This window comes from Phyllostomus hastatus, unplaced genomic scaffold, assembly GCF_019186645.2.
Source record: "Phyllostomus hastatus isolate PE091 unplaced genomic scaffold, TTU_PhHast_1.1 phas_scaffold_129, whole genome shotgun sequence".
In the NCBI taxonomy this organism is placed as follows: domain Eukaryota; kingdom Metazoa; phylum Chordata; class Mammalia; order Chiroptera; family Phyllostomidae; genus Phyllostomus; species Phyllostomus hastatus.
This window is the reverse complement of record NW_025334009.1, coordinates 32133100-32620686: the sequence shown is the minus strand read 5'-3', so window position 1 is coordinate 32620686 and position 487587 is coordinate 32133100. Positions and strand designations below refer to the sequence as shown.

Here is a 487587-nt window from a genome sequence, read left to right as displayed (position 1 = left end):
AAATGGGTCAATAAAAATAATAATACAAATGTATGGAAGAGATGAAGCAAATGTAGAAAACGTTAACTGGAGAATTTATGTGAAGAGTATATAAAACAACTCTTGCAACATTTTTAAAAGTTTCAAAATAAGTTTTAAAATGTGAGAATACATTTCTGAACTAACAGGGTATTCATCTTACTGAGGATCTATGCTGTTAGACACACATGCAAACCTCATTTAATCCTCAACAAGTCCTGGAGGAATTAAAAGATAGGGAGTATCATTTAAAAGTAAGGACACTGAAGCCTATGCAGATAAATACTTTACCCTTAAAAGCTTATTATCTCACCTGTAGGAGAAGAAAAGTAATTAATTCTTCCAGGGGCAAAGAGCGGGGGAGGAGGGGGGAGGGAGGGAGGAAAACAATACACAGAGGTGTTAAATAAGGGACAGCTTTAGGTGACACTATGTACTGTTTCCTTTCTAGTTTTCATGATTTTTCAGATTTCTATCATAAAAAAATGAAATGTATGCTCAAAAATATACCAAATAATATTTTTAATCAAGCAAATAATTTAACAGTAAGGCACAAATGAAATCTTTCTAGAATTTAATAAAATTAGCCATTCCAAGTAATTACTGTTACTTGGATTCTCAGGTTTCATGATTGCAAAAAAGGCCAGGATGAGTTCTAAGAGCCAGGTAACTAGCTTGGTTTATCTTCCTTTGATTTGCTTACAGTGGAATATTTGCATGCTTCCTCCAAGGACGCTGTACCTTCTTGCTGGCTAAAACATCCAGGTCACAGCAGATTCGGGCACGTGTAGAGGAAGGCTGAATGATGTCATCCACAAACCCTGGTGAAGCACAGAAAAAGGAAATCATCTGCACCCCGAGATGATGCCACCCTCCAATCTTGTGCTCAGCCTGGGCACCATCTCTGGAACCCACAATGTGAGCTGGCCCAACTTGATATAAGAGGGCTAGGCCCTGTGAACCCTCTCCTGCATCCTTGGAGCTCCCATTCCTCTGGCAGGTCCCCAACTTCACAAAAAGAAAAAAGAAAAATGTAACTCCCCTCCCTGCCAAGATGAATTCAATAGGAAATGAAGAAAATAAATGTGAATTTTCAAAAGTAGCTACAATTCCTCCCATTCTTGTACACAAGTCCCTCTACAATGTGACACTGACACTCCAACCATCAAGAAGTAGAGTCTAGCCCTGGCTGGTGTGGCTCAGTTGGCTGAAGCGTCGTCCTAGAAACCAAAAGGCTGTGGGTTCAATTCCCACTCGAGGCACATGCCTAGGTTGCAGGTTCCGTTTCCAGTCAGGGTGCTTACTAGAGGCGGCAACCAATGGATGTTTCTTTCTCACATCAATGCTTCTCTTTCACATCGATGTTTCACTTCCTCCCTTCCCCTCTCTAAAATCAATAAGCATGTCTTGGGGTGAGAATTAAAAAAAAAGTAGATACATTCTATGTCTTTATCTGGCTCTATGACTTGCCACAAATGTGGCAAAACTGGCACTGTGCAACTTCCAAACCTAGGTCCCAAGGCACCTTGTAGCTTCTCCTCTCTGTCTTTTGATGCCCTCAGGATACCCTGTAAAGCACCACTGACTAGCCTCCTTAACAGTAAGAAACCAGATGGAGAGAGTCTAGTGAGAGCCAGCACAAACCATGGAAGACACCATCTTGGACCAGCCAGCCCCAGTCAAGCCACCAAATGACTCCAACCAAGTAACTGATCCCAGGCAAGACCAACAGAAGAATTACCCAGTTGAGCCCAAACCAAATCACTGATTCATAGAACATGAGCAAAAAAGGAGGGGAGGGGAGGGACTGCTTTAAGCCACTCTATTTTGTGGTGGAGTTTTACACAGTACTAGGTAACTAGAAGAAAACTAAGAAATGTAGCCATTTCAGCAATGTTGCTTGGATCGTGGTTACCAAAGCAGCCTATCAGGCCCCATCATCCTTAAGTGATGACTGCCCAGGGCCAACCCCAAACCTTAACAGTACAGATTTGACTATAACAGCAAAAGTCCCAGTTACTGGGACTTTTGGGGAAAAAAAAAAAAAGAGAGAGAGAACAAGCAAATAACCCAACAAATGAGCCAAGCTGCCCTCCTGCATAGTACCTACCTCTCACTGCTGCAGGAAAAGGGTTGGCAAACTTGTCAATATATTCTGCTTGAGCATCTTCCACATTCTTATGCCCTTTGAAGATGATCTCCACAGCACCCTGTCATGAGAGGAGTTCATGAATTTAGGTGGAGATCCCAACTTGGACAGACTTCCCTCAAGTCATTATCACTGTCTGTGGTTGCAAACTACTTGGTAAATCCAAGTGTACTGAGTAAAGGGCCAGCTCCAGGTGGCAGGGCACTGAGGTGGGCACTGCCTGGAGTCACCCATCATGTTTCCAGGGGCTGTGAGATAACAGTGGTAACAGGCAACCTAGCAAAGCCAAGAGCTTGTCTCCCCAGATTCCATCCCACCATCAGCCAATCCCACTTATCCAAAGATGTGTGGCCTAGTTTTCACTACCAGATCCAAGGTCCCTGCATCAAGAGGAAGTAAAATGCTGTCTTCCTATTCCATTATCCTGAGCCCTGACTACAGAATTCTACAGCCAGAGGAGGACACACACTGAACTGCAAAAGCAGATATATGGGGGACTAAAGATAAGCTTTCACATGGGACCTCTAAAAGTCAGCTGGGGGGATTATCTAGCTCAACCCCAATAGCTATTTCAAAGCAGGAAAGGAGTAGGGAATAGGATGAGCAACAGGAAGTACCCTGCCCAAAGTCACCAGGGTCAGAAGTACAGTTCAGCTTCTATGGGCTCAAAGGAAGGGCTCTGGGGCACTCCCTAGGAGAAGAGATAGGGTTTGGGAAAAGGTACAGTTCTCTCAAAGGCTGGTTCAGCCAACTCATCCCTTTACTGACAATCTCAAAACCTACTCTGGGCTCTTGCCACCCTGAGACTGAAGATACCAGCATGGGCTCCCTGAAGTGAGAGTGCAGGACAGGAGGAAGAGGGGGTCCTGGGACCCCAGGAGGGAGACTTGCCAAGATCTAGGCCCCAACTCTCTGGAGTCCTGGCCCATCCTGGGAGCCCTGGCCTCAGTCCAACATTTCCAAGCTGTGCTTTAAGCTCCTGCTGGGAGAGTACAGTCCTTAGACCCAGGAAAAGGGAAAGCTGGAGGTCCTCACCTTTGCTCCCATGACTGCAATCTCCGCTGTGGGCCAGGCATAGTTGGTGTCACCACAAAGGTGCTTGGAGCTCATGACATCATAGGCACCACCATAAGCCTAGAACAGACCCAAATGCCAAATGTTAGCGCTCAATACAAGTAGATCATGTCCCTAAAAGACTCCAAGAATCCAAACGAAATAAGGACAAAAAGCAAGAAGAGCTTCCTGGGCTACTGAAAGCCCACACTGTCTGTGAGGCCAGGGAGCCAGAGCAGAGAACACTAGGCACAAGCCAGAGGCCTCTCACAGTTAACATTCACCGTCTTCACGGCTCTTTCCCACTGCTGCCTTCAGTTCCCAGAGAGGACCATGGACATCTCAGCAGGGTGTCTTTCCAGGGCTAAAAATGCTGCCCTCACACAACCCTTTTAAGGGTGAGTGAGGCATACTCCTCCTTCCCCTGCTGAAACTCTTGGCCAGACCTCCAACTACAATCATGCTGCCAGGAGTGAGTGGGCTCACCGCCTCCAGTGTAAGTTCCTCACCTTCCTGGTGATGACTGTGACTTTGGGCACAGTTGCCTCAGCAAACGCATAGAGAAGCTTGGCGCCATGCCGGATGATGCCCCCGTACTCCTGTGCTGTGCCTAGGTCATGAGGAAGAGTTAGTAGATACCCACAAGAGCCCTCACAAGGTCTGCCTGTCCCTCTCAGCTGTGACGTCTTCCTCTGCTTCCCAAAGGGCTGGGAGAGGACCACCCTCACCACCCCATCTTCTAGACACCCAGAATATAGAGAAGTCATAAATCTTCAGGGAATTTTACAAAAAGATCTCCAAATAAAATGGGTACCTCATTGGATAAAGCCACCTCTCCTGGCCCCCACCTCTGTCAATGACTTACCAGGCAGAAAGCCAGGGACATCAACAAAAGTGATGAGTGGAATATTGAATGCATCACAGAATCGGACAAAACGAGCCCCTTTCACAGATGAATTAATATCCAAGCATCCTAGAAGAGAGGTTATCCACACTGAGCTTCTGGGCAATTCCCAGTTCTGCTCACAGCACCCATCTAAGAGCAGCTTTATTTCTATGAAGACACCAATCTCCGCATCGGAGAATGGTAAAGGGGAACCCTCACACTCCAGGGGGAAAAAAGGGCAGACAAGAGAACCCACCTTGGCATTGACCAAAGAGGGCCAAGGAATGGCCTTAGCCCCACAGGCTCTGTTGCTGGGAGTACAGCCCAGCACAGTCAGGCTCTGCCTCATAAACTGAAGGACCTGAGACACAGCCTGGTTTATCGAGTGGAACCAGTACTCGGAGGTATCACTCAGGGACTGGTCATGGAACCAAATTCTGGCTCCACCAACTATAGCCATGTGTCCTTGGGAAATTCCTTCATGTTTCTGAGGCTGAGGTTCCTCACCTGCAAAGCAGGGACGTTACCACCTCCTACCAAGGTTGTAAGGATTAAAGGAAATGGCATCTGCAAAGTGGTACAAAGTAAAGAGCTCAACTACTAGTAAATCTCCCCTCCTAGAACAGTTCTGAACATATTCTGTGAGGCCAGCATTACCTTCATACCACGAAAGAAGCATATTATGACAGAGAATGCAGCCCAATGTCCCTCATCAACACGGAAGCAAAAATTCCTAAAATATTACCAAATGAAACCCAGTAAGATATAAAAGCTAGTGCTTCATGACCAAGAATTCAAGGTTGATTTAACTTGTTCAAACCCATGAAACTATTAAAGTAGAAAAACCATATGACCATCTCAACAGATATGGAGAAAGCATCTGACAAAATTCAATATTCATTCACAATTAAAATCTAGCAGTAAACTAAGAGTACAATGGAACTTCTACCATCTTATAAAGGGTACCTACAAAAAAACAACATACTCATGAATCAGAAGAATAAATAAATCTCCAGTAGGATCTATACTAGTCCTGTCCGGAAAAACTTTCTATGATGATGGAAATGTTCTCTGGTTCTGCTAGTCAACATGGTAGCCACTAGCCACATGTGGCTATTATGCACTGGAAATAGGGCTAGTACAACTGAGAAACTAACTTTTTGATTGTATTTAATTTTAATTATTTACTTAAACTGTTTTAATTATTTGATTTTTTAAATTTTTAATTATTTTTAAAGTTTAATAGCTAGCATTAAACTTTAAACTGGACGAATCTATATTTTCAAGCAATCCCTACCAAAATCATAAGAGATTCTTTTGTAAAAATTGATAAGCAGCTTCTTTACAAAGGAGACAGAATAGTCAAAATGGTACTTAGAAAAGGAACAAAACAGGAAGAGTTATACTAGCTGACTTCAAGACCTCCTTATAAAAAGAAGGGTTTCTCAACCTTGGCGTGATTGACATTTTGGACTGAACAGTTCTTCACTGTAGGGGTTTGTCTCATGCGCACAGGATGTTGAGCAGGCTCTCTGGCCTCTGCTCTGGACAGCACATGCCCTACTGGTACCTGTAACAACCAAAAATGTTTCCAACATTGCCAAAAGTTCCAAGGATATCAAAATTGCCCCAGGATGAGAACTATAAAGCTACAGTAACTAATACAGTACTGCAGAGGCATAAAGGCAGGTGAAAACAACAATGAAACAGGGCACAGATTATGAAGAAATAGACCCACAAACTGATTTTGGACCAGGCACCAAAACAGTTCAATGTGGAAAGAAAGACTTTTCACAAATGGTGATGGAACAATTAAACAACTATGGGAAAAAAATGAAAGTAGACTTTATTTCATCTACAAATTATATACAAAAATAAACTCAAAATGGATTTTAAACACAAAACCCAGAACTACAAAGCTCATAGAAGATAATATATGACTCTCTCTACAACCTTGTAGTAGACAAAAGATTTCTTGGCCAGGACACAAAAAGCTCTAATAATTGATAACAGCACTGATAAATGGGGCTTCATTAAATTTTTTTAAATGAGTCAAAAGATAGCACTAATTAATTGAATAGGCAAGTCACACACAAGGAAAAAAATATTTGTAATATATACATCTGACAAAGGACTGACTCACACCCAGAATATGTAAAGAACCCTAGAAATCAGCAATGTTTTATATCTTGTTTTGGATGCTAATTACAAGCCTGTATACAATTGTCAAAATCCATCAAAATGAGCACTTGAAAGTTATGCATTTTATTGTGTGTAAATTATAACTCAATAAAAGAAAAATTTCAATCTCCCTTCCTCCATCTTCTATTCAAAATCTGTGTTAATAACTGAAATAAAGAATTTAAGTTATGAGTCACAGGATGAAGACAATTAAAAAATTGTAAAAAGTACAAAGAGGCTAGAATTAAAATCAAAGAAATGAAAATACAAAAAGATGAGCACTAACAACCCAAATAGGATGTAATCATCTGGAAAATGAATGCAGTCAGAATGGAAAACCTGTGGCCCTGAGCTGCCAGCAGGATCCACATCCAAGGGCTGGACCTTTTAATTTTTAGGCCCTGGTCCCAGGCTTGTGAGATCCCCTGGCATCCAGAGAGTGCCCAATGAGCCCTATTCCTATCAGGACAAACTGAGAACCAGAATGGAGACCCCCTCTGTGAGTTTCTGTAGCTGCCATTTAGTAACAAACAGGGAGTGTATAAGTTCATGAAATGAATAACGCTTTCTTCAAAAGAGCAGTAACCTACTGAACTTCCATACATTGCCACTCCATCAATATCACAGAGTTACTGAGTCAAGGAACCACAATCAAACCAAGTGCTCAGGCTCCAGCCAGGACCGGAGTGGGTCCCTGGAACAGACATCCTAGATACCTGTAGATAAATTGCCCAGGAAGAGCCAAACAGTTTCCTAAAAAGTGGGCTTGTGGAAGTCAACCTGTGCTTTATGGCACAGGAACCTGCAAATGCAGTCGCGGACAAGAAAGACCTTTAAGCAGACACAAGAAATCATGTGAAATCCACACCAGAGACAGACACAACTAAGAAGAGGAGCTGAAGGGATATGTGAACAGTTGAGAACTACTCTAGGACAAAATGCATTTTCAGTATGTGTAAATTCCTAATTTTTAAAACTTTTTCTAAACACAAAATGGTAGAGTACATAGCTCTTAGCTCCTGTCCTCCAAGACAAATATCAAAAAAAAAAAAAACGACAAGCAACTGTCAGAACCAACTTTGTCAAAACTCTGGAATAGGCAAAGCATTATAACTAAGTGAAAGCTAAATCAAGAAAAAAGGCAATTTAAAACAGTACAAAAGCTGTGTAGCAGTTTTAATTATACTTTGCACCACACTCTCCCTGGTTCAAGAGGGAGCAAAGGTGACCTTAGTCACAAATTATTGTGTAGATCTGTTCTAACTTCTCTGGGGGCTATTTGAAGATTGATACAAGACTCTTATCTCTGTTTCACCTAATTCAGAACTCACTGGGTCACAAAACTGGCTGGCACTGCTCAAAAATATTCTAACGCAAAGAAACAAACTGCAGGTGGTTGAGATAACCTAAGGTCTAGGAGGAAAAAAAACAATCAGTTTCTCTGAGTAATTAGGGCATTCAAGAGCACCTGTGTGTGCAGGGACCTTAGAAAGGAACAGATATTCCTAGGACCAGATACATACTCAGAAAACACCTGAGGAGAAGTAGCAAGTACCTTGACATGAATGAAAATGAAAACACAATATTATAAAACCAAAGACCTAAGGAAGACCCTAAGCTTTAACCTTGAGCTGGTCCCTTAACTCAATTTAATTCTGGCTAAGTGTTGAAGGAGAGCACTACCACAGAGCCAACTTGCAAAACTAGGAATAGTGTTTTCTTGGACTGTTTTAGCACCTGATGTTCAAGGAAATCTCTGTCAAAACACAAGCTAGACACAAGTAAAGGAACAGAGACTGCAGTGATCCCACAAAACAAGGAATATAATCTTCACAAAACTAGTTAGCAAAAGTCAATGGACAAATGGACTACAGCATTCAACTATAAAAAAAAAAAAACAAATCCTGGAAAAGGAGAGAATATGATTTCTAGAGTTTCCACGTTGTAATATTCAAATGTTCAGTGTTCAACAAAAAAATAACAGGACATACAAAGAAACAGGCAAGTACAGCCATTCAAATAAAATAAATTGACTGAATCTGTCTCTAAGGAAGCCTAGGCTTAAACTTACAAAGACTTTAAAACAACAGCCTTAAATATGCTTAAAGAGGTAAAGAAAAATAAAGAACTAAAAAAAATCAGGGAAAACACAATATATGAAGAAAATAAGACTATCAGTAACAAGACAGAAAATATAAAAAGGAAGCAAACAAAAATTCTGGGTCTGAAAAGTACAATAAATGAAATGAAAAATTCATAACAGGGGTTCAAAGTAGATTGGAGCTGAGAGAAGAAAGGACCAGGAAACTTAAAGACAATTTGAATTATCCAGTCTGAGGAGTAGAAATGAAAGAAAAAAAAATGAAGCAAGTAGAGACTAAGGGGCCTATGGAATAGCATCAAACAAACCAACATATACAGCCAAGAAGTACCAGAGGGAGAAGTGAAGAGAAAATAACAGAGAGCTTATTTGAAGAAATAATATTCAAAAATTTCCCAAATTGACTCACAACATGAAACTACAAATCCAAGAAACTCAAACTCCAAGGATGATAAACTCAAAAGGCCCACAATGAGATATGTTATAGTCAAACTCAAAAGACAAAAGATAAGATCTTGAAAGTAGCAAGGTAAGTGACTCATCAGATGGAAGAGATCCAAAATAAGATTATCAACTGATTTCTCAGCAGGAACAATAGAGGCCAGAAGACAATGAGATGACATTCACAGTGCTAAAAGAATAAAACTGTCAACCAAGAACTCTATATTTGGCAAACTGTAGTTTAAAAAATGAGGTGCAACTTAAGATATTCCCAGATAAACAAAAACTGAGGAGAGTTCATTATCACTAAGCCTGCTATACTAGAAATGGTAAAGGGAGTCCATCAAGTTAAAAATGAAAGGATACTAGGCAGTATTGTAAGGCTATGTGAAGAAGAAATAAAAATGTCCAACCCTGGCTTCGTGGTTCAGTTGGTCAGAGCGTAACCCCTTACATCAACAAGTTGTGGGTTCAATCCCCAGGCAGGGTGGATTCCTAGTTGGGGAGCCTGCAGGGGGCAACCAATTGATGTTTCTTTCTTAAGAAAAAAAAAAAAGATTTTATTTATTTTTAAAGAGAGGGGAAGGGAGGAAGAGAGAGAGGGAGAAAAACATCAATGTGTGGCTACCTCTCGTGTGCCCCCCACTGGGGACCGGGCGCACAGCCCAGGCATGTGCCCTGACTGGGAATCAAACCAGTGACCCTTTGGTTCACAGGCCACCAGCACTTATTCCACTGAGCCACACCAGCCAGGGCTGATGCTTCTTTTTCACATTGATGTTTCTCTCTCTCTCCCCACCCTCTTCCTCTCTAAAAATCAAGAGCCATATCCTTACGTTGTTATAGAACAACAAGGCGGAGGGGGGCACCTGGGATGATATACTATTACCGAAAAGGAACCAACCAGGTTCATTATGTCTGCCACCAGAGGAAAGACATCTCTCAATGCCAGAGATTCGTGAAAAGAAAAGGAAATGTTTATTTAATGCTATACAGACTTAAAGTAGTGACCTAATGTCTTCATCAAAATCCCAAAGTCCCTTAAAACACCCACAAACACACACAGTCCTTCCTTCCCCCCTTTGCCCAGTCTGGGGTACCATAGCTCAGGAAAAGGAATAGAAGTACGTGGTTCAGGCAGCCCCCAGTTCTTCCCAGTAATCTGTCTTGGCTGGTAGGCCTCCCTTGATTCCCAGCACCATCAGCTGTGTCCCAGAATCTCTGCTGAAACCGGGTGGTGGTTCCCCCTTCTAAAGCTGTGGGGGTCCCCACCCTGACAAAGCCACAAGGGTCTCCTCTCTATTGCCACAGCCGAGTGTTCCTCTCTGCACAATGGCCTCGGAGTCCCCACTCAGCCAAAACTGTGTGGTTGCCCCGCTCCTGCATTGGCTGTGGTCCTCTCTCTGCACTGCCACAGCCGTGTGGTTCTCCCTACCAGGGCCCCAGCCATGTGGTCCTCTGCCTCCCCAAATGGCTGCCGTGTCTGAGTTTAAATCCCCCCGCCAGTCTTCCTCTGCAGCCCCATTTCCAACTCCTCCCACAATCAGCTACACTTGCCAGCACTCATATCCTTCCAGCTTTACTGGGCTGCCATCCTGAGTCTGGGCAGGCTTGGCCACATGTCATGGAGCCAGTCTTCTCCAAGCTCCCACGCAGGTGCTGTAACTCGGGGGACCTGCCCCCAGTTACATCTTGGTGGAAAAGTTACTTCCATTCCCCTGGCTCAGAGCATGGCTACAGCTATTTAACATATCTATGCAACCAGTTAAAGGTTATAGATGTGTTAAATGACCACACCAGAGGTTAGTTGCAAAGCTGTTGCTATGCAAAACAGCTCTCAATGGCCCTGCTCCATTTGTCCCTTCCCCCAAATCACACCTGTAGGGGGATGAAGACATCTTAATATTTCCTGAACACCTTGAGTTCTGGACCCCATTCCAAATCCCTACTGGGACCCCCCTCTTGGCTGCACCCTGTTACAAGATGAGACTTAAAAACAATTATTTTTTTTAAAAAACAACCTTTTTAAAGATTGAAAGATCTCCAATAAAGGCAACTACATAAAAAAATACAAAAACCAGAATTACTGTATTTTCTGTTTGCAACACTACATGATTTACAAAAAACAAATGCAACCCAGAAAGGTTAGCTGGTGAATTCTACAAAATGCTTAAAAATGAAATTATATCAATTCTCTATGGTCTCAGAATACAAGTCAGAAAGTATATTTGCTAACTCATTCGCTGAGACCAGCAGTACTCTACAAACAAAACAACACAAAGATATTATAAGAAAACTACAGACCACTGTCTCTCATAAACACAGATGCAAGAATCCTCAACAAAAATTAGCAAATAAAACCCAGCAAATGTGTAAAAATAATTATATACTACTTTCAAGTAGAATTTACCCAAGGTATTCAAGGCTTATTTAATATCTGAGTATCAATTCATGTAATCCATTACATCAACAGTCTAAACAAGAAAAATCACATGAACAAATCAATAAATTCAGAACAAGCATTCACAGAATCCATTACCTACTCATGATAAAAACTCTCAGGAAACTAAGAAACAGAGGGGAACTTTCTCAACGTCATAAAGAGTATTTACAAAAACACTACAGCTACAACAGTGAAACACCAGAAGCCTTCCCACTAAGATCACGTACATACAAGAATGTCTTCTCTCACCACTTTATTTTAAAATTGCACTGGAAGTCCTAGCTAATATAATTTTTTAAGCCTATAAAAGGTATACAGACTGGGAACAAAGAAATCAAACTTTGTTCACAGATGATATAAGTGTCTCTAGAAAATCCTGAATACTCACAAGAACTCTGCTGGACCTAATACACAACTCTAGTGAGGTTGTAGGAAACAAAGTCAGTACACAAAATCCATTGCCTTCCTACACACCATCAATGAATTTGAAACTAAAAACACAATTACCATTTACATTAGCATACCCCCCCAAAAAATACAATCAAACAAAATAAATTAATCTAACAAATTAGATAAATCTAAGCATATGCATACAGGATATATGTGAGGAAAACCACAAAACTAGCAAACAAAAGGAAAGAACTAAATAAATGGTATCCCATGTACACAAATAGGAATGAATACTCAATATCAAGAGGTCAGTTCCTTCCAAATCGATGTTTAGATTTTATGTAATTCCACTCAAAATCTCAACAAGTTATTTTGTGGATATCAACAAACTGATTCCAAAGTTTGTACACAGAAGCAAAAAACCAGGACAGCCAACACAATATTGAAGGAGAAAAAAGTTGGAGGACTGACAACACCCTACTGCAAGGCTTACTATAAAGCTACAATAATCAAAGCAGGCCAAAGAAAAGACCAGTGTTCCAGGAGAAGGAAGAGCTACCTGGGGCTCGTATTTCAGTAAGCACCCACTTCCACACACCAAGATTTGTTCCAGTTACTATTGCTGTGTAACAAATCACCCCAAAACTTACTGGCTTCAAACAACAATCATTTTATTAATGTCAGAAAATAAAAATTTGAGCCCTGGCTGGCATAGCTCAGTGGATTGAGCACGGGCTGCAAACCAAAGTGTCGCAGGTTCGATTCCCAGTCAGGGCACATGCCTGGGTTGCAGGCCATGGCCCCCAGCAATCACACACTGATGTTTCTCTCTCTCTCTCTTTCTCCCTCCCTTCCCTCTCTAAAAATAAATAAAAATAAAATCTTTAAAAAAAAAAGATGCAAACCATTTAAAAAAAAGAAATGTGCTTGGATTTTCAGTAGCAAGGTCATCCAATGTTACAGAATAAAAAAGTTGTTATGGAAAAAAAAAAAAGAAAAATTTGAAAACTGCCCCCTAAAAAATTTAAAGTGGGCAAAAGACCTGAACAGATACCTCACCAAAAAAAACATACAGATGGCAAATAAGCTCATAAAAAGATGCTCTGCATCATTTATCATCAGAGCAATGCAAATTAAAACAACAATGAAATATCACTACGTACCTATTAGAATGGCCAAAATCCAGAACACTGACAACAACAAATGCTGACAAGGACGTGAAGCCATAGAAACTCTCATTCACTGCTAATGGGAACACAAAATGGGACAGCCACTATGGAAGACAATTGCACTGTTTCTTACAAACTAAACATACTGTTACTACCCAAGCCAGCAATCACACTCCTCAGTGTTAACCCAAATGAGTTGAAAACATATATCCACCCCTGGCTGGCGTGGCTCATTGGATTGAGTGCCAGCCTGCAGAACAAAAAGTTGCTGGTTTGATTCCCAGTCAGGGCACACGCCTGGGTTGCAGGCCAGGTCCCCAGTTGGGGGCATGAGAGAGGCAACCGATTGCTGTTTCTCTCACACATCTTATTTCTCTACCTTTCTTTCTCCCTCCTTTCTCCTATCTCTAAAAATAAATAAATAAAATATTTTTTTTAAAAAAGAAGGAAAACGTATGTCCATGCTAACACCTATACACAGGTGTTTTTGCAGCTTTATTCCTAATTGCCAATACCTGGAAGCAACCAAGATGTCCTTCAGTGGGTGAATAGATAACTGAACTGGTACATCCAGTTCAATGTAATCCAGACAATGGTTCAGTTCAGTGGTACATCCAGAAAATGTAATATTAATCAATGCTAAGAAGTGAGCTATCAAGCCATGAAAAAACATGGGGGAAGCTTAAATGCTATTGCTAAGTGGAAGAAGCTAATACAGAAACACCACATACTCTATGATTCCAACTATATGATCTGGCAAAGGCAAAACTATGGGTAAAAGGATCAGTGGTTGCCAGGGGTACCAAGTTATCATGGTTGAGGGAAGAAAGTGATGAATAGGTGGAACACAGAGGATGTTTAGGGCACTGAAAGCATTTTGCACGATGCTGCCATGGTAGGTACATATCATTAAACATCTATCAAAGCCCATAGACTGTACAACACCAAGAGCGAACCCTAATGTAAACTATGGAATTTAGGTGGCAAGGACATGTCAATGTACTTCCGTCAGCTGTAAAAAATGTCCCACTCTGGTTCAGGACACTGACAGCAAAGTGACTTGTGAGTGTGTAAAGAGCCCAGTGTGTATGGGAACTCTCTAGTTTCTACTCACTTTTGCTGTGAACATTAAAAAGCTCTAAAAAATAAAGTTAATTATTTTTTTTTAAATATTGTACACTGTGACCATGTTGGATATATTCCAGGAATGTAAAAGTGGTTCAATATACAAAAACCAATCAATTTAATATACTACATAAATGAAATAAAAAACAAAAACTAAAAATCATCTCAATCGATACTGAAAAGGCATTTGATAAAATCTATCACCCTTTCATGATGAAACACGCAGAAAAGTAGGACTAGAATATTTCCTCAACATGATGAACGACATACAAAAAACCCACAGCTAACACCATAATCAGTGATAAAAGGTGAAGTGTTCCTAAGCTGACCATTTCACCACTGCTATTCACCACTGTGCTGGAAGTTCTAAGCAGAGGAATTCGACAGGAAAAATGAAAAGTAAAAGGATCTAAACTGGACAGAAAGAAGCAAAACCACTTTTACTGGCAGAAACATGATCCTATATATGGAAAACCCCAGAGAATCCACAAGAAAGATACAAAAGGTAGTAAACAAATTCAGCAAAGCTGCAGGTTACAAGATCAAAAAACAAAAATCAGTTGCATAGCTGTCTTTCTATGTACCAATAATTAACAATTTATAAAGGAAACTAAGAAGGCATTCCATGTAGAATAGCATCTAAAAAAGGAGTGAATTTAACAAAGAGGTGAAAAATCTATACTCTAAAAACTATAAAACATTGCTAAATAAAAGAAGACGAAAATGAATGGAAAGATTCCCTGTGTTCATTAACAGTGTTAAGATACCAATACCATCTAAAGTGATGTACAGAGCTAGTGCAATCCCTCCCAAAATTCCAACAGCCTTTTTTTTTTGCAGAAATGGAAAAGCCAAAGCCAATACTCAAATTCATATGGAATTGCCAAGAGTCCCAGAGAACCAAAACAATCTTTAAAAAGAAGAACATGCAAAGATACATTTCCCAAAGTTAAAACTTACTACAAAGCTATAGTAATCAAAAGGGCAGTACTAACATATGGACAGATATATAGATCAATGGGATAGTATTGAGAGTAACAGTAATAAACCCATACATCCATAGCCCATTGATTTTCAACAAAGATGCCAAAGGATGCCATTTCGACAAATGGTACTAGGATAACTGGATTTCCACATGCTAAAGAATGAAGTTGGACCCCTAAGTCACACCATATAATAAAAATTAACAGAAAATTGATCAAGTCTAAATGTAAAAGTTAAAAGTATAAAATTCCTAAAAGAAAGCAAGGAAAGGCTTTCATGGCATTGGACTTGACAACAAGTTCCTAAATATGATGACAAAAAGCACAAGCAATCAAGAGAGAGGAAACGAACTTCATCAAATTTAAATATTTTTGTGCATCAAATGACATTGTCAAAAAGTAAAAAACAAACAAACAAAACAAAAACACCAAGACACCCTAGGGAGAAAATATTTGTAAATCATATATAAGAGTTTAATATCCAAAATGTAAAGAACACCTATAACTCAACAACAAAACATAATAATAATTTTAAAAATGGGCAAAGTCTTGGATAAATATTTCTCCAAAAACATACAAATGGCCAATGAGCAAATAAAAATGCTCAACATCACAAATCATTATGGAAATATAAACAAAAACCACAAAGAGATAACACTTCACACCCATTAGGAGAGCTATAATCAAAGCATATCAGAAAATAAGTGTAAATTAGAATATAAAGAATTTAGAACCCTTGTGCATTACTAGCGGGAATGAAAAATAGTGCAGCCTCTGTGGAAACTACACAGTGTTTCCTCAGAAGATTAAAATTACCATATGACTCAGTAATTTCACTCCTAGGTGTATGCCCAAAAGAACTGAAAACGTATTCAAACAGGTGCCTGTACACCCATGTTCATTGCAGTATTATTCACAATAGCCAAAAAGTAGAAAGAACCAAAGTATCAATCGACAGATGAATGATTAAACAAAATGTGATATATACAGGCAATGGAATATTATTCAGCCAAAAAAAAGGTAAAATTAAGGACAAACATTGTACGATTCCACTTATATGGACTATCTAGAATAGGTAAATTCACAGAAACAAAGAGCAGATTTAGATTACCAAGGGATAAGGGCAGGATGAAAAGGGAGTCTCTATTTGGGATGATTCGAAAAGGTTTTAGAAATAGTGGTAATGGCTGCATACTGTGAATATAATCAATGCCACTGTACACTTAAAAATGGTTCAAATGGCAAATTTTATACGTTTTACTAAAATAAAAAATAATTTAAAAAAACACTTTTTCTAAAGACAAGAAAAAAATTACCATGGCAGAAACAAAAGATGAGGCTGGGTCAATAAAGGGAGAGTGCATTCGCCCTACACAGGAATTCAAAACAAATCTAAGAAGGAAAATAGCGAGGAGGAAAGCAGTGTCTCCAGTCCCTGCCCCGAACTTGCAACCCACCCAGAGCGCAACCGTAGAAGAGTCCCCACCACCTGACTATGACTCAGGTCTGGCCACATCACGAGAAAACCATAGGGCACAGGCACAGCAAGGTCTGTTAATTTGTCACATACCAGCTATGTATCTGGCACCACTGAAGGCACTGGAGACGAAACTGTGAATAATACACCAAGACCCCTGTCCCCATGGAACTCATTGTTTAGTGGGTCAATCATAAACCTGACTGAAAGGAACTGAAAGTGGACCTCTGAGAAAGTGAAGAGCTTACATAAAGTTGGGGAGGAAAGTTATCTATAAACCCTTAATATAGGAAAGTATAAAAGAGGCATTTTGAAAAATTAATATTAAAATAGAAAAGAGCTTTCACAACAATATCTGAGTTTTTTTCTTTGGACACCGAAGGCCACGTCTCAAGAAAAAGAAGGTAGACACCAGAGCTGACTCCCCACAACCACCAACTGAGGTTTATAAGAGTTTCTCCCTCCTACCTGAAGCCACCTTAGGCTGGTTGCCAACAATTCCAACGGTCCTCCCGCTCATTCTTGCAAAACCAACAATGATGTTCTTGGCATAATTGGGCATGATCTCAAAAAATTCTCGCTCATCAACAACCTGCAGGGATAAATTTACTTCTGAGCTCAAAATGAGAAAGAAGACACAACTGCATTACAGAATTACAGAGCTGGAGAGCAGCCACCACCACAGGTTTTCCCAGAAAGCACGACAGCAGGCGGGGGGACACCTTCTCCCTGCTGGACGCAAAAACCCACGTAAACACTACTAGGGGAGGGTTTACCAGTGCAGCCTTTTTAAAAGTTTCTATTTGAATCAGACACTATTTATTACACTTTTTTACTTCATTTTGAAATAATTTCAAACCTATATAAAATTTTTCAGAATAGTTTTTAAAAATGTATATATCTTTCACCCAGATTCCCCATGTACTAACATTTTATCATGTAAGTTTTACCATTCTTTCTCTCTCCCTACCTGCCTCTCCAGCTTTCTCTCAATCTATCCCTATTTGTGTGTGTGTGTATCTGTATACATTCTTTCTAAAGATTCTACAAATATATGTACATATACACACACAAATATTTTGCTGAACCATCTGAGAGTAAGTTATAGATATGATGCCTCTTTTTATTTACTGATTTGAGAGAGATTTGTTGTTCCACTTATTTATGCATTCATTGGTTGATTCTTGAATGTGTCCTGACCAGAAATCAAACCCACAGCCTTGACATATTGGGACAACGCTCCAACTAAGTGAACAACCCAACCAGGGCCAAACATGCAACCTCTTTACCTCTATGTCTCTCACTGTGCATCTCCTATAAACATGGACATTCTTTTATATAACTACACTGGCATTAACAAAATCAGGAAATTAATATTAATACTATTGTTTATTATGAACCTTATTCAAATTTTTCCAGTTATTTGGATAACATCCTTTATAGCAACCAAAACCCAGTAATAGAATCTGACCCAAGATCACATGGTGCTTCAGCGGCCAAGGCTCTATAGCCCGCTTTAATTTTTTCCCTTCAGTCTTCGTCCTTCACGATCACGACATCTTTGAAGACCACAGATCGGTTATTTGATTATTTGCCTTCTGTTTGGATTTGTTTAATGTTGCTTTGTGTTTAATTTCAGGTTAAGCATTTTTGACAGTAACACAGGAGTGTTCCTCTTAGCAAATCACATCAAAAGACACAAGGTGTCAATTTCCCCATTAATGGTGGTGACACATGCCAGGTTTCTCCCTTGTAAAATTACTATTTTTCAATTTGGAATTAAGCATTCTGTAAGGAAATACTTTGGAACTACATAAAACCCTGTACCTCATTACATTTTCACCCACCAGGTTTACCACTCATTGATGACTCTTGCCTGACCCAGTTACTGCTGTGAGAGTTGCCAGCTAGTGATTTCTCTACTTCTATTTTCCCTGCATTTCTTAGTCAGCATTTTACTGTCAGACAGGTCTTTGCCTTTCCCATTTAATTACTTGTACCACCCACAAGTATGAACTATAGATTCCTGTTTTATTATGTAGATTGTAATCTTTTACCATCATTATTTTATGTTCAAATTGCCCCATATTTGCCAGTGAGACCTCATTCAAGGTGGCTCCCAAACCTTTTCAATATTTCTCCAACATTCTTTGAGCATACCTTACATTGTGGAATTACCTTACTTTCGGGTTGATCTTGTGTTTTGGGATTTTTTTTCCCCAGCCTGAGGTGTAGAATTAGCCATTTCTCCAAGAAACCCAGGTTCTTTTGGGGGAAAGTGAGTTAGAGTGTGTGTGTGTGTGCGTGCTTCTAAGAAGCTGTCCTAGAGTTCAGAGCTTGGGAATCCACAGAGAGACACACACACTTATTTCTAAAACTGGTATTAAAAACCACAAATTCGTACTCATAACTCCAATTCTAGTCCAACTCAACTACAGGGTTCATTCTAGCTCTCCCTTCGATATTCATGAACTCCTCTCTCATACAGCAGATGTCTTATTCCCATTATTCTCAAAATGTACTTGTTTATTCATTCCTCAAATACAGAGAAAATGGTTTCAGAATTGCTTACCCATATTGCCTGCAAAAACATAAATCTAACTAAAATTCATTATTTCTTTACCACTATTTTCATCATTTGACTAAAGGTAGTTTATTTTAAAGGTTTCCCCTAGTCTTGTTGATCTTATGTTTTAATATATAAACATAACATAGTTTAATAGTGTCACTCCTCATCCTTTCCACCCACTCTCTGTTATTAAGCTTATCATTTTCTGGTTTATCTTCCATTATATGTATTACAGAGATGAGGGTATACATTTATCTCTTTTTAATTACCCCTCCCATCTTAGATCAAAAGTAATATACTATACTTTTGTGCTTTGGGTTTCTTCACTTAACAATATATCCTGGAAATCACTCCATATCAGTTCATAAACATCCTTCTCATTTTCACTTTCGCATAGCACTCCATCGTGTGGATACACCAAATTTATTCAACCCATCTCCTCTATGTTGTCAACATTTTGAAGCTTATATTCAGATTGTTTAAAATATTTTTCAATGATAAGTAACAATGTCAACAGTAATCTTGTACATCTATAATTTTGTATGGTAAGAAGTACATCTTCAGGGAAAAAAAACCCACAAGTGGAACTTCTGGGTCAAAGTGTAAATGCTTATTTAGTCTTAGATATTACCATATTCTCCTAAGAGCAATGTGTGAGAACATCTGCTTCCAGCAGAATTACCAATGGTGTTTTCAAGTTTTTTGTATTTTGCTAAGCTGACAAATGAGAAATAATAACTCAGTATAATTTTAATTTGCATATTTAGCATTACAAGTAAAGTTGAAAAAATATATACTTTACCAAAACTGACCACAGTAAAGATAAACTTTAAAGAGACATATTCACATTAAAAACAGAAAGTTATCAAAAAGCTAATCCTTCTCCTCCATAAGAGCAATACGCTCTGACATTGTGGCAAAATTTCTACCAAATCTTTTTTTTTCATCTTCTTTTCTTTTTATTGAATTTATTGAGGCTACATTGGTCCATAAAATAATATAGGTTTCAAGTCTACAATTTTACAAATACTTCCTGCACATTGCATTGTGGGATTACAATCTCTAGTCTAGTCTCCTTCATCACCATTTATCCTGTTTACCCTCTTCTACCTGCCACCGCCGCCCCTTCCCTATAGTAATCACCATACTGTTGTCTGTGTCCATAAGGTCTGTTTTTTTTAATTTTTGTTTATTGATTGGGAGGGAGGAAGAGACATTTGTTGTGTACCTATTTATGCATTCATTGGTACATATGTACCTGACCAGGGATTGAACCTGCAACACTGGAGTATTGGGACAATAACTAACTGAGATACCTGGCTGAGGCCCATGAGTTGTTGTTTTTGCTTAATCTGTTCACCTATTTCACTCAGCCTCCACAGCCTCCTGCCCTTCTGACAGCTGTCAGTCTGTTCTCTGTAACTATGAGTCTGTTTCTATTTTATTTTGTTCATTAGATTCCACATATACGTGAAATCATATGGTACTTGTCTTCCTCTGACTTATTTCACTTAGCAGTATGCCCTCTAGGTCCATCCATGATGTCACAAATGGTAAGATTTCAACTTTTTTACAGCTAAGTAGTATTCCATTGTGTAAATGTACTACTGCTTTTTTCTCCACTCATCTACTGATGGGCACCAGGTCTGCTTCCAAATCTTGGCTATTGTAAGTAATACTGCAATGAATATAAGTGTACATATATTCTTTCAAATCTGTGTTTCGGGTTTCTTCAGTTATAGTCTCAGAATTGGAATCACACAGTCATAATGCAGTTCTGTTTATAATTTTTTAGGAAATTCCATTCTGTTTTCTACAGTGGCTGCACTAGTCTGCATTCCCAACCAACAGTGCACTATGGTTCCCTTTCCTCCACATCCTCACCACCACTTGTCATTTGTGGATTTATTGATGATAGCCATTCTGATAGGTGTGAAGTGATACATCACACTGTGGTTTAAATTTGCATTTCTGATGACTAGTGACATTGAGCATCTTTTCATATGTCTATTGGCCATCTGTATGTCTTCTTTAGAGAAGTTTCTATTCAGGTCTGTTGCCCACTTTTTCAGTTGGGTTGGTTGGGTTTTTTTGGTGTTGAGTATGTAAGTTCTTTATAAATTTTGGGTACTAACTCGTTATCAGATGTCTCATTGGTGAATATGTTCTCCCATTCAGTGGGTTGTCTTTTCATTTTGTTGATGGTTCCCTTGGCTGTGCAAAAACTTTTTAGTTTGATGTAGTCCCATTTGTTTATTTTTTCTTTTGCTTCCTTGAAGAAGACATATCAGAAAAATATTTGCTATGATAAATGTCAGTTATTTTACTGCTGATGTTTTCTTCTAGGATTTTTATGGTTTCAAGTTTTACATTTAAGTCTTTAATCCATTATGAGTTTACTCTTGTGCATGGTGTCAGATGGTGGTCTGGTTTCATTCTTTTTGTACATATCTGTCCAATTTTCCCAACACCATTTTTTTTTAATTTTATTTTAATCATTGTTCAAATACAGTTTTCTCCCTTTTACTCCCATTCCAGCCCCCCCGTCCCAACCCTCCCCACTTCCCTCCCATTACCACCCTCCCCCTAGTTTTTGTCCATGTGGCCTTTAAGATTGTTCTTCTGAACCCTTCCCAATGTCCCCTGAAATTCCCTCTTCTCTCCCCTGTGGTCACTGTCAGCCTGTCCTCTATTTCAGTGTCTTTGGTTATATTTTACTTGTTTCTTTGTTTTGTTGTTTAGGTTCCTGTTAAAGGTGAGATCATATGGTATTTGTCTTTCACTGCCTGGCTTGTTTCAGCTTAGCATAATGTTTTCCAGCTCCATCCAAGCTGTTGCAAAGGGTAGGAGCTCCTTCTTTCTTTCTGCTGCATAGAATTCCATTGTGTAAATGTACCATAGTTTTTTGATCCATTCATTTACTGATGGGCATCTAGGTTGCTTCCAGCATCTAGCTATGTAAATTGTGCTGCTATGAACATTGGGATGCATAGGTCCTTTTGGATTGGTGTTTTAGTATTCTTAGGATAGAGTCCCAGCAGTGGAATCGCAGGGTCAAAAGGCAGATCCATTTTTAGTTTTCTGAGGAAGTTCCATTCTGCTTTCCACAGTGGTTGTACCAGTCTGCAGTCCCACCAGCAGTGCACTAGGGTCCCCTTTTCTCCACAACCTCTCCAACACTTACTGTTTGTTGCTTTGTTTATGATGGCCATTCTGACTGGTGTGAACTGGTATCATTGTGGTTTTAATTTGCATCTCTATGATAGCTAGCGATATTGAACATCGTTCATGTGTCTTTGGATTTTCTGTATGTCCTCCTTGGAGAAGTGTCTGTTCAAGTCCTTTGCCCACTTTTTAATTGGGTTGCTTGTCTTCTTAGAGTGGAATCATGTAAGTTCTTTATATATATTTTGGAGATTAAACCCTTGTCTGAGGTATCACTGGCAAATATGTTTTCCCATACAGTTGGTTCTCTTTTAATTTTGATTCTGTTTTCTTTAGCTGTGCAGAAGCTTTTAATTTTGATGAGGTCCCATTTGTTTATTCTTTCCTTTATGTCCCTTGCTCTAGGGGACAAGTCAGTAAAAAAGTTTCTGCGTGAAATATCTGAGATTTTCCTACCTATGTTCTCCTCTAGGACTTTAATGATGTCATGTTTTATATTTAAGTCTTTTATTCACCTTGAATTTATTTTTGTATATGGTGTAAGTTGGTGCTCAAGTTTCATTTTTCTGCACGTGGATGTCCAGTTCTCCCAACACCATTTGTTGAAGAGGATATTTTTACTCCATTTTTTGTTGCCGCCTCCTTTGTCAAATATTAATTGACCATAGAGACTTGGGTTTATTTCTGGGCTCTCTGTTCTGTTCCATTGGTCTATGTGCCTGTTTTTATGCCAGTACCAGGCTGTTTTGATTACAGTGGACTTGTAGTATAGCTTAATGTCGGGTACTGTGATCCCTCCTACTTTACTCTTCTTTCTCAAAATTGCAGCAGCTATTTGGGGTCGTTTATGATTCCATATAAATTTTTGAAGTGTTTGTTCTATGTCTGTGAAATATGCCATTGGTACTTTAATAGGAATTGCATTGAATGTGTAAATTGCTTTGGGTAGTATGGACATTTTGATTTTAATTCTTCCAATCCATGAACACGGTGTATGTTTCCATATGTTTGTGTCTTCCTTGATTTCTTTCCTGAGTGTTATGTAGTTTTCTGAATACAGGTCTTTTACCTCTTTGATTAGGTTTATTCCTAGGTATTTTATTTTTCTTTTTGCTATTTCAAATGGGATTTTTTACTTGATCTCTGCTTCTGCTGTTTCATTGTTGGTGTACAGAAATGCCTTTGATTTCTGGATATTGATTTTGTATCCCACTGTTTTGCCAAATTCATTTATTAGGTCCAGCAGTTTTTGGGTGGAGTCTATAGGATTTTCTATGTACACTATCATGTCATCTGCAAACAGTGACAGTTTTGTTTCCTCCTTTCTGATTTGGATGCCTTTTATTTCTTTTTTCTTGTCTGATTGCTGTGGCTAAAACTTCCAGTACTATATTGAATAGAAGTGGCCAACACCATTTATTGAATAGACTGTCATGACCCCATTGTATGTTCTTGCCTCCTTTGTCAGACATTAATTGACCATATAGGTGTGGGTTTATTTCTGGGCTCTCTACTTTGTTTCATTGATCTACATGTCTGTTTGTATGCAATATGGACAAATCTTACAAATTTAAGATTGAGTGAAGAAGCAAAACACAAAAGACCACACACCATGCAATTCTATTTATATAATACACAAAAAGAAGAAACACTCACTTACGCTGTTAAGTCAGGGTGGTGGTTTTTCTCAGGGATTTGGGGAAAATAGTGACTAGATCAAGCACCAGGAAGGCTTCTCTGTTTCTCTATGTAATATAGTTTATTTGGTCTATTCTATGTAATTTTGTTATTTAGGAAGGTTTATATTTTTTTCATGTGGTTACCTTTATAACTCTACCACTTTAATGCCATCAGTCCCCTGGGTTTAACAATTAGAGACATCAGCAGGAAGTCAGTCACTCAACAGAGGGAGAAAACCAGAAGCCAGATTCCAGTGAGGAGGAAAGGAAGAGACAAGAGGAGTTTAAATAAAAGAAAAGAATTTTGGACCACAGTCAAACAGATATACATAAACAGGTTATATATAGAGAGAGAGTGAGAGGAGTTTTTTTTTTTTAGCAGACAAGAAATCTATACATGTTCATATACATATATTGCTAAGAGAAAGGAGTTCTGAGAGAGAAAAAACTAAAGATTTTAAAAAACAGTCAAGAAAGCAAGACCCCCAGATGGGAGATGGGGAAGGATAGAGTCGGGAGTCCAGGTGGAGACACTTCATCCTTTCAGCCCAGGGAAACATGAAAAGTACAGTGAGAATGAAAAAGTGGTCACTTGTGGGGAGTAAAAAACCTGATGCTCTCAGTATTCTCCATGAAGGCAATGCCCATGTCATCTGTTCAGAATGGGGAGTGAAGGAAGAAGTTAGGGGCTGGATCAGGCCATAGGAAAAGTGAAGAGCAGGTATGGAGAGGAGGCCCACGGCACACATTCAGGCCAGAGAGGCACACTGGGGCCCCAGCTGAAGCTAGAGTAGGGCTCTGGGGTTCTCCTCCAGGAGCCTCAGATCCCACAGGCAGTATTTAGAAAGATGACTAAAGACTTGAATTGGGGACAGGACTCTACAACAGAGAAAAAGGGAAATCAGGGGCTCATGACTGAGACCCTAGTTCACCCTCTTCACAGTACTTTTTCAGATCTAAAACTACCCATGCTACGTATGCATTTGTTTTTTCTGTCTCTCACCCAAATGTGAGATCCTCGAGGCAGGGATTTTATCCATCACTAGGAACAGGACCTGGCCATTAACATCTGGGAGGATGGCAGAGTCCAGCTGGCACAAGAAAGCAGAGGCCAGGAGGGGTTGAGGGATCCAGAGGAATGGGAAGATTGAGAGCTAGGGAGTCAAGGAGCAGAGGTGGTGGGAGAAGGGCAGGCAGAACTGTGGGGATCAAGAAAGTATTAAAGGCGGAGTTCAGAGAAGGGCACGCTGATAGAAAGGTCTTGTCTTCACTGTTCAAATGGTATTCAATAGGCTACATAATCTAGCAATGAGGAGAGACAAAGTCTGGCCATGGTTGCTGACTTAGGCTGGCTCCTCAGAGTACAGGAAGAGAAGGAATAGTCACTGGAGGAGCCAGGGCCCTGGGAGAGGCTATGCCCACAGAGCCATCTGCTTCCATTAAGCAAGGACCACTGAGAGCACTGTGTGCATATGAGAATGTGAGGGAGACGATGGCCATTGACAAATGTCCCCAGTTTGCCCTGACATTGCCCTCTCTTCATAACAATCCAGGAGTCTGCTACACCCACAAAAAGGTACATATGACTCCTATCTCCCTAGGCCTACATATAATCAAACACACACACACACACACACACACACACACACACACACACACCCTGACATTGCTGGAGGATACTCTCTGTACTCTCCTTTCCCTAGAAAGACAAAATGTCCTCTAAGTGTAAGGCTCCAAACAAAGGTACCTAACAAAGGGTCACCCTTGCCCAACTCCAGACTCTAGGGATTTGGCCCCTTCTCTGTGTACCTCAGAGTGCCATCAAAAGACCCCTGAGCTCTGCCGGACCAACTGGTCTTTCTCCCTCCAGCCCTCAAGTCCATCTGAGTCAATAGATGGCTACAATTGGGTAGCTACAACCACCAGCTCTTCCCAAAACACACTACTCAGTAGTTCCTGGTCTGGGTCTACCCCATGTTCTGCCTTTATTGCTGGATGTTAAGGCCTGTGGATTCAGCATTTCCTCACTAGGCCAAAGCACAATGACCACGGACATGGCTGAGCTAACACAGACAAGGCAAAAAGACGCAGCACTTACAGAGTGTATGATGTCCACCATGTCGTAGGCTTTGGTAGACTCCAAAGGGACAATTGTGTCAAGCTCAGGAACCAGACGGTCACTTTGGATAGGAAAAGAAGCAGATATAATCAACACTGGAAGAGTCCGTTGCTTTCTGTGGGTGGGGGATGGGAGCGGAAAGGAGGGCTGGATGATGTGTCCTTACTGGGCTTTCAAAGTAGTTCCCAAAGATGTATTCCTTTGTTACCACCATATTAAACCTATGCTTGCTATTAATCCAAAAGATCTTTCTGTTTTAACTTAGAAGGAAAAAAAATGGGCTTATTTCCCTGAATGTGATTCCTTCATTTATCCTCTCTGAATAACTCCTACATCCTAGGTACTGTGTGGAGCACTAAAGGACATTGTAGTGAACACCGGTCCCAGTTTAACTTGCTGAAACCTTAAAAATAAAAGAACGAGGACTTGGAAATGCAAAGTCCGAGTTCTGCTGAAATTACTGTGTATGTACATTCTACTGGAAGGCAAATCTGCAAGAGTTCCTTTAAAGAGCAAAGCTGCTGGCCCCCTGGCATGATGAGTGCCATCAAAAGGCTCCTCGCTCTCTGCTTCCTCCAGCATCTATGTGACTGAGCAAGGAGGCCGAGCTAGGGCCCACTCCCATGCCACAGGACTCAGCAACATGCTCCTCTCCAACAAGCTCTCATCCCTTCCTATCCTACATGGGCAGGAAGGGGGTGTTCTGACCCTGACATATACATTTGCAATGAGGTTTGGCCTTGTGTCAAGCCCCACGCCCAATCAAGCCCAACTTCCCAGAGAGTTCTGCACTGGGGCATTGAGTATATCCCCACCAGATAATCCCCCTTACTTTTCATTTGTTCCCTATGCATATGCACATAGCTTCCCTAGGACACTAAGAAGAGGAACGGCTGGGCCAAAGCGAGTTATTTGGACATTTCTGGACCCCTGGGCCATAACACCTTTAAATGCTGTCCTAAACTTTGCAGGAACCCCAAATAGTAAATATTCTCAGAAAAGGAGGCTGTGCCCACTGCTTCTGGCCCTTGGGACTACCCTCCCTTTCATGACTACACATAGTGGGCCACTGAATGTGTCCCCTAAGGAATGGAGCAGGGGCTGACAGGGTAGGGCCCTGGGGACATGACACTCCAGAGCATCCCTGGCCCAGTCAGGGACCTACAGGTAAAAGCACAGGTCCACCCAAGAGAGCAGTGTCTGAAAATGGCTTCTTTCTGAGAAATACAATTCCAAATCCCTCTGCAGAAGAAAGTCCAGACCAGGTGAGTGCTTCAAAATCAGAGAAGAAACAAATTGGAGAAGAAAGCAGCCAGAGGTCCAGAGCAATAGGTTCCGATCTAGGCCTCCGATTTACTCTGTGGTACCTCCCACATCAGGCTGTGGTCCCAATAGCAAGAAGGAAAGAAGGTTTCACTAAGTGGCCAGCAATACACCCTTCTCCATTACTGTCTCAACTTCTGGCCACAGGCATAAGAACACTTCCTAAAAGGCCTGCTGTCTCCACCATTTGCAGTTACTTCACATCAAGACACACACAAAAACACTTTCATCTGTAATTCTGGACAAATCAAGAACTCGAAGAAATCAAATTTTCTGGCCACTCTTTATTCCCAAGCTACCTATGAGATATTACAGAGGAAAAAAGTAAATAAAAGTAAAATCTTTCTTCGCTCCTATCCAGACATGCCACTGCCAGGCCCACACCTAGGCCAACTGCACTCCATAATCTGCCCCAGGCTGCCCAACGAGGAAGACCCTGAAGCTCCAGCTAGGGCAGAGGGGTCAGACACGAGCAAGCCAGCTTGCAAAATGGGACAAGGTGCTCCAGCCTGCAACTCACCTGGGATCATGGCACTCGCGGATGGGAGCCGGGTCCTGACTGCTGAGGGGTAGGTAATTGAAGAACTCCCGGAGATTACACAAGGCATCCACATCATTTTCAAAAGCTCTGTGGGCAACGCCTGAGAAAACAGGAAGGATATAATGTGCCAGGGTGCCTGTTAGCCGCAGAATACTGCCTTGTGCCTGCCCCTTCTGGAGCATGCATGTAGCAGACTGCCTATAGCTCTGTCCTCCCCACGCTCTGCTGAGGATGACGGGTACCACATACTTTCAGGCTGACCTTCAGTTCATGTAGTCCATTCCCTCTGCTCTGTACCTCTGCAAAGATCACTGCTTTCTTTATTCAGGTCTTTGCTCTAATGTCACCTACTCAGAGAAGCTTTCCCTGATACCTCTCTAAAACACACCCTTCCCCCCAATGCCCTTACTTTCCATCCCTGTAGTGTGTGGGGGTTCTCTTCACACTTTTCCCTGCCTCACCTGTTCCCTTCCCTGTATACTGCCTGACATCTCCCCTAGAATATCAGCTGAAGCAGGGTAGAGACCAGGCCTGTCTTACCCCTGTAGTTCCACATCAAGAGTAATGCCTGGTTACATGTCAATTATCTCTCAACAAAGCTGGGAAATAAAAAATGAAAGAATAATGGATGGCATATAATGTCATGGTACTCAGCAATGGTAGAAGGAGTGGAAGAAAGGAGGGGAACCACCTGGCCCTAGTGAGGATTCAAGTCATCATTCCTCAAGAATAGTCTGAAATCACACAACAGCCAAACAAGGCCATAGACAGGAGAGAGAAAGTAGGGCCAGAAGCTCTTTCTCAGTTCACCCCACCAGTCTCCCTGCTTCCACCGTTGCCTCTAGTCTCTCCTCCACATGACAGCCAAAGTTAGCTTTTTAAGTCAGATCATGTCATCTCTGCTCCAGTCACCCCAGCCCCTGCCATTCATTAGGCAATCTGGCCACTCTCCTTCCTCAGGGACCTTGCATAGGCAGGTGTGGCTCAGTGGCTTGGGCGTCATCCTACAAATCAAAGGGTCCACAGTTCTATTCCTGGTCAGGGCACGTCTTGGTCACAGGCCAGGTCCCCAGGTGGGGGAGTGAGAGAGGCAACTGATGGATGATTTTCTCACACATCAATGTTTCTCTCCCTCTCTTTCTTTCTCCCTTCCCCTCTCTCTAAAAATAAATAAATAAAATCTTTAAAAAATACCTGTTTCACTGGTACCCTCATGAGGTCTGCTCTCACCACCCAACTGAAAACTGCAACAATCCCAACCCCCTTCAGTCTATTCTACTGATTCCACAGCACATATTACCTTATTTTATTAAGCTCGTTGTTTACTGTCTATCTTCTCTGCTGGAATATAAACCCCATATAGGCAGGGATCTTTTTGTTTCTTTCACAAATGTATTCCTAGCAAGTAGAACAATGCTCGACACACAGGCATTAAATAACTACAGGGGTGGGCAAAAGTAGGTTTACAGTGGTGAGTACACAAAAAGTTTATTCCTGTATCATTAATTATTGGATTATTTTTTCATATGAACTATAAACCTAGTTTTGCCCACCCTGTATTTGGTGATGAATAAAAAGTATGTTCAACATGACAAAATTCTTTCATTCAAGATTTATAAATCGGCACAGTCACTTTGGAGGACAGCACGACAGTTCCTAAAAAAGTTAGACAGAGTTACCATTTGACCCAGAAATTCCACTTCTAGGTACACACCCAAGAGAAACAAAAACATGTCCACACAAAAACTTGTACATGGATGTTTATAGAGGCACATTCAGGAAAGCCAAAAAAGTGGAAACAATCCAAATATTTGACTGATCAATGTATAAACAAAATGTGATACATCCATACATTGAAATATTCAATCAAAAGGAATGAATTACTGATTCGTGCTACAATATGGTTAAGTATATATTATTATGCTAAGTATAACAAATCTGTTGCAAAACACCACATATTGTATGATTTCATTTATGTCCATTACATATATATTCAGAATAGACAAATCCATAAAAAGGAAAAGTAGATTAGTGACTGCCTAGAGCCAGAGTATTTGGGAGGAAAGGAGGAGCAAATGCTAACAGGCAGAGAGTTTCTTTCTGGGGTGAAGAAAATGTTCTAAAATTGACTGTGGTGATAATGGAACGACCTGTGAACATACTAAAACCACTGACTTGTATATTTGAAATGGGTATTTCACATGTATGGTATGTGAACTGTATCTCAATAAAGCTGTTACCAAAAGTGTGTGTGTGTGTGTGTGTGTGTGTGTGTGTCAGGGGGCATGTGCACATGTGCATAGCCTCTTTTGGGTCTCTCTCTGGGGATACAGAGCTAAGTACCTCATACATGGCCCATCGAAGAGCCTCGGGCCCATGAAGAACACCAAATGCTGCCTTAAAACTAAAACTATGCTGCAGAAGGGAATTTAATGACACAGGCAAATACTCATCATTTTAAGCTGCCGAGAGAAAAAAACAGGCTACAAAAGAGAATTGTGCACCTATGTTTGAGTATGTGTATGTATATACACAACCAGCTGCATGAAAAAACTGCAAGGGTGTAACCAAAAAAAGTTGTGGTGATTATCTGTGAATGATGGAATTCCTAGTGGTTTTTATTCCTGTGTTTTCTAAATTGTCTACCACAAACATGTAATATTATTGAAATCAGGAAAAATAGATATTTCATCAAATCTAAGATGCAATCAAGACTCAATATGATTTTATGTCCCAATAAGAAATAAAAACTCCTGCCAATTAAGCCATGAGACAGGAGAAGATGACAAACTGTGGGGGAATCAACAATGAGAAACATTCTGATACTAAGTGTGTCCTAGGGACAGAGCTGAATGGAGCTGATGGGAAAGGGAAAACAAGGACTTAAGACTGATGCCAACCTGATACTGGGAAGGAAACATTTTTGTGGGTGGGGGCATCAAGAGCTCTCACTTTTTGTTTTGTTTTGTTTTTTTAATCCTCACCCAAGGATATGTTCATTGATTTTAGAGAGAAAGGGAGGAAGAGAGAGAAAAAAAGACAGAGAAAGAAATGTCAATGTCAGAGAGAAACATCAATGTGTTATCCCCCCATGTGCATCGTGACTGGGGATAAAACCCATAATCTAGGTATGTGGTGAGACCAGGAATTGAACTCACAACCTTTTAGTGTATGAGATGACATTCCAACCAAAGGAGACACCCTAGAGAACACCTACTACATCAGGTAACTCTACCAAGCCTGGGAGACATGGCAGCTCTATCTAAAACATAGAAACAAACACAGGGAAGCTGCCTAACGAGGAGACATAGAAACACATCCCAAATGAAAAGCAAGAACAAAATCTAGAGAAAGAACTAAACAAAACAGAGTTAACCAATTTACTAGATGCAGAGTTCAAAACGCTAGTTATAAGGATGCTCAATGAACTTAGAAGAAGAGTAGATAAACTTAGTGAGAACTTCAGCAAAGAGATAAAATGAAAGTAGAAAGCACAAAAAAAGAACAAGTCAGAAATGAAGAATATATTAACTGTAATGAAGAATACGTTACAGGGAATCAACAGTGTAGTAGATGAAGTAAAGGATCAAGTCAGAAATTTGGAAGTTAAGGAAGAAGAAAACACCCAATCAGAACAGCAAAAAAGAAAAAAGAATCCAAAAAAATGAGGATAGTATATGGAGCCTCTAGCACAACTGCAAGCATATCAACATTCATATCAAGTGGGTGCCAGGAGAAGATAGCAAGGAATTGAAAACCTATGGTAGAAAATAATGACAGAAACTTCCCTGACCAGGTGAAGGAAATAGATATACAACTCCAGGAAACACAGAGTCCCAAACAAGATGAATACAAAGAGACCCACACCAATACACATCATAATCGAAATGTTAAAGACAATGAGAGAATCTTAAAAGCAGTAAGAGAAAAAGAGTTTAGTTACCTATAAGGGAGCTCCTATAAGACTGTCAGCTAATTTCTCAACAGAAACTTTGCAGGCCACAAGAGACTGGCAAAAAATATTCAAAGTCATGAAAAGCAAGGACCTATAACCAAGATTACTCTACCCAGCAAAGCTGTCATTTAGACTAAAGGACATATAAAGAGCTTCCCAGACAATAAAAAGCTGAAGGAGTTCATCAGCACCAAACCAGTATTGTATGAAAAGTTAAAGGGGTCTTCAAGAAGAAAAAATACATATCAAAAATATTAATAATCAAATGGCAATAAACACATATCTAACAACAGTTGAATCTAAAAAGCAAAACAAACAAGTGGAACAGATTCATGGATACAGAGAACATTTTGATGATTGCCAGACGGGGGTGTTGGGGAGGTTGAGGGGATGGGCGGAAAAGGTGAAGGAATTAAGAAATACAAATTGGTTGTTACAGAATAGTCAGGGGACTATAAAGTATAGCATAGAGAACATAGTCACCAGTATCGTGGTAACTAATCAGGGCAGGGGTGTCAAACTCTTTTTCACTGGGGGCTGCATCAGCCTAGTGGTCGCCTTCAAAGGGCCGAATGTAATTTTAGGACTGTATAAATGTAACTATTCCTTAACCAGGGGCAAGGAGCTAGGCATTGCCACTGGGTAGAAACAAGGTGCTGGGCCAGAAAAAACACGGTGGAGGGCCGGAATCGGTCTGTGGGCCTTGTGTTTGCCACCTGTGATGTAGGGTATCACATGGGTACTAGATCACTTAGTAAGTTATGTTGTGTCTGATCACTGGGTTATACATCTCAAGCTAATATAATATTGTATGTCAAGTGCAATTGAAAAATAAAAATTATTTAAAGTGAAAAATAAAATCTAAGACTTCACTAATAGTAAGACACAGGTCTATAATATGCACAATAAGAAAGAAATGATGACCCAGCGAGTTAACCACAGTACGATGCAGTGTATAAATCAGTCATACCAGTCTCACATTGCTTTGAAATCTTTCAAAAAGGAAATTACTCCTATCTTCGGTTATACCACTTGTTGTGTGGTAGATATTTCTTTCACAACTTGATTTCTTTTTCCAAGAAAATGTGGAATTCCAATCATTACTCCAACAACAAATATCCTCACTAATATCAGATTCATGCCCTGCTCCCAAATTCATACCTCTCAGTATAAACAGTAACTTTTTCTTTTGATGCCGAAGTACCACACAATGTTTATACATTTTAAACTCAGCATGTGTGACAAGTATTACCTAAGAGGTAAAAAGCTATGACCAAGTTCATGAGTTATGAACTTGGCCATGATCATCGCATTACAACTACCTGGCCAATGGTGATTTATAAAATTCCACCTACTCTAAGACACACCCCAACTTTGGAGTAAAAGAAAGTCATAATAAGATAAAAACCTTTTTTAAAGATTCAGTTGTATATATGTAAGTCATACCTTTTGTAACACCACTTGGATTAGCTTTAAAATTTTTAATATTAAAGCATGAGTACTATTTTAACAAATTTAATACTAAATCCATTTTTATTACTATATCTATAGTCAATATACCATACTACAGTCTTTTCAAATAAATTCTGCAGAAATTGGTATCTGTGAAAGACTGTCAACATTCTCTGTGGCAATGCCCTCTTCTCAGTGTTTAAAAACAGTAAGGTGAGTCTTGAGGCCTCTAACCTGACATGGTGGTATGGGTCCTGGCACCACCAAGCTCCTCCTGGGTAACATCCTCATTGGTGACAGACTTTACAACATCAGGGCCAGTGATGAACAGGTAGGAGGTATCCTGAAATCAGAGAATTCCAGAGGATCAATTTCAGAGCAGCAGAGCTAGATGGACTTTAAGGGTTCACACAGCTGAAAAGACAAAAACAGAAATGGTAGTGACACAAAGCAGAATCAGGGTAGCATGCAGCTCAAAGATGCCTATCCAAACTAAAGACCCAAGTTTTCCCTACCTGTCTATTTAAAAACAAAAAAAAAAAAAAACTTCAGCCCTGGTTGGTGTGGCTCAGTGGATTGAGTGCCAGCCTGCAAACCAAAGGGTCACCGGTTCAGTTCCCAGTCAAAGCATACGCCTGAGTTGCAGGCCAGGTCCTCAGTACGAGGTGCACAGGAGGCAACCACAAATTGATGTTTCTCTCCTTCTCTTTCTTTCTCCCTTCCCCCTATCTAAAAATCAATCAACCAATCTTTAAAAAAATTAAAATAAAATAAAATAAAATAAAGATAAAACAATCGTTACATGGTTCTATCTCATGAAAATGACTTGTAGTGTGGCTAACATTTCCGGTTCATTCATCTGTAGAACACTCTACAGGTGGCCCTTATTCTTAATTTGTAGTACATCAAGCCTTTTTCCAAGCACTTCATGAAAATGTGTCATTAAAGCCTAAGTATTATTATCCCCCTCCCACCACCACCACCATTAACAGATGAGGAAACAGAGGCACTGTGATGGTATGCAGTTTGGCTAAAATAAACCAGCTACCTTAAGTAAAGCAAATTGGAGATGATGATAATCAATAGTGTTTTCAAAGGGGGTGACAGGCTTTTTCTAAATTATTTTTTAAAGATTTTATTTCTGCCCTGGCTGGCATAGCTCAGTGGATTGAGCATGGGCTGTGAACCAAAGTGTCACAGGTTCGATTCCCAGTCAGGTTACATGCCTGGGTTGCGGGCCATGTCCCCCAGCAACCGCACATTGATGTTTCTCTCTCTCTCTTTCTCCCTCCCTTCCCTCTCTAAAAAATAAATAAATAAAATCTTTAAAAAAAACTGGATTAAAAAAAAGTTTTAAGAAAATAAAAAAATTAAAAAAAGATTTTATTTCTTTATTTTTAGTGAGAGGGGAAGGGAGGAAGAAAGAGAGGGGGAGAAACATTGACCAGTTGCCTCTCACACACCCCCCAACCAAGGAATCATCCTGCAACTCAAATACGTGTCCTGACCGGGAATCAAACTGGAGACCTTTTGCTTTGCAGGGCAATGCTCAACCAACAAAAGTTAGGGTCAGAGGGTGATAGGCTTTTAATTTTTAGTTTCTAATTTAAAGATAATAAGGGCATACGGTAAAAAAAATATTAAACTGAAGAACAGAAGATACAGTGGAAAGTAAATCTATATCCCAGCCCTTATTTGCAGGCTTCCAATTTCCCCACCCAAAGGCAACCACAGTCAGTGTCTCTCTCCTTACAAAGAGATCCATGCATACAGGGTCCAGCAGAAGCAAGGCATGCTTGAGTGTGGTTAGTAGGGTAATAATATGGGTACAGTAATTTAGACTTTTAATTTGAACATTTCACCTAAAATGTCATAATGGTATGCTCAAGTGTGATACTGTTATGTTACAGAATTACATGGCTATGATTTTGTAATAAAGAAAGGGCATTATTTGTATCAACTCTGTATATGAGCATCAAAATATACATAAACTAAAACTATACATATATATGCATATTTTGCCTTCTTATGTTCTTTCCAGCAGTGTCCTATACACACTATTCTGAAACTTTTTGAAGATCATTCCATACCAGTACAGGATAATTTATTTAACTCTGATTCATGACAATATGTGTCATTACAAAGCAAGAAAGAATGTTCTTTTCAACAAGGAGGCTCTAGGCCAACTAGGAAAATATCTGAAACAAATAAACAAAAAAGAAAACTAGCCTCTATTTCATATTATGAGTAAAAATCAATTCCAACTGAATTATAGGTGTAAATGTGAAAAGCAAAATAATTAAGTTTTTAGAACATAGAAACAGTCTTGGTGAATTTGAGGTAGGAAAAAGTTCTTCAAGAATTAAAACACACTACCCATAAAGTACACACTTGACATTCCTTCTCAAAAAAGCACAGAAGCTGGCTTAAAGGGACTCCCACTGGCTAAGTGAAGGGCAATCTGAGCACCCAAATAATGATCATAATGGATTATAAACCACTGAGTAAACTAGGAAATCCAGGAACCCATAATAATAATAAATCCATGAAATAAACAAATGTCCAAGAAAGCAGAGTTCTTCCTTAGAGTATAATGCCAACTGATAATGAAGCAAGTGGCAGAGTATAGGGAAAATAATAATTTTCTAAAGATTGGTTTAGACAAGAATCATCAATAAAAGCTAAATCAAGGAAAAAAGGTATAATGCAGAGCAGCATACTGCATGGTCTCAAAGTATCTCCCCAATGAGTATTTATCAGCTGCAAAAAGAAAAACAATAATTATAGAGTGGAGAAACCAGGCAATATCTTGAACAATGAAGAAATTAATATCACTAAGGAGGGGGTAAGTAGATATCACTTGCCTCAAGGTGTGACAATCTGAAGAGGATACAATATCATTTATGCAGTAGACAGGTTCAGATACCTAATCTGAATCTAGTCAGGAGGAGACATCAGATAAACTCAAACTGAGGAACAATCTGTAAAATAATTTGTTGCATAGTCTTCAAAAATGTTAACATCATGACAAAGAAAGGCATCCAAACAGAAAAAGAAAAAGTAAAATTATCTGTTTGCAGATGACATCTTTTATCTGGAAAGCTTTAATGATTCCACAAAAAAAGTTTGAACTACTAAACAAATTAAGCAAAGTTACAGGACACAAAAATGAACATCAGTTACATTTATAAACATTAATAACAAACAATCTGAAAAGAAAGTATAAAAACAATTTCATTCCCAATAGCTTCTAAAAGAATAAAATACTTAGGAATAACTTAACCAATAAGGCAAAAGACTTATACACTGAAAATTATAAAACATACCTGAAGGAAATTTAAAAAGACATATATAAATGGAAAGACTAAATACTGTTAAGATTTCAACAACACTACAAAAAGCAATATATAGATTACATGCCACCCCTATCAAAATCCCAGTAACATTTTTTGCAGAAATAAAGAAATTCATCCTAGAATTGATGCAGAATCTCAAGGGACTCTGTATAGTCAAAACAATCTTGAAAAAGAACAAAGTTGGAGATCTCATTCTTCCTGATGTAAAAAACCTACTACAAAGCTACAGAAATCAAAACAATGTGGTACTGGCAAAAAGACAGAAATATAAAGCAGTGGAACAGAACAGAGAGCCCAGAAATAAAACCCTTATATTTTGGTCAAATGATTTTCGACAATGATACCTAGACCATTCAATGGCAGAAAGGGCAACCTTTTACAACAAATGGTGCTGGGGAAACTGGACATCTACATGCAAAACAAAGCTGGACTTTACATTACACCACATACAAAATTTAACTCAAAATGAATCACAAGCCTAAACATGTTGTACACCTTAAATTTACACAATGATATCTGTCAATTACATCAAAATAAGACTGGAAAAAATTAAAAATAAATAAGAAAAGCAGTTTAAAGTGAAATGACAATGAAAACCAAGACAGTATGGCCAGAAATATGGAAGGAAATGCCAGAGTGTGGCATCATGGAAGCCAAAGGAAAAGAATATGGCTAAAAAATTGAGGAAAATGAAAGTTAAAAAGCATTTACAGTGACACAGAAGTCACTGATGACCTTAGAACAACAGGTTTAATGGACTGAGGGGATAGAAAGGTAACTGAAATATGTTAATGACAGGATGGGAAGACAGAAATAGGGCGTTAGCTACAGTGAGATGCAGACTAAGGGAAGGCTTTTGTCTTTGTTCTGAAAATAGGAAAGGCCTGAACATGAGTAAGTTCTGATGGGAGGATCTAAAACCAAGGGAGAGACTGAAGGTAGTTCATAAGAGAAAAGAGAACTGACAGGATAAGGCCACTGAAAAGGTGAAAGAGTTGTGAGCAGTAATGTACATGTATGTGGAAAGTGGGAAAAATATGGGTCTTAGCCAGAGGAACGGATACCACCCCTCCGTTCCTACCAGGGAGGAAGGAGAAGAGGACTGGGGTAGCACAAGGTAACTGCAATATACAGATTAGTGGGCAAAGCTCAGGGAGTTCTGCTTTGTTCAGGAAGAGATGTGGTCATCTTAACTTTTAAAACCCACCTCTGTTGCTGAGTATTTAGGTTGCTTTCAATCTGTCACTAAAAAAAGATGACTTAGATCAAAGGGTGAACACTTTTCTAAACCTTTGAAGTCCTACTGCTAAGCTTTCCTTGAGAAAAATGGGTTTCCTATTTATACTATTCCTATTTACACTGTCCTCCTCGTTTTGAATGACTATCTCCTCCTCCACTCTCCAGTCTTCCTGTCTTGGCATTTACTGCTTATTATTGTCAAAAGTATTTTAAGGTAAAAAGACTGATTTTTTTAATGATGTTAGGTTAAGGGTAATTACCCATGTGTAAATTCAAGTGGGCTTCATTTAAAAATCATTTTAAAACATCATTCCATCAAATCATGTCATAAAGATATGCACCTTTCAAAATGAAGTTGGGGATCAGATTTAGCATTACCATTATACACAAAACGTAATAAAATGGCAAAAGGCCAAAGGAATAAAGGTGGAACATAAGAACGACTTCCCAATAAAGAAGATTATAGAAAAGCCTTCCATGAGAAACTTTCTGAATAGGAGTCAGTAAACAATTATCTGTCTGAGCACAGGACAGGATCCTTTGATTACCTGAAAATCATTTGCAATTCAGATCAACAAGTAAAATCACCCACCAATGAAGTACACAAGTGCATTCTGCCACTGAACACCCACAAGCTACAGGGTTTGTGCCAAACCCTTTTCTCCACTAAGACCTTATCATCACTAAGCTGAAAGCCAAAGAGAATGCAGATAACAACCCAGATCTGGGTCAGGAATTATTTTTATTTCAGGTGAGGTACTGCACAACTCTCAAAGGGCAGGAGAAACAGGTCTTTCTTTCTTACCTTTACCATGAACGTGAAGTCTGTTAGGGCTGGGGAGTAGACAGCCCCACCAGCACATGGGCCCATGATCAGAGAAATCTGAGGGATGACTCCGGATACCATGACATTCCTCTGCCGAAAGAGAAAGGTAAAGGTATCTGGTTACAGAGTATCTGAGGCATTATTTGCAGAAAGATAAAGGCAATAATAAAATTACACCTGGCTATTTTTTTTTCACAGAAATTCTACCCTAGAGGCAGGAGACCTTCCAAAACTATACACACAATTTGTTCCCATAACAAGTGGGCTGATTGGCATATTAGTTTCTGGGGCAAATACCCTCTTTCCTCTCCCTCCTTGGCAGCAGTTCCCCAAAAGTTCTACCAGGACTTTTCTATATGAGCTCATATAGAACCCCACAACTCTCACCCCAGCTCCAAGCACACCTGAGGCCCAGCACCCCTGTCTCCACAAAGCTGTCTAGAAGAATGAATGAAAACTTTCAGCAGAACATACAGGAACACCACTTATCCCAGAGCCATTACCTCTGTTTGGAATTCTTTGACAACCTCCACATAGAGTACCAGTAGCAACAAGGCAAGGCTAAGAGGCAGATGCTACTTCACTCCAAGTCTTTAAGGTCTGCCCACCCCCAGACAGAGCATATAGGGAAGATGTAGGTAGTAGGAGCCAGAAAGGTTCCACGAAGACAAAGGTGTTGTGAAGGGCCAAGCCTCAGTCCACCTCCTAGGAAAGATAAGACCAGGGCTGGAGGACCCAGGCAAGATAAGGTCCCACTGATCCTTGCCCAATGCTCAACTTCTTTCTTTCCCTTGTGTCCCATCAGCTTAAAAGAAGAAAATCTACTTTTATCACTGCCGTGGCTCTAACACCAATTTCTATAAGTCACAGGACATAGCTCAGAACAGTACAAAAGGGCATCTATCTGTAAAAAGAGGATTCAGGGAAGATGGTGGAGTCGGAAGCACCAGGAATCTGTCTACCCACTGAGAAAACAACTGTGCTGGTATAATTTGTCTGATACAACTTTTGGGAACTTTGGACTCTATTGAAGGCTTGCAACTTCCAGGGAGAAATCTGGAGGGTAAATTGTAGTTAACTTCTACCAATTTCAGCTCTTAAGCACATAGTAGCTACCCATCTTGCACCCCAGCCATAGGCAGGGAGCACTTTACACAGAGGTTTCAAAAGCCAAAGTAGGGCCTTGACTAGTGTGGCCCAGGGGGCTGAGCACCAGCCTGCAAACTGAAAAGTCACCAGTTCAGTTCCCAGTCAGGGCACATGCCTAGGCTGCAAGCTGTATCCTCAGTTTGGGATGTATGTGAGGCAATTGATTGATGTTTTTCTCCCTCTTTCTCCTTCCCTTTCCCTGCCTAAAAAATAAATAAAATTAATAAAATTAAAAAAAATTTTAAAAGCCTGAGTAAGTAAATAGGACTCTGTCCTGAACACAGCAGGAATCTGTTCTGATCCTCAATTTCTGATTCTAATCTCAGAGGTATAGAGAGGTGGGTGGCCATTGTTATACCTCCCACTGTTGTTGCAAGCCTGTCCTCCTCCAGCTCAACATCACCAATCATTATGGAAATGCAAATTAAAACTGAAATGAGATACCACATCATATGCATCAGGATCGCTACTATATAAAAAAAAAAACAAAACAGAAAACAAGTAGTGTTGGTGAGGACGTACAGAAATTGGAACCCATTGTTGGTGTGAATATAAAATGGCACAACTGCTATAGAAAACAGTATGAAGGTTCTTCAAGAATTTAAAAATAGAACTGTCATATGATCCAGAAGATTCCATTGCTAGGGATATAGCAAAAGAATGTAAAGCAGAGCCTCAAAGAGCCATTTGTACACTCATGTTCATAGCAGCACTACAATTCACAGTAGCTAAAATGTGGAACAACTCAAATGCCCATCAACAGATAAATGGATAAACGAAATGTAATATGTGCACATAATGGAACATTTTTCAGCCTTATAAAGGAAGGATATCTACTACATGCTACAACATGGATGAACGTTGAAGACATGCTAAATGTAAAAAGAGAAACATGGCCCTGGCTGGTGTAGCTCAGTGGACTGAGCATGGGCTGTGAACCAGAGTGTAGCAGGTTCGATTCCCAGTCAGGGCACAAGCCTGGGTTGCAGGCCATGGCCCCTAGCAACCGCACACTGATGTTTCTCTCCCTCTCCCTCTCTCTCTCTCTCTCTCCCCCTCCCTTCCCTCTCTAAAAATGGATGAATAAAATCTTAAAAAAAGAGAGAGAGAGAGAGAAACACTGTTTATGAAGTGCTTAGTCAAAATCTTTGAGACAGAAAGTAGACTGGTGCTTGCTGTGGGTTGGGGGGAAGGGATAATGGGAAGTAATTACTTAAGGAATATAGAGTTTGTTTGTACAATGAAAAGATTATGTAGATGGACAGTGGTAATGGCTGCACAATATTATGAAAGTTTTTAATACCACTAAACTGCACATTTAAAAGTGCATAATTGCTTGCAAAATTGTATATTATATGTATTTTACCACAATAAAGAAAAGTTAGATATGTTCACTGCAGCATTATTTACAATACCCAAGATCTGGAAGCAGCCCAAGTGCCCATTAGTAGATGAGTGGACAAAAAAACTGTGGTACATTTTATACAATAGAATACTACACAGCTGTAAAAAAAAGAAGGAAATCTTATCTTTTGCAAGAGCATAGGTAGACCAGGAGAGTATTATGCTAAGTGAAATAAGCCACTCAGAGAAAGACAAATACCATACAATTTCACTTATATGTGGAAATCTAATACACAAAAGAACTGGGGAGAAAAGGGAACCCTAGTACATTGTTGGTGGGAATGCAGACTGGTGCAAGCACTCTGGAAAACAGTATGGAATTTCCTCAGAAAACTAAAACGGAACTGCCTTTTGACCCAGCGATTCCACTGCTGGGACTATGCCCTGAGAATCCTGAAACACCAATTGAAAAGAACCTATGTATCCCAATGTTCATAGCAGCACAATTTACAATAGCTGCGTATGAGGAAACAGCCTAAGAGCCCATCAGTAAATGAATGGATCCAAAAACTGGTACATGTACAGAATGGAATACTATGTAGCAGAAAGAAAAATGGGGCTCTTATACTTCTGGACAGCTTAGATGGCTCTGGAGAGCATCATCCTAAGTGAAATAAGCAAGGCAGTGAAAGTGAAATATCATATGATCTCACCTGTAAGTGGAACCTATTCAACAAAACAAAAAGGCAGGCAAAATAGAACCAGAGACATTGAAATAAAGAAGAAACTGACAGTCACCACAAGGGAGGTGGGAGGGCATAATGGGGGGAAAAGGAGGAGGGTTGTCAGGAACATGTATGGAGGATGCAGATACAAAGCCAAAGCAGGGTGGGATCTAGTGTCACAGGTGGGGATGGCTAGGATGGGGGGGCGGGATGGAAACAACTGTAGGTGAACAACAATAAAAAAAGTACAAAAAATATTAAAAAATAAATAAAAATAAAAAGGCAACTGAAACAGGTTAACTACTGCCAGCCAAGATGGAAGCATAGGTAGATACATTTTGCCCCCTCGTACAACCAAAAGAAGAACAACAAATTTAAAAACAAAAAATAACCAGACCTGCCAAAAAATCAAACTGTATGTAAGTCCAACAACCAAAGAGTTAAAGAAACATTCATTCAGACTGGTAGGTGGGGTGAGTATAGGCAGCCAGGGCAGAGAGTATGCGCTGAAAGTTAGCACCTAGAGGGCCGGGTGGATGAGGTGGCAGCTGGCAGACTGGGAGATGACACATTTGCATGCAGATAAACCAGGAGAAACAACTCAGGAGCAAGACAGACTGCACAACACAGGGTTCCTGCATAGGGAAATAAAGCCTCAAAACTTCTGGCTGTAAAAACTACCCTTTGGGACAGCATGGATGGATCTAAAGAGCATTATGCTAAGTGAAATAAGCCAGGCAGTGAAAGACAAATACCATATGATCTCACCTATAAGTGGAACCTAATCAACAAAACAAACAAGCAGGCAAAATATAACCAGAGACATTGAAATAAAGAACAAACTGACAGTGACCAAAGGGGAGGTGGGAGGGGATAATGGGGGGAAAGGGGGAAGGGTTTTCAGAAACATGAATAAAGGACACACAAACAAAACCAAAGGGTAGTAGGATCAAGGGAAGGAAGTAGAGATCGCTGGGGTGGGGAGCAGTGGTGGGGAAAATGGAGACAACCATACTTGAACAACAATAAAAAATGTAGGAAAAAAAAACCTGGGAGGTTGTGGTGGCAGGAGAAACTCCCAGACTCACAGGACAGTTTGTTGGAGAGACCTACAGGATCCTAGAATGTACACAAATCAAACCACCTGGGAATCAGCACCAGAAGGGCCCAATTTGCTTGTGAGTAGTGGGGGAAGTGACTGAGAGCTGAGCAAGCCACACTGTTTACTCTTAGACCCCTCCCCCACATACAACTCCACAACACAATGATGTGGGTTGTCTCACCGCAGCAAATACCTAAGATTCAAGGCTCCATCCTTCTATCTAAGAGTGTGCCAAGACAATAAAAATATGGCCCAAATGAAAGAACAGATCAAAGCTCCAAAAACAGAACTAAAGTGATGAAGAGATAGCCAACCTATCAGATGCAGAGTTCAAAACACTGGTAGTCAGGATGCTAACAGAATTAGTTGAGTATGGTTGCAAAATAGAGGAAAAAGTGAAGTCTATACAAATTGAAATTAAGAAAAAATAGACAGGAAACCAACAATTAAGGGAAGGAAACCAGGACTCAAATCAATGGTTTGGAACAAACGGAAGAAATAAACATTCCTCCAGAACAGAATGAAGAAACAAGAATTCAAAAAAATGAGCAGAGGCTTAGGAACCTCCGGGACAACTTTAAATATTCCGACAACTGAATCATAGGGGTGCAAGAAGGAGAAAAGGAAGAGCAAAAAAAGGAAAATTTACTTTAAAAAATAATGAAGAAAGGGGGCAGCAACATAAAATGGAGTAAAAACAGTCTCTTCAACAAATGGTGTTGGGAAAACTGGACAGCTACGTGAAAAAAAATGAAACTTGAGCACCAACTTACACCATACGCAAAAATAAATTCAAGGTGGATAAAAGACTTAAATATACGCCATGCCACCATTAAAGTCCTAGAGGAAAATATAGGCAGGAAAATCTCAGATATCTCACGCAGCAACATTTTTACTGATACGTCCCCCAGAACAAGGGACATAAAGGAAAGAATAAACAAATGGGACCTCATCAAAATAAAAAGCTTCTGCACAGCTAAAGAAAACAGTATCAAGGTAAAAAGAGAACCAACTGTGTGAGAAAACATATTTGCCAATGATACCTCAGACAAGGGTTTAATCTCCAAAATATATATAAAGAACTTACATGATTCCACTCTAAGAAGACAAGCAACCCAATTAAAAAATGGACAAAGGACCTGAACAGACACTTCTCCAAGGAGGACACACAGAAAATCCAAAGACACATGAAATGATGTTCAATATCGCTAGCTATCAGAGAGATGCCAATTAAAACCACAATGAGATACCACTTTACACCAGTCAGAATGGCCATCATAAACAAAGCAACAAACAGTAAGTGTTGGAGAGGTTGTGGAGAAAAGGGGACCCTAGTGCACTGTTGGTGGGATTGCACACTGGTACAACCACTGTGGAAAACATATGAAATTTTCTCAGAAAACTAAAAATGGATCTGCCTTTTGACCCAGCAATTCCTACTGCTGGGATTACATCCTAAGAACCCTGAAACATCGATCCAAAAGAACCTATGCACCCCAATGTTCATAGCAGCACAATTTACAATAGCCAAGTGTTGGAAGCAACCTAGATGCCCATCAGTAAATGAATGGATCAAAAAACTATGGTACATTTACACAACGGAATTCTATGCAGCAGAAAGAAAGAAGGAGCTCCTACCCTTTGCAACAGCTTGGATGGAGCTGGAAAGCATTATGCTAAGCGAAACAAGCCAGGCAGTGAAAGACAAATACCACATGATATCACCTTTAACAGGAACCTAAACAACAAAACAAAGAAACAAGCAAAATATAACCAAAGACACTGAAATAGGGAACAGACTGACAGTGACCACAGGGGAGAGAAGAGGGAATTTCAGGGGACATTGGGAAGGGTTCAGAAGAACAATCTTAAAGGCCACATGGACAAAAACTAGGGGGAGGGTGGTAATGGGAGGGAAGTGGGGAGGGTTGGGTGGGTGGGCTGGAATGGGAGTAAAAGAGAGAAAACTGTACTTGAACAATGATTAAAATAAAATTAAAAAAAAACTATGGTACATTTACACAATGGAATTCTATGCAGCAGAAAGAAAGAAGGAGCTCCTACCCTTTGCAACAGCATGGATGCAACTGGAAAGCATTATGCTAAGTGAAATAAGCCAGGCAGTGAAAGACAAATACCATATGATCTCACCTTTAACAGGAACCTAAACAACAAAACAAAGAAACAAGCAAAATACAACCAAAGACACTGAAATAGAGAACAGACTGACAAAGTACAGAGGAAAGAGGAGAGGGAATTTCAGGGGGATTTCAGGGGAAAAGGGTAAGGGTTTACAGGAACAAGTATAAAGGACACATGGATAAAAACTAGAGGCAGGTGGAAATGGGAGGGAGGAGGGGAGTGCTGGGTGGGTGGGTTGCAATGGGAGTAAAAGATAGAAAATTGTACTGTAACAACAATTAAAATAAAATTTTAAAAATATATAAATAAATAAATAATAAATAATAAATAATAAATAATGAAGGAGAATTTCTCTAATCTAGCAAAGCAAATAGACTTCCAGGAAGTCCAGGAAGCTCAGAGAGTACCAAGGAAGTTGGACCCAAGGAAGCACACACCAAGGCACATCATAATTACATTACACAAGATGAAAGATAAGCAGAGATTCTTAAAAGCAGTAAGAGAAAAGGAGACAGTTACCTACAAAGGAGTTCCCATAAGACAATCAGCTGATTTCTCAAAAGAAACCTTACAGGCAAGAAGGGGCTGGAAAGAAGTATTTGAAGTTATGAAAGGCAAGGACCTACATCCAAGATTACTCTAGCCAGCAAAGCTTCCATTTAGAATTGTAGAGCAGATAAAGTGCTTCCCAGATAAGGTCAAGTTAAAAGAGTTCATCATCACCAAGCCCTTATTATATGAAATGTTAAAGGGACTTAAGAAAAAGAAGAAGATCAAAACTATGAACAGTAAAATTACAACAAACTCACAGCTATCAACAACCGAACCTAAAAAAAACAAAAACAAACTAAGCAAATAACTAGAACAAGAACAGATTCACAGAAATAGAGATCACATGGAGGGTTATCAGCAGGGAGGGGTAGAAGGGAGAATGGGAGGAAAGGTACAGAGAATAAGAAGCATAAATGATAGGTGCAAAATAGACAGGGGGAGGTTAAGAATGGTATAGGAAATGGAAAAGTCAAAGAACTATATGTATGAACCATGGATATGAACTGGGGCATGGTGGGGGAATGATAAAGAAAGTGGGGTGCAGGGAGGGGGTATAAAGGGAAGAGAAAAAATGGGACAACTGTAATAACATAATCAATAAAATATACTTAAAAAAAAAAAAGAAAAAACACAAGGAGGCTGCCGAAATGAGGAGGCAAACAAACATGGACCGAATGAAAGAACAGATCAAAACTCCAGAAAAAGAGCTAGATGAAATGGAGGTAAGCAATCTATCAGATGGAGAGTTCAAAACACTGGTTGTGAGGATGCTCAAGGAGCTTAGTGAGGACCTCAGCAGCATAAAAAAATACCCTGTGAGAAATGAAGGATACACTAATTAAAATAAAGAACAACTTACAGGGAAACAACAGTAGAATAGATGAAGCTGAAAATCAAATCAGTGTTTTGGAACATAAAGAAGCAAAAAACCATGCCAAACAATAAGTAGAAAAAAGAATCCAAAAAAATGAGGATAGTATAAAGTCTCTGGGATAATTTTAAGAAATCCAACATTTGCCTCATAGAGATGCCTTATGGAGAAGAGAAAGAGCAAGAAATTTGAAATCTATCTGAAAAAAATAGAAAACAGTGAAAGAATATTTCCCTAATAGGGGGAAGGAAATAGACATTCGAGTTCAGGAAGTGCAGAGAGTGCCAATATTGCTGGTGGGAGCGGGGAACAGGGCATGAGGGAATAAAGGAGAGAAAAAAATGGGACTACAGTAATAGCATAATCAATAAAGTATACCAAAAACAGGATAACAATAACCAAAAAATAAAAATAAATAAACAAACAAGTAGAATGTATGGTTTGACAATGCAAAAAGTGCTATGAAGAAAAACAAAGCATGGAAGCACAATAATAAATACAGTTTAAAATAATGTATTCAGCAGAATTCCTCAGTGAAACTATCTTTGAGGGAAAAGCCAGAAAATATGAAGAACAAGGAATGATATCTCACTGTTTGCAATAACATGAATGGACCTAGAGGGCATTTGGCCATGTGAAATAAGCCAGACTGAGAAAGGCAAATACCATGTGATCTTTTTTATATGTGGTATCTAAAAATATATACACACATTTAAAAAAAAACACTAAGCTCATATATACAGAAAACAGATTCATGGTTGCCAGAGGTGGGAACTGAGGGTAGGAGAAATGAGGGAACTTTAATTTTTTTGTTTAAATAAACTGAATAAAAATAAATAAAATTTTAAAGGATTGATATGTTATCTAAAGAACCTCACCTTAGATATGACAACACAAAGACGTTGAAAGTAAAAGCATGGAAAAATATTCTAGCCACAGAGTAACCAAAATAGAGCCATGGTGGCTACATTTAATGCCAGACAAAATAGACTTTAAACCAAAAAAGATACAAGAGACAAAGACAGGTATACATTTACAAAAACTTTGATACACTAAGAAAACATAAAAATTATAAAAATACAGGGTCCAGCACAAATAATGTACCTTTTCATTACAAAATCTTTCATTACAAAATCATAAGCATGTAATTCTATAACATAATGATATTGCACTCACACATCATATGACATTTTAGGTGAAATTTTCAAATTAAAACTATAAATTAGTACACCCAAATTACTACCCTACCAACCACACTCAAGTAGGCATTACTTATGCCAGACCCTGTATACTCACCTAACCAAAGAGTCTCAGCATATATGTAGGAAAAACTGACAGAATTGAAAGAAGAAATAGAGAGATGTACAATAATAGCTACACTTCAACACCCTATTTTCAATAGTGGATAGAACAACCAGACAGAGAAATCAGTAAGGAAATATGGACCTGAATACTATAAACTAGTATTCACTAGTATAACAAACATCTACACAACACTGCTCCCAATAAGAACAGCACACACATTCTTTTCAAGTGAACATGAACATTCTCTAGGAGACAACATATGTTAGGCCACAAAATAAGTCTCAGTAAATTTCAAATGACTGATATCATACAAAGTATCTTTTCCAATCACAATGGAATCAAACTAATGTAAGAAACTGAAAAATTCACAAAAATATTGAAATTATTCAAAACACTCCTAAATAACCAACCAAGAGGTGAGAGAAAATATTACAAAGAAAAAATCACATTTGCTATAGCCACAAAAAAATAAAGTACCTAGGAATAAATTTAACCGAAGAGGTAAAAGACCTATACTCAGAAAACTACAGAGCTACAGAAAGATATTGAAGAAGATACAAATAAATGGAAGCATATACCCTATTCATGGATTGGAATAATTAACATCATTAAAATGTCCATACTACCCAAAACAATCCATAGATTCAACACAATCCCTGTTACAATACCAATGACATAGTTCACTGATCTAAAACAAATACTCCAAAAATGTATATAGAACCAAAAAAGACTCTAAATAGCCATAGCAATCTTGAGAAAGAAGAATAAAGTTGGGGGGATCACAATACCTGATATAAAACTATACTACAAGGCCACTATAATCAAAACAGTCTGGTACTGGCATGAGAGCACATCCATAGATCAATGGAACAGAACAGGGAGCCCAGAAATAAACCCATGACTCTATGGTGAATTAATATTTGACAAAAGGGGCACAAGCATACAATGTAGTAAAAATAGTCTCTTCAATAAACAGTGTTGAGAGAACTGAACTGGTACATGCAAAAAAAGGGAACTAGACCACCAACTTACACCATACGTCAGAATAAACTCAAAATGGATAAAAGACAAATATAAGTTATGATACATAAAAATGCTAGCCTTTCCAGCTAGTGCCAAGCCATGGGCATCTCTCAAGACAACTGGCACAAGCTCCACAAGACTAGGGGCAAGAGGAAGCCCTGCCACAAGAAGTGAAAATATCAGCTGGAGCACCCTGCTGCCAACATTAAGATTGGCCCCCAACACATATACACAGTTTGTGTGCAAGGAGGCAACAAGAAGTACCGAGCCATGAGGCTAGATGTGGGCAACTTCTCCTGGGGCTCAGAGTGTTGTACGTGCAAAACAAGAATTATTGATATTGTCAACAATAAACTGGTCCATACCAAGACCCTGGTAAAGAACTGCATCATGCTCACTGACAGCACATTATACCAACAGCGGCACGAATCCCACTATACACTGCCCCTGGGCTGCAAGAAGGGGGCCAAATTGACTCCTGAGGGAGAAGAGATTTTAAACAAAAAATGATCAAAGAAAATTTGGAATAAATATGATGAAAGGAAAAAGAATGCTAAAATCAGCAGCCTTCTGAAGGAGCAGTTCCAGCAGGGCAAGCTTCTTGCATCCATTGCTTCAAGACCAGGCTAGTATGACTGGGCAGACGGCTATGTGCTAGCAGGCAAGGAGCTGGAGTTCTTTCTATCTGAGAAAAATTAAGGCCCAGAAAGGCAAATAAATCTTCCTCCCTCCTTTCTTTAAAGCTCACTTTAAAAGAAAAACAAAAGGCTCGTGTAATAAAGGTGTTCATTCTCAGATTTTAAAAAAAGTGCTAGCAGAAAATAGAGGCAATAAAATTGCATATATCCCATGTAGCAATATTTTTGCTAATATATCTCCTAGGGCAAGGGAAACAAAGGAAAAAATAAACAAATGGGACTATATCAAATTAAAGAGCTTCTACAAAGAAACCATCATCAAAATGAAAAGAGAACTGACGATGTGGTAGAACATACTTGCCAATGATATGTCAGACAAGGGTTTAATCTCCAAAATATATAAGAACTCATACAACTCAATGCCTGGAAGACAAACAACCCAATTAAGAAATGGGCAAAGGACCTGAACAGACGCTTCTCCAAGGAGGACACACAGATGGCCCATAGACGTATGATAAGATGCTCAACATCACTAACCATCAGAGAGATGCAAATTAAAACCACAGTGAGATACTACTTCACACCTGTCAGAATGGCTATCATTAATAAATCAACAAACAACAAGCACTGGTGAGGATATGGAGAAAAGGGAACCCTAGTGCACTGTTAGTGGGAATGCAGGCTTTTACAGTCACTGTGAAAAACAGTATGGAATCTTCACAAAAAATAAAAATGGAACTACCTTTTCACCTAGCAATTCCACTGCTGGGAATATACCCTAAGGAACTGAAACACCAACTCCAAAGAACTTATGTACCCCTATGTTGATAGCAGCATTATTTACAATAACCAAATGCTGGAAACAACGTAAGTGCCCATCAGTAGATGAATGGATTAAAAAACAGTGGTCCAGGGACTTCTGGTCAAGATGGCAGCTTAGGCAGAAATGGCTCACCTCTTCATACAACCACATCAAAATGACAACCAAAATGACAAAACATAGAATCAGAATCATCACATATCAAGGTGAATGGAAGTCTGATAACTACAGAATTAAAGAAACCACATCCATCCAGGCTGGTCCCACACCCACCTGTGGTAGATAAAAATTCAGGAGGGATAACTCAGGAGTAAAGAGTCCTAGTCCCACACTAAGACACCTGGCCCAGGATTCCAGTGCCAAGAAGATAAGCCCCCAAAATATCTGGCTGAAAAAAAAAAACCACTGGGGATTGAGTCTGGAAGAAACTTCTGGAGCCTCAAGCAGTTCCTCTTAAAGAAACCACACACAGACTCGCCTTTTCAGGCTCACTCCCTCTGAGCTCTAGCACCAGAGTAGCTCTTGAAAGGCACCACTAGCACATGGAAAAACTGAAAGTCTAGCATCAAGGACAGTAGAAGCCATTGTCCCTTTTCTAAACCCTCCCCACACAGAGCTGGCAAGTTGATGCCGTATCTGACTCCATCAACCTGGCTAACATTGCTCCAATGACTAACAATTACCTTGGAGATGCCCAGAGACTCCACCCCACCTAACTTGCAGACCCACCAAAGTTGCTTTTTCCATAGGAATGGCTGGTCTTGGCTCATGCTTCACATTTTCCTAAATCCTATCAAACAAGCAGCAGCTGGCCTCATTGAGCCCCAGGCCCAGCACAAGCAGCCCTCAGTCTAGATTCACAGCTTGGCTTTGCTTGGGAATCTACAATCCCAACACAAGCAGCAGACATCTCAGACTGCTCTATACTCATGCAGGGTGGCCATGGGTAGAACACAGGTTGGGGATGATCTTGGTCTGCCACACCTGGGAAATCCCAGGCACCGCACACACAGTGGACAATATCACCCTGCCCCTGTACAGCTGATCCTCAACAATGGGTATGGACACGAAAAATGGTGGCACAATTGCCTGAGGGAGTGATGGGTGATGGATGCAGGAGGACAAAGTGGGGAAAATCAGGGCAAATGTAATAGCATAATCAATAATACATAGTTTTAAAATATTGTGGTACACTTACACAGTGGAATATTACACAGCTGAAAGAGAGAAGAAACTCCTACCTTTTGTGACAGCATGGATGAAACTGGAGAATATTATTCTAAGTGAAATAAGCCAGTCAGTGAAAGACAAATACCATGTGTTCTCACCTAGAAGAGGAATCTAATGAACAAAATAAACTAATGAGCAAAATAGAACCAGAGACATGGAAACATGGAACAGACTGACAGCGGCCAGAAGGGAGGTAGGAGGGGTATAATGGTGGAAAGAAGGGGAAGGGACTAGTCAAAGAACATGTATGAATGACTCATGGATATGGGCAATGGTGTGGGAGCAGGGGGCAGGCTGGACAGAGAAAAGCAAAGTGGGAAAAATTGTGACAACTGTAATAGAATAATAACTTTTAAAAAAATACTTTGAGATCAATGTTTTGGTAACATACCAAAACTGAAGGAATGCAGTGAAAGCACAACTAAGAGGAAAATTTACAGCTCTAAATGCAAGTATTAAAAGAAAGATCTTGAATTATCTAACTTTCCACCTCAAGAAACTAGAACAAGTAAAATAAAGCAAACAAAAATAAATAAAAGTAAAAGTGGAAGTATGTGAAACAGAATATAAAGACAAGAGAAAAAACTAAAACCAAAAATTGGCCCTCGCTGGTGTGGCTCAGTGGACTGAGTGTCGGCCTGTGAAGCACAAGGTTGCCAGTTTGATTCCCAGACAGGGCACATGCCTGGGTTGCAGGCCAGGTCCCCAGTTGGGGACAAGTGAGAGGCAACCACACACTGATGTTTCTCTCCCTCTTTTTCTCCCTCCCTCCTCCTTTCTAAAAATAAATAAATAAATAAATAATGTTTAAAGACAAACAAAAATTGGTTCTTTGAAAAGACCATAAAAATTTACAAACCTTTAAATAGACTGACAAGAAAAAAAATCGTATTACTAAAATAAGAAATGAAAGGAGACATAACTACAGAAATAAAAATTAGAAGAAAATAACCAACAAATGTATGGCAACAAATAAGGTAACTTAGATGAAATTAACTAATTAACTATAAAAACACAAACTACTAAAACAGAATCAAGAAGAAATTGAAAATCTGATAAACCTATAACAAATAAAGACATTGAATCAGCAATCAAAAAGAAATAAAAACTACCTACAAAAACAAGTAAGGGCCCAGACTGCTTCATTGATGAGTTTTGTTAAACATTTATTAAACAAAAATTAATGTCGATCTTTGACAAGTTCTTCACAAAACACTGAAGAGGCAGCAATACTTCCAACTTCTTCCATGAGGCCATAATTATGATACCAAAACCAGCCAAAGGTATCTCAAGACTCAATAAAACAGGGGGGTAAATTCACAGTAGCAAAAAAATTATGGAAGAAAAGAAAGATATCACAACAACAGATATATTTGGCCCTGACTGGTGTGGTTCAGCAGGTTGAGTGTCATCCTGCAGATCACCATTTTGATTCCTTGTCAGGGTACATGCTTGGGTTATGAGTCAGGTCCCCATTTGGGGACATGTTTGGGGGGTATGCAAAAGATGGCTGATCTATGTTTCTCACATCAATGTTTCTCTCTTCTTTCTCCCTCCCTTCCCCTCTAAAAATAAAGTATTTTTTTCTTTTAAAATCTTTTTTAAAAAGAAATGTTATTAATATAGATTTGAAAGTATTCAATAAAATACGAGCAAACAAAATCCAGCAACTTACTAAAATTATACACCATGACCAAGAGCGATTTATCACAGAAATACATAGTGAGTTCAATATCCAAAAATCAATTAATGTAATACAGAATAAAATTCAAAAAGGCAAAAACCACATGATTATCTTATACATGCAGCAACAGCCTTTGACAAAATTAAACACCCTTTCATGATAAAAAGAAAACAACTTAACAAACAAAAAGAAAAGGTAACTTCCTCAACCTGAGAAAGGGCATCTACTAACATCACACTTAATGGTGAAAGAATGAATGCTTTCTCCCCAAGTTCAGGGACAAGACAAGGGCATCCATTCTCATGCTCTTATTTAACATTATACTGCATGTTCTAGCCAGGGCAATTAAGCAAAAATAAATAAAGGGCACTCAGATTAGAAAGGAACAAATAGAACTATCTATATTTGCAGAAGACATGATCATGTATGGTATATAGGGAAAAAAAACTAAGGAATTTGCACAGGAAAAAATTTAGAGCTAATAAACAAGTTCAGCAAGGTTATAAGATCAATACACAAAAATAAATTGTGTTCCTACACTTGCAAAGAACCCAAAAAGGAAGTTAACAAAACAATTCCAGGACCTTAGATCAAGATGAAGACGTAGGTAAACACAGCTCACCTCCTCGCACAACCACAACAAAATTACAACTAAACTAGAACAACCACCACTCGAAACCAACAGAAATCATGTTGGATGGTAAGTCCAACAACTAGAGAATTAAAGAAACTACCACAACATCCATCCAGACTGGTACGGGGAGCACAGACATGGATGGGGCAGGCCCTACATCCATGTGTGGTGAATAAAAATTCAGGAGGGATATCTAGGGAATGATGAGACCCAGCCACACACCAGGCTCCCCTATCCCAGGATCCAAATGCCAGGAAGGTAAGTCCCCATAACTTCTGGCTGCAAAAACTAGTGGGGATTGAGTCAGTGGAAGAAATTGTTGGAGTCCAAAAAGGTTCCCTTTAAAGAACCCACACACAGACTTACGCAGACTCACTCCCTCTGATCTCCAGCACCACAGTAGCAGCTTGAAAGACACCAGTGGCATATGGGGAGAAAATGAATTGTCTGGCATCATGGCAGAGCTGAGGGGCAGCTTCTTCCCAGACAGAAAGAAGGGCAGAGGCCATTGTCCCTTTTCTGAACCCTCCTGGCTAAAGCCACAGAACAGGCCGACGGGTAACTGGGTGCCTTACTGGAGACTCCATCAACCTGGCTAACACTGTAGCCCTCCTGTGGAGATCCTCTAAGCCTTTATCTCACCCAATGAATTTTCCATATGAATGGCTTATCGTGGTTCATGCTTCACAACTTCCTAACTCCTCTCAAACAAGCAATAGTCGGACTGAATGTCTCCAGTCCCTGTGCCTATTGCTAAGTGGTCCAAGACCCAGCACTAGCAGCAGTCAGTTTAGGTTCACAGCTTGGCTTCACCTGGGAATCTCCAAGCCTAGTATAAATAGCAGTCATCTGCAGATTACTTTATAGCTCTTATAGGGTGGCCTGGGGCAGGACACAGGTAGGGGTTGACCTAGACTGCACCACATAGGAAACCCCACAGCCTGCACACCAGTGGACAGCTACAGACCATGTCAGAGCAATACTACCCTGTGCCTGCATAGCTGATCCTCATGGAGAGCAGAGGTTGATGGTCAGTGGTCACAGCTGGTCCTTGTAGCTGACTGGCCTGTGCAAATCCCTCCCATTGACCTACCAACACCAATCAAGGCTCAACTACAAGAGGAAGGTGGAGCTCAGTCCACAATGAGAACACACCTTGAGTACCCTGCTTCGGTGATAGGGAAGGCTGTGCCACTGGACCCCACAGGACACTTACTACATTAAGCCATGCTACCAAGACATGGAGTCAAAGCAGCTCTGCTTAATACATAGAAACAAACAAAGGGAGACCACCAAAACAACAACACAAAGAAACACGGCCCAAATGAAAGAACAGACCAAAACTCCAAAAAAAGAGCAAAGGAAATGGAGATAAGCAATCCATCAGATGCAGAGTTTAAAACAATGGTTATAAGGATGCTTATAAGGATGCTCAAGGAAATTACTAAGGACCTCAATAGCATAAAACAGGTCCAGTCAGAAACTAAGGCTTCACTAATTGAAATAAAGAACAATTTACAGGGCAGCAGCAGTAAAGTGGATGAAGGTGAGAACCAAATCAATGATTTGGAACATAAGGAAGCACAAAACAGCCATGCAGAACAAGGAGGGAAAAAACCCAAAGAAATGATGATAGTGTAAGGAGTTTAGGACAACTCAATGATTCCAACATTTGCATCATAGGAGTGCCAGAAAGAGAAGAGAAACAGCAAGAAATTGGAAATCTATTTGAAAAAATAATGAAAGAAAACTTCCCTAATTTGGTAAAGGAAATAGACATACAAATCCAGGAAGCACAGAGAGTTCTCAACAAGATGGATGCAAAGAGGCCCAATCCAAGACACATTATAATTAAAATGCCAAAGTTTAATGATAAAGAGAAATCGTAAAAGCAACAAGAGAAAAGCAGGTAGTTACCTACAGGGAAGTTCCCATATGACTGTCAGCAGATTTCTCAAAAGAAACTTTGCAGGCTAGAAGGGATTGGCAAGAAATATTCAAAGTCATGAAAAGCAGGGACCTACAGCCAAGATTCCTTTACCCAGCAAAGCTATCATTTAGAATTGAAGGACAGATAAAAATCTTTCCAGACAACAAAAAACTAAAGGAGTTCATCATCACCAACCACTATTATATGAAATGTTAAAGGGACTTACTTTAAAAAATGAAGATCAAAGCTATGAACAAAAAAATGGTAATAAATATGTATATATCAACAGTTGAATCTAAAAAGCAAACTAAGGCAACAAGAAGAACAGAGACAGAATCACGGATGCAGACAGCATTTTGATGGTTGCTAGATAGAAAGGGGATGTGTGGAGGAATGGGTGAAGAGGTGAGGGGTTTAAAAAGTACAAGCAGGTAGTTACAGAATAGCCATGGGATGTAAAGCATAGTATAGGAAATGGAGTAGCCCAAAAACTTATTCGTATAACCCATGGACACAAAAAATGGTGAGGGGATTGCCTGAGGGAGTGATGGGTGCTGGATGGAGGGGGACAAACAGGGAAAAATCAGGGCAACTGTAATAGCATAATCAACAAAATATAATTTAAAAAGAAACAAAACAATTCCATTCACAATAGTATCAAAAATAGTAAAATACTTAAGTATAAATAACAAAAAAGTATAATACATACATATTAAAAATTAGAAAATATTGTTGACATAAATTAAAGACCTAAATAAATGGCAAAACATTCCAACTACATGGAGTAGAGAACTCAAAATATTAAATATAAACTTTTACCAAATTGATGTACAGACTTAATATAGTTCCTACAAAATCTCAGCAGCCATTTTTGTATAGTTTTGTATAGTAAAATTTTATATGGAAATGTAAAGGACTCAGAATAATCAAAACAATTTTTAAAAAGAACAACAATATTGGAAGAGTTTGCACAACTTTAAAACTACTAGAAAGCTACAGTAATCTACACCGGATGGTTGTGAGGTAAGGATAAGAATATAAATCAAAGGAAAAGACTTGAGCCTCGAAATAAACCCTTACATTTATGGTCTACAGATTTTCCAACATGCCAAAATAATTCAATAAGGAAGAATAGTCATGTCAATAAACGGTACTGAGGCAAATATGAATTTACACTCTGACCTCATACCATATGCAAAAATTATCTCCAAAATAGATTAATAGATTATAAGGGACCCAAACCTAGAAAACACTATGAAAAAAAATTTACACAAAACCTTCATGACTTTGTATTGGGCACTATTCTTACATATAACAATAAAAGCATGATCCACAAAAGAAAATAGCTGGTAAATTGAACTTCAAAATTTAAAACATTTTGAACTTTGCTCTGGCTGGTGTGGCTCTGTTGCTGGGAGCTTCATCCCATAAACCAAAAGGTAGTAAGTTCAATTCCCTGTCAAGGCACATACCTGGGTTGCAGGTTTTGTCCCCAAGTTGGGGCACACATGAGAGGCAACTGATTGATGTTTCTCTCTGACATCAATGTTTCTCTCCCTCCCTTCCCTTCTCTCTAAAATCATTAGCATGTTCTCGGGTGAGACTTTAAAAAAAGAAAAACTTTTTATACTCCAAATGCCACCATTAAGAAATAAAAGACAAGCCCTAGAATAGGAGAAAATATTTGCAAATAATGTATCCAGTTAAAGGACTTAAACCCAGAATATATAAAGAACTCTTACAACTCAAAAATCTACTGTATTTTGCCATGTACAGTGTGTCCCCATGTATAATGTACACCCATGTTTTTGGCCCAAACTTTCAGGAAAAAAATTTTTCATTTTAACTTTTTAATGCAATTTTGTATTTATTTATATTTAGAAACAAAACCGATTATCATGTTCCAGGGTACTATTTTGCATACAGATATCATTAATGCTTTCTAGAGTTACACTTTTAATGTATAAACATAAATAAAAGAATTAAAAACATTTACATAGACACAGAATTAGAATTACCCATGTATAATGCATATCCTTATTTTTCCCTCAAAAATTTGGGCAATAAATATGCACACTACACACAATAAAATATGGTAATTATAAAAAGAACAAAAGATCCAAATACACATTTCAGCAAAGCAAATATACAAATGACTAACATGTACCTTAAAACATACTCATCATGATTAATCAGCAGGGAAATGCAAATTAAAACCACAGTGAGGCCTGACTGGTGTGGCTTAATTGGTTTGGGTAACAAAGCAAAAGGTCACTGGTTCGGTTCTCTGGTCAGGGCACATGCCTATGTTGCAGACCAGGTCACCAGTTGGGGGCATGCAAAAGGCAATTATTGATCATTGTTTCTCTCCTTCTCTTTCTCCACTCCTTCCCCTCTCTCTAAAAATAAAAAAATGATATCTTAAAAAAGAAACAGTGCAATATCAGTACACACTCCTAAAATGGCGATAATAAAAAAGACTGACAATGCTAAGTGTTGACAAGGTTGGCAAGAACTTGAAATGCTCAATACATTTCTTATAGTAATGTAAAACAGTACATTTTGGGAAAAAAATGGCAGTTTTTTTTTATTCTCACCTGAGGACATGCTTAGAGAAGGAAAGGGAAGGAGAGAGAGGGAGAGAAACATCAATTGGCTGCCTCCCACATGTGCCCTGACCATGGACCACACCAGCAACCCATGTCACACCAGCCAGAGCTTGGCAGTTTCTTAAAAAATTATATACAAGCTTAAAAGATCCACATTTAAATAAGATATATACTCTTGTGGGGAGGGGTTGAAGAAATGGGTTAAAGAGGTGAAAAGGTTTAAGAAGAACATTGTCAGTTATAAAAAGTCATGGGGCTGTGAAATACAGCATACAAAATATAGTCAATAATATTCTAATAACTATGCATGGTGTTAGATGGGTACTAGACTCAACCGGGGTGATTGCTTTGTGAGGCATATAAATATCTAATCTTTATGTTGTATACATGAAACTAACATAATATTTTATGTCAACTGTAATCGAAAAACAAATTTAAAAAATAAAGATACCCTCCCTGGCTGGCTGGCTAGGTTGGTTGGAGAGTCATCCTGTACATCAAAAGGTTGCAGATTTGATTCCCAGTCAGGGTACATACTTAGGTTGTGGATTTCATTTAAAAACAAAACAAAGATACTCACTCTTCAGTATCTGCCCAAGGGTAATGAAAACATATGTTCATACAAATAGTTATACACAAATATTCACAGTGGCATTTTTGTTTGAACAGTACAACTATTGTATTGTATAAATTTGTAATCACACATATTCTTAAATAAATAATAACAAAGTATACGATTATAATGTAACTGTCCATAGAGAGCTGGTATGTCTCCTTCATAGTAACAGTTACACATTTTCTACCCTGCCAGCCTCCTCATCACAAAGCCCCTTTTTAATTTATAGTTTACAGTATCTGATTCTTGCTTTATTGTTTGTACCATTAACTCGAGTTCATCTTCTTGTCCAGTAACTTATAAAACATTCTTTATTTCACTTTTGCCCCCCGCCTGACCAGCACTAGGTAGGTAATCTGCCTGATGGACCTCTGCCATCCCCTAAAGCAAACATAATCAATCTGCTTTTCGGCCTAGTATAACTTTCTTGTTCCTGCTCCCTAATGCCTATGAAAGCTGGCATTTTGCACAACTCCTTGCAGTTCTTTCTTTTCATTACTGAATTCTACCAAATAGTTATTTGTACTTTTTATCCCCCTTCATCTTTTCTACCCATACCCTAACCCCCACTTCCCTCTGGCAACTATCAATTTGTTCTGTTTTTATATGTCTGTTTTGTTTGCTTGTTCATTTGTTTTGCTTTTTAGACTCCACATATGAGATCACATGGTATTTGTCTTTCTTTATCTGATTTATCCCACTTAGCATAGTAGTAGCGTCTTGGTCCATCCATGTTGTCACATGGCAAAATTTCATTCTTTTCAATACAATATTCCATTGTATGTATGTGTGTATATGTGTATGTGTGTATATATAAATATATATATTTCTCATATCCTTTTTATGATTCATCTATCGATAAACACCTAGGTTGCTTTCAAATCTTGGCTGTTGTAAATAATGCTGCAATAAACACAGGGGTGCATTTATCTTTTTGAATTCGTGTTTTCATTCCCTTCAGACATATTACCAGAAATGGAACTGCTAGGTCATATGGTAGTTCTATTTTTAAGTTTTTGAGGAATCTCCATACTGTTTTCCATAGTGACTACAATAGTTTACCATCCCACCAACAGTGCATGAGGGTTCCCTTTTCTTCACATCATTGCCAACACTCACTATTTGTTGAATTCTTAATAATAGCCATTCTGAAGATGTGAAGTGGTACCTCATTGTGGTTTTGATTTTCACTTCCCACAAAATTATCATATCCATATAACAGAATATCATTCATCAATAAAAAGGAATGAACCACTGACACAGAGTATAATATGACTGAACTTCAACAAACATTATGCGAAGTGAAAAGAGTCAGATGCAGAAACTGTAGCGAGCGAGCTGACAGTGGTTGCCTTTAGTTGGGCAGGCACTGACTGCAAAGAGGCAGGAGGGATCTTTTTGGAAGGAAAGGTTCTGAAACTGGGTTGTGGCAATGGTTACACAACTCTATAAATTTATTAAAAATCATTGAACTGTATTCTTACAACAGATTAATTTTTATGGTATGTACTGGGTTAGCCAAACAATTAGTTTAGTTTTTTCCATAAAATAAAAGATACATTTTTAATTTTCACCAATAACTTTATTGATTTGGATATTTTGAATATGTCAGCTATCTCTTACCTGGTATAACGTTGATTGTTCTCAATTAGTATCTCAATTTGATCACTGTCAACTTCAACTGGTGGACAGGACCACGGAGTATATCGTCCAGTAAGAAATCTCCAGCTCAAAACTTTACAAACTATTTTTTTAAGATTCTATTTATTTATTTTTAGAGAGAGGGGAAGGGAGGAAGAGTGGGAGAGAAACATTGATGTGTGAGAGATACAATGATCTGTTGCCTCTCAAATACCCCAGCTGCAGACTCAGCCTGCAACCCAGGCATGTGCCCAGACTGGGAATTGAACAACTTATCAGTTCACAGGCTGGCACTCAATCCACTGAGCCACACCAACCCGGGCACAAATCACTTTTGACACATTTAATCAGTCACAGCACCTTCCCCATATACTGTACAAATCTTTTTTTTGCATTTCAGTTGCGTTTTTACCTTTCTTGAAATAAGAAAGCATGATATGCCAAAAATGCTGCGCATTTTCTTCCATTTTCAATATTAAAATGGCTTCACAAAAATTCACCAATTTTGATAAGATTTTTTTATATGCACACTGATATGACAGCTGTCACAATACAATCTAACAAAATTGTTTTGAATGAAGTTAAAGACAACTAAGCACTATTAGAGCCATCTTACAGAAAAAGCCAAGCTAACTTTCTGGCCAACCCAATAAATTATATGTCAATAAAGCTGTTTTAAAAAAAATATCAAGGTCATGAAGGACAAAAAAACCCTGAGGAACTGCTCCAGATTAAAGGAGATTAAAGAGATATGCCAATTAGGGGCAGAACTTAATACTGGACTGGATCCTAGTCAGTGAGGGAAAAAATAGCTGTAGTGAGCTTTATTAGGGTCATTTGATGAAATCTGAATAAGGACCATGGATAAGAATAATACTGGTGAATCAATGTTAAGTTTCCTGATTTTTATTATTATACCCTGATTTTACAAGAGTATGTCCTTTCTCAGGAAACATACAATGAAGGTTTTAAGAGATAAAGGAGGCACAATCTCCAGTTTATTCTCATATGTTTCAGAAAAATATAACATGTAAATATGTACATATGGAGAGAGAATGATAGAGCAAATGGGCACAATGTAAATAACTAACGAATCTAGGTCCTGAACATATGGGAATGCTTCATACTATTTTTGTAATTTTTCCGTAATGTTTGGAGTTATATCAAAATAAGGTTACAAAAAATAATAAAAATAACAGTATAGGCGAGAAGAAGTGGGTGGAGGTGTGAATATGACAAGCAGCACTAGCAAGCAATTAATTAAGCAATGTGGATCTTAAAGTTGCTAAAGCCTAATCCCTAGGGGGTGGGGAAGAAACCCCAACTGCCCCAGATGAGTTAAACTAGATGATATTCTAACATGTGGCAGTTTACTGCCACTTCTCCTACGGCCACTCTAGCTTTCCTTCCTTTCTAACACAGGCATGACTTCCAGACTCGGAGCCAAAGTAGGCCTTCCAGGCCTAAACTGTTCTAGCCAAGCCACCCCAAAAACTAATTCTCCCCAGAGGGTTACCCCAGAAGTTCAAGTTTAAAGATTAAAAAGTAGGTTTAAGATCTACAAAGTGGCTTCTCAACTAACACAAGTGCTCCCACAACTAGCAGAATATCTTACACAAAATAAACACACATTTTTCTCACTGATCACAAAGGGCAGTAGCCAAGGATAAAAACTCTCATAAGCCTGCAGGCCAGGGCATGACGAACAGCTGCCCTGATTATAAACAATGTCTGTCTGTCTCCTTCCTTCCTTCTCCTTCTTTCCTCCCCTCCCTGGAAATGCTGATCTGTCCCTTTTCTCAAGTTTCCATCTGGCAGTCTCTCTCTCCCTCTCCCCAATCTCCCTTACTACATCTCTCACAGTTTACTTCCTACTATAAAAATCACATTTATTTCTGTGTTTCTTTTCATTTCTTTCCCTTTAATTTAGTCATGTATACCTGAAATGATATTCACCAAATAGTTCTAAATAGTAGGATTTGGGGGATTTCTTTCTTCTTTGTAGTATAGCTTGAACTTTGTATAATGACCTTTTTATGTTTTAACCAAAAAATAAAAAGCACTGCACTTTTTAAATTCCCAATTCTAGCAAATCGGTTCATTTGAACCTTTTATATTCTCTCACCCTTGCTTTTGAAAAAATATAGATTCTGAATTTTGTTTTCCCCTATGAGTGGCCCTCTACGGGAAAATTAAAAAACCTCCCTACATACTCTCTCTCTTGCTTTTCATACACCCTTCATGCCACTGCTGGTGACACAGAAGAAGCCACAGAACGGACACAATGGTGCAGAGGACAATGAAATATAGAAAAGCTCTGATCAGGACACAGCTGAGAGAACTGAGCCCTGTGTTTTTTTTCCTTTCTATTCTCTATTGACAGGTTTCTCACCAGAAAGATGTCTGCGTAACCAGCCAAAGACTCCACTCCCTCTTGGATCCGTGCTCCCCCAGAGTCATTCAGTCCAATCACTGGAGCCCCCACCATCATGGCCTGGTCCATGATCTGAGACGGTGGAGAAATCTTTTGTGAGACAACTGATCCTGTTATCGACAACAGCATTTACAAAGCACCACAGTGTTTTCTGGACAATGTTCTGAGAGCACTTTTCAAAAACAGAGTAACCCTGGCTTTATTCCCCATGATGACTGGGTAGATTCATAGAAGATAGAGAACCAGATATTTAAAGGGCTAAAGACCCCCAAACATGCAAGAGCCAAAGTACCTCCCCTTGGCAGGGGATAAGACTGCTCATGGCAGCCCTTTCCAGAGCGACAAGCCCAGGCTATAGCCATGTGCCACACAATGACATCTCAGTCAGAGATGGGTCACATACACAACAGTGGTGCCAGGAGATTATAATGAAGCTGAAAAATTCCTATTGCCTAGTGATGTCATCATTTTCTTAATTTGATAGCACAATGCATTATGTGTTTTGTGGTGGTGCTGGTGTAAATAAACCTACTCAGCCGCCAGTCCTATGAAAGTATAGCACGTACGGTACATAACACTTGATAATGAGTGACTATGTCACTGACTTACATATTTACTATACTACACTTATTATTTTAGAGTGTACTCTTATTTTTTAAAGAGTTTGCTGTAAAACAGTATGCTGTGTTATACCAGCAGCAGCTTCATACAAACATCTTGTGTTTACTGCATCTCTTGATTATATCATTTTCTCTTGTTCTTGATTTAATCTCATGTTGTTTTATATAGCAACATGCTATGCAGACTTGTAGCCTCAGGGCAACAGGTCATATCATATAGCACAAGTGGCAAACACAAGGCCTGAAGGCCGAATCTAGCCCTCCACCTTGTTTCATCTGGCCCGACACCTTGTTTCTACCCTGTGGCAGCACCAAGCTCCTTGCCCCTAGTTAAAGAGTAGTTACATTTATATAGCCCTAAAATGACATTCGGCCCTTTGAAGGCAACCATGAGGCTGATGTGGCCCCTGGTGAAAATGAGTTCAACACCCCTGTCATATAGCCTAGGTGTGTAGTAGGCTCTACCACCTAGATTTGCATAAGTACACTCTGATGTTTGCCCAACAATAAAATTGCCAAACAATGCACTTCTCAGAACATACCCCTATTGTTAAGTGGCATGTGACTGTAGTATTTTTGGCAGCCAGTTTTGTTGTCAGTTACTCTTTTAAAAGAACAGATAGTAGACAAAATGGCAAAGAAGTATTTTCATGCAAGTAAATGTGGACCCATCTGTTAACCTGAGGATAGACCCAGGCCTGCTTTTATTTCTGAGATGGATTTTCCTCATGGGTCAATAGTTAACAGCCTAATGAGCAATATTCCTAATGGCCACTGACAGTTTACAAAGTACTTTCACTTCCATTATCTCATTTCACAATCATAACAGAAGCAGTAATAGGGAAAAATTAGAAGGTTTAAAAGTTAAGTGATTGGGTCAACGTCTCAGGAGTAATTAATGACAGGACCGTGTTGAAAATCCAGGTGTTCCACTACACAGGAAAGCCCTGCCTTGCTACTAATAGTCAACTCTACTTTTAACCCCAAAATTCTCCAAATATGACCTCTGCTTTTATTCGTCTCCAGAGCATCTCATCTCTAGTAGTGTTATTAAAATACCATCACATAATCCTTTCACTGCTCTTTATCTTTTAGCACCTAGACTCCCCATCGAGACCATGGGTTCTTTACCTGGGGTCCTCAGAACCCCAAAGCATCTGTGAATAGATTTTAGGGAGTCCATGAACGTGGATGGGAAAAAATTCACATCTTTACCTTTATTAATCCAATCTTTAGTATTTCCTTCAATTATGGACACAGGCAAAAAAAAAAAACCCACATAACTATTAGAAATACCTGTGACTTGTCATTAATAGTAGTCACAGATATTTCTGTGTCACATTAAAGTTGTTGCAAATATCATGAAATATAATTTTCATGCATACCTATTTGAAATTATAGCACTTTAGATCCACTGCCAAGCCCTGTATTTAATGCATTAATAAAGAAGCACATATATTACAAATGTAATTTTTTTAAATATGGTTAATCCTTTGTAGTCCTGCCTATTTTATTTTAAGCATGTAAAAAAACAACAACAACAACAACAAAATGAGAGTCTAGGCATCACCAGCCTGCTGAAGACATCCATAGTAGAAAAAATGTTAAAAACTCCTGTCCTGGACTGAAGGCACCACTTCTTAAGTACCTCTGCCCCACCTGCACATACTCAATTCAGTGTCTTTCACCCCAAACCAACATGCACTATGTAACTGAGGAAAGTACTGGGTACATTGTTTATAAGTATTAAATACTTACTTTGCAGATCTTTTGGGCATGTGCTCCCGACAGACTGCCTCCAAAAACTGTAAAATCCTAAAAAGAAAACAAATCAAGAAAAAAAATATGACTAGCTAGAGATGAAGAGCCAGTAGAAGGAGGAAACAGAAAATTCATAGGCAGCCTGGGCCGGGTAGCTCAATTAATTAGAGCCAAGGTTTCGGGGTCCATCCCAGGTCAGGGCACATACGAGAATCAACCAATGATTGCATAAATAAGTGAATAACAATTGACATTTCTCTCTACCTCTCTTTCTCTCTTTCTCTTCCTCTCTCTGTAAAATCAATCAATATTTTTATAAAGATTTAATTCATAAATCTTTAATTCATAAAGATTTTAAAGTATTTTCAGAAGTTAAAAAAATGTTAAGTCTGATTTTATAAATTATTCCACAGAACAGTGAATATCTTAAAGGAAGTTTATGTATTGTCAAGAGCAAAAGACCTAGTCTTTGCTCTACAAAAATAATTTCTACAAAAATAATTTGTAGCTCAGAAGGAAATGAAAATTTTCATGCAAACTACAAAAATCAGATTGTATGGATGTCAAACAGTCAGGCATTACCATTACTAGGAAACATTTGCTGTTTTGACACAGGAGGTGAAAAGTATATCAAAGCCCTCACTGCTTCCTCTTGCTTGTGGATTTTCATTACCTTCTGATGTGAAGGGATTGTTGTAAAAATTACCTCCTTCCTAAACACCCCTACCCCTGCCAAAGAAAGTGGGGAATTAAAAACAGATTCAGCACATGAGGGCAAAACAAGGGAGAGGAAACAACAGAAGAGAAACTGAACAAATTGGAGGAGAACTGAAAGTACAAGAGTATCTGACTTGAAGCAAATAGAAACTTATACACCTGCAGAGTGAGTAAACACAAGGAAAGGATAATCCAGGAACCCTGGAAAGTGAAGGGGGCGGGGGAGAAAAACAAATTAATAGAAAGTCTGTGTTAGGAGCAGTTAAATCCCACTGGGCCTCTCCTTCACTTTGAGAGGAGAAAGGTTTATTCTCTAAAGAAACTTAACCAGAGGGACTCTGGTCTCACAATCACCAGCAGCCAACAAAGGCAAAAATGAAGCTGAAGACAAGTGAAATTAGGAGCCTGTACACTAAATGATGAACCTACAATGGCCCCTTCTTTTCCCTTACTCCTCTCCCCACAAAACACACCTACAGCCAATTATCAGGCCAAAGACTGAGGCTGTTTTTCTGAAAAACAAACAAACAAACAAACAAACAAAAAACAGAAGCTCCCCAGGAAAGAGGCCTACCGATATTAACATTTTGGAGATCATTACTAAAAAGCTGGCTTGTCACTCTCCACCCTCATTATCCTTGAGGGCCTATTTTAAATGCCCTATTTTCCCTAAAACTTTTCTCAATCCTAGATGTGAGCTTCCCTTGTCCTGAGCCCACAGCACCTGCCCAGACCCTCTCTCACCCTATCTGTAATCACTTCTGTTCTCACCCACTCTCTCTACAAAATGATTAGCTTGTTCAGGACAGGAACTCTGTCTCAGTCACCACCACCCGCTCTCCCACCGCTCCTTACTTCATGGGCATGAGAGGTGCTCAAAAGTAATAATTTGATAAATTTTTGTATCTACATAATAGTTAGGAGAACACTGCATCCACAATGCACAACTTTCTTTATTCTAAGTATCATTAATAGTTCCTTCTGGCACTGGCTGGTATGGCTCCATTGATTGGTCCACTGTCAGGGCACAGGCCTAGGCTGCAGGTTCAATTCCCAATTGGGGCACGTATGGGAGGCAGCCAGTCAATGTTTCTCTGTTTCTCTGTTTCTCTCCCTTTCTCTCTCTCTCTCTCTCTCTCTCTCTCAAAATCGGTAAACATTTTTTAAAAATAGTTCCTTCTATACAAGTTTTTGCCTAGTTCTCATAAATTATACATACACACACAGACATGATTCCTTCTAGTTAAGTATTTGGTAGACCCATTTAAAACAGTTTTAAAACATTTTGAAGGTAACTTAGTTAACAAATGAGTATTGTCTATATACAATACATTTAAAATTAGCCACATATAATTATTGTGCTATAATATCCAGAAAACATTTTAGTTTCCTAAACAAGTTCTATTATAAGTATTAGACCTAAAGTCTAATACTTATCCTGGATATGTATAATTATACATATACTTCTACCTCTCAGAAGGAGAGAAAAAAATCAAACACAAAATAGCAACTATATGTTTTTTGTGTTTGTTTTCTGTTGCTGCTGTAACAAATTACCATAAATTCAGTGGCTTGAGACAACATAAATTGATTGCCCTATAGTTCTGTAATTTAAAAGTATTACATGGGTGTCACTGGGTTAAAATCTAGGCTAGCAGGGAGGGCTATGCTCCTTTCTGGAGGCTTCAGGGAATAATCTGTTTTCTTGCCTTTTCCAGCTTTTACACATCTGCATTCCTTCACTCATGACCCACCCCACCTTTCTCCACCTTCTAAGCCAGTGATGGCAGGTCAAGTCATTCTCACATCTCCTCCGCCTCTCTCTGCCACTTTTAAGGATCCTTGTGATCACACTAGGCACACCTGGGTAACCCAGGCTACTCTATTTTATTAGTTTTAATCCTCACCAAGGATATGTTTGTTTGTTTTTTTAATTGATTTTAGAGAGAGAGCAAGCAGGGAAGAGAAACAGAAACATCTCTCAGCTGTCTCTCATACATGTCCAACCCTTGGCCCCTGGGAAACCTGAAACCTAGGTATGTGCCCTGATCAGGAATTGAATCTTTCAATGCAGGGGACGATGTTCCAACCAACTGAGCCACCTGGTCAGAGCCATGCTACTCTATTTTAAGGTCAGCTGATTGGCAACATTAATTCCACAGGCAAGTTTAATTATCCTTTGCCATGTAAGGTAACATAATCACAGGTTTCAGGGATTAAGACTTGGACATCTTTGGGGGCCATTACTCTGCCAACTACATTCTACTATGATCTTAGAGTGAAGAAACTGTACCTGTTTGGAGTCAGCCTGATAAAACATGCTTGAACACTTTCATGAAAGCTCAAAATCAGGGCCCGTGTTTCTGAGAGTCAAGCACCCTCTGCCCAGGCTACAATACATTAAGGTCTCTCAGGTCCACGCACCCTGCCCAGAACACAGCTGCCCAGAACACAGCTGCCCTCCAGACACACAACCAACCTGCCAAGACTTAAGTGCTTAGATTCTGTCTCCCTCAGGAAAAACACATAATATGATACTGTGAACGTATCCACTGAAAAAAAGAAAATAAATCCCTCATCTGCCCCAACCTACATGTAAGTTGTCACTCCCCCACACTATTTTCTTCTCACATATTTTGCTCCTGGCTCTGCCCTCAAGGAACAGCCCACCTCCTGGAGTTATGAAATACCTGACTGAAGACATAAACCAATCTTCCGTTGATTCGGCCCCGTCCAGTAACCACACTGTCTCCGGGAAACTACCAGAAAAATAAAATAATAAAATATAAATAAATAAAGGTTAAAATACATAAGTGTTTCTTTTAACAAACTTAGCAATTGTGCCCCAATGAAAGATGCCCTCCAAAAAAGCACCCCAAATTCTTTAAAATTCAATATGAATTAGGAGCACAAAGAAATCTCCTTTCCAGCCCTGGCTGGCGTAGCTCAGTGGATTGAGCGTGGGCTGCGAACCAAAGTGTCGCAGGTTTGATTCCCAGTCAGGGCACATGCCTGGGTTGTGGGCCACGGCCCCCAGCAACCATACATTGATGTTTCTCTCTCTTTCTCCCTCCCTTCCCTCTCTAAAAATAAATGAATAAATAAAATCTTAAAAAAAAAAAAAAGAAATCTCCTTTCCCCCCTCAAGTCTGCAACAGCAAGCACGGGGATACTGCTTTAACAGAAATGAAGGGTGCTGTAGTCTTAGGCCTCATCCTCCTTCCTAAAAGCAGGATAATTAAGAGACCCTCTAGTGTTGTTACTACCAAATGCTCACAGGCACTAGAAGGACATATTTAAAAACATGGCAACTTCTACAAAGCCTCACACCCCACCCACAAGCCTTAAAAAGGCAAACCCATCATTTTGCTTGGAATCTTGGCAATCACTGTGTGGCCCATAATAGCCCAAGTGGAGCCAGCTGGTTTGGTGCCAAGTTTACAACTCTTTGGTTACAAACAGTGTATATGCAGAACTGAAAAAAAACTGACCAAAGTGAGTCCAAAGAATTTTGCACACTCATGGAGAACACCCAATCGAAGGAAGAAGTATCAGTGACTCTGACCTAAAAAAATCCAAGGTATACACTTAAAGTGTATCAAAGAGGCACAAGTGGTCAGCCTTTAGGAGTCTCTGGTGACTAGACAGACCAGAACTCAACTAAAAGACTCTCTCAGCCTTTCCTTCCAAGTTTGTCATTTTATACCTGCAAGAACTCTGAACTCACAACCAGAGCCCTGGGAGCAGAGCCAGAGTCACACTGAACGAGGTATGAGCAGTCCACTCACATTCCTTCATCTGCAGACAAAGGTAAGTGGAGGCCACAGTAGTGCCTCTTCAGAGGCACTCTTGCATTCCAGGGCCCCAAAACATGAAAATTTTTCAATGTATCCTGAGTCTCAGAAGGATTTCATTAGTCCAGTGCTAGGGTGTCAAATTCATTTTCACTAGCCTCACTCATCAGCCTCATGGTTGCTTTCAAAAGGCTGAATGTAATTTTAGCTACTCTTTAACAGTTAAGTGAGAGCTCAGCACTGCCTCCAAATAGAAACAAGGTGCTGGCCGCATATAACAAGGTAGAAGGCTGAATTTGGCCTGCAGGCCTTGTGTTTGTTACCTGTGGTCTAGTGGTTAGGCCAGGAGAGCAATATCAGGAAAAGTACAGCTTGGAGGCTCACAACACCATTGGGAACAGATACCTTATTCTTATCAGCAGCCATTCCAAAATCTGCACATCTGTGTTCCACAAACATGTCGCTCTCAACAAAACTGTCAGGGTCCAGCAAGAGACTGATCCGCTCTCTGGCTGTTAGCTTTCCCTAAAATGCAACAAAAATCATTCAGTGATGTCATCACAAAGTCAGTAAGCAAGGAGGGCAAGAGGAACTGGTTTTGCCCCTTCACCCCATGTGAAAGCCTCTATTCCACCAACCTGCCCAAGAGACAGGAGTTATCAGAAGACTTCAACTAGTTAGAAAATCAGGGTAGACAGGGTACCTCAGGAGCCACCAACTGTGGAAAGCAAATAAGTAAGTAGAAGGTGGAAAAGGTGGCAAAGAGAAGTGGGGATAAGGAGAGCCTGACCCTGGAACAAGATAACTAGTTCCACAAATACTTACTGTAGACCTAAAGAGCAATATTAAAAATAATGGAGAAACAGGAGGCAAAAAACTAAAGCAGGTTTAGTGGAGTCTGAGGCTACACCTCTAGATTCACAGGCTTCTTCTTGGGAACTCCACAGAAATTCACATCACTAGGGTCCAGTCCCAAGAACACTTCCAGGACTACTTTCTGGTTCTTCTCCTGCCACCATTATAGGCTTCTCCCTACTAACCTACTTTAAGGGCCCTGTTTAAGGACTCTACTCTTGACAATGATGCTATGATACACCAACAACCCCACAGCAGGGAGTGGCTGAGAAGAAAAGGAGTGGGACAGAGAGTACTAAAGTACTCACTTGAGCCCTGATCAAATGGTTCATTTGGTTGGAGTGTCATCCCATATACCAAAAGGTTGTAGGTTCAATTCCCAGTCAGGGCACATACCTACGCTGCAGGTTTGATTCCCAGTTGGGGTGCATATGGGAGGCAACTGATCAATGTTTCTCTCCCTCCCTACCTCTTTCTCTCTCCTTCTCCTTCCTCCCTCCCTCTCTCTAAAATCAATAAGCATATCCTTGGTAAGATTTTTTAAAAAAGAACTCACTTGAGAGAAATTTTTAAAAAATGCCTCTTACACAGGACGAGGTTGGAGCCCTCAACCTATCAAGAGCCTCTATTGCCAAGGCTCCCAAGCCTTTGGATCATGCCCAATATTCAGGTCCACCATCCACTCCCCCGCCGCCCTCCTCCAAAAACACCTCAGATTGGCTGTGTTTTTCTCCCTGAAGAAAGTAGCCAAAGCCAGTGAGGTCATGTTAAAACAGGCAATCCTACACACTGTTGTGTAAAGTAGAAGTTTTCGGGAAAGCAATTTGGCAATATATAGATGAGTGTTAAAATATTCACCTTTTGACCCTGTAATTCCATTTCTGGGAATCTATCCCAGGGAAGTAGTCCAAAAATATTTTAAAAGGTGGTGAAGTGAGGACTTTTATCGAGTCAGCCTCCTGACTAAGTCTGGAAGCTGCATCTAAACCCAGTAGGACCTGCCTACTGGAAAGGACGGGTGATGTTCCAGGGAGAAACTGAGCAAGAGCACCAACAGAAAGAGTCCCCGGGAGCTCTGCCTGGGCCTTTCCCTCTGGATCTAAAATTTCCTCACCCCAGACACAGCCACCCAGAGGAGGGAGGGAAAGCACTCCTGGCACCACACACTATCAACCTATTTACATCTCATTCCCCAAAGTCAAAAAGAAACTGTCACCTGTAGACCTTTGTCAAATGAGGATTTTACAACATCTAAATCAACATTCAATTTAGACTTAAAGGGTTGGTTCCAATCTCCTCACTGAAGATCCCAGCCTTTCACCCTAGTCACCTCCTGCACACTTGTGAGCTGCACCTCAGTGCCCTTCACCTCCAAGAATTTCACTTCTGCACTGCATCCAGCAAATCGATCCAGACTCACATGTGTCAGGGACGCAAGTCCCAGGTAGCCAACCCATTTGGGCCTATTTCCTCTGCTACTAAATGGCTCACCAAACATATCTCCATCATCACCTGGGCGGTGCGTAACAGTGCTTCAGATGCTCACTCCCGCTAAACATGTATACTAACATAAATACTCCCAGAAAAACCACCTGCTTTGGACGCATGCCTCTTTCCTAACCGGCAGGTCGATGCACGCTGACACCCTGAGACCCTAAAGGGGTTTAGCTGGTGTTCTGGAGGCACGGTTCCACAAGCACACTGCATGTTCCACACCCTACCACATCCGGGGTTAACGTGCAAGTTTGCCTATGTTAGTTTACCCGCCATATGCCTTGGTTTTACTGCTTCCATAATGGAGCAAGAACCATTCTTTTATGGGGCATGAGAAGAGTAAGAAGAATTTTTTAAAATTAAGTGCTTATCATTGCTTCACTATCTCTATTCTAGCAACGAGATTGTTAAGGGAGTATTATTACCATCTTCTGTTTAGAATAAATTGACTCCTAAAGATTAGTAACTTGTCCAAAAGTTTATAGCTGTTAATTGGTAAGCCAGCTGGAGCCCAGCCAGGTCCGTCTAAAATTCCCAACGTAAAGCAGAAAGTGATAAAGCACAACAGTGCTTTCTTCCTATTACTGGCCTCTTGGGGGTAAGCAACAAGTTCTCAAGGTGAACAATCTCGCCCCCGCCCCCACCCCTCCCCTCCGCAGCTTTGTGCGGATTGGTCGGGAGGTCTCGGGCGCCGCAAGCCGGGCACACTGTGATGGGTCGCGAACGCCAGGGCGGGAGGGGTTCGGTCCCGCCCCCCACCCCCGCACCTACTCGCTTGTGCTGAGCGTCAATGCGGCGCTGGCCCCCTCCCATCAGAGCGGTACGGCGCTTGTCTTCTATGCGTTGGTTAACGGACACTGGCTGGCTGCACTGGCTGCGGGCGGCGACGCGGAAACTGCTCACCACAAAGCTGAGCCTTGCTCCAGCCGCCAGCACGCGAATTGCCGCCGCCATATTTGCTCTGGCGGCGCCCCCCGGACCGGATCACTTAAGTACGCTTGTGCGTGTAGCGTGAGCACACTGAGGTCTGCGCTTGCGCAACGTCGGATGTGAGTCTGTGGACTGGAAAGCTGAGTTTGCTTGGGAAGAAGGCCTCGAATTCCAGATCCCAGGCTGCTCTGCAGCGTCACCCAGAGAACTGGGAGTGGTTTCCGGATCTTGTACCCTCGTTGTTGCACACAGAAGATGACCGTGGTCTTTGCTATTCTCGGACCCTAGACCTCTAGTTTTCTCATCCCACTTGCTCCAGAAAATAAGTAAATAATGAATTAACCAACATTTATTGAACGCTGGACCAAGTGTATGGCTTTAAGCACTTGAATTAGCTTATTGTCCTGATTTCACAGATAAGATCAATGAAATACAGAGAGGTAGAGTGAGTTGATCAAGACTAAAGAGGTGGTGGAGCCAGAATTCAAAAACACATGTATGTGTATGTGTCACTTATTGAGTACAGGGCTCTTAACCTCTAGTGAGTGGTTCTCAAAGTGTGGGCCCAGCAGTTTCAGCATAACCCAGGAGGGAGTTGGAAATGCAAACTTGGAAATTCCCAGACTCCGCACCAGACCTACTAAATTGGAAATTCTAGGGGTGCAGCCAGGAATTAGTTTCAACAGATGACTGACCTCTAGATGATTTTGATGCTTTCTGAGTTTCACAATCATTTCTCAGGGATTTAGGGCCGAACTATTGGGAGCTTGTTCATATATTTCCCCAACAAAAAGGCAGGTCTTCGAGGCAAAAAATAAAATGTGTATTTCACATTTTTAGCCCCAGAAAACTGCTAAAGGTGATCATTATCCCCTCTGAACTCCGGCTCATAACCAGGGCCTTCATAAAGTCTAAACTTTGGCCTAGGACTTCAATATTAATGCAGTTCAACTCAGCAAACATTTTTGAGTACCTATTATGTGCTAAGAACTATCTACCAGTACTTACTATGCTTCTAGGAATGGGTCATGTAGCTAATTTAGGGACACCAAGGGTCCAAAGCCTGGAGTCATATATCTGGACAAACCCCACCTGCATCTGCTTGACTGCATAGTGGGTACTGTTTGCTCTGCATTTGGGTCCCTGCTTAAGGACACAAGACTGGCCTGGTAGCAATGGGCAGAATTTGGGCAAGGCTAGGTGTGTCAAGGAGAGTATCTCCGAGAAGGTAACCACATGCTAGGGAACACGAGCAGTGTGAGCAAAGGCCTGGCACATTCAGGTTCACACAGACACAATTGTATCCCCAGCTTCTGAAGGAACAGTGGTAAATGAGACTGGAAAGCCATAATGGAGTTAAGATTGTGAAGAATTTTACCATGTTCAGAAATTGGGACTTGTTTGGGCTGGAGGCAGTGGGACTCTTTTGTCCTGAAGTGCTGTGCAGATCCTCTCCAATGGCATATCTCACACCATATTAAGATTGTTTAGCTCTCTTCTCAGGTAGATTTCCAAGCCAGAGGGCAGGGACCATGGCTGGCTCACTCACCACTGTAGCCCCTGCACTTGGAACAAGTTCCAACATATAGGAGGCCTTCAGAATGTATTTGTGGAATTGAATTGAGCTAGCAAACAGGCAATTGCATGTGGTTCTGGAGGTTTTCTGCTACAAATATGCATCCTCTTCTACACCTATGATACCTGGTTCAGGTGTCATCTCCTCAAAACAGTCTACCCTGGTCCCCTCTCTGCTTAGACGAGGGTAAGTATTGCTTCCTCAGGGAAACAAGGATTTTTTTTTCTTAACTTTGAAAGCCCAACACAAGAGAGATCCATAAATGACTAGTCAATGGAACTTAGTGCCCCTCCTATCTAGTTCACTCCGCCTGCCCTTCTTCCTCATCCTGCCATTTTTCCTCCTCACTGTGCTAGTGCCCTACCTATGGGTACTCCATACATAGTTCTATATACCTATAATATTATTCTTCTCACCTCAGGTGCAAGTCCCAGCCTGGAGTGGGTGGGAGTTGAAGTAGGGTTGAATTATCCAGTCAAGGCCCTCCAGAATCCCATGCCCTGGGATATTTTGCCATTCATAGGCCCTCCTCCTGGGTTGCTATGTTTGAGTTTTTCTCCATTTTGAGACAGGAGTCACTCTGATCTGGCAATTCTATCCCAGTCAGTGACCACTGTCAGAAAGAAGGGGTGCAATGGAAGGAAGAAGTAAATTTGGGAGAGTATGTTGGTGTGTATCTTCTGAGAAGCTACCAAGAGGGGAAGAAAAGATGAAAGAAATCAATTAGGGGAAACCACCTGGGAAAGTCTGGGGGCACTTAGATTACGATGCAAGTCTGACACCCAGTCAAGGAGACGCAGAAGGAAGTAAGGTTTGGCAGCTTCATAGACTACTGTGCTGGCTGAAGGAAAGTTCGGCAAGGTTGTCGAGGAGTCTTGGACCCACAATGTGCCTGTTCCGGCTCAGCTGAGAGCAGCCCTTGAGTGGTGTGACCCCCGTGAAAATCTGACAATGAATTTCAGAGCCAACAGATGGGACTCTGAAGCAATTACACTTAGTGCAATTCAGGTGTCTTCTTTCAGAGAGTGTTGGGTGGTTAGGAGTAAAAGGTGTGAAACAGAGGAAATTTTGGAAAGTGATTGCCATCATGTGAGGAAAAAGGATTTTTAAGATATTTCTCGTGCATTCTGAATGTACATCTCCCCTTAGTGTTTTATTTTAAAAACTGAAGGGAAAAAATGAAGTACTGTAAATTCACTTTTGTGTGTGTGTGTGCTGGACTGTGTTTCTCTGACTATGTAATTGAGTCACAAAAACCCTGACTTAAATTCCAGCTAAAATTGTTATTAAAAACTGGAACCCTGTGTCCCCCAGACCATACACATTTTCCAGGCCATCTTGGAAAATCCTCCTCTTTTCTGACTTCTTGTGTTCTGTGGGCAATGAGCAGGGTTGACCTGTCCCTTTTTCCAGAGGCACTTCCAGACCATTCTTCCACCATGCTGGGAGGCTCTTGCTGGGCTGCTCTTCCTCATGCATCTTCCTTTAAGGTTTTTGCCATCTTTTGTTATCACCCTTTCAGCATTCCCTGACCTTTACAATTCACCTTCCTCTCACTTCTGAGATGTTCATGTTAGCTTTCCCCCCCTTTCCCTGCTGTATTATTCAGGGTTCTCTAGAGAAACAGACCATTAGTATATAGAGAGAGATTTATTATAGCGATTGGCTCACATGGTAATGGAAACTGAGAAGTCCCATGATCCACTGTCTACAAGCTGGAGAATTATGAAAGCCTATGGTGTGATTCAGTCTAAGTCCAACGGTCTAAGAAAGGAGGGCTGAAGGGTTAATCATGTAAGTTTGGATCTGAGTCCTAAAGCCCTAGAACCAGAAGCATGTATGTCCAAGGCCAGGATAAGATGGATGTCTCAGCTCAAGTAGAGAGTAGGAATTCGGCCTTCCTCCTCCTTTTTGTTCTGTTCAAGCCCTCAGTGGATTGATAATGTACACCTGCATTGGCAAGGGTGAGGCTTTTTACCCTGTCTACTAAATCAAATACTAATCTCTTCCAGAGACACCCTGACAGACATACCAAAAAAAGTTTTACCAGCTATCTGGGCATCTATTAGCCCAACCAAACTGACACAAAACCAACCATCACATATGCCTTCTCAGGAAGACCATCCAGGCTTCATGCTGATATTCTGACTTCTTGGCCTCAAAATGCCTCAGCTTCCTCAACATGAAAGGCTTTCAACTCTCTTCCACTTCACCTACCCACATGCTGGGCCTTATAATCACTAAGAATTGCTCCATTTCCAGGAGCTGAAACCTGGCAGTTCTCTCTACCACCTCCTTTCCCACACTCTTTCTTATACTGCCTCTTGTCCATGCCCTCAATATAAATGTTCAATTCCTTCAGTGTAAATATTTAATTTCTGCCTACTATAGCATTCTGGCCTCTCTAGACCCCTATATTTCCATCAATATCTCCATGCTAAGGCCCAGTCCTGGGTCACCCCTCCTTTTGGATCACTCCAATTCTGTTCACAAACTACCTACAGTTGCTGGCAGAAGTCACAGAAATCATACCAGGAGTGTTGGTCTCCTAGAGCTACTATAATATATTACCACAAAACTGTTCCTTAAAACAACAATAATTTATGCTCTTAGTTCTGGAGGCCTTGAGTCCAAAACCAAGTGTTGGCAGAGCCATTCTCCTTTCAAAGGCTCTAGGGGAGGATTTTGTCTTGCCTCTCCCAGCTGCTGGTGCTTCCTGGTGTTCCATGGCATGTGGCAGTATAACTTCAATCTATGCCTCAGTCTTCACATGGCCTCTTCCCAGTGTCTCCCTGTTTGTGTTCTGCCTCTCCTTCTTCTTATTAAGGTACCAGTCTTTGGATTTAGAGCCCACCCTAAGCATAGGATAACCTGTTCTGGAGATCATTAACTTGATTACATGTGCAAGACTCTCCAAATAAGGTCACATTTGCAGACACAAGGGATTAGGGCTTGAAGATTTTTATTTGGGGATACAATTCAATACATTATACTAGATCACTGCATAGTCTCACTGTTCCTTGATATTCCAATCTCTGCATGTCCAAACCTCATACGTCTAATTCCAAACACCATTTCTTCCTAAAGCATTTCCACAATTTCCCATTACAAGCAGCCTCTTCTTTCTCTAAATTCCCATCTGCTTTGTGTTCCTCATTTATAGTTTTTGTCAATGTCTACCTTTTATTGGAGCTATCTATGTATGTGAGCATTACATTTTCTCTGGTTACCTGAGTTGCAGAAAGTGCCACCCAAGTATCTCATCAGTAGACCACTTTTGACTCGTTGGTGTCACTAGAATCATTTATGTTGCTCCTGCTACTGCTGAACATGCTACCCTGACCCTCCACCCTAAGGGTCCTTTTGTCTTTTTCAGCCAAAAAAGCCTTAGTGGTTCTTAGTGATTCTTCTTTCCTAACCAGTTCCCTGTCTTTCTTCCTCTTAGATTCTTCTTTTCCCCAGTCATCTGCTCAGCAGCCTGCTTTATTTTTACTTCCACTTCCCAGTCTCCCACGTTGGTCAGCCCTGTAAAGTCCAGTTCTGTTTCTCAGACCACCAGTCACTTTCTATTCTCTCTTCTACCAGTTTAGTCCTTCATTTGAGGCTTTCCCCTAACCTCCCCATCTGGCCCACTAGATATCCTTAACTTTCTCCAAGAATACTCCCTTCACTTCTTGCTTTTCCTGATGGCATTAATTCCCTTCCTTCTAATACCCAACACATTTTCTTTTCTTTCTTTCTTTTTTTTTGGGGGGGGGGAGGGTAGGGTAGAACATTCTTAAGAGAAATATAACATGATAAAAAATTAACAAAGTTTCAAGTTATAAGGTACACTGTGTCAACTAACAAGAATTTTCCCAAACTTGTGGGTATGTAATTCTATTTTTTAATATTTTTCTTTATTTATTTTAGAGAAAGAAGAAGAGAGGGAGAGAAACATCAATGTGTGGTTGCCTCTTGCGTGCCCCCTACTGAGGACCTGGCCCACAACCCAGGCATGTGCCCTGACTGGGAATTGAACCAGCAACCCTTTGGTTTGCAGGCCGGCACTCAATCCACTGAGCCACACCAACCAGGGCTGGTTATGTAATTTAATATGAAGGGACTCCTCTGTAGGAAGTTTGACCTCTATCTATTTTGATAGATAAGTGAGAATGTAATAACCACATAGAATGCATGTTTTTTACCTCTCCTAAAGAGAAATAGTGATGTGGAACTTGAGACTCAGGATGAATATTGTCTAGGTACAAAGAGAAAGGTTTCCATTAGAGTTTGTGTCTTAGACCAATTCTTGATGCTAGCTATATCTCCATAATCTATCTTCGTAACACCTGGACAAATTATATTGAAGAAATTCTTGAATTCATCCATCTACGCTTCTGCAAGTCATCTGTTATTTTTATTAATAGTCTGTCCTGTGCCTCCTGGAGATGTATAAGGTGTTGCTTTCCAAAACACGTGTCCAACATGTGAGCAAGTAACAATCTCTAAAGTTTCTGCATATCTCCAAATCCTAAAAGAAACTTATAGGTTTTCTCTCTCCAAATATCCATGCCATCATCATACATTCCAATTTCCTGAAAGTAATCTCTGTCTATTGAAAAAAGGCCTCCTGCCCATTTTAGGTGTTCTGACAAGAAAAGTCTGATTACCTTTCCTTTTACCCTTTTCTCTTTGGGGAACAGGTTACCAGTGAAAACTGAGCTTCTCATTGAATCCACCATAAGTCACATCAGAATCTGCCATGTACTCAAAAGTATCATCACTGATTACATCAATGATAGGACATACTACCGTTTTCCTGTCTTGATTGATCCTAGCTTAAAAAGATTCTAGCCATCCCACTGTGCACTCACAGTGGGCATCTAAGAAAGTGATCACCGGCCTTTAGACACAGCGGCTCCTTTTATTCTAGCTCTGATCAATCCAGAATGTTGTTCCATTTGATTTACATGAACTGGTACGTTTAATTTTTTCACATAACTCTCCAGAGGTGTTCTCAAAAAGTCTCTTTCACTGGCCTCATCTACGAGGACAATTTCTTCTAGCATGTGTCTTGATGAGCAATCAATGACAGTATGGACAGTTCACAGACGTGTGCTCCCAGCCTCATTGTGGGACATAATCACTGCACTTGTAGGAAGAGTATCAGGATACACCTTTGTTTTACACCCCTCTAACCCAACAATCCTCTCACTTGCCATTAAATTGAACTGATTGATTTTAAACATCTCTTTCATCTTTCTTGATCCTTTTTAGTGATAAGGAATGGTTTCCCCATTTCTCCAAGACCTTCATGAGGCTTCTGTGCTGGCTATAGAACATCCCCAACAGGAAGTCCTCTCTCTTTTGCTTCATCACATTTGTTGCATTCACTGAAGTAAAGCATCAGGAACATATCCAACAGCACCCAAATCAGGGAGGTAACTAGGGCCACCTTACAATATGCAAATTTTCTCATGGCACTTTAAGTCAAATGCAAAATTTTAAAATACATATATATATAAATACATATATAGATATAAAGATCATGAAATTTTTTCCAATCCAGTTTTACCAGAAAACACCTTCATAACCTTGATCTATGTGGTGGCAGCAACAGGAACTCTTTGAGGCCGGCTGGGTGGTAGCAGTGCGGTCCCACAGGCCACAACATGGGCATTACTCTGGGGTCACTGTCTGCCATGCTGCCTCCTCAGCTACTCCAACATGCATTCCATCCCACAAAATTACTGCATTCTTCTTTTGCATTCCCCTACTTCTTTGAGTATCTGCTTGATATGTTGCACTAAAATTACTTGTTCGGGTTTATCTGACTTCACCCTTCCCACCACAGTACACTCCAGTTCTTCTTGTACTCACACCTAATACGTTTGGGATATATGTGTTCAGAACTGTGATATACTGGGTATGCCTAACTGGATTGGTAGAAGGTATGAAAAAGGATGTGAATTTAAGAGTTTTTGAGCTCACAAGAACAGTTCCAGTATTGCCTTCTGAAAAGTCTGACTCTGCCACCCTTGAGAATGCTCTTTCCCATTTTAACCAAAAAAAGCCTTAGCAATTCTCTCCATTGCTGGATACTGAGTTGAATTTAAGTTAAAATGCAGCCAAGACACAAGAAATACTCTTGCTTTTTCCCCTTATTTTCTTCCTTCTTAGTCCTGTTCCAACTACTTAGAAAATTCATACAAGCATCATGGTACCAGGTTAAGAATTGTTTCTTTTTAAATTAGTAGCTTCTCCTAACTTCTTTTTTAAAAAATAATTTCTGCTGTAAGTCCAAAAAGCTATATGAATTATGCTAATTTCACAATTATTTCTATTATAATGGATGATTTTAAGCATTTGGTATGATGTTCTAAAGCAATTCAGGTTAACATCTAGAAACTGAAAAAAAATATTCATATACGACTCTTCCCTGGATTATAAACTCATTTAGGGTAAGAATTATAAAATTATAATTCTATAATTTTAACTACAGAATTAAAATTCTATAACTTTTATTTCTATGTTCCTAATACATGGAAAATACTCATTCAATCACTGAAGGAACTTTGTTTCTCTCTACCCCAGTTTCTGTGGAAAAATGGAATTATCTGACCCTCAGCTCCATTACTAGAGGCAGCTTCTTCCTCCTGGAGCACAGGAAATATATAGTTTCCTAAGGGTGTTGCTGACATTTGAGGTGAACTTACTGGGAACATCAAAAGTAATAAAGTTAATTGGGGAACAGTTCATTCCATCTAACTGTCCCAAAATTTCAACCTTTATGATCGATGCAAATGTGACTCTGAGTGAATGAGAGAAAGAAGGAAGGAAGGTTGAGAAGAAGCATCTTAGACTCAGTGCAAGAAATTCAGCAAGAGAGATGAATGAAGTGATGCTGCCATGTACTCTCTGCTGTTATTTTGTCAGGAAGGAGGGGAGCGAAGAAAGAAGGGGGGAGCATAAGACAGAAGGAGAAAGCAAGAAAGAAGGGAAAGAAATGGAAGGAAAAGACTGAAAAGGACAAGAAAAACACAAATTGTTTGAAGTGTTCAAAAACAGCTACAACAGCCCTAGCCAGGTAGCTCAGTTGGTTAGGGTATCATCCCAATATCTCAAGGTTGCAGGTTTAATCCCCAATCAGGGTGCATACAAAAAGCAACCAGTGAATGCATAAATGCATGGAACAACAAATCGATCTCTCTCTCTCTCTCCCCCACCCCGTCCTTTCACTCTCTAAAATCCGTAAATAAATGTTGAAAAAAAATTTTAAAAAAGAAAACAGCTACAACAACAGAAATTTCTTTACAACTCTTTATATGTAGGAAGGGATTAAGTATATATAGGTATAGTCCTCACTTCCAGAGTCAGTTATAGACTAGCAGAGCCCTAGAAAGAAGCACTGCTATAATTAAGAGTTGGTGAAGGATTTCTGGTGCAATGAAAAACATGCTTTGATGCAATCAAAACTGAATTCCAAGTGACACTCATACTCTGTGTGACCAGAAAAATCAGTTAATCTCTTTGAGCTTCAATTTTTTCCTTTTGTAAATGACAATATTATATAATACTGACCCTATAGAATAGTTGGAATGATTAAATTAAGTGTGATGGCATATAAAAAGTGCCTACCCCAGAGCTGGGTATGGACTAGGTGTTTCATAAATGGAAATCCCATTGAGTCTAGTTTGGGAGCAGAGTTCAGTGTAGATGGGAAAAACAATGTATACGGAAACTGATTCTGGACATATAAAGAAAAAATTAATTATTCAAAGGCAGGAATTGTCAAGAAGGCCACAGCAGAGTGAAAAAGCAAATGAATCTATAAGAAGAAAAACACAGCAAAGGACATGACACAAGAACACTCTGGTTAGTACACTGACATGAAAACCACTGTTGCTAGGCCTTGCTGCCACTGTCCCTGGGTCCTCAAGGTCATATAACCACGGTGAATACTTTCTAATTGTCATGTATCTTTGTATCTCCCACATTTCAATTCTTAAGTGGGAAAGCATCGGATTGTCAGAGACTAAGCAACATGCCCAAACCCTAGAATGAGAAGTATCTAACTTGCTTGGTATCAAGAGGCCTGCAATGGGAGACTCCCCCTAGATGGAAGGGAGTTAACATGGTGAGCAGCCAAAAAAAAAATTTTGTATTATTTAATGCTAGCAACTATAACTAACAAACCCCCACATTTCAGTGACCTAACATACTAGAAGCTCACTGTTCACTTATATAGCACTTCAGTGTAAGTGTCCTTCCATGTGGTGGTTCAGGGACCCAGGCCTCTTCTATCTTGTGACCTCACCACCCCTAGAATCCTTGGTATTTGACTGGAGAATGAGGGGGAGACAAGTAGAAGAGAAGTCCTGCTTCTGAAATACTAACCCTGAATAGTGGGACAAGCTTGCGCAATGCAGTCTCTGCTGACCAACTGCTTTCTAGCAACAACTCCATGCTACAAAATGGGACATGGCAAACTTTTGATTGATAGTTGTTTATACCATACTCTCTACTGGGCCCATGTGTGTGGTAAAAGGTATTGGGAATAAGGCAGGAAATCCAGGATTAAAAGGATCCGAGAGGATGGGGAACCATTTTGAATAGGGGGTTTGAAGAGTGGGGAAAGAGATAACACACTAGGAAGTTGAAGTAAGTGGGGAACAGGAATTCTGGGGTGCAGGATTGTTTGAACAGCTCAGTACCCCTGACAACTTCTTTTCTATTATGGTTGAACTAAGCTTCAACCATAGGAAGGACATGTGCAGGACACTTGGTGAAGTACAGAGGTTTGCAAGAATAATACAATGGTGTCTATCTCCAGAAGACTGCTACACAAATTGGGAAAATGTGTACACAGAAAGATAAATTTTATTCTCTGGGTAAAATTTGTGACGTGTCAAGGGAGTGGTAGGGGGAAGTGCTATAAGAGTTCAAAGTCAGAAGTTATCACTGACAGCTGGGGTGTAAGGGAAGATTTTTAGTCCAGGTCCTCCAAGGAGCTGACGCCCAGATAGGACTGAATGGGTAAGAAATTTATTAGGGTAAATGCCTGTGAGATAAAATGGGCAGAGAACCAGAGGAGTCTGGGAGAGCCTTCAGATTATGATTATCAATCAGGTAAATCTGTCCAAGTGAGGAGGAGAGGGAAGGATGGAAGGCAGGCCCAGAAGAAGCATTTTAGACTGTAGAGCAGGTTAAGGAAAATTAAGCAAGATCACCAGGGAGTCTTTGAGCAAAGTCACCCACCAGATGACTCCCACTTCTCTCAGGAAGGAGTCTGCTTCAGCTTCCCTGCCACACTCAGTCAGTGGCTGGGAGCAGCCTGCAGAACACATGGCCTCAGAGCGAATACAGCTATGGATTTCAGAGAGCAGCAGCTGGGACACTTGGTCAATTACACTTCTTGCAGTTGGAGATCTGAAAGTTACATTCTGGTACACACCAAAGTCTATCTTTTGACACACACAGATATACTTATCTGCAGAGGTTTGGGAAGCAGTTCCTCCCTTGTTCCTGTGGGCTTTCTGAGAGGAAACTCAGAAGAGCGTGTTTAGTGGAGCAAATTCTGTTGATGCAGTTGATCTCAGCAACACACTTAGTACATATTTTCTCCCTCCTTCACTTTCCTTTATCAAAGCCCCTCACCCTCTACAATCCCCTAGACAGGTCTTGGTGACTTGCCTGGTGATGGGAACCAACCTTTATTCTGTGAGGGTCTGAACTATTGGTAATATCTTTTTCAGTCCAGGGTTTCTTCTTATGTCTATTCATGGTTACCACAGAGCAGGAGAGTACCAAGAGCACCCAAGTAGATCACGTAGCTTTCCACATGTATTCCTCCTTGTCCCATTGTGCAAAAGTAGCCCTTTTTGCTGATCAGGGTCAATTGCCCTTGCTGGATGGTAATTTTTCTTTCCTGCTGGTCCCTGGACACAGACATCAAAGTGCCCTGGCAGCAGCTGCAGCTTGTAATTCAATAGAATCTTTGCTATATCCCTTGGCAAAAGTGTGGCCTTTGGGGGAACAGGACCTCTAACTCTGCAGTGTTGAGAGTCGTGAGGACAAAATCCCTCAGTGGGACACTGGGTGTGATAGTAAGTAGGGTCACTCCTGCTTCTATCTCTTGGTTCCCAAATGCATGAATTTTTCCTATTCAGGACACAGCACCATAAAGAGGTTTCTGATGTAATACATACACCGTGTCCTGAAGGAGGGCATCTCATCCATCCAGACTGTGCTCTCTGTACTGTACTTCAATGCCTTTAGAAGACCATTCCAGACCCACTTTGCTGAGCATTCTAATGTCTCTGGAGCTCTGCTATTCTAACAAGCAGTCTCCACCCTGCTACTCAGTTGTGTATTCCCTTCTCCTGAAGGAGAAAAAGGTCTCTTTGTAAGGTATCCCAGAGGCCTTATGGCTCTCTCTCTTAGCCAAAAACTGCTTGTTATTCATGGCTTTCAGTCTCTTATGATTCCTATATAGGGAGTCAATACAACTTAGTAGTAACCACCAAATTTTACTACCTTTGTAGGCATTGTTCCTTTCATGTTTTTCAAATGTGCATAATCACATCTGCCACAACATTTCCTTCTACTGGGACATTTTCTCAGGTTAACACTGGTGAAATCTTTACCAATTGAGCTACTACTTGTGCCAGGAACTGCCTGAGTCACACCTACTAACCAGGATGACATCCTCTTTGCCTGATAGCAGTAGATGAGCCAGTCCAAATTCCTGTCTTACCATGTATTTTCTGGGACCACTCCCAGTACCACTTGTGTTACCCTGGGTCCCTGAGAAATGGATGCATAAGATTATCAGTGCAAGAAATGTATTAGAGGAAATGCGTATGAGAAAAAATGGGGAGGCAAATAGGGAGGCTGGGGGAGCCACTGGACTATAACGCAAGTCTGCCCCCAAGTGAAGAAATGAAGGAAGGAAAATCAGATGGAAGCATCTTACACCCCAGTGCAGCTCTAAGGAAAGTTTGACAAAGCTGTTTGGGATTTCCAAAGTCACCTGTCAGAGGAGTCTGGCATCTCTCAGGAATGGGCCTTAGTTTCTCTGCCACACTCAGTCATTGTCTGGAAGCAGCCAATAGAAGCAAAGCCTCGGTGCAACACAGTGATAATTTTCAGAAGGCAGTAGCTGGGGCCCACAGTCAGTCATGCTCATTGCAAACAGAGTTATCAGAGGTACATTCTCATGGCTACCACAGTAGTGTTCGTGGAGGAAGTGACATAGGGTAGGGTCCTAGAAAATATATTGGATGTAGGTAAGTGGTGATAGGCAGAAGATACATCCAATGATGATAGACAGGCAGAGTATACAATTTGTGTTAGGTAAAATAAATAGGACACTTTACCTGAAGGACACCTTATCTAAAAGACTAATTTTAGTGGTGTCATGGGACAAACTGATGGAAAGGTAGGTAAACATAGAATTTTCGTGGGCCTCAAGTACCAGGGTGAGAAATTTAGACTCCATCCTATAGGCATTGGGAAGCCAGGGACATTTTAAACCTGCATTTTACCTACTCTCTAAGTAGTATTGAATACTAATGATCATACTCTCCTTTTTTACTTCCTCCTTCATGAAAAATTATCTTCACTTCTTTGAGATAACATACTCATAGAATTCCTTCTATATCACTGGTCACTCATTCTAAGTAGAATTAATTAACTAGTTAATTAATTAACCCATCTAGGCAATTATTTCATGTTATGCCACTCTCAAACCTAAACTCTTTAATGTCTTCTCAATGTTCATATAATAAACACTCTTATCATGGCATATAACATTCTTATCATGGCATATAAGACTCTGCAAGGCCTAGACACTATCAGCCTCTCTGACTCATCTAGTACCATCCCCCCAGCCTTTTTGCTCCAGCTATACTAGTCTTCTGTCAGCTCCTCAAAATCACCATGTTTCTCCTTTTGTAGGGACTTTACCTGGACTGTGTAGAAAGCACTCCCCCCTTTTCATATTTCAGCTTGACACTTCCTTAAAAAAGCCTTCTCTGACTTCTTTAACTAAATCAAATCCTTCTGTTATCTCTATCCTAGAACCATATTCCTTTTATTTGTAATTATTGAAGTTACCATTTAATATTTATATGAATATTTGATTAATATTAGCCTTCTCAATCTTTCCAACTGTGCCATAAAGGGCAAGGCCTGGGTCTATGTTTTTATTTCTCTTATATCACTTAGGACAGTGACTGACATATACTTAGCATAGTACCTTAAAAAATGAATGCATGAATGAATGAATATTATTAGTCCTTGAGCAGAGGGAAGTGGTGATGTCTGTGCAAAACAGAGTCTTAGCTTTAGGCAATACTGAGTAAGGTGGATTACAGGTCTGGAACACTTACATTAGAGGGTATGACTAGAAGTCAATTGTGTTTGAATAAAGAAGGTACATTAGGGATAAGGCTAAGTTGCTGTATAAAATGATCACATGCCCTGACTAGGGTAGCTCAGTGGGTTGGTTGTTGTCCTACAAACTGAAAGGTTGCTGGTTTGATTCCCAGTTAGGGCACATGCCTATGTTGCAGGCCAGGTCCCCGGTTGGAGGCATACGAGAGGCAACCAATCAATGTTTCTCTCCCTCTATTTCTCTCTTCCTTGCCCTCTCTCTAAAAAATAAATAACTAAAATCTTTATAAAGGAACCCCTATATAAATGCCCTAAATAAAATAGTTTATTTCTTTCTCATAAATGTCTTCAAAGTTTACCTGCAACAATATTCACTGGAGTGTTGTTTAATTTTTTAAACATTTTATTTACTTATTTTTAGAGAGAGGGGAAGGGAAGGAGAAAGACAGGGTAAGAAACATCAATGTAAGAAAGACACATCAATTGATTGCCTCTCATACATGCCTCCAACCTGTAACCCAGTCATGTGCCTGACCAGGAATGGAACCAACAACGTTTCCCTTTGCTAGATGATGCCCAGCCAACTGAACCACACCAGTCAGGGCAACAGAAGTGTTATTTAAATGCTGAAAAATTAATAACTTCAGGGTACAATTGCAGGATACTTAAGTAGATTGTGGAATTACTATTTAATGGAATATCATCATTGTTAAAAAGTCATATTGTAGAACAGTGGCTTCCACCCTTCTGTGCCACCATCACCACCGTCCATCCTCATAACTCTTTTTATCTTGTAAAACTTAAACTCTATACCCATTAAACAATAACTTGCCATTATCCTCTCCCACCAGCCCCTGGCAACCACCATTAACTTTCAGTCTTTATGATTTTAACTATTCTAAGTACCTCATATAATTGGAATCATGATAATTGTAATGAGCTGGCTTGTTATTTTTTTTTTAAGAACTAAGACTAATTGGAGAACATAGTCAAAGTGGTAACTCCAAGGTTATAAGCTTTAGAGAAATAGAGAGCGATGGCATAATGACAGAACAGAGAAGACTGATGTGAGATCTGGATACTGGAGAAACGATGATGATTTTGGCTTTGAATATATACATTTTTTGGTGATGGCAACAAGCTAGAGATACAAATCTGCAGCTAGGAAGAGATCCCAAAGTAGAAGTATTGATATAATAGTTATTCAAGGAGAAGGTAGACTGGGCCTCCTTGAGACTGTATTTTTCCACCTATGTATCCACAGTGCCTGTGTCAGAAACATATTTGGTGAAGATGCGACACCTCATGGTAATCCTTCACAGAAAGTGTTATTATTCCCACTTTATAGATGAGAAAACTAGGGTTCAGAGAACTTGAATATTTTTTCTGAAACCTACACAATAAGTATTTGAATAAAAATTAGTTCATGTTCATTCTGCTACCTCATGCTACCTTTCATAGCTCAGGAATAACAAAAGTAGTTTGGCTCACAAAGTCAAGTTTGCTCAACTTCAGGCTAAAAATTTTCATTCCTAGCCCTTAAGACTTGCAAAGATCATGTTAAAAAAACAAAAAACAAAAACACTTTATTGTCCAGGAGTGTATACTTAGCTATCTTTGGGGATTCTATTTTATTTAAGAAATGTACCCTTCTCGAAACTACTCCAGCAATCTCTTTCTCTGTCCCTAAGCAGCTACATCTCTCATTTCACATAGCAGTAATTCCAAACTCTCAACATTCACCTGATGGACTTTTACTAATAGTAAAATGTTGAACAGTTAAATTTAGGAGTGAGGATCTTTTTAAAAAAATTTTAAGGCTTATTTTATTCTCATTCTAGAGTGAGAGAGAGAGGGAAACATTGATGCCAGAGAGAAACACTAATTGGCTGCCTCTGAGCCTGCAACCTGACCATGTGCCATGACCAGGAATCAAACTGGCAACTTACTAGTTGTGAGCCTACACTCCAACCAAAGGAGCTACACTGGCCAGAGCATGAATGAGGTTCCTTTGGTGAAGCTCCTGCTTAATTTAACATGCTTAACCAGAGGACTATCTCTGATACATAGTGTTGAGCTCTAGAGAATACGTTGGTTGACCCTAAGGCTAGTTACAACCTTCAGGTAGTATCAGAGGCCATATGAAATACATGGGAATTGTAAAGAGATCTAAATTGTCCTAAGCCCAATAAAAATCTGGGAGATCCAAGATGGCAGCAGAGTAGGTAAATGCTACACTCACCTTCTTCCAGTACCAAACTGGAATTACAACTAAAATATGGAGCAATCAACCTGAATAACCAATTGAAGACTAGCTGAAGAGAAGTCTTATAACCAAGGATTTACAGAAGCCATGTCGAGATTGGTAGGATGGGTGGAGATGCAAAAAGGGCTGGTCCCCTTCCGATGGGCAGTAGCTGAGATACTGAAGGGATATCTCAACTGCAAATGTTCCCCCTGAGGAGTCAGGTCTCAACCCCGAGGCTGGCTCCCAGCTTAGAGCACCAGAACCAGGAAGAGGCACCCAAATAACATTGGGCTAGGGAAATCAGCAGGGATTCTCTCTGTCAGATAGAGATAGTAGTTCCCTAGAGACACAGGTGCCCTTTTAAAGGTAATTGTACAAAATTTTGTTTGCAGCCACTCACCCTAGGCACCAGTGGAGGGATGGCAGAGTGGACTAGAGTCTCATTAGGAGATACTGAGACTTGTGGCTCTGGGTAAAGAACTGAAGGGACAGCCAGTGCGGACTTACTCTCTAATACCACAGATACCATCTTTCTTTTGTGGAACACCCTCCTCCATATGGCATCAGTCTGAGGTAAAACAGTAATACTACCCTCTGGACTCCCTGTAGCCCACCTGGCAGAGCTCGAAACCTGCTGAGGAGTCAGCTACCTAGGCTGTGGTGTAGAGATTTGAGCAGACTCAGAGGGTGTCAATGACTGAGTTGTGTAGCTTTGGGGTAGGGGCTATACCCACCACTTTCCCATGAACTTGACTGGTGCCTTCCCCTCATGGGAGATCCACTAGCGCTACCCCCTGAGCTCCTGACTCTTGGTTGAGACTCCCGGTGGCTCGGCCCTGCCAAAGTCTGGGCAGAATCTGGGGCAGACTGAGTTTGTGGTTCTGGGGCCACTCTACCCACCTTCTCCCAAGCCTGACCGGCACCTCACTCTCATAAGAGAGCCACTAGCCCTATCCTCCCAACCCCATCCTGCTGCGATCAGGCTCCTGGCAGAATCTGGGATAGACTGAGTTGTATGGCTCTAGGATGGGGGCCATTTCTCTCTCACACACCCGATCAGTGCAGGGCCCTCCTTTCATGTGACAAAAACTTGGACTGTTTGGGCCTGATAAACCCTGCTAGTCTCACCTGGTGACCCCCTGACTCCCCATCCCACCACAAAGGTGTGTGAGCACCCACCTATGGCAGCTAAATGTGGTGTACCCTGAGACATTTGCTGAGTGGCCTCAGAACCAGCACTGGCACCAAGTTTGAAACTGCATCAGTCTGATGAACACCACTTGCTCCTATCTGGTGACTCAGTGAGATATCTTCAGAACATTTCACCCCAAAGTAGCAGAATACTCATTCTAATAAAGTGCAAATGCAAGTGCATATTTTTGGGGGATAGACCACATGTTAGGGCACAAAACAAGTCTCAATAAATTTAAGAAGATTAAAATCATATTAAGCATCTTCTCTGACCACAATAGTATGAAACTAGAAAATAATCTTTAGAAAAAAGATGAAAAACACACAAAGACATGGAGACTAAATAACATGTTACTAAACAGTGAATGGGTTATCAGTGAGATCAAGGAAGAAATCAAAAGATGCCTTGAAACAAATGAAAATGAGAGCACAACAACCAAAAATTTACTGGACATGGTAAAAGCAGTCCTAATGGAAATTCATAGCATTATGGCCTACCTCAAGAAACAAGAAAAATCTCAAATAAACAATCTAACTTTGCACTTAAAGGAACTAGAAGAAAAAAAAAACCCAAAGTGAGTGGAAGAAAGGAAGTAATTCAGAGGAGAAATAAATGAAATAGAGTCTAAAAAACAATACAAAAGGTCAATGAAACCAAGAGCTGGTTCATTGAAAAGATAAACAAAATTGACAAACTTTAGCAGACTCATCAAGAAAAAGAGAGAGAGCCAAAGTAAATAAAATTACAAATGAAAGGGGAGAAGTAACAACTGACACCAAAAAACCACAAAGGATTGTAAGAAAATATTATCAATAACTATATGCCAAATTTGGACAATCCAGATGAAATGGATAAATTCCTAGAAACATACAATCTTCTAAAATGAAACCAGAAAGAAACAGAAAATGTGAACAAAAAGGTTACAACTAATAAGATTGAAGCAATAATCAAAAAACTTCCAACAAACAGAAATCCTGGATCAGACAACTTAGCAGGTAAATTTTACCAAATATTCAAGGAACAACTAACGAAAATCTTTCTTAAACTGTTATAAAAATTTCAAGAGGAGGGATAACTCCCAAGCTCACTTTACAAGGCCAGCATTATTTTAAACAGATAGAGACACTACAACAAAAAAATAGTTTATAGGCCAATATCCCTGCTGAACTTATGCTAAAGGCCTCAACAAAATATTAGCAAACCAGATCCAGTAACACATTAAAAAGATCATACACTATGAACAAGTTGAATTTATTCTAGGGATATATGGTTGGTACAATAACTGCAAATCAATAAACATGATGCACCACATAAATAAATGAAGGATAAAATTACAATCATATTAATACATGCAGAAAAAGCATTCAATAAAATCCACTACCCACTTGTGATAAAAACTCTCAGCAAAGTGGGAATAGAGCAAACATACTTAATGTAATAAAGGCCATATGTGACAAATCCACAGCCAACATCATATTCAATGGGCAAAAATTGCAAGCATTTCCTTAAAGATTGGAAACAAGACAAGGATGTTCGATTTCACCATGCTATTCAACATAGTACTGAAAGTCCTAGCCACATCAATCAGACAAGAAGAAGAAATAAAAAGCATCCAAATTGGAAAGGAAGAAGTAAAACTGTCATTATTTCCAGATGACATAACACTGTATATAGAGAACCCTAAAGATTCCACACACACACACAAAAAAAAACCTACTAGAACTGAGAAATGAATTCAGTAAAGTAGCAGGTACAAAATCAATATCCAGAAATTAGTTGCACTTTTATACACCAATAGTGAATTATCCAAAAAGGAAACTAAGAAAAACAATCCCATTTACAATTGCATAAAAAATACCTAGAAACAAATTTAACTAAGGATGTAAAAGACCTGAACTTGGAAAATTATAAGACAATGAAGAAAGAAACTGAAGAAGAAACAAGTAAGTGGAAGCATATGCTGTGTTCATGGATAGGAAGAGTTAACATAATTAATTAAAATGTCCATACTATTCAAAGTAAACTGTAGATTCAATACAATTCCTATCAAGATACCAATGGTGTATTTCACAGAACTAGAACAAGTATTCCAAAATTTTATATGAAACCACAAAAGACACAATAGCCACAGAAATCTTGAGAAAGAATAACAAAGCTTGAGGTATCACCCTACCTGGCATCAAACTATACTGCAAACCCATAGTAATTAAAACATCAAGGTACTGGCATAAAAACAGACACATAGATCAATGGAACAGAATAGAGAGCCCAGAAACAAACCCACACCTTTATGGTTGATTAATATTTGACAAAGGCCTTGATCTGTGTGGCTCAGTTGGTTGGGCATCATCCTGCAAAGCAAAAGGTAGCCGGTTCAATTCCCATTCAGAGCACATATCTGGGTTGTGGATTCAGTTCCCAGTCAGGGCGTGTACAAGAAGCAACAAATCAATGTTTCTCTCTCACATTGCTGTTTCCCGCCCTTACTTTCTTTCTCCCTTCCCCTTTCTCTCTGGAAAAAATCTTTTAAGAAAAATCTTAAATCTTAAAAAAAATATTTGACAAAGGATGCAAAAACATACAGTGGGGTAAAGATAGTCTGTTCAATAAATGATATTGGGAAAATTGGACAGATATGTGTAAAAATATGACACTAGGCCATTTTCTTACACCATACACAAAATAAATTCAAAATGGATTAAAGAGTTAAATGTTAGACTTCCCACCATAAAAACCCTAAAAGAAAACATAGGCAGTAAAATACCTGACATCTCTTGTAGCAGTATTTTTTCTGATATATTTCCTTGGGCAAGGGAACAAAAGAAAGAGAAACAAATGAGACTATAACAAACTAAAAAGTTTTTTCACAGCAAAGGAAACCATAAAAAAAAAAATGAAAAGACAACCCACTGAATGGGAGAACATTCTCACTAATGATCCATCTGGTAAGGGGTTAATATTTAAAATATATTAAAAACTTATAAAATTCAACACCGAATAAAGAAATAACCCAATTTAAAAAAATGGGCAAAGAACCTGAATAGACACTTCTGCAAAGAGGGTATACAGGTGGCCATTAGACATATGAAAATATGCTTATGGTCACTAATCATCAGAGAAATGCAAATTAAAACTGCAATCAGGTATTACCTCACACTTGTCAGAATGGTTATCATCAATAAATCAACAAACAAGTGTTGTTGAGGATGTGGAGAAAAGGGAACCCTTATGCAATGTAGGTGGACATACAGATTGGTGCAGACACTGTGGAAAGCAGTACGGAGTTACATCAAAAAATTAAAAATAGAACTGCCTTATATTCCAGTGATTCTATTTCTGAGGATATATCTGAAGAACACTGAAACACTGATTCAAAAGAATATATGCACATCTATGTTCATTGCAGCATTACTTATAATAGCCAAGATTTGGAAGCAGCCCAAGAACCCATCAGTAGCTGAGTGGACACAAACACTGTGGTACATTTACACAATGGAATACTACTCAACCATAAAAAGGAAATCTTACCTTTTGTGACAGCATGAATGGAACTAAATAGCATTATGTTAAGTGAAGTAAGTCAGTCAGAAACACAAGTACAATATGAATTCACCTATATGTGGAATGTTATGAACAAAATCAAGTAATAAAGAAAATAGAAATAAACTCATAGATACAGAGAACAGACTGATAGCTATTAGAGAGGAGAATATGGGGTCTGGGTGAAAAAGATGAAAGGATTAAGCAAAGAAAATAACTCATAAACACAGACAACTGTGTGGTGATTACTGGAGAGAAAGCGAGAGTGGCAGCAGAAAAGGGTAAAGGGGGGGATAAATGGTGATAGAAGACTGGACTTGGGGTGTTAAACACATAATGTAATACACAGAAGATATTATAGAATTGTACACCTGGAACAAACATCATCCCAGTAAATTCAATCTTAAAATGGCCAATAAGGATCTTAAGTAATGAAAAAGTAGACAATCCCCAGGGACAAACTGGCTGTGTTCCAAAAACTTAATTTTAAATTATTTGGAATGCAGAATGCATTTTTTCCTTAGAAACAATGCTATGAATAATTGCAGCTGTTTTTCCAGCAAAGTCCACACAAGATTGTTTAACCCATAATGTAACAGCAATATTTGTTAAGACATTTTAGGTTTGCATCAAAGGCATCTCTAAATCCTCACCACTCTGAATTATAAATTAGCTGTGTACATTGCTGCTACCCCAACTAGACTGTGAACTCTTTGAGGGCTGGAAACTGTTGAATTATTCATTTTTGTATTCTGAATGCCTGGCATATAACAGGCAATAAATGTTGGTTGCATAAATGAATGGACAAGTTTAATAGGCATTTGAATAATGTTGAAAGCGTCTTAGGAAATAAAAACAGTAACATTTAATGGATACCTTAATATGTGTCTGGAACTGTGCTAGGTGAATGACCAATAAATCAAGATGTTTTGTTTATGCTAGAGTTAGGGATGAAGAAGCTGAAAGCAGTTTTATTATTTGTGATATAAAATAAATGAGTGCTGAGTTGGTAAATAACTGCTCTTGATTCTTTTTAGAAGAGAGGGAGAGGAAGAAAGAGGGAGAGAGAGAATGATTGATAGAGAAACATTGATTTTTGTTGTTCACTTACTTATGCATTTATTGGTTGATCCCTATATGTGCCCTGACGGGGGATGGCACTGATATAGAGAGCTGATCAGATCACTGGGGAGAAGTTGGGAGGGCCATATGTAGGAGGAGTTTGCTCTGGGAAAGGTAAACAGTCTAGGACTGGATTGGCTGAGAAGCTGAACACCTCCAGAGGGCATGGAATTGTGGGTGAGAAGATTTGGAATAAAAGAAGGGCTCTTAGACTTTCCTCTACCTTGAAGATGTCTGGACAATTGTGCCCCAGCTGCCTGTGTTTCCCAACAGATGGTACATTGGATGGGAAGAAACTCCGTATGCAGCCTAGGGTTGGACTGGCCTGGCAGAGGGTGGCAGGGTTATTCTTCTTTGGGTGTTCTAGAGGGGATGACCTCTGAGGCAGAAGCCTGCCATTCTTCCAAAATTGTGTAGCTTTGGTATTACGTTGTTTTAGTTTGTAAACTAACCCTATAGACATAAGATAAAACCAAATGGGCGGGGGGAGGGAATAATAGAAGAACTCAGGTGTTAGGGTTTAGCTTTAATTGATAGGTCTAAGTGATTAAAGATGTAACTAAAGAGTTAAAAAGTTTAGCCTTAATTGATAGGCTTAAGTGACTAATGAACGTGCAAGGCTGTTATTCCAAAATTGTGAAGCTTTTGAATAAAGACTCCATTCCCATATCACCAAGCCTTTGCCTCTGGAAGTTTGCCTAGAGAGAGGCAGTAGGCAGCAGGACTCCAATTGTTCAGTTATAGAATCTATAACCTTGGCATATAGGGATGATGCTCCAACCAATTGACCTACAGGGCCAGGGCCTAAATAAATGTTTTTGGATGGACTGATGTATTGATTTGGGGAAAGAGTAGAAAATTATCCATAACAATTGATATACAAAGAAAAGGGATTCTTTTGAGGGGCTCTAGGACTGAGGGGCGGAGAAGGTATTGACAACAGCTAAAGAACAGAAAATGGAAAAGGAAGTTGCTAACAGTCAGAGAGGACTGGTCAGCAAAGAATAGAAGGTCTGGTCTGGATTAGGCTCTGATTTAATTTCATCTGATTTACTGTTCTGTGTAAAAATGTATTTGCTCTGGCCAGTCTCCAAAGATTTGCTGTGAGTTTAAATTAAGGGTAGATTGAAGTTAATTATAGTGATTTCTTTCCACAATGACAGTATATTAAATACTATTAAAATTTGATAGGGATGGTGTTTTCATCAGCTCAGGGGGTATAACACAATACTATCAACTGTGGTGGTTTAAACAACAAACATGCATTTGTCACAGTTCTGGATGCTGGAAATCTGAGACCAGGATGCCAGCATGGTCACCTGATGAGGGCTCTCTTGGTTGAAGATGGGTGATTTCTCCCTGTATCCTCATGCGGCAGTGTGTGAGAGCTCTCTGGGGCCTCTTTAATAAGGGTACTAAACCCATTTATGAGGGCTGCACCATCACGGTCTAATTATATCCAAAAGGCTCCACTTTGTAATACCATTGCACTGGGGGTTGGGATTTCTTTTCAACATCTGAATTTAGAGGGAACAGAAACCTTCAGTCCAAATCAGATAGCTATATTGGTGAAGGCTGTGAAGTAGATATTAGGCAGTCAGGGAGAACACAACCTAGGAAAATGGGAGAAAGAACATTATCTCTAGAGTTCTTGGTGGAGGAAGAAAAAGGAAGGGGCAGAGAAAGGAGAGTAAAAGAGGGGGGGAAAGGCAAACATCTATTTCATAATTTTTTTAAGGGCCTAACCTCTCAGAAAGTCCCGGTCTGATCATTGTTCTTTGAAAGCATAACTACAACTACTTTCCCATTTACTTCATTGTCTCCAAAGTGCTAGAATGCAATAAATACTTGTTGATTGATTATTTTGAGTGATTCAAATCAATCCACACTTCTGGTTTATTAAAGATTTTAGAAATTGACATTGATCAAGCTGAAATAAAAACTGTCTTTAAACTTGCAAGACATTTTATGTCTCTCCCCAAGGAAAAACAAACATTGGTCTGTGCCTATTATGTACCAAACACTATACTGGGGGTTTTCTTTACATTATTGCATTTTAGTAATTCATTATTATTTTAACAATTACTTAGTGCCCATTACATGTCAGGCCCTATGGTAGGCAGTGAAGATAAAAGGCAAAGAGGGAGAAACTCTGACTTTTTAGCAGTTACAATGTAATGGGGAGAAGACAGTGCTAAATCAAGAATTGCCATGTACTGTGGTAAGTGCAATGAGAGGTAGGCACTTGACAATCTTAGAGGGCAGAAATGAGAAGCTTTAATTAAAAATGGGTAGGAAATAGAGACAATTAGAAGGGAACATTTTCTGAATGAAAATTTAACTGGATGCCAAAAGGAGCCTAAGGACTAAGGGGGGCGGTGGAAATCGGAAGGAGGTGGGGAGGGCTGGAGGGGGTGGGCTGGGATGTGAGTAAAAGAAAACTATACTTGAACAAAAATTAAAATAAAATAAAATTTTAAAAAAAGGAGCCTAAGGAGACATGGTTAAATGTTGTGGGTTCTTCATGGGATCCTGGATCAGGAAAAGGACATTAGAGAAAAACCTGAAGGAACATAAATAAAATATAAATTTTAGTTAATTATATGTATTATTAGTTCCTTAATTGTGACAAATATATTATACTATTATAAGATATTAATAATAGAGGAAATTGGGTGTAGAATGTACTAGAACTACTTTAAGTATCTGTGTAATAATTCTGTAAATCCAAAACTGTTCCAGAATGAAAATATCATTACAAAATTTAAACTGGCATTTTGTATTTTTGTTAGATCTGACAGCACTAATACTTTTACTTCCAAATAACAATTACACATAAACTATGAAAATTACCTTAAGTTGATAGAATAAAGGATTTGAGTTGTATATAATTTCTCCTAATTATTTGTTCCAAGCACTTTATTTTCTATAAACAGTGTTTCCCTTTTTTTTTTTTTGGCAAGATTCAAGCAACCAAATAATTATTAGGCAGATAATATACTTCAGTGTGGAAATGTTTTGCCTCTAAGTCACATAGCCTATCACCAGTTACAAACACTTTCAGGAGCTAAAAAAGAACCGGCTTAAATTTCCTTCCATCCCCCAAATGAACCATCAATAGAATTAATCTTAATTTGGGCTGTGCACATCTCAAGAGATTAAAAAAAATACAGTTATGAGGAAATCACCAAGGTGAAATCGCTGCAAGTAATCACTTGTCTGGGGTGACTGCTAATTTATGCTGCCGGAATGGAAAACAGTGTTGATTATTTTATTCTTGTTGCTCCTTTGGGAAAGAATCTGTATGCTGTGGAAGACCTTAGAGTTTGGAATAAAAACAGAACTGTATATTATAACAGTTTTACTTGAAGGTGAGCTCAGAAACAATTTCTTATAAAAAAAAAAGATGAGGATTTTAAGAACGAGAGTGAATTTTAGAGTACTTGCCATTTTCCAGATACAAGACAACGAAATATATTAATATTTTGCTCAATTTTGTTTAATATCTGCTTTGGTGCTTAACAAAATTAGGAAGTTAGATCCTTACGGCTTAACACTTAAGTGCTGATAATATGCTAGGCCTTAAAGAAAGTAAATCTGTTCTCAAATGTAGTAGAAATTATACATCAGAGATTTGTCCAGGTTCCCTCAATCTCTTAACTATTGATTTCTACTCTAAGCGACAAGGCCCTAAAACTAACATGTATTTGTGCCGCAAATGATTTTACATACGTCATAAGTTAGTTTGTAAACTTGTAGAGCATTTACTGTACGCAAAAAATTCTGCTGAACAGCTTTGATGTATCTAGAGGTAAGAAATAGTACGTTAGTTAGACGTTTGTCTCATAGTCCTTACTTCTGCAAAACCATCAGGCAAAAGCTTGTTTAAAAACAGATAATACTGGAAAGGATTTGGGTTCGTTCTAAGGCAGGACGATGGGTTAAGATACTGATTCACATAGAAGGGCTAGGTCTGTTACCGGAGCTAAAAGAAAAAAAAAAGGGGGTTCGTTTTTTAAAACTGGACTCGCCTAGAGGAGCTCGGTGGGGTCCTCCTTGGCGCCTCTGTAAGGCCGGGCCTCTTGCATTCGCCTGACTCCAAGGACCTGAGACCGTGTGAAGAGACCGGGTCGGACTAGCGGGAGAAGGCGTCGGGCCGGGCCCCACAGCTCACAGAGCGCCGGCCGGGGCCTTCCGGACCTCAGGTTGCGGCCGACTTAAGGCCGCGGCCCTAACCTAGCAAGCACCACCCGAACGCCTGCCTGCTTTCCAGGCTGAGAGTGTGAGCGAACCGCTGATGCCACCCTTTCGGTGGTCCAGAAGCCTGCTTTCCAGGCTGAGAGTGTGAGCGAACCGCTGATGCCACCCTTTCGGTGGTCAAGAAGCCACGTTCCGGGATAAAGGCCACGAGGGCGGGACTTGTGGGTGCGCGGGGCTACTTCCTCACGTCGTGGTCAGTCGGGGTGCGGAGAGGCTGAGCTGGAGTCCGAGAGGAGCGCGACATAACGCGACCTAGTCGGGTCTGAGCTTTGGCGGGCACCGAGGAAGCAGTTTGTGCGAGAAACCTACAGAGCACAAGAGGGAAAGATGGGTCAAGTAGCGAAGGTTTCACCACAGCCTACACGCCTAAGAGGGAATTTGAGAGCACAAGGGGGAAGGGCGGAGAGAACAGGCGGCTCGCATAGAGCATGCTCTGTTCTGAGCCCTAAGCAGAGAGCCAGGCATGCGCTGTGAGCCCAGGGTGGGTTGGCAGCGGGGAGGGGCTGGCGTGAGCTGGCTGATGTGTTTATCCGGTTTTCTGGGTGGGCGGTCAAAGCGCACGCGTTAAGGGCGAAAGGCGGCGGAGCTGGTAGTGGGATGCGCATGCGCTGAGTGAGCGGGTGGCTCTGGGAGGGCGTGGAGGGGGGTCTTGTAGGAGAAGCAGGGGAAAAGGGAAGCGAAGGGAAAAGGAAAGGGCGGGGGGAGGGTGAGAGTGTGCTCTGCGCATGCGTGCGAGCGCCAGCGACGACGACGGCGGCGGGGGAGTCTCGGGGATGACAGTGGCTTTGCCCGTTGGGGTAACGGTCGTCGTCTCCGGCAGGGCTTGAGGTGCTACACTATCTGTGGGATCCGTTAAGGCCGCACCAACCTGGGCTCTACCGAGCTAGAGTGGCTCGTGGAGTCCGGGTGAGGGCAGCGAGGCACGAGGGGAGGGGCCTGCAGCGGGGCCTGCTGTGTGCGCTGGGCGGCGGCGGCGGGGCCTGGCCGTGTGAGCGTTCGCCTCAACCGTGGCCGGGCGGGCTCCGTGGGCCGCGGCGACCGTCGTGCTTGGCGGAGGCGGTGTCCGTGTGTGCGGCGCGGAGATGATGGCCGGGCAGTGAGGGGCGGCGCTTGCGCCTGGTGACCTCGAAGTGAGCGACTGAGGAGCGAGGGGCGCCGTCGCGGCCCGGCCGGGCCTGCTCCCCGCCCCCTCCCGCCGCCGCCGCGGCCGGCCCGCGCACTTCCTCCCCGGCCCTCCCCTACCGGGTGCGGGACTTTCTTTCCCGCTTCGCCACCTCAGGGAACAGCGAGGCTGTAACCACCGGGGCAGAGAGCGAGGCACAGCTCGAGCCCCGCGTCCGATATGGAGAGAGTGGCGGCGGCCTCTGCCAGCCGCATCAGTAACATTCGTCGCTGCTGCGGCTTCGTGCACTAGATCGAGGAAGCTGACGCCTGAGCTGTCGTCCTTGCTGTCGCTGCTGCCTCCGCGCCAGGCGCTGTGATGGAGTAAGGGCCCTGCAGGCAGTGAGACGCGTGCTCGCCCCTTGGACCGGGCCGGGGCCTGCTCCCACCCAGCTCGACCTGAGGAGGTAGCTCCGCGCCCGGAGATGCAGCTCGAGCCGAGGCCGCCCGCCGAGCCGCGGGGCTAGACTGAACTCCAAGTCGTGGCCCGAGTGCCGAAGTCTCCACGTTCTGCGCCCCGCGGCCGGCCGGGACAAACTCGAACGCCGGTTTCTGTACTTTTTTTTTTCCCGTCTGCAAGTCTCAGGGACGGAGGAGGGGCGCCACGGCCCCATGTGTGGGAGGATTGCTTCAGCCTCACAAACTTGCGCGGATTTTGGTTACTACTTTGGCCATTGGTTCTGCTCTGATTTCCTCCGAATTGTTGCAAATTCGCCATTGTTCCCTGGCTGCTCACAAAGTTGGATCCGGAATTTTTTTTCAACCGGGAGTCAACGGTGTCCAAGTGTCTGCAATGAACCCCGTGAATGCTACTGCTCTCTACATTTCCGCGAGCCGCCTAGTGCTCAACTACGACCCCGGAGACCCCAAGGCGTTTACCGAGATTAACAGGCTCTTGCCTTACTTCCGACAGTCCCTCTCGTGCTGTGTTTGCGGTGAGACGCTTTTTATTGTTCCGTTTTCAAGGCTTGTTTTAAAAAACCTGGGCAGTGGTAACAGGAACGGTTCGACGACGTGGTAGTTTGTATTAAGCTTATGTTATTTGTGCTGTGGTATACAGCCGTTAGTTTTGAAACTCGCCAAAGGACTTTTGCCCGTCATTTCAGAAAGAATCCTTCCATACTGCTTTGTACAGTGGCCTGAACGTTCAAAATTGTTTAATTTGCCTTAAGCCAGTTGCTTACCATTTCTGATGATGGTTTTTTAAATAAGGTAAAAAAATATATGCATCCTGCTGCCTTTTTCTTTTAAGTCTTCGATACAGGAGTTGACTTAATACCAACATTGGTTAAAACATGGACATGTGGCCTGTTTGCTTTTCCGCAAACTGGTGTTAATGTGGGGGTGCTGGTATGAATGTGATGCGCCCACAGCTAGTGAACTCGGTGCGGAACTTTCGCCTAGGTTCTTCCACAAATGCTTTGACAGTTGAATAGTAAATAGTGAGCCAAGGGAATACCTGATGGGGTACCGAGTGCTTTTTAATGAGATTTTTACAGGAATACATTTCTTATTTTTTTGTGACTTTAATATACTGTGGCCTGGTAGAGGGTTGTTTTAGGTGTTTAATGTTAATTTAGGCTGGGGAGATACTTTCAAGTTATTTTTGAGACATAAAGATATGCTAAGTTGTCTAATAAATCGAAATTTCTCAAAAGTGATAATTTGGACTAGTTGTGCACATACAATAATTTCTTTTAAAAACCTAGACGAAATGTTAATGTAAAAGAAAGGGCAACTGGCCAAAAAAGGCAGTAATATACTCCATATTTTTATTCCTCCAGAAATTTTGTTGATCCACTCACTTATTTAGTCAGAACTTGGTAAATTTAGGCATTTCAGGCTTTCACTTTATCTTAAATTAGATAAAGAGGAGTAATCTTGAGACTATGTTTGAAAGTCATCTATCATTTTCTTTATAGTTCTGGGGCAAAGCTGTGAGGGAGTGAGTGCAGAAGAGGTGAAGATTGTGGGGTTTTTTTGCACACCAGATACTTAATCTCATAAAAATTTAAGTAACAGTGTTAGAATGTGATTAAGTTCTGTGACTGGTGACACTTAACACCTTTATAGAGAAACACATGCCTGGACAAATCACTTAACTGCCCTGGGCCTCAGTTTCTTAATATAAAAAAAGAGAGGCTTGGGCTAGAGTCAGAGTTTCCTTTTAGCTTCAATTTTACTGATGTAAGCATATGAATTTGATTGGTTTAAAGGTACCTTCTTACCTTGCTCTCAGTTTTTATGGGGTGCTTTTTTTTTTCTTTAATCTTAACAGCTTTTAATAGTTTGTGGACTGAGGAAATGGAGCTGGTGTATCTTTTACCTCCATAAACATTTCTTTTGCTGTGGTGGTGATGGTAGGGGTGATATAGGGGAAATAGCGAGCACAGGGCAGCCCACCCTGACCTGCTAGATGTTGTTATCCAGGTAACACTGGAAGTCTTTTTTACAACGTAGGTGGTCTTTAGTTCTCTATTTCAAGGGGGGAGTGGCAGTTTTGAATCGTGTAGATGCTTGGGATTTTAAATTCCTATTAGTGGCTTCAGGATAGTTGTGATCTAATTGAATATTTTCCCAGATTCTAACCAGGATTAAAAAGACATTAAGGATAAAAATACATTGAAAAAGTAGTTTTTTGTTTTTTTTTTTAAATCAGTCTTGGCAACACAAGGGAAATTTTCCTGACAGTGGAGCATTGTAATTATTCCTTTTTGCTCAGCTACCCTGCCCCACCATCCTATGGAAGAGATTTGTGCATTCTTTTTCTCCCTTATAACTGAGTAGTTGGCATAAAATTTTGGCAATATGATGTATCTTCCCCCGCCCCCCATGTAGTCTGTGATTATCAACAGGAAAAAAAATTACTTATTTGAATTCAGATCCAGCATTTAATCAACTTTGTATCAGGTGGTGCCTTAGACTTTTTTAGTTGAAGTACATAATACATTCATTCAAATTACTAGGGCATGTGCAATTGTGTTTCATGAAGATAATATAGAAAAGTAAAGTTTAATTCTGTCTTGATGCTGTAGATAGGGAGTTTGTTTCAACAGGCCTTCCAACATCTGACCCAGTCCTACCTTTTCAGCCTGTATTCAGCTGCTATTATATAATTACTCTGCTTCAGCCAGGTTGATGTTTTTGCCTTTTCAAATATACATACATGCTTTATGTTTTCCTCCTCTTTTTTTCAGTAAAAAGTTCTCTTAGTCCTTTGAACCTCTATAACCCTTTGTCTAATCTTTAAGGTACTTAAAACTCTTCCAGTGTAGTTTTTATATCCGATTCTTCTGGTACATTAGAGAAAATACTGTTTTTTTGGTACATTTTTGTGTTCCTCCTGCTTTATCCTTTATCTTCTATCTAGTGACTTGCATGTAGGTGTTTAAGACCCTCAGGAGGAGAGTGAGCAGAGGTGAAGGAGGGAAAGTAAAAGGCTTACAAATTTCGCAGTTAGGTACAAATCTTGGTTCTACTTTTGTGTAGACAAGTTGTTTAACTTTTTGCCTCAACTTTCTTTATCTACAAAAGGGGGTGGTTATATCTTACTTTTTCAAGTTTGTTTCTCCAAATTTATTTTATGTGTGTGTTTATTTTTTAAGTGGGGAAAAGCCTTTTGAACCCCTGAGAACAAGTTTATGGACTTGGTGTCTGGCACATGTTACGTGCTTAATGTCCCACCCTAGTGCAGAAGTAGAGAGAGGGGGAGGAGGTGAGAGAAGACACTGAACTGTCAGGTCAATTATTGTCAAACCTAGACTATTCTCTGGAACAACAGGTTTTGTTATTGTTTTTTGAAATGTTAATTAGCTGATTATCACTGTTTGTTTTTCATTTGCTTTGTATGTTTAAACCTCCTGAAACTTTTAGTGAATGGAATAGCAATGCTCTAGAGAATTACTATACTTTCTGGACCACAGAAGCAGAAATTACTGTGGGCACTACTTTTTGTGTCAGTTTTTCTTCCTTGCTGTAAATACTGGGGCATGCTTTATCACTTACCAGTAAGTATAATTTCTTTTATTGGCATGGGACTTGATAAATTCTGTCCTGGGGATTTTAAGTTTTTCATTAAACTTGTAAGTCCTCAGCTGATGTAACAAGTTTCTTTTTTTTTTTTAATTTATTTTTAATCATTGTTCAAATACAGTTTTCTCCTTTTTGTAACAAGTTTCATAAGTAAAATCAAATCCTGTTAGAGTTGGAAGGACTTGTTGAGTGGAAAACTTTTACTCTCTGAGATATTTGGAGTCCTGTAAATTAATCATGATCAAATCTCTACTCAGGGCACATGAATATTTTTTGGTGTTTTAATTAGAGTTTAGAAACAAAATGGTTCTGGCTTTTGATTTACTTAGTAGTTTTGGACCTTCTTACATAAAATGGGAAGGGAGTGGAGATTAGTGTTTTCCACTCATTTAGGGTGACATAGGCTGACAAGTTTTTGTTTTGAATGTGAAGGACTAAAGACAAAAAATCCTATCATCTTTTTTGTACTACTGCTTACGTGTACAAAAAATACTACTTCTAGTGTACCACTAGAAGGTAGGTGGTTCCCTGAGGGTGAGAGCTTTTCTTGTCTTGTTTATCATTGTAGTCTTGTATCTGACACTTAACTGGCTTGTTGAATGGATGATGTTAGAAAGTTTCAAAGTATGAAGGATGTGCTCTCAGAATAAAGTATTTGCTTTAAAATCAAATAGATTTAGCTTTATGAACTACCTTTACTTTCCTTATTTGTCTCATTTTGCCATTGTAGACTTTCTGCTCCCCACTGGAATTAGTGGGGTAGATCTTAAGAATCTCTTCCAGTCCATAATTTTGAATTCTTTTAGCAGAATTAACTTCGGTTTTTGCCTGAGCAAACAATTTATAAATAGCAAGAATCTTTTAAAGTGAACTTTGAACATATAGCTTGGAGTATCTTATTTTCAACTACGTATCTTTTAGAAGGAGGCCATTTGAATAATTGTGTTATATTAATACTTTATATTTTTCTCGAATCATGAGTTCATTTACTTAAGAATTTGACTTCTCTAGGTACTTAATATAAGTAAAATCATACAGTATTTATCTTTTTGTTGACTGGCTTATTTCACTTAGCATTCTGTTCTCAAGGTTCATCCATGTTGTAATCATGGCAGGATTTCCTTTCTTTTTAAAGTTGAATAGTAGTTTGTTGTATTTATATATTATACTTAGTTTATCCACTCATCCAGGATGGACATTTGAGTTGCTTCACCTCTTGGCTATTGCAAATAATGTTGGTATGAACATGAGTGTACAAATAACTCTTAGAGACCCTGCTTTCAATTCTATTGGGTAAATACCCAGAAGTGAAATATCTATGTTCTGTGGTATTTCTTTCCTTTAAACTTTTTTAGAAAAGCCCCGGCTGGTATGGCTCAGTGGATTGGGTGCTAGCCTGAGAACCAAAGGGTTGCTGGTTTGATTCCCAGTCAGGGCACATGCCTTGGTTGCAGGCCAGGTTCCCAGTAGGGGAAACGTGAGAGGCAGCCACACATTGATGTTCCCTTCCTCTCTTTTTCCCTCCTTTCCCCTCTGTAAAAATAAATAAGTAAAATCTTTTTTAAAAATTAAAAACATTTATTAATTTTAGAGAGGGGAACGGACAGGAAGGGGAAGCAGGTTGGGAAGGAAGGTTTGGGAGAGAAACATCAGTTTGTTGTTTCACTTATTTATGCATTCATTGGTTGATTCTTGTATGTGCTCTGATTGGGGATCAAACCCATAACCTTGACACATCAGGAGGATGCTCTAACCAAGTGAGCTGTCTGGCCAGGGCTGCTTTTAATTTTTTGAGGAGCCTCTATATTATTTTTCACAATGGTTGCATCACTTTACAATCCTTTCCAATAGATTAAGCATTTAAATTAATCGCATCCTTAACAATATTTGTATTTTCTGTTTTTTAAAAAAAACTGATAGCCATTGTAAAGGGTGTGAGGCAATATCTCATTGGTTTTGATTTGCATTTCTGTAATGATTAGTGATGTTGATAATATGTTTGTTGGTCATTTGTATATTCGAAGAATCACTGTCTTTTTATCTTGAAAACTTGGTTCATTCATTACCTCTTTATTAATAACCTGTGATGTTTTAAGTGTTGGAATAAAAAAAGTGATTAAGACACATGACCCTTACCCATATGTTACTTAGTGTTATGGGGAAGACAGATAAGTAAACCAACAATTATTAGAAGCACTTAATGTTATACCAAATCTCAAGTATCATAATAGAATCATTTATAAATTAATTTTATTGCATATGTAAAAATTTAAGAAATTAGCCATAAATATTTCCCTTCATATAATTTGTTTTGAACAGCTGTTTGCCTCAACATTTACGGTAAACCTGACTGGTCATCGAGTAGAGTTTGGTTTAGCAGGTTTATGAGGAACCTTAAGTTTACCTGTTTTCTCTGATACGGGAAGAATTCTTGTTTTTCTTTTTTTGATCCTCACCTGAGGACATTTTTCCTTTGCTTTTAGAGAGAGGATAAGGGGGTGGGGGGAGAGAGAAATGTAATGGGCAAGAGAAGCATGGATTGGTTTCTTCCTGTGAGCTTCCTATTGGAGAGCTTGTGCCCTGACCTGGGATTGTTTGTGCCTGGTGGGGGGATGTAACTGCAATTTAGGTAGTGCTCTGACAGGGAATTGAACCCGGCAACCTTTCTGCAGTTGATACTGTGCGCAACTGAGTCACATCAGCCAGGGTGGAAGAATTCTTTGGGGATCATTTATCTAGTGGGCTGGTAAGGAAGAACAATATTTAATAATTCGTATGGTAGGTACAGTTCTTTTATTTCACATATATCTAATTAACTGTTAGGTTTCTTTTCCTAAGAAAAATCTCCGTTTTACAGTTTCCCCTTTTAGCATTGTAAAAGTTAGTTCTAGAAAGCTATTGATATGCCCTGGATGGTGTGGCTCAGTGGATTGAGTGCCGGCCTGCAAATCAAGGGGTGGCCAGTTGGATTCCTGGTCTGGCTCATGCCTGGGTTGCTGGTCGGGTCCCCGGTGGGGGGGCGTGTATGAGAGGCGGCCACACAATGCTGTTTCTCTCCCTCTCTTTCTCCCTCCCTTCCCCTCTAACAGTAAAATGTTTTTTAAAAAGTTAATAATATTAGTTTGAATAATGGTTCAAGGTAGTCCGTGTAGTTCTGTGGAATTAGGAGGAGAGATTGTTTCAGTCTAGTGAGATCTAGGAAGTAGGGGCCTGAATGGGACCAAGGGGAATGGCAAGGTTAGTTGTTCATTTTCGATAAGGCTTGAGGGAGATGAACAGTTGACTTGTTGAGGCTGCAGTAAATCAGGTTTATTTGTGATGAATCCATGAAGGAGAGCCCCCTTTCTCTTAATGATGATTCAGAGGCCTTGTGAGGGGGGCTTTAATGTCAGGCTAAGGAATTTGATGTTTGTCTTGTAGACTTGACCCCCTACACCTCCCAAGGTGTGTTCTATAGGCTGCCTAAATCAAATCATTTAAAGGGCCTGCTAAAATTCAGATTCCCGATTATCATGTCAGACTGATTGAATCAGAATTTCTATGTGCAGGGCTTTGTAATTTGCTTTTTAACTCCCCATCTTCATATGGGGCAGAGGATTTGCAAATCATTGTTGTCCAGGGGGTGTCCAACTTTTTGGCCACACTGGAAGAAGCAGTGTGGTCTTGGGCCACACATTAAATACACAAACACTAGCAAAAACTGATGAGTAAAAAAAGAATGTTTTAAGTAAATTTACAGTTTTGTGTTGGGCTGCATTCATAGCCATCCTGAGCTGAAAGCAGCCTGCTGGCCGTGGGTTGGACACTGACAGAAATTCTGTTTTAGAAAAGATTGATTTGGGGATAGAATATCGGATTGATTATGGAATAGTGGTGGCAGTGGTAAGGGAACAACATAGATAATGCTAAGGAAATTTTTGTCTTATGTGTGTCATAACACTTTAATTCTTTAGTATGCACTGTATTACACTTTGGCATATTTTACGATGAATAGATTAAACTAGACATTTCCTACCCTAAAATTTATAAACATATTTAGCTCATTGCTTTCACACAATATACACTTGATAAAATACTGAATTATATTTAAGAACTGACAAAACTTGGTAGTTTAATAATACAGGTGCATGAAAAAAATTGAGAGTAAAAGGTAACTCAGTTCATATCACAGATGAAGTCATTGATTTTGGAAGAATATGAAAAATTTATTTTCTTTTTTTATGGCAGGCACTTAAAAAGATTTTATTTATTTTTAGAAAGAAGGGAAGGAAGGAAGAAAGAGAGGGAGAGAAACATCGATGTGCAAGTGATACTTCAATTGGTTGCATCTCACACGCCCTAACTAGGGTCCTGGCCCACAACCCTGGCATGTACTCTGACTGGGAATTGAACCAGAGACCTTTTGGTTTGCAGGCTGTCACCCAATCCACTGAGTTACACTAGCCACGGCAGGGTATGAAAAATTTAGATAGACTGATTTGAAATAATATAAAGACATCCCAATTAAAATATTCTTCAAGAATTTAGCCATTTGGTGTGGGATTTTGGAGAGTTCAGGTGCTTGAGAGAGGTTGCAGTTAAGATAGGAATTAGTGTAGCATCAGATGTGGACCTGAGGAGAATGAAGAGAAGGATGAGACAATGTTGAATAAATGTATGGTGGTTGGGAATGGGGTTAGTGAGGAAAACTTTGATTTTAAGATAATTTTAATGTTTTTGGTATAGTAAAACAACATATCTTCTGAGTCTTGGTGTTGTGGTTTTCAGTCTCAAATTACCATATTTCGCCATTATAATATGCACTTTTTTGCTCAAATTTGTGAGGAAGAAATAAGGATGTGCATTATTCATGGGTGCTTATATACCATGGGCATAATAATACTGCATATAAAGCACACAAAACGTGGGTGTGCATTATATGCAGGAGCACATTATACATGGTAAAATATGGTAATTTGCACATCCAGTTTTTTGAATTCCTTGTTTTCTTCATTTGTATGTGTGCATGTGCACATGTGAGCACTTGGGGTCATGTCGATCACATCTATAGCATGCCATCTTTCATTGGTTAATGCCTTACTGTATTGGCTTTTCTCAGTTGACATTTTCCCTTGAGTCCACTCCACTTAGCTACTTTTATGTATGATTCATTTAAATTTGTTTTTGCAAGTTCTGATGTACTTTCTAAATTTTATCTTTTATTTTAAAAAGTTATGTTTTATTTTCAAAATACTGTTTTCTGATTTCTCTTACATTTCTCTGTGTCTTTCCCTTGATGTTTAAATCTCTGCCTGATGTTCTGATATTTAGGAGTCTGGCCATATGTAATATGGTAATCTAGGATTAGAAAGGGGCATTCCACTTCAGGAATCCTTGTGATGGATTCTGAATCCTTCTACAGTTAATCAGTTGGTTGTCCAGCCTGTGACTGAACATTTTCACGGTATGACATAGGATATAACTATGTCATATACACCAGAAGCTGTGGGCTGTCTCAGGGATCTCTTTATGGTGTCATTGAGCTTTACCAGCTCAGTTTTTATATAGATCTTACAAGGAAGATACTACTAGGTTATTTATAATGAGAATTTATACAGTCTTAGGCAGAAAGGATCATATATCATACACAGCTATTTCTTCACATCAAATCATCCTTTTTGTAACATTCTTGAAAGTTTATCCAAGCCTTTTCTGTATACCTCTAGGTTAGGGAGTGCAGTTTTACTCTGCAAAATAGCCATATCATTTTTTTGACAACTTTAAAAAAAAAACTTTCTTTAGAAAAGTTGGTTTCTTTAGAAAGTTTTTGCTTCCAATTTACCCAAGTTTCCTTCTCTACAATGGTCTCCTGTTGAAATTTTTTTTTCTTTTTTTGTCCTCTGGGACAATTCAGAAAGCCTTTGATAAAACTGTATCCATCAACTGTTGGAAGACAGTTTTCATGTCTTTGCTGGGAAGATAAACACCACTAAGTTCAGTCCTGGAAGCATCCTGGTCTCAAGTTTGTTTCTTCTACAACTGTAGACTTTTGTGTTCATGTCCACAGAATTTTAGATGTGGCCAGATAGGATTGTGTGCCTTGATGACTTGGACAAATTATTTAATTTCTCTTAGTTTCATTTGATTGGACAAGAACAGAGATTTGGTTGTGAATTTGGCCCCCAGACATTTTTATTCAGCTTGATTAAAAATTTACTAAATTTGTTCAGAGTTTTAAAATCTATCCTTCACATAAAAATTGAGATTTTAGGCATCTCCTAGAAAATTATAAGTTCTGTTATCAGTGAGTATACATTCCACCATGGCATGGCAATCATTGATTGTAGGTGAGAGGGGCTTCTCCCTTTTGGGGGTGGAGGTAGGCAAACCCTCTCCAATTAGCTCTTGGTCCTTCCCAACTTTCATCACTTTTTTTTTTTTAACTTTTCCTGTATGCTTCTCTAGACATTCAGATTTGTGATCCTCAGGAATAGAGAATTTTGTACAGTCTCTTGTGCTCTAGATGCTATTTTGAAACCACAGAATTCGACTGTTTGGGGATCTTAAATTATTTTGTGAACCCTTCTTACTGGGATAAAAATCAGGGTTGTTTTACTTGTTTGTTAGTTGTTGGTTCACAATGTTTCTGGTCAATTAAAACATGTTAACAAGTTGCTTGATAGTGTTGTTCAAATCTTCTCTATCCTTACTTATTTCCTATTAGTTTTGTCAATTTTTGAGAGTTTTGCCAGTTTGTTGAAATCTCTGACTATAATTAAGCTTTTGTCAGTTTCTCTTTGTATTTTATCAGTTTTTTTCTTTATGTATCTTGAAGTTCTGTTATTAAGTGCATAAAACAATTTTGAGCACATGGAATACAGTTAAAATGACTAACTTTTAAGGTTCTGCTCAACTAATTCTATCATGTGTCATTTCTAGGTTTGTTGCTCTTTGTTTTTTCTGCTCTTTGTGGGTCATATTTTCCTGCTTCTTTGCATGCCTCATTAATTTTGATTAGGTGGTGGATATTGTGACTTTTACCTTGTCTGTAAAATTTTACCTTATTGATAGATACTTTTGTACTATAAAAACTTTTCAGCTTTGCCCTTGCTGATATGGCTCAGTAAATTGAGTGCCAGCTTGTGAATCAAATGGTCGCTGGTTCAATTCCCAGTCAGGGCACATGCCTGGGTTGCAGGCCAGGTCCCCAGTAGGGAGCTCATGAGAGACAACCGCACATTGATGTTTCTATCCCTCTCTTCTTCCCTTCTCCTCTCTCTAAAAATGAATAAAATCTTTAAAAAAATATTCTTGAGTTTTGTTTTTGGGATGAAGTTACCTTTTATTCCCGTGTATACAATGTGCTCTTGTGTATAATGTGCACCTACATTTTTGTGCACTTTACACGAGATTATTATACCCATGACATGTAATCTTTGTACCCATATATAATGCGCACCCTTATTTCTCCCTCAAAAATCTGGGCAAAAATTTGGGCAAAATACTGTATGTTATTTGGAGACAGTTGGATCCTTCTGAGGTTTGTTTCATTAGGTGGGACCAAAGCAGCCTTCAGGGGCTAATTTTTCTGCACTACCTAGTAAGAATTTTCAGACTGTTGTATTCGACGTTTCTTACTGTAGGTATTGGGATTAGGAATCACTCTTCTGCCTCTGAATTGCATTGGGACTTTCACTTTACTTCTTTCTGGGGATGGGGGGTGGCATGGAGGGTAGTTTCCTGGTAAGGCATGTGCTTAATCAGTACTCAGCTAAAAACTTGAAAGGGACTTTGTCTAAATCTCTGGCACTCTTTGTGCAGCTCTCTCATCTCTAGTACTTTGTTTTGAAAAGTCCAGTTGCCTTGGCCTCCCAACTCTGGCTTTTGAATTTGGGAAGACCACTAGGGTTTGTCTGGGTCCCTCTTCCTTGTGCTGCGGGTCTAAAAATTATCTCTAGGCAGTAAACTGGGGAATTGTAGGGCTCAGGTTCATTTCCCCTCTGTGCTGTTGCTCAATATCTGAAAACTATTGTTTGTCCAGTTTTTTGGTTGTTACAGGTGGGAAAGTAAATGTAATTATTCCATTTTGCCTGGAAGCAGAGTCAGATTATATTCTAAGCCTGTGCTCTCCCATACAGCAGCCACTAGGTGCGTGACATTTTAAATTTTATTTAATCTTAGTTAAGATTTTATTCAATTAAGATGGAATTTTATTTAATCTTAAGATAAAATGAAATTTAAAATGCAGCTCTTTAGTTATGCTTAGCTGTATCCTTTTTTTTTTAATTGACTTTTGGAGAGCAGGGGAGAGAGAGAGAAAAAGAAACATTGATTTGTCATTCCACTTGTTTATGTATTCATCGGTTGCTTTTTATATATGCCCTGATTGGAAATCAGACCTGCAACCTTGATATATGGGGATGACAGTCTAACCAATTGAAGTACCCAGCCAGGGCCACTTAGCTACATCTTAAATGCTCAGTAGCCATATGTGGGTAAGGACTACTTTATTGGGCATTGCAGATATAAAACATTTCCATCCTTGCATGAAAGTTCTATAGCCTACACCTAAAGGTTGGGGGTTCGACCCTAGTCAGGGCACATACCTAGGTTGCAGGTTTGATCCCCAATAAAGGTGCATTTAGGAGGCAGCAATTCGATGTTTCTTTCTCATATCTATGTTTCTCTCTCTACCCTCCTCCTCTCTCTCTAAAATCAATAAATATATCCGTGTGTGAGAATTAAAAAAAAATTCTTCTGGACAGTGCTATAACAACTAAAGAAATTAGATTTGTTCCTGAAAGCTATGGGAGCATTGAAAGATGCCTTCAATGTTTTCTTCTCAAGTTTTTATTTTAAAACATTGAGCTGGTTGGGGTTATGAAAAGAGAGTGAAAATAACTATTTTTTTCTCTTCATAATGAGGCAGTTTGAAGAGATACCAAAAAAATACTGGACCAAATAGTGGCACCATAACCAGTTAATGATTCTGCTGACTCCTCTCTGCCATGAGGGCTTTAAATTGTTTTAATTCTTAGTCATATGTTTTGTTAACTCTTAGTCATATTATTTCATTTTAAAAAATTCTTTATATGTCTAACTAATGGACAGTTGTTTACGGACAAGAAACATTAAGAAAATTAAGTTGATATTGAAGAGCTAGGTAATAAGGAGCATAAAAATGTTAATCTAAATATTCGGTTCAGTATTACCATTACCTGTCTCTGTAAGTTGTCTGTGTTGTGACATCCTGTCTATCAACAAGATGTTGGTGATTATTAACAAGAGCAATATTAAAAAGAGATTATTGGTTCTGGCTGGTGTAGCTCAGTGGATTAATTGTGGGCCTGCAAACCAAATGGTTACCAGTTCAGTTCCCAGTCAGGGGACATGCCTGGGTTGCATGCCAGGTCCCAAGTGGAGGGTATGCAAGAGGCAACCACATGCTGATGGTTCTCTCCCTCCCTTTCTCTTTTCCTTCTCTGTCTGGAAATAAGTTAACCTTAAAAAAAGATGATACTGTATTTTGCTGTGTACAGTGTGCTCCCGTGTATAATGCACACCCATGTTTTGTGTGCATTATACACAGGATTATTATACCCATCGTATGTAATCATTATACCCATGTATAATGCTCATCCTTATTTTCCCTCAAAAATTTGGACAAAAAAAGTGTGCATTATATATGATAAAATATAGTATATATTTATATACAACATGTCCTTTTATTTTTAGAGACTAAAGACTACTTAAACTTGCAATGTGTTATTTGAAGTATTTGCAGATACCTATCTGAAGCCACTATTAGTTCATTACCTAGTAACAAACCACAAGAATGGTTAAAATTTTTAGTAAATACAAGACTTTTAAACACCAAGTCATACTTGCAGTTTTGTTCTTGTATAATGCAATCAATTATAGCCTGTTTTTAACATTCATGAATTTACATACATTGTGTAATTTTAAAGTAGAGATGTCACCAAAATGCATTTTCTTGTATAATTTAAGTAAAATAAGACGTAGCTCCTGGTAATGGGGAGTCAGAATTTGCTTTTGTATGTTTTATTAAAATGAACTGTATAGTATAATCTTGAATAATATTATGCTAAATAAAAGTTTTCTTCTTGAAATCACTTCATCACATTTTTTATTTAAATGGTTAGAAACAATGCCCAGGAGTTTCCTTTACTGTGAAAGTGTAGGCAAAAAAGATTAAAGTATTTTTAATGGTTCCTAATCCCAGTTGTGCACTGAAATTACTTGGGAAACTTTTTAACAGTACACATTCTTGAGCAGAATCTCCAGATACTGGGTCAGTTCTGGAGTTGGCCACGTAGGTGATTCTAATACCTCTGGAATAATGTAGTGCTGTGCTGTCTTGGAATACTCCTCGTGTAATGTTAATAAGAGCACTTGAAAAAAAAGCATGCCAATAAGTTTAAGTAATGCCATGTTAAGCAAGTTTATTGACAGCAGTAGTATTCAGTTTTAAGAAACTGATATATTTTGGGATGACTCTACAACAGGATATTGAAACAAACCTGTTAATACTTTCTGGTTTAGTGGAATACCAGTTTGGGAAATTTGGAACTAGATTTATTTTGAATCAGTTAAATGTTTGATTGTTCAGCTATGAATTAAGTTAATTGCCTAATTCACCAGCCTGTATTATCTTATTGATAATAATTTAATGAGACCCTTATTGCTTTGCAAAAGTATGAAAATGATGAAATAGTACATAAGTGCTTTGTAACTACAAAACACTCTATAAAGGTCTCGCCTGCATAATTATTAAGATAAATGGTGTCTTTTAATTCTTACTAGAATATGAAACAAGGCATGAAAAGTTTTTTAATATGTTGTGGGTCCAAGTGGTATACACCATTCGTGTAATAACCTGTGGTGAGTGTTTGGATTTTTAGTTGACTAGAGAAACTTACCTCACCAAGAGGTATCAGAAGGTATTTTGCATAGTTTTAGGTTAACCAGATATATAAAAGTTAAAGAAACTCTAAAGTTTAACCATTCAGATGTCCAGTAAATAGTTTGGTGTAACATTCATACTATTAAAGTTGCATTGTTCATTGATTTTCATTTTTCAGTAAACTAGTTGTAGTCCTTTTCTCAAACTGGAAACGCAGATTTTTTTGGTCTTATTTTTTCATCCTTCACTCCCCTGGTATATAACTTAGTTATCATTGATCTTTCAGTATAGTAATAGGTATTTAAAGTGATGTAATGACCTCGGAAATAGTTGCTTGGTCAAGTGGTCAAAATCTCTTCCCTGTATCACCATTTTTAGTGAGTAATGGCAGATCTCTCATATTATTCCCTTTCTTACTTTTTATTAAAATACATATTTTTCTGTCATGATTATTTGTGCTAGGTATTTTAAAGAAAATAGTTTACAGGTCTTTGGAATCCAGGTGATCGGGGGATAATAGTGGTCTGGGGCATAGCTGCTTAAATATTTAATTAGAGGACTAATAATTTCTTTGAAATCTTAGTTCGTCATTTGGACCTGTCGATTTTTTTGAGGTATGCATTTGTTTTTTGATTTAGTAATAAACTTGTGTGGAAGTTTAAAGGAACATATTCCAAGGGCTACTCAATCAAAAATGTAAAGAAGAAAAACAGACCTGGGTTAGGAAGCCCTATCAAAAGGAAAATGGTGCTGTGTTCTTAGGAGAGTTCTTTCATCTCTCAAATTCATTTTTCTTTGATTTGAGCTTATTACTATACTAGTAGTCGTACTTATGAATTTTGCCAAGTAAAAAAATTTTAAACATTTAAGATAATGTTGAGATAGCTGTGTAGAGAATCAGGCAGGAATTCTGTACTCTTGCAGCAGTTCTGTGCAATAAAGATATCCTGACCCGCACAGAAATATTGTTGAGCATCCATCCTCCACTTCCTTTCACTGTTTCTGCCCCACTCACTATCCATTATTACCAGTACTTGTTTTGGTTTCTTCTTTCTCCCAAAAAGGTTTTATATCTTGTGGTTAATTATTGATTCTGCCATGGCCCAATTTCTTCTTTTTTTTTTTTTTTGATGAAACCAAATGTTTAATAAATTTGATAAGATTCTAACTAAGTAAGGAGCTATGGATGATAGAAGGGACACTAGCTTTTTACTACTCCCTCTACTGTCATCTCTGAGTGGGTAACTCCATGCTGAGTCTGCTCAGGAGGCGGTGCATCTTCTCTCTTTCCTGAGCCTCTTTTTAAAAAATATGTTAGTATCTTTTATTGATTGTACTATTAACAGTTACCCCATTTTTTTTCTCCCCTTTATTCCCCTCCACCCTGCATCAATCCTCCCACGAGCATTTCCCCCCCCACACACACAATTAGTTCATGTCCATGGGTCATACATACAAGTTCTTTGGCGTCTCCATTTCCTATATTATTCTAAACTTCCCTCTGTCTATTTTGTACCTACCATTTGTTTCTTATTCCCTGTACCTTTTTGCCCATTCTACCCCCACACCCTCCCCCACTGATAACCCTCCATGTGATCTCCATTCCTGTGATTCTGTTCCTGTTGTAGTACTTGCTTATTTTTTTTTGTTTGTTTGTTTGTTTTTAGGTTCTGTTGATAGTTGTGAGTTTGTTGTCATTTTACTGTTCATAGTTTTGACAGTCTTTTTTTTTAGATAAATTGTTTAACATTTGATATAATAAGGGCTTGGTGATGATGAACTCCTTTAACTTGAACTTACCTGGGAAGCACTTCATCTGCCCTTCCATTCTAAATGATAGCTTTGCTGGATAGAGTAATCTTGGATGTAGATCCTTGCCTTTCATAACTTTGAATACTTCTTTCTGGCCCCTTCTTGCCTATAAGGTTTCTTTTGAGAAATCACCTGATAGTCTTAGTGGGAACTCCTTTGTAGGTAACTGTCTCTTTTTCTCTTGCTGCTTTTAGGATTCTCTCTTTGTCTTTATCTTGGATAACATAATTGTGATGTGCCTTGGTGTGTGCTTTCTTGATTCCAACTTCTTTAGGATTCTTTGAGCTTCCTGGACTTCCTAGAAGTTTATTTCCTTTGTGCTGTGGCCCAATTTCAATAGTCATTCTTTTTGATAAGTGGAAAGAAGCTAAAGTTGTCTCAGTGGGAGCTATAGACTTAACAGCAGAGGTAGGGATGGTGTTGGATAACCATATAGAATAATAGATTGGAAATCAGTAGTCCCAGCTTCTGTTTTTTTGTTGTTGTTGTTGTTGTTGTTGTTTTTGCTAGCAACTGGTTATGTACTCTTACGAAAGTCTCTCTTGGTTGAAGTGATACCATAGAACAAGTTGATTTCCAAGGTCATTCTCAACTGTAATATGCTTTCTGTGATTCATTCATTGTACACTTAACATTAAGTCCTGGCTTATGTGGCAGCAGTGATTGAAAGAGATAAATACATAAGTTTCTGGCCTTGAGTAAGTGAATGGTGACAATATAATGTGGTAAGTGCTGTTGTAGGAGAATGTGCATAGTGGTTTTGAACAAACTTGGGGGCAGGAATTAAGGATGTCTTCTTCTTGGAGGTCATATTAGAATTGATCCAGAGCAAATTACAGAGGAACAAGTAAGCACTGCATGTTTTAAAATTGTCAGTGGTAGGAGAGAGTAAAGAATGGAGTTTGGGGTGAAGGTTTGGTGTTACTAAATATCAGGGTGGGGGGGTTGAGATGACAGATTCTGGAAGGCTTTATATGTTATTCTAAAGACTTTGGATTTTAAAGGCTGTTTGAAGGGGGCGGTTTGTTTGTTTGTTTGTTTTTGACAGGTTTTAGTTGTGCCTTTATGAAAAGAAAGACATAATCTAACTCGTATTTTAGAAAGATCACTTGGTGGTAGTGTGTAAGATGGGCTGACTGGAGCAGGAAGTTAAAGCAGGAAGATAAGCTTGAAAACTTAACAGTATTCAGGGTAAGAAATGACGAAGATTCATTTAAGGCAGGAGTAGTCATGGGGATAGAACCTGAAGGGTAGAATTGGCAGATTCAGAGGCTATGTGCAGTGAGACTCTGGAAATGATGTGGAATGCTGGTGAAGAGTGTGGATGGGATAGAAGTATCTGGTTTGATTTCTGGGTGAATGATGGTGTCAGCATCCAAGAGAATAAGGGATGCAGGAGGAAGAACTTGTTTTGAGGGGGTTTAGCAGAGATGTGTTTAGAACATGTGTTCATGTTGAACTTAAGTTGTCTGTGGGTTATCAAAGGAAAGATGAGATTTCTAGTAGGCAGAGATGTGGGTGTGAACTCGTAAGAGATTGGAGCTGGAGATAAAGATTTGGAAGTCACCATTATAAGTGGTAATTAATTAGCAAATCACTCTGGAAGGAGAGTGTAGAGCAGTTTTGGGGGTATTGTCATGTCTCTGCTTCAAAAGGGGAAAAGGTTTGTGACTGCTGTGAGATTCTATGCACAGTTTTGTGCATATGTGTATTAAGTCCTCAAAGGGGTCTGTGTCCCAGTAAAGATTACTATGGAATACTGGAATGGAGTAAGAAGGATAGGTCCTAGTATAGAAATATGGGAATATTAAAATTAAAGAGAGGATAGAAGAAAAGGAGATAGAGGACTTAGTAGTGTTAGGCGGGTAGGGAAGAGAGCATTTCAGGGAAGAATGATCAATCAGAAATGTCCATTGGTCTGGGATTAGCAACTTTTGCCTTCCATTTAAGGTTAATTCTAGTGAAATACTTAAGCATATAAAATAACTGGAGGGGAAATTGCTATAGGGAAGGAGGGTTGAAGTAGAATTAAGAATTCTTGAGTAAAGAGTAAATTTAGATGGATAACTAGGGAGGGAGGATGGGAGCCAGAGCAATGGAGGGGGGAGGTTTATCTTGAAGGGTAGAAGAAAAGGGGGTGTGTGTGTGTGTGTGTGTGTGTGTGTGTGTGTGTGTGTTGGGAGTGGGTATAGGTAGGATGAGAACAAAGAAAGGGAGAATATTTAAATACGTGAAGATTCTGGTAAATTTGAAAGCATAAGAAAATGTGGTAAGTAGAAATATGCAAGCTTTTATTAGATCTTATTTTGTATTTTATAGAAAATTTCAGTGTACAAAATTGAACTCTGTTATACCTATCATCTCAACAATAAATGATATCCAAATGCAAGACTTTTGATTCACTCTTTATAGATCTTGTAACATTTTACAGTCATCACTTAGAGGTAGAAAGAAACTAGGTATCTTGTCTCTTTTATAGCTTTAAGAAATAGAGGTCTTAAGTCCCTTTTAAAGGCACGTCATCATCATCAGTCGTGGTCGTCGTTGTCGTCATCATCATCATCATCATCACATTCTTATACTAAAAAAATTATCAGATTTGGACTGTTACCAGTAGTGAATGCCATGAATGCACTATCCAAACCCGCTTTTCAGGACTGAAGGACTTAATTTTCTTGGTAACTGGGAGTGTTTCTGGGGCTGTCAGACCTCCCTGGAAATTTGCCTTGGCTGAAGAGAATCACTCATTCAAGCTCATACCCCTCTCTGGGAGTAAGTCATAGCCTTGTCCAAAGACCTGACTCCCTTTCCAAACATAGGACAGTCCTGAAGAGCCCCCTGTAGGGTCGTCTGGTGTCTTTGTTGTGATTACATCCAGCCTAACTTTTTCTTCCTCTGTCCCTTTCTTATTCCCTTGATTAACTTTCAGAATGGGAACCTGACTTTCAATGCTGATGAACTTTAAAATTTCTTTTGATTTGTATCAGATTTGCTAAACTTTTTAAAAGAGATTTTATTTGTTTATTTTTAGAGAGAGGGGAAGGAAGGGAGAAAGAGAGGGAGAAAAACATTAATGTGTGGTTGCTCTTAGGGCCACCCCACCCCACCACTGGGGACTCAACCTGCAACCTAGGCATGTGCTCTGACTGGGAATTGAACCAGTGACCATTTGGTTCGCAGACCAGCACTCAGTCCACTGAACTACACCAGCTAGGGTAGATTTGCTAAACTTTAAAGGATTTAACATCTTTCAGTTTTTCATATTTAAGAGAAATATCCAGGTAAATGTTGAAAGATTAGAATCATGTAATGAAAGAAAATGCTTAATTTGTATAACGCCAAGCATTCAGAAAAAATTTATCATTAGGACATGTTTTGGGATGGAACAATAAGGATACCTTCTCAAACATGTTGAACAAAAGATCTTCTCATTTAAGTGGACATTTTTCTTCTCTTGTCACCCGTTGTTAGTGTTTCAGCTGTTTCGTATTTATTACCTTTTGTAAATTAAAGGTCATCTTCCAACCCCAGTTTGAGATTAGGCTAACATGTTTTTAATTGACTTTCTTAACTTTAGAAAATTTAAAACATGAATAAGCTCTGGCTGGTGTTGGCTCAGTGGATTGAGTACTGGCCTGTGAACCTAAAGGTTGCTGGTTCATTCCCCAGTCAGGGCACATTCCTGGTTTGTGGGCCAGGACCCTGGGTGGGGGTATGTGAGAGGCAAACGGTGGCTGTTTCTCACACATCCATGTTTTTCTCCCTCTCTTCCTTCCTTCCTCTCTTTCTAAAAATAAATAAAATCTAAAAACAACAAAAAAACCCACACAATTTTATTTTTCTTTTTTGATCATACTGTAGAGAATAGAAACATCTGAAGTATATTTGAAATAAATATGATTAGATAGAGTCTAGAATATTTAAAAAAAAAATCTTGCCTTCATTTTACAGGAAAGATTTGCCTAGCAGAATACAATGCTATATTCCTGAACAAAATATTTGAAGATTTTCTATCTGCAGCATTTGAGAGTGCCTTTCCAAGATTAAATGTGCCAGTTGTCATTGTTCAATCAAATAGTTTGTGATTGTTTTAAGTTACAGCATGTTTGAGTTGATAACAAATTTTTTTTTTTTTTTTCTGTTAATGTGCTTCTCCTCCTCCTTTTATACAGTAATTTCTTTCTGTATGTGTGACTATAGATACACTTAGGTGGCCACTAAAGTTACCTGGGCCATTTGGAAAGGAATGTCTGGCAAAAAGTACATTATTTTATTCAATAATAATTGCTGAGGAAATTGGCATTAGACTCAATAATGTAAGTGGACCTAGAAAACTTCCTATTTAAGAACTCTCCTTTTTAGAGTATTTTCAGATAACCAGTTAATACTGTTTTCTTAAGTTTCTTTACTTTAGTGATGATTTAGGAAATACGGAATATAATCCATTTTACAAGTGAAGTTTTTGTCACTTTTACTCTTTTTCTATTTTTGCATTAGAGCTTTAATATGAGGTTCTGGTAGTTTTTTATTTTCTAATTATTTTTGATGTGAGTCCATTTGTTGGGAAGCAAATTTAGGCTGTGATGGAAAGTATATTTTATTGAGTCATGTTGAAATGTGTCTTTTATGATACCTCTTCTGTTTCATGTTGCTTGAATTATCAGCAAAAGCAGAAAACTGCTTCCTATTTTTTGTAGGATGCCACATATTTTATGTTTTTATTTTCTCTTTCATTATTTTTGTAAAACTGATTGAGGTGTTACAGAGCTTTTTGCTCCTTTCCACATACTTTTTCATGTAGTCCATATATCCCATATATCTAAGTATTTATATGATTTGAGTCGTCGTGTGGATTTCTTGATTATTTAATGTCCTAGTTTCTAAGAATGCATCTTGGAGAAATGTTACGATGCTTTTAATCATTAACCATGACCTATCTGTGTGTTGTATACTTTTTGATAGTGACATTTCAGGATGATGTTCATATGAGTGTTAGTTAATTTTTCCTGATCTTCAAGTATCATCTCATCAATAACAAGTAAGGTTTATACAAAATTACTTGTGTGATTTGAGGTTTTTGATTAGGCAGTCTTTGTTGCTGTAGTAATAGAAGCATTTCCAGAAGAAGGAATTCTGGAGAGGGCATGGTGGTAAATAAATACACAACATTTTGATTCTGATAAATTCTCTTTTTGTATATGTGCCATTTAAGTTAGAATTACATAATGCATTCCATCCCAAAACATGTCCTAATGATGAATTTTCTGAATCTCGTAGAAGTGTTAGTGGGGTTAAACACAATTACTGTGGAAATGGCAAATCAAAACATTTTGCTTAGAAAGTAATTAAGACATGATTTACTGGTTGTCTGAATATTAATGTAAAATTTATTGTATAGTCACCTTTACTGTGGTATTTTGGAGTGAATGTATTATCAGTTGCTTCATTCAAAATAGGGATCAGTTATCTACGTAGCAGTGTTTGCCCAGAGACTAATGATGTCCTTGTTATTTGCTTATGCTAAGAAGGAGTGCCTCCCTTGTGTGGAGAAATGGGCAAGCTGTTTTAAGACCTAGTTACAATTTATTTTGGTGCTATGGGCTCTCTCGATCTCAAACTTAGGATATGTATGTAAATCTTGATGCTGGCAGTGATTTTTGGGTAGGGATGAAGTGCATGATTACCAATCTGAATGTTAGCTTTGGTATATTATTAGGGTAAAGTAGCGACTTGAATAATCTATGTTAACTTTGTTTAATAAAAGGGAAAGTTTTATTGAGAAAAGTACAGTTTACAAAATGTTTTTTTAATGGTTGAATTAAAGCCCTTTTCTAGAGTTTTAAATGTTTTTTTCATGTTAAATCTAAATCTGGTTAAAAAAATTTAACTGTAAATTATTGACTTTGTTAGGTGTAGTAATGACATTGTGGTTACATAAAAAAGTACTTTGTAGAGATTTCTCCTGATGTATATAGAGATGAATTCATGATGTTTGAGATTTGCTTAGAAATATTACAAGATGGGTAGATGAAACAAATGTGACATAATTTGATAATTATCGCATCTGGGTGATGGGTACATGGAGGTTAATTATTTTCTGATTTTTGTGTGTGAAATTTTCATAATGAAAAGTTTAACAAAATTAAGAGCATTAAAATCTTACTAAATAGCCTAATTAATTAATTATAAATAGTTACGTAGTCCTAGGAATTCTCAGAATTATCATTGTGGTAATCTAATCATAGTCTCATTATAACATGGCTGACTTGGGGATGGAAAAAAATTAAGAAGGGGAGAAGAGCCCTGGCCAGGTAGCTCAGCTGGCTAGAGCGTCATCCCATACACCAAGGTGTGGAGGGTTTCATGTCTGGTCAGGGCTAATGAAAGAATAAACCAATGAACGCATAAGTGGAACAACAAATCAACATTTCCTCGACTGTCTGTCTCTCTCTGCCTCTCTGTCTCTCTCTCCCCCTACCCCTTCATCCCTCCCCTTCCTTTCTTCCTCTCTGAAATCAGTAAGTAAAAAAAATGGTTTTTTAAAGGAGAGAATAAATAAGAGATTGGTATTTTTTTAAGGTGGAGTAAAAAATTAATATTTAGTAGTCTTAGGGTCAATAGCATCATTGAACATTGCTTAAACAGGGCACATAGTCCCAAAAACATTTAATTATAAGATATCTTGTATTTTGTAAAAGGGGGTAATTCCTGTGATGTATTGCAGGTGAAGGATTCAGAGCAGTGCAGAGAGATTTTTTTTGTCATGAAATATAAATCTTTAAAGTTTGAAGGTGTGTATTTTGATCAAGTCTTGTCTTGTACAAAACTATATGGGAACACGATCTAAGCTAAAATCAATTAAACTTCTTCCCAAACACTCCCCAGTTTTTACAGTTCAGTTTACTAGTGAGGGACACTTTTCCCTTTGACTCAGATTGCCCATCTATTTTATTTTCTAGGATAAGATGTGTTTTTATGCATTTAAAAGTATTATCTGATAGTTCTTAATTTTGGGAGGAGGGGTTTTCTTAGGGACATAGACATATGGCTAACACCTAACTTTTTTTAAAAAGATTTTATTTATATATTTTTAGAGAGGAGAAGGGAGGAAGAAAGAGAGGGAGAGAAACTTCAATGTGTGGTTGCCTCTCCTGTGTCCCCTCCCAGGGACCTGGTCCACAAACCAGGCATATACCCTGACTGGGAATCAAACTGGCGACCCTTTGATTCACAGGCTGGCACTCAATCCACTGAGCCACACCAGCCAGGGCTAACACTTTGTAACCCCAAGAAGCACCTGAACCTTTTTTTCTTTGCTCCTCATATCACTGGAGCTGCCTTTGTTACGAGGAATAAAGAGAACCCTCTGGAAAACTTTTGAGGTTTAGGATGGTTAGCTGAATGCCTAAAACAAACTTGCCTTATAGGCATCTTTAATGGTAGATTAGTGTTTCACATATTTTGGGGGGAATGGTTGGGCAATCCAATAGGTAATATTAGGCCAAGTGGTGGATGTTCTAAGAACTCAGTGGTAGTGGAGTCATGAATCAATAAGTGATAGTTTTTATGTGTTTTCTGGCTTGTTTTTAGTTCTCAGTATTAGGCATACTCTCCCAGTACCTCAAAGAAGAATGCAAAAATGTGTAGGATACATGTCCTTTAAGATGCTGGTAGTCAGGGATTGACACGACTGGTAAAAAGGTCATTGATGTAATGAAGGCTGGAAAGGTAATCCTTACTTATTTTTTAGCTTGTGCAATTTGCAAATCATTATGTGTTATACAGTGATGACATTTAAATTGTCATTTTTTTCTTCATTTATTAGCTGCATTGTTCCTCCCATAAAGAGAAAATTCTCTGATTTGGTTATGTGGTTATATAGTTCATAAGTAGTCAAAACAGAAGAAATACTTGATTCTTGCTCTTTTTTTTTTTACCAGCTTTCAAACTAATGAATGGGTTCAGTGGTATCTTGAAACTGATTTTCTTCTTTTGTTTAATGAACTCAGACATTTGAACATTATGGATATATTTAATTCCATTGCATTTATGCATGTACAGATTTTCTCCTTTTTGGCCTTTGAGAACCTCTGCAGGTTTGCTCCTGAGACCCTTTAACACTGTCCTAATCTTTCCTAGTTTCCTTGCTTTCCAGCATAACAAGATAATCAAAACCCATCTTGCTTAATTTATGTCACAGATATGTAATTTGGCATCTCTCTAATTGAACAGGAAATTGTTTTTCAGTACCATCATCTGAGTTCATCATCATTGCTACTGGGGTTAGTTCCTTGCTTCCAGTTCTTTTCAATGTATATAGTGCTAGGAGATACGAAGATGAAAACGTTAGTTTATACTTGTAAATTTAATTGAAATTTGGGATTTTCTTTACTTAACTTTTTCTTTCTGTATTGAATTTATTGGGGTGACATTGGTTAATTATATAGGTTTCAAGTGTCCAATTCTATAATACATCATTTATATATTGTATTTTGTCTTCACCTGCCCAAGTCAAGTCTCCTTTCATCACTATCCTCCTCTTTATGCTCTTCTACCTCCTCCCACCCCCTTTTCCTATGGTAATCACCATATTAACTTTTTCTTACAATTTTCTTCCTTTCTCCTACTAATAAAACAAATCCAGATTCTCAAAGACATCAACATTTCCTCTATCCCAAACAGACACCAGCACTTTTATTGTAACTATCATCACTGTCACCAACAATGTGATTGCTGAAAACAAAGAGGATGCAAGAATTAGAGTTTTCTGTTACACAGTAATTCAGAGTAATTAATCTCTGAATGGTTGTACCATCAATTTGATGTAAAATTAGTTACTTGTTTCATTTTGCTTTTGATTTTGAAGGGTTTTCTGTAAAACATTTATTATAGTCTAATCCTGTCCCTGTTAACTCTGTTCAATCCCTCCTTCCCAATAAATAACATTTTTTTTAAGTGCATAAATACATATCCCTTAGGCCCCTTCCTTAGATTAAGTGAAGGGCACTCTAAGGCAGTGGTCCCCAACCTTTTTGGCACCAGGCACTGATTTTGTGGAAGACAATATTTCCACAGACCTGGGGTGTGTGGGGATGGTTTCAGATGATTAAGCTCACCTCCTGCTGTGCGGCCCTGTTCCTAACAGTCCTGGATCTTGCTGGTTTGCGTCCTGGAGGTTGGGGACCCATGCTCTAAGGGATCCCTGCACTGGGTAGAAGGTTGGAATTTGTAACTACTGGGGCCTTGTCTTACTGCACAACCATCACCATGATAGGATGTTAAAACAGTTTCATCACTCCTAAAAAGTACCATTGTGCCCATTTATAGTTCATCCCTGCTCACACTCCCAGCCTCAGATAACAACTATTTCTGCTTTTCTGTCATTTCTAGACATTTTATATAAATGGGATAATACAATAATCTGTTTTGCTTCTGGTTTCTTTCATTTAGCACAATGGCTTTGAAGTTCATTGTGTTTTGGCATGTATCAATAGTTTGTTCTTTTAATTGCTGAACAATATTGTATTGTATGAATATACTACATTTTACCTACTCACTAGTTGATGGACATTTGGATTGTCTCCAGTTTTTGTCTATTATGAATAATACTGCTATACATATTCATATACATCTCTTTAAAAGGAAATATGTTTTCATTTCTCTTTGAGTAGATTCTTAGGAGTAGAATAGCTGGTTTTTATGGTAAATGTATGTTTAACTTTTAAGAAATCTATCAAATGTTTTCAAATATGCTTTACCCTTTTAATTCACAGTGATAATATAGAAGGGTTCCAGTTTCTCCATAACTGTGCCAGTTCTCATTTCGAATTTATCTGTTCTAATAGGTGTATAGTAATATGCCATTGGTTTTTACTTTCCTTAATAACTAATGATATTGAGCATATTTTCATGTTTATTAGAAATTTGTATATTTTCTTTGGTGAAATGTTTATTCAGATCTTTTGCCCACTTCTAAAACTGAGTTGTTTTAATAGTGATTTGTAGGACGTTTCTAAAACATACTGTGTTTGTATCAGATATATATGACTTGCAAATATTTTTTCCCTGTCTGTGGGTTATCTTTTTATTAATGGTATCTTTTGAAGCACATTTAAATGTGTGGAAATACATTTCACAGTTTTTTCCTTTTGTGGTTTGTGCATTTGACATCACAGTAACACTTAGCCCAACCTAGAATCATGATTTTCTTGAGTTTTCTTTTAGGATTTTAGAGTTTACATTTAGGTGTCTATAATCCATTTTGAGTTATGTATGTGTAGGTTGTGCAGCAAGGACTCACAATTTTTTGTTCTGTTTTGCAGTTGGGTATCTAATTATTCCACATAGTGTGTTGAAAATACTATCTTTTCCCTATGGAATTATGTGGGCACTCTTGTCACACAAATCACTGGACCATAAATATAAGAATTTCTTTATGGACTCGGTTCTGTTCCATTTATTTTTATGCCTATCCTTTTGCCATTACCACAATGTCTTGATGAATGACTGGCTTTATGGAAGATTTTGAAATTTGGCAGTGTAAGTCCTCCAACTTTTTATTCTTTTTTTGTAAATTAAAAAAAAATTGTTTTTGAATCCTCACCTGAGGACATGTCCATTGATTTGAGAGACACATTGATCAGTACCTCCCCCCCATCCCAACATGTACCTCAACAGGGAATGGAACCCATAACCTTTTGGTGTACAGGAAAAGGCTCCAACCAACCGAGCCACCTGACCAGGGTAACTTTTTGTTGTTTTCCAAATTGTTTTGGCTGTCCTCTCTGATTCCATATGAACTTTAGATGTCAGTTTCTTAAAAAAAAAAAAAAAAAAGCCACCTGGGATTCTCATAAAGATTACATTGAATTTATAGATCAGTTTGGGGAAAATTGCCACCTTGTTTGAGGCCTCTATGTAACCTGGGCTTGTGCAACCTCAGGCTAGTAAGAGCTGAACTGTTTGTCCTGCCCACTGTCCAGCATCTGAGAAGTCATGTCCAGTGATAATGCCCCTGGGTCTGTTCATCACCTACTGCCCTAAATGGAATGAACCCTCTTCCAACGTAGCTGCTTCCAGTCCTCATAGGGTAATGCTGATAGAGCTGGGTGGTAGAGGAGAACTGAGCAGCTCTAGACCTAAACACCAAAGATTCCCACTGTCCTTACCTGAAATCCAGCAGTTTTTCACACATAAATGCTTCTCAGATAGTTTTATACCTTTGATTGTGAAAATGACTCTTGTCAAAAATTTTCAGGTTTCTAGTTGCTTCTAAGCTAGGGGATTTGCTGATGTCACTTGGCTATATAGCAGGAAGTACCTTCTCTCCTATACCTGAATGTTAAATTATGTAACATGTATGAGAAAATAGGTGCTGCTTTGATTTAATTACTAACCTTTTGTCCTGAATTGAGAACCAAGGAGCGTTCACTTCTTTTGGGGGAAGTAAGGGTGGAGATATGGGCTGATCTAGTTGCTTTCCCTTCCTGGTTCAATGTATAGGTTGTTTTATAAATTGAGAATGGTTAACAAGTTGAGGGATCACTTTTACTTTTATATTATATAGATGTACCTAGGATACTTGTGGTTTATGACTGTGCATTCTGTCAGAAGAATTTGAGCTAGGGATTATGTGTTTTTTTCCTTTTTAATATAGTTAAACATTTTTTTCATTGTCATTGTATTTTGATTTTCTGCAGCAAAATTTGAGTTTAGTAGTACTCCCTTTTTGCTTTTAATAAGTGGATATGATTCTTTTACAACTACATATTGATCTTCTCTTTTCTTAGTTTATGATTAGTATCTATATAATAAAATGGTTTGAATTATCTTTTTTCCTGTGAAGATGCCTTTGTACTAATGGATTTATGTCTTCAAACGACCTCAAACTGTTTATAATGAGGGCAGGGAGTCTCTTTTGTTCATATCTTTTCCCCATTGTCTAATGGAAAATAAACAATATGGGCCCTGGCCTGGTAGCTCAGTTTTAGAGTGTCCTCCCTATGTGCCAGGGTTGCAGGTTCAAGCTCTAGGCAAAGCACATACAAGAACCAATGAATGCATAAATAAGTGGAAAAACTAATTGATGTTTTTCTTTTCCCCCTTCCCTTCCTCCCTCCCTCCCTCCCTCTCTCTCTCTCTCTCAAATCAATAAATAATAATAAAAATGCATGATTTTGCTCAAAATGTTGTAGCATTGCCATGTTGTATTAGGTTGAGGTCTCAAAGGTTTTAGGCCTAATTTGTGCTCTTGGTGACTGATCTTTACCTATTTATAGCCTTTCGAGAAGAGTGTAAGAAAGTGGACCAGAATATACTGTTTGGGGAAGAAACACAGAATTGAGGAAGATTCTGGTTTGAGTAAAGGAATAGGGTATATGGCATGTAAGTGAAGTGAAGTTCATTTACTGTAAATGTACGGGGTGGGGGAAAAGTAGTTTTATAGTTGTTTGTTTGGAAAATAATACAATAATAAATTATAATACAAGAATAAACTCTGTTTCTTGTACTCAAAACTGTAAACCTGCTTTTGCCCCACCCTCTATTTTTTGTTATCTGGTCTGATGAGTTTTAACTCATTTCAGTTTTAATAGATTACTTACAAATCTCATTTTCAGTATATGAAATTGTAAATTTATTGTACTAAAATCAATGCTTTTCTTTTTTTTCCCTTTTAGGACATTTGCTACAAGATCCTATTGCACCCATCAACTCCACCTGCCAACACTATGTCTGCAAAACTTGTAAAGGCAAGAAAATGATGATGAAACCTTCATGTAGTTGGTGCAAAGACTATGAGCAGTTTGAGGAAAACAAGCAATTAAGCATCCTAGTGAACTGCTACAAAAAACTATGTGAATATATAACACAGACCACATTGGCACGGGATATAATAGAAGCAGTCGACTGTTCTTCTGATATTTTGGCTTTGCTTAATGATGGATCATTGCTTTGTGAGGAGACAGAAAAACCCTCAGATTCATCCTTTACTTTGTGTTTGACACATTCCCCTTTACCTTCGACCTCAGAACCCACAACTGATCCTCAAGCTAGTTTATCTCCAATATCTGAAAGCACCCTCAGCATTGCTATTGGCAGTTCTGTTATCAATGGTTTGCCTACTTACAACGGGCTTTCAATAGATAGATTTGGTATAAATATTCCTTCACCTGAACATTCAAATACAATTGATGTATGTAACACTGTTGACATAAAAACTGAAGATCTGTCTGACAGCTTGCCACCTGTCTGTGACACGGTAGCTACTGACTTATGCTCCACAGGCATTGATATCTGCAGTTTCAGTGAAGATATAAAACCTGGTGACTCTCTGTTACTGAGTGTTGAGGAAGTACTCCGCAGCCTAGAAACTGTTTCAAACACAGAGGTTTGTTGCCCTAATTTGCAGCCCAACTTGGAAGCCACTGTATCCAATGGACCTTTTCTGCAGCTTTCTTCCCAGTCTCTTAGCCATAATGTTTTTATGTCCACCAATCCTGCACTTCATGGGTTATCATGTACAGCAGCAACTCCGAAGGTAGCAAAATTAAACAGAAAACGATCCAGATCAGAAAGCGACAGTGAGAAAGTCCAGCCACTTCCAATTTCTACCATTATCCGAGGCCCAACATTGGGGGCATCTGCTCCTGTGACAGTGAAACGGGAAAGCAAAATTTCTCTTCAGCCTATAGCAACTGTTCCCAATGGAGGCACAACACCCAAAATCAGCAAAACTGTACTTTTATCTACTAAAAGCATGAAAAAGAGTCATGAACATGGATCCAAGAAATCTCACTCTAAAACCAAGCCAGGTATTCTTAAAAAAGACAAAACAGTAAAGGAAAAGATTCCTAGTCATCATTTTATGCCAGGAAGTCCTACCAAGACTGTGTATAAAAAGCCCCAGGAAAAGAAAGGGTGTAAATGTGGGCGTGCTACTCAAAATCCAAGTGTTCTTACATGCCGCGGCCAACGCTGCCCTTGCTACTCTAACCGCAAAGCCTGCTTAGATTGTATATGTCGTGGCTGCCAAAACTCCTATATGGCCAATGGGGAGAAGAAGCTGGAGGCATTTGCTGTGCCAGAAAAGGCCTTGGAGCAGACCAGGCTTACTTTGGGCATTAATGTGACTAGCATTGCTGTGCGCAATGCTAGTACCAGCACCAGTGTAATTAATGTCACAGGGTCCCCAGTAACGACGTTTTTAGCTGCCAGTACACATGATGATAAAAGTTTGGATGAAGCTATAGACATGAGATTCGACTGTTAAATCAGTGGGTCTTTAAACCTACCTCTGGTAGGGAAATAGCTACAGTTTAAGGCAGCTATGGTTTTGTTGGTTTAACTTGCCGGAGCTCCTGCATATAGATCACTTGTATCAAGTGTTTTCATTGCTAAGTTATATGTGTTAGTGTCGGGGAAATAGTTTGCAGATAATGGAGGAGTAACCTTACAACTATATGTCCTTAGTTCTTACAGAACCTCATAGTTTGAGAACAAATGCTGATGCAACTGATTTATACAAATGAACTTTGGCAAGGAAAATAACATTAACCTCATTGTTTATGGTCATGCTTTGTGCGTAATCAAAGTTTATGATTAAATGGAAGGAAGTGGTATCTAGTCAGTCCATAAAGATTGTGCTTATTTTTTGTGAAAAAGTAGCCATTAGTTTGTTCAGGAGACTCAGTGCTGGCTTCAGATGCCATTGATGTTTCTCCTGTTGAAAAGCTGATATGTCCAGCTCAACCTTTGTGCTGACATTACCATTTCTGATCATGAAAATTGGCTACTGGTATATGTAGCAGTTCTTAAATCAGCAGTATTATGAAAGAAAATTTGCCCCTCATTAGAATGTTGAAGAAATCTGTCTTTTAAAAGTGAACAAACTGAAATTCTGTCAGACTGCATATGTTTAGCTACTTATGCTACAAAACTTCTGAGTTGAGCTCCTTTTTTTATTTAAGTCTGACTTATTTCTAGGGAAAAAAATTCTTCACTTTCTTCACTGTGAGCAATGTTCTAATTGATAAATGAAGTGGAGAAGAGCAGTTTTATTCTGAAGCTGATTGAGTTTAGACTATAGTATGTGACAGAATTTAAAATATATATATAAAAGTTTTATTTAGAAATTGGGATGTATTTAAAATAATTTTGGAATAATGTCCCCAAATGTATCCAGATTTATACATTATACTTATTGCTATTGGCCACTTTGATTTTTTGTTTCCTCTTATAGTTTGCCACAGACTTTATTTTAAATACGCTTTTTTTTAGGGTGCTATTTGTTAGGAAGGCTTCTTTATAGAGGCCTAATAAAAACGCCTTTTTATGAAGCCTGTGCATTTAGGTAGGTTTGAAGCTAGGAGGATTTTCTTAGAATGCTCTTTTGCATGTAAAGCACAAACTGTGTTTCAGTTTAAATGCACTTCTTTCTCATTAATTTTTATGGGGAAGATAAGTGAGTCACAAACATTCTGTTGAAGGGAAATCTAGTCAGTTGCTTGAAAGAGCACAGCCCAAATAAAACAAGGACTGACTAGGTTGTGAAGAAATGACCTTATGATTTAAAAGAAGAGTTGCTGCTTTGACAGTGCTTATTTAAAGAACAATACTGCTGGAAAATTTTCAATTTCTACGTTCACCACCTCTCATGAGATCTGACATATGCTGAAGTTATGTTTTGATTTGGCACACAGCATGTTCAATGATGGTTACTCACCTAGTACAAGACATGGAGAAGAAACCTTTGGACACAGAGCAGATGACACCTCCTTCTGTTTTGTAGTGTATCCTGGTGTCATTTTCTGTGAATGTGGTCAGGTAGAGTTGTTTTTGTTGTTGTTGGGCTTTCCTTTTTCTTTCTTTCTTTTTGGTCTCTTGGTGGGGTGGGGGTGGGCTAAAGCCATAGGAAGAAAAATGTGATGTATGTGTCCAGTATGTACTATTTTGTTTTGTTTTGCAAGAAGAGTTGAACTATTTTTGATAACAAGAGTAAATGGTGGAAAATGCTTCTTAGTTGTCTTGTCTTTATTTGCTTTCCAAGTTTCAAAATTTTATTTAATTCCTAAGTGTTAGCAGTGTCTCATGAAAACATGTATTTGCCTAAAGCTTGTAACAGTTTTGTGTTGAACTCAGATGCCCTGCTATATAAACTTGTAAATCTGTTCTTTATTCATTAATGATCATTGCAAAAATGACTAGAAATGAGATTGTACTCATGGATAATTAGGATATACTTTGCAAATCTCCCAAACTTTCCTAATATTATGATCTTAAAATTTATAGAGTACTTTATTGCTTCCCAAGTTTAATAATCTTAGGGTTTCTTTTTTTTTTTTTAAATGCATGGGAGGTTGGCAATATAGAAAAAGTGGAAATCATTAGTATGTGAGGGCCTTGATTGTTAATGTAATATTGCCAATGATGAATTCAGGTTGTTTTTAGCACAAGTTTCCCTTTTTTATGCTGGTATTCTCACTGCCACATTTTGGAAACCTGTATTACACCTTAAATCTATCAATAAATGTTAGTTTTCTAATTCTATGTTGTAGAATGCTGAGGAATTTGGGATAGCATGCTCTGAATGGCCTATATTACGTATATTTGGGGAAGAATGATTTATTACAGTGCCTTAATTTTAACATTGTTTTTCTTTATACCATGAGTTATTTAGAATGCTGACCAATGGCTAACTAGGGATGATTCAGAAATTATTACTGAAGTAACTGAATGTATTTTATCAGGATTTGAAACCATCAAAACAATAATAGCATCTAATATGACATGTCTTCACTTGTTCTTTTGAGTCTTTGTTATTAACGTGATCAAATGATCTTTCACCTTAGGTTATAGAAATTATAGAGTCAACAGTTTTATCATTTTTGTTTAATTATACCTTTCCATGCAGAGGTGTAAGGGTAAAGAATTCCTATTATTTCACTGTTTTCTTAGTTTGCTTAAAACAACTCTGATAACCTGCAGAAGAAAAGTAAAAGCTTCACAACATATGGAAAATAAAATTTCCTTTCCCATATTACAGGTAACAAACATAAAATGCTTTAAAAAATACTAAGTTCAAAGGATAATATTGGAATCTAATGCTTAGTGGCACTTTAACTTTTCTCCCTCCTTTAAAAAAATTATCTTTTTGGGTACCCAAATATTCAGTTACATATTCTTTTAAAAGAGTATTTTATATATAAGACTAAAATTCCCTTTGATCCCTGTGAATCCCTTGTTCCCAAACCTTGATCCTCCTTAGAGAAAATCACTTCTTAGTATGAGGCGTTATCCTTACAAATATTTCTTTATAGTTTTCTCAGGGGTTCAAAGAGTTATTCTCTTTGAAATTCAAGCGTGTTTACAATGTTACCCAGATAGAAAAATGAAATTCAAGTGTGATTAAAAGCTCAAGTATGTAATAATTATCCTAGTGAATGGGATTCATATTTGACAACTTGTCTTTATTTAGTTTTGGAGAAAGGGTAAAACAATGAAAGTTAAATCATGCAGGCTTCTCCACCAAAACACACCTTAACATTTTCAAAAGTTGACAAATGACATATTTAATTAATTTAGAGTTTTATAAACACTTTGAACAGTACACAATGACATAGATAAGATGCAGGGAAAATACACAGAATTTGATTACTTTGCAATTAATGTTAGGCTATGAAACTCATTATTTATTGACTACTATTAAGATCACAATAAACCTCAATTTAAACTTTTATCAGGGAGCTTGGGATATTAGAACAACTTGAAATTTCCAGTTGGGCAGTAATAATTATATGCAGCATGATCTTTACCAGGAAGTCAAATATATACTATCTTAGTTCCTCAGAATTCACATTTCTTGCATTCAGCTCTAAGAAAGGATTAAAGTGAAACACATTCTTATGTCTGAAAATATACTTTGGGTAACCTAAATTAAAAAGCCTTATTTTAAATGGAGTGGTATTGGTAGATTGCTTTTGTATTACAGAATGTTGAAACCAAATATTGACCAAAGTGAAAAGAAGAGAGGGACTTAGTAAGAAGGTAAAAATGTAAAACCAAGTTAAAAAAATTAAATGTATATTTGAGATTCAGGGTTTTTTTTTTTAAACATTTTTCTGAGTCTTAGAAATAGTTTACATCATTATAGATAATAAAAGCCTTAAACCATATATGGCTTCTTAAAAAACACTTTTTAAAGTATTTTTCTATATGAAAAAAATAATTGCTTTCCTTTCCTGGTAAAGGTTGGATGGGTAGATGGTAAATTTCATGTATCACATAAATATTTTTAATCCTATAAATTTACCAGTGTATTGAGCTTATAGCATATAGTGTTTCCTTCAAATCTAGTCACTTTTAAGTTTTAGTTCTTTGTGAACTATTAGAGGTTAAGTTTGACTAGCTATCATTTTTTCTAACAGTTAAATGGAAGGTCAGTTCTGATCATGGAGATAAAACAACAGGAAATGGAGGATACTGACAAGGATTGCTAACTATTACTGTACCAGTTGATAGTGCATTTCCTAAATTCTCCTTTTCTCCACTTTTTGCTAACCACAGCTCAAAGGTTTATTTCATTATTTGGCCTTCACACTAGTATGGGAACCAAAGTGGGGTGGGAAAGGAAGCTATTCTGACATTTAGGACTTCTCCTTAAAAAAAGTTCTGGGGTGGGGAGATGGGGGGAGTTCTGGGGCAGAGGGAGAGTTGATTTTAAGATTCAGAGATGAATGTTAAAAAGTTTCTTGGGGGGTTTCTATTATATTATCAGGAATTTCCATCCTTTCTATAGTTCAATTTTATTTTCAAGGTTATTGCAGAATTTGGCTATATTGTGACTTGCTGAATCAACATAGATGTCCACAATGAACACATCTACCACTATGGTAAACATGAAATAACTTTCTTTTATGGGTGGTATTACTCTTCTACTTTTGTGATACTGAGGTGGAGGGAATATTTGTGGTAGTAGTGTCAACATGAAGGAGTAACGTTTAGAGTGAGGCCTTTACATTGGGTTAGCTTGATATTAAGTGATGAATATGTCTAGTAAGATTTTTTATATATCATTTGTCTTTGAGCAGGCCTTTTGATAAGTGTAGATGGGGTATCAGCTAAATAGAGACTAGTAAGATACTCAATAGTTTTCTACAAATAGTAGGTAAGTTACATTTTTTTTTCAAGTGAGTCAAATTCCATACTTGTTTTCATTTAACAATTTTTTTCTTTAGGTTTTATATAAGATCCACAGGGTGAGAAGGAGATTATTCAGAGCTTGCCAGTAAGGTTGGAAGGCCCAGTGGTTACAATACCTGAGGATGTAAAGTGACTAGCAGTTTGGCAGGTCATTGTGAAATAATACATTAAACCAAGTAAGTTCAAGATCTTTGAACTCCAGTACACACATAATTAAAAGAAGTCTCTGAGATGTTTTGGCAGTGCTTTTATTACCAGGGCTAATTCAGTTCTGGAGGCCCTTAAATGCTTTTTCAAGTTCCAGAAATTTTTAACTCAAGTTTTCTGCAAGTGAAGTTTTCTTCTGGGCTCCATTAGAGGGGCCTCAGGGATGCTGGACAACAGAGGCAACTCCTGTTTTTGTGCAGAGAACTGTGCTTGACACTGTCCCCAAGAGACCTTGGTACATTCAAGGGTGAAGAGTGCTGGTTCACAGACTTTGGAAGGTGATGTGTATCATTGTATTTGCGTCCGAGGAAAAGCTCTGTAAGAGGTTTGAGGAAAACTGGAAGAGTCTCCCAAATTGAGTATATATATCCAGACCTATTGCTTAAAAATGTAGTCAATTTCCTAGTGCAGATAGACACTTGCAGAAATCAAAGCCTTTAAAAAGCTGTATGCAAATTAGGAGATCTCTTCACAGGAAAGAACATTTAAAATATGTTATCTCCTTTTCATGTAGACATCGGCAACTATTCTTCATCCACTGACTGAAGCTTTCCACATTTCTCTGAAAGGCTTGAGGTTACTATTTTATTGCCTTTGTTTCCAATTTCAGAGGGAGGGGCAGGTTCCTCTGTTTCATAATCTTCAAAAGAACTGAAAGAAACAGCAAAAGTGAATTACTGATTTTTTAAAAGAAAATTTTAATGTCTTGATAAAAAATATGGCAAACTAGAGGATGAGGACCACCTTGCAAAAATGCTCTCAGTAGTTATGTGGCAGCTGTAAACAACTGAGCTGCCCTGGAGAAGACAACATTCTAGAACAGAAAAGGCATTCTTCCTGTTCTTAAGAGCTCAAGTTCATATTAGAATTTGTTGAAAATGTGCTGTATCAAGGTTTCCCTAGGGGCCTTGACAGGAATGAGAGCATCAAACGTGATGCTAGCTATAGCTAGGTTCCAGGGAGGGTGTGAGGTCCCATGAGCTTTACATGAATGCTTTCATTGAGGTGGCTCCCATGTAGAGGGGGGGAACTTTCTAACTCATTGCTTTATAGCCTTCATGGCTTCCAAGGAGGACATTTCAGTGTGCAGGTGTGTACGTGGAGTAGACTAAAGCCATTCTTTGTAGAACTCCACAGCATATTCCCTCCGCTCACTCCCCTTTAGAAGTTACTGATAACCTTGGAGTTCCATATCCTCCAGGCTACCTCTGAGGGTGGCATTAGGCAGGAATGACAAATATTTTATCTCATGGGGGTGATGGCTGTTTAAAGTATTAAATTGATAAACGTTCTGAGGCTGTACTTGAGCCTAGAAAAACATACATGGTCAGTTAGCAATGTCTGTTATATACTTGGCATAGTTGGCTTAGTCTTGTTACCCTTTTACATGCACTTTTCATAATTTCTGGACCTAAAGTCCTTCTATTAAAAAGGTACCAAGGCTGGCTAGTAAAATATGCTGAGGTAGGTATATCCAGATAGTGTCACCTGCTTTATTTCCTAGAACCTTTTTGAATGGATACTACAAAAAAAAAGTTATCTGATCTTTGGAAAAACTCCAAGCACCAGTTATGGATTCTATAAAAAGTTATCTACAGCTTGATCATTTTGCAAAAATATTCCAGTCCATAATTTCTGTTTCTACTCTGCCCCCAATCTCCTTGAGGCCTCAATGTAACTGGCATATGCTGGATAACGAAGCAGTACCAAGGAAAATAACACCGGAAGTGAAGCAGGGTTGCAGTGTCAGACACTGCTCATTTCCTGTCAGTGAAAAACATTTTACCCTTGGTGCCCTAACTTGCTGTCTGAGAGCTCTCAGTGTCTTCAACACCTCAGTGCAGCTCTGGGAATAAGAGTTAAGTCTAACCTAAGACTCATTCAGTAAATATTTGAGCTCCTGTTGCTAAACATGAGCCAAATCATAGGTATACAATGGTGAAAAAGACTGAACCAGTGCCTTCCTCAGAGAGCTTGTAGTCTAATGCAGGCCATCTGGAATAGCGGTTACGTGGTTTAGCTTTAGAGCATGGATTTTGGAGGTTCCAATCAGTTTGATTACTTAATGTTGGGCACATTACTTATTCCCCCTGCATCAGTTTCCTCAACTGATGAGATGACAGGAGTTCTTATGCGTCATAAGGACTGAGGGAAGATGAGGTGAAAGGGCTTATAAACTCTTGGAAAGTATGGGGTATTAGTCTCATGATGGAGAAATGCTAGGGCTTACTGGAGCAGGATGATGACACAACTCTATATTTGGGAGGCAGGGTCTCAAGTTTTGTGTACATTGCTTGTGAATAAAAAGATTTATAAAAATACATTCTTTTTCCCACTGTAGCCTCACATCAGAAATGTGATTTCTAGCAATGGATTTGATCCAATCTAGTGAGTGAAAATATTCCAGTGCCTTGAAGGGTGGATATAGTGGAATATCACTTGCATTTCTTTTGTACTTTCAAGGAACCAAGAGCAGTATTACGCACTCCAGGAACTTTGGAGGACACTCATGGATTGAGCGAACTCATTAAGAAAGAACAACTTGTCAGTCCTTTTGTCAGTGTCCTGGAGACTCTTAACTCAGTGCTTCTCAGTTGGGGATGCTTTTTTCCTCCCAAGGGACATTTGGCAATGTTGTTGCAACTGGGTGGGTTTTACTGGTATCTAATGAATAAAGTCCGGGGATGCTGCTAAACATCTCCAGTGTGCTAGAGAACTCAGAATTATTCAACTTAAAACAGTGCTGCTGTTGACAAACCCTGCCATAACTCTTGCCCCCTTCAGTGTCAGTACATCTCAGTGTTCTGAACTAAGCTCTTATTGTGTACTTCCCTGGGCAATCAGTCTTTCTCATGGATTGTTCACCTGTGGCTTCTAAATGTGCATGTTCAGCCTCAGGCTCTTTCTAAACTGGAAACTGCCTGTATGGCTCTTTTGATATAATAGCACATACAAACCTGAACTCACCCTTCTCACAACCCTGCCCACTCAAAGCCAGAAACCTAGTCATCCCGAGTTCATCTTCCCTCCCCTCTTCAAATCCAGCCAGTCTCTGTTACCACTTTCAATATCACATGGATATGGTTCTGCCTTTTCCTCTCGTTATCACTGGTCTTCAGTTCAGGGCATCCAATACTTTCGTGCTTGGATTACTGCAGTAGTTTTCCAACAATAGTCTGTCCTTCACTCATGTCATTTACCCTTTGCTACTGCCACACTAGGCCATGTCAGAATGGGTTATGGTCTTGGGATCTAATGCTAGTGTACATGTTTTTCAGTGGCTTGTGGTGCCCTTCCTCCTTCGGTTACCTTATGCTCATTTTCAAATTTGAGATGCCATTTAAAAGGTTCCTGATTCCCAGTACCTGAGCTACCACTGTTTATTACTTAGATGTCCTTAATGGCTTTTTTATCTGTCTCCCTGCTTCTATTCTTGCACCTATACAAGTATAGCAGAGTAATCTTCAAAAAAAATTTAAGGAGGATTACATCCTTGTTCAACTCTTTCTCAATATGTCCCTAGGCCCTGCATGAACTGGCCTCTGCTAATTTTTCCAACCACATTCCCTCTGTTGCTCACCATACCCCAGCAAAACTGGCCTTTTATTAAAGTGTCCTCAATACACTTTCCTGTGTCAGAGCTATTGCTCATGGTTTTCCCTCTGCCTAGGACATTTTTGTTCCCTGCTTTTTGTACGACTGTTCCTTAACTTTGTCATTCCCTCTTCAGGAAATTCTTCCCTTAGCACCTTAAGTTGCAACCTCTCTTCATTATCAGTTCCTCCCTATTTGTTTCCTTCGTAATTATATAATTGTCTGTCTTCCCCACTGGCCCATAAAGTGTCCATTTTGTAACTCACCATTACTAGAGACTTAAAATGAATTGTTGAATGAAAAGTGATGTCCTAATGCTCTTGTGAAATGATGTGTCAAGTTGTTGGGGAAGCCTGGAGTCAGTGAAATGATGAGGGTGCAGAAGTCATCTTGAAGTCACTACAGACAGAATTATAAGAGCCTTAATCTTGCCCTGCTCCCCAGGAATTCCTGAGGGGGAAACAGTGTTAACCAATTCCTTCTAAATGACCTCTTCCAGGTTTATTGACAGGTCACTGGGATTCCTCTGGGTTCTAATGAAGATAATTTTATGACATTCTCGGTTAATTTAACTGGCTGTTTTTGAATTAGTAAAGGGATCAAAGGAATAAAGCAGAACTCATAGAGTTCACAAACAGTTCACCGAAAACCCTAGGTGTCGAATTCAGAACAATTCTTTTTTTTTTTTTTAAGATTTTATTTATTTTTTAGAGAGGGGGGAAGGGAGGGAGAAAGAGAAACATCATTGTGTGGTTGCCTCTCACGTGGCCCCCACTGGGGGCCTGGCCTGCAACCTAGGCATGTACCCTGACTGGGAATCGAACTGGAGACCCTTTGGTTCGCAGCCTGCACTGGCTCAGTCCACTGAGCTACACCAGCCAGGGCCAGAACAATTCTTTAACTCAGTATTAACACTGTATTGTGAGCATATGAGAAAATGGTTCATGTATTTTTTGCTAGGAACATGACTGCATTAGAAACCTGTTTTTCTAAGTAAGTTTCCCTTTCAAATGAGCAATTTTCTGGGCAAAAGTATTAAGGCTGGTTCTTAAGATTCGTGGTATGGAAGTATAAAAGCTGGAAAGAGCAGAAATAATGACTAGCATATATGTGGCCTGACACAAGATTTGTATGCAGTTTCAGGGTATTGTTTGGGAGGTTTAGTTTAATTCCAGTTTTCGGATTCTGATTCTTTACAGGGGCAAAGGGATAGAATATTTGATTCCGGGCTTGTCTCAGGAAATCTAACTTTTATGGTAGCTATAAGCATAGAATGATGTTAAGCAGTTCTCTAATTTGGAGTCCATAATACTTTAGAAATAGGAGATGAATGTTACCTTTATACTTCAATGAATTTTTTTGTTGACCCATTCAATGACTAGAAAATCTTTTGTTTGAACACTTCTTAAAATTTCCTAATTTGTACCACCCACTTTCCTGCCTCAGAAGGTTGATATAACTTCATTCTTTTTTTTAACAAAGATCTTATTTATTTTTAGGGAGAAGGGAAGGGAAGGAGGAAGAGAGAAACTTTGATCAGTTGCCTCCTGCACACCACACTTGGGGACCTGGTCTGCAGCCCAGGCATGTGCCCTGATTGGGAATCCAACCAGTTATCTTTTGGTTCACAAACCAGCGCTTAATCCACTGAGCCACACCTGCCAAGGGGATATCACTTCATTTTCGATGGCTGAGGATCTTTTGCAGTTCCCCGGGGTCACAAGCTATCAGCTGTTAATTCTTTTTTTATTTTGGATGTAGATAGTATATACATTTCAATTAAACAGTCCTGACTACTGTAGCTCTTTGGATTGGGTACTGTCCTGCAAACTGAAAGGTCACTGGTCACCGGTTCCATTCCTACTCAGGGCACATGCTTGGGTTGCAGGCCTGGTCCCTGGTTGGGGCCTTGTGAGAGGCAGCTGATAAATATTTCACTCTCAATTAATGTTTCTCTCTCCTTCTCCCACCCTTCCTCTCTCTAAAAATAAATGAAGTCTTTAAAAAAATCTAACCCTTAAGTTTTTTTTGGTGAAATACATTCTAATTATGAACTTGAAGGGAAGGACAGGGTTTCATTTATTTTTATTGCCCATTGCAGTGCCTGGCCTAGAGTAGGTACAAGTGAATATTTATTGAAATAAATTAAAATTGGGCTTTGATTTCTTGAATGCAGAAAAAATGAAAACATCATATTAACTTCAGGTCCAATAAAGGCTGTTTACTGAGCACTAAAAAAAATGACACTGAACTATTCTACTTGTAAGATTATAAATCATGCTCTGGCATATTAACTTGTCCTTCTCTTTCTCTTACCAAGCCCCAATATACACACATGATGCTTTTACAAAAACTCTTACAAAGAATAATCCATATAAGTTTATATTTAAAATAAAGGAAAACCCACCTTTAAAAACATTTGGTAGAAAACAGTTCTAAACTATATAAATGTCCAATAATAGGGAAATGGATGAGTTATTGCTTGAGAACACTGAAGCATTGAAAGTCATGTTTATGAAAACACTAGTAACATTAAATGTCAAAAAGAAATACACCAAAAGGAAAAGAATGGTTATCTCTGGATGAGTGAACCAAGAGTGATTTTAATTTGTGCATTTTTCTTTTTTTTTTTTTTTCAGCAGCAAATCTTTATTTCTCTCCTAGTCAGATAAAGGCTCTCAGAATAAAAAGAATTCCATGTAATCTAGGTTAATAAGCGTAAAACTGTTGGTGAAATAACAGAATATTCTGTAAGAAAGTATTTTATGATAATGTAAAGACCTCAACTAAAAATCTGAAGAAGTCAAATATAAGTCAAACTGGCAGAAAAGCTTGTTGCTGATTACTGCAGATCTCAGTTTCTTAAGATTAAGTAACATGTGGTCACCTTACATACATTTTTCTTTGTTTTAATCCTCATCCAAGGATGTGTATTGATTTTAGAGAGTGAGGAAGGGGGTGGGAGAAGAGAGAGAGAGAGAAACATCCATTGGTTGCCTCCCATATGCACCCAGACCAGGGATCGAACCTGCGACCTAGGTATGTGCCCTGACAGGATTGAACCTGCAAACTTTTGGTGTATGGGGATGACGCTCCAACCAACTGAGCCACCCATCCAGGGCCTACTTTACCTAATTTTTGTAGAGCTTTTAACTACTCTATTGCAGAAACCGTAAGAATGTTAATTATAAATAAATTTGGGTCATAACCTGTTGTCTTCATATAGGTGATACATTTAGTTGAGTAAGTTTATGTAACTGATACGCTGCCTTTCTGGTTTTCCCTAATGACCATTCATTAGCTTGGCTAAATTTACTGGTACATAAATTCTGTTGCATGCTGTGATTACGCTGTGTTGCTGGATGTGATGATCAAAATGTTTGCAGCCTTACACCTATGGAAACCTATGATCCTCTTTCATCTCACTGAAATCTGGAATCATTAGTAGGTTATTTATTGGAGACATACCTAAGTACCAGCCTTGAATCAGGCACTTGGCACAAAGCCTACCTATCATTGTTAGATGGTAAAGTAGATGGAGAATTTCAAGTTGTTTTTGGAGAGCCAAGTCATCAGGACTCCTGTAGTGACCTGTGTAGTAAGGGTGGCTGCTGGATTACTGCTGCCTCCAGGGTCACTCAGTAAACATCTACTGAGGATCTTCTGCAGCCCTAACAGTCTGCCAGGTGCTGGGATTATAAAATGAATAAAACAAAGGTTCTTTGCCATGGAGGAGCCCACATTCTAATGGAAAGAAAAAGAGCCCCATTTTTTTCCCAGACACTCTTAGATACATACATTATTTCTAATTCTCAGTACAGTCCTATTGTTCATGCAGTGGATATTTACTGCGCCAATGGTGCCATGTTCTGTGCCCTGGGAATGAAGGGAAAAAGGTAGGTAGTGGAATGCTAATGCTACTACGGATGGAATTCTATCTAGTTCAGAGAGGTTATGCAGTGTGGCCAAGATCATATAAGTGGTAATAGTAATAGTCATTGTTTATTGGTTAAATAGGAACTATGCCAAAGGGGATGATAATATAAAGATATCATATACCTTTGATATCTCTGCCCCCACCAATGTGCAGGGTGGGGGCAAAGGTAGGTTTACAGTTGTGAGTGTGCAAAAGTTTATTTTTGTAATATTTATCACTGTATTATTTTTCTATATGAACAACTGTAGTAAACCTACTTTTGCCCCACCCTGTACATTGTCTTATTTAATCCTTAAAACAGCTTGGTATGGTAGGTATCCTCATTGTCATATAGGGGATGCTGAGGCTTGGATGCCTGGGATTACACAGTGACAGGGCCAGGATTTAAACTTAATACATTTGTGCAATTCCAAATTCTGTGCTTTTAACCATGATGTTATAGTGCATCTCTTTCCATGTAGGGGTAGTAACAGTAGTAATAGATACTATTTATTAGGTATCTACTACGTGCCAGGTGTTTATATATATTATCTTAGAGTCTCACAACCACCTAGGAAGGCATTTATTTGCTGGTGTCTTCTGAAACTGAACCTCAGGAGTCAGATAACCTGCCCAGCTGGTAAGTGGTTGCTAGAACCAGATCTGTCTGCCTCCTAGGCCTCTGCTCTTTCCATGGTACTACCATTCTTCCATTTCTAATATTTGAATCTGGCAATTTCTGTTTAACAGATTTACCCTGATTTATTTGCAATTCCTCTTATGATAAAGCCCTAGGTATTGTGGTCTTGGAATTCTGGTTCTGGTCTTGCTTTTGAACCATGTCAGTCAGCTATAAACAATGGTAAACAAGCTACTTTGCTGACATTTTAGTGCTCACTCTAGAGGCTGTGGCTATTGTGACTTTTCCCCTTGGGACCTTATCACCTACATATGCATTGTGGAGCCCTTATCTTATCTCCCACAACACGAGAAGAGGGGTGTCCAGCAGAAGCCTCTCATATACACAGGTTGGATTTCACTACAGCTGGTCTCCACATTTCCTCTTGTGACCCCCTCACCTGTACTTCAGTCTGCATCCCTTTGCTCCCCTCTCTCCCCTCTCTACTACACACTGACACCTTCTCTGAACACTGACATAACTAGAAAAAAATTTTGCTTATCCCGATTATTTATTCACTCAAGCTGCCATCAGTTCCTCTTCCTTTTAAACTTTTAAATGTTTAGGCCTGCTATCTGTACTGTATCCCTCTTTTAAAGTAGATTAGAAAACAGTATGTAATATGAATTCTATTTTTGTAAAACAAATTACTTATTTGCACAGAAATGTCTAGAAGGATATACTCCTAAATGATAAGATAGGCTATCTCTGAGGGTTGGATTTTAGGTGAAGATTTTGTTTATCACTTTTTTCTAATTCTTCTGCAGTGAAGCCATTACCTATGTAAACAGATAAAGGAGAATAACTTCTTTTCCCTATTTATTTAAGTAATACATTTCCTCAGATCAACTTTATAAATTATAGAACAGTATAAAAAACCAAGTTATTTGAAATCCCAGAGTTAACCACTGTTAATATTTTGGAGCTTTTTAGCTTGTGTGTGCAAATAAACAGGTTTTTAATATTGAGATTATATCACAATTTTATAAGCCTGATTTCTCCATGTTATGCTCATGTGCAAGAACAAAATTTATGTCTGCATAATATGACACTTAGATACCATGACTTATTTAACCATTCTATTATTACACATTTGTGTTACTTTGAATTTTTAAATTTTAGAATTACCTGTGACCAATGCCAATTGTTTGGATGAGCAATTTCTATCCAAATTTCCAATTATTTATAACATACACACAGAATTAGAATTGGTAGTCAGTGGGTATAAATTCAGGCTGTTGCTACATATTGTCAAATTACTTTCCAAGGAGCTTGGGCGAATCTGCAATGTGTGAAAGTGCTTGTCTTATGGCATAGTGAGCCTACAGCGAGGTGTTCCTGCAATGTGCTTCCTGTAGGAGAGACCAGTTAAGACACTTTATTTTAATGCATCTGTTGTTTTCCCTGGTATGCAGGGGGCCTGTCTGTTCATCAGTATCCAATACTGCTTAGTGTACAGTATGAATGCAAATATTTACTGAATTAATACTGTCTTTTAAAAATTGCTGCCAATTCAATAAGCTAAACATTTTTGGCTCTTATGTTTTTAGAAACAATTTTATTTAAATATAATTTACATATCACAGAATTCACCAATCTTGAGTGTTCCAAGTGTTTTAGTAAATTTTTAAAATTGTTCAACCATTACCATAATCCAGTTTGAGAACACTTTCCTCTCTCCATCTGCCTGTCCTCTCCCTTGTTCCTGTTTGCATCCACTCTCCACTCCCATTCCCAGAACTAGGCAACCACACTGATCTGCTTTTCAGATCTATAATTTTGCCTTTTTCAATAAATGGAATAATACATAGTTTTTAGTATCTGGTTTCTTTCATGCAGAATATTGTTTTTGACACATTCATCCATGTTGTTGAATGTATTAGTTCTTTTATTTATTGAGGTATAATTGACATACAAAGATGCTAATATTTAAAGTATACAATTAATACATTTGACTTTAATATATACTTTAAAAGCATCACAACAATCAAAATCATGAAAATGTCCCTCCCCCCCCCAAGTGTCCTCATGCCCCTTTATAATCACTGTCCTCTCTCCCCAGGCAACCACTGATTTATTTATTTCTTGTTATTACCATTAACCCTTGAGTATGGGTTTGAACTGGTCAACTTATACATGGGATTTTTTTTTCAATAAATATACAGTTGGCCCTTCATACCCCCAGGTTTCATGTCTGTGGATTCTACCAATTGCAGGTGTGGAGGAAGACCAACTAGTTGCACACATTGTTCTATGCCATTTTACATGAAGGACTTGAGCACCTGTGGATTTTGGTACCTGCATGTTTGTGTGTGTCCTGGGACCACTCTCCCCTGGATACTGAGGGATGCTGTATTTGATTTGGGGCCGTCAAAAGTTATATGTGGATTTTGAACTGTGAAGAGGGTTGTTCAACGTCAGCTATATAAATTAGTTTGCATTTTCTATAATTTTATATATATGAAATCATACAAAAATGGAATATAGTCATTTTGTCTAGCTTCTGTCACTTGGCTTAATTATTCTGAGACATAACACATCCATGTTGTAGTTACCAGTAGTTCATTCCTTTTTTACTGCTGAGTAGCATTCCACTATATGGATATACTATATTTTGTTTATCAGTTCACCAGTTTGGTGGATATTTGGATTATTTCCAGTTTGGGGCTGCTATAGGTAGTAGTACTCCAAACATACATGTACAAGTCTTTGGGTGAATATTTCTCTTGAGTAGATTCCTAGGAGGGGAATTTCTGATTCATATGATAAGTGTATGTTTTAACTTTTTAAGAAGTTACCAAGCTTTTCTATAGAGCCTATATAATTTTACATCCCCACTGGTCTAATGTATGAGGGTTCCAGCTTCCCATCATTGCCAACTAGTGATTTTAGTCATTCCAGTGGCTGGGTAGTGTATCTCATTGTGGTTTTAATTTGTATGTTTTTCATATTATAAGAGTAAGTTTAGTTAGAAAGTTATAGAGATTTTAGAAGTGAGCCGGCTACGCTGCATAGGCTCAGGAAACAAGTTACAGAAGCAGAATGGCCCTTGGGGCTCAGGAGAGGGAAAGGCCAAGGTAACATGTCTGTGTGGAAGAAGAGGAGGAAGAGAAAGGCTTGGGCGAGAGTGCCTACTTGGCCTTTTTCTAATGTCTAACGATGTACAGCATCTTTGCATATACCTATTTGCTGTTTGTAACTTTAACTTAGTTAACTCTTTCCTCAAATCTTTTATCCATTTAAAAAACTACTAGAATGTCTTTTTATTATTGAGCTGTAAGAGTTCTTTATATTCTGGATATGAGTCCTTCAGAAGGATGTTTTGGAAGTATTTTCTTCCAGTCTTTTCATTTTCTGAATGGTGTCATTTGAAGAGCAGTTTTCAATTTTGAAGGAAGTCCAATTTCTTGATATTTTTTATTGCTTTTGCCTAACCCAAGGTCACAAAGACACACTCCAATGTTTAGTTTTTCATGTCTTACATTTAGGTCTCTTATCCATTTTGAGTTAATTATTTTTGTATGTGGTGTGAAGTATGGATCAAGGTTTTTTTACTTTGCACATAGACATCTAATTATTGCAGCATCATTGTTGAAAATGGTACCCTTTCTCCTTTGAAATAAACTGGGTCTATTTCTGGAGTGTTTCACTGATCTATGTATATTATACAGATGTATACAATGCTACAATGTCTTGATGATTGTTTGCTTTATAGTAAGTTTTAAAATCAGGCTGCCTAAGTCCTTCAACTTTGTTCTTTTAAAAAAAGTGTGGCCATTCTAGGTAATTTGCATTTCTATGTAAATTTTTTGGGTCTGCCAATTTCTACAAAAAAGCCTGCAAGGATTTTGCAAGGGAATCAGTTAAACCTTAGTTCAATTTGGGGGGAACTGATATTTAAACAGTACTGAGCTTTCTAATTTTATTTATGTATTTAGGTTTTCTTTAATTTCTCTCAGCACTGTTTGGCAGTTTTCAACGTGCAAGTGTCATAATTCTTTTGTTCTTTTTTTAAAGCTTTTATTTATTTATTTTTAGAGAAGGAAGGGAGGGAGGGAGAGAGAGAGAGAGAGAGAGAAACATCAATGTGCAGTTGCTGGGGGCCATGGCCTACAACCCAGGCATGTGCCCTGACTGGGAATCCAACCTGCGATACTTTGGTTTGCAGCCTGTGCTCAATCCACTGAGCTATGCCAGCCAGGGCCTTTTTGCTCTATTTATTCCTAAGTATTTTATTATTTTTGATGCTATTAGGAATAGAATTATTCTTTTTATTTGATTTTTTATTGCAATACAAGGAAACACAAGTGAATTTTTTTTGTATATTAAGCTTGTATTCTGAGACCTTGCTACCTCACAAATCAGTTCTCATAGCTTTAATGTAGATTTCTTAGTATTTTCTACTTAAAGTTTACATAATCTATGAATAGTTTTACTTCTTCCTTTCCAGTCTGAATACTCTTACTATCTTTCTTGTCTTACATCACAGGATAGAACCTTCATTAGAATGATGAGTAGAAATGATGAGGAACAGAAACATCCTTGCTTGGTTCCTGATCTTAGAGGGAAAGTACTCAGTTTTTCACCAGAAGTGTGATTGATGTTAACTATAGATGCCTTTTATCAGGTTAAGGAATTTTCCTTCTGTCCTTACTTGGGTGAGCATTACTGTGAATGGATGTTTGATTTTGTCAAATGCTCTTTTTTGTATCTGTGGAGATGATCATGTGTTTTTTTTTGTCTCTTATTCTAATTCTAGTCTATTACATTTGTAGATTTGGGATGTTAAGCCAACCTTCCATTCCTGGGATAACCTCACTTAGAGTATATAATCTTTATAATATGTTGCTGGATCTGACATGCTAGTATTTTATAAGATTTTATATTGAGGCTCACAAGGGATATTAGTTTACAGTTTTCATGTCTTGTGATGTTTTTGTCTGGCTTTAGTATCATGGTTAACATTGGCTTTATGAAATGAGTTTGGAAATGTTCCCACTATTATTTTCTGGAAGTATTTGTGAAAGATGGTATTTACTTTTTTCCTTAAATATTTGACAATTTAGCATGAAACCATCTTTATTTGGACTTCTCTTTGGGAGAGACTTCACTAATTTATTGTATTTATGTGATATAGTCTATTCTGATTTTCTATTTCTGCTTGAGTCAGTTTTAGTAATATGAGCCTTTCTAGGATTTTGTTGCATTTCATCTAAGGTGTGAAATTTATTGGAATAAAGTTTGTTCATAATATTCCTTTATAATTATCTTAAGTTCTGTAGTATCTATAGTAATTCCTCATTCTTCATTCCTGATTGTAATTTATATCTTTTCTCTTTTTTTTCCTTGGTCTAGTTAATGTACTATCTTTAAAAAAAAAATCTTTCCAAAGAACCAACTTTTGGTTTTATCAATTCTTTCATACTGTTTTCCTATTTTCTATTTCATGGACTTCTATTCTTTATTATTTCCTTTTTTCTACTTATTTTTTAAAATATTTCATTTATTTATTGGTAGAGTGAGGGGAAGGGAGGGGAGAAAAAGAGGGAGAGAAACATCATTTGGTTGCCTCTCATATGCACCTTAACTGGGGACTAAACCGGCAACCCAGGTATGTGCCCTGATTGGGAATCAAACCGGTGACCTTACGCTTTGTGGGACAATGCCCAAACAACTGAGCCACACCAGTCAGAGCCTTTCTACTTAGAGTCTGGTTTCCTCTTCCTTTTTGCAGCTTATATTATTGTTAGACCTTTCAGAGCCATGAATATTCCTCTAAGCACTATAACTATACCCCATACATTTTTACATTTTCTTTTATTTTTATTCATTTCAAGATAATTTTAAATTTCCCTATGGGTTCTCCTTTGAACCATGTGTTTTTTATTTAATTTCCAAATATTTTGGGGTTCCCATATTTCTGTTATTGATTTGTAATTTATTTCTATTATGGACCAGCAACATACTTTATATTAATGTAATCCATTTCAATTTACTGAACTTTGTTTTATTCACATAACATATGGTCTGTCCTAGAGAAGTTCCATATGCATTTGAGAAACATACATATTTTCCTGTTTTGTTGGGTGTTCTCTCTATATTGGTTAGATCAAATACGTTGACTGTGTTGTTCGAGTGTTCTGTATCTTTACTGATTGTCTTTAGTTCTATTGATTACTAAAAGAGGAATACTGAAGTCTTCAACTGTAATTGCTGAATAATATGACAATTTTTGTTTCATGTATTTTGGGCCTTTGTTGTTAAGCACATATATAGTTAAAACTGTTACTACATTTTAAATGTTGGTAAAGTAGAAATATGTATGTTTATTTCCTGGGTGAAATTGCTTTCTTTTGACTGTTTTAGAATTGGTCAATATTCATGTTCTTACTATTGATTTTGAAGAATATGCTTTATAAAAGGTCACTCCTGGTCATATGATCCAACCCAGTTTGTTTGCCTTTTTTGTGGTACAAAAGTTGTCCATTTTAAATGTACTCAGATTTATCAATAATTTCCTTATAAATTTCTCCCATTACCTTTATGCTCTAAAAAAGAAATTCTCACCCGAGGATATGTTTTTATTGATTTTAGAAAAGGGGCGGGAGGAGAGTGGGAGAGAGAGAGAGAGAGAGAAACATGGATGTGAAAGAGAAACATTGATCAGTGGTCTCCCACAAGCACCCCAACCGAGGTTGAACCCATAACCTTTTGGTTGATGGGACAATGCTCTAACCAACTGAGCCACCTGGCCAGGTCCCATTACCTTTATGCTTTTAAGGCCTATTTATTTTCTTGCAGACATTAGTTTAATATGCACATTTTTCACCCCACCACAGTAAGCCAACATTTTACTGACTAGTTGGTCTTTTATTGATCCATTTAAGAAACTATCTTTATGTACTACATTACTATACATAAATTTTCTGTTTAGGCATGCATACTATACTGGGTTTAATTACTGTAGTAGTTATAGTAATTATATAGTAACCCTCCTATGTACACCATCATAACTTTGTTTCTTTTCAAAACTCACTGCTATTCTTGTGCATTTATTGTTCCATGTAAGGTTTAGAATTTCCTTATCATCTTCCACAAAATATTTTGGGGAATTATAACAATACATTTTTCAAGTCACTTTTTTTCTTGATATTACAGTGGGATTTTTTCCCCATTATATTTTTAACTGATTATTTCTCAGGTATGGTATTAATACCATTTAAATACTGTTAAGAAGTTACTCTTCTTAAATTTGCTTAGTTTCAGGATTTTTCCAAACCAGAAGATATATTAAATTTTGTCATATGCCTTTGGAGAATCAGTTTATATTTTACATTTTTTCCTCTCTTAATCTGTAAAAGACAGATCTTGAAAAGCTGAGCCAGTAGCAATCTTGGGCTAAAATCCACTTACTTTTACATATTGGTACATTTGACAAATTATTTAATCTTCTGTGGTTCAGTTTTCATACCTGTAAAATGGAGATAATAGCATCTACAGAATAGGGTTTTTGTGAGTACTCAGTGAATTAAAATATTTAGAGTAGTGGTTGGTATATAGTATGCCGTATGCGTGTATAAATTAGTAGACTTATGTTTGCTTAAATGAAGTTGGTTTAACTTCTTCTATGCTATTTGGGTCTATTTTGTCATCCTTTTTCATGTATCTTGAGAGGATAGTCTAATTCTTTATTTCAGTATAGAAGTTATATATTTCCCCTTGTGTATATCCCATAGATTTGAATATAGGATGTAGCAACAGGTTTACAGCTGTGACTATGCAAGTTTATTCTTGTATTATTATTAATTATTATATTATTTTCCATAAAACTACTTTTGTCCCACCCTATATAATACTTTCATTACCTGATATTTAAAAAGATTATAATTTGGGGACAAGGTGGCCAAGTGGTTAAGGTGATAGAAAGCTAAAAAGATTGTAATTTGGTCCTGGACAGGTAGCTTAACTGGTTAGGGTGTCATCCTGCTACACCAAGATTGTGGATTCAATCCCTGGTCATGGCAAATACAAGAATCAACCAAGTGGAACAATAAATCAATATTCCTCTCCCTCTAAAAATCAATAAAGGTGATTGTAATTTCTATTTTAACTTCCTCTTTAGCTTAACTGTTATTTTGAAAAATATTTAACACTTAAAAATTTTATTTTTAAATTTCTAGATTGTGCATTTTTTATTAATTTGTTTGCATTTTAAATAATAAGTGTGGCCAGTATGCTATGCTAGTAAGTTTAAAAAATATTGCAATTTTCTTTGTTTTAATAAGTAGGTTCTTTTGTGGTGGTTCTGAGTATATTTGTTGGGCACCAAGTATATATTTGTCTCTGAGAGCTCATTCTATATTCTTTTCTTACTATTTATTAGTTTTTACATGACTGTAGACTTGTCAATTTTTCCTTGCATTTTTATCAGGTTTGTTTTATACGTTGGATAAAGTTGATAATGTTTTTTCATGGACAATTGTTGAAATAATGATGTCTCTGTTAAGCTTTGAATTCTGTTTGTCTCCCTAACATTGCAATATTTGATTTCTTCTTGTTACTATTCATTTGACTGTTACCTCTATGTTAGGTACAAATCTAAAAAATAGTATACAGTAGGGTTTTTTTTTTAATCCTCACTGGAGGATATGTTTATTGATTTGAGAGAGAGAGAGGTAGGAAGAAAGCGAAACCAATGAGAGAGCAACACTGATCAGTTGCCTCCCCAACATGCCAAACTGGGGATGGAACATGCAGCCTTTTGGTGTATGGGACGATGCTCCAATCAACCGAGCCACCCGGCCAGGGCTACAGTTGTGTTTTTTTAATCCAGTCTGAGTTTTGCAGTTGATACTCTATCTGGACTTATTCTGGCCATTTGCTTTGTGCTGTGTTTATCTTTTCTCTCTTCTTTACTGTACTGTACTCTATTTCTTTATCAGGATAACATTTCCCCGCCCTGATTTCCCTTGCAAAATCATGTAGTTTGGATGGACTTGACTCCTGACCAAGATTAGTACTAATCTTCAGGAGTTGCTTCAGGGGTTGGACCCAAACCAAGACAATTAGAACCAAAGGGATACAAATTCTGGGCTTTTTTTTTTGGTGGGGGGTGGATTTTGTGAGAAAGGGATTTTTCTCTTTTTATTTGAACTTGAAGCTATTACATATCATCTTGCCACCACTTATGCAATACTTGTTAAAGAATGAAAGTGAAAGAATTTTCTAAGATATAAAAGAGGTAAGGTCTGAGTTTCTGAAGTCAGTAATATCTCTAGATTTTTCAGTTCTATATGCCAATAATTCTACTTTGGTGGTGGTGATGATGATGATGATTTAGCTTACGCTATTTGATTTGAGTTTAGGTCACTAGCCACCAAAAAGAAACCTGATTAATACACTTGTCTTTAGTAGATTGAGTTTTCTTTACTCAATTTTTCCCAGTTAATAATCAATTGTTTTTCTAAATATGGTTAGTGATTGATCTTAAATTTTTAAGACATAATTTAACTCTAGCCATTATTAGAGAAATATAATTCTATCAGCATGTATAGTCTTCATTCTAATAAAGAATCATAGCATATTATTCTGGCCTCCTTTTACTGTCTTATGTTAAAAGCATCTGTGATCAATACCTATCTAGTTCTAGGAATAAATTTTACTAATTTTGTTGCTCATAATTGCTTCTTGCATCCCACTATTGCTCTAGGATCCATTTGCCTTCTTGCCAAAGAATATCCTTTAACATTTCTTTCAGAGATAGTCTGTGGGTGATAAACTTTTTGCATCTTTGAATGTCTGAAAATGTCCTTATTTGGCCATTACAATTTAAACTGGAACAGCCCTGGCTGTTATGGCTCAGTGGATAGATGCTGGCCTGTGAACCAAAGGGTTGCCGGTTTGATTCCCAGGCAGGGCACATGTCTGGGTTGCAGGCCAGAACCCCAGTAGGGGGCATGTGAGAGGCAACAACACACTGATGTTTTTCTCCTTTTTCTCCTTCCTTTCCTCTCTCTCTAAAAATAAATAAATAAAATCTTTTAAAAAACTGGAACAGAATTCTACGTTAAAAATTATTTTATTTGCGATGTTTGAATGATACTGCTCCATTTCTTTCACTTTGTGAGTAATCAGCTTTTTCTTTCTGGTAAATTTTCAGTTCTCTATCGTTTATGTTTTGAAATTTCACTCTATTGTGGGATTGAAATTCGTCTGTGGGCCAAATCTGTCTTGCCACAGATTTGGCAACGGTACAGCCTGTTTTCACTGTTTTAAAGTTGAAAAAAAAATCAAAAGAATATTTCTTTACATGTGAAAATGATATGAAGACAATATCTCTGTGCCTATGATTAAAATTTTATTGGAACACAGCCATATTCTTTTGCTTACATATTATCTATGGCCGCTTTCACACTACAATGGCAGAGTTAACTAAGCAGTTGTGACAGAGACCTGCAAAGCCTAAAATATTTGCTACCTGGCCAGAAAAAAATTAGCTGATTCCTGTTTCTGCATATATTTTTATTTGTTTAAACAGATAAAAGTTCTGAGACTTATCTGGCTATTTCTACTGGTTTCTACAAGGATTTCTTACCACAGAACCACAATAATCCAAATAAAAAGCTTCTCAGCTGTGTTCATTCTAATATTTAGCCCCATGTGTTCTATCATTTAAATTTTCTTCCTTTCCAGGAAAGTGGTCAGTGTTGCTTCAAGAGTGCAATATTCTCTCTCTCTCTCTAAAAATAGTAAACATATTCATTTTGATGTCTTGTTCTGTTGCTATAGTGATTCTCCTTTCAAGGGTGAAAGTTCATGCAGTTGTTATTTTATTGGTATTTGTCAACTGTTTGATATTTGTCTACTGTTCTATGTAGTTGTGAATAGACTGCTGCCTCTGTTTGCCCTGGCTGCTTATGAGGGGGCAAGGTAGGGTTGCTAGTGTTTTCAATGAGAACAGGGCAGGGGTGGGCCATGCTGCTTATGTGATGATTCAGTGGTTGTGCTTCTCTGCTCCAAGATCTCACACACATTGTTTTTGTCTTTCCTTTAGGGGTAGGATGGGATATGCAGGCATATGCCATTTAACGAGTTTTGAGTTTTGGTCAGTGAAGGACTGCATATATGATGGTGGTCCCTTAAAATTATAATGGACTATAAGCAGAAAGTATGATGTTGAAAGACAAGGCTGGCTTTGACTACTGATGTTGAATTTACTGCTAGCTTGGGAGGGCTTAAATAGAAGAGGCTCAGTATGTGCCTGCCCTTGGCTGGAGCTGGAGTTGGCAAGGGAGCAAGAGTGAACCCCATCCATTCTCACCCCTGGCTAACACTCATGGGCCCTTCCCTCTCAAACTCCCTGCCCTTCTCTTCCTTTCTTTCTTTCTTCTCAGGCCCATTTTTCCCTCTCTCCCCACCACCTTCATCTCATCCCCATCTCCCTTTAATTATTTCTCACCTCAAGCTAAAGCTTTCTGGCTCCCCTACTGTGTGCTCTCTATTTCTCACTCCTCTTTGTTCCCTCACACCCTTCCTCCCTCTCCCTGATGTCTCCTCTCTCAGATGGCGCCTCCCTCCACAGCCTTCTCCCTGCTCCCCCAGTGCATGTGCACACAAACTTTTATAGCATATTTTTATCTTTTAAACTTTATCTTTTATAGCATACTTTTGTGGTAACTTTTCTGTTTAGATACAAAAATAATTACCATTATGTTACAATTGTTTACAGTATTCAGTAGAGTAATAGTCTTGTAGCCTAGGAGCAATGGGCTATACCATATAGACTAGGTGTGTAGGCTAGCTGTATCATCTAGTTTTGTGTAAATACAGTCTATGATGTTCGCACAAGGATGAGATCCCCTGAGGATGAAGCTCCCTGAACGTATTCCCATTGTTAAGAGACACATGACTATATAGCATTCGGCCTACCTGAGTGCTTCTTCTGATCTCCCTCTTGCTCTTGGTTTCAGTCAAATTCGGGTATAGATTATCCTTAAATGCTGTTCTCTCTGTGTGTAGCAATTATCTTTTGCATCCTCCTGCAGAGAACATAAGCTCTGGCTCCCTTTTCAATCTGATCCCATCTACTTTCTTTTATTACACCAGAAGTTTCTCTTCTTACTGTGAGCAGTGTTGTTGTTTTTTTCTTTTTTTAAATATTTATGGTGTAGAGATTGAAAACTACAGTTTGCTTTCAGTCTACCAACCTGAAATGAGAAGCTGGTCTGTATTATTATTATTACTTTTTATTAAGTCCATTGAAGTTTTGTTTGTGGCTTAATGTATTTGTAAATGGTCTATGGACAAAGCTACTGTATTTATTTTTAGGGAGTATTTTATTATGGCTGCAAATAATAGGTTTTAATTTCTCCTTTTTTTTTCTTTTAGAGTTTTTGCTTCAAAAATCTTATGTTTTGGGGTGGTGTTCATTCTTTTTTTATTCAACTTTTGCTGTCATTTCACAGTTGAAGCCTTTTCTTTTAAAAAGTGAGTTGATTCCATTTATATTCACTGAGCTAAAAATATTTGCCTTAGTTCTGTCATTTTTAGTTTATGCTCTGTGGTCTGTTTTTCTTTTGTGTGTACACTTTTTTCCCTGATTGAATTACATAGAATATTTAGAGTCAGGCTTTGGTTTTTCAATTGTTTAATGTTATTAAACTCTCAACTTATCAGCTTAAGAGGGTATCTGTGGAGGCCCTGCTAATGAAACTCAACATATATTTTCTTCCTCCTCTCTACATCCTGATTTCAGTTAAATTATCTAGGATGTTACACATATATTTCTTCTTCTTTATACCCCAGTTTTACTTATGTTATTTTTCTCATATTTTGATCAATATCCTTTCTACATTTAGATGGATTGATTGCTCACTGCTATTTCTTTTTAAATTAAATTTATTAAGGGCAACATTGGTTAATAACATATAGTTTCAGGTGTACAACTTTATAATACAACATCTGTATATGCTATTGTGTGCTCACCACCCAAAGTCTAGTCTCCTTCTATTGTCATGTATTTAACCCCCATGTATTTAACATCTTCTTTGTTCTCCCCCTAATCCTTTTGCCTCTGGTAACCACCATTCTGTTGTCTGTTTTATTTGTTTTGTTTGTTCATTTGTGGCTTTTGTTTTACATCCCACATATAAGTAAGTGAAATCACGTGGTTCTTGTCCTTTTTTGTCTGACTTATTTCACTTGGTATAATACTCTCAGGGTCCATCCCTGTTGCAACTGGCAACTTATCTTTTTTATGGTTAAGTAGAATTCCATTGTATATATGTACTACACCTTCTTTATCCAGTCATCTGACAATAGGTACTTAGGTTGTTTCCATGTCCTGGCTATTGTAAATAATGCTTCAGTGAACACTGGGGAACATATATCTTTTCAAATAAGTGTTTTTGATTTTTAGGAGGGGTAGATAAATCCAGAAGAGGGATTGCTGGGTCATATGGTAGCTCTATTCTTAATTTTCTGAGGAACTTACATAGTAGTTCTATGGTGGCCCCAGCAACCTACATTCCCACCAGCAGTATGTATAGGGTTCCTTTTTTTCCATATCTCTCCAATACTTGTTATTTCTTGTCTTATAAATAATAGCCATTCTAAGAGGTGTGAGGTGGTATCTCATTGTGGTTTTGATTTACTTTCCCTTGTAAATAGTGATGTTGAGCATCTTTTCTTGTATCTGTTGGCCATAGGTACGTCTTTTTAGAGAAGGGTCTACTCAGTTCCTCTGCCCATTTTTTAATTGGATTTTGTTGTTGTTAAGTTGTATCAGTTCTTCATATACTTTGGATATTAGCCCTTTATCATAGGTACCATTTCCAAATATCTTCTCTCATTTTGTTGATTGCCTTTTTGTTTTCTCAATGGTTTCTTTTGCTGAGCAGAAGCTTTTTAGTTTGATGTAGTCTCATTCATTTGTTTTTGCTTTTACTTCCCTTGCCTTTTGGGTTAGGTTCACAAAAATGCCTCTGAGACCAAGGCCCATATGTTTAGCACCTATGTTTTCCTTGATATATTTTATTGTTTCAGTTTTTTATTTAAGTCTTTTATCCATTTTTAGTTATTTTTTTTTTGTGTATGGTGTCAGAGTGTAGTCTAATTTCATTCTGTTGAATGTGGCTTTCCAGTTTTCCCAACACAGTTATTACAAGAGACCTTCCTTTTCCATTGTATGTTTTTGGCTCCTTTATTGAAATTAGTTGCCTGTATATGTGTAGGTTTATTTCTAGGCTCTCAGTTATATTCCATTGGTCAGAGGGTCTGTTTTTCTGCCAATACCATACTGTTCTGATTACTGTACCTTTGCAGTATAATAAGACACCAGGGAGTATATACCTCTAGCTTTGTTCTTTTTTCTCTAGACTGCATTGGCTGTTCAGGGTCTTTGGATTCTATACAAATTTGAGTGTTTTTATGTTTTATTCTGTGAAAAATGCCATTGGGATTTTGATAGGAATTACATTAAATCTGTATAACAATGTTAATTCTGATCTATAAACATGGAATAGCTTTCCATTTCTTTATGTCTTCAATTTCTTTGAACAATGTCTTATAGTTTTCAGTGTATAGGTCCTTCACATCCTTTGTTAAAATTCATCTCTAGGTATTTTATTCTTTTTTTGTCATGACTGCAATAGAAGTTTCTTCATTTCTCTTTCTGCAACAAATTTTTGTATAATGATTTTCTATTCTGCAACTTTACTGTATTGATTGTTTCTAATAGCTTTTTGGTGGAGTCTTTAGGGTTTTACATATCTAGAAACATGTCATCTGTAAACAGTAACAATTTTACTTCATTCTCAGTTTGGGTGCCTTTTATTTCTTTTTCTTGCCTAATTACTCTGGCTAGGACTTCCAGTACTGTGTTGAATAACAGTGGTGAGAATGGGCATCCTTGTCTTGCCTCTGATCTTAAAGTAAAAGCTTTAGTTTTTCCTCATTGAGTATGATTTTTATCACCAAGGGATACTGTATCTTGTCAATTTTTTTCTGCATGTATTGATATGATCATATGATTTTTTCTCTTTTACTTTGTCAATATGATGTATCACATTGATTGATTTGTGGATGTTCAACCATCCTTGCATCTCTGAAATGAACCAACTTGAATGTGATGTATGATCATTTTAATATGTTGCTGTATTCAGTTTGTTAGTATTTTGCATCTCAGAGGTATTGGCCTGTAATTTTCTTTTCTTTTTTTTTGTCTGTACATTATCTTTGCCAGGTTCTGGAATCAGGGTAATGTTAGTCTTATATAATATGAGTTAGGAAGTACTTTCCTCTTCTTCAATTTTTTGGAAGAGGTTGAGAAGGACTAGTATTAAAGCTTTTTAAAAATGTTTGATAGACTTTACCAGTGAAGCCACCTGGTCCTGGACTTTTATTTGTTGGCAGGTTTTTGAATACTGTTTCAAATTACTTACTAGTGATGGGTCTATTTAGGTTTTCCTCCTTTTCATGATTCACTCTAGAATTTTTCTATTCTAGGCTATTGAATTTCATGAAATATAATTTTTCATAGTATTCTCGTATAATTCTTTGTATTTCTGTGGTGTCCATTCTAACTTTTCCTCTTTCATTTCTAATTTTATTAGAGTCCTTTCTTGTTTCTCCTTAGTGAGTATAGCCAGAGGTTTATCAATTTCATTTATCTTTTCAATGAACAAGCTCCTTGTTTCATTAATTTTTTCTATTGCCTTTTTGTTCTCTATTTCATTTATTTCTATTCTGATTTTTATTTCCTTCTTTCTACTGACTTTGGGTTTTGTTTTTCCTTTTCTAGTTCTTTAAAGGTGCAATGCCAGGTTCTCCATTTTGGATTTTTCTTGTTTCTTGAGTTAGGCCCATAATTCTATAAATTTCCCTCTTAGTACTGCTTTTGCTGCACCCTCCAAATTTTGGTATGTCATATTTTGATCTGTCTATATGTATCTTTTGATCTCTTATTTCTTCTTTGACCCAACAGTTACTCAGTAGCATGTTGTTTAATCTCCATATATTTGTTGTTTTTCCAACTTTCTTCTTCAGTTAATTCCCATTTCATACCACTGTGGTTGGAACATATGTGTGGTATGATTTCAATTTTCTTAAATTTATTGAGACTAGTTTTGTGCCCTAGAATGTGGTCTATCCTCAAGGATATCCCATGTGCACACGAGAAGGATGTATAGTCTGTCATTTCAAAATGGAAGGTTCTATAAATAACAAGGAAGTCCATTTAGTCTAATGTTTATATTTTCTTACTGACTTTCTGCATGGATGATCCATCCACTGCTGCAAGTGAAGTATTCTGTACATTACCATAATTGTATTTTTGTCAGGTTCTCCCTTTAGGTCTGTTATTGCTTTATATATAACTGCATTTTCTGGATACCACTTGCTTGTAGTATCATTTTCCACATCTTCACTCTGAGCTTGTGTTTGTCTTTGAGCTGAGAGGAGTCTCCTGCAGGCAACATATAGTTGGGTCCTGTTTTTTAATCCATCCTGCTACTCTGTCTTTTGATAGGTGAGTTCAGTCCATATACATTTAGATATACATATTTATATATGTATAAATATATAATATACATGTGTATATGAAGACTAACTATATTCATTTTTATCCTTTTTTTCTGGTTGCTGTGTCTCCACTGTTTCTTTACCCTTGTGATTATGTCTGCTAAGGTCATGGTGGTTTTTCCATGATTTTTTTCCCTCTGTTTCCTCTTTCTCTCTCTTTTTTTTTTTCCAGGTTTCATGTCTCAGCTCTGGATTTTTGTTTTGTGTTTATCATTAGCCTGTGTAAAATGTCTCATATGTACAATTGTCCTTTTTCTTCTGATTGCACCCTCTCTTCATTCACTTATACATCTTCAGTCCTTTCCTCCTCTTTCTGTGATTTCATTTTATAAGCTATCTCTTTTTATGTTGTGCATTACCAGTGGTTAGTTTTTTTAAAGCCTTCATTCTAGATTTTATTTATTTTTAAGAGAAGAGTAGGGAAGGAGAGAGAGGGAGAGAAACAGCAATGTGTGGTTGCCTCTTGTGTGCCCCCTACTGGGGACCTTGCTCACAACCCAGGCATGTGCCCTGATTGAGAATCAAACCTGTGACCCTTTGGTTCACATGCATGCTCAATCTACTGAGCTACACCAGCCAGGGCAACTAGTTAATTTTTAATGCCCCTTCCCCTTTAATCTTTGTTTTAATTCAGTATGTAATATCTTATGCTGAAGAAGAGTTGCAATTTCCTACTTCTGTCTGTTAGTCATCTTACTCAGAGTTTTGTATACTTTTTTCTTTTGGTTTCTCTTTTCTTTTTTTTTGGTAGAGCTCTTTCCTTTCTTTCCTTTCTCCCTTCCTCTTCTTTCCTTCCCTCCCTTCCCCTCCCCTCTGGTTGTCAAATGATCTTTAATTGAAATATTTTCCTTTGTAGTTCTTAATTAGCCAGAGATTCCACTGCATTACTGTTGATGTTATCTATGTCATGAGTTTGGCAGCCATCAGTGTTGCGGCCTATAGACTGGGAAGTCCCCAGTATCTCTTTAATCATTCCAGAGAGTTCTCTAGCTAACGATTGGTGCTGCATCTGTCAGGCAATGTCGACAATCTTATCAAAAGTGATTATTTCTACTGTGCTTAATGTTTTTTTTTTCTTTCTTCTTCATTCTGTCTCTTGGCGGTTCTTTGAGGGCTTTGATGGTGAGGGCAGAGGCAGAAGGCACTACCTCAACCTGGGCCTGTTTTGAATGGTCAGTTTCACTGTAATCCTCAGACCCTTCCAATTACCTGCTGCTTTGGCAATGTCATCACCAACCTTTTTTGGAGACATGCCCAGGGAGCCAATTTTGGGGGCCAGGACAGACATGACACCCCCACCAGTGTACCTCAGGTATACAACTTTGATGTTGTTGGGGTCGAATTTCACTGGCATCATGAAGGCCACTGGTGTTGGATGAACCTGGATTGGGGACAGCTGAAGAAAGCTGTACCCACTCTTCTTTTGAGCTGAAAGCCAAAAAAGTAGAAGAGCTCCTTACAACATTTTTTGTAAAGCAGGTCTTGTGGTAGAGTCTCTCCGCTTTTGTTTCTCTTGGAAAGCCTTTGTTTTTTTTTTTTTTTTCATAGCTAAAGGAGAACTTGGCTGGCTATATTATCCTTGGCTGATAGTTCCATTCAATATTTTGAATATTTCCTTCCACTCTCTCCTGATTTGTAATGTTTCCACTGAAATATCTCATGATACTCTAATGGGGTTTCCTTTGCTTGCCTTGAGAATTTTTTGTCATTAATTTTTGACAATTTGAATAATATTTGTCTTGGAGAAGATTTTTCTGTGTTGATATAATTAGTTGTTTTGTTAGTTTCCTTTATTCTAAAGCCTAGTTCTTTCTACAGACTTGGGAAATTCTCAATTATTTCTTTGAGTAGGTTCTTTGTTCCCTTCTCCCTCCTCTCCTACTGGTATAGCCATTATCCCTATGATCCTCTTTCTAATGAAGTCAGGTAGTTCTTGTACAGTTCTCTCATTTTAAAAAACTCTCCTTCCTCCTGGGTCTTTTCTAGGTTTATATCTTTGAGCTTGCTAATTCTCTCTTCTATCTGGTTGGCTCTATTCCCAGTGCTTTTGTAATGCATTCCTCATCTCATAAGTTCTTCAGCTCCAGATTTTCTGTTTGGTTCTTTTTTGATAGTTTCAGTCTCTTTGGTAAAGTTATCCTGGTGTTCATTAATTTTATTCATGAGTTCACTGAACTGCTTTTCTGAGTTCTCTTGTATTTAACTGAGTTTCTTCACAACTGCAATCTTATAATCATTTAAGTGACAATCTTCCATGACTCCGAGTTTGGTTTCTTGAGACTTTTCATTTTCTTTCAGTGCTCCCATGTTACCTTGGTTGTTCATGGTATTTGATGGATTGTTTCTCTGACACACATTTGAGCTATTTAGCTATTTTCTTGTTTAGATACTGTTTTGCTCCCAAATCAGCAGGTTGATAGGCAGGGTACTTTTGTTTTTCTCCATTAGATGGTGCTACAGCACAAGTTTTTGTTTTCTGTTACTTGCACTATATGTGCTTCTGGGCTCATACTGGCATTTTTTCATTGTTTCATTTACAGAAAATGCCATGTATGCAGTGGAGTAATGGGTGTCCCCTGTGATGGGCGCTCCTGGGTTATGGGACACCACCACTGTGGTGGGGATCATATGGTAGGTGATGGAGACCTGGCTTTGAGAGCTGCCAGTGCTATTTCCTGTTTGGGTCTCTGGTGTGGCCATGTTTTTTGGAAGCATCTGCACTGCCTCTACTGAGCTCTGACAGAATGGGTAGTGCACGGGGTGAAAGTCTGAAATCTTGTGGTTCTACCCCCATCAGCAACGGCTGTCAGCACCTCTACTGGGGTCTGTTGTGATGGGGAGGGAGGAAAGGAGATGCCTTTTCTCAGAGGAACACTGCTTCTGAACCTCTTTTACTCCAGGCCACAGTGTGAGGGCTGCAGCTCGACTTCTTCACTGCTACCATGCTTGCGGGAGCCACAGTAGGCACCCAACTGCATCTGCAGCCATTATCCTTGTCCCCCCTCCTCTATTCACCCCAAGAGGCACACCTTTGGATGTACCATTGGGTGGATCTTTCAGGTATTTTTGTTTGTTGTGCAGGGTATCCTTTGTTGAGTTATAGTTGTCTGACTTGTAAATGTAAGGGGAGAAACAAAGGAATCTTATCATTCTGCTATGATGCTGATGTCACACTGTTACTTCTTTTCCACCATGGCTGCTTTATTTCTGGGCTCTTCATTTTGGTTTATCTTTTGGTTTTATATTATGTCCTTCTTAAAGAAAAGCTCACAGGTGCTATATTCCCTTCAGTTATTAAATATTTGAAAATATCCATATGTTTTTATGCTTGAATGTCCTCTGGGGTTACTATAAAGTTTTGGGGTATAGACTTTCTCTGAGAAAGTTGGAAATGTTGTTTCATGGTATTTCAGTGTTCATTTTTACTGTGGAGATATCCGAGGCAAGACTGATTCCCCCCCTCCCCCTGCTTTCTGGTGACTTGCACTTTGAAAAATGGACCCTACCCCAAATAAACTTTTATTTACCTTTGAATTCTGGTAAGTTCACCACACATCTGGGGTCAATCATTATCAGTATTTCCTGAGTATATTCATCTTGTATAACAGAACCTGACCTTTTAGACTCATGTCTTTTATTTCAAAAGAACTTTTCTATTACCCTTGAATTTTTTCTATTTCTTCTATGTAATATATATGTTAGATCCCTTTAGTTTTTCTTACATATACCTAATTTTGTTTTCTATCCCATTTTACTTGATCTTTTTTAACTTAGTGATTTGAAGGAGAGAGAGAAACAGACAGACAGACATCAGTTTGTTGTTCCACTTATTTATGTATTCTTTGGTTGATTCTTGTATGTGCCCTGACCAGGGATAGAATCTGCCACCTTGGCCTATCAGAATGATGTTCTAACCAACTGAGCTACCTGACTAGGCCCCATTTTACTTGATCTTTCAAAGCCTTTTCCCATCTCCCTAGTTTTTCTTTATGATAGTCAAGACATATGCCTCCAAATGATGATTTTGAATGGTTACATAGGATTACATTGTGCATATATAGGATAAATTTTATTCATCTTTCTATTAGCTACTTAGATGTTGCTTCATAAGATCATTAAAACTGCCCTAATTCCTCCTAAGGTTGCTCAGTGCCAAAAAACTTTAAATCATGCTTGTGAAGCCACCTGCCAGTCTCTTCCGCTCATGGAGTCAGCCTCAGGATAATCAATGAATGATGAATGATTTTAAGGGTTTCCAGGTCATTATTATAAAAATGAGACCCCAGTTTTGTGATTACGTATATTAAGAAAATCTCCAGGTTAAAGAAAGTGGTTTGGTGATGGCTTTTTTAGTACTCTCAAAAAAGATATTAAAGATTTAATGGTAGGGGTAAAAAATGATATAGTCTCTATGGAAGACTATTTGACATGATCTACTGACCTGAGTATTTTCTGTTTATCCCTCTAGATCTACTCTTCCCCTAGCTCTGTGTCTGAGGCAGACCCAAATGGACCACATCAGTGGGTTCTCTTATCTGTTGGTTTCTGGTTGAAAGCCAATGGAGAATGCCAGCAGGATACCGAAGAATATGAAGAGAATGAAATTGGGTATTTGTTCAAGCAGCTTTCTCTTAGCTGGATTGCCATATGCTGGCTAAATCCCATTACTGAAGGTCACAGTCCTGTCAGGTGATCCTCTCCATAGCTACTACCTTTGGATTCTGGTGATGGTTTCATCTCCTTGTCCTTTTGGACTAGGTATAGAAATGGTTGCCTATTGTTGCTAGTTCTGGATGTCTGCATCATTTCTTGTTGGTTTTTCTTAAATCCTCTGTCTTTGCAAGTATGCTGTGTTTGCTAAACCTAGAAATTTATCCTACATGTGTATAAAACACACATAAAATTATTTATTGCAACATTATATTTCTTTAAAAAAAATAACCCTAAACTAAGAGTCCATTATCCAAACAGGTGTTATCTTTTTTTTTTTTTTTAAGATTTTTATTTATTTACAGAGCGGGGAAGGGAGGGAGATAGAGAGGGAGAGAAACATCAATGTGTGAGAGATACATAGATCAGTTGCCTCTCACACACCCCCAATTGTGGACCTGGCCTGCAACCCAGGCATGTGCCCTGACTGGGAATTGAACCAATAACCTTTAGGTTTGCAGGTCAGTGCTCAGTCCACTGGGCCACAGCAGCCAGAGCACAATAACATTATATTTCTAAAGTGAACTATTAGAAATATACTGTCCACATACAAAGGACTGTAAAATAATGGTATAACAAGACAGTGGAGTATTATGCAGTTGTAAAAAACCTAAAACATTCATTAGCTACATCTGTGAAAGAGCCTCCAATTTTATTGGTTTCTTTCCCCACCAATCTTCAGTTATGCTTTCATTAATTTATTCCTCAAGGACTCCAACATATTTGTGAAGCCTCATTTATACCTCAGTGATCATAAAATACAAGTGCTTGGTTTACCACGGTTTTCTTCCAATCTTTGCTGTTATTGTTTTTAGCTTTATTGAAGTTTATTTGATATACAAAAAAAGTTTACACATTTAATGAATACCTCCTGATGAGTTTGGACATACATATACACCTGTGATGTCATTATAACCACCAAGGTACTAAGCATATCCATCACCTCCAAAAATTTTTCTGTATTTTTTTTGTGTGTATTTTCTGTAGGAATAGTTAACATGAGATCTGAATTCTTAACATATTTTATAAGTGTACAAAACCATGTTTTTAACTATAGGTAAGTATGTTGTACAGCAGATCTCTAGAATTTATTGATTTGGTATAACAAAACTTTAAGTGTTGAAAAGGCAAGTTAATAAGCATGAATATAGTATGCTACCATATGTGTAAGAAAAAATAAAGAATGTATATGTGTATTTGTGTGTTTATACATGTACGTCTATCTATCTCTCCATATGTGTAAATATATGTGAGAGTGTGAGGAAGGAAGTGTCTCTGGAATGGTACAGAAGAAATGATAACAGTGGTTGCTTCAAGGAAGAAAACTGAGTAGTAGGAAACTTTTGACCCTTCTTTTGTTTTTTTGAATATTAAATATATGAATGTACTGCCTAGTCAAAAATATATTATATTAATAAGTACGGAGAGCCTTAGAAAAACAATGACTAAGGAAGAATTAGAGAAACTGGTAAAGGAATTGCTAGGTGAGGGAAAGAGCCAACAAATTATAAAGTTACTGAAATATTCTAAGCAGTGAAAGCCTCATAATTTAATTTCTTCACCACGGTCCTTTTATGAATTATACACTATAGTAAATTTTATGTAGAAGTTACTTCCCATTCAAGGTTGAATGCAGAACACCATATATGATAAAAGTTTGTTTTAAACATGGTTATCTTTATTATTTTAAAAAGCTTTAGTTCTTTCAGCTCCTCCCGTATTTACAAGCTAACAAAGCAGTATGACTACACGACAAAAGGTACAGCTGCATTAAAGGAAGTGGGACATGAGAAGACTCTTCAGGAAATTAGTTAGGAGGGAAAGAGAAAGACTGCTAGGGAAAATATTCATGCGACCAAAGTTATTTAAAATCACTTATTTTTATGATATCCAAAAATGGCAAAAATAGGAAAGGATTACTAGCTTGATTTTTTAACGTGGTTTTAATATTCCTGATGTTTACCCCTGCTAAAAAAGTGCTAGTAGACACAGGGAGATTCACTCACCCTTCCTGGAACTGTGCTTGGGCAGACTCCTCTGCTACAAGAGTCTCGTACTCCTCAGCAGCAAACCTGTCCCAGTCGGAGGGCTCAGGCATGTCATTCTCCACATCCTGAATGGAAAGAGTACAGCCAGAGGAAATAAAAATAATCAAAGACAAAGAATAGGCCATCAGAATGGCCTGCAGATAGGCCATCACAAATGTTATAGATCACTGAAAAAAACTTATCTAAAAATGTTTCATTTCCACATGTTAAAGAAGTGTTAAGGTTAACACTCCTAAGGTGATTTTCCAATCACGAAATTATAATGAACTTTCCAGGAGCTAGATTCTTTAGGTCTAGATTCTTTAGCCTCACCACCAGAGACCTTTCTCTAGTCCCTTCTTCGCTTGCACTTTGCCCAGCATCCATCTAGAGTGTGACTTGTGGGTTGTGTATGCTCACCTGGAATGTCCCATTCCTTCCTTCCCCTGGCAAATTTTTACTGCTTCTTTAAAGGTCAGGTAAGACACCATGTCATCTGTGCTGTCTTTCTGGACATAGCCCTTCTCCCTCAAATCATTTCCTTTGCTATATTGTACATGCTTGTTTGCCACCTTTGGCTCTTTTTCATCTCTATATACCCATTCTTCACATACTGAGTGTTTTTCATCTCCACATAACCAGTGTCTCTTCAACACAGTGCCTAGAATTTATTGAGCACTTTCTCACTGATCATTTTTTTTGCACATCAGAACAAATATTGATAATTACCACCTCTTATAAAGAAAAGCAAAATTTAAAGGTATATATTTAAAAGTAAAATTTGTAACACAAATACAAGAAATAAAGGGGGAAAAGGCTATACATTTTCTTTCCTTTCTACAATATGGGCAGCATCTTGGACTATATGTTCCAGGTGAAATATGTTTTTCCATAATGAAAATGAGTTAGCAATTTCCTATGATGTAAGGTTAGTTATGTCTAGAAAAATGCAAGTACCTAAGAACTGAACACACATTGTGTTACTACACTTAATCCATTTTTAGAACCTCAGCCCCACCCTTTTAACAACTGTAAAATTGGCATGTATCTTAGACTTACAATTGGCAATGAATATTTGTTTTTAGGAGGTGATCTTCATCTTCTCACTACTATTTAGGTCAAAAATTTATGCATTGTGTGGAAAGAAAAGACTCTAAGTTTCCTGTGGTTGTATTCCTGTAGGACCCACTAAGACAGTCCTTTTCTATCAACATAATTTTTACTTTTAAAACAGAATATAGAGGAGGAAGTGGTGATATTCTGCTTTTTGTTTGTTTTTGACAGGGATCATATATCCATGTTTTCTGAGGGTCCACAGGTTTTTGTATATGTGGAAGGTACTCATTTCTATTCAGGTGTGGAATGATTTCAAACTGATAGTCATGAACAGCAACCATTAACAGTTGAAACAGTGTTATGTTATCTGAAGGTTATCACAGAGAGTTTCTCGTTTTCATCATGATGGGGAAAGCTATTTACCATGTCATTCTGGAAATGAATGATATAATTAAATCAAACCCAACATACTTTCTAATACAGATGTGCTCTTGACACATTTTTTAAGTTAGAAACGTTTGTCAAAAAATTTTATAACTAGTTTCTAATGTATATGTAAGTACACACAGGCCATAAAATTCACTCACTGATAGGCAAATACAGGTTACCTATACTTGATTAGGTGTCAGGAGAGACGTGCTCTAGTCCTTTATTCTCTCTTTTCAGTACGTGATGGAATGTTTTAAATGTTACCTCTAAGTATCTCGATTCCTGCAGACAGAAACCATTTTTACCTGTAGCACACAGCCACTGACACTGCAACCCTCAAATAGAACTTAAAACTATACTGTTACCTTCTGGATTGCAAAGGGATCTCTCTGTTCATGGTCTAAGTATTTCTCCAGATTAAAGAAAGTGTCATAAAAGATGTGAGCCATTCTGCATCTCTTCAGATCTCGTAGAGTTATTTTGCCTACATGAAAACAAAGCTGGTGAATTCCAAGAGCTGTTTCGGCAAATGAAAAAAAAAACTTCTCTTGACGTTTAAAAAGAATACGTATACATTTATTTTATTATAAAAATCTCATTTCTTTTTTTTTTGAGGTAAAATTCACATCTTAACCATTCTAAAGTGTATAATTCAGTGGCTTTTAGTATATTCACAATGTTGTGCATCCATCACCACTATTGATTTCCTTGACATTTTCTTCACCTTTCAATAGGGAACTCTGTACTCTCTCATCAAGCAGTGCCACCCCATCTCTCTTTACCTGACCCCTCCCCAGCCCCTGGCAATCACTAATTGCTTTCTGTTTCTATGGAAAAAAAAAACCCATTTCTTAAACAGGATTTGCCATAAATTATTGGTTCTATACTAATAGTAAAGGAGAAATTTAAATACTTCTGTATTTGGGAAGACTGTATGAAAGCCTCTGTAGAGTTAAGTATTTCAGGACAAACAGGATTATATGCCCCACTCGGTTGCACAGGTGAACAGTGGAAATGGCCCATCACTCAATCTTACCATCACTGGCTGGCTTCACCAGGTCAAGCATCTGGCACAGCAAATCATGGAATGGCAAGGGCTCAATGCCCATGGCCTCCATCCGTTCACACTGCTCCTCGTAGAAGTACTCCAGCTCGTACATGGACAGCACACCGTCCCCATCCACGTCCATGCAGCGGAACCAATACTCAATGCTAGGAGACAGGAACACTCATCAGCAATGGCTGGTAAAAGTCCTTTATTCATTCAGAGTTGTTATTGCCCATGTTTGTTTTTTTAAATAAAAATACATGTGCATACTTCAGACTTAGACATAGTTTTATAAAATTTGCAAGAAATGGCAGACCTTTTTTCCTTTATTTTCCCTTCTCCAGAACCATTTTCTATACCTGATTATTTTGTTTTTTATCTTTGTATTTTCAGATAAGATGCCTATATTGCTCCTTTTTAACACTTCTTTTTAAGAACAATGTATTTCATATTAAGAAAGATGAGGTTTTAACTCTTTTACCACTTGTTCCACTTTATTTACCTGCCAACCCCAACTTCTTAATAATTTAAATTACTGAACATTGAGAATTTATAACTTTATATTTTTAATCTCTTATTTGCTTAGTTTTCTGGGTATGTATGACTAATTTAACCCAAAAATCTCTGCCAGTTTTTTACATCCATAATTAGTCCTGTCAGGTATTCTATGAATTGGATTTTTTTGATGAAGTCTTCCTTGGTTCCTTCTGACTTACTCTAATCTGAACTGGTTGATTTCTAGGCCTGGTTCACAGGTGCATCGTAGGGACTCCTTTCATCTTTATCCTGTTTCTTGTGTCTCACATTTTTCCCATTCTTGGTTTACTTCCTTGTTGGGTGTAACACATTCTTCAGTAGCAATGGCAGGTACATTTTTGAGACCTTGAATACTTGAAAATGCCTTTTATCTGTCCCCTAACTTGTTTGGTATTTTGGTTAGTTATAGAATTATAGCTGGGGGTGCTTTTCCTTCAGAATTTTAAAGGCACTGATCCATCGTCTTCTATCTATCTATTATTGTTGAGAAGTCTAAAGTCATGTTGATATGTGATCCTTTGTAACCTTTTAATTTTTTCATTTTCTTTGAAGCCTGTAGAGGTTTCTCTGAGTCCCTGGCATTTTGAAATATTATGAAATGCCTTCATCTGGGTCTGATTCATCTATTTGCTGGGCTTTCTGGGAGCCTGCTAAAGTTGGAAACTAGTATCCTTTAAGTTCTTAGAAACTTTCTTATTTTGTTTCTTTCCTGCCTCTTTCTCCTTATCTATTCTGTTTTTCTGGAATTCCTGTTATTCAGATCTGTACAATCCCATAGGGTAGCCATTAGCCATATGTGGCTAGTTCAATCTGAGATGTCTTTAAGTGGAAATACGCCACAGATTTTGAAGACTGAATATGAAAAAAGAGTAAAACATCAAAATTTTTATATTCATTACATCTTGAAATAACAATTTAGATATAATGGGTTAAATAAGATGTATAATTAAAGTTAATTTTATATTTCTTTTTACTTTTTATTGTGGCTAATTTTTTTCTTTTTTAACATTTAAATAAAAACTGCATTTAAGGTGTGCAAAGAGACAATTTTCCAGCAAATTTCCAGTTTTTAATATAGTATTATTAACTACAGTCAACACACTGTACACTAGAGCTGTATTCTTATTCAACCTACATAACTGCCCCTTTGTACCCATTGACCAGTACCTCCCTATGTCACCCACACCCCTCTGGTAACTGCCATTCTACTCTCTGCTCCTGGAAGTTGGAATTTTTTAGATTCCACATATAAGTGAGATCATGCAGTACTTATCTTTCTGTACCTGACTTATTTCACTTAGCATAATGTACTCCACATTCATCCATGTTGTTGAAATGACAGGATTTCCTTCTTTCTAAAGGCTAAATATTTGTTATATTTGTGCATATATAAACCACATTTTTTCCCTCATTTATCCACTGATGGACATTTAGGTTAGCTTGATACTGTATCTTGGTTATTGAGAATAATGACCTATTGAACATGGGAGGAGTTCCAGTTAAAGGTGCCAACGTAGGAAGATCCTGAACTCAACTCTGCACAGACACACCAACTCTACAGTTCCATAAAGGAGGAATAGTCTTTTAAAACCCCCTCTTTTAAGAACTAGTTGAGGACTCCCACATATTGGGAAAACAAGAAAAAACCCACATTTAAGCAGGCAGAAGGGGCTGAAACACACTCATTATAAATCCTACCCCTGGGATGGTGACTCACAATTGGGAGAGAACTGAAAACCTGGAGCTTCCTCCTGGGGAGTGAAGAGTTTGAACCGCACATTTTAAGACTTGAAACTGAGAGATGACTCCCCAAAACATCTAGCTTTGAAAATCAATGGGGCTCACATCCATGAGACCAAACAAGATTATAGTGAAATGAGAAACAGTTCTTAAACAGTACACGGGCTCACTAATCTACCTGCAGCAGTGCCCAGTGCAGAAGCAGCTGATTGAAATGCCCGGACTTTTTGTGAAAGAGGCTATTTCCTTGTTAAAGCCTTGGTTTAAGGGGCAGGCATCTAATTTAACACACATCTAGGGCCTGCTGGGATACTCTCCAGGGATGGAGGCTAGCAGGTACCATCTTTACACTCTGCCTTGCTCCAGCCAGTGGAGGCCACTCCCTGTGCCTCCCTCCAGAGTGCAGTATCTCCCAAAGGGGAGCTTTTACACACATCTGAAACCTTAGGTTTGAGTTCTGGTGCCATACTTTTATGGCTTTCGCCCAGGAGATGCTCCTTGATTGCCTGTCTCTAGAGGTTGGGGGCCTGTGTTCTTAGGTCCCATGAGATATAACAACTGGAGCAAGTTTTTGGCAGGCTACCATACTTAGGCACTGCACAGACAGCACACTGAAACATCCCCAGTCTTTCTGTGAAAGAGGCCTATTCGCTTGTCCAGGAGGTTAGGGCTGAGGTGCAGGCTTATGGTTTGCACACATCTAGGAGCCTATGGAAGTGTTATCAGGCAATGGAGGCTGGTGGATGCAATCTTTGAACTCCCTGCTGCCATGCTTCAGCTTGTTGGTATCTCTCAGAAAAAAGCTTATATCCTTGTTTGATGTCTTGATTTTTGTGGCTGCTGCCAGGGACATCTCTAGATTGTCTGGCTAAAATGGCCAGCAGGGCTTATCCTCACAGGTTCCACAGGACTATAACCAACAAAGAAAGAGTTCTTAAAGGACTACCACTCTCAGGCCACAGCAAGGGGCAACAGATATAGGAGCCCAGTCTTTCTATGAAAGAAGCCTGTTAGGCTTTTTGTTATAGCAGCTGCCGGAGGGCCAGGTTTCTAATTAACATACATCTCACGTCTAACTGTAATCCTTTCCATGAGCTGGGGTGGTGGACACTATCTTCACCCTCTCTTTCTGACGTGTTCCAGAGTGCCACTGTCTCCAAGAGGGGAGTTTTTACACACATCTGTTCCAGCTTTTATAGCTATGGTTTCTCTGGCTATTGCCGGGGGGACGTCCATTGACTTCCTGGCTCTGGTGGCCAGGGAGTTTGCATTCCTAGGTCCCACAGGACTAACAATTGGAGAGACAGTTTTTGGCAGGCTACCACACCCAGAGCACTGCACATACAGCAGACTGAAACACATCCCTAGTCCTATGAAAGAGGCCTATTTGCTTGTGCTGGAGCTTTGGCCTGAGTGGCAGGCTTCATGTTTGCAATACAGCCAGAGGGGCCTATGGAGGCACTTTCAGGGACCACAGGCTGGTGGACACCATTTTTGTTCTTTTCGTTGGCCTTATTCCATTTTGCTGGTATTTCCCAGAAAGAAGTGTATACACTAATTTGGTGCCTGGAGTTTTGTAACTGCTGCCTAGGGGACACCTTCAAATCACCTCAATCTGGTAGGATTGTGCTTGCAGTCCCACAGGACTATGTATATTTGCATAATTTAAAAGCTGCTGTCTGAGGGTCTTCCATTTAATCAGCCTCAATCTACATACTGAGCTGTTCCCCTCTGTGATGCTGACAGGTCTTGGCACACCCTCTACAACTTGGAGCCATCAAAAATAAAAAAGACTGCTTGGACAATCACAAAATTTCAAAGACAACAAAGAACTAGGGCAGGGCTGAACAATAAGGTTCTTCTCTTATACAAGGCCATTATTTCAAGAGTGGGAGCGGTGGCTGTTTTATCTAATTCACAGAAACCAACACACGGAGTCAAACAAAATGGAGAAACAAAAGATTATGTTTCAAACTAAAGAACAGTTAAACTCTAGAAATATTTCTTAATAATATGGTGGTAAGTGATTTACCTGATAGAGTTCAAAATAATGATCATAATGATGCTCACTGAATTAAACAGAAGAATGAATGAACACAGCAAGAACTTCAAAGAAGAGATGGAAAAATATAAGAAAGTACCAAACAGAAGTCACAGAGCTAAAGAATACAGTAATTTAACTAAAGACAGCACCAAAATATAAGAGGGGTTCAATAACAGATTAGATAATGCAGAAGAAAGGATAAGTCAACTTGTATACAGGGCAGTGGAATTAACCCAGTTAGAGCATCTGAATGAAAAAAAACTGAAGATAGTTTAATGAAATTATGACATAATATCAATCAGATAATCACTCACATCATCAGGGTGCCCGAAAGAACAGAAAGAGAGAAATGGGCAGAGAACTTTTTTTGAAGAACTAATGACTGAAACCTCCCCTAAAATGGAGAAGGGAACAGATATCCAGATCCATGAAACCCAGAGATCCAAATAAGAGGAATTCAAAAGACCCACACCATGCGTAACACATTACAATTAAAGTGTCAAAAGTTAAAGACAAGGATAGAACCTGAAAAGCAGCAAGAGAAAAACAACATAAAAAGTGGAAGGGGAGAGTAAAAATTTAGAGCATCAGAAGGTGTTCAAGCCTAACTTCTTATCAACTGAAGTAGATTGTTTTTAACATAAACTGTTATGTGTAAGCCTCATGGCAGCCACAAAGCAATAACCTATAGTACACACACAAAGATAGAGAAATATAAGCATACCACTACAGTAAGTTATCAAACAACAAAGAGATCATGAGAAGGAAGGAACAGTAATAAAACAACTAACATGATGGCAATAAGTACATATCTATCAATAGTTATTTTAAATGCAAATGGACTAAATTCTCCAGTCAGAAGTGAAAGTATTGAAATGATTAAGAAAACAAGGCCCATCTATATGCAGCCTATAAGAGACTCAGTTCAGATATAAAGACACAAAGAAATGGAAAATGAAGGCATAGAGAAAGATATTCCGTGCAAATGGAAACAAACAAACAAAAGAAGCTGGGACAGCTAATACCTATTTCATATAAGACTTAAAAAAAAAAGACTGTAATAAAAGACAAAGAAGGGCACTGCAGAATAATAAAGAGGTCAATCCAACAGGAGGATGCGACATTTGTAAATACATATGTGCCTAACATATAACATACGGAGTATGTTATACCTACCTAACATATAGGAGCACTTAAATATACAAACCAAATATTATAAGACCCAAAAGGAGAAATGACTATATTACAATAATAGTAGAGAACTTTAATAATATCCCACATTTATCAATGGATAGATCATCCAGACAGAAAATTAATATGGGAATATTGGCCTTAAAGGACAGGATAGACAAAAATGGACTTAATAGATATGCAGAGAACATGCATTGAAAAGCAACAGAATACACGTTTTGAGTGCATATAGAACTTTCTCCAAACAGATCGTATTAGGCCACAAAACTAGTGTTAATAAACTTTAGAAGAATGAAATCAGGGCCCTAGACGGGTAGCTCAGTTAATTAGAACATCATCCCACTATGCCAAGGTTGAGGGTTTGATCCCTGGTCAGGGCACATACAAGGAACAACCAACGAATGTATAAATAAGTGGAACAACAAATCAACATTTCTTTCTCTCTCTGCTCCCCACCCCCATCTAAAATCAATCAAAAAATAAAATTGATAAAACTTCACCTACAATCACCAAGAAAAAAAGAGGTCTCAAATAAATAAAATCAGAAATGAAAAAGTAAACATTGTGACTGATAGCACAGAAACAAAAAGGATTATTAAGAGACTACAGTGGAGAATAATAACCAACAAATTTCACAACCTAAGAAAACAGATATGTTCCTAGAAACATACAACCTACCAAGAGTGAATCATGAAGAAACAGAAAACTCTGAACAGACCAATTGCTAGTATGGGATATTGAATCAATAATCAAAATTATCCCAATAATTTTACTGGCTTACTTTTATTATCCCAGACAATCTTATTGGTAGACTCTACTCAATGTCCCAAAATTAATACTAATCCTCAAACTCTTGAAAAATGAGAAGAGGATGGAACACTTACCAATTCATTTTACAAGGTCAGAATTACCCTGGTAATAAAACCAGAAAAGGATGCCACAAGAAAAGAAAATTATAGGCCAATATTCCTAATGAACATAGTTGAAAAAATTCCTTAACAAAATATTAGCTGACTGAATTTAACAATACATTAAAAAAATCATACCATGATCAAGTAGGATTTATTATAGGGATGCAAGGATGGTTCAACATCTATATACCACTGACAGACCACATTAAAAAAAATGAAAGATAAAAATATGTTCATCTCAATAGATGCAGAAAAAGCATTTGACAAAATTCAACATCCATTAATGATAAAAACTCTTAACAACATGAGAACAGAGGGAATGTACCTCAACATAATAAAAGCCATGTAAGAGAGACTCAGAGCTGAAAGCTTTCCTCTAAGATTAGGAACAAGACGAGGATACTCACTGTCACCACTTTTATTCATGCAGTACTCAAAAGTCCTAGCCAGAGTAATTAAGGAAGAAAAAGAAATAAAAGGCATCAAATGGAAAGGAAGACCTAAAACTGTTACTATTTGGGATGAAAATCCTCAAGACTCCACCAAAACCATTGTTAGAACTAATAAATGAAATCAGTAAAACTGCAGGATTCACAATCATTACAAAAATCTGCTGCATTTATATAACCAACAATGAATTAGCAGAGAGAGAAATTAACAATCCCATTTACAATTGAATCAAACAGAATAAAATGCCTGGGAATAAATTGAGCCAAGGTGGTGAAAGATCTGTATGCTAGAAACTATAGGACAGTTATGAAAGAAAATAAAGAATATATACATAGATGGAAAGATATTCCATGCTCTTGGAATTAATATTATTAATATATCCATACTACCCAAAGCAATCTATTGCCTTAATACAATCCTTATCAAAATTCTAATGGCATTTTCCAAAGAAATAGAACTAACAGTCCTAAAATTTGTACAAACCACAAAGAATGTGAATAGCCAAAGCAATCTTAAGCAACAAGAACAAAGCAGGAGTCATCACACTATCTGATTTCAAAATACACTACAAATCTTAGTATTCAAAACAGTATGGCATTGGCATAAAAACAGAAACACAAATCAATGGAATAGAATAAAGAGCCCAGAAATAAACCCACACATATATGGTCAACTGATTTATGACAAAGGATCTAAGAACGTACAATGGGGAAAAGGACATTCTTTTCAGTAAGTGGTGTTGGGAAAAGGACCGCCACATGCAAAAGAATGAAACTGGACCACTATCTTACCCCCTACACAAAAATTAACTCAAAATGGATTAAAGAACTGAATGTAAGACCTGACACCATAAAACTCCTACAAAAAAACAGGTGACAAGCTCCATGACATAGGTCTTGGCAATGATTTTTAAAATCTGACACCAACAGCAAAGTCAATGAAAAACAAATACTGAACCAAAAAGCAAATCCTTCATTCTGTTGACGTGATATATGACACTTCCTGATCTGCGTATATCGAACTGTCCTTGCATCCTCAGGATAAAATCCACTTGATGGTGGTGTGTGAATACTGTAATGTGCTGTTGAATTCAGTTTGCCAGCATTCTGTTGTGAATTTCTGCATCTCTGTTTATCAAGAATTTTGGACTGTAATTTTCTTTTCTTGTAGTGCCCTTGTCTGGCTTTGGTATAAAGGTAATGCTGGCCCCATAAAATAAATTTGAATTCATTTGCCTTTTAAAAATTTTTGGAAAAATTTGCCCTGACTGATGTGGCTCAGTTGGTTAGGTGTCATCCCACAAAGTGAACAGTTGCTGGTTTGATTCCCTGTTAGGGCACATGTCTGGGTTGAGGGCTGGGTTGAGAGGAGACCCGCTGATGTTTCTCCCTCACATGGATGTTTCTCTCCCTCTTTTTCTCCCTCCCTTCCCTTTTCTCTAAAAATAAATAAATAAAATCTTAAAAATTTTGGAAAAGTTTGAGGAGTGGAGTAGAATTCTCCTGGGAATTCATCAGGTCCTGGGCTTTTCTTTTTGGGGAAGTTTTTGATTACTGATTCTATTTCCTCACTCTTATTGGTCTGTTCAGATTTTCTATTTCTTTATGCTTCAGTCTTGGTAGGATGTATGTTTCAAGGAAGTAATCCATTTTTCCAGGTTATCCAATTTGCTGACATACAAATGTTCATAATAGTGTCTTGCGATCCTTTGTATTTCTGTGGTATCACTTCACTCTCCTTCCCTGGTAGGGAGGGTGTTTCTCTCCATGCTGAGCTGCCTGGGCTTAGGGGATCAGATAACATGGGTAATGTGAAATTTTCCTTTCTACCCTCTTCAGTGCATCTTATTTCTGTGCTCCACCAACATTCTACAGCCTCTCATCTGGGATCCTTATATCTTGGGAACATATTTTTGTACACAGATAGTTGTTCAATTGATGTTTCTGCAAAGGGTGTGAACAACGGAAACTTATATGCCACTCACCTTGCTGATTTCAGCCTCTTCTGGTTAAATCTTAAATTACATACATGGCCTAAATCACATTTCAGTTTCCAATTATGTTGGACTTTTTGGAATGGTTTTATAATTTTCATATTTTGTATTTTTTATTGCTTCTTTTTTTTTCCTTTATGGAAGGTTTGCTTTATCTTTTGCTTTATCTTACCTACCAAGACTGAAGCATAAAGAAAATGAAAAACATTGTTTTTCATTTCTGCTATCGTAATTTTGATTTTCCAGAATTCTTTTTTGATTCCCTAAATGTTCCTTTTATAAAAAGTGTCATTTTGTTTCTATCCTGTGAATATAATTTCTCTTCTCTGTCTGAGGATATCAGTGCCTTCATTGTTGTTGCTGCTGAAGGTTTCTTCTCCCTGAAATCTTGTTTCATCTAAGTTATTCCCCCTTCTATTTCTTTGTTTTCAATTAGCAATAATTGCACCTCAGATAAACCTCATTGGCTGCGATACTGCCACTGCACAGCTTTTTGCTTTCTATATGTTATGTAAGGGGTTTTATTCAGGTATTTAGTGATCCTTTGTTCTATGGTCATATTTAAGAGTAAATGCTAAAAATCTGGTTGAAAGTTCTGACCTATGTGTCTGTTGACCCTGAGATTTACTGTACAATGATTTGGCTGGGTTGTTTCCTTGGGGATGACCTGATGTCAAATCATCAGGTTCTTTATTCTTGGGCTAGATAGATTTTGCAGAAAAATACCTTTTAGTCTTCTGCATGGAGATTTAGGATGGGTTGCTAGAATTCTGCAGGGTGAGTGAGGAATGAAGTCGGGTCATCTCATCATTCAGTATGCATGTACTCATTTAATGTGTTTTCAGTGTGGCACCCATACCTTCAGTTGTATCTCGTGCCCCCAGTGCAGAAGCTCTCTACTGCACACTCTCCAGGGAATAACACACCTGTCTTCTGCCTGGGTAGAGGACATTTCCTGAGGATCAACTGTTTCTTTACACAAACTTTCTATAAACTCTCCTGATTTTTGACTCTATCTTTACCTTGTCCCCACTTCCAAGGTTCCTGGTGTCCCCAAGTCCTCAATGTTTGGAGGTTTGTGCTGAGTATATTCAGTTGCTTCTTGGTCTTCACCTCTGGTGGCTTGGGATTCAAATAGTCTGCCAAGTTTATTTACTTTCCAGTTTGTAAATCTTTCTTATTATTATCTCTTCTCCTTTATCCTTTATTATTATGGATATATTTCTTGAAGAAAAAATCTCTACTGTCATTTTAGAGGATTTTCAAGACAGGCCAAAAGTACTACATGTGGTTAAGTTGCTATCTTTACCAGAAGCTTATTCCCCTTCTGTGATGGCTGTGTTACCATGTAGCACTGTTGCTTACAGTAGCAAGTATAGCTGCGCCATCAAGTAATCACAGAATATAAAGCCAACAGCATTAACTGGCAGCAAGGAACAATAGTTTTCTATAAAGAGCTACTGATTTATGGCAAAGTAAAACTTCCCAAGAGACAGTTCTTGGAGACCCTTGACTAAATTCCCACTTGTAGACTTCAAGACATATTAAGAGCCTTTGTACACTTAATGGCTTAAAAAAATCTCTTTGAGGAGAGAAAGGTGAAAAATAACTAAGTGGTAACTATTAATTGTTTTCAAGTAAGTCACACTAAGATGTGTGCATCTTTATCCAGAAAGATAAATGTTACATTATTGTAACAAGCTGAACTTTTAACATTTGCAGAGTTCTTTTCAGAAATCTATTTTAAAAATTGTACCAGCTTGGTGTTTAATGTTACCATCAAAGAACAGAGCAGACATTCACGGGACCAAATGAATAGGAGGTGATAAAGTTTGGCCATGGTGTGATTCAGACATATCACATCTGACAGTTTTTAAAAATAATTTATTTTTTATTTTTCAAATCAATCAATTTTTAAGATATATTTTATTGATTATGCTATTACAGTTGTCCCATTTTCCCCCCTTCATTCCCTTCCACTCTGCACAACCCCTCCCACCCACATTCCCCCCTTTGGTTCATGTCCCTGTGTCATAAGTTCTTTAGCTTCTACATTTCTCATACTATTCTTACCCTCCCCCTGTCTATTTTCTACCTACCACCTATGCTACTTATTCTCTGTACCTTTTCCCCTTCTCTCCCCCTCCCCTGTTGATAACCCTCCATGTGATCTCCATTTCTGTGGTTCTGTTCCTGTTCTAGTTGTTTGCTTTTGTTTTTGTTTTAGGTGTAGTTGTTAGTAATTGAGTTTGCTGTCATTGTACTATTCATATTTCTTATCTTCTTTTTTTAGATGAATCCCTTTAACATTTCATATAATAAGGGCTTGGTGATGTTGAACTCCTTTAACTTGACCTTATCTGAGAAGCACTTTATCTGTCCCTCCATTCTACATGAAAGCTTTGCTGGATAGAGCAATCTTGGATGTAGGTCCTTGCCTTTCATGACTTGGAATACTTCTTTACAGCCCCTTCTTGCCTGTAAGGTTTCTTTAGAGAAATCAGCTGACAGTCTGATGGGAACTCCTTTGTAGGTAATCGTCTCCTTGTCTCTCACTGCTTCTAGGATTCTCTCCTTCATTTTTACCTTGGCTAATGTAATTATGATGTGCCTTGGTGTGTTCCTCCTTGGGTCCAACTTCTTTGGGACTCTCTGAGCTTCCTGGACTTCCTGGAAGTCTATTTCCTTTGCCAGATGGGGAAAGTTCTCCTTTATTATGTATTCAAATAACTTTTCCATTTGTTGCTCTTCCTCTTCTCCTACTGGTACCCCTATGATTCGGATGTTGGAATGTTTAAAGATGTCCTGAAGGTTCCTAAGCCTCTCCTCATTTTTCTGAATTCTTGTTTCTTCATTCTTTTCTGGTTGAATGTTTTTTTCTTCCTTCTGGTCCACTCCATTGGTTTGAGTTCCAGTTTCCTTCTCATCACTATTGGTTCCCTGTACATTTTCCTTTATTTCACTTAGCACAGCCTTCCTTTTTTCATCTAATTTGTGACCAAACTCAACCAATTCTGTCAACATCCTGATTACCAGTGTTGAACTGTGCACCTGATAGTTGGCTATCTCTTCATCACTTAGTTGTATTTTTTCTGGCACTTTGATCTGTTTTTTCTTTTGGGCCATTTATTTTTGGTGAGCCTGTTACATAGTGAGGGGCGGAGCCCTAGGTATCCACCAGGGTGGAGCAACCACGTCACTGGGTTGTGACACTGTGTGTGGGGGAGGGGTCCTAAAGGGAATAATGCTGCTTGCTCTGCTCTCTGCCAGATTTCAGTTCTTTCCCCTGCTACCCACAAGCAAATTGGGCCCTTCTGGTGCTGATTCTCATGTGGGTGGGTTTGTGTACATTCTAGGACTCTGTGGGTCTCTCCAACAAACTCTCCTATGAGGCTGTGAGTTTCTCCTGCTGCCTCAATGCCCCCAGGTGTTTTCAGTCAGTGGTTTAAGGCTTTACTTCCCTGCGATGGGACCCTGGGTTGCCCAGTTCGTCTCACTCCCCAGTTGTTTCTCCCAGTTTATCTGCGTGTGAATGTAAGACCACCCAGTCCGCAACCCACCACCTCGCTGGGTCTGCCCGCTGCTGCTTTGCCAGCCAGCTGGAGCCATGCACACCCTGCTCCACAATCTGCTGCCTCACTGGGTCCGCCAGCTGCCGCCTTGCTGCGAGTCCTCTCTGCCCGGCTGCCTGTCTCTGCCCCTCCTACCAGTCTGGATGGATGTTTCTTCTTTAACTCCTTCGTTGTCGGACTTCCATACAGTTCAATTTTCTGTCGGTTTGGTTGTTTTTTGTTTTTAAATGGTTATTGTCCTTCTTTTGGTTGTGCAAGGAGGCACAGTGTGTCTACCTATGCCTCCATCTTGGCCGGAAGTCTCACATGTGACAGTTTTAAAAGGGACAGAACACTACCCTACTTTGAAACATTTCCTGAGTATGAGAAAAACATTGGGGAGAGAGCTCATGAGCAGAGGGCTACAATTAATGTCATAATATGTGGTTGTTATACACTGTCATTGTTTTTTCCTGATGTGTTTCTTTTCCTTTTTTTTAATTGAATTTATTGGGATGATATTGGTTAATAAAATTATATAGGTTTCAAGTGTGTAACTGTATAATACATCTGTATCATCTGTACATTGTACTGTGTGCTCACCACCCTAAGTCAAGTCTCTTTCCATCACCATTTACCTCCTCTTTATATCTTCTACCTCCCCCACCTCCCATCCCTATGGTAATTACCATGCTGTTGTCTGTGTCTGAGTTTTTTTTTTTAACTTAATCCCTTTATCTTTTTTCACCCAGCCCTCAAGCCTCCTCCCCTCTGACAGCTGTCTGTTTCTATCTATCAGTCTGTCTCTATTTTGTTTGATAGCTTATTTTGTTCATTAGATTCCATATGAGTGAAATATTAGGGTACTTGTCTTTCTCTGATTGACTTATTTCACTTAGCATAATGCTCTCCAGGTCCTGAGTAGTACAAAAAGGACAGTAGACTGTCCTTTGGTCTCTAAGGTTTCTTGGTGCCTTAAAATACTTTATTACTTAAGATAATAAAAATGAGGGTAATAGAAACAAATAACTCTTGATTTTGACAAGTACGTATAGGACTGAAGTGAAAATCAACTTATTTTACTGAGAAATAGAAACTAAATATTTAAGTCAGTTGCATTTTCAGTTAAGAACAAGATACAAGAGTCTGTACAATACAAGAGTCTGAATAATGGTTGTTAATGCTGCTGTTGAGTTCTGTTTACATTTACATTGGTGAAATATTATGTTATTAAATATTTTACCACATTTTTTACTTCAAAAATTTTTTCCCTATTTTCCTCCTCTAAAACTGAGGTGTGTCTTATGGCCCGAAAAATACGGGTAACATTTTCTCAGACTCTAGAAGTAATGACTATTCATGACAGGAAAACTGAAAGCAAACAAACAAATAAACAAACAAACCCACAAAAGGAGTAACTACCCAAAGAGAACCAGTATTAAATTTTGTCTATATCTGTCATCAATTTTTGGTCTTAAAGCATAATTGTACTCATAGCAAACTGTATTTGTACAATTGTAGACATAAATAAGATTACTTCTTGCCCTTGTCCTCAGTCTGAATAAAACTAAGTTCTGGTCTGGAGATTTCTCACCCCTGATATAAACTCCTATAAGCTATTGAAGAATAAAGTTATAGGAAACTCCATTATTGCTTAGGAAGGAACTAAATTTATAGTCCTTTGCTCATTCAGTATACATATTTAAGTACCTACTACCTTCAAAGGCACTGGCCAATTGCCCTCAGACACATAGGTGAGCAAGATAGTTGTGGAGAGAACAGCTAGTCAGAAGACTGAGCTAGAAGCAGAACATGACAAAAACCAGGAGTGAAGGGTGGTTAAATGACACACGAAAAGAGGGCTACAAGAGCCTGTCCACAAAACAATTTACCCAAAGACACTTCTATCTCTACCTTGACAGCAGTTGGCATAGGAAAGACTCAAGATCCTAACTTTGTAAGCAGTACAATAGGTCCTTGAATAACTTAATTTCATTCAACATTGTTTTGTTACGATGCTGATGAGGTGCTATAGGAACTTAACTCTTGTGTGTATCAATTATCCTATGGTGAAACTGGTTTCATTATATGTCATTTTTCTTAAAGTCACAGAACCTATTGGCAGCATTAAGTGAGGACTTGCAATATTTTATATCGCACTCATCACACTTTGGTAAGTGTATTAGTTCTTTCACGAAACCTGTTTATTCTACCACGTCTTTCATAAGCCACAAACCTGAATTTTGTAAAGTGTTGCCTACTATATTTTATTACATAAGAATTTGATTTTGATGTATAGATATATTCTTCATTATGTTAAAAGTTAAGTTTAATGGTCTTGTGTTCACATGCTACTTTAGGAAAGCAATGTAAAGCGCTGAGAACAAATACAGTGGGGTGGCTAGTAAGTGCCAGTAGGCGCCAAGGGAATAAACAATACATCCAAATCAGGAGTTACTTTCTTCTATGATTGGCTAATTTTCAGTCTCTTTAGCAGTGGGAATTTCAGAACACCATAAGAAATTTTCTTTAGGGATTCCACAGCCTCACTGGTAGAAGAGAGACATGTAAACATGCTGTCCTGTATCGTGCATGAGCCATATGTTATACAGTGCTAAGGAGCCCAGGAATTGGAGTCACACAGACCTGGAACGAATGGATCCAAGCTAGGTCACTTACTAGGTGCTCAATCTCTGAGGACTTGTGTTTCCTCAAGTACAAAACGGGACAGCTGATACCTAAACTCATAGTGATATGAGAATTAAGTAAGTCATTGTGTATGAAATACTTGTTACCTGACAAAGAATAAAGCCTGAACAATATGTTAGCTGTTAGGTAGGAGAAAGGCAACATGAAAGGCAGAAAAGGGGCAAGAAAGAAACCATTTGACTCAAAAAACCTCTTTTGGCAAAATTTTGTAAGTAGAGATCCACTTATGGATCTCAAGGTATGAAAACTTGATTTGAAGGGTTCTGCTTCTGGTAATGATGAACTAAGAGTTTTGGTTAAATCTGTGTCCCCCTCCCCAAAGTAAATCTGGAGAAAAAATTCTGTTTGAAGGCACTGGACTATTAACAGGGCAGTGAAAAATTAGGGGGCCAGATCTAAAAGGAAATCCAGAGAGAAGTAGCCTAGCATTTGAGATCCTCTTTCCCTTGGAACATCTGCTGATTTTGGAAGAGGGGACTGACAAGTTGAGAAGTTGAACTTTGAGTTGCTAGTATTTTGGAAATAATTTTTGGGTTTATCTTCATAACATATGCTAGTCTACAGTTTTATTTTCTTGTATGTGATTCTCTGGTTTTGGTTTCAAGTTGACACTGGCTTCATCCACAATTTGCTCTTCTTTCCCTGCCCTATTCACTACTGAGCCACAGAGATCATAAAACAGAAATTCACAGTATCTATTCCCACATTCCATGTAAATGCTTACTAGTCATACTTGCCCCTTGGGATAGGTCACATGTCACTACACCTTTGTTTCTGAGGGTAACAACACTTTTCTTGATATGCTGTGAAACTCCAGGTTCAGTCTGAGAGGCAGAGACTGTGTCTAATCCATCTTGGTACCACTAGGTTGAGAGGGCATTCACTAGGTGTTCATCCTAACTTTTTCAAGCTTTGTTCATGTGTTTAACATCTTGGCAAAGGAAACTAAGAAGCCATACCTGGTGGGGTTCCTTTTATCTTCCTCAGATATCAAAAACCAAACAAAATCTGCATAGCTCATTTTTCCATCTCTCTGTACTGTTTTTCCCCTGGGAAAGAAAAACAAGACACATGAAGTTTCCTGAGAACTTACTCATATAAATTCAGTAGAATGACAGACAAAATAAAGTAATATCTCCCTTTGGAAATTAAGTCAAATTTTTTTAAAAACTAGAATGCTGGAACCCTCACAAAGGCAACCCCTTCCATGGTCTACCTTGTTTTTGAAGGTCAAAAGGGTAAAACCAGAAGGAATTTGCAAATAAGTAGAAAACAATCCGGTTTGTAATTTAAATACAAATAATTCCCAGGATCAAATCCTGCTACCTGTATTTAGATAAAGGACTAATGCTCATATATTAAAGAATTACTACTGTTTTGTGTGAAGCCATGACTGTATGTATTGCAGGGTGTTATCTGACCTACAACATTGCTACATTACACAGGAAGCCTTGCTACAGTTTTACTTATAGTTTATTTTTAGATTCAGATGCTTTTTCTTACCTTGTTACTGCCCCAGAGAATATCCTTTCAATAATTCTGTTGGATGAAGCTAAATAAAAGTAAAAAAGTACAAAGCTAGTTAAAAACATGCTCCCATAAAGGCAGTACTTTTGGGAAATTTGTCTTCAGTAGCTACAAGCTAAAACATAAAAATCTTCCATGAGAAAATACTAGTGGTTAAAATATTACTTCTGCATAATTTATGCTTTCTGAAAATAAGAATTTGGGGTGGCTCAGTCAATTATTAATTTTTTAAAAAGAATAAGCTAATGGATGTCCCTGACAGCTGGAATGTATCAATATAGTTGAGCACCAAGTTAGTTCTGGACACCCTGACATCTAAGACAAAAGTGTGTAGAAGTTGAATTGATCTTGTTATCTAGTAAGACAACTCTTCCTTTAAAACAAGACAAATTTTATCCTAGCATTCAATTCAAGGGGGAACTGATCATCAGCTCCTAGTATAAGGGATATTGAATAAAACAATGGAGAATGCTTTCAGGTAGACTTTTACAAAAGATACCAAAACATACCATAAGCATACAACTTTTATATATTCATTCTATAAAAGTCCAGGATATAACATGGTATAATGTATAATTTTTAGAAATTCCATCAGTAAGTTTTATTCAAAGAGAGAGGCAAATATATCTTAAGATACTATGTTGCTTTTGATGATAGATGCTAGCTAATCCGGAGCAGAGATTTTCCACCATTTTCATTTCATGGCACACATGAAAACAAATGACTAAAATTCTGCAGTATACCAAAAACAAATTTTTTTTGCTGATCTAACAAAAAAATAGGTATAAAATAGGTACAATTTTGATTCATTCACACTGGATGGCTATTGTCTTTTTTGGCTGTCGTCATTTTTTATTTGCTAATCTAAAGAAAAAGAGGTCAGGACCCCTGACTAAATAGTTGGGTATTACATGTTTTAAAAATTCTTGCAGCATACCGATTCAAAATCACTGCTCTAGATAGAGTAGGATACCTTATTGTGGGTTCAAAACAACCAAAACCATTAGTTTTTAAAAAAGAAAATGACAATGGATCTCAGACCTAGGGATGTGGTGAGGACAGAAGTCTGTTCTTTTAATAAGTGCCCCAGACAATGGCATGCACCTAAAATTTCAGAACCAATGATAAGGCCTTTTGAGAGTTAGGAGTAATCAGCATCTAATTCTCCTGCATAAAGTCAGGTACCGTCAACATAAAGGTAAGTTAGTTTGGCTGAAGAGTGTGGAGAATATGGGAATCAGTACAGCTATGTCTGCCTACAAATCAAAGCTTCCAGAAGGACCCCCTAGACTTTGTTGAACATTGGCTTATGGGGTTAATAATTTGAACTATATAGAAAAAAAGAGGGCTACATAAAAAAGGCAAGGATATTTAATTCCAAAGCTAAAGTATTTTTGAAAGTCTTTTTTAGATTTGGAAGGTTTAGCATCCCAAAACTGAAGACCATATTGTCCCATTAAGGACAGGTTGGAGGGTGGACAATTATAGAGTTTCAGAGGCCCCTTTGTCATATAGGCCTAGATGCCTGTTTTTCTGGACTTCATCCCTTTAACATGTTTACATGAGCTGTGTGTGTGGATATACTATATTTTGGGACATACTAGGAATTATGCTTATGTCAGCCAGACAGTGCACTTTAGAGCCAAAAGGTTTTTCATGACCTTGGGAGGCTGGCTCACATACAGATGATCTGGCCACTGGTAATCAGAAGGTGCATTGCTAATAAGGCTGACCTGATGAATATCTCCATTTTTATGCTATTTAGGTGACAGGAAGGTTATGCATACTTGAAGAAGAGAGGATGTAGTACTCAAATGCTTATCAAATAAGTATATTTTAGTATTTTCCTTTTCATGTCTGGTTGGCATCTAAGAATTTGAGAGGCAGAACTCTGTTTCTTAAATATGAAAGTTCTATACAACTTGACATCATATAGAATGAACCTTTTCTTAAGATATATACAGATATGCCAAATAGTGGGAGTAAAATTCAATGCATTTATATAAAATTTGTACTCTGCTGCATCTAAAAGGCAAAAGGCTGATTTAAAAAAAACAACAGTGCCTGAGAAGACAATTTCAGAACAGAACAGGGGAAATCTCAGAAGAATGAATCAATGTATCTTGAAGCTTTCTTAAAATATTAAATCAGTAGGTAATAGGTTCTAAGTTGACTACTGGTAAAAATGAAGCAAAAAGGGTATGTAATATATAATATTTTGGTTCTTGACAAATCAAAGTACATAAAATTCATCACCCCAAAACCAAAATCTTTTCTGGAACTAAATTCCAAAAGGTAAGTTTTTATAAGTGTCCTTGAAAATACTGGCCCATCAGAAAAATTATTTTCACCCATGGCTGTGTATAAATATTATAAAATAAGAAATTTATAAAGGTGTATACATATTCTTTTTAAATAAATTTTACACAGGTATGGATCTTATTCAATTCATAATCAGAAAACAAACGTCACTTTACAGACTCTCTAATTCATCAAAACTAAGACTCTAACTGCTTACTTACCTCCAATAAATCCCTTCTCCTACACCTGGCTTCTAAATAAAAAAATGGCATTTTTACTCATTCCCACTTAAAAAGTCTTGACCCTTTAAAGATTACAGAATTTAAGAAATGGGAATTCCCCATAATGAGTGGGGAAAATTTATATAACTATTGCCTTGTTCAAAACATTAAGTCTAAACATCTACAGAAACTCACCCTGGTCATTGTATCTCGATAGATCGGCCTGGCTGATGTAGAGGTCATGATCACTATCTAGTTCCCAGAATTTACAATAAATAACATAAAAATGTTCATAGGAAAAGTAGTCTGTGATTTGGTTTATATCTTCCTCTTCTTCCAAAAGGGCTAGAGTCTGAAATGGTATGAATAAAGAAAATTTATTTTAAAATTATGATAATCCAGGCTTGGTCATTATACAGAATCTAGTAAATTTTTATTTTAAATTGAATTAAAAGTTTTGGTTTTGGTATCAAACCAGGAACTTTAATAGGTAACCACATCCTCCCTTTAATCACCTGATCAATCTATAAACATTTATGAACTCTGTAATATGCTTAGCAAAGGGTTAGATGCTGTGGAGGATTTAACAGCAGGAAAAGGAAAGGACCATCACCAAGGGGGCTGCAGCCTATCAGAGGTCACCGACTAGCAAGCACCCAACAACTAGACAACAGGCTCAGTTACATGGCCATATACTGACACCACTTTTAACTTCAAAGTGATGCTAAGTAATTAACATCATTTAACAAAGTGACTAGGCAGGGTGACCATCTATTCTATTATGAAGAGTGGGGCATCCACAAGTAGGGCTTGTTTTTGTAATGAAATGAAGTTCACCATAAAGGTGACTTATGTATACCATTGTGGTGATGTGTGGTGGCTGGGCACAGAAGCCTGGTGGGGTGGGGGGCAAAGCCTCAGAGCCCTGAGTTGGAAGTAGACCTGGGTCTCCCCTGACTCACTGTGCACCCTTAGGGAAAACAACAGAAATAATGATTTTGAAACCAGAATTCTTCAAATTAGTCAAATTATCATATAAGTGGGCAGATATAGAAGACATTTTTGGAAAAGAAGGATTCAGAAAGAAGAAACCAAAGGAAACTTAGGAAATGAAAAAATAAAATAAAATGACAAATAATATCTGATATATCGATAACAATAAAGATAATGAATTAAATCTCCCTAAAAGATTTTCTGATTGAGTATAAAAACCGAATACCCAAAACAAATCTAGATATAAGCTGTCCAGAAGAGATAAGTCTAAACAAAATTAAAAAGGTTAAAAAAAATGATGTTAAAAAATACACATACTATCTAAATCTTAATAGAAAGAAATGTCAATATTATGGGAATACGAAATGGAATTCAAGGTAAAAAACATTAAGGGACAAAGGTGACTATTTCATAATGCAAATATATTACTTTGATGAAGAATATTTTTTAAATGTTAATACTGAGAAAACAAAATGCTTTGTCAAATTGAAAACAACATAAATTATTAAATTATGGGAATTCTACTCAATGGGAGATTATGTATCCAGTAAAAGTTATAAAGTCTACACAGAAATAAAGGAAAACTATGATGTGGTAAATACAAAATACACAGTACACAATTATACACACTAAGAGCTATATAAAATCCTAAACTCCGTATATGCATATAAATGAGACTAGAAGAACACATACAAAAATGGTATTAGTTGTATTATGGTCATAGAATGTGATTTTTCTTGTTTTCCAAATTTGCTGTAATGTTTTATTTTATAAAATGCTCTTTAATATATAAAAAGCAGAATATGTACAATAAAACAAATGTTGAGAAGCAAGGAGCTCTCATTTTCATAAAGTGAAAAAGATGAATAACTTTTGCTATTGGTGAGTATTTAAATGTAAGTATGAATGAGTACAAGCTTTTAGAAAGGAAAATTGGCAGGATCTATCAAATTGGAAATGCTCATACCATTCGATCCAGCATTTCTCCCCCCTTGCCCCAGTAGTCTATTCTAGAGGAATTCTTACTCATATACACAAGAGGAAAGTACAGGGATGTCCACTACATTACTGTACAGGGAAAACATGAAAATGGCTTGAATATCATCAATAAAACAATCTGTAATTAATCATAAATGGTATAGGCATGTCATAGATTATGCAGTAGTTAAAAGAATGATATAGATTTATTTGAACAGGAATGAAGGAAATGTTAAGACATATTGTTAAATAAAAAACCCCCAAAACAAAACAAAAAAACACCCCAAGTTAACAGAATAGTATAATCACATATATTTAAAAAAACTCAAAAAAGCAGCCATACAAAATAAAACTAAACATTCCATGTGTATACACACACACACAACTATAGGGAGTGAAATGGCAGGGTGAAGAGATAAACAGTGACTTCAGATTATTATTCCAGATATGTTCATGTTATTAGAATATTTTATGAGCATATAGTCATATAAGAGGAAGGCTAAGGAGAGGGGTAGGGGAGAAAGTAGAGGGGAAAATATATTATGCTCTTGGAAGAACAACACTTGAGTTCTCTTTCCAATTCAGCCACTTAACTTGCTGTTTGACCTTGTCTACGTCATTTAACCATACGTGGGCCTCAAATTTTATCATAATTAAAAAAATTATAGATTATAATAATGATCCAGAAACTACAAACTCAAATGTGCTGCAGGAATGTGAGGTGTAAAGCCTCTTCTATGGAATTATTGTCATTTCAACACATCCCATGTTACCTACTGTGAGCCCAGGCATGCACTAAGCATTTAATAAATGTTAATAATAACTGTGATGATTACTGTTCATTTTACAATACACTAAGTTTGTATATCTATTATGGGCTGCTAATTTTGCCAAGTCTTTATTACTTTGTCCCAGACAGAGATAGAAAAAAAAAAGAGTAAATAAGATTGTCTAATGTATTAGCCTAAACTGCATTTAGTATAATTCATTTAAAACATATTTCATGTATTTTCAAGGGTGAACAATTCTACCGTTTTTAGGTTAATAGAAGCTTAAACAATCATGCATGAAGATTACCTCGGTAAAAGGCTCCCACTAGTGGCCAATACTTTCTCATAAAATAAAATAATAGAAGGAAATGTACTCTTTCTTAGAAGGAATTTTTAGTACTTTTCCCCAGCTGGACCTGGATAAAGAGTCGTTGCTAAAAGGATCAACTTGAAATTTTTCTATTTCTTTAGCAAGGTCCTTCCCAACCCAGTCTCATCTCACCCCTCAGGCCTCATCACTGGTCACTCTCTCTGTGGAGCCTTTGGCCACTTAAGACTTCCTGCAGTTCCTGAGCATGATATTGTACTGTCATGCTTCTGGGTCTTTGCTTATGCTGCCTCCTTTTTCTGAATCCTCTTTTCTTCTAATTTTTTTTTTATTTTGGTAAACTCCTGATACCTCCAAGGTCAAGATCCCATATTAGTCCTTCTGTGAAGCCTTCTTTGCATGTTTATTATACACTTCTGTGATCTCTTGCAAGTCAGGCGTGGATGTGCACTTTCCCTTTTGGTCCTCAGTGTGTGCACTGATGTAAAAATCCCTTGTTATTCATCCTTGTTCCCCCCAGCACATCCCAAGTATCTGGTAAATGTTGAATGTCTGAAAGTAGTGACAGAGCTCTGCATACAATAAGAACTCAAATATTATATTTGTTAAATGAAGTAAGAATAGTATTTAAATTGCTCCTGATATGTGAATTCCAATAAGAGGCATACTTGCAAAAAGTTGCTTTTTCTTATCTCTGCCGAAGTAATTTTTCCACTCCAAGATCTGTTCACTGTGTAGAATATTCTCTGAATAACCTGGTTCAAAGGAAAACAAAATGAAATAAAACCATTAAAGATATCAATTACTTTACCAATAACCATCATATCTTATGAATATACTTTGAACCAGGTAAGTTTTGGCTTTTTGATTATGTCGTGTCATTTCTAGTAAAATTAACACTTTTAATTTTTTAAAGACTTTCGATTTTTATTGTTGTTTAAGCAGTTTTCTGCCTTTCCCCCCTCCCCCTCCCCACTACCCCAGGCATCCCCACCTCCCTCCCCCATTTCCACCCTCCCTTGTTATTGTCCTTTATAGTTGTTCCTGTAAACCCTTCCCCCTTGCCCCCATTATTCCCCTCCCACCTCCCCTCTGGTTACTGTCAGCTTGTTCCCAATTTCAATGTGTTTGGTTGTATTTTGCTTGTTTTTTCTTTTGTTGATTCTGTTCCAGTTAAAGATGAGATCATATGGTATTTGTCCCTCACCTCCTGGCTTATTTCATTTAGCATAATGCTCTCCAGTTCCATCCATGCTGTTGCAAAGGGTAGGAGCTCTTCTTTCTCTCTGCTGTGTAGTGTTTCCTTGTATAAATGTACTATAGCTTTTTGATCCATTCATTTACTGGTGGGTACTTGGGTTGCTTCCAGCACTTGGCTATTGTTAAGTGTGCTGCTATGAACATTGTGGTGCATAGGTTCTTTTGGATTGGTGTTTTAGGGTTCTTGGATACTATACCAGCAGTGGAATTGCCTCGTCAAAATGCAGTTCCATTTTTAGTCTTCTGAGGAAATTCCATACTGTTTTCCATAGTGGTTGCACCAGTCTGCAATTGTACCAACAATGCACTAGGGTTCCCTTTTCTCTGCAACCTCTCCAACATTTATTGTTTGTTGCTTTGTTTATGATGGCCATTCTCGCCAGTGTAAAGTGGTATCTCATTGTGGCTTTTTAATTTGCATCTCTCTGATGGCTAGTGATATTGAGCATCTTTTCATATGTCTCTGGACCCTCCGTGTGTCCTCCTTGGAGAAGTGTCTGTTCAAGTCCTTTGCCCATTTTTTAATTGTGTTGCTTGTCTTCTTAGAGTGGAGTCATGTGAGTTCTTTATATATTTTGGAGATCAAACCCTTGTCTGAGGTATCATTGGCAAATATGTTTTCACACATGGTTGATTCTCTTTTCATTTTAATGCTGTTTTCTTTAGCTGTGCAGAAGCTTTTTATTTTGATGAGATCCAATTTGTTTATTCTTTCCTTTATGTTCCTTGCTTTAGGGTATGTATCAGTGTAAATATTGCTGTGTGGAATATCTGAGATTTTCCTGCCTATGTTCTCCTGAAGGATTTTTATGGTGTCATGACTTATATTTAAGTCTTTTATCCACCTTGAATTTATTTTTGTGTATGGTGTAAACTGGTGATCAAGTTTCATTTTTTTTTGCATGTACCTATCCAGATCTCCCAACATCATTTGTTGAAGAGGCTATTTTTGTTCCATTTTATGCTGCTTCTCCCCACTCTTGTCAAATATTAATTGACTACAGAGACTTGGGTTTATTTCTGGGCTCTCTATTCTGTTCCATTGGCCCATGTGTGTGTTCTTATGCCAGTACCAGGCTGTTTTGATTACAGTAGCCTTGTAATACAGTTTGGTATCAGGTATTGTGATCCCTCCTACTTTGCTCTTCTTTCTCAAAATTGCAGCAGCTATTTGGGGTTGTTTATGGTTCCACATAAATTTTTGAAGTGTTTGTTCTATATCTGTGAAATATGCCATTGGTACTTTAATAGGTATTGCACTGAATCTATAAATTGCTTTGGGTAGTATAAACAATTTGATGATGTTAATTCTTCCAATCCATGAACACAGTACATGTTTCCATTCGTTTTTGTCTTCCTTAATTTCTTTCTTCGGTGCCCTGTAGTTTTCTGAGTACATGTCTTTTACCTCCTTGATTAGGTTTATTCCAAGGTATTTTATTTTTCTTGTTGCTATATCAAAGTCTTGTGGCTATATCTAAATCTTGTTGGGATTTCCCCCCTGATTTCTGTTTCTGATATTTCATTGTTGCCTTTTGATTTCTGAAAAATGCCTTTGATTTCTGAATGTTGACTTTGTATCCCACTGTTTTTCCAAATTCATTTATTAGGTTGAGCATTTTTTTGCCGGAGTCTATAAGATTTTCTATGTACACACTATCATGTCATCTTCAAACAATGACACATTTGTTTCCTCTTTTCTGATTTGGATGACTTTTATTTCTTTTTCTTGTCTGATTGCTGTGGCTAGGATTTCCAATACTATGTTGAATAGAAGTGGTGAAAGTGGACAACCTTGTCTTGTTTCTGATCTTAGTGGGGAACTTTTTAGTTTTTGTCCATTGAATATGATATTGGCTGTAGGTCTCTCCTATATAGCCTTTATTAGGTTGAGGAAGGCTCCCTCTATTCCCACTTTGCTGAGTGTTTTTATCATAAATGGGTGCTGTACCTTATCAAATGCTTTTTCTGCATCTATTGATATGATCATGTGGTTTTTGTCTTTGCTTTTGTTTATGTGATGTATTATGTTTATTGATTTGCAAATATTGTACCATCCTTGCATCCCTGGGATGAATCCCACTTGGTCATGGTGTACATTATTAGACTCTTGTGCTTAGTTCTTGATTTTGAATATAAATTTATCTTAAAGTCTAAGTTTCCTATCTCTATAAATTTTATATTTATATACCCCTAAAGTATTTTATATTACTTATGGAAGTACTGTGTTACACTTAAAATTATAAACCTTTAATCTGCATTTTTCTTACTTTATTCTTTTCTTGTTCAATTTTTTGTTTTTAACAGAATTTTTAAGATTTGCAAATGCTTAGAATGTTAAGCATTTTGTTTTAGCCTCTTCTAACCTATTTATCTACTACTATACAGAAATCTACCTGTAATCCATTTTCTATTGCCTAAATTTCCTTATTTCGTGTCCCTACTTCATCAGCACATTGGTTTCCACTTTACTGATTCAGCATTTTAGCTTACTGAGGTAGGGGCACCATCTAGTGGTGACAGCATGTAGCTGCTGGTTCTACATTGTATTTTTTCCCTCTAACTTTGGTCTACCACTTTTAGGGAAATGAAAAAGAAATTATTTACATTAAAAACAAACAGAACAGAGCCCTGGCTGGTGTGGCTCAGTGGACTGTGCGCCAGTCTGGGAATCAAAGGGTCACTGGTTTGATTCCCAATCAGGGCACATGCCTGCGTTGTAGGCCAGGTCCCCAGTGGGAGGCATGCAAGAGGCAGCCACACGTTGATGTTTCTCTCCCTCTTTCTCCCTCCCTTCCCCAGTCTAAACATAAATAAAATCTAAAAAACAAAACAGAGAATTTTAAAATTAATAATAATATTTATTTATGGCCAGTGAAAGGAATGATACTTTACAATTTTTCACTAAGAGATCGCTAGTCAACTTGATAGACATTTGAATTTTAAGTCAGTTTCTTTTTTTTCCTTTAACTCTATAGAATTGGAAATCTCTAACTCACAATCACAGATCACCAGAAATGGAAGTAAGTGTTTGGTGAATCTGTCAGATAGTTTTTGAGGAGTGGATACAATGCAGGCACAAATCACAGAGAGATTGTTCACTGTAGGTGACTGGAAAGCCGATGAACATACTTAAATTAAATGCTTGAAGTCTGGCTCTTCTACTTGGTGGGGAGTGGTGAATGGATTACTGATTCACTCTGGTTAAAAAGTATTTCTGCATGGTGCCCTGCTGAATTTGGACTTAAAAAATCTATCCAATAAAAATCAACTCTTTCTCTGTCAAGAGGAAAAATTCTCAATGGGAAAGAGGTCAGCTGTTGGTGATGAGCAGTCTCCACTACAGTTTAGTCATCTCAGGAAGTATCAGTACCTTGTCCTCCACAATTAAAGTCCTGGCATTTCATCCAGAAGTGATGGATTCAGGTCAATCAAGACACTGAATACATCATTAAGACACCATCTGGGCAAACCACAGAAATATCTTTTAATTGCCAGCACCAATGTCATAAAGAAGGATTTTCAATCTCCTCACTTATTTTAAAAACTCCTGTGAGCACCTCTTTCCTCAAAAGTCAGCATATGCCAGTTAGGATAAAGCAGTCTTTTATTCACAGGCAATTTCTTTGCACAGCATGCAAAACTGCAAACTCAAGGGATACAATTTGTTAGTATTTCCAGTTTTCACTTTCATTCAATATTAAGTGGTTTATTTCTCCATTGCCAACTCTTCTCTGGAAATAAAGGAGAATATGAATGACATTAGGTGCAATCTCTTACTTGGGTAGTAATATCCTCATTTGCTGTGTACATGGTTGGTGCTCTGTTTTTGCAGTTGAAAAACAGCCATAAAATAGTTAAACAAACACAAATTCTTTTTGTCTATAGCATAGGTTTTTGGTGATACATAGAAAATAAAAGTTGCCCAACTTTTCTTCATCATATATGTGCTACATAGAAGCTAATATATAAGCTAATACTTGAGTGGTACTCTTGTAAACGGTTTCTTCCAACCATTAAGTAAAATGGCTGAATCACTCTAGCATGCAAAGAAAATATACAGGGTGCAGCAAAGGTGGGTTTACAATTGTGAGTACATGAAACAGTTTACTCTTGTACTATTTATTAATTATTGTATTATTTTCCATATGAACAACTGTAACCCTACTTAAAAAATGATTTATTATTGTTCAATTACAGTTGTCTCCATTTTCCCTCAACCATTCCCCGCCCCCAGACCCCAGCCAAACTTCCCTCCCTTGCTTCCATCCTCCCCCTTGGTTTTGTCCATGTGTCCTTTATAGTAGTTCCTAAAAACCCTTCCCCTCATTATCCCTTCCCATGTCCCCTCTGGTTACTGTTAAATTGTTCTTAATTTCTATGTCTCTAGCTGTATTTTGCTTGTTTTTTCTTTTGTTGATTCTGTTCCAGTTAAAGATGAGATCATATGGTATTTGTCCCTCACCTCCTGGCTTATTTCACTTAGCATAATGCTCTCCAGTTCCATCCATGCTGTTGCAAAGGGTAGGAGCTCTTCTTTCTCTCTGCTGTGTAGTATTTCCTTGTATAAATGTACTATAGCTTTTTGATCCATTCATTTACTGGTGGGTACTTGGGTTGCTTCCAGCACTTGGCTATTGTTAAGTGTGCTGCTATGAACATTGTGGTGCATAGGTTCTTTTGGATTGGTGTTTTAGGGTTCTTGGATACTATACCAGCAGTGGAATTGCCCAGTCAAAGTGCAGTTCCATTTTTAGTCTTCTGAGGAAATTCCATACTGTTTTTCCATAGTGGTTGCACCAGTCTGCAATTGTACCAACAATGCACTAGGGTTCCCTTTTCTCTGCAACCTCTCCAACATTTATTGTTTGTTGCTTTGTTTATGATGGTCATTCTGACTGGTGTGAAGTGGTATTTCACTGTGGTGTAAACGTACTTTTGCCTCACCCTGTATTAACTGTTCTACACTGTGTGCCACTGAGATTATATAACATTCAACAGGGTCACATGATAAGTTAATTTCACTTTTTCTGAGATATTTGTCATTAATTCTGAGGCTGATCTTTATAAATACATGAAAGTAGTGTGATCTCATCTGTCTTTGCCATGAGCAGGGTAGAGTTATGCCTCTCTAATTTAATTTAATGACAAAATTAATTAATTTCATACTAGAAAGCTTATTTTGTATTTTTTCTAGAAAAACTCACTGTACTCTGAAATAATGTAGAAGTTTCAATGACTTCATGCCACTTTTTGACCAACTTTCATAATAGAAAAGGCACTGGAGAGAAAAGATAACCAGTCCAATAAAATTTTATTTCCAGATATTCCCTGGGATACCTTTTATTTGCACCTTTCTTTTGTGGATGGGAGTAGGAGATTACCACAGCGGCAGAGACATTTATCTCAGTACATACAGATTCACATTTTATCTTTTCAGCTGGACCTGGTTTACTCTGTATGTTGTGATGCTGTTTTGAGTTGCTCCATCGTCATTATTTCATCATAAGACTTTACACTTTAAAGACTATCTCTGAATAAAGGATTAATTTTTGTGAATTGGGATAAAGCAGCATAATACTAGCAATAAAGTATAAATTTTTAAAATGTAAATAATAATATGCAAATGCCATGAAAATATCCTGTTAAATTGACCAATGTAGTTCTTTTTGTTCAACAATTAACACAACAGAATTTCTCAGAAAATGTGAATTATATGTGAACAAAGTGTTTCATGGCTTTTCACTTTGAAATCATAAAACTTCCTTGGGACCACTTGCTAGATAACTACAGACCATCATATTTAAATACCATATTAGAAAGTGTAAACAAACAAAATTTATCTGTTTTACAGTTCTGTTCTTTAACATCTTTTCTAAGAATAAATTGTCATAAAAGGTCCTCTGTAAAGACCATTTTCTGAATTGGTAGAAGGTTAGATTAAATTATTTTAAAGATCTTTTCTAAACTATGCTATTAATATACCCCGAATTTATAGAACTATCAACAATTAATTAGAACCCAATAATTCCCTTTGGGATTGGAGACAGAGTTAATGTGTAAAATCCTTAAGCATGAATAATTTCACTTATTCACTCAATAAATATTTACTGTTCATTTGTTATGTGCCAGGCACTATTCTAGGTATTGGAGATAAAGCAGTGAAAATATAAAGAAACCCCAGATGGACAATAAGCAAATAAAATTTTAAATATAAGATGATATAGAGCTAAGAAGAAAAATAAAACAGAAGAAAGGAATAGAGAGTATAGGGGGAGGGGGCAGATGGAGAGGAAGCGTGAAGGAGGCAGAAGGTGATCAGGGAATGCCACACTAATAAATATCAGGGTACACATTTGGATGAAGTGAGGGACCGAGTTGTGGAAATCTATAGGATAAGCATTAGAGGTAGAGGAAAGAATAAGAACAAAGCATGTGAGGCAGAAGTCATGTTTGGTTATGTTCCAGATACAGTGAGGAGGTCATAGTGGCTGAAGCAGAGTGAGCAAGCAGCAGGGTGGCATGAAATAAGCCCAGAGGTCAGGGGATGTGAGGGTGCATAGGGGTGAATTATAGAGAGTCTTGGCAAAGAGTTTGGCTTTTATTCTCAGTGAGATGGGAAACCACTGGAGGGTTTGAGCAGAGTGATCATATATTTTCAAAGGACAACTCTTGCTTTATGGAGACTAGATTGTAAGGCAATGAAGGTGTAAGAAGGGAGAACAATTAGGAGTAATTCAAGTGAGAAAGCAAGGTAACTTCGCCTGGGTGACCGGAGTGGAGGTAATTTAATATAGTGTTGTGGTTAAGAGGCAAAAATAACTTCTGAAACGGTCTAGGATGACAGTGACACCTCCTGGCTTAAAGTCTCAAAGTTTTATGAGATAAAAACCATCATAAAAGCAAAGAATGAAGTTTCTGTAGGCAGGAAAAAAACCAGCAGTTTTTTGTAACTCAACAGAACCCAACAACTTTATAGCCAACAAAAAGCACTCTAAGAATAACAAGCTCTTCCTCAGAGAAGACTGTCCTATTTAATGGGGGATCTAAGCCAGAGGCAAGGGCCATCTCACTGGAGTGTGGCCATGAATGCAAGGTGTGCGTGGGGCTCATCTTCGGAATTCCTCCGAAGACCATCTGGGAGCCAGGGCAGAGAATGGCTGACATGGCTGCTGTGTGCACGGCAGACCTTGGTGTCTCACTCATAATTCATACGCTGCCTGTGACTGATGAAATGAGGCTGTGCGTGAGAAATGGGATGAGAGACCACCTCACAAAAAAGGAGATTGTGATTATGTTATTTTAATTCTTACATGATTGTTTTCTGATTACACGCAAGCTATTTCTTAATACCAAGTCCACTTCTAACTTTAAGGTACTACAATACACATCTTTTTCTGGGAATGACTGGAAAATTCTTTCCAGTATTAAATGCCAAAGATCAATTGGGCACCAATATTTATGACATAGCAAAAGGTATACTTTATAAGCACAGACAGAATGAATATATTACTTTAAGTTTATATACAAATGACCTCTTAAGCACTGGGTACATATAAGAAGGGAAACAGATACAAATAATTAATTCAACTTTACTGCACCTTCCTTCCACTTAAAATAATCACTATAGCCTATGTTACCTTTTGCATAAAAATCTGAAAGCCTGATTATTAAGTTATATTAAGACAAGAGAGGATTCAGCTTACCGTGGTGATGTAGCGGGAGTGGAATTCTGGAGCATCTTTTAGAAACGTGAGGCCAGGGTGTGTATCCACCACATCCTGAGAAAGAACAAAACCAAAACTAAATTAAGCATACAAAAAATTCCCACTAATAATGCCTATAGAATTTTTTTCTTCGTGTAAAATACTCTGCCAGTTGAGCAAACTTGCTATTTTAAAATATTGAACAATGCACTTAAAATGTAATGAATACTTCATTAAATTTAAATTTTATCACAAGCATACTTATACGTGCTTTCAATATGCATATACATTGCAATAAAAATTAGAATTTTAATTTAGCTGTATTTGGTGATTTGTGAATCAAGTATTTTAGAGGTATGTACTGTAATTCTAACATATCAAGAATGTCAGAGAAATTCATCCCACAGATCTGGGTAGGGATTGCTAAATGAAATTTACACAGAAAACGTGATAGACACAAGCCAACAGGAATTTTTTCTTAACCTAGAAACACAAAAATTTTGGAAAAAAAAATAGCCATGTAGCAAAGTAACTTAAAATCTATGTTAGGTTGTGTGAGCCGCCTAATGTCCATCAAAATAACCATGTGAAGAAATCTGTTTTCTTGTTTTTTTAAAGATTTTATTTATTTATTTTTAGAGAGGGAAGGGAGGGAGAAAGAGAGAGAGAGAGAAACATCAATGTTCGGTTGCTGGGGGCTGTGGCCTGCAACCCAGGCATGTGCCCTGACTGGGAATTGAACCTGCGATACTTTGGTTCACAGCCCGCGCTCAATCCACTGAGCTACGCCAGCCAGGCCTAAGAAATCTGTTTTCAATTTAGAATTCTATTTAATTTATTTTAAAATTCAATAATCTTGTTCTCATGGATGACTAAGAGAATATTAAAACTCTGAAATAATGTTTTTATTTTCTAATTAGATTTTTAAAGTATTTTGAATGAGTCTAGAGAACCTATTAGAAATAATTACTATTAATTTAATAACTGAAGGCAAGAGCAATGCCAACATAGAAGTAATCTATTAATTCGTTAGTCATCAGCTGACAGACATCAGTTATGTCTTTTTCTTTGTCTCTTCAGACCCTTTAGCTATGCATACCTACCAACAGAGTCTAAAACCAATGGACCTTTACTATTTCTTTAATTTTTTATTTGGAAATAATTTTATTTTTTTATTTTTTATTTTAAAAATATTTTATTTATTTTTAGAGAGAGGAGAAGGGAGGGAGAAAAACATCAATGTGAGAGAGAAACATTGACTGGTTGCTCCTTGCACGCATGTGATCAGAGACCGAAACCTGAAACCCAGGTAGGGCATCAGCAACCTTTTGATTTTCAGGACAATACACAATCAACTGCACCATACCAGTCAGGCTATTTGGAAATAATTTTAGCTTATGGAAAAGTTGCAAAAATGTTACTGAGAAATTTCCTATGGTCTTCTCTTAGCTTCCTATAATGGTAACAACTTACAAGCCACAGTACAATTACCAAAACTAAGAAATGAACATTGATACAATACAGACCTTATTCAGATTTTACCTCCTTTTCCCTTGTCTTTTCTGTTCCAGGATACTACACTGCATTTAGTGTGTGGGTTTTTTTTTTTTTAAGATTTTATTTATTTATTTTTAGAGAGGGAAGGGAGGGAGAAAGAGAGAGAGAAATATCAATGTGCAGTTGCTGGGGGCCATGGCCTGCAACCCAGGCATGTGCCCTGACTATGAATTGAACCTGCAACACTTTGGTTTGCAGCCCACGCTAAATCCACTGAGCTACGCCAGCCAGGCATTTAGTTCTTTTTCTTTTAAACCTGTATTCAAGGCTTTTATTTTTATTTTTTAGTATATTTTATTATGTTATTATAGTTGTCCCACTTGTTCCCCACTTGCCCCCCTCCATCTGGTACCCCCCTTCCCTCTAGCAACACCCCCCCCTCCACCCACTGCTTAGTTCATGTCCATGGGCCATGCATGTAAGTTTTTTGGCTTCTCCGTTTCCTATACTATTAACAGCCCCCCGTCTATTTTGTACCTACCAATTATGCTTCTTAATCCCTGAACCTTCCCCTGCTTCTCACCCTTCCCCCTCCTAGCTGATAAGCTTCCAAATGATCAAATGATTCTGTTCCTAATTGCTTAGCTTTTTATTTTTTAATTGATTCAGTTGTTGATAGTTGTGAATTTGTTGCCTTTTTCATGTTCATAGTTTTGACCTTCTTTTTCTTAAGTAAGTCCCTTTAACATTTCCTGTAATAATGGCTTGGTGATGATGAATTCCTTTAGCTTTACCTTGTTTGGGAAGCACTTTATTTGTATTTCCATTCTAAATGATAGCTTTGCTGGATAGAGTAATCTTGGCCATAGGTCCCTACTTTTCATGACTGAATACTTCTTGCCAGTCCCTTCCTGCCTATAAAGTTTCTTTGGAGAAATCAGCTGTCTTAGGGGAACTCCTTTGAAGATAACCCTGCTTTTTTCTTGCTGCTTTTTAAGATTCTCTCTTTATCTTTTACCTTTGGCATTATGATGTGTTTGGGTGTGGTCCTCTTTGGGTCCAACTTGTTTGGAACTCCCCATGATTCCTGGACTTGTATGTCTATTTCCTTCACCAAATTAGGGAAGTTTTCTTTCATTATTTTTTCAAATAAGATATCAATTTCTTGCTCTTCCTCTTCTCCTTCTGGCATCCCTATGATTTGGAGGTTGGCATGTTTGGCGATGTCCTAGTCTTCTTACATTATTCACATTTTTTTGAATTCTTGTTTCTTCTTTCTGTTCTGGTTGAATATTTATTTCTTCCTTATGTTCCAAATAGTTGATCTGAATCCTGGCTTCCTTCCCTTCACTGTTAGTTCCCTGTAGATTTTTCTTTATTTTATTTAGTATAACCTTCATTTCTTCCTTTATATTGTTGCCATACTCATTGCGTTCTTTGAGCATCCTGATCACCAGTGTTTTGAACTCTACATCTGATAGGTTGGCTATCTCCATTTTGTTTAGTTCTTTTTCTGGGGTTTTGTTCTGTTCTTTCATTTGTACCATATTTCTTTGACTCCTCAATTTGGCAGCCTCCCTGTGTTTGTTTCTGTGTATTAGGTAGAGCTGCTTTGATTCTCTGTAAAAGGCACCTGAAAATTGTGTGGGTTGGAGCTTTAAGTAATTGCTAAGATTGGGCAACATGCTTCACTGCTTCATGGCTCTGTGTTGGGGGAGGGTTTAGGAGAGAAGATAATGATGTTGCAGGCTTCTGGGGGTTTGCCTGGCACTTGCCCCATTTCCTGTAACTTCCATATGCAACTGGTGCCCTTCCACCTCTTGCCCTGGTGTTGAATCCCAGAGTGGGTAGGTTTGCATGTTTTAAGACTGTTTGGGCCCTTCAAGAGAAATTTTCTGACAGTTTCTTCTGCTGCCCCAACCCTCACTGGTTTTTGCAGCCAGAAGTTATAGGGATTTATCTTTCCAGCGCTGGAACCCTGGGCTGTGTGGTCTGGCCTGGGGCTGGGATCACTCGCTCCCAAGGTATCCCTGCCAACTTTTATCTACTACACGTGAATGTGGGACTATCTGTGCCTGCTCCACCACCCTGCCTCACCCTGAAACATGTTTCCTTGCCTCTCTGCATTCTCTCTGCATCTGTGTCCCTCCTACCTGTATGGATGAATGTGGCTTCTTTAAATCTTTGGTTGTCAAACTTCCATACAGTTCAATTTTCTGACAGTTCTGGGTGTTATTTTGAGAATTTGTTTTAATTCCTTTTTGTGGTTGCATAAGGAGGTGAAGCCTGTCTACCTATGCCTCCATCTTGAGGTCCTGCATTTAGTTCTTGTGTCTTATTGGTCTCTTCTAACCTGTGACAGTTCCTCAGCCTTTCCTTGTATTTCATGATTTTGACACTTTTAATGAGTTCTGGTCAGTTATTCTGCAGAAGTCTCTCTATGTGGTTTTGTCTGGTCTCTAGTGATTAAAGTGACACTTTCAGCAGGTATAGCACAGATGTGGTACTGTGTCCTTTTCAGTCATACAAGGAGTATGTAATGTTGGTGTTTTATACCTTGTGGTGATAACTTTAAACACACTTGGTTGAAGTGATGTCTTCTGGGTTTGCCACCAGAAAGTGATTTTTTCCCCTTAATAATTGATAAATGTCATGGGGGAGATTCTTTGAGACTGCCAAATACTGTGACTCTAAAATTTTGCCCACTGATTTCAGTAGCTATTGGTGGAATGTGACTGTGACATTTATATTTTGTTATTTATCTAATAGTGATTATGTATTTCTCTCATTTCTTCTACATTTATTAACTGGAATTCTTTTGTAAGGAAGAACTGTTCCTTCTCTCCTATGTACTGATTTGTTCAATTTGTATCAATAAAGATTCATGGGTATTTATTTTATTTTATGAGTTATCCAATACTATCATTATTTATTTTGTTGCTCAAATTGATAATAGTTTTGCCCTTTGGGAACTCTCTCACTCTGGTTCCTGTGCCCTCTTGATATGTCCCTTCCTTTTGTGAGCACTTCCATATTTTCTGATACAAGATGGTTCAGGGTCACCTTATATTTTCTTTGCTCTAGTCCTGGAGTCTATCTTTCCTCCAAGCAGCCCTGGTTCCTTTTAATGTAGAATGGTATTTAGAAACCAAATATGGATGCCAGTGTGCTCATTACCACCAGGGTGCCATCGCTCCTTGGCTTTCTAGGCAAGCAGAGCTAGGAATATATGTATGTATACAATCTAAACATATATACATACTTATATTTTTCTATATCTCTATGCATTTTTATCTCTCTGTATTACATCTATGTAATCATACAGATAACTCTGATTCCAATTCAATACCACAAGATTCATTCTAGCCTTCCCCCTCTCCTTTGTAACTTACAGAGTTGCCAACCCATACCCCACTGAGAAACAAATTTAATAACCAGAATATAGTATTTATAGTATTTGTGTTCAGTTCCTTTTGTCTTTAGTCTTATAGTATCCAGTGAAAGTACTGTTATCCAAAATTACTTAGGTTAGCTCTTTCCTCTTCTCCCTTTATCCTCTGTAATGTGGTTATGCTATTCATGTGTAATACAGTTCAGTTCCTTTCTTACTGTTTATATTTTATTTGGGTTTGTTTTCCACAGGTCTTGGTTGATTTTGATTCCTTATTTATTTCTTGGAGGGAAACTATACAAAATACAACTATGGTTCTGAGAATCAAAGCTAATGTAGAATTGACATCTTAACAACATCAAATCTTTTTCCCACCCATAAAGAAGACATATCTCTCCATTTATATAAATTTTATTAATTTCTTACAGCAATGTTTTGCTATTTTCAGGGTATAGGTCATACACATCTTTTGTCAGATTCATCTCCAAGTATTTAACATTTTGGGGCAGTATTATAAATGTTATTTAAAAAATTTCAACTTCCAACTGTTTGTTGCTAGTATAGTTAGAAACTAATTTTTGTGTGTTGATCACGTATCTATAACCTTGCTAAATTCACTAATACATCTTTAGCAAAATTTTGATATGCTATATTTTCATTTCAGTTCAAAATACTTCCTAATTTTCCTTTTGATTTCTTCTCTGACCCATAAGTTATTTAGAAGTATTATTTAGTTGTTTATTAAGTATTTGAGAATTTTTCACAGGTATGTTATTATTTCTAATTTAATTCCATTATGGTCAGAGAACATACTTATGAGCTGAATATTTAAGCTAAGTTCTTTGGCTTCTATATTTTCTACACTATTCTTTACCTCCCCCTGTCTATTTTCTACCTACCATCTATGCTACTTATTCTCTGTATCTTTTCCCCCTCTCTCCTCCTCCCACTCCGCCGCCAATAAGCCTCCATGTGATCTCCATTTGTGTGATTCTGTTCCTGTTCTAGTTGTTTGCTTAGGTTTTGGGTTTTATTTTTTTAAAGTTCAGTTGTTAATAGCCATGAATTCATTATCATTTTACTGTTCATATTTTTGACCTTCTTTTTCTTAGATAAGTCCCTTTAACATTTCATATAATAAAAGCTGGGTGATGAACTCCTTTAATTTGACCTTATCTGGAAAACACTTTATCTGCCCTTCTATTATAAATTACAGCTTTGCTGGATAGAGCAATCTTGGATGTAGGTCCTTGTCTTTCATGACTTCAATACCCTTTTCCAGACCCTTCTTGCCTATAAGATTTCGAGAAATGAGCTGATAGTCTAATGGGAACTCCTTTGTAGGTAACGCTCTCCTTTTCTCTTCCTACTTTTAAGATTCTCTCCTTATCTTTAATCTTGGCTAATGTAATTATGATGTGCCTCGATGTGTTCCTCCTTGGGTCCAACTTCTTTGGGACTCACTGGGCTTCCTGGAAGTCTATTTCCTTGGCTAGATTGGGGAATTACTCCTTCACTATTTGTTCAAATAAGTTTTCAATTTCTTGCTCTTCCCCTTCTCCTTCTGGCACCTCATGATTCAGATGCTGGAACATTTAAAGATGTCCTGGAGGTTTCTAAGCCTCTCCTCATTTTTTTTGAATTCTTGTTTCTTCATTCTTTTCTGGTTGGATGTTTATTTCTTCCTTCTGGTCTAAACTGTTGATTTGAGTCCTGGTTTCCTTCCCTTCACTGTTGGTTCCCTGTAGATTTTTCCTTATTTCACATAATGCAACCTTCACTGCTGCCTGGGTTTTTTTTTGTGCTGTTGAAGTACCCAGTGAACTCCTGAAGCATCCTGATAACCAGTGTTTTGAACTGTGCATCTGATGATAGGTTGGCTACCTCTTCGTCACTTAGTTGTACTTTTTCTAGAGCTTTGATCTGTTCTTTGGTTTGGGCCTTTTTTTTTTTTGGTCTCGGCATGCCTGTTACATAGTAAGAGGTGGAGCCTTAGGTGTTCACCAGGGTGGGGCAACTCATGTCACTACTTTGTGACGCTACATGTGGGGGAGGAGTCCAAGAAGGAATGCTGCCACTTGCTCCTCTCTCTGCTGGTTTTCAGTCACTTCCCCTGCTACCCACATCAGATCAGTCCCTTCTGGTGCTGATTCCTGGGTAGATTGCCTTGTGTACATTCTAGGACCCTGTGGGTCTCTCCAACAAACTCTCCTGTGAGGCTGGGAGTTTCACCTGCTGCCGCCTCAACCCCCGGAGGTTGTTTTCAGTCAGAGGCTTTGAGGCTTTATTTCCCCGCACTGGACCGTGGGTTGTGTGGTCTATCTTGCTCCCCAGTTGTTCCTCCCGGTTTATCTGCATGTGAATGTGGGACTGCCCAGTCTGCAAGCTACGGCCTCAACGGGTCCTCCAGTCACTGCCTTGCCATGAGTCCTCTCCACCCAACTGCCTGTCTCCACCCCTCCTACTGGTCTGGATGAATGTTTCTTCTTTAACTCCTTGGTTGTTGGACTTCCATACAGTTAGATTTTCTGTCATTCTGGTTGTTTTTGTTTTTAAATTTGCTGTTGTCCTTTTTTTGGTTGTGCAAGGAGGCACAATGTGTCTACCTACACCTCCATGTTGGCTGGAAGTCCCCACAATTCTATTTCTATGAGCCTCACTACTTCAGATACCCTATATAAGTGTAATCACACAGTATTTATCTTTTTGTGAGTGGCTTATTTCATTTAGCATAATGAAATTTAACAGTCCTCAAGGGCTGTCCATGTCATTGCATGTAACATAATTTCCTTAAAAAAAAAAAATTCTGCCCTGGCTGGTGTGGCTCAGTGGATAGAATGCTAGCCTGTGAATCAAAGGGTCACGGGTTCAATTCCCAGTCAGAGCACACGCCTAGGTTGTAGGCCAATTCTCTGAATCAGGGTGTGTGAGAGGCAACCAGTCGATGTATCTCTCACACATTGATGTTTCTCTTCCTCCCTTTCTCCCAACCTTCTTATCTTTCTAAAAATAAATAAATAAAATCTTAAAAACATTTTAAAAGCTAAATAATATTCCATTGATGTATATACCACATTTCCTTTACCCTTTCATCCATTGATGGATATTTTAGGTTGCTTCCACCTCTTGGTTATTGTCAATAATGCTGCAATGAACATGGCAATGCGAATGTCTCTGAGGGTCTGTTTTCAATTTTGGGGATATATACCCAGAAGTGGCATTGCTGGTTCTAGTTTTAATTTATTGAGGAACATTCCATACTACTCTCTATAGTGGCCATACTATTTTACATTACCATAAACAGTGCACAAGTATTCTAATTTTTCCACATCCTCACCCACTTGTTATTTTCTGCTTAAAAAAAAAAAAAAAGCCAGCCAGCCTAATGAGTGTGAGGTGATCTCATAAAGGTTTTGACTTGCTTCCCTTTCATATTTGGTGATGTTGAACATCTTTTCATATGCTCATTAAACATTTTGTCTTTTGCTGAGAAATGCCTATTCAAATCTTTTGCCCATTTTAAAATCAGAGTGTTTTTGTTAATACTGAATCATAAGAGTTCTTGATATATTCTGGATATTAACTCTTTATCTAATGTGTTTGCAAATATATTTTTTCCATTCTGTAGACTGCATTTCACAGTGTTGCCCATTTCCTTTGCTGTGCAGAAGTTTTTATTTTTTTATTTTAATCATTGTTCAAGTACAGTTTTCTGTCCTTTAGTCCCATCCCAGCCCACCCACCCATCTGTGCAGAAGTTTTAAATTTGATGTCGTCCTGTTTGTCTATTTTGTTTTTGTTGCCTGTGCTTCTAGTACCATGTCCATGAAGTCACTGCCGAATCCAGTATCATGAAGCTTTCCCCTGTGTTTTTTTCTAGGAGTTTTATAGTTTCAGGTCTTATGTTTAGGACTTTAATCCACTTTGACTTATTTCTTATATATAGTATAAGAGTCTAACATTTCTTTTGCATGTGGATATCCAGTTTTCTCAACATCATTTCTTGAAGACTATCTTTTACCCACTGTGTACTCTTGGCACCCATGTTGAAGATATCTGACCATATAGGCAAGAATTTATTTCTGAGACTTCTGTTCTATCAGTCTATACATCTGTCATTATGCCAGTATCATACTGTTTTGTTGCTATAGCTTTGTAATATGTTTTCAAGTCAGAAAGTATGATGTTCCCAGTTTTGTTCTCATTTGTGCTGGTGATGAATTCTTTCATTTTTTTCTGTGTCTAAAAAAATCTCTAATTCACTTTCATTTTGAAATATGTTTTCACTGTTTATATTATTCTAGGTTGAGAGTTATTTTCTCTAAGTACTTTAAAAATGTTGCTCCACTGTCCTCTGGACTGGGACTGTTTTCAGCATGAAATCTGCTGCCATCTTTATCTTTGTTCCCCTCTGCAAAATATGACTATTTTACAGACTTTCTCTTTATTATTGGTTTTGAGCCATTTTATTGTGATGTGCCTTGGTGTAGTTTTCATTGTTTCTTGTGTTTTGGGCATACAGAGCATCTTGGGTTTGTGAGTTTATATTTTTATCAAGAATAGACAAATTTGGACCATTATCTCTTTTTTAATTTAATATATTTTATTGATTATGTTATTACAGTTGTCCCATTTTTCCCCTTCACTCCCCTCCATCCTGCACACCCCCTCCCACCCACTTTCCTCCACTTTAATTCATGTCCATGGGTTGAACATATAAGTTCTTTGGCTTCTACATTTCCTATACTGTTCTTACCTTCCCCCTGACTATTTTCTACCTACCATCTATGCTACTTATTCTCTGTACCTTTTCCCCCTCTCTCCCCCTCCCACTCCCCTGTTGATAACTCTCCATGTGATCTCCATTTTTGTGGTTCTGATCCTGTTCTAGTTGTTTGCTTGGTTTGCTTTTGTTTTTGTTTTAGGTGTGGTTGTTAATAATTGTGAGTTTGCTATCATTTTACTATACATTCTTTTTATCTTCTTTTTCTTAGATAAGTCCCTTTAACATTTCATATAATAAGGGCTTGGTGATGATGAACTCCTTTAACTTGACCTTACTGAGAAGCACTTTATTGGCTCTTCCATTCTAAATGAAAGCTTTGCTGGATAGAGCAATCTTGGATGTAGGTCCTTGTCTTTCATGACTTGGAATACTTCATTCAAGCCCCTTCTTGCCAGCAAAGTCTCTTTAGAGAAATCAGCTGACAGTCTGATGGGAACTCCTTTGTAGGTGACTGTCTCCTTGTCTCTTGCTGCTTCTAGGATTCTCTTCCTCATTTTTACCTTGGTAATGTAATTATGATGTGCCTTGGTGTGTTCCTCCTTGGGTCCAACTTCTTTGGGACTCTCTGGGCTTCCTGGAAGTCTATTTCCTTTGCCAGATGGGGGAAGTTCTACTTTATTATTTGTTCAAATAACTTTTCTACTTGTTGCTCTTCCTCTTCTCCTACTGGTACCCCTATAATTCAGATGTTGGAACATTTAAAGATGTCCTGAAGGTTCCTAAGCCTCTCCTCATTTTTTTAAATTCTTGTTTCTTCATTCTGTTCTGGTTGGATGTTTCTTTCTTCCTTTTGCTCTGCACCATTGATTTGAGTCCCAGTTTCCTTCTCATCACTATTGGATCCCTGTGCATTTTTCTTTATTTCACTTAGTGTAGCCTTCATTTTTTCATCTAATTAGTGACCAAATTCAACCAATCCTGTGAGTACCAGTGTTTTGAACTGTGCATCTGATAGACTGGCTATCTCTTCATTCCTTAGTTATATTTTTTCTGGAGCTTTGGTCTGTTCTTTTGTTCAGACCATTTTTTTTTTTTTGTCTTGATGCGCCTGTTACATAGTGAGGGATGGAGCCTTAGGTGTTCACCAGGGCGAGGTAACTTGGGTTGCTTCACTGTGATGCTGTGTGTGGGGGAGGGTTTTGAGAGGGAACAATGGCGCTTGCTCCACTCTCTGCCGGCTTTCAGTCACTTCCCCCACTTCCCACAAGCAAACTGGGCCCTTCTGGTGCTGATTCCTGGGTGGGTTGGCTTGTGTACGTTCTAGGACACTGTGGGTCTCTCCAATGAACTCTCCTGTGAGTCTGGAAATTTCTCCCATTCCCCCTTCAACCCCCATATGTGTGTTCAATCAGTGTTTTGAGGCTTTATTTCCCTGTGCTGAAGCTTTGGGTTGCGCAGTCTGTCTTGCTCCCCAGTTGTTCCTCCTGGTTTATCTGTGTGTGAATGTGGGACTGCCCGCTCCACCAGCTGCTGCCACAGTCTTGCCAGCCAGCTGCAGCCTCCCGCACCCTACTCCATAATCTCTCGCTGGGTCCACCTGGAGCAACCTTGCCGACCCTGGTCCTCCACCACTGCTTTGTCTCGAGTCCTCTCCGAGTGCCTGTCTCTGCCCCTCCTACCAGTCTGGATGAGTGTGTCTCCTTTAACTTCTTGGTTGTCGGACTTCCATACAGTTGGGTTTTCTATTAGTTCTGCTTATTTTTTTTTTTAATTGTTGTTGTCCTTTTGGTTGTGCGAGGAGGCAGAGTGTGTCTACCTGTGCCTCCATCTTGGCCGGAAGTCCCCAACCCCATTATCTCTTGAAATAATTTTTCTGTTCCCTTGTGATGCATTCCAGCACTCATCAGTTGTCATCCTGGGACTTCCCTTCACTGCTTCTCTGAATTGAATTCATGTTTTCCTGAATCTCATGCATTCCTCTTTCCTGGTTTGCTTAATGTGCTGCAGTACATATTCAAGTACAGTATTCTCCCCTTATCTGCAAGGGATGTGTTCTAAGACCCTCCAGTGGATGCCTAAATCCTATAGTACCAAATCCTATATTACCAAATCCTATAGTACCACGGATAGTACCAAATCCTATATTATACCATGTTTTTTCCTAAACTTGTATACCTATGATTAAGTTCAATTTATAAATTAGGCACAGTAAGTGACTAACAAGAATAATTAGTAATAAAATAGAATAATTATAACAATATGCTGTAATAGAAGTTTTGTTATGAAAATAAAAATTATATGAATGGCTTGGGGCTATATTTAAGTAAAATAAATGTTACATGAATGTAATACTGTGATACCACGACAACTGATCTAATAACTAAGATGGCTACTAAGTGACTAATGGAGCAGGTAGCATATATAGTGTGGATACACTGAACAAAGGTATGATTCATGTCCAGGCAAGATGGCAAAAGATTTCATCATGCTACTCAGAATGGCTTGCAATTTAAAACTTATGAATTGTTTATTTCTGGAGTTTTCCATTTAGTATTTTTGGATTGTGGTTGAACATGTTTAACTGAAACTTTGGAAAGCAAAACTGCAGGTAAAGAGGAGGGACCACTGTAAACCTATAAGAAAATAGGAGATAAGCTTTATGAGTTTTTAAATATCTTTATTCAAACCTCATATTCAACTGATAGCTTGGCAGGACACAGAAATGTGAGTTCAAATCCATTTCCCCAGAATTGCCAATGAGAATCTAATATCACATCGTTTCTTATTCCTATTAAGGTGATCTTTTTCTCTCTCTGGAAGCTTTTAGTATCTTCTCTTCATCAGCGTTTTTCTAAAATGTCAAGAGGGCATGTTTATGTATGCCTTTTTTTATTCACTGTGCTTGGCACTCAGTGGCTCCTTTCAAGCAAAAGACTTGGGCTCTGTGTTTGATTATGTGGACAGTGACTAGGGGAGCACGAGAGGCTGAGGTGGGAGGGTCATGTCCTATTTCTGATTCACTGGTTACACACATGTGTTTCGTTTCCTCCAAGGAAAAAAACAAGAATCCCAGTGGCTACCTGCTCGGTGGGTCCATCCCATCACTCCAATCTCTCCAATTCTCTCCATCCTGTATTGATGATTCTGCATTTTTTGGACAAATTCCTTCTCTCCATTTTTCCCCTTTCTTCACAGACTCCAGTTAGTTAGATGTTGAAATTCTTGAACTGGTCCCTCTATGTTTCTCTGTCTCTTTTTCTGTTTCTCTCCCTCGTGTGTGTGGTGTATGTATGCATGTGCATGCCAGAGATATCCTTAACTTAAGTTTCCAGGCCTCATGTTGAAATCTTTAATTTTGGTACTTATGTTTTAAAGTTCTAGTAGCTCTTTTGTTGTGGTAGCATTCTGTTTTCATAACATTCTATTCTTATTTTATATAACCTCTCTGAATATATTTAAAAAATACTTTTAATTTTTAGAACAGTTTTAGATTTACACAAAAATTGAGAGGATAACACAGAGTTCCTATATACTCTGCACCTAGTTTCCTCTATTATTAACATCTTACATTAGCAATAGTCATAATTAATAAACCAGTATCAATACATCATTATTACTAATATTAAAGGCCACACCTTATTCACAGTTCCTTAGTTTTTACCTACAGTCTTTTATCTGTGCCAGTATCCTATGCAGGATTCCTCATTACATTTAGTTGTCATGCTTTCTTAGAATCCTTATGGCTGTGATAGTTTTTCGGACTTTCCTTGTTTCATGACTTTGACAGTATTTTAAAAAAACATTTAATTTATTTTTTAAAGAGAGGGGAAGGGAGGGAGAAAGAGGAGAGAAGCATCAACCAGTTGCTTCTTGCAAGCCCCCAACCAGGGACCTGGCCCACAACCCAGGCACGTGCCCTGACTGGGAATCAAACTGGCAACCTTTCGATTTGCAGGCTGACACCCAACCCACTGAGCCACACCAGCCAGGGCAACCTTGACAGTTTTGAGAAGTACCAGTCAGATAATATCTAGTATATCCCTCTAATGGAATTTGTCTTAACATACTTTATTATTGTTTTGTCAGTTTTTTATGCTTGTGAGTCAATGCCAGGTTATACTTTGTATTTGGGAACCAGGTAAGGATTCAATTCGTCGATTGTTCTGTATGCCAACCTTCAGCGAATCCCCATGTCTAATGGGCTCAGGGTTAGCAGTGTTTATGGCCTCTCTGGGATCCTAATGAGCAGTGTAAAACAGAGTAGCCCACTTTTCCACTGCAGCCCATACACAGTCCCTCGTTCTGGGCTGTGGTTCCTTAACCAGCTTTTGCTTTCTATCTTTAAGAAATACTGAAATCTCTTGTACACTGATTTTTTTTCTCCTCTGTTGTTCTGTACCATCCCACTCACTTTCATAGGTTTATTCCTTTTAAGTTTCTATATTTTAAGAATAAAACCCATTTGAAAAAAGGAATGAAAATTACCTGAAGCAAAGGGATAAAATCCTCCTGTTCCAGATAGCTGCAGCTGGGCTTTGCGAGAAGATGGATAAACTTAGAGGCATCATCATGATGATTATTCAGCAACCTATAAAAGAAACAATTGCTTAGGAAGATTGGCTACGGTAAACAATAACTACAACATCAAGAGCTGGTCATTTCAGTCTGATCAGAAAGCCATTTAGATCAAGAATCAAGTACTCTCCTTTCAATGATAAAAAAAGGGAATTTTTCCATGCCCTTGATTTTGTCAAAGGAACATCTAAATAAAAGCTCAATAACAAGATGGCATATTATTTTTTGTAGCATCCTTCTGGGGCTGAGACCACAGAGTCAAATGCATTAATGTAGATAACAATACATTTGTAGGAGAATGTCCATTCAGGCTTAGCCCAGAACACCTGGGACCAGAACTGCAGAGCTATCCACCAGTCAGGAGGGACTGTTATGTTCAAGAGACATAAAATTCTGTTTGCCCAGACTAGCAGACATATTTAGGGCTAACCTCACAAGGGGCTTTTGAAATTAGACTTTGAAAGATCAGAATTAAAAAAAAAGGAATACTGTTTTAAGGCTTTGAGCTCCAAGAATTCCTCACATCCAACTAATTGCTAGATATTTCCATTTGTATTCTGTATGCTGATGGCAAAGTCAAAATATCAAAAACCAAATTTAAAACTTCCTCTCAAAGTGAGTTCTTCTCATGGATACCTGTTTTTGTTAATGATGGTACCATCCTGAGTTATCTGGGCTTGAAATTTTGAAGTCATTTTAGACTTACCCAGTTTCTCATCCTTATTCTTTATATCTAATTAGTTGCCAAATTTTCTTGTTTTCCTTCCTTAATTATTCATTGAATGCTAACTGTAGGCCAGGTATTGTATCTCACCTCGAGGATACTTGGGATACAAAGAAAATAAGAAGCAGTTTTGTGCCCCGTGAGAAGGTTGCAGTCTAGGGAGAGCAACACCAGTAAGGTTACACTCCTTTGTGACAGCCACAACAGAGGTAATAAGCACAGTGTGTCATGGAAGGACATGGGAAGGCCAGTGCAGTTCCCTAAAGAAGCAGGAGTAGGAAAGAAGGTTGTTGTGTGTCAGGAGGCTCACGTGTACAAATGCCTGATATGAGAGTGCATGCAGTATTTGGGTAACTACAAGTGCTGGGGCAGTAAGACACGGGGATATGGGCACAGATCAGATCCTGGAGGTTCTCTTACGTTAGATCAAGATGCCTGGACTTTAGCCTACTCCACAGAAGAATTTTAACATGGACAGTGACATGACCAGATGTGTTTTTCAGAAATATCAAGCAAAAATTCAACCAAAAGCCTGAGCATGGATACTGGCAGCAGGAGATGGAGGGAAGGGCCGACGTGGGTGAAACGGAAGGATGCAGCAGTTGACAGATGTATGCGTGGAGCGTGGGGGAAAGTCCTTGATAACTCCCAGGTTCTAGCTTGGACCACTAAGTGCTTGGAACACAGGATGGGGATCCTGGAGACCTGAGGAATATTTCCTCTAATGTTTTAGGTAACCATTCCTTCCTTTCTATTTCCAATGCACCACCAAGTCCAGGTTTTATTGCTTCATGCTGAGACTGCTAGAAGGGAAGAGGAATATAACAGTCTTCACTGTTCATCCCATCTTATACAGATAATTCTTCATTCTAAAGTACCCTTTGATTATATAATTCCCATTTTCAAAAATGTTCAGTAGCTCTCTACCACTTATATGAGTAAATTTAAATGACTAAGTTGGAAATTTAAGACCCTGTGTAATTAAGGTTGGAGCCTACCTACCTACCTATCTTACTACTTTGCTAAATGAAACTTACTCTCCAGGCTGCCAGGCTAACCCTGAGTGTTTCCTGTGCATTCTTGTCTCTGTGCCATTTCTCACACTGTCCTACTCTCCTAGATTACCACCCTCCCAACTCTGCTGTCTGAATGCTGGCTCTTCTTTAAGGTCCAGCTAATAATCCACCTCTTCAAAAAAGCCGCCTCTGATAACTAACTTCTTTAGTAGTGATCTTCGTACTATTTAATTTATACATATTATATATACATCACTGTACTGTTAGCTTTCTTTGATCTCTCTGGAACCTAAAGAGCAGGCAAAGTTATAGCTCTTTTTTCCCTAGCACCTAGCACAGTGACTTTCATATAGAAGATGCGCAAAAAATGTTTATGATCTGACTGACAGATGTATGCTTAATCGACCTCATTTGTTATTATTAAAGCTATAGTATGACATTTATATTTATTCTCCTTATCATTCCTCAGCATGCTCAAGGCCCCCAAAGTTAAATATACGTTTCAGAAAAAGAGTAGTACAGTAGGTGCTGATAGGAACGAACTCTTAGGATTGTAAAATAGGTCAGCTGATCACAACACAAAGGCAGTGATGTCTTTGGAAAGGAGTATATACTTTAAAAAAGAAAGGATAACTACTAAATAAAACCCACACAGATATGGCAGGTGAGAGATACTCTGAAAAGGAAAAGTCAAATCAGACATGGTCTTCTGCTACTAAAAATAGAGATAAAATACAAAGAAAAGGTGAATTTTGATTTTTCAGCCAATGCTAGTAGCTGGTGAACTCAATATGGTAGCAGAAAAAAGGTGAACATAGCTATTCTAAACTGGAATCTTCTAGAGCTCTTAGATAAAGCATTATTTTGTTAATGGACAAATGACATGTTGACATAAAAAGGGAAGAGAAAGTAGAGCATACAAAAATTGGGAAACAATATTACTGACTACCTTTGAGAGGACCTATGCCACAAAGCTGGTAAATCTAGAAACTCAAACAAACAAACCTATGGAGCAATGTCTTTCCCCTAAAAATGTCCTCACTATAAGAAAAACATGTCAGAGTAGAAATATGAAATGGGCAGGAGAGTAGGAAAACAAGGGAAGCACAAGAACAAGAGCCCATTAGGTATTTATTCGCAAATCACCTGGAGGAGGCTAGGAAGCATCCATCCCCAGAAGCATTGAGACAGGAGGGAAAGTATTTCCTGTTTTGCTGTGATTTTTGTATTTGACTTTTCCCCCAAATTATACAGAGCCTATTATTGCAAGTTAGCATGCATATGTGTATGTCAATATGCTTTAATTCTGTGTCATTATCTGCCAGTTATTTTTTGTACTTGACAGTTTAATATAATATAGTTTGGTCCAAGTTCCTTTATGGAAAGGACACAATTTGTAAAAAGATTACAAAACCATACACATGTCTTTTTCCAGGTCAGTGTGGTAACTCAAACCATCATGCTTATGCTCCCAAATCATCATGCTTAATCTCCCTGAATAACCAGACTTGGGGTCTCCCTCAAACAATCTGGCTTTTAAAAGGCATTTTAAGAGCTCAGAGAGGAGCTTCCACTAGAGGGCACTCCAACCACTTTATATCTGGCCAGAAGATAAAGTTTTAGTATAGACATTACTCTTATCTAGTCATAGAATTTTTTAAAAGTGAATAAAAGAAAAAAAAAAACAACAGGGACAGGTGCTCATGTAACTTCACAAGTAGTGAAGTTACGATAATGAAGTTCCTATAATGAAGGCTTGTGCTTGTCTTTTTCCCCCTTTTGTCTTTTGCAGAAATCTCTTTTCCCTATACATAAATTAAAATGACTCATGTCAATAAAGAAAGACAGTTGTGGCTGCTGCCGCTGCTCTATCCACTAACATAAATGTCAATCCCATCTTAGTGACACAGTCTTAATTCAAACAAAACAAAACAAAACAAAACAAAATTGGCTGTTCCTTTCCTCAGTATTATGCAGTTAATTGCAGGTAAATCATAGTCAGCTCAGGCTCACAGTCATTGGGTCCTAGAATATTCAAAATAACTTGGAATATAAGTAGTTACAGTTATTCTCTATGGCTGTAATCTTTTACAGAATAGACTACTTCTTTTTTTTTTAGTCTCCCAGCTTTCTTAAAGTTTTCTCTTAAACAATCATAACTCAGTTATTGCTGCTTTCCCAGATTGTTACATGATTTTGCCAACAACGTTGAACTCAGTGGCTGAAGACACCTTTGACAAATTACCCCTATTTTTTCTACCCCTGGTTAGCACTCCAGCTGAAGTCTTTTCAGGACCTGAAAAAAGCTAGCCGAACAAAAGCTGGAAGATCTACACATTTCAAGTCCTTGAATTCTGCTACTGTTATATGTTGATTTAAAATAACAATAATAGTAATTAATAATAGACAATCAGACCACCCAGCTGAAGTTCTGGCTTTAATGGTGGGGAAAAGGGAGGGAATCCAAGCCAACCTCCCTACTGTTCAGGCACTAGGCTCTATTTTCCTCCCCCAGTTTCAGCCAGAAATACTCCAAAGGCAAATGCTAACTTCTTTACTGGTTTACTCCTGGCTAATTAGTGGGTTGTGGTCCCCCCCCCCCCCATTTCTAGTCTCCAATTAGTTCCCCTTAGAACTGCATATCCACACATTTTTAAATTAGTAGATTTTAGCCAGAAGTTTTCTATTTGCCCTAGCAGAGGTGAAATGGTGATGATGGCACCAACTTTGGAGTGTTATCCTGATGGTTTATAAGGAATAAATGATTCTCCTTGGGCTCTTTTAGTCTTTGGTAGATGGGCAACTTAGAACTACCCCCTGTAACAAAATGACTAAAATCTACCTGGAAAACATGAATCATTTGTAACTTTTAGCTTTGGTGTGGTTCTTCGAAAGAAGTCCATGAACTGGTAGTCTTATACACCATGATTACTTCAGTTCTAATGTAATACCTGAAGAACTTGGTAAACTCAACTTACTGCTAGATTTTTAAAAATAAGAATATGTTTATTGGTCACCTACCATGTTCTTCAGCATTGTACTACAAAAGGCTCTCAGGTGGCATAAAGGGATGAGAAGGCATCTGTAAGCTGAATTCTGCTGCTATAATATGTGGATTTTTAATAATGATGATGATGATAGGTGAAAAGAACATCCCAAGAGTTTACCAGGAAGGATATCTAGCTCATAAAAGGTAAGAAGAATGTATATAAAGAAAGCTGATCAGTTAAAAGAGGCAGAAGGAACAAGCTGTGACATGCTTTTAAAAAGTATAAATATATGAAGAAATAACTTCTAAAGTAGAAAGCAGGGGTTGGGGAGAAAGAAGTAGGGTTTGAATTCAAGAAAACTTGTAAAGATGTTAAAATCCAGGAGTGTTTCGATAAATGTACTATTCATTTGTTCCTTAAATGGAGCTTTCAAAAAGTAATGACCAGATTTCCAGCCAAGATGGAGGCATAGAAGAACTCGCTTTGCCTCCTCCGCAACCATAAGGATAACAACCAATCTAAAAACAAACCAGAACTGCCAGAAAATCCAACTGTATGGAAGTCTGACACCCAAGGATTTAAAGAAGAAACATTCATCCAGATGGGTAGGAGGGGTAGAGAGGATGCAGAGTGGCCTGGCATCAGTGACTGGTGGAATGGGTGGTCCCACATTCACGTGCAGCGTATAAAAATTGGGAGGCACAATTGGGAAGTGAGTGATCCCAGCCTTACGCCAGACTGCACAGCCCATGGTTCCAAGGCTGGGAAATAAAGCCTTATGACCTTTGGCTATAAAAACCAGTGTAGCTTAGGGTGGTGGGAGAAACTGCAGGTCTCTCAGGACAGTCTGTTTAAAGAGTCCACAGGGTCCTAGAATGTGTGCAAACCTACCCACTCTGGGAATCAGCACTAGGGCAGCAGGGAGAAGAGCATCAGGTGATTACGGGAAGTGAGGTAAGTGACAGGAAATGGGGTGAGAGCTGAGCAAGTGGCACTTATCTCTCTTTAATCCATCCTCCACTTACAGTGCCACAAAGCAGTGAAGAAGTTTCCCCTGTCCTGGTGAATGCCTAAGGCTCCGCCCCTTACAATGTAACCTGGGAGTCAAAACAGCTCTACCTAATATGCAGAAACACAGGAGGCTGCCAAATTGAGCAGACAAAGAAATATGGTCCAAATGAAAGAACAGAACAAAACCCCAGAAAAAGAAGTAAACAAAATGGTGATTGCCAATCTATCAGATGTAGAGTTGAAAACGCTGGTGCTCAGGATGCTCACAGAAATGGTTGAGTATGGCCACAAAATAAAGGAAGAAGTGAAGGCTATACAAAGTGAAATAAAGAAAAATATACAGAGAACCAACAGTGAAGGGAAGGAAACTGGGACTCAAATCAATGATTTGGAACAAAAGGAAGATATAAACATTCGACCATTAGAACGGAAAGGAAAAACAATAATTCAAAAAAACAAGGAGAGGCTTAGGAACTTCTGGGACAACTCAAATGTACCAACATCTGAATCATAAGGGTGCCAGAAAGAAAAGAGGAAGAGGAAGAAATCAAAAACTTATTTGAAAAAATAATGAAAGAAAACGTCCCAAATTTGATGAAGGAAATAGACATATAAATCCAGGAAGCTCAGAGAGTCCCAAACAAGTTGGACCCAAAGAGGGCCACACCAAAATACATCAGAATTAAAATGCCAAAGGTTAAAGATAAAGAGAGAATCTTAAAAGCAGCAAGAGAAAAGCAGACTTATCTACAAAGGAGTTTCCATAAGACTACCAGCTGATTTTTCAAAAGAAACTTTGCAGGCTAGAAAGATTGGCAAAAACTATTGGAAGAGATGAAAAGCAAGGACCTACATCCAAGATTACTCTATCCAGCAAATCTATCATTTAGAATGGAAGGGCAGATAAAATGCTTCCCAGATAAGGTCAAGTTAAAGGAGTTCATCATCATCAAACCCTTATTATAGGAAATGTTCAAGGGACTTATCTAAGAAAAAGATGATCAAAACTATGAACAGTAAAATGACAACAAACTCACAATTATCAATAATGGAATCTAAGAAAACAAAAACAAACTAAGCAAACAACTAGAAAAGGAACAGAATCAGAGAAATGGAGATCACATGGAGGGTTATCAGCAAGGAGGGGGAAGAGGGAGATTGGGGGAAAGGTACAGGGAATAAGAAGCATAATTGGTAGGTACAAAATAGACATGGGGATGTTAAGAATAGTATAGGAAATGGAGAAGCCAAAGAACTCATATGTATGACCCAAGGACATGAATTAAGGTGGGGATTGCTGAAAGGAATGGGGGTAGCAGGGAGAGGGGGACAAAAGGGAAAAATGGGTCAATTGTAATAGCATAATCAATAAAATATACTTAATAATAAAATGTCCCACAAAACAAATAAAAAAGTAATGATTAAAATGTATTAGAATTGTTATTTTTAATAAATCAACTAGATACAATTCTAAATTGGATCATATGAGAATAAAAGCTGAATTTTCATGTGGTACATGTGGTGTGCTCTTATGTTAGTGTTATAAGAGTCAAATCCTAAGACACAAATTTAGCATGTAAAACTAAGAAACTATCAAATAGTTATTAAAGTGGTATTTCTGAAGATCCATTTTACTTCTAAGAGACATAAGATAAAGGCTAATGGAAAGAATTTGTGTGTGGGTATAAATGGCTGAGAATCATTGAATTTTACTTGCTGAAATAAAGGGTAAAGGAAAAATTAATAAATGAGTAAAATAAATGACCTTTATGAAGCATGTCATGAGGAGCAGAGAATTCTTTGCCTAGCCTCAGAGAAACTGTTCACATACGTACTTTCTCCACAGGGCAGTAAATGACTGTGCTGACACAAATCCTGTCTTCTCTCCCCCTGCAGCCCTGAATATGGGGGCTTTCCAATAGAGGGGACAGCCACAGACCTGCAAATAAAACACAAATACAGTGTAAGCCAAGGGGCAGTGAAGAGATGGCATGGCCAAAGAAAGAGCCTTTGTGGCTTTTACCCTTTAAGCCACAGTGGACAAAAGGGCCCTTGGAAGAGCAAAACAGGGACAGAGGCAAATATATCAGAGACACAGAGGGGGAACAAAATACAGGATTACATGTTTAATGGAGAAAATAGAAATCCATTTACCTTTTTTCCAACTTCATTTAGAGTTTCTTTCCCCTATCCTGACAGTTAAAGTAACCAGTCTTCCCCCTTCCTACCACTCTTATATCATATATTTTTTATCTCCCAGAAAGAAAAAGAAATGACTGAATGTCATGGTTGTGTATGACCTTCCTTCCTATGGCAGAAAAACAGTCACCTTTATTATGTGGTTACTTGGTGTTAATACTCTCTACCTTTATCTCTCTCTGGCTCTAATTCTGGCATATTAGGTTAAGACCCAGGATCAAGAAGAATCAGAAAAGCCCCAACCATTCAAGAAAACAGCTATCTAATCTATTTAAATGGTTACAATTCAGGTAAAAAATGAAAGGTAAAAATGAAAATGCTGTAATTTATTTATGTATTAGAAACTACCACAAATAACTCACATTATAAAAGCCTCAGGAAGAACTGGAAATGAATATAAAGCAACTACAATATCCTAAAATGTAAATTTTTTTTCTTCAATAAAAAGCTCCTTTTTTCAATTAAAAAAATTCTTATGTAAGAATTCTTACCAAATTTACTTTTTTTTTTGTAAAGGAAAAATCTTAGTGAGGATAATATCTACATATTAGCATAGAAATAGTCTCCAAATATTCCCAATTTTATATATACATGTAACACATATTCTGAAATCTGGAACTCTTCAAAGAAACACATCTTGTTATTAAGGAAATTCTTATTATTCATATTAGATGGAGGATCTGCTGAGCCTTCATCATTCTACAAAGGGAAGTTTCTCCATTGGAGGTTGACAAGATGTGAATACACGTTAGGTTCAGGTAAAGTTGCCTCTGGTGTGAAGCCTTCGTGTGTGGGGGATCCCCACAGAAGACTGAAGAGTACCGAGTCTGCGAGTGCTAAGAACACTTAAGGCTACTGGGCTCATGTCAGAGAGGAGGATATGGAAGGAGAGATACAAACCTAGGGAGGTAAGTACAGGGCAGAAATAATAGGCTGCTCCTGGCAGGGCCACTAAAGCATGTTCTGCAAGCAGGATGGAATTTCAGATTTCTTAAGTCCAGAGTTCAAATACCTCCACTGAGGTCAAGAATGAGGAAAGATGTCGCTTAGCAACCAAATGGATTTTTTATTGTGTAAATTATGATTGCCAAGGTACAAAGCTCACAATTAATATACTTTGGGTTGTAAACTGTCAAATCCATTTTCCCCAATCCCAATCCTCCCTTTCATGGAGAATGTTGGTGTGCCAAGAAAATGCTCTTAGATGTTATAGGTTATTGGCAACTGCAGGGAAAGCTGAAAGAATAGCCTGTATTATGAAGGTGGGGTGCAGAGCCATAAACAGAAAGTACGGGGAGATGTTGGAAGTGACTTGTCAAAGTGCTCCAAACTCCCACCGTTAGTCACTTGTGGGTTTTTCAGAATTAGAATGGACTAGGAGGGTTCTAGCTCAACCTCGAGCAGTCACCAGCCTCAGCTGAAACACTTCTAAGGGCTGTGTGCTCACTACCTCTCATGCAACAACTTTCACTACTGAACAACTTTTATTCCCTTGGATTACAGTCTTTTCTGCACAAGACTCCTGTTAAATGCATATATGTCAGCTTGTAAGGAGTAATAAGTCACTGAGAGATTAACACTTATAAATTTATTATGACCCAAAGGCAAAATCCTAAGGGATAAGGTAGAGAATGGATATGTTTTGAAGTAGATTGGAAAGGATTGACCTAGTTTGCTCACCGTGGGATGCCTGAGTAAACAAGTGTTAGGGTATCAGGCCCTTGGAGAAAACACCAAATGAAAAAAAATGGGAAGGGCAGTGAAAAGCAAGGGCTGCAGACACTGCACTTTGATTATTTAAAAAAAATGTATGGTTCGCCTGCATCTGCTTAAAAAAGAACTAAGATGAAGGGAATCAGGAGATTAATAAGAATCTAAAAGAAAAATAAATGATATTAATCTGAGGGAAACAAAATAGAGAATTTTATATCAGAGGAGAGAATAAGCCAGTGTCAGGATTTTTACAAAGGAAGAGAATGGATGACAAGTGGGGATGTATAAGGAAATACAGAAAATGGGTTTAGGAAACTTAGGTTTATAGGAGCAGGCAAGAGTCAATGTGGTAATCAAAGTCACTGGAACAAAGAAAATTCAGTTAACACAATTTGATCTAACAATGGCCTAACAATATAAAGAACTGAAAGCAAGGTGGTTTAATGATACACACAGGAAGAGATAATCACCAATATTTGCAGTGTTCTTTAATATTTAAAATGTTTCATCTTGTTATTCCATTTGGTCCTCACGCCCCATGCAGAGGAGGGCAGGTATTTTTATCCCACTCTGCAGACGAAGAAAATAAAGGCACAGAGGGTACCTGACAGGTCACAGGTTTGGTGGGTCAAGATGGGGCTACATCAGTAAGAACAGGGGCTGGAGAGCTTGGTTCAGAAGACAGTTTCGTTCTTTTTCCTCAACTTCCTGATAGAGGTCCAGTCTCTGACAAACGCTTTTCTTTCGGTTCCTACACTGCCTTTGTCTCTTTTAGATTCACTCTCTCATTTTTTCTCCATCATCACTTAAAGCTGTGGGGAAAAGTACACACTACATACTAAGGATTTAATCAGAAATGGGCATTAATTCCTCCAGGGATTATGGCTATTTGAGGTCAAAGATAAATAAGCTAAACTTCACCAACAGATGCACATTTTATGAACACAGAGGTTTCTTTGCACTTAAAAAACAGATCACAGCCTGTATAGCTATACTTAAGTGTCACCAAGAGTCAATTGTAAATTCAAGCTGGCCTTCCAAATAGCTTTATAAACTACAAGAATCCATAAAAATGTTCATTTATTGCTCCAACCACCTCTCCCCTCATCATCCCTTAAAGGTTGTCTTTCTTCTCCCTTTCAAATGACCACCCCTTGTGAGAACACAAGCACACAGGGTGCAAGGGATGCAGGTGCAGAGTTCACTGCCTAATGGCAGAGAAGAGTGGACAGCACAGTAAAAATGGCTGAAAATAAGGATGGCTTAGTGAGTGCTAACAGACTGCCATAGTCAAGTAAAAACTGGTTTAATGGGGATTGGCTAACTAGAAGACATGATTAAATGAATTTTTAAAATAAACTATTTTTATAAATAAATGATTTTAAAAATAGACAAGGTCCAATAAAATGAGCTGATACAGTAACCTAAAACAAAACAATACAAACCAATACACTTGTGATATCTTGTGAGGTCATTATACAGTACACGCATTCTCACTTTTATATGCAATGTTGTTTTTAAAAATTTAAAGGTATGAGCAACTTACCTTGCTACCTGAGCCAACAATTAAGGTGAAAGAGCAATGAGCACTAATACTTGGCACCCATAAATGGAATTTCGGTCTATAATCAAGTACAATTCAGGCAAGTTAATCAGACATGTATGTATACTGGCTATTGTGCCACATGATTAGGTATACAGTAAATTGTTATGCAAATGACTGTTACTATGGTAAACAATATAGTTTTCTACCTTTTTCAACTTTTCTGTGTTGTCAGTTTCAACACTGGCAGTTTTACCCAATGACATACAGATTGAGCCTCACTGTCTGTAAATAGCACAGTCCTTTCTCTGACTCCCCAGCATGCACAGACCCATCCCTGACTTGGTTACACTCTTTCCTGATCTCCCTTGACAATCTTAGGCCTCCTGTTCTCTTCTCTGAATCTGTTCAGTGCTAGAGGGCCACTGAACAGTAGAGCAGGGCAGGGATACCTGAATTACAGGTGGGTGGAGGCAGGAGGGCAGAAAGGCCAAAATAGGCTCCTCGGTCAAGGGTTAGGAATATTCAGAGAAGGAAGGTCGATCCAGAGGACCTGAATTCAAAACAGAGCAGAGAGCAGGTCTCTGAGAGTGAGGCACTAATCATGTGGATTGGCTCTCCAGGTGTGATGACTCAGCACAGCACCAGGGAACCACCATGTCCCTTAATCTGGACAAGTCTGTCTCTCCTTGTTTGCCTGCCTGAAGCAGTCCATGAAAATCTCCTGTCTCTCTCACACAAACTGTTGTCATATCAGAAATACCATTTGGTATTTATGCAGTTGACATGTTATTTCCAGATGCAAACTCCATTCATCCTTGCTAAATTCTGTCTTTTGGATTTAGATTCATAGTTCCGGCCCATTTAGATAATTTACTGTCTCTGGTTCACACAATAACCACTTCTCAAAACTTTGGGTAAGAAAATGCCAAAGCCCTGAAAGAAGTTATAATTTGTTAGGGCGGAAATAATGGGAAGTTAGCTAATGGTATGTTAGTACATATTCAGGGGAGATAACGTGGTAGAAATAGCACAGTGCTAAGAGTTAGGGGACGTGTCTCCTGATGTGTACCAGTTCTGTGACTTCAGGTAAGTACTTGTGAGACTTCAGTTTCCTCATGTGGAAACAGGTGAGCTCTTATTTCTGGAATGAAAGAGTCTGTTTTTTATTAGAAACATCTAAGGGACCAACAAACAAGTTCTAAGATTAGGAGTGAAGAAAGGGGGAATAAAGAAAGTCCTTTTAATTTCCCTTAAAACCATTCTATTTACAAATTATTTAACAGTAGTAACAAATGTTCCAAGGTCAGAGGTAGGGGAGAGGACAGGGTGTGACTGGAGTGAGGATCCAGGGACTTCTCCAAAGACAGGATGGAAACTAGGCCTTAAAAGGGCAGGTGATGTGGGGGTTGGCAGGAGTGGAGGCCTATTCTGAAGGGGAGAACTGAGAGCCCAAATGCAGAGATGGGCCTGTGGGGAGGCGAGTGGGTCAGACTCAGGGAATAGCTATCTAGGGAATTTGAGTTTTATCTTCAATGTTTTCAAACTTTTAAATATTATTTCTAAAAACAGGGGAACCATTCCTAGTATAAGTGTGCATGGTATCTTGGGACCTCCTGCTTGCTCTCCTACTTGTCTACATGTAGCCCTTAACCTACCAAGTGCTTTTCAAGTACAGCTTGAAATCACTGCTAAATCCTGAGGTATGGTGTTACTCAATACAAGTGCATGATAAAAATAAAACGCAAGCAAAAGAAAGTACTATTATGGATGGTAGGAATCCCTGAATGTTGCTGAGCTGCGGAATGGCATGATGAAATATAATGCAATGGTCATGCTCAGTATTACTTGTTCTAGGAGGAGGCTAGAGTTGTAGAATCCAGTAAATAAATAATTTATAGTTGTTCTGGCATTAGAAGCTAAGACTTTAAATTAAATGCAGTTGGATATATTGGAAAGTATCAAAGACTTATTTCCTAGTGGAAAATCCATTTATTTCTGAGTAGAATTAGTGTTGAACTGGCCTGGTGGTTCCTTGCTTGGCTTCAGGACAGAGTTATGATGATTGGTTGAGAACAACAACAACAACAAAAAAGATTTATATGCAACACAAAGGAAATATTTCTACCAAGTAAGGCTATATTTAATGATGGAACAGGTTGCCTGGCAAGACAGTGAGTTTCCTGTCACTGAAAGCATTCAAGCAGAGAATGAATTTGTGTGTCAGTGATGTCATGGTTGGAATTCCTACATTAAATGAAAAGCTAAATGAGAGGTCCACTAAGAGTTCCATGAAATAGGTCCATAGCTAAAGATATATCAGGATCAAATAAATTTTTCAACATGGAAAAAATTTTTTTCAGCATGCTTAAAAACAGAGAGGAAACAGGCAGTGAAGAGGAGAGACTGGGATTGCTAGAGAAAGGAAGATTATACATCACTTAATAATTACATTACCTTTGCAATTTTTCCCATTTCATAAATATCTGCTTTCTGATCTTCAATATCCATGAAAGCAGCTTCAATTCTACTTAGAGTCTGTTCATGGTTACTGCAAGCATCTGGGAGTCCTTCAGGAAAGTAGAACCGTGGAATGTTTACGGACAATGGTGTGTTCACAACATTATTCACATGAGGAACAGGGGAAAGAGGTTGGGGAATACTGGGAAAGGCAGCTGGAGGTGGCAGTGGCGTTCCAGGTTTCTTTTCTGGTTTATTTTGAACCTGCAAGGAAAATGTGATTATGAGACCCAAAAATTATAAACAGCATATACTTTTTGAAAGTCCTCATCAGTAATAGGAAGTAAACACAATAAACCACAATTAGAGACAGTAGAGATCAAGAGCTGACTCTGCTATAGAGGGTGGCAAGCATGCTTCTAGGGAATGTTTATCTGTACTAAATAAAATACATTAATTATCTGTCAATACCCAAGTTTATATAAATTTATGCTTAAAAATCCTAACATATATTTCCCCATAACTTATGTGGCAGACATTTAAGAGCAATGTCAGCTGACATACTAAGGATCTTGAGGTGTATTCGTAGTCTGTTGGAACTGGATTGGTAAATTCTTTTTGAAGACTGTTCTTAAATTTTCTGTACATTTCCATCTCTTCAATAGGCAGATAGAACGAGTTCTTTTTAAATATGCAGATCTAAAATCTATTGGAGGGAGTGTGCTTTCACCATCTTCCCCAGTTTAACTTTGTCAGTGTCAGAATCACTGACAACCCCTGATGCAGAGAAAGTCTTTGTTAAGAAAATTAAAGCTTTTTTGTTTTGGAGTATCTTCTACCAAGGTGACTTACTTGCTACTAGGGGCATGCCATATTTTCCAAGATACAAAGTTCTCTTGTTTTTGGTACATTCTAACCGGCAAGAATCATGGTCATTAATTTAATCACAGCCAGAGTACCTTTACAATTTACTAACTCATTTATAGTTTATATATATCATTTTCTTTTCCAAAAAGGAGTATAATAAAGAGACATAAGAAAGGACAGTATAAAAAGGGAGGAGGGTAATGGAGAGACTAAGATTATCCATGATTTAAGGAAAGTGGAGGGGAGATACACTAACATTTAGGTAGAGACGTTTATTTTTTCAATGAAGACTAAATTTAGTTCTGAGATTCCTAGAAGAAAAAGCAAAGATTCCATGAAGATTTTCAGAGTTTTAACTTCCACTCTTAATTTTGACCAATTATCCATCAAGGCTATGACATACTGTATTAGGTGCCATATAAAGTAAGAGCATGGTGAACAAACTGAACTAACAAGCAAAACAGAGACTGACTCAGAGAGCAGGATGATAGTTAAGGTGGGGGAGGTTAGGGGTTGGAGGGATTGAGCAGAAAGGAAAAAAGGACTTATGGACTGAACAACAGTGGTGATTATGGGGTGGGGAGGGAGGTGTAAGGTAAGTAGAGCTGAATATCATATTTCCTTCTGACATAAGAGCTTATAACATATTTAGATTCAGGATAAAAATCTTAGCTACCCTTGAAAAATATAAATATTATAGGAAGATAAGCTTCATTCACATAAATATGTGATAAATATGATTGAGTCTCCTACTCCTGTTATACATGACCCTTTTCTCATGTTAATATCTGACATTAATATATAGAGTAGAGTCTGTTCATATATTAATACTGCTGGGGATATGAAGGCCAGCTGGTCACACTAAGCCATTGCTGCAGTATCAGGATGTCACTCATATAAAACAGTAGTCAAGAAAGAAATGGCACAGAGGGAAGTGATACCAATGAAAGATGGAAAACTTAACAAAAAACAGTGATAACTTACTAGCCCTGTGCCCTCGGTAAAGTTACTTAACCTTTTAGAACTTCAGTAATAAAACAAATTAAAATCCTTACTTCTTGTAAGGTCATTGTGAGGATTAAAGGAAATTACAGGAGTGAGAAAACTACCCAGGTAAAGGGTTTGAAACAGTGCTGGTCACATATGTCCTTGTTTGAGAAAATGAGCCAAAGGTTCGGAATCTCAAAACATTAAACATGGTTCTTCAGATTCAATAATAAATAAAATAATCACATTTGTAAAGCAATTTAAAGTTTACAAACCACTTATGATTTAACAAGTTGATAGTCTATTCTAAATCAACATTTCTCTCTGCATTAATGTTAAATCTGCAAATATTATTACCCTGTTTTATGAGCTAGCAGCAGTAGAAAATGTTCTTAAACTTCTAAAATAAGGCATTCTGTCCACGGGCTTTACCTATGAGTCATTTACATTAGTGTCATTTCCTTTCTATTATTCTATGCTAAAAGAGATTTGTGAGACAGGTATACTAATCATCAACATTCTTTTTTTGTTTCCTGAAAATCGTTCCCATGGTGTGACATCCAGAACAGTTATAACCATAGGATTAAAACCACTGGTGCCAGTGGGGATGAAACTCAATAGTCTAGTGAACACATGCTGGTGGGGAAGGTTCAGAGGAAAGCCTCCAATGTTGACTCCATACTTTTTGCTTTGACAGAAATAAGTGACATTCAAAACAAACCCTGGCTATGTGTCAAGGTTTTTATTTCAATGGGAAAATGTTTGACTATATGATAGTCTCTTATTTTCCTTAATGTACTTAGCATGTAGCAGGCAATTATTAATTCATTGGTTGATACACATTTAATAAAAGTGATGTTAGTATTTTAAAAGGAAAATAAAAAGAATGCATTTATTTTGAACTTTCAGGTATATCAATTCAGGTGTATCATTAAATTTAATAGGAGACACATAATTTAAACCTTAACATAGAACTTAATAAAACCGACTCTTCACAAATATTATATTGTGGAACAAAACACAGTAATATACATTTTGCCAGACTTACCAGCAACTTTAGCATCTGCTCATTTTCACTCAAGTCTAGGAACAGCACTAAAATAGAATTAGCTGGGTAAACTATCTCAATTCTCCATTTCAATCTTTCCCTTTAAAAAACAGTATCACTTAGATACTCCTTCTGAATCCTTTCACTGTAGCATTTCCAATCTTTGACCATTCTTGAGCTATTAAAAAAAATACAACTTCATCTGGCCCAATCAAATAATTTGAAATTACTCCGGGTGAGAATAACTATGAAACTATGGTTTCCTGCTGGACTCTGGATGGCCATCATGTGTATGGCTCTTGATTTGTATTGTAGTCAGTGTTAGGTTCTCATTTGTGAGACACTGGCCGTAAGGGTGTAAGCAAGTTAGCTTGGGCACTGCAAAGTAGTCATCGCAGGCAGAAATGACCCAATCTCACAGCTTGCTGAGGATACTCTCTCACCACCCAGGAGTTAATTGCCACATACATTATATATCACACACACAAAATTGTCTATAGATAAAATTAGTTCTTCTTTAAAAAAAAACATTAACAGGATCAATATTTTTAAAAATATTCATTACAGATATATGTATGTTAACTCAAACATAGCCTTTTAATTCCAAGTACAAACAAGACTTTTAACACAGAAATTTTTGTTTCTCAAAGGTATTTCTATGAAAAATTCTAATATTTCTCCACTAAATTGTAAAATATTTGTTAAGTTGTATTTATTGTCTCTAAAACTGGATTCCCTCTCTACAAGAGAAAAATGTGAGTACTGTACTCAGGTCCAGAAGGTCTATTTTTAAACCTGTTGGAATCTCTCTACAAATAGCTTTCTGCAAATAGCTGAATAGAGGACACGGATTAATTCCTTGATCTAATATCAAGTGAGCTGTAAAATTATTTGTAAGTTAGTTCACTGGGTGGTTTTATTAGTAATAAAAATGTTTTAAAAGAAACACCCAAGTTTCAAACCTGTGTCTGCTGAAATGACTTCAACCGCTTCTTAAACCGTGACGGGAGAACAAAATCACAGCCCCTTGCCAGGAAAGCTAACTCTCCCCTTAAATCCGGGTCCCTTCGTAGCGATGTTTCCTTGATCATCATCTTTGAAAAGTGGATATTTACTTAGCAACTGTCCAGCACACTTCTGAAGATAGTCAGATTTAATATGCTGTTGATCTTGCTAGGCAGAAAGGTATTTTTTTCTTCTTATTTCCCAAAGAAATTAACTTCAAGCATTGTGCTCTCCCAGCCTCCAGAGACCACAATCCATGCTTGTACTGACATGCAGCTGGTTCTCAAATACAGCCTGTGGCTCCCAGTACCTGCTCATAATTTTCAAGTTAGAAACACAGCCTGCAATGGGCCTGTTGGTCCTTGTAGGTAGCTTTGTGTCAAATTGACCTGCACATGTTGAGAATGCAGAGCCTTCTGGGAAAGGAAGCACCCACTACTCTGAGCACCAAAGTTAGAAACATTACAGTGAGTCTAAAAATAGCAACTTCTCAGATAATGCTAACTTCTTAAACCCAGACTATGTGAGGTGTTGATTCACATGAATTAGTTTCTCCTCAAACTAGTAGAGAGAGAACACTTAAAGCATTTTTGACTTCGCTATTTAATATTTTATGAAAAAAGAAAAAGCTGCACTTCAAACTTGAAACTATTATTTTAAGAATAGTTTTTTATTTATTATTTGGAGAAGCAAATATCCAACATCCTCTAGATATATCTCATCAAAATATGGAGAAAAACAAATTTTCATCCTCAAATGGTAGTATACAAAGATATTTGTTGGTTTCAGATTTGAAAATAAAATTATTTTTGTGTGTTTGCAGACTGTGTTAGTCATAAAACATACTTTTTGAGAGTGATTCTAGATACGGAGAGATTTGAAAATTGATTGTCAAAGTGTTAGGAAAGTGGAACAACTGATGCCTAAGAAAGCAGCTTTAGATACATATAAATGAGTGCAATTTGGCTACCATATAAAGGTATAAAAGCTGATCAAATTGCAATGACATAATACACCTTTAATTTGTGACTTTTTTCTTTCAAGGAGCTTTAGACAAATCACCTCAGATTTTAAAAATATTCTATTGTTTTATCATATAGTAAAGCACTGCCTTATATAGTTATTTACAAGAGACTCTTCAAGTACTCTCTCATGTTTAACTTTTAGACTTCAATATTTATTTTCAATCAACCACATTATTCGGTCAATATTTACTTTCTACCTCTAGAAAATGTAAACCAAATAGCATTACCAAATAAACCCCAAACCAAAAACATCTTACAACTCTCTTCTATTGAAACTTTGTCTAATTTAGTAGGAATTAAATTCTTTGGTTTTCCATTGTTTCCTACAACTTGAGTTAGCTTTTCTTTATTGATTTCCTTAAAGACATTCTGACAACACTTTATATATAATGTGTACATTGGGCTTATATATTTAAACCTGTGGTTTTCAAATTTCTTTTTTCTTTTTTAAGCTGTGGAATTCTCCACTCATACAAAATCTCAGCTGAAAGCTTCCACTATATACTATAGTTGAAAGAGGATTACAACTGAAACTGGCTAATGCTTCACTGCCCTTCTTTCCCCCACCCAATTTTCTCTCACTGGGTTTACACGTTTGCCCTTTGAGCTAGGTAGCTTTCCCATTCTTTTTTTCCCATATACTCTTACCTAGAATACTGTTTTTCTTCTTCATTATTTACTTACCTCCAAATTAAAACATCAAAAACAGTTTGTTATGAATGGCACTAAGTCTTTAGACTTATGATTTAATGTTTTTTTTCAATTAAAGCACACTCTCTTCTTCCCAACACCAAACAGTGGCTTCAGGGGGTGACTTTTCATCCCCTTCCTGAGAAAGTAGACAGTGGTAGCCAGGGGTTAGAGGAAGCGGGGAGAGATTGCTAATGCATACAAGTTTTTTGTGGTGGTGATGAAAATGATCTGGAATTATATAGTGCTGATGGTTACATGATCTTGTTGAAAATACTAAAAGCCAATAAACTATGTACTTTAAGGGTGAATTTTATACCATGTGGATTATATCTCAAAAAAAAAAAAGCATTTCTCACCTTGGCTCTAACTGGCACAGTAGTTAAAAAAAGGTAATAACTTGGAATCACAGACTTTATTTAAAATGTCGTTGTAATTAAGCTTTGAGAAGAAACTGATTGCAAGCTAGTTATTCTTAATTCTAATCTTTACCATCCTTCTCTTTTGTGCCCTAACCTGGTGTTTTTTTCAATGTTTAATAGCTTGTTTTGTTATTGATGATATTTTACTCTTAAATAATGACATACTGGGGTAGAAGAAGCCATGTGGTGGTGTTTACCTATAGTTTCTTTGCTCCTGGCCTAATCTTTGAGACTTCACTGCACTGGTTGCAGCAAAATGGTATATCTACTCTGCATCTTTCTGCAATCACCTCTAAATAATAGGAACACATTCCATGACACATTCCATTCCAGAAATAACCCATAAATCTAGTATTTTGTTTCTCAGTGTTTCTAAAACTTGGGGGTAGATGTTCTTCCAGGAGCAAGGGGTAGGGAAAGATAATTAAGAGCCTACAATTATTCAGTATAATTCTTGGGATCTCTATAATTTCTAGTTTTTTAAAAAAAATTTAAAGGATTTCTTAAAAGATTTTATTTATTATTTTTGGAGAGAGGGGAAGGGAGGGGGAAAAAGAGGGAGAGAAACATTAATATGTAGGTTGCCTCTTGCATGCCCCCTACTGGGGACCTGGCCACAACCCAGGCAGGTGCCCTGACTGGGAATCAAACTGGCAACCCTTTAGTTCGCAGGCTGGCACTCAATCCACTGAGCCACATCAGCCAGGGTCCAGTTTTTTTCTTAAAAAAGAAAAAAGATTTTATTTATTTTTAGAAAGAGGGGAAAAGTGGGAGAGAAGGAGAGAGAGATGGATGTACTAGAGAAATAATCAATCAGTTGTCTCTCATACACCTGTCCCCCCCATCTGGAGACCTGGCCTACAACCCAGACATGTGCCCTGACTGGGAACCAAACTAGTAACCTTTTGGTTTGCAGGACAACGCTCAACCCACTGAGCCACACCAGTCAGGGCTAGAATTTCTAGTTATTACAGTTCTCTGTCCTTTTTCTTCATCCTTCTCTCATTTAGGGTTTACTTCAAATAGTATTTGCTCATTATAGACCATAAGAATTCATTTGGGATCTATAAATTTGTCAGACAACTGAATTAGAAGGAACAGAGAGTTTCCAATCCATTGACATTGCCACATTAGATGGTGGCAGTAATACAGAATACCTTGCCCCAGTGTCTTCTTTGGTTGTGTGCATATGTGATTTCTCAGTAATTTGGCATGAGGGCTGAATTCACAGATGTCAAAAGAGATGGCTGAAATTGATGGTGACAAACATTATGTTGCAAATTTTAACAGCTGATGGAGCTGTGCCTCTTAGATGCTGATGTGCCTTCGGGTGTCTTGTTTTCAAGATGGGAGAATGGTGGTATGTTTATCTGCTAATGGGATGGTCTAGCAAAGGGTAAAAATGCATGACTGCAAGAGAGCAGAAGGTCAATCACTGGAAGAGTGGTCCTGAGTTGATGGGAGAGGATAGGATCCAGGGCATAATTGAGGGGTTGGCCTTAGGTGACCAGACCACTCATGCATAGTGATGGAAGGAAAGAAGTATAGATACTAATATGGCTAGGTGGGTGGCTAAAGGTCTTTCCTCTGATTGCTTCAGTTTTCTTAGCAACATAGGAATCAAGGTCATTAGCTGAGGGTAAGGATGGAAGAGGGTGTGTTAGTGGACAGGGAAAAAAGTATGAAAGTCACTTGCAGAGTGGGAAGAGTGAAGGACTAGGGACATGTACTAGAAACTGCCAGACAACAGTAATGGCCCACTGAAGGCTGATGATCATGAATTTAATGTAAGACTACTCAGTATGGTGTGTGATCTTTAGACAAAGTCAATTGCACAAGTAAAAGCTCAGAGTGGACAGAATGAGAAAAGGATAATGAGATAAATAGGTGTTCTTTAACTCTTTAAGCCTAAATGTTCAGAATTTAAACAAACAGCTAGTATGTGGAGGTACAATAGGAACTGGGGGTACAACTATGAATACAGGAGTACCATCTTCTCAAAATGCCTACAATCTATAATCAAGGTATTTCCATCCTGCAATGACTAAATGATCTACACATCTTTTTTTCTTTCATTGCTATTTTGCATTGGTTTCAGGTGTACAGCTTAGTGGTTAGACAATCATATACTTTACATAGTGTTCCTCCCAATATTTCCAGTACCCCAATGGCACCATACATAATTATCATATTACTATACTTCCTATGTTTTACTTACTTCCTCATGACTATTTTGTAACTACCAATTTGTGCTCCTTAGTCCCTTCCCCTCTCTCACCAAGTCCCCCAACACCCATCTCCTCTGGAAACCACCAGTTCATTCTCTTGTCTATGAGGCTTGTTTCAATTTTGTTTATTTTGTTATTTAGATTCCACATATAAGTAAAATCATATATTTGCCTTTCTCTGACTTATTTCACTGAGAATAACAACCTCTAGGTCTATCCATGCTGTTGCAAATGGTAAGATTTCATTTCTTTTTATGGCCAAGAAATCCACTGTATTTATGTACCATAGCTTTTTTATACACTTGTGCATTGATGGGCACTTGGTTTGCTTCTATAGCTTGGCTTTGCAAATAACACTCCATGAACATATGGGTGTATATATTCTTTCAAATTAGTGTTTTGGGTTTCTTCGGATAAACCCTAAGAAGTGGAATTGCTGGGTCATAAGGAAGACCCATTTTTAATTTTTTGAGAAAACACCATACTGCTTTCCATAGTGGCTGCACCAATCTGCATTCCCAATATTGCACGAAGTGATCTATACTCTTAATCGCATTCTTCCCTCTTGCCGGGAAAGGTGACAGGGCATCCTTACACCACCAAGAGTTTTAGGTGTTAAGAGCTAGAGGAATTATTCTTCCTAGGTTTACTAAAAGTCAAATAAATTCATGTTATCTCTGTTACAGAATTCGTCAGCAAGAAAGATAACTTATGATGATGGTTAGCTGTTAATGTCTCACAAAATGAATTCCTTTTTGACCTTAAAAGTAACTGACATTTCCCAGAGGGTCCATGGAAAATCTCAAGGGATTTGTCTCACACCTTGTAAAAAACAGATATTAAACTAATTAGGTTTATTTGGTATGTTAAATTACATGGGAAGCACTGTCAAATAAGTGATGACAAAACTTTGTGTGGGTGCATGTTATTAATATCAGTGGTCTAGAAACTATGAAATTTCCCAAAATCTGATATGTTCTAGTATAATGTTATCAGTCATAATTCCAATCACCTTAAAATGTGGTATGTTACAAACATAACCAAATTCTTTGGTCAAGTCCATTATAATAAACTCTCAACAGATTTTTAACTGTGGGTAGTTGTAAGTCTTTTGCCATTTTAAGCCAGCTATTACTTTTCTCTAACGCTTTTGCAAAAGTGAAATTCATGGAAAAGACCCTGCAAAGTATACTTAACTGTTGGCACTGATGTCAAACCTTAGGTGCATGTTTTATAACTAAAGAAGATGTCACCTGATATCTGGTCTTGTGCAAATGCTAGATACTTCAAAATCAAATTGACTAGGAAGAGACATAGATGACATCAAGATGGACGGCTTCCTCCCAAGGTATAGGATCAAAAACATTTCTTTTCATTCCTCCTTCACTTTCTGATTATCCTTTTCCTAGTTTCTTTCCCCTGTCCTGAAAAGATAATGCATTATCCACATATCTCAGGCCTTTAAAAATGAGGGTAATGCAACCTTCAACTGACTGTCGAATGCTAAGATACTAGTGATCTTGTAGTTCTTCCTGCCCATTAAAATATCTCCCTGACCCAATGCCACTGTTTTTCTGAAACCAGCTTGCTGGATTGACACTTCTGAGGAAGTGGAGACACAGTTCCACAAAATATATAAAGAGGCCACCTAGCTTATAGAAAAGTATGTCCCTCTTCAGGGTCATTTCTTAACTTAATTGGTTCTTGCTGGTTTGACTTAGGAGGACTCTGGCTCAGGAGTGCTCTCCAAACCATGGGCATAGTTTTGTTGTAATAATTATTACTGTCTCCCTAACACAGTGTGTATTAAATTTTAAATGTGTGTGGGCAGCCATTGGCCAGCCAACAGATGGTCTTTCTCTGACTGGACTGACAAGAGAACAGAAGAACATAATCAGCTCCAAGAATAGGAGCCTGACATCATCTTGTGTGAATCCTCCACTGAGAACCAAAGAGACAATCGTACCTGAGAATCATGCTAATAAAACTGACACTTTTGATCAAGCCTCCTCAATGGTGAAGAGCAGCGATTTTCAACTGGTTTTCTGCAAGAGGCACACTGGTATGCAAAATTTTTTTTAAAATGCAATACCTGAGTGTTTAGTCTTTTCCCTTAGATTGTCAAATAGAAAAATAACAACAGCCAACACAACAATAGCTGTCCAGTGTGAATCAGAATTATACCTATTTTTGGGTCACACTAGCAAAATAAGAAATTTGGTGTGCCGCACAATTTTAGTAATTAGCTTACGTGCCATGAGATGAAAAAAGTTGAAAATTACTGGTCAAGAGGATGAGCAAAAGGGAGCACTGCTGAAATACATTTCCAGGCCCAAGATGGAGCTACTCCTTCCCAGGGTGCCACCTTAAGAAACTGAAACTTAGATAACTTTTGTGTTCTTGTAAATGCTCTGCTCCACCAGAAACACAGTATATTCAGTTAGCCAATCCCCAAAGGCCAAGCCAACTCTGGGTCTTCTTATCCCAAACAAGGTTGACTATGTGGCCTCAGCCCATCAGATATTTTCTATTTATTTCTTCCTTTTTCTTTATTCTTTATCTTATGAAAGCTCCTTGCCTTCTGCCCCATTCTGCAGTTCTCCAAAGAGACACTGTGCACTCATGGAGTGTTAAATAAAGTTTGTTTGTATTATTTAAATTGCCTTCTTTAATCATTTTTTATTAAGTATAAATGACCTTTACCACATTATTGAAATAGGCCCAGCTAAAATTCATACTTGGCTATAATTTGACCATAGTTTTACTATTTAATCTTGAAGTTAATAAAGCTATTCCTTAAAAACATTAACATTATAATTTGTACTTTTTAGTAATTCAGACAGGTTTTCCCCTTAATTAGTTCAAATTTGTAAGGTTTCACTAAACTTAAATATTATAGTATAGTTTTTTTAAATAATAACCTTCCTCTTTATTTATCTTAAATTCTTCCTTTTTCATTGATGAACCTTCTCCCTGATTCCATTCTTTTAACTGACGTAGGCAGTAATGGATTTTTTTCCTGGCTTTGTTTTTACTAAAATTAAGTTGAAATAAATAATTTTCAAGGGAGGCTAGTGTTTATTATTTTAACCTGTGAATAACAGCTACTAGGCTAGTAAAGGCTGTAATATCATCTGTTGGTGGTAATAAATTGTTAAAAAAAGAAGAAGAAAGGAGGAAGAGTGGGGAGCAAGGGGAGGAGGAAAGGGGAAAGGAAAGGGGGCAGGAGGAGGAGGAATGGAGAAGGGAGGAAGAAAGAAGACGGATGACAGCCTGGCCGGGTAGCTCAGTTGGTTGGAGTGTTGATCTGATTCACTAAGGTTGCGGGTTTGATCCCTGGTCAGGGCACAAGAATCAACCAATAAATATCTAAATAAGATACAAATTGATGTTTATGTCTCTCTCTCTCTCAAAATCAATTAAGGAATAAAAGAAGACTGTGTTGACAGAGATTTTGTGACCCACATAGCCTGAAATATTTACTACCTGGCCTTGTCCAGAAAATGTTTGTCAACTCCTGGTTTAAAGTATTTTATAAGAAAAGAAAGATTTTTTGAAAAAGTAGAGACAGCGAAGTCACAGAAGGACAGTTTGTTTTCTCACATTAAGTATATTCCTAAATTTTATATTTTTATATTATTTGTCTCTCTTTTTAAAAAAGATTTTATTTATTTATTTTTAGAGAGGGAAGGGAGGGAGAAAGAGAGAGAAACATCAATGTGCAGTTGCTGGGGGCCGTGGCCTGCAACCCAGGCATGTGCCCTTACTGAGAATTGAACCTGCGACACTTTGATTTGCAGCCCAAGCTCAATCCACTGAGCTACGCCAGCCAGGGCTATTTATTTGTCTCTTTAAATTAGTTTTTCATGAATTACTTTTCCCACTTGTACCAGGAGGAAATCTCATCAAATTGTTTGCTATTCTATGATATAGGAACTTATTTAAAGGACTAATAGGAGAGTCTTTTAAAATAAAATTCTGATTTCAGTCCATACTTGTTTAAAAACTGGGAAGCTCATTGAGAGTGCACTGTGACATTTTTAGGGAGCTGTATTTAGATTGGGGGTGTCAGAGGACTTGCTCATGAGCTGGCAGCCAGGGGCATAGGAAAGGTGCTACACAAGACTTATTCTTGGCTTCAGGTTCACATTTTCTACTTTCTATAGCCCATCTCTTTTAGAAGAATTTTGTCTCCTTAACTCACAAGAACTGTTAACTTTTGTCATGATTATTTTGGGGTTGCTATATAGGTATTTTCTCTTTTTAAAAAAATATTAACCATATCAGTAATGCCTATGTACATGAAAAGACTTTTTCTAATTTTTGTAATTAACTTCCACAGTTTCTCCCCCCATCACTGACTCAAGTTAAAGACATTACCATTTGTGAATCAATAATTGAGGAGACTCATACAAGGATTTCATAAAAGTATTCAGTGAACATCTGATGATATTTAGACCCAAATCATCTAATAACCTTAAATAAGTACTGTTTTAAAACAGTGTCAGTGATAATTAAAAATGGGCACAAAACAACAGCTACAAAACAAATAGATAAAAATTATTGGGTGGGCCAAAAAGCTCATTTGCTTTTTTACGTATGATGGCTCTAGTAGCACTTAGTTGTCTTTAACTTCACTTGAGACAATTTTGTTAGATTGTATTGTGACACCTGTCATAGCAGAGTGCTTTAAAAAATTTTATAAAAATTGGTGAATTTTTGTGTAGCTATTTTAATACTGAAGATAGAATACTCAACATTTTTTGGCATATTATGCTTTATTATTTCAAAAAAGGTAAAAATGCAACTGAAATGCAAAAAACAGGTTTGTGCAGTATATGGAGAAGGTGCTGTGACTAATTAAATAAATGCGTCAAAACTGGTTTGCGACGTTTCATGCTGGAGATTTCTTGCTGGATGGTGCTCCATGGTTGGGTAGACCAGTTGAAGTTGACAGCAATCAAATCAAGACATTAACTAAGAACAATCAATGTTATACCACACAGGAGATAACTGACATACTCAAAATATCCAAATCAATAAAGTTACTGGTGAAAATGAAAAATGTCTTTTATTTTATGGAAAAACCCACATGAATGAGAATGCTAAGATATATATATATATATATTTTTAACATGGCCACATATATGCTACCTCTAATATCCAAATTAAAAAAAATTTAATATAAGATATACAAAACGACATAATAGGATGAAATACTTATAATCTACCAGATTATGAAAGAGATTCATTAATATTACTGAGGCCCCTGTGTACCCTGAGTTTGATTACTTTTCCTTCCCCCAGAGATTAATCATTGTCCTGTACATTGGTGTATGGTATATCCATGTATTCCTTTATATTTTTTGTACAAATGTACATACCACTAAATAATTCTTATCATTATTTTACAACTTGTTAAATTGGCTTTATATCTGAATTCACATATTGACAGGTATGGTTTATTCACGTGGTAGAGATACAGCTCACCCGATAGTCTATCTGCTTCCCTATGTATCTTAGCCATTAGATCGAAATCACTGGAATGCGAGCAGAAGGAAAGTATGTTATGTGCAGGGCAAGGTGGTTAAAAGCACTGTCCCTTTCCTCCCCTTCCTCAGTGAACTCATAAGCCACATTTTCCAGATAAGGCCATAGGGCAGCTCTAGGAACATGGTGCATCTATCAGCCTGGGTCTCTGAGTAAGGGGTAGCAGGGTTTCTAGCTAATTCAAGTTGGACATACAAAATGAACAAAAAGTAATCCTGTTATGCTAAGACAAACACAAATGGGATATTTCTGGGATTATTCAAAAGCAGTGCTTTCAGTAGCAAGGTAGATTCAAAACCTTTTGAAAATACTTCTATCCTATGACTCTAGATTGACACTTACCTCTATTTGCACAAAGAAGTAAATCTCATATACTCTAATCTCTGCCTTCTTGGAAGACCTATTGCACTAACAATATTTTCAGATAAGTGCCTCATATTCATGTACTGTCTCCCGTATGTTAGTTTTGTTTCCCCAATTAGATTTTAAGCTCTTCAAGAATGTCTTTTCTTTTGTACCACCACACTGCACCTTATAGTCTACATACAGGCATGTAGTAATGACTGGTTTACTGTTCAATTGGGGAATACTAATATTAAATGTCCACTGTAAGGCACCTTGGCCCTTGGCTGCGCTTCACGTTATGTTGATCCTTATTATTTCCATTATATAAATGAGGATATTAAGGCAAGTAACTTTCCTTTGGTCACAGACCTACAAAGAAGATGAAGGGTGTGGGGAGGGCAGTTGAAACTGGACTGTTTGACTCTGTAAAGTCTTTGCTTTTCAGTTTTGTTTTTTTTTACTGAACTGAGTGAGACCATACCTACTATAGGGCAAGAAATTTAGAAGAACATAGAATGGATAATGAAGTTTATCTTTATAAACTTTACCAACATTAAAACATTTTTTTGAGACTTCCAGGATTTATGGCTGTTGGGTCTTACCTTGATCACCTCTGGAGTCTGCTGAATCAAAACCACTGAAGTAGTATCTTTGGCTTTATCACCAACAGGACTTCTGCAGACTGATAAATTGGCTTGGGAAGATGATGTCAAGGTTTCCTGTAGAATTTGCATCATTTCCTTTTCTTGTGATAGGCTCCCTCTGCCTGATTTGCATTCAACTAGTTCTTGAGCAAAGTCTTCAATGCTTTCTAAAATCCGTAGTAAGAGGGCTCGATCCTCTTCCTCAATTTTGTGTCCATTGGTTTCAATGATCTTTGTTAGACAGGAAGGTGAGACTTTTTCCGTGGGTGAAGAGGCTTTAGATTTAGGCTCAAGATCTACAGGGACCTGATCAGTCAACTGACTCTGACTATTTAGAGAGTCAGAACTTTTAACTTTGGTAAGTGGCTCTCTTAGAGAGGTCTCCATTTTCTGTGAAAAAGATTCCAAATCCATTAACAATTTATCTATCTCCTCCTTACTGTTAGAATTCATAAAATCTCTGTGGTGTTCCTCTTCCACTTTGGGAACTTTTGACTTAAGATCTTCCTTGGGTATATCAACAACTGTTTTCTCAAATACCTTACCCATTTCATTTTGCACTGAGGCAGGGCATTTTTTAAGATGAGTACCATGATCTGAAAATTCTGCTCTATCTTCATTCACCTTTAACAACTCCTGACTGAGTCCATTCTCTGTCCTCTGTCTTTTATCTAATGCTTTCTTTCCATCTGACTCCTCTTCAATATAAAGGGTTTCCATTAACTCACCAGAAGGAACATTTCCTAAAGTGTTCATGGTTAATGACCTTGATTGAAGCTGGACATCTTTTAGAGTTCTGGGATCATTTATCTCTAAGTTATATGTGGAATTTGTAGAGTTGTTTGGAATGGATTTCACAGTGTCTATTTTCCTAGAATGATGCTTGTCATCTTGCAATTCTATCGTTTGAAAATGTCCAGGGTCAGGGGCTGAGAGCTGGACAACATCTTCATATTTAGGGGGCTGCTCAGTGCCAAATATTGGGGAGAAGGGAGTCAGCTGTAAACTAGGCATATTAACATATTCTGTTAAATCTATAGCCTCATTGTTCCCAGACTGCATGAGTTCAAATGGTAGCTTTTTCAGATAGGATGCTAACCTGGTCATTACATTCATATAGACAGTTTCAGAGCTAGAAACTCCATCATTACCATTTCCTTCATTGATGCTACTCCCTGACTTTTTCTTTATACATTGTTTTATAATGTCTGTGCATTTTTTCAAATCCTCTGAGCATTTCAGCAATATGTCCAAGCACATCTTTATGTCTGTTCCAGAAGAAAAATTATCTATTTTATGTTTTTCCAAAATCTGAGTAACCAGGTCTTCTTCAGAGAAGTTGTGAAGAAACAATGAAGTCAGGTTCACATCGAGTGAATTTCTATGGGACAAAGACTTTTCCTCAACTGAGGAACTCCGGAGTAAACCGAAGGATGAGGAGTTTCCATCATTGTTGTAATGGCCACAGAGCAAGTCAAAATCAACTGACCTCCTATTAAATGAGTCAGACTTAACTTTCCTTCCCTTTCTGTAAGCTGCATGGTTAGAGTTTTTGAGTTTTTCAAGGGAAAATTCTTTTATTTTCCCACTAGCAAAACTGATTGCTTCTCCTGCAATATCCTTTAGGTTACAGGTATTCTGAAACGTAGATCCTTTCTTGACCCTGGGTATGCCTGTGAGGGCCTGATGGGGATAGTCACTTTCAGCTGATGAAAACCCATTTTCATGGGATAGAAACATGGAGTCCAGATCTGCATCTTTGAACTGAGACACAGGGATGTGTAAGAGATCTGCACAAACACTATGATGTATCACAATGCAGTCAACTCCATGTGCAAAGGTGTGGCAGGTTCCAGTGCAATAATGAATAGCTTGCTCAAAACGCCGGTCTATCACCACACTGTTGTAGTGGTTCACAGTACTAACCACAAGTCTGTAAGTTGCTGCCATAATATCAAATCCACTTAGTGGTGGGATTACTTGGAATTTTCTAGAACTTGTTTCAAGTAAATTTTCCTAAATGACAATCAGCTGAAAATATGTTTGACAATATTCAGTGGTTTCTTGTAATATATACAAACCTCTCCCACAAACAGAAATCTTCTAAATTTGAGGTTCGGTAGCTGTCAGGATCAGTAGCTGTTGCACATGTGTGCTTATAGTAGCAAGTCTAATAATTTAATAATTGTGCTTTTTAGTTTTATTTAGTAATATCATGATACTATAAAAGTTTTATAAAAAATATCTTCTTTTAGTTCTTCAGCAATTCTATGACAGAAGTTTATTGTCATAAACCTTAGTTGGTAGTATAGAAGATTTGTGTTAACTGAGTCCTCCAAAGGTTTAAATGATCCATTTTTTTTCTGAGAATGAGAAGAAACCTATAAAGAAAAAAATAATAAAAAGAAAATATGATTTCTTAATACTTAAAGAACCATTTATTCCTTCTTCTTTGCATCCCTTATGCAGTTAATTGCCAAGCTTTATTCTTTGCCATATCACTGACTGCTGATCTTTGATTCATGCCTTTGTTTTATCACACTCTACACTCCTTACTCCCTATAGAAATATTACCTCAACTCTACCTTGTTATAACTGCCTCCAGCTTGGTATTTCTTATCCCACTTTCCTTGCCACTTTACATGAAACTAACAAGTATTTCCACCAAAGTACTTGTTTGACAACACAAATACTTGTTCTTGATCTACAACTCCCTCTACACTTAGAAATTATTCTCCCATCATCCTCAATTTTCTTACTATCTAAAGAAAGACAGAAAACCCCCCCCCACAACCTTCATTACTACTCTTGATCCCAGACTCTCAAACCCTGCCATAGGCAGAGATCTTTCTCTCCCTCTCACCATCAAGTGCATAAAATTTACTTAATTGTTCTCTTAAAAAAAAAAAGGCTTCTAAATCATGGCTTTCTGAAAAGGTTCAATCAATGTATTCACTCAATTGATAAATACTGAGTGCCTACTACATGTCAGGCATTTGCTAAATGCTGGGGATATAGCAGTGAATAAAATAAAGTCCCTGGCCTTATAGAGCTGACAATCTAGTTGGGAAAAAAAAAACAATATGTAAGTTAACATATAACTTAGATGGTAATATGTGCTATGGAGAAAAAGGAAGCACGGCAAGGGTTTAGAAAGGAAGGGAGGATGCTATGTTACAAAGGGCAGTTCAGGAAAAATTTCACTTACTCATTAATAGAGACCTGAAAGAAGAGAGGGAATAAGCTGAGGAGGTATGTTTGGGTTACATCGTATCAGACACCTTAACCGTAAGTGCAAAGGTCCTGAGGTGGAAGCATCCTTGATTTACTAAAAGAATGAGAGGACGCTAAAGTGACTGGAGTAGAAAAAGCAAGGGGGGTGAGAAGCAGTGTGGGAGATAATACCACAAAGGAAAGGCAGGAATCTAAATCATTCTTGGGTCTATAGACTACTATGATGAATTTGGCTTTACTGTGCATGAGCCTGGAAACAACTGATAACTACTGAGCAGGGGAATGACATCAAATTTACATTTTAAATTGGTAAATTTGGCTGTTGTGTTCAGAGGAGACTGTAAAGGAGCAACATAAGAAGCAGGGGGAAGGGGGGCTATTACAATAAATTAGGCAAAGAGGCTAAGGTGCTTGGGCTAGGAGAGTAACAGTGGAGGAGTTTAGATGCTGTATATATTTCAAACATAGAGCCAATATGATTTGCTGAAGGACAGAATGTGTGGCACTACTATATCAAGAATGATGCAGTAAGGCCTCATTGATAGGAAGGAGATGATAGGAAGGAGATGATGATAGCAGTAAAGGAGATCAATAGCACCAATACACCATCAATAGTCCTAGAGTTTCCCATCCAAGTACTAACCAGGCCCGACCCTGATTAGCTTCTGAGATCAGATGAGATCTGGGTGGTATGACTGTAGACCAATAACAATAGTGTTTCAACAATAAAACTTTTCACATTTACTAATGAGAAACAGAACTTTGTTGTTTTCCTTTTTATTTGTTCAATCCTAGAAAACTGTTTTTGCTTATTCTCTTTCTTTGGTAAGCTGTTTATTGCTCATTTAGGCATTAGACACTTAGTAAATACAAATATAATTAATGCAAGTAATTCATGAAGAACCCTTTTGTTTGTTCATTTCTAATACTGGTTAGAGTATATTTCCTGGCTTTTGGATCCAACGATTACTCTGTTTTTGTGCTAGCCCTACACGATTGTGATTACTGTTGCTTTATTAAGCTTTATTATCTGGCTTTGTTTCCCATATCCCTAATTATGTTTATTTTTTACACTCCAATATTCTTTGATAAATCTTCCAGATAAATTTTTGAATTGTCAGGTTTTAAGAAAAATCCTATTGAAATTTGGTTACAATTGCAATAAATTATGAATTATTTTGAAGGAACACTAGTATAATTATACAGATTTTCAGCTCAGAAAAAATAAAAATCTTAATTCCGATAATATTCCTTTATTTCTCTCTGCAGTTTTCTTCAGGTAGGTCCTGTCCTTCAGGTAAGGCCCCCATTCTTCCTGTCCTTCAGTGTCTTAACTTTGTTGCTATGTGAATGGATCTTTGTTGTGTACGTCTCATCCTCTACTTCCTTGTAGTCCAATCTCAGATGGCTCATATAAAACCATAAAATTAGACATGCAGGATGGATGAAGGTGAAACAGAAAGAAGCTCCACAGTAAAGGAAGTACCCAAGGATTCTTAAGTGAAAATACAAAGAAGCCAAAGAGAATAGTGCTATGGAACAAAAGACTAGAATATGGCAATGAAAGGAATTACTGTTTCAAAAGATGTACATCTAGAAGAGGGAAGAAATAGCAGCAAATGTGAAAAAATATTCACCTTTTCAGAAATTCAAGGTTTTGAAAGTGTTTTTGGGTAAGGATAAAAAGAAAAAGAAAACACAAAGTATACTGTCAGGAAAGAATATTACAATAAGTGTGTGAGAGATATTAGGACAATATCCTAATACAAGTGATAACACATGTGATAAAACTGATCTTGGGGCAAAATACCTAAGTGTTGGAAAATTTAAATATACAGATACCTATTAAAACACATCAGATAAATTCCTAAATTGGCATGACACTATTTTATTTCTGTAAAACTTGAGAAATTAAAGAGAAGAAGTATTTATCTAGGTTTGAATATAATTAAAAGAACTGATTGGTAATATAACATGATGGAAAATATAAGAATGTAATTGTGTAATATTAGAATTTGATATAATCAAGGAAAACACTGGCTGGAGTTAGATGTGCCTTTTGACCACTGCTGCCCAATAAAATTTTTCTGTGTTGATGGAAATATTCTATGTCTGTGCTATCTGATATGGCTGATTATAGCCACATGGTACTACTGAGAACTTTAAAAGTGGGTAGTGTAGTCCTGACAAGCGTGGCTCAGTTGGCTGAGCACTATCTGGCAAAGCAAAAGGTCACCAGTTCGATTCCCTATCTGGGCATGTATGAGAGGCAACCAATCGATGTTTCTCTTTCACACTGGTGTTTCCTTTCCTTTTCTTTTTTTTTAAAACGTCTCTTCATTATGTCTTTTTTTTTAAGATTTTATTTATTTATTTTTAGAGAGGGAAGGGAGGGAGAAAGAGAGAGAGAAACATCAATGTGCGGTTGCTGGGGGCTGTGGCCTGCAACCCAGGCATGTGCCCTGACTGGGAATTGAATCTGTGATGCTTTGGTTAGCAGCCCACGCTCAATCCACTGAGCTACGCCAGCCATGTTTCCTTTTCTTTCCCCTTCCTTTCCCCTCTCTAAAAATAAATAAATAAATAAATAAATAAATAAATAAATCTTTAAAAAAGTAGACTTCCAGCAAAGATGGAGGCATAGGTAGACATACTGTGCCTCCTCGCACAACCAAAATAAGGACAACAACAATTTAAAAATAAAATAACAACCAGAACTGACAGAAAATTGAACTGTATGGAAGTCCGACAACCAAGGAGTTAAAATAGACACATTCATCCAGATCCGTAAGTGGGGTGGAGTTGGACAGCTGGGTAGAGAGGGGTCGTGGCACCGGGCGTGCAAGGCAGCAATGGGCAGACCCTGGGTGCGCAGGTGGTGGCTGGCAGACCCCGGGCATGGGGTGGCAACAGGCAGACCCAGTGAGGCGGCGATTACGAAGCGAGGCACTGCACGCAAGGTGGCTGGCTGACCAGGCAGTCCCACATTCTCTCAAAGATAAACCAGGCGAGACTGAGGAGCAAGACAGACCACGCAGCCCAGGGTCTCAGTGCTGGAAAATAAGGCCTCAAAACACTGATTGAAAACACCTGTGGGGGTTGAGGCTCAGGGAGAGACTCCCAGCTTCACAGGAGAGTTCATTGGAAAGACCCACAGGGTCCTACAATGTACACAAGCCTACCCACATGGGAATCAGCACCAAAAAGGCCCACTTTGCTTGGGGAAAGCTGACAGAGGGCAGAGCAAGTGCCATTGTTCTCTCTCAGACCCCACCCCCACATACAGCATCACAACCCAGCCTTGTGGGTTGACCCACTCTGGTGAACACCTAAGGATCTGCCCCTCATATGTATCAGGCGCGACAAGACAAAAAAAAATGGCCTAAATGGAAGAACAGATCAAAACTCCATAGCAAATACAACTAAGCGGCCAAGAGATAGCCAACCTATCAGATACACAGTTCAAAGCAGTGGTGATCAGGATGCTCACAGAACTGGTTGATTTTGGTTGCAAATTACATGAAAAAATGAAGGTTATGCTAAGTGAAATGAAGGAAAATGCACAGGGAACCAATAGGGATGAGAACGAAACTGGGACTCAGATCAATGGAGTGGATCAGAAGGAAGAAAGAAACAACCAAATAGAAAAGAATGAAGAAACAAGAATTCAAAAAAATGAGGAGAGGCTTAGGAACCTTCAGGACATCTTTAAACATTCCAATATCTGAATTATAGGGGTACCAGAAGAAGAAGAGGAAGAGCAACAAGTGGAAAAGTTATTTGAACAAATAATAAAGGAGAACTTCTCCAGGCTGGCAAAGGAAACAGACTTCCAGGAAGTCCAGGAAGCCCAGAGAGTCCCAAAGAAGTTGGACCCAAGGAGGAACACACCAAGGCACATCATAATTATATTACCCAAGATCAAAATGAAGGAGAGAATCCTAGAAACAGCCAGAGATAAGGAGACAGTCACCTACAAAGGAGTTCCCATCAGACTGTCAGCTGATTTCTCAAAAGAGACCTTACAGGCAAGAAGGGGCTAGAAAGAAGTATTCCAAGTCATGAAAGGCAAGAACCTACATTCCAGATTGCTCTATCCAGCAAAGCCATCATTTAGAATAGAAGGACAGATAAAGTGCTTCCCAGATAAGGTCAAGTTAAAGGAGTTCATCATCACCAAGCCCTTATTTTATGAAATGTTCAAGGGACTTATCTAAGAAAAAGAAGATAAAAAACATGTATAGTAAAATGACAGCAAACTAACAATTATTAACAACCACACCTAAAACATAAACAAAAACAAACTAAGCAATCAACTAGAACAGGTACAGAACCACAGAAATGGAGATCACATGAGGGTTAGCAACAGGGGAGTGGGAAGAAGAGAGAGGGGGAAAAGGTACAGAGAATAAGTAGCATAGATGGTAGGTAGAAAATAGACAGGGGGAGGGCAGGAATAGTATGGGAAATGTAGAAGCTAAAGAACTTATGACACATGGACATGAATTAAAGGGGGGGAATGTGGGTGGGAGGGGGTGTGCAGAGTGGAGGGGAATAAAGGAGGGAAATGGGAAAACTGTAATAGCATAATTAATAAAATGTATTTTAAAAAGTGAATAGTGGAGCTGAAGAACTGAATTTTAATTTAATTTAATTTTGAAATTATTTTAGAGTCAGAAAGAAGTTGCCAAAATGGTATACAAAGAGTTCCTATGTACCATTACCTCAGTTTCCCGTACATTACCATAGTACAATGATCAAAACCAGGAAATTGACATTGTTACTATTAAATGAGCTACAAATCTTATTTGGACTTCACCACCTTTACATGCACTCACTCCTTCTTTTCTATCCTTTCTCCCTTCCTTTCATAGTACCTACTACCACCACAATCAGGATACAAACTGTCCCACTGCCTCCTATAAAACCCCTCAGACTACCTTTGTGTAGTCATGCAGTCACCCCAAACCCAGTCCTTTGGGGTCACTGATTTGTTATACATCATTGTAATCTTGTCATTTCAAGAATGTTTTATGTATGGAATTATACATATATAAGCTTTTGAGATTGGCTTCTCTCACCTATATAACATAATGATTTTGAATCATTCTCTTTACCGAATGTATCAACAGTTCACTCCTTTTTTATTGCTGACTAATATTCCATTATATAGATATCAGTTTGTTTAGTTATCCACCCAGTAAAAAATATTTATGTTGGTTCCAGTTTTTGAATATTAGTGCACAGGTTTTTGTGTGTACGTAATTTTCATTTCTCTAGGGTAAATACCCAGGAGTGTGATTGCTTGGTTGTAGAGTAAACATATCTTTATAAGAAACTGCTGAACTGTTTATCAGAGTGTCTGTACCATTTCACATTCCCACAAGCAATGAAGGAGAGATAAGATTGATTCCACATCCTCTTCAGCACTTGAGGTTGTCAGTGTTTTCTATATTAGCCATTCTAAAAGGTGTGTAGTGTTAGTGCACTGTGGTTTTAACTTACGTTTCCCCAATGGCTAATGATGTGGACATCTTTTCCTGTGGTTATCAACCAGCCCCACACCTTCTTTGGAGAAGCACTGTTTAAATCTTTCACCCATTCTAATTAATTTTAACTTAAAAAAGCCACATGTGGCTAGTGAACTAAACAGAGTAGTTGCAGATAAAAAACAGCCCTGGCTGGTGTGGCTCAGTGGATTAGGTGCTGGCCTGTGAACCCAGAGGTCATCAGTTCGATTCCCTGTCAGAGCACATGCCTGGGTTGTGGGCAGGGTCCTCATTCATGGGTGAACAAGAGGCAACCAACTGATGTCTCTTTCCCTACCTTCTCCTCTCTCTGAAAATAAATAAAATCTTAAAAAAAGAAAGATAAGGCAAAAATGAAGATTGGTAGGTTTTAAAAGTGAAATTTGATGACACTGTCATGCATAATCTTACTGAGAAAGACAAGTGGTGAAAAGAACGGTTACAGAATGGACATGGACAACAGTGTGGTGATTATAGGGGGAAGGGAGGTATAAAGGGGTTAAATGATAATGGCAAATATACAATAAGAAAATTTTTAAAAAGAGTTAAAGAATAACTCAAATTTGATTTTTTTAAATGCCAAATAAAGATTACTTCCCTAGTATTTGGTTCAGATTTGTGGGTGTCAAACTCTGCCTTTTTATTCAGACCATGATTCAACAGATGCTTAACTGTCCAGCAAGAATCCCAGACATGGAATCTAATCCAACTATTCTCAATCAGAGATACAATCTAACTCAGAACCATGATACTATCTTATGTTTCTAAGTGCAAGCCAGGCTACATGGGTTTGAATCCCCATACTGCCGCTTATAGCTTTGTGGCCTTATATAAAAAGGTGGCTAATTTTTGCAGCCTGCTTCACCTGCAAAATGGAGATAACAGTACCCATCTCAGAAGGATTTAGTTAACATGTAAAATGCTTAGAACAATACCTATGATACAGGAAATGCTCAATAACTATTAGCTGTTATAGGTATAATTTACTCATCAAGTATTTTCTACTCTGAGCCGGGTGCTGGGGGAATGATGCTGAACAATTCATCATGGTGGTCCTCATTGCACTTACTGTTTAATGGGGCAATGAGAAAGGCAGGCACAGTGGGTATCATGAATACTAGGGTAGGGCCTCTGTTTCCCCTCATTATGCTCTCATAGTTATGTTCTTTTTAAAAGATTATAAAATATAAGTACAAAATATTTTAATTACCCATATCACAACTCATAAATGACCACTGGTAATAATTTTATGGATACACATGCTGACATTTTCTTATGAAAATTTATAAATGTATCTTTTTTACAAAAATCCAACCATGCTATGTATCTTATAACTTATTTTAAGCTAGCAATGCCTCATGAATATATGTCCATGTCAAACAAATCCAGATCAATTTAATGGGTATAATATTCTATCACATGAATAAAACAGTACTTAATCATCTGCTATTGTTAGACATTTAGATTATTTACTATTTTTTGTTTTAAAATAAACAATGATAAAAATTATTATATTTTATTTTTTTAGAGAGGGGCGAGAGAAAGAAGGACAGAAACATCAATATGTGGTTGTTTCTCGCACACCCCCAACTGGGGACCTGGTCTGCAACCCAGGCATGTGCCCTGACTGGGAATCTAACTGGCAACCCTTTGATTCATAGGCCAGCATTCAACCACTGAGCCACACCAGCCAGGGCAAACATTATTATATATATATACACTCCATATAGTTGTCCACTTATTTTTGTAGAATACATTCTAAGTAGTAAAATGCCAAGGCATAAGGGCTATGTGTGTGTATGCAAGTGCATGCACACATTTTTTAAAGGTTCTTATATATGCATGGTCAACCTGTCATCCAGAAAAATGACCAACGTATGCTTCTAATATTAGGGTAAAGGCTCATTTCCTCACATTCTCCTTGAGTGATACCAATCCATAAATATTAGTGTGTGGTCCAAGACGACTCCTTCCAGTATGGCCCAGAGGTGCCAAAAGTTTGGACCCCCCTGCTAGGCAAAGGGAAACAGACATGTGAAGGCTCAAAGTCCTAACATAGCACAATGAGTTCAGAACTACAAGTAGTAGTTCTGGCTAATTTCACTGGGGGCAGTATACAGATGAGCAAGAGGGGAGGAATGCAGACAACAGCAGGAGTCAGTCCACAGACTGACTGTCTCTCATGCTAAACTGAAGAGTCTGAGCTTTATTTGAAACCTATGAAAAAAACAAAGACTTTTGGACTGGGGAGTAACATGATGAGATTCATGTTTTAGAAAGATCATCCTAGCAGTTGAGTGGAGACATGGAAATCAATGAAAAGAGGCTACAGTGATAATCCATGCAAGAAGTGGTCAGACCCTAAACCAAGAAGGAGCAGTAGTTAGTAAAGAGGAGGGCACTGGTTAGATAGTCAAAGAAGAAGAATTCACAAAACAGGAAGGAGGCAAAGGTAGAGGGTGGAATCTTGGGTTTCTGGCTTGGGTATTGGGGAACTAGTATTGGTAGTTCCAATGCAGACTTTTTGTTTTATGGGAGGTGGCCACAGAAAAGAGAAAAGTTTTATTCTGAATGTGTTGTGTGAAGAGGCATTTGTGGAAAATCCAAGTGAATGAAATGTGAAGATAAAAACCAGGAGGTCAGCAGAAAGATATGGACTGAAGATGAAGGAAGGCCTCAGAGGTTAAAAAGGGTGAGTACAAACAGTGAGAGGACCTCTGGGCTGAGGACAGAGCTGGGTTAAAGAGGCAGGGGGTAAAATGGGAGAAAGAAGGGGAAGAGTCAAATCAAGGAATATGTATAAAGGACTGAAGGACAAAAACAATGGTGGGGGAGGGAGAGGACTGAATGTGGGAGGTGGGGAATGGGTATGGCAGGGGAGAGTAATGTGGGGGGAAATGGGGACAACTGTAATTGAACAACAATAAAATAACCCAAGAACTGAATAAAATAAAAAAATTACAGCTAAAAAAAGAAAATGAAAACAACACTGAGAAACAGAATGATTAGAGGGAGGCTAAGGAAGAGCCAATAAGGTAATAACATGTGAAATGGGAGAAAGCAGTTGCAAGGAGGCTGAAGGAAAGACTTTCAAAATGGAGGTCCAGGGTGCTGAATGCTACTGAGAGATCAAGGAAAAACAAAAATTACCCAACGGATTTGTCAATGTGAAGGTAACCTTATACTGAGTGTACAGTTCAATCAGATTTAACAAGAACCAAGTAACCACTGCCCTAAAAAAGACAGAACACTTACATTACCCTAAAAGTATCTCGTTGACCTTTCCCAATCAATTCCCCTGGCCTACAATATCTGTCAATCACTGATCTGATTCCTATCATTATAGATTAGTTTTCCCAGTTCTGGATCTCATATGAATGTAATCATATAATACATACTTTTCAGTCTGACCTCTCTCATTCAGCACAATGGTTTTGAGATTCATCCATGTTTCTGCATGTTTCAACTTCATATTTCTTTTTACTGCTTAGTAGGTGTTCTACTACATAAATATACCAACATTTGTCTTATCTATTCACCATTTGATAGACATCTGCATTGTTTCTATTAGGGTTATTACTAATTAAAGCTGCTATGAACTGGCAAGTAAAGGTCTACTTGTGGATATGTGTTCATTTCTTTTGGATAATTAACAATGGGATTACTAGTTATAATAAGCATGCATTTAATTTTATAAAAACCTGTAAAACTGTTTTCCAAAGTGGTTCTGCTATTTTACACTCTCATCAACACTTAAGAGCTCTAGTGGTTCTACATCCTTTTGGATGTAGATACTTGTCAGTTTCTTTAATTCTAGCCATTTTAGTGGGTGTGAAGTGCTATCCCTAATGACTAATGATGTTGAGCTTTTTTTCCACAGGCTCATTAGCCTATTCATATACATCTTTTGTGAAGTGTCTATTCAAATTTTGGGGGTTGTCTTTGATTATCCAGTTCTAAGAGTTCATTTGTGTATTTTAGATACAGATATTTTCTCTGGTCTGTGGCTTCCCATTTTCTTAGCAGTAGAAGCCTTTAATTCTGCCAATTTCTATTAATCCAAATAATCAATTTTTTTATAGTTAATACATTTTTCTCCTGCCTTAAAAACCTTTGCTTATGCCAAGGTCATGAAGATTTTCTCCTAAGATTTTTTTTTTGGGGGGGTAGTCCTATAGTTTCAACTCTTATGTTTAGCTTTATGATCTATTCTAATTTTTTTGAATGGTAGAAGGCTGATTTTGAAGATCATCCAGCACCATTCATTTGTTCAAATGACTGTGCCCATTGACTTATGTTGGAAACTTTGTTGGATCTGGAAAGCATTATGCTAAGTGAAATAAGCCAGGTGGTAAAAGACAAATACCATATGATCTCACCTATAAGTGGAGCCTAATCAACAAAACAAACAAGCAAGCAAAATATAACCAGACACATTGAAATAAAGAACACACTGACAGTAACCAGAGGGGAGAGGAACGAGGGATAACGGGGGAAAATAGGGGAAGGGTAGTCAAGGAACATATATAAAGGACACACAGACACAGCCAAAGGGCATAGGATTGAGGGTGGGAGGTGGGGATGGGTGGGAGGGGGAGTGGTGGGAGAAAATGGAGACAACTGCACTTGAACAATTAAAAAATAATAACAATAAAATAAAATAAATATTAAAAATAAAAGAAAAACAATGGCCATATATATGAGTTTATTTCTAGATTTTCTACTCTTGTCTTTATATACACCAATACCATTCTGGGATTTTGACTGGAATTTCATTGAATTTAAATCTCCATTTGCTGATAATGGAGATCTTAACAATAGTAAGTCTCTAATCCATGCAATCCATGAACATAGTATATGTTTCCATTTATTCATTTATTCAGATGCTCTTTCATTTTTCTCAGCAATGTTTTTAGGTCTTAAATTAAATTCATTCTCAAGTATTATGATTTCTGGTACTAATACAACTGGTACTGGTATTTGAATTTCACTTCCCATTATGCTTTTTGCTAGTGTTTACAAACACACTTGACTTATTATGTATATTATACTTGTCACTTACTACTTGGCTGAATTTACTTATTAAGCATAGTATTTTATTTTTTTGATAAATACTTTGGGATTCTTTATAGAGACAATCACTTTGTACAAGAAGAGATAGTTTTACTTTTTCCTTTCCAATATTTACTGCATTATTGCTTATTACACTGGTCAGGATCTCCCTAATATCAGTGAATAGAAGAAGTGAGTTCAAAAATTCCTGTCTTGCATGTGATTTTTGGGGAAAAGCATTTAGTCTTTCACCATAAAGTATAATGATAGTTTTAAGGATTTTTAAAAATGATTTTATTTATTTTTAGAGAGAGTGAAAGGGAGAGAGAAAGAGAGGAAGAGAAACATCAATGTGTGGCTGCCTCTCATGCACCCCTTATTGGGGACCTGGCCTGTACCCAGGCATGTGCCCTGACTGGGAATTGAACTGGTGACCCTTTAGTTTGCAGGCCAGCACTCGACCCACTGAGCCATACCACCGAGGGCTGTGAGTTTTTTTGATACATACTATTTATCAAATTGAGAAAGCTCTCTTCCATTTCTTGTTTGTTGGGAGTTTTTAAAAATCTCATATGGTTGTTTAATTTTGTAAAATACTTATTCTGTATCTACTGAGATGACCATACACCTTTTATCATTAATTTTGTTAGTGTGTTAGAACAGGGGTGAGAGAACTAAAATTCATATTACAAAGACAAAATTTAGTGTTTAAAATTTATGAATAGGAGATCCAAGGTGGTAGAAGAGTAAGTGGAAGCTGCACTAACTGCCTCCCAGGACCAACCTGTAATTACAATTAAACTGTAGAGAAATCATCCTGAATAACCAACTGGACACTAGCTGGAGAGAACTATGAACAGACAGAAGAAAACATTTCACCACAAAGAGACTGGTAAAGAGTGTGGAGGGGGTGTGAGAGGGCTAACTAGGCTCCCAACGGTGGCAGCTGAAGTTCTGGAGGAATATTTCAGTGGCCAGGAAGGTTCCCCTGAGAAGTACAGAGTCTAAACCCCAAACTGGGCTCTTTAGCTTGCACCATCGCAACCAGAAAGGAACCCAGATAACATCCAGCTCTGAAAAGCAGCATGGTTTCTGTCTGCCAGGGGAAGGTGGCTGGAGACTCAGAGAGCCTCTTAAAGGGCCAAAGCACAAAATTTTGTTCGGAGCCACTTACCCTGGGCTCTGTCAGGGTAAAGGTGGAGTAGACTAGAGATGCTTGAGGAGAGTGGGTTAGTGGCTCTGGGGAGAGAACTGAAGGAATAGCCACCAGATCCCTGTGCTGAGTCATTCCCCATACTGCAGGAGCCATCTTTCTCAGGCAGAGTGGTGCAGTCTCTTCCAAGCGGCATCAGCCTGAGGGAAAGCAATAGCCCTGCCCACAAAAGTTATTCTGCCCCACCCTGTGGAGCTTAAACTGCTGATTACAGCTTGAGGCTATATGACTGATTAGCTCAACAACTAACACAGATTTCTGGGAGCTCTATGAGACTTCAGCTGACCCTTCCCCAGGCCCGGGACTGGTGAAACCTAGCCTTGGTGCACAGCCTGCTTCTTTCTACACACAAACATGGGCAGCAGAGGGAGCCATGCACTGTGGATTGCTGATAGCTCCACACAGGATGACCAGGGCCAGTCACAAGTAGTGTCTGACAAAGGCCTATACCACAGTCTTTGCAGATCTACCTAATACATAGAAACAGATACAAAGAAGCAGCCAAAATGGGAAGACAAAGAAACAGACTTCAAATGAAAGAACAAGAGAATACTCCAGAAGAACAACTAGATGAAATGGAGACAAGCAATTTATCAGATAGAGAGTTTAGAGTAATGATTATAAGCATACTCAACAGCATGAAAAAAGACACAGAAACCATAAAAAAGGAGCAGTCCGAAATAAAGAATGTGACTTCTGGTGAAGATGGAGGTGTGGGTTATGCTTTGCCTCCTGGCACAAGCACAAGAATCATAACTAACCTCAAAACAAAAACCACCCAGAACTGCCAGAAAACTGAACTGTATGGAATTTAGACAAGCAAGGATTTAAGGAAGCTATATTCATCCAGACAGGTAGAAGGGGTGGAGCTGCAGAGCAGAGGTAGACAGGACCCAGTGTGATAAGGAAAGGTGGCAGGAGCAGCACAGGTGGTCCCACATTCACATGTTGTGGACAAAAATTAGGAGGGATTCCTTGAGAGCGAGTGAACCCAGCCCCAGGCCAGACTGTACAGCACAGGTTTCCAGCACCAGGAAGATAAAGCATTAAAACTTCTGGCTGCAAAAACTAGTGAGCATTGGGGCAGCAAAAGAAACTGACAGGTACTCAGGGAAGTCTGTTAAAAGGGCTCGCATGGACCTAGAACATACGCAAACTCCCCCACTCTAGGTATCACCACCAGGGCAACAACCAGAAGGATGCTAGTTGCATATGGGAAGTGGGTGAACTGACTGGAAACAGAGCGAGTACTGAACAAGCCTTCAGAAGCCAGGCAGTAGAACTGTCCTATCTCTGAAGCTTCCTGCCAACACAGCACCACAAAGTGGTAAAGCAGGTTGCTGTGCCCTGGAGAACACCTCAAGGCTTCACCCATAAAACTCAATAGGTGTGCTAAGACAGGGAGTCAAAGCAGCTCTACTTAATAGACATAAACAAGCACAGAGAGGCTGCCAAATCATGGAAACTAAGAAATATGGTCCAAATGAAAGAACAGAACAAAACAAAAGAAAAAGAACTAAGCAACATAACCAACCTATCAGATGCAGAGTTCAAAACACTGGTGATCGAGATACTCAGGATACTCACTGAGTAAGGGAAAAACTTAAGGGAAGAAAAGAAGACTACACTAAGAGAAATGAAGAAAAATACACAGGGAACCAACAGTGAAGAGAAGGAAGATGGGATTCAAACCAATAATTTGGAACATAAGAAGAAATAAACATTCAACTAGAACAGATTGAAGAAATAGGAATTCAAAAAAAATGAGGAGAGTATAAGAAAACTCTAGGACATCTCCAATTGTGCCAACATCTGAATCATAGTGGTGGGAGAAGGAGAAGAGGAAGAGTGAGAAATTAAAAACTTATGAAAAAATAATGAAAGAAAACTTCCCTATTTGGGGGAAGGAAATAGACATACAAGTCCAGGAAGCACAGAGGGTCCCCAACAAGTTGGACCCAAAGAAGACTACACCAAGACACATCATAATTAAAATGCCAAGGTTAAAGATAAAGAGAGAATCTTAAAAGCAGCAAAAGAAAAGCAGAGAGTTACCTAAACAAGACTTTCCATAAGACTATCAGCTGATTTCTCAAAAGAAACCTTACAGGCAAGAAGGGGCTGGAAAGAAGTATTCAAACTGATGAAAAGTAGGACCTCCAACCAAGATTACTCTATACAGCAATGGCAGGGCAGATAAAGTGCTTCCCAGACAAGGTAAAGCTAAAGGAATTCATCATCATCAAGCCATTACTACATAAAATGTTAAAGGCACTTATTTAAGAAAAAGATCAAAACTATGAACATCAAAATGACAACAAACTCATACTTATCAACATTTGAACCTAAAAAACAAAAACAAACTAAGCAAATAACCAGAACAGGAAGAGAATTACAGAAATGGAGACCACATGGAGGATTATCAGCAGGGAGGGGGAGAAGTAGAATGGGGGAAAAAAGGGGTGCAGGGAATAAGAAGCACAAATAGTAGGTACAAAATAGACAGGGGGAGGTTAAGAACAGTATAGGAAATGGATAAGCCAAAGAACTTATATGCACAACCCATGGACATGAACTAAGGGTGGGGGGATTACTGGAGGATATGGGGGTACCAGGTGGAGGAGGGCAAAGAGGGAAAAACTGGGACAACTGTAATAGCATAATCAGCAAAATATACTTAAAATAAGAAATAAAGAATGCAAAACTGAAATAAATAATACACTGGAAGGTTATTTAGTGCTTTTTTTAAAAACCATAATGCTATGAAACTAGAAATCAATCACACAAACACTGAAAAAACATGCAAAGACCTGGAAGCTAAATAACATGTTACTAAACAATGACTGGGCGAACAATGAGATCAAGGAAGAAATCAAAAGACACCTTTAAACAAACAAAAATGAGGACACAACAATCCAAAATCTGTGGGACACTGTGAAAGTAATTCTAAGTGGCAAAGTCACAGCATTACAGGTCTATCTAAAAACAACAACAACAAAAAAGCTCAAATAAACAATCTAACTTTACACTTAAAAGAACTTGAAAAAGAACAACAAACAAAGCCCAAAGTGAGTAGAAGGAAGGAAACAATAAAGATCGGAGCAGAAATAGAGTCTAAAAAAATAATACAATGAATCCAAGAGCTGGTTCTTTGAAAAGATAAACAATATTGACAAACCTTTAACCAGACTCATCAAGAAAAAAAGAGAGATGACCTAAATAAATAAAATAAGAAATGAAAGAGGAGAAATAACTGACACCAAAGAAATACAAAGGATTTTAAGAAAATATTATGAACAATGATATGCCAACAAACTGGACAATCTAGACAAAATGGATAAATTCCTAGAAACATACAAGCTTCCGAAACTAAATCAGGAAGAATCAGAGGATCTGAACAGACAGATTACACCTAGTGAAACTGAAGCAGTAATCAAACAACTCTCAACAAACAAAAGCCCTGGACCAGATGGCTTCACAGGTAAAATCTGCCAAACATTTCAAAAAGAATTAACACCTCTCCTCCTCAAACTATTTCATAAAATTCAAGCGGAGGGATGGCTCCCAAATTCATTTTACAAGGCCAGCATTATCCTAATTCCAAAACCAGATAAAGACACTACAAAGAAAGAAAATTAGAGGTCAATATCCCTGATGAACATAGATGCTAAAATCCTCAACAAAACATTAGCAAGCTGAATACAGCAATGCATCAAAAAGATCATACACCATGATCAAGTGGGATTTATTCTGGGAATGCAAGGTTGGTACGACATTCGCAAATCAATAATGTGATTCACCACATAAACAAAATGAAGGATAAAAATCACAAGATATTATCAAACTATACTATAAGGCCACAGTAATCAAAACAGCATATATTATCATAAAAACAGAGATATAGATCAATGGAACAGAACAGAGAGCCCAGAAATAAACCCACACCTTTATACCTTTATAGACAATTAATATTGGACAGAGGAAGCAAGCACATACAGTGGGCTAAAGATAATTTATTCAACAAATGGTGTTGGAAAAATTAGACAGATACATGCAGAAAAATAAAACTAGACCATTTTCTTATACCACACACATAAATTCAAAATGGATCAAAGACTTTCAAATGTTAGACCCGAAACCATAAAAATTGTAGAAGAAAACACAGGCAGCAAAATCTCACACATTGTTTGTAGCAATATTTTACCAGATATATCTCCCCCAGTGAGGGAAACAAAAGGAAAAAAAATAAACAAAAATGGACTACATCAAACTAAAATTTTTTTGCACAGCAGAGGAAATCATCAACAAAATGAAAAGATAATCCACAGAATGGGAGAACATATTTGCCAATGCATCTAATAAGGGATCAATATCCAAAATGTATAAAGAACTTACAAAACTCAACACCAAAAAAATAAACAAACCAATCAAAAAATGGGCAAAGGATATGAACAGACACTTCTCCAAAGAGGACACACAGATGGCTAACAGACATGTGAAAAGATGCTCAATGCCACTAATCATCAGAGAAATTCAAATAAAAACCACAATGAGATACCACCTCACACCCATCAGATTGGCTATCATCAATAAATCAACAAACAACAAGTGCTGGCAAGGATGTGGAGAAAGGGGAACCCTTTTGCACTGTTGATAGGAATGCAGATTGGTGCAGCCACCATGGAAAGTAGTATGGACAATCCTCAAAAATTAAAAATGGATCTGCCTTTTGACCTAGCAATCCCACTTCTGGGAATATATACGAAAGAACCCAAAACACTAATTCGAAAGAATATAAGCACCCCTATGTCCACTGCAGTGTTCTTTACAATGGCCAGGTTCTTTAGTATGGAAGCAGCCCAAGTGTACATCTGTAGATAAGTGGATAAAACAACTATGGAACATTTACACAGTGGAATAGTACTTGGTCATAAAAAGAAGAAAATTTATTTTTTATGACAGTATGGATGAAACTACAGCAGGGGTCCCCAACCTTCAGGCCAAGGACCAGTAAATGTCTGTGGACTGTTAGGAACCAGGCTGCACATCAGGAGGTGAGCTTGAATGCAATGTGCTTGAATCATCCTGAAACTATCCCCTAGCACCTCGGTGCCTGGAAAAATTGCTTTCCATGAAAACAGTCCCTGGTGCCAAAAAGGCTGGGGACTGCTGATCTAGAGAACATTATGTTAAGTGAAATAAGCCAGTCAGAAAAAGACAAATACCATATGATTTCACTCATATGTGCAATCTAATGAACAAACTAACAAACAAAATGGGGACAGACTCATAGATGGAGCACAGGGTGACAGCTGGAGAAGGAGGTTAGGGGGTGGAGGGATTCAGCAAAAAGGAAAAAGGACCTTTGGACATGGACAACAGTATAGTGATTGTAGGGGGAGGGGGGAATAAGGGGACTAAATGGTAATGGAAAAATACAATAAAGATTAAATAGGAAAATAAAATAAATTTTATGAATGATGAATTTGCAATTTGTATGCATTTATAAATATGGAGGTAAATAATGGAAAAAATAGCTAAAAAAATTAACAGTGGTTATCTCTGAGGAGCAGCCTAGTTGAGAGCAAAAACTTGGAAACATATTTTTTTACAAGCCTTTTAAGCACTGAGACTTTAAATATGAGAATTCATATATAATATTAATAACAAATTTAAAAAATTAAAAAATGGGTTCTAGGGAGATATAAAGATAAGGTTGGACTGATTATTGTATGCTAAGGCTGGGGGAAAAGTGCAGGGGAGGTGAATTCAGCTTCAGGCATGGGCTGTGTTGGTGGGGCATCGAGAAGATATTCCTCATATAGGTGGATATATGTAGCACTGAAGTAATAGAAGTTGAAAATAAAGGTCTGGAATAAGTATCAGATAAAACTTTTAAAGTTACAAGAGTGGACAAGACTATACATGCATAGTATGAGAAAAGGGTCAAGGACAAAGTGTTTAGGAAGGCAGGCATGTATAGGGAGAGAAGGATGCCAGGAAGGAGACAGAGAATTAATTTTCAGAGGGCAGGAAGAGAACCAGCCAAATATGACACAGAAGTCAAGGGACAAAAGTGTTTCACTCTTCCCAACATGCTGAATTCCAAAGATTTTTGTTTACCAGCAAGCATTACAGCTAGTTTTCTTTTACTAGTATTTCTCCCTAATTTCATGGAGAAATTTGGGAAGTTAATAAAAGCTCAACATAAATGTAATGATAGAAAACAGAATGGTGTGCATATATATTTTATGTTGCTATTTATGTGTTCTATTTCAGGAAACATCGAGAGCAGAAAGTCTGAAGTAAAGAGTTTCCACTGCTTATCTCAATTGATGAAAGGGTTCAAAAAGAAAATGATTGACACAAATCTTGTAGGCACAAGAGAAAACTGGATGAATATCCATGTCACTTAGATGGGGCACTTGAAAACTAGGAAGAGGAAAAATTTTAGAAAAATGACTAAAAGCTCTTTATTTAACAGAGTACACAAGGTGTGATGATTCAGAAGTAATGAGTCATTTCGAAAGAATAAAACTATTAGTTTGCCTGGAAAACACAGGGACTCTTTGGTGAATGACTCAGTATGGAAACTGATCCCAAGAGAACAATTTAGAGGAATACAAAAACATATACCATAGAACTACTTGTAGGGAAAAAAGAGACCTGGAATATTTTATTTGTTGTGTTCACTACAAAAATAGTTGAGAAAATAAATTAAGAAACTTCTTAAAAGGAAGATTTTTCTGATATGCAAAGAAATTATATACATGAATATGAAAGAACAATTAATGTTTTAGGTTTAGGGCTAATATCTTAAAGAGGCTAAAAGTAAAATAAGAACATCTCAGTAGCAGGCCTGATTTGGGCTTATGGAAATTTGGAAGTGCTTGAAAACTTACTTTTATTTTATTCCAGTGGAGAAACAGGAAATGTGGCTTAGGGGAAAAGCACCAGGAGGGCAGTCAGGAGCTCCTGTCCCAGCTTCAGCTTCTGCACTCACCAACTGAGTAAGTTGGTCAAGGCACTTCCTTCACTTTCTCTTCTGGAAAAACACGATGAAAGATGGCTCTGGGGAATAGAGAACATGAGAAAAGCAAAAAATTTTTTTGTGGTTAGAATGAGAAAAAAGCTATATTTTATCAGAGAACAATTCTGTAGATGTGGGAAGCACAATGAACTGGCTATTAATTTTTAATGCATGTAATTTGCAAAGCTACTGATTTCTCTGAGTACTACTGACTCGGAAAGGAATCTGAGAGTTAAACTTTTACTATTTTATAATTTAAAAAATTGTATGTATTGTTATATACCAAAACATCAACAATGGTTGTCTGTCTGCTGGAAGTATTTTAAGTTAATTTAATTCACATATTTTCCTTTTCTTTTTCTTATCTTGGAGATCATATATAAATCAAATTATGTTCCATATATAAAAATCATGTGGACAGGTTAGAAGAACATATATACAATCAGTTTCATAAACTTTTCAGTGACACTATAAGCCAGGTACTCTTCAAGATGAGGACACGATAATCTATAATTTTGCTTCAAAGCAGCTTACACTGTGAGTAGACACAGGAAGAAGATACCGAACATTTATATCATGGAAAACATTCCAGAAAGGACTGTCAAGCCCAGTCCTGGAGCAGAGCAGAAGTAGTTGGCTGCAAGAAGAAAGGGAAAATGGCTTGTGGACAAAGACAGCAAAGCAGAAGGTAGCATGAAATGTGTGAGGAGCTACCAGGAGTTTGGTATTATTCTAGTGTCAAGTGTGAAGGGAGACCTCTGGGAGCTACAGCTGAAGAGGAGGGGCAGTGGCAACATACCATCAGAGAGACCCTGAGAAATTTCAGAGGAAGTAGGAGGGGACAAGGTCAGAGTCATACTGTAGGCAGAAGACAGAGTTGGAGAAGACAGACCAAAGCTAGGTAGACAGAGGCCTCTGTAGAGTCCAGAAAAGAATCTATGAGGCTATAGATGAAGACAGTTTGCAGGGGTGTCCGACCTGTGGTCTGCGGACTGCATGTAGCCCAGGATGGCTGTGAATGTAGCCCAACACAAAATTATAAATTTACTTAAAAAAGTAAGAGATTTTTTTTGTGATTACGGGTTACAGTGTACTTAATGTGTGGCCCAAGACAACTCTTCTTCCAGTGTGGTGCAGAGATGCCAAAAGTTGGACACCCCTGGCTCAGAGGCTGAAGTAACTAAGCCACAGTCACAAATCTATAAGCAAGATATGAATGTCTTTCATCTTTAAATCCTGTGCTTTCTACATCCCTATAGGCACAAATTCTGGCTGAAGCTAACAACAGATCTCAAATTTATTTTTATTAAGTAAATTATGGATTTTTAAATAAGACTTTATTCATTTATTTATATTAATTACCTAAAATGTTAAGGGCATTATATAAAACAACCATAGCTTGTCTTGTAAGGAGCTTATAGGTTAAAAGAAATGAGACAAAAAAAAAAGACCAATTCATTCAACAGGTATCTATCCTCCTCACAGGCCTAACAGAAATCACATTCTAGTGACAGTTACTTTTAGAAATAATTTTTATATCCTTTTGGTACAAGTGAACCAAAGGCTCTGCAGAGCCAACCAGGCAATTCTAGAAAATGACCAGGAACCTGGAGTAAAGTAAATACAGCATGGGTCAAAGGGAAACTTGCTTGAATGGGAAAATAAGGGAACAGGACAAAAATCCCAAAGTATGGCATGGATGCCAGAAAGCTGGGGAGGAGCCTGGAACTGCCTTCAATGCAGTTTGGATTTGATAGATCAAAGTTGTTTATTTTTTAATTTTTACATAAAAGTAATAACTGTAGAAATAAGACATGCCTGATGAGAGAAAAATAGAGAGAAAATCAAAGATCACACCTAGAGACAGTATTAATGTGAACATTCTATAAATGTCTTTTCTGTCTTTAAATATACGTAACACAGACATGGGAATTTTGTGAATGTTTATTTTATATATTGTAAACAAAAGTGAGATTTAATTAGAGTTTATTACCTTCTTTTCCTACTCTTCATGAAAATAAAAATCTGCATCATATATCTCATATACATTGTGTGGATATGCCAAATTTACTTATTTAATTCTCTACTAAGGCATATTAGGCTGTATGATAACTAAGGTGCAGAAAGGAAGCAAGCAGCAAGCAAGTAATAAAACTGACATTAGCTGTGGCAGCATTTTCAATATTCTAAAGGTGGAAAGAGGTAAGACATGTGGAAGCTCTTGAGATTTTAGTGTTCCAGACATAAGATGAATAATGTCTGAATCTGGAATTCTTTGTAGATGAAGAGGAATTTCCAAAAAAGACTGCAACCCAACACATACTAAAGATGAAGTAATTTCAAGTCTTCACATCTGCAGAACAGATAGAATGTCAAAGAGAGCATTCAGACAACTAAAAACAGTGGGTGGACTGCCAGGGAAAAACCAAGTGTCATTTAGTGATAATCCACAAGCCAGGTTTACAAGAAAGTGGCAGCTATAGCCAAATTGTGTTCTAACAATGTGCACTACATGTTTCTTGTGAGATGCTAGGTGGCCTTGAAGACTTAATGTATCCTCTCTGGGCCTCTGTCCTTTGGCCTGGCTCTGTGAGTTACAAACTGTGCTTGTCAGAGTTCCCTTGGAAGCTGCCAATACTAGACATTTCTCACTGTGACCAGAATAGCTCTGCTTTTATCTGTTTTATATATTAGATCTCCAAAAAATATTTCATTTGAATAGAGTTCCACAGCTAAAAAAGTCTTAAAATCACAGGATTTTTAAAAAATATAATTTACCCTTGAGATTATTTGTTAATCACAAAGGTAAAAATGTAAATTTACAATGGAGGGATCTGAAAGTCACCACCTTAACACCTTAGTTAAAAACTTAGCATCACTAATGGTGGGACAATTAGATAATATGTATAGTACCTCTTGATATGATGCAATATGAAGATTGAAGTATCACTTATACAGTGTTCTTACAAAAAATACTTAGCTTTATTTAATCTTTTAGAGCTAATGTCAGATTATAGGAGAAACAAAGTAAATTAAACACCGCCATGAGGAAACAGAGAAATTCATGGTATGGATCATTCTATAAGATAATTAGCCTGGTATCTTTAATCAGACAGTATCATGGGGGATAAAGTATGTGTGTGGGGAATGTTGGGGGTGGCAGGGGGAGGAGATGGAAGAAACACCAACTATAAAGGCTATGAGGTGGAAGCATGTCTTGAATGTTTTAGGAAGAGAGAAAAAGGCAGTGTGACTAGACTTTGACTGAGATGGGAAGCTACTGAAGAATTCTGAACAGAGAAATATGACATGGTATGAATTACTTTTAACAAGATTATTCTGGTTGCTGTGATGAGAATAGACTATAGGGAACAAGAGTGGAAGCAGGGAGACCAAAATGGCCTGGAATAATCCAGGCAAAAGATGATGCTGGTCTGGATCAGGCGGTAGCAAGGGAAGGGTGCAAACTAGTTAGATTCTGGATATATTTTGAAACAAGAGCCAATGGGACAAATGTGTGGATTTTGTGGAAAAGAGGGAATCAAGGATGAATCTAAGGGTTTTTTGTTTTGTTTTGTTTTGTTTTTGCTTAAACAACTGGAAGAAGAGAATTGATATGAACTGAAAGCAGGAAGACAGCAGGATGAACAGATTTGTTGGTGGACAAGGAAGTGGTGGTGGCAAGGGAAGTCAATGATTCAGTTTTTAATGTTACTTTTTAAAAAATTTTATTTTAATCATTGTTCAAGTACAGTTTTCTGCCCTTTACTCCCATTCCAGCCCACCCACCCATCCCTCCCTAATGTTACTTTTGACATCCTATTAGACATTAAGGTAAAGATGTGCAGAATGATGTTGGAGAATTGAGTCTGGACTTTAAGGGAGATATTTGGGTTGACACAAACTTGAGTCATTTTTAAAACCTTGAGACTAGGTAAGATCACCACAGGACAAAAAACAGAAAGAAAGAAATATATAGAAATACTTCCCCTGAGCCCTGTGGGGCTCATGGGTTGATATCAGCAAAATTTCCATATCCTGGACCTCTTTTCTGAAGTTTTTTTCAACTTCTTTTAAGCTTCTTACTTAAATGGAAACTGGACTCTCGCCTGAGGATGCTGCTTTCTATGCAGCTCTTAGACAATGACTCTTTTTCTCTTCCATGCCCTTCAAACATGAGGCCTAGTAGGTGCCTTCTTGCTTCTCCTTCACTCCCCTCCACACTGAACACACCCTCCCACCCCTTTAGTTCATGTCCATGGGTCATACATATAAGTTCTTGGGCTTCTCCATTTCCTGTACTATTCTTGCCCTTTCCCTATTTTCTACCTACCATCTATGCTACTTATTCTCTGTACCTTTCCCCCCTCTCTCTTCCTCCTACTCTCCTGTTGATAACCCTCCATGTGATCTCCATTTCTGTGGTTATGTTCCTATTCTACCTTTGTTTGCTTTTGTTTTTGTTTTAGGTGTGGTTGTTAATAATTTTGAGTTTGCTGTCATTTTACTGTTCATATTTTTTATCTTCTTTTGCTTAGATAAATCCCTTTAACATTTCATATAATAAAAGCTTGGTGATGATGAACTCCTTTAACTTGACCTTATCTGGGAAGCACTTTATCTGCCCTTCCATTCTGAATGATAGCTTTGCTGGATAGAGCAATGTTGGATGTAGGTCCTTGCCTTTCATGACTTGGAATACTTCTTTCCAGCCCCTTCTTGCCTGTAAGGTCTCTTTTGAGAAATCAGCTGACAGTCTGATGGGAACTCCTTTGTAGGTTACTGTGCCCTTTTCTCTTGCTTCTTCTAGGATTCTCTCCTTCATTTTAATCTTGGGTAATGTAATTATGATGTGCCTTGGTGTGTTCCTCCTTGGGTACTTCTTTGGGACTCTCTGGGCTTCCTGGACTTCCTGGAAGTCTATTTCCTTTGCCAGATTGGGGAAGTTCTTCTTTATTATTTGTTCAAGTATCGTTTCCACTTGTTACTCTTCCTCTTCTCCTTCTGGTACCCCTATAATTCAGATGTTGGAATGTTTAAAGATGTCCTGGAGGTTCCTAAGCCTCTCTTCATTTTTTTGAATTCTTGTTTCTTCTTTCTGTTCTGGTTGAATGTTTCTTTCTTCCTTCTGGTCCAAATTGTTGATTTGAGTCCCAGTTTCCTTCTATTCACTATTGGTTCCCTGTATATTTTCCTTTATTTCACTTAGTGTAGCCTTCATTTTTTCATCTAATTTGTGACCAAATTCAACCAATCCTGTGAGCATCATGATTACCAGTGTTTTGAACTGTGCATCTGATAGGTTGGCTATCTCTTCACTGCTTAGTTATATTTTTTCTGGAGCTTTGATCTGTTCTTTCGTTTGGACCATTTGTTGTTGTTGTTGTTGTTGTTGTTGTTGTTGTTGTTGTTGTTTTGATATGTCTGCTACATAGTGAGGGGCAGAGCTTAGGTATTCACCCAGGGTGGGGTAACCCACATGGCTGCATTGTGACTCTGTATGTGGGGAGGGATCCCAGAAGGAACAATGGTGTTTGCTCTGCTCTCTGCTGGCTTGTAGTCACTTCCTCTGCTTCCCACAAGCAAATTGGGCCCTTCTGGTGCTGATTCCTGCGTGAGTGGGTTTGTGTACATTCTAGGACCCTGTGGGTTTCACCAACAACTATCCTGTGATGCTGGGAGTTTCCCCCGCTGCCTCAGCCCCCACAGGTATTTTCTATCAGTGGATTGAGGCCTTATTTCCCTGCACTGAAGCTCTGGGTTGCATAGTCTGTCTTGCTCCCCAGCTGTTCCTCCCAATTTATCTGCATGTGAATGTGGGACTGCTTGCTCTACCGCTGCCTTGCTGGCCCTGGTCCTCCACTGCTGCTTTGCCACAAGTTTCTCAGGAAGGGGAGTGATGAGATTCAGGTAGCAGTAGTCATGGGACAGGGAAGCAGAAGCAGAGATGAATCAGAAAGGCACTGCAATTTATTAATCCTCATATCCACAACATGTAGCCAGTGCACAGCATTAAACAGAAATTAACAATATTTTCTTAATGTATGAACTGTGAGATGCTGTTAAATACCCAAAAATTCAACTAGGGTAGAAGAATAGGGCATAAGCCCAATAGAAATATCTCCAGGTAAGAAGGAAATGCAGGTTATCTTGAGCTGACAATTTTCATAGTTTTCATATGTTCCTCTAGGTTTCACATGTGCCCCTCAACAGAACTCATGGCTTCCCCACTTCTTAGTTTCCATCCTGGATACAGTTTTGGTGTCTTATTTCTTGGCCCCACCAACTTCCTCTATTTAATCAACCTTGATATATCTTAGGTGAAGTCTTATCGCAATTTAGATCTTTAGTTCATTTGGGCACTGATCCAGAGAATCTCTGAGCTTGCCTACTAGGACAGCACATGAAGCATTTGTTTGCCTATTAGACAATTTCAGGCAAAAGGTTCTGGTGCTGTTGGCTCAAGAGTAGACCCTAACTAAAGAAAACAACCTTTGGGACTAAAGTTTGAATTACCACCTCCAGTGGGGCTTTGCAACCATAATTTTGACAGAAAATTTTTCATTCAATGCCATGATAGAAGTGTTGGGGAGGAGGAGGGAGCTGGGGAAGAGGATGTTGAGGTCAGATGTGAAGGCAGAGTTGAGAGCAAGGTTCAACTGCAAGAAACTAAAAAGTGAGACATGATGAGGGTCCAAACCAAAAAGCCAAAAGAGGGTATGGAGACTGAGCCCACCAAGCCTGCCTCATCAGCCCATGACTGTCATTCACCTTCAAGTACCCTGAGGGGTATAAGGAGAACTCTGAGATACTCCCAAAGTTCTTCAGTCAGCTGACATTCTACAGGAATGACTGAGAAATCCCTATATTCTGCAGATGAGGTCCAGCAAAGGTTTCTTTGTTATTAACTACTTACTGTACAGGCAGACAACCAAATAGCCTGGTGCATATACAACCAGAGTACTTTTACTGAGGCAACAGAACTTTTTACAAGGTAACAGGTGTTTGGGAGTGCATGAAAATCAAATAGCAATCTGTCATATTTGCAGGTCATACCCAGAATAAACTCAGTAAGACCTGACAATCCTATCTCCGAAATCTCTCTCAATTTTCACAACTTCTCATTATCTCTACTGCTAAAATCCTGGCCCAATTTATCATCTTTTCACCTGTACTATTGTCATAGCCTTCTAAACTGGTTTAACTGCTTCCACTCTTGCTTCTACATACCCTAGTCATTCTCTAAACACCATAACCATAGTAAAATACAGGGTGAGGCAAAAGTAGGTTTACAGTTGTGAGTACACCAAGTTGTATTATTATTTATTAATTATTGTATTATTTTCTATGCAAACAATAGTAAGCCTACTTTTGCCCCACCCTGTAAATTAGAGCAAATTGTTCTCCTGTTTCAGATGTTCTAATGGTTACCAGTCCATTCTGAACAAAATCTATACTCCTCTACCTAATATAGCTCCAGAATATGCCTACTACCTCCCTTACTTCAACTTACATTGCTCTCCTTGGTCTTTTTTTGGTTCTTCCAACAGCCTCTCTCTCTCCCTTGACCAAGGTTCCAGCTCATTACTCTCTACCCCATTATCCAGTTTAATGTCAGTATAGCACTTATCAGTACCTGAAATTGTTTTATTTGTAGTTTACATAGTTATTGTGTTTATCCCTAGAATGTACACTCCATAAAGGCAAGGATCTTACTTGCCTCATTTGCCACTGTATCCCAACATCCAAACAGAGCCTGGCACAGAGGAAGCAATTAAAGGAAGAGAAGGAAGAAGGGAGGGGAGCAATTTGCTAATATACTACCATTTATGTTTCCTTGGCCAATACCTTGACTAGAAAAAGTTTCACTTTTCATAACCAGTTTAAGGACGGACTGAATGACTCCATATAGCATACCTTGGCACCCTTGGACATTTCTAGTAAGTGCTCATCTTAATCAGTGTTTTGCCTGATGAAAAGGTTTAGCATATGCTTTGAACCTATGACCAGCACCCCTGGTCTCCATCACAAATGCCACAGTACTGAGAGAAAGTACAGAAGATAATCCACTAGAGCTGCATGGCCCAGCACTCCGTCCCAATACACACAAACACATTGAGAAAGCCTGCCAACAAGAGGCTCAATTATGCTTGTATGGTTTATGTTTCCTAGGCAAAATCCTTTATAAAAGTCTACTCATCAAATAGACCTTTGGCTCACCTCTGCATCACCCTGATCTCCAAACTTGGCTTACTGATGTCCAAACCCCTGGAGAATGCATTCCTACCTAGGTGTTTAGGTACTAGAGCATCTGAGAACATTTTGTCAGCCAAGCCTTGATCTTTTAGGAAAAATGATATCACATCCATAGTGATAACTGGAGACCATTAAGAGCTTCTGATGGTAGCACTGTCACTCAGTACACCTACCCCCTAGTGCTGCCCCTCCTTATGAATGCCCGTTACTACTTCTTCATGCTATGCATAAAGGGCTCAAACCAAACCTCACTGCAGTGTGGGGACGGGTGGGGTGGGAGGGGGAGAGGGAGAGGGAGTAACAGGGAGAGGGAGAGAAAGAGGTAGAGAGGTAGAGAGAGAGAGAGGTAGAGAGGTAGAGAGAGAGAGAGAGAGAGAGAGAGAGAGAGAGAGAGAGAAACTGCTACTCCATTCATTTATGTATCCTTAGTTGACTTCTGTACGTGTCCTGACCAGGGACTGAACCTGCTACCCTGGCCTATTGGTATGATGCTCTAACCAACTGAGCTACCCAGCCATGGCAACAATAATTTTTTGGATTTGACACACATTTATGCAAAGGCAACAAAAACAAAAATACACAAATGGTACTACGTCAAACTATACAATGTTCTATACAATGAAGGAAATCAACAAAATGAAAAGACGACCTATCGAATGGGAGGAAATATTTGCAAATCATACATCTGATAAGAGGTTAATATCTAAAACATATATAGAAATCATACAAATCAATAGCAAAAAACAAAACAAAACAACAACCCTCAAATAATCTGAATAGAAATGGAAAAAGGCACTGAGTAGAAGTTTTTTCAAAGAGGCTAATGTGTACATGAGAAGATGTTCATCATCACTAATCAGGGATATGCAAATCAAAACCACCATGAGATACCATCTCACACCCATTAGAATGGCTACTATCAAAAAACAAAAGATAGTGCTAGTGAGGATGTGGACAAAAGGGAACTCTCTTGCATATTTGGTGGTAATACAGATTAGCGTAGCCATGGTGGAAACAGTATGGAGGTTTCTCAAAAAGTTAAAAGTAGAACTACCATGTAATAAAGCAATTCTCCTTCTGGGTATTTATTTAAGGAAATAAAAACACTAACTTGAAAAGATATCTATACCTCTATCTTCACTGAAGCATTCTTTACAACAGCCAAGATGTGGAAACAACCTAAATGTCCACTGATGAATGAATGGATAGAGAAAATCACACACACACACACACACACACACACCCCAGACTATTATTCAGCCATAAAATATGGAAATCCTACCATTTGTGACAACATAGGATGAATCTTGAGGGCATTATGCTAAGTGAAGTAAGTCAGACAGAGAAAAACAAATACTGTATTATCTTTTATGTAGACTCTAAAAACAAGCATACAAAAAAACTGAACTCACAGATACAGAGAACAGATTGATAGCTACCAGAGGTAGGGGGTGGGGGGGTTGTAGAATGGGTGAGGGAGGTCAAAGATACAAACTTCCAATTATAAAATAATTAACTCCTGAGGATGTAGTGTATAGCATGGGGACTATACAGCTAATACAGCTGGACTAGACAGCTAATAATACTCTACTGTATATTTGAAAGTTGCTAAGAGAATAGACCTTAAAAGTTTTTATCACAAGAAAAAAATCATAACTATGTAGTGATAGATATTAACTAGACTTATTGTAGCAATCATTTTACAATATATGCATATGTTGAATCATTATGTTGTACACATGAAACTAATAATATGTCAACTATGTCTCAATAAAAAATAAAAATTATAGGTCTTGGCTGGTATAGCTCAGTGGACTGACTGCGGGTTGTGAACCAAAGGGTCGCCTGTTCAATTCCCAGTCAGGGCACATGCCTGGGTTGCAGGCCAAGTCCCCAAGTTGGCAGTATGCAAGAGGCAACTGATTGATGTTTCTCTGTTTCTCTCCCCCTGTTTCTTCCTCCCTCCCTTCTCTTCTCTCTAAAAATAAATAAAATCTTTATTTTTCCTTTATTTTTTATTGTTCTTCAAGTACAGTTGTCTCCATTTTCCCACCACCACTTTCTCCTGCCCCACTCTCAATCCTTCCCCCCTTTGGCTTTGTCCATGGGTCCTTTATACATGTTCCTTGATGACCCTTCCCCTTCTTCCCCCCATTATCCCCTTCCCCCTCCCCTCTGGTTACTGTCAGTTTGTTCCTCATTCCTCATTTCAATGTCTCTGGTTATATTTTGCTTGCTTGTTTGTTTTGTTGGTTAGGTTCCACTTACAGGAGAGATCATATGGTATTTAATAAAATCTTTTAAAAAACTGGGCAAAAAATGCGCATTATACAGGGTGAAATATGGTATTATTCAAAGAAAAGAACACATGCTGTACATGAATGAGCCTTGTAAATATTACGCTAAATGAAAGAAGCCATACACAAAAAGTCACATATTGTGTGATTCCATTTATATGAAATGTCTAAATAGGTAAACCCACAGAGACAGAAAGTATTGTCGATTGGTGGTTTCGGGGAGTAGGGAGGAGAGAAATGGGGAGTGACTGCTTACGGATACAGGGTTTCCTTGTGGGGTGATAAAAATGTTCTGGATTTAGATGGTGATGCTGGTTGCACAACATTGTGAATGTACTGAGAGTCACTGAATTACACAATTCAAAATGGTTAATTTTATGTTATATGAATTTTAAACTCAATAAAAACAAACAAATCACACATCTCACACTTGACAGATCAAGGCTTTGCATCCAAGACTGACTTTAAGTCCTTTCCCCACTCAATTATCTTGTCTCCTCTACAAATATAAGAAGCTCTGGACCACCCTGACAATGAATTTTTCCTTCCATCTACCACCATCCACACAAAGCACCCAAGTGAATTTGTGATGGTGGAATTCCTACAATTGTCCAAGTGCATATGAGTTTCTAAACAAAATATTTTCTTATCATAGACTCCCAGTACTTCACTCTCTCAACTAATTAAAAATAAAATACTTATTTTAACCTTTAAAAACCAAGGTCTGCTATTCATGTCACAAAGTCATCCACACAGAAGTTAAACATCATCCATTTAACAGATGAACCAATGGCAGCTATGAAGGTTATTCCCTCACAAGATGAATACTCCTATTTGTAAAAAGGGTATAACAATGGGATTTATGCCCTGAACAAATAAATGCCATTCTTCACTAATAATCCTTGGCATTTTGCAGCCACTATGGCTTTTGATCTGCTGGTAGATCACAATTCTTAGAAACAACTCTTAGAAATGCAAAACTGACCTTTAAGCCCTCCTGTGCCAGGTTAAAGTTGTCACAGAGGCAGACATGCATAAGAGACAGACTGGTAGTGACCATCTGAATGACAACCCACTCTAGAGAGTTTAACACAAGGTTTTTGAAGTGACAGTATTCATACAACCTTTTGGAAATTAGTTTGTTCAGTGCTCTGTTTACCTTCTCTCTGAGCTCAATGAGGTCCTATTCCTCCAACTTCTATTTATACCTTCTAATCATCATCAATGAAAAAGATTTCAAAGTATGGGAAATTTTGCATGCGTGCAACTAGAAAACCAAGCTATAATATCAAGTTATTTAGGAAAAATACAGCTGCAAAAAATACTCCTGGAAATGTGACAGCTAGATACATATTCCCTGATATAGCCAAGTATTCCATTTTCAACATGCCAACAGTCTGGTCTTTGTTCATCAGTTCAATGGGAGGATGATGTCAGGATCACTGCAGCCCAGATCACTGCTGGCCTTTAGGAGCCCTGTGGCTTTCCAGATAAGAGACTAAGGGCATAATTTCCAACATCTGAGTCTTAAGGGTTCAGGCAAAATAATCTCCTTAGTGAAAAACACTAAGTCTCCAAAACAAATACAAGCAAGACCCCTCTGAAATGGAGGAGAGGGGTAATTACGTACCACTGAATCACCTCCCTAAAAAGTTAGAAGTGTTTGGGTAACCAACACACTCTGAACACCTATCACAGAGATATGTTAGATACCAGCCCCTCCCTCACCACTCTCCTTTTCAAATAAACTTCTCAAAAGATTTTTCTAACATTTCCATTTTCTTTCGTTTTACCCATCTCAGTCTGGTTTCTGCCTCGTCCCATTTAAATGGTGCCTGCTGAAGGCAAACACTTCATCTTGCTAAATTCAACAGAACATTTTCAGTCTACATCTTTACTTGATAACTCCTATTTGTTTAAATACTCTCTTCTCTTGACTTTTATGACATATTTAAACCAGAATTAGATTCTGAAATAAGCACCTAAGACAAAAATCAAGCATAGTTTAAGTTACTCTTGAAATGGCTCATGAAATAAAGTACACCTGTTATTTATGTATATAACGCTATGCGGTAAATGAACAGCAAATATGTATAAATGCAAAACAAACAGTAAGTATAGATGCAAAATAAAACTTCACTCTCTCAACTAATTAAAACACCTTCAAGTGTATTGGGTTAAGTCTGCATGCCTTAACTGCAAGCATGGGGCCATTCCACTGTACCTCTATGTCTACTTCTCATCACTTTCCTAGGACTATGGTACCCTCCCACGCAAATCCTGAATCCTATTCTCTTCTTAATCTCCATCAATGGTTCAGAATTTCCACTATTCAGTGGAACTGGGTAAGGAGATTTTAAAAATCCCAGGTTATAATTTGGACCAAGTAAGCAGAAACAGAAATTGCTAGGGTGAGCCCCAGCATCAGTAATTTTTAATTGTCCAGTGTTTCCAATGTGCAGCCAAGATGAGAATCACTGTTTTTATACTCTTCCTAGAGCAGAGACCACACACTCCAATGCCTCAGAGTCAGAGAAGTAAATAAGCAAAGCAGGCCAAGCATAAGTTTTAGGGAGTTGTGGGCTCTTTGGTGAACTAGAAAGCAGCTGGGATCAGCTGTGACTTAGCACCAATCAATTGTTGCCATATGGGAAAGCTGGCTCAGTAGAGCCACATCCTCTCATTTTTAAAGAAAAATCCCAAATCTGGATTTTCATGGGAACTAACTCAAAATTAAACAACAACAAAAACCACTGTATTGGAAAAACAAAACACATCTGTAAACCAGATAAGCTGTGAACTGCAGGTTTACAACCATTGCTCTTGGTAATTCCATCCACACCTTTCAATTTACACCTAAAAACTTGTGTCCCCAGTTCAGCCCACTCCTCTGGGCTCTGAATTTCAATTATCAGATGCTTATGAGACATTTCCAATTGAAGGTCTCACCAGTCCCAAAGTGAAATGTGATTTAAACCCACCTTAACACTTTTTATCCTTCACTGCTCTTTATCTCAGCCAACAACTCTACCATTCACCTGGTTGGGCAAGCCAGAACTCAGGGAGTCATCCTATACACTTAATTTCTCCCCCTCACTGCTTGTGCCACATCTGTATCCATCTACTTTTCTCCATCTCCTCTGCTACCACCTTGATCCCACCTACCATCTTTTCTCTCCTCCTTTTCCACAGTGTATTTACTGGCTGAGGCTGCTAAAACAAAATACCATAGACTGGGTGGCTTATACCACAGAAATTTATAGAATTTCCAGATCACCGTCCAGCAGGGTGAGTTTCTAGTTAGGATTTTTTTCTTGACTTCTCACTGTGTGCTCATATGGCTTTTCTTCCCTTATTTTCATAGAAGGCCACCAATTTGATCAGATTAGGGCCTCATCCTGATGACCTCATTTAACCTAATTACCTTCTAAAGACTATCTCCAAACATAGTTACACTGGAGGTTAGAGCTTCAAAATATCAACTTCGGGGAGACACAATTCATTCTATAGCACACAATGACCTTAATTAGGGTCATTTGTCTCCCACATTCACTGTTGTTTCCTTCTAAAACTTTTTGGCCAGTAGGACCACAGTGATGTTTTACAAATACAAATATTTACAAATATGTGTATATACACATTTAACTCAACAATTCCAGTTCTAGGACTCTATCTTACAAACATATTCACACATGTGAACTGGTATAAGCATAGTACTGTTTGTTATAGTAAATTACTGGAAACAATTTCTAGACAATGGAATATTACACAATCAAACAAAAGAATAAGTAAACTATATATTGAAATGGAAAGATTTCCAAGACACTGTTCAGAGAACAAAACAAAGAACAGAATAGTGTGTACAGTATGCCACCATTTGTGTCAACAGGAGGAAAGAATATGCATTTGCTTGAATGTACACAGAAAGTGTCTAGATATACACCTCCTAAATATATCTCCTATATCCATCTACTTCTCTCCATCTCCTCTGCTACCACCTGAGTCCCAGCTGTTTGTTACAGTAAGTTATTGGAAACTACAGTGGTCATCCCTTTGGAAGGTGTGAGGAAAATTGCAGCTGGGGAGGAAAGGGAGTAGCACCACTGCAGACATTCTGATTTAATGGGCTTGGAGGACAGCCTAGGACTAGTATTGTTTTAAGTTACTCTTATGATTCTAATGAGCAGGCTGAACCGAGCGAGAACTGTTGCTTGAGATTGCCTTCACTTACTTTCCCAGCTTCATTTTATATCATTCTGCCCCTATCACTCTCTATGCTCCAGCCACACTGGCCTCTGAGTTCCCAGAAAAGTTCTGTTCCTTCTTTGGGAATGTTGTTCCTGTAAGCTTCACCTTGTAACTTCTACTTATTCTTTAGAGTCCAACTCATCTTGAGTTCATTTCCCAAGGAAACTGTCCTAGCTTCCAAACTAGGTCAGGACCCCTGTTTTATATACTCAGAGCATCCTGTATTTCTCCCAGAATTGATCACAATTATAATGTGGTAATTGTAGCATTACACATGCATGCTTCTCTCACTCTTCAGACTAATATCCAGGAGTGTAAAGACCATATCACTTGTTTTTACCACTGGATTCCCAGACCTATATAGTGTCTGGCTGGGAAAGAAGGCCCTACCTCAGATATTTGTCAAATAAATGAACAAGACTGCTCCTGCCTTCAAGCTTAGCATAATAGATGAAATCAACACATAAGCAAATGAGGACAATGCAGTCACTGGTGTTAAGGCTGCAGTCTGTTTAGAAAAAGCGGTTCACTGGTAAGGGAGATCTGGGCCCTCCCAGGAGACTCCTGGCAATGTCTGGAGGCATTTTTGGCTGTCACAACTGTGTGGGTTGTGTGACTGTTTGACTGTCATGATTGGGGTGGGGACAGGGTGGGAAGTAACAGTGGTTTCCATTAAGTAGATGTCAAGAATGCTGCTAAACACCCTACAATTCACAGGATAAACCGCCACAGCTAAGAACTACCTGCTCCAAATGTCAATAGTACTGGACAAAACCTCTAATTTAAAGAGAATGATAATGCCCCAAAGGGTGACCATTTATTTCTACTTGAGGTGGCGGTGAGAGGGAGCAGATGTGAAGAAATTTTAGAGAGGAAGTACACATAACTTTAGTTGCATACAGAAAGGTGGCAGGAACCACATCCATGAAGGCTGTTTGCTGGAGTTATGAGGAGCCTCTGAAGAGGTTAAAGGCAGAGTTCTGGCTTGAACAGGTGCCCCTCAAGTACCTTATACTCCAAAATTACTATCTCCTTTATTCCCTTCTTGCGGAAACAAAACTTTCATTCTCTTAGGGCAGCTGGTTTCAGCTAAACATTAAGGCCAAATTAATTCATCCTTGGTTAAAATCTGATAGCCCCTTCACACTCCAGAATGTTAAGCTGCATTTTAAAATATGCAAATACTTACAAATACAAATAAATCTTTAACTGCTTAATGTTCAGGTTGTTAATGGATAAAGCTATTTTTGAACCCAACAACCAGGTTAGTCCTGTAAAGTTCTGTGTTTTTGAAAACCTTAACTTTTATGTCCCCTGTTCTCAATTTCTGAGTTCCCAGATCTATAAAAGATCCAAATTTTTCTCACATGCATCTCATGTTGTAAGTTAGTTCTCTGCCAGAGAGGATAGGAGAGCCATTTGGATACAATAAATGTGAATAAATTGTATATATAAATTAGGAGTGATCTATAAGTTTTTAAAAGGCTTTCACTGAAAGCCATGGATACAACTTAAAAAAAATGAAAATGAGATCATTTTTAATGGCATCACCAAGAAAGAAAACAGTTTTACTACAGCACAAGCCTGCTGCCTACTAGGCTGGATGCACATGCTCTGACCTAGTATGGCAATTCTTAGGGTCTCAGCACTGGGTGCTCTATTTACAAGAAACTGAGGCCTGAAACTAATGAAGAACAAAGAAAAATGCCTAGCACTGAAGGTTTGGGGGCTGTTTTGTACAAAAATGATTTGAGAAGGAACACTTCCAGTTTTGCTCAGCACCACAAATCACGCTTTCCTGCTTAAGTGTTAAGAATTTTTATTTCGTGCTTTGAGACCGTTTCCTAATAAGAAAATACCTTATAATTTACAAAGAGCAATTTATCCTCCCTTACATTTGCTGACCACGAAAACTGGATAAAATTTCCTTAAGCTTTACCGGAGTCGGAGGATTGAGCATAATGTGAGCACAACAGAGTTCAGATGCAGCTGGTTTCCATCCGGAGGTCTCCCAGGAGAAAGCCCCTCCGGAGGCGGCAGCTGGGGTGGGCGAGGAAGTGAGACCCCCGCACAGGGTCAGCTGCGTGGCTCGGCCGGGCTGTGGTCGGCCCGGCCTCTGTTTACCTTTGTTTCAGGTAATCCCGCTCCGGCCGGGCCAGGGATCCCGCCCCAGGCCCCGAGCTGGTGACACATCCTTCTTTGGCCAAGTCGGGCCGAGGTTGGGCAGGGGGCGGGGAAGGAAAATAAAGCCTCAACGCCTAACGACGTGACTCTCAGTTCTTCCAAAACGTTGGCATTTGTTTCTGTGCCAAGCTTTCCGGTTAACAAGTTCCCGAGGGCTGCGCGGGGCGAACTGGCCTAGGAACCCGCAAGTGGGAGGGAGCAGGCCGTCCCCCGCCTTCCCTCCTCTGTAGACGCCCACGGGGCAACCGATTTCCACACCTCCCCGGCTGCCGCGGCCCGGGACCGAGCTGGGCGTGGAGGGGCGCCCGCACCGTCATAAAACTCGACTTCCACGGCTCCACTAGCCGAACCAGCGCACCGCCGATCCGGCAGTCCCCTCTGGACAGGCCGGTCCCCGCCCCTAGGCTCCGGCCCCGCCTGCCCGAGCCTCAGCGTACCGCCCCCCCGTATCCCCCGCCCGGCCTCACTACTACCCTGCGACCAGGCCAGGAGCTCTAGGGTTTCAGGCCGCGCCATAAGCGTCCCAGCCTTTACCTCTGTGGCCGCGGCTCCTCCCCTGGCTGTAGCCTCGGTCGGCGGACTGCGCTGGCCGCCAGGACTCCGACAGCAGCAGCGGCAGCGCGGGATACAGAGCTGCGAGAGCGGCGAGTGAAGAGCTGTGAGGCCCGACCCCGCCCCGCCCAGCCTCCCCCCAGCCTCCCCCCAGCCTCCCCCCGCCTCCCCCCCCGCCTCCCCCCCTCCCCCGCCTCCCCCCGCCTCCCTCCCCGCCTCCCCCCCCAGCCCTCCCCGCCGCCACTCCCCACCCAGGGCCGCGGGCTCAGCGCCCCGCCCCTCCAGCCCCGCCCCGCCCCATCCAGCGGACCCCTGACAGGAAGGGGGCCGTCAGGGGCACCACGAGAGCCGCAGCAGCTGCTGCCGGTGCAGCTCTATGTGCGTAACGTCCGCGGGGACCCGCTTCGTAGTAGTCACTACTATTTGGAAATGCGAGTCTCTCGGACTTGTTATTACTGTAATTGTTATTATCATTATTGTTATTGTTATTGATTCTTTTGCCCTCTGGCAGACTGCATGGTTCCTTTGGGGCCGTAGGCAGTGGACCTGCAGTCCTCGCCGCTGACTGGACGCCCCAGCTCACCTCGACCCTCCCAGTGGCCCGCACCTGCGGCCACTTTTCGTTGTGAGTAGTAAACAAGTTGAAAGAGATATTTATTTTTAACTGTTATGTTGTTAAATATAACACAAATACAGAAAGCCATATAAAACCAATGCATAATTTAATGTATTAATTGGAGACATCCCCCCTTATAACAACTCCCTATTTAACGCCATCTAAAATGGCCTGACTTAAAACCCTATCAATAGCTTGGAGGACACATCCTTGGTAGGGCCTCCTAAAATTTTCTTCTAACTGCCACAGGAACTCAAAGACCACTTGTCCATAATTATGTGCTCTCCAAGAACACATTTGTAAAATAAAAATATCCCCAGAATTAGGAACCTCCAATTAAGAGTTTATTTGTAAAATTCTTTTTTAAAAGATTTTATTTGTTTATTTTTAGAGAGAGGGGAAGGAAGGGAGAGAGAGAGGAAGAGAAATATCAACCAGTTGCCTCTCCCATGTCCCCAACTGGGGACCTGGCTGGGAACCCAGGCAGGTGCCCTGACTGGGAATTAGATCAGAGAACTTTTCAAACTCTATCCACTGAGTCACACCAGTCAGGACTATTTGTAAAATTCTTAGTTAAAAAGATAACATGTACCATATTTTGCCATGTATAATGGTCACTCCCCCCTCAAATTATCGAGGGAAAAATAAAGATGTGCATTATGCATTGTATGTGGGTAGTACTAATTTGTTACCAGTACATAAAATTTCTTGTATCTTTGTATCTGCTTTTGTGTTTTGTAATTATTTGTTACAGAAAATTTCTTGTACCATAATATGTTAAAAAATAAACGGTAAAATTCCTTTATAATACAAAAATGAAGTATCTAAATATAAATAAATAATGGATTAAAAAATAAAAATATTTTTTCCTCTGAAAGTTTGGGCCAAGAACATGGGTGTGCATTACACACAGCAAAGTACAGGTATATATGCATGTAAATAACTTAATAAATTAATCAATCATATCATTGAACAGCATGAATAAGGAGCATCTGGGGGAGGGGATGGAAGGTATATAAAGATTTAAAAATAGTCAAAGAGTAGGTGGCCTGTGAGGATTGGTCCTGGGCATCTGGGTGATCCTCACTCTGTGTCACTAGTGCCTAGCACATATAATAGGTGCAAATGTGTATATTTATAGTGAAAGGAAAGGAAAGAAGATATATACATATACATGTATATATGTGTGTATATGTATGCATATGTAACTACAAAACAGGTTTTGCCTACTAAACAATTTCATCCAAAGTCAATTGTTCTAATAGCTAAAATGAATTCTGAGATGTCTCAATGCTTTGGAAAAAAGCTGTTATACTTTAAATTTTGTACTGCTTTCCAGTTTTTAAAAAGCACTTTCACATGCATTATGGTATCTTATTTGAGGTTGTCAACAAAAGTTTGCTGCCACCAATTTAATGCCAACGGGAGTCCCCCAACCTGGGGTGCAGTTAATGGAGAAACTTTATTCAAGTAAACAGCTTGCAAATAGGGAAGGCACCCTCAAGTGAAAACCAGAGGCGACAAAGGGGAGGCCAGAAAAGAGGGGTTGTGGGAGAGGCTGACTTTAATAGACAAAGCACCTGCCTTGGTCCCTGATTGGTCCATTTTTATAAGAAAAAAGATCCGAATTTTTGCAGTCTGATTGGTCCAAATACCACTGTCTTTTTTTTCTCCCAAATTTTTTATCCCCTTTATCCCCCTCCTCTCTGCATCCTACCACCCTCCAGCATTCCTCCTCCACTTAGTTAATCCCATGGGTTCTACATATAAGTTCTTTGGCTTCTCCATTTCCTATACTATTCTTAACCTCCCCCTGTCTATTTTGTACCTACCTATTATGCTTCTTATTCCCTGTACCTTTTCCCCCATTCTTCCCCTCCCTCTTCCCACTGATAACCCTCCATGTGGTCTCCTGTTCCTGTGATTCTGTTCCTGTTCTAGTTGCTTGCTTAGTTTTTGTTTTTGCTTTTTAGGTTCAGTTGTTGATAGTTGTGAGTTTGTTGTCACTGTGCTGTTTGTAGTTTTTAATCTTCTTCTATTTCTTAGATAAGTTCCTTTAACATTTCATTTAATAAGGGCTTGATGACGATAAACTCTTGTAACTTGACCTTATCTGTGAAGCACTTTACCTACCCTGCTATTCTAAATGATAGCTTTGCTGGCTAGAGTAATCTTGGATGTAGGTCCTTGCCTTTCATGACTTGGAATACTTCTTTCCAGCCCCTACTTGTCTGTAAGTTTTCTTTTGAGAAATTAGCTGATAGTTTTATAGGTAAAACTATCCCCTACTCCTTTGTAGGTAACTGTCTCCTTTTCTCTTGCTGCTTTTAAGATTCTCTCCTTATCTTTAACCTTGGGTAACTTAATTATGATGTGTCTTGGAGTCTTCTTCCTTGGGACCAATTTCTTTCAGACCCTCTGGACTTCCTGGAAATCTATTTCCTTCACCAGATTGAGGAAGTTTTCCTTTGTTATTCATTCAATAAGTTTTCGATTTCTTGCTCTTCCTCTTCTTCTGGCACCCCTATGATTTGGATGTTGGAGTGTTTAAAGTTGTCCCAGAGGTTTCTCAGCCTCTCCTCATTTTTTTGAATTCTTGTTTCTTCATTCTGTTCTTCAGAATGAAGAGCAGATGATTATTTATTCATTTTGCTTCTAATAGCACTGTCCTGATTGGTCATTATGGAGCTGCTGTGATTGGTCAGTAAAGATGCAAATGAGGAAATCGTTTCAAAGCTCTGATTGTTTGGGGCAGATCTCAGCCCATTTGTTGAGAGGCAATTCTAGGAACTTCTTTGTAAGAGTCTGCTTAGACAGCAGTAACTTGGTCCATGAGGCTTGGCTGCTCAGTCTGTGGCTTTTCACTGGTGTACAGTGTACATGAGGGGCCTCTGTCAGCAATGGCTGCCAAACTCTTGGCATGATTTTAGGCCCAATTAGCCACAAGGATCCCTCTTTGAGAAAGGGGAGGGGGCAGGGCAGGACAGAAGAACTTTGCAAAGGTCACAGTGCAATATTTACCTGAGAAGTACATAGTGAACTATAAAACAATTTCAGTACTGCTGACCCTGCCCCTCCCTGCTGGGTTCCTGGTTTGTCTTGACAGTTTTATTGCCTGAGTGTAGGACTTTTTTGGCCCCTTCAGAATACATTTATAAGAAGGAAACGTCACCTAACTAGAAATTTGATTCAATATGATAGAGTCAACCTCTTTATCAAGAGCACTTTGGTGAATTGGAGCTAGAGAGCTGCCAGTTGGCCACTATTTATTGAGCACCTTGACTTTGTGGTTGGTGGCAGAAATACAAAACATAGAAAAATGAATAAGACACACTCTTAGTTCTCAAAAGTTTAGGCCAAATTAGAGGATGAAATTTGGCAATAAATGAATTTTTAGTTTATTTGAATGGTAGGAGAATAATCCTGAGCACAATTAATTCTCATAGGTGTAGGGAGAGATTAGAGCAAGTCTTCTCAGAAAAGAGAATATCGGATTTTTTTTAATTGTGGAAAAATATCAAATATTGCAAAGTAAAAGAATAATATAATGAACTACAATGCACTCATTATTTAGTTTCAACAATTCTCATCGATGGCCAATTTGTTCCAGCTGTACCTCACCTTCTCTTTCCCTCCCTGAATAATTTTTTAAAATATATTTTATTGATTATGCTATTACAGTTGTCCCATTTTTACCCCTTTATTTCCCTCCATCCTGCACCCCGCCTCCCACTGCATTCCCCCCCTTTAGTTCATGTCCATGGGTCATATATATAAGTTCTTCAGCTTCTCTATTTCCTATGCTATTCTAAACCACCCCCTGTCTATTTTGTACATACCATTTATGCTGCTTATTCTCCGTACCTTTTCCCCCATTCCCCTAAGCCTCTCCTCATTTCTTTGAATTCTTGTTCATTCTTTCCTGGTTGAATGTTTATTCCTTCTTTCTAGTTCAAATCCTTTTTTGTGTCCCAGTTTCCTTCCCTTCACTGTTGGTTCCCTGTACATTTTCTTTTATTTCACTTTGTATAGCTTCCACTTCTTCCTCTATTTTGTGACCATACTTACCATTTCTGTCAGCATCCTGATTACCAGTGTTTTAAACTCTGCATCTGATAGGTTGGCTATCTCTTCATCACTTAGTTCTACTTTTGGAGCTTTGATCTCTTCTTTCATTTGGACCATATTTTTTTTTTTGTCTCAGCACACTAGTTACGAAGTAAGGGACAGAGCCTTAGGTATTGACCACAGTGGGGCAACTCTCTTCACTGCGTTGTGGTGCTATATGTGGGGGAGGGGTCTGAGGGGGAACAGTACCACTTGTTTGGCTCTCAGTTGGTTTTCAGTCACTTCCCCCACTACCCACAAGCAAATTGGGCCCTTCTAGTGCTGACTCCGGGTGGGTGGGTTTGTATATGTTCTAGAACCCTGTGGACCTTTCCAATGAACTCTCCTGTGAGGCTGGGAGTTTTTCCTGTCATTACACCCCCCACAGGTTTTTACAGTCAGATGTTTTGAGGCTTTATTTTCCCATACTGGAACCCTAGGGTGTGCAGTCTGTCTAGCTCCCCAGTTGTTCTTCCCCCTTATTTGCACATAAATGTGACACTGCCTGGTCTGCCAGCTGCTGCCTTGCCCACCCTGGTTCTCCAGCCACCACTTTCTCACTACCCCAGCTGCCTGTCTCAGTCCCTCCTACAGGTCTGGATGAATCTTTCTTCTTTAACTCCTTGGTTGTTGGACTTCCATAGAGTTCTATTTTTTTATTATTTTTTATTTTTAAATTTGTTGTCGTCCTTGTTTTGGTTGTGTGTGGAGGCAAAGTGTATCTACTTATGCCTCCATCTTGGCTGCAAGTCTCCCTCCCTGAATTATTTTGAAGCAAATCACAAACAGCATATTACTTTACCCATAAATATGTATCGCTAAACAATGTGGTCTACTTTAAAAATAACCACAAAATCATTATGATAGTTTTTAAAATTAACAATTTAAAAACATCTAGTAAGTGTTCAAATTTTCCAAGCTTTTTTGTAAATGTTTTATATAGTTTATTTCTTTAAGTCAGGACTCAAATAAGTCTTCACATTGCATTTGGTTAAAGTCTGTTAAACCGTTTTCTTTCCTTGCACTTATTATGCTGAAGTAATTGATTGCTTGTCCTGTAAAATTTCTCATATTTTACATTTTGCTGATTGCATTTTTCTGATGTTGTTTAATATGTTCTTCTACCCTGTATTCCTTATAAAATGATAATATAACTGGATACTATTTTTTTGCTATTTAAAGATTTTATTTATTTATTTTTAGAGAGAGGAAGGAATGGAGAAAAAGAGTGAGAGAAACACCAATGTGTGGTTGTCTCTTGCGTGCCCACCACTGGAGACTTAGCTGGCAACCCAGGCATGTGCTCTGACTGGGAATCAAACCAGTGACCCTTTGGTTCTCAGTCTTGCACTCAATCCACTGAGCCATACCAGCCAGGGTTATGAGTAGAGACTTTATCAGATTTAGGAAAATACAATCTATAATAAAGAGAACAGTCAATCAATCAAAAACAAAACTCACACATATTAGAATTAGCAGACAAGGACAACAAAATAGTTACTGTAACTATATCCCAAAAACTAAGCACAGACATGGACAATATAAAAAAGACCCCAAATTATGATTCTAGAAATGAAGATTACAATGTTTTAATAAAATATATTGGTAGGACTAATGGCATCTTAGACCAGTGCCAAAGAAAAGATTAGTAAACTTAAACTCACACCAAGAGAAACAAACAAAATAAAACATACACAAGAAAAAAAATAGATGTTAAAAGTGAGAAGAGCATAGGTGACCTGTGGGGCAATTGAAATGGCATAGTTAATGTGTAATGAACTCTCAAAAGAAAGAGATGGAGACAAGAAACATTTTGATAAAATTCAACATTGCAAATACCTTCTCTGTCAAACAAAATACACTCAAATTGTCAAGATGATTAAAAAATAACAGTCTTGTGCTCAACACAAAAGGTGTTAAATCGCAGGTTTGAGTCACTTCTTCACTCTTATTTGCAGACTGTATAAGTTTGGCTGTAGAAAAATTTAGCTAAAATGAGGAATCATAAATAATAGTTTACACATAGTTTAACTTTTTAAGTTAAATTTTAGAACATATAAATATATGTTCATTTTCCATATCCATTCTTTGAGTATGAGTCTATGAATTCGAGTTCTAAGACATCCTTGTTGCATAAATCACTATCATGTTGTATCCTCTATCACATCAATTTTCAACCTTTTTCATCTCATGCTACATATAAACTAATGCTAAAATTCTGTGTCACACTAAAATATTTATATTTTGCTAAACTGACAATGAAATATATAGAATTTTGATTGACTTATAATAATAATAGTAATAATTATCTACCCTTTTTGCTTCAAAGTGACTTTTTAAAAAATCAGGTGCCTATACTTGTGTATAAGGATTTGTGGTACCAAGAATTAACCAACCAGATGCAACCTTATCATACAACATGACCAATAAGATGCAACTCTATTATATGACCTATATATTTATGGTTTAAGATAGGGCATTCATACCAGATGGCTATTTTTGTGTTGGCTGTTGTTATTTTTTATTTGAAACTCTAAGGGAAAAGAAGTCAGTGTCCCTGATTAAATAGTCTGGTATTGCATGTTGTAAAAATTCTTGGGGTACACCCATTGAAAATAGCTTCTCTATTGATCTCTAGTTTGGATTGTGTTAAAATGGAGGAAAAACTTTAAGTCAGTAGCAAAACAATGTAAATGCAGATTGATTTTAATCCTTGTAATCTTTCATTAAAACTTGTCTTGTGCACTTTTAGTCTAAGTTTTATTTATTTATTTTTTTAGCAAGCTGCCATTAGCTAGTGTTTTTAAGCATTTATCCTAATTTTCACAGAAGCAACAATCTTCTTCCTTTCCACTCTCATATTTCATGGGCTATATCATGTTTAATTAAATTTTATAAAAATTATAACAAGCACAACTTACATCTGTAGGTTTAAGAGCAAACACAACTGATTTTTTATTGTGTTGTGTTCAAGTGGTAGAAGCAGAAAATGCCAGTATACTAACTGGAGAGGAATTAGCTGTATGTACCCAGCTGTAAGTGTCCTGGGTACCAATTAGTATATTTTACAGAAAGAATGGAGAATGTTAGTTAATTTAGTAATTGATCTAAGTGGATTTGGTTTCAAAAACTTCTGTCATTTTTCTTGTTTTTAAAAATTGAGTTACAATTTACATACAGTAAAATCTATCCTTTTGAATGTATAAGTCATATGAGTTTTGACAAAAACTTGTAGTTGGGTAACCACTACTACCATGATCAAGATATAGAATGTTTTTGTTACTAACTCAAAATTTCCTTGAGCTTCTCCTTTGTAGTCAGTTCCTCATCCTGCTCCCCCAGTCCCAGCTCCTGGCCACCACTGATCTCTGTATAATTCTCTGGAAATTCATCCGAGTTGTTGCATGTATCATAAGTTTGTTCCTTTTTATTGGTATGGATGTACCATGATTTATTTTACTATGCAAATTCAATATTGCAATATTGAATTCAACAATGCAATATTCTTTCATAGTCTTAATTACTGTTTGGTATTGTCAGAGGTATAGCCATGTAGTAGGCCTTAATAATCGGGTGTTTTTTGCCCATTTTTAGTTGTTTTCTTATTACTGAGTTTTGAGAAGGTGCCAAGCACTAGAGAGAAATCTACCAGCTGCAAGTGCTCAGTGTGCCTTGGGACCTGTTGTTTGGTTTTACAGAAGGAATGGAGAATGTTAACTTAATAATCTGATTAAGTGAAAGTTCCCTATAAGTATTTCTATTGTTTTTGTTTCTAGTTTTCTTCCCAGGGTTGAAAGATGTTTACCTGAATGAATTAACATGAGTCCTTGGTGAAGATGTGGGACTACACTATATTTACAGACTTGGGTTAGCTGTTGGAGGTTAGGGTAACCTAGATCCACTGGAGATGCACTGGACACTGAATCTAGGTTAACCTTCTAGAATTATGCCTCCTGAATCACACTTTGACAAGCTAGATCCCTACTTACATAGTCTGGCTTTTTAACAAGAGAATCCTTAAGGCCATGCCTTTCATCTGGAATTTAACTTGTTTCATAATTTAGTGAAACGCATAGTTCTTAGTCATACCATGAAGTTATTTATTTACTCCCTCCCTCTTTTTTTCCCAAAACCTTTTCAAATATTTTTGGATTTGGGTTGATGGGATTCTGTATTCCCCCAACTTATCTGCAATTGCCTAATTAAAGGGGTTTTGACCCTTCCCAACCTGCCCCACTCCAGGCCCCTTTGGTTGTCTGATGAAGCCTATAGATCTCTTCTTTGACTAATGTTCTAAAGCCTATTTCATAAAATACATAAGATTACAAAGGAAGCCAATTATTGAGTTACAGTTATCAAAATATTTAAGCAAATTATAGTATATTTATATATGCTTCTTTATAAACAGATTAAATATCAAGATCTAGTGACAAATTCAATTGCTATCATTAATCCAAAGTAATGATGTGTAAACATGATACTTCCAGATATTTGCAACAACCATTAGCTAATTGGTTAATAACATCTGTGAATTCTATTGGTGACAAAGTCCTCAGTACTACTAATACTGCTGTGGTATATTGCCTCCATTTATAACAGAAAGAAGTGCAGATTTTTAGTTACAGGTTATTGAAAATAAGAATGTGATTTTTTTCTCCATCTGAGTTTATGACTTAATGGAATCCCATACCTGTGCTGTGATATTCTTCACCCTTTTTACATTTTACTGTTTTAATTGTCTCATCTACTACCATTTCCTGTTCATTTTTAATTAACCCCTCTGGGATGCATTTTAAAAGGAAATTAAGGGTGTGAGGGATATTGGTGAATGCAGACTTGAGTCCTGGAACTGCTGCCTGTCATTCTGCTTCCCATCCTTCTCTTACTCCCACACTCAATGCTCTGCCTCCCGGGACAAGCCAGCTGTTATACGCAACTAACTCCCCAACCATGAAAACTAGCCCTAATCACAGGGCTTAAACTCTGTGTTAGTTTCTCTTTGTTTCATTGATTTATCTGCAACACCTACTCTCTCCTTATGATCCTGAAGCTTGTCATATTGGGAAAATGTTTTGCTTCAGACATCTTGAATCTGGGCAGTTCTGTTGGAATGTGTGAGAATTCAAGTGGTTTTCCAGTTTCAACTTCTATAGATCCTGGAAGGCAAAATAGAATCACACATTTCAATCTTACTGATAAAGAAGAATATTGACTTCGCTGTGAAAAATGAGCACTCAAGGATATAAGAAACATATTTCCAGTATTGTGAAGCTAAACAATGAAGGCAATTATTTTACTGAAGTGGGGACAGTTGTTTAGCCTTTGCAACATTCTTGTCTTTTCAGTTCCAATGCTTGGAGACAGACCTTACAGTGAAACTCTCAGTGGTGAGAACAAGATGTGTTTTCTGCCTTTGGTGACACTGCTGTTTTTAAAGCGCTTTCCTGCTGTGGGACTCTTGTTGATTTCTGCCCTAGAGGTCGAGGGCAGAGATGTTCCAGTTCTCTTGACAAGTTCCCAGGAGACTGGGAGTGGACTGGATTCTGGCCAGGGTCATTTATTCTTGAAGAAATTAGAAACCAGTGCGATATTGCTCTGCTTATTCAGAAGGAGTAAGAAATAAACCAGCATGTGACAGGGCAAGGAAGTTTATCTCCATCTAGACAAACTTATTTTTATAGGTCTGTAGAAGTGATAAAAACGAAGGCCAAGAAAGCAGAAATGGCTGGTAGTAAAATGAAAGAGAGAGACTGATAAGGCAAGTTTCTAACCAACAAGTTACTTTTGTGTAGAGTTAGGATTCTTTCCTTTATTCTCTCTCACCATTCTTTTTTTTAATTAATAAATTTTGCAGTATATAAAGATACGGAAAAGTAGAGTTAATTATATAATAAACATCCATGTACAGACCACCCAGATGGGACAAGCATTACAATACCTGAAGAGTGAGGGAGGCTCTGATGAGCCAATAAAAATGCCCAAAACAGAAAGGGTCCCAGTTAAACATCTTCCTGGCCCAGAGAATGTGAAGCCACTAGCCAGGTAAGAACTGATCTATCCTCTTCACTCCTTGCTGCCAATCCCCTACCATTTGGAGGGAGAAAAAACCTTCAGGTATTGAGTTAAGAAGACAGGCAGGGAGAACAAAGAGCAGAAAGCCCTATTTCCCTTTCTTACTGCAAGCTGCCAAGCCTAGGCTGATGAAGGGGGGAAGTTTTACCATTAAGTGAAGTTGTGAGTTTTGATTATTGTGGAGGATTATGCAGTCTAATTGCTAAACTGAGACTATGTTTGTAACTTACAATGACTGTGGAACTTGTCCATTATTTAAGAGAGAACAGAGAAACCATGGGACTCACAGAGTTTTTGTTCAGGAGCAGGAACGGTGTCTTCCACTGGAAAGACACCTGTTAAAGGAAACAGTGGGAGACAAAGCCAAGCTGAGTTTGGTTGCCAGGAGTCACGCTTGTTCCACATACCACCTGGAAAACATTTAGCCGAATGTAAGCTGTCATCAGTACTAAGGCAAAATATAATTTTAGATCGTGCTAAGAAAGAAGAAAATTGCTACTTATCATACATCACAATTAAGGCAAAAATTTGTGATGAATAAAACACCAAATTTTAAATAAAGATAAGATCAGTATTACTGAGTTTTCTTTTTGCCTCTGGGTTTAGTATGCCTTAACATATCACTATCACTGATCTTTGCTTAAAATTCTGATGTCTTTGTTCCCAGATTTTTTTGCATCAATTTTGATTTTGAAGGATATTTAAAAAATATATGTATCTTGATTTTCGAGTTTTTTTGACACCCACTAAACTTTTGTGTCTGAGGCAAGTGCCTTAACCATCTCACCTGCCTCACCCAGTTCCTCTGGGAGATAGAGATGGTGATAGAAAAAAAAAAAAGAAGGGAGGAAACAAATTAAAAAAAAAAGACAGATCCTTTTGTTTATTTTCTTGCCCATGTAATTACAAATAGAAGAAATAGCTTAATACATTTCCTAAACAGGGATCTCTTTAAAGTTCTTTTTAAAACATTTTTTATTGAATTTATTGGAGTGACATTGGTTAATAAAATTATATAGGTTTCAGGGATACAATTCTATAGCACATCATCTGTATATTGTATTTTGTGTTCATTGTTCAAAGTCAAGTCTCCTTCCACCACCATTTATCCGCCCTCTACCCTCTTCTGCTTTCCCCACCTGCTTTCCCTCCGGTAATTACCATACTGTTGTCTGTGCCTATGAGTTTTTTTTCTTAATCCCTTCCCCCTTTTCACCAAGCCCACCAATCCCTCTCCCCTCTGACAGCTGCCAGTCTCTTTTCTGTCTGTGACTCTGTTTCTATTTTGTTTGTTTGTTTGTTTGTTTTATTATATTCCATGTATAAGTGAAATAATGTGGTATTTGTCTTTCTCTGACTCTTAGCATAATACTCTCCAACTCCATCCATGCTGTCCCAAAAGGTAAGACTTCCTTCTTTTCTATGGCTGAGTGGCATTCCATTGTGTAAATGTACCACAGCTTTTTTCCACTCATCTACTGAAGGGCACTTGGGCTGCTTCCAAATCTTGGCTATTGTAAGTAATACTGCAATGAATATGGGGTACATATATGCATATATTCTTTTTAAAAAACTCTTCTTTTTATAAACTTCACCCAAGGATATGTTATGTTTATTGATTTTAGAGAGGAAAGTAAAGAGAGAGGAAAGGAGAGAGAGAAACATCGATGTGAGAGAGAAACATTGATTGGTAGACTTCTAAACACATCCTGACCAGGATGAAACCTGTAACCTAGGTATGTTTTCTGACCGGGGATTGAACCTGCAACCTTTCGGTATATGGTAGGATGCTCCAGCAAACTGAGCCACCTGGCCAGGGCGGTGTGCATATATTCTTTTCAATAAGTGTTTTGGGTTTTTTCAGATATATTCTCAGACATGGAATCACTGGGTCATAAAGCAGTTCCATTTTTACTATTCTGAGGAAACTCCATACTATTTTCCACAGTGGCTGCACCAATCTGCATTCCCATCAATAGTACACAAGGGTTTCCTTTTCTCCATATCCTCACTAACACTTGTTTGTTGATTTGTTGATGATAACCATTTTGATGGGTCTGAGGTGATACTTTATGTGGTTTTAATTTGCATTTCTCTGATGATTAGTGACTTTAAGCATTTTTCATATGTCTATTGGCCATCTGTATGTCCTCTTTGGAGAAGTGTCTATTCAGATCCTTTCCCTGTTTTTAATTGGATTGTTTGTTGTTTGGTGTTGAGTTGTATAGATTCTTTATAACTTTTGGATATGCACCCTTTATAAAATGTATCACTAGTGAATATATTCTCCCATTTTGTTGATGGTTTCCTTTGCTGTGAAAAAAACTTTTTATTTAGATATAGTCCCATTTGTTTATTTTTTAGTTTTTATTTCCTTTTCCCAAGGAGACATATTAGAAAAAAAATTGCTATGAGAGCTGTCTGTGATTTTACTGCCTATATTTTCTTCTAGGATTTTTATGGCTTCAAGTCTAACATTTAAACCTTGAACCCATTCTGAGTTTATTCTTGTGTATGGTATAAGAAGGTGATCTAGTTTCACTTTTTTTGCACCTGTCTGTACCATTTATCCAACACCCTGTATTCAATAGACTATCTTTACTCCTTTTTTATTTTGCCTCCTTTGTTGAATATTAGCTGACCACAAAGACACGGGTTTATTTCTGGGCTCTCTATTCTCTTCCACTGATCTATATGACTGTTTTTATGCCAGTACCATGCTGTTTTGATTTCTATGGCCTTGTAGAATACTTTGATATCAGGTAGTGTGATTCCTCCAATGTTGTTCTTTCTTAAGATTGCTGTGGCTATTTGGAGTCTTTTGTGGTTCCATATAATTTTTTAAAATATTTGTTCTAGTTCTGTGAAATATGCCATTGATATCTAGATAGGAATTGTATTGAATCTATAGATTACTTTGGGCAGTATGAACGTTTTAATGATGTTAATTCTTTCTATCCATGAACATGGTATATTCTTTCACTTATTTGTATCTTCTTTAATTTTTTCTTCAGTGTTTTGTAATTTTCTGAGTATGAGTCTTTTACATCCTTGGTTACAATTATTTCTATGTATTTTATTTTATTTATTTTATTTATCCTCACCTGAGGACATGCTCACTGATTTGAGAGAGAGAGAGGATGGGGGAGAGAGAGAGAGAGAGAGAGAGAGAGAGAGAGAGAGAGAGATAAACATCAATGTGAGACACATTAATCAGCCTCCCCTTATACATGCCCCAACCAGGGACTGAACCCACAACTCAGACACATACCCTGACTGGGAATTGAACCTGAGAACTTTCAGTTAGTGGGGACAACACCCCACTAACCAAGCTACATCGGCCAGGGCCTAGGTATTTTTTTTATGCAATTTTAAATGGGATTGTTTTCTTAGTTTCCCTTTCTGATAGTTCATTATTGATGTTTAAAAGTGCAACTGATTTCTGGATGTTTGTTTTTTTTAAGTATATTTTATTGATTATTAAATATATAATATTTACAGTTATAAATATACAACTATTACAGTTGTCCCATTTTTTCTCCCCTTTATCTGCCTCTGCCCTGCACCCCTCCTCCCACCAGCATTCCCCTCTCCTTAGTTCATGTCTATGGATTGTACATATAAGTTCTTTGGCTTCTCCATTTCCTATACTATTCTTAACATCCCCTGTCTATTTTGTGCCTACCAATTATGCCTCTTATTTACTGTACCTTTTATTTATTTAGTTTTATCCTTCTACTTAATTCATTCATTTATCAGTTCTAGTAGATTTTTGGTGGAATCTTTAGCATTCTCTATATACAGTATCATGCCACCTGGAAATAATGACAGTTTTACTTTTTCCTTTTGTTTCTTCTTGTCTGATTGCTCTGGCTAAGACTTCCAGTATTATGTTAAATAAGAGTGGTGAAAGCAGACATCCCTGTCTTGTTCCTGATATTAAGAGAAACACTTGTAGTTTTTGCCCATTGAGTATGATGTTGGCTGTGGGTTTGTCAAATATTGGCCTTTATTACACTGAGGTATATTCTTTTTTCCCACTTTGTTGAGAGATTTTTTAAATCATAAATTGGTGCTATATTTTATCAAATGCTTTTTCTACATCTATTATATGATCATGTGATTTTTATCTTTCATTTTGTTTATGTGATGTGTCACATTTATTGTTTGGTGGATATCATTCAACTTTGCATCCCTGGAATAAAACACACTTGATCATGAGTATGATCTTTTTAATATATTGCTAGACTCAGTTTGCTAATATTTTGTTGAGGATTTTAGCATCCATGTTCATTAGGAATACTGGCCTATAATTTTCTTTCCTCTTCTCCTCCTTGTCCTTCTTTTGCAGTGTGTTGATTTGTTTTGGAATTAGTATAGTCCTGCCATCATAAAATAAGCTTGGTAGTCTTCCCTCCTGTTGAATTTTTTTGGAATAGCTGCTAAAGGATAGATGTTAATTCTTTGAATGTTTGGTAAAATTCACCTGTGAAATCATCTAGTCTAGGATGTTTGTTTGTTGGGAGTTTTTGATTACTGCTTCAATTTCATTAGTTATAATCTGTCTATTCAGATTTTCTGATTCTTCCTGATTTAGTTTTGGAGATTTGTATGTGTCTAACAATTTTTCACTTTGTCCAGATTGTTCAATTTGTTGTCATATAGTTGTTTGTGATATTTTCTGACAATCCCTTGTATTTCTTTGGTGTCAGTTGTTACTTCTTTTTCATTTCTGATTTTATATGTTTGGGTCCTCTCTCTTTTTTTCTTAATGAGTCTGGTGAATGGTTTGTCAATCTAGTTTAGCTTTTCTTTTTTTTAAGATTTTATTTATTTACTTTTGAAGAGAGGGGAAGGGGAAAGAAAGGGAGAAAGAGAGGGAGAGACACATCAGTGCAGGAGAGATCACATACCTCCAGCTGGGGACTTGGCGTGTAACCCAGGCATGTTCCCTGATTGAGAATCAAACTGGCAACCTTTTGGTTCACATGGTGGCACTCAATCCACTGAGCAACACCAGCTGGAGCTAGTTTGTCTTTTCAAAGAATTGGCTCTTGGTTTCATTGATCTTTTGTATTTTTTTAGACTCTATTTCATTTATTTCTGCTCTGATCTTTATTATTTTCTTTTAAAAATTAAAAGAAAATATTTGTATTGATTTTATAAAGACAGAAAGTGAGGGGGTGGGGAAGAGAGAGAGACATATGAGAGAAAAACATCAATTGATTTCCTCCCATATGCACCCTGGCTGGGGAACTGCAACCTAGGTACATGCCCTGATCAGGAATCGAACCTGCAACCTTTTGATGTAGGGGGCAACACTCCAACCAACTGAGCCACATTGGTTAGGGCTATTATTTTCTTTCTTCCACTTACTTTGGGCTTTATTTGTTGTCCTTTTTCTAGTTCCCTTAAGTGTAAAGTTAGATTGTTTATTTGAGAGGGGTGTTTTTTATTTGTTTGTTTGTTTCATGAGGTAGGCCTATAAGGTTATGAATTTCTCTCTTAGGACTGCCTTCACTGTGTCCCCTTTTGTTTCAAGGTATTTTTTGATTTCTTCCTTGATCTCATTGTTAACCAACTCATTGCTCAGTAACATGTTATTTAGCCTCCAAGTCTTTGTGTGTCTTTCAGTTTTTTTCCTGTGATTGATTTCTAGTTTTATATCATTGTGGTCAGAGTAGATGCTTGATATGATTTCAGTCTTCTTAAATTTATTGAGACTTGTTTTGTGTCCTAATATGTGGCCTATCTCTGGGTAACCTGTTTGGGGATACAAAGAAATCCACACTTTGTGGCTGCCTCTGCTGGGCCTTAGTGTGCACAAAAAGGACCAAGCTGTGCACCAAGACAGGCTTTTACCAGCACCTAGCCTGGGGGCAAGTCAGCAAAAGCCCCAAGGCACCTTGAGGTCCACCTCGCCCTGCCTCTGCCTGTGGGCTGCCTGTTAGGCTCAGTTATTGAAAGAGCCTCTGGTGGTACTTGAGTTGCATGAGGTAGGTTCTCAATAATCACCAGGTATGGACAAGTAGCGTTCTCCAGATTGACACACATTCAAACTCAGTGCCAGTGCTGAGTCTGAGGCTTCTCAGCAAATATCCCAGGGTATACCAGGTCTAGCTTCCATCTGCTGGGTGCTCACACACTTCTGGGTGGGGCAGGGTTTCGGGGAGTAATGAGGATGAGCCCAACCAAATTTATCAGGCCCAAGCAGACCAAGATTTGGCCGTGTGAATAGAGGGCTCTGCACCAGTCAGCTGTGGGAAGGAAAAGTGGCCCCTGTCCTAGAACCACAAAACTCAGTCTGTTCTGGATTCTGCCAGAAGCCTTATCTCAGCAGGGTGGAGCCTCTGGGAGTCAGTGGGATGGGGCTACTTGATCTCCTGTGAGGGGGAGGTGCTGGTCGTGCTTGGGGGAAGGTAGGGGGAATGTCCCCCATACCAGACCCACACAGCTCAGCCTGTCCCAGATTCTGCTCAGACCTCCACAACCAGGAGTTGGAAGAGTGGGGTCGCTGGGAGCCCTGAGAATGAGGCTAGTGGATATCCTGAGGGGAAGGCACAAATCAGGTTCACAGGATAGTGGGGAGAATGGCTCCCACACCAAAGCCATACCACATAGTCACTGACACCCCTGAGTCTGCCCAGACCTCTACACCCCAGCCCAGGCAGTTGACTCCTTAGCAGGATGCAAACTCCATAGTGTGGGGCTACAGGGGGTCCAGAGTGTGGAGTTATTGCTTTCCCCCAGGCTGATGCCAAAAGGAGGGGAGTGCTCTACCCAAGAAATACGGTGTCTGTATTGTGGGAGAGTGACGGACTACTGGTGTCCCGGTGGCTGTCCCTTCAGCTATCTCTCCAACCCCAAACACCAGTCTCTTCTCACATAACTCTAGTATACACCATTGTTGCTCTGCAGGCCCAAGGTGAGTGGCTGCAAATGAGATTTTGTGTGTTGGCCCTTTCAAAGTGTACCTGTGTCTCTAGCAGACTTCTGTCTCTCCCTGTCAGACAGAATTCCTGCTGATTTTCACAGCCTGATGTTGTGTGGGTGCCTCTTCTCGACCATGTGCTCTGAGTTGGGGAGCCCAGCTTAGGGATGAGTCCCCACACTTCTTAGGGGGAACCTTTGCAGCTAAGATAGCCCTCCGGAATCTCAGTTACCAGCCATGGGAGTGGGGGCAGTTCTTTATGCATCTCTGCTCCTCCTACTAGTCTTGGTGTGGCTACTTCTGTAATTCCTTGGCTAGAAGACTTCTCTTTAGCTGGTTTTCAGTTCGTTATTCAGGCTGATTGCTCTACATTTTAATTGTAATTCCAATTTGGTCCTGGGAGGAGGTGAGTGTAATATCCACCTACTCTGCTAGCATCTTGGATCTCTGATCTTGAAAGTTTTTACTAAAATATGAGGTGATCTAACTGATACCCCCAGATAACACTGAACAGGGGAGCTCTTATTTATTTATTCTTTTTTGAGGAGACTCCAATTTACTGTCTGGATAACAAAAGTCCTCAATAACTGGCTAAATTGGTGCTGTCAATGCTGTTGATATTAAAGTATGAAGCAAAATTCTTGTGTTTATTTCCTCACTCCTGCCATTTAAAGAAATTCCCTCTTGTACCAATGAAAGTGTAAAAGGAGATTTATGATACCTATGTGTAATGATAATACCTGTTATACAGCTCTCTAACATTTTCATCATCTCACTTAATTCTCATAATATTCCTCATTTCATTCCCAAAACTAACATAGGTGGTAGGCAGGGAAGTTATTGCCCCATGTTAGACACAAGGCATCAACCTCATTTTTTCAGACAAGGCAGACCCAGCTGAATGGGAACCAGAACCCTGATATCTCTGCTTCAAGGACAGTCCTTTTCCTGTACAGTGCTGTATACCACTGAGGACACGTGGAGAGACACTTTAAGAGGCCACATTTGAGGGATTGCTACTATAATCAGAGCTGGTTAGCAGCTGATCTCCCTGAGGCTATATCCAGTCTCCTAATGCTGTTTCATATTAAACAGGTTTGAGAGTGAGTCACTTTGGCTGGCACAAACCAGCAAAGTGATTGCTTCAGTTGTGCTTTGAAACTTGAAGTCCTCTCCTTGCCTGGAGGTAACAAACTGAATTCAAACCTCAGCTATAATATTGCAGCCATTCTGGGGCTGACTTTGTTTTTTAGTTATATAATTTCAGGCTTCATTTAGCATTTACCCATTTTCCCTTTCCATGCTTACATGGTTTGGTACAGAGTGCTCTTATGTTAACTCCTTTGTTTAGGTGATATTGGAATAGAAAAGGAGACACACCCTGCCCAGGAAGCTCTTAGTCAAAAAAGGAAAGTGAACCCTCAATTAGCCCATGTGGTCTGCTGCCTGACACACAGGTAAGCCTTATAGGTGATAAAATTTTGATCAGTTTGAGGAAGAAATTTGGATTTTCTGCTGCTTCTCATCCAGGATGGAGGAAGTTACTCTTGGTAATTGATTTGGAAACTAAAAAATTCCCCTTCTAAGCTCCATTGGCCTTACAGCTGAGACAGCACCTCTCTATCCTGGATAGTACAAAGGGCCTAAGTAGATAAGACAGTGAAAGCAGATGGAAGATAGATTAGAATAAAAATAGAAGGAACCATGGGTTAGCACTCTAAATGAGGTCGAAGAATAGTTGCTTCCCTAAAAGAGAGAATTAGGAAATGGACTAGTAATGTTTTTTTGGGGGGATATTAGAATCTAAGTTGGCAGAGTTGAAACAGTTTTGGGAAATGATCACATTCAGGGTAAAGTCAACCAAGTGGCTAGTGAAGTGGAGAGGGGGTAGAGGTCACCTGTAACCTCACAGGACTTAGGGAAGGGAGTAAGACTGAGGTCCAGTGAATGTGGAGTGAGTGAAGAGAATGATAGATAACAACGATGACCCAACCGAGGGTAGAGAGTTTTATAACTGAATGAAGAATAAGTGTTTGGATATGGTGGTGTGGAGCCAAAAGAATAAATATGTCTCTTTTCCCAAATAGCCATGGGGTGTGTGAAGAATGGAAGAATAAACATCCTCATTCCCAGTGGGCAGCAGGAAAGGCAGCGCCTTTCAACAAAGGTTGTGTTTCAACAAAGGTTGTGTTTCAAGAGGAGGAAGAGTCCCAATGGGAAAGTCTTACTTTGTAGAGAAGGGAGTTAGCCAATGGATGAGGAGGGTTAAAGAGGGCCAACAGAAAGGATTGGGCTATAGGGCAGGGAATAGTAAAAAGAATGAACAAAGTGGGGGAGGGAGGTGATGGTAACCGAAAAAGGTCATCAAAGGGGCTAACATTCAGGATGGAGGCAAGGTATGCCAGTAGTGGAGAGGAAGGTAAAGCAGCATCAACCAGTCTGGAAAGTCTTTTGGGCCTCTGGCAATGAGAGGTCTTAGAGCCCAGGGCTCCAAGGAGATACAACATGGCTCTAAAGTTATTTTGTGCTTCAGTATGAGCCAGCCTCAAGTAGGGAGGATAGAATTGTTAGACCTGAATCAAAGGAAGAGAATTATACGTGCTCCCAGGCCTCCTGGGGAGGTGCATCTGGGCATGGGTGCTGATAAATTAGCCAAACCTCTCATGTTGGTGACATGCCCTTATCCCTAGTGTCCCCTCAGAGCCCTCGGGCCTTAGCCATAGAGTTCTCAGGTTTAGCAGAAGGAAGGATTCAGCACCTAAACTCCATGACCAGCCGAACTTGACCTGGTGACCATAAAGTAAAGCTGCCCTCAAGAGTGTTAATCATGAAGCGCAGTGAGGCTTCCCAACACTGCTTCCCAGTGCTAGTGTGACTACACTAGGGTTGGAAGAGTCCAACCCTGGGCAGGAGGCCAGTTACTGGAGATTTACATATGAAGCTGGGAGCTTAGTCACAGAGAGAAAAACTGTAAACTCAGGTTTTGGGAAAACTGTGATATTAAATCAAGACAGGAAAAGCAGCAAGATAAATGCAATGCTGAATCAGTTGAGTGGTGGATCTAAACTTTATGTAACTCAGATGTCAGTTGGAATTACTCTGCCCCTTAATATCTGTTAGGATTGATTCAAGCCCCATTCTGGGGAAAGTATGGTGCCCTCCTCGGGTTCATGCACAGAACCATGGACTAACAGTTTTTTAGTTCCTCCTTCTCTGATTCCCAACTTTGGCTGAGTTCTTCTCCATCCCAAAGTGGACTTAATCATAGGATCTATATCCCTTTCTCCTTGATCTCCTCCAAAAGTAGTGCTCATGGCAGATAGAAAGAAGCATGTTTTAGAACTTCTCCTGCTTGGGGTAGGGTTGGGGGTACGGATCAGCACTGGACAGTGGCTGACAGAGTTAATATCAAATAGCTCTAAAACCCTTCACTGTTTCTGCCTACTCCCAGACTCCAGACTCCCACCACATTGCCTCTCTTTCTCCTCTCTTCTCTCCCCATTTCCTTCTCTCTTTCATTCTTTTCTCACTCCAAGTCCCTTTTTCATTTTTTAAGAAGAGGTGTTTATTTGCTTCTTTGTTAACCACTGGCCACCCCTGTCCCAGAGCTCACCTAGCTTTTCAAGATATTTTCTTAAACAAGATAGTCCTTTTTTTTCTAAGAGAAATTTTGGAGCAAGCTGGATAAAAGACTTTCCTTACCTATTTTTGTTGGTCTTGTCAAAAGACATTTGGCTCCCAGAGTCTGTAATTGGGCTTAACCTACAGGTTCATTTTAAGTGATTCCTGATACATATGGGCAGAAGAGGCAGGGAGTCGTACTAAGTAGACAGTTCTGGGCTGTCCCAGTGGCCTTCCCTCCCAGTCCGTGGTTCTTACATATTCTCAGTATTGTGTCTCCCTGAGCAACTTCTCTCACGGAAACTTCCCAGACCACCTGTATGCTTACTCTTGGAAAATGCATCAGCTTGTTCACCAGTCACTCTCTTACAGGTAATAGGCTGGTCATCCCTCAGTTCTCTCTCTCTCAACTCCCTTCCCTCCAGGAGGAGGACAGACACAAAGTGGCTCTTTGTTTAGGAACTTGAAAACTCAGTGTCTCTTTTCACCTAATTAGAAGGAAGTATTTTTCCATTCGCTTTCTTGCTGGAATTTGCTAACTGGAATTGAGTGGTTTTGTTTGCAGACAAAGTTTGTTCATTAATTAACAGCCTCCAGGCCAGTTCGTCCTTATCAAGACTTAATATTTAACTCAGCACTGGCTAAACCTGAAAGAGTGCTGGTAGGTTCTGCTATGATGGGAAAGGACCTCCAAGGTGGTGTAGCAGCTCTCCTTTTCTCTGCAGGAAGCTGTTTTGAAGACTAAGACCCTTCAAGGAGTGTAACCTGAAATGTTTGGGGATCCTTAACAGAGATTGGGGATGGCCACCGCTTTGCCCTGTAATGATGAACTGAGACAACTGACTTGGGATCTAAGAGAAAAAATAGCCCAAAGAGTTTTAAAACTTATTATTTTTTTCCCCACAAGTTCTTTTTATTTTCTATTCAGGAAAGCACTAAGTAATTGCCAGCTATTGCCTCACTGGTTTCTTCATCCTCTGGTATCTGGTTGTGATTGGCAGAATTTTGGCCCTAAGAGTTTTACTCCCTGATATTACTCCTGTGCTTATGCTATATGAATTGGCAAAAGAGACTTTGCAGATGTAATTAAGGTTATTAGTTAACTGACCTTAAAATAGGGAGATTATCTGAGTGGGTCCAATGTAAGGATGTGAGCCCTTAAAAACTGAGGGCAGAAGAGGAAGGCAGGGAGATTCCAAGCAGGAGAAGGATTTGTTATGCTGTTTCGGGATCTGAGGTAGAGGGGCATGTTCAAGGACCAGAGAGATGCCATTTGGAGCCAAGGGCAGCCCTCAGCTGACAATCAGCAAGGAAACAGGGACCTCAGTCCTACAATAGCAAGGAACTGAATTCTGCCAAAAACCTGAGTGAGTTTGGAAGTGGATTCTTCCCCAGAGCCTCCAGGAAGGAATGCAGCCCTGTAAATACCTTGACTTAGGCCTTGTGAGACTCTAAGCAGAGAACCCAATTGACCTGCAGAAACCATGGGACAATATATATGTGGGGGTTACTTGTTGCAGTAATAGACTATGATTGCATGGGGTCTCTGTCTGTTGTCCAAAAGATGTGAATAGTGGAGACCCTCCTTTCTTAGGAGGAGATGACTAAGCAAGGGTCTTCATGGCAAGGTTGGGTGGGCAGACTTGGTCACAAGTTTGCACTTGAACATAAACTCTGTTCAAAGATGTGAGGCGGCCTGGCCTTTTGTTTTATAATCTGGATCTGCACGGTCCACTCTGGTAGTCACCAGCCACAGATAGCTCATACTGAAATTTAAATAACTTGGAATTAAATAAAATAAAAAATTCAGTTCCTCAAATGTATTAGCTACATTTTAAGTGTTAACATCCATATATGACTAAATGGCTACTGAATCAGAAGGCACAGATATAGAACATTTCCTTTATTGTGGAAACTTCTATTGGATGGTCTGGGCTAGAGGTTTAGCAGTGATGACATTCAGTTGCAACTGTTCTTTGTCTCACCTGGGGCACTGAGAGGTAGGATCCCTCTCTGCCTCCTACTCTGCTACTATGTAGCAGAATTATTACAAAACAGATGCATGCAAATTCCTCCCAACTGAGGCAAGAAATGTATGCGTTTTATGGAGACCTTCATGTCTCTATTTTCTTTTCTTATCACTTGCATAAATTACCTCCTGAGGAGAGAAAGCCCTGGAGTAGAACACTCCAGGAATGCCAGAGACAGGTATCAGGCCTCACTTTTCTCCCTCAGTGAAAGAGGGGTTACCATGTAGTAAATGGCCAAGAAGTCTCTGGAGCTGGACTGCCAAATCTTTCAAGGGTTTCCTTGGCACAGTAGGACAAATGTAGGTGCAGAGGCAGGGCTTTGTTATCCCCTGAAGCAGACAAACCCAAACATGACATAGCTACCTACCTCTCTTTGTTGGTTTCCAATGCCCAAAGGTGACACTAACGTGTAGAGGGAAAAAAACACCTATTTTCTCAGGAGATATGCATCTAGCCTCAGGATCAGACTTCTGCCTCAGGCCCAACCAGCACACGTAAGAATTAAGACTTCCTGGCCAAACTGACTTATAACTGGTGGTCCACGCACTAGGGCTTGCAGGTGATGAGTTGGAGAGGTATGGCACAGGCCAAGGGAAAGAGCCTGGCTTTTGGGTTAGGAGACCTGAGTCTGACTCCTTAATTCATACTGTGGTGTTTCCCTGAGACAGTTAACAAAGATTTCTGAGCCTCACTTTTTTCACCTGGATCACAGATGAAACAATTGAGGGTAACAATTTCTGATTCTTGGGGTTATTGCAGAGCTTTTGTGAGGGTTCAAGGAGAGAATTGCACAGATTGTCTGGTGCACAGGAGTTTCTCAGGGAATGATATTGTAGCTAATGTTATTACTCATATGGGTTATATCAGGAATGACCATCCATCTGATACCCTGGCCAGTCTCATGTGTGGTCCTGTCTCCGTTCCCATTTTAATCACCACTTCTATTGCCATACCCTCAATCCAGTCTTTTCAGCAATTTCACTTCCCACAAAAAAACCCATATAATTTCAAATGTCCTATTCTCTCACTTCTGCCCAATATATTCCTCTGAACATCAGATTCCCTATGATTCTTGCATATCACTAATTCCTCCAATCCATTATTTCACTGAGAAAATAGAAGCAACCAGAAAAGAATTTTCATAAATTCCTACCATCACATCTACCCACCTTCTGGCATCTGTGCACTAAACTCTGACTTTCCTCTTGTTATAATAAGTAAATTGTCTGTGCTTCCATCTAATGCCAGTCTTATCTCCTCTGTACTGGATCCAGCCCCTTTTCCCTACTCTAGAACTTCAACTTGCTCATCACCCTGTATCATTACATTTTCCCTTTTCACTGGATCATTTCCATTGCAACGGATATACACCAATATTTCTCAGAGATAAAAAAATCCTTCATAGACCCCTATTCTTCTTCATCTGTTACCTTTTTTCTCTGCGCTTCTTTTTAGTGTCCTTAGCTGGTGTTTTCTCATCTTCCTGAATTCTAAATGCTGAAGTATCCCAGGGTTTAGTCCTCAGAACTCTATCCTCTGTCTGTACTCACCCCAAGAGATTCACACAGTTCCATGACTTAAAACACCTTCTGCACACTGCCAAATTTATGTGTCCTGCTTGGACCTCTCCCCTGAGCTACAGACTCCTATATATAACTACCTACTCAATATCTCCACTGGATATCCAATAATAGATATCTTAGACTTAATATATTCACAAATGAACATTTACTTTTCAGCCTTCAACCTCTCAAACTGCTTCTCCCATAGTTGCCCCTGAAGCATTAAATGGAACTCCATTCTTCCATTGGCTTATGCTAAAAATCTTGGTTTTACCCAGATCCCTCTTTTTCTTTTGCAAACCTCATCTACTCTATCAGAAAGCAAAGGGAGATCAAGAGTCCAAAAAGGCTATTTCATCCAGGCCAGAGAAAAGTCTCGAGTCACCACAGGATACTCCCCTCTAGCGACCAGAATTATTACATAACCTAGGTGTATTCACCCTTCATTCAGCAAATATGTTTGGAGCATTTACCATGTTCTAGGAAATGTTCTAGGTGCTAGGGATATAGCAATGAGCAAAAACAGGTAAAATGTCATGGAGCTTGCTTTTTGCTGAGAGGAGACAAAACTTGTTAGGTGATTGAAAAAAAAATTTAGAGTTAAGGGGACAGAAAGTGATAGGAAGAGACTGTTTTAGATAGGGTGGTCATTGGAAACTTCTGTGAGAGGTGACATTTAAGTGTAGACATTTAAGCATAAGCAGAGTCAACCACACAGATATCCAAGAATAAATCATTCAAGCAGGAGGAGAATGTAGAAGTCCTGAGGCAAAAACAGTCTTGGGGCATCCCAGGAGCAAGATAAAGGCATCTGTAGCTAGAATGGAGTACCATGGGCAGTGGCAGGAAATGAGATCAGAGAGAGCTCGGGTGAGATCGTGTAGGTCTTGCAGTCTGTTGTGAACTAATGTTTTGTGATATAGTCTTTCCTATAAGTCAGCTCTCAACACCCCACGCCTTGGCCCGCACCTTGGGTTGTCTGACCTGGGCCTCAGGAACTGAAAGTGCCAGGCCACCTACATGACCACCAACCCTACAGGTAATGCCAGCACCTAGGAATGACAGTGAGTCAGCACAGGTGACTATGCTATTCACTTAGCTTTCATTAATGCAGATTCCATCCAAATCTATAATAACCTAATAACACTAATAATCACTCAGAAACAATCAGCAATAACATCACACAAGAGAATTGGGGAATAACGAACCTGAGTCCCAAGAGTCCAGATCAGAGTCCAGGCTTGGGAGGCAGCCAGTCAGCATCTTGCAAGGCAGAGTCTGTGGTGGCTTCAGAGTCAGCTAGAACAGGGTTGATGGGACAGCAGCGTGCCATTCTCTCCCTCTGAGCTGTCTTAGCTGTCTGTTTGAAGGCTTTTGCTTTCGTATTTTTGTACAATGTAATGCTGCATCAGCCTTTGATTAACACACATGTTGTGTGCCACCCCGATAAGCACACGCGGATTATGTCACTTTACTGCATGTGCTCTGAGAGGCTGGTGTTACTCTTCAGATAGCTACACACTGTCCATGTCGCTCCACTGCACATGCCCTGAGAGAGTGATATTACCCCTCAAATAAGCACATGCTGTCCACCATGTTATACTGTGCATGCTCGAGGGGTTGCACTATCCAAGACATTGCTCTACTGCACATGCTCTAAACATGGCTACTTAGTTGACAGGACTGACACTATCTTAGTTCAGTCTTGCTTTCCACACAGCCCAAGAAAGGGATTTGGGATTTTATTCTAATAATCAGGAAACCAATGGAGGGTTTGGAGCAGAGGTACATCATGATCTAACTTACATTTTAACCAGATCAGCCTGAAATCTGAGTGAAGAGTGGACTGTAGTGGGGAGGGAGTAGAAGCTGGAAGACCGGTTGGGGGCCTATGCTATTAATTCAGGTGCAGAAGGATGATGTTTGAGTTAGATGGTTACTGTGGATGTGGCAGGAAATACTGGATTTAGAATTCATTTTGAAGTAGAGCTTATGGGTTTGCTGAGCATATTGTGGGTGCTCGATTTCTGTTTGTTGAGTCAATGGATACACAGAGTATTCTGGGGTGAGGCAGGACTTTTCCCTGGTCTGGATGAAACATCCCTGTCATTGACTACCCCTCCCCTCTTTGTTCTCTTTCCATGCTCACTCGCAGCCGTCTGGTGACTAATACTTTGTTCCACATCCCCTGACTCTAGGGAGGAGTGTTCTGAACACTGAACACTAGGACATTGTCCTTGGAAAATATCTACAACTGTAATTTAGTAAATTGGGGTTCTGGGTTATTTGTAATTCTCTTGCCAATTTTCCCCAATCTGACCAACTCTTTTTATGCTGATAAAGTTGATAAAGCTGATAAAACTTGAGGCTCAAATCCTGGGAAGTGGTGGTCCCACATGGTCCTTTCACACTATCAAGCCCATTCTGAGCAATTAAGTGGACTCCTTTTTGAAAAGTTTTTCCCATCTTAGCAATACATGCATCTTATTACTCTTTAAACTCATATTGTGCAATTTCTAAATGTAGAATTAATATAACTGGATAGGAACCCAGTTCTCACTGTCAGAAGATCTATAGAGTTCTTTACTGCAAAGACCTCTTCTTCAATTCCAAGGGCAGCAATAATGCCTACTAAGGCTGGGACTGGGGTGAGGCAAGTGAGGTGCTTAGGGAGCAATATTTAAGAAAGCACTCATGTTCAGGGTCTTATAAGTACAGGGTGTGAACCTGAGAATAAGGGCCTCCTGAAATGCTGTGCTCTGGGCACCAGGATTGCCTCACCCTACTCCTGGTCTTGTTGCCTATAGAGAAGCATTTTGGTTTATTAACCAGGCAGCTGTAGCATCAAGAGTAGGACCAGTTCCCCACTGTTTGGCTATGACTGTGCGACAGAAAGCTGCTCTTAGAGAAAGCAAATGGCATGGAGAGGAGCCATGTTCAGGAAGCTCTGCCAAGCTGGAAATTAAAACCAGTGGGAAAATGGGGATGAACATTATGGAGTTTTGCTTCATAATCAACTCAACAAACCACTGGCAGTCTATTTGTTGAGGGCTACCTGGATCTATTAATTGTATCAATAGCATTTCTATCTCATTTGTGACTCCTCAGATATAGCGTTTATAAACTGTGTATTCTCTATGATGCCTCTTTTTTTACATACGACAAAAATTAGCAGAAGAAATAATGGCTGCAACATAAATGCTTGAGGCAATCAGTTAAGGGCTTATTTTTAAGGATGGGTTAACAAATTCCATTTTTAAAATGAGTCCAAATTGACTGAGTGATTCTAAATTAGTTCTTTAGTTTTCACTCTTAACTGCTGACAATGCCACTATTAATTTCAATTATTTAAAGGCAACCTTAATACTTGTGAAACAAAAAAAACAAGAACAGAAAGGAATAAAGGACTTGCTGCAAGACAGGCTGACATTTTGACTGGCACAGAGATTTTTTTCTTTCACACACTTGTGCTTTGACATTTCACTTGGCACAAACATTTTACAAATTCTTGACCTAATCTGATGCACTGTTGTTTAGCGATTGCTGACGTGACATGTTTTAACCTCAAGCTCACTGGATTTCAAATGTTACCTTTAACTGTTAGTCAGGGTTGGATGACCTCCAAAACACAGTCGAGGCAAGAGTCTGTGTACCTCGGAAGTTAAATGTATTTGCCTAGGATGATGAAAGAGCAGCTTGAAGTAGGAGTTGGGGGAAGGGCAGGAAAGGAGTATCATTAAGGGCAATTGTTGGGTGAAAACAGGGCAGAAAATAGATCCCTACAGAACCCTAACACCTTCAAGAGACAGCAGTCCCAAACATACAATACCTAGGAATAAACCTAACAAGAAATATGTGGGGCATTATGACTAGGTATATGAAACTTCAGAATAGAAAAGATGTAAATAATTGAGAAGTACATTATCTTTCTAAAAGGGAAGACTGTATTGTGTAAAAATATCGCTTCTCACATTGTTTTTTAGGTACAACTTGACTGTCTCTAGGCCTCATTGCCTGTGGGTATTAGGAAGAGGTTACATTCATATGAACATCCAGATTTTGCTAGCTCATTAGCTTTTATTGACATCTGCCTCTTCATTCAAGAATATGCCAACTCACAATGTTCTGCTCTAATCTTTTTAAGGGGGCTATATCAGTTAGAAATGCTTTCAGCTGCAAGAAATAAAACAACACCAACAGTGGTTTAAACAATAAAGACATTTAATTGTCTCCATCATTAGTCATGAGGCAGGCAGTTCCAGGTGTGATGCATTGGCTGACTCACAGAATCATCAAAGACCTAGGCTCTTTCTGTGTTCCCACTGTTGCCAACCTAGGAAATCTGTTTTTGTCCTCAGGCTGTTGCCTTGTGGACCCAAGTAGAAAGAACCACAGCTCCAAGCATAATGTTCATACACAACCATGTTCAAAGTAGGAAGAAGGGGCAGAACCACCTGCAGCCTGTTTTCTCTTCAATCTCATTGCCCAAAGCTGAGTCACATTGTCCACCTCTAGACCAATCATTGGCCAAGGGGGACTGTAACTGCCATGATGGGCTTTGATCAAATGTGATTCATCCAGTTGCTGGCACCAAGGCTGCCAGAACAAAATCCTGGTTCTCTTAACTATGAGGAAGGGGACATTGCTACTGGACAGGCAACCAACAGCATTTGTCCAAAGATGCAATACCTACAGGCATTTGAGAGAGACCCCCCTCACAAGACTACTACTCTGCTGGCTGCTTCAGACTCTTTTTTGATCTGTAATACACAGGCTCTCTCCCTAGTGGTTGCTCCCCCTTTTCCAAGTGTCAAATCTGGTTGGCTGACTGCAGCAAAGAGGGGCAGAGTGGCCTTCTGGGCAGTGTACACTGTGTTGCCAGGATCCCACAGCAATATTCCTTGTGACCACTCTTGCACACACAGAAACAGCTTCTGCACCTATAGGTGGACTTAACATCCATTCTCTTCTCCCTTCTCCCACCTCCATTCTAGAGGTTGGAAGCTAAGCATCATTTTATAACCTCCTTTGTGGGTGGGGGTAGTTATGTGTGTGACAGTTTAGGGTAATGCTGTTTAAGTAGAAGTTTGCCAGGGGTTTCCGGAAAAAAACCTTTGCTTTCCTGGTAAAGGCCTTGGCTGCAGCTTGGATCACTGTGTTACTTAAGTTTAACATGATCTAGGCAAAGCATTAATAAGATTTTTAAGGGGAATGACAGCAAAATTATTCTAAAGCTTCTCTGGAAGAATACACAAGTGAGAATAGCTAGGATATTAGTTTTATTTGGGCAGGGATTATATGAAAGTAATTTCCTTTTCTGTTTCTTCCAAGGCTTTTATGCTTTGTAAAGACTTCCTAATTTTGAAATCTATTAAATATTTATCTTATTTTTCTGGTTTTATTATTTTATATTAAAAAACTATATATAAAAATCAGCATAAGTGTCCGATGGGCACTAGACTTATAAGGGTGAACACTTCATAAGTTATATAAATGTCTAATTTACTATATTGTACACCTGAAACTAATATGTGTAATATTGTATGTCAACTAAATTCTAAATTTTAGAATTTAGAAAAAAAATTCTAAAAATCACCATGAGCAAAGCTATGAGGCAGGCAACAAACTGGGAAAAGTATCCCTGTTTCAGCATGGTGATTATCAGCAGGAGCTTGCTATCAGGGGGTAGAGGGGAGAGCCATGTCACTGGAATATGGTGATATTATTATTCCCATATGTTATTATTGTTATGTATCTCCACTTTATCAAGGAGGAAATTAAGAAGTTAGGTAACTTGCCCACGTAGGATGAACTGAAATCCAAATCCAGGTGTTTCTGAGGATAAAAAGCCAGTCTGTGCTCTTTCTACTATGTCCCACTGCTGATGAAATCTTAACTGAGAAATGTTGACTTTCCAAGTGAATTAGCAATAATCAGAGGAGTCGGGCAGAAGAGGGCTATTTGAGACATGAAGAACAGGAAGGATATATTAAAGGGGAAAGATGAAAGTGAAAGTTTTCAATATACATCATCCAAATTGGGTCTAGGATCCTTGGGAATGGGCAAGTAGGAAGGATGGACCCCAAATCCATGTTACCTGTAACCTGGACCAAATTCTTGGTCACACATAGCAAAGGCAGTGTATTGTGGAATGTGCACAGACCTTTTATATCTAATAGATCTTTGTTGATCCCTTTTTATCACTTACTAACCACATGTCAAAATGAGGATAAAACTGAATCCTTAAGTAATCCAACCAAAGACTTCATCACAATGCAATTTTCTCTCCTCCAAGGATACGGAGCTTGGGAGCTCTTGCTCCCTGTGTTCTGATTCCTGCCAGACTGCACTCCCAGACACCAGTGGGATAGTTCCAGAGCTACACTTAAAGATGTAGGTGTAGCAGTGAAACTTGTTTGCTGCTAACAAGAACCCAATAAGCACAGTTTTATTTTGATTGCAAGTATCCACCCATACTTCGTTCATTAAATACTCCACACTGTTTTCCCCGGCTTGACATTGCATTAAGATTGCACAATTATACACACAGCCATCCAGAGAATAATATTTTTTAATAGGTGTATTATATTTAAACAGGAATGTCCATTGTGTATTGACAAAGTTTAAATGTAATTATTATTATTTTTTAGTTTTCATTTTTTAGAAATGAGCCTTTCACTTAAAAATATATTTTTATTTTTAATGTTTTCCTTTATTGGATTTATTGGGGTGACACTGGTTAACAAAATTATATAGGTTTCAGGTGCACAGTTCTATAACACATCATCTGTAGACTATTGTGTGTTCACCACCCCAGTCAAGTCTCTGTCCATTACCATTTATCGCCCCATACCCTCCTCCACATCTCCTCCTCTTGGCAGTCACCACACTGTAGTCCATGCCCCTGAGTTTTTTTCTCTTTTTTTTTTCTATTTTGCTCAATCCCAACCTTCCTACCCCAAAAGCTGTTAGCCAAAGGTTAAATGTAATTATATGAAAATTATTATGCTCACCACAGATAATTTCTATCTGTATTATTCATATGGCTGAATAATAAAATCCATAATGGAATAGTTCCACTTAAAACTAATGTTGCTGAATTTATGGCCTGCTTTTCAAAATTTTAACTTCAATCACTTTCTTACTCAACACAATTATAGCTATAACTAATTTGAATTGATTAAATTTGAAAATAAAAATCAATTTATGAAAGGTCACAAAACAGTAAAATGTAGAAAGTTTTTATTTATAAGTGCAGATCAGATAGTACATGGAAATTGGCTTACATTGTTTGCAAAGAAATTCTTAATGCAAGTGATATGACAAAACAGCAGCTTATTACACTGATTAATGCATAGAATTGAAGATTATCACAATCATTTTTATAAATAAAAGTGACTTATATAAGAATTTATTTATTTATTCTCTTACATTGAAAATGAACAAGAATAGTCAATTAAAAAATTGTCACATTCTTTTCCTAGTTTAATGTATTTGCTTTTTATTTTATAGTCACTCTGAGCTATTGCTTTGATGTCTGTAAAAGCTATAATTTTGCTACAAACCTTGAAATTAATTTAGAAACAATCCAATGTCCAATTTTTCAGTAAATAATTAAAGAAACAAGCAGGTTAAAACTAATTATAGTGCATTGGTATGAACATATTTAAAGAGTGTGTGTCGATGGAAAGAACATATTCTTGCATCAGATGGTTCTTAAATATTTGCAATGCTGTGTTTGTATATGAGACATGCCTATCAAGGCAGTTCCTGGTACATAGTAGGCACTTAGAAATGTTTGTTGAATAAGTAATTAACACACATTACCAGACAAATAAGTGCATATTACTGTGTCTTAGACAAAGTCTCCAAAAATTATGGAATTTTAAACATTAAAAATTTATTCTAATGATATGTGGCATATTTACTGGAAGTGTTAAGGCACAAATTTTTCAGACAAATGTGTTACCTCACATCTGTTTTGTATGCTGCACAGCATGTCAATCATTAACTACATTTTCCAGACCCTCTTTTGTTTCTGTACCTGTGAGCTTAAACTCAAATATTATTAGAAAGGTTCCATCCTTCCCCTAGGGAAGCTATATTTCTCACTTCTTATTTTAGAAAGAATCTCTGTTGGATTAGATGTACTTATACAATTTTCTCTGGTTTTTCAAAACTTCTTATAAAACTTCTTTCATTGTAGGCCCTCAGACCTGAAGGAATACTACATACTAAATTCTTCTTTGACTTTCTAGTTTATTCTATTGCTTCTTAGGGTGGTCATAACATTTTGGTTTCCTACATTCACTGGAAGTTTCTCCCGAATCCGTACAACTTTGTCCCAGGCCTCATTCTGTAAACCAGTCAATCCATTTGCATGTTTACATTATTAGACTTAAAAAGGACTTCTTTTACTAGCCACATTGGCTTAACAGGTGCTCTTGTTTGAGGACATAGAAGACATCACTCCTGCAGGGAGTGTCGTTGGAGACCACCAGGGATCACTGAGCAAAACAGGTTGGGATAGGGATGGGATACAGTGAGCAGGGTCTAGAGCACCTGGGGATTCAGCTGTGAAAAGCTTACATCAATTGTTTGAGTAGAATTTACCCAAGACTTTTATTTTTGCAGGGGGCTAGGGAGATCAAAGTTTTGGGGGAAAGTAGGGTGGTCATGGGACGTGTTCCATTAGGAAGTACTTGGCTTCTGCCTCTCAGCTTCTCTCCTCCTGAAGGTCTTGAGGGTACCCAAGTAAGCCCCACACAGGGCAGTTCTGCTCTACCTAGCCCCCATGTACTGGATGCTGGATTGCCCATCCATCTCCTCATTCACCTTTCCCAACAGACCCACTTTTACTTAGGCACCCATGTTTCCTCCACTCCTCCCCCACAGCCCATTGTTCAAGGGAAGCTGACCCTTCCTCAGTTCCAGGTCTGGGCCTGATTGGTCCAATGGGGCTCTCACCTCCTTTATAAAGAATTAGATTGGGCTTGTGATCCAACTTGAACTAATGAGGTATGAAGAGAGGTGCTAGGGCTCCTGGAGAAGGGTTTCAATTTCCAGGAGAGCTCCGGCAGCAGCTGGCTTTCTCTTCCTATAGCCGTTCTTATGCACAGTTTGTGGAGCGAGGCTGGCTGCAGCCTTCTTGCCTCCAGCCTGAAGAGGAAGCCAAAGCACAGAGGAGGCCATTGCTGGAAGGCCGAGGAAGTGAATGCATCTTTATTTTTTAATCTATAATTTAGGAAGTCAGTCTCTGTCTTTTTCTTACGTCCCTTCCTTCCATGAAGAAGGACTTTTAAAAAAAAGTTATGGTAAAATATATACAACATAAAATGTTAGCATTTAAACTATTTTAAGGTTATAATTCAGTGGCATTAAGTTCATTTGCACTATTGGGCCACCATCACCACTACCCATCTCTAGAACTTTTTCATCACCACAAACTGAAATTCTGTACCTATTAAACACAAAGAGACTTTTAATCAGGCTGGATTCCAGGGCATAGACTGGGCCCTTTCTTCCAGAGGAGGAGGTCACTGTGTTTTTAAATGCCATAAACATAGGAGTGGCTTTCCCTCTTGGTTTTTCCTTCCATCCACATAGCAGGAGGGATGAGCTGTGTCAAGGCCTGCCTCCACCAGGGAGGTCTGAACATCTTGGTCCTCTACTTCCACTTTCAAGAGAAAGTACTGACGTAGGGCTGGTGGTTGGTTAGATGAAAAAAAAAAGTCATTTGTTGTTTATCCAAAATTCAAAGTTAACTGGTAATCTTATGGTTTTATTTGCTAAATCTGGCATCCTTAGGTAAGGAGAATGCAGCCCTTGAGGCCTTGAGGTCTTGAGGGACCCATGGTAACAGTAGTAGACATCAGTGTCTGGCAATAAGGATCTAGCAAGAAGCTGGCTATCTGGGCAGGGACTAGCATGGAGAGAGGATTGTGGGCCCAACTGACACTCCATTTCCTCATTTCTACTTGCCAGGATGGAGCATACTCTGCACCTCACATCCCACCTGAACTGTCATTGTGGTTGGGGAGAGGAGAACAGAGAAAGAATCCTAAACTTGTTGAGTATTAACTCAAAAGAACCTCAGAGGACAAAAACCCCTGAAAGTGACTGAGTACTCTGTATTGTCTAGATTAAGCAGAAATGAGAACTCAAGAACTAAGGTTAGTTATAGTATAATAAAGTCCCATTTTTCACATTGAAGCCTGTGAATAAATTTGTACCTGCTATAAAAAATGGTCCTGAAGAGATTATCTCCAAGGTCCCTTTTGTATTGACAATTCTGTAGCTGTAGAGATGAAGCTTGAGGCCCTTGAAAGAAAAGGAAGACATGGGTTAGGCAAGGGTAGGAGCATTTCAGAACCACCTATTGACTGCTTGGTTGCTGAAGACCCAGCAAATGGCATGGGTGGGAAGAAATTTGAGGAAATTAATGACCACTGTGTAAGCTGTTCTTGTGTGATTTGAGTTTGCTGCTTCTTAAACACTTAAAGTTGAAAATTAGCTAGAGTCAATTATTATTATTAACAGTGAGAGGCAGCTGATTTACACTGATTAAGCTGATTCAAGAGGTGTTTTCTTAAGGGAACTATAAACGGACTATCTAGGGAACCAACTGGTGAACAAGCATATTTTTATAGGGAGAGCCCCAAAGGACTTTTGACCCAGGGAATCTGAAAGCTGAGAATTGTTGAGGAATGAACCATGTTTATCTCCCCCCCTAAGCGAGCAGTAATGCAGCAAGCACAGTGGATCCTCTCTGCTGACACAGTGGGTAAAAGACATGAAGGGGGACTCCCTCAACCCTGCAAAAAGAAAGGCTGCCTAGACAGTGGGGGATACACACTCCAGACAGGATGCCAGAAAGAAAGCCTTTCTAAGAGCGGAGAGGGTTTAAGCCAATATCAAGTGACTTGAGAGGAAATTGGTGATCCAGTGGAGGGCTGGTGGAGGGGAAACATCTATACCTGGGGCCAAGGAAGCAGCTTTGTGCTCCTCCCCAACAGCACCCCACACTCATCAACAGTCAGAGAGCACTGGCTTGGCGGGCCCTGGCAGGAGCAGGAGCAGGAGCAGGAGCAGGAGCAGGAGCCAGCAAGGCTGTTCCTGCTTAGTGAGGAAGAGGTGAGTCACAAACGTTTTTTGATCAACTCCCTTTCCAGGGAACCCATGGCCTGGCACAGGGAGCAAGGGTAAGTTATGCTGGAGCACTCAGGCAAGCAGGATGTGACTGATGCCTACCAGTAGATATCCGTCGTGTTGATCAATATTTACACTTATGGATTTACATGTGAAGGAGTGAGCTTTTGAGGTAGAAGTACCCTGCCCTATGTATCTTTATTGGCTTTGAAGGCCCTTGTAAAAACCATAGATGGCTAGAGTAGAGGTGGTCAAAGGCCATGAGCATGTCATCCTCCATTTTAAAGGTTGCTATTTGTGAAGAATAATGAGAAATAAAAATTGAAGTATTGGCTACTCCTGGTGCTAACTAGCAGGCTTTGGTTTTCTAGATCCTGGCTTTTGATACCAGTACTTCCTGCAGAGATTACTAAGAGCCTTGCACTAAATCTGGGAAGACCTGTTTGACAGGAAACACCTACCTAAATGAAAGATTCCACTCCAAATTGGAAAGAATGGGGAAAAATTGTTCTAATAAAACCATGAAACCAGGTATCATGAAGGATAACCAAATAACAAAAGGAATATGAAATCAGAGAAAATTTCAGGTGGAAGTATCCAGTAAATGGGTTAAGCAATGTCCATAGGCTTTGAGATCTATTCAGTATGGTGCAGAACCAGGAAATATACAAAATGTATTTAACCTTTTTGCACAGTGAGGTAAACATAATCCCATGGAGATGGGGTTCAATGGGAACCAACGGCTGGCCCAGGCTTGTCACACCTGTGGGAAGAGTGTCAGGAAGGCTCAGAACAAGCCAAAGCTTGTGAGAAAGAAAAAAATGCTAAAGACAAGCAAAAGGGTTTATAAAAAACTAGTTGGAGCAAGAAAAACATGGAAGGTATAGGCCTGTTGTTTGGGAAATTTACTGCAATGCTTGCAGATGATAAAGACCAAGGGAGAATGACACTTCTGTCTCCTCCAACAAGAAAATGCTTTTCAAGCTCCATGGAGCCGCACAATACACAGAGGGAAGGAAAGATAAGGGAAGTGACCCAGGCTCTAAATACTATGTGTCAGGAAAGTGCTTACCGGAAAATTGTTAATTAACTTGGTGCAAAAAAATGAAGAATGGTGAGGAGATAAAAAAGACCTCTACACAAGGGGATTTGAATACTTATTTTAGACAGTCCCTTTATGTGGACTACCCTCTCCCAGCACTCCCAGGAGTTATTTGCTAAGCTTAATGGGTTGGCCTTCTCCACCCACCAGCAAACCCTCCTAAAGGTTCCAGTGAAAGGCCATAACAGAGTTAAAGCTGCAGATTACAGATCAAGGTCAAAAGCCCTGCCAACTGCCAATTCTCAAAGGTAGGTATATGGAGCAGAAAAGGTGGGAGAGCAATAGGAGGTCGTCAGGTCCTGGGGGGATGGGATGGGGCCACCTTGTCATTCTCTGCTAAACTGACACCTGTTCCCAGCAGGTGACTTAATCACCAGTCCCTTAAAATAGCAGCTTGTTCCCTAAGCATTCTGGGTTCCTGTAAAAAAGGCTCGTCAATGGTTTCTTTTAAAGAGCCATACTCAGTCACAGTGAAATTTGGGAAAATATTTTAGAAAGCACAGAAAAATTTTAGAAAGTCAACTTTGACCTCATTCTCTAGAGATAGCTTCTATTAGCATTTTGTTTGACAACGTTTATTATTTTTCTCTGAGAGGGCATACATAGGATTAAAATTTGGATTATAGAAAAAAGCTTAAAAAATAAAATAAGAACTGCCTGTAATTCTACTACTGCTGATATTTTGATGATTTCCTTCCAGTTTTTTTTGTTTGCACACACATACAACACATACATTTTTAATAAAGTGAGAATCATACTGTATACACAATTTTGTATCCTTGTTTGCACTTAAAATTGTATTCTGAGACTTTTTTAAATCATTAAATGCTGTTCAAGAAAATGATTGTAACTGGCCACCTGCTATTTTACTGTGCCAAAGTTCATCTAACCATTTATTACTTGGCTTATTTCCAGTTCTTCACCATTTGAAAATAACAACATTACAAACATCTACGTGTGAAAATCTTCACTTAGGATCAATTTCTAACGTTGAATTACTAGGTTAAAGACCACAAACATTATTGAGGCTTTCAATAAATGTATAATGCTGCCTTGTTCTCCAGGAAGGTCATGCCATTTCACCCCACCCCACCCCCAATTGACAACTGAGGGCCCATTTCTTGTCAAATTTTATTAGATTTGCAGTTTCTGTCTGGCTCTTCAAGGCCTCCCTGCTTTGTGCAACCCCATCGCATCACTGCCATCTTGTGTTCTTCCACTGTGGCTTTTCCAGGGAAAGAGGATGTTCTGGTCCCTGCAATATTTGAAATGCTCTTCCTATAGTCCTCTTAAAACCTTTATTGCTGCATGGTCACGTTTGTGTTTGCTTTGAGGGGGTATGGACTTCCTTCAGTTTGACCAGCTGGATAACTCCTAGCTGTCCTTCTGGACTCAGCTCAGACCTGGTCACCTCTGACACTGCAGGCTGGTTTAGGAGGCTCTCCTCTGTATTTTCCTCAGTACTTCCCCTATCAAAGCACTTGTCACATTGTACTGTGTGCTCAGCTGTCTGCTCTCCAGATGTAAGATTCCTGAGGGCAGGGCCTTGTCTTTTCTTTCCTTTCTTTTCTTTTTTCTTTTTCCTTTGGTGCCTGACACAGCATGAGGGAGGTGTAGGTATTCAATAGAGGCTGAATAATACTTACTTTATTTAAAAATTTTGAAGGTTCACCTCTATTTCTGTACCCTGTATTCTATCCTATTCCCCCTAAATAGTTACTGAGATTCTTTCTGATTATATAAGTATCTAGTTGTTCTATTTATTTTTCCACTTTATTGAGATGTAATTGACATATAACATTATATATGTTTAAAATGTACAACAGAATGATTTGAAACACATGTGTATTGTGAAATCATTATCACAATAAGATTAGTTAACATATCTACCACTTCACATAATTACCATTATATTTTTTTGGTGTATGGTGAGAACTTTTTTTAATTTTTTAATTTTTAATATATTTTATTGATTACACTATTACAGTTGTCCCATTTTCCCCCCTTCACTCCCCTCCACCCTGTACACCCTGTCCCACCCATATCCCCTCCTTTAGTCATGTCCATATGTCATAAGTTCTTTAGCTTCCACATTTCCCATACTATTCTTACCCTTCCCCTGTTTATTTTCAACCTACAATCTATGCTACTTATTCTCTGTACCTTTTCCCCCTCTCTCCTCCTCCCACTCCCCTGTTGCTAACCCTCCATGTGATCTCCATTTCTGTGGTTCTGTTCCTCTTCTAGTTGTTTGCTTAGTTTCTTTTGGTTTTGCTTTGGGTGTGGTTGTTAATAATTGTTAGTTTGCTGTCCTTTTACTATACATGTCTTTTCTTTATCTTCTTTTCTTAGATAAGTCCCTTTAACATTTCATAAAATAAGGGCTTGGTGATGATGAACTCCTTTAACTTGACCTTATCTGGGAAGCACTTTATCTGCCCTTCCATTCTAAATGAAAGCTTTGGTGGATAGAGTAATCTGGGATATAGGTCCTTGTCTTTCATGATTTGGAATACTTCTTTCCAGCCCCTTCTTGCCTGTAAGGTCTCTTTTGAGAAATCAGCTGACAGTCTGATAGGAACTCCTTTGTAGGTGACTGTCTCCTTATCTCTGGCTGTTTCTAGGATTCTCTCCTTCATATTTACCTTGGCTAATGTAATTATGATGTGCCTTGGTGTTTTTCTTCTTGGGTCCAACTTCTTTGGGGCTCTCTGAGATTCCTGGATTTCCTGGAAGTCTATTTCCTTTGCCAGAATGGGGAAGTTCTCCTTTATTATTTGTTCAAATATGTGTTCAATCTGTTGCTTTTTCTCTTCGCCTTCTGGTACCCCTATAATTGGGATGTTGGAACGTTTAAAGATGTCCTGGAGGTTCCTAAGCTTCTCTTCGTTTTTTTGAATTCTTATTTCTCCATTCTTTCCCATTTGGTTGTTTTTTTCTTCCTTCTGTTCCACTCTATTGTTTTGAGTCCCAGTTTCCTTCCCATCCCTATTGGTTCTCCGTGCATCTTCCTTCATCTCTTTTATGGTAACCTGCCTTTTTTCATCTAATATGTGCCCAAAATCAACCAATTCTGTGAGCTTCCTGATTGCCAGTGCTTTGAACTGTGCATCTGATAAATTGGCTATCTCTTGGTGGCTCAAAAGGATGAGTCCTGGGGCATTGATCTGTTCTTCTGTTTGAGACAAGTCTCTCTCTCTCTTTTTTTTTTGGTCTGGTCGCTCCTGTTATGGTGAGGGGTGGAGCCTTAGGTGTTCACTGGAGCTGGGCACCCCAGTCGCTAGATTGTGACGTCGTATGTGGGGGCGAGAGGGAACAATGGCAGTAGCTCCATTCTCCTGGGACCTCAGTCCCTTCCCTGGGATCCTGGGTTGCGCGCTCTGCCCTGGTCCACACTCGCCGCCTCACTGGGTCTGCCAGCTGCCGCTTGCGTACTCAGGGTCCACCTGCTGCGATCTTGCGTGCCCCAGATGCCTTATGCACTCCCAGTTGCCTTATGTGCCCAGTTCTCCCTGTTCTCCGAGCACCGCAACCCGCGCCCGGCTGCTCCTCTCTGCCCCTCCTACTGGTCTGGATGAATGGGTCTACTTCAACTTCTTGGCTGCCCGACTTCCATTCAGATACATTCTCTATCAGTTCTGGGTGTTATTCTGCCTCTAAATTGTTGTTGTTCTAATCTTGGTTGTGCCTGGAGGTATGGTGTGTCCACCTATGCTTCCATCCTGTCGGAAGTCCTGGTGAGAACTTTTAAGTTCTACTCTCTTAGCACCTTTCAAGTATAAATACAGTATTTTTAACTATAGAAACCACACTATATATTAGGTCCCCAGAACTTATTTATCTTATAATTGGAAGTTTGAACCCTTTGACCAACATTTTCCTGTCCCCCTACTCCCTAGCCCCACCCTAGTCCTGGCAACCACCATTCTCCTCTGTTTCTAAAAGTTTGACTTTTAGATTCTACGTATAAATGAGATCATACAGTTTTTGTTTTTCTATGTTTGACATTTCATTTAGCGTAATGCCCTTAAGGTTTATGCATGTTGTTGCAAATGTTGGGATTTCTTTTTTTATCATGCTATCTAATATTCTGTTGTATGTGTATATCTCATTTTCTTTATTCATTTGTCAGTGGCCCTGTAGGTTGTTTCCATGCCTTGGCTATTGTAAATAATGCTGCAATGAATGTGGGAGTGCAAATAGCTTTTTGAAACAGTGATTTCATTTCCTTCAGATATATATCCAGAAGTGGCATTGCTGAACCATATGGTGGTATATTTTTAATTTTTAAGGAGCCTTTATACTGTTTTCCATAGTGGCTATACCAATTAACCTTCACACCAACAGTGCACAAAGGGTCCCTTTTTTTTCACATCCTCAGGATAACAAATGGAACTTCATCACTACTTTGAAACTCATTTCAGTCCTTCCTGTTGGTAAGTCGAGTCTCTGTTAAGAGAAAGGGAGGCCAGGCTAGAAGTTAACATGGAATAGGATGAAGCAACCAAACACAGACCTGAGATCTGGGGGCTGGATTTGTAAGCAGGAAGTGATATGGGTATGGCTTCATCTGTTCCTTGGAGGAAGTCCTCAACTGAGCTCACATTTTGGGGAAAGAAGCAGGATTATAGTATCCACATTCAAGAACTCCCTATCCCCCACCTCAGAGATGTTTTAGGTTGTGAACTTGAAAACTGCATCCATCTAGTGTGCTGCTTATATGGCAGAATGGGCCACCAGCAGGACTATGGCAGCTATTTAGCTTCTTATTCCTGGTGTTTCAAGGTTGCAGTGTGGATGAGATAGAACCCAATGTATGGGCATTAAGGGATGGCCTCTTGCTTCCTTTAAAGCAGAAAAAGAAACCTTGTGACTGCTTATCCTCAGGCATACTTTCCTCTCCATAGTCCAGAGCTAGGCACCTCTGGTGGAGATCACCTGTGTTTACTCCAGTGTACCTCTAAATCCTCTCATTTTGCTCATGACCCATGATGTACAAGAGATTATGAAACACTGCTCTAGCTAAGACTACTCTTGTATGGAGGGAGGGTGAAGTGTAAATATGGGCATGACTCTGTCTGGGAAACTTCCCATCACCTGGTCCCCAAGATTTATTAAAAGGGGCAGGTGGATTCAGTCAAGTTCACTCAGCAGCACCCCCACAGGTCTGAGAGAGTAATGGCTCTCAAATCTGTTAGACCAATTAGTCATTCCTGAAATCTAATGTGATAAGAATCTTTTGGCAGGCATGTTAGAACAATTTTCTGGTCTCTGCCCCAAGAAATTGTAATTTAGTAGGTTGGAGTGGGACTCATAAATATGCATTTTTTTATGAGCTCCTAGCTGATTCAATGTTGCTGGTCTGAGGACCCTACTTTGAAATTACTGTAGGGAAGGATGAAAATAAAGCCCAGGGAGGAGGAAAGGGGCCACTGGACTCTGGGAGTCCCTAGGGTATCGATTCACATATGGGATTGCTTTTTTTTTAGAGGTAGGGGTAATCTATAAAAAATATCGGATTATATTCTCCGAGCACCTAAAGTTTGTTTTGGTTTTGTATATTCTGTTTCTTTTTCTCCCCTACACCATGATGGGAGAAGTTCCTTAGAGTTTAAAGGGGCAGAAAATAGGGACTGGGGGATGGAAGGAGAGCTGGAGAGGTTCCAGGAAAGGGAGAGGAATGAAAGACAGTGGACACAAGGCCTGGTGATGGAGGAGCATTCCAGGCAGTTTTGTGGAGAGGTGTGGGAGCAGCTGTGTGTCATGAGGGACGTGGATGGGAGAAAAAAGATAATTTGAGTGCCATGGCCCTCAGGGTGCCAGAGTATAACCCAAAGCAGCCCAAAGGTGTTTGAGAAAGTGAAGGAAAGAACTCAAGTTATTTTAAAATTACATTCTCTTGGATGGGGTGTCTTAAGGTGTGACACTGCTTAGAGATTCTGGTCTTTAGCTTCACTAGGGTTACAATGACATGATAGTTCTGATGTGTCATGTGCAGGAGATTTGGGGTGCCCAGGAGGGCCTCATTTGGTCTCTTATCCTCATTAAGACCCTTTCTGTTTCTCACTGGGCCAACTGTTGGCAATAGTTCCCTACTGATACCCTGCCTTGAGGCTTTCCTTCCTCCACCCCAGTCTTTAGGGTAATTGGCCTAAACCAGAACTCTGATAACAATAGCTACCCTTGTATTAGAATCCAAGACTCCCTAATGTGAGAACAAGACTTGCATTTCCCCTCTAAGCCTCTTTTAATGAAGGGTTTGTTATAGGTTCCACTGACTATTGATTTGAACCAAAATGCCTCTCCAGGCATTCAAGGCTTCATATTTCTTGTTCCAAACTATGCTGCTAATATTCTTTCTAGCCACGTGTACCACACACTCCACACCTCTGTTGCTTGGACATTTACTTCTGTGCCTTTGCACTTACTGTTCCTGCCACCTGGAATGCCCTTCGTACCATTTCTGTCTAACAGAATCAACTCATTCTTCAAGGTGTAGCTTAAATGTCTCCCTATTTATTTAGACAAATTTATTGACTTTATTGAGGTGACACTGGTTAATAAAATTATATAGGTTTCAGGTGTACAATTCTATAATACATCATCTGTATATTGTATTGTGTGTTTACCACTCAAAGTCAAGTCTCCTTCCATCACTAATTATTGCCCTTAGCCATCTTCTACTCCCCTCACTCCCTTTCCCTCTGATAATCATCATACTGTTGTCTGTGTCTATGATTTTTTTTTATAAATCTCTTCACCTTTTGCACCCAGCCCCCATATCTTCCCCTCTAACAGCTGTCAGTCTATTCTCTGTATCTTTGAGCCTGTTTTCTTTGTTTACATTGTTCATTAGATTCCAAATATAAGTAAAATCATATGGCACTTTTCTTTCTCTGACTGGCTTATTTCACTTAACATAATATTCTCCAGGTTCATCCGTGCTGTTACAAAAGATAAGATTTCCTTCCTCTTTTTTTTTATGGCCAAGGGGTATTCCATTGTGTAAATGTACCATAGCTTTTTAATCTACTTATCTACTGAAGGGCACTTGGTGCTGCTTTAAAATCTTGGCTATTATAAATAACACTGTGAACATAGGAGTGCATATATTCTTTCAAATCAGTGTTTGGGTTTCTTCACATATACTCCCAGAAGTGGAATCACTGGGTCATAAAGCAATTCCACTTTTAATTCTTTCAGGAAACTCCATATTTTCCACAGTGGCCGCGCCAATCTGCATTCCCACCAACAGTGCACGAGGGTTCCCTTTTCTCCCCATCTTCACCAACAATTGTTGTTGATTTATTGATGATAACTATTCTGACAGGTATGAGGTGGTATTTCATTATGGAATTAATTTGTATTTCCCTGATGGTATTGACTGAGTATCTTTTCATATATCTATTGGCCATTTGTATGTTCTCTTTGGAGAAATGTCTACTCAGGTTCTTTGCCCATTTTTAATTGGATTGTTTGTTTTTTCTTTGGTGTTGAGTTGTATAAGTTTTAATAAATAAATTTTGGATATGAACCCCTTATCAGATATATCATCGATGAATATGTTTTTCCTTTCAGTGTGTTGTCTTTTCATTTTGTTGATGGTTTCCTTTGCTGTGCAAAGCCTTTTTAGTTAGATGTAGTCCATTTGTTCATTTTTCTTTTATTTCCCTTGCCTGAGAAGACATATTAAAAAATATTGCTATGTGCAATGTTTGAGATTTTACTGTGTTTGTTTTCTTCTAGGATTTTTATGGTTTTGACTCTAATACTTAAGTTTTGACTCCATTTTGAGTTTATTCTTGTATGTGGTATAAGAAGGTGTTCTAGTTTAATTTTTTGCATGTATCTGTTCATTTTCCCCAACACTATTTATTGAATGGACTATCTTTACCCCATTGTATGTTTTTCCCTCCCTTGTTGAATACTAATTGATCATATAGGTATGGGTTTATTTCTGGGCTCTCTATTCTGTTCCATTGATCTATACATTTGTTTTTATGCCAGTACCATGCTGTTTTGATTACCATGGCTTTGTAAAATAGTTTGATATCATGTAGCATGATTCCTCCGACCTAGTTCTTTTTTCTGAAGATTGCTGAACCTATTTGGGGTCATTTATGGTTTCATATAAATTTTTGGAATATTTGTCCTAATTCTGTGAAATATACCATTGGTATCTTTTTAAAAAAATATATTTTATTGATTATGCTATTACAGTTGTCCCATTTCCCCCCTTATACCCCTCCATCCTGCACGCCCTCTCCCGCCCACATTCCCCCCTTTAGTTCATGTCCATGTGTCATAAGTTTTTTAGCTTCTACATTTCCCATACTATTCTTGCCCTCCCCCTGTCTATTTTCTACCTACCATCTATGCTAATTTTTCTCTGTAACTTTTCCCCTTCTCTCCTCCTCCCACTCCCCTGTTGCTAACCCTCCATGTGATCTCCATTTCTGTGGTTCTGTTCCTGTTCTAGTTGTTTGCTTAGTTCGTTTATGTTTTAGGTGTGGTTGTTAATAATTGTGAGTTTGCTGTCATTTTACCATACATGATTTTTATCTTCTTTTTCTTAGATAAGTCCCTTTAACATTTCATAAAATAAGGGCTTGGTGATGATGAACTTTTTTAACTTGACCTTATCTGAGAAGCACTTTATCTGCCCTTCCATGCTAAATGATACCTTTGCTGGCTAGAGTAATCTTGGATGTAGGTCCTTGCCTTCCATGACTTGGAATACTTCTTTCCAGGCCCTTCTTGCCTGTAAGGTCTCTTTTGAGAAATCAGCTGACTGTCTGATGGGAACTCCTTTGTAGGTAATTGTCTCCTTTTCTCTTGCTTCTTCTAGGATTCTGTCCTTCATTTTAATCTTGGGTAATGTAATTATGATGTGCCTTGGTGTGTTCCTCCTTCGGTCCAACTTCTTTGGGACTGTCTGGGTTTCCTGGACTTCCTGGAAGTCTATTTCCTTTGCCAGATTGGGGAAGTTCTTCTTTATTATTTGTTCAAGTATCTTTTCCACTTGTTACTCTTCCTCTTCTCCTTCTGGTACCTCTATAATTCGGATGTTGGAACATTTAAAGGTATCCTGGAGGTTCCTAAGCCTCTCCTCATTTTTTTGAATTCTTGTTGCTTCATTCTTTTCTGTTTGGTTGTTTCTTTCTTTCTTCTGTCCCACTCCATTGATTTGAGTCCCAATTTTCTTCCCATCACTATTGGTTCCCTGTGCATTTTCCTTCATTTCACTTAGTGTAGCCTTCATTTTTTCATCTAATTTGTGACCAAATTCAACCAATTCTGTGAGCATCCTGATCATCAGTGCTTTGAACTGTGCATCTGACAGGTTGGCTATCTCTTCATCATTTAGTTGTATTTGTTCTGGAGCTTTGATCTATTCTTCCGTTTGTGCCTTTTTTGTGTGTGTGTCTTGTCGCACCTGTTACATATGAGGGGCGGAGCCATAGGTGTTCTCACCAGGGCAGGTCAACCCACGTGGCTGGGTTTTGATGCTGTATGTGGGGGCGGGGTCCGAGAGGGAACAATGGTGCTTGCTGCACTCTCTGTCAGATCTCAGTCCCTTTTGCCACTTCCCCCAAGCAAAGTGGGCCTTTCTGGTGCTGATTCCCATGTGGGTGGGCTTGTGTATGTTCTAGGACCCTGTGGGTCTCTACAATGAACTCTCCTGTGAGGCTGGGAGTCTCTCCCTGTGCCTCAACCCCCACAGGTGTTTTCAATCAGTATTTTGAGGCTTTATTTCCAGGTGCTGGGGCCCTGGGTTGGGTGGTCTGTCTTGTTCCCCAGTTTCGCCTGGTTTATCTGCGCCCAAATGTGGGACCACCTGGTCAGCCAGCTGCCTTTCGCGCAGTGCCTTGCTTCACAATCGCTGCCTCACTGGGTCTGCCTATTGCTACCCTGCACCTGGGGTCTGCCAGCTGCTGCCTGCATGCCTGGGATGCCTTGTGCACCTGCTGCCACTGCTTTTTGTGCCACAACTCCTCTCTGCCCGGCCACCAGGCTCTGCCCTTCTTATCGGTCTGTATGAATGTGTCTATTTTAACTTCTTAGTTGTCCGATTTCCATACAATTCAATTTTCTGTCAGTTCTAGTTGTTATTTTGTTTCTAAATTGTTGTTGTTCTTATTTTGGTTGTGCGAGGAGGCACAGTGTGTCTGCCTACACCTCCATCTTGGCTGGAAGTCCCAGAACTGCCACCATTGGTATCTTGATAGAACTTCTGTTGAACCTAGATAGATTGTTTTGGGTAGGATGGACATTTTAATGATATTAATTCTTCCTATCCATGAACACTGTATATGTTTTCATTTACTTGTATCTTCTTCATTTTTTTTATTTGGTGTCTTATATTTTTCTGAGTACAGGTCTTTTATATCCTCGGTTAAATTTATTCCTAGGTATTTTATTTATTTTGGTGTAAGTGTAAATGGGATTGTTTTCTTAATTTCCCCTTCTGATAGTTCATTATTGGTGTATGAAAATGCAACTGCTTTTCGGATATTTATTTTGTGTCCTGCTACTTTACTGAATTCATTCATCAGTTCTAGTAGTTTTTTGGTGGAATGTTTAGGGTTCTCTATATATAGTATCATGTCATCTGGAAATAATGACAGTTTTACTTCTTCCTTTCCAATTTGAGTGCCTTTTATTTATTTTTCTTTATTTATTGCTATGGTTAGAACTTTCAGTGCTATATTGAATAAGAGTGCTTTTACAGCACACATTCTTTTTTTGTTTCTGATATTAAGAGAAATGCTTTTAGTTTTTGCCCGTAGAGTATGTTGTTGGCTGTGGGTTTGTCAAATATGGCTTTTATTATGTTGAAGTATGTTCTCTCTATTCCCAATTTGCTGAGAGTTTTTATCATAAATAGGTGCTGTATTTTATCAAATGCTTTTTCTGCATCTATTGATATAATTGTGCATTTTTATGCTTCATTTTGTTTATATGGTATGTCACATTTATTAGTTTGTGGATATTGTTCAACCTTGCATCCCGGGAATAAGGCCCACTCAGTCATGGTGTATGATCTTTTTAATGTATTTCTGGATCCAGTTTGCTAATATTTTGTCGAGAATTTTAGCATCTATGCTCATCAGGGATATTGGCCTATAATTTTCTTTCTTTGTAGTATCTTTATCTGGTTTTGGCATTAGTATAATGCTGATCTCATAAAATGAACTAGGGAGTCTTCCTTTCTCTTGAATTTTTTAGAATAGTTTGAGAAGGATAAGTGTTAGCTCTTCTTTGAGTGTTTGGAAAAAGTCACCTGTGAAGCCTTCCAGTCTAGGACTTCTGTTTCTTGGGAGTTATTTGATTACTGCTTCAATTTCATTAGTTGTAATATGCCTTTCAGATTTTCTGATTCTTCCTGATTCAGTTTTGGAAGACTGCATTTATCTAGGAAGTTATCTATTTTATCCAGATTGTCCAATTTGTTGGCATATAGTTGTTTGCAATATTTTCTCACAATCCCTTGTATTTCTGTGGAGTCAGTGTTTACTTCTCTTTCATTTCTAATTTTATTTACTTGGGTCCTCTCTCTTTTTTCTTGATGATTTTGGAAAAATGTTTGTCAATCTCATTTATCTTTTCAAAAAACCTTTTTTATTTTTTCAAACTATTTAATTTATTTTTTGATCTTTTATATTTTTTAGACTATATTATTTATTTTTGTTCTAATATTTATTTCCTTTCTTTCTTTGCATTTACATTTATTTATTTATTTTTATTGTGTTTTTTTCATTACCATTTAGTCCCCTTATACTCCTCCTTCAATCACCACACTGTTGTCCATGTCCATGAGCCCTTTTCCCTTTTTGTTCTATCCCTCTATCCCCTACACCTTAGCTGTCATCCTGCTCTCTATTCACAAGTCTGTCTCTATTTTCCTTGTTAGTTCAGTTTGTTCATTAAATTTCACATATGAATAAAATCATATGGTATTTGTCTTTCTCTGACTGGCTTATTTTATTTAGCCTAATGTTCTCCAGACCTATCCACACTGTTGCAAAGGGTAAAACTTTCTTCTTTTTTTTATGACCAACTAGTATTCTGTTGTGTAAATATCCCAGAGTTGTTTTATTCACTCATCTATTATTTCCTGTCTTTTACTCATTTTGTGTTTTATTTGTTGTTCTTTTTTCTAGTTCCTTTAAGTGTAAAGTTAGATGGTTTATTTGAGATTTTTCTTGTTTCTTGAATTATGCCTGTAATGTTATGATTTTCCCTCCTAGGACTGGTTTTGCTGTGTCCCATACATTTGGGGTTGTTTTGTTTTCATTTTCATTTGTTTTAAGGTATATTTTGATTTTTTTCCTGATGTCATTGTTAACCCATTCTGTTGGGAACCGCCCTGACTGGTATCAGAGGCTGAAACCCCCGCCTAGCTAAGGCTAAGGGAACGCCCTTGGAACTGTAAGCCAGCAAGGAGACAAAAGCTTATCTCCCTGGCAGAAATGCTGCTTCTGCTGCTTTATTCATAACTGAACCCCAAAAAGCTTGGTCGGTTAGCCAAAGACGGGTAAGATTCCCCACGGGGGAACAACCTAAGCCAGGCACGATCACTTTGGGAGGCCCCCCCCAAAAAGAAGGACTTGGGGGGCTGCAGCAAAAGGGGGGTGATGGACCCTCACTCCTCGACTTTGACAAAGTCTGAGTTCTCAGCGTCTGGAAGAAAATCTCCTTATCTCTCGGTGGCCTTAGTTCCCTTGCTCCACCTAAGCCTGAAACAATGACAGGGTGGTGCAGCTCGGTACTGAGAAGTGCGGATTTCCCGGGGTGATCAGGCCTAAGAAAGAACATGTAAATTACTGTGAAACCTTCTTTGTTTAGAATGCTCTCAGTTGAATGAGAAGGGTCTTAGGAGGAAGTTAGTTTGTTCCTCAGTCTTACAGCTCTTTGACCCCAACTCAATAGACTGGCAGAGTTCTTTGTTTTCTATGGTTCCTTACTTCCCCTAATGAGTACTGTACTTTACCTGAATTATTATGCAAAATGAGACTAATAAAAGCAGGTATGGACGGTAAATCAGCGCGCTCCCCCACTAGGGGGGGTGGCCATTTCGTCCCTACTTCCCCACAGAAACTAGCTTGTCTCTGTGCATGTGGTGTTTTTTCTCGCGTGTTTATCGTCGAGCCATCCACAGCGTTCCGTGGTCACTGCTGGCCGGTGACCCACGCGCAACACCATTCATTATTTAGTCACATGTTATTTAGCTTCCATGTATTTGTGTGTTTTTCAGTTTTTTTTGTTATTGACTTCTAGTTTTGTACCATTGTGATCAGAGAGGATCCTTGATATGATTTCAATCTTCTTAAATTTATTGAGATTTGTTTTGTGTTTTAACATGTGGTCTATCCTAGAAAATATGGGATATATTTTTCTCCCTCTCCTTTTCCTCTCCCCTTCCTCCTCCTCCCCTTCTTCTTCTCCTTCTCCTGCTCCTCCTCCTTCTTCTTCTTTCTTCTTCTTCTTCCTCCTTCTCCCCCCTTCTTCTTCTTCTCCTTGAACACTCTTTAACATTTCTTATAATACTGATTTGGTGGTAATGGGCTCCTTTAGCTTTTTCTTGTCTGGGAAACTATTTCTTCTTTAACTTTAAATGATAGCCTTACTGGGTAAAGTAGTCTTGATTATAAGTCCTTGCTTTTATTACTTTGAATATTTCATGCCAAACCCTGACAGTCTTACAGGAGCTCTTTTGTAGGCAACTGCCTTTCTCTTGCTGCTTTCAAGATTCTCTCTTTGTCTTTAAACTTTGTGGCTTGGTGTGGATCTTTTTTGGTTCACCTTGTTTTGATCTCTATGCGTTCCCTGAACTTGTGTGTCTTTTTTTCTCCATCAGATTTTGGAACTTGTCAGCCTTTGTTTATTTTTAAATAGGTTATCAGTAACTTGCTCCCTCTGTTCTTCTTTTGGTACTCCCATAATGTTGATGTTCCACTTCATATTTTTCCAAATGTCCCTTAAACTATTCTGATTTTTAAAATTTCTATTTGCTGCTCTGCTTGGGTGTTTTCTGCTACTTTGTCTTCAAAATCACTGATTTGATTCTCTTCATCCAATGTACTGTTGATTCCTTCTAGTGTTTTCTTCATTTATGACTGCTTCTTTTTATGGTTTCCATATCCTTTTTATGCTTGCTATCTCTTTGTTAAAGTTCTCACTAAGTTCCTTGAGCATCTTTATAACTATTTTTTTGAACTCTATATCTGGTGAATTGCTTGCCTCAATTTCATTTACTTCTTTTTCTGGGGATTTTTCCTGTTCTTTCATTTGGTGCATGTTTCTTTGTCTCCCCATTTTGGCTGCCTCCTTGTGTTTGTTTCTATGTATTAGGTAGATAGTGGCCTTAATTTGTAGGTGTCCTTTGGGATCCAGTGTTTCAGTCTCCTTGGTCATCAGATCTGGGTGCTCCATGAATGTCCTTTGTGTGGGTTGTGTGGGCCCTCCCATTGTAATTGAGTTTCTATTGCTTTGGGCCATTTGTGCATGGGGTCAACCCTCAGACTGGCTGAGAGCAAGGATCAACTTGTACCTTAGTGTATAAGCTGCTCTGCAGGTGCTGACCACACAAAGCAGAATTCACCTCGCTAGGGTCTGGTGCCTGCTGAGGCACCATTTCCCTTTGGCCATGCCACTTGTGAAGCTAATTGAATACAGCTTCCATGTCATCTGAAGCTGGCCAATGGGTGTGTTGGATCTGGGGCCTTTGAGAGGGACTCTGGTGCAGACCAATATTAAACATTCCCTGTGACTGGCCCTGGGCAACCTGTTTGGAAATATAAAGAGATCTAGTTTGTGACTGCCTCAAGCTGTGCAGCAAGGCCTGCTTTTACCAGCACTAGGCCTAGGGACAGGTCATCAAAATTCCCAAGGCACCTTGAGATCTGCCTCTGTCTTACAGGCTCAGTCACTGAAAGAGCCTCTGGCAGTACTCAAATTGCATGAGGTATGTTGTCAGTGAGTCACCAGGTAGGGGTGAGTGGTATTTACCAGAGTGATATAGCTTCAAACTTGGTGCCACTTCTGGATCTGAATCTACTCAGCAAATGTCCAGGGTATAACAAATCTAGCTGCCACCTGCCAGGTGCCTGCAGACTTTTTTGGTGGGTTAGAATCTCAGGAAATCATCAGAGTAAGGCCAGCAGAGTTTATCAGGCCCCAAAGGGCCAAGATTTGGCTGTGTGAATGGAGGGCTCTGCACCAGTTGGGCATATGAAGGAAAAATGGCCCTTGTCTTGAAGCCACACAACTCAGTCTGTTCAAGATTCTGCTAAGAGCTGGAGCTCAATAGAGCAGAGCTGCCAGGAATCAGGGTGTTTGGGCTAGTATATCTCCCATGAGGGGTAGGTGCTGGTCATGTTTGGGGGCAGGTGGGAGGAGTGGCCTCCATCTCAGAGTTACACAACTCAGTCTACCCTGGATTTTGCCCAGACCTTGGCACAGCAGAGTCACCAGTAGTTGAGAAGATGGACCCATTTGGAGCCCTGAGGGTGGGCTCTAAAGGATCTTCCATGAGGGGAAGGTACTAGTGAGGTTCACAGGAAAGGGAGAAAATGGCCCCACCCCAAAGCTATGCCTCTCAGTCACTGACGCACCCTGAGTCTGCCCAGATTTCTTACACCCTGGCCCAGGCAGCTGATTCCTCAGCAGGTGTGAACTCTGCAGGGTGGGGTAACAGGGAGTCTAGAGGGTTGGGCTATTGCATTCCCTCAGGCTGAGGCAGTATAGAGGGTAGTGCTCCACCCAAGAAATATGGTATCTGTGGTGCAAGAGAGTGACACAGCATAAGGGTCCTGGTGTTCTTCTGAGCTCTTTCCTCAAAGCCACAAACCTCAGTCTCTCCTCACTTGACTCCAGTTTGCTTTGCCTTTTCTCCACTGGAGCCAAGGGTGAGTGGCTGCAAACAAGATTTTGTGTGTTGGTCCTTTAGGAGGACATGTGTGTCTCTATCAGACTCCAGTCTCTTCCTAGTAGACAGAATCCCCACTGATTTGTATAGCCAGATGTTATGTGGGTGTCTTTTCCTGGTTCTGGTGCTCTGGGCTCGGGAGCTTGGAGTGAGCTGAGACCCCATGCTCCTCAGGAGAAATGTATGCAGCTGATATAATCCTCTGGAATCTCACTCACTGACTATGGAAACAGGGCCAGCCCTTTTTTGCATCTCTGCCTCTCCTTCCAGTCTCGATGCAGCTCCTTCTATAAATCCTTTGTCATAAGACTTCTGTTCAGCTAGTCTTCCATTGGTTATTCAGGTTCATTGTTCTTTATTATAATTATACTTTGGTCCTGGGAGGAGATGAGCATAACATCCACCTGGTTCACTGTCATGTTGGATCTCCAAATGCCTCCCCTTCTAGAAAACTTCTCTAATCATTTGTTCTTATCCTTCCCACCATTGATCTTAATTTGTGCTTTTCTATACTACAAAATGTGCTTCTACTGTGGTTGCCTATGTTCTAGTCTTATCTGTCCCCCTAGATCTGTGCTATCCAATATGGTAGCCACTAGCTATATGTGGCCATTTAAGTTAATATTAAATTAAATTTAAAATTCAGTTCTTCACTTTTACTAGCCACATTTCAGGTGCTGTACAGCCCCTGTAGCTAGTGGTTACTGTACTGGACAGTACAGATAGAGAACATTTCCACCATTGCAGGAAGTTTTATTGGACAATGCTGGGATCAAACATCATTTACTCCCTCTTATTTTTATTAAATAACATTGTGTCATATTGAATCAGTTGGAATCGTATTGGTTGTTTTGTCCTGATTTCTCACCCAGCACTGGAACTTTATATTTTTAACTTTTATAAAGGCATATTGTACTACCTTTTTCTTGCTCTCTTTTTTGAGGATGCCCTATGTTCTATTGAGTTGAAGTCTTACCTCTCCTTTCTGTCGGTTACCTTCATTACAGACCCTTTCTGAGAGTTGTTTAATGTAACATCTTCCTGCTACGTGTGTTCTAGGTCACCTTCCATGGCCTAACCCTTGGACAGCATTCCTTAGTAATGAGGCCTCTCTCTGCCTTGGGGGAAAGAGCAGAGAGGCCTTAGGGTTACACTGCCACTCAGGAGAGGCTGCCTGTCCTTCTACACAAACCCACACGCCTGCAGGGGGCAAAAGATATGGACACTGTGACATGCATGACAATTAGCAATGGCATTTTGAGGGATCCTTTCTCATTTAGTTCTTGCAAAATCAATTGTATGAAAGAGGCCACTGGGAAGGAGCCACAAGGCCAATGTGACCACGAGAGGGCACCAGTGCACCTTAAACAGCTCTTAACTCCAAAAACCTCAGGATGGTTTCTCTGTGTTGCAAGAGCAGGACAGAATGGAATATACATCAGATTGGAAAGGAATAGAAAAAAAAATCATCGCATTGTTATGTCTAACTGGAAAGTCTACTTACTATATATTTATGCATCCAGGGTCTCCTTAAATACAGGAATCACAAGGACATTAGAAAATAATAGGCAGAAAGGGATTAGATTGAAAATACTTCATATGAGGATGTGAATAGGTCAGTAGACTTTAAAACAGAATAAACCTCCCTTCGAAGCAAGGTAGCTATGGAAACATTAACAAAATCATTCTGTTACTTCATGGCTGCACTGGTTCCTGCAGCCAGGAAATGCTGTCAAGGGAGTGCAGAATATTATTTTCTTATAAATAATACAACAAAGGATCCTATATGGAAAGTTGTAAGAAATTAGATTTCAGAGGTAGAGATGTTTCAACAGAAATACCCAACCACTTTAATTTGGTTTCTGATGACTTGGCTTTGGGTTTGCAATTGTTAAGTTTTTCTCCATTTTTGTTTTCTGTTGCAAAAAGGGAGCCATTGAGAGATTTATTTCCATGTATCTGGATGTATCATATATACACATATGCACGCACATTTTGCATGGCTGATAGAAGTCATTTGTTTATTCCTGGTTCATCCCTGATGAGGGCAGGTGACCTATATTTAGCACTAAAACAGGGATTTACTTTCTTGTAGGGGACATGCCTGGCACTATGCTGCCTAAGGCCACAGGGTTCTGCCACTGACTCTTGGACCAATCACTCATGCCCTTGAGCTTCCAGGAAAACCCCCATGAGCACATACATGTATGTTCCCTGAAGATGTTGATCATGTAGGTAGAGGTGTGGGTAAATAAAGTAGGTTGATGTAAAAGGAGTAAGTTTTTGATAAGAAGGGTAAATGTGGTACCTGGCCTGGAGATACAGTAAATGTCATGCTGGGCGACTAAGGGTGAAAATCTGATGTTATTATGAGGCCATTCAGCAAGGGGTTCAACATGCCCCCAATCTAGCCTAAAAGTACCCTTTCTCTCCACAGACTTTTAAGGGAGATTTATATAAAAAGAATAATAACAAATTGGGAATCAAATACCCAATAAGATAGTACAACATGCTCTGGCTAGAGGGTGAGTTGTCCATGTGCCTGATGGTCTCAAGGCTAAGAAGTGGGATCTCCTAGCTCCTTCTGCACCTAAATATTGGGATTTACTTCTACTAAGCTGGCCACATAAACAAAGGAAGTGAGAGAGGTGGGAGAGGTAGCAGTATACAGAGAAGGCAATGGCTTACCTCCATATGTGAAGAAAGAAGAAATAAAAAGAGCAGATAGACCTGCCTATTTAAATTAAAGAAAGAAAGTGACCCATTCAATATCCTGAAGGTGGGGGGTAGGGTAAAAATTTTTCATAAACTTGTCCTAGGGAAGGAGATCTTAGGATCTTCCTTGTGCAGAAAAGTGGATCGAACACTTCAGCGTGCATCATAATCATGTAGAGGGCATATTGAAACACATATTGGTGGACTCCACCCCACAGTTTCTGATTCAATGAGTCTGGAGTGGGCCAAAGAATTTGCTGAGAAATGCCTTGGGATGCTGATGCCCCTGGTTCAGAGACCGTGCTTGGAGAACCACAGCTTTAGAACGTTGTAAGTGGTTTAGACAAAAATATCAACAATGTACATAAGACATGGATTTATTCTATTCCTGAAAGAGAAACTGAAAGGGTAAGGACAGTTCCCAACCCGCCAGACTGCTCATGACCCAGTCAGGCCAGTTCTCCAACCCAATGGACTGCTCATGACTCAGCTATCCCAGCTCAATTGATAGCTCGAGGCTTAATGGAAACTCTCTCTCACCAGGCACAACAGACATCTGGCTCCATCCACAGCTGCTGGTGATGGGACTGAAGCTCCTCTACCCAGGGAACAGCCCACCTCTTACCTAACCCATTGTCCTGGCTCACCTCCTGGAACCCTGAGGCACTTACTTAGAAGAACAAGAGACTAACCCCTCCCATATCCACTCACAGACCCCTAGCTTTTTCTTTCCTGCCTCCCCTCTGGGCTGCAGTTGATCTCAACTCAGCCCCCACCCCATAAGGGCAGCATCAAACAAAGGCACTTGGATCAGATCATCCGGTTCCTCCCGCCTCTGTTTCTCAAGCGTTTCTAACACAAATCTAACAAAGAGCTTATTACTTTACAAAATTTATAGTTTATACATCATACAATTAATCATTTTAAGTGCGTAATTCAATGGTTTCTAGTCTGTTCATTCCCAGAGTTGTGCAACTCTGTGGACACTTTCATCATCCCCAAATGAACTTCATTCCACCCAACTCCTCTAGCCCTTGTCAACCCATTAATCACTTTCTGTCTGTAGATATGCCTGCTCTGGACATTTCATGTAAGTGGAATCACACAATATGGTTATGTATGTATGTGTGTGACTCTTCTTTTTCACTTAGCAAAATGTTTCCAAAGTTTATCCATGTACCAGTAAGTACTTTATTTCTTTATATTGCCTAATAGTATTTCATTGTATGTTTATCTACCACATTTTATTTTATTTATTTAAAAAAATATATTGTATTGATTATGCTATTACAATTGTCCCATTTTCTCTCCCCTTTATTGCGCTCTGCCCTGTATCCCCCCTCCCACCAGCATTCCCCCTCCTTAGTTCATGTCCATGGATCATACATATAAGTTCATTGGTTTTCCATTTCCCATTACTATTCTTAACTTTTTCCTGTCTATTTTGTACTTACCATTTATGCTTCTTATTCCCTGTACCCTTTCCCCCCATTTTCCCCCTTGCCCTCCCCACTTATAACCCTCCATGTGATGATCTCCATGTCTGTGATTCTGTTCCTGTTCTAGTTGTGTGCTTAGTTTTTCTTTTTTTTTTAATGTTTAGTTGTTGATAGTTGTGAGTTTGTTGTCATTTTATTGTTCATATTTTTTATCTTCTTTTTCTTAGATAAGTCCCTTTAACATTTCATATAATAAGGGCTTGGTGATGATGAACTTCTTTAACTTGACCTTATCTGGGAAGTGCTTTATCTGCCCTTCCATTCTAAATGATAGCTTTGCTGGCTAGAGTAATCTCAGATGTAGGTCCTTGCCTTTTGTGACTTTGAATACTTTTTTCCAGCCCTTTCTTGCCTGTGAGGTTTCTTTTGAGAAATCAGCTGATAGCCTTATGGGAACTCCTTTGTAGATAACTGTCTCCAGCAAGGTAACTTGTTGCTTTTAAGATTCTCTCCTTCTTTTTAATCTTGAGTAATGTAACTATGGTTTGCTTTGGTGTGTGCTTCCTTGGGTCCAACTTCTTTGGGACTCTCTGAGCTTCCTGGACTTCCTGGAGGTCTATTTCCTTTGCCAGATTGGGGAAGTTTTTCTTCATTATGTTTTTAAATAACTTTTTGATTTCTTGCTGTTCCTCTTCTTTTTCTGGCACCCCTATGGTTAAAATGTTGGAATTTTTAAAGTTGTCCTGGAGGTTCCTAAGCCTCGCCTCATTTTTTTGAATTCTTGTTTCCTCATTCTGTTCTGGTTGAATGTTTATTTCCTTCTTTTGCTCAAAATCATTGATTTGAGTCCTGGTTTCCTTCCTGTCATTGTTCATTCCCTATACATTTTCCTTTATTTCACTTTGCATAGCCTTCAATTCTTCCTCTATTAAATGACCATACTCAATAATTTCTGTCAGCATCTTGATTACCAGTGCTTTGAATTGTGCATCTGATAGGTTGGCTATCTCTTCATCACTTAGTTGTATTTTTTCTGGAGCTTTGATGTATTGTTTCATTTGGGCCATATTTTTTGTCTCGGCATGCCTGTTACCTAACATAGTAAGGGGTGGAACCTTAGGTATTGGCCAGGATGGGGCAACCCATGTCACTGTATTGTGGCACTGTATGTGGGGGAGTTGTCCCAGAGGGAACAACACTGCTTGCTTGGCTCTCGTCTGGCTTTCAGTCACTTCCTCTACTACCCACAAACAAATTAGGTCCTTCTGGTGCTGATTCCTGGGTGGGTGGGTTTGTGTACATTCTAGGACCCTGTAGGTCTTTCCAATGAACTCTCCTCTGAGGCTGAGAGTTTCTCCTGCCACCACAACCCCCACATGTTTTTTCAGAGTTTTTGAAGCTTTATTTCCCCATGCTGGAACCCTGGGTTGTGTGGTCTGTCTTGCTCCCCAGTTTTTCCTCCTGGTTTATCGATACACAAATGTGGGACTGCCCAATCTACTAGCTGCCACCTTGCTGGGTTCACCAGCCACTGCTTTGCCATGTGTCCTCCCTACCCCAGCTGCTCATCTCCACCCTTCCTACTCATCTGTTGAATGTTTCTTTAACTCCTTGGTTGTTGAATTTCCATATAGTTCAATTTTCTGGCAGTTCTTTGGTTGTCTTCTGTTTTTAAATTTGTTGTTGTCCTTCTTTTGGTTGTATGAGGAGGCAAAATGTATCTACCTATGCCTCCATCTTGGCCAGAAATCCTACAGTCAGAAGTTTTGAGGCTTTATTTCCCCATGCTGAAACCCTGGGTTGCATAGTCTGTCTCGCTCCTCAGTTGTTCTCCTGGTTTATGAGCCTGCAAATGTGGAAAGCCTGGTCTGCCAGCAGCTGCCTCACCTGTCCCAGTCCTCCACTTGCCACCTTGCTGCAAGTCCTTTCCACCTCAGCTGCCCATACTGCCTGTCCTACCAGTTTGGATGAATGTTTCTTCTTTAACCCCTTGCTTGTCAGACTTCCATATGGTTTGATTTTCTGGCAATTCTGGTTATTTTTTGTTTTTAAATTTGTTATTGTTCTCTCGGTTGTGTGAGGAGGCAAAGTGTATCTACCTGTGCCTCCATCTTGGCCAGAAATCTCTACCACATTTTATTTATCTGTTCATTAGTTGGTGAACATTTGGGTTGTTTCTACTTTTTGTCAATTATGAATAATACTGCTATGAATATTCATGTGCAAATTTTTGTGTGGATATATGATTTCATTTTTGGGGGGTATATATCTAGGAATGTTATCTCTAGGTTATATGACAACTCTATGTTTAGCATTTTGATAAATGACCAACTAGTTTTCAAAGTGGCTGACATTTCACATTTTGTATTCCCATCAACAGTGAGGGTCAATTTTTTCCACATCCTCACGAACCCTTGTCTTTTGATTATAGGCATTCTAATGGGCCTTAAGTTGTATGTCATGTTGTTTAGATTTGTATTCCCCTGATAACTAATGATATTGACCTCTTTCATTTGCTTATTGGCTATTTGTATATCTTTTTTGGAGAAATGTCTATTCTGATCCTTTGACCATTTTTAAATTGGGTTATTAGTCTTTTTATTGTTGAGTTGTAATATAGTCATGCACCACTTGACAGGGATATGTTCTGAGAAATACATTATTAGGAGATTTCATTGTTGTATAAACATCATACAGTGTACTCACACAAACCTAGACAGTACAGCCTACTACTGTAAATGTACATGCTCTACTTTTATATTACAGGCAGCACAGTAGGTTTGTTTACACTAGCATCACCACAAACACATGAGTAAATGTATTGTGCTCTGACATTAAGACAGTTACAAAGTCACCAGGCAGTAGGAATTTTTCAGCTCCATTATAATCTTATGGGACCTCCATTGTATATGTGGCCCATTGTTGACTGAAATGTTATATGGTACCTGACTGTATATATTTATATTCTAGATGCAAGTCCTTTATTAAAGATATAACTTGAAAAAATTTCTCCCATTATGTGTGGATTGTCTTTTCACTTTTTTTCAATGGTGTCCTATGAAGAACAAATCATTTTTAATTTTGATGGAGTCCAATTTATTCACGTTTTTCTTTTCAAGCATCATTTATGCTTTTAGTATGGTATATAAGAAGCTATTGCCTAATTCAATGTCATAAAAATTTCTATGTTTTCTTCTGTTTTATAGTTTTAGATCTTATGTTTATGATAAATTTGGCATTGATTTTTGTATACGGTACAAGGAGGGGGTCTAACTTTATTTTTTTGCATATGGATATTCAGTTGTCACTCATTACTTTTCAAAACTGGTAAATTAAGAAAAACAGAGCAATGAAAGAGCCTCTTTTTTTGGTGGAAACTTTTTAGATATCAATGTGGTTGAAACAGCATTTATTTCTGTAGCTTTACTCATATATAATCAGATACATTTATTCATCCAATAAACATTGGGTTGGCCAAAAAGTTAGTTTAGTTTTTTTTCTGTAAAATAAGACACATTTCTCATTTTCACCAATTATTGTATTGATTTGGATATTTTGAATAAGTTGGCTATTACCCACGTTGTATGTTGATTATTTTCAATTAATGTCTCTATATGATTGATATCAATTTCTGCTGGTCTACCCAACCATGGAGTATAATCCAGAGAGAAATTTCCAGCACCCAACTTTACAAACCACTTTTGACATGTTTGATCAGTCACAGTACCTTCTCCATACACTGCACAAATCTTTTTATGCATTTCAGTTGCATTTTTACCTTTCTTGAAATAATAAAATATAATATGTCAAAAATGTTGTGTATTTTCTTCCATCAATATTAAAATGGTTACACAAAAAAATTCACCAATTTTGATGAGTTTTTTTAATGCATGCTGATATGACAGCTGTCACAATGCAGTCTCACAAAATTATTTCAATTGAAGTTAAGGACAATTAAGCGCTACTAGAACCATCTTACTGAAGAAAACCTCAAACTTTTGCCAACCCAATACTTATAGACCATCTATTTTGAGCCAAGCATGTCTAAGTTACATGATACAGTGGTAAATAAAGTCCTTTCCTACATGTATCCAATAGGTAAGTGAGGAAGATGAGTATAAGCAAATAAATATATAATATACTGCAGTAATTATAAGTATTATAAAAAAACAGAGTAAAAGAGTAGAAATAATGTGGTAGCTGGGGAGAGAATTCTATTTTATATTGACTAGGACTTTCAGGAAATGCCTCTCTAAAGAGGCTACATTGGTTTGGTAACCTTAAGTAAGGGGGAAGCCATGCAAATATCTGGAGAAAGAGTGTGCAAAGCATAGGGAAGAGCAATGCAAATATCATGGGGTAAGAATGTGCTTGAATTTTTCCAGGAAGAATAAGGCAATGAGGTTACAGTGTGGCCCTTGAGGTGAAGATGAGTAGAAAATGATATTGGAGAGGTAGTCAGGAACCCATGGGAAAACTAGATTTCCCAAGAGTTTTCTGAATTTGCCTGGCAAAGCATTTTGGCCTATAATATTAGCATTGTCCTTGAACAAAATCAATACCATTCTTCTATCCAATTTTCAAGCTAGTACCTGCCTCAAAACTTTTAGTAGACAAATTAAGAATACAAGTAAGTATATGAACATAATCCTAAGGCATAGATTTCTTTGAAACAAACGCCAAAATAATTCAAAAGGAAAAACTATTTTAAAAGGAGAAACTTTCGACTCCTTCTTTTGTTTTTCTTATTGATTTTCATTAACTAAACCTTCCCTCCTTTGGTTAAGGTCCCTGGCCAGGTAGAGTGGCTGACCACCAAAATCTCCTCTTCCCTTCAACCTGGTAATAAGAAGCAGATGTCCAGACAGAGAATACATTTTCTATAATCTCTTGCAGTAGTTGGGGCCATGTGACCAGTTCTTAACAATGGAATGTGAGTGGAAATGATGTGTACCACTTTTAAACAGAAGCCTTTAATAGGCAGGTAGGCCTTCTCTGTAATATTTGCTTTTTTGCTACCTGGATGCAAAAGTTTCAGAAAATAATGTGGCTCTGGGGGATGGTGTATCCAAAAATTGGAAGGAGTCTGGATCTCTGAATCAGTGGGCAGAGGTGGCACCTGAACCAGGGAGAGTCGCTGGGTCCTGAGTATGTCTATCAATTATGCCAGAGCTGAGGACAGCAGGTCCTTCCATAGACCATAAGCAGGAAGTTATTGGTTCAACAGCATGTGTTGTTTAACCTTAAAGAATAAAGATTTAAATTAAGCACTGTAAATAACATTCAATAATCTTTAGATGCACCCTGACCAGTGGTTCTGTTGGTTGGAGTGTCATCCTGTAACCGAGAGATTGTGGATTCTATTCCTGATCTGTGTGCATACAGAAGACAACCCATTGAAGCTTTTCCCTCACATTGATATTTCTCTCTCTTGCTCTCTATGAAAGTAATGAGGAAATGTCCTTGGGTGAGGATAAAAAGAAATAAAAAATTATCTTTAGATTTACCTCATCAGAACCTAGCTACAGTTAATCAATATTGGCAGTAGTTCATTCTTGCACAATTCATAAGTTAGGGCATAACTCCCATTGACTTACAGTAAGACATTAAGATACCTATTTAGCTCTTTAGGGCAGGGAATGTGGAGCTACACTTTACTTTTGATCAATGGCCAGCTCACTAGCTGTTAAAGGAAAGAGAAGTTGTATGAGTGGCAGAGAGAATTCTGGGCTAATGGTTACATGGTCACTAGTGAATCTGGTCTCAAACTTTGGTGAGAAAAATAAGTAAAGGCACATTAAATTTGGGCTAGTAAAATAAGTAAGAGGTGAGGTGAATTTTGATGACTACAGGAAATGGTGTTAGCCACATAGTTGTAAAGAGTTTGGTAATTTAAAGATACGAAACCTGCCTGTAACCTCACCTGGGTTTGTGGTTTTTAAAATTATTTTTGTTTTTTTTCCCTAATAGAGTTTTTTTTGGAGACAAAATTTTTAAAAGTTTTCTCACTTTTTTCAGCTGGAAAAAGAAGATGCTCATTAAAATCTAAGCCAAGATAGGTAGAAAAGGCAAACTGCCACCAGAGCAGTTATGATGCTGAGAGTGGTCATTTCTCTTAGAGGAGTGAGGGGGCTGGGATAAATGAAGATGGGGTAAAAACTGGGGAAGGCTGAGGATGGACATAGTTAGCCCTTCTACCACCTAGAATTTTCCTCACAAGCTATCCTGTGCATGAGTGTATGTGTGTGTGTGTGTGTGTTGCTGATGTAAACTTTTTATTTGTAAATAATCTTAAACCTCTAGTAACATAGGACACCCATATACTCTTTCCCCATAACCACCTATTGTTAACCACCACATTTTGCTGAACTTGTGTTATCATTTCATATGCTTGTGTACTTTTTCTATAATATATACATACATTCTTATACATATTTTTTCTGAACATTTTGTTTTACTTATTTTTCCCTGGTAGTTATTTATTTATTTATTTATTTATTTTTATCTTTATTATATTTTTCCACTATCATTTAGTCCCCTTATATCCCTCTACCCCTAGCAATCACCAGCAATCACCACCACACCGGTTGTCCATGTCCATGAGTCCTTTCTCCTTTTTGCTCAATCCCTCCACCCTCTAATCTCCCCTCCTATTAGCTGTCATCTGTTCTCCATCTACGAGTCTGTCTCTGTTTTGCTTGTTAGTTCAGTTCATTAGGTTCTACAAATGAGTGAAATCATATGGTATTTGTCTTTCTCCAACTGGGTTATTTCACTTAGTATAATGTTCTCCAGTTCCATCCATACTATTACAAAGGGTAAGATTTTCTTCTTTTTTACAGCCAAGTAGAATTCCATTGTGTAAATGCCCCATAGTTGTTTTATCTACTCATCCACTGATGGACACTTGGGCTGCTTCCATATCTTGGCAATTGTAAATAATGCTGCAGTGAACATAGGGGTGCTCATATTCTTTCAAATTAGTGTTTCAGGTTCCTTTGAATATATTCCTAGAAGTGGGATCACTGGGTTAAAAGGCAGATCCATTTTTAATTTTTTGAGGATTGTCCATACTACTTTCCATGGTGGCTGCACCAGTCTGCATTCCCACCAACAGTGCAAAAGTGTTCCCTTTTCTCCACATTCTCACCAGCACTTGTTTGTTGATTTATTGATGATAGCCATTCTGACAGGTGTGAGGTGATATCTCATTGTGGTTTTATTTTAATTTCTCTGATGTTTAGTGGTATTGAGTGTCTTTTCATTGTCTATTGACCATCTGATGTCCTCTCTGGAGAAGTGTCTATTCAGGTCCTTTGCCCATTTTTAAATTGGGTTGTTTGTTTTTTTGGTGTTCAGTTCTGTAAGTACTTTATAAATTTTGGATATTAACCTCTTATCAGATATATTGGTGAACATGTTCTCCCCTAAACAATTTGAATGAAGGTTATATACATCATGACCCTTTACCTCTAAATATCTCAGTGTGTATTTCTTAAAAATAAGAATAACCTCTTAACCACAGTTATCAATTTCACTAAGTTTAACATTGATATAGTACTTTAATCTACTTCTTTATTCCAATTTTTTCAGTTAACCCAGTGATGTCCTTTCATAGCATTTTTTCCCCCTTCCCATAATGGATCCTGTCTAGGATCAGGCATTGCATTTAGTCATTGTCTTTTTAGTCTCCTTTAATCTGGAACATTTCTATAGCTTTTCTTTGTTTTTTGAGAACATTGACATTTTTGAAGAATTCAGTCTTTAAAAAAAACAGAATCTTCTCATTTTGGGTTTCTCTGATATTTCCTGATAGTTAGATTCAGGTTATACATTCCATGTATAATCTTCAGATGGACCAAATCTGGAGGCACAAAAAGTCCATTTGCCTTTTATTAGTGATGCTTATTTTGTTCACTCACCTTTAAAGAGACCCTTTAAGACCATGTGTTTATTCTGCTCATCAACATTCTCTAGATTTTGCAACCACTGATGATTCTTGCTTGAGCCAATATTTGCCTGATAAATGCAAAATGATGATTTCCCAATCCAGCACTCCCCACATTTACCAGTCAGCATTTGGCATTCCCTGTGATTTTGATTCTGTTATAAGAGCAACTTTCCTCATAGAAAATACAAAGGACTGATTCCCATGATCACATATTTGAATTGTACTTTTGTACCTAAAAATAGGATGTTTTACCCTTATATCTGAAACCTACTAGAATAGATATTATAAAAAAACTCTCAATCTTGGCTTAAAAATATTATGTTCTGCCCTGGCTGGTGTGGCTCAGTGGATTGAGCACTGGTCTGTGAACTGGAAGGTTGCAGGTTCAATTCCTGGTCAGGCCATATGCCTGGATTGCAGGCCATATCCCCAGCTGGGGGTGTGTGAGAGGCAACTGATCAATGTTTCTCTCACACATGTTTCTCTCCCTCTCTTTCTCTTTCCCATCCCCTCTCTTTAAAAATAAATAAATAAAATCTTTAAAAAATAACATGTTCTATTTAAATATTGTGTAGGTAGAAGGAGGATTATAAGTTGGAGGTCTTTAAACCTTATTAAACAAACAAACAAGTAGAAAAGCAAACAGTTGACTGCCATGGACAGAATGGCTGGTTGAAAAAGGCCTTTCCCTTTGTGTCAGATCATCCCTTTTTACTAGAAGGGGAAAGATCTACTATGTGAGTATGTTCCATGCCACATATATTTATTATATGGCTTGAGTCTAATCACTTTTTCTTCTTGGCTTTTGGCAAGTGACGTGGAATAGAAGGTCAGTCTCTCATGCAGAAGAGTGGACTGATTAAACAGCAAGACTGTTAATTAGAATGCTAAGACTGCAGCAGACACCTTCTCACTGATAAGCTGTGTGAAGGCAGCTAAAATTGTGAAAAGCTGGAGAGGAACCATGTGGAATATTTGTGGGTGCCAAAACCTCTAATGCCCTGAAGAAGAAAATAAAAAACCAAGTATCACCCCCAAGCAGGATTTATTTATTTATTAAAAAAAAGATTTTATTTATTTTTTTAGAGAGAGGGGTAGGGAGGGAGAAAGAGAAACATTAATATGTTTCTTACATATTAATATGCTGCCTCTTGCTCACCCCCTACTGGGGACCTGGCCCTCAACCCAGGCATGTGCCCTGACTGGGAATTGAACTGGTGGCTCTTTGTTTTACAGGCTGGCACTCAATCTACTGAGCCACAACAGCTGGGACTCAACCAGCTAGGGATTTAAACTCTAAGAAAACACAGGGTAAAGTCTAGTTTAAGCTTTGAGAATGTGCCAAGATTAAACACTGAATAATTACTGTTAAAGGTAGTAATGAGGTATATACATTTCTTTAAATCTTGCTCTAAATGTGGTAATCAATTTTTATCTATAATAATTTGAGATAAATTGTTGTTTTGTTAACTTAATTAAGTATTCTATTTTATAGAAAAACAGAGAAGTGTGGAAAAACATGTTAACTTCTTTTTTCTGTGGGAAGCCTTTCATTCCAACCTATGGTCGTAGCCCAAGGACAGGTCTGTTCCAGGAGTAACCTGCTCAAATCATAGTTGTGGTTATAAGAGAAAAGAGTCCATATGTGTGAACTCCAAAACCCAAACCTACAAAAGAAAGTAGCAAGCAAGTTTTTGGAAGGAATGAGAGACAACGAGATGGGTTACAACGGTGCCCTGTACACTTGATAGACTCATGGGGCTCTGAAGTCAGGAAGATGGCATAGACATAAGTTGAAAAGTTGGTGAGGCCTTGAATACACTGTCTTTTTCTGGATGCCTCCTATTCACATTGCAGAGCCAAATCTCTTGCCATTTTCCAAACCCCTTCTGCCATGCTGTTTTTGATGTTACACATTCTAAACAACTAAGGACCAGAGCCCTGTTGAGAGAAAAATTTCCCTTAAGTGTAGGAAAAGGTAAAGAGATTTCCAGAAGAGATGCCATGGAAACAGTTGATAAGCACTACAAAAGGTGGAGGTAAAAGCCTTTCCTAATTAGAAAGAAAGATCTTTGGAAAGTAGGCAGGAAGGATGAGAATGTAAGGTAAAAGCATTGCTGAAAAAAGTATTGGGTTTGAGTCACAGCCCACTATTTCCATTCTGTGTGATCTTGGCTATTAGTTACTTAAAGTCTCCACATGTCAGTTTTGTCATTCTCATCGTAGAGTTAAAAATACTTACCTCTTGGTGTTATAAACAGTGAATTTAATAATTTATATAAATGTGTTGGTACAAAGCTTGAAACACCATCAGCATTAAATAAGTGTTAGGAGCTATTATTGTCATGCTGGTATTACTGTGCCTGATATTGAAGTTCCTGTGCAATTTGCCTCCAGCCTGCCTACTTATCCTGGGCCTGACCATTCATTTGTTCCTTCATTCCTACAGTAATGTTTGTCATGAACATGCACCAAGCTCCAGTCAGGCCTGTGCCCATATCTTCTTATTTTCATCTTTCTCCTTACTATGCATCTGAATGAAGTGATCTTTCCCTTCGCTTTCATCTCATCCCTTAAAGCTCATCCCAATTTCCTCCCAGAATCCCCTTAAACCTCTTTGTGCTCACTTTGGGCTCTACCTTTCTTTGAATCACTATTGTAATTACTGCTTGTGTCACCAAGTTTTGTGCTGAATTATATAGCGAAAAACTTTCTGTGATGAAAATTTTCTGTTGCTGTGCTGTCCAATACAGTGGCCACTAGTTGTATGGTGGCTATTGAGCATTTTAATGTGGCTAATGTGACTGAAGAAGTTATTTTTAAATTTTATTTAATTTTAATTATTAAACTTTAAATTTGAATGGTTATCTAGGCTTAAAGTGTCAACCATTTACTCTGACAAAACTCTTGTGAGAGGTAATACTTGTGTGTTCTTACTGGCCTCCTGGGTCAAACCTATCTTCTCTTTCCCTGTGGTCCTATTTGCCCATAGAGAAATCAAGGGATGGACTTAGAGGAAGAACAAAGACAGGGTAGAGGGGTAATGCTCAGTAAGAAGGGATTATTATGAGTTAGACTGAAGTTGGTGAAAGGACCCAGTCTGATGCTTCCCATCTGTTTATGAGTAATCCTCTAGAATTGGCTGCACTGTTCAGCAGAATTTACAGGAGTCCTGGCCTGGTGATCTGGCAGTCTTTCCAGCTTTACATGTGAATGAGGTCTTTCTTGGGGTGCCCTTGAGTCAATATAGCTGACCTGTGGACCCGACCCTTGCAGGGACCCCTGGGGTTGTGCTATGGCATCCCACCTGGCCTGATCCAGGACTCTGCTTGACCCTTTCTTAGAGTATGCTACCCTGTCATTCAGCTTCGGATTTCAGACTCTTTAGAATTGCCTCTGACTCCTCTGTCTATCTTGAGTCTATTCTGTGTTTCCTAGAGGTTTATGAATTATTAGAGATTACAGACACACCCTCCTTTTAAGATTTACTTATTTATTTATTTCTAGAGAAAGGGGAAGGAAGAGAGAAAGAGAGGGAGAGAAACACTGATGTGAGAGAGAAGCATCAATTGGTTGTCTCATACATGCCCCAACTGGGGCCAAACCCATAGCCCAGGCATGTGCCCTGACCAGGAATGGAACTGGTGGCTTTTTGCTTTGGAGAACAATGCCCAACAAACTGAGCCACACTGGTCAGGGCAAGAGATCACAGACCCTTTTGAAAAGCTGCTGAATATAATGGGCACTCTTAGGAAAATGCATATGGTCACATTCCTATGCAATTTTGTATGCTAATTCAGCAGGGTCACGGGTGCCTTGAGGCCCAGGCCTAGGTCTGAGACTCTTGGTTAAGAACACTTTTTAAAATCTGACCTTAGGAGTTCCATATGCTATTCCTTTTTCTCTTAGCACCAGGTCAGCTCATTGGCTAATTTTCAATGACTGGTTCAGGGCTCTAGTTCCCTTAATAACAGAAACAGTCACTCTAAATAGCTATGGGAAGTATTTCAGTCACTATAAATATATATCCCCATTGTTAGATTAATAAATTGACATTATAGCTTATCCTTCCCCCATCCCCTCCCCCCTTTCAAAAGAGTTTTTAGAGCCTGGCTATATCTAAGTGAAATACTAAACTTCATAAAACAGCAGTAGTGAGCTCCAGACTCTGGACTGAGAGTGCCCTCCCCACTCCCACTCTCATCATCTCCAGCTAATTGGAGGTTTCCAGCTCTGGATCTATCATGAAGTAGCATTCATGTCCTCAAATGAACTTTGAATTTGGTTCTCTCACTCAGCGGGACTTTCTTCTGATCTGGCCTGATCTCACAGCCCACACATTTTAGAGTTAGAGGACACATTGAGATCATTTCTTGCAGAGGCCAGGGGAGAGAAGTTGCTGGTCCAAGGTCCCACAGCTGGTGGGTGACAAGGCAGGGCTAGAACCCAGCTGCTTTCTATTCCAGTTCAGTCTCTCCATTTCCTATGCTCTATGGCTGCTTTGTTCTCAAGTTTTGAATAAAGTGACTTAGGAAGTACAACTATTACCATATGTGTGGGGAAACCTCATTGCATGCTTTAGATATATTCTTATAAACTTAATAACAAAGGAAGTTTCACTAAATTATATATTTTATCACGTCTTGCAAAGATTAGAGATGTAATCCTTTGGTAAAAGCTTTCAGCCTTATACACTTGGACATAATAGAAAAAACTACGTGCTCAGAGCAAAAAGAATTTTCTGATAAAATAGTAAAATAATGTTCAGAATAGATCAACAAATACTAAAGTATGATACAGCAATATTTTTGTCTAGAGGAAGATATAGCCTGTTTATTTCTTTAAATTTAATATGTATTTTTCTCTATCTATAGGTAAGTAATTTCTTTTGAAAAACTTGAACTTAAAACATTTTTTTCTGAAGGGTTTATCTTGGGTGATCACTATTAATTGTTCATTTAACAGCCTGGATTAGCTTGCTTAGTATCTTGTTTAAATTCTTTACCATTAAAAGTCAGTTTTCCTGAGGGTATTATTAAGATTTATAAGTATGATTTTCTCGGAAGTAGGATTTCTATAACCAAAATAGACAAAGAAGCAGTTACTTTGGTTTTTACTAGTTATACGATAGTCTGTTTTATAATTTAATAAAAATAGCTCTACAAGTGTATATGAGATAACAAAGTTTCAGATTCTTTAAGAAGGAAGTCTGATGTCAGTTTTCTTTCCTCAGTTACTTGCTGTGATCATCTTTCCTCTGGCCAACACCATCCTAGTAACTGACTCCTTAGCCTAGTCCTCCAGGTCAGTACATTTTGTACTAACAACGATTTCAGAAGGAAGTGCTTAAACAAATAAGTTACAGAGATAGTCCTTACAGTTTATGTTAATTAATCATTTCAGCCTGCTCTCCCACTAAACTTTTAAGTAGAGCAGCTAATAAGAAGCAAATGGATAGGTTTGAATTTCATCTCCTTTTGTTTTCTCTGCTCACTCTCTGGGAAAAGGGGGCTAATGAGCAGTGAAATGGCCAGGCGTGAAAAGCCAGAGAGGAGAGCCTGTCTGTGGAGCCTGCTGGCTGTGCAATTGGCTCCTTGCTTATCACCAGGTGGCCCACCGTTTTATGAAGGTGTCTAAAATATCTAGGATCCGCCCTGACTGTTGTGGTTCAGTTGGCTGGATGTAGTCCTGCAAAGCTGAAACGTTGCCTACCTGATTCCCAGTTGGGGCACATACCCAGGTTGTGGGTTTAGTCCCTGGCTGCGGCATGTACAAGAGGCAACTATCTATGTTTCTCTTTCAAATCAATGCTTCCCTTCCTCTCTTTCTCTCTCCATTTCCTTCTCTCTAAAAATAAATAAATGAAATCTTCAAAAAAAAAAAAATCCAGGATCCAGTGTTAGGAGTAAGGAGAAGAAAATGGTGTTCTAATTGGCATGCTGTCTGCTTTGTCCATGGGATTGGACTGGAGCTGTACCATTCTTTCTCTCTTCAGAGAAAGAATAATAGAGGACAAATGTTTGTGTACAAAGTATAACAAACCTGTTAGTGTTTACAGTACAATGCTGAGACTGCTTGCTTAACCCAATAGTAAGCTACTGCCTAAGCATCTTTCAGAGGAAAATTAAAGGTTCCTAGATGCACTGAAAGCAATTACATTAAAACTTTACTTGTAGGTCATGTTCAAAACTTCAGGTAAAAAAAAATCAGAATTCAAATCCCAGCTGAAGATGTCTTCCTGTCACATGTGCTAGGGATGCTGCCAAGGAGATCCAGATTAAAGATCAGGGATTGGTTACACTGGCAGAGGCCTCAAATCAATTTGTCTCTGACCCAACCCAGCACTACTTTAATGAGGGAAAGAATAAGTTCACAATCATAACATCATTAAGTAGAAATTAAAAAAAGAGAACCAGTTATTTCTTAAAAAAAAAAAGACCAAAGAACTGGTGTGACTCTTGTGTTTTGTCAAAAAAATCTACCAGGTCAGTCTGGGTGTCCCACCTGCATTCTGTAAGAGATGCATCAGGAGATCTCAGCTGTTCATTCTGAGACTGCCACTGACCAGCTGAGTGACCTCAGAGAAGTCACTTTCCTGCTCTGAGCATATGTATAAGATCTGGAAAGAGAAAGGACCACTTTCAGCTCTAAGAAGAGCCAATCCTAAAGCAATAATACTTTGGATTCAGAAAATACCTCCTTCCTTAATCTCCAAAGTTGGAAAATGCTCCCTTTTCTAATCTCCAAAATTGGAAAATGCTGTCAGTCCTTAAAACCCCTCTGTCATTCACAGGTATTAATTTTCTTTTATTGCAGCTGGAGTTAGCAGGAGTCATGCAGTTAAGTGGCAGGCACAAGGTAACCTTGTCACCTTTCAGAGGAGAATGGAGAACTGTATTCCTGACTTCAACCCTGAGCTTGAGCCATTCAGGCTCAAATTGTATGAAAAATGAGAGTTTGATGGAATTTATGTTTGGTGTTTTCCTTAGTTAACGACATCAAATCAAGTCAGTCATATAGGTCTTTCCATTTATTTATTTATTTATTAATTATTTTTTCCTTTTTATTGAATTTATTGGGGTAACACCAGTTAACAAAATTGTATCTGTTTCAGGGCACAATTCTACAACACATCATCTGTACATTGTATTGTGTGTTCACCACCCCAAGTCAAGTCTCTGTCCAGCCACAAGTCAACATTCCCTGTTCCAGTTCTCTGCCTCAGGCCTCACAAGTGGCTCCAGGAGTTCCTGGGGGTATCTCAGATATGATTGGCATCTGGGCATTTGATACTTTTACTGTCTTCTTTCTCTAGTTCTGACTTTAAGATGCTGACTCATCACTGTTATTCTAGGTCTTGATATAGGTCCCTGGCCTAGAATTGAGGATTACTGAATGTGTCACCTCTAATTGTGGCCCATTATGCTTGAAGCAAAACTCTGTACCTCCTTTCTCTCTTTTCTCATAATAGAACTTACTCTAGAGGGCTTTTAGTTTTTCATATGAATGGACCCCTCATGTTTGAGACTTTTCAGGCTCAAGATAAAGTTCTCACATCTGTGGATTCTAGATATGGAGTCAAAACTGACCTCCTGGCTACTGATATGATCATCCATGATGCCCAAAGACAGAAGAGAAAACCCGCAGCTCACTGCTCCTTTTGGTGTGAGATCTCACATTATGGGATATTGGGGGAGGAAGATATTTGTGGTTCTGCAGCCTTGCCGCCCTCCCATAATACATCCTAGGCTCCCTTTGACCAAGGTAAAACATGGAGAACTTGCCTTTGTTGTGGAGCTCTCATCTTTCTTTGCTTCTGTAACTCTTCAATGCCTATTACTGGAGATGTGGTGAGTCCTCAAGATAAACCTGCCTGCTGGGACGCTCCATGGTGCTGCATGCCTGACTCTGCCTGACCACCATAGACAGGGCCCTGTGCTGTGAGCCTCCTCCCTTTCTTCCCTATCAAAGCTTAGCTGTCTAAGGTGCCGTTCCATCAAGGGCTTATTTTTTGGGGAAATAATAAACCACTTTAAGCTGAGATGTTGGATAATGATAATGACCTTGCAATACCTCTTCAGCAGCTGTTCCTGATGGAAAGTAATCAGAGCTGAGAGGTGATACCCATCTTCTGGATTTTAGGACTAAAGACCGAGAGCCTTTCCAGGAACATGGAAATGAGAGCTCACCTGGGAGTTTGTGGGACCCTTGGCTGTGGAGACAATTCACACATGGTGTCCTTCACTTACATCCTTATCATTCTCTAGGGATTCTGATTGCCAAACTTATGGTTAAATGACCATTTTTACTCATAGCATGCTGCCTGTCTGAAAAGGCACCTTTGCCTGATGATATTTATGATAATACATCATTTTCTGCCTGCCAGAGTAAGAAAGGCTGATTGAGGAAATCAGGACTGGGGTTTTATTCAGTAGGCAACATGGGAGTTGAAGGTGGAATAGTGGAATTAAAATGGTGACCTATGGAAGCTATGGAAGAAAGAGAATTAGTTGAGGAGATAAGCAGATAGAAGAGGGTATTGGAGAATTTTGATCCCAGTTATTTTAGGGAGATCTGGGTTATGAGTGCAAAGAGGTTTAAGGAAAAATAAGGCAAATAGGTGGAGGGAAAGGTGCTGGGTAGGTTGGAATGGATGTTTTTTCTTCTTGCAGAAGCCAAGGTTAAGGTCATTGTTAGATAAGGATAAGGACAATGTTACACCTCTGGAAGTTTTGGTTGTTCACACCCACAGCAATCCTTGTTGAGCAGTTGGATAAAAGGATGACTAAAAGAATGAATGAATGCTGCCAGTATATTCTCTGTGCTTACAAAGATGTGTTGGGTGAGTCAGAGTTATTAATATAAATAGTTACAGTGGCAGTGACAGGCCTATTTTAAAAATTAACTTTAAAATCTATTCTAAAATGTTGTTTTAAATCCTACGCACATTCTCTTTTGCATTCCTTTGAGGACTCGAGTCTGTTATTTGCAGTTTTATTACTTTTAAGCATATGGGAGTACATATGATGCCTGTCCAGTTTTTTTCTGGAGCTAGTAAACAGACTGGAAACAGGACCAATGTGATCATATTCACTTTGCCATTGACCTTGTGTAGGCTCTCCAAGGTCAGTAATGGTGGTTGGATTTTTGTCAGAATTGACTTGTATTCCGCAGGAGCTGGTCTCCTGCCTACTAACATTTGTAATCTTTCCTTACTATCTAGCCTGCTGTAAAATTACTAGTACAGTTTCCCCAGGCAATGACTTTGTGATTTTCTACTTTTTTATTGATCAATAAACAGTTTTAAACCAAAAAACCCCACAGTGAGTATAGAAACTTATTTGGTACTTAGTAACTACCTGCCTTGGAGGAGAAAGAGGAATTGCAAAGATAAGAGCCTCAGGCTCCTGCTGCCTTCTTGTGGCCTACTACTAGATGAAAATAGAAAAATACAGCCATGAGTTAACAAAACAACATTGGACTACACTATGCTAAAGAACTGATTGTTTCCTATGAAATTAACCCATTGTTTCTTTGACCCTGGATACAGGATCACCTGCTGTAAACTTGAAGAAGGCAAGCTTTGGCTGTTGTGTTCACTGCTGTTTTCCTAGTGCCAAGCATAGTGCCTGGCAGAGAGTTAATACCTAGGAAACACTGGTAGAATAAGTGATTGAAATTAAATAATACAGCTGTCAGAATTGAGAATAAGGGGAGGAATTTATTTTTCTGTTTTATATTGAGATGGGTTTCCAGTAATTTCCTTGCATAAGTCTGACCTCTCCAGCTAGACTTAAGGAGAGACATTAGGCCATATGTGTTTTCTATTTCCTGTGGCAGTAATTTTAGTTTACGACTATGGGAATGGCTCTAGGTGGTAATGGCTATGTCTCCAATGGTATGGCTTCCCATCATCATATTTGCTTTTTTTTGGTTTTGTTTTTGGGTAAATAGAATTTTGCAAATAAATGTAGAAAACAAGGCAATATTTTAGCAAAACCAAATCAATAACTTGCTAAGATTAACAGAAAATTTGTGATCTAAATTGAAAACTGTCCACATGGGCACATTTTGAAGTGTGGGAAATGTTTCTTCTCATATTTGTTGATATCATTTGTTTTATCCAGGGAGTGTTTGGAGATAGGATGAAGTGAAAGCATGCTGCTGTTGTTGTTTTGAGTAATGTATCATTTTGCTTTTTTGATGAGAAAAGTTGAGAAAGTCCATGTTTGTTTTCCTGTTTTCCATGGTGACATCAACTGACCAACACTGACCTGTTGTCTGTGCAATGACCATGACCCAGGGATGGCACATGCAGTGATGACACAAGCAGGGTACCAAAGAAAAAAGGAAGAAGAGCTAGAGAGCTAGTTTATAGTTCACAAAAGTAAGTATATTCTTCTCACAAATTTCCTTTAAGTAAAAAAATGTACTTTAATTCATCAAACACAGCATCACAGACCCTGGGACCTGGAAGGGCTTTGGGAGCCACTATTTTGGTCTGTTCATTTTACAAGGAAACATCCAGAGCAGCTCATGACTCTCTGCTGTCACATAGCCAGTCAATGGTAGAGCCCTCCCACTCTGGACCCCAGCCATGGGTTGTGTACAGGGATCGCAACCCCTAATTGTCCTCTACAGTGACACCCACAGGAAACAAATACATGTTCCAGTTACAGAGAAAAGCTCAATTAGCCATTTTTCTCTGTGCCTTCACTGGTCTGTTCTCTCTCAGGTGATCTCCTCAGGGTTCTAGGTATCTTGAGCCCCAGTGAGGCCCTTTCCAGGACATCAACAGGAAGTCTGGGAGTACTACTGGGAGTGAGGTTCACTGCCATGAGGCACTCGACCCACTCTCCACACCAGGGAAGTTGTCTGGTGCCCATGGGCTCTGTGTGTTATGGCTCCAGCCCAGCATACGGTTTTTCATTCAGCCAACTGATTAAAAACTCTGTCCTTTTCAAAATGTTCCAGGAAGCCAAAATAACTCATAGTTCCCACACAATGTTAGAGCAGATTTATGCCCCTTTAAGAACACATGTGGTGTAAAAAGATGAAGGAAGGAGAGGCTAAAGTTTTACATATGGCACCAAGGTAATCCTAGCTGAGTTGGCTTCTCTCTGGAGAGTGCCTGCAGGGTATAATTAGAACAGAGATAGCCACCCCAGCAGATCTATACTTGAACAAATCATGGCTAAGACAAAAGTGGAACCAAGGCTAAATTTATCAATAACAGGGTTTAAAAAAAGGAAAAAAAGACAAATGAAGTTGAAATTTCTCCTTGTTTATTTTAATGTGCAAAACACTTTCTAGCTGATTTATGCCACAGCTTCTGTGTGTTTTTCATTTTTTATTTATTTTGCAGTTAATTGGATTTCCAGGCTTTGTGGCCAGTCACTGAAATTGATCCCTGAAAAGATGGATTTATTGCTTAGACAGGCAGAATTCTGACAATCTTCAGAGAATAGAAAATAAAAGAAAACAGTCCATACACAGAGCACTGCGGGTCACCATTGGGTCAGACCAGCAAGATATGTTACAGCTGGCAGGTTTATGCCAGAATTTCAGCACAAGTAATCTTGTTAAATGGGCAGGACCAGGACCCAATGAAATATTTTATAGGATATTGTAAGTGATCCATGCTAGAAGGAAATGTAGCCTGGGTTGGAGACCCCAAGGTAGCTGTCAGATCCCAGGCAGATTGGATTCATGGTAGGAGAACTGACTAAATTTGAAACAGTGCATACCTTTGGTGGCTTAATCTGGGATGGGACCTTATTTTTCCTGGTGGGTAGTTTTGTTAGAATGCCATAATGGCTTAGGGTGCTAAAACAATATGGAACTTGTGGCTTCAGGCACTTTTGCAGTGTCCTGGAAATCTGAGAAGCAATGGAACACTGCCCTTAGCTCTGCAGAAGTCTGATATCTATTCAACCATTTGTCCATCCATCCATCCATCCATCCATCCATCCATCCATCTGTTCATCCATCCATGTAATAATTTTTCATTGAGCTCCTATTATTTGCTATGAATTTTTCCTGGTGCTAAGCATAGAGAAATGAATAATAAAAAATATAGTTCCTACCTTGTGGAGCTTATACACTATTAGACAAGTAATTAAAAGTTTGCTGAGTTAGAAAAGAGAAATTTGGGGAGCTGAAGGAACATATTACGGGTGATTCAACCTTGTTCTAGAGATTGGGGGAGGCTTCTAGGAGGAAGGGCTGTGAGCTGAGACCTAAGAGACTAGATACACTACTGGACAATTATTAGACCATATATAAAATAAAACTCTGACCCACAATCTGTGAAAACCAGCCTAGAATACCAACCCATTATCTATAGTTACCAGCCTTGGTAGCAGCCTGCTATCTATAAGTTAGACCATTATCTCTAGCAACCAGTCCAGGAAGCCAAACAATAACCCCTTTAACAATCTGCCAGGACTTGATTAATAACTGACAACTTCCCTAATTTATGTCCCTTCTTGCAATTTAGGACCAACCAGAGAAAGCCAAATAGGTACCCTTAACCATTCATTCAGGATGTCCTCAGTTCTAGTTACCCTACGTTCATGCCAACAGACTCTGATCAGAGCACATTTGAAATCTTTCCTTTTTCCATCATAAAGCCTTGACACTCTTCTTTCTGCCTTTGAGTGTTGCCAAAACTCAAGTGATGGTGACTGGCTTCCTTGCTACAACAAACTGTGAATAAACAGCCTTTGATTGTTATCATTTGGTTGGTCTTTGTTTATCATGTAGCCCATACACAGAGCACTGTGGGTCACCATTGGGTCAGACCAGCAAGATATGTTACAGCTGTCAGGTTTATGCCAGAACTTCAGCACAAATATTCTTGTTAAATGGGCAGCACTAGAACCCAACAGAATTTTTGTAGGATGTTGTCAGTGATGCATACTTAGGAGGAAATGTAGCCTAGGTTGGGATCACAGGATAAATATCAGATCCCAGACAGATTGGACTCGTGGAGAATTAGCATGTGTGTGGGCCAGACAGTGGTGGGGAAAAGAATATTTCAGAAGATGGAAGAGCACATACAAAGACACTAAGACAAGAAAGGCTAAAGTACACTCTTCATAAAAAAGAGTTGAACGTGACTGAAATGTAGAGGGTGAGGGAGAGACTGGTGTGACAGGTAGTTGGTTTAGAATTGGGGGTGGGGTGTTGGGATCATGCAGGTCCTTGTGAGCTGTGTTGCTATTGTCCTTTATCCTAATCAGAGCCTCATTCGTGGACGATACTTGGAGTTTTCCTCTTAACTAGTATATCTCCACCGTGACGTACCTCCATCTCCTGTCCACTCTCTTTATGTGAGCTCCCACTGCATATCTGAGGGCCTAACTTCTCTGAGATCTCCCTGTTTTCTGTTGACATTCTTTTGGTGAGTCAGGTGCACAGGTATAGACATCTCTTTGTGTGAGTCCTGTTCTTTGCCAGGACCAGCTCCAATTCCCCTGACCTTCTGATGGTGAAGTAAGCCCTAGCTTGTCCAAGCTCTTCTCTAGGACTATGTCCAGCAGAACCTAGGGAGAAAGGTCAATGTGGCAGAGACTGCAAATTATCCCCATATCTGTTTTCACCTTCTTCTATTGTCTTAGAACATAGGGTCAACTAGATTGGAAATAATTCTCCTTTGTAGCTTTTGTTCAAGGTCAGGATAATGCGATTTGAGAGGAAGTGATATATACAACTCTGGGACGTGCACTTAAAGAAACAGGGCACTCCCTCCCCTTTCTGCTGGCTGGAATGTGAAGGTAGTGCTGGGGGAGCCATTTTGGACCAGATGTGCCAGGGATGGCAGAGCCACCAGAGTAACTGGTGGGGACTGCTTATCTCTGGAAAGTTAGGTGAGAGAGAAATATATTTTTATCTTATTGAAGTCACTATTATATCAGTCTCTGAAACCACACATAACCTATAGCTTAATTCAGCAGTTCTCAAAGTGTGGTCTTGGTACCCTGACTGGTGTGGCTCAGTGGGTTGGGCTGTCTGGCAAAGCCAAAGGTCATCAGTTCTCCAGTTCTATTCCTGGTCAGAACACATACTTGGGTGGTGGGCCTCATCCCTAGTGCGGGTGTGGAAGAGGCAGAGGCAACTGATTAAACTTTGATGTTTCTCTCCTTCTTTCTCCCTCTCTTCCCTTCTCTCTAAAAATAAATAAATAAAATCTTTTTAAAAAAGTGTGGTTTTGGAATCCCTGTGGGAGCCTCTTTCAAGAGGCTTGCAAGTTCAAAACTATATTTATAACAGTACTGAAACTTTGCCTCTTTCACTCTCATTCTCTCATGAGTGCATAGGTGAGTTTTCCAGAGGCTATTTGGTGAGTGATATCATAACAGATTGAATACAGAAGCCAAGACATGAATACAGCTGTCTTCTATTAAGCCAGATGTTAAGGAGGTTTGCAAAAGTGAAAAATAATGCCAATCTTCACAATAAAAGATTTTTGAAAATATAGTTCTTAAAAATAAAATATTTATGTTTATAATATTTTATTACTGTTATTTTTAAACAAGTTTAAAAAGAAACATAAAAAATGTATCCATTATCCTTCCCATGGTAAATATGGAAAGATATAACCCACATATATAAAATGACTTCAGGTTGTCAATAACTTTTAAGAGTGTAATGAAATCTAAAATGTTTGGGAACCACTGTTCCAACTAATCTAGGCAGCTAGACAGTCCCTCCTCTATGTCCTGTGTACCTGTTATTTTGGGGATTTGCTGGATTGGCTGCCACATCTTCCTCTTTCTGCACCCTGCATTTGATTTCTTCTCTCCTGGTTTCCCCTGATTCTCCAGAAATGGACTTTTTTTAAATACAGAATCCACTGGCTATTTTCTCCATCCTTCATTGATTTCTTTACTTAGCAATGAATATGGGCCAAGGATTGTCCTTGGTGTGGGGGTCCAGGATGACAGACATGGTTCCTACCTTGGTTTGGCTCACTGTCTAGCAGTGGAGACAGGCTGTGAATAAATAGTGACAGCCCAGGAGCATGTCGGCACAGTAGTGGACTGTGTAGGGTATGGAAGTGAGGCTGAGAAGGATGTGATCAGCTCCTCCTAGGGGAATTGGATGTGGTGGGTTAGGAAGGTTTTAAGGCAGAGGTTACTCAGGGATACTGAAAAATAAATATAAATTATCAAATTTATATTCAAGGAGTGCAAGGAAGAGGAAGGGCACCCAGACAGAGCAACCAACAGGGGCAAAGGTACTGTGACTTCATAGGGCAGGTTGTTTTTGGAAATTCTAAGTGGTTCATTATGGGATGAGAAGCTGGAAAGGGGACAAAATCCATTAAGTCATGATAAACAATTTGGCTTTGAGTCTTAAGGTGGTGGGGAATTGTGGAATAATTAAGCAGAGTAGTGTGATCATATTTAGTTTTAGAACTGTAGCAAAATTTCTTCATCTTGTTTAAGGGTTGTGTTCACTTGCTTCCAAGAGATGCTCCTATGCTGGAGCATAGTGGGTGGGACCTCTATGTCCCTAAAAAACAGAAGCATTTATCAGACTCAAAAATAGCCCCTTCATTTTTGAGGGCAGGCGGGATAAATAATTCTGACTGTGAGGCAAAGTATGTGTCCTTTTGTTTCATCTGTCTGCTTGGATCCCCACCCCCCAGGTTTTAGTGGCTAAACTTAAGGAAGGAGGGGCTGTACAATATTTAGAAAGTGCTGTTTTTATTGTAATTCTGACTACCTAGAAGTTATAACTGATTCTAACCCTATTAGTTTGAAATTAATTGTAAATGTTTTTGAGTACTTAATATATATCAGGCACTTTGTATGCATGCTGTCTGTATTAATCCATAACAACCCCTTCAGGTGGGTAATATGTTATCCTCCATTGTATGATAGGGTATTGAAGTACAGAGAGTTTATAGGATTAAACACTGCACCCTGGGGACTTCTGTCCAAGATGGAAGCATAGGTAGATACACTTTGCCTCCTCTCACAACCAAAAGACGGACAACAACAAATTTAAGAACAAAAAGTAACCAGAACTGCCAGAAAATCAAACTGTATGGAGGTCTGACAACCAGGGGTTAGAGAAGAAACATTCATTCAGACTGGTAGGAGGGGTGGAGATGGGCAGCCTGGGTAGAGAGGAAATGCAGCTAGGCAGTGGCTGGAGGACCAGGTGGTCCCACATTTGCATGTGGATAAACCAGGAGGAACAACTGGGGAGCAAGACAGACCATGAAACCCAGCATTCCATCATGGGGAGATAAAGCCTCAAAAACTCTGACCATAAAGACCTGTGGGGGTTGTAGCAGTGGGAGAAACTCCTATCCTCACAGGAGAGTTCACTGGAGAGACCTACAGGGTCCTAGAATGTACACAAACCCACCAAACTGGGAATCAGCACCAGAAGGGTCCAATTTGCTTTTGGGTAGTGGGGGAAGTGACTGAAAGCCTGCCAAGAGTCGAGCAAGTGGCATTGTTCCCTCCTGGACCCCTCCCCTACATACAGTGCCACAACAAAGCAAGGTGGGTTGCCCAACCCTGGCAAATAAGGCTCTGCCCCTTACAGTGTAACAGGCTCACTGAGACAAAAGATATGGCCCAAATGAAAGAACAGACAAAGCTCCAAAAATAGAACTAAGCAATGAAGAGATAGTCAGCCTATCAGATGCGAAGTTCAAAACAGTGGTAAGCAGGATGCTCACAGAAAAGGCTGAGTATGGTTGCAAAATAGTGGAAGAAGTGAAGGCTATGCAAAGTGAAATAAAGGAGAATGTACAGGGAACCAACAGTGATGTGAAGGAAGCCAAAACTCAAATCAACAATTTGGACCAGAAGGCAGAATGAAACATTCAACCAGAACAGAATGAAGAAAGAAGAATTCAAATAAATAAAGAGATGCTTGGGAAACTCCAGGACAACTTTAAGTGTTTCAACATCTGAATTATAGGGGTATCAGAAGGAGAAGAGCAAGAAATTGAAAGCTTATTTGAGTACATAATGAAGGAGAACTTCCCCAATCTGGCAAAGGAAATAGACTTCCAGGAAGTCCAGGAAGCTCAGAGAGTCCCAAGGAATTTGGACCCAAGGCACATCATAATTACATTAGCCAAGATTAAAGATAAGGAGAGAATCTTAAAAGCAGCAAGAGAAAAGGAGACAGTTACCTGCAAAGGAGTTCCCATAAGGCTATCAGCTGATTTCTCAAAAGAAACCTTACAGGCAAGAAAGGGCTGGAAAAAACTATTCAAAGTCATAAAAGGCAAGGACCTACATCCAAGATTGCTCTATCCAGCGAAGCTTTCATTTAAAATGGAAGGGCAGATAAAGTGCTTCCCAGATAAGGTCAAGTTAAAGGAGTTCATCACCCAGCCTTTATTATATGAAATGTTAAAAGGACTTATCTAAGAAAAAGAAGATCAAAACTATGAACAATAAAATGACAACAAACTCACAGCTATCAACAACTGAACTTAAAACAAGCAAAAACAAAAATGAACTAAGCAAACAACTAGAACAGGAACAGAGTCACAGAAATGGAGATCACATGGAGGCTTGTCTGTGGGGAGGGGTTGGAGGATGGAGGAAAACATACAGGGAATAAGAAGCATGAATGGTAGGGAGAAAAATAGACAAAGGGAGGTTAAGAATAGTATAGGAAATGTAGAAGCCAAAGAACTTATATGTATGATCTATGTAAGAGAGGGGAATGCTTTTGGGAGGGGTGGGTGCAGGATAGAGGGGCATAGAGAGGAGAAAAAAAATGGGACAACTGTAATAGCATAATAAATAAAATATATTTAAAATGAAAGAAAAAACTTCACTGCAGCCTGAACCCTACGGCTCCACTAATGACTGACCCAGCACAGCCTTCTGGTCAGGACCGGGGATCTTCTGCAGACTGGAGGGCCTGCAACATAGGTTCATTACTGTAATATCTTTTCCATTCTCACCAAGGCCACAGTGACCGGAGAATGCATGAGTTAAATGTCCAACCAGCAGTTTCAGCACTGCCTAGGAACTTGTTAGAAAGGCAAATTCTTGAGTCCTGCTGCAGACCTACTGAATCATAAACTCTGGAGTTGGGGCCCAGCAAACAGTGTGTAACAATTCCTCTGGGTGATTCTGCTGTATAGTAAAATTCGAGAACTACTAGATTAGACATAAATCCTTGGGGGCGGGGTGGGATGGTGATGGGTGTAGAGAATAGATTGAAGGAAGAGACTGGAAAGCAGCAGCCCATTTCTGAGGTATTGCCATTATCCCAGTAAGATATCAGAGCCTGAAATCAGATTCTTAAACAGAATTGCACTTTAGAGTCACCGGGGAGCTTTTAAAACATACCAGTGTGCTCTGCCCCAAACCTATTGGATCAGAATCTCTGGGGAATAGAACCCTGGCATCAGTTTTTTTAAAGAAACATTTCCCCAGGTAATACTAATGTGCAGCCAGAGTTCAGAATCAGTGAAGACACATAAAAATATCCTAGAGGGCTTATTGAATAGAAACTATTGAGCCCCTTTCCTAGAGTTTTTGATTCAGTAGGTCTGGGCTGGAGCTGGAAAATCTTCATCTTTAACAAGTTCCCAGATGATGCTCACATTGCTGGTCCAGGGACCACAGTTTGGGAATTCCTGCCTTATGTTTCACCAATAGCCCTAGCAGTTAAGCTGGGGGGTGGGGCATGGTAGGGGGCTGTGGAAACCAAATGTAGAACAGGAGCTGGAAGGCCCCTCCATGTGCAGTTAACTGGGCCAAACCAGTGTTTCCATTGATGCAAGCCAGTGTATTGATACATCTATGATGTGATTTATCTCAGAGGAGTGAAAAATTCTAGTAAATTATCTAGATATTTTTATCTGCTAGCCATGTTTATTACTTAAATTTTTAGACCTAAAATTTGCCTTTCCCCAGGATAATGACTGCCTAAAATTTTATTTAAAAAAGCCTAATTGTCAGACATTTCATAGTCCCCCCCCACCCCCCCCACCCCCCCACCCCATGCTTAAAGGATTTCCCCTACATGTGAACTTGCAGAATGCAAGTGCTCTGGGGGGAATGCTAAGGTTTGAGTTATCATTTGAGATCTGTAGTCAGAAATCAGGCTTTTATAGCGATCACAGTTATAGGCCATTCAATATAATATTGCTCAAACAACCTCTGAAAATAGTCCAAGGCAATTTAACTTTTATTCTCTATAGAGCTTGTCACCATTTATTAATCTTAATTTCCCACAACATTGCATATCAGATGAGAGACTGATTTTTCTCCTCTGTTTCTATAACATTAATATTTAAATGGCAGAGTGTGACACTCACAAACAGCTTCAGAGGAGAGGGGTGATAATTCTAGGAAGGAAAACCTTGACTAAATGCCACACCAAGCCTTCTTCCTTAAAAAATACTCAAAACAAAGCCAAGAAGCCATGCAGGTGCACCTTGCAGTACAGAATAGAAAGATTAAAAGTCACTACTTGTGAAATGAATAACATTACGTGAAATGAATAAAGTTATGTACAGTGCATAACATTGTTTTGAGACTTCTGTTCTAAAGCTGAAGAAGCATTTGGGGAGTGGAGGTGGAAGGCTACGCAGGTGGAGATGCTGGCAGAAGTCTTTCTACAATACTTTGAATGATAATGCAGCTCATGGAAGAATCCAAAGCTCGTTCCCTGCTTGGTTTGTAGCTCCAGAAGGGAATACAGTTTCATTACTTTAGATATCTACTTGGCATCAGTTGTGTGCTAGGCTTTGGGCTGCAGGTGGCAGGACACCAAGATGAACGAGGCACAACCTCAGCCTTCACGCAGCTGGTGAAGAGGATCAGACAAAAACCCAAGTCCTGTGGGACACGGGCCAAGGAAAGCTATAAACGGAGTGGTCAGTATATCATGGAGGAGGTGGAGATTAGGCAAGCATTGAAAGGAATTTTGAAACATAGAATTCTTAGCAAATGGGGAACAGAGATTTAGGTGAAAGGAGCAGTACTGACTCACTATACATTTCCAAAGCATTCATTGAGCCCTTACCTTATGTCAGGCACTACACAGGGTTCTGGGGATATAAACATAAATAAAATTTTTTCTGCCCTCAAGGAGTGGGGAAAACAGGCACAGTCAATTACAGTATAGCAAAGGCTTCCTGGAGGAAGTGTGGTCTAAACAGAGTCCTAAAAGAGGAATGGGAGCTATCCAGAAAAAGATGGACAAAAGTGGGGAAGTGAAAGCATAGTACTGAGAGAGGAAACAGCAGGTACAAAAGCTTGAAGAGAGAGAACCAGTTGTTTGTGGACTGCAAGGACCCAGGATGGCCAGAGAATAGGATGTTAGAGCAGGGAGAATAGGAGATAAGGCTGAGGTGTCATGGAGGCCAGATCAAAAAGGGCCTAAGTTTTAGACATTTGCCCATGCAAAGGTTTAGACTTTTTCTATAAATCTTGGGGAATCACTAGAGGATTTTAACATGAGCATGGTGTGGGAAGATTTAAAGTTTAGAGAGGTTTTTTTTGGTCACGGCATGCAAGAGGGTTTGGTGAAAGGCAAGACTGGATACAGATAATGGTTTGATAACTTATTGCAGTATAACAGGTGAGAGATGGTGGAGTTTGGTAGAATGGGTAGAAAGAAGGGTTGGGTTAAAGTGATATCAATAAACTAGAATGAATAAGATTTAATGGTTGTGAAAGTAAGAGAGACGGGGTAAAAAATGACTCCACATTTTTGTTTGATTTAGGCCACTTAGATGGTGGTGCCATTGATAAATTTAGAAAATGAAGGAGGAGTAGACCTCAGTTGAGAGATGAGAGTTGTTGGGGGGCTCCGCTCGCAGAGCCTCCCCCCTCCTCCCATCCACCATAGATGAGAATAAATCTACCAAGACATGATCGGCTTGGGGAGGAAAGGTGGCTGATCTCTCAAAGGAGAAGGGCCAGGAGCCTTTTCTCCAATGGGCTTTTATTGGGTTCAATTTGCACAGGAATACAGGTAAAGCTCATCAATCATTGTCAGGCAATAAGGATCAAACAATAGATAACACACAAAGAACTATGAGGGCTTATTCTGAGTCAGGGTCAGCTATCTAAAGGGCTATAAAACTTTGGGAAACAAACTCATTTCAGGCTTGGACCCCTGTCAGAAAATTGAGAGTATTCTTAGCAAAGCAGGGTTCCCAGGATTTTGTGTATTCTTTCTTAGGCCTGATCGCCCCAGGAACCTTCCCTTTCCAGCACAGGGCTGCACCACCCTCTGGCATTGTTTCAGGCTTAAGTCAGGCTGGGGAAGTAAGGTAGCCAAGAGATTAGGAGACTTCTCACAGACAGAATGAGGACTCAGGCTATATCAAAGCTGAGGGGCAAGGGGCCCTCACCCTCTTTTTCTATAGACACCCAAGTCCTTCCCTGAGGCCTTGATGACCATGCCTGTCTTAGGTCTTCCCTCCTTTGAGGAATCTTACCCATCATTGGCCAACTGTTCATCCACTTGGGGCCAAGCAGGGTGAAGTAAAAGGGGGCAGTACGGCGCTCCTGCCAGGGAGATAAGCTTTGTCTCCTTAGTGGCTTAGGGTCCCAAGGTCTCTCACTCAGCCTTAGCCACTGGGGGTTACAGCTTCTGAAACCAGGCAGGGCAGTTCCCAACAGAGAGTGGATGATAATTTTGGACAAATTGGGTCTGAAGTGCTTGTGAAACATTCAGATCAGGAGGTCCAAAACTCACAGGTGGATATATGAGCCAGGATGGAGATTTAGAGAGTGATTAAAGCCATGGGACTAGAAGAGATCACCCAGGATGAGTTTGTAGGATGAGTGGAAGTAAAAAAAGGATGCTCTCTGTTACCACTTCTCTATACCACTGTATTGATGGTGGTAGATAGTTCAGTAAGGTAATATTAGAAGCATAGGGATTGGAAAGGAGAAAATAAAGCAATCTTTATTTGTACATTATATAATAATTTACTCACATTACTCTACAGGCAGATTAATAGAAATAATAAAGTTTAGCAAGGTGGCTGAATATAAGATTAATATAAAATCAGTTGCATCTTTCTAGACCAGTAAAAACTCTAAAACAAAATTAAAGAGAAAATAATATCTATAAAATTATCATAGACTATCAAGTATCTAGGAGTAATATAACATAACCTGCAAAAGACCTCTACAGGGAAAATTATAAAACCTTGCTAAGAGATATTAAAGAAGACCTAAATAAGAAAGTAAGATATTGTGTTATAGATAAGACTTAATATCATAAAATTTCAATTATTATCTGTGGATTCAATATATTTCTAATAAAAATTCCAGGGTGTTTCATGGTATTTGATAAAATGATTCCAAAATTCACACTGTAGTAGACTGTTCTGCATGGTGTGGGCCCAGCTCCCTCATGGAGATGCACAGGACCCACACCCACGGACAGGTTCTCCTGTGGGGAATCAGACCTTCAATGTACCTAGGCCGCTATGAGTCTTGCTTTTTGCGAAAACTCCCTCACCCTGAATTGAGGACATTTACTGCAAAGCAACTTTTTAAAAATCATGCTAAACCTTCCAAGGATGAGTATAACCGGTTCAACCACTTTTGCCTTTTCATTTGCAAATATCCCTCTTCTGTGTTGTGATTAGCAGCATTGGCTCCTTTGTTTGCTGTAAAAGGTAACCACCTAAAGTGAACCTGTGCATAGTAAATGAGGACCATCATGTAATAGGTGGAGAAACCAAATAAAGGCCTGTCATGGCAGAGGCCGAGGCTTTTTGCTCCCCTTGAGAAAAAGTCATGCTGTCCCTTTCCCTCCACCAGACTCAGTAGTCTGTGTGAATGTCTCATTTCATCCATAATGACATGGACACTGCAGGTCAGTGTCTGCATCACACACAATAGGGTAGATAGAGGGCCAAGAGTAGTCAGGATATTTCTGAAAAGGAGGAGAAGGGAAGAAGGACAATGTGAATTGGTACCAGGGCAGCCAAATAGACCAGAGGAATATATTAGAGAAGTATAGATGAAATTTTTGTATGTGAAAGAGATGACAGTAAGTGGGGATGGAAAAGTATAGTTATCTATGATCTATACGGAAAAAGATAAAATTGGATCCTTGCCTTATACTATATCAACTCCAAATGATTAAAGCTTTAAAGATCTATTAAAGTTGAAAGACAGTTTATAAACTTAAGTAAAATATTCATAATATACAGAATACAAAGGGTTAACATGAAAATATGTAAAGAACTCCTACAAATTAATAAATAAAGCATACACACACACACACCAGTAGAAAAATAGGGAAAAAATTATCATATGACCAATAAACTTGTAAAAAATTTCAGCATCATTAGTGGTTAGGAAAATGCAAATCAGAGCCACAATGAGATATTGCTCTACATGTACTTAATTGAGTAAAGTTAAAATGTCTGACAATGTCAACTAGGAGCACAATAACTTTGGAAAAGAGCTTGATGTCATAAAGTTAAACATGCAATCAATTTAGAAAAGAGTTTAGCTTTGTCTTCTAAAGTTGAATATTTACATTTCCTATAGCCCAGCAATTCAATTCCTAAGTATGTATATGAGGTCTGTCTGGGAAAAGCCCAGCCACTGTTGATATAATGAGAACAGTTTGTGCAACATTGGGCTGTAACCTGGCAGCCAAAGGGAGTGGACTAGAATGCACATGTGTGAATGATGACAACTTCACTGTACTAGTCAGTGGGGGCAGTAGAAGCCGTTCAGTGAGTGTATGTACTGTGTGGCCGTCACATTAAAAATAACTAAGCAAGTAAAGTAAAAAATCTGCATCAAATTTTGTGTTAAGCTTGAACATTCCTTCATGAAAACTATTCAGAAGATTCAGAAGATGGAAGCTATGGGCAACTGGTGATTGGCAGCTTCATCACGACAATGCACCTACTCATGCATCATGTTGCATACAGAGTTTTTGATGAAATATCAAATCAGTCAGGTGACTCAGCTCCTCTGTAGTCCATATTTGGGACCTTGCAACTTCTGGCTTTTCCCAAAACTAAAATCACCCTTGAAAGGGAAGAGATTTCAGACTGTTGATGAGATTTGGGAAAATACAACAGGGTAGCTGATGGCAATTGTGAGAATGGTGTGAAGTCCCAAGGTGCCTACTCTGAAGAAGACTGAAGTGTCATTGTTCTATTACAATGTTTCATGTATCTTGTATTTTCTTCAAGAAATGTCTTTATTTTTCATATTATGTGGCTGAATAATTTCTGAACAGACATCTTATGCCCAAGAGAAACTCATGTATATGTACTATAGGATACATATACAAGAATGATCATAGCAGCATTGGTCACAATACCAAAAACCTGGAAACCATCTCAATGCCCAACATTAGGAGAGTGGGAAAATAAATGGTAGCATATTCATACAACAGATTATTTATTGCCTGTTATTATCCAAAAATAAATGAACCACAGTAACTTGCAACAATATGGATGAATGTAAATTACACGTTAAACAAAGTAATTCTTGATCACTTCTGGCCAAGATGGAGGCATAGGCAGATACACTGTGCTTCCTCGCACAACCAAAAGAAGGACAACAATTTAAAAACAAAAAACAAACAGAACTGACAGAAAATTGACTCTATGGATTTCTGACAACCACAGAGTTAAAGAAGAAACATTCATCCAGCCTGGTAGGAGGGGCAGAAAGGACTGGATGCAAGGAGGTGGCTGGAGGACCCAGTGAGGTGGCAGATTGTGGAGTGGGTGATCCCACATTCAAGTGCAGATAAATCAGGAGGAACAACTGGGGAGCAAGAGAGACCATGCAACCCAGGGTTCCTGCATGGGGAAATAAAGCCTTAAATCTCTGATTGAAAACACCTGTGGGGGTTGAGGCAGTGGGAGAAACTCCCAGCCTCACAGGAAAGTTTGTTGGAGAGATCCACAGAGTCCTAGAACATACACAAGCCGATGCACCAGGGAATCAGCACTAGAAGGGCCCAATCTGATTGTGGGTAGTGGGGGAAGTGACTGAAAACTGGCAGAGAGCAGAGCAAGCACTACTGTTCCCTCTCAGACCCCTCCCCAACATACAGCATCACAACAAAGCAACATGGGTTGCTCTGCCCTGGTGAGCACCTACGGCTTTGCCCCTTACTACAAAACAGGCATGCCAAGACAAAAAAAAAATGGTCCAAGTGAAAGAACAGATCAAAACTCTAGAAAACATACAACTGAGCAACTAAGAGGTACAGATGTACAGTTCAAATCAGATGTACAGTTCAAAACACTGGTAATCAGGATGCTCACAGAATTGGTTGAATATGGTCACAAATTAGGTAAAAAAAATGAAGGTTATGCTAGGTGAAATAAAGGAAAATGTACAGGGAACCAATAGAGATGAGAAGGAAGCTGGGATTCAAATCAACAATTTGTACCAGAATGAAGAAAGACACATTCAACCAGAACAGAATGAAGAAAGAAGAATTCAAAAAAATGAGGAGAGGCTTAGGAACCACCCGGACATCTTTAAATGTTCCAACATCTGAATTATAGGGGTACCAGAAGGAGAAGAGGAAGAGCAACAAGAGGGAAAGATATTTGAACAAATAATAAAGGAGAACTTCCCCAAGCTGGCAAAGGAAATAGACTTCCAGGAAGTCCAGGAAGCTCAGAGAGTCCTAAAGAAGTTGGACCCAAGGAGGAACACACCAAGGCACATCATAATTCCATTACCCAAGATTAAAAAGAAGGAGAGAATTCTAGAAGCAGCAAGAGATAAGGGGACAGTCACCTACAAAGGAGTTCCCATCAGGCTGTCAGTTGATTTCTCAAAAGAGACCTTGCAGGCAAGAAGGGGCTGGAAAGAAGTATTCCAAGTCATGAAAGGCAAAGACCTACATCCAAGATCGCTCTATCCAGCAAAGCTTTCATTTAGAATGGAAAGGCAGATAAAGTGCTTCTCAGATAAGGTCAAGTTAAAGGAGTTCATCATCACCAAGCCCTTATTATATGAATTGTTAAAGGGACTTATCTAAGAACAAGAAGATAAAAAACGTGTATAGTGAAATGACAACAAACTCCCAATTATTAACAACCACACCTAAAATAAAAACAAAAAGAAACTAACCAAACAGCTAGAACAGGAACGGAGATCACATGAAGGGTTATCAGAGGGGAATGGGAGGGGGAAAGAACAGGAAAAGGTACAGAGAATAAGTAGCATAGATGGTAAGTAGAAAATAGACAGGGGGAGGTTAAGAATAGTATGGGAAATGTAGAAGCCAAAGAACTTATATGTATGATCTATGGACATTAACTAAAGGGGGGAATGTGGGTGGGAGGGGGTGTGCAGGGTGGAGGGGAATAAAGGAGGGGAAATGGGACAACTGTGATAGCATAATCAATAAAATATATATTTTTAAAAAGTAAACCTCCAAAGGTTACTTACAGTATGATGCCCCTTTAAAAGTAAAGTTAAAAACACTAATATGTATGTATATATGCATCTTATATGAATATCTATAACATTAAATGCAATGAAACTATAATGAAAGAAAAGGATGGGAGTGAACCTGGGTGGGAAGAAGATGTAGGAGGATAGAATGAGGGGAAGGGGAAGAATATGGTTAGATGTAGATCTAGTTTTATATTTTGTCAAGGTTCTAGTTTTATGTTTTGGATGATGCATTCATGAATTCTTCATGTATTATTAAAAATAACTAACAGTAGCTCAGATATGGAAAAATGATGAGAGGATTATCAATCAAGGGTTGTGAGGAATCCAAGTCTGTGCATCTAAAGTTCAATTAGAGACCAATAGTTTTCTTGAATAAATAGAAAATCATCAATGACAGTGGTCAAAGAGAAACCTGATATAGGCAGACCTTTATTATACTGCTGAATTCTGTAAGAGAATGGGCTTGCTGGGGCATTTCTTTGGAGGATTATAAGTGAACTCAAGGAAATTTTGGAAAAATAAGCTATTAGGGTAGGTTATGCCCTTGCCTAAACATTTTCCTGGGTCATTCTTAAAATTTATATGATTTTCCATCTTTATAGCTTTAGGGATGCAACCTTTTCCTGCTTTCCTCTTGCTTTTCCTTCCTGAAATTAAAGTGAGCTGCTATTGGATGGTTTGAAATTGAATTATATGATCAAAGTTATGTGATCCAAAGAAGACATACTTAAAACACACTGTTTCTGTTTAAAATTGTTTAAAAATAGCTAAAGCATTAAGAGAATTAACAGAATCCCAAATTTCTAATATGATATTTTTAAAGTATTTTAAATTTTATGCAAATCATTTTCCTCCTCACTATTATTATCAACTAAAATTTACTATAACTTAGATTCTACTCCCAGAGTTTTATTAGATTCTTTTTCTTTCATCCTGAATCTTGTAATGTTGCAGTTGAACCCACTGCCTCCTACCCACTTCATGTGACCAGCATAAACCTCAATAATGGGATTTTCTCAGTTCATGGAAATGCAGGCTAACTGTGGTTGACTGTTGGCCCAACTTTATGAGAACAATTCAGAAACAGATTTCTTGTTATTCAGTAACACCTGCCCTTTACTTGCCCCTAAAGAATTCTTCAGTAGAATGAGAGACTAGAAATGGAAACTCTTCTGAAGGAAGCAGGCTTAAGCATTGATCATATTATTTGTCCCCACAGCTTTCTTTCCAGTAGGAACTTTTCTCCTTAGGCCATAAGGAACTCTAATAAGTTCATTCACACACTTTTGCTCTAACTCTTCTATTTTGAGGCTGAAGTGTGTTGGGGAGTCGGAACCATGCTGTGTTTGTGGTGGGGGTCCAACACCTTCCTGGGTCTGGACATTCTCATAGTTCTATTCTTGGTTCTGAACTCTTTTCTTCTTCCATTAAAAATAGCCATCAATCACCAGCTGGTAGCTTACATTTCTCCAAAACTATGCCTGGGACATTTTTGGGCTTGTCATAAAATTATATTCTTTAGTTGCCCATTTTATTTCCCTCCTTTTACTAAGTAAATTTTCTAAGGCAGAGTTGAAAAAGAGGATCCTAACAGTGCTCTGACTTCACTGTTCCAAATTCCCAAATTTCCACAATCAAACTCCTTTTAAACCTTACTTAGATTTCATATAAATGTTCTCTTATAAAGGATTAAATTTCTTTCAGCTATTGACAATGGAAACTTCATTTCCGAGGCAGAAGATTCTCCACTAGATTGTAAGCTCTTGGAGCAGAGGGTTGTGCTTCATACATCTGCTTCCTTGGTGCTGATCACCAGGTATGATACATAGTCAATTTTGGAGACTGGAGGTGAGATTTTGGCTAATGTGATGATTTCATAGCCTGTAAACTCTAATCACACCCCACTAATCTTCCTTATTTTCAAAGGTTATCCTGGGGAAACTGATGAAAAGTACTACTCAGACAAGCAACCAGTAAATCTTAGGTTAAGACTCTGTGATAAAACTTAGGAGATATGACTTAGGCCTAAGGAAAAAGTGGGGCCTCTCACCTCTCCAGCACCCCTTAACCTGAATCTCAGGATCATAATGCTCAGGCATGACAAAGACAAAGACAAAGACAAAGACAAAGACAAAGACAAAGACAAAGACAAAGACAAAGACAAAGACAAAGAGTGACTTGTCCCAAGAGGGAACATTTTCCAACCAGCCCTGGGAGTAAAAGAGGAAGACTAATAAGTATGGCTGATTCACCTCAAGTACCAGAACCTACTTGGTCTGAGGCAGAAAGATGAGCACTACACCCAAGTGTTGACTTTTGAGGAAAAGTAACCCTGTCCCCTGGTAAAAGTGGCTCAATTGAATGTCCTGATCAATCAAGATTTGTAATTCCTGGAGTAGCCTTATAACCAAGGATAGACAGAAGAAACCACTTCATCACAACAAGACTGGTAGAGAGAGGGGAGGAGGTGTGAGGGGGCTGGCTGGGCTCCCTCAGGAGGCAGATGAGGTTCCAGAGGGGTATTTCAGCAGCTGGAGTTTCCCCCTGAGAAGTGTGGGGTCTAAATGTCAAGCTGGGCTCACCAGCACCAGAGCCAGAAAGGAACCCAGATAACATCCAGCTGTGAAAAGCAGCAGAGTTCCTGTCTGCCAGGGAGAAATGGCTGGAGATGCAGAGAGCCTCTTAAAGGGCTAACACACAAAATTTCATTTGCAACCACTTACCCTGGGCTCTAGCAGAGGGAGGGTGGAGTGGACTATAGATGTTTGAGGAGAGTCTGGGGTTGGTGGCTCTGGGGAGAGAACGGAAGGAACAACCTCCAGGATCCCTGTGCTGAGGCATTCCCCATACTGCAGAAACCATCTTTCTCAGGCAGAACATGCCCATCTAAGTGGCATCAGCCTGAGGGGAAGCAACAGCCCTGCCCACAGAAATGGCTCTATCCCACCCAGTGGAGCTTAGGCTGGGCTACTGATCACAGCTTGATTAGGTTAACAACAAAGCAGTCTAATGGCTGACTAGTTTAACTGAGGCAGAAAATACAAAGAAGCATCCAAAATGAGAAGACAAACAGACCCCAAATGAAAGAACAAGAGAATTCTCCAGAAGAAGAGCTAGATGAAATGGAGGCAAACAACTTATCAGATACAGAGTTTAGAGTAATGATGATAAACATACTCAACAGCATGAAAAAAGACATATAAATCATAAAAAAGGACGAGTTGGAAATAAAGAATGCAGTATCTAAAACAAATAATGCATGGGGAAGAATAAGCAGTAGGTTAGATGAAGCAGAGGATTGAATCAGTGATTTGGAAGACACGGTAGAAACAAAATACTCAGGCAGAGCAGCAAAAAGAAAAAGAACTTTAAAAAAATGAGAGCTTAAGAAACATTTTGGACAACATGAAGTGTAACAACATCCACATCATGGGAATATCAGAAGGAGAAGAGAGTGTGCAAGTGATCAAGAACCTATTTGAAGAAATAATGACTGCAAACTTTCCTAATCTGGTGAAGGAAAAAGACACACAAATCCAGGAAGCTCAAAGAGTCCCAAACAAGTTAGACCCAAAGAGGCCTACACCGAGACACATTATAATTAAAATATCAAGGCTTAAAGACAAGGAGAGAATCCTAAGAACCACAAGAGAAAAGCAAGTAGTTACCTACAAGGGAACACCAATTAGATCAGGAGTGTCCAACCTTTTGTATCTCTGGGCCACACTGGAAGAAGAAGACTTGTCTTGGGCTACACATTTAATACACAAACACTAATGAAAACTAATGAGCAAAAAAAAGGTTTTATGTAAATTTACAATTTTGTGTTGGGCCAAATTTATAGTCATCCTGGGCTGTGGGGTGGTCACCTGTGATTATTAGACTGTCATCTGATTACTCAACAGAAACATTTTAGGCCACAGGGGAGTGGTGTGAAATATTCAAGGTGATGAAAAGCAAGGACTTACATCCAAGGCTACTTTACCCAGCAAGGCTATCATTTAAAATTGATGGAGAAATAAGGAGTTTCCCAGACAAGAAAAAACTAAAGGAGTTTGTTAACAACAAACCAGTACAGCAACAAATGTTAAAGGAGGTAGAGATTGTGGGTGTTTCAGTGTCTTCCTCTTACAAATAAAGAATGGGGTTTTGGGAGGGGGGGTCTGGGTCAGCCCAGTCACAGAGAGCTCAGGCTATTTTTCTTTTTAATGGAATGTATTGAGGTGAGGTGACATTGGTTAATAAAAGTGTACAATTCTATAATAAAAAAAAAGAATCACAATTCTTCCTCTTGAAGGTGAGAGCTAATAAGAGGAGCAGTTGAACAGGAACAAAGATGGTGGAATCCCCTCCCCTGTGGTGAGCACTCAATAGTATTTGTTAAAAGAATGAATGAAGTCAGGAAGTGTTGCTAGGGAGTTGTTATTATGAGAAATACCATTTGCATGCAAATTTCATATTATTAGTCACTAGGAGCCTCCAGCAATGATGCTGATAAAAGGGCCAATATGTTGCTTTTCTGAATAAGATGTGGATGGAGAGGAATGCCACTGCTATTCTGCAGAAGCCTGACAGAGAAACTTGGCTTTACTTATGCTGTGTTCAAGACTAGTATGTCAGGTAGGTAAGTTCTGGATGGACTACAGAACCAAGAATGAATTTCATGTGAAATTCAGAATATTGGTTTTTTTCTTCTTTTCTCTAAACCAATCTCCTTTTCCCCACAAGCAGAAAAAAGAATAGCTCTGATGAAATGCCATACTGAGCTAGCACTATTTGTGATGTTTGGCTTCCACATTTTAACAGCTATTAGATGCTGGAGACAAACCAGGAAATAATATGCAGATGATTAAAAGTATGGGAAGTACTTGGAATAGAAGTCATCCAAAGGAGAGGGTAGGGACAGCTTTATCTATTTAGGAGAGTCTTTATCTCTGCTAAAATACAATGGGAGAAAAAGTCCAAAGTTGCATAAAGATAAATTTAGGATTGGGAGAACTTTCTAATATAAGGATTATAAAACAATCAGGAAATCTGCTTGCATAGTCCCACTCCAGTGCATGGTGCTTATAAGATGATAAAAAATGTTTTTTCAGTAAATGACCAGCTCATGTAATCATCATTCTTAAAGACTTTTATGACCAGTACACATTGCTTTGCATTTTTTGATATTTAGAAATAATGAAAACTGTGTAGATGATTTCTCATATCTTTCAAGTTTCTTAATTCCACAAATGTCCCAAATTGGTTGATTATTTACTTCAAAAGACCCTAAAGAGTATCTAGAGGCCACAGGTAATCTCATTTTTGCAGTAAGAATTTTCCATTTTCCACCAGAAACAGTCAGATTTTCTTCTCTATTGGAAAATTGCTGTCATTGTTTCCTTTCTATAGTGCCATTATTTATTCTAATCACTGGGGCTGTATTACGCAGGTCCTTCTGATACACATCAATGTGAGTTATGCATGTTCTGCAAAGAGGGGAGAATGAACCTCTAAGCTGTAGTCAAATTGGCTTTCTAAATGATGCTGCATGTTTTAACTGGATTTTGTATAGTATTCCAGTGGAAAAAAAAGGTGGGGGGGTTGGTGGATAGAAGGGTTCCTTTGGTTTTCAGGCTGTTAACTGTAATTAGCCTGGTTTCTGAGATGTAATTATCTTGCAATCTCAAAGCAAACACTCTGGAGGAAATTGCTCTGTTAAAGACAGCATGGCATTAAAAATAAATTATTACCCTGGTGTCTGCTATTGCTGCTTATGCTTTGCGATTTGTCAGGGTTTCCATTAGCAAGTGCATGTTTTGGGCTCAAGTTGTGCAGCCATGTTGCCAATGTTTGTACTAGAGGGATGGGAGGTGTGGTTTGTTTAGTTGTAATAATGGTGTGAAAACTTACCATTATGATGGTGAGGACTGTTGTTGTATCATCCATACTCTTCTTACCTGTTCCCAATCACTAGAATGCCTCAGTGGTCATAGAAGAGAGCACTGGAGTCCTCTTCAGTATTGGATATTGATGAATGAATAGACTGGAGTATCATAATCCAAATATAAAGCAATTCAAACTATCTGCAAAGAAAAATTCAACTTGTTTATAAATAACAGAGAAGAAACAAGCAAGATCCTAATTATTTGGGGGACAAGCACCAAGGGATCATGAGTGATCATCACAGTAGTTGGAAAGACCATACCATGGGGTTCAGAATCAGAGACTTATGGGTTTGAACATATTATTGCACAGGTTGTATACTGCACAAAGGCTCCCCACTGAGGGGGGAAGTACAGCCTAAAATCCTACCAGTGCCCTCTGTCCAAGCTGTGCATCTATGGGGCTGTACCCACCCAGGGGAAGGGCACATTTTTCCAACTTGTCTGCCTCAAGAGAATGCTTTACAAAATTTTCTACCCAAAATATTTTACGAATATACTACATAGACCATTATTTATGCTCTGTGACCTTGATCAAATTACTTATTCTCTCTGAAACTCTGCTTTTTCATGTATGAAAAGGATAACAATACTACTACTTGGGATTATTTTTTGGTCTAAAAACTGAATCTGAAAAGAATGTGTTCAATAGTTGTCAGGAGTTTTGATAATAATGATGGTTATGGCCAAGACAGTCATTATCATCAAGTATTTACAGATTGGAGCAAGCCCTGAGCCAACCATGGCAAACTGCTAGCATGAGAACTTGGCTCCCTCTCTCACAGAGCTGAGGGTTTGGTTGGAGGGTGGCAGACAGCAATAGATAATTAATTGTGCCATAATTTTGTGTTGGTTCTGTAGGGTAAAAAATTCACAACCCTGTAGCAATGCATCTTTGCTGTTAATTCAGTGCTGAGGGTGGCTTTTCTTACAGATCAGAAGGAAGAAAGGGGGAAACCCTGTAGAATTGGAGTTGAAGATATGATAGTACAGAAAGGGAGAATACAGTCATAGCAAGGTATAGGAGGATGACAGGGAAATGTGGGGGCTATTAATAATTAACAAAAAAAAAACTAACTGAAAAACATTTTCTTTTCTTCCAATAGGCCAAGGTGATTTGTATTAGAAATAATTTGAATAATTGAAATTCATGGATTTTTATTGTAAAACTTCATTTTAGCCAACACCACTACTTTCACTTGTTAAATTTCATTCATACCTGTGAAAACTTACCATTGTGGTGGTGAAGGCTGTTGTACCATCCATACTCTTCTTATCTATTCCCAATCACCAGAGTGTCCCAATGGTCCTGGAAGAGACCTCTGATGCTTCACTAAATAAATTATGAAATGGAAAGCAAATTAAGTCTACCTAGGTTTATATCATACCATCAGAAATATGAGGTTAAATTTGCTCTGAGCTGTTAATCATGGGCTATTGGCAAAATAGACAAAAAAACCCCACAATCTGGTTTATTTTATGAGATTTATTATTAGAAAAGAATATGTGCCCAAAGATCATTTTCTAGGTTGCTTTAACCTGTTGACTCTTTAGATGCCTTACTTTATTCTTAAAGAGTAAAGGGCAGGAAGAAAGCTTACAGTTGTCCTTTCAAACAAACCCTGGTCAGTATTTAACATAGTTTGAAAAGAATTTTTTGTTGCCAAGCCTAAAACTATGTTTTTTTTTAACTTCTTTGTTAGGTTCTTTGAAAAACAAAATATTTTGTAAATTAAAAATATCCTTACTTCTTTGATTAACATGTCATTTAATAAATAATGTTGCTTGCCCAACAATATGAGCAACAATACCAATTACAATTCATTCTTCCAGGAAATTAGAGGGAACATACATGGGGATTTCCATTCATGGCAAGTTGGTGAACTTTATTAACAACCTGATTTACTGTGAAAGCCTTTCTGGCAACAAAACTAAAGTATTGAACACAATAGAGTGAACATCCTTTTGAATGCATAGCAGAGTCTTCAAGAGGTTAGGAAAAGAAACACTCGGAAACCATAACATGAAAAGGATGATGTAAATTATAGTAGCAAAGTAGGTACTCACTTCGCTGTCTTAGGATGTGTTGCCAGTCTTAGTGAGCACGTAGCTTCAGTTTAAAGACCACAAAGAATTGAGGCCTTGGGCATTTCTTCAGCAGGGTATTTGAACTGAGGCCTTCCTTCACTTCCCGCATATAAATCTTGAAACGTCTGCACTCACAGTGAAATGGTGGCTGGAAATATCTGCCTACTGGCAAACAAGCAAACAAACAAACAAACAACAAGCAAAACAAAAGAGAAAACCCTATAAAGATACTTGACTGGTTTTGCCTAGGAAGAAAATGTGTCTCATGAGTATTCCATAAGGACCATCTTATCTTTACTAGCATAATCCAGGAAATCCAAACAAAGAAGTTAATATGAAATTGGTAACAGACTAATAAAACATATGGGGCATCACTCTGGAAGTACATCCCTTAAATTCAGATTTCACAAGATTCCTGCAGCTAAAACACTTACAAACTCAAGATCATAATTCAAAATTATAGTATACACAAAGAACCAATCTGCCACAAGTGGATAACCTGCCACAGGGGACAAAGGAAGTCTCTAAGGCTTCAGAATTATTGGTTACATTCTCTAAATAGACTTGTTTAAAGTGATTAAATACACAAAAGAAGCAATAACAAATATGATAAAGAAATGAAGTCTATATAATTATCAGCCAGTTTTGTAAAGAATAGAATAAAACTTGTAGAGGTTAAAACAAAATAATGAAAAATAAAAACTAAAAAACTAGGATAAGTAGCATGTTAGGTAGGGGTGAAGCATAAAAAAGTATTTTGGAAGATCTTTGATGAGAGATAAGAAGGAGGAAAATGTGAAAGCAAGATTAAGAGACATAGAGAATAGAATAAGAAGGACCGAGATACATAAAATAGAATTTTTTGAGAACATAGTAGAAAAAATGAGGGAAAGGTAATATTAGAAGAGCTAATGCCTTAAGAATTTTCCCAAATGTTTCAAGATGTAAATGTTCAGACTCAGTAAATAAAATAAATTCCGAACATTTTTATTTTATTTTAAAATGAATTCCCTGTTCAGATACATATTAATGAAACTTAAGAATTTCAAAGACAGCCCTGACGTGTGGCTCAGTGGGTTGAGTGCCAGCGTGCAAATCAGAGGGTCACTGTTTCCATTCCTAGTCAGGACACATGCCTGGGTTGCAGGCCAGGTCCCCAGTAGAGGGCACACAAGAGGCAACCACACATTGATGTTTCTCTCCATCTCTTTCTCTCTCCCTTACCCTCTCTAGAAATAAATAAATAAAATCTAAAAAAAAAAAAAGAATTTCAAAGGCAAAGAGAACATAATAACAACCATAAAGCAAATAAAGATTACCTACTAAGGAAGGAAATTAGACTGACATCAGACTTCACTACAGGGACTATAAACCAGAAGACAGTGGAATAACATCTCCTACCTGCTAAAAGAAAATATGTGTCAATATAGAATTTTATATTCATATTCATTATAATTCCATAATGAAAGTAAATGTCTTTATAAACACTTTCAGAAAAAAAACAGAAGAGTTACTGCTAAGAGAACTTCACTGAAGAACTTTCTAGAAACAGAGGCATTCAGTTCTGTCTGCTCATTGAAATCCCATGAGATACTTACAAAATACTGATGCCTGTGTTATATACCCCCAGAGATTTATATTTTCTTGTTCTGAGATACAGACTGAGAATTGGGATTTCAAAAATATCACTGGATGATTGTAGTGTGATGTCAAGTTTGGGAATCATTGGTATAAAAAGGATGCACTTCATGAAGAATAAAATTAAATGCAAGGAGTAATGATGAATACATAACTGTTAAATATGTGGATAAATCTAAACATTTATTGACTGAATAAAGAAATAATAATATTGACTAAGAGAATATAAATGCATCATAGAACTAGATTACTAGACAGAAATAACATGTAAAAGGAGATGAAGGTGACTGAAAGTTCAAGGCATTTGAGGTCCTTTTATTATTTAGAAGGAGAATAGATATATTGATTACCTTTGTTAAATAACTGTTAAAAATTTAAGTATAATACTAAAAGAGTAGGAATGCAGTATGTTATTGCTAAACTGGAAGAGAAATTAATTTGGCAGGAGTGTGAAAAAGGGGTGTAGAATTAGGGCGGTCTATAACAGATTTAATAACATGTGTCAGGCATGTAATGATAAGGGCTCAATAAGGCAGGGCAGTGGAAATAGGAGAGGATGAGACAGTTTCAGGAGATGTTACAAATTAGGAACTTATATGACCTGGTGACTAATTTGCTAAGGCTATGTAGTTGGAGGAGGGTGGAGGGAGGACAACTCCATCTTCAACACAGCATGTCAAGGTGTTTAGTCAGGGTGACAAGGAAAATGAGGGTGACAAGATTGAAAGTCACAGGGCTGGACAAGCTTTGTGATAAATTGGTTTCACACATTGGGAGATAGAATTTAGGTGGTAATGTTTGGCAGGTGAGTTGGATCCCAGGAAAGCAATGACTGATGAAGGTGGAAAAGAATTAGACCATCTATCTAAGAAGAGGATAGAGAGGCCAGAAGAGCGAGCAGAGGACTGAGTGTGGGTGTCCACATTTAGGGAACATAGGGAGGAAGTAACAGCAGAGAAAGAGGGACAGATTGGTTCACACAAAAGGGGATTGATTGCATTGAGATAATTTTCAAAGCAAATCTTTAAGATGGAGAAAACATAGAACTTCCTTCCAAAGACTTAGAACTAAGTCTAATCACTGCTTGTCCTTTTATTGATGGATATAAATGTTTAGAATGTTACCCCTTATACTATATTTTTCAGATAAAAAGGAGTTTTGAATGATTATTAAAAAGAAGATAAAGAGGTTACTAGGTGAGAACTCCTTCATTGTTTTCCTTCCCAACTTTACATATCATATCATTTCACCCAGCCTCATCGTGGATTTGTGGTGGATTAAACATGGCTGAAAACTCTTTGATAGTCCTCTCATCAAGAGATACGTTTCATTTTCTTCCCCTTGAATCTGGGCTGTTTATGACAGCCTTGCCCAATAGACTATGGGCCCAAGAGACATCATGCCAGTTCTAGGTATAGATTTAAGAAGACTGGCAGTTTCTGCCTTTGTTTCTTGGAGCTCTGAGCCACCACACAAGAAGTCCAACTATCCTGAAGTCACTATTCAAGAAGCTCAAGCCATATGGTGAGAACCTGAAGGATGATACTCCATGTAGAGAGAGAAGCTAATGATCACAGAGGTGCCACACATGTGAGTGAAGAAACTATTTTGTAAATGGATCATCCTGTCCCAGCTGTCCTAGCTGAAAATACATGGATCAAGGGGAAATAGCCTAGCTGAGCTCTTCCTGTATTCCTCATCCATAATATGAGAGCTATCAAATGAGAGCAAAACAAGAAGATTGTATCAGGCCACTCAATTTTGGAGTAATGTGTTACACAACAATGAAGAATCAGAACAAAGCTGCTTCTTTCAAAGGTGAATCATGACAGGGACCCCAGAGCCCACTGCTGGGACTGTCACCAATTGGCCTCCTTTGTTTTCTGTAGTATTTTTTAAATTCTCTCTCTCTTCATTCTTCAAACTTATACCCTCAGATTACAAACACAGCTCTAACCACTTCTCCCATAGTTTTGCTTTTGTCTCTGTCTACTGAAATGTCTTTAACTCTTCTCATTTGCCATTCATACCACTTGTAGTTCAAGTTTTATTTACTAAAGTCTTATTACATCAGCCTAGTGGAATGAATCAGAATTGGTGAGAAATAAACTGTAGACTTTTGTGCTTATAATATAGACTTTTTTAAAGGAATGCAGTTTTTATTTGCAGATAACACAGCAATCCACATTAACTGTTAAGTGCTTTTAAGTTGACATTCATCTAAGCTTGCTTTAATGAATAGATAACTCATTTGTAATTAGCAATGCCAATTAATTGGCATGCAAACAATTAAAGTGATTAGAGTGCTAAAGTTCTCAAGAACAGTTTTTCTTAAGTATGTTATAGACAAACACTCCCTGACCCTGCATCTTGTTTTCATGATTAAATTGCTGAGGAAGCCTCTCGATATAGACAGCGCATGAGGACATTTTAACTTGGCCATGATCAGATAGCCCTGATTTGGAATAAGTGACCCCACTTACAAATAATTTATCTGATTTTTCAAATAAACACTTTTTAAAAAAGTTTAAATGATGCATGTTTTCAGCCTCCTACTATACATTTACTGCCCCCTTCCCTGACTACCACCACCTCAGCTGCCACCCAGGGCCTCACGAAACTTGAAACAGTCCAAATCCCATCCAGATAACTTTTCTTTTCTAGTTCTTTTATCTGTTTTATACCCTAGAAAATGGGTAAGAAAGAAGGGGTTTTATTTTAAATGACCGTGACTCACTTTTAACTTATAGAGTATACCAGAAATGATGTATGATTTCAGAGGCTGAACCAAAAGAGAGATTGTAGTTCCTGCCATGTCCACTGAGACATCTGCTTTAGAGGCTCTGAGCTGCCACGTAAAACTATCAACCCACTTGAGGCTGCCACACTGTGAGGAAGCCCAGGCCACTTGCAGAGGCATGTAGGGATTCTCTGATTGACAGTTCTCACTGAGATCTCAGGTAGCAGCCAGCAGCAAGAACAGACATGAGTGAAAATGCCTGAGGTTGGTGCCATACTCTAACCCCTAAGTCACCCTAGCCTTCAAGTCTTCCCAGCTAAGGCCCCAGGTATGCTGGAGCAGAGACAAGCCATCTCTGCTGTATCCTTTCCAAATTTCTGACTCATGAAAGTGTGAGCATAATAAAATGGTTACTATTTTATTCCACCAAATTTGATTTGATTTATTATGTAACAGTAGTAACTGGAAGAAAGGCTTTTTCCTTCTTGGCTTTAAGATTCTATACAATGTCCACCTTTTATTTTTCTCTTTCACTTTTTTTTGTTCATTTCTTTTATGCTTAAATAACTTATTCTATGCTGTTTATGTGTGTTTAATGGTGTTTAATGTAATTTCCCTTGAGCTAAATTAGAAATGCTTGGAATTCAAATCTTCTTTGGTAAGTTACTGACCCCCTGAGACTCAGCTGCCTTGATGATAAGAAAATCTTCCCCACTTTACAGAGTTGTAAGAATTAGAGATATTGTATGGAAAGTACCTGGCATACAGGAAGCATCCATTAGATAAATGGTAATTAGTGTTAGAAGTTTTCATAGACAAGTTATAGAACCTCAAACCTCATTTCCCCCTTTATCCAAAGCACTTTGCTCTAATGGAGAGTGCTGTGTTCTCAGAGGGAGTTGTGTGTGCATGTGGGTGCACACATGTTGGATAAATAACCACATGCTGATATTGTCCATCCATCACTGCATGAAACTGGAAAACAACAGCTACAACCAAACCAAAGCAAACCAACCAAAATGACCCCTAACTCTCATCATGGATATATTTTCTTAAAAAAACCATGCAAACCATTAAGACCAGATATTTAACAGAACTTACTAGGTCGATTGGTCTGTGACACAGATTCAGGTCTGGAGAGGAAGATCTATCCCTACCCTGGCTGGAGATATGTATCTTTGGTTTCTGGAAGTGTACATTCTCTTTGGTATTTTGATGGGCCCGGGATACTTTTAAAAGCTTCGGGCCTTCTCTCCAGAAAAATGAACACATCTGTTCCCCCACAATATTTGCATGTTATTTTAGTATTCCTAGTTTCTATAAACAATAGATGTTGGAGCCTTCTAAAGGAGCACGTAGGAATTTGGGTGCTTGGCTTTGTCATCCTGAGAGAGCGACTCTAGTTCTGACCAAAACAGGGAGGGCAATTATTTTTGGCTGCCCCGTAAGTACTGCCTTGTAAGGAAGGAAGCCAGTGTCTGTTGAACATCTTCTGTGGGCCAGGTTCTGTCCAAAGAGCTTTACACATCTTACCAAATTCTCAGGAGAGCCCTGTAGGTAAGTGCTTTATTTCCACTTTATTATGAGGCTGAGAGAAGTCAAGTAAATTTTCCTAGATTTTACAGCTAATAAGTAATGGGGACCCAAACTTGACAGATGCCAACATCTAATGGTTTTCTGTTACTTTCTGTTTGTGTCTTGAGGTGCTGGCTGAGACCCCCTTCTCCAAATAGATTGCTACTGAAGAATTTGCTAGTCTGAGTCTTGTTGCTTTCATTTCTATACTCCCCATCTTCCTCCCCCACCTCCACATACCTCTGATCATTTTGGTTGGCAGAGTATAATGTGAAGTTTGGGTGGAGGGCATGCTTTGCTGCTGGCTAGGTTTAAGAGAAGCAGCAAAATGTATAAGCAAGGTACCCAGAGTCTGGTGCTCGAGTTGGAATCAATTAAGCCTCCTCAGACAAGTCATAATGCCAACACTAATTTAGCACCTTTGTTTTACAAAGAGCTCTTTCATTGATAAGATAGGCACACAAGACATTTCTGTCTTCATTTTATAACTGTGGATACAGAACCTGTACCAAGGAGATTGTCTCACCAGGTCCTCCAGTTCTGGTTCTTGGTCTTTTTCAATTACCTTCTAGCTGTCTCCTCTGGAGAACAAGCTAAGAAATGACATTCTGGGATATTGAAGCTACAACAGTGAAAACATGATGACTTGAAGCAGTAAGTCGTAAGTCAATGTGATTGGGAGATAGCTTTCCCTGCTCATGTTCTGGTAAGCGGCCGTCAGAAATGTAGCTAATGTAGAACAAAGGGTAATCTAGGAAATTGTAACATGAGATTACATAATGGCAGTGGCTTTTGAAAGATAAGGTAACCGATAAAGAATATTAAGAAAGGAACACTAGAGACTAATAATTTGAAAGATGAAAGATTTCCTCTGATACTGCCCAAAGAGTGCGTGACCTGACTCTAGATGACCTATACTGGTTCTTTAGACTGAAATACCCTTTCAGTGGAGAAAGGCAATTCATCAAGCTACCAGAGCTGAAAAATAATTGTCTGAAAGATATCCAGCTGCCCTGGCTCATGTTCTTTGCTCACCTAGCAGAGAACTTGCCATTTGGCCTCCTGAGTGCTGATGACCAGCATGGGTTTGCTCAGGGCCAACCATCCTGCTGGGAGCTAACAGGGATATTGCTTTATCAATCACTCCCTGGTAAATTCAGCTCTCACAATTCAGTCACTTAACTGATCACCTCTGCTGGAACTGATAAAGATCGTGAGCCTGCTCACATGCAGAGTAGATTTGGGGCTTTGCATCCCCACTTTGGTACAGCCACACTTGGGAAGCCCTTATGTGATGAACAGAGTCTTTACCGTCATGTGGCTTTGGTAGCTTGTGGGGACCACAATCTTGTTTTGTCCAGGATCCGAACATGTTCATCTAGTCCTAAAACTTGAAAGAACAGATGTTTCAAAGAACATGGGTATCTGAGCAATAATCTTGCAGAAAAATTTTAAACACAGCTTTGGTGTGAAGGTCTCAAATTTACTTAGATTTGTACCCCCAAATACAGATGGAACAAAACTCCCTACTATCAGACTAGGTGCCTGGGAGGCCCCTTCAGGCCTAGGGTGTCCTGAGGTTTTGAAGGTGGGACCTCACATGGGAACCCTGAAGAGGAAGAGCAGTGTCTCAGGACACAATCTGTAAGTATTTCTTTTGAGCAAAAACTGGTCAGGACGTGAGGCAGACAGAAAGGAGAACAGCACAGAGGTAGGAGAAGGACATTCTCATTGGTCTGGAGTCTGGAAAGTTGGTTGGTGAGAATTCCAGTCAGATTGGCTCCTATGTGCTCTTTTCAGAGACACTTCCCATGGTCGAGTCACCTAGCCCTCACCCATTCCTCATTGTGAGCAATTCCTTGAGACAGGTTTTGGTGGGGGACAGACCCCTAATCAGTGGATATAGCACTCTTAAAATTCCATCATGAAGAGGTCACAAAGTGAGTGGACCCAGGACTCTGGCTGGGTGAAACTTGACAACTCAGGCAGATGGAAAAGGGGTGGAAACTAGGTTACCTGGCTGCTAAGGCAGTATATTACAGAGTGTCAGCACAGCAGGGTTTAGTGAACCCCAGTACAGTGGCAGGAAGGAGTGTCTCAGCTCGGGGCTGAAGTTGGGTGAAAGTAGGTGACACTTAAGTCAGATGACATCTGTATCAGGGCTCTACACCATTTATCAGGATTAAATATGATACTATACAAGGGGGGAGGTGAAAAACCCCCAGAATTATCTTCTGGAGGTCAGGCCCTTTATAGTACAGGCTTCTCCCACTAGGTGAGTGTTCTAGGAACCCATCTGTATCAGTGTACCAGGTGGTGCTGTGAGAGGCTGTGTTTGGCTTCAGTGAATTTATTTTGAAGACACTTTCAACACATCTGCCCATTTTGTTATGGTGATTTTTTAAAAAAAATATTGTTATTATATTACAGTTCCAATATTTCCCCCTTTGCCCTCCACCACCAAGTCCATCCCCCTCTCCCACCATCAATACCCACACTTTTGTCCATGTCCATGGGTCATTCATACATGTTATTTGACTAGTTCCTTCCCCTTCTTTCCACCATTATCCCCTCCCCCCTCTCCTCTGGCCACTGTCAGTCTGTTCCATGCCTCTTGCCTCTAGTTCTGTTTTGCTTACTAGTTTATTTTGTTCACTAGATTCCTCTTATAGGTGGAACATATGCTATTTGTCTTTCACTGACTGGATTATTTCACTTAGCATAATATTCTCTAGTTCTATCCATACAGTCACAAAAGGTAGGAGTGCCATCTTTCTTTTTGCTGCATAGTATTCCACTGTGTACATGTACTACTGTTTTTTGACCCACTCATTTACTGATGAGAACTTAGCACTTGACCATTGTAAATAGTGCTGCTATGAACATAGATAGGGGTGCTTAAGTTCTTTTGAATTGGTGATTTGGATTCGTAGGGTATATTCCCAGCAGTGGAATTGCTAGGTCAAAAGGCAGTTCCATTTTTAATTTTTTGAGGAAATCCCAGTCTGTTCTTCACAATGGCTACACCACTCTGCATTCCCACTAACTGTGTACTGGGGTTCCCTTTTGTCCACATCCTCATCAGCACTAGTTGTTTTTTGATTTATTGATGACAGCCATTCTGACAGGTATGAAGTGGTATCTCATTGTGTTTTAATTTGCATCTCTCTGATAGCTAGTGATTTTGAGCACCTTTTCATATGTCTATGGGCCATCTGTGTGTCCTCCGTGGAGAAGTGTCTATTCAGGTTCTTTGCCCATTTTTAAAAATTGGATTGTTTGTTTTCCTGGTGTTGTGTCATATGAGTTCTTTGTATATTTTAGAGATTAAACCCTTGGCTGATATATCATTGGCAAATATGTTCTCCCTTATGGTCAGTTCTTTTTTTATTTTGATGATGGTTTCTTTGGCCGTGCAGAAGATTTTTAATTTGATATAGTCCCATTTGTTATTTTTCCCTTTATTTTACTTGCCTTAGGAGATATATCAGCAGAAATATTGCTACGTGGGATATCTGAAATTTTGCTGTCTATGTTTTCCTCTAGGACTTTTATGGTGTCACAACTTCTATTTAATCTTTTATCCATTTTGAGTTTATTCTGGTGTATCGTGTGAGTTGGTAGTCTAGTTTCATTTTTGTGCATGTACCAGTTCAGTTCTCCCAACACCATTTATTGAAGAGGCTATTTTTATTACTCCATTTTATAACCATTCCCCACTTGTCAGTAATTAATTCACCATGGAGACATGGGTTTTTTTCTGGGTTCTCTATTCTGTTCCATTGACCTATATGTCTATTCTTATACCAGTACAAGACTGTTTTGATTACAGTGGTCTTATAATAGTATAGTTTGATATCAGGTATTGTGATTCCTCCTACTTTGTTCTTCTTTCTCAAGACTGCTGAGGCTATTTGGGGTCTTTTTTATTCCATATAAATTTAAAAAATATTTGTTGTAGATCTGTGCAATATGCCATTAGTATTTGAATAGGAATTGCATTGAATCTATAGATTGCTTTGGGTAGTATGGACATTTTAATGATGTTAATTCTTCCAATCCATGAACATGATATATGCTTCCATTTTCTTGTATCCTCCTCAATTTCTTTCTTCAGTGTTCTAAGTACAGGCCTTTTACCTCCTTGGTTAAATTTATTCCTAGGTACTTTATTTTTCTTGTTGCTATAGTAGATGGATTTCCCCCCTAGTTTCTCTTTCTGATAGTTCATTGTTGGTGTACAAATATGCCATTGATTTCTGAATATTGACTTTTTATCCCACTATTTTGCCAAATTCACCTATTAGGTTAAGTAGGTTTTTTTGGTGGAGACTATAGGGCTTTGTATGTATACCTTAATGTCATCTGTAAATAATGACAGTTTCACTTCTTCTTTTCCAATTTGAATGCTTTTTATTTCTTTTTCTTGTCTGATTGCTGTGGCTAGAACTTCCAGTAATATGTTGAATAAGAGTGGTAGGACTGGACACTCTTGTCTTGTTCCTGATCTGAAGAGGAAAGCTTTTTATTTTTGCCTGTTGAATATGATGTTCGCAGTAGGTTTCTCATATATGGCCATTATTATGTTGAGATATGCTTCCTCTACTCCCACTTTGCTGAGTATTTTTATCATAAATGGGTGCTGGATTTTATCAAATGCTTTGTCAGCATTTATTTATATGATCATGTGATTTTTTGTCCTTCTTTTTGTTTATGTGGTGTATTACACTTATTGATTTGCAAATATTGAACTATTCTTGTATCCCTGGGACAAATCCCACTTGATCATGGTTTATGATCTTTTTAATGTATTGCTGGATCCAAACTGCCAATATTTTGTTGAAGATTTTAGCATCTATGTTCATTAGGATATTGCCCTGTCATTTTCTTTCTTTGTTGTGTCATTACCTGGCTTTGGAATTAGAATAATTCCAAAAGAACTTGGGAGTCTTCCCTTTTCTTGAATTTTTGGAATAGTTTGAGAAGGATAGGAGTTGGTCCTTCTTTAAATGTTTGGTAAAATTTGCCTGTGAAGCTGTTTGGTTCAGAGCTTTTGTGTGCTGAGAGTTTTTTGATTATTGCTTCAATTTTGCTGGTTGTTATTGGTCTATTAAGGCTTTCTGCTTCTTCTTGATTCAGTTTTAGAAGATTATATATTGCTAGAAATTTGTCCATTTCACCCAGGTTGTCAAATTTCTTGGCATTTAGTTCTTCATAGTAATTTCTTCCAATCATTTGTATTTCTGTGGTATTGGCTGTAATTTCTACTCTTTCACTTCTGATTTCATTTATTTGGTTCCTCTCTCTTTTTTTTTCTTGATGAGTCTGGTTAAATGCTTGTTGATTTTTGTTTATCTTTTCAAACAACCAGCTCCTGGATTTGTTGATCCTTTGAGTTGTTCTTTCAGTCCCTATGCCATTTAATTCTGCTCTGATCTTGATTATTTCATTCCTTCTACTCATTCTGGGCTTTGTTTGTTGTTCCTCTAGTTCTTGTAGATGTAGGGTTAGGTTGCTTATTTGAAGTATTTCTATCTTTTTTAGGTAGGCCCATATTACTATGAACTTCACTCCCAGTACTGCCTTTGGCGTGTCCCATATTTTTTGGATTGCTGTGTGTTCATTTTCATTTGTTTCCAGAAACCTTTTGATTTCTTCCTTGATCTCATTGTTAACACATTCATTATTTAATAACGTTATTCAGTCTCCATATATTTTAATGTTTTTGACTTTTTTCCTTGAGGTGGTTTCTAGTTTCAAGCCTTTGTGATCTGAGAAGATGCTTGATGTGATTTCAATTTTCTTGAATTTGTTGAGGCTTGTTTTGTGTCCTATCATGTGGTCTATCTTTGAAAATGTTCCATGTGCTTTTGAAAAGAATGTATATTTTGCTTCTTTGGGGTGAAAGCTTCTGTGTATATCAATTAAGTCCATTTGATCTAGAGTGTTGTTCAATGCCACAATATCCTTGTTGATTTTTTGTTTGGGAGATCTATAATTTGTTAATAGTGGGTTGTTAAAATTCCCTATGATGATTGTGTTGCTGTTGATATTTTTCTCGAAGTCTTCCAGGATTTTCTTTATATACTTAGATGCCCCTATGTTTGGTGCATATATGTTCAATGCAAGTGTTATATCCTCTTGTTGAACTTCTCCCTTAAGTATTATGAAGTGACCTTCTCTGTGTCTCAGGATGACCTTTGTTTTTAAGTCTATTTTGTCTGATATAAGTATTGGTATCCTGATTTTTTTTTCATGTCCATTTGCTTGGAATATTTTTTCCATCCCTTTACTTTCAGCCTGTGTATATCTTTGGTTCTGAGATGGCTTTCTTATAGACAGCATATGTGTGTGCTGTATTTTCTTATCTGTTCAGCTACCCTATGTCTTTTGATTGGAGCATTTAATCTATTTACATTTAAGGTTATTATTGATAAGTACTTATTTATTGCCATTTTCCCCCTTTGTATCTATGTTCTTCTTTTTCTTTATCTCCTTAAAGCAGTCCCATTAGCATCTCTTGCAGTGCTGGTTTGGTGGAGATGTACTCTTTTAATCTTAAAAGATTTTTTTTTTTTGTCTGGGAAGCTCCTTATTTCACCTTCCATTTTAAATGAGAGCCTTGCTGGGAAGAGTAGTCTTGGTTTCAGGTCTTTGCTTTTCATTACTTGGAATATTTGATGTCATTCCCTTCTGGCTTGTAGTTTTTTAAAAATATATTTTATTGATTATGCTATTACAGTTGTCTCATATTCCCCCTTCACTCCCCTCCACCCTGCACACCCCCTCCCACTCACATTCCCCCTCTTTAGTTCATGTCCATGTGTCATACTTATAAGTTCTTTACCTCCTACATTTCCCATACTATTCTTGCCCTCCCCCTGTCTATTTTCTACCTACCATCTATGCTACTTAATCTCTGTACCTTTTCCCCCTCCCACTCCCCTGTTGCTAATCCTCCATGTGATCTCCATTTCTGTGGTTCTGTTCCTGTTCTAGCTGTTTGCTTAGTTTCTTTTCGTTTTTGTTTTAGGTATGGTTGTTAATAATTGTGAGTTTGCTGTCATTTTACTGTTCATATTTTGACATTTTTCTTTTTCTTAAATAAGTCCCTTTAACATTTCATATAATAAGGGCTTGGTGATGATGAACTCCTTTAACTTGACCTTATCTGAGAAGCACTTTATCTGCCCTTCCCTTCTAAATAAAAGCTTTGCTGGATAGAGCAATCTTGGATGTAGGTCCTTTCCTTTCATAACTTGGAATACTTCTTTCCAGACTCTTCTTGCCTGTAAGGTCTCTTTTGAGAAATCAACTGACAGTCTTATGGGCCCTCCTTTGTAGGTAACTCTCTCCTTTTTTTTTTTTTTTTGCTGCTTTTAAGATTCTCTCCTTATCTTTAATCTTGGATAATGTAATTATGATGTGCCTTGGTGTGTTCTTCCTTAGGTCCAACTTCTTTGGGACTTTCTGAGCTTCCTGGACTTCCTGGAAGTCTATTTCCTTTGCCAGTTTGGGGACATTCTCCTTTATTATTTGTTCAAATATATTTTCCTCCTGTTGCTCTTCCTCTTCTCCTTCTGTTACCCCTATAATTCAGATGTTGGAATGTTTAAAGATGTCCCAGGGGTTCCTAAGCCTCCCCTTATTTTTTTGTGTTCTTGTTTCTTCATTCTGTTCTGGTTGAATGTTTCTTTCTTCATTCTGGTCCACACCGTTGATTTGAATCCCAGTTTCCTTCCCGTCACTGTGTTGGTGCCCTATACATTTTCCTTTATTTCACCTAGCATAACCTTCATTTTTTCATGTAATTTGCGACTATATTCAACAAATTCTGTAAGCATCCTGACTACCAGTGTTTTGAACTGTGCATCTGATAGGTTGGCTATCTCTTAGTCACTTAGTCGTATTTTTTCTGGAGTTTTGATCTGTTCTTTTATTCGAGCCATTTGGTCTCGGCATACCTGTTTTGTAGTAAGGGGTGAAGCCATAGGTGCTCACCAGGGCAGAGCAACCCATGTTGCTTTGTTGTGATGCTGTATGTTGGGGAGGGGTCTGAGAGGGAACAATGGTGCTTGCTCTGCTCTCTGCTGGTTTTCAGTCACTTTCCCCACTACCCACAATCAGATTGGGCCCTTCTAGTGCTGATTCCCTGGTGCATCAGCTTGTGTATGTTCTAGGACTCTGTGGATCTCTCCAACAAACTCTCCTGTGAGGCTGGGAGTTTCTCCCACTGCCTCAACCTCCACAGGTGTTTTCAATCAGAGATTTGAGGCTTTATTTCCCCACGCTGGGACCCTGGGTTGCATGGTCTGTCTTGCTCCCCAGTTGTTCCTCCTGATTTATCTGCACTTGAATGTGGGATCACCCACTCCACAATCTGCCACCTCACTGGGTCCTCCAGCCACCTCCTTGCATCCAGTCCTTTCTGCCCCTCCTACCAGGCTGGATGAATGTTTCTTCTTTAACTCTGTGGTTGTCAGAAATCCATAGAGTCAATTTTCTGTCAGTTCTGGTTATTTTTTTGTTTTTAAATTGTTGTTGTCCTTCTTTTGGTTGTGCGAGGAGGCACAGTGCGTCTACCTACACCTCCATTTTGGCTGGAAGTCCCTGGCTTGTAGTTTTTCTGTTGAGAAATCATTTGATAGCCTTATTGGAGATCCCTGGCATGTTACTTCCAGTTTCTCCCTTGCTGCCTTTAAGATTCTCTCTTTGTCTTCAAATTTTGCTATTTTAATTATGATGTGTCTTGGAGTGGGCTTCTTTGGGTTCATCTTGATTAGGACCCTCTGTGCTTCCTCAACTTGCATGATTTCTCCCCAAGTTAGGGAAGTTTCTGTCATTACTTTTTCAAACAGGTTTTTTATCCCGTGCTCCTTTTCTTCTTCTCTTAGTATCCCTATGATGCAAATATTATTACATTTCATGTTGACTTGCAGCTCCCTTAAATATCTTTATTTTTTAGTCTTTTTTCATTTTGCTGCTCTGTCTGGGTGTTGTTGTTTTTTTTGTACTTTCTCCTCCAACTCACTGATTTGGTTCTCTGCTTCATCTAGCCTGCCTTTAATTCCTTCTAGTGTATTCTTCACTTCAGATATTGTATTCTTTATTTAATCCTGGCTCTTATTCATAGTTTCTATGTACTTTTTTCATGCTGATGTAGTTCTCACTAAGTTCCTTGTAGCTCCCATAGAATTCCTTATAGTTCTCACTGAGCTGCTTAAGTATCCTTATAACATTATTTTGAATTCTATGTCTGATAGATTGCTTGTCTCAATTTCATTTAACACTCTTTCTGGGATTCCTCCTTTCCTTTCAATTGGGAGTTGTTTCTTTGTCTCCCCATTTTAGGTGACTCTTTTTGTTTGTTACTTGTCAGAAGAGCAGCCAAGACTCTGTGCTGGGGGCACAAGCAAGTGGGCTCAGCTTCCACCTACTTGGCTGCCATTTTCCCCTCATAATGGGTGATTTATGAGCACACCTGCCCATACTGCACTGAGTGTTCAGCAGTTATTTTTATCCAAAAATAGCATTATCCCTATGCCCCACCCTACCTATTCACTTGATCTTGCCTTGAGTGAATTTATTTCTTGTTTCCTGGATGAAAAAGGTCCTTAAAGAGAAAATGGTTTGCCAATGTGGAAGAGTGAAACAAAAAATGGCAGAAGTGCTAAAAGGCATCAAAATCAATGAGTTCAAAAACTGTTTTGAGCAATGGAAAAATGTCTTGATAGGTATATTGCATCAAATGGAGAGTATTTCGAAGGTGACTAAAGTTTAAACATGTAAGAATAAATACACATTTTTTAAATAAATAAATTCCATTTTGGGGGGTGTTTCCACTTGTATAGTATAGCCTTTATGCTATGCCTGATAAGCTCTTAACAATGACAACTACTATCATCATCATCATCTTACAAAGCACTTTACACTCATGTTCAGGTTGCGTTCAGAAACTCTGATAGTTGACTGTGTAACTTAGTGTAAATTGTATTACAGCTATACTCAATTCAATGTTGGTTCATGGTAGAGACTGGACCCTCAGTGGCTTCTCAGAGCTAGAAGAGCCCACAAAGAAGTGAGGATCAGATACTCAAGATCAGGAACAGGAAGGTGCATGCACATGTTATCCAGAGTGTAGAATAATGGGTAAGCTGGGGACTGTGGAGACCTGGGGAGTATATGCTAGACCTAAGGACAGTGGCTCCTCAACTCTAGCTGGTTTTTGCCATGCAGAAATCTGGGCACAGGGATTCTAGCTCTCCTGATTGTTTATGAGAGACAGAAATCCAGATTTTAAGGTGAAATTTTACAGATTTAAAAATATTACAAACCAATAACTGTGTCTGTAGGCTGTATTAAATCTGCTAGCTGTCAGTCTGGCACACTCTTCTCTAAAGTTAGAATCTCCTCTATGGCCCTCCTGCCCCATGGTCATTCAGAGAAACCCCATAAGATGGTCTGATTGTCCTTTCTAAGTCCTACTTCTATGGCAGTGTGACAAGTTCTTGAAGTCACAAATCTGGACCAGGGTCAATAGGGCTGTGACTATAAGTACCTGCTATTGCTAACCTGCTGCTTCAACAATAATTGGATTGGACACTGATTCTTTCCCTCCAGCCAACACCACCCACCTCAGATGTGAATTCGTGTTAGAGCAATTGAGGGAGTTAGTTTTCCTTTTTTTTTTTTTTTTTTTTTTACAACCTTGCTGCTGAGGTGTAACCTCATAAAACCTGCAGAAAACAGGAGTCAACTTGAATCAGCAAACCAGAGGCAATGCTGAAATGTAAATGCAGGACAAGCCCCATGGATATGCAACCTGTGCAGTTGCACAGGGCCCTGCACACAGAAGGGACTCATACCTGGTTTAATGCTCTACTGTTGCTATCTTGATAACCTATGTTTTCATTTTGCACTGGACCCCATAAATTATGTAGTCACTCTACATAAATGTGATCAGAGTTGGAAGCAGACCACATAAGAGGAATTCTTTTGTTGTTGTTGTTTGGAACTTTCTACGACTTGATGAATTTACACTTTTATGTGAGTTGAGGTAATGCCCATGGAAACCAGGGAGCAGGAAAATGCTTTCTTGACCATTATAAAAATGGGGGTGTTCTCCCATGCTTTATAGTTAGTGCAGAGGGTGGGAAAAGAGTTAATCTTCTGCGATGTGACTACCTTCCAGGGCTTTTCTTTCTTGTCTCATGTACTGGATCAGCACTAGCTGTTAGGCAAAGTAGATGCAGGTGGGCATGAAATTAATTGTGAAGATAGCTGTTGTGTTAGCATTAAAAGAATCTGGAGAATAGACAACATCCCATGGGTAGGAGAGCAGGAGAATCAAGCTTTTTCCTGATAATTTTTAGGTCATCAAAACTCTGGAATTGCTGAGGAATGAGTGTGTACTAAGCATTAGAAAAATTTCACTGATCTCATTTTAGTTGGTGCTACAAGATCAAAACACAGGGCACTGAAAAGCTACTAAAAGGTCCTCATTGAACCTCTGCCAGAGATTTGCTAATGCTGGAACCATAATTAATTCCATTTCTATTGCTCCCTTATTTATTATACATATGGTTTGTTGCAGAGATTCAATTGTGGGACTTTGGGTACAGAGGGAAAGTCTAATAGAGCAAGCCTTAAAAATGAAGGCTTTATCTTTGTACTTTGGCTTTAGTCTTTGAACAAAGGACTTGGGGACTGGAGCTATGGAACTTGATCTTAGTGAGGGAGGAAGCAGAACTGGAGGGAATCTATTGTACTAAAGTCCTCCCCAAGTCACAGAGAGTTGTGGATTAAGAAATTGCTTTGTGAACTTGGCAAACTAGATAGGATGGCCAACTAATAATAACTAGAACAGCCCATCAATCTAGGGCTCTATCAATACAAACAAGTATTATCCTGAATAATCACCCCTCCCTTCTGCAAACTCAAACACCTAGATTATTGGGACTAGAATTACATTTGCTATATAAATGAATTTGGTGAAAATTGACATCTTTACTGTAGTGAATTATCCTACCCAGGAACACAGGATGTTTCTCAGCTGATTTAATTCTAATTTTTATGTCATTTAGTGAAAATTTATGGTCCTTTTTCTTTAGTCCTTCATATTTCTTGTTAACTTTGCCTCTGGATATTTCATATTTTTAATGCTATTTTGAATGTCATTCTTTTTAATTGTAGTATTTTCAAACTAGTTAACTAGTTCTTACTGGTATATTAAAAACTTATTATGTATATATATGTTTATATTTACTAATCAATTCTCTTATGTTTTATATATTTATTTGGGAATTAATCATGTAATATACTTTATGTTGCATAAATTCTGCAAGTACCTTCTCCAATGTCAGTGGCAGAAATCACTAATTGATCATTTCACTGAGCCTGGGTGTGGTAAATCCTTCTCAATCTGCACTCTTTTGGGATACAACTCTCTATGAGTTTGTGATGCTTCTGCACATCTTTTGAGCAAGACACTCTCTGCCTGTTGTTCTGAACTGTCTTTTCAAGGTTGTTTGTACAGCAAACAACATTGGAAGACAGAGACAGTATGTCCCTCGTGAGCAAAGGGAAAGTATGCTAATAAGGATGAAAGATTCAGATTCATTCAGCTCGGAGATCTTCTGCAACATGTTATTGCATATGTTTCTGTCCTTTGTCTCTCTTCACATCACCTGGTTGGAATTCAGACTTAGGGAACTGGCCCCAAAATGCTGATACTCTAGCTTGCTATTGATGTGAGTAATAAATAGTCTTTTATCTCTGACCTAAGAGTCTTGTGTCTTCTACCAGCATCTATGAAACTGTGTCAAGCTAGCTTGTTAGCTTATAAGTAGGGTAAACTCTCAGACCTTCTCATTTCTTAACAAGAGGATGAGGATGGGATACTAAAAGAAACATAGCTTCTTGGAAGAGGAAAAGTGAGGGCCTTATGGGCTTAATAATGGGGTCTGAAGAAAGTCTATAAAATTTGTAGCGAACATGTTTATTAAACTGTATGGTCAATGGGACAATAAATAAATAGTTCTAATTATTTAGGAGAAATTAGGGAAGTGGTCACAGACTAAGTACCAGGAAATAAGTTCAAAGATAGCAGCCTGAATGGTGCCTGACTATTGGCTAATTCTCCCCCCAAGACTTTGTCACAAATCCAATGGTCAGACTCAAGTCCACCCCATTTTAATAGCTAGTATTAAGATTTATTATGAGAGGGAGGGAGTTTGTATTCCTTTCAGGCAATAATTACGGAGACCTACAATGAGCATGAAAGGAGGGAAATGTGTGACTGCTCTTGGCAGAAATCATTAAAACTTTGGCCATTTGGGAGGTAAGAGCTCATGTGTATTAGGGAGAATGGCACTAGCTGAGGCTCATGGCTCAACCTCCCCTGAAGTCTACTATGTCAAACTTAGATCTAGTGGAGACAAGAGTGAAAAATCTTGGAAGTGTTTTTCAATAAATAAATAAATAAATAAATAAATAAATAAATAAACAAATTAATTAATTATGCAGAGGGTTTTGACTACTATAGGGGAGCTTTGGCCATCTTCGGGAGATTTCCCTGAGAAAGACAAGCTGCTGTGGGATGCTACAGTTGAGACATTGACTAGCATTTGGGTTCTCACTGCCCTAAATTGGGTTTACAATGCTAATGAAGATGATCTGCTTGAGAATGAGAAAGTGAACCAGAGAAATTTAAATTTTTCCAGCCCCACCACCCTAAAAAAGTGTTCTAGCCCCTTTGTTGAAACTGGGCAAGGTCTTAAGGAATGTTATCTCGATAATGGTGTAGCACAGGGATCAACAAACATTTTTTTTGTGTAAAGAGTCAGGTAGTAAGTATTTTAGGCTTTGTGGGCTATGCTGTATGCTGTCTCTATTGCAGCTGCTATACTCTGCCACTACTGCACAAAAACAGCCACAGGCAATATGTAAATGAATGGACATAACTTTGTTCCGATAAATTCTTATTTACAAAAGCAGGCAGCAAGCTGGATTTGATCCATAGCAGTTTGCTGACCCCTAGTATAGCAAATGTTCGGATGAAGGCGACATCCTTAAAGAAGGTTGCTACTGTGCAAGTCAAGTCAGTTTGCAAGAGAGGCCAAACCCTGCGGCTGTGGCCAAAAAGCAATGTGGAAAAGCAGCTGTTGAGTGAAGGGGTTCCCGATACTGAGATAAATGGCATTAGCCATGATGATCTTGCTGCCTGGCACAGAGTGTTGGGTGGGCAGAAAATATTGAAAGTTCATTTGGTTGAACCATGAGCTGCTGCCATGATGCTCAAAATCAAGTAAGTGAGAAACCTTGTTTAATGGAGTGGAGCCATTCCATCCTTCCATAGTCTCTGATCCCCTCTCTCTACATATACTGACCTCAGCTACTTAAGGAAAAAGATGATTCAAGGCAGGGCCAAAGTCTCTCTGTCTTCAAGAGGTATCCAAGGTCATACACACACCCTCTGAGCATGCTGGAGAATATGAGTGCCCGGGTCACTAGCCTACTCAGACCTGTCGGAGGAAAAGGAACTCAGTTCAACTAGTATATCTATTACACAGACTAATGACACTTGGTATATTGTTTTAGATGTTGTCAACTTCCTTTTCCATACCACTGGTATCTGAGGACTAAGATCAGCTCACATTAGCATGGCAAAGTCTCAGGAATGGATTAGTAGTATTCCCTCAGGTGTACCTAAACCTCCTGTGCCATTTACTACCAGAATTTAGTGAGTATGCCTCTACCATTTCATGTCCACAGCTTTTACTATATGGATGATGTCCCACTGGTTGCTGTTATGGACTGAATTATGTTCCCTCAAAATTCATAATTGAAGCCTTAACCCTCAATGTGACCGTATTTGGAAAAAGGGCCTTTAAAGAGGTAATTAAGCTGAAACGAGGCATAAAGGTGGGACACTAATCCCATAGGATGGCTGCTATTAGGGTATCCTTATGTAAAGATGAAGAAACACCACAGAAAAAAGATCATGCAAAGACCCAATAAAAAAGGCAACTATCTACAACCCAAGGAGAGAAACCTCAGAAGAAACCTGCCAACACCTTGTTCTTCTAACCTCTAGAACCCTGAGAAACACTTTTCTGTTGTTTAAGCCACCCAGTCTGTGGTGTTTTGTTATGCCAGCCCTTGTAGGCTAATGCAGTTGGCAAATTAGAAGTCTCAGACTCAAAGGCCCCAACCAAAGTGTTGTCACATCTCTGCCAGCAGAAGTGGCTGATGAACCTTGAAAAATTCAGGAATCTTCTCATAAAATAAAGATTCTTAGGACTATGTTGGTAGATTCACAACATTCAGCTTCTTTGTCAAGGAAAAAAGAGAGAAAAAATCGATGTCTCCTCTGCCTCCAGTATCAAAACAAAGGCCCTTATTGGACTCAGACACTTTTACCTTAAGGGTGGTCACAGACACTTGTAAATGTTTAAGGAAATATCACCAGCAGAGAATGTAGCCCTCAGATAACTGTGGTGATCTCTCCACAGGAAAGCTACCATAGGTCACTCAGGGGAACTTCCTAAAAGATAGCTGATGGTTACTTATATACACCTTGCAGGCAGTTATCCCTATGATAGGTGTCATTCAATAGAAAAGATGGTACAAAACCTGTCCCTGAAGTTAGCTGAAGTGATTAAAGACATTACTTTGGCCCTAGAAGACATTCATATTAGCCTCAACTTATTTGCCAGGGTTGGTATAGTTGGTAGAATTGCCTTAGTCTTCCTCCTTGTGGGCCAAGGTAAAGTCTGTGCAATCACCACCCTGCTAGGCTTGAATCAATATCTTGGGCTGGGTAGAAAGTTTGACACAAAAACTTAAGAAGAAACCATCTTGCTTTCTAAGGTGGACTCTGTTGGTTTATAGGATACATTTACTGTTTGGGTTTGTGATACTGGCCTTAATTAGATGCTGTAGGAGACAAATGGAATGAATTTGATCTCAGCCTTATTTTGTCTGATTCATTGAAGTAGCCAACAGAGTGGAGAAGATTTTCCAGAAGACAAGATGTGTATAAATGGGAGATGGGTAGTGTTCTCAAACAATCCTCCCTCTTGCACTTGTGCATGTCTCATGAGCAAGAGTCGCTCACTGCTTTTTGTTTTCAACACTTATTGTATAGTGACCAGTCTTGGTAGATGTAGTGTCTCCTTCCAAGCACAAGATAGGTTTGCTTACATTCTTGGAGATTAGAGAAGATAGTGTCTTTCTCTAGAGCAAAGAACAGACATGCTTAAATCTATTATAAGAGATTTGGGTTCTTTAAGCTCAGGGCTCTTCTTCTGTAGTATAATTTTTCATATCTGCAGTGGTCACCTGGCTCTCTTCAGGTCACCTTGTGGAATTTGAGGCTTGGGAACTGGTGCAAAAATGCCAATACTTTGGCTACTGTTGCTGTGAATAATAAATGATCCTTCATCTCTCACCCAGGAGTCTCATGTTTTCTATTAACGTCCATAAAACTGTGGCAGCCTAACTTATTAACTTGCAAGAAAGATAAAAATCCCAGGCACTGTTCAGATCTTGACACACTCCAAGCAGCCACTACCAAGCAGACTTGGCAAGTGAGATGAAACCAATTTTCTCTCCTCAGCCCAGAGCGTGTGAAGAGGGCAGTGGGAATGTCATAGATCAGAAAAGGCTCTAGCAGGTCAACAACAGTGGAGGAGGAGAGAAGAGCATAGGAACATGGCCATACTATAAAGCCTATGATAGATCACTCTGTCCTGGGCATGTCACAGAAAAGTTTTCACTTAATATGAAACAGGATTCAGCCCTGACTTCTTCCAGCTTTATTTAATAGAGTAGTTTTGTTTGACCCATCTTCAATCTTGTTAGGGACAGGCCAGGCTTCCAGGGGGGGATTCAGGAAAACTCATGTCCTTCTAACTCTTGCTTTTTGTCCTTTCCTCCTTCTCAGGTGCCCCCTTTCCATAATGAAAATCTGTTTGCATGGAAGAACCCATTAACAATCAATTACACTGATTTACATTGTTGAAGTGTTATATATCTTAGAGAACATTTTTTTTGAACCTTAGATGTGTTTTTGGAAGAGATGACTCTTCCACATGGAACATATGTACAGAGATATTAGGATGGATTTTCTGGTGCCCTTGGCATGGTGCCACATCAGTAGTAACTCTACTCTATCTATCTGCCTGATATTGGTGCTGATGGCTCTGGCTCCTTGGTGCACTTCCCTGCCATAAACCATCCTTAGGCTCCTAAAATAAAGTTGCATTAACCTAAAACTGTAAAGAAAATAAATCTAGGTTTATTTTAGTTCTTTGCAAATCTCCATCAACTGGGAAACCTCGGAACTTAATTTTCATGCTAAGGGGCTCTTTTCAGAAACTTAAGGAACATCTGAAGGGAGAGAGATATTTAAAGAGATTTTCATGCCAATTAAGTTGGCTCATTTTTAAGAAATGGGAATTATTATCTCAGAGATGAATTAAGATTGCTAAAGGTGGACTAGAACACAAATGATCCCATAAATTCTTCTCTGGTTTAGAATGGGCAAAAGGGCAGAGGTTATTAAAGTGAATGAGGTTGTTGCCTTTTACAGGTCTATGGCACCCTTTCATTTTGCGGCAGCAGGTAAGAGAGAGGAGAAGAGATCCTCATTGCCTTCACATTTGGATCATACAGTGCATTCCCTAATATAATATGAAATATCACCCTAACAAATTTAGTCTTAAACACGATGCTTATTAGAGTAATGAACAGAGTGCCCAGAAGTCCAGGACTGCTCCTGCTGGTGACACCAGAAACCATCCAGGGAAAGAAGTTATCATACAATGCTTCATCTCAAAGGATTTAACAGCTCTGAAAGACATGAGGAAGACATGAGTTTATAGCTTAGTAAAAAATACCTCTGAACCTACTTATGTTTGATTGTGGAGAAAAAAATATTGTCTTTCGGTCCCTAAGAGCTCTCAAACCTTTTGGCTTGAAGTAATGGATCCAAACAACCCAGGGATTGAATCTAGCTCAAGAAGACCCTTCGATCACGTAGTACCTGGCACAGCACCTGAGGGATAGGCTTGTGAGGATTCAGTTCCCACTCCTGTTTCCTGCCCTGGAGGAACATTTCAGGAAGCACTGCTCCCCCACAGTGACTGTTCAGGAGTCATGCTCCAATGGGCAGTCTTTCCCTGGCTTTCTTGAGATTCATGGATTTCTTGGGAAAGGTGCCCATGTATCCTTTACCTACTAGCAGAACTGATTTTGTTCAGGTGTCCAGCTGTCAGGTGCTTGGCCTCTCCAGGGTCCCAAGAGGTAAGTCTCTATTAGTGTACATCAACCATATTAATTATGTTCTGTTTGTCAGTGGTTGTTTTGGGAATAAATATGTACTGGAATTCTGGCCAATGAGATAGACATGAAGTGTGTGTGTGTGTGCGTGTGTGTTTGTGATTTGGGGGGTGCTTCTGGGAATATTTTTCTTACTCTTAAAAAGAGACACAAGAAAAGGATGTTCTTCGTACACCTTTGGTCATTGTTGAGTAAGGACACTATGGTTGGAGCTGCTACAGCCACCATGCCACCACGGGTTCAAGCCTGAAGACAAAGGGCAACATGTTGAGGATGGATTCCTGGTGACATAATTGAACCAAAGAATTAAGCTAAATATGCCCCTACTCCAAACTTCCCATTATGTGCAATAAGTTCCTTTATTTAAGTTAATCTTATGTATTCAAAAGCCTGTTTGAGTCGTGTTCTATTACATTCGACTGACAGGATTCAAACTGGCATGCAGTCGCCATCTTTGCCTGCCCTTTCCTCCTGGCCTTACACTCTTTTACAAAGACTTATTTCTTAATTAACAGTTGACACGTGCAAGCTCAGGCATCCACAGAGATCCCACAACTGTTATTCCCTTGCAATCTGCATCACCAGGACACACTGGAACAGAGATTCTCCAAACCTTCTGGGAAACCTCCTTGATGGCTCAGAAAGAAACCTTTAAAATGGCAATGTGATAAATGCCAGGGTCACTCTTCCTTTAAAGTAGAGCAGGATATTCATGAAACTTCAGAGAAATGGCAAGGAGTAGATCACCTCATGGTGGCCTGTTACTGTTTGGTGACCTGGTCTGTCCCCTGACTGGGGGCACAGTGTCTCATGCTGCAGGATTCTGCTTGTCTGGGAGAGGGGAGTTCGATCACTATAAGGATGGGAAGACATCAAGAATTTTCATTTCCTAGAGATTTTTGCTTTTTCTTCCCCAAACTGAAAAAAAAGAAAACCAGAAATAGACCCCCACATATTTCTGAATTTCTTTTCTTCCCTAACCCTCACATCTCTAAATATATCAAACATGATAATTTTATGAGCAACCAAGTTATACATAATACATTTTATGTTCTTAAATGTATCAAGTGATTTTAGATCTTCACAGGATGCTAAAAAACAAGAACAGACAGTGCTTAATTTGTAAATTAATTTGGGAGGATAACTCTTTTTTTAAAGTGCGTTGCTTGAACTTGGAATGCTTTTTCTTGTAGAAACAGTAGTGGTTGAGTTCCAAGTCTGGACCATAAAAGCCCACATATTACACAATATTCTGCAGCCTCGTCATGTACTAACCATACTAATACAGTTAACACTTGCTAAGTCCCTCCTATGTGCTTCAGTCGTTACTCTGTCTTTATACATATTATCTCAAGGATTTAATTCTCACAACTCTGTGTCAAAGGGAACCAAAGCTTAGGTAGATTAAATTATTTGCTCAAGGACACACAGCATGTACATGGTAAAATCAGGGCTCTGTGGTCTCTCTGGCCCCAGAGTTGGTTGTTTTCGCACTCACTCTGCCCTCCTGATGGATCTCAATCACTGTCTGAATCAACATTTCTACAAAAAAATGTGTTCCAAATTCTAATTGCAATGCCAAGAGCACATCTCAGCTCTGGCAGCTAAAGCCTCCTTTGCCCTTCCAATTTCCCTAATAGGAGAGAGAGAGAGAAGAGAGAGAAGAGAGAGAGATGAGAAAATCAGAATCAGTGTGATAGTTTGGCCTGGCATGAAAGCCTCATACTGTCATTTGCCAGATAGCTTGTCTCCCTCTCTGGTCTTGCCCAACCCCTGACTCCCCCAGCTATCATCTGGTAGCTGAGCTAGTGATGATGCACATGCTCCTCAAATATTTCTCTTGCTTTTATTCCCTGTTTACAGTCTGACCACTGACACAGGTTTGATAAAAGGGCTTGGTGGTTATTCAAATCCCAGCTTGGGCCAGAACTTTGTAAGCATTCAATAAAACATGACTTTAAGACAAATAGTGTGATCCACCCTCCACCAACTCTACCCCACAATTGGTTTCTCAACCTGTGTGGACCATCATAACCTTCTTTATGTTTCATTTCTTGTTTCTAGAGTTGCCATTCCTCTTTCCACTAGGTTAATCTCTCTCCCTAATGTTTCTGAAACTGTTGGGACTTTAAAAAAATCAGCCAAGCTGTCTGAAAGTCTTCAGTGTGCCTGCATCTCACCCAATATACTATCAAAATCTTTCAGTCAAGTTTTGTAGTTTCTCTTGATAGCAAGTTCCAGTTCACCCCTTTTCTTTAAAAGCAAGTCCTAATTTCTCCTGCTATCCTGTAACTGTCTCCTTATGTATCTTTTCCTATTAGGAAGACCTTAAACTACCCTTCTTGTCTGTGGTTATTATTAATATTACACTGAAGTAAGTTAGTTTGTAGAATATTTTGGACCTGGCTCTCTGCTCCTTTTCCTTTTGTTCCCTGAATTCTTCCTGTAATTCCTCTGCTTTTTTGTACTCCTTCCCAACGGGAAAAACCAGCACAATGCCTAGACCAAGGGAGAGCTGTTGCTGCTGACCGACTAAGAGGAGGTACTCCCATTCTCTGTGGACTCTCATTCTCCTTTTTTCACAGATAATTGGGAGTTGGCTTTATAGAGTGGAAATGCATGAAAAAAAAAGGAGAAAGACATTCATTACCAACATAACTGATACCAGAAATATGCACAATCTAATGAGTGCTTGGCTAAGAAATTATCCAGGATTTTTAGGAAATAAAGAATGGTTTAAAATTATCACCAGTATGAATGAAAAGTGTTCCTTTGGAAGCTGAGCATCCATGGTTTCCAAAGACCTTCACTGCCATTAGTTGATTAATTCATTAACACCTTGTAGAACACAGGATATTGACTCCATACGGCACTGAGCAGGCGGTTTGATTTCTTTAGAAAATTTCTCTTATACAAAAGCACAGAAATAGTATATAATTAAGCTCTAAGCTGCCTCATTGTGATCTTTTATTGATCAAGGTAGAGATTTGAGAGGACGGCTTCAGGCAGTTACTCTAACCAGACTTTATTTGCCCCAGGATGACATGTTACTGTGAGATGCTTCGTCCTATTATAAAGCCTTTAAGGAAGGAAACAAGCCCACAACGTGTTTATGGCTTGAGTTACTTTTGTCAGAGGTTAATCACCCCTATCTTGAAGACTGCAGCATTTTCTGGTGGGCTCCCAAGGGGCCAGAGGACGTGAGATGACGAGTGTGCTGCCTGCTGCCTTCTGAGTCCTGGCTTCATTAAGCTGGGTTGTAATGCCTTTTCTTTTTTTCTAGTACAGCTATTAGGACAATGACTTATGATGGTGTGTGGCTCAGTGAGACCTCCAGGGACTGAAGGTGGGGGCATAAGTGGAAGGGCTGAGCTTGGATCAATGACAGAGAAAGTGGTCTGACCTACTCTGCTGGATGGGATGTTTGCTGCCTCCCTCCCAGGGTACTGTATGGCCCCTGGCTCCTGTCCCCTATTCGCCAGCCAGCCAACTGCCGTTTTCCCCCAAGTTCTCCAGACGAATTCAGGTAGCAGGGAGGGATCAACAGCTGAGTCAGTGTCCCGAATTTCCCCCCTCTCTTGTCCTGACCCAGTTCCTTTCACTCCCATGTATTCGTCAGGTACTACCATCTTTCTCTCCTCTTGTCAGCAGAGCTCCTTGAAGGAATTATCTACACCCATGATCTCTACCTCTGTCTATCTCTACCTCCCCTCTCATTTCCTGGGCACCTCCCATCTGGACTTTCCTGCCTCCCTGTAGCTTCCCCTGGGTGACACAGCTCACCTCCTAACTGCTAGGGTTAATTCAATCAGCAGTCACGTGACAGAAAGTCCCTGCCAGGCTTGGGAAATTGTCCACAACTCCCTCTTTAGTATCTTTTCTTTTGGCTTTTGTGACAACTCTTGATAGTGTTTTTCTAAGTAGTCCTTGTGGCAGTCATGAAGTCACAATGACCAGATCCCCTGTGAATGAGACTTAATTGAGCCTTCCTTAGGATTCCCCACATCTTTGGGAGAAAGTCTCACTCTTCTTGGGTGGTCCTGGCCAGTGATTGAGCAAGGAGGTAGTAGAGGGACCAGCTGCTTCCCTCCCATGTGGGACTCAGTAACAAGAATCTTTCCTCTGGAGCTCCCTGCTGGTGGCACTTGGTCAGGTTGGCTTCTAACTGATGACTACTGCCCAATCCTGCCTCTTTCTTCTTCCTTTCACCATTGTTGCTGCCAGGGACCATTTGCTCTGTCTCAGTGTTTGTTTCCTGGATAAGACAAATGGAACATTCCTTATAGCCCTTTGTTGCCATTACTTTTTGCCATCTTCTCCAATGATGGTGTTTCAAAGGCACTGTTCTAGGCCCTCTTGCCTTCTCAGTTTACCCCTTGTTTGGTCATTGTTTTATTCTCCTCTATGTCTTTCACACTCCCCTCACACTAGAGAAAAAACCTAAGTCTCTCTCTCACATCATCTCTCTCCCCAGTCTTCAAGTCTTTGTGTCTCTGACTTGCAGATACATTCATTAGGATCTCTTGCAGGTACCTCAAACTTAACACATGTATAACGAAGAGCTTATTAAGCCCAAACCCTTATCCCCAGGCTCCCCAAAATTGTCCTTTTGCATTTTCTGTCTAGGGAGTGGTACCTAACTGTGGATTAAATCTCTGTGCCAGAGACCTTGGTTCTGTTATCCTCACCTGAGGGCATATTTTTCATTGATTTTCAGAGAGAGAGAGGTGGGGGTGCGGGTGCGGGAGAGGGAGAGAGAGAGAGAGAGAGAGAGAGAGAGAGAGAGAGAGAGAGACATTGATTGATTGCTTTCCTGTATGTGCCCCAAGCAGGGATTGAACACTCAACCTGGGTATGTGCCCTGATTGGGAATCAAACCTGTGATCACTTGGTATACAGGAAGACACTTCAACCAGCTGAGCCACACAGACCAGGGAAGAAACCCTGGCTCTGTTCTTCATTCCTCTGTTGCCACTCACAGCAAATCTCCAGACCCCAGGACCTCTTATATGACCACTGACTCTGTTATTGCTGGAGCTGCTTTTGTTCTGACCTGAATCACTGCAATCACCTGCTAATTAATCTTTCTGTCTCTAATCCCATCACATTTGATCCATCCTTGAATCCGTGATCATAGTCATCTCAAAATACAAATCTGGTATCCTTCCCCTAATCAACCCTTTTAATAGCTTTCCCTTCACCTCTCAAATCCAAACATCTCAAAATGGGGAAGAGGACCTCCAAGGGCAATTCCTGGAACATCAGCATCAGCATTAGCACCAGCTGGGAACTTAAGAGAAACATGAATTCTCAGACCCCAGCCTATATGCACTGAATCAGAAGCTCTGTAAGGGAGGTTGCTGCTGCAGCCTCACCTTCCCAGACTGTTGAACAAGCTCTCCAGGCAATGCATGCTAAAGTGTATCACTGGCTTAGGAAGCCACCTGCACTTCTAGCTCCCTCATTTGTCCCACCCATATATCCCCCACCCTGCTCTGATCACATTGAGCAACTTGCCTGCTCAATAACAGACTCCCTCTGCTAATTCCTGATGCTTCCTCAAGAATTGGTGCATGCATCACCTCCTGCAGGAAGCCTTCCCTGACACCTGTCTAGTGAGTTAAGCACTGCTCTTGTGTGTTCTCAGTCTCCCATGCTTCATTCTATCACTGCCCTTATCTCACTGTGTTATAATTGCCTTTTTACCAGGCTGCAACTCCCACTAGACTGTGAGCTTGTTCAGAAGAGAGATTGTCTTTCATCTCTGACTCCCTGAGGCCTTGGCTCACTGCCATGCCAAGCCCAGAGAAGAGGCTCAGTAATGACGTCCTGGTGGAGTATCAAGCCTCTGCCTTTGCTGGGGTTTCTGGCCTACAGTGACATTGTCAGCTGCCTGCAGCAGGTAATTCTGCCTCCTCATCTGCCTCTGGACATCTACTAGAGTAGTGGGACCAGAGTTTGATTTCATCCTGCTTGTTTCAGTTTAGCCTGGGGGAGCTGGATATGGGCATGTGCTAATTGGATGATGGTACTGGGTCTGACTGGCTTTGTAAATGTATACACAGGCAGTGAGCAGAGCACAGTTCAAACAGAACCATCTGGAAAATGCTTTGATTCTCCTGGCTAAGCGGTCTGACCCTGCATTCCTGGGAACTTGGCATAACTTGGCCAGGCCGTTATTGGTGGGAGGGAGAGATTTGAAATCAGGTCTGCAGTGGAGGTCGCTGTTGCCACTTCATCTTCACAGACTGTTTAACCCTGCAAGGCCTTAATTTGTCCATCTTTGCAGTGGACATCATCCACCAAGTGCTACAGGCGCAAGCCTTTCTGAATGAGTCAATCCCTCAATGGCTCTGATTGCAAAGCAAGGAATGTTAGGCATGCAGCTTGAAATGCATCAAAACACAGGGAGAGGGAACCTAGGACCCCAAAGGAAGAACTGTCCAGGGTGCAGATATTGATAAAAAACAGAGCAGAGAATGGTTACCTCCTGGTCTGAAAAGAGAGATGCTTCTCTCCCTGCCCTCCTGTGTTGGAAGCTCTCACCAATTCCAGTCTCAGATGCATTAAGAAGAGGAGGTCCAGGAGACAGACTGGGAAGGTTTAGGCTTGATGGAGCAGCTTCGTGAATGTTCATCCTTTGTGAGACAGAATGCATTACACCTATGCTGGTCAAAGGGATAGCTGTTTTCCATTAGTCACCTCTTGACCAAATGCATCAGTTTAAGGCACTGGTCCTTTATCTGTTTTGGCAGATCAGAAACCCTTTTGAGAATCCAAGAAAATGATTGTTATTCTCACCTGAAAAAGGAGCAGTTCCCATAGGTGTGTATTTTTTGGTCTCATTTTGGGTTGTTGGTAGAGTCCTGGAGGTTTACCCATTAACCATAGGAACCTATGGACTGATCTTAGGGAATCCCTGCTGTTAGTTGCCCCTGATGTTTGGTGCACCAAAGTTGTCTCCTCCATTGGCCTTGCTCCTGAATCCCTGGAGAGAATTGCTCCCTTCTCAGTGCTCACATGGCACGTAGCCCGTGCTGCCCAGCCAAATGTAGCAGGTCACATGGCCTCAGTCTCTGAAGTCAGGCTGGCCCTGGTTGCTGCCCTTGGTTCCTGTCCTGACTTCCCCTTTACACACGGTGTGACCCTGTGGACTGATTGATGGTCCATGCCAAGGCTCAGTTTCCTTTCTGAAGAAGTGAGCTTGAGTATGGGGTCTGCCCCTCACAACATATTGTGAGAATTCAATGAGAGCCTGGATGTCAGAGCCATACCCAGGGACTGGCATTGAGGGAAACTCAGGGGCAGGGCCTTTTGTACTCTGTGTCCCTGGTGCCTGACACGGAGTCTGCACACAGTTGGCATTCAATTACCGTTGGTTAAAGAGAAGAAGGAATGACTAGGCTACAATAGAGATATGTTGCACCTATGTGAGTCAGCTAATTATGACCAGGCAGGTGGCAGTAAAAGGGGAGGTCTTGCCTTTAGCCTCCCTATCCTGCTTAGGCTCCTGGATTTCTGCTGAAGTTGAAGAACTCTATCTAGAATCTGGTAAGTATGGATTAAATGAAATGTGAAAAGTGTAACATGGTGCAGAAGCCCTCGTTTTGGAGTCAGAACTGGGTCCAAATCTAGACTTGAACACTCATCTGACTTTGGGCAAACTTAATCTCTCAGGGCCTCAGTTTCCTCAGAGGAAATGTAGGACTATTGATGTCTATTTTATTAGAGTCTTTGCAGAACAGATTAAGTCATGTATATAAAATGTTTATAGCACATAGAAGGTGCTGAAGAAGTGGGAGCTGTAGTTGTTATTGTTGACAGTAGAAGACTGAACAAATGTGAAATCTGAATATCAGTGTGTCATTGTTCATTTTTGGGTTGGGACCATCCTAGTCCCACACACAGAGGCCTGGGAACATGCCCAATATTGGACTGTAAGTTGAGACTGCTTGAGTTCAAATCCTGATTCTACCATTTAGGGCCAGAAACGACCAGTGACCTGGGTAGCCTTGGGCAAGTCAATTAACCTCTCTGAGCCCCAGTGTCTTCATCTGTGAAGTGAGACAGTAATACTACCTATCCCATATTGTTGCATTTACTGTGAAGATCAAATAAAAGAATGTATGAGTTGCATTTAGTGCAATGCCCGGCACATCACAAGTACTCAGCAATGGTAGCTTTATTACTATTATTGTCTGATGGAGGGGAAGTGGGGGCTCCACACCTCAACCCTAGCTTAGTCTCTGAGCTCACCAGTAGCTGAGGTCACTGTTAGCTTCTTGAGGAATTATTTTGTTCTATTTTTGTTTTCTAGCTGAGTTTGGACAATGTAAAGGCAGCTTGTAGGTAGCCTGGGGTTGGCTGGGCCAAGAGCTAGACTGAGGTCCCCTATAGCCTCCAGGGGCCACAAAGACCCGCTACAATTCTCATCAGCATGCTGCTTAGAGCTTATTCTGTTGCAGATGCTCCGTGTATATTTCCTGGACAACTGGCGTCTCCCCTCCCCAGTCCCTGGAGCCCCTGCCAACCGAGGTTTCCAGGAATAAATGTACATGCTTCTAGGTAGGAGAAGTCCATCTTGGGCTACCTGAGTCTGAGCCCATGTGAACCCAATGCTTTATGCAACCCAGCACCTCCAGGAGAGCCCCCTAGGCCCAGGGAGGCTGCTGAGCTCCCTTCATATTCATCACTTGGAGCTGCACCTTTTTTTCTCCAGGCGGTGCAGGGATGTGCATCACCATGGAAACGCTAGAGGTGAAATCATTCAAGTGTTGGCAAGCGGAGTTTCTCTCTTGAGCTTGGAAAAATGGAGAGCAGGCTCACTGTGTCACAGAAAGGAAAGATGCCCTTAAAACAACCTGAACACTCTCAGTTCCATTTGGGAACTTTTCCTTTAAATAAAAGCTGAACAATAAATGGAAGAGAAATGTTTTCAGTTTCTAGATTGGCTACCCCAGAGAGTCTACTTGGAAGGACATGCCCATCCTTTCTGGCTTTCCTAATCTGCTACATCTTATAGAGTGGATAATACATTTTGTCTGGAAAGAAATTGGGTGACATCTTGGAGTTGATATTTTAAATTGATGAAGCTAGAGACCAGAAGTGCAGACCCTTGTGCCTGTTGACCATTTCTGGCCCTTTGCCTGAGTTTTGGACCCAGGATATGTTTTCTAAATGAGGATCTGACAGGTTCCTGGCAGCTAAGACTATGGAGAACGTGTTTGCCACTTGAGGTGGGGGGAGGGTCCAAGATAGCTGTACCCATACCTACTTCCAGGCTGCCCTGCCCTCAGACTATTTTGAGGGCTCTATGCCAGCTTCTGAGAGCTAATTTGGGCAGTAAGATGCCATATAACTCTGGTTACCCAGATTGGGGCAGGGTAAGAGAAGCAGGGTATGGGGAAAGTGCAGGGAGTTCTGGGAGATGGTGGGGCCTTAGGATAGCTCAGGGGAAACTGGCTAGCTGGCAGATTTGAGCATGCCCATGGCACTGTCAACTGGGATGTGGTTTTAGGAGCCTGGCACATTCTAAAGGATCTTTGAAAGGATTCTATAGAATAATAATTTGTCATCTTTCTTGGATCATGGGTATTTTGGAGAATTTAATGAAAGTTCTGGATCCTCTCTCTTGAGAAAATATCCACACACATAGACATAGTGTTTTGTATACTACTTGGGAGGCCTCCAAGGAAAGTCAGCTCTTGCCTGGCAGGGTTGGATTAGGAGCTGTGGACTCTTCTTAGAGAGAGAGCTCTGGGCAGCCTTTCCTCCCGTGGCCTCAGCAAAGTGAGACTGATCTGAGCACTTTTCTCCTGAAGCTCAAATAAACTCTGAAACCTCAGAGGGGCCCTCTGTATGCCCTTAGTCATTTAAGTCTTAACAGTCCTACAAGTTCTTATCATTAATCAGAGTCATTGGGTGTTGGTCACTGTTGTGTGGAACTTATTTGGTTCTTTGGAGGAAAGTGTGTCACTATCTAGCAAAGAAAGCTGCAGGGCAAGAATGCACAGAAGGACAGGAAGGTGACTGCACCTGGAACAGATCAAACGTTCCCTTAGTGCCTCTCGCAGACTGCAACCCTGCTGATGGGGCTTAAAGAGGTTTTCAGAAGCACTGAGACAAAGGACGTCTCCTCCTCCTCTCCGTCTTTGTTTCTTCCCATCCTTTTCTGTATGTGGAACCACATCCAGTGGAGGGGGAAGGGGACGGACCATCCGCTTGACTGTCAGAGCTGATCACTGCTGACCTTATCAAAACACAGAATCAATACACTCTCCTCCCAGCAGGCCAGAAAAATCACAAGGAGTCTGAACTGAAGCAGTATGAAGAGCAGAACCATCAGAAGCAGAAGACAAGCCCGTAAACTGTTAGGTCTCTGAGTCCTCCCATGCCCTTCCTCAGAGTCAGGTGAGATCAGTAACCTGCCTAGTATTCAGATGCAGGATGGGTTCCTGATGAGGGGAAAAATCCAAAGCAGGATCTGTTCATCAAGTCCCCTTCTTAGCTGGCCTGCAGTCTGGTCTCAGAGTCACTTGCATTGAGAGGGAGGCCTGTGAGGCTGAAGACCTTAGCCCTCCCCGCCTTTCAGCAGGTTCCTGGGAAGGCCTTCTGCCAGTCTGGCCCTGGAGCCGAGGTCTCTAGACTTGAGCTGTGCCCTTGGAAAAGCCAAGCTATGTCACTGACTTAGTACTAAGTGGCCTTTACCATATTATCACCTCTCTCCTCTCTTCCATTTCTTTGCTCTTCTTTATCTTTTCTCCAAACTTGTTTTCTTTTCCTTTTGCTTTTTACTTTGCCTCCTTTTTCAAGAGGGAGAAGAAATGAGGGAGAGAACTATTGTGGGTGGAAGGGAAGGGGAGTTAGATGAGGTCACCTGCTGCCTGGCAGAAGTGCCTGCCTTCCTGCCAAAGATGAGGTCATCCCCTGTGGCATGTTTTGCCTTGGGGTGAGGGGACCCCCCCCCCAGAACATCAGAAGCCATTCCTGGTGGCAGTGGGAACTGAGCTCTTCTTGGCATGTCCTCCATCTCTTTTCTGACTTTCTTGGCCTTTCTAACAACAAACCAGTGTCTTGAGTGTATGCCCTCAAAACGTCAACTCCCTAAACTTGTCTTGGTCTCCTATTTCTGGTCATTTCTGCCATCTCAGAGCTCATAGCAGTTGGAGCCAGTGTGGTTTAGGTGCCCAGATTTTGCAGAACCATCAGGCTTTACTATACTGTACACACTGTCCTGTAATTGCCCATCCAGTCTTTCTCCATCACTTGGCACCGAACTTCTTGAGGGCTCCTTTATCCTTGTGTTCCCAAAGCCTAACCCAGGAGACTGCACAGAGCAGAGCTCAGGGACTGGCATTTGTACTTCTCAGGAAGGCAAGGCTACTTGGACCAAGGTCCACATTGACCTCACGTAGAGGTGCTGCAGCCAGCCCTTCTGTAGCCTCAGAGCTTCATTGTTGAACAAAAACACACACAGCAGAGCTGGCCACTGAACTAGTCTCCCTGCACTTAGGCACTGTTATGCCTTTGCATGCTTGGAGCCCTCTGCCTGGAATGCATCCTACCCAGGTGGAATTAATTGCTCTTCTTTCTGAGTTCCCAGAGGATTCTGTGCTCAAGTTTTTTATAGCACTGATTGCATTGTGCTTTATGGATTATTTGCATGGTTATCTCCTCCTACATAGGCATTCATCTGTCTGGCGAATACTTGTCAGGCATCTTTGCCAGGTGTGGGGATGCATGAGCCCAGCACAGGCAGGGCTTTGGTCCTCATGGAGCCAGAGTGGGAGGATGAATGGCCTAGACAATGCCAAGCACATGGAATGGAGGGTGTGGCATTCAGAAGGGCTGGGGGAGGGAAGGGGACATGAAAGCACATTAAGAAAGTTGATGTTTATTTCTATCATTCAGAGTCTGGAACTGGGAAGGGAGAAAAATGAGCAGAAACAAGGAAATCTTGTGGGCTGAGGTGGGCTAGGAGAGGGGGTCCAGCAGGTTAGACTGTTGTAAGGACAGTGTTAATGAGGAGCCTGCCATCCTCAGGGCTCATCCAAGGATGTGGTTTCAATGTTCTGCCAGCTGTTTATACCTGATATCATTGTGGACAGACACAAGTGTTGGGCTGCCAGGGGTGGGGGACTGGTTATTAGAGGAGTGTGCAAGGAGCAGTAGTGGCAGGTGGGTCCTGGTGCCAATTTTATTATTTGAGGGGAGTGTAATGTATCTGATTTTTAAAAAATCACATGGGTAAATGGAGGGAAACCATTGCTGAGCAAACAATAAAACAGCAAGAATGAAGCATCACATGTCTGCATTTTCCCCTATAGGAAAGAAGATAGTAAGATGAGGGGCAGGTGGAAGTAGTACCTCTTGGGTCACCAGCATGCAGAGTCCATGCCTGTGGCTGGGTAGAGACAGCAGTGCCAGAGTGAGGCTTCCAGTTCCCTGTGTAGCTTAATATGCCACAGCAGCAGGCAAGGCCACCAGCGTGCCTGCTGTCAAGATTTCCTGCCAGAGTAGCCAGGAGCCAGACACTTTGGAGCCAAGGAGCACTGGTGCCTGTCTTTTCTTCCCAGTGATCCCTTCCCACACAACTAGGCTACTCATACTGGGGCATCCTGGGAAATTCCCCATGCCCTAGAACCTCATCAACCTGTGGGCAGGAACCAGAAATGAACACGGCAGCACCAGCCACAGATGGTTACAGCTTCTAAATAAGCATTTCATTAGTTTGGAACCTGGGGAAAACATGGTTCAAGTTATAGGGAAAAATAAATGAGTGAGGAGAGCCTGATTTTAAATCCTGCTAGTTATGTTCAGCATGTCCGTAAAAATAAGAAGAGCTCTCTTTTTGAAGAGGGCCACTGTTAATTAGCTGCTGCACCCATTTGAGCACTTTGTCTAGTTATAACATGGTTATGCCGTGCTAGGAAAGAAGCATACAGTTCCACATATCCTTTTTATGTCTACTCCTGTCATGCTGAAATTGGCTCTCTTACTCTGTAAATGTGCTTTATGTAGGAGCTGAATGGCAAGAGTGTTGTTCATGTTTATACTTGCTGTCTGCCCCTGGAAGTCCAATCCTTTCTCATTCCTCCTTCCTGAGGTTTGTGCTCAATCCATATTGGAGTGGACACCTGACTCCATTTCCATTTCCACAAGCTGTGCCTTCTGTTTCTCTTTTCTTTCCCCACTAAGTAATGCCTGGGAGTGGTTTTGTGTCTTCTGCCTAACCCCTGACAGCTTGCAGTGAGTTCATCCTTCCATGGGAATAGCTGTGGTCCTGCTGCCTACTCCTCTGAGACTAGAAGGCTAATCTCCTCTTGTCTTCCCTGACAAGCTTGTCCACACCAGGGAGGCTTAGACTGTGATTCAGAAAGTCTCCTGAATGCCACTGTCACTAAGACATTTTAGCAGGTGACAGGGGATGTGTGGGGCACTTGAGTCCCAGAAGCACAACTGATAACCTTGGCAAGCTCCAGTCTCCTCATCTGTAAAAGTGGACAAGAGGTTCTGCTATGGGGAGGAATGATGGTCTACAGAGCTCCTGGCCATCTTCTGCCTGCTTCTTTAGGAGATTATCAGGTTAAGCTTACATTAGGTGTGAAACCAAGTGACCTTAAAAAAAACCTTGAGAAAAGTCAGAAAACCTATTATTTTCAGGGTGATTCTGGGTGCAAAGGTTCCTGGTTTCTCAGACAACCTGGTTGGTTTGGATATTCTGAGATGCTGTTGGAGGAAACCCATGGATCCTCATTAGTATAATAGTTACTGCTTTTTGAGCACTTACTGAGTATAAGCTCTGATCTAGCGGTTTGTGCTCTTTGTATCATTTAATCTTTATTGTGACTCTTTGAAGTAGATCTTATTATTTCCACTTGATGGATAAAGAAACTGAGACCCAGGGAGGTTAATGATTACCCAAGGTTTCACAAGGTTTGATAAGTGTGAGAGTTAGGCTTTAACTGGTCTGTGACTTCCAGTTCTATTTTTCCATCATGTATCACTGTCCCCATAGAAATCTAACAAACCAGGTCGAGCAATTCCCTAGGGCGGTGCTGCTCATTAGAAAGTTTTCTGCAGTGATGGAATAGTCCTATTCTGATCTGTCCAATATGATCATCATTAGCCACTTGAAATATGGCTAGTGAGACAGAACTGAGTTTTAAATTTTATTTACTTTTAATTTATCTAAATTTAAAAAGCTCATGTAGGTAGTGGTTACCATATTAGACAGTGCAGTGCTAGAACCTATATATTTCTGATGCAAGTCCTCATGGAGACCTCAGGAGCTGGTAATCAATGGCTCTTACTCAAGCTCCTTTTACCCCACCCCACCCCCTGGCCACCACACTTAGTGGCTACCTTCCATAGTTCTATAGCAAACTGTATGTGGGATGTTACCTTCTGCTCGTAATGATGTGGCCAAGGCTCAGGGGGCTTTAGATGAACAAAAGATTAGAGGTTTTTCATCATAGTTTCTTTTTCTAGCTCCCCTTTAACTTTTGGTTTCTGATATTCATTCTAAAGTCTCCAGTTCTCAGCTCTACCTGCTCTTCTTCCTCCTCCACAGACCTCACTGTGTTTCATCCACCAGGATAGTTGGACACTCATTGTCCCATCAAGTGAAGCATGGGGGACCATGCCTTAGTTGTGGAGCTGTGATCCATTAGCCCTCTAGAAGTAGCTGGTGCTTGGGTACACAGGTTCTTTTCACATTTTTGGCAGTTTAAGGATCACATTTTTTTTCTCTTTAAAATATCTTTTTTTCCTGATTTGAAAAGTAGTACGTGTTGATTACAGAAAATGTAAAAAATGTAGAATAAAATTAATAAAAACTGAGATTCATACTAGTATTTAGGCAACATCACTTTTATAATTTAAGATTTTCCCTTCTAGGTACATGTATTTTAAAAATAAGGAAAATACCATTTGTAATCTCAATTTTTACTTACCAATAAATCATGAATAGTGTGTCATCACATATACTTCAAAAGTGTGGTTTTAAGCAGGTATAAAGTATTTTCTTGTGTGAATATATTACAGTTTATTTAACCAGTCTGTCAGTGAGACACTTGGATTATTCCCAATGTTTTGCTATTATAGATAAACACTAACAAGCATTCTGACAGCTGATTCAGATAATTCTTTGTGTATATCTATAATCAGTTTGTCAGAGCAGACTTCTAGAATGCATTTGAGAGGTCAAAGGATGTATGTGTTTTAAAGCTCCAGCAGGGTGTTGCCAAAATTGTTTCTAGGAAGGTTTACCAACTTTAATTCCCATTCATTAAGTATGAGAGTGCCTGACTGTGATAAGATCAAGTAATCTGAGCACATGCCCAACACTCATATTCACTATTGTATTTTTTAAAATTAGAATTAGAAGGTGTTTCACTTATTATTGCTGTGTGACAACTTACCCCCAAACTTAGTAACTTAACCACTTAATTTCATTCATAACTTTGTGGGCAGGAATTCAGGAAGGGTTTGGCAGTGTAGTTCTTTTATGGGGTCTAGATGTGATTACTATCAGAACAAGAGGAGCTGGCATCATCTGAATCCTTAGTAAAGCTGGATATCCAAGGTGACTCATGCACATGGCTGCGTTTGGTAGCTCACTGTTGCCTGGGAGCTCAATGAGGGCTCTCAGCTAGAGTGTCCACATGCGATCTCTCCAGCATGGTGATCTCAGGGTAGTTGGACTCTTTACATGGAAGCTGGCTTCCCCCAGAGTTAGTGTTCCAAGGGATCCTGGTAGAAGCAGCATGGCCTTTTCTCACCTAGCTTGGAAGGCTTATAGCATCACTTCTACCATACTCTACTGATTGAAGCTGCAAATGTTTGTGCAGATTCAAGTGGAAAGGATATAGACTCCACCTTTTAATTGGAGAAATGTCCAAAGTTTGAGACCGTTCTTAAAAACTGCTATAGAAGATACATTACATGTAAGCGTGGCCTGTGTAGTATTAGTGACATATTCACCATCAATGGTACTCAAGTTTCAAGGGACCTATGTATAAGAAGATGTCTAAAGACCATGCTGTATATACATGATAGTTGTTAAGGGCTTTGTTTTGGGTTAGTGCATATATGAATATGAGCAAACAGGAGTAGGTTGGAGATTTATTAGTTAATGTGAACCATAGTCAAGAGTCCAGCATCTGGGATTAAACTCCATTACCGAGCTGTGATTGGCTGGTGGCTGACTCCCAGTCATCTGTGACATCAGAATGGGGGTTTGGAGAGCTTGGTCAGGTAGGAAGATTCAGTTTTTAATGCTTCCCTTGGAGAGTAACCTGGGAGCCCAGTACAAGCCTAACATCTGTGAAGTGCTTAATTCATTGCACCCAAATGTCTACATTGTGAAGTCCCATACTGAGGACTAGGGATGGGAAGAGCTAGAGGAATGAAAGGAGGTGCATCTGGCTTCCTGTTCTGACCACTGAATTTTAGTGAAAAAACTTGTTTTAGGTGCCTGAATATCAATGCCTGATTTGATCTACTTTGGGCAAGGCAGTAAGAAAAGTAGAAAACTCAGAGAGCCCTGGTAATTACATGTTATCATTGGTAACAATCTAGCTTGGGACATCCATGCTGTCTCATCACAATAAGCATCACCCTGGACTCAGTTGTCTTTATGTGCCTCGATCTAGCTCTGTTCCCAACTGGACAGATGGCTCAGCTTCCTCTCAAGGATCATGGGGGCCAGAATCCTTTCCCCAAGATGGATGATTCTTTGTGATTCTTTGAGTTCATGTCCACACTTTCCTGCATATTTCCCTCTAGAGTCACCTAGGTATTGGTGTGGAATGGAACATCCAAATGTTCCATTTGAATCCTATGAATATCTGCACAACACACAGGGAAGTGTGGATCAGAATCTTCTGGGAACATTTTCAGAATACGTATGGCTAGGTGCTACCCTGGACCTGGGGAATTAGATTTCTAAAGGGTGGGGAATGGAGTTTGATACGTCTATTTTCAAATATTCCTCTGAAAATTATGATGCCACCTTCGCAAAGAACCCTGGTTTACAAGGTGCTTTCACTTGCATCTGTCACCTGAGTTGATTCTTGCGAAAGGCAAGGCTGATGTTAGTACCCCTGTTTCACAGAAAAGAAATCTGAAGCACAGGGAGGTTAAGTGCCTAGTTTGTAAATCTCAGAGCTAAATTCGTACCAGAGATTTCTGACTCCTGTAGAAATCATTCAGTGAATTCTTTTCTGTGAAGAACTCATGGCCACTCCTTTTGATATGGAATGCTGGGGCTATTGGTGGGGTGACTGGCAGATGTTTGGTTGGACTGTGTTGGTTTATGGGCCATAGGATCTAGAATAGGGAAGCTATGAAAACTGAACTGAGCACCTGCTGTGTACAGGGACATTGTTCTATCTGATTAGCTTGCAAATTTCAGCTGAATTTGGGTTGTGAAGGTGACACCTCCTCTGGTGGGAATGCTGAGGCCATTAAGGATGCACAGCACATCTCCAAAAGCAACATCTCGGCTCTGCTCCTCCAAATATAGGTTGGTGACTAAAAAACCCCAATAAAACAAACCTTTATTTTACATTCAAAGTGCTGCTAAAAGAGGATGCCTGGCTTGAGGCTTGGAAGTGAATCTGGCAGTGGCCAACTCTTAAAGACTAGGATGCATCCTTCTGATAGAAAGTACAATGGGCTATCTGGAGTAAAAGACTTTATGCTTAGCTAGCAGGAATAACAGATGCTAAATAACTATCCCCCAATCCTGTAACCCTTTGATGATAACACCACTATAACCTCTACCCAGGAAGAGAGAAGTGAAGGTGAGAACTACATCATGTAAGAGTTAAACATGACCCCACAGACCCATACGTATGGCCATACGTATTGGCCATACGTATTTTCAATTTTGTTTTCCTGATGAATTTGAATGACAAAGCAGATCTTCTGATAGGATAGAGAACAGGTAAGTTTGATGGTTGACCCACAGACCCACTGGTCAGCTCCCATATTTACAGCATAAAAGCCAGTGTCTGAGAGAAGAGCCTTGTCTAAAGACTCTTGTCTGAAGTCACCCAGTGCATAAGTGGAAACAATTGAATTAAATCCATGACTCCTCCTGTCCTGTTGGGCTGGTGCATCTGCCACCTGCAGTTCCTTGGAGCTCCGAATGCCTGAGACTGGGAGAGATGGTTACTCTTAACCCAATCATGCCATCCCCAGTATATGGGACCCAGAACTCAAAGCAGAGTCAAGCATTTTCTCACTTCTAAGGGGGCAAGTTTTCAGTTTTGATCATCTTTTTAATGCCATGCCATGCCTCTTCCTTTGGTGGGAGGATGAGCTGTAAGGTAAAATAAGATAGCTCACAATTGGCCTGGTGAGCTTTGAGTGCTTATAGGAGTACCTGAACCACTTTGCTAAAATGACCTCTGTTTGCATGTTCCCAATGTTCTCAGTTAGGATGTGAAGCAATAAGATATTATTGGCCATACGTATTTTCAATTTTGTTTTCCTGATGAATTTGAATGACAAAGCAGATCTTCTGATAGGATAGAGAACAGGTAAGTTTGATGGTTGGAGGTGGATTGTGAAAGAAGTTAGCAGTGAACATTGTTGGGAGAAGACATATTATTTGTGAGTTTTATGGGCCATCAGGGATAATATGAAGGCAATAAAATCCTAAAGTGAGGGAAGGAGGAAGATAGAGCCACCAACAAATGGAGATGGCAGGGAGTAGCAGCACCAAAGACCTCCATTGTCTAGTTCAAAATTTTGCTGGGATTTATCCCTGCTGCCATTCTTGGCTAAATCCACAGGGCTTCCCACCAGGTATTATAGCCATCTATATAGGCTTTCAGGTCAACAGTCTGAGAATCTGGTTCACTTTTTGTCTAAGACTGCACCTGCCATGTCTGTGTTCTAAGAACCTAGTATCAAGCTGAGCTGTTCCCTGGAAGTACCATCAGAGGACATCTTGTCAAGTCCTTTCACTAGACAGGTGAGACCCTGATAGACTTTGTGACTTGCCCCAGCCAGCCAAGGGGGAATTGAGCCTGAGACTTCATTGTCTTGACTTCTATATCTCTCTTTCAAAACAGACCTCCAAAAGTTGCCACAAACTATCTGTAGTTAGTAATTGGGCCCTGGGGCCCTGGCTGTGGCTTTTAGTATCCTCGAAAATGGCAGATTTGGGGGCATGCTAGAGACTTCTCACATCTTGCTTGGGTCAAATGATCAGGTGTGCTCAAAGGCGTTTTCACTCTGAATGAATATTTCCTGGACATGTGCATTACCTGGTGAACTTCCAAATGAGTGAGCAACAAAAAGAAAGGAAGAAGAAAACGGTGGCTATATTTTACAAATTAGATGAAAATAAGGGTTATTTTTATAGCTTGCTTTTTCAGAGGGAGTTCTTGATGATTGGGATATCATACTCAGAGGGAGAGCCACACCTGTCCATTCATCCTCATGCCTAGTCATCTGACACCTTTGATAGAGGCCAAGAGTAATAATTTACATTTACTAGCACACATTGCCAAGAAACTCAAAAACATATTATACATGTCATGTGCTGTGACAAGCATTATTATCCTGTGAGAGATATTGCAACAAATCATTCAATAATTAATTTACAAATACCAGAAAACCAGAGCACACTGGATGAAAACCAACGTGACTGTGCAGGGAACCAACCACATCAGACCAATTTAATTTCCTCCAATGTCAGAATGACAGGTTTGGAAGATAAGGCAAAAGCAATAGATGTAAAATATCCTGACTTCAGTAAGCCCTTTAGCTCTGTTCCATATGATGTCCTCATAAACATGCTATGAAAATATGGTGTAGCCTCTGCTATTGTTATTTAGTCTTTGATTTATCATAGTTCCCTTTCCCTAAAGAGTTTGTGTGGAGTGTTGTGTGGAAAAATATCTGCTGCCCAGAAGAGCACTGGGAGGGTCTTACTCAGGACCCAGACCCAGAATCAGTCTTGTTCAGCAATATGATTACAGAGATAACTCATGGTGACATATACACTTCAACATTTACAAAGTGCTTAGGGTTGGATCTCAAACCCAAGTCTTCTGATTCCAAACTCAGATCATTTCCTGTTCTCCCATACTACCTTGGACAAAGCTATTAACTCAGCTATCCCAGAGGAATTATGTTTTTTTCCAGGACAATAATAAGGAAGTCTTAGAACAGTAGTATTGTATATTTACAGTGGATATTGGGGAAAGCTGGTTTCCTGAGGATAGCCTCTGGCCTCTAGCCTCTGGACTCAAGGCCCTTTCCACAAGCAATCTGCTCCTTGGACTAAAGGAGTGCTGAGTGGGCCTGCTGGTGAGCCCAAAGCAGGTGGTAATGCTGAGAGTTTGGTCCAGGTGGGGGCAGAATGACAGGGGCAAAGACAGGGAATTCCATACCCCTAAGAGGCCTAGCTGCTAAAGGGCCAGATGAACACTCAGAGAGCTGCTGCACTGGTGGCCAGAAATGTGTGGTCTCTGGAACTGCTGCCTGAGCTTCAGGGTAGAAGAGAACCGCCACTCTGTCCTGTAAGAGGGGACATGTGAGGCAGAGCTTCCTCCTTCCTGCACTGTGGAGAGGGGGCTGGCAATCATTGGACAACTCACTGCCTGTTAGGGGGCAAAAATCCCCCATCTTTCTGACAGCTTCTGGTTCAAGAGACCCTCAACCACCTGAACTGTCTGAGTGCCCAGGGAACATGTAAGCACGACTAGAAAAGAAAATTCATCAGCCACTTAAGGGAATTTAGGAAACAACTAGAACAGGTGGCTTTTACTGAGTTAGAACAAAATAATGAAGCAGAAGAAATTTAGGAGAATAGAAGGAAGAACTCTTAAGGGAAACTAGTGAAAATGTTGATTTTCTAAAACAACCAAAAACAATTTCTTAATTTAAAAAATTGATAGGCAAACTGTAAAAGGCTGGTCACTGCTGGGAACTGAATTAGTATTCTGGATGATAATATAGGAGAAGCAGCTCACAAATAGGATAAGAATACACAGATGTGGAGATCATGGGCAAAAAGTTAAGAAATATAACCAAGAAATATAATATGAAGAAAAACCAAGTGAACCAGGGATTCTAGAGGGCTAGATGGAAAAGTAATAATTCAAGAAACAACCCTGGCTGGTGTGGCTCAGTTGGTTGGGCATTATCCTGCAGACCAAAAAGCTGTGGGTTCAGTTCCCAGTCAGGGCACATGCCTTGGTTGTGGGTTCAGTCTCCAGGGTTTCAGTCCCTAGTTGGGGCATGTGCAGGAGGGAACTGATCAATATTTCTCTCTCATGTCGATGTTTCTCTCCCTCTCTTTCTTTCTTCCTTCTCCTCTTTCTGGAATCAATAAAAGAAAATTTTTTTTTTAAAGAAACAACAGAAGAAATGTTTCCTGACTAAAGAAAGACTAAAGAAAGACATAGTCTTGACTATGGAAGGGCTTGCCAAGGGTTCCAGGATAGCTGCAAATAGATATATTCTAGATATCACTCAGGTGGCATCATTAAGTTCTAAAGAAAAAGAGAAAATTTTATAGACTATTGATGAAAAGAGTGGGTCATTTCCAAATGAAAGATCTTTAGACTCATTTGCAGTAGCAGAAGCCAGAAAGAAGACCATGGAAATAATATTTACTAGCAGAAAAATGAAAGAATTATAATCTATATTACCAGTCAGGGTGGTTTTGGACATACAAGGTACCAGTGAGCATTTCACTCACATTCTACATGCAAGGTCGAAAATTGGAAGGGATCTTAAAGATTGTTATAGCCACCTTCCCCTATCAATCATTTTATTTTTCGTGTGTGTGTGTGTGTGTGTGTGTGTGTGTGTGTGTGTGTGTGTGAGAGAGAGAGAGAGAGAGATAAAGGCAGGGACTTACTAAAGCTGGAAGTGGGGAGAATGGAAGCCTTTGAAAAACATTATATGGGTTTTAATGTTTATTTGAATTTACAAGTGTTTACTGAAGAATTGAGTTGGCCATAATAAACATAATACCAGGTCTGCATGGAAGGTTCCAAGGAAACCAGTTTGGTTGCAGTGGAATTTCTCAGTGGGAGAAGTAAGAAAGTGCTCTATGGCTGCAGGTCCCTGAGAAGTTCCCACCTATGGTTCCCAAACTTAGCAAGTAAAAATACAGTATGCCCTGTAAATTTGAATTTCACATATATAATACTTTTTTATGTATAAGTATGTCCCAAATATTGCACAAGCATCATATATTTTACCTGGCACTTCTATTCCCATCTCTGCTCTCAACCTGGAATCATACAGAGCTCCATTTTTCTGGGAGTTTGTGATATCAGCTACAGATGGATGCTTAAGACTGGAGTTTCAATGGGAGAAAAAGAAGGAAACCTTGAAGTGAGAGATGGGGTTGGTGCCAATGTGGGAGCCAGAGGAATAGTTTCTGAATGATAGCTTCTCTCTAGGTTTGAGACATACTTGAATGGGTCTAGCCTTTGTGATATTTAAAAATCTCATTATAATGATCGTGTGTTTCTGTGTGTGTGCACACACACATGCAGGGTAATACAAGCTAATTTTCACTGAGCATTTACCATACCAGGCACAATGTTAAGCACTTAAGCTTATTTATTCTTCAAAACAATGTTTCCCCATTTTATAGATATAGAAAAAGGTATAGAGAGCTCAAGTGACTTGCCTAAGGTCATATAGCCAGTGAGTATTAGAAAAGCCGGATGTGTTTCCAGGTTTTCCTGAACCTGGGAGATGTGCTCTTATCCTCTGTGCCACGATTGCACACAATCAAGTACAGCAAGCAAGCGGGGAAAAACAACAACAATAACAACAACAACAACAAAACAACAACAAAAAAGCATAGTGCTGATATTGTATGTAGGCACTGAGGCCTTGGAGGTGGTCAGGGTGCGAGAGATCAGTAGGGGCCAGATTAACCAGGGAAGACTTCTTGGAAGAAGGAACTCTAAAACTGGATTCTCACTGAGGGGTTTAGATTTGGGATGGTGACAGGAGTGAATGGTGAGAACATCAACCTGGGCTAGTGGAAAAAGGGAGCTGTGCGGGATGGGTGGTTAGGGTAGGGGCAGGACAGGTTGTAGGGGGTGCCCCAGCAAATCAAAGGAGACAGTAGGAGTTGAATTGGTCTAGCATAGGTGAGTATTTATGTCCAATTTGGCACACAGAGTGACCAGGAGAGAAGTTCACCAGGAAGCTGAAGAGGAGGGCAGGGCCATGTCATGGGTGAAGGGATGGGTGAATTGCTATGAGTTTGAGGTGGGAGTGGGTGGCTTATAGGCCGGTGTAAATTCAATGGGAAGCCATTAATAGGTTTTAAGATGAGTAGTGGTGGTAGTGGGTTTGGTTTGAGCAATATTTTGGAGATAACTAGATAGGACTTGGTAATAATGCAAGTAGGTGATGGCAACATGCCCAGCAGGGTCACCTGGCAGTTCACTGGAGAAGAGGAGGCCAGGTAAATGGACAGGAATTAGGGGAAGGGAAAAGAAGGAGCTTTGTTGGCTTCAATGCTGGAGAAGCTGTTGCCATCCGTGGAAGAGGGGACTAATGGTGCCTCTTTCTATGCAGCACACAGGTGACAAAGTTAGAAATAGGGCTCCATGTGAGAAATGAGAGCAATTTAGGGCAGTGACAGGCAGTGACCCCGAGGCTGTGTGGTTTGGGGTCTCTTGGCCAGCTCTAGGACCCTGTGAGCAGATCTTCTCAGAGGCTTCTCTGCCCACTGGATGGGGCAAAATCCACTCAGAAACCTGATATGGGAAAGGCAGGTTTAGGGCTGCCTGCCTTTGAGGGCAGCTCATTTGACTTTATGCCTCGCAGGCAGTGTCTGCCCCACACCCCAGTTTTGCATAAAACTCATACAGCCTTCTGGATCACCCATCACCACGGGCCAAGTGCTGTCCGCAAGACTGACTGTGGGCAAGCAAAACCATCACCATGCAAGGTGGCTGAAATAAAATGTGTAATTGTGCTCTAAGACACCTTAATTGTGTATTAATTACTTCATAAATCATAGTGACATCTGTGTTTGTGCCCCTGTTAATTCATTCTCACAAGGTGGGGGATGGAAGCACATACCAAAGAATAACTGGTCCCATAGCTGTAGGGCAGATGTACCTGAAATGGGTTGGGGACACCAGGGTTCTCAGTGTTTCTTCCTCACCATCAGCCTCAACTGCATCCCATCCACTTCTGGCCAAGGCCATAGCCATGAAAGGGGTACAAATAAGGGGCATTGATATCACCTGGTAAAGGAATCTTGATGGAGTGGGGTGGGGCCAAGTACTTCACCTCCTTCAAACAGGAGCTGGCAAAGAGAGGAATTACTGAGAAACTGAGGCTCATAGTTTTATGTAAGTCCCAAGGTCACATGGCCAGTTAAGTGGCCATTAGGGAATCTGAACCAGGTTGGAGTGATTCCCAAACATGTATGTAGCCCTTGGTGAGAGAGCCAGGGAACAGCCTGGGGAGGAGAAGGGAACTTTCCTGTTCATTAGCCCTGATATCTCATATGTATCTTTTATATTTATCCAAGGAAAGGCAAGCTGTTTCTAAATGATACTACCTGTCCCTTAGGATCGTATGTAAAATCGAAAGAGAATTCATCCAAGTGCTGTATCCATAGTATGCTAGTGCCCTGACACTTACACTGGCCACTGCTGGAGTCCCCCTCTAACTGACCTCCATCCCAGACAGTCACCCGTTCCTGTCCCTCAGAGCTTCTCTTTGCCCACATCTGTCGACAGCCATCAGCAATCGAGCGACTAGCCCTAGAGAGTGAGCCATTGCTCCAGATGGCTGATGGAACTTTATTGCCACATTTATTCTTAACGTGGTCATCCCAAAGCTGCTGTCTGGAAGCTCAGCTCTTGTGATGGTGTGGCAGGTCCTGGCTACTGGGAGCAGGGCCACTCCTGTCTGGTCCTTTCTCCTGGGCCCTAGAGTGCACTTCTGTGCATGTGAAGAAATGGCTCTTTAAGACAAGTAATGCCACAAACCCAGTTTGGGGGTAATTTTTTTCCCCTGGGTTGAGATGAGGACTTTGAAGAGAGGAGGGAGTGCTCCAGGCAGTGGCTGGAGGAGGCTTTTACTCTGGGTCCTATGCACGATGGAAGCAGAGGCCTTGGCAGAGGCAGGTAGGAGGTAAGAGGCCACCACATCCTGCTCATCCCTCAGGTCTCAGCTGCAAGAGACCTTCCCTGATCAGCCAACCCTGTTATTCTCTTTCCTTTGCAACCTACTATTTTCCTTCCAAGTACTTTTCTCCATTTGTGATGAGAAACGCATTCATGGGTCTGCTCGTTTACTGTCTCTCTCAGACTGGACTATGCCCAGTTTGTTTTGTTTAGCAGTATACCAGGTGTCAGCCCAGTGCCTGGCACATAACAAGTACCCAATAAATATTTTATGAATGAACAAACAAATGAATGAATGTTATTATTGAGCTGTGGTCCCTCCTCAAGAACGATTCTCTCAGGCTCTGCTGATAGGGTGTCCCATGATGAGTTTGTAGTAGGTGATTTAAGATCAGAAGGAGGGAGGAAGGACACAAAGAGGCTTTGAGAGGCCAACAGTGTAGTTAGGTTCTGGACCCTGAAGCCTGAGGCAAAGATGCCTAACTCCATGTCTGGCATACAGTGGACATTGAACACATTACACAAAAAGTGAATGAATGAGAAAAAGTTAGAAAGTTTAGAAAGAATATCTTTGTGGATGTCAAAGTAAGTAAGTATGTAGGAGAGAGAATGGCCAGTCCCTGCCAAGAGAGGAACAGGAGTGTTTGAACACTCACCCCATGTTCATGAGGTGATTTCACCACAGCAGGAAGTAGAGCATTCAACTTCCCAACCCACCTTCTCCCTCCTGTGTGCTCTGGCCTGAGAGCACTTGCTAATGGTTTAGTGTCTTCCAGCATGGTGGCAGCCAGGCCCTATCTCTGGGCTTTAAGTGTGGTGGGACTGGAGGGCATTACTGGTTAGTACCAAGGTGTGGACAAGGCAGGCCCTGAGTCTTGGAGAAACCATCAACAAAACTGCATTTCCTCAAGAAAAGGAGCTTACAGAGATTTTAAGGGGCAGGAAAGCCCCCTCAATGCCCTAGACCATTCTTTCCCTGACAAGCTGGACATGTGGGCTTCCTGGTATTGGAGGGCAGGGCCTCAGACAGACTTGAGCCTTGTGAGAGTCCCAGGAACATAACTGGGGTGGCAGAGAAGCTACCCAGCAGGATGTATAGCCTACAGTGAAAGGCTTGGTGGAGTTTACTGGATTAGATCTATTGTATTCAGCCACCATGGCTGTTGTGGAGGAAAGGGGAGGCCTAAGAGGAGAGGTGGGGACAGACCTGCCTTGAGAGTAACCTAAATGATCAGAAGGGTAGGGGAGATGGAAGGGCAGACTATGAGGACTAGATGGAGGAGGGGGACACAGGGGCTCAGGGGAAAGGAGTACAAGAGGAGTCCTCATGAGGATGTACCTGAGGAAGGGCTGTGGAGAAGGACTGAACATCCAGAAACATAGACCTCTGCCATTCTCCCTGTAGGCTAGAAATGCAGGACCATGAAGATGAAGGCATGAAGGTGGCCACTGAAGGTGGCCCCTCTGAGTAGAGGGGTTAGGAGGTAGTTAGAGCCTTCACCCGGGAGAACAAACTACACACACCCTGCCAAGAGAACTGGGGGGTGGGAACTAAGGCTACAGATTTGGAAATCAGAAAAATTCCTACAATGGAGTATTTGACACCTGGTTTATTAAAAACTAGGAAGGGAGTGGGGAGAGAAACAGATGTGTGTGTGTGCATGTGTGAGCTGTGTCCACCAGTATCAGGGCCTGCCCAAGTTAGGAAAATTACATTCCTGGTTCCGTATGAGGAGAAAGGTGTTTAAAGCAACATGAAACATTAGCCTTCATTTTGTTTTAAATTACAGACTAATGTAAATTGTTCTCAGAACTGGATTCTCTTCCTCAAAATTAAGTTTTTAAAAAAATCTTTTGGATTTCATGAAGTATTGCTAGCTGAAACCAGTTCAACATGGGGAGAGAGATGTCAGACTGATGAAAGTCATGCAGCCTGATTTAAAACCAAACACTGAACCCTTTTAAAGAACAATAGGCATATTTTACAGGCTAAAAAATTAAGAAAAAAATGTTGTGATCATTTGACTGACCATGAATTCCCTGAGTTTTGTCAAATTAACGTCATATTTTGGTCAGAGCTAGTACTTTCAGATGAATAGATCAGGAAAAATGACATCTCTAGGCAACCCTGCCTCAAACAAATCAGAGACTTTGCAGTCTCATGTTGTATCTGTGATGTAGAAGATAAAATGTGCACTGCATGTAGTTATGTCATGGGAGGAGCCATGATGGTTGATGTGGGGTGGAGGCAAAGTCAAGGGTGGGCATATAATTTATTATCTAAATGGGTTCACTTTTTGAGAGTGGAAGGTGGCTTTGACAGAAGTGGACACTGGGAAGGAGTAAGGAGGGCAAAAATTTTATTGGGGAGTAACACCTGTGAAAGGAAAAAGGAGAAGGAAGTAGGATTGGTAGAGGCAACTATGAAACCATGACACAGACCTGCCAGAGTCTCTGCCAGTCCAACGGTGAGCTCTGGAGAAAATGTTTCCATTAGAAGACTCCTGTGTTGGTGGAAATGGCTGAGCCCTTGTGCTACTATGTTGCTCAGTCATTGGTCAGGGTGACTTTGATTCAGAAACTGAAGTGTTCTGGAAGGACCAATAGCTCTAGGCTGTCAGGTAACCACTCCTCACAGGAGGGCAGCAGGCCCTTCCTTTAGTGGGCATCTGAGTACAGCGCTCTGTGGCTGGCACAGGGCATTGTTAACAATTATGTTGGACAACAGGTAGTAAACCAGGATTTTCCCTTGCAAATCAGGACATATGGCCTCTATATTTCCATAGAACTTTTATAGGATTCAGACTTTGATTCCATCTTATTCTGTCCTGGTCCAATCCTGTTAACCTTTTTCTTTAACTAGTTGCTTGTCTTTAATAAAACAGCTAACATTCACTGAACACTTACTGATATACCAGGCATGAGGTCAGCACTTTACATGAATTCATTCATCTAATTCTCTCAACTACCTCATGAGGTAGACACTATTATTATAATTATTATATACTTTATTCTTATATATTTATTATAGTTATGTACCTATATAAAATATATACTTATATAGTCTACCTATATATTTCATAAATTATACTGGTATAATGTCACACATTTTATAGATGAGAAAATGAATACACAGAGAGGTTATATGACTTGTTTAAGGGAGTACCTCATATAAGTGGCAGAATGGGCTTTAAAACAATGCAAATACTTCACTAGCTGTGGAATTTTGAGTCAATAGAGACCATAGAGGTCATTTTATTAAGATTCAGAGAAGTTATAGAACTTTCTTCCAGTCATATAGAAGGTTAAGACGAGTGTCTAGCTCCTTGACTACCAAGTCCAGGGTTTTTTCCCTGCTGCATGCCTCAGACATGCTTATTAAATTTGCAGATAATAGAGAATTAGAAAGGAAAATTCTACAATTGAAGATACAATAGCAATTCACAGTAATTTTGACAGGCTGGAACGTGGGTGGAAACCAATAAGATGAAATTTGATAGAGATGGTATGTAAGCTTTTATTTTACATTTAGATTCAAAAGAATCAATTGCACAAGTGCTGGGTGGGGAAGACCTTGTCTGAATGCATTTTTTTGGTAATAAGATTAATCAGAGGTGAGAATGAGGGGACACAATTTTAGGCTGTGTGAGTAAGATGGCATTCAGATCATAGGAAACAGGGGTCTTCCCTGTTACCCCTTACCCCATGTCTGGGAAGTAAAGTATTAACCTTTCTACTGGTTACCATGGACACTGTAGAGGGCTGAACTACATCCTTTCAAAAAAAAGATATGTCCAAATCCTAACCTTCAGTAGCTATTAATGTAACCTTACTTGGAAATAGGGTCTTTGCAGAGTAAGTAAATTAAGATCTTGGGGTAAGATCATCCTGGATTCAGGGTGAGCTCTAAATCCAATGACTGGTGCCCTTATAAGAGAAAGGAGAAGAAGATTTGATAGACAGAGCAACAAGGAAAGAAGTCCATGTAAAGACAGAGGCAGAAACAGGAGTTATACTGCCACATCCAAGAATGATACCAGGAACCACCAGAAGCAGGAAGAAGCAAGGAAGGATTCTCTCCTGGAGCCTTTGGAGGGAGTGTGGCTTGGTCAGGCAGACTCCTTGATTTTGGACTTCTGATTTCAAGAGAATAAATTTTGTTGTATTAAGCTACTCAGTTTTTGGTAATTTGTTACAGCAGCCCTAGGAAACTAATAAAGAGACTAAATCAAGAACCTTTGGAAGAGGGTGCCCTGAGGATGAGGATCCAAAACTGTGGTGTATGAAGGGTTGGAGGTCCCTGGTAGAACGAGGGCCAGGTGGCCATTTAACTCATTGCTGGTCTCTCAGAGTTGCCAGGGGCTGGACTAGTGGGGTCGCCTGCTGGCCACCTTCAAAATCCTACAGAGCCTGGAGTCTGAGCTCAGCACTGCTAAGTTCAGGAAAGCTCTCATTGTTTCCTTCCCCCAAAGTGTCCTGGGACACTTCCACTTTCCCAGCCAAAGAAAGACCTTTTGTTTTGTCTGCACCCTAAGTAGTGACAGAGCCCTTAAGGGCTTGGAAACCAGCAAATCCAAGAGAGGAGGTCTTCTGCAGGGGGCTGCGGTTCTCAGATAAAAGAATGGGGCAAGTGCCAGGGGATTTGGGTTGCTCTTTTTGGGTAATGTCTTCTTAAATTTTGTCCTACTTTAGCTTCAGGACACCATCTTTCCTGGTTTGGGTGACCAGATTGACTCATTGAGCTAGTGTACAGAGAGGGTAGGTGGAACTTTGGGAGGGAGGGTGGACAGGACAAGGTCAATTTGGGAAGGTTTGAGTTTGAGGCTTGGGTGGATTTTTCAAATAGAAACCTTTGCTTATAGGTTAGGAGCTCAAGATAGTGGGGGACTGGATGTGGCAAGTTACTAACATATAGGTTGTTGTTGAAGCTGACATTCCAAGGAGACTAGGAAGGTAGATCCCATGGACCTTAAAGTGTGGTCTGCATACCTCAGCATTGGCATCTCCTTGTTAGAAAAGCAGACTTTTCACACCCCACCCCCATCCTGAACTCCCCTAGGCCTGCTGAATCAGTCTGCATTTTAACAAGGCCCCCAGGGGGTTCATTTGCACATTAAAGTCCAAGAAGCACTGCTGTAGGCTAGTGGTTCTCTCTGAACCCTGCATGCTCATTAGAATCCCCAGTCTCTGGACTCTGATTCAGTTGTTCTGTGGTGTGCCCCAGGCTTCTTCTTCTTCTTTTTCTTTTTTTAGAATTTATTGATCTTGAGAGAGAGAGAGGAAGAGAGAGACAGAGAGAGAGAGCGCGCGCGAGAGTGAGCGCACCTTCAATTTCTTGTTCCACTTATTTATGCATCCACTGGTTGCTTCTTGTCTTGTATGTGTCCTCACCAGAGATGTAACCTGCAACCATGGCGTCTAGGGGTGATACTCTAACCTACCGAACTACCTGGCCTGGGCCTTTTTGTTGTTTAAATAGTTTCAGAGGTGATTCTAATGTGCAGCCATGATTGGTATAAATCAGTTGTTCTCAAACTTGATTGTGCACTAGAATCTCTTAGAGGGCTTGTTAAAACACAGATTGCTGGGTCCACACCCAGTGTTTCTGATTCAGCAAACCTGGATGGGCCCTATGATTTTGCATTTCTAACAAGTTTCCAGCTGATGCTGATGATGCTGGTCCCACACATTTTGGAAGGAAAGGCCAGAAGAAAGCCCTGGTTACAATCTCGAGAAAAACCATTTACAGGTCAGTAGAAAAAGAAAGGAAAGAGAAGCTTCAGATGTGGGAGGCAAACAAGGAAAGTGGGTTCTCCCTGGTGTCTATTCCACCAGACTACTGTGACCCCTAGAAAGAAGACACCCACCAAGAAGAGCTTTTGGTGGCTAAGTGGGCTCAAATGTAAAAACAACTTAGTATCTGTTGTTAAACAGGTGCCTCTCATGCAAGCCGTGCTTCAGGGAGAAGCCTGCATTGAACTGCCTGCTTCTGGAATGGAATTGTCTTCCTGCACCATGGTCCTGCCATCTGAGCCAACCCTTATAAAGGAATTCCAGGATTACCTATTTCAACCAATGGGACTGAGACTTTCTCCATCCATCAGAGCTTCATAGCTATATTCTCATTAGCATCTCCTGTGATCACTCATTTGCCACAAGCAATCAGCGCAGTTCTTTGTGGACCAATCAAACTGTGAGGATTAGGCAACCTCTTTTGCATGAGAATGGACCAATCAGGGTGCAGGGGTGGGGATTTCTCTCTATGTAAGTCATCTTTCCAGTGCTAGGGTAGCATACTTTCCCTTTGCACCAAAGGTTGTGTCTTCCCACTTAGAGTGTTACAGAGCAAGCAAAACTGTACTGTCTTTGCATACTGGAGTGGAGTCTCCTCTCCTGAGTTCCTTTCCTGCCACAGACGTGTATATCACAACAACCACTGGCTGACAGTATTAACACCTTGAGGATTTACCTCATTGACCTTCAACAAATAGGCAACTAGATATTTCTTCAGCAAAATGGGTGTAATTGTAAACAACAAAGAACTGCAATTAGGGATACATCTAAAGGAGAAGCACATGCAAATCCAGAAAAAGAAAGGAGAAATGCTCTTCGATGGATTTGGGAGGTCCTGTTGTAAATGAAGAGTCTAAAAGTTTGAAGTATAATGACTTTTCATTGGCCGAGTCCTGGCCATCTCCCATTGGCTGAGTTGTTAACTCCATTGGCCAAGGAGGAGTCTTTTTTACTTTTTGCTGAGGTAGTACCACTTCCTGCAGAAGATTCAAGGTATATCTCTTCCTTTTGGGGTTAGTAATGTGTGTTGGGTGATATGTGTGAGAGTTCTCTTCCCTAGCATCCCGATACCACTTTAAATGCGGTTTCACTTTTATTGTTTTCACAACCTCCTCCTGTTGCTGCCTCCCTGTTTGGTGAAGTCTAACAGCAATCACTCCTGATTCTAAACAAACTCTACTCAGAAATATAAATGTGATCATGTCGTGTTCACCCTACCCTGTATTCAGGTTAAAGCCCAAAGATCATAGCTTAGTATTTAAAGCCTTGGGCACTGGGGCCCTGGCCTCCTTCCCTCTTCTCTCCCATGGGACTCTTTGCTGCACTCATCATAACCTATTTGCCAGCCCTTAATTAACTTTTCTCTTTGTACTTCCCTGCCTCTGCAATGTGTCTTGAGCCCTCATCCTCTCCCTCATCTCACAGCTCCTACTCAGCAAGATTAGATTAGAATTCCCTCAGGGAAGGAGTCTATTTTTATTTATTTATTTTCCTCTTTCTATTCTACCCTTTGCCAGCTCCAACTTCTGGCTCAGTTCAAACATTACTTCCTTCCCCTCAAGCCTGCCCTGGACCCCTGAGGCTAGGGCAGACTCCCCTCCCAAGTTTCTGCTTTCTGTCACAGTACTTAACATATTACTTCACAGTTGTTGATTTAATTTGCCTCCTTCACTACATGTGGGCTTCCTTTGCGTGGAGACCTGAAACATATTTGATTTTTGCACCCCAAGCTCCTAGAATAATGCCTGGCACAGAGCAGGTACCTGATACTTGTTTCTTGAATGAAAAAAAAATACAGGAACTAGTGAGTGAATGGATATGAATTTAGACACATTTGAGAACTAGAGTCCCCTTCCTCCAGCCCATAGCATCAGCTGCACCCTTTCTGTAGGTGGTCTACTCCCTCCCCAGAAGGAAGAGAAAGGATTCTCCCATGGTTACTATCTTATGGGAGAGCACCAGCTGGTCACTTAATACCCATGATAGGTTGTTGGTGGCTTCATCTTGTTGGCCAGCAACAGAACCATATCTCTCGAGACAAAAGTTACATGGAACACGTGTTGACTTCATGTTGGCAATTCCTACATTCTTCATGGAGAGCTAGCAAGGCAAAGGGCAGAGCATGGAAGTGTCTCTTTGCAGCTCCTGTGTGTTTGCCATCCTCCAAGGATCCAACCCAAACAGATTTTGAGAGGAAATCTCAGCCCTCTAATGCTAGGTGCCTGAGGTAACTCCCTGGATCTTCAAGGCTTACAGAGTGTGGTGGCTTGAGCCAGTCACTAGTTAGGCAGCCTCCTGGTGGGCTCTTCAGTATGCCAAGTAGAGGAAACTGCCTAGGGAGTGGCAGGGTGAAGGGTTTGGGAGAGAGTCCTGAGGAGGTTACAATATTGATATGCTGTCAAATGCATGTGTTTTCGATGGTTGATATGTATAGCTTTTTCTATTCAACAATGCTTTCACACCTCTTTCTCTTTCTTGGTGAGAAGTTCTCAGAATGGAGGGTGGGTAGTGGTCAAATTCTTATGTCCTTAGATAAGGGACCCAAGGATCAGACCATGGGAGTAACTTGCCTAAAAATCTCATAGTGTGTGAAGGTGCAGTTGGATTTGAACCCAGCTTGGTCTGCCTCCAGCCTCTTCATCCCCTCTCAATATGCTGCCTCTAAAATAATGTTAAAATACATATAAATCATAGAGGGTGCAAGTGCAAATTATTCCTTCTGTGGAAGTGCAAAATAGCCAAGTGATGATGGGAACTTGGCAGGGATGAAATGGGATGAGTCAGGGACAGCTTTGTGAGGCAGGAGAGCTGTTCTGTGGGGCTGAGACAGGGGGAGGCATGGCAGGCAGGGAGTGAGGGGGAGATAATTCTAGTGGGAGAATTACAAGCCTGGAGGAGGATGGCATACCATGTGGCCTTCCTGCAGTGATAGACTATGTATGAAACAATGAGACAGGGGCAGGACAGAGCTGGAAAGGCCTTGTCCTGATCAACATGGTCTCCAAGGCCAGAGCTGTGTATGTGGTGCATGTGTATTTAGGGTGTGATTTGAATGCATATAGTTGTGTATGTATGTGGGACATGAGTATGTGTGGTGTTTGTATGTTCAGGTAGGTAAATAGGCATATCAGAAAATTAACGGGGGTAGGTTTCTAATACTGTCTTTTCTTGCCCATGGATACACACTGTCCATTGCCTTTTCCCCAACACACACTACCTATTGTTAACCCTATATTTCTTTTAGTCTTAGCTATGTAGGATTGTGAAATTTATTTAACTGAGTTAAGTAAAAACGGATGTTTTAGCACACACTTAACTCAGACAGTGCTGTTGGGATGCTGCCTTTTTGGTCCTCAACTCTGCCATCCTTGTTTTTGGATCACACAGATGCTCTGTTCATGGGGTGCCTTCTATGAGAAAAGCTATAACCTCCCAGCTTTAAGCCCAGTAGAAGGAGAACATTTTACCTAGAGTTTCAACACAAACTTAAAATAAATCTCATTGGCTGAGTTTGGTTCATGTGTCCACCTCTGAACCAATCACTGTGGCTTTGCGATAGAAAACTTTGATTGGCTTCCCAGGTCACATGCATGCAACACTCTGAGAAAGAAGTGTGGAGAAGTCAAGCACTTCTGAGAAGGGGCCAATTCCTGAAGGACTTTTGGGATGCTGGTGCTAGAGAGTCCAGTGGATGCTGAGCAACACAACACCTGACTGACTGTTCTTGTCAACTGAGGGCTTGTTATTTGTGTGAGCTTGGCATTGACTCTGAGAGGGAATGAAGCTGTGCATGATTACTTTCTGTGTGTGTAAAGCCCTGGACCAGGGGCTATTCTAAAATTATCTCTTTAATCTTCACAACCTCCTTGTGAGTTGGATACCAGTGCACATATCTTACAGATGAGGGCATGGTATTCAGAGGAATAGTAGGATTTGCGTAGGTCACACAACTAGAAAGTGTCAAGGCTAGGGAAGAACTTCATACCCCTTGGGCCCATTGCTTCCTATAAGACCATCAATGCCCCGGTTGAGGACAAACCTTAGGAACAGAAGGAACCTCAGTGTTGTGACAATACTGTGAGCACTGGATTCAGGCATCATTTCTAGAACTAGTTCTTTTACTCATTAGTTGAGTCCCAGACTCCTTTTAGGACCTTCCCATAACCTAGCAACCAAAGAAGCGGTGTCTGACCCTGGTCACAGAAAAGGAGGTTACCTAGTGAAATAATTGTAGCTTCTTCCACTTCCCACCTCTTTTGTGGGCCTAAAATGGCCACAGTAGCCCTTTTCTCTCCCCCTGGTACCTGTCTTCTCCCTCCTTAACTCCCAGTGTTCACTGTGAAGTAGGCTGTCCTGGGGTGGAGGGGAGAAGGCAACATCTGTTGCTGCTCTTATTGATGCCTTATGGGGCTCCTCACATCCTCAACCTCCCCTGTTTTGGGTCACATAAGAAGTGGGAAAGAGGAAGAAAGAATGGGTGAAAGGCTTTGAGAAACCCTATGGGAAAGAAAACTGTTGAATTTTGTTTGGTGGTGTTGAACTGTGACAGACAGTACAGCCTGATGGTTAGGAGCACAGGGTTAGGAGCCAGACTGCCTGGAATAAGCTTGTGCTCCTTCATACTGATCTTGGGCAAACTACTAATGCTACTTGTGCTTCAGCTTTCTTGTCTATGGAATGGGAATGTTAATGCTCCCTACCTCAGGGGTTGTTGAGAGGATTAAATAAAAGGAGGTTTGTGAATAACTTAAAATAATGTCTGGCTTATAGTTAGCTATTATTTAGTTTTTTTACTTGGATTTTTTTAGTAATGTCTGTTTTCATAGTCTGACATGAGTATTATGCAAATGCTACTTTTGGAAAAGCTGATGTGGAGGAATCCCGAATGGAGAAGGAATTATATGTGTGTTCAGTATATGCCTTCCCAATTTTAAATATTTCTTTTTGTGATTAGATTATTGAACTTGGGTTTTAGCCATGGCACTTTCATTTTTACCTGTTTAGGACATGAATAGCTTTTAAATAATCTTCCTTTCAGGTGATCCTTATCAAGCTGTTGCCTCTCTTAAGAAGCTGCCATGCTGCCCATTGACTATTCTAGTAAGCCTGAAGCTCCTCATCCTGCAGTGGGTTTCCACCTGCCTCCTCCCAGGCCTGTGCCATAGAGATTCTTTTGCATTCCTCCCCTACATGGACTCGGTGTTTCAGCCCATGAATACAGCCCATGTCTTGCCCTTATCTCTCTCGTTCCCATTTCTACCCGTGATGTCTTCCCACCTATTCTCACCAAAGCCAGGCTCTCTCCTTCCAAACCCAACCTGAAGCTCCTCTGTAGAGCACCCTCCAAGGGTTCTGGGGAGGACACAGGGGATTTTCAGCCTCAGCCTCAGGGGCTTCACTCCTCAGCATATGCCACTTGGAGTGTTCATAAGCAGCCGTGTGATTTTGCAGCAATTTCTGTAGATGTTCTTTTCTCATTTAGATAAGAAGCCCCTGGCAACCCCTCTTCCCCACCTGGGCAGGGTCCATGCATTTCTGTTTCTTTTGCAACTTGCTTGGGTCTTTGTAACCAGTAGGTGTTGCTCAGGGAAGGTATCAGGGGCAGCTGCAGAGCTGAAGATGAAAGCCCAGGATTCAATGAATTTTTTAAGGCCAGGACCCATCAGGTCTGTAGTCATAGCCTATAAGGCAACCGGAAAACATTTTTCTTTTTGTAGGATAAACAGTGAGGTTGTTTAGAAAATACCTCTTCTATCTTCTTGCTCTTCAAGGGCAGAAATTAAAGCCCAAAGAAATTGGCCCTGACATTGCACAGTGAAGACTCTGGGACTGGAGTCACCCTGTACCTAGTGTCCCCTCTGACAGTGTGCCTGGCTACAACCCATAGGCTGCCTAGACTGCCAACAAGGACCACATCTGCCATCATGGGCCGCCTCAGCACCCTCCATCTCCTCTAAGTCTCTTTGGGAGGTGCCACCAGAGGATTAGGCACTCGGGGGCAGTCATTTTTGGTGAAGACTCCTGTAAATCCCAGCTCCAGCTCTCAGCTGCATTCTCTTGGGCAGTTACTCAACCTCTTTAAACCCCATTTCTGCACCTGGAAAAGGGAGACGATGGCTCCCACCTCAAATAATGGTACCCACCTCAAAAGGCCATTGCATAAATTAGGTTGGGTCTTCTGTGTAGGGGGTCTAGCACAGAGCCAGGCAGCAAGGGGTCATCAGCATGGGCTATTAATATCTTACACATAATTTGACTTGAAGACCTGGGTTCTGGAAAGATCTCATTTTAGAACTCTCCCCCCAGACTGCCTTTCCATATGCAGAATTTCACATCCTCTTTAGGGCCCGTGCAGCACATTATATGCACATGTACAGACATTTATCACCGTGTTCTGTAGTCACCTGCCGGTGGGCTGTTCCTCCACTATCATGTCAGGGGCTGGAGAACAGGAACCCGTTCTCTCACCTTCAATTACTGCTTAAAATAAATATATTGAAAGTGACTTTTTCTGCCCTCTATTTTTAAATTTTAATTTAATTTATTCATTTTTAAAACAGGCAGTTCTTTCCTGTGGTTCAAAATCCACAGTAAATATATAGTAAAAATTCTCCCTTCTTTGCCTTTCTTTTCCCCAGAGGCAAATGGTGTTAGTTTTTAATTGCATATTCTTCTAGAACTACTATTTCTGTGTTTGTATGCAAAGACACGTAAATAGTCTGTTAAAATTCTTTTTGTTTCTCCAACCTTAATGACTTACCTGCCTTGCTGATGTGGTTGTATAGACCAGGTTCTGCAGCCAGAGGGCCTGGGTGCAATCTCTGGTTTGACCACTTACCACCTGTGACATTTTGGGCAGGTTACTTATGCTCTCTGTGCCTTGATTCCTGATCTGTAAAATGGGTATGTAGCAGTAGCTGCCCCATAGGATTGTTATGAAGAAACATGTGTAAAACATTGATAATTGTGTTTGCTTAAAATAGGGGCTCAGTGGTGTCATCTGTTATTATGTGCTGCCATTCATTTAGTGCCTACTGCAAGCAAGGACTATGATACCTCCTTTACACTCATTATCTCCTTGATCAGCCAATAACTCTGAGATAATAGTACTATTATCCTCATTACAGATAAGACTTGGGGCTGATACCTGGTATCAGGCCCCAGGTTCCTCAGGCAGTAAATGTCAGAGATCAGTTTTGAGGCTGAAGGGCTAGGGCCTATACTGTACTCCCTCTTGAAACTTCTTGTTTATATCCTCTTTTTAGGACCATATTCTACATACATTAGGTGCTCAGTAAAAGCTTGGGTCTCTCCTCAATGCCTTTGGTTTGTGTTTCCATCTGAGCAGGACATTTGAGGCTCTAGGTATGTCCTGGTTTGACCCTCAGTTTAGCCCAGGGCCTTATGCTTAGAATCTGCAGTTCCTGCCTGGCATATCTCTCAGGGGATCTGCCTCCCAATTATCTTTCTTTTTTTTTCTCCTGTTTATATCAGCAGAAATGAAGGAGAGAAAAACCAGCCTTTAACTAGGGTTTTATTACCCATTGACCTCAGCCATCTCCATCTATCTCTCCCTAGCTCTGTCCATTAGTTGTCAGGGCAACGCAATGTAACTCCTGGCCTGTTGCAGTTGGCTGAGTTTAATTCTCCACTGTAGCCCCCGCTGGCTGGGTCTGGCCACCCTGGGTACTTGCTGCAGAAGTATTGTCAGGCACAGCCTTGGAAAAGTAAATCAGGAGAATGAGATGGGTTTGTGGGAAGAGACAGATAACTGCTCAGCCCTTTATTCTCAGAGAGTAATTGCAGCTTTAAGTATGGTTTGTGGGTCATTGCTGGAAGTCATGAAGTTGAACATGGTGCAGAACTGTAAATGTGTGAACAAGTGAATTGTAAGTTGCTCAGCCTCAGCTGGGCCAAAGCTTTCCTCTATCCTGTCTTGAATCCCTACAGCTAGCTCCTCTAGGCCTGATGTCCTGATCCCTGCCCCACCCCTCTGCTTCCCTCTCTTTGTCTTGACTTTCCAGGAGGAAGGGGACACAATTTTCTGTGTTTACTCCCTCCTCACCATGCATAACACATTTCTGTTCCCATGCCCAGGTTCTCATTATTCCCATCCAGATGGCCCATCCTGCCTGTTTCTCTAGTCTCCCATAACCTCTGACGCACCTTGCTTCCTTTCTTTTCCAGAGTTTTTAAACATTTGCCAGTATTCTCCTCTCTATTAGCAAGTCCTCTGCCTTCAAATATTCACAGACCTCCTCTACCTTCACTTGTTGCCACTAGAGCTACCTTTCTCATTCCAAGGTTTTTCTGGTAGCTTCTATAAGTCCAGCCCCCAGGAGACAAGGGTGAAGCACACAGTTCTTGTCTGTGAGGAGTTCACAATTGAGCACTGTGACAAAAATATAACCAATGATTGTGATACTCCATGCTTATGCTGGGATAATAGGGGCCACTGCCCTCTTGGGGCACAGGTGATTTTGGTGGAAAGAGAGGTCAGTTGAGAAAACAGAATGAGGACAAGTGGGCTTGGTTGGGTATTCAGGGAGTAAAGTCCTAGTGACTTTTGTACTTAGTGTGTACTGTCGAGGTCAGGCAGCTCCTATAGCTGCCACCCTTATATCCAGGTCTGCCATCAGGATCTGGAGGTATAATGGAGTTAACTCTGATTCTGCACATCTTTTCTCAACACTGTGTTCAGTAATCTAATATTGGTAACTTAAACTTAGCCATGGTGTAAATATTTATATCCTGGAAATCAGCAAACACTACCCCAAAAGGAATTTCCTTCCTTCCTTCCTTCCTTCCTTCCTTCCTTCCTTCCTTCCTTCCTTCCTTCCTTCCTTCCTTCCTTCCTTCCTTCCTTCCCTTCCTCCCTCCCTCCCTTCTCTCTCTCTCTCTCTCTCCCCGTCTCTCTTTCTCTCCGCTGATATACCTCTAAAGCATCACAGAGGAAGTAACATTTGCCTTTGGACTTGAAAGATAGGCAGATTTCTAAGTGAAGAAAGCAGGAGAGGAAAGAGTGGAAGACTTGTGTTTGCTAGGACTTTGCCAGTTGAAAGTGATATAAACTTAACACAAACTAATGCAAGAAAGAAAAAATAATTGCATTACCTCATGTATTACCTCATAAGGAAAAATGGATAGTTTCAGGCATGGCTGGAGTAAGGGTTTCAAATAATGTTATGAAGAATCTCTACCTTTCTCTCAAAAGTACCTCAGCCTGTATCTCCATCTCTGTTATCTCTCTGTCCATCTCCTTCACTGTCTTAGCTTTACTTTCAGTCTCACAAAGGGAGGTATTTTGTACCCAATTCCAGCTTTTAAATCCATCTACTAACTGGCTCTACATATAGTCATGTGTGTACCCCTAAACATCTACTCTGTCCAGGAGGATGGATGTGTGCTAATAAAAAAAGAAGATTATGTTCTCAGGAGGTTCTGGAAATGTTTACTAAGCAGGGAAAGAACATAGCATTTTCCACAAGATTCCAGGCAGTGGAAGGAGAGTAAGAAGTGAAAGGGACTGAAGGGTTTAAGGAATGTTAAGATGCTTGATGTGTTGGTATGCAAGCTTCTTCCATACATTCATTCCCAAATCCAAGATGGATGGCATTTTGGGGATGGGATTGATTTTGTCCAGGACTTGCAAGGGTCACTATTATAGATACCTATCTGTGTGGATAATTTTGTTCCATTCCTTGTTTATAGGGGTGGCTTTGTGAGGCATGATTTCATCCTCTTGTATATAGGTCTAATGGCTCTAGCTTCTGACTCCACATAGGAGTTAAACTTGTACCCTCACAGTGAGGTGGTTTTGACCCCCATATAGTCTATGGGCTACAATATTGTTTTTTTTGGCTTAGGAACCCCCTTAACAGATGGTTTATGGATATGTACCTTCCTAGGCTTTTTACCATGGCATTGTGTTTCTAAATACACGTGCATGTGTTTATTTATCATCTCTGTGCACTTAGATAAGGGATTGAGGTTTTCAGTGCTTGCTCTGCTGGCTTAAACATAAGTCCTCCCTAGTGTCTGTGTCAGAGAGGATGACCATTCTCTTCCAGTCATGAGGTCAGCTGTAACATATAAAATCTGGGGTCTTGGTTAGCTTTTCACTTGCCAGATCACTTTTTCTCATATATAAATGTTATCCCCCTGAAGACTCCCAAAGGCTCCCTGTGTCTTTCCTATCTAACTCATCCATGTGGCCTGCAGTGTCCACCAGTATGTCTCCCTGCTCCATCTATCCAACTTGGGTAACCTAACAGACAATTTGAAGTCGTCATCTCTACATGGTGATCTCTTGCTAGGTGGTGAAAATCTTAATGTCCTCTTCAAGCCCTGTCAGATATACTAACTCTAGCTAGAGCTAACTCTTTGGTTTACATGAAAAAAAAGTGAAAAAATACAAGTTAAATGACAGTTCTTTAGGCATACTTGTCATGAAATACCATGCAGGGATTAGACGACATCAGCTTCTGCACTTTCCTCACATTATCTACTGAGCGCATGGGCTATCTATCTGGCCTTTAACCATGTTTGCCAACCTGAGTTAAATTCTCCTTCTGCCTATCCCCAACTTTAACACAGACATTCAGAAGTCAGGAGTCTTCAAGAAGTCTCCTCATGAATTTTCTGGGGTTTTTTTTGGCTCTTTTATTACCCAGAAACAAAGCACTTTTGTTCAATGTCCTTTAAATATACTCTGTATTCCATCTACCTGACTTCACAGCAATGCTCCCATCCTCCACAGAGGGAGATGGAGTAAAACCTTTTCCTTTAGACCTTTGCTGGGCTTGGAAACACACCTACAAAAAAACAGAGTCAAGTGAGGCAGCTCCCCAGTCTTGCACTTCTGTTGTACCTCCTCCCCCCATTCAGTGAAAGTAGGACTGGGAACAGGTGAATTGGCCTGACTTTGGAGCTGTCTCCTGATGCTGGGGATTACCCAGGTATGACAGCCTATTTCTTCTTCCTCCTTTCTGAAATTCATGGGTGAGGAGAGAGCAGCAATTCTTGCAGCTCCATTCTCTGTACTGGGTGGATTCTAGAAGGATGTCCCCATAGACAGGATGCTAATTCTTCTAGATCATGTATTTAAAAACTCATGGGTGAGATAAAACATCTTTAAAGCTGAATCATAGTGCATTCCAGGCAATGACTCCTTCCAGCTAGCTGAGAAATATAGAATAGACCTGTGCTTTAGTTTGAAACTTGTCATTTATCTTCTTGCCCAAGGATTGTCTGCTCAGCTCCCAAGTAATGCTGAATCTCTCTTTGGTGTTTAAAATAATTTCTTTAGTGTTCTTTTCATTCATTGGAAAATGGATTCTTTTCCCTCCAGATTTTGAAGGTAAATGCCTGGGTGGGACAGTGATGTGGGGCCATCAGTTGAGAGGCTATAAGAATTCCAGGGAGGAGCAGGAGCTGGATTCAATCATATATTGATTTTCAGCCCAGTAAATTGTGGCTGCTTTGTAGCAAGAGTAACAAGTGTGCTGTGCTTTTCAGAAAGAGATGTGATCAGCTTTTAAACAATAAAGAGGAGCACTGCTGGGCAGCGTGATTCGATTTAAATCTGTGTGAAAGCCAGTGGTGAGTTTAAAATAAACAAAGCAACATTGAAACCCACCACCACACCCAGAACCTCATGTTAAGAATAACACAATGAAAAAGATTTGGGGATTTAAACCATCCAAGGTAAATTTTTAAAAAATTGAATTCCTTTGAGGATAACAGACTATATTTAGCTAAAATAGCTCAGTGGCTACACATTTAGTCATCCCTTTTCCAGGCTTGTGGGAAGAATTCAGTACCAAAAAGGCCCTCGGATGGCTAGTCATGTGACACTGTGGGCAGGAGGCCTCCTTTTCCTTTAAGAGTGTTGGTCTTTGGGACCAAGGCTGCACAAGGTTTCCTGGCTGGGGCTCCCTCTCTCCTTACTCTGTGCTTTGCCTCAAGTGTCCTAGCTGTTCCTGCATCAGTTCCTCCTCTGGGATTCTAGTGTTGTGTGTCTCAGTTCGAGCCTCACTCTTTCTAAGCAGAGGAACTGAGCTCACACCTGTAAGGTCTCTGTGTGGTGGTTTCTGCTCCTGGTGATGCCCCTGGGGAACCTGGCTTTGTGCTCCTAGTTTCAGGCTTATGGGGTCAGGGCTGTGTGTTTTCTGTTCTATTCATTGATGGTGGGGATCTCTGAGCTGGCCATTTTTTGTGGGTCTAAGACTTCCTGGAATCACCATGTTGGAATGTGCCTCTGGTCCTTGGTGGACTGGGCAGGCACAGGGGCAGATGGGCTCATCCTGGCCTGAAAGTGAGCCTGAGCTGTGGAGCAGTGCCTCTCTTTTCTAATCCTGGGAAAGTGTTGTTTGGGTGTGTCTGGATAAGATTCTGAGTCTCTTATGTATGTCTTTTTCCTTCTGTTTGGATTTCCCCCTGTCCCTTCCTCCTATTTATACTGGTTCTATGTTCATCACCTTGAGGAAGATGCAGGGCAGAGTAAAAGGCAGATGTTGTCAGCAAGACAATTCCCTTCTAGGACTTTGTTTTAGAAGCATAATTCTTAAAGGAAGAGGATAGATCAAAAAGTCTCTTGAAAAGACACAGAGGAGAAGCTCCCCATCCCCATCCTCAGGCTGGGGAATGGGAGGAGAAAGAGGCTGATGGAACCCAGATTAACAGAGAACTGGACCCAAATTCCTGGCCTACATTGGTGAGGCAGTGAGGTCTCAGTGAACACAGCTGTATGGTGCAGATGGGATCACCAGCCGCCTTTCAGGGAAAGGCTCATATACCATGCTTGCAATAGAAATAGAGAGCTGCAGTCGTGAAGGGGCTGCATGGACAGAGACAGTGGCCATCTCACTGGTCACCAATGTAAACAGATGATCACGGGCCATGTGGGAATCCCCTCTTCAGTATTATTTTGGCACAGGGTAAGAACTTAGAAATAAATGGGTCACAGTCTGCAGAAGTGGAAAATAATTTCAGGGACTGAGGTTTACTTAGTGTCAGAGAAAACAAATCCTGTCTCATTTTCCTCCTGAGCACATAGAAAACACTTCCAAGCCTCTTGCATTTAAGGACAGCTAAGTGGAAGTGATATGAATCACCTCCATGCTTAGGCAGGGGAAAGGCCCGGTGTCACCCTCCAGCTTTTTACTTCTCCCGTCATATGTTGAGATGACAGAGTCACGTGATATGGCTCTCCACAGCCTGGATCTCTGAGTGACCATGGAAAGCACATTCTCCAGCTGACCTGTGTTAGTCATGTAACATATACAAGAAATAAGCCACTGAAGTTCAGGGTTAATTTATTTTTGGCAGCAACACCTGATCTAACTTGGTGGAAAAGTTATGAATTAAGTTAAATTGCAGAAACTACAGTACAATTTTCGATATCCCCAAATTCGTAGATTGAAATTCATGCCTGCCAGAATGGTATTTGCTGTCTTTGCATCTTCTTGGCTCCTTGCATCTTCTCTGCTCATGCTGCAGGGTTTAAACTTCTCTAGGTCTGGGGCTGTAATGAAGTCATCGGTCACAAGGCCCCTCATCCCAGCATGGACTGAGAGGAAGTGTAGGAAACAATCTACAAGGCAGTGTCTTGCCTACTGAAGATGCACAACCAAAGTGTCAATTCTCTTTCCTCCTCTGTGACCTTCACCTTCCTCTCGTAGGATAGACAAGAAAGCAGGTGGGAAGCAGGACAAGCACAAGAAAAAGCAATTCCCTCATTTGCTGAATACCCTCTGGTGCCAAGTCCTTTGCTGGATCTGGGACACAGGGAGGAACCAGAGACTACCCTTGACCTCAGGTCTAAGGGTGTCAAAGAGAGAGAGAGATAGTCACAACCATCATACAACACATAAAAACAGAGGACTAAGAGTGCTGGGAAGAACAAAGGAGAGATTTGGGGAAAGTATGCCATAGAAATGAAGTTAGAAAGAAAATAATATGAGCTAATATTTGTTGATCATGCACAATGTGTGCAATGCTTTACATATAGCATCTCATTTAATCTTCACAATGATTCTGAGAGGCAAGTGCTACTGACCCCATCGTGTAGTTCAAGGTCCTTTTCTCTTTACAGTCCAGGTACATGTAGGGGATGAGGAGATGAGAGTTGTTCTGATTATTCAGCTCTGGGACACACGAAATATTCTACTCATAACTGCCATGCTGAGGTTTACCAACCCCACCAGCCACCACATCCTCAGAAAAGTCCGAGCTCAGCTTCTGTGATTAGTTTCCACTTGTCGACTTATAGCCAGTGATGAGCTCTGAGATGCAGCATGGACTAGATTTTCAACTTCCAAACAACGGATGTCTGAGAAAGGCCTAGACATGAGTGGGGCATCTGCAGTGTATCAGGGATTGTAGAAACAGTATGCCATTCCAGTGCCTCCTCCAGTTTATAGGGGAGAATCCTGAGGTTCAGAGTGGGACAGTGACTTGCTTAGGATCAAATAGAGGTTAAGTGGCAGCACCAGGATTAAAACTCAGGTCCTCTGACCTATTCCTCCCAACCAGTGTTTCCCATTCATGAGGCCTTGTGGAATTCCTGGTGGTGTGAGCATCCCTGACCACTGAAGCATCTGACATCAGGGGCATCTTTATCAGGGATAAGCAGATAAGGATGTGTGGATAAGAGATGCAGTAGTGATAGCTGAGGTTATAGACCCCTTTTAAGGTAAGGTGATGGACAGATGACTACTTCAACCACTCATTCACTCACTAAGCATTTATTTAGTTCCCAGTAGGTGCTGATCCCTGTACTAAGATCTGAAACTATTGCCAATAACTGGCTGAATCTTGTGGCTCTTGCTGGTGAGATGACCATGGGCACATTTCAGAAGGAGCCCTGGAACTTGATGGATGATTTCTGATGAAATGACAGTCTCATTTTAGGGATTGGTGTTGGGGCTAAGCTAAGAGGAGGTGAGGTGGATGAGTCTGGGAGCTCTGCAGTGGTGTGGCTATTCTTGAACCCATCCTTACTTCCAGGACTGAGGATGCTGTTAACCTGTGACTCATCTCATGGAGCACCCAGAGTTCAAGGCTGCTTTTCCTCCATATCCAGCGAGGGCTGGTGTATGCTGTTCCAGGCCTTCTACCTCCACTGTCCTCACTGGCTTGGCTTGGGGCCTTGGTGACAGTGACTTACCTTCTGATCTGGGTGCAGACATCCCTATGGGATCAGTATGTTTCTGGGCTATATTTCTGACTGTAATTGAGTCTGCTGCACAGCTGACTCTATGGGACCCACATTAGGGTCTGCAGTGGATTTTTGGAAGCCCCAGAGCTCACCATAGAGGATGGCTATGTTTTGGGAATTCTGAAATTGCAAAGCCATCTCCCTGGGTTGTCACTGACTTCCTGAAGGGCCCTGGAAGGTATATGCAGACCCAGCAGAGTGGCTATGTAGAAGGAAGTCCTGGCTTTAGGAGATACCCCATCTATTCAATAGAATGCAGGCTTCTTCTCTCAATTTCTTACAGATCCAGTGCAAATTCTGGGACATATTTTTAAAGAACCATAAGATTCTTGCAAGGCTGCTGTCTGAAGGTATAAAGCTAGTACCAATTTGGAAGTTCAGAATGTCACCTGGATCTCTGTCCAGGGTTGGATTTGGACACCAAAGAGAACTGTTAGGGACCCTGAGCTGTGAGAAAGCCAAGCTGTGTTAACAGTCCAGGTGTCTGGGTCCTTTCTAGGCTCAGATACTGACCTACCCAATGAGATGGCAGAGGGCTCCAGCTCTGTGATTTTGAGCAAGAGTTTGATATCACTTTCTCTTCTCCAAAATGTGGATTGAGAGATTTGTTATCTAACACTGTTACTACTGAAACAATGTGATGTGACCTTGGGCAGCCTCTCTTTGCACAAACACATTCAACAGACTTTTGCTAAGTCCTCATGTGTAAAATAAGGGAGTGGGACCAACAGGCTCTAAGCCTTCCCACTTTGTCTGCCTAGAATTCTGAGTCAAACCGACGCTTGAGGCATTCTCTGTTACAGTTTCCGTCTACAAGCTATCCCTGGCGCAGCCCCAGACGGATCTCTGGCTGGAAGTCATAAATCTGGGTAGCTGAACATGCTACAGAAATAAACATAGTATCAACACTCATATTTACATATAATCATATCTACTTGCCTAGCGCTATCACATTCATTTTCTTGATGCGGGAAGACACTTGTTTGAGAAGAGGAACACACTTGAGACCTCATCTCCTGTACCTTCCCTTTTGTGGGGTGTGGTGTGGTGTCCATTCTAGTGTGTCTGTGACTTCCTTGAGCTCCCCCTGATCCCTGCACTCATGCTATCGATCAGGTCATGGGCAAAAGTGAGAAGGGCATCACCTGTAGTGCTGGGGGTGGGGCAGGGGTCGGGTGAGGAGAGCCCACAATGTGGGCTGCGCAGAGGGGAAACCCATCAGAATTACGCTGGTGAGACTCAAGAGAGGCACTGCTGACAGGCAGAATGAAGAAGTTCCTTGTCTGGTACTAAATATTTCTTCCCCTTGGTTATTTGTCATGTAGTGATCTCAGCAGGTCACTATCATGTTGCCACTTAGCCATCAATTAACAAATGTCTACCCCTTTGGGTCATTTCTCATAAATCAATTTCCCCATCCCCTCGTTCTTTGGTTCTTTTCTTTTAACAGCCTCTCCTCATGGTAATTTATGGAGCCCATCATCCAAGGGCGAACACCACTCTTGCTCTGAATCCAGGAAAAGCCTTTTGTGGAATTTTAAAGGACCTGTGAAAGAAAATTGCACAAGGAAGGAATACTTTGTTAGATTACACCTTTCTGAGCTAGGGTTATATTCTTTTCCACTCCAGCCCCATCCCACAAATGCAAGGGGCAAAGAGCTCTGGGGTGGGAGTGGGTGAATCATTGCATTGGGCGCGGCTTGCGTTTTCCCACTTGAATTTCATGCTATTGTTTCCTCTTCATATTTATTACCACTTAAGGTTCATTTACATTCCTTCTCTGTCCGCAGTGATCAGAGCAACACCTCCCAAATTAGCATCATTTGCAAGTTTCATTAACATGCTGTTTACTCTCCCTCTTTCAGATCATTAATAAAGATGACCCCATGCACCCTACCTCTCCCCCAACTCCATATATTTTCATTTGTCATCACCCTTTGTTTGCACACTTTGAGCCAGTTTTAAATTTATGTGGCAGCACTCCTTACTAAGCCAATTTGAATTAATTTTGAGTGTAACACTTTATGCCACTATATCAAATGCTTTTCTTATAACTGCATGCATTCCATCAATAGTACTCCCACCACCTTTCTATTTGCTATTCAGGTGGAAAACTCTCAATTCTGCCTGGCATTTTAGTTCTTTAAAAGTCACTGTATCCTCTGTACTGACTGGGGACTTTTCTCCTAATTTTTCGGTTATTTTGAAATGATTGATGTCACGAAAGAAAGGATTTGGAGAGCTATTTATGGCAATCAATAGCTTTCATCTTTCTTTCCCACACCTGCTATTATGGTTGAACAAGTAATTTTGGTGAAATCCCTTCACGTTTCAGGATGCATGAGATCTGGATCTCCTGTTTTGAAGGCTACAGAATTCTTAAATATTCCTTCCCTTTGTTTTAAACCACCTGAGTATTTTTTAAAACATGTATACAAATTTTGAAGACATTTTAAGTGTCTGGTATATCATGGGTTCTCAAGAAATTTTTTTGAGTTAATGAAATTAATACAATAAATAAAGCCATCAGTCATTCTTATTTCTTCCAATCTGCACCATTTTCTCATTCTCTGATGTAGTGAACAGTTTTTAAAAAAATCAAGCCTGCTAGTGGAAGATAGGTGTACTATTACTCATTTATTTATTCTGCATATATTTATTGGGACTTTACTTTGACTAGACACTGTTGTAGGCTTAGATGGTATTTCAGTGAACAGGAAGAATCTTTCCCCTCTAATACAGTTTGAGAGATAGACAATGAGCAAATATAAGACACATAATGTATGATTAGCTTGTGATGTGTTATGAAGAAAAATTAAGAGGGTTAAATAAAGATACTGAGATTTTGTAGCATTCAAAGGCTTGTGGTGTGTGTGTGTGTGTGTGTGTGTGTGTGTGTGATTGATCAATTTTTCAGCCCTGAATCTTTATCTGGGAAGATGTATAATTTCCAGATGCTCTGTGGGTAGAAATAATAACACGGAACTGAGAATTTCTTTGTGACAGGTGATTAGATAGGCCCTACTTGGGACCCAAATGTGTGCATGTGCCGATGTGCCATTGCTAGGCCAGATTCTTGACTCTTATAGCTCTTGGGACCCTCCCGTTTCAGGTGTCTTTGACAGCACATAAGGAGTGTCATCCTTCTGAACTTTGTGAAGATGAGCTAAGAATTGGTGGAGAACACCAAGTTCACCCTGTGAACTGCACCAGGCAGATTACCAAATGGTCAACTTAGTATGAAGCTATATGCAGGAGTCTGCAGCAGATCTGCAGTGACCATAAGTTTGAATGAGATAAAAGTGCTGGGAGGACCTCAGCTTCTTTCTGAGTCCAGGCCTACAGAGCGCCCCCTATTGGCTGTACCTTCAGGTAAAGTTTAAGTGCTTAGCCCAGGCTCTCCAGGCTGGTGCCTTCCCAGCTGTTAGGCCTCATCACCTGCCATTCCATGCTGCTCTGCCCTTAAGTTCTGAAAGGACCAAATTACCTATGTTCTTCACTCTCACTAGTATAGGTCCTGCCTCTCTATTCTTCTGATGTTCCTTCCAAGTGGAATGTCCTCCTTCCTCTTCACTTTCTAGTTCCTTCCTATCTAGCTCTTAGGCTGGTCTATCTTGTTGTATCCTCCAATCCTCAAGCCACCGTTCTCACTTCAGCACCCTGGACATCTCCCTATCTTCAGTCTGTCACTTGACTGGCAGGGTACCAGCATGCTAGAAACATTGTCTTATTCATTTTTGTATCTACACCACCTAATGCAGTCCTATGCACAGAGTAAACATTCAGGAAATATTTGTTAAACTAAACTGAACTTGAGATGAGGAGAAATGAGAGGTTATCAACTCCACTTTGCTGTTGAGGAGACTGAGGAGGGTAAGAGGAGGGCCTGCTGGGGGAGGGGGAGAGGCATAACAGCGGTCATAACAGGGAGTGCTGGGTTGGGGCCCATATCAGAGTTCAAGGTGGTGGGCACCTCATTCACTAGAGTCTGATTTCCCATGTGATTTGAAGGAACTGTGAACTTTCAATGCTCAGTCAGTCTCTAAGCACACAGCATCATTTTTTTCAAAGTATTTCAGATTTGCAACTAACAATTTTTTGGTGATTATCACAATTATCAGATGGCCTAATTTTGTTGGTGGAGTTTATTCTTTTGTGAAAGTTCTTATTCATTTTCAAGTTAAATAAGGTCTGATTTTTATCCCCAAAGGAACTTATATTTCAAACCCCTGATTTGAGCAGGATTTGGTTTGAGTTTGGGTTTGATTCATCTCTTTGATTAAAGGCTTATCTTCTAAATAACATGTCTTAATAGTTAGTCTTTCCCTTTCAAGGCCTTCTAAATTTAGATATATGAAATCAATTACTGCTTCCAGAATGTTCAGTTTCTACTCTGGTCCTAGAATTTGGTCTCTAAGAGATGTTGATTTACACCCTGGGGGATCGTTTAAATTCTGCATTTTCCTAGTTGATATCCTTACCAGTGGGGTGAGGTAGAGGAACTGTGGGAGGAGCCTGCTGGCTGACAAGGAGCCACAGGGTGGGCATTTAGCCTTCTCAGAGCTTGGGCATAGCCCACAGGGACCTCACTATAGCAGCAAGTAGAGTTCCTGCAGTAAGGTAGCTGGTACACAAACAAACCTGTGAGAGCATTGCAACTGTGGACACCCAGGTAATGGAGTGGGACCTCTGAAAATGTGCTGTGGTGACATGAAACCTGCAAGGGAAGGGGCTATTTTTCAATTCCTTTTCATTTTTGTCACTTCCAGAGATGATTGTGAATTTGTGATGGGGAGATATGGAATGTCATTCATACATCATTTCAGTGTATATTTAGTAATCACCAGCTGTGGGTCAGGCACTGAGCCACACTGTGCATGTGGGATGAGCAGAAGGATGTACCCCTTGCTCTGACCCTGAAGCCCTCGGGAGTAAGAAAGGGGAGAGGCCATTATATTTACTATTTTTAGGTTACACTTAAAATTCTATTTTGCTGCTAAGAGAAATGTTCTTTGCAGGGTCTCAGAGCTTGGAGGTCAGCCTGGGAACTGCCTATGATATTGTAAAACCTACAGGTGGGGAAAAGGAGCTAGAAGGCTTCTTTCCTCAGATACCTGTCTGCCTCTCACTGAGTTCCAGCCTGTCAACCCTAACTGCTCACTTGTCCTCCCACTCAGACTCTTCCCCCAAAATGTGGTCTATAATTCTGGATCCCTAAGGCCCAACAATCAATTTTGGGTAGACACAGTGTTAGGTCTGACCCCAGTCTGAGATTATTTAGATTTTGCAGGGCTGAAGCTTTCCTTGGCTTGGTCCATGGACATGAGGCTCACCAGTATTAGGGTAAACAGCCTTGGGAGAGGAGTAACCATTTACCTGCTTGAGAGTAGACTCATCAGAGTGGCCTAGAAGTCTCCATTTACAACCTACAAACAATGTAGGGTGATGTAAGCACAGACTAGCTCTGCACAGAGAAGGACCTCTTAGCTATAATCCTTAGGCTTAGCTTTAGAGGGGTTCTCAGTGTCATCTAATCACTTGTAAAATTTATTTTGTGTGTGTGTGTGACTATATGTGCATTTTTTTTCTGAGAAGAGAGTCTGGTTTTCATCAGATTCCTGACAGAGTAAACGGGTCTTGATTCCATTCCTTGGTTCCTCTCTCTTTACCATCTGGATTGGGGGAAGTCATTTGGGCTCTGTCTTCATCTAGAGTGGGTTGTTCTGAAGTCAAAATCAGAAAACATAAGTGAACTATGAGGCTTGCAAACCACACGCTACTATGCCAATGCCTGAAATAGCCATGTGTTCCCCATCATTTTCCCTTCTCCCTGAACCCCCTCTTACCTCTCCCACCCTGGCTAATTTGTAACTGTTCCTAAGGCCCACTTCCAGTAACACTTTCAAGACCATGCCCTGGCTGCCTGGCTTGCTCCCTCTGAGTAAGGTGCTCCTTCTCTGTGCTCCCATCGCCCCTTCTTAGCTGATCTCTAGTAAAGCAAATTTTACTCTGTTGCAATCATTTATTTACTGACCTGCCCAGATTGTACCCCTCCCTGAGGTCAGGCATGGTGACTTGGTTGTTTTCTCTGTCTGGCACAGTGCAGTTTTAAAATAATTTTGTTCAATCGATAAAGTGTTAGTTAATTTATTTTTAAATTGTGCTTTAATGAGCTAACTACTAATCATTTTTATCTATTCATCAAAGGCAGACTTAATTCTCTTTACCATGTGTAAATGAAAGTGATAAAATGGAATCCTTTAAGAGCATCTTACTACTTGCCTATTAGGTTTGCCTTCTAGCAAATTAGTCTGAATTACTGAGGGTTCATCTCCCTCTGCTGAGGGAAGCAGGGAATACGGCAGTTGCATACTTCCATGTCAGGATGGGCATTGTGCCCAGCTACAGTGACCACCCTGCTTACTCACAGAGCAGCACATGCCTCTCCAGCCTGTTACCTGTGGCACAAGCTGCCCAACAAGATGGATCAGTCTGGGGCCCTGAGCTACACAACATGAGAAAGTGCCCCAACTGGCCTCATCTAGGCAGCACATTACTGGGACAACAGGTTTTCTTTGTCTACCTCTTGGTCCCTTTCTTAGACACTACAGTCTTCTTCTACCCATTTTCTTTGCTACTTATTGACAGGTTATTCCAAATGGATGTGACAATCTGTCTTCTGAGGCATTTCTTCCTGACTTCTTCATTTATTTTGTCTCCTGCTCCCATTCTAGGAAGTGCACACATTTGCCACCCTGCCTGCTTTTATTTCTATTACTGGAAGGGAAAAAAAGAAATTATGTGCTTCCCACTGACTCCCGCTCAGCCAGCACTAGACATTGTGTATACTGATGTAATGTTACCAAGGAGGAAATTGTTAAGAGGATGAAGCTAATTTTCTAATTCACACCTGGAAAGCAAATCTGATGGTACTCGCACAGATCTTTAATGAAATAACATTGTTTAAGAAGTTTCCAGAGAAATTCATTACTAATTGATTTTTGAACTGTGGAAAAGATAACACGGAGAGATGAGATATTAGTCTTCATCTGGCCTGACTCCCCAGCAAGCGTCCTATTTCCTTTGTTCTCTTTCCCATAGAAAATTGATAGTGGCTTCCTGAATTAGCATTGCAGAAGGTAGGGCTCACAGAAAGGCATGTTTGTATGTGATGTGTTTTCTTTCTACTTCAGTTTTCCTTTGTGTGGGCCCTGCCATGAGGTCTTGGTGAAAGCCATGGGCTTCCATGGTGGAGCTGGAAGATTTTTTTTGTGACTCAAGTAAAAGGTGGTCAGTGGGAGAAATGGACTTGGGCAGTAGGTTGGGTATCATAGAAAATGACAGTCCTATAGCAGGGACACTGGAGCACAGCCTGCCTTTGATCTCCAGGGATTTCCCAGACCCCCCATGCCTGATATGCCTTATTTATATATACATATGAGGTCTGTCCGGAAAAAGTCCAGCCATTGCTAATATAACGAAAACAGTTTGTGTGACATCAGTGTGACCTGGCAGCCAAGGAGAGTAGACTGGAATATGCATGTGTGAACAATGACAACTTCACTGTACTAGTCACTGTACTAGTCAGTGACGTTGGTAGTAGCTGTTACATTTAAAATGATTGAGTGAGTAGAGCAATGGGTCTGCATTGAATTTTGCATTAAGCTTGAACAGTCCTCTTCAGGAACTATTTGGATGACTCAAAGACTGCAGCTATGGGCACCTGGTGATTGGCCCCTTTATCATGACAATGCACCTGCTTATGTATCACGTCTCATGTAGACTTTTTTTTATAAAACATCAAATCACCCAGGTGACTCAGCCCCTCTACAGACTAGATTTGGTGCCCTGTGACTTCTGGCTTTTCTCAAAACTAAAACCACCTTTGAAAGGGAAGATATTTTAGACCATTGATGATATTCAGGAATCTACAACAGGGCAGCTGATGGTGATTGGGAGAACTGTGTGAGGTCCCAAGGTGCCTACTTTGAAGGGGACTGAGGTGTCATTGTCCTATGTACAATGTTTTTTGCATCTGATATCTTCTTCATTAAATGTCTATTTTTCGTGTTACATGGCTGGATACCTTCTGGACAGACCATGTATATATTCTTTGATGGGAACCACTGACACTTATTTTTGTTCTTATATTAAGTAAAACTAAAAGCAATTTTAAAATAAGATTTCATTTAAAAAATTGAGCTGAAACATCCAATCCCATTAAAAACAGTGCCAGCTATGCAAAGCCAACACCATGATATGTATGTAGCCTAGTTCCTCGTCACATAAGGTTGCCATACTTACCTATCCATCCTCTTCAGAACTTTGGAATTCTATTCCTGTGTGTTGGGCTCCTGGGCTAACCATGGAGGAGGGGTTCTGGTCTTCTAGATAATGAACTCCATGACTTGTCTCTGAATTTAAAGGAATTATGGGGACCAGTAGTGTCCCAGATCTCAGGAGAAGCAGTTTTGATTTGAAAGGCCTCACTCCAAGTCTGGATTGAAAATATATTAAGGCAGGTTGATTCTTCTTGAGGCACCCTCCATAAACCCAGCCAGTAAGTAGTGTTTGCCAGGCCGTGTGTGTCAGGGATGCAATAGGAAGTAATTTTTCCTTGAAGAGCTCATGGCTAGTGACATGGAAGCACTATGATGAGGAGGCGCAGAATGCTATGACATCCTTGAAGGCAGGTGCCTTGTTCAGTTTCTTGTCTGGGGTGAGCCTGGGAGGAAGAACAGCTATGAGATGGCTCTCATTAACCCTTCCCCCTCCAAAGTCTCCTATATTCCTTAGTGGCCCCCAGCCCTGGCCTTTGATATAGAAAAATCCTACTTATCATGTCAAAACTATTCTTTGCATTATTTTCCTGACCTTTGTCAATCTATTTTTAACTATGCTCTGTCCTCATTCCCCATAAATCTCCCATTCTTGCTCTTACTCAGAATCTACTGGACTAGTTCTCAGTGTGGTGTTGATGTCAATAACAGCTTCAAAATTCACCCTTGAATTGCTGTTTTCATTTTAAAATTTCCTTAAAAAGGTTAATAGAGGGGCAGGGGACCTCAAACCCATGCAGGAGGGTGGGGAAGGCACTGCTGATGTGGATGTGTCCTTGAGTCTTCAAGTAATGTTTTAGGGAACCAACTTTGGTACTACTGCAAAGTTAGTTTTGGGGGTGGTTTGGATGTTTGGAGCCTCTTGGAAGCCTGACTGGGGTGTGTGGGTGGGTCTGGAGTTCTGTGTCTGGTCCATGACAGCCAGTTGGAGACCTTGTTCTGCCAGGGTGATGGTGACCAAGCTGGGAGCACTAGATTCAAGGTCCATCTCTGCCACTGTCCATTGTGGGCAAGGTCTTGTCCCCTCAGTGTCTGCTTCTGTAAAGCTCAAGGGTAGCTCAACCATTCTAGGAATGTATGTAATGGATGTATATTCCCTGTATTAGTCAAGTTTTTTCTGGAAAAATTATAGGATATATCCATACACATATATTTATTATAGGAATTGGCTCATTCTTTACTCAGGTTACTGAATCAAATGCTAATCTCTTCCAGAAACACTCTCACAGACACACCCAGAAGTAATGTTTTACCATCTATTTGGGTGTCCCTTAGGCCAGTCAAGCTGACACATAAAATTAACCATCATACTCACTCTCCTTTCTCAGGGCAATTTATGGAAACCCAGTAGCATCCTCCCTGAAAGTGCATTTTTCAAAAGATTGTAATTATTTATTTTTAGAGAGAGGGGGAGGGAAGGAGAAAGAGAGGGAGAGAAACATCAATGCGTGGTTGCTTCTTGCATGCTCCCCACTGGGGACCTGGCCTGCAATCCAGCCATGTGCCCTGACTGGGAATTGAACCAGCAACCCTTTGGTTTGCAGCCCAGCACTCATTCCACTGAGCCATACCAGCCAGGGCTGAAAGTGCATTTAATCAAGGCTGTACCCATACCTTTCACTTAGTTTTGTGAAAGTAATATTAGTGGCTAGGATGTTAATAACATTCTGAAATTATATGGGATTCTTGCATTTTACAATGTTTTAGTGCCTATAATCACTTTGGTTCTCCATGTCATCCCTCTGAGGTGACATAGATTGAGCACTTACTATATGTACTTTAATGCTTCACCTCATTTAACCATTTTAAAAATTCTGTGAGGCAAATGTGATTATTATCTGAACATTGCAGATGAAGAATCTGAAGGTCAGAGAGGTAAAGCGCCTGGCCAGGGAAGGGGCAGAGACATTCAGCTTGGGTAAGTCTTAGGGCAGAGATCCTTTCCATAGCAGTAGTGTGCCCACTTGCACCTTGTTTGAGAACTAGATATTCCAGTGATCTCTGAGCCAGGTATGCACTATTGCTATGCAGTGATCAGGGGGTGGGAGGACTGCTGTGCTTGTACATCTGAACACCCCGTAATACTAGGCCTTTGTGGTTTGCCCACAGAGCAGCATGGTCCAGCAGAGTTGGATGAGCCTGGGGGAGGGACATGGATGCAGTTCACTGGATCAAGTGGCTAAGGGTCTGAACTAGGGAGGGGGGCAGCATGAAGAGAGAAAATGAAAACATTTATGTTATCTGGTGGAGAACCATTCAAGGAATGGGACTTTTAGAGCAATTGAAGAGAAGTCTGAATAGTTGAGAGGATGGCTTTGGAGGTGACTAAAGCTCCAAGGAGTCATAGGGGAGAGGGAAGGAGAAAATAATTGTTACTTCTTAACCAGCATAAAAGGAAATCAAAAGGAGACTGAATGTCATTGTTCACATATGTGGAGGTGGTGGCAAGCTCTTGTAGAATTCCACTGAAGACAGTTTACAGAGGACAAGGGTTAAATTAGAGGTTTGCAGCATGTGGGATTTTGGTTAGGTGCTAGGAAGGATTTCTCTGATGCAAGGTGTTTCTAACACTATTAACAGATGGAGTGAGGCTGGTTGTAGTCAATAGGATAGCTGTCAAGCCACTTGGTCACCCAGCACTCTTGGACACCTTTTCTGTGTTTGGATGTTTGGAGAATTTCTTACCTTCTGAGTCTGTGCCTCCTGGAGAGAAGAGAGAAATGGGTTTTACCAGTTTCTCTTGAACAGAGTACAGGCTTAAGATTCTTCCAACCAGATACACCTGTGTCAAGCTTCAGTTAGGAAGCCAGTATCTGGAGGAGTCCATTCTGGCCAGGGAAGGGGCAGAGACATTCAGCATCCAGAGTTAGCTATGAACTGTACAGTATTGCTGACACCTGTGACTTATCTGCCAGTGGGAGAGCTGCCAAAGAACCCAGGGGAGCAATCTGGAGGGTAGCATAATGTTTCTGGATCCAGGGCCTCCCAGAAATTCTGAGAGGTAGCACTTTCCTTTAACAAACATATTTCCACTTAAATCAGTGAGAGAGGGTTCTTTTGTTCTCAGCTGAGAACCTTGACTGCTACAACAGGTAACTGAGAGAGCTTATAAGTCTCCAAGTCTTTTAGGAATAGAAAAGGCACTCAGCTGTCAGTTCAGCATGCTCAGAGTTTATATCAGTCAGGGTTCTTGGTTGCAAACAACAGAAACAAATTCTGGGTATTTTAAGCAGAAAAAGAGTCTGTCGGAGGCTCAGAGATGCAGTAGAAGGCTAGAGAATCAACTTGAAAAATGGGCAGATACCAAGAGCTTGAATTAGGAACCATGTCATAACAGGGAAACTAGGTCAGAGTGTAGCCTTTGGTGTCCCAGGGTACCACTTGATCTGCCACTAGACACGAGGAATTAGATGCCCCTATGGCTCCAGGAATAAACCTGACTGTCACAGCGTCATTATATTACTCACTCCAGCTTCTAGATGGAAGAGTTTAACTGTCTGAACTTCCAGGGAATAGAGACAAACAGAATCAACTCACTGTGATCTTCTGGGTGGAGGGCTGGGTACTGTACCCTACCGGTACAAAGCAACATTACCTTAGAGAGAAAGGACATTAGATACAACAATAGATGCCATATCAGGGCACATATCCTTAACTCTTGGTGCTGTGAGGGGTTGAGCTGCAAGAGACAAATACAGGACACAATCCTAACAGATGAAGATGGCTCCCTGCTGCAAAAATTAACAAAGGGACAAAACCCTCTTTTTCTCCCCATCTCAATTTCATTGTTTATTTTTATATATTCTATCCCCCTTTTAACAGTCTTTTCCTTTTTTTAGGATTCTAAAGCATCTGCTGTAGAATGGAATCAGGTGCTCTAAGGTCCATCCATCTGGCATTGACTAAGCACCTCATCTGGGCATGTCCCAGACAGGTATTAGTGATACAGAAATGAACTAAAAAGTCAGTTTCTACTATAAAGAGCTCAGTCAGTGAGGGAGAGTCTATGTAAACAGACAATTACAATATTTGTTATTTTTTTCTTGCTGTGTAACAAATTGCCCCAAATTTAGTGGTTTAAGGTTAGCTCACAGTTTTGTATATTCAGTGTGGCACATCTTCTCAGTGTGCAACAAGGCTGAAATCAAAGTTGTTGGCTGGATTGAGCTCTTGTCTGGAGGCTCTGTGGGAAAATCCACTTCCAGGCTCATCCTTGTTGGTTGCAGAATTCAGTTCTTTGAGGCTGTAGGACTAGTGTTCTCATTCTTATGTTGGCTGTCAGCTGAAAACTGCTCTCAACTCCTAGGTCCTTACAGCAACCCCTAATCCATCTTAGTAACAGAGAAACTCATTGGGTTGAGTCCCTCTCATACTTTGATTCTCTGTGACTTCCTCTTTACCAACCAGCTGAAGAAAACTCTGCTTTTAAAGGGCTATTGTGACTATGTTAGGACTACCTGGTTAATTCCCCTATTTTAAGGTCAACCATATAGCATGTACACTATAGCATTATGGGAATAAAATCCATCATATTCACTCTCCCAGAGATTATGTAAAATTTATATTGGGGTGGGGTGGGGAAACCTTAGGAGACATCTTAGAATCCTGCCTATCATGTAAGATGAGATGTGCTAAGCAGGGAGGTATCCACAAGGAATGATGGGAATATAAGGGAGGGAGACTGATCCTAGATTTGGAAGTGTGGGAAGTCAGGGTAGTCTTTTTGGAGGGGTGTCACTTGCTCTAAACTAAAGGCTGAGAACTTAGCAAGTGAGGATCAGCCATAAAGACCATTCCAGCTAGAAGGAATGACTTATGTGGGGCAAGAGGTGTGACACAGAACATCATACTAGGAAATAATAAGTTTAAGGTTGCTAGAGAGTAAGTCTTCTCCAAGGAACAGAGTGTCCAGACAAGGACCTGGAGAGGCCCAGAAGGGTCCAGTCAGAGGACTTGACTGTCTGCATCTGGAGGAATTAGATCTTTGGGTCTCACCTTGGACTTTCTGATTTGGGGTTGGCTTGAAAATTTGCATTTCTTTTCCTTTTTTTTTTTTTGCTCATCAATTTATGTAATATTTAATTAAATTACAATAAAACATATAGCCAGCATAAATACAATTGGTGTTTTAACAAGTTCCCAGGTGATGCTGATGCTACTGGTGTGGGACCTCACTTTGAGAACCACTGGTCTGGAGAATAAGTGGAAGGACAGCAAGTCTGCAGGCCCAGTAGGGGGCCATGGTGCCAGTCTAGGAGAAGATAATGAGACCTTGGCCGGGTTCAGAGCCAGGGTCATGAGGGTGGAGATATTATGGAGAGGATGGGATTTGGGAAAAGATTTAGGAAGCAGTGCTGGAGTGTGGGCGTGAGACACAGGGCAATTGAGGGCTGATCCACCACTACAGAGCTAGAAGGGATCTCATTATGCAGTCCAGTCCTCTCAGTCTTCTGATGGGCAATGTGAGGCCCAGAGAGAGCAAATGACCCCTTCAAAATCATATGGTGCTAAATGGGACATAAGAATCATGTTCCCTGGCCTCCATGGCACAGCATTTGTAAGTTAATTTGGGAATAAGAAAACAAAATAAAAACAAGGCAGCTCCCAGCCCTCTCAGAAACTCCTTGCCAGTCTCATTTTTGCAGCTCCAGTCTCCCATGCCCACTCCCTGGCCAAGCATGCTTCCAATGAAGGCCACTGCAGCCATATAAAAGAACAGAGTCCCTTTCCTGGAAACAGACCCATAAGGGTTCCCAAACGGGAGGTCAAACTGATTAAAGGTGCTTTAAGTCTCCTAACTGATTTCCTTTCAGCCTTGAGCTCCTGGTTGCAAGAGAATTTTCATGGCTGAGAGAACCTACTAGTGACAAATTCGCTGAAGCGTGGAGACAAGATTGGGAAATTACTGCCCACTCTTGCATTTCCAGAGGGATAGATACTGAATTTGGACATTCTTTTCACACACACAAATGTTCGTGTGCACATGCATGCGGTAGAGATCAATCCTAACCCCTAAAGGCCCCTTTGTCTCACTGAAGCACTTATTAAATGAATCTGTGTTTCCACTGGCAGCTCAGAGTCATCTAGAAAGGGAACACAATACGATGTCAGTCAGTATTTGTTACCGTCAGAGACTTCCTCGAAGTCTGCCTTGAGTTTATTGTCTTTTTGAGGCCATTTTATCCATTTTTTTGTGAGTAAAGTCATTAATCTTCCTCCAGGCTCAGGTGCTGTGCATTCCTGACAGCTGGGTCCTGGCTTCTTGAGCTGTGGGTAGTGGCACCTCCTGGCCTGTGGCGCTGGAGTTTTGATTAGAAAGAGTAAGGAGTGAGCTGAGCCATAAAGAGGACTGAGAGGAGGAGGGCTGTGGTCCCAGAAGGCAGTGGGAATCTGCAGAAAAGGTCATTCTGTTTTTGAATCATCTACAGTGCACCCTGACACCAAAATACACTTAGATCTATGCAGAGTCACTTGATAAAGAGGCTAATGAAGTGGAAAGATGTCAGCAGATCTAAGCGGGCCAGGCTCTCGGGGATGCTCCATGATTCAACATTCTGTTTCCATGGAAACCAGAGAGGCTTGGCTTCTTTCTTCCTCTCCTTCCCTTTGGAAGGTCTCTCCTTGGTAACCTTGACCCTTTCACATTGGCAGCCAGAGATAAGGAATTCCATTTTCCCTATCTGGTCATGGTTGGCTGGTAGACACTGATGGGTCTGTGATGGGGGAGGGGTGCTGGCCGGGGGCTCTGGAGTGCCTTAATTCAAATGCATGAAGTGCAGGTTGGGAGGCGATAGAAAGAGAACACAGTTAATTAAGGTTGCTATTGCAGAGAAGGTTGTTTTCTGAATAATAAATTCTATGGGCTTCAAAAACAAGTGCAATTAAAAGAATGCAAAAAGAGACAGTTGAAGGGCAGAGGAAGACAGGTTTGGTCAGAGTGTGTTTTGTTGGGGAGTCGGGTGGGAGAATAGGCTGCATCTAAGAAGCCCTCACTATGCTGGAATCTTGAGACTCAGAACAAATACTGTTCTTGTCGATAGCTGTGACTTGGCTGCCTGTACAAATACAAATGCCCTTTGTCTTGAGCAGTGGGGTTACTTGTGGCCTCAGCTGATGGAGAAGGACTTCGAAGTTGACCCAGATGGGAAAGTTTTCTTTAGGTTGTTATCCAAGAGAGGAATTTGTCTTCAATTTAGGCTCAGAAATGTTGCTCCTGGACAGATGCTGTCCCAGTCATATTGTCCATCACTTTTCATTTCAAGTGCTCACTGTGCTTTTATATTCTAAAATCTTCTGGAATAAATTATTGATTGAGAAAATTTATTTTTTGTTGGCCAGTCAAGGCTTGGTGCTTCTTTGGGAGTGGCCATCCATTCTTGGATCAGAGAAATGGTTGGCCAAGGACATGTAACCCTTGACCCACTCCCTCAATAGCAACTACAGGTTAGAGTAAGTTTTCAGAGAGAGAAATATAGTGCCAGGTTCCCTCAAACATCTTTGCTGTAAGACTACTAATTTACCCTTCAATTTACAATCTCAGGGAAGAAATGTGACTTTTGAAAATTATTTTACAAAGCTAAAAATCTTAGCATATCTTCTTCCTGTATAATAAAAATCAGATTCTTTTACAATTGGGAGTCAGGAAGCAAACACATCCACAGGTGTGTTCAAGAACTGGTTGACCTCAAATTTGTCTAGGTTACCAAGGAGGAAGCTCTCCCTGGCTGGAAATGTGAGTTCTCCTAATCCACCCATTCTTATCACATTTTAATTGGTAATCTCAGTACGGGTGGGGTAAACTGATTGGGAAAATGATGGGAGGGAGTGACACACCCTCATCTAGCTAATTGAACTATGGCTTGGAGAAATATTGAATGCAGATGGCTTTTGCCTAGCTTTATATAGACTGTAGGCAGAGATTTTCTGTGCACAATTCATCAGTAACGGACTGCTCAAATAAATCATGCTACATAATGAAATACAATGCAGTTACACAAAAGCATGAGAAGCTGGAGTGATTGGAAAGCTTTCCAGGATCTGTTATTAAGTGGAAAAAAGTAAGAGCAGAGCAATGTGTATATTATATTTTGACTTCTGTTAGAGAAAAACAAGAATATATCTTCATATATGCTTATATTTGCATAAAGTAACTTGACAGTTTAAACTATATATAAATAAAAATAAAAATAAAATAAATTACCTGTAAGAATGAGGTGAGAATTGAATGAATGGGTTAAAGGATGAAAAGGGAGACTATAATTTTTGACTTAAATTTAATTAAAAATATTGTTATTTATTGAATTTATTGGGTGACATTGGTTTACAAAACCATACAGGTTTCAAAAATACAACTTGATAAAACATTGTCTGCACACTGCCTCCTGCACCCATTGCCCCAAGCAAAGTCTCTTTTTGTCCCCATCCCCCCCTACCCCTTTTGCCCACCTCCACCCAAGCCCCCACCCTTTCTCCCTCTGGCTGTCACCACACTGTTGTCTGTGTCTATGTATTATGTATATATGTTTTTTGGCTAATTCCTTCATCTCCTTTCATCCAGTCCCCCTACACCATTCCTGACAGCTGTTGATTTAGTTTTTAAACCATGTACATTTATTAGCTATTTAAAAATTAAGTGAAAAATGAAAATATAGAAAAAGCATGAAAAGTCAGTGAAATTTCAACAAATATATTTTTGCCTATATTCTTGCTTTGGAAATTCTTGCTTTTATTTCTGGCTCCTTCCTGTATGTCTTTCCTTCTTGCCTTGTTAGAGAGGGGTTTGAGATGACTTGGGGGAGAAAAAGTCCATATAACAAAATGGATTTTTAAAAGTTTTGCTGATTCATGGACAACAATGTGTGATTGCAGGGAGGAAGGGGACTATAAGGGGCTTAAAGGGTAATGGAAAAAAATTTTTAAAAACTTTCCTGATTTACTTTTAGCATGACTGTGTGAGGGTCAACAAATGCCGAATCCCCCAAAGCAACTATAAAGCTGGATTAAACTATCAAAAACAGCCCTGGCTGGTGTGGCTCAGTAGATTGGTTGCCAGCCTGCAAAGCAAAGGGTCACTGGTTTGATTCCCAGTCAGGGCACATATCTGGGTTGCAGGCCAGGTCCCCAGTAAGGGGCACATGAGAAGCAACCACACATTGATGTTTCTCTCCCTCTCTTTTTCCCTCTCTTCTTCTCTAAAAATAAATAAATAAAAATCTTTAAACAAACAAATGAAAACCAATTTCACCCAACTGAAAATTGACCAAATTTTCATTTATTCATGAAAACTACTAAATTTTGGTTAAGAATGGTGAAAATCTATGGCATTCTTTCCTGGGCTACTTTCATCTCCCTTCAAGTCAACTGGTTTATCAAGAGTAGGTAGGGAAGGCCATGAAAATAAGTTGTTTTGCTAAGACTTCAGAAGAGGTTTACTTGATTTGAAGGGCCATCAGTTGAAGTAGTGATCTTGACCTCAAACAAAGATGAAGGGCTAGAGGCTTTGATAGTCTAAGGCTGTGGGTCTATTTTGGGCATACAATGAACTAAACATTTGATTACAAATTTAACAGGAAGTGAGACAAAGTTCTGGAAGTGAGACAACCATAATATGCTTGATATATTCTCTACATAGGTGATGTTGACTGAAGCTATTCATATGGACAGCAGCAACTGGAGTCTTCAAGCCACCCATATATCTCTGGTTAATAGAGCCTTTGCTCATGCACAGAATAGTATATAAGGCATCCCAAGGGAGCCTGGAAGAAAGTAAACTCCAGGAGAGAGTTGAAATGGTGTGAATTTTGAAGAGCTCCACAGCTTATACAGCGATCCATCAGCGGAGAGTGGAAACCTCCCTGCCTCAAGGTGTTTGAAAACAATTTCTAACAACTCTTTGGTTGAACATTAAGGTATATGGATATTAGGGTAAAAGCTATGCTTAAAAAACAAAACTGAGAAGAGATGTTTCTAATCAGGCACTGTGGAGGAAACAGACTTCAGAGACTTAGTCTAAGCAAGTAACTCAACAAACAAACAAACAAAATCCACAATAGCAACAATAACCCTTAGTGAGATGGAAGAAATCAGAATCCAGAGTTGCCAAAACATAAGATCTAAAATGTCCAGAATTTAATAAAAATTATGAGACATTCAAATAAACAAGAAAGTCTGACTTATGGAAGAATAATGCAGTGAATAGAAACTGAGTGCCCTCAGATGTTGGATTTGACATATGAAGACTTTGAATTCGTTATTATAAGTAGGTTAAAATAACTAGAAGAAATCACACAAAGAATTGAACAAAATAAAATGATAAGGATTCATCGAATTGCAATCTTAAGAAAAAGACAGTAATTCTTTTTTTAAAAAAGGAAAGTTTAGAGTTGAAAAGCAATCACTTCAATGAAAATTCACTAGAGTAGCTAAGTAGCAGATTTTAGGTGGCAGAAGAAAGAATCAGCAATATATTTCTATTTCTATTGAAGATAAATCAATAGAAATTACCCAAACTGAGTAACAGAGAAAAAATGTTGAAGAAAAATGAACAGAGCCTCAGAGACTGGTGGGCCAACATCAGGTGTACCAACATACAGGGAATCGTTGTTTCAGAAAGAGAGGAAATAATGGTGAAAAACTTCCCAAATTTTATAAAAAACATAAGAAGCTCAGCAAATGCCAAGCAGGATAAACACAAAGAAATACACAAATAGACACATCACTGTGATACTGTTGGAGCCAAAAACAAAGAAATTCTTGAAAGAAGAAAGAGAAAAGTAATTCCTCATGTTCAAAGAATCAATATAATCATTTCCAACTTTTCATTAGAAATGATAGAGTCTAAGTCAGTGAAATTTTCAAACTGTTGAAAGAAAGAAAAAAATTTGAAACCAACAAAATTAGTCCTCAAAAATGAAGATGAATAAGAACATAATCAGATAAATAAATACTGAGAGAATTTGTTGCTGGCAGACCTGCCTTATAAAAAGAACTTTTAGTCCTTTTGGCTGAAAAGAAGCAAAAGCAGACAGTATCTTGAATTCACAGGAAGATATGAAAAGTGCTGGAAATGGTGAATGCTTGAAAATTAAAAAGCACATTTGTAAATAACCCATGGGTTAAAATAGAAATCAGAAAAAGAAATTAGAAAGTATTTTGAAATAAATTAAAATAGAAACACAGTGTATCAAGGTTTATGACATGAAAATGAAGCAATACTTACAGAGAAATTTATAGATATAAGTGCCTTTATTAGAAAAGAAGAAAGGTCTCAAATCAATGACATAAGCTTACCCACTAAGGAATTAGAAAAGGTAGAGCAAAGGAAACCCAAAGTAAAAAGGGGGAAGTAATAAATAAAGAATAGAGTGGAAATTAATGGAATAAAAATAGAAAATAAATGAAATTCAAAATTGGTTCTTTGAAAAGATTAAGAAAGTTGAGAAAATTGGTATTAGTTTTCTATTGCTACTGTGACAAGTTTCCACAAATCTAACAGCTCAAACAAACATAATTTTGTTATAATTCTGGAGTTGAGAAGTTTGTCATGGATCTCACTGAGCCAGGATCAAGTTGTTGGCAGGTTCTATTCCTTTCTGAAGGCTTTAGGGAGAGTTCCTTTTCTAGCCTTTTACAACTCAAGAGACTGTCTACTTTCCTTGGCTCAGGGTCCTTTTCCTGCATCTTCAAAGCCAGCAATAACAGGACAGGTTCTCCTCACATTGTCCTCTCTCTGGCTCTTCTTCTGCCTTCCTCTTGGACTTTTAAGTGCCCCTGTGATTACATTGGGTCTACTTGGATAATCCAGGATAATCCTCCTAAATTAAAATCAGCTAATTAATCTTTTAAAATAATAATTATTTTTTCTTTTTTACTGTTGTTCAACTATAGTTGTCCCCCTTTTTACCCCATTACTCTCCCCTGCCCTCCCCAACCCCCTTCTCCCACATTCAATCCTCCTCACCCCATTGTCCTTGTCCATGAGTCCTTTATGTATGTTCTTTGACTTAACCCTTCACCTTCTTTCCTAATGTCTTTAATTCCATTTGCAACCTTAATATTTCCTTGACATGTAACATAATATATTAATGGATTCCAAGGATTAGGATATGGATGTACTTGGGGGACCGTTATTGTGCCTGAAACAAATCCTTAACTTGATGATCAAGAAAATAAGAGAGAAAACACAAATTACTAAAGTTATGAATAAAAAAGTAAAGTCATAACTGACCATATATAAATTAAAAGGACTACAAAGCAATATTGCGAATGAGTTAATGCCAGCAAATTAGACTACTTGGATGAAATTAAGCAATGTGTTTCTTTAGAAAGAAACACATTATAAAAAGTAACTTAAAAAGAATTAGAAAACCTGAGTAGACTGTTAACAAGTAAAGAAATAGAATAGTACTTCAAAATCTTTCCACCAAGAAAAGCCTAAGCCCAGATGGCATCTATGGTGAATTTATTCCAATATTTTAAAAAATTCACAAGCCCTTTCAAAAAATAGAGAAGATAGGAACAATTCCCATCTCACTATATGAGGCTAATATTACCCTAATACAAAATATAAAAAAAGAAGAAACATATTGCTCATAATCATAAATGAAAAATCTTCAACAAAATACTAGTAAACTGAATTGTAAAGTATATATAAAACATTGTATATCACTACCAAATGGTATTTATTTAAGGTATACAAGTTTTGTTTAACATCTACAATCAATTATGTAGCACATAATAGAATACGAGACAAATTAGATAGATGCAGAAAAAAGAATTTGACAAAAATCCATCATCATTTTGTGATCAAAATACTCAATATAATAAGGAAATGTCCCAACCTTATAGTTGGCATCTACAAAAAACATATAGCCATCTTCATATTAAATGTTGAAGACTAAATGCTTTCCCCCTAAGATAGGGAACAAGGTAAGGATGTCCACTCTTGCCATGCCTATTCAGTGTTGTCCTGGAGGTTCTGACTGGTGCAATGGGGCAAAAATGAAAGATGGAATGAATAAATGAGTGAAGGCATCTAGATTGGAAAGGTATAAGTAAAACTGCCTTTATATACAATCTTTTTATGATACCATATGTAGAAAATTCTAAGAAATTCACAAAGAAACTACTATAAATAATAAACAAGTTTAGCAAAATTTTAGGATATAAGATCCATACATAAAAATTAATTGTATCTCTACATATCATATCATTGAACAATTCAAAAAATGAAAAAATTTTAATATCATTCACAAAAGCACCAGAAAGTATAAAATACTTAGGAAAACATTTAGCAAAGAAGTTCAATATTTGTTCAATGAAAATGATAAAGCATTTCTTAGAGAAATTAAAGCATGTCTAAAAAATGGAGAGAAATTCCATGTTCAATATTGGAAGACTCAATATCATTAACATCTCAATTCTCCACAAATTGACCTGTAGATTTAATGCAATCCCAATTAATAACCCCACAGAATTTGGGAGAAATTGACAAGCTAATTCTGAAATTTATATGGTAATATAAAGACCTCAAAGAGCAAACATAATTTTGAAAAAGAAGAACCAAATTGGAGGACTTATACTTCCTGATTTCTAAACTTCATATGAACTTACAATATTTAAGATAACATGGTATTGATATAAGCATAGGCTGATAGACCAATAGAACAGAACTGAGACTCTTTACATTTATTATCAATTGATTTTGGAAAAAAGATGCCAAGATAATTTAAGGGAAAAAACAGTTTTTTCTCCAAGTGGTGCTGGGGGACAACTGAATATCCATCTGGAAAAATAAAAATGAACTTAGACACTGACCTTACACCATACACAAAAATCAATTGAAATGCTCAAAGATCTGAGTATGAGAAAAACTAGAAACCTTTTGAAAGAAAACATAGGAGAACATTTTTGTGGTGTTGAGTTAGGTAAAGAGTTCTTCAATATAATATCAAAAGCTTAAGACAAAAAGAAACAAAAATGCTAAATTGGATTTTATTAAAATTAAAAGCTTTTGCATTCCAAAAGACATTTAGAAAATGCAAGGACAAACTACATACTTGGAGAAAGTATTTGCATATCATATATTTGATAAGGGACTTCTATCCAGAATATATAAAGAACTCTTAAAAGTTAATAATGAGAGGGCAAGTCAATTAAAAATGGACAAAAGACTTATATAGACACTTCACTAAATAATATATACATGTGGCTGTTAAGTGCAAGAAAAAGTGATCAACATTATTAGTCATTAGGGAAGTGCAAATCAGAAATACAGTGTGATATCTTTACACAATCTCTAGAACAGTTAAAATCAAGAAAGCAAAGGATGAACTAATTTTCCTGGCTGAGTTCTGTCCTCTCTCAGGCTACAGAAAAGTGGCTAGACCAACAATATTTAGGTCTCAAAAATAAAACTCAGAGTAGGGGGAAGTAAACTGGTCCCAGGTAAAGAGGGGAGGGTGTTATAGACTGAGCTGCTCACATTAAGCATCAGTGAGATGAAAAGAAAAGGCAGAGCAACTAAGCAGACATAACACAGGAAAATCAATGAGGCAAAAAGTTAGGGGTGGATATGGAAACCTCAGGTGAAGAACCCAATCTGCATAGAAGTGGCTTCTCTATGAATGTGTTCCTTTAGAGGAATGTTTTCCTTTAGTAGGAATATAAATGTGATAAAACAAGAGCTGAAAGATGAGATGACAAAACAATAGCATGAGTTATAAAGGTGATTGCTGACCTAAGGAAGTGAATTGAAATAAAGTAACATCAGGTAGCAAGAAACAGAATAGAGCTAAAACCTGGATTAATGATATGAAGAAAAAGCTAGAGATAATCACACTGAATGCAGAGAAAGAAGAAAAAAGAGATTAAATAATTAGAAGAGGAAGTGGGACCAAGATGATTCAAAATAAAGTAATGGTCCATGCAGTAGACTATCCAACCAGAGGAAGAACTGAGTGAAGATTTGAATCTGCACATCTGTGTGTGGAAGGGTATACCCATACAAAGAAAAACAGATTGAGAATAACCATCATCAAGGATTTTTTATAGGTTAAATTAATGAATTTAAAGAATAAAGGAGGAATTCCTCAGACATCTAGGCACAAAATCACCCCTGACGGTGGGAAAGATTAGGCTGTCCTTCCACATACATGGTAACTTTCTATGTTTAAGGATAATGAAGAACTGTTGATTAAGTTATGAGGTTTGGAAAGTTAAACCTAAGAAAACTGTATGCATCCAAAGAGTTGCCCATGTATAAAGGTAACGACATGCAGTCTTAACTATAACTTCCCCGTGGGAGCTGGGTACCCACTACGCCTGCTTGTATGAAACCAGAGATCTTAAGTAATGAGATAAGGTTTGGTGAGGCTGTAAATGGACTGGTATTGAGCAGTGAATTCATGTGAATAAAACACTTTTTTTCCCAGGCGAATAATGATTGTAGAATAGAATGCTACTATTATAAACTCTGGCAAAGAAGCGCCAACCTAAACAATAGACATTGAGGGGTGGGGGAAGGGAGGTGGGAGGAAGTGTGGAATTATTATCACTTCTATGCTGCATAGAAAGGTAAATTAGTCAATACTATTTACAATCTTAGTCAAAAAATTATGACTGCAACCTACTAATAGTTTTTGTAATATTTAAAAAAAGTTTAACCTTAATTTTTAAGGAGTTTAACATTTCTCAGGGGTGAAGAAACATTTGATGTACTACAAATCTTTCAAATTTTCTTGTTTCTTTTTCTTCTGTTAAATTCAAGAAAAAATTAAATTTACAAATGACATTCAGAGAATCATGTTTTTTTAGAAATCTCTATATGTGCTTATCTTTCTTTTTTATCTCTTTCCTAACATCTGTATAATTATCAGAGAGTGGCTGCAAGGATGACCACTAAATGTGAACACTGATTATTTCTGAATGGTGAGATTTTCAGTAATTTGTTGATTTCTTCCATATATTTTTCTGTATGTCTTGCATTTTAAATAATGAGTATGAATTATTATATAACATTTATATTGTTCCAAAATATTATATATGCTCTTTGCAGAAAATTTGAAACACATAGATTTAAAAAAGAAGGAAAAGCCTGCCATCCAGATATGTCCACTGTGGTAGCCTGTTCTATTGGTGGCTCCCAATGAACCATGCTTCTGGGTACTCATGCTCTTGTGTAGTCCCCGCATTGACTCTGGGCTTGGCCATGTGTGATGATTAATTTTATGTGAACTTGGCTAGGCTATGGTGCCCAATTTTTTGTCAAGCACAAGTTTAGGTGTTTCTGTGAAGATATTTTTAGAGAGGTGATTAATATTTAAATCAGTGGACTTAGAGTAAAGCAGATTACTCTTCATAATATGGGTGGGCTGCATTCAATCAGTTGCAGGTCTTAAGAACAAAGATTAAGGTTTTCTAAGGAAGAGGAAATATTCCTCAAAATTACAACATAAAAACCCTGCCTGAGTTTCCAGCCTACTGCCCTGTGGAACTCACACTCAAGACTAGAACCCCAGTTCTTACCTTAATTGCCAGTCTGTGGGCCTGCCTTATGGATTTCAGACTTGTCATCTTTGGCTAATGAAATATTAGCAAATGTAACACAAACATAGACTTAATAGACTTGTAGAATGGGGGTTACTATTTTGGAACACCCCCTCTTGGAGTCCTGAACCACCATGTGAACAGATCTGGTTGTTCTGCCAGAGAGATTGTGCAAAGGAGGGAGAGAGGGAGAGACTGATTGATTGACTCAGGAAATCCTAATTGTTCTAGCAATCTCAGCTAGAACAATCAGTTCGGCCAGACAGGTGAGTGAAGCCCTGAAGTCCTCTTGGAATTTTAGTGTCAGTCATGCCATCAGGTGGTTGCAGCCATATAAGTGACCTCACAAGAGACCAGCAGTAGAACTATCCAGACTACAGAATCATGAACAAATAAATGGTTATTGTTTTAAATCACTAGTTTTTGGGGTGGTCTCTTACTTAGTACAATTACCATTTTGATACATACACTTCTGATCTTTTTATATAATTTAAACATTTTAATAAAACTAAAATCATACTCTATAATTTTACATTGTACTTTTTTACATACCTAACTTTATTTATTTATTTTAAAAATATATTTTATTAATTATGTTATTACAGTTGTCCATTTCCCCCCTTCACTCCCCTCCACCCTGTACACCCCCTCCCACCCACACTCCCCCTCTTTAGTTCATGTCCATGTGTCATACTTATAAGTTCTTTGGCTTCTACATTTCCCATACTATTCTTACCCTCCCCCTGTCTATTTTTTACCTACCATCTATGCTACTTATTTTCTGTACCTTTTCTTCCTCTCCCACTCCCCTGTTGATAACCCTCCATGTGATCTCCATTTCTGTGGTTCTGTTCCTGTTCTAGTTGTTTGCTTAGTTTCTTTTTGTTTTTATTTTAGGTGTGGTTGTTAATAATTGGGAGTTTGTTGTCACTTTACTGTAAATGTTTTTTATCTTATTTTTCTTAGATAAGTGCCTTTAACATTTCATATAATAAGGGCTTGGTGATGATGAACTCCTTTAACTTGACCTTATCCAAGAAGCACTTTATCTGCCTTTCCCTTCTAAATGAAAGCTTTGCTGGATAGAGCAATCTTGGATGTAGGTGCTTGCCTTTCATGACTTGGAATACTTCTTTCCAGTCCCTTCTTGCTGGTAAGGTCTCTTCTGAGGAATCAGCTGACAGTCTTATGGGCACTCCTTTGTAGGTAACTCTCTCCTTTTTTTTTTTTTTGCTGCTTTTAAGATTCTCTCCTTATCTTTAATCTTGGATAATGTAATTATGATGTGCCTTGGTGTGTTCCTTCTTGGGTCCAACTTCTTTGGGACTCTCTGAGCTTCCTGAACTTCCTAGAAGTCTATTTCCTTTGCCAGATGGGGGAAGTTCTCCTTTGTTCAAATAACTTTTCCACTTGTTCTTCTTCTTCTCCTTCTGGTACCCCTATAATTTGGATGTTGGAATGTTTAAAGATGTCCTGGAGGTTTCCAAGCCTCTCCTCATTTTTTGGAATTCTTCTTTCTTCGTTCTTTTCTGATTGGATGTTTCTTTCTTCCTTCTGGTCCAGTCCATTGATTTGAATCCCAGTTTCCTTCTCAACACTATTGTTCCCTGTGCATTTTCCTTTATTTCACTTAGTGTAACCTTTATTTTTTCATTTAATTTGTGACCAAATTCAACCAATTCTGTGAACATCCTGATTACCAGTGTTTTGAACTGTGCATCTGATAGGTCTGCATTGCTTAGTTGTATCTTTCTGGAGCATTGATCTGTTCTTTCATTTGGGTCATTTTTTTTTGTCTTGATGAGCCTGTTATGTAATAAGGGGTGGATCCTTAGGTATTCACCAGGGCAGGGCAACCCACAGCTGGGTTGTGACTCTGTATGTGGGGCAGGGGTCCAAGAGGAAACAGTGGCGCTTGCTCACCCTCTGCCAAATTTCAGTCACTTCTCCTGCTTCCCACAAGCAAACTGGGCCTTTCTGGTGCTGATTCCTGGGTGGGTGGGTTTGTGTATGTTCTAGGACCCTGTGGTTCTCTCCAACAAACTCTTCTGTGAGGCTTGGAGTTTCTCCTGGCACCTCAACCCCCACAGGTGTTTTCAATCAGTGTTTTGAGGCTTTATTTCCCCATGCTGGGACCCTGGGTTGGGTGGTCTGTCTTGCTCCCCAGTTTCGCCTCGTTTATCTGTGCACGAATGTGGGACTGCCTGGTCTGCATGCTGCCTTGTGTGCCATGCCCTTCTCCACAATCCACTGCCTCACTGGGTTCACCAGCTGCTGCTTTGCCTCAAGCCCTCTCCCCACCGGCTGCCCAACTCTACCCCTCCTACTGGTCTGGATGAATATGTCTTCTTTAACTCCTTGGTTGTTAGAGTTCCATACAGTTCAATTTTCTGTCAGTACTGGTTGTTTTTTGTTTCTAAATTGTTGTTGTCCTTATTTTGGTTGTGTGAGGAGGCACAGTGTGACTACATATGCCTCCATCTTGGCTGGAAGTCCTTAAACCTTATTTTTAGTGGATACGTAGTTTTAGGACCATTTCTATTACACATTTAGTTTCTAATATTTTGCTATTATAAATAACACTATGATAAATGTTCTTGTGTCTATTACTAGAACCACCTAGCTAAGCAGTTCCTATATTCCAGATTCATGAAAAGTGTAAGATAATAATAAATGTTTATTATGTTAAGTCACTAAGTAATGGAATAATTTTTTATGAAACAATAAGCATAGGCCCCCTTGGAACTTTTGGGTTTTTCACCTTTCAAGTAGAAAAACCTACCACAGGTTTGGTTTCTTATAACCTGACTCTTGGCACTAACTCTGCTGAGATTTATGGAGGGAGAATTTGGACAATTTGCACCCCAAATATGTACTCTTTGGGCTTTTCCTTCACAACATTTGTTGACCTCTCATATCCTAACAACTCACCAATATGTATCAGAGCTCCAGCCCATTTTTTCCCTGCAGAAACATCAGGCTCATATTTCCAACTGCCACCTCCTATTGTCTCCTCTTGGATGTTCCTCAGAGTGTCCCAAGTGAAGTTCATCCTCTTGTGCTACAATCTTTTCTCAATTATTTGCTTTGAGTGAGAGGTAGAGGTAGGCTGGGTAGGGTGTGGAGAACTGACCATTGCTGTGTAACAACTCACCCCAAAACTTAGTGGCTTAAAACAACAAATGTTGGTTATCTCTCACAGCTTCTGAGACTCAGGAGTCTGGGAGTAGATTATTGGGGACCACAGTTTCTCATGAGGTTACAATCCAGGTGTTGTCCAGGACTGTAGTATTCTGAACTCTTCCCTAGGACTGAAGGGTCTGTTTCTAAGGTAGCTCACTCATACAGTTGTTGGTGGGAAGCCTCAGGTTTTTGCTGGCTCTTGGAAGAAGGCCTCCATTTCTTACAACATGGACTTTACCAGAGAGTTGCATGAGAGTCTTCATAAGGTGGATGTGAGCTTTCCCTGAAGCAAGTGATGCAAGAGCAAGGCAGAAACTGCAATGTCTTTGATGACCCAGCCTTAAAAGTCACATGCCGTCACTTCTCCCATATTTCATCGGTCATGAAGACCAACCTTGAAACAAAGTTGAAGGGGATTACATGAAGCTGTGAATGTTGGGATGGAGTAGGAGTCATTGGGAGCTGGCTTGGACATTGGCAATCACAGACATCACTCTCGTGCTAATAGTTTTGGAATTGAGACTATGGCTACAGGGCAGTGTCCTATGGCGCTTCTAGATTGGTTGTACCAGGATAAAGTATTTGGAGCAAGATCACTTAATTGAGATAGGATAAAATGAGAAGGGGAAGCTAAGATAAGATCCAGAGTAGTATAAAGGGGTAAAGTAAGGAACTTTATATATTTAATCTGAATATATGTGGAAAGGCACAAACAGAAAAAACCTTGAGAAGGGTCTGTAATCTTGGCTATCACTACTGCAGGGACTAGCTCTTTGCTCACTCACCTCTATACTACAGTCTTAACCAGTTAACTATTTGTAGTTCATAACTATGACCTTTATCTGGACTTTTCCTATGTTGTTTTCTAACTGGAACATTATCTTAGTTTGAGATGGCCCAGATGCAGACCATGAGACAAAGATTTTTAGTGCAAATAGTTCATTTGGAAGGTGATCCAATGAGATACTGATAGAAGAGGAGGCAAATGTAGTGGTAAGAGGTGGAGAAGTAGAGATACTGAAACAAGCAAGTTATTCTGCATGACTGGCTTAAGTCCTTTGGAGAACTCTTGGAAATAGTGTAGAGTAGGCCTCTGAGTTATCTACCTGAGAGATGAGATTGCTGGAGTACTTATCCCCCAACTTCCATTGGTTCTTGGTCCAGGGATGCTCCCAGAAGTTAATTCTCTGGTACTCTGGTCTGCCACTTAAGCAAGCAGAGCTTACACAGCTCCTGGATGGAGCCTTTGGCCTAAGAGTTGCAAGTGCTAGTTGGAAGTTGGGCTTGCAGGGACATGTTAAGTATCAAGGAGATACAGAAGTGGTATCAACAGTATTTTCTGTGAATACCTTTATTTTTTTTTAATATTTTATTTATTTATTTTCAGAGAAGGGACAGGAGGGAGAAAGAGAGGGAGAAAAATATCAATGCGTGATTACCTCTCACATGCCCCCAACTAGGGACCTGGCCTGCAACCCAGGCATATGCCCTGATTGTGAATTGAACTGGTGATCATTTGGTTCGCAGGCTGGTGCTCAATCCACTGAGCCACACCTGCCAGGGCTATACCTTTAAAATTCAAGTTTGGCATCACCTTCCATGAGAAGCTCTCCATGGCCTCGCATTTCCTCTTCCTCAGTGGGTTGTGTGCCTCTCTGCTTTGCTCCCACCCCATCCACCCTTCACTGTGTCCTCACTGCCTGCATCCCTCCCACTAAACTCTGAGCTCACTGAAGATGCAGACTGAGTCTTTTCTCTCAGTATCCTGTGGGCCTAGAAAAAGACCTGGCCCAGAATGTGGCACATGGTAGGTACCCAATAAATCTTGAATGAACAAATGAATAAATGAGTGAATGGATGAATAAGGAATTTCCTTCCTCATTTGGAATAGCATTGGTAATGCTGTATGTGTTCCTATGTCTAAAAGTTTTATCATGAATTATTACCATTTCTATTCTGTGGGGTTATATTATTGGAATAGTTTCTTATAGAGGGGTCTTCCAGGTGCAGGAAAAGCACTTGCATGTTTATGGTATATCAGCTGGCACACCAGATCCTGGCTGAGTCACTGTGAATATCCCCCCTGGTCTACTGGAGAAAAGCCAAGGAAGGAGAGTGAGGGGCTGCCATGCATCAGTTTTCTGTCTAGAAACCTCTCAAGTGGCATGAGGCTGGAGGAGGGGAAGCATGGCAAGATTTCTGCATAGACTCAGAGCACCCCAGGTATCCTACCAAGTCTCATATTAGGTAGTCATGATTTACTCATTGTCATAGCCACTTAGCACCCTGGGAAGGATGCATTGTCTCCGAGTAGAGAACAGTAGTGATGATTTGACTGTTATTATGGATAATAATTGTGTTTGCTGTCTGTGCTGCCTGGGCTTATTCAGGAGCTCTGTTACTACTGTTGTAATTTTAAATATTTTAATTAATGATACTTGGCTGTGCTCATGCCTTGGAGCTCCTTAAGCAAAAATGGTCAATTAAAATCCCCCCCACAAAAAGCAAATGAATGAAAATAAAGGAAAGGGCATTTAAAAATCCATTTCATTTCTATAATATTTCAGGCTTAAAGAATGAATTCAACTGCCTGCTGCAGGCAAGAGAAAAATCTCACTGTTTCTGCCTGTTCTCGTTTGCATTCATAGTCATCTATCTCTTATAGCTGCTGAGTGACATGGACTATACATAGAGTATCATCAGACAAAACAAAAACAAAAGCAAAACAAAACAAAACAAAACCCACACAGACTAACAAGAGGAGGAAAAGGGTAAAACAGAGGCCCTAAGGTTTACAGAAAACTTGCAGCTTTATGCTTATATAAGTATGTCATCATCATTGATCATCACCATCAATCATTATCATCAGTTATTTTCATACTTTCCCAATATTGTGGATATCACTCAGAAGATGCTAAAGAACTGGTTTCTAACTCTGAGGTCTCCCAATGTAGTATCTGAAAACAGTTCTGGATAATTAAATGCAAACCTCAGAATGTTCTGTGAGACTAATGGGTGAATGCACAGGAAGATGCCAGTGTGGTAGGGTAATCTGAAATGTTAATATTTATTTTCATGATGTAGGAGATATGAAGGACTAAGAGGACAAATTTCCCTCCGTATTTCCTCACTACAAGAGTTTTCTGGCCCAGGCCAGGATTCCAAACTCGGAGACTCGTGGGCCTGTACAACTTCAACCCCCAGAGTATTTTAAAAGGTTTGAATTAGTAACCTACATTTAGAAATGGAGACATAAAACATGAAAATTAGATTTCTGATCTCTTTTGAAAGTTTAGAAGACCTGCCAGCAGTGGCCTCCTGTGGTGTGCTGGAACTGACTCCTACTAGCTCATGAGAGAGATTGTGACATTCTTCTCAGCTGTGTTTAGCCATAGTGGGAGTATTTGTATCATTAAGAGTGAAAAATGCTACAGATAATTTTTCTTCTGTCAGAGAGACCATTGTTAAACCTTTGCCAGTATGCTACTGTAGTTGCCACTTTAGATAGTTGTGCTGGGTGTGATACTTCATACCTACAGCTCCTCATCATCTGCCTACCAGAGACTGAGTTGCCTGCTTTGTTTCCTGGGTTTAGATCCTAAGTTAGGACTTCTTACACCACTTTGTGTTTCTTCTGTGAAGAAAACCCACTACTCTGGGCTTTCTTTTGGAAGGATAGGCTCATCAAAAAAAAAAAAGTCTCTGAAGGGGAGAAAGGAAGAGTTGACTTTGAACTGGGAAAAGGGGTGGCCCTGTCTATGGGGATGAAAGACATCTGTGATCCAGGAAAGGGAAGCATTCATTCTGAGGGGTGGAGTGGGAGATGTGAGTTCCTCGTGTAGCAGACACCTAGCCTCTGTTTACATAGTGTCCCAGTTGTATGTGCATGGGAGTGGACTATGGGCACTACAACCTGGGAGGTTCAGGAAAGTCAGGCAAGGACACAGGGAAGTCATATTCTACTGAATAGACTACTCATGCTCTGGGGGTGGGAGCATAGGACAGACATCCACTGGCAGAGCCAACTTCATGTGCATATGATCTGTGCAGTTGCAGTTAGTTTAATGTGTTCCTTTCACTGTCTTGAAATTCTTAATAATTTCTGAGCAAAGGAAACTGCATTTTTATTTTGCACTGACTGGACTCTACAAACGATCTACTAGTCCTGTCCATTGGAAACTGACAACCAGAGACCTTACCCAATTGTTCTGGGCTGCATAACCTTTCACAAGGCTTTCTGTGCAACCTCAGGAATCTGGGACAGCAGCCCTTCAAAATTTCCCACCAACCTCTGTGGATGGTGCTGAACTGGATAATGTCATCAGAAACACTAATAAATGTGTTGTTTCTTGGACAAGTACAGAACTGTCTTACTTTTTGCACTAGGTTAAATACTTTTGTGTTTGCTTTTCACCCTTGAATGAACTGGAGTCACAGTGCTGAGTTTAGGTAATCTAGGAATAAATATAAGAAGGCCTCTTCCCAAAGGAAGCTCAAAGTCTGGTGGGAAACCTGGAGGTAGCCCATAGCTCTTACCCCATAAGCACATAAGAACTGAGATCTGTAGAACATGCCATGGGGGTACAGAAGCAGGAGCAATTGGTTTTGTGTAAATAGGGTCCAGGGAATTTATGGTAAGGCCTTGAAGACCAGTAAAAGCTCTCTGGAGAGGGTGGGAAGTATAAGCCAGATGCCTGACTAGAATTCTCTTGTTTAGGGGTCTGCTAGGATTTGATGGTGCTCCAGCAATTTTAGCAATAGATATCAGCTATTCATCTAATAGCTTTACATACAATTGAATTACTGCCCTGTGCTGTAACTGTTACGGAGTCACAAAAACCATTCTGGAGGCTGGCTCAAATGACCACTTAGTAAACAGATCTTTCTTGATTTTTGTGGTGGGATAATGTTTGGAAATACTAGCTGATGTATTTTCCCTAGAATATCCCGTACCTGGAGACCCTTACCCTCTCTCAGAAGCCAAACCCTAGAGCATTCTTGCCTCAGGGAAGGAAAATGAGA

The 487587-nt window shown here is 39.4% G+C and overlaps 4 protein-coding genes and 3 pseudogenes across 8 annotated transcripts; 2 read left to right on the top strand and 5 right to left on the bottom strand.

The window, feature by feature from the left end:
- Positions 1-523: 523 nt before the first annotated feature.
- Positions 524-73394, bottom strand: PCCB (propionyl-CoA carboxylase subunit beta). Of its 2 annotated transcripts, XM_045857263.1 has the most exons (15): positions 73102-73387; positions 70387-70506; positions 68878-68946; positions 65468-65524; positions 63048-63161; positions 38620-38730; positions 33454-33562; positions 27792-27912; positions 25928-26009; positions 16885-17008; positions 4086-4193; positions 3730-3830; positions 3203-3301; positions 2129-2228; positions 524-839 (listed from the first exon to the last, which is right to left on the bottom strand). In XM_045857263.1, the coding sequence occupies exons 1-15, from the start codon at positions 73282-73284 to the stop codon at positions 718-720; spliced, it is 1620 nt and encodes a 539-aa protein (XP_045713219.1). In that variant the 5' UTR covers positions 73285-73387; the 3' UTR covers positions 524-717. The 2 variants fall into 2 exon arrangements, with proteins under 2 accessions (XP_045713219.1, XP_045713220.1); XM_045857264.1 differs by lacking the exon at positions 63048-63161 and having other exon boundaries at positions 73102-73394.
- Positions 48953-49571, top strand: LOC123830738 (annotated as a pseudogene).
- Positions 73395-79176: 5782 nt separating the features above from the next.
- Positions 79177-80297, bottom strand: LOC123830413 (annotated as a pseudogene).
- Positions 80298-98797: 18500 nt separating this feature from the next.
- LOC123830411 (serine/arginine repetitive matrix protein 1-like) lies at positions 98798-101455 on the bottom strand. Its single transcript, XM_045856581.1, has 3 exons — positions 101276-101455; positions 100445-101200; positions 98798-99881 (listed from the first exon to the last, which is right to left on the bottom strand). The coding sequence occupies exons 1-2, from the start codon at positions 101453-101455 to the stop codon at positions 100460-100462; spliced, it is 921 nt and encodes a 306-aa protein (XP_045712537.1). The 3' UTR covers positions 98798-99881; positions 100445-100459.
- MSL2 (MSL complex subunit 2) lies at positions 101191-133494 on the top strand. Its single transcript, XM_045856855.1, has 2 exons — positions 101191-101672; positions 130162-133494. Exons 1-2 carry the CDS (start codon positions 101531-101533, stop codon positions 131751-131753), a joined length of 1734 nt encoding a protein of 577 aa, XP_045712811.1. The 5' UTR covers positions 101191-101530; the 3' UTR covers positions 131754-133494.
- Positions 133495-134928: 1434 nt separating this feature from the next.
- PPP2R3A (protein phosphatase 2 regulatory subunit B''alpha) lies at positions 134929-284506 on the bottom strand. Of its 4 annotated transcripts, none has more exons than XM_045856653.1 (15): positions 284368-284506; positions 266721-266889; positions 244750-247172; positions 229978-230244; positions 223901-224004; positions 216235-216337; positions 202136-202210; positions 193838-193924; positions 190296-190452; positions 187555-187603; positions 187011-187100; positions 170914-171089; positions 170243-170361; positions 168372-168478; positions 134929-137539 (listed from the first exon to the last, which is right to left on the bottom strand). In XM_045856653.1, exons 3-15 carry the CDS (start codon positions 246739-246741, stop codon positions 137413-137415), a joined length of 3453 nt encoding a protein of 1150 aa, XP_045712609.1. In that variant the 5' UTR covers positions 246742-247172; positions 266721-266889; positions 284368-284506; the 3' UTR covers positions 134929-137412. The 4 variants fall into 4 exon arrangements, with proteins under 4 accessions (XP_045712609.1, XP_045712608.1, XP_045712610.1 ...); XM_045856652.1 differs by lacking the exon at positions 284368-284506 and adding an exon at positions 283774-284272; XM_045856654.1 differs by lacking the exon at positions 284368-284506 and adding an exon at positions 283589-283760.
- LOC123830883 lies at positions 180203-180284 on the bottom strand (annotated as a pseudogene).
- Positions 284507-487587: the final 203081 nt, after the last annotated feature.

Bases quoted from the DNA above. Each gene is read 5' to 3' on its own strand.
- PCCB (XM_045857263.1), bottom strand. From the start codon at position 73,284: ATGGCGGCGGCAATTCGCGTGCTGGCGGCTGGAGCAAGGCTCAGCTTT. The intron at 65,525-68,877 runs GTATTTCATAAC...TTTTCTTTTTAG, and splicing joins TGGTTTATGTCTTCAGTCAG to GATTTTACAGTTTTTGGAGG. The intron at 840-2,128 runs GTAGGTACTATG...GTGCTTCACCAG, and splicing joins TTTTCCTGCAGCAGTGAGAG to GGTTTGTGGATGACATCATT.
- MSL2 (XM_045856855.1), top strand. From the start codon at position 101,531: ATGAACCCCGTGAATGCTACTGCTCTCTACATTTCCGCGAGCCGCCTA. The intron at 101,673-130,161 runs GTGAGACGCTTT...TTTCCCTTTTAG, and splicing joins CCTCTCGTGCTGTGTTTGCG to GACATTTGCTACAAGATCCT.
- PPP2R3A (XM_045856653.1), bottom strand. From the start codon at position 246,741: ATGGCAGCAACTTACAGACTTGTGGTTAGTACTGTGAACCACTACAAC. The intron at 224,005-229,977 runs GTAATGTAATTA...TTTTATTTGCAG, and splicing joins AAATGGGAAAAATTGCAAAG to GTCTGTGGCTGTCCCCTCTA. The intron at 187,101-187,554 runs GTAAGAAAAAGC...TTTCTTTCCCAG, and splicing joins TTCTCTGGGGCAGTAACAAG to GGGAAAAACAGTACAGAGAG.
- LOC123830411 (XM_045856581.1), bottom strand. From the start codon at position 101,455: ATGGCGAATTTGCAACAATTCGGAGGAAATCAGAGCAGAACCAATGGC. The intron at 101,201-101,275 runs GTTTGTCCCGGC...AGTTCAGTCTAG, and splicing joins GTACAGAAACCGGCGTTCGA to CCCCGCGGCTCGGCGGGCGG.